The 576,716-nt window shown below is 44.2% G+C and overlaps 1 protein-coding gene and 1 non-coding gene across 4 annotated transcripts; one reads left to right on the forward strand and one right to left on the reverse strand.

The window, feature by feature from the left end:
- Positions 1-63,398: 63,398 nt before the first annotated feature.
- Positions 63,399-369,993, reverse strand: LOC148773208 (neuroligin-4, X-linked). 3 transcript variants are annotated; one of them, XM_088833549.1, is made up of 10 exons: positions 369,522-369,881; positions 309,237-309,248; positions 253,658-253,668; positions 249,065-249,081; positions 230,590-230,609; positions 220,365-220,424; positions 215,829-215,981; positions 85,012-85,197; positions 77,166-77,955; positions 63,399-64,251 (listed from the first exon to the last, which is right to left on the reverse strand). In XM_088833549.1, the coding sequence occupies exons 1-10, from the start codon at positions 369,625-369,627 to the stop codon at positions 63,399-63,401; spliced, it is 2,208 nt and encodes a 735-aa protein (XP_088689675.1). In that variant the 5' UTR covers positions 369,628-369,881. The 3 variants fall into 3 exon arrangements, with proteins under 3 accessions (XP_088689675.1, XP_088689673.1, XP_088689674.1); XM_088833547.1 differs by lacking the exons at positions 230,590-230,609; positions 249,065-249,081; positions 253,658-253,668; positions 309,237-309,248 and having other exon boundaries at positions 369,522-369,993; XM_088833548.1 differs by lacking the exons at positions 220,365-220,424; positions 230,590-230,609; positions 249,065-249,081; positions 253,658-253,668; positions 309,237-309,248 and having other exon boundaries at positions 369,522-369,993.
- On the forward strand, positions 95,522-95,623 carry LOC129535296 (U6 spliceosomal RNA). Its single transcript, XR_008681573.1, has one exon. It is a non-coding gene; the product is annotated as a U6 spliceosomal RNA (small nuclear RNA).
- Positions 369,994-576,716: the final 206,723 nt, after the last annotated feature.

Consider the following 576,716-nt stretch of genomic DNA (forward strand, 5'->3'; position numbering starts at 1 on the left):
CAGCACGCCAGGCTTCCCTGTCCTCCAGTATTTCCCGGAGTTGATGTAAAGTCATGTCCATCGAGTCGGTGATGCCATCCAACCTTCTCATCCTCTCTCGTCCCCTTCTCCTCCTGCCTTCAATCTTCCCAGCATCAGGGTCTTTTCAAGTGAGTCATTTCTTCGCATCAGGTGGCCAAAGGATTGGAGCTTCAGCACCAGTCCTTTCAGTGAATATTCAGGGTTGATTTCCTTTAGGATGGAAATATTCAGGGTTGATTTCCTTTGGTCTCCTTGCTATCAAGGAACTCTCAAGAGTCTTCTCCAGTAGCACAATTTAAAACCATCAATTCTGCGAGACGTCTGATTTTCTTTAAGTTAACAGAAGAAGGGGATGACAGAGGACGAGATGGTTGGATGGCATCACTGACGTGATGGACATGATTTTGAACAAATTCCGGGAGTTGCTGATGGACAGGGAGGCCTGGTGTGCTGCAGTCCATGGAGTCACAAAGAGTCGGACATGACTGAGCGACTGAACTGAATCTTCTGATGATGTGAGTACCTAGCCTTTGCTGCAAAAACTCCTATACATCCTGGCTTTCCCCTTGTCTCATCAGAACAGCCCCTCAGAGTTCCCTGAGATGCTGTGTACTGGGCTTAAGTCTTCAGCTCTGTCCACTGAATCAAACACAAGTCTCAACTTTTAGGTTCTGCTACTTTTTCTTTTTTTTCAGTTGACACACATGATATACATCTAACCAACTGTCCTTCTATCCAGAAATAAGTATTTGCCTTTAGAAATAATCTTTTCATAGTGTTTGAATTTAATAGGAAGAGGTGATCAAGATCATTACTTATTTGTGGGAAATAGTATAATTCTTTTGTGTGTGCTCAGTCAGGTGTGTTTGTTTCTGACCCTATGGACTGGCACGCACCAGGCTCCTCTCTCTATTAGATTTCCCAGGCAAGAATACTGCAGTGGGTTGCCACTCCCTTGTCCAGGGGATCTTTTCAAACCAGGGATCGAACCCATGTCTCCTGCACGGCAGGTGGGTTCTTTACCACCTGGGAAGCCCATACTTGATGACAGCGCCTATTAAATGATGATGAAGAGAAGGAAGAAAGATATTGAAATACATTGTTCTCTCGGGCAGAATTCCTACCTTTGGACCACCAGGCACCAGTTTCATGGAAGACCATCTCTTTCACTGACCATGGAGGGGGATCATTTCTGGATGATTCAAGTCCACAGGACCAACTGTGCACTTTATTTCTTTTATTAGCCCATCAGCTCCACCTCAGATTATCAGGCATTAGATCCCAGAGTTTGGGGACTACGGAGGAGCCTGGAAGGCTGCAGTCCATGGGGTCGCTGAGGGTCGGACACGACTGAGCGACTTCACTTTCACTTTTCACTTTCATGCATTGGAGAAGGAAATGGCAACCCACTCCAGTGTTCTTGCTTGGAGAATCCCGGGGACAGGGGAGCCTGGTGGGCTTCTGTCTATGGGGTCACACAGAGTCGGACACGACTGAAGTGACTTAGCAAGCAAGCAAGCAAGCAATCCTAAGAGAAAGCCCCTGATATAAATGACATATTCATATAAACTGGTAAGGAAGTGATGGAAGGAAAAAGGAACAGAAGAACATGTATGTTGTCATATGTGAAACGAATCAGCAGTTCAGGGTCGATGCATGTTACAGGATACTCGGGGCTGGTGTGTGGGGATGACCCAGAGGGAGGATAAAGGGAGGAGGGAGGTGAGAGGGGGGTTCAGGAGGGGGAACTCATATACACCTGGGGCGGATTCATGTCAATGTATGGCAAAACCAACCAATATAATATTGTAAAATAAAAAAAAAATAAAATAAAATCAAAAAATGAAATCAAAAAAATTAAAAATAAAAATAAAATAAATTAATTAAAAGTATAAATATATAAATATAAATAAATAAAACCAGAAAAAAAATAAAAATAAAAAAAAAAGAAGGAGTCAAGCAAAACTTTGCTTCGGGTGGGGGCTTTGCTGGTGAAATTGGGGAATAATCTGCCTCTCAATGCAGTTGATGTGGTTTTGATCCCTGGGTCAGGAAGATCCCCTGGAGGTAGAAATGGCAACCCACTCTAGTATTCTTGCCTGGAGAACCCCACGGACAGAGGAGCCTGGCGGGCTACAGTCCAAAAGGTCACAAAGAGTCGGACGCGAGTTAGTGACTAAACAAGAAAGGCTTCAGCTGGAGAGTTTATCCTAGAGGGGGCTCTGCGGTGTGAAGAATGGAGATGATTGTCAAGAGCCCATAAAGCACCCAGCAGCCCCCACAGCCGGGAAAGATCCAGCCTCAGACGTCAATAGAAGCCGAGTTGGAAAAAACTCTCCAAGGACATTCTTCCAGAGAAGAATGAAGTTGTGTGCAGTCAACAGCCAATGCTCATGGCAGCCGACGATTATGTTTGATGACCCTGTGAAGGCAATCTGGGAGGCTGACAAAAGTCCCCTCTACACATTGAGCTGCCCGCATGGACAACTAATTCAGAAAGGGCACCGTGTTTTCCATCAGTTTCAAATAAATGGAAAGGTCGCAGTTCTTTCAAACTCATGAACTTCTGTTTCCACTCAGTGAGGGGCTTTCGAATATAGACAGCAATGTGGTGGTAGCCTAGGTGTCAATTACACATCGGCACATGCCACGGACACTTGCTATCCACGTTTACAAGGATTAAATCAGATGTTGCTGCAGCTGCTCACCTTCAACAGCCCCCTGAAAGGAGTTCAGGGTGGAGAGCAGACCCGAGGCTTCCAAGCTTAGGGAGAAACTGTCAGAACATGTTTTCAGACAGTTATCTTCCTAGGAGCTGATTTTATGAGCCCAATTTTTGTATCTCTTCCTATGTAGAAAAGCACTAAATCCCTTCATGGTGAAGACTGTTCCTCGTGATTAGTGAACACTTCTGCAAAAAAAAAAAAATATATATATATATATATATATATATGTGCCTGATTGCATGCATCCCCCTTCAGCAAAATCACATGTACAATGACCTTCCTCTTTGCCTCTATGGAGCAGTCTCTCCAAGCTATCTGAGGTGCTGTCTCCCAGGCTATCGTCCTCAGTTTGCCCCCGAAAAAAACTTAACTCGCAACTCTCAGCGTTGTGCATTTTCTTTTTAGCAGCTGGAAACTGTTTTGCCAAGGACTATGTCCCAGCCGCAGAATTAATGAACCCGCTGCTGGGAAATTCGGATGGAGCTGATGGGCCTGCAGGAAGTGACTGCTGTTGACGAGGTTTCTTTGCAAACTCTGGAAGTTTGATCCCCGTGGGATTCCATTAACATAATTGAAGGGAGGATTTATTTTGTTCTCGTTAAGTGGAATGAAAGGGACTGATTATATGCTGCCCTTCTTGGGACATTAATTTAATCTTGCAATTCTTAAGAGCAGGGAGGGGACAGGCTTTAATATTATACAGAGTATATGTTCCAGGTTCCCTAGAGGAGAGGGACCGTGGCTTTGGTCTGCTTGAATTATTCATGACTCTGTGCCATATTTTTACGCATTTAGGTAGTGAGATGATTTTCCATTTTTCTCCATGATAGATAAATCAGAAACACAAAGAAATAAAGCAAAGAGTACCTCTTGAGACTCACGGACAACAGCTGGCCAGAACAGTATGATGTCCTGTTTTTTTCTTGTGTGGCTTGGGAAATACACAATAGAATGCAGACTTTTTTTATATGAAAGGGAGTTTGGGTAAATCACTCCCGATAATTTGTAATAATGTTCATTTCTAAGCCAACATTCTAATTTTAAAATATATGTGAAATGTACAATATAAAATATATTAAAATTAAACATATACGTGGGGCTTCCCAGGTGGCTCTGCAGGTAGAGGATCCACCTGCCAACGCAGGAGACTCAGGTTTGATCCCTGGGTCGGGAAGAAGCCCTGGAGGAGGGCATGGCAACCCACTCCTGTATTCTCGCCTGGGGAATCCCATGGACAGAGGAGCCTGGCGGGCTACAGTCCATGGGTTTGCAAGCAGTCGGACGTGACTGGGCAACCAAGCACACATGCATGCACGCAAACACAAAAGCCAAAATTTCCCCCCGCTCTTAAGTGAAAACATATTGGCAGAAACACTTTCATCTTATTAAATAACTAAAATTGGACCTATTTTGTATGACTGTTTTTCAAGGTTAGAAAAGAAAAAGGTCAACTATACAAGGACTCTCAAGTGAGAGATTGTTGTTGCTCTTTAGTCACAAAGTCATTTCCAACTCTCTGCAAGCCCATGAACTGCAGCATGCCAGGCTTCCCTGTCCTTCACTATCTCCCAGACTTTGCTCAAATTCATATCCGTGAGTCTATGATGCTATCTAACCATCTCATCCTCTGCCACCCTCTTCCTCTTCTGCCTTCAAACTTTGCCAGTATCAAGGTATTTTCCAAAGAGACCTTTCCAGTGAGAGACAGACTTTGGTTTAAAAAAATATTTTTTTTTGCCTCACCGCACAGCATGTGGGTATAAGTTCCCCAACCAGAGATTGAACCCTTGCCCCCTGTGTTGAAAGCAGGGGAGTCTTAACCACCAGATTTCCAAGGAAGTCCCGAGAGATAGACTCTTCTTATGAAAGCGTTGAGGCCAACGAAGAAATAAAATTGCTTCTAATTTGATCATTTTTTGAAATGATGAGAATCAAGTTGCTTGTGTCTCTGTGTGAATGACCTGGCTTCTCTCAGAAGTCTAGCTATAAAAATGTTGAATTATGGCATGTCACTGCTAGGATGAGCTACTCCAGAAAAATTTCATAGCAGCAGGAATGTACAAAATGTGATGTCACAGGGTTGCAGGAAAAAAAAGAAAGATTTAGAGGAATTGACAGAAGGATCAGACCCAGATGATGTGGAAAGATGTATATTCCCTTAGAATGGAAAGAAAAAAACCAACCAGGGAATGAACTGCTCAACTTTTAGGACGTCTTCCCAAGATAATCAATATTTTGATTTCAACAGGGGACTTATAACCTCCTAGTAGCTGAAAGCAACTTGGGTTCTTCAATCAGGTTTTGCTATAACTACTTCTGGATGGATGTTGCACTTATGGAGTGTTACTGAGTGTGGTTGGCATTTCAATCAAGCTGTGTGTGCCATTTGCTCAGTTGAGTCTGACTCTTTTGTGACCCCATGGACGGTACCCCGCCAGGCTCCTCTCTCCACAGGAGTCTCCAGACAAGAATACTGGAGTGGGTTGCCATTTCCTTCTCCACCAGGCAGTGTGTAAATAAAGTGTAATAAATGGTCATCTTACTTTTGGGGATGGGTCTGGGTCCTGTCGCCCAGATGTCAAGTCTAGAAAAATTACTTCATCGTTGAAATCAGGTACAAAGGCACCCACATCCAATGAGACATGCTTACCATGAAACTTACCGGTCTTCACAACTGCTGTGGAGCTGAAATGGTCATCAAACCTCTGATTAAAGAGAATAAAATCCAAGCAAAATGAGTTACCACAGAGAACGGTATTTGGGGTTGCCAAGGGGAAGCTGGGAGTCGGAGGGATAGCCTGGGAGTTTGGGATTAGCAGATGCCAACTATTATTGTAGGACTGTAGGATGGGTCAACAAGGTAATACTGTAGGGCCCAGGGAACTCTATTCAATGACTTGGAGTAAGTGTGAATCAATTGTGTCTCTTTGCAAACCCGTGGACTGTAGCCCACCAGGCTCATCCGTCTGTGGGATTCTCCAAGCAAGAATAATGGAGTGGGTTGCCATTTCCTTCACCAGCTTGGAGTAAGCTATAATGGAAAAGAATATGAAAAAAAAAAAAAGATATATATATATATATTTAAATAGGCTTTCCAGGAAGCTCAGTGGTACAGACTCTGCCTGCCAATGCAGTAGACCTGGGTTCGATCCCTGGGTCAGGAAGATCCCCGGATAATGGAAATGGTGACCCACTCCAGCATTCTTGCCTGGAGAATCCCATGGACAGAGAAGCCTGGCAGGCTACAGTCCATGGGGTTGCAAAGAGTCCGACATGACTGAGCATGCAAGCATATGTGGGTAGCTGAGTCACCTAACTTTACAGTAGTAATTAACACAACATTGTAAATCAACTATACTTCAATTTAAAAAAAGAAAAGAAAAAAAGGTGTATGCATCTATCATGTATCTTTATGCTCAGCTAGGGTGCAGGGCTTAAAGTCCGTTATATAAATGTGCAAATAAGCAAATGAATGGTTAAAAGAGGATATGGCAGTGGAGGGCCCTTTAAAAACTTCTGCTCAGGGAGGCATGTTCAAATCTTTGCCAGCCCCGTGCGTTGGCCGCAGAGTAATAGCTACAGTCTATTGAATCGCTATGTTGTGCCAAGCATTTTCGCTTCATTAACTCGAATTCTCACTAAAGCCCCCCAAAATACATGGTTAGTCCACTTGCCAAGAATATAGAACTAAGAAGGGCCAATATTAGACTTGGAATCCAAGACTATCTGACTGTTAAGTCTGGGGGATTATAATTCATAGCTTGTTCTTTGGAGAGATAACAAAAATAATTTATATGAAAATGTATTCCTGGGCTTGCCTGGTGGCTCAGTGGTAGAGAACCTGCCTGCCAACACAGTAGACGCAGGTTCGATCCCTGGGTCAGGAAGATCCCCTGGAGAAGGAAATGGCAACCCATTCCAGTATTCTTGCCTGGAGAATCCCATGGACAGAGGAGCCTGGAAGACCACAGCGTATGCAGTTGCAGAGTCAGACATGCCTTAGCAAGTGTTGCGTGCATGCCAAGTCATTCCAGTTCTGTCCGACTCTTTGCAACCTGTGGACTGTAGCCCGCCAGGCTCCTCCATCCATGTGATTCTCCAGGCAAGAATACTGGAGAGGGTTGTCATGCCCTTCTCCAGGGGATCTTCCCCACCCAGGGATCAAACCTGTGTCTCTCATGTCTCCTGCATTGGCAGGCTGGTTCTTTACCACCAGCGCCACCTGGGAAGCCCACAACAGCAGTAACAACAATATTCCTTTATAGTCTAACCACCATCTCCAAATATGAGGAACTCACAAGCCAGCTCTAAGGAATCAATGGTCTTCTTGCTTCTGTTCAACCCCACCGCTTGTTCAGATGTACATTTTTCCAACCTTATTAGTAGAGGTTGCACGTTAAGTGATAAAACTAAACGGCTCTTGAAAAGTATATGTGTTTCAAAGTCCAAATCTCTTTTCTCAACAGCCAACAGTAATGTCTTACACAACGATGGTGACAAGGAGATTAATTAGCCTCCGTTCTGCAAAATACTCTGTGCTTCTGTCGCCTGATATATTTTTTTCCTTGGATGTGTTTCCAGTGAGAGCAGGGGAAAAAAAAAAAAAAGGAGAAGTCTGGGAACAATGCCTGGAATATTATTAAATTATCCTTGTCCTCTTCATTGATTTACAACCTGTGGGACTTCAGAGCCTCAGAGCATTTTGTGTTCTAGTGATTGTCCCAAGCTTCCACCTTTGAGTCTTTTTCCCTTTTATTTAAAATGTGTGTGCTAAGTCACTTCAGTGGTGTCCAACTCTTTGTGACCTATGGACAGTAGCCCGTCAGGCTCTTCTGCCCATGGGATTCTCCAGGCAAGAATACTGGAGTGGGTTGCCATTTCCTTCTCCAGGGGATCTTCCCAATCCAGGGATCGAACCCATGCCTCATGTCTTCTGCATTGGCCTGCAGCTTCTTTACCACCAGCACCAACTGGGAAGCCCATTCGTGGTAAAGTACAATTTCTTTAAACTCTGGCAGGAGTTGGAATCACCACGATGGCTCATTTTGCTTCTGAGTAAATTTACGAACCGATGCATGACATATAATCAATGCGGCTGGAAGTTAAGTCATGCAATCTGACATGATTCCATTTGTATTTTTAAGAGGGTGGTTATAATTTACTTCATATTTATCTCATTTTGTCATCATTCACTGGATTCTTTCATCTCACCCTTAGTTTGCTGGGCTTTATTTACCTCCTATTAGGCCACTGGAATCATTTGGAAGCAAATCACACCACAGTCGCGGAGAGTCGGACACAACTGAGCGACTGAACTGAACTGAACTGAACTGAATATGCTCCTATAAATTATCTTTATTTCTTCCAAAGTTTTACTCAAAGATGTATACTATGTGCCACCAGCCAACAAAATAGGAAAAGTGCTTTCCTGACACACAAAATACAACTCTGACTGGCTTTTGACATCTCACGTTGAAAAAAAAATAAAAAACCCAGTGGGTTCCACACTGCTGTTAAAGTGCATCACGGTTGCTTCAAATTGGGGGTGATATTTCAGTCATCTCTTATTTTATTGTGAGCAGCTTACATTAACATGAATAATATATGTGGTTAACAGATTTATATAAGAAGCTGGAGATCTATGTTCACACCCCATGTATCTCAGAGTGAGTCAATGAAAAACTGAATCATTCAACTTTTAAAAATTAAAAATCCATTGACTGATCTGAGTGACGATTTGTACACCCAAAGCCAGATATATGCTTGTTCCTTTCCCTGTATTTAATATCTTGCAAAGGCATGACCTGATTCTCAAGTATGTTTTAGAGATCATCAATGTGCCTATTTAGAGCATGATCATGAACTCACACATGCAATAAAAATTTGCGTTTTTATTTCTTCATTTGTTTGGCTGTCTCACGCGGCACGTGGGATCCTAGTTACCCAATCTGGGATCAAACTCTAGTGTCCCGTATGGGAAGCACAGAGGGTAGCCACTGGACTGCCAGGAAGTCTGAAAATTTGTGTTACTAAATTAAAATCGCTATCCTTTTATGTTTCAGGGTCTCCTAGTTTATATAGTCTATGGCAACTTGAAGTTTATATAGTCTATGGTTGGCTTGAAGGTCAACATTCAGAAAACAAAGATCATGGCATCTGGTCCTATCACTTCATCGGAAATAGATGGAAAAACAGTGGAAACAGTGGCAGACTTTATTTTTTTGGGCTCCAAAATCACTGCGGATGCTAATTGCAGCCATGAAATTAAAAGACACTTACTGCTTGGAAGGAAAGTTATGACCAACCTGGATAGCAAATTAAAAAGCAGAGACATTACTTTGCCGACAAAGGTCCACCTAGTCAAGGCTATGGTTTTTCCCGTGGTCACGTATGGATGTGAGAGTTGGACTGTGAAGAAAGCTGAGCGCTGAAGAATTGATGCTTTTGAACTGTGGTGCTGGAGAAGACTCTTGAGAGTCCCTTGGACTGCAAGGAGATCCAACCAGTCCATTCTGGGTGTTCATTGGAAGGAGTGATGCTAAAGCTGAAACTGCAATCCTTTGGCCACCTCATGCGACGAGTTGACTCACTGGAAAAGACTCTGATGCTGGGAGGGATTGGGGGCGGGAGGAGACGGGGACGACAGAGAATGAGATGGCTGGATGGCATCACTGACTCGATGGAGGTGGGTTTGAGTGAACTCCGGGAGTTGGTGATGGACAGGGAGGCCTGGCGTGCTGTGATTCACGGGGTCGCAAAGAGTTGGACACGACTGAGCGACTGAACTGAACTGAACTGAACTGATGGCAACTTGAATAGAACTTGGATCCTACTGTGACGTTGCTGCTGCTGCTAAGTCGCTTCAGTCGTCTCCGACTCTGTACGACCGCATAGACGGCAGCCAACCAGGCTCCCCCATCCCTGGGATTTTCCAGGCAAGAACACTGGAGTGGGTTGCCATGTCCTTGTCCAGGGCATGAAAGTGAAAAGTGAAAGTGAAGTTGTTCAGTCGTGTCTGACTCTTCACGAGCCCATGGCCTATAGCCCACCAGGCTCCTCCGTCCATGGGATTTTCCAGGCAAAAGTAGTGGAGTGGGGTGCCATTGCCTTCTCCGACTGTTATGTTAAGACTGTATAAATCTCAATTATGCTCAATTGGTTCATGGTGCTTTTCAAGCCTACCATACACCTTTCTTCTTTTCTGCTTACTCATTCTATCAATTTTTGAGAGTCTGATATCAAAACTCCAGCAAAAAATCTTAATTTACCTACTAAAAAACTAATTGTAATATATAGTGGAACTATATGCAACTTTGCTCTGTATTTGTCCAAGTCTCCTGTAAATGTGTTATCATACTTGCAAAAGTTTGAAAACACAAAAAGGAAAGAGGAAAACAAACAAACAACAGATGAATACACAAGACACGAATAAATGCGCTCAACTAATTTTGAAGCGAATTTGAGTGGTGGGGGACAAGTGTGGAAATAAACAGAATATATAGATTTCCCTATATAGGGAAGGATATAGAGGATTCCCTATAGAGGAATTCCCTGGTGGCTCAGATGGTAAAGCGTCTGCCTGCAATGTGGGAGACCCGGGTTGGATCCCTGGGTTGGGGAGATGCCCTGGAGAAGGAAACAGCAACCCACTCCAGGATTCTTGCCTGGAAAATCTCAGGGATAGAGGAGCCTGGTGAGCTCTGGTGCATGGAGTTGCAGAGTCAGACACAACTAAGTGAGTAAAAACACTATATTTGTGTAAAAAAAGTCACCATCCTTATTAATGGCCAGCGTGTGTCATCTTTACCCAGTGGGAGCCCATTCAAGCTGGCTCTTGAGTGTTTTTGACACCATCCTAGAAGTCTCAGACAGCTTTGCTTTCTAGTAACTGCACAACCGATGGAGGGGATTCTTCTTTATCGATGAATTTCAAGTGAAAAATTAACAGAGATGGGCATAAGGAAAGAATCCCTATTTTTCAGGCCCTTGTGAATGAATGGATCTCAGTAACGGCCACCAAGGTCTTAAAACATCTCCAAAAGAGACGACCCTATTGACCCTGGTGGAGGAATTCAATAGCATGAATGAAGCTGTCTTGCTCCAAGCTTCCTCTCAATTCCTGGGGGCTCCAGGCATCCCTGAGTTTGTGGCCGCCTCCCTCCCGTCTCTGCTTCTATCTTCAGGTGGCTTCTCCTCTGTGTCCATGTCTCTGTTTTTCTGTGTCTTATAAGGACCCTGGCCCTGGGTTTAGGGCCACCCTCATTCAGGAGGACCTCATCTCAGACCCTTCACTCCATCACATCTGCAGAGACCCTGTTTCCAAATAACATGCCATTGTGAGGTTCCAGCTGAACATGAATTTCTGTGGAGCGTAAGAGTCTTGAAGGGGATCAGCAACCTAGATCCTGCAGAGGTAGTTGCAACATAGGTTCGGCCTACCTGGCAGGGAGCTCTAGGGCTAGAATGGCCAGAGTTCTCCCAAGTTGAAGTAAGCGGCTTCCAGCTTATGGTCCTCCAGCAACCAATCAAGGGTCAAGGTCCCTTCCTTGGTGGGAGGCACAGACTTGAGGGTAGGCAATGCCTTGTAGTCCAGGGTTGTTCTCAGGAAGGGATGGAGCCTGGAGCAGCCGAAATTTCCAGCAGAGAGGGACTAGTACGCAGCCCTGAAAACAGGATCCGTCTCCCATGACAAGCAGTCCCTCAGTCGTGTCTGACTCTTTGGGACCCCGTGGACTGTAGCCTGCCAGGCTCTCTGTCCATGGGATCCATCGTCCTTGAACCAATAATTTCTCGACATGAAGCTCTCCCAAGTCTTCCATATTTCCCTAAATAAGACCCAGCGTCAGTCACTCCTTGGCAACCATTTCAGGCCAATTTAACGATGCTCTAAATGCCACCTGTACAGAGTATAAGATGCTAAGTCCAAGGGCAAACTGTTGTTTCGTCCCTAAGTCATGTCCAACTCTTTTGTGACCCCATGGACTGTAGCCCACCAGGCTCTCCTGTCCATGGGATTCTCCAGGTAAGAATACTACAGCGGGTTGCCATTTCCTTCTCCAAAGGATCTTCACAACCCAGGGATCGAACTCAGGTCTCCTGTAGGTATAGCCATGCAGGTTCTTTGCCACCGAGCCACCTGGGAAGCCCCAAAGGAGTAGTCACGAAAGCAAAGAACAAATGATCGTGGGTATGGATTTTTCACATTAACAGGCTTTCTAGTGGAGCCTGAGTAAATAATTACCTGTTCTCTGTGACATATCCCAGGTCTGATATGATGCTGGTTTTTCTTTCTTAGCTTTCTTTAATCAGGAAGGTTTCAAACAATGTGTCATGTCCCCCTACAGGTATCCATGACTAGGAGGGCACAGATGGTTGTGAACATACTCAAGGAACAGTCAATATTGTTGTCATTGTATATTAAGTTGTAACACACAACCTTATGTTGCTAGACCCATGAGCCTCTAAATATACTCTGAAAGTGAAAAGTGAAAGTGAAGTTGCTCAGTCCTGTCTGACTCTTTGTGACCCCGTGGACTGTCGCCCACCAGGCTCCTCCATCCATGGGACCGTCCAAGCCAGAACACTGGAGTGGGTTGCCATTTCCTACTCTAAGCTGCTCCAAATAGTGGAAATATACATTTCCAAAAGCATATTTCAATGCAATTTCACTCTTCCATTATGTAAACACAGACATTGTCCAAAAAAAAAATCTATCTTGCATCAAAAAGCCCAAAGGAGGGGGGAAAAAAAAAAAAAACCTGCCTCTACCTGCTACCTAGAGATAACCATTCTTTTTTTTTTTTGAGAGGTAACTATTAACATTTTACTTTATAAACTGCCAATCATTCTGTGTTGTCGTTGCTGTTTTGTTGTTCAGTCCTGTCCAACTCTTTGCAACCTCATGGACTGCAGCACTCCAGGCTTCCCTGTCGTGACCAACTCCTGGAGCTTGCTCAAACTCATGTCTATCGAGTCAGTGACGCCATCCAACCATCTCATCCTCTGTCGTCCCCTTCTCCTCCTGCCTTCAGTGTTTCCAGAATCAAAGTCTTCTCCAAATGAGTTGGCTCTTCACATCAAGTAACCAAAGTATTGGAGCTTCAACATCAGTCTTTCCAATCAATGTTCGGGGTTGATTTCCTTTAGGATGCAGTGGTTTAATCTCCCCACTGTCCGAGGGACTCTTATTATATTATATGGTGTTTTATCATAATATTTTCATGTTCTCACATTTTCCAAAATTGATAAATATTATAAAGAATTTCCCTTTTCCTATTACGCACTTTTTGATATTACCACAGTAATCCATGGACTATATTTGCATATAGTACAAACAGTTTGTGCAGTAATCTACTGCTATATATTTAGAAGGCTGAAGTATCCTGTTTATAAGCTATAAAAGGTGATAGTGATAAATATTCTCATCAGAAAACTTAACCCTTGGACTTCCCTGGTGGTCCAGTGCCTGACACTCCAAGCTTCCAAGGCAGGGGGCCCAGGCTTCATCCCTGGTCAGGGAACTACATCCCACATGCTGCAACTAAAAATCCTGTTTGCTGCAGCTAAGACCTGGTGCAGGTAAATAAATCAATACAAATAAATGATCTGTATACAATATATATGCATATAAAACACTTAACACTCTGCCCATCATTTTCCTAAAGAAAAGCGCTAAAATAAATACGCATCATCTTGCTTTAAAAATGAAAAAATTCATGCTGAAACTTCTTCCTAAAAGGGCAAGCAACAAAAAATTGCACTGCAGCAAATCTCAGAGCTCGAGTCTTAGGGAAATAGATGCTTAAAAAATTGTGACATATGAGCAAACCCAATAGATCTTGAATTTTTTTTTTTTTTTTGAATGGCAGGAGTATGCATTATTTTAGCTTCTTATTTCATGGAAGTTTGGAGAACATTAATTTGTAAAAATGGATGTATGGCATTCAGTCTAGCTTTCCTGTGAACATTTAAAACGTTAAAGACCACTTATTATGTATGAGTTCGTCTATAATAGGAAATTAACCACTCACGCAATTAAGGCCTCTGCTTGAGCTTCTCTGTCTGACTTTGAAGTGCTAATAAGACAAAATTACCCAAATCCAGGAAAGAAATTAAGAAATGTGAAATGTTAATTAAATTCAGAAAGGGAACTACTAGGAAAAGCAATGTGAAACGGAAATCAAACAAGGAGAAATAAAAACATATATATATGTTTAGATAACAGGAGAAAAAAGGATTCAAATGAAGCACAGAATTAAAAAATAAATCTCTGCAACTGCTTCAAGTGATGTTTTAATGAATTCACTGATGGCTTCTGAGAATATGCAATTCTTTGTAACCCTACGGCCTGTAACCCTCCAGACTCCTCTGTTCATAGAATTTTCCATGTAAGAATACTGGAATGGGTTGCCATTCCCTTCTCCAGGAGATCTTCCTGACCCAGGGATCAAACCTGGGTCTCCTTACCATCTGGGTCATGTCTGAGGGAAGCCCTCTGAAAAAATAAATAAGCATCTGATTTCAATAATTGTGTGAATGTTTCCTTCACAAAACCAAAGTTCTGTAACCACACCTAATAGAAACAGAAGCTCTATTTATTGCAAGATGCCACGGAAATGCCTTTTTTGAATGTAATTTTGACAACTAGGATTTTTTAATAATCCTGAACTTCCTTTCCAAGAATGAACACTGTAATTCAAATGAAACAGAAGCCAAGGAGGCAAGGTCTATGATATTATCCACTCAAAGAATTTTAAACCAAATTTAGTTCCGTAAATTTTCCAGGCAATTTGAGTTTTGACAAATGGATTTGGGATCCTTCCAAACTGGCCCTGGGCACTGCAGTGAAATGGCATTTATCGCGTGTTTCCTGACTATAATATTGTTTTTCCATCTTTACCTCTTTTAAACCAAATCTGTTTTTAACATCCTGGGTTGTCTTTTTATTTTTATTTTTTTAATTAGTGCTTTTAACACTCAGTGAGCAGGAAGAAAATGCAAACACATTTTCATAATACCACATATATCCTTTTTAAGGGTATCCTATAAATTTTATTTTTTATATTAACTGTTCTTTGCTTTCTGTATGTATAGAAAATTTGAGGGCTTCCCCGATGACTCAGTGAGTAAAGGATCTGCCTGCAATGCAGGAGACCTGGGTTCAATCCCTGGGTTGGAAAGATCCCCTGGAGAAGGAAATGGCAACCCACTCCGATATTCTTGCCTGGAGAATCCCATCGACAGAGGAGCCTGGCGGGCTGCAGTCCATGGGGTTGCAAAGACAGGGACACGACTGAGCGACTAAGTGAGCATGGAACCTACTCTGACTTCTTTCCATTAACTGCATAGGGAGAGGAGTATTTCAAAGAGGAAGACTTAAGCATACCTGCACACATTCTCTTCCGAAACAGGTGTGCGAAGTCACCGTGAAATTTCTGAAGCCTTCTCAGCGAGTTCAGGAGCACTCTCTCTCCTTAAGGGTCATGCAGAGGGCTGCCCACCTGAGACAGGAAAGGGAAACATCACAAAGCATTTCCTGTAGATTTATCATGGTAGACCAGTTACCAACACAGTCTTGGAGGGGGAGAAATAATATGGACTCTTTGAAGCTACCAATTTCCATGGAAGTTAGTGAAACAGCAAGGGTATAACGGACCTTCACTCTTTCTAAATTATATTATGACTTGACACAGGCATCTAAGGAGATTCTCTAAAAGAAAAATGTGGGGCTGTGTTCTGGCATCTAATAAGATTTACAGATTTGCAAAATCTACACGAGAATATTAAAATCACTGAAGTTGCCTGCACAGAGGATCCTATTTTTCCAGCATCCACATACTTATGTAAAGGGAACTTCCTCCTCCCTACTAAGTATGGGCATAACTCTTTGAGAAATAGAGTCAAAAAAATGGAAAAATAACTGAACAGTAATTGTTTCTTTTATTACTGAGAGTAAAAATAAAACACAATTTTGTACTCAGCATTCTCATCTATATATTAAGTCGTTTGGATAAAACAGTGTCTAAGATTCCTTTCACATTGGAAGATTTGTATCTGGTGACAATAATGACCTGATTTGGCTGTAATTATCTTTTTCCCCACAAGATAACACTTCTTTGAACTTCCCAGGTGGCTCAGTGGTAAAAAAAAAAAAAAAAAATCTCCCGCTAAGGGAGGAGGCACAAGAGAATTGGGTTCGATCCCAGGGTCAGGAACATCCCCTGGAGGAGGAAATGACAACCCACTCCAGTATTCTTGCCTGGAGAATGCCATGGACAGAGGAGCCTGGCAGGCTGTATAGTTCGCAAAGAGTTGATGTGACTGAACAACCATGCATAATAATAATAACACTCCTTTGGCCCACTTTCTCGTTTATTAATTCAGCAAATTGATTTTGGATAATAGGATGTGTTATTTGGAAATATTTATATATTACATACAATATATTCTTTTCCCATCTGGACTTACCTTCCTCCAATGTAGTCAGAGCATAAAGACATGCATCCTTTAGAGTATCTTCAGTTGAATTTTGAAATCTATTATTGAAGCTGATATTTTTTTCAGCTGTAATTCATGCATGACGAACATACTCATATACACAGAGGTCCTGAAAAGACGCAAGACTTTGAAATCTCTGCCATCCTTCTAGAAGTTGCAAAAAGAACATCATTTTTTAGTTTCAAGCTTACTTCTACTCTGGAAAAAGAAAACTGCTGAGAAAATGAAAATCTAATTAACTCTTGGGTTTGTAGGAGACACGTGTGAAATTTAAAAACTGTGAAAGGCAGCACTTATCTGTCTTCATTTATAACATGTCTTGTCATCCACCTGCAAGGTTAGTCATTAATAAATATCTCACCTGGAAAATGCACGTTGGTTGTCACAAAAGCAGGCAACGATGCTGAAAGTCATTTTCAGTGGCGGGAGTGGGTGAAGTTGGGAATGCTTCTTAGAAAAATTGGTGAAAAACAATTGGTGTTATGTCATTCTTCATTCTACTGCCAGCAGCTTGCTTTGGCTTGCTAACAATTCTAATTCTGTAATATGCCGCTGAACTCCCAAGCCATCTAGCAATTGCAGTGTTTCTAAAAGGTTTTGGCAAACATTTAAGGACAGATATTAGAGGCAACCATCCACTGAAGAAAAAAGCATTGATATCCCAGATCTGCATGCAAGTGTTGTTCTGTGTGATCCAGCAAGACTGACAGTCTAAGAGCAAGGGGTTAAGAAGGAGTAAGTGAAGAAGTTAGGACCTCGAGTGGCAACTGCATGGCAATATTCATCGTGGTCTTATTCAGAATGGCCAAGATGCGGGAACAACCTATGTGTCTGTGGATGGATGAATGGATAAAGCAGATGTGTGAGAAAGAGAGAGAAAAGGATGGAAAGAGAGATAGGAGGATGGATGGGCAGATAGACAGATGGATAGAGGAGATAATAGCAGAGATAGGTCGCTAGATATATAGACATAGGAGACACAGAAGATGAGAGATAGGATAGTAGCGACAGCTACACGGATAATAGATTGGAAGGATGGATAGATAAATAAAAGCCGGACGGAGAGACAGATAGCAGAGATGGACACACAGACAAGGGAATTTTATCGGGTCTTGAAAAAGAAGTAAATTCAGCTGTGTATGATGACATTGATGAGCCATGAGAACACCATGCTAAGTGAAATAAGGCAGACCCAAGAATGCAAATACTGCAAAAAAAAAAAAAAAATGTCTCCCACTGGCTGTTTCTTGTTCAGTCCAAAAGTCCCGTCTGACTCTTTCTGACCCCATGGACTGCAGCACGCCAGGCTTCCCTGTCCTTTACCATCTCCCGGAGTTTGCTCAAACTCATGTCCACTGAGTCATCGATGCCATCCAAGCATCTCATTGTCTGTCACCCCCTACTCCTCCTGCCCTCAATTTTTCCCAGCATCAGGGTGTTTTCCAGTGATTTGGCTCTTACGTGTAGAATCTTAAAAAAAATGAACTCAGGAAAGCAGAGAGAATAATGGTCATTTCCAGGGATTGGGAGGTCTTCCCTGGTGGCTCAGTCAGAAAAGAGTCTATCTGCAATGTGGGAGACCCGGGTTCAATCCCTGGGTCAAGAAGATCCCCTGGAGAAGGAAATGGTGACACACTCCAGTATTCTTGCCTGGAGAATCCCATGGACAGAGGAGCCTGGCGGGCTACAGTCCATGGGGTCGCAAAGAGTCAGACATGACTAGGTGACTAAACCTTCAGGGGTTGGGGGCTGGTAGAAATGGGCAGATATCTGTCAAGGGATTAAAAAGTTTCAGTTACACAAGGAAAACATGTAGAAGCAATTTGATGTATCTAATTAATAATACTGTATTGTATACTTGAAATTTGCTGATGGAGTACATCTTAAGTGTTTTTATCACACGTGGAAAAATTTCAAGTATGTGAGGTGGTGAATACATGAATTACCTTGATAATGATCATCATTACAAATAGATACATAACTCACATTATCATGCTTTACATCTAAATATATAGGATTTTTACTTGTCAACTTTTGATAGTGAGGCTATCAAAACAATCGAAATAGTAAATTGCACCAGATTATACTAGCACGATACGTGTGTCATAGAATTACATCAAAATCAGCACAGTGGGCGATTCATAACAAAACACTCATACTCTTGTCTTAAGGGCTGTGTCAAGAAAAGTCCTGTGCTGTGGAATCTCGAAAGATGGTACTAGAAAGATGGAATCTAGAAAGATGAACCTCACCACAGGGCAGCGATGGAGACGCAGGCGTAGAGAACAGACTTGTGGGTGCAGTAGGGGGAGGAGATGGTTGGACGAATGGAGAGGTGAGCATGGAAAAATATACACTACCATATGTAAAATAGATAAAACCACTGGGAAGCTGCTGTGTGACGCAGGGAGGTCAACCCTGAGCTCTGTGACAACCCAGAGAGGTGGGATGGGGCGGGAGATGGGAGGGAGGTTTAAGAGGGAGAGGACATGTGTATATTTATGGCTGATTCATGATGATGTATGCCAGAAACCACACAATATTGTCAAGCAATGCTACTCCGATGAAAAATATAATCACACACACACAAATAAAAAGTCTTGGCAAGCAGAACAAATGGAATTTTCTAGAATTATCAGGAGTCCCTGTTACGGTCTTCTGCCTTCTTTGAAGTCTTCACGAATCATCAGTTGCTTATTTCGGATATATCGTAAACTTGCCAAGTGACTTCAGCAAACCCACAAAGCTCTAGGAGTCTGAGGCTAATGGCTACAATTTGCCAGTCCTTCCATCAAATTGTGAATCCTACTTTAGAGAATGCAAAGCATAGAAATGATGCTTTTGAATTGTGGTGCTGGAGAAGACCCTTGAGAGTCCCGTGGACTGCAAGGAGATCCAACCAGTCCATCCTAAAGGAGATCAGTCCTGAATACTCACTGGAAGGACTGATGCTGAAGCTGAAGCTCCAATACTTTGGCCACCTGATGCGAAGAGTTGACTCATTGGAAAAGACCCAGATTCTGGGAAAGATTGAAGGTGGGAGGAGAAGGGGTGACAGAGGATGAGATGGTTCAATGGCATCACCAACTCGATGGACACGAGTGTGGCTGGACTCCGGGAGTTGCTGATGGACAGGGAGGCCTGGTGTGCTGCAGTCCATGGGGTCGCAAAGAGTCGGACACGACTTAGCAAATGAGCAACAACAGCATGACTCTCTTTGGTCATGAAGACACGAACCGATATTATGGGAGGAGAAGATGAAACATTTCCAGCACTGGTAGGGCTTATTCTTGAGTTCCTGAGATATATGTCATGGTCACCTCCTGCCTGCAGGTGGGCTCGAGAAAAAATGCAGACAAGACATACCCATAACACAGTACATCTTGGTCTCTACTCACAGGCTGGGGCTCAGTGGCTCAGACTGGTCCTGTGTCAACGTTGTTTTTTTTTTTTTCCAGAATTCAGAAGTGAGGAGGTCAGGTTGCAAAATCATGACAGCATAAAGTGGCCATAAATGCTCCTGAAAGTCATGTAAGTGGTCACTTCAAAGCAGGAGAGCCCAACGGTGACCAGGATCTATAATTGTGTTTCCAGGAAATCTTAAAGAGCTAAATTAATGCATGTGCAAGCCATCTTCTAAACACTCCAGCATGTATCCACCCTTTTTTAGCTTCTACCTTTATAAATATCAGGTCTTGGGAAAGACAAGAGGCTGACGCATTCTCTGTGAGCAGTAAATTGATGTGAGCTGCTCACCTAATTCCAATCTTGCTCATGACTCAGGAACGGTGGCCAGCAAGGGCTGTGGGACTAATGGTGATTTTCCTTCTGTTACCTGGCCAATGTTGCTTTTAAGTTCTTAAAGAAAACATCACAATATAGTCTGAAACATTATCTGAAAATGTAAGTGTGCGACCATACCATTCCATGTCCTTGATTTTCCCTGGACATTATCCCATTTTCCAACCAAGTGTTCCCTGGATTTAATGACCCTTTTTCAAACACATATTCCTAAGCAAAGTTCAGGGACTTTCCTGGCAGTCCAGTGATTAAGAAGCCGCACTTCCACTGCAGGAGGCGTGGGTTCAATCTCTGGTAGGGGAACTAACATTCTCCATGTGGCCAAAAATTAATCAATTAAAAAAAGAAATAAAGACAAGAGACCAGGCTCTCCCTGATCCACTCTCCATCCAAGTCCATCTTCAACTGGGCAAAGGCCTCCAGTCAACAACCCCATCAATCCTTTCATCTACTTTGGAAGGCAGAATGTGTCCATATGCGAAAGTGAAATGGAATTTCTCCAAACACATGAAAGGAATCTCTCAATTGGACTCATGGTCCATGTAAATCATCCAGATCATGCACTTTGAAAATAACTATATTTTTTATTTATTTTGGCTGCACAGGGTGTTCATTGCTGCCCCAGCTTTCTCTAGTAATGGAGGGCAGGGACTTACTCTCCAGTTGGGGTGTTTCGGCTTTTCTTGCTGCAGAGTACGGGCCACAGGTCACATGGACATCAGTGCTTGCAGCAGGTGGGCTCAGTATTTGCAGCTCCTGGGCTCCAGAGCATGGGGTCAATATTTGTGGCCTGTGGGATTAGTTACTCTGTGGCATGTGCCACGTTCCCGGACCAGGGATCGAACCTGCGTGTCCTGCAGGCAGATTCTTTACCAGTGAACCGGCAGGAAAGCCCCCATTTCATGCATTCTCGAATGGAATATGCTTCTCTCTTCAAGAGGATTTGCAGAGTCCTTGAAACAACTACAGATGAATGGCTGACCTATTTGCATTCCAAGGACGCTTGGGTAACTACGTCATAATTTTTAATAAGCCTCCTCAGACAGAAAGAAAGTACCTGTGGCAAGACCAGTGACAAGTTAGTGATGTACAGCATTCATGCATGCGACCATCAGCCCGAGGATAGGATACTTCAGCCACCAGCCTACAAGTAAGACCAGAATTGGCAGCAAAGTCCAGCTTGATTTCTCTGTTACGTGGGTACCACTCAGTGTCGATTGAAAACTGTGCTTCCTTGTTAACTTACTACTTGCTAAAAAATGAAACCGCAATTCAGACATAAAGCAGACCAGCCCATGTGTAAGAGCTAAGGGTCATTTCGATGACCAACCTTCAGCCTTCAAGGGATTTTTGTTTTCCTTATCAAAACTCTCCTATGGCTTTATTTTCTTTTTCATCATGAAATTTAGTTTTCCCTCCCCTGGAGGATAATTGCTTTACAATGTTGTGTTAGTTTCTGCTGTACAACAAAGTGAGTCAGCCATGTGCATACAAATATCCCCTCCCTGGTGGGCCCCCTTCCCACCACATCCCACCCCTCTAGGTCATCACAAAGCAATGAGCCGAGTTCCCTGGGCTATACAGCAGCTTCCAACTAGCGATCTAATGGCAAGCCACTCCAGTACTCTTGCCTAAAAAATCCCATGGATGGAGGAGCCTGGTGGGCTGCAGTCCATGGAGTCGCTACAAGTCAGACATGACTGAGTGACTTCACTTTCACTTTCACACATTGGAGAAGGAAATGGCAACCCACTCCAGTGTTCTTGCCTAGAGAATCCCAGGGACGAGGGTGCCTGGTGGACTGCCGTCTGTGGGGTCACACAGAGTCGGACACGACTGAAGTGACTTAGCAGCAGCAGCAGTGTGTATATCTATTTGGGCTTTCTATATGGCTCAGCTGTTAAAGAATCCACCTGCAATGTGGGAGACCCGGGTTGGATCCCTGGGTTGGGAAGACTCAATGAACACGAATTTGAGCAAGCTCCAGGAGCTGGTGATGGACAGGGAAGCCTGGAGTGCTGCAGTCCAGGAGGTCTCAAAGAGTCAGACACAACTGAGTGACTGAACTGAACAGATACACACACACACACACACACACACACATGTATATAGTGGCACTAGTGGTAAACAACCTGCCTCCAATGCAGGAGACTGCAGAGGTGCAGGAGCAGGTGTCTTCCGGGTCGAGAAGACGCCCTAGAGGAGGCAGCGCAATCCACTCCAATACTCTTGCCTGGGAAATCCCATGGACAGAGGAGCCTGGTGGGCTATAGTCCATGTGGCTGTAAAGAGTTGGACACAACTGAACAAGTCACGTTTCCATTTCTTCACTGTGTAAAAACAAGATTAGAAAACATCTAGAATTCAGCTAGGAACATCAGAAAAATACGAGACAGCCCAGAAAAGACAGTGGTTTCACCTTTGGTCTTGGGGAAAATGTCATTTTCCCTTTTATAGTGCCTGAGCCTGGAGAGTATCATTTCCACCTGCCTCTCCATGGAAAAGAATGCAGAGCCTCAAATCCCCAAGATTTCCTTCTCCCACAGAAAATGCATAATACCCTTTATCTTCATTCTACATGTGCGTCCTTCAATTTATAGAGTGAAATATGCTTCTTATCATCACTGTAAAAGCGTAATTATTTGAACGTTCTAATATGTGAGGTTACAAAGGACTGAATGCCTTCCTAAGATAGGAATTTTGTATAAAACCTATTAATATAACTTTATAGAGACTTGAATGAGCAGGGATTACAAAATAGTCTGTGAAATGAAAGTGTGTATTGTGGGAAACCTGAGCCTCTTTCTTCTCCACTGCTCGGTCATATAATACTCAGTTCAGTTCAGTCACTTATTTGTGTATGACTCTTTGCAACCCCATGGACTGCAGCACAGCAGGCCTCCCTGTACATCACCAACACCCGGAGTTTACCCAAACTCAGGTCCATCGAGTCGGTGATGCCATCCAACCATCTCATCTTCTGTTGTCCCCTTCTCCTCCTGCCTTCAATCTTTCCCAGCATCAGGGTCTTTTCCAGTGAGTTAGCTCTTTGTATCAGGTGGCCAAAGTATTGGAGTTTCAGCTTTAGCATCAGTCCTTCCAATGAACACCTAGGACTGATCTCCTTTAGGATGGACTGGTTGGATCTCCTTGCAGTCCAAGGGATTCTCAAGAGTCTTCTCCAACACCACAGTTCAAAAGCATCAACTCTTGGGTGCTCAGCTTTCTTTATAGTCCAACTCTCACATCCATACATGACCACTGGAAAAACCAGAGCCTTGACTAGATGGACATTTGTTGGCAAAGTAATGTCTCTGCTTTTTAATATGCTGTCTAGGTTGGTCATAACTTTCCTTCCAAGGAGTAAGCGTCTTTTAATTTCATGGCTGCAATCACCATCTGCAGTGATTTTTGAGCCCCCAAACATAAAGTCTGACACATATAATGCTAAGTATGGATTAAAAAAAAATTAAAAAAAAAAGGTTTCCATGAATGGACCTTCCATATGCAATTGTTGGACCTTACATAATGTCAAAAATACATAAGACTTCACAGTAGATTCATAGGTATGGATTTATATATAAGGGTGCTGTGTGCTCAGTCGGGTCTGACTCTTTTCAACCCCATGGACTGTAGCCCCGCCAGGATCCTCTGTCCATGGGATTCTCCAGGAAAGAATACTGGAGTGGGTTGCCATTTCCTCCACCATGGGATCTTCTTGACCCAGGGATTGAACTCGAGTCTCCTGCATTGGCAGGCAGATTCTTTACCACTGTGCCACCTTGGAAGCTTAAGTGCATAACCATATATGTGAGTGCATCCCAAGGGACTCTATGTTTCTCCCAATCTCTTATATTTTCTCTATTAACCTGGCTTCCCTGACAAGGCCTTAATTGCCAAAATACAGAGACAGCGCAAGTAGCTCATTAGCAGAACAAAATAAACAACTCAATTTTTAAAAAGTGGATAGAAGACCCAAGCTGACACTTCTCCAAAGACCAAGATGGCCAATGAGCACGTGAAAAGGTGGTCAACATTGCTAATTATTAGAGAAATGCAAAGCAAAACGACAGTGAGGTGTCACCTCACACCAGTCAGAAGAGTCAGCATCAAAAGTCTACAGACAATAAATGCTGGAGAGGGTGTGGAGAAAAGGGAACCCTTCTACACCATGGGCGGGAATGGAAATGGGTGCAGCCCACGGTGAAAAATAGGGTGGAGGTCCCTTTAAAAACTAAAAAATTGAGCTACCATATGGTCCAGCCCTCCCCACTCTGGGACATAAATCTATCTGGAAAAGATGAAAACTCTTCTTTGAAAAGGTCCATGTACACCCTGATGCTCACTGCAGCACTGCCCACAGTAGCCAAGACATGGAAACAAGCTAAGCTCCCATCGACAGATGACTGTGCAAAGGAGATTTGGTACATATACACAATGGAATATTACTCAGCCCTAATAAACAATGGATGGGGATGGACAGGGAAGTCTGCTGTGCTGCAGTCCATGGGGTCACAAGGAGTCAGACGCAAGACTGAGCAACTGAACTGAACTGAAAAAAGAACAATGAAATGATGCCATTTGCAGCAACAAGGATGGACTCAGAGATGATCAGACTCAGTGAAGTAAGTCAGAGAAAGACAAATACCGTATGATGTCACTTATAGGCGGAATCTCAAACAATAATGCAAATGAACTTATTTACAAAACAGAAACGGATTCATTGACTTCAAAAACACACTTACGGTTATCAAAGGGGAGACAGAGGGTGAGGTAAAATAGGAGTTTGAAATTAGCAGATACACACCACTATATAAAAAATAGATACACAGAAGATTTTCCAGATGGACTAGTGGTTAGGGCACCACACTTCTACTGCTGAGGGCCCAAGGTCAATCCCTGGTTGGGGAACTAAGATTCTTCCAGTTCTGCAGTATGACCAAGAAAGAAAAAGAAACAGAAACAAGAAGGATTTTCCATGTAGGTCAGGGAACTATATTCAATATCTTGTAATAACCTATAATAAAAAGAATTGGGAAAAGGATCTATCTATCCATCTATATCTGAATCCGTTTGCTATATATCTGAAACTAACGCAATACTGTAAGGCAGCTATACATGTGTGTGTGCTCAGCTGTGTCCAGTTCTTTACGACCCTACGGACGGTAGCCCACCAGGCTCCTCTGACCATGGGATTTCCCAGGCTAGAATCCCAGAGTGGGTTGCCATTTCCTCCTCCAGGGGATTTTCCCAATCCAGGGATTGAACCTTCATTAGCAGGCAGATTCTTTGTCATGGCACCAATATATTTCAGTTTCAAAAAAGAGTGGGTATTTTGGTAGAGATACAGAAACCGCTAAAAGGTGTGCTCAGTTGCTTAGTCGTGTCCGACTCTTTGCAACCCGATGGACTGTAGGCCCCCAGGCTCCTGTGTCCGTGGGATTCTCCAGGCAAGAACACTGGAGTGGGTTGCCATTTCCTTCTCCAATGCAGCAAAGTGAAAAGTGAAAGTGACATCGCTCAGTCGTGTTCAACCCTTAGCGACCACGTGGACTGCAGCCCACCAGGCTCCTCCGTCCATGGGAATTTCCAGGCAAGAGTACTGGAGTGGTGTTGCCATTTCCTTCTCTGGGAGTGGGTTGCCTCATTACAAAGAAATACTGAAACTTTAAAACTATGGAATGATATATTCACTGGATTCACGCCACAAGAGAGTGGAACAGTAAGATGAAAAGCAGATGTAAGTTTTCACAGAGGTAAGAACGGTATCCAAAATGATGGACAAAAATCTTAAATAAAAGAGTGGAAAACAAATCAAACAGAGCATCAGATAGCTGATGGACAACATCGAAAGTTATAGCATACAAACAGCATTTCAGAAAGAGATGAGACACCCAAAGGGGCAGAATAAATATTTGAAAGCAAAATGGCCAAAAAAAAAAAAATTCTAAAATTGATAAAAATACATCGCCCAGAAAAGATAAGGAGCTTGACAACCACCAAGCAGAATAAATACATAGAAAAGCAGACCAGCTACAGCACAGTCTGTTGAAAATCAAAGGAAAGATAAATGTCAAAGGAGTCACAGAATAAAGACACGTATTCAGGGAAGCAAGGAGAAGGATAAATGCTGACAATTCTGTGTAAACAAAGGAGCCTGGAAGACAACAGAATAAAAATTATGAACTGCTGAACGAACTACACTCCTTGGGAAACAAGAGATGTAAATGATACAGCTTTGAAACGTAGGAAATAATGCAGTTTTAAGTGGGAAAAGATCAAGGGCAGAAGGAGAAGAGGGCGGATCAGAGGGTGAGATGGCTGGATGGCTTCACTGACTCAATGGACATGAACTTGGGCAAACTTCGGGAGATGGTGAGGGACAGGGACATCTGGTGTCCGTGGGGTCACAAAGAGTCGGACACAACGGGGTGACTGAACAGCAACAAAGTACAAAAGAAAGGGAAAAAATTCACTCACATCTCGTAGCATGGAGCAAACAAACATTCACTAAAAATATGGCAGATTTGCGATACACGATTAATAAAACTTACCTCACTGACACACTTGTAACAGGACTGCAAAGAAACTTTGCAATGTATCAGGATTTTCAAGCGCACGTGGACATTTGCTAAGATAAAGTGCTATGCCCTAAAAGAAACCTCAAAATCATTAATGGGTTGCAACTATATGAAGTATATTCACAGACTAAAAGGATAGGAAATTAGATGTCATTCGCAATTGAATGGGCTTCCCCAACGGCTCAGCGGGTTAAAGAATCTGCCTCTACAATGCCAGAGACACAGGAGATATCGGTTGGTTCCCGGGGTCAGGAAGATTCCCTGGAGAAGGAAATGGCAAATAAAGAGGAAAAAATCTCTCAAACACTTTAACAAAGCAAGAGGTATGTATATGTGCTTTGTGTATGTAGAAAATATTTTTTTAAAACCCACAGAATGAACACGGAATTACAACACAGTTAGAAAATGTTGACATCCAAAGGTGAAAAGAACACACACGTCAGTATGTATACGATGCAGCTAAACTGTGCTTGGATTTAAGGAAAAGTAAAACATAAACTTTTTTTTTTTTTTTAAGCTGAAATTCCGATACTTTGGCCACCTCATGCAAAGAACTGACTCATTGAAAAAGACCCTAATGCTGGGAAGGATTGGGGGCAGGAGGGGAAGGGGACAGCGGAGGATGAGATGGTTGGGTGGCATCAGCATCTCAATGGACATAGTTTGAGTAAACTCCAGGAATTGGAGATGGACAGGGAGGCCTGGCATGCTGCAGTCCATGGGGTCGCAAAGAGTCAGGCACGACTGAGTGACTGAACTGAACTGAACTGAAAACATAAACAAATTAAGATTTGACATGAACAAGCTAAAAATAAAAGGAGCAAAATGAAGCCAAAGTAAGTTGAAGAAACTAAATAGAAATTATAGAAAGAGTAAAAAATAATATTTTAGAATACATGCAAGATAGAGATAATCATGACCATTAACTGGTTTTTTTTCTTCTGAAAATTTAATAAAATTGATAAATGCTTCTGAACAGTGATCAAGAAAATCACAGAAAACACAAATTACTAAAGCCAGGAATGCTAAAAGGCTAACAGATGTTAAAACGATGATTAGGGCACACCATGAATAGCTTTAGGGTAATAAATGCAATAACTTAGACAAAAATAAACATTGCCTAAAAAAGAAAAAAAAAACACACTTATCAAAAGTGACATACAGAGAAATTAAATTCAAACAGATACAAAGCCACCAAATTAGCTTAAAAATAAACATTTTAAACTACCATAAAAACACTCCCTCCAGGCCAATAGATTTACTGGCAAATTCTCTAAAACATTTTAAAGGAAATGTGACATCAATACCACAGAAACACTTTTGGAAAACAAAATGCACACTTTCCCTCTTGTTCTGAAAGTCAGCATCACCTTGATATGAAAACCTGATGAAACGAACAAGCAGAAACAATCCTGGGTGGTAAGCTCTCGAGTCTAGAGGTTAAGAACGCCCAATAAAATGTCAGGCCATGGCATCCAGCAACTTATAAAAAGGTTGTTACATTATGACTTTGAGAAATGAGAACAAGGGGAGAATTTACACCCAGAGACATTGGACAGCATCACCAGCTCCATGGACGCGAGTTGAGCAAACTCCGGGAGACGGTGATGGACAAGGAAGCCTGGTGGGCCACAGTCTGTCGGGTGACAGAGAGTCGGACACGACTGAGAGACTGAACAACAGCGGCGGTTTCAGACTGTAATATTACTTTCAGAATACTGACAGTGTGACAGGAACATGGGTAAGGGTACCACAGAAAGAAACAGAAGATTGAGGAGTAGACTCAAGCGGATGTAACCAACTTGCAATAAATGATACTGGAATATTATTTAGTAAACTAAAAAAGTATAAAAATCGAGAACTGAGATGTCTGTCTCACAATCAGCTAATTATTAATTCTAGACGTGATATATGCACTTTAGTCCCGTCAGTCATATGTGACTCTTTGCGACCCCACGGACTGTAGCCTGCTAGGCTCCTCCGTCTACTGAATTTCCCAGACAAGAATACTGGAGTGGGTTGCCATTTCCCAACCTTATAATGATCAAATTATAGTGAATTCTATAATAGAATGAAATTTGTATATACTATATAAGGGCTACCCTGATAGCTCAGTTGGTATACAATCCACCTGCAATGCGGGAGACCCAGGTTCGATCCCTGGGTCAGGAAGATCCCCTGGAGAAGGGATAGGCTACCCACTACAGTATTTGTGGGCTTCCCCAGTGACTCAGATGGTAAAGAATCCACCTGCAATGTGGGAGACCTGGGTTTGATCCCTGGGTTGGGAAGATCCTCTGGGGAAGGGAAAGCCTACCTACTCTAGTATTCTGGCCTGGAGAATTCCATGGACTATGTAGTCCGTGGGGTCTCAAAGAGTCAGATAACACTGAGCAACTTTAAACAACTCCTACAAACAGACAATAACGGATGAACAATGGAATCAAATGCGTTAGACTAAAATGTGTAATTCACAGTGCAATATATTAAAATTATCAATAACCCTATGAACATTTGCTCAACATGAAATTCAAGCCATATCTACCACAACAGTCTAAATGATAAAAACTGGCAATTCCACATATTGTGGTGACTACTTATAACAACTGGAATTTTCATGCTTTGCTAAAGGGACTACAAAACAGGAGAATTTCTTTGGAAAACTATTTAGTAGTTTCTTAAAAGTATATCAACACTCCAAAAAGTATATCAACTCTGCAACTGAACAAGTCTCAATAACATGAAGAAATATGTCCACGCCAAAACATGCACAGGAATGTTTACAGAACCTATATTTGTAACAAGCCCAAATCTAGAAGCAACCTGAATGTCCAACATCTGGAGAAAAGGTAAACAATGTGAATATTTGTCCAGGTCAGTACCGGTGCTAACATGCAATAAAAATGAATGATCATTGATAGACACATTACCATGATGAATCTCAGAAATGTTATACTGAGTCTAAAAAACAAAATATATCATATTGTCTCATTTTTAAAAATAATAAGAACTGGGAAAACCTTCTCAGAGTGGCAGAAGCTAGCCTCTGGTGGGGAGTTAATTGATGAGGGATGGTTACATATGGGGACAGTCAAGATAATGGAAATATTCTGTGCAAATATCAGGGGATTATTATATGAATGCATAAATTGACAAAAAGCATCAACTTGAGTACTTAAAATCAGTGCATTTTCTGGGTGTCCAAAAGTATCTCAATAAAAAGTGCTGAGCAATTGAAAATGTCCAACATTCATTTTATTCTATTTTTTGGCCACCATAGCAGCCTTTGGGATCTAAGTTTTCCAACCAGGGATTGAATCTGGGGCCACGACAGTTAAAACAACAAATCTTAACCACTGGACTGCTAGTCTTGACCATATTCAATATCTTTTAATACAACCTGAAAGAAAATTACCTCTCTCCAACACAAGGCAGTGAAAGAAAAAAGGCTTAAAACGTAGCACAAATTCATTTAAGAACCAAACACAAATTGATGTAACTGCTGTGACGTATCTGAGATTTTAGAATGAGAATTATCCTGCAGTCAGGAAAAGAAAAATCCGGTTAGAGTCCTACCAATACCTTTGGAGAAGTTTCCATTCTTCATTGCTTTATATTTTTCCTCCAGTGACTTATCAAACACACTCTTTTATCTATTGGCCTGATTTTCTGTGTTTTAGGAATTTAGCCACCTGAGCTTCCCTGGTGGCTCAGCAGAAAAGAATCTGCCTGCCAACGCAGGAGAGACGTGGGTTTGATCCCTGGGTGGGGAAGATTCCCCTGGAGGAAGAAATGGCAACCCACTCAAGTATTCCTGCCTGGAGAATCCCATGGGGAGAGGAGCCTGGTGGGCTACAGTCCATGGAGTCGCAGAGAGCTGGACATGACTTAAAGCAACTTAGCACAGCACAGGAGAAAACAAAAATTTAAAAAAAGGGAAAAAGATGACTGTGATCTATATAGGTCAATCTGCAGCCAAAAGACAGATGTAATTAGTGGGAAGTGGTGGGAAGAATTTGTGCTCCAGATTCAAATTCTATCCCATTTTTATTCAAGCCATGTCAGCTTCCTATGTTTCCTTGTGTTCTAATTTGTCACTAAAACAAACCACAGGATGTAAGTGGCTTCTTGTTGTGTGTGTGATGACAACCATGATATCGCTCATCATTTCTGGGTCACCTGGGTGTTCAGGCTCCAGGGAGAACGAATTCCTGACCTCTTTCCAAGTGGAGGCTGTAGCTGATATAAATAACAGACCTGTTTACCAGTGGCAGACGAAAATGGAACTGTTAAGTCCTACTTACAAATGTCAGAGAAAAATCCATGGAGACAAGAGACAGGCAGCGGTGCAAAGATCATTAAGTTAAAAGGGTCTGTCACAATCTTCACCACACATGGCTTTGCTGAGAATGTGAGGCAAAGCATTTGGGTCTCATTTGGAAGCCTCGAAGGTTTCAGCTTTAGTGTGTACTGAGCGGTTAAGGAGAAAAAAAAAATCCACCTTCATGAATTTTCATGAAAGGAGTAGGCTTAAAAATGAACCACTACAGATTTAACCATCACATCACAGAATTCTCAAATTTAAAAGGCACTCAGGAGACCCACGCTGCTATACAGTTTCTAAGGAGCTGAAAGCTTTGTATGCTTCTCTGGAAATAATTACATTTTTTGGACATGTCTACCAAATGCAAATATATTTTTCGAGGGTCTCATGATGTTGCATGCTCAGTCACTCAGCTGTGTCCGATGCTATGGACCTTAACCTGCCAGGCTCCTCTGTCCATGGGATTCTCCAGGCAAGGATACTTGAGTGGGTTGCCATTTTAATCTCCAGGAAATCTTCCTGACCCAGAGATCAAGCCAGCCTCTTTTGCATCTCCTGCATTGCAGGCAGGTCATTTACTGCTGAGCCATCAGGGACCGCACCCCTCCCCTCCCCGTGATGTAGGTTATGGACAAAGAAATATTAGTTAAAAAAAATAAAAAGGATGTGTGGCCAGCAAGCCACCAGCTACTTCAGCCACTCCCAATAGTCACCCTGAGGGGACTCAGGGTGGAGAAAAACAGGATACTGGCCCAAGATAGTTAAGGGCTATGTTGCTGCTGCTGCTAAGTCACTTCAGTCATGTCCGACTCTGTGTGACCACATAGACGGCAGCCCACCAGGCTCCCCCGTCCCTGGGATTCTCCAGGCAAGAACACTGGAGTGGGTTGCCATTTCCTTCTCCAACGTGTGAAAGTGAAAAGTGAAAGTGAAGTCGCTCAGTCGTGTCCGACCCTTAGCGACCCCACGGACTGCAGCCCACCAGGCTCCTCCATCCATGGGTTTTTCTAGGCAAGAGTACTGGAGTGGCGTGCCACTGCCTTCTCCGGTTAAGGGCTATATCAAAGGAATTATTTCAATGAGCCCAGATTCTTGCATTTTCCCACACATTTGTTCCTTGTTTCTTTTTACTTGCTAAGTCATGTCTGACTCTTTTGCGACCTCAGGGACTGTAGCCCACCAGGCTCCTCTGTCCATGGGATTCTTCAGGCAAGAATACTGGAGTGGGTTGCCATTCTCTTCTCCAGGGGATCGTCCAGATCCAGGGATCAAAACCATATCTCCTGCATTGCAGGTGGATTCTTAACCAGCAAATCACCAGGCTTACAAAGTGTTAAATTTATTCACTTGAGATGTCTGGCTTTTCTTTAAATAATGCTAACCTTTTTAAAAAGTCTCAATTTAGCACCATTCTGTTCTCCAGGGGATCTTCCCAACCCAGGGATTGGACTCAGGTCTTCTACATTGGAGGCAGATTCACCATCAATGAGTCACTACAGAAGCCCAGTAGACTTCAAGACATGGTAACCCTTGGTTCAATATTCTGAAACAGAACTTGGCAGCATCTAAAATCTAACAGCGCAACAGAAAGATGGTAGATCATTCTGGTACCCACTAGGAACCGCTGATACCAGATTCTACTGACGTCAGAATCAGTTCAGTTCAGTTCAGTCGCTCAGTCGTGTCCGACTCTTTGCGACCCCATGAATCACAGCACGCCAGGCCTCCCTGTCCATCACCAACTCCCGGAGTTCACTCAAACTCATATCCATCGAGTCGGTGATACCATCCAGCCATCTCTTACTCTGTCATCCCCCTCTCCTCCCACTCCCAATCCCTCCCAGCATCAGACTCTTTTCCAGTGAGTCAACTCATCGCATGAGGTGGCCAAAGTATTGTAGTTTCAACTTCAGCATCAGTCCTTCCAGTGAATATTCAGGACTGATCTCCTTTAGGATGGACTAGTTGGATCTCCTTGCAGTCCAAGGGACTCTTAAGAGTCTTCTCCAGCACCACAGTTCAAATCATCAATTCTTCGGCGATCAGCCTTCTTCACAGTCCAACTCTCACATCCATACATGATCACGGGAAAAACCACAGCCTTGACTAGACGGACCTTGGTCAGATATAGTAATATAATATAGAGATACAGAATCAGATCAGAATACAGAATATAGAGAATCCACTGGTATCAGACTCTAGCTTCGGTTTCTACCTAACAAACACTCGGCTTTAGAAAAGTGTGTTTGAGCATTCAACATCGCCTATTATTCTTAGAACATTTTCATGAACACCGAGGTCATGAAAACTTCTCACTCCTGGAAATCATTTTATTTAAGGCAGAAGCATTCAGGAAATGCTGGTAACTTATCATTTTCATTGTGAATCTTTGCTGGTAGTTCTCCCTTTTATTTCTTCTTCCTCCCAAATTAAGAAAGACAGCTTGTTCCCCTGAGGATAATTTACTTTCCAAAGGAGGCATTCTTAGCCACTGATCCATAGGTGAGTTGAAAATTTCTGAATGTGTGTTTTGTGCAAAGGCAGCTGTGTGCATTTTTCTGACCAAGGTCACCCATTTTGATCAGAGACTCATAGGTGTCTGGGACTGACAGAATGTCTCTGATTGCTGATTAAATAATAATATCGTGTCTAACCCTGCTGATACCTTGAGAAATGTCAGGAAAAAAAAATCATTTCTTGTAGTTTAGGGAAACCATTTGCTAGTTGTTAAAGACCAGATATTCCTGCTTTCAGATGGCAGCAAAGGTTTATGTAAAAGCAAAGTTTTCACCTTTTGATAAATCCTTTCAAGGTTCAGACTGTTCAAAAACTTAGAAGAAAAATTAAAGCAAACAAAAGTGTTCGCCTATTTTTGAATCCCCACAGTTGCACAACTGTGGTTTCATACTTCTGATCACAAAGAAGGAACACGAAGTGCATTTATAATGTGATTTCATACTGGAAGAGAGTAGAAAACGGCTATGTCCTTTTAGCAAAATATAAAGCAGTTTTATTAATTTTATAATTTCACCAGAGAAGACTCTTGAGAGTCCCTTAGACTGCAAGGAGATCAAATCAGTCAATCCTAAAGGAAATCAACCCTGGATATTCATTGGAAGGAAAATGATGCTGCAGCTGAAGCTCCAGTATTTTGGCCACCTGATGCAAAGAACTCGCTCATTGGAGAAGACCCTGATGCTGGGAAAGATTGAAGGTGGGAGGAGAAGGGGACGACAGAGGAGGAGACGGTTGGATGGCATCACTGACTGGATGAACATGAGTTTGAGCAAGCTCCGGGAGTTGGTGATGGACAGGGAAGCCTGCAGTGCTACAGTCCATGGGGTTGCAGAGAGTTGGACACGACTGAGAGACGGAATGAAAGCAGCTACATACTTGGCAGCGGGGGTATTAAAATATTGAAAACCCCACGGACAGAGGAGCCTGGCAGGCTACAGTCCGTGGGGTCTCAAAGAGTTTGACACGACTGAAACGACTTCACTTTCAGTTTAATTTTATTCCTAAGAGCTGGTTTATTCTGTCAGTCCACTGATTTAGGATGGGAATGGTTAAATCTCAATCTGGTCTTTGCAAAAATAACAAGTGAGAACATTTGGGATTGCAGATCTTATTTAAAGAACTGTATCACTTGAAGCTGAAATTAAATATGCAAATGTTAATCATTTACTTTACACAAACCAAACTCACATAAATAATTTCAGATTAACATATGTACAAGCAATTGGCTCTTATTGACCCTGATGCATTTATCAACTCTCATAAATGTTGAACCACTTATTGGACACACACACACAGGCAGAGTTTTCGTATTTTTAATCATGAAAGTGTAAGAGGTCTTTGATTCAATTCAATCTGGGTTGAAAGAAACAATAATATTAACACTGCATTTTTAAATTTTCTGGCAAGGAAAAAAAATATCTGAAAAGAGGCAAAATCTTGAATTCTTTGGTCCTGAAAACCAGAGCAAGAAAATAATGTATGTCTAATGTATCTCAAAATAGAATGATGAGACCTTGGAAAATGGTGCAAAGCAACAATAGAAACGTTCTTGGATCAAAGAACAGGGTCATGAGTCTAACAGATGGCTCAGAGATAAAGAATCTGCCTGCCGGTGCAGGAAATGCAGGTTCGATCCCTGGGTTGGGAAGATCCTCTGGAGGAGGAAATGGCAACCCACTCCAGGATTCTTGCCTGGAGAATCCCATGGACAGAGGAGCCCAGAGGGCTACAGTCTGGAGGGTTGCAAAGAGTCAGATATAAATGAACATAGGTCCGGGCTGGGTTCCTATCTGAGAAATACCAGAATTAGGGGAAAAAAAAAAAACACCTTTCATTTGCCTGTTGAGAGTCACTGTCTGTTTTTCGCTATTCTCTGCATGCTAAGTACCTTTAGTAGTGTCCGACTCTGCCCATGGGGATTCCCCAGGCAAGACTAGTGGAGTGGGTTGCCTTGCCCTCCTCCCGCTGATCTTCCTGATCTGGGGATCAAACCCGCATCTACTAAATCTAACCTACATTGGCAGGCGGGTTCTTTACCACTAGTGCCAACCGGGCAGCCTGTGCTCTGAGGCTAACCCATATGGACAAAATTCACTGGGCTTCTGCGAGAGGTTCAAGACAGCATGGTAATTCCAGTGGGTTTCCTCATTCTGAAATCAGTCAAGCAGCCTTAGCGTGGTTTCTCCAAAGGTCACATCAGAGCTCCCCATGCACGAAGAAGAACCTCTCCCTTTTTTCCTTTCTTTGGTGCGAGAGAGGCTGACAAGTGCTAGTGTGTTCTACGAGGGTTCTTCCACAGGGAGAAAGAGGAGTTTGCTACTTAACAAGAGAACTAACATCATGAGGAACGCTGGGCTGGAAGAAGCACAAGCTGGAATCAAGATTGCCGGGAGAAATATCAATAACCTCAGATATGCAGATGACACCACCCTTATGGCAGAAAGTGAAGAGGAACTCAAAGGCCTCTTGATGAAAGTGAAAGAGGAGAGTGAAAAGGTTGGCTTGAAGCTCAACATTCAAAAAATAAGATCATGGCATCTGGTCCCATCACTTCATGGGAAATGGATGGAAAAACAGTGGAAACAGTGTCAGACTTTATTTTTTGGGGGCTCCAAAATCACTGCAGATGCTGATTGCAGCCATGAAATTAAAAGACGCTTACTCCTTGGAAGGAAAGTTATGACCAACCTTGATAATATATTAAAAAGCAGAGACATTACTTTGCCAACAAAGGTCCATTTAGTCAAGGCTGTGGTTTTTCCCGTGGTCATGTATGGATGTGAGAGTTGGACTGTGAAGAAAGCTGATCACCGAAGAATTGATGCTTTTGAACTGTGGTGTTGGAGAAGACTCTTGAGAGTCCCTTGTACTGCAAGGAGATCCAACCAGTCCATTCTAAAGGAGATCAATCCTGGGTGTTCATTGGAAGGACTGATGCTAAAGCTGAAACTGCAATACTTTGGCCACCTCATGTGACGAGTCGACTCACTGGAAAAGACTCTGATGCTGGGAAATGTTGGGGGCGGTAGGAGAAGGGGACGACAGAGAATGAGATGGCTGGATGGCATCACCGACTTGATGGACATGAGTTTGAGTGAACTCCAGGAGTTGGTGATGGACAGGGAGGCCTGGCGTGCTGTGATTCATGGGGTCACAGAGAGTCGGACACGACTGAGCGACTGAAATGAACTGAACTGAACAGAACAGAACTAACAATAGACTACCTTTTATGCCTTTCGGTTTTGTGTTTTTTTTTTAGGATTTTTTTTTTCTTTTCTAATGTGGACCATTTTTGGAGTCATTATTGAATTTGTTACAATATTGCTTCTGTTTCCTATGTTCTTTTCTTCTTCTTCTTTTTTTTTTTTTGACTTTGAGGCATGTGAGATCTTAGCTACCCAACCACAGTTCGAACCTGTGTCCCTTGCATTGTAAGGCAAAGTCTTAACCACTGGACCCCTAGGGAAGTCACTAGGTATAGTTTCTTGATCTAAGGTTTTGTGTCTTTCCTATTGAGACAGCGAAACTGAAACTCTATCCGAAGACCAGGATTGTGCATTTCTTTACTTTGTTTTAGTAGCCCAGTCCTGTCCGACTCTTTTGCAACCCTGTGGACTGTAGCCCATCAGGCTCCTCTGTCCATGGGATTCCCCAGGCAAGAATACTGGAGTGGGTTGCCATTTCCTCATCTGGGGGATCTTCCCCACCCAGGGGATCAAACCTGCATCTCTGTATGTGCATTTGGGCATATTTCTAAAAGGCCATCGACTTTTGGATAAAAATAATCACAGCGATCTATGTGCTGATTAAGGTCTTAGCCATAAGATGGAGTCTGTATATTAATTTTTTTTCTGGCGGGGTCACATCACACAGGATCTTAGTTCCCTGTCCAGGGGTTAAACCTGTGCCCACTCCCCCAACAATGGAAGCACAGAGTCTGAACCACTGGACTGCCAGGGAAGTCCCGTATTGCTTCTTAATAATGAATACCATGTACGATAAATATTTTAAAGTCACGGACATGAGTTATAGTGCCTTGGCAACTGGGTTGGAGTTGGCTGTACTTGGAAATATTTGCTTAGAAATATTCTTGATTTGCTACCTTTAAACAAATGAATTTCTTGTTTTTATATCTCTGGAAATAATTCATTTTAATGACCCAATTACTTACTATTTAAATGAGTCTTCTGAACTACTTATATCCACCACCTATAACTTAGATATGGCACTTTGCTGGGTGTTACAGAAAGAAATACTGCCATACATTTATAAGGAAAATGTGAAAGAGGATTAAGAGATTCTAATTCAGAGAAGAAACATTCAATATAAAACAGTCATTAGAGGTTTAGAGCAAAGCGTAATAATTATGCCTGGGAAAATTTCTAGTCAAATAAGTCAAGTTGTAACTCTATGGGTAGGAAATTAAACATGCAGACAGCCCTATTTTGTAAGTAAACGAAGATTTAATTTTAGGTATTAGAGCATGGCAAGCCACTCCAGTATTCTTGCCTGGAGAATCCCATGATCAGACAGAGGCTGGTGAACTAAAGTCCACTGTGTTGCAGAGTCAGACAGGACTGAAGCAACTTGGGATGCACGCTCGAAATAAAAACAAAATACCAAATGAAAGTGGATTCTTTACCATCTGAGCCACCAGGGAAGCCCAAATGTATATACTTCAGATTTAAAACCCATACAACAAACTCTGAATACTACTATCAAGGGAAATCTTACAAAATGTAGCTAAAGAACTGATTTTAAACTACTGTAAACTGATATGTTCATATAGCAGAAACTCAGCTGTGCTGTGTGTTTAGTCACTCAGTCATGTCCAACTCTTTGTGAACCCCTGGGCTGTAGCCCTCCAGGCTCCTCTGTCCATGGGATTCTCCAGGCAAGAATACTGGAGTGGGTTGCCACTACCTTCTCCAGGGGATTTCCCCACCCAGGGATTGACCCCAGGTCTCCTGCATGCCAGGTGGATTCTTTACCATCTGAACCACCAGGGAAGCCCATGAATACTGGAGTAGGTAGCCTACCCGGGATCTTCCCGACCCAGGAATCGAACTGGGGACTCCTGCATTGCTGGTGGGTTCTTTACCAGGTGAGCTACCAAGAAAGCCCCTATTTCTTGCATTAAAACAATGAAAAAGAGAGTGAAAAAACTGACTTAAAACTTAACTTTCAAAAGGCAAAGATCATGGCATCTGGTCCCATCACTTCGGGGCAAATAGATGGGGAAACTGTGGAAACAGTGACAGACTTTATTTTCTCGGGCTCCAAAGTCAATGCAGATGGTGACTGCAGCTGTGAAATCAAAAGACGTTTGCTCCTTGGAAGAAAAGCTGTGACCAACTTAGACAACATATTAAGAAGCAGTGACATTACTTTGCCAACAAAGGTCCATTTGGACAAAGCTGTTGTTTTTCCAGTAGTCATATAAGAATGTGAGAGTTTAATCATAAAGACAGGTGAGGGCCAAAGAATTGATGTTTTTGAACTGTGGCGTTGGAGAAGACTCCTGAGAGTCCCTTGGACTGCAAGGAGATACAACCAGTCCATTGTAAAGGAAGTCAGTCCTGAATATTCATTGGAACGACTGACGCTGAACCTGAAACTCCAATATTTGCCCACCTGATGTGAAGAACGAACTCATTGGAAAAGACCCCGATGCTGGGAAAGATTGAAGGCGGGAGGAGAAGGGGATGACAGAGGATGAGATGGTTGGATGGCATCACCAACTTGATGGACATGAGTCTGAGTAGGCTCTGGGAGTTGGTGATGGACAGGGAGGCCTGGTAAGCTGCAGTCCATGGGGTCACAAAAAGTCGGACACAACTGAGCGATTGAACTGAACTGAAGGCCATGTTACAGAATAGAAATGCTGGCTAAGAGGGTGAGTGGTAAGTGATTTTATAGGGTTTGGGACAAAAATCACTTTTTATGGGCTAAGGTATGCTGCTGCTGCTGCTGCTGCTAAGTCACTTCAGTCGTGTCCGACTCTGTGCGACCCCATAGACAGCAGCCCACCAGGATCCTCTATCCCTGGGATTCTCTAGGCAAGAACACTGGAGTGGGTTGCCATTTCCTCCTCCAATGCATGAAAGTGAAAAGTGAAAGTGAAGTCGCTCAGTCGTGTCCGACTCTTAGCGACCCCACGGACTGCAGCCTACCAGGCTCCTCCGTCCATGGGAGGCAAGGTATGAGTAACGCTTTCAAAGCTTTGTCTTGATCTTTTCTCTATTTTTATAGTATGAGAGACCAGCATAACAGTGGTACTTGACAGGAGGGCTTACCAGCTGTGGTTACACATATGGAGAAACACAGTAGAAAACAGCTGGAATTGATGCAATATGATAAATCTCAACTACTCCAAGGGCCACTCAATGTTGTGTTAATCAGATGAACGTGGCGTGGGTCTTCGAGACACCGTGTTGTATGTAAGTAAAGCGCTAACTCTTCCTCTGCTCAATGGAACTTTTGAAATTCCAAGTTGAAAGAGAAAAATCACTCTGTCCAACAAATTCAGTTCAGTTCAGTTCAGTCGCTCAGTCGTGTCCGACTCTTTGCGACCCCATGAATCACAGCACGCCAGGCCTCCCTGTCCATCACCAACTCCCGGAGTTCACTCAAACTCATGTCCACAGAGTCGGTGATGCCATCCAGCCATCTCATTCTCTGTCACCCCGTCTCCTCCCACCCCCAATCCTTCCCAGCATCAGAGTATTTTTCAGTGAGTCAACTCGTCGCATGAGGTGGCCAAAGGATTGGAGTTTCAGCTTTAGCATCAGTCCTTCCAGTGAACACCCAGGATTGATCTCCTTTAGAATGGACGGGTTGGATCTCCTTGCAGTCCAAGGGACTCTCAAGAGTCTTCTACAGAACCACAGTTCAAAAGCACCAATTCTTCAGCGATCAGCTTTCTTCACAGTCCAACACTCACATCCATACATGACCACGGGAACAACCATAGCCTTGACTAGACGGACCTTGGTTGGCAAAGTAATGTCTCTGCTTTTTAATATGCTATCTAGGTTGGTCATAACTTTCCTTCCAAGGAGTAAGCGTCTTTTAATTTCCTGGCTTCAATCAGCATCTGCAGTGATTTTGGAGCCCCCCCAAAAAAAGTCTGACACTGTTTCCACTGTTTCCCCATCTATTTCCCATGAAGTGATGGGACCAGATGCCATGATCTTTGTTTTCTGAATCTTAAGCTTCAAGCCAACCTTTTCACTCTCCTCTTTCACTTTCATCAAGAGGCTTTTTAGTTCCTCTTCACTTTCTGCCATAAGGGTGGTGTCATCTGCATATCTGAGGTTATTGATATTTCTCCCGGCAATCTTGATTCCAGCTTGGAATTTGTTAATTCCTACAAATTATTTTGTTTTCTCAAGTCTTTGTCTATCAGAACAAAAGTTCCGTTAGATGAAAAATTACTACTAGCTTTTTGTATACCAGCATTTGACAAGCGCTGGTCAAATTGAACTACTGGAACTGCCTTTTATCTGGATAGCAATTGACAGTCTTTTTTCCTTTTTTTTTTTAATACTGAGAGAGTAAACAGCTGGGTATGGTGGTGATTTATTCGCTAAGTCGTGTCTGATTCTTGTTACCCTGTGGACTGTAGCCCACCAGGCTCTTTTGTCCATGGGGTTTCCCAGGCAAGAACACTGGAGTGGATTGCCATTTCCTCCCCCACGGGATCTTCCCAACCCAGGGACTGAAGTCTTATCTATGGCTACCTTCTCACAAAAATGGCAAAGTTGGAAAGTTTGCACTTATATCAAAATATATTTATTATCTCACCATTTAACAACAACAAAAACAAAAAGATTGCCAATTGCTATCCAGATAAAAAACAGTTATATTAGTCACTCAGTGGTGTCTGACTCTTTGGGACGCCATGGACTGCTCTTCATGGAATGGCCCACCACGTTCCCTGTTCCTGGGATTATCCAGGCAAGAATAGTGGAGTGGGCTGCCATTTCCTTTTCCAGGAGATCTTTTGGACCCAGGGATTGAACCCAAGTCTCCTGCATTGCTGTCAGATTCTTTACCATCTGAGCCAACAATAAAAGGCATTGTGGTAATCATTTCTGGTCTGATGGAATATTTGCTCTGAGGGACAAAGCCTTGAGAAATGAATGAATTAATTTATTGGACGGAGTGAGATTTTTTTTTTTGAAGTCACATGTATGCATTGCAGATCATGCAATCAGGGTTCCCCTGAGTGCCTTCCCCTGGATCTAAACTGCCCTTGCCTGTGGATAGAAGAGATATCTTTGTGGGGAAGAGATACAGGAGAGATGAGTCCAACTTCCACCGAAGTCAGGCAGTTGCATTTTACGTGGATTTGAAGAAACATCCAAACATTCTCAAGGGAGTGTATTTTAGGCAGTAGAACAGGGAACCGGACTGAAATTTGGGAGAATCCTGAATGCCTCAGATAGAATCTTAGGGACCCGCTGTTTGGTAAATGGAGGAGAATGAGGAGAATGTCTTGAGTCGAGCTGCAGACATTCATGGTGATATTATGTCATCTGAGGCAATGAGTGCCTGTGAGGGATGTCAAAAGGTAGGCAAAAAAACAAAGGCTACCCCACAGTCGGGGCCTTCTTCTCAGGAATAACAAAGCTAATAAAATAATAGAGAACTACTAGTTCTATTTTTCCATGAAAAAAATGATGGATGTGATACATGATTTAAAGCAAGAATGAAGGAACCCCCCCTCCACTGGTGGCCCAGTGGTTAAGCTTCTGCCTGCCAATGCAGGAAAAACACAGGCTCGATCTCTGATCCGGGAAGATCCCACATGCTCTGGGGCAACTAAACTCATGATGCAGAAGTACTGAGCCCAGGCTCGAGAGCCTAGAAGCCACAAGTACTGAAGTGTGCATGCCCTAGAGTCCATGGTCTGCAGCAAGAGAAGACGCCGACATGGGAAACCCGTGCACTGCAGGGAGTAGACCCCGACTCCTGCAACCAGAGAAAGCTCCTGTACAGCAGTGAAGACCCAGCATAGCCATGAATAAATAAATTAACAGATTAAAAAAAAAAGGATTTGAAAAATATAAAATAAAGCAAGAATGAAAACTTGCATCTATTTGGCAGACTGTCGCGCTTTCTCAGCTTGATCAAGGCTTGTATGTTAGTCCAGATACATGGACAAGCAGATGGGACAGAGTTCAATGCGCAAAACATTTATGACAGGAATTCTTGTAAGAGGACACGAAGAGGGAGCCAGGAGGGGCTGGGGGGAGACATCAGACCGTGAGGAGTGTCTGACCCCTGGAAACAAGAAAGCGAGATGGTGGTAAGGAAGCATCTTGTCTACCTCACAGTGCAGTTCAAAGAAAATTCTGGAAGACTGTGGGAGGATTCTCAAAGTCAAAATTCAGCGGCCAAAGGCATCATGTGACATTCAGAAAAAAAAAAAAAAAAGCCTGCCTTAGTCTCCTGGCTTCTTCCAGGGACTGGCAGGATGAAATTTTGGTTCAAATGCAGTGACAAATTCCAGAGCTCAGCGGCTGGGACCCTTAATAAATAATGCATTCAAACTTGCTTGATTTTTATGGCTTGCATAGCTGGCTGTCAATTGCTTTTGACTTCTCAGAGTTAGGCAACTAAATTTTAGATGCTGGAAGCGTACACTTTAGTCCAGATTAAAATCAACAGAGTTGGTCTGGATGGCTTGTCAGATGGCTACCACTGGTAGAGGTTTTTAAATCTGGTGAAGCCCACTCTTCATATATATGCTGATTGGAGAAAGACTCTGGGTCTTATCTTGGCTTTATAAGTAACTAAAGGAGCTTCCCTGGTGGCTCAGAGGTTAACGCGTCTGGCTCCAATGCGGGAGACCCGGGTTCGATCCCTGGGTCGGGAAGATCCCCTGGAGAAGGAAATGATAACCCACTCCAGTATTCTTGCCCGGAGAATCCCATGGATGGAGAAGCCTGGTAGGCTACAGTCCACGGGGTCGCAAAGAGTCGGACACGACTGAGCGACTGAACAGAAAGGAGCCACAGGAGAATCCACCTGCCAATGCAGGAGACCAGGGCTGGGAAAATCCCCTGGAGAAAGAAATGGCGACCCACTGCAGTATTCTTGCCTGGGAAATCGCATGGACAAAGGAGACTCGAGGGCTACCCAGTCCACGAGGTTGCAAAGAGTTGGACACATGCAGCAATGGAAAAGGAGCCATCAAGCAAGCCCCAAGATAGTTTTGGTGCTGGAAAAAAAAATAATTGGGTCCTTCCCCCTGGGTTCCGAAAGCAAGTCATCATAGGGGAAAGAGCTAGGGTGGGGGGCAGGTTGGCGTCACCACTACTGTTGCCAGGAAGAACTTCTCTAGAGTGCAAATCAATCATTCACAACCTTCATCTGATAAAATTATTGTTAATGAGGTCTCTTCAATCAACGAGAGGAGTCATTCATTTGGGAGGCTGCGAGTACACTCCGGAACAAACTTATGCAAATGGTGGCTTCTGCTTTAATCAGATGTACTCTGGTCGGCGAAGGTGCTCAATAAAACATTAGATACCTCCCGCCCTTTCTTTGATGTGCTAAGTCTCTTGTTCATTATTGCAATAACAAGCTCGAAGCGCTAACTACATGAAAATCATACAGAATTGAATTAGGATGAACAGGCGTAACTCAGTTTTAGCTCATTAAATGGCGGGTGGAGGGGGGTGGTGGACTCTGTTCTCATTTATCTTTCAGCAGGATCTACTGTAGAGACTGCATAAGTCATCACTGGCATTTAGCAAGAGGATAAGAAGAGAGATTAGGGGACGGAAGAGAGTGGTTTCTCTGCAATTTGCAAAAGGCAGAATGAGGAAAGGTGCTCTCACATTTCAACACAAGTGACTTAAGCTGGATTTCACTGAAAAGTTAGCATTCAGAAGGGTGGCCAAGTCCTAGGAGTCTTCATATGGCAGAATCAACGGTAACCTTTTCCTTTCTGATTCCACAACGATAAAAAAAAAATAAAAATGAAAGGGGCATCATTTGTTACTCGTTAATACAAATAGACATTGAGGGACTTCCCTGGTGGTTCAGTGGTTAAGAATCCACCTGCCAACGCAGGGGACAGGATTTAGTTCCCTGGTTCAGGAAGATCCCACATGCCACGGGGTCACTAAGCCCGTGTTGCCACCATGAAGCGTAGTCCCTGCTCGGTACTAGAGAAAGCCCACACACAGCAAGGAAGATCCAGCACAGCCAAAAAATAATAATAATTTAAAAAGTAAATAAATAAAATTTTTTAAAAAAGAAAGAAATAGATGCTGAAAGACAGTTCACTTCTCTAGCAGACGATTTGAGATTACAGAATGCAAGCCTGGTAACGCAGAAGGGAAAGGTAGCTTATATGACAAGGAGTATACATGAGTGAAATCACTAAATGGCTCAAGTCCACCACGTGATAGAAAGATGATAAGTTAGAAAGCAATGGGAGAAATTCATATGAGACTTTTTGGCTTTGAAATGCTGCAGCTTAGAACAGGGCTTGTAAGGGGAAGGCAGTTCCTCATGAAAGGGTGATGTATTAATCACGACATGTCAGGCACCTGCGTCTTGCTGGTCAGAGCAGGGGGCTGGGGTAATGATTTCTTTGGGGCTATACCCTAGTTGGGGCTTCCCAGGTAGTGGTAATGGTAAAGAACCTGCCTGTCAGTGCAGAAGACTCCGGTTCGACCCCTGGGTTGGGAAGATCCCCTGGAGAACGGGACGGCAACCCACCTCAGTATTCTTGCCTGGAGACTCCTACGGATAGAGGAGCCTGGGGGGCTCCAGTCCACATAGCTGCAAAGAGTCAGACACGAATGAAGCAACTTAGCATGCATCCCCTAGCTGCAAACAGTGCAATCAAAAATACTCTATAAAGAGTAGCTAAGTTAAAGGAATCAGCCCACGGCCATGATAAGAGAATAAAAGCATTTTATAACACGTATTTTCTAGCATGTGTATATTACACAGTGATAAAAACATAGACTGCACTGTTGGTATCTGTCCCTGCTAAATGTAACAAAATATAGCATGAATTAATAACTCTGCTTTCCAGCCTACCCAGGATCCAACAGTCATGCCAGTGTACAGCTTAAAAAAAAAAAAAAAGATGTTTGATTTGAGGGTATAGCAACCTTCTCCAGTATTCTTGCCTGGAGAATCCCCAGGAACAGAGGAGCCTGGCGAACTACTGTCCATGGGGTCGCAAAGAGCTGGACACGACTGAGTGACTAAGCACATGTAGTTACCAGGATTGGAGAGGCATACACAGCTATATTTTACAACCATCTTACAGGAGTTCATCTTTTATCACTATGCCCACGGCGTTTCCTGTATTCTGTCTACTCAAATCAGTCTGTTATCGCACCGAAAGAAACTTTAAAGGTAGCTGCGTTCAGTGGCAAAATGCCAACAGTCCAGGAATTCTCTGACAATCCAGTGGTTAAGACTGTGTGCTTCCCACTGCAAGTGTAATGGGTTCGATTCCTGATGGGGAGCCTAACGTCCTGCATACTGTGTGGCAGCCAAAAAAAAAAAAAAAAAGACAAATAGCCCGCTTTTAAAAATTGAGAATTGAATAATCCTTCGCCAAATAAGAGACAAAAGTGGCTACTAAACACACAGCAAGATGTTCCACGTCATTTTGGTCCACTTGTTCACTGGTTTCCCACTCTTTGCGACCCCACGGACTGCAGCCCGCCAGGCTCCTCTGTCCATGGGGTTCCTCAGGCAAGAATATGAGAGTGGGTTGCCATTTCCTCCTCCAGGGGATCTTCCCGACTCAGGGATCAAACTGTGTCCCTGGTGTCTCCTGCATTGGCAGGGGGATTCCTTACCCCTGAGCCACTGGAAAAGGCTGATCAAAACTGCAATGAGATACCACTGCAAACCCATGCTGGCTGAAATTTAGTTTTTAAAAAAGATGAAGTGCTGAGAGGATGTAGAGAAATCCAAACCTTGACAACAGTGCTGCTGGGGATGTCAGAAGGGGTAGCTGCTTCCAAAAGCAATTTCCCCGTTCCTCAAAACGTTGAATCCCGAAACCTCCCCCTCTGCCTTCTTCATGGACAGTGTGCGTCTTCATAAGTGACTTCTAGTTTCTTTCCAGAAACTACATGAAAAGATGCTCAACCTTGTTCATTCCTGCTGCTGCTGCTAAGTCACGTCAGTCATGTCCGACTCTGTCCGACCCCATAGACGGCAGCCCACCAGGCTCCTCTGTCGCTGAGATTCTCCAGGCAAGAACACTGGAGTGGGTTGCCATTTCCTTCTCCAATGCCAGAAAGCAAAATTGAAGTCGCTCAGTCGTGTCCGACTCTTAGCGACCCCATGGACTGTAGCCTACCAGGCTCCCCTGTCCACGGGACTTCCCAGGCAAGAGGACTGGAGTGGGGTGCCATTGCCTTCTCCGTGTTCATTCCTAGAGGAATGCAAATCAAGCCCACAGGGAGGTATCACCTCCATCGTCAAGAAATCTACCAATAGTGAACATAAGGTAGAGGCTGTGGGGACAGAGAGCCCTCCGACACTGTTGGTGGGAATGTAAATTGGCACAATCCCCATGGAGAACAGTACGGAGGTTCCTTAAGAAACTACAGAGAGAGCCTCCATATGACCGAGCCATCCCACTCCTGGGCGTGGAAGCAGAGAAACCTCTAACTTGAAAAGATGCGTACACCCCTATAGGTATAGTAGCACTGTTTAAAAATAGTCAAGACACAGAAACAATTTAAATGTCCATCAACGGATGAAGGGATAATGAAGTGGAGTAGGACTCAGCCACAAAAAAAGAATGAAATAATGCCATCTGCAGCAACGTGGATGGGCCTGGGGATTGTCATACTCAGTGAAGTAAGTCAGGCAGAGAACGGGAAATATCCTATGACATCACTTACACGTGGAACCTAAAATTCAACACGAATGAACTTATTTGGAAAACAGAAAGAGAGTCACAGACATAGGAAACAAACTTACAGATATCTCAGCGGGGAAGGAGAGGGGATAAATTAGGAGTTTGGGATTCAGATATGTACACAGTTCAGTACAGTTCAGTCACTCAGGCGTGTCCGACTCCCTGCAACCCCATGAACCGCAGCATGCCAGGCCTCCCTGTCCATCACCAACTCCCGGAGTTTACCCAAACTCACATCCATTGAGTCGGTGATGCCATCCAAACACCTCATCCTCTGTCGTCCCCTTATCCTCCTGCCCTCAATCTTTCCCAACATCATGGTCTTTCCCAATGACTCAGTTCTTTGCATCATGTGGCCAGAGTATTGGAGTTTGAGCTTCAGCCTCACTCTTCCAATGAACATTCAGGACTGATTTCCTTTAGGATGGACTGGTTTGATCTCCTAGAAGTCCAAGGGACTCTCAAGAGTCTTCTCCAGCACCACAGTTCAAAAGCATCAATTCTTTGGCGCTCAGCTTTCTTCACAGGCCAACTCTCACATCCATACATGACCACGGGAAAAACCATAGCCTTGACTAGACGGACCTTGGTTGGCAAAGTAATGTCTCTGCTTTTTAATATGCTGTTTAGGTTGGTCATAGCTTTTCTTCCAAGGGGTAAGCGTCTTTTAATTTCATGACTTCAGTCGCCATCTGCAGTGATTTTGAAGCCCCCCAAAAGATATATACACAACTATATATAGATCATGAACAGTGACTTACTGTACAGCACATGGAACTCTATTCAATATTCTGTAATAACCTATACGGGAAAAGCTATGTGGGCTTCCCTGGTGGCTCATTTGGTAAAAGAATCCACGTGCAATGCAGGAGACCTGGGTTCGATCCCTGGGTTGGGAAGATCCCCTGGAGAAGGGAATGGCTACTCACTCCAGCATTCTGGCCCGGAGAACTCCACGGACTGCATAGGGCCTTAAAGAGTCGGACACGACTGAGTGACTTTTAGTTTCACAAGGGAAAATAATGTCGAAAAGAATAGATACATGTATAACTGAATCGCTTTGCTGAAACTAATAGAAGATCATCAATCAACTATAATGCAAAATAAGATAAATTTTTAAAAATTAAAAAAAACAAAAACGACTTCTTGACACTTCTGTCTCTACGTAGAACCATCCATTCCCAAATCAGAGAGCATATACCATCGACACTGGCTCACTTTCTCTCTTCTCTGACCTCTGGTGTCAAACCCTTGACACAGGCATTCAAATACATCACACCTCAAGCCTCTCCCACTTTTCATGGCCAGGACAGACGGTGTGATTTCTTGCCTGGAGTCCTTTCCACACTTCATAATCCCGATAAGGCATCTTCAGCAATTTTCCCAACGAGTAGAGTTTGGGAATGGAGATCAAACGTGTTAATTCTAAAGGAAATCAACCCTGAATTCTCGTTGGAAAGACTGATGCTGAAGCTCCAGTATTTTGGCTGTCTGATGGGCAGAGCCAGCTGAATGGAAAATACCTGATGCTGGGAAAGTCTGGGGGCAGACAGAGAAGAGGGTGTCAGAGGATGAGATGGCTGGATGGCCACCGATGACATGAACTTGGGCAGACTTTGGAAGATGGTGAAGGACAGGGAGAGCCTGGCGTGCTGCGGTTCGTGGGGCCACAAAGAGGTGGCCTGAATGACTGGGCCACTGAACAGCAACAGAGACTTTTGGCTTCTCCCATCTCTGCCCCTGCCCATCCAAGCACAAGCCCACGCGCTCCTATGCCCACGACCTATACAGAAGCCACCCACCATTCCTCGTCTGTACTATGTCATGCAAGCCACCATCTCTCACCCTCACCAACTGGCTCTAAACCTATCTCCTCACTGCCCACCTAGCCCTCGCCTCTCTGCTTCTGCCCTCTGCCAAGCTTCAGGGGGTTCTGTGGATGCAAGCCTCACGTCACTGTTTGGCTTAAACCAGGCGCTTCCCTGAGAATTGCCAGCAACCCGTCCATCTCTTAACAGAACCACCAGGTCACAGATTTCTCACTCCTGTTCACATTTACAGCCTCACCTTTTAGCACGTGGATCCCATCAAGGGCTTCCCAGGTGGCGCTAGTGGTAAAGAACCCACCTGCCAATGCAGGAGACCCAGGTTTGATCCCCAGGGTTGGGAAGAGCCCCTGGAGAAGGAAATGGCAACCCACTCCAGTATTCTTGCCTGGAGAATCCCATGGACAGAGGAGCCTGGTGGACTACAGTCCATGGGGGTCACAAGAGTCAGGCATGACTAAGCGGCTCAGCCTGGATGCTCAGGCACTCCATCCGCCTGTCCTTCAAGGCTTCCGTCTTTATAACGTTTCTGACCTGAAGATGAATTCCTTCCTGTCTGTATCCTTCCTCCCGCCCACCCCGAAACTTTCTAATGATGGGCTCCTTTGTATTCTTTCAGTTCTCATCAGACCGATCTCCGTTTCCTGGGTACGTCTCGTCTGAGGATGCGCCAGGCACCTGTTCTGTTCTGTACAGGGCAAAACGCAGTCTGAAACCGTGCGTCTTGGTTCCAGGTTCTTATTATCTACCTTTTCCACAAAACCAGAAGCTCTGCTTCTATGTGAAACCGTGTCCCAGAAGCACGTGGGAAATCAGCCACATTAAAAAAAAAAAAATCACTCAATAGACACCACTGGAAGAGACCGATTTTTAAGAAAGCGCTTTTGGATGCAAATCGCTTAGCATTTGGAAACTGAAGACTCTGCTGTGAAAAGAAGACCGTCTCATGAGGGATCCTGAGAGTGGATATATTCTAATACAGAATGGGAATATTTCACTGGTGTCACGCAATACACGTCATTGTGAAATGTAGTCTTGGGTGAAATTTGCAGGGAAAAGTGTTATAGAAACTAGGCAGTAGAGCTTTTACAGAATATGGTCTAAACGATGCAAGACCCGTGACCACCGAGTTTTATAGCAAATCACTCAGTTCTTTTAAGCAGTGTGATTGAGAATGAGGGGTGTGTGTGTGTGTGTGTGTGTGTGTGTGTTTGTTCAGCCGTATCCAACTGTTTGAGACCCCGTGGACTGCAGCCTGCCAGGCTCCTCTGTCCATGGAATTCTCCAGGCAAGAATACTGGAGCGGGTTGACATTTCCTTCTCCAGGGCATCTTCCCGATCCAGGGACTCGAATCCGCTTCTCTTGTGTCTCCGGCCTTGGCAGGCAGATTCTTTACCACTAGTGCCACCTGGGAAGCGTGAGGTTGAAACATCTGGGTACATTTCTCGGCCCAAGCTTTTGAAATAACTAGCATCCTTTCCTAGGTCAGATTTGACAAGAACCAAATGCAGAAACCATTCTCTAGTTTGTGTATTTGGAGCAGCGGACACTTTTCCAATTGAGATGTCACAAACTCCCAATGAAATCATGGAGAGACTTAAAAAAATTTATTTTAAATGTTCAGAGGATATACGGGGAATTCAAGGGTGTTAATAAAATAGATGCTCATATATTCCTCTCGATAGCTCTCCTTGGCTGCCGGTTGAGAGGAAAATCTTGGTTGGGATTTGCCTTGTTTCCTCCGGGAGGTGGATTGAAAACAGTGCTCAGTCAGGTGGAAGGGAACTCTACGAACCCAGAGAATCTTGCTCTTATTTTCAAATGAGCTTGACAGTCTTGAGGATGAAGGATGCTCGTGAGTGCCTTCACAGAGGTTTCCTGAGTGTTGATGGGGAGCCTGGTCCCCTGGGTTGCATTTTTTTTTCTGCCTGTGTCATACCATTGACCATCCTGGCCTCATTTTTTTTCCCGCAACATTTTTGCTGTCTGTCCAGACACAGAGCAGAGTGTGCCACCTACTGGGCCACTCCCAAGGCAGCAATGTTGCCTTCATCTGGGTTTTTTTTTCTCTTGCAAAATGTATATATATATATTTTTTTTTTTTCCTAGCAAATATGTTAATGCATGTACGTGGAATCTAGAAAATCGTATAGATGAACTTGTGTACAAAGCACAAATAGGGACACAGACATGGAGAATCAACGCATGGGCACGAAGTGGGGAAGAGGGGATGGGATAAATGGGGAGATTAGGATTGACCCATGTACATGATTGATGCTGTGGATAAAATAGATAACAAATGACAACCTTTGTTTTGGTGGGGCTCCAAAATCACTGCAGATGGTGACTGCAGCTATGAAATTAAAAGATGCTTGCTCCTTGGAAGAAAAGCTATGACGAATCTAGAATGTGTATTAAAAACCAGAGACATCTCTTTGCTGACAAAGGTCCATATAGTCAAAGCTATGCTATATGGACCTTTGTCAGCAAAGAGATGTCTCTGGCAAAGAAGGCTGAGCATCAAAAAATTGGTGCTTTTGAACTGGGTGCTGGAGAAGATTCTTGAGAGTCCCTTGGACTGCAAGGAGATCCAACCAGTCCATTCTAAAGGAAATCAGTCCTGGGTGTTCATTGGAAGGACTGATGCTAAAGCTGAAACTCCAATACTTTGGCCACCTCATGCCAAGAGTTGACTCACTGGAAAAGAGTCTGATGCTGGGAGGGAGTGGGGGCAGGAGGAGAAGGGGACGACAGAGAATGAGATGGCTGGATGGCATCACCGACTCGATGGACAGGAGTCTGAGTGAACTCTGGGAGTTGGTGATGGACAGGGAGGCCTGGCGTGCTGTGATTCATGGGGTCGCAAAGAGTCGGACACGACTGAGCGACTGAACTGAACTGATCATATATTAACGCACGTACGTGGAATCTAGAACATGGTACAGATGAATTTATGTACAAAGCAGAAATAGAGACACAGACGTACAGAATCAACGCATGGGCACCAAGTGGGGGAGAGGGAACGGCATAAATTAGGAGATTAGGATTGACCTGTATACATCATTGATGCTGTGTATAAAATAGATAACGAATGAGAACCTCCTGTACAGCACAGGGAACTGCAGTCACTGCTGTGTGGTGACCTAAAAGGGACGGAAATCCAAAAACCAAGGGATTCAAGTATACCTGTAGCTAATTCACGTTGCCATACAGCAGAAACCAACACAGTATTGTAAAGCAACTCTACTCCAAAAAAAAAAAAAATTCACTTGAAAAGAAAAAAATACAAATCCCTCTTGACCAAATAAAAAGGTATAACTTAACAAATAGTCAAAGTATGGAAAGTTAATATATACTCACTGAAAGTGTGGATCAAGGCAGACGAGAAGGTGAACATATAAAAAACCTGCCCGTAGGTAAAGACCATCGTTTACAAAAATACTTTATAGAGGCCAAAGTAACAGAACATTAAAAAAGGCTGTAGAAGGACTAATTCTTTTTCTAGGAATTTGCAATAAATAATTGACTTTTAATAAATGAATATTTTGGAGAACTCCTGGGTGGTCTGCTTGCCAATGCTGGGGACCCAGGTTCAATCCCTGGTCCGGGAATATCCCACATGCGTTGGAGCAGGTAAGCCCGTGTCCAGCAACTACTGAAGGCTTCGTGCCCTCGAGCCCATGCTCCACAGCAAGAGGAGTCACCACAACACAAAGCTCGCGTGCAGCAAAGACCACCGGCGTGGTGAAAAATAAATTTCAAAAAAGAAAATCTTTAGAAACATGTTTATATGCTTTTCTGATGATACCATTCCTATGCATGCACTAGAAGAAGAGGGAAACCTACAAATATTTATAACATTCCTCCCATTTCTTAATATGTGACACTGTTTATATTACCATCCTAAAAGTATAGGAGGGAAGAAATGGGAGAATATGAGTCACGTGTCCAAGGGGAAACAGCTAGTCAGTGTGGGAGCCGGAAACGGAATCAGTGTGGTTTCAGACAAGTCCTCTCACAAAATATCGCGTCTCAGGAGAGAAGAAGGGAATGGATGAAAAAAATCCTTGCCTCATGTTCATCTAATAATACCTTTGCAAAGGGCCCTGAACAACTTCATAGAATTTCTAATGACATAGTAAAATATACACTATATATGTGTGTGTATATATGTATATGAAGTGAAAAAGTGAAAGTGTTAGTCACTTCAGCCGTGTCCAACTCTCTGCAACCCCATGGACTGTAGCCCGCCAGGCTCCTCTGTCCATGGGATTCTCCGGGCAATACTGGAGTGGGTTGTCACTTCCTTCTCCAGGGAATCTTCCTGATCCAGAGATTGAACTCAGGTTTCCTGCGTTGCAGGCAGATTCTTTACTGTCTGAGCCACCAGGGAAGCCCATTTATTTATTCACTTATATACAAAAATATATACTAAACATGTACCATCTACAGTTTATGTTTTACACACACACCCTTAACCTTACATAATATAGTGTGTGTACATGTGTGTGTGTTTCTGTACATCCTTAACATGCTTAAAAATATTTTCTAAAGCATGAAGCAGAAGCTGGTCTCTGGTCGTCCTCCAAAAGATGACAGAGATGTATATCCAAATGAGTTGAGGAAAATTAAGCTCAGACTCAATGGACGTGAATCTGAGGCAACTCAAGGAAACAGGGAAGGACAGGGAAGCTTGGCATGCTGCGAGTTCATGGGGTCGCAAAGAGTCAGACAAGCCTTAGCGACTTTACAACCACAAACCTTAGTATTGTCATCTTTTTCTGTTTGCAAGTGGAGCTTTTCCTCTGCTGGAACAACACCACACATATGACAGATTTGCCCCCTGGGGTGTCAACTTATACCTAAGCTGGTCTTGCTTCTGTCTTTGATGGAAGCATATAGCGACATTATCTGGACTGCTAGCATTCACAGGAGGCTATTAAGACTAAGAACCTGTCTCAAGAATCCTCTTTTGTCTTAGCAGTGTAGGTTTAAATTACTCTGCAGTGATTGATACAGACTGTGTTTATCTTAAGATCACTCTTCAAACAGTTTAAGAAAAGTAGATTGATGTTCGAGTACTGGGTGAAGCCTGTATAAAAGTCAATCTGAAAAAGAAAAAGTACAATTGGTTTGTTTCAGAAGGAAAGTTAGTATACTTTGTTTTCCACCGGGAGTTATGAATGTATGTATATATATATACTGTATATATATATGTGTATGCAACATATACAGTATTTGTGTACAGTCCATGGGATCATAAAGAGTCAGACACAGCTTACAAACTGAACGACAAGAACAATACAAAGTGTACATATGATATACTTTGTATGTGTGAGAGATTTTTTTATACTATAGATATATAGAGCCATCCCACTATAATAAAATTATATATATGATGTATATTGGGCTGGCCAAAGAGTTCATTTGGGTTTTTCCATGAAAATGAGCTTTTTGGCCAAATCAGCACAAATATTTAATACTTAGTATAATATTAGGATTATATATGTACATATATTATCCTAGGGTATACATACGTGCATATATACATATATTTTATAATGCCTCACCAAATACTGTCTTTCAACCAGAAGTGAATGTTATTTCAATAAATTATAAATGTACAATATATATTATGAAAGTGAAAGTGAAGTCGGTCACTCATGTCCGACTCTTTGTAATGCCATGGATTGTAGCCTACCAAGCTCCTCCGTCCATGGGATTCTCCAGGCCAGAATACTGGAGTGGATTGCCATTTCCTCCTCCAGGGGATCTTCCCGACCCAGGGATCGAACCCAGGTCTCCCACATTGGAGGCAGATGCTTTACCCTCTGAACCACCAGGAGAAGCTCCAAAATATCTATTATGCTGCTGCTACTGCTACTGCTGCTAAGTCACTTCAGTCGTGGCCAACTCTGTGTGACCCCATAGACGGAAGCCCACCAGGCTCCCCCGTCCCTGGGATTCTCCAGGCAAGAACACTGGAGTGGGTTGCCATTTCCTTCTCCATTATACTTGCTGTTAATACTACATATGGATTTATAGTAACACTGGCTACTGATCCAGAAACACAGAGAAACTTCTCCAGTGACTTATTATTCCATAAACATCTTGGGAAATTGCCCCCCATCATACACTTCTCCACCGCACCCTCCCTGTCTCTTCAGCCCCTGAAGGGGATTACCGGGATTTAAACAGCCTGACGTAGTGTGTGTGCGCAGAGGTGTGTGAAGATCACGAGCTATGAAATTTGAGTGCGTGCTTTTCACCGTTCGCATCTCCCGCTTCCTCTCAGATCAAAAGCATCCCGTCTGAGACCCGCCCCGCCCCCGCCTACCTGAGCACCTTTCCCTTTCTCTCCTGCCATAAACACCAGTTGAATCCTCTTTTCAAAACACTCTCTTTTTCCTAACACTGCCGTCTCCTAAGGGAGACGAACAAAGCACGTTGCTTCTACGTCTCCTGCAGCTTCACAGGACCTATTCGCATGTTAGCTGTAAAGAAGCCAAACGAATAAAGGTGCAACAAAACACGAATGATGCCAGGTTGCTAGGCGGAGTTCCTGCAAGTCCACAGGATCCAGTGACACCTTTCTTCCAATATGTGGTGATGGTTTAGTGGCTCACTCGTGTCCAACTCTTACGGGCTGTGTAGCCCGCCAGGTTCCCCTGTCCGTGGAGTTCCCCTGGCAAGAATACTGGAGTGGGCTGCCATGTCCTCCTCCAGGGAAGCTTCCCAAACCAGGGATTAAATCTAGGTCTCCTGCACTGCAAGCAATTTCTTTACCCTCTGAGCCACCAGGGAAGCCCCTTCTTCTGTTACTGCCTGGGAACAAACTTGAAAGAGGAGGCGACCACCGAGGACCCTTGGAGATGTGTATCCGTTGCTAACAAAATTCTCAAATCTTCCCTCTTGTTTTACCTTTAACTGCACCCTGAGGCGCAAACTTTGTGCCTGTTTAGCAGATCAACACATAGAAATTAAGTGAACTGCTGAAGGGCACTCGACCTTCCCTTGGCCGGTGGAGGAGAAACATCAAACCCCCTTCCCCCAAAGGAATTTTGGTCCCTGGCTCCTGGGTACCTCCCTCTTACTTAGATGCATGCCTTGCAGGTCAGGGGCTTCCCTGGTGGCTCAGACAGTAAAGAATGCGCCTGCAGTGCGGGAGCCCTGGGTTTGAGTCCCCCTGGGTTGGGAAGACGCCCTGGAGAAGGGAAAGGCTACCAGGTCCACTATTCTGGCTTGGAGAACCCCATGGACACAGGAGGCTGGTGGGCTACAGTCCATGGGGTCACAAAGAATCGGAGATGACTAACCAGCTGAGCACACACTGCTTATACTAAGCATATGGTGTACTATATAAGAAAGTCCATTTCTACTGCTTCTTTCAAGAAATACCGGCATTATGTGGTTCCAACAATTCTCTTACCATAAATAGGCATGAAAGCATGTTTTGGTAAAAGAGAAAAGTAAATGGAAGGCACCCTACGACTTTCAGTATAAACAGGAGTCCAGCCATTTTAGCCGGATCGCCTGGCACCCGTGTGGATATCATTTGTACTGAATTATTATTGCCATAATTTCAAGAGTCCAAAATTCCTGTGAGGAAAAAAAGGTGCATGCTTTCATGTTCATAACCCATCATGGAAGGTCACCTTTCCTCTAGATTGAGGACACCAAACACCCCTAAAGACAGCGTAATTGTGACGTTGCAGACCATTTATTCAGCACCAGAGTACTGTAAATTGTCCATTTCTCTCATAAGCCTCATACTGGAATGATATCTCCAAGGACTATTTTGAACAATAACAGTCATCCGCTATCTTTCGATATTTTCGTGTGGACCCTTTTCAAAGTCTTTATAGAATGTGTTACCATATTGCTGCTGCTGTCTATGCTCTGGTTTTCTGGCCAGGGGGTGCATGGGATCTTAGTTCCCTGACCCGGGATCCAATCTGCACCCTGTACATTGGAAGGCCAAGTCTTAACCATCGGACTCACAAGGGAAGTCCTGGCTATCATTTCTATAAAGGGAATTTTCGTCTGTTTGGCTAACACACCCAGATCAGCCAATGCAGACATTCTTTTGCACAGATTCTTTTTAGACAAGATACAGATTGCTACTTTTCGTGGTTATCCCGATAATTGATGCAAAATGCAGAATTTTGGCTCTCCACGTTGCATAGTATCTTATATAAGCCCCCCCCCGACATACACACAAATACATCTGAAAACCTGTTACAGTATTTCTGCTGGTACAATGGACACATTTAAATGCGATTGAAAAGCAATTTGGAAGAACAAGATGAAATCTTATTATGTGACGGGTAGCAGTTAGGTCTAGAATAAAAACAGGATTCCAGTTCTCAAAGTTGACCCTGCATGCCTGCGTACTCGGTCATGTCCGACTCTTGTGCGACCCCATGGACTGTAAGGTACATCCCAGGGAAGTATACTGGAAGGAAACTGCCTTCTCCTTCTCCAGGGGATTTTCCTGATGCAGGAATCGAACCCAAGTCCCATGAATCTTTTCTGTCTTCTGCACTGGCAGGTGGATACTTTACCAATAGCGCCACCTGGGAAGCCCCAAAAGTTGACCATGTGAAAGTGACAGTTTTCACTCGTGTCGACTCTTTGAGACCCCATAGAATTCTCTAGGCCAGAAGACTGGAGTGGGTAGCCGTTCCCTTCTCCAGGGGATCTTCCCAACCCAGGGATCAAACCCAGGTCTCTCACGAAAACATGACTGAGTACCGTATTTCTGCTGGTTCCTTGGACACATTTGTCCAATTGCAGGCAGATTATTTACCAGGCGAGCTACAAGGGAAGCCATAGGTCCTGTTTAATTCTTACCCTGTTAGAATCAAGCTGGTTCATAGAAATTTGAGTAGCAGATGTAGGGCGGGAAAACACTGCATACAAACAGAGATAATAAAAGTGGAAGAATATTTCCCAAATGGCAGCATTACACAAAGGTAGGTATTTGCCCAGAACGTGGGATCAGGTCTCAGTACCACTCTGCATCATTCTTCCAATTAAAATAAATAAATTAAAAAAAAAAACAGACCTATGGAAATGGAGATTACTGGACAATCAGATAACGGTTTCTGACACTGAGTAAGTCTACTTTGGCCAGCTGATCTGAAGAGCTGACTCCCTGGAAAAGACCCTGATGCTGGGAAAGATTGAAGGCAAAAGGATGAGACGGTTGGATGGCATCAGCGACTCGATGGGCATGAGTTTGGGTAAACTCCGGGAGATGGCGAAGGACAGGGAAGCCTGGCGTGCTGCAGTCCATGGGGTCGCAAAAAGTCAGACATGACTGAGCAACTCAACAACGATGACAAAGTCTGGGGAAATGGGGTTCCTCCTGTAGTCCCATTAGAATGACTCCAGCGTACCAGGGTTCACGGGGTTATTATAACACATACTCACGGAGTTATTATAACACATACTCCACAAAGCACCTACCGAGGCCTTACAGATAGGTGGAGGCTATAGGAGCGTCTCTGACTGTCAACAGGTTATCTGCTTCCATGTCATTCAAATGTTACGTCTTTCCAAAGATGGTTTTAGAAGGCGTCCGCCCAACAGGTTGAAGGCACACAGCTTCCCGTCGTATGTGATAAATTATTTACGTTTCTTCGTGTGTCTCCTTAGACCCTGCAACCTTCCTACACCAAATTTCATCTTCTATCTTCACTCCTTCCGGCCGAAGTCAAGGATCGCCGGCATTTTAAAATGCCATTTCAGCAAAAGTGAGATTGCGAATGTTTAACAACCTCACATGAACCTCCAAACTGTGCATAAAACGGCAGGGAAAACTGATAAAAACTGTGTTTTCAGATCAACCGACGTTCTCCAAAATCTGATACATACACAGACGGTACCCACAGTCTGTGTATCAGGGTCAGGGTTATGAATACATGAAAAGCACTTTAAAGTGTAAAGCTATCCGTTTTCTCAAGGTACAGAGACATGGTAGTGATCTTTTTCTTTCTTTTTTTTTTAGGATTTTTCTTCTTTTCTTTAGGGTTTCCCTGGTGGCTCAGATGGTAAAGAATCTGCCTGCCATGCAGGTGATCTGGGTTCATTTCAGTCCCTGGGTCTGAGAAGATCCCCTGAAGGAGGGCATGGCAACCCACTTCAGTATTCTTGCCTGGAGAATCCCACGGACAGAGGAATCGGGCGGGCTACGGTCCATGGGGTCACAAAGAATCAGACATGACTTAGCACGCACATATGTTATATCAGTCCTGTGTACCTCTCATTTGGCAAATAGCCTGAGTCCAACATGTGAACAAACTTCAGAGTTTGAATACAGCATTCACAGTCTTTGCTGCCTTCCATCACACCCATGAACCTGAGTTAGAAGTCCAAGCTGCGTTCCTTCCTGGTGAAGAGCCTGGGCTACGAACACACCATCTTCCTTTGACTCTAAAGTTCTGCTGCCGCCTCTGCGCTTAACCTTCCTGATTCTCAACACCTCTGGTTTTAAAACAGAAATACTCCAGGTGACTGTCGCCTTAGGCCTCTTGAGGTTGTAAACACATCATGGACCGGGGGTGGTTTGTACAGAAGCTAATGCCTGTGGCTGGCGATTTGTTATGTAAATGAATACTGAAATGTCTCTGGTCAATCGCTTTCGGGTAACAAAAGATGTGTTAGTATGTCTCCCGTCAATAAATTGGTAAGATGGACATTGGCCAGGTGCAAGGCAAAGTGTGGCAGTCATTCAATCATGTCCGACTCTTTGTGCAGGAATATTGGAATGGGTTGCCGTTCCCTTCTCCAGAGGATCTTCCTGACCCAGGGATCGAACTCAGGTCTTCTGAAATACAGGCAGATTCTTTACCATCTGAGCCACCTGGGAAGCCCCACCGCATGGGAAGCCTGGACAAACTTTCTCTGATAGTTTCACGTCTTGAGTTGTATTCAAATAAACTACTTGCTGTCGGACATATACCCAAAGGAGGCTCTTTGTTGGAAAGTTTTAAGACATGACAGCAAACACAGAACCCAGCAACACAAGAAGCTGAGGTCAAAGTAACAAACTCAAGTGTTTCATTTCAGGAAATACCCTCTTGTTACCAATTTCACCATTCGGAACACCTGTGTTCAGCGTCAGGCCACGAGACATTTCTCGTCCCCTGTTGGGGACACAAAACCTGTTCCCCAGGACAAACCATGGATCATATACATCAAATGTATCACTTAGCTCTGAAGGCGAGAAAGACGTCCGAAGCTGGGAAAAGAAATACGACAGGCCACCTCCAAAAAAAGAATGGACGCGTAATTATTTGCACAAAGCATTAGAAAATACTGTGATATTTTATTATTAAAAATGCTGCTGAAAAGTTTATACATATGTGTCCAGCCATATATATCTTCTATCATTACTTAAGGCAAAATCAAAAACAAAATCGCAAAATAATAATCCGAGAAACCATTAAACCCTGCGTGCCAGTGAAGTTCAAGAATAAAAGCCTAGGAAAGTTTTTTTTTTTTAACTTATTTTTTTTTCTCATTTTTCTCTTTTTTATAGATAGCAAGTATATTTTATTCTCATAGAACTCTATGAAGATTCTATAACTTCTTTCCATGTAGAAATAAGATATCATTTAAGGTGTATTAAATTGCTTTTGATCATAACCCTTTGTAAAAGCTAAAGTTATTCACTTAACAAGAACTCTTTTTTTTTTTTCCTTATCCAAATGTCACAAGCCTGATACATTACTGTGCATATTGCTAGCAGAAGACGATTGGAAATACTAAACAAATACTGGAATTCACATTACAAACATACCGGTCCCACACGGCTGTCGAGTGCCACTTCCTCTGTCATATATCCTGGACAGCCTATTCGTCGTCGCTTAGCTGGGGTAATAAATACATAGCTTGCAGAAATGGTCTGACAGGAGCTTTAAAACAGGATGAACAAAAACCTCACCCATGACACCTCTTAGCTGCGGGATTGTGAACTTCACCGTGCAAAGTTGGGATTACATTTCATGTACGTCTATACACAGACTCACTCTTAAAATCTGAACCAAGATGAACAGCAGAATTTACTGGGAGACTGGTCTGCACTGACTTCCTAAGAACTCTGTTTTTCCGGGGGTCAGCGGGTGGAGGGGGGGCGGTCATTTTCAAAGACTCTGAAAAAGTACTGCTACAGTTTTAGTCTAGGGGTTCCAGTAAACAAGGGTTGTACCAAGGGACAAGGAATTTGGACTTTCTTTCTTGAGACTGCACACCTTAGCTGAGTTGCTCTGCTAACCACGCCCCAAGACATCATCTTTGGCTACTATTTCCTGGCGCGGCAATAGGTTTTCGAAAAGCCAAAATGTCAAGTTACCGTGGTTACTACTGTTTTCCTTGACGACACCTGCATGATATCCCTGAAGGAAAGCTAAAAGGACGATGAGAAAATGACTTGGTGTCAGAGGCGCCAAGATTCTCATCCCCACCTCACCAGTGAAGAATGGCTGAATATTTCTGTGTTATCTTGACAGTCAAGCCATTCTCTAACTTCCTGGAGAACCGCACAGAGCACTTGTCCCTTCCTTGGTTTCCTCTGTGAGAGTCACGGATCAGTGACGAATACACAAAATGCACAAAAAAGAGTCGCTTCAGACAAGCGTATGTTTTACCCAATAAATGATCGAAAAATAAAAAGCCAACAACAACAAAAACCTCGCTTCCTGATCAAAAAGGGACTTGACTGCTTTTACCAGAAAGGAAAGACGCATGCCCCCTCCTTCGATCTGATTAGCTAAGCTGAACAGGTATTTCTGCAGCTGCTGGGGAACACAGAGCTGTATTGACTCAGCAGACCTCAGGCCCACCAAATACAAGCTTTCTTTCTCCCTTTTGGCAGGACCCAGGGTGTGGGAAGCGACTCTTCCTTAACACATTCAAAGAGCCACAACTACAGAAGGAGACTTGTATTCTGTTCCCCACATCCTCCCCTCCTAGGCCCTGCGATTTCTCTGCATGTGTTTCTAATTCAACAAGCTTTTAAATAGACTCCACGCTGGGGATCCTTCTTGTTGGGCGGGGGGCAGGCTTGCAACTTCATGAAGCCTTTAACAACACAAAAGTAATAGTTTGCTTAAAAAAATAAAAACCAACAGTCTCCGAAGAATGCCATCGCATGCACTTTCCAGCCCAAAAGCAAAAAAAATTAAAAAACGGGGAGAAAGCCCGGTCACAGGGACGGTCAGAGTCCGCCGTGTGACAACCATATCCTCCTGTAAATGAAATGCCTTAGAAAACCCCATGTCTGTTGGCCACAAGGATTTAAGAAGAAGAAGCCCCCCTGTGTCTTGGAGGGAACAGAGGTGATATGACTAATGTATATACCGATTTATATACATACAGACCACGATGAAAAGCACAACCTTGCTAAAAGCTCTTTCAAACTGAAAACACCAATAAAAGCGCTTTTTTTTTTTTGCTTGTTTTTTTGTTTTGTTTTGTTTTCTTTTTCTCTCCGTGTGTGTTTGTTTAAACTCACAGCTATATACATTATTCTTTTTTTTTTTTTTTTACAAAGTTTCTTAAATATAGTTCAGGCTGGCAAAACATCTCTTTGCACAGAACTCTAGGTATGTAACTGCATAGTCCGTTCGTTTATTTTAATAATAAAATTCTACTTTTCCTTCTTTTCTGAATTACTGCTCCGTATGCTGGGTAAAAGCCCATAGACTTTTTGTTTGCTTTTCACTTAAGGAGAGCCATCTGTCGTGTGGCACATAAAGAACTTTTTTTTTTTTTCAATTGTTATTAAAAAAAAAAAAAAATTGGTGTCCCTGGCTGAGTTCCAGAAGGGTGTCAGCTTCTACTGGTCACGGTTGGAAACACCCAGGTCCTTGAAACGTCGACGTCCTGGTCAGCGCTAGAATCAGCTTGGATGGCGGGTGGGTCTTCAAAGCAGAACTAGAACAGCGAATGGATCCATTTCACATTTCGTAGGGTCGAAAGTTGGTCTCGTGGTACCGGGAAATGCCAGCATGGGAGGTCTGCAAAGACACTATGGTTGCCCTTTTGGGTTTGTGTGTGTGTGTGTGTGTCTTAAGCCAGGGGGATGCAACACATTGCTCCTTTGGAGATGGTGCGTCTTTGTCCATCTTCCAGTTGCAGGGGGCTGGCGGGATGGGGCGGGGAAGGGGAGGGCTGCAGAGCTATACTCTGGTGGTGGAGTGTCCGTGCGGTATGTTTGTACTGTTCTGGCCTCCGCTGAAAGTGTTGAACGTGTGCAGCGGCTGCATGCCTGTGAGCGTGTTGGGGATCATAGTAATGGTGTTGGGGGTCATGAGCGGGATGTCGTCGGGAGATCTGCGCAGCGTGAGCGTGTAGTCCGGCGGGCAGGTGAGCCTCAGCGTGTCGTGGGCCTGCAGCGACTCGCACTCGTGGTCGTGCTCCAGCTGCTTCATCTGCAGGGACATGATCTCCTCGTTCTGGATGTGCGCGATGTCGTTGGTGGCGTTCCTCTGCGGGCTGGGGCGCCGGTGGGTCTCGTGGCGCCGCTTGTCCTTCTTGTAGTAGAGGGCGGCGAAGGCCAGGATGTTCAGGAACAGCAGCGACGCCCCCACGGCGATGGTGACGCTCAGCTCGGTGGAGTAATCCCGTTTGGTCTCGATGAGGACCGTGGTGTCCTCGGGCCCCGTCTTGTGAGGGTCCTTGGCGTGCTTGGGGTTGCTGTTGGCCGGGGTGATGGCCGGGCGCTTGGTCGTGGGCCAGATCTTGGAGGGCGACCGCCGGGTCCCGTAGGGGAAGGAGGTCATGTCCGGAGGGGGCACCTTGGTGGTCGTGGACACGTACTGGAATATCTCGTTAAGGTTGTGCAGATGTGGAACCAGTTCCAGCCAGAAGGCCACCTTGGTGGCACGGTAGTGATCCCTCACGCGGGGCTTCAAGCCGATGTGCAGATACAGCTGGTCTTTGGGGTTATACTTGGACCAGGCCACTTCCTCGAAGCGGTTGGGTTTTGTGTGAATGAACTTGGTGTCCTGGGGAACAGGCTGATTGGGGTCGCTGAGGACAGAAAGGAGAGAGAAAAGAGAGGGAAAAAGAAAAGGTCACACTCTTGTGTCACGTCACAAGTCAATTTTAATCGAGCGAAACGAAACGACGGTCAGATCATCTGACGTATTTATGGATACGCGCAAAGTACCGAAGTGGCAATGACTATACGCTGTGGTTTAATCCACATGTGCCTATTGTTCTGCCTTGTCTATGAAAGGATGCCCTCTTACCTTAACCTGTAAAATAACTCCCAATGAAACTACGATACTGTTTCTGTAACATTTCTGTATTTTTAACGCATCCAGTTGTCTTCCAAACTTGGAGATTTTTCAGGAGGAAAACAAACACGTGTCTTGGATATGTTTCAGCATTTCAAACTTAAACTACTTTTGTTGGAAATTTTTCAGCATTTCAGGCTGAACTACTTTAGGAGTCACTAACCTCAACCAGAGAGTGATCAGCCCCCACAAGCCGGGGGTTGGGGGGTGGGCATCTGGCAATACGTGGAGATGTTTTTGGTTGATATACATGAAGGATGGTGCCATGAATGAAGGTAGATGCCACAGTGACTGTCAAATATTCTCCAGGGCACAAGAAAGCTCCCCCACCCAACAGCAAAGAAATTTTTCATCCCAGATGTCAACAGTACTAAAGTCGAGAAATCCTGATTTAGAGATTGTTGTCCAAAATGTGTACATTCTCTTTCTTCCTCAAGAACTGCTTCTTAGGAAGATGGATATATATTGCAGTTATAACAATTAAAATATGTTAAAAATGCAAAAAAAAATCTGGCTTCTGTCATTACAAAATGTTAATAAATAGAAATATGCATCCACTGTTTGTGCTCCATTAGAAATATGTATATAACTTGAAAAGCTTTTGAAGACTGAGTCACATGAAGATCAAATAGCATTCCATTGAAGTCATAAGTTTGGCAAGACAGTGCTTTTAGACACACTAAAGTCAAGGATTTTAGGAGAAATACAGCAAGATGCAGTAAATTGAGGGTTGTTATAGATTTCAAATGTCCTCGGCAGCTATGAACCTGACATCCCCTGTGATGTACACAGGCAGAAGGACAATCATCAGTGTTGAAAGATTCTCCACAAAACACGATATCTGAAACATAGTTGCCACCCAACTTTTTTTAAGGTAACAGAGAATCTCCTCAAAGATATACTCTAATTTCTTCCAATTATTTTTTTTTAGGCTTGGTAAGTTCAGTTCAGTTCAGTTCAGTTCAGTCGCTCAGTCGTGTCCGACTCTCCGCGACCCCATGAATCACAGCACGCCAGGCCTCCCTGTCCATCACCAACTCCCAGCTGGTTTGGAACATCTAAGATCGTGCATGATAAAAGGTTACCTCGTGGACATCAGTGAACTCCCAGAAGTGGCGTGCAGACCTGGCTTGCCCTGGCCTACTACTGGGGGTGCCCTCACCTTTACCTTCCAAGCAATGCCTTCTTGGCAACACAGTTATAAAGCCACCATCTCTTTGCTTATGTGCCAGAAGGCTGGGGTCCCAGAAGGTTCCACTGCAAGACTCAACGTCTGCAGACATTCCCAGGTGGCGTGCAGGCTTCAAGTGATACCCTTGACCCACAGAGGCAGTATTGCTACAGGAAGGGCTTTAGTCCTCAGTCTGAGGCAGTCAACATCACGAACATACATTAAGCTCTGCCTCTCTCGCACTTTACAAGTTGGGAGATCTCGAGCAAATTCTTAAACCTCTCTTAGCCTGATCTATAAAGTGCATACGAATATTGGGATTGGCATTAATTGAGGAAGCCGTCATATTCCTGGTGTATAGAAAGAGCTCGTTGATAAATCAGAATACCTACCAATTGGCAGGCAGAGAAGACTATAAATCATAAACAGTATATGCTGTTGCGGCTGCTGCTGCTAAGTTGCTTCAGTCGTATCCGACTCTGTGCAACCCCATAGACGGCAGCCCACCAGGCTCCCCTGTCCCTGGGATTGTCCAGGCAAGAACACTGGAGTGGGTTTCCATTTCCTTCTCCAATGCATGAAAGTGAAAAGTGAAACTGAAGTCGCTCAGTCAAGTCCCACTCTCAACAACCCCATGGACTGCAGCCCACTAGGCTCCTCCATCCATGGGATTTTCCATGGCAAGAGTACTGCAGTGGGGTGCCATTGCCTTCTCCAAACAGTAAGTATCCAGAGCATAAATCTTATGTGCTTAGTCGCTCAGCCGTGTCCAACCCTTTGCAATCCCGTGGACTGTAGCTCACCAGCCTTCCCTTTCCATGGAAATTTTTTCAGACAAGAATCCTGGAGTAGGTTGCCATTTCCTCCTCCAGAGGCTCTTCCTGACCCAGGGAGCAAAACCACATTTCTTCTATATCCTGCACTGGCAGGCGGGTTCTTTAACACCGCATCACCTGGGAAGCCCACAGATCTCATACGATAGACTTGATTTATCATTTACTGCATAAAAGTATCCTGTGTATTAGCATATATGGTACACTATATACTTCATAGAGTTGATGCTGTGTCAAAGTATACTGTATACAGCAGTATATATTTGTGATATGGTATACTTTGTATACAGTATAAGCATATATTTATATTACTTAGATAAAAATTTTATTTATATAATTATATAAAATATAAAGTGTATTTTGTACCGTAGTATACACAGTATACTCTGCACTGTGTATATTACATACGATTACTATATGAAAGTATACTGTGTACCACAGTATTTACAATATATTAAACAGGACATTCAGAAAACAAAGATCATGGCATCTGGTCCCATCACTTCATGGGAAATAGATGGAAAAACAGTGGAAACAGTGTCAGACTTTGTTTTTTTGGGCTCCAAAATCACTGCAGATGCTGATTGCAGTCATGAAATTAAAAGACGCTTGCTCCTTGGAAGGAAAGTTATGACCAACCTTGATAGTATATTAAAAAGCAGAGACATTACTTTGCCGACCAAGGTCCGTCTAGTCAAGGCAATGGTTTTTCCCGTGGTCATGTATGGATGTGAGAGTTGGACTATGAAGAAAGCTGATCGCCGAAGAATCGATGCTTTTGAACTGTGGTGTTGGAGAAGACTCTTGAGAGTCCCTTATACTGCAAGGAGATCCAACCAGTCCATTCTAAGGGAGATCAATCCTGGATGTTCATTGGAGGGACTGATGCTAAAGCTGAAACTCCAATACTTTGGCCACCTCATGAGACGAGTTGACTCACTGGAAAAGACTCTGATGCTGGGAAAGGTTGGGGGCGGGAGGAGAAGGGGACGACGGAGAATGAGATGGCTGGATGGCATCACCGACTCTGTGGACATGAGTTTGAGTGTACTCCGGGAGTTGGTGATGGACAGGGAGGCCTGGCGTGCTGTGATTCATGGGGTCGCGGAGAGTCGGACACGACTGAGCGACTGAACTGAACTGAACTGAACTGAAACAGGACATGTGGGCTTCCCTGCTGGCTCAGATGTTAAAGCATCTGCCTGCAATGAGGGAGGCCCAGCTTCAACCCCTAGATCGGGAAGAGGCCCTGGAGAAGGGAATGGCGACTCACTCAAGTGCTCTTGCCTGGGAAATCTCATGGACAGAGGAAGCTGGCGGGCTGCAGTCCATGGGGTCGCAAAGAGTCGGACACGACTGAGCGACTAACACTTGCATCTCACTTTCACATCCACTGTATGCCACAGTATGGATGCCACTTTTCAATGTTTATCATTAGAGACAGTTATATAGCATCTCTGACTCAGTGGACGGGAATCTGAGCAAGCTCGGGAAGATAGTGAAGGACAGGGAAGCCCGGTGTGCTACAGTCCATGGGGTTGCAAAGAGTCAAACGTGACTCAGCAACCAAAGAACAACATAGTGTATACACTGTTCAAAAGGACACTATGTATCATAACTGATATGGTTCTCTGTATACTGCATATAATACATGCTGGATCACACGGTATATGATGCATACAGTTTATCACTGTGTATATTGTATAGTATACCGAGCTTCCCTGGCGGCTCAGACTGTAAAGAATCCACCTGCCGTGCAGGAGACAGAGGAGACACAGGCTTAATCCCTGAGTGGGGAAGATCCCCTGGAGGAGGGCATGGCAACCCACTCCAGTATTCTTGCCTGGAGAATCCCATGGACGGAGGAGCCTGGGGAGCTACAGTCCGTGGGGCTGCAAAGAGTCGGACACAACTGAGTGACTGACATTTTCCCTTTGCCCAAACTGTATATTATAGTACTTGCTGCATACTATATATTCACACTTATAGATGGATAGATACATATATGACCTACACATATGATTACAAATGTGGCGTGCAAGACAAATAAATTGCAACTGCTGTGCTCCTATTAGTGACATGAAAAAATATAAAAAATCTACTATAAGCCTTCTTATCCATGTGTTCCTGTATAACCATTCATTTATTCTAAGATAATCTGCCTTTGTGCTTTTATTTTTACATGTCTTAAAAAAAATGTTGGATGCGATATAGCACCTCGCATTTTCTTACTTGAGTCTTCTGAAATAAAGTGTCGGAAAATTCCTGTTTAATTGGACCTGCCATGGAGATATTTTTATAAAATAAAACTCAGAGGCTGTGAGTAAAAAGTGATTTTTACTGCTCTAAAAGCAATGAAAGAGAGAGAGGATTCCTACTCTTTTTGAATTGATCTGATTTCACAGAATCAGGCCTTCTGGCTCTACTAACCTTTTATCAAAGGGACGGCATCTAGGAAAGAGTGTTCATGTTAGCTTTTGGTTATATATTTGCATTTGGTGTACATTTGAAAGGTGAGGAAAACATGTTTATTTTGTTCTCACAGAATAAAGGATTTTGAAAATCCAGATAAGTACGCTTTAGCCCATAACAATCTGTTAAAGTTCTTGGTGATGCACCATCAGAAGCCTTAAACGGAGATAAACTCGGGATGCTTATGGAAGGAGGCTCATCACTTTCCCGTCTCAAACACTCCAAAGAAAGTAAGATCTCTACATGGGGTACCAGGGCCTTGTTTTTTAGACTTTCCTTCAGCACACCGTGTCGTTTAATTCCCACAGGCAAAAAAACCTAAAGATTAACATGATTAAGGAGAGAATGAAACAAACTCATCTTCTTTGTAAAGGTCCGTTTTCACCCGTCATATTCCGCTTGCAGCATCACCTTGGCAGCTGACGGTTAAATGCTTATTTGGGGTCTTGTGGCTCATTCTATTTGGGAGAGACGGGTAACATGATTTCTTTACAAACACCAATGACCCCTCTGACAGGCTCCTCTGGAGATTGGTATGAGGTTTGCCTCACCCCTAAAACAAGGTCATGCTTGACTACTTTTCCTTAGACGTCTGAGAAGAAAATTACCCCTACACCAAGAATCATGTGTTTAGTCCACCCCGTACCGCAGGGAGTGATGTTCACTCACTGAGCTTAAAATGCCTCGGAACAGCAAAGGTCACTTTTAACACCGGACTTGGGCTGCAGCTGTTTCAAAGCTGCCTTCTCTGCTTCTCAAGCTTTGCAAAGATTGCGCAAAAGCGGACGCAGAAATTGATCACAGGATATGAGCAAAGTCAAGAGTAGAGGTGGCATCTGAAAGCCAATGCAAAGCATGGCATTCTACTCACTCGACCGATACCAGTATACTCAGACATACTGGACGATACGCTTGCCTTTCTCACATCATATAGATTGGCTTGTTGTCCAAGTGCCTTCCCAACTCTAAACTGCGTTGGTCATTGATGGACAAACAACGAATTTCTAGTGACCGGTCAGGACCAACACCATCCTGTCAAAAGAGGTGGGAATCTCTGACAAAGAGCTGCAATCTGTGTGACTGTTCGTAAACCTCGGGGTTAGCTTCAACCTTTCCTTGACAGCACTTCTCATGGATCATGCAGCTCTCCAAGGAGCTTAATACTTAAATTAAGCTCTAGTTTAATACTTAAATTCTAGCTTAATACTTAAGTGTTCTGGCGTCACTGTTATTTTTTTTTCCCCAGCACTGTTTCACTTGAATCTTCTCACCTGGATGATCAAAATGGTCTCCTAGCAACAAGAGCATCCTCTTCCGTCCTTCCATCTTGTCTCTCCCTCCATCCTTCCCTGCTTCCTTCTCCCTTCCCTCCTACCCTGCCTTCCATGCCTGCTACACTCACCATCCCCACATTGGTTTTCGGTGCTTAACAAAGAGCCTGTGCCATACCACAAGTGTGTCGGTTTAAGCCTGCAAGTGAGGCCAGAGCTGTCAGCTGTGGTCCAATGCAAAGCAGCCAAAGCGTTCACTTCATCTCGGCAGGGGGATGAACGACCAGGAACACGGGATGCTGGTAACAAGGTTCAGCAGATCCACAGTTCCACCCAGTAATCAAATCTAAGCGTGCTCCAATTCAGCACAATCCTTTCTTCTCAGTAACATGTTGAGATGGATACACGACATGATATTCTTAGAACCACATGCTCTCTCTGTGCCCACAGGGAGCAGTGAATGGTAGTCAAGTGTATTCAATCATGTTTTGAGAGTCACTGCCTCGAGATAAGGTGTGAGACCCCTCAGGACATCAGGGATGGTTCATCCATGGCTGCTCCCTGGGGGACAGCAGATAAGGTGTGAGACCCCTCAGGTCACCAGAGGTGGTTTACCAATGGCTTCTCCCTGACTGACAGCAGATAAGGTGAGACCCCTCAGGATGTCAGAGTTGGTTTATCCCATGGCTGCTCCCAGCAGATAAGGTGTGAGGCCCCTCAGGGCCTCTGGGATGGTTCATCCATGGCTGCTCCCAGCAAATAAGGTGTGAGACCCCTCAGGACGTCAGGGATGGTTCATCCATGGCTGCTCCCAGCAAATAAGGTGTGAGACCCCTCAGGACGTCAGGGATGGTTCATCCATGGCTGCTCCCTGACTGACAGCAGATAAGGTGAGACCCCTCAGGACATCAGAGTTGGTTTATCCCATGGCTGCTCCCAGCAGATAAGGTGTGAGGCCCCTCAGGGCCTCTGGGATGGTTTATCCCTTGCTTCTCCCTAATTGGGGGAATGGTGCTAAATTCTCCATTGCAGGACCACTTTTCAGCCCTCAAGTGAAAAGAATGCCTCTTCAACACATGGCCCTTATGCCATTATCCTATTTTACATAAGCAGTTAAATGAAGCATTTTAGAGAATTAACTAGCAACCAACCGTGAAGCCGTGCCATCCGTTGGCAAACACCTCAGTCACCGTTTCTGCCATCAGCTCAGTCTCCCGTTTTCTGGTTAACCAGACACCACTGAATAGTGGCCCTCCCCTGACTTACATCTGAAATTGCACGTTTGCACTGTAGGTCAGAGGAAGGTCTCAGTAACTTCCTTGGAAGATGACTCGAGTCACTCTGATCGCCTTTCAAACAAGCTGTGAAAAGTCACTGCATTAACATCTCCAAGGATGATCTCAGCCATGTTCCATGTGGACCCCGGGAGCAAAAATAGCTCCTGCCTGAATAAACTCCAGATCCTTCAGACTAACATCCAAGGCCACGCATCAGTCTCACCTTGCTACCGCAAGTGATGTCTCTACCTGAAGTTCTGGACTCCGGTCAGAAGATGGGGCTATTCCTCCAAGCCAGGTCCCTATTTCTTGGTCTTCTCCATCACCGACGTTAGTGAGTTTATGAAATCCCAAAGTATCATAAACACATGCCACTAACAGCCACAAGAGTAAACTGGAGCAGTGATCAAGCCCAAGTAACTCTGCATCTCCAAGACGATGTTTCTCAGATGAGACACCTGGCCCAGTAATTTTAGAAAATGGAATTTACAGCATCAAAAACCACACAACACTTTTCCCTGATATACTGATTATAGTTAAAATAGATACAGAAGACAAAATAAATTCCCTCAGATAAACACTTTCAATATGTAGAAGTAAGGCAATTTCCCTAAGTGAATAAACAACAACAAAAAGTCTTACATTTAAAAAAATAAAAAAGCATTCAACATTTCAAGCGCTCAACGTTTTCAATCCTAGCACAGGTTCTGGTTAAAGTACCCATTTGGCGCAAGTATTTCTCTACCATCTCATGGCATTAATTAATTTCCTCTACCTTTTTCTTTCTTTTTCTTTTTTATAACCATGAGAGAGAATTCATCTCAGAGCCTTTGGCAGGCGAGAACAGCTAATGAGAGTTTAATGGCTTTATTTGGATTTTTCAGTTTTCTTTAATGGCTCCGTTAAATAGATGAGGAATGATCCTAGCTCTCCATTAAACAAAGTCATGTAAAAACTTTTTTTTTTTTTCTCCAAAACATGTAAGACAAATAGAAAGTGAGTGGCTCTCACAAAGGTCACGATGTTGTGTTTAGATATTATGGAGTTACGATGGATTAGGGTGTTGCCTTCGGAGAAGGCAATGGCAAGCCACTCCAGTACTCTTGCCTAGAAAATCCCATGGATGGAGGAGCCTGATAGGCTGCAGTCCATGGGGTCGCACAGAGTCGGACACGACTGAAGTGACTTAGTAGCAGGGTGTTGCCATCATGGATGGACATGGCCACAGTGCATGGAATGTTTGTGTATGCTCTTTGCTTCAAAAGTTGCCAACAGTATCTGAGTTCCCTGATATAACTGGGCATTTGTCCTGCCTTTAAAAGGGGTTATGCACAGAAGTGCATCCCCATCAAATTAAGACGTGCTGAAGCCTCAACCGCCAGGTGCCCACAGGGTGATGTTATTGCAAACAGGGTCATTGCAGATGGGCCCTCAGCCAAGGGAAAACAAGGTTCTACCAGGACTTCCACTGGTTAGGACTCTGTGTTTCCACTGCAGAGGCCCCAGGTTCGATCCCTGGTCAGAGAACTAAGATTCTGCAAGCCAAGGGGTATGTCCAAAATTGACTAAAAAAAAAAAAAGATGAGGTCATACTGGATCAGGGATGGACTTCTAAACCCATATGATTGGTGGCCTTAAAAGAAGGTGGCCATAATAATAATAATAAAAAAAGGATAAAACAATGGCATCTGTGGCAATGTGGGGCATGGACCTACATGGAGGTCATCGCACGAAGTGAAGTAAGTCACAAAAAGAAAGATAAATGCCATGTGATATCAGTTATATGTGGAATCTAAAATATGACACGAATGAATGTAACTAGGAAACAGACTCACAGACATAAAGGGACAGACACGGGGTTGCCAAAGGGGAGGGAAAGTGGGGAAGAGGATGGGGTAGCAGATACAAACCATTACATACAGGATGGATAACGCAGAGTTTAGGGAACCATAGTTAATATTCCGTGATAAACCAGAAGAAGGGTTTCCCTGCTGTCTCGTCAGGAAAGAATCTGCCTGCTGATACAGGAGATGTGGGTTTGATCCCTGGGTTGGGAAGATCCCCTGGAGGAGGAAACGGCCACCCACTCCAGTAGTATTCCTGCCTGGAGAATCCCATGGACAGAGGAACCTGGCGAACTACAGTCCATGGGGTCGTAAAAGAGTCAGACATGACTGAAGAGATTTAGCATACAGAAGATAATGTTCAGCACTTCTCTCAACTGAAAAAATAGCTACACTTGTCCTAAATGAGGAGGGCACGGGTACCCACGCCAGTGCTCTTGCCTGGAGAATCTCAGGGACAGAGGACCCTGGCGGGCTACGATTCATAGACTTGCAAAGTATTGGACATGGATGAGCAACTAAACAGCAAGAGAAGGAAAAATAGAACGAAAACCCATGCGTGTATGTAATTGAATGATTTTGTTGTACAGCAGAAATAAACACAACATTGCAAATCCACCTTATTTCAATAAAAAGAAGAAGTTGGCCACGTGAAGACAGACATGCTGGGAGAGGCCCATGTGATGAGAGGCCCAGAGCTTGGAGAGATGTAGCTTTAGGTCAGGCTGAACCAAACAGTGTCAGCAAACCTCCAGGAGCTAAGAATCATCACAGAAACATCCTCCGACAAGTCTCGGACGGAGGTCAACCAGCCCCACCTTCGGCGTGGACGTCAAGCCTTGAGAACTGTGCGACGGTATACTTATAGTTGTTGGAAGGCAAACAGTTTTTGGGAATGTGTGGCAGCAGCCCCAGGGATCTAATAAACAAGGCTACGTAAAAACATTGACATTTGCTGACTTGACTCAAATCATCTCCCGTGGAAGACAGATCCTCGTGGTGACAGACGAGCACCTCTATCTGCGAAAGCTGTGGCCTTCCTGGTTCCCCTGCTGTCTTCCTTAGACCTGACTCGTAAAATGGGAGCGCTTGAGGCGGGCCTTCACACACAACCGTTTGCTGCTCAGGAAAAAAACTCAAATCCTTTCCTAGGAACTTAAAACTGAGAAACCACTTCCCACCAGAGAAAACTTGGAAACTCGGAAAAGAAGGATGGGCTTCTTAGGTGACTCAGAGGGCAAAGAATCTGCCTGCAACGCAGGAGACGTGGGTTCTGTCCCTGGGTCGGGAAGATCCCCTGGAGGAGGGCCTGGCAACCCACTCCTGTATTCTTGCCCGGAGAATCCCATGGACAGAGGAGCCTGGTGGGTCATGGTCCACGTGGTCCCAAAATCTAACCCTCTGAATGGAAATCTACTCCAGTATTCCTGCCTGGAGAATCCCATGGACAGAGAAGCCTGGTGGGCTATGGTCCACAAGGTCCCAAAATCTGCTAGCCCTCTGAATGGCAACCCACTCCAGTATTCTTGCCTGGAGAATCCCATGGACAGAGGAGCCTGGTGGGTTATGGTCCACGTGGTCCCAAAATCTAACCCTCTGAATGGAAATCCACTCCAGTATTCCTGCCTGGAGAATCGCATGGACAGAGAAGCCTGGTGGGCTATGGTCCACAAGGTCCCAAAATCTGCTAGCCCTCTGAATGGCAACCCACTCCAGTATTCTTGCCTGGAGAATCCCATGGACAGAGAAGCCTGGTGGGCTATGGTCCACAAGGTCCCAAAATCTGCTAGCCCTCTGCACCTCCCCTCAACCCTTCACCAGGGCTGGGTGAGGCTGCAGTATGGGGGTCTAATTCCGCTCCTAACCCACCCCCACCGTTACCCCACTGCCGGTGGTCGACAGGAAGATTTAGCATCTTCGTTTTAAGTTCAGAACTAGGAGCTCAAGGTTAATGACAGAAGTACACACAGGTGGAACACAAGGATACCTCATTATTTCCCACAATTAAGTCACTCGGCAAGAGAGAAAATGAGAAGATTCCGTGATACTGGGGGCTGCTTGAGAGGTCGGGGAGTGTTTCATCTCACTGTCTGCAGAGAATCTGCTCCAGGGAACGTGGGTGGACCCCACTGCATGTGTAACTCTTGTTTATTTTCTGCTACATCTAGCCAATGAGCTTTCTATATATGTACGTAGAGAGATATATACAGGTAAATCTAGGCAAATATATGAAATTTACATAGAGTAATGAAATTAAAGTGTATGTACTCTGCTGTGCTAAGTCACTTCAGTCGTGTCCGACTCTTTGTGACCTCCAAGGACTGTAGCCCGCCAGACTTCTCGGTCATGGGGTTTTCCAGGCAAGAATACTGGAGTGGGTTGCCATTTCCTCCCCCAGTGTAACCACCTAGGAGTAGTTAAAAAGCATTTCAAGTATCTAACCAGGGGATGGTTATTCAGCCTTTGAAAAACTGGTCAGTCCACAAATCCAGAAGTGGCTACCAAAAGCCTGTCAAATATCAGCTCTCCCAACAGACATTAGCACTAGCGAGTTTGGAAACCAACATAAAGGAGTATTAAAGTGTATATTTTTATATAAATGAAATAAATATATTTGCAAATATATGTGTATATCTATATAAAAATGTATAAATATTTATACATTATAAATAAATTTATAAATATTTTATATAAATAAAATATATTTGTAAACATGTATAAATAAATCCCATAACTCATATGGAGAAATGTTATGTGAGTATATACACATATATGTGTCTGTGTGTATATATAAATCCTATATATATACACAAACAGGATTTCTGTACACTTAATGAGATAAGTGGTGGCTCAGACATTGCAGGTCTCCACCTGCAATGCGGGAGACCTGAGTTTGATCCATGGTTTGGAAAGATCTCCAAGAGAAGGGAACGGCTACCCACTCCAGTATTCTGGCCTGGAGAATCCCATGGACACGGGAGCCTGGCAGGTTACAGTCAATGGGGTTGCAAAGAGTCGGATACGACTGAGCGACTTTCCCTATAGCCACCCTTATATGTGCTAATGCATATATAATATATAGCTATGTGATATACACAAACAGTATTTCTATATATTCATTATCAGATTTATTTCACTCCTTGGCTACGCAGTAAAGACAATTTCCCTGGGGCACATGTACTTTGATAACCTTGTTATTGACCAAACAACTCAAGATCCTGTGTAGATTGGAAACTCCAGGTTGGTGTTCGATCAAGTAGCCAAGTATGTCCAAATCTCCGACAAGACAAGGCCCTAACTGGATTTAAAACTCCAACTCAACTTTGAACGGAACAAGCAAGTATGTCTAAATCCCGAATAAAACAGGGTCGTACCTACCTTTGAAACTCCAACTCAGCTCTGAGAGGAATAGCCAAGTGTGTCTACAGCCCTCACCAGACAAGGTCCAAACCGAGATTTGAAACTCCAGCTTGATGTTCAACAGAATAGCTCAGAATGTTTAACTACTATCCCAGCATGGACCAAATGGAGAATTTTCAACATGGCAGGGAACACCACAGTAAAAAAAAAAATCTGGCTTCACAGAGAAGGACTCAGGGGTAAAGAAGAACCGACGTCTCCCTCTATGTTGGAGGCAGGGTGGTGGAAATGACTGTTCTCATTACTGGGTGGGCAGGTGCGTGTGTGCCTGTGGACCGTTGCCAAGCTAGTTACAGAAAACGCACTGCTTAAGGAGGAACCCGGCAGGCAATAGCGTGATGGTGGGGGAGAACCTACCCGGTTTTGGCGAAGTTGGTCCAGTACGTCATGACCACCGCGCTGAGCATCACGTCGTTCTTGGAGAAGTTGCAGCTGAAGAGCTCGGTGGGACCGATCATGGGGATGCCGAAGACGTAAGGGACCTCGTCGCCGTGGGCCGAGTCCGCCCAGCTGGGCTTCATCTCGCTTTGGCAGTGGTGGTAGAAGGCGTAGAAGTAGGTGGGTGAGCCGTACTGGGCGTGCAGGTCTGCGGTGGCCACGGCAGGGGCCACCCACTGGTGGTCCGTGAACAGAGCCACCAGGGTCTTGCGGCGCGTCTCCGGGTTCTCCTTGTCTGCCCAGTCCGTATACATGAACTTGATGGTCTCCCGCAGGGTGTCCTTGCCCTCCGGGTAGCCGTACAGGTTGTCCACGAAGTTGGACACGGAGAAGTCAAAGTCATTGGGCGTCACGCCGTCTTCGTGGTCCACGATGCCGTCCACGAACTTGAGCCCCTCGCCCTGGTTGACGCCCAGCATGATGTCGTAGTTGAGGAACTCGCCCTGCTCCATGAGGATCTGGGGGTCGTCGGGGATGACGTCCCCGTCGATGACGGGCCCGAAGGAGATGTGGTAGGTGGCCGGCGTGATGGTCTGCTGGATGAGCTCCCGGTAATTCTTGTTCCGCAGGCACTCCACCATGTCCGTGGTGTCCAGCATGTTGCAGCCTACTTTGTCTGCCAGGATCCGAGTGTACTTGGCGGGCTGGTAATTGACGGCCCAGCTCGACAAGGCGGTCCCGCTCTGGATGATGGCCTTCTGGAAGAGACCTGCAGGGGCGAAATGGCGGACACGCAGATGACAAACCCGAGAGACAGAAGGGCAGCCTTCCACCTGGCAAAGAGGGCTCTGACTGTCCCGCGGGGGGACATGAGTTTCTGGATGCGGGAGCACTGCAGCCCTTTCAGCATCTCTCTCTCTGCCATATCTCTCTGGTTCTTGGTCCCTCCCCTTCCCCTCTCGCTGGACTTGAAGGATGCTCTCTCGCACACACACCACTATTCAGGAAAAGGAAACTGCCTTTACATCCTGGCAGCAGTGGTCATAAAAGATACAATCGCTCTCCTCTTCCCGGACTGGGTACAATACGGCTCCATCCTTAGATGTAAATAAAGCTTCGCAGAGTGATCATAGCCCCTCCATCCCCTAAAACATGCTTTGTGGTCATAAGAGGCCAAAGGCTGTTTTGCCTTATTGGCAAAACCGGGTGCCACTTTATTGGGCGGAAGGGATGGGTGAATTCCATCGACATCAGGTTCAGAGCATAACATTCTGGAATGCGTTTTTATTTCCACGCTCCATACACTGAACGTGCTAAAAAAAAATTGCAATTAAAATAAATCCATTACATTATCTATTCCTGAAGTACCTTCACTCAAATGCCCCCACTAAAACATACTTTCTTTTCTAAAAAAAAAAAAAAAAAAGAAAAAATCATTAATCCCAAAATGGCATCCATTCAAAACCCAGACTTTGGTATAACTTATCCTGCTATGTTTTAAACGTCATTTGTTGAGAAATGGTTTAAAAACTTTTAGGCTGTTTTACAAGTAAAATTCCGTGTAGCTTAAAATTTACCATCTGATCAGTCTAGTACGTGAATGTCCAGAGATAAACAAAAGGTTTTTTTTTTTTTTAATTTTTTTTTTTTTGATGTGGACCGTTTTTAAGGAAAGTGTTAGTCACTCAGTCGTGTCCAACTCTCTGAGATCCCATGGACTGTAGTCTGCCACGCTCCTCTGTCCATGGGATTCTCCAGGCAAGAATTCTAGAGTGGGTTGCCATTGCCTTCTCCAGGGGATCTTCCCAAGCCAGGGATCAAACCTGGGTCTCCTACATTGCAGGGGGATTCTTTATTGTCTGAGTCACTGGGGAAAGTCTTGGTTGAATTTCTCACAGTATTGCTTCTGTTTTCTGTCTTTCTGTGAGACATATGGGAACTTAGTTCCCTGATCAGATATAAAACGCACACCCCTTGCATTGGAAGGAGAAGTTTTAATGGCTCGACCAAGTCTCCAGTGAAGTCTACTTTTCACTACTCCAATACAAGTGACGAAGGGCTATAAGATCACGGTATTCTGTTCCTTATCTCTTCCTGTCTTTGCCCTGAGCCCCCGCAGGATCTAGTTCCAGGGCCTCACGAGTTGCTGGGAGAATAAAGCATTCAGCCTGGAGTCCACCAGCTCTTGTCCTCTCCGTGTTTAAGGTCCTACGTGCAACTAAGGATGAAGGAAATATCACTGCCATCGGGAAAATGCGATTCTAAAGACTGGAGGGCTGCCCACACAAGATTGAAATGTGAAACAAATCTGACTTTGTCCCACACACCATCAAGCTCATTTGATGGCCAGTTTCCCAACGTTTATCATTCCATTGGAAATGGGCAACTATTGACTTGTGTGTTTGCTTCTCAGCATAAATGTCTTAAAGCAAGGGGTCCTTGGTCTCCGGGATCTAATGCCTGATGATCTGAGGTGGATCTGATGCAATTAAAAGTAGGAATAAAATACACTATAAATGTAATGAATGATTCATTCTGAAACCATCCCCCAGCCCCTGGTCCTTGGAAAGACTGTCTTCCACAGAACTTTTGGTCCCTGGTGCCAAAATAGGTTGGGGACCACTGCTTTAAAGCACCTCAGGGAAACAAGGTCCATATTTGACCTAATAAAGACAATCATAAATCAAGACAACCAGAATCAGGAAAAATGCTGCTGGAAGGAATGCATACTTTTTTTTTTTCTCTCTGTCTCACAACTGTTGGCCGTGACTGAGATAGCTGTGTACATATATATATTTGTTTGTCCAGGAAGCAATATAACCTGTGATAAAGCTCAAAAAATGGAAGAAAATATCCCCTATATTTCATACTATAAAATGGGAGTTACGTTAATATTTTTAGTATCACTCCTTGGTGTTTTTCACGCCGCTGGTCTGGACATAGTTTTCATAGCTGTTCCGTCACTAAGTCAGGTCTGACTCTTTGCCACCCCACGGACTGCAGTACACCAGGCTTCCCTGTCCTTCACTGTGTCCCATAGTTTGCTCAAATTCATGTTCATTGAGTCGGTGATGCCATGCAACCCTCTGATTCTCTGCCACCCGCTTCAGTCTTTCTGAGCAAACAGAGTCTTTTCCAATTGTGCCTAACACCTGGATAGTATACTGGATGTCATAATTAAGAAACTCTCCCTGCTCCATCAGGGTCTGAGAAGTGCCTGGAATGGCATCCTTGTCCACAACAGGGTCAAGGGAAACGTGGTACCCCGTCAAGATGATGGTTTGCTGAATGACCCCTTCACACTGGGTGTGCTGGTCTAATGCGTATGTGAACCACAATTCTCGAACCAAATGATCATTGCTTTGAGTAAATGTACATGTTTCTTACAACGTTCTTATCTTTTCAGTCTTGTAGGTTTCTATTTCATTCCTTGCTACGAGAATGCTGTGGTGGACATTTGCATGAGAATACCCTTTTCCCCTTCTGTACCTTGATTTCATTAAGCGCTGCCACTAGAAGTGGAATTCCAAGGTCAGCAGTCTGGGTATGTTTTGACTGGGAAGTCTTGATTCTGTAGTGCTGGACTGTAACTGCAGAGCTGCTTTGTAGAAATGACCCATGCAAGGCACTACCATAATCGCTTCGGATCTATCGATTTAAGTAATTAACACTCTTCCTCCATTAGTTTTGGCTGACATGTGTTTGATTACTACTCAAGTTGGACCTGACTATTTTGTAAATGGAGAACTGTGATGAGAGCCACTGACAAATGGGAAAGTATCATTATCTTCTGAAATGGTATAGGAATTGTTATCACTAATGATCTAACGTACTCATTTTATTTTCCTTTTTTGAATAAAGGGTTAACATAAGCGTAAGCACTTTCACTTTTTACTTTCACGCGTTCGAGTAGGAAATGGCAACCCACTCCAGTGTTCTTGCCTGGAGAATCCCAGGGACGGGGGAGCCTGTCGGACATGACTGAAGCGACTTAGCAGCAGCAGCAGCAAGCCTTTCATTCAGCTCCTCCACAGTCACTTTTAAATAAAGAATCAAGAAATTCAGATTTCATTTGTTTGACTTAGTATGAATAGAATGCTAGAATTCTAAGTAAAAAAAAAAAAAACAGATAAGCAACAAATCACAGAGTTTTACCGTATAGTGCTGTAGTCAATATGTTGTAATAACCTATAATGGAAAATGATGCATGTATACACATTTGTGTATACATATACATATGTCTGTGTGTGTATATGTATACTTGAATCACCTTGCTGTGGACCTGTACATTGTAAGTCAACTATACTTCAATAATGGAGAAGGAAATGGCAACCCACTCCAGTACTCTTGCCTGGAAAATCCCATGGACGGGGGAGCGTAGTAGGGCTACAGTCCATGGGGTCGCAAAGAGTCGGACACGACTGAGCAACTTCACTTCATACTTCAATAAAATATATATATTAAGAAAAAAAAAGAAATTCAGATTTCAGAAGACTTAAAAATCATTGTCAATCACACATTGCTAATGAAACCATCAATGCAGAAACTTGGCCACAACACTGCAGGTAGAGAAAAAAAAAAAAGATTCTTGCTGTCTCACAGCACAATTATATTTCTCCCTCTTTTTTAGCACATTTATATGGTACATTTTTTTTCATTAAAGAAGTTTTATTGGAGTACGCTTGATGTCCAGTGTTGCGTCAGTTTCAAGTGTCCAGCAAAGCGAATCAGTTATACATATACATATGCCTGCTCTTTTTTAGACTTTTCCCACGTAGGTCGCTACAGAGTATTAAGTAGGGTTCCCGGTGCTATACAGTAGGTTGTTAACTAGTTACCCATTTTATTTAGAGTAGTGTGTGGTGGATGTCAATTCCAGTCTCCCAATTTACTCCTCCCCCTATATCTGTAAACACATGTCTTTATAAAGAAAGATACATACTTGTAAAGAAAGCTAGTAGTCAATGCAGGAGACATAAGAGAGTCGGGTTTTACCCCTGGGTTGTGAAGATCCCCTGGAGGAGGAAATGGCAACCCACACTAGTATTCTTGCCTGGGAAATCCCATGAACAGAGGAGCCAGGCGGGTCAAAGTCCATAGGGTGGCAAAAGAATCGGACAAGACCTAGCAATTGAACAGCACATTTTTTTTAAAGAAAGATACATATTTTTAAAGTTCAGGTGGTTTCGATATACACAGTTCAAATAGATACGGTGAAATTTTAAACCAACAAATGTACACAGGAGGAAATATAACACGACCTTGAAGATTCAGATTATGATTGTCAATGTTCATCTGAACTTGCAAAAGTTATCCCAGGGCTACACTTCTTTATTTTGTTGTTCTTTATGCTCTGTTTATGAAGGGAGTGTCAGGAGGTTATTACACGGCTTCCAGACCTCCTGCATCCAACTCCTGTTCATTTCTATTTTAAAAATCTCTTATCTGTCCATCAACAAAGGACCAGAGGGAATCACCTTGGGTCAAGTTCGTAACAAAGACCTGAGATGATAAGCATATGGCTGCAAACCGTGTTTATGATGAAACCTATGAATCTGCAGCCATCATCCATGTACTAACTCCCTCTCACACTTCTTCTTACAAGTTGAAAACTAAAATGAATAACAGTTGACCAAAGAAACTCAGATAGGCAAACACAGGGTGCAAGCATTTCTATAGAAGTCATTTTCCTCCAGTGATAGTAAGCAATGGCTATCGGTCATAAGTCTAAGTGAAAAAAAAAAAATCTTGTTAAAATTCTTAATAATACTATTTGTTGTTTTTGGATCTCGAAGCTGTGGCCGACTCTTTGCAACCCCATGAGCTGTAACCCACCAGGCTCCGCCGTTCCTGGGATTCTCCAGGCAAGAACACTGGAGTGCGTTGCCATGCCCTCCTCCAGAGGATCTTCCCGACCCAAAGCTGGGTTCCTGCTTTGGCAGGCAGATTCGTTACCACTGAGCCACCAGGAAAGCCTGTACTGCATGTTTAAAAGTTGCCAAGAGAGTGGATCTTAAAATTCTGATGAGAAGGAAAAACAGTTTTTAACTCAATGGTGATGAAAGTTAACTGGACTTCTGGTGGTGATTGCTTTGCAGCTCATACGAAGACTGAATTCTTACCTTATTCACTTGAAAGTAACCACTATTTTAAACGTACGTAATCAAATATATATAATGCAAGTGCAAGTGTCCGTCACTCAATCATTTCCGATTCGTTGGAACTCCCTAGAGTCCAGGATTCTCTGTCCATGGGATTTCTCAGGAAAGAATACTGGAGTGGGTTGCCATTTCCTTCCCCAGGAAATATATCTAATGGAATATGTCAATTATACCTCAGTTAGAAAAATCAGAAAGCAAGCCAGGTTAGAAGAGAATGTGGATATGTGTCATTTGGGGCATTTTCTTCTTTTTTTTTAAATTAATTAATTTATTTGGCAGTATGGTCTTCTCTGGTGGCTCAGTCGTTAAAGAATCTGCCTGCAATGCAAGAGACCAGGGTTTGATCCCTGGGTGGGGAAGATCCCCTGGAGAATGAAATGACAACCCATTCCAGTATCCTTGCCTGGAGAATCACAAGGAAAGAGGAGCCTGGTGGGCTACAGTCCATGGGGTTGCAAAGAATGGGACACGACTGAGCGACTAACACCTTTTCACTTCACTGGGTCTTGGTTGCGGCATGCTGGATCTAGTTTTGAAATCCTGGGCTTCCTGCAATGCTTGTGTGGCGCTTTAACCACTGGGCCACCAGGGAAGTCCTTTGGGGCATTTTCTGTGGAGGTACCACGGTCCCGCCTGCATGTGTCTTGGATAAGAACTCCAAAGGTATATATATATATATATGTCCCCACCCACAACTTCCCTGGTGGCTCAGATGGTAAAGCATTGAGACTCCGGTTCAATCCCTGGGTCAGGAAGATCCCCTGGAGAAAGAAACGGCAACCCACTGCAGTATGCTTGCTTGGAGAATCCCATGGATGGAGGAGCCTGGTAGGCAGTCCATGGGGTCGCAAAGAGCTGGAGACGACTGAGCACTTTCCATCACTTTCACCCCTGTAATCTCCTATAACAGCCGATCCCCCTAGGTTATCGCAGAACACTGTGCTGAGTTCCCCGTGTCACCCGGCAAATTCCTCCTGGCTGTCTATTTTACATATGGTCATGTACATGCCACAGAGGACGAGATGGCTGGGTGGCTTCCCCGACTCAAGGGACATGAGTTTGAGTAAACTCTGGGAGTTGGTGATGGACAGGGAAGCCCGGTGTGCTGCAGTCCAGGGGGTCGCAAAGAGTCAGACGCAACTTGGTGACAAAATAGCAACTACAGCAAGGAGTCTGTAGGATCCCATGCTTCCATGCTACTCCACACAGTACACTTGGGGCCGACTCATGCTGATGCATGGCAGGGGCCAACTCAATAAAAAAAAAAAAAAAAGAAAAAAGTGCCAAAAAAAAAAAAAAAACCCAAAATATGTGCGACACATTGGAATCAAAGGGTAGGACAGAAGGCCACCTTGAGAATTTCTTTGGAAAAAATCACCGCTTTCCATTATTTTAATTATATATTATATATATATATAACTGGAGAAGGAAATGCAACCCACTCCAGTATTCTTGCCTAGAGAATCCCATGGACAGGTGGGCGGTGGTCCATATGGTCGCACGGAGTCAGACAAGACTGAAGTGACTTAAAAGCATCAGCGTATATATATATATAAAATAAAATGACATCAATATTTTAAAAAAGATCTCTATGGAGTTCACAGAGGGGTTCAGCACTTGGTCCCAGGGGGTCCCCTGCCCAGCGTGGGGGATGCCCTTCTTACCTTCTGAATAGTGAGACAAGGTCAAGAGGCTGACGCAGGAGGCGCCCGCGCCCGAGCCGAAGATGGTGACTCTCTTGGGGTCCCCACCGAAGGCCCCGACATTCTCCTCAATCCAGCGTAAGGCTTGGATCTGATCCAGGAGCCCGTAGTTTCCTTTGGCCGCCTGATCGCCGGTGCTTAGAAACCCTGCAGAGGAACACAGGAGATTTTGGGGTCGTCACCTACAGAACAGACGGCCACAGCGTCGCTGCTACTTGGAAGGACATTTCATGGGTCACTTTGTTCCTTGTTTGCTTTTTCTCCATATATATAGAAGCGATAGAGTAGCACCTTTTCATGGCAGAAACGGTTATATGATATAAACAATAGTTACAATGGTTTTTCTTCCTTTTGAAAAGAAAGTGAAAGTCGAACAGTCATGTCCAACTCTTTTCGACCCCATGGACTACACAGTCCACGGAATTCTCCAGGCCAGAATACTGGAGTGGGTTGCCATTCCTTCTCCAGGGGATCTTCCCAACCCAGGGATCCAACCCAGGTCTCCTGCATTGCAGGCGGGTTCTTTACCAACTGAGCCACCACAAAAGTCCTGTTTCTTTTGACAAGATAATGAAATGGCTCACTGGGGCTTTGTATGGGGTTAACATACAAGGCAAAATGAAACTAAAGTATTCACAATACATGGCAATATTGGAAGCCTATACATCTTATTGGCTAGCGGTAAAGAGTCCGCCAGCAATGTAAGAGATGCTGATTCAATCTCTAGGTTAGGAAGACCTCCTGGAAAAGGAAATAGTAACCCACACCAGTATTCTTGCCTGAGAAATCGCAAGGGCAGAGGAGCCTGGCGGGCTACAGTCCCTGAGTTCGCAAAGAGTCAGACACGACTTAGTGATTAAACATTCATTTTACTAGATTCAAGTCATTACTCCTGTGTATATCTAGGTTTTCCTTGGAAAAACAAAAAAAAACTTGGGGAAAAAGAAAAACAAACTAATTTTTCAGGGAAAAAAGTCTGTGTGGCATCAGTGTATAAGATTGTTGCATTGTGTATAAAAGTGTGTATAAGACTGTGTGCCCTCTGTATAAAAACAGTATAGGTTACCTTTTGCCCATTGACTTCCTCATTAACATTTTATTTAACTCCATTCAACTCACAAATGTCAAAGGAAATTAGAACCATCAAGACATGCCACTCTTAAATAGTTTGGAATGCATCTCTCTTTTTCTATATTGAAAAAGATATTACAGTTACATGCAGAAACTTACAATTTTTTAATCTCAGCCAAAAGGCAATGCATATTCAAATCTCCCCAACTGTCCCCCCAAAATAGCATGGACTGCGATACTTTCTTTTATAAACTAGGAGGATTTTAGGTTTTAGTTTTAATTTTAAAACCTGTAAGCTAAGGAATCAAACCCTAAATGCCACCTTAAAAGCTGCAAAGAAGACCATCTGGGCATTCACTGTGGCAAAGTGATTTTTTTTTTTTTTTTCTTATTTTTGAGATCACATGCCCTTTTGGGTTCACACTGCAGAAATATCCTGACCTGGAACCTCTGCTTTCCTCTGATGCTTGAAGTCTTCCTGTGGGACAGACAGATGCTCTCTTGCTCAGATTTAAAACTATGAATATTTTATGAAGCGTCCGCTGAGCTTAAATACTAGCACAAACTCTAATCCAACTTTACATGCAAATCGGTCTTGAGTAAGACTTCTGGGGGGAAAGAAAAGAGTCAAAAAGTTTTTTTTTCCCCCTACTTCCCACTTTTACATGACCCGACACAAAAATCCCAATATATTTCCTCTGGGTGGCTGTTCTTCTTTCACTAAGTTGTGACCAACTCTTTGCGACCCATGGACTGTAGCACACCAGGCTTGCCTGTCCTTCACTGTCTTCCAGAGTTTGCCCAAGTCACGTCCATCGAGTCAGTAATGCCATGCAACCATCTCATCCTCTGTCACCCCCTTCTCCTCCTGCTCTCAATCTTTCCCAGCATCAGGGTCTTTTCCAGTGAGTCAGCCCTTCACATCAGGTGGCCAAAGGATTGGAGCTTCAGCTTCAGCATCAGTCCTTCCAATGAATATTCAGGGCTGCTTTCCTTTAGGGACTGACTGGATTGATCTGCTTGCTATCCAAGGACTCTAAAGGGTCTTTTCCCACTCTGCAGTTCAAAAGCATCAATTCTCCAGCGTTCAGCCTTCTTTATGGTCCAACTCTCACATCTGTACATGACTACTGGAAAAAAGCATAGCTTTGACTACATGGAGCTTTGTTGGCAAAGTGGTATCTCTGCTTTTCCATACGCTGTTGAAGTTTGTCATAGCTTTCCTTCTGAGCAAGCATCTTCTAATTTCATGGCTGCAGTCACCATCCCCAGTGATTTGAGATCCCAAGAAGAGAAAATCTGTCATTGCTTCCACTTTCTCCCCTTTATTTTCCTCTTTATTGCAAGGGTTATGAGAGTCACATATTTCAGGGACTGCTTATTAAATAAGCATGGCCGGTAAGCACAGTGTTTACATGAAGACAGCCTCTTTGGGACTGAAAATAACAGAAATGAGAACCAATGCCTTCAAAGACCTCCTTAAGAAAACCTGGAGGGCTTCCCAGGTGGTTCAGTGGTTAAGAGTTCTCCTGACAAGCAGGAGACTTGGGTTTGATCCCTGGGTCTGAAGATCGCCTGGAGAAGGGAAGGACAGCCCAACGCACTCCAGTATTCTTATCAGGGATCTCCCCCTGGACAGAGGAGCCTGGCGCGCTACCATCTATGCGGTCCCAAAGAGTCAGACATGACCGAGCAACTGAGCACACAAGCTAAGCCGGCAGCAATCCAAGAAATCCTCAGAGTACCAGCTTCTCAAAACCTAGAACAAAATCATAAAGGATGAGATATTTCACCAACTGAGGAATGAGGTTACCTTCCCATAGTTTGCCTGAGTACCTATGAGCCATGGGGTGTGTGAACCAGGAGGGGATTGGGCATGAATGGTCTACTTCAAATAAAAGCAGCAAGAAGGTGGTTGTTTTTTTTTTTGCCATTGTTACTCTGAAATTGCAGTCATCCGGACTCCCAACCTCCTTGCCCAAGTAAATACAAGGATGTCAACTGCCAGGTTGCACTTTCCTGCTGGAGAATGTTCTGGAACCCCCTCCCCACCTGCATTCATCCCTCCTGCATTTGACATGCCTTCTCATAAAATGAATCCCACTTTGCTCGGGGAGGGGAGAAGCCTCTTTCAGCTGCCTTTATGGATGCAACCGGTTGATGATGACGGTCTGGGTACCGGATAATAACCATAAAGAGACAGCCTCTGTCCCTCCATTCTGCAAAGAGGTGATTCCCTCCTAAAGGCTCCAGGAATTTTCTGACAGAACCATTCTGGTTTTAACCCATCCTCCCTCCATCTGCCTCTCCCCTACGCTTCGCTCTCAAGGAATGACCTCCTCACTTATTTTTCTGCAGATGAGCCTGACGATTTGCAACGGATGGTAAACCATGAGTCTTTAGGAAATCAGAGACCCCCCAGACCACAGTGAAACACGACCGTCTCTCCTGCAGAACGTGACTGTCAAATCACCTCTATAATAGGAGGGACCATTAACATTCTGCACCCTGGCAAATCCTCCTTCTAAAAGCATCCCATGGAAAGGTTTGATGCTGGCAAGTCTAACCTCCTTCCAAAAGGTCTGCAGGAAACAGCTTTTCATGTGTCTCTGAACCCCAGCAAAGGTACACGGGGGTTTTTTGAAGCTGGTGTTTCCATAGCGTCTGACATGGAATCTTCATTTACTGCTACAACCAGGGACGGATTTTTCATTTTTTCATCTTTTATTTTGTGTTGGAGTATAACTTATTAAATTGGCACCCCACTCCAGTACTCTTGCCTGGAAAATCCCATGGACAGAGGAGCCTGGTGGGCTGCAGTCCATGGGGTCGCTAAGAGTTGGACATGACTGAGTGACTGCACTTTCACTTTTCACTTTCATGCATTGGAGAAGGAAACGGCAACCCACTCCAGTGTTCCTGCCTGGAGAATCCCAGGGACAGGGGAGCCAGGTGGGCTGCTATCTATGGGGTCGCACGGAGTTGGACACGACTGAAGAGACTTAGTAGCAGCAACAGCATAATCTGTTAAAAGTGTTGCTGATAGTTTCAGGTGGACAGCGAAGGGACTCAGCCATACATATACACGTATCCCTTCTCCCCCAAACTCCCCTCCCATCCAGGCTGCCACATGACATTGAGCAGAGTTCCCTGTGCTGTCCAGCATGTCCCTGTTGGTTCTCCAAGGTAAATACAGCAGTGTGTCCATGTCCATCCCAGACTCCCTGAGTATCCCTTCCCCCCATCCTTTCCCCTGGGAGTCATAAGGTTATTACAGAGCATTGAGCAGAGTTCCCTGTGCTGTCCAGCAGGTCCTTGCTGGTTCTCCATGTTAAACACAGCAGTGTGTCCATGTCCATCCCAGACTCCCTGACTATCCCTTCCCCCCATCCTTCCCCCTGGGAGCCATAAGGTTATTACAGAGTATTGAGCAGAGTCCCCTGTGCTGTCCAGCAGGTCCTTGCTGGTTCTCCATGTTAAATCCAGCAGTGTGTCCATGTCCACCCCACACTCCCTAACTATCCCTTACCCCAACCATTCCGCCACTTGGTTTGTTCTTTTCAGTGCTTCAGAGTTCCCGTTGCAGGACCAGAATGAATGCAAGTGATTTTATATTCCTTATGACAGCATACTGCTTTCCTCGTCTAACCGTCAAAATACAGCATTTGATGGATATGCCTGGTAGTCCAGTTGTTAAGACTTCACCTTCCAAAGCAGGGGGTGGGGGGCAGTGCAGGTTCGAACCCTGGGCGGGGAGGTAAGATCCCACCAGTCTTGTGGCCAAAGAACCAAAACATAAAGCAGAAGTGACACTGTTTCACAAATCAAAGAAAGCCTTTAGCAATGTTTCACATCAGAAATTGTAGAAACAAAACAAAACACGTTGCAGTACTTGATAGAATCCAGACAGACCGTGGGTGGGGGTTTCCTAGCCTGGGATTATGTGAACAACGTGATAGCACCGTGTCAACTGGGGAACAATCACACACTTTACGAAAGCTCGAAGGGTCTGAAGGGTCAGTTTCCCAGATAAGCTCGCAACTTCCCTGACGTGCTAGAGATGAGTTCACAGAAGCCAGTCACTTGACTGGCCGAACCCGGTGATTTTAAACAAATGGCTCCTTTTCACGGACAAACACTCCTGGCTCCAAATCCTCTAAGCATCTCAGCTGATGAAACGCTGGTTTTTGAGATTTACTGTCTCTGAAGCGGAGCTTGTAAATCAGTAATCCGCCCCACCCCCACCCCCTTTCCAACAACATTAACTGAACAAGCAGAGACGCACAAAAGAAGTCGTTTGAATTTAGACAGATTAGGGACCAGATTGATACTGAGTTTCATTCAAAGCACTGGAAGGAATAAAACACTCACACACACACACACACACACACGTGCCCGCGCGCGCACGAGATGTGCTAAGTGGCTGGGTGTTTATTTTAAAATGTGATTCATGGAAAAGATGCTTAAAAATCCTAAATCCCATCTGTCATTGCACGTTGAATGAAATGAGTATTGTCTGCATATCGTCTAAATATCGCTCTGGAACAGAAAGTAGAGGGTTGTAGCATGGCTAACCAGGATCTAAGTGTTTCTCATTCAACTGAACTGCAAGAGTTTAAGAGAGTGGTTCCAGAACACAGAGGTTTCTGCCCACTTTAAGTTGGCCGTAAGAAGCCCAGTGGGGTCAGATGTACTAATAACTACACTTCAGTTGTTTATACCATGACTTTAATGCCACAGATGATGTAATCCCTTGAGAAATAATTCATTACCTAAGCATGAAAGATTGAGGGCAGGAGGAGAAGGTGACGACAGAGGATGAGATGGTTGGATGGCATCATCAACTCAATGGACACGAGTTTGGGCAAGTTCTGGGAGATGGTGAAGGACAGGGAAGCCTGGTGTGCTGCAGTCCATTGGGTCACAGAGAGTAGGACACGACGGAGCAATTGAACGACAACACAGTGGGCTTTTTTTTTTTTTTTGGTGATCATTAAACAGAAGATAACGACTAAGTGAACATAGAAGAAACGCATTTACTTTTTCAAGGTGCTTGCATTTGACAGAGAATTTTGTATGTGTACACACAATATTTAATTCAACAGAGTAAAAGCAAACAGGAAATGTGTAAATGAAAACGTTTCAATGAGAAAAGTCACGGTTTGCTTTAGGTCACGTAAGTTAGCTGGAACAGAAATCTGTGTAACAAGAATCAGAGCTAAGGTAGAAATACGGAGCAGGACAATAAATGCCCGTTTTTGTTCTTTGATGCTTACAGAACATCATTCACTGGGTGTGCTTGTTATGAAATGAAACTGAAGTTTTCTTCTTTTTTTTTTTAAAAAAAATATTTCTTTATTTATTTGGCCATGTGGGGTCTTAGTCAAGGCATGGGGAACCCAGGTCCCTGACCAGGGGTTGAACCTGGCCACCTTGAATTGTTGTTATTGGATTCATTTATGATTTAACAAAAGTGCATAGGTTCTAAAGAATGGAAAAACATTTAAATTCTGTGGGCGGGATAGGCAAAGCTATTTGGATTGTGTCTGATTTTAATTTTCATTTTGCTTAAAAATGGCCCAAGTCGTAACTAATGCTACTTCTATGATATTTCATTGCCATCTCAGTATTGCACAGGGCCAGAGCAATTTCCAGTGTCAGGAGAATAAATCTAAGAGAATGATGATGGACACACGATTTCTACAGCACGTGTTTCAGAACTTTGGGCCCATTACGGTATCAATGGGATTCCCTGCACTGTTTTCATCAAGCATATTCTATCCCTGACTGATAATTTACACTGAGGCTGCACAGATGTCTTAAAGTATTTTAGCTGAAAATATATGGATTCACAAAACTAAAACTCATTAAATTCTGGAAACAAAATACAAAATGATAAAACCCCGTTTGTTATACAACGCTGATCAAAAGGTGAAGATCATTGATAAACACATTTCATGATGATGAGAATTTGGCAACAGCCAGTCTGGAGCCAAATCCCCTTTGAGCCAACAAGATTTTTTTTTCTTAAATCTAAACCCCATCGTTGAATATTTATCCAGATTTGTTGATGAGAAGTCTGAGCGCCAAAAAATAGATGCTTTTGAACTGTGGTGCTGGAGAACACTCTTGAGAGTCCCTTGGGCAACAAGGCGGTCAAACCAATCAATCCTAAAGGAAATCAACCCTGAATATTCTTTGGAAGGACTGATGCTAAAGCTGAAAATCCAATCCTTTGGCCACCTGATGTAAAGAACTGACTCACTGGCAAAGACCCTGATGCTGGAAAAGATTGAAGGTGGGAGGAGAAGGGGACGACAGAGGATAAGATGGTTGGATGGCATCAAAAACTCTACGGACATGACTTTGTGAAAACTCCAGGAGACAGGGAAGGACAGGGAAACCTGGCTTGCTACAGTCCATGGGGTTGCAAAGAGTCAGACACGATTTAGTGACTGAACGACAACAAACTCAGCTGGCTGTCAAATCCTTTTGATTTGATCTCTTGAAGAGCTCATACACTTCATCACTCCTCAAGGCTGCATCGCAGTGTCCAAGATAAGAAGTCTTATTCACCCACTCAACCTTGCTGTTTCCAATCCATTTCTACACCATCAATATAATTATGGCACTCCCCAATGCATACAAAAGGACAAAACACATGAAAATCAAAACTTGAAGCCCTCTGACTCAGCAGTTCTATTTCCACAAATCCTTTCTATAAAAATCTGTATTGGTACAGAAATAGGTTTACAATGTGCGAGGGTTTACAATGTGCTACTGCTCAGAATTTTAAATATATATATATATATATATATATATATTATTATTATTATTATTTTGGGCCAAGCCTCATGGAATGTGGGATCTTAAATCCTTGACCAGAGATTGAACCTGAGCCCCCTGTGTTGGAAGCACAGAGTCTTAACCACTGATTGAACAAGAATATACCTATTGATTATAATTTTGAATGTAAGATGGCTGGAAAGCATCAGCAAATTAATTGACATAAGTTTGAGCATACTAGGGAGATAATGGAAGACAGGGAAGCCAGGTAGGCTGTAGTTCACGGGGTCATGAACAGTTGAACACAAATTAGCAACTGAACAATAACACATCAATGATAACAATCTCAAAATCCATGAATAGATTCGTTGCGTGAATTCTGTTGGCTAAATCCGTGTAACAGGAGGCTGTGTACGTATATAAAATGATACAGATTATTTCTATGTGTAAACACAGAATCACGACTAAGATGTCTTCAGAGAAAACGCAATATTTTGTATTATACATCCCACTTTTATGAATATAACAAGAAGGTTGTGTGAAATATAATCTATGCAAGGAAATCAAATAGTTCATAGTGTTTGTCTCTAGGAAGGGACTTTCCTGGTGGCTCTGATGGTTAAAAACGTGCCTGCAATGCAGGAGACCCAGGTTCGATCACTGGGTTGGGAAGATCCCCTGGAGGAGGAAATGGCAACCCACTCCAGTATTCTTGCCTGGAGAATCCGCATGGACAGAGGAGCCTGGTGGGCTATGGTCCATAGGGTCGTAAAGACTCGGACATGACTGAGTGACTAATACTAAGAAGGTGGCTATACATGATTTTCATGCTTAATTTTAAGTAACTGCTTTTTTTCCCCATGTATAACTGCTTTTTTAACCATTGTACACCAACATAAACATGTATACACACAACAGAGCAAGCTTGTGTGAAAGTCAAATGTATTAGTGGGATGTCCAAGGCCATCTGCTATGGTCCATCTCTACCTTGCTGGCCATGCTTGACACATGCCCTTTAGCCAACAAATCTACCGCATTCCACCTGACTATCCCCTGGGATACACCTTGCATCTCCATTGCTCTCTGAACACAGTATCTTCCATCTCTTCCTGAAGGTGAAACAGAAAGTCGCTCAGTCGTGTCTGATTCTTTGCAACCCCGTGGTCTATACAGTCCATGGAATTCTCCAGGCCAGAATACTGGAGTGGGTAGCCATTCCCTTCTCCAGGGGATCTTCCCAACCCAAGGATCAAACCCAGGTCTCCCACATTGCAGGTGGACTCTTTACCAGCTGAGTCACCAGAAAGGCTACTGGTGTGGGTAGACTATCCCTTCTCCCGCAGATCTTCCTGACCCAGGAACCGAACCAGGGTCTCCTGCATTGCAGGCGGATTCTTTACCAGCTGAGCTACCTGGGAAACCCATGTCTTCTTAGGACACGGTTTATATGGCTGCCAGCATCCTGTAAGGTGCCTTCCTCCTGTACATAGCCTCACTTCAAAACTTACTATCTGATTATGGAGCACAGCGGCACCTGGAGACCGACTCTATAACCTCCGTGGTCCATGGCTTTATGCAGTAATCAACCACAGATACAGGTAATGACATTTCATCTCTTACCCACCACCAACGCGAGTCCCTTCTCAAGTTTCTCCTAGTGGTCTCAGTTCTTTCAAGTCAGTTCACTGCATTACGTGAGTTACAGTGATAGAACCTAACAGTTTTTATGACGGGTATCTGCTCCCAGGTCAGGAGCATGTTACTATTTTGCACTGGAGTCACGCAGTAGGGGACTTTCCAGATGGCGCTAATGGTAAAGAATCCACCTGCCCATCCAGGAGATTTGGGTTTGACCCCTGTGTCGGGATGATGCCCTGGAGGAGTAAATGGCAACCCACTCCCGTATTCTTGCCTGGAGAAAATCATGGACAGAGGAGCCTGGCGGGCTGCAGTCCACGGGGGTCTCAAAGAGACACTCCCGTATTCTTGCCTGGAGAATCCCATGGACAGAGGAGCCTGTCGGGCTGCAGTCCACGGGCTCTCAAAGAGACACAACTGCACAAATGTGTGCCCACACCCAGGCATACACACACACAGAGGCAGTCAGCTTTGGCTTTGAATCTACAGCAAAGCCTCACATTTCTCAGCTGTAAAGCTGAGAAGAGTACATCTTAGTCCAATAGCACAGCTTGAGAACCTAACTGGATGATGTACTTTTTAGAAAGCATCATGCTTCTTAGAGAGCCCATATAACTTTTGCACTTACATGTTTTTTGTGACACTCCAAATTGTATTTAAGACATAAAGATGATTTATTTAGATCTTTATGCTACAAATGTGATATCACAAATCCTGCCATTTATTTCTGTTTCACCCACAGAAAGCAAGTAAGGAATGGTGTCTGTTGACCAATAAAAGAATGCCATAGGAAAAGTGGAAAACTGGTCTCCCTAGGCTCTTGTCTGTATTATACAGATGATAGTATTCATGATAGCCGTGTGTGCAAATAGCCTAAATGCCCACCTACAGATGTATGTATAAAGAAGATGTGGTATCTTATAATAAAACAAATATCTTACAATAAAAATTTCAAAAAGAAGATGTGGTATAGTGCGTGTTTCTGCAGCACATACACTAAAATTGGACCATACAGAAAAGATTAGCATGGCCCCTGAGCAAGCATGACACAAAACTTCATGGATCGTTTCATATTTTTTATGATATGTGCATAATTATGGCTGATTTTCATTGTTGAAGGGCAGAAAACAACACAACACTGTAAATTTTCTTCCAGTTAATAAAAAAGAAAAAAACAAAATATTATTGATTTAAAAAAAGATGATGCAGTGCATACACACATATACCCATGGACTGCAGCCTACCAGGCTCCTCCATCCATGGGATTTTCTAGGCAAGAGTACTGGAGTGGCTTGCCATTGCCTTCTCCGTACAGGAATATTACGCAGCCACAAAAAGGAGTGAAATCATGCCATTTATAGCAACACTGATGAGCCTAGAGATTTTCATAATAAGTGAAGTAAGTCAAACAGAGGAAGACAAATATCCTGTGATATCACTTGTGAAATCCTAAATTGGACACCAATGAACTTAACTACAAAACAGAAAATGACTCCCAGACAGAGAAGAGTCTCGTGGCCGCCAAGGCGGACAGGGTGGAGGGAGGGATCGGGTGGGAGTTTGGGATTCGTAGGTGCAAATTATCACACAGAGGATGGATGAACAAGAGCATAGCGTACAGTGAACTATATTCAATATCCTCTGATACACCATCGTGGAAAAGAATATGTATGTATGAGTCACACTGCTGTACAGCAGAAATTAAAACAACATTGTAAATCAACTGCACTTCAATAAAAAAAAAAAGATTATGCAGACGATAAAGGAAGCTTATAAGCTCCGCCTGAAAAATGTTGGTGAATAACTTTGCACGAAGGTGATGCCTATTTATCTGTTCAGTCCGTATATTCAGTGCAGGTTTATTACTTATTTAGTGTTTATTGGGTACTCAGAGTCTAAAGAGAAATGCAAGGCAAAAATATATTATAGCTGCAGTCAGGCTGAGAAAATGATGGAGGTCCTTATTCAACCAAATTTCTGATATCCACACAATGACCCAACCAATGTGATAAAAGCTGAGGGAAAATGATATGAGTGGATTTTGACATGTATTTTGAAAACCTACAGACAGCTTTATTTCATTTGTGAGCTACAATTCATTTTTAGCACAAATATTTTAAAACTTATTAGGAAAGTCATACATTTTTGCCATCACATTGTGCTTATGAAACATGTATGAAATATATGTGTGTGTGTGTGCATGTCTGTGTCTGTCTGCATGCTCTGTGGCTGTGTGCGACTTTTTGTGTCTCCATGGACTGTAGCCCACCAGGCTTCTCTGTCCATAAGATTTCAGAGGCAAGAATACTGGAGTGGGTTGTCATTTCCTCCTGCAGGGGATCTTTCAGACCCAGAGGATCACAGCCCCCCTCTCTGGTACTGGCAGTCGGGTTCCTTACCACTAAGCCCCCAGGGAAGCCCAACAGAATTTGTATTTATATGGTATTCATGACACTACAAATTGTATTTAAGAAATAAAGATGATTTATATAACTCAATGTTACAAATTTGAAACATAATTTTGATAGTTTCTCACAAAGTGTACAAATTCTAAATATGCTGATCTGCTTAGACACACTAAGTCGAAGTGAAAGTTGCTCAGTCGTGTCCAACTCTTTGCTACCCCATGGACTATACAGTCCATGGGATTCTCCAGGCCAGAATACTAGAGTGGGTAGCCAACCCCTTCTCAAGGGGATCTTCCCAACCCAGGGATCGAACCCAGGTCTCCCGTATTGCAGTGAATTCTTTACCAGCTGAGCCACCAGGGAAGCTCACTATTAGATACACTATTTCATCCTTAACTGCAAGACAAGCATGGCTTGTTGCTGGGTTTCCTAGTATTTACGACTGGATACTCTCTAGGGGCAGATAAGAATTAACCTGGTTTGTTATTTGTCCATAAGACACTAACAACTAAATATATATTAAAAAAAAAAAATACCCAGACATTCTTCTTCATTTCTGTCAAAAGCTAGTCATGCCAACTAAATCATGTAATCTTAATTGTATACAGAAATATTCCCAAGTTTTCCAATGTTGGTTTTCAATGGGAACCTTGGAACTAGGTTAAGAAGAGAGTTTAAGGTTTCATTTGCTGTGCAAATCATTGGAAGTTTGATGAGGTCCCATTTGTTTATTTTCACTTTTATTTCTATTGCCTTGGGAGAACGGATAAAGAAGACGTGGCACATATATACAGCGCAATACTACTCAGCCATGAAAAAGGATGAAGTAAGGCCATTTGCAGCAACATGGATCGATGCAGAGTTGATCATACTAAGTGAAGTCAGTCAGAGAAAGAGAAATATATGATATCACTTATACACACAATCTCATGGACTATACAGTCTGTGGAATTCTCCAGGCCAGAACACTGGAGTGGGTAGCCGTTCCCTTCTCCAGGGGATCTTCCCAACCCAGGGATCGAACCCAGGTCTCCGTCATTGCAGTAGAATTCTTTACCAGCTGAGCCACCAGGAAAGCCCAAGAATACTGGACTGGGTAGCCTATCCTTTCTCCGGTGGATCTTCCAGACTCAGGAATCAAACTGGGGTCTCCTGCATTGCAGGCGGATTCTTTAACAGTTTAGCTATCAGTGAAGCCCCCGATACATGCAATCTAAAAAATACTACAAATCAGCTTATTTACAAAATAGATATAGACTAACACAAAAAACAAACTTATGGTTACCATCGGGGATACAAAGTGGTAGGAACTGCAGGTTTGGGATTAACACACACACCCTGCTATATATAAACTATATAAACAAAAGATCTTAGCGTATAGCAGAGGGAACTAGATTTAATCAATATCTTGTAATAACCAAGAATGGACATCCATCCATCTATCTATCTATCCATACACCCATCAAACTGAATCACATTGCTGTTCACCTGAAACTTCACACAATACTGTAGGAAGAAAAGGCTGATTAGGAAAGACCCTGGGAAGGTCTGAGAGGAAACACAATACAACATTAGCAGCAAGTGAATGAAATAACCTAGGAAAGGGCTACTGGGCTGTGTAACACACACTCAAATTGATCCTTTGGTGGAATAGTTTGACCATGCTGTCTTCCTGGTGAATTCTCAATTATTAAATATCCTCCTTGGAAGAAAGGCTATGACGAACCTAGACCAGCATATTAAAAAGCAGACCCATCACTTAGACGATGAATGTCCAAAGAGTCAAAGCTATGGTTTTCCCAGTAGCCAAGTATGGATGAAAGAGTGGGACCATAAAGAAGGCTGAGCGCCAAAGAATTGATGCTTTCAAACTGCGGTGCTGGAGAAGACTCTTGAGAGTCCTGTGGACAGCGAGGAAATCGAACCAGTTCAACCTAAAGGAAATCATTCCCGGATATTCATTGGAAAGACTGATGCTGAAGCTGAAGTTCCAATACTTTGGCCACTTGATTGTCAAAGAGCCGACTCACTAGGAAAAGACACTGATGCTGGGAAAGATTGAAGGCAAAAGGAGAAGGGGATGACAGAGGATGAGATGGTTGGATGGCATCACTGATTCAAAGGAAATGAGTTTGAGCAAGCTCCAGGAGATGGTGATGGACTGGGAGGCCTGACGTGCTACAGTCCATGGGGTCGCAAAGAGTCAGACACAACGGAGCAACTGAACTGACTCAACACGCCCTTGCTGACCAGGAGATTTGAAAGTCCATTTCTCCAATGAAGAGTCTACTACAGCACTCAACTTGTAAGACCCCTTCATATTATCTTGGTCTCACTGTGGATATATTTTTATAACCTAATTTATATAGGTAAAGCAACTGTGAAATGAATTTACTTTAAGAAGGGAAACAGCATATGATGAAAAACAGAATACCTTTTACCTAATTATTCAAGTTTTGTTTAAAAACCAACTAGTATTCCCCACTGGAGCAAGGCCTTGGATCGGCTAACATGCTTCTAACCCCAGAGAAATTGGCTGGGGAACGGGAAATCATGGCTAATTTTCAACAGGATGACTATGGAATATTGCATAATATTCAGTTTCCAAGAAAAGTTCCATTATGTTGATCCCATTCATTTTTGCCAACTAGCTAAATTCTGCACTCTTCCTCACTGAAATGCAAGGAATGAAATGGAAAAAAAAATTTAATTGACCATCATAATTAAATACAGATCAAATAACACCTGACCTTTACACGCAAAACAACTTATAATTAACAAATTCATTTTGTGTTCCTGAAATTGAGCTTTCCTTTAATTACCAATATTGATGGCTTCTAGAGTTATGTCTGTGGCTAAACCATCATGTTATTTTAAAAGCATAAAGTGACACAAAACAGTTGATTAATAATGAGGTATTTTTAAAATAAAATAGCCGACTATCATCTTTGTTGTTCAGTTGCTAAGTCATGTCTAACTCTCTGCAACCCCATGGACTGCAGCACACCAGGCTTCCCTGCCCTGCACCATCTCCCGGAGCTTGCTCAAACTCATGTCCATTGAGTCGCTGATGCCATCCAACCATCTCATCCTCTGTCGTCCCCTTCTCCTCCCGCCTTCAATCTTTCCCAGCATCACGGTCTTTTCCAATGAGTTGGCTCTTTGCATAAGGTGGCCAAAGCACTGGAGCTTGAGTGTCAGCATCAATCCTTCCAATGAACATTCAGGGTTGACTTCCTTCAGGATTGACTGGTCTCATCTCCTTGCTGTCTAAGACACTCTAAAGAATCTTGTCCAGCACATGTGAATGCCAAACTCCTAAAGTATAAGCAGGGATTTATAAAGGAAAATCATAAAGTGGGCATCTTGCTATAATTACAGAATGGAATAAATTAATTTTAAATATAGATTTATGTCAGCTTGCTGAAAAGTCAACTGAATGGAATAGAAATGCCTTTTCTACCACCTTATGCCCAACTATTGAAGGGTGAAGAGTCTCTTCTGATCTCAAAGACTGCTTCTTCATAAGGTACCTGACAGGTTTGGAAGAAACTCACTAAAAGCTCTTCATTTTTTTTATGAAAAACCACATAATATGCCACAATGTTGGTGGGAATGTAAACTGGTGCAGCCAGTTTGGAAAACAGTATGGAGGTTCCTCAAAATAACTAAAAGTAGAGCTACCATATGACCCAGCAATTTCACTCCTGGGCATATATCCAAAGGAAACTCTAATTCGAAAAGATACGCGTACCTGCAATGTTCACTGCAGCACTCTACAATAGCTAGGACAGGGAAGAACCTAAATGTCCATCAACAGATGAATGGATAAAGAAGGTGTGGCATACACACACACACACACACACACAGACACACACACTGGAATATTACTCAGCCATAAAAAAGAATGAAATAATGCCATTTGCAGCAACATGGATGGACTCAGAGGGTATTATACTAAGTGAAAAAAAGTCAGACAGAGAAAGATAAATACTGTATGATATTACTGATATACAGAGTCTACAAAGTACAACAAACTAGTGCATATAACAAAAAAAGAAGCAGAGGAAGAAGTGAAATGTATGCTCTGATGACATAACTAGGAGGCGGTTCTCTGTTATCAGTGAGCATAAACAAGCTACATCTTCAAACATCACCACGGCTGAAACACCAAAATCATGGCCTTCCATGCAAAATGTCAGGGGAAGATGAATATATGATTTAATTTACAGAAGATCAAAACCCGTATACCCATAGCATATTGATAGGGTCATGCTACAGGTGATTTTGTATAAATAAAATGTAGCAGAAGAAGGAAATGATAAACAAGAATCAGAGAGGCTGTGACTCTCTGAGAAAGGCCAAAGGCATATAGTTTAAAAGGAGAAGAGAGAGGGATCCAAAAAAAAAACAAAAAATCTTCATTGTGTTGTACTTTTATTTCAGATAACGCATTAGCAAGCTGTTTAATTATTCACGTCCATGGATGAAAATTTCTCTTATGTTAAAAGTGATAAAAAGATTACGACTGCCTTAAAAGCTGGATTCAGGACCCCATGAAGTAGCTAGAGATATTTAAAAAATAATTTTTTTTTTCTTTTCCAGGTCAAAGTCAGCAGTTCAACAACCAGCATAATCAGCAACCCTAAATTTTCTAATGCAGAGAAGCCGATGGCTTTACATTCGTGGTCTCGTTTTAGAGAAACGTTAAAAGAACAATCGTCTATCTGGAATGTAGTCAATGACACGTGTTCTAATTCTTCCCTGGCTTGTGCCAAACACTGTTTCGCAGTATCGAGAACAAAGGAATCTAAACAATTAAGTCTCAATTAGAATTTATGAAGGCATTTAGTACACGTTTTCTTTAACCTGATCTTCCACCATTCTAATTTGCCACATTGGGGGAATATGTTCTAACTTTTTACCATGGGTTTCCAGACACAGCTGAACACTTGGGAGGTATTTTCAAGAAAGCTCCAGACTAAACCTCCTGAGGATTCTGACCTATTGACTGTGCTCCTGGACTAGGAGGATAATAATTATTCAGATGGCAGGAACAGCTGTGGAGACAATACAGCTTCTAAAGGGATTCTGTCAGGTACTCAACACTCCTTAACAAAGCACAAGTTTATTATCATTTTGATGAAAGAAGAAAATGCATCTTGGGGAGAAAAGTGAGTTACATGGTGTTCTTTCTTAAATCATGCATGGCAGAAAGAGAAGACCAAAAGAACAATAGATTATAAAGGTGCTGGACTGTCCCTAGTCACTTCAATCATGTCCAACTCTGTCCATGGGATTCTCCAGGCAAGAATACTGGAATGGGTTGCCATTTCCTCCTCCAGAGGATCTTCCCCACCCAGGAATCAAACTCGGGTCTCTTACATCTCCCACACTGGTAGGTGGGCTCTTTACTGCTAGCACCACCTGGGAAGCCCAGATCATAAATATGGCTCAGCAAATTGGCCAGTTTGATGAGTTAAAACATACAGAACAAAATCCCCGGTTATAGGATATTCAAAAGATGATAAGATCTGAGAGATAATCCATTTGAAAGGTTTAAGTTTACATTATCCCCGTAAAATGTTTCGAGTTTCTCTTCGAATCGTAAGTTAAATCTGATACATACTAAGATACAAAAAACACACAGGCACACACCTATACACACAGATGAGTGGATTTCTCTACAAACAGAGAAGCAGCTGAGTTCCTCATGTTGGTACCCAAGGTACTAAAGAAATCATTCATATTCAGAAGTAGAGAAAATTGCTTTCAGCGATAACTATGTTACCATGCTCTGCAAGAAAGTTGAAGAAACGTTTGATCACTGGTGGTTCAGATGGTAAAGCATACACCTGCAATGCAGGAGACCAAGTTTTGATCCCTGGGTTGGGAAGATCCACTGGAGAAGGGAACAGCAACCCACTCTGGTATTCTTGCCTGGAGAATTCCATGGACAGGCCGTGGGGTGGCAAAGGGGCTTCCTAGGTGGCTCATTGGTGAAGAATCCACTGGCCAATGCAATAGACGTGGGTTCCATCCCTAGGTGGGGAAGATCCCCTGGAGGAGGAAGTGGCCACCCATTCCAGTATTCTTGCCTGGAGAATCCCATGGACAGAGGAGCCTGGTTGATTACGGTTCATGGGGTCCCAAAGAGTCAGACACAACTGAGTGACAAAAATCTTCATTTTGATCTGCAGCTGGGACTTCAACGTGGAGTGAGTCTTGGTTTTGACTGAGTGTTACTGCATGTCCACTACAAAAAAATATGTCCATTCTGCTGGGCTGGGCCTCGTGGTCACTTTTGCTCCAGATGCTATCTCTGGTTCTCAATAAAGTATTTGCTGAAAGAATGGGATTTTCCCGGACGTGGACACCTACAGCTCTCTGCATCACACAATTACACAACTCTCTAATTGGGAAGATCACAGGTGAAGCCATACCTATTTCACCTTGAAATGTGTAGGAACAGCGGTTGACCATAAACCTGCAATGCTTAGATCTCTGGTGAACGAAACCTTTTGGAAAACTGTGTGTGAGGGTCTGAGTCTGCGATGTCTGTAGGGCTGTGGGTCTGCAAATCCCACACCCTTCCTCCACGACCCAGACACCAAATTGCCTATCTTAGATTTAGGGACGGGTGTGGGAGTCAGATTGGTCGCTGGTGGGTCAGGGCGGAGCTTCAAGCTGGCCTTTGGGTTAAGATTCAGGTGAGAAAGGGAGGTGGAGAACACAACTGGCTTTCCATACAGGTGAAGGATTCAAAGTCAGGACTCGGGGAGTGAAAGGCAAAGGATTGAAAACTGAAGGTCCAGGGTTAGGATACGTTTTGAGCAGGGATTCAGGTTCAGATAGATTAGGGCAAGGTCAAATTTCAGACTGACGCGGTAGGGGCAGAAGTCAATGTTAACATAAAGGGCTTGTAGTTCATGAGAGTGGCAGGGGTCAAAGGTCATGATTTAGCTCAAAGGCCACGGGATCAGGGTCTCTCTGTGAAAGCTGTCTTTGGTGCTTGACTCAAAAGCCAGCAGCCAAGGGTTCCCATCAAAGCTCAAGGGTTAATTCAAAGGTTTACGACAGAGTTAGGGATTGGGTCTGGGTTTTTTCAAGATTGGGCAGAATTAAGATTCATTCTTAATTCATGGGGTGTTGGAGAAGACTCTTGAGAGTCCCTTGGATGGCAAGGAGATCAAACCAGTCAACGGTAAAGGAAATCAGTCCTGAATGTTCATTAGAAGGACTGATGCTAAAGCTGAAGCTCCAATATTTTGACCACCTGATGCGAAGAAGTGACTCATCTGAAAAGACCCTGATGCTGGGAAAGATAGATGGCGGGAGGAGAAGGGGACGACAGAGGATGAGACGGTTGGATGGCATCACCGACTCGATGGACATGAGTTTGAGCAAGCTCCGGGAGTTGGTGGCAGACAGGGAAGCCCGTCCCTGGGGTTGCAAAGAGTTGGACGCGACTGAGCGACTGAACTGAACTCAACTCAAAGATTCATACTCAGCTTCCATTTGTGTCAGGGCTCAGGTTCAGGTCTACATGTACTGCGAGGGGTCATGGGTCAAATCAAAGGTCAGGAATAAGAGGTCAAAGTCCCTGGCTTAGTTTCAAGGTTTCACTTTCTGGTGAGGGATGGCGTCAGATTTCAACCTCAGACGAAGTTTCTGTTCAAGTTTCCGTGTCAGTCTTCATATCAGAGGTCAAGAGTCAAAGGTCAAGTTTCGTCTGGGAGGAGCTAGCATCCAGTGTCTAAGGCAAGAGGTAGAGTCAGCACCCTGCAGTTAGTTTAGGGGGAGTGTTCACAGCGGAGTTTGAATTCTTTCAGATGCAAGTTCAAACGCAATATACATGCTTTTAATTGTAGTCAAATATCCCTAAGAGATAAGGATAGCGCTAAATCAAGTGCAACGCTTGCCATCCCATGAAAAGTAGCCTGCCAGGCTCCTCTGTACATGGGATTCTCCATAACAGAAACTGCGATTTTAACCATCGTAAAGGTAGAAGTCAGTGGTATTGACATACTTATACAATGTTGTACTGCCATCACCCCCAGAGTGATCATTTCTCGAACTTTTCAATCACCCTGAACACAAACTCTGTATATTATATATATTAGATTTCTATATGTGTATATAATTACCTTATCCGTACCTTCCTTCTATTCAGATACAGAAATAAGATAGGTAAGTGAGCGTATATGAGTATCTGTACTTATGGACAAGCATTCGTGTACATACAGTGATTTATTTCATTGAACCACTTGTTAATTTACGGACAGGTTTTTGTTGTTGAGCCCCTAATTTGTGTCCGACACTTTGGAACCCCACAGACTTGAGGTCCACCAAGCTTTTCCATCTAAGGATTACACAGGCAAGAATACAGGAGTGGATGCCCTGGACACAATGCAACGATAATAAATTACTATTTCTTCACTCAAAGACATCGTTAGGGTTCTTAGCGTCCTGCTAATAAAAACTGGTCATAGATCGATGTGAAGAGAAACTTTATAAATGCACTTCCAGTATTTATAATCCTGATACGTCCTAGTATCAGGATTTATCCGAAAATATACAGAAGAATGTTCATAAGTGCCTTTAGAGTAAACTGGGCTTCCCTCGTGGCTCAGGTGGGAAAGAATCTGCTTGCAATGAAGGAGACCCAATTTGGATCCCTGGGTCGAGAAGGTCCCCCGGAGGAGGGAACGGGAACCCACTCCAGTACTCTTGCCTGCAGAACCCCATGGACAGAGGAGCCTGGTGGGCTGCAGTCCATGGAGTCGCAAAGAGTGGGAGCCAGCTGAGTGACTAGCACTTTCACTTTCACTTTGAGGTACAATGCACTGCTAAAGAGTGTGTTTTTATGCACTTTATTCTCTCCAGAGAGTGGACTGATTCTAAACCCGTGACAGTCTCCCTGGGGAATTCTATTCCACCATGCTAAGCGTCTCAGCATGGAATTGTGACAGCATGGTTTACTGCTCGAACACACAGAGGAAGGGAACAGGAAAAGAGCGTGGAAGTCAGGGAGCGCTCGAGGCCTGTGGGATTTGTAGGACCGGAGAGGAAATTTGCAGAACACTGCTAATGGAGGAAGGGAACATTCAGAAATAGTTTATGAAAGTACATGAGAACTTACATTTTTTAAACTTCTAATTTTGTATTCGGGGTATAGGTGGTCAACAATGTTTGGATCGCTTAAGGTGGATCGCTTAAGGGACTCAGCCAGACATACACATGTATCCGTGCCCCCCCCAGAACTCCCCTCCCATTCAGGCTGCCACATGACATTGAGCAGGGTTCCCTGTGCTGTCCAGCAGGTCCTCGCTGGTTCTCCATGTTAAATCCAGCAGTGTGTCCATGTCCATCCCAGACTCCCTGACTATCCCTTCCCCCATCCTTCCCCCTGGGAGCCATAAGGTTATTACAGAGTATTGAGCAGAGTTCCCTGTGCTGGACAGCAGATCCTTATTGGTTCTCCATGTTAAATCCAGCAGTGTGTCCATGTCCATCCCAGACTCCCTGACTATCCCATCCCCCCATCCTTCCCCAAGGCAAACATAAGTCTCTTCTCTAAGTCTCTAAGTCTGTGTCCGTCTTGTAAGCTCACGTGAATCATTTCTTTTTAGATTCCACAAATGTGGAAATAAGCACATGGAGGACTGCCAAAATATTTACAATAGCAATACTGTGAAAATCCTGACCACTGGAGTGGAGAACACATGTGTACCCATGAACACACACACACACACACACACACACACACACACAGACTTACACCATCTTCAAAACTCCCAATGGATTGACCTAAGAAGAGGCTCTTGACTAAAAGAAGGTCAGAAGATCCATATGTCATCAAATCAGTTGGCTAAATTACTATGCTGATAGAGTTTCTTTTTCTGGTACTTGTGTGCCCCAAATATGAATTTAAAAACCTTTAAAATATGCATTTTAAATAGAAACCTTTATATAAAATTAAAGAAAACAAAAAAAAAACCCTTAGATTTTAAAATAATCTTTCTCCTCCTACCATGCAGAATTATCTTATTTGCTCTCATTTCTGTCTCCTCAATATCTACCGCAGATAGTAAGTTTTCCTGTTTCCCGAGCGCTTTCCTAATGATGATTTTCAACAATAACCATGGATCTGAGAAGGAAGCCCTGTGGTATGCTCAGTTCCCAGTGATGTTCCAAAATTAAAATAGCACAAGGGGAAAAAAAAAAATGTCAGTGAGAGACACCTAAAATAGTTGGGTTGACTTAGAAACGCAAAGCATATAGAATGTGGTACCTTGGCCAGCTCTCTTGTTTTTAAATACCTGGAGGCTCGTTCTGCTTGGATGCTAATTTTTTTTTAAAGCTTCCCCGGACACCTGCATTGGCTGCCCAGGTAAGACAGCTCTGAGACACAGATGGAGGAGAATAGGCAAGCATGTTTGGAAAACTCCAGAATGTCACCTCATCATTTTCCCTACCCTGGCTGAGCCATGTGGAGGGCACTGAAACCACACTGTTGCAGGAAGAAATACACCAAAACACATGGCTACTGATACACCTCTTCTATTCCAGGCTGCATTTCACATAAGGGAAAAAAACAACTTATGTCTAATACTCATTTAAATAGTGGTGCTGGAAAAGACTCTCAACAGTCCCTTGCTGGACTGCAAGGAGATCCAACCAGTCCATCCTAAAGAACATCAGCCCTGAATACTCATTGGAAGGACTGATGCTGAAGCTGAAACTCCAGTATTTTGGCCACCTAATGCGAAGAGCCGACTCATTTGAAAAGACATTGGCGCTGGGAAAGACTGAGGGCAGGGGGAGCAGGGGATGACAGAGGATGAGATGGTTGGAGGGCATCACCGACTCAATGGACATGAGTTTGAGCAAATTCCAGCAGTGATGGACAGGGAAGCCTGGCGTGCTGCAGTACATGAGGTCGCAAAGAGTCAGACACAACTAAGTGACTGAACAGCAACAACAAAAAGTACTTATTTGTAGAAAATGAAGCTGTACTTTTCAGGGATTTAATCACCATCTATAACAATCTTTTAAATTTACTCGACTCTCTTATAACAAGGGTGAGATTTAAAAGTCACGTCCATGACTTACAACCGCATTTTTTAAATTAAAGTGTCTATTTTAGGCTAATTCTTAATTGAGCTGCAATTTAAGAGAGGATTTTTTAAGGGGTAAAGAGATGAGTCAAACCCTTTCTTAGAGCTCGTCTAGGATTCACTGTCTTGTAAGAAGCTAATTTCTGTTGCTTTGAGGACAATGGCTTAATAGCTATTGTGCTGTGGGAAAAAAAAAAAAAGGGAAGAGATGGTAGAATCACATCCATGGGAGAACTGGGTGCTATGGAATATTTCCATTAGTGTTCACAGTGGCACTGCTCGGTTCTATTTTCAAGGAAATAACAGCTTCTTTTGTACAGGCGAGCAAAATGCGATCTACAATCAGAAATCATTTTAAACTACCTTCCTTCCACAGGCTCCACTATGACGTACTCTGGTTCTGGAGAAGTTGATAAAATGTGATGACTAAATCTGTAAATCAACAAGCCAGACTCTTACGTGCAACGTATAAGACAGCATAAGGCAATGGAAATCTCAGAGAGATCCAAAGACAAAAAGTTGGTCGGGAGGTTACGCTAACATTTTTATTAATTTCTATACAGATCGACTAAATGGACATGAGTTTGGGTAAACTCCGGGAGTTGGTGATGGACAGGGAGGCCTGGCAGGCTGCAGTTCATGGGATGGCAAAGAGTTGGACACGACTGAGCCACTGAACTGAACAGAGTATATTATGCAAAATGCTAGGACGGATGAATCACAAGCTGGAATCAAGATTGCTGGGAGAAATATTAACAACGTCAGATATGCAGATGATACCACTCTAATGACAGGTAGTAAAGAGGAACTAAAGAGCCTCTTGGCGAGGGTGAAAGAGGAGAGTGAAAAAGCTGGCTTAAAAGTCAACATTCCAAAAATGAAGATCATGGCATTGGGTTCCATCACTTAAGGGCAAATAGGGAAAAAGTGAAAACACTGATATATTCTATTTTCTTAGGCTCCAAATTCACTGTGGACGGTGACTGCAGCCATGAAATTAAGATGCCTGCTTCTTGGAAGAAGAGCTATGACAAAGCTAAACAGCATATTAAAAAGCAGAGACATCACTTTGCCAACAAAAGGCCATCTAATCAATGCTACGATTTTCCCAGTAGTCACATATGGACATGATAGCTGGACCATAAAGAGGGCTGAGTGCCAAAGAATTGAGGCTTTTGAACTGTGTTGTTGGAGGAGACTCTGGAGCATCCCTGGGACTGCAAGGAGGTCAAACCAGTCCATCCTAAAGGAAATCAGTCCTGAATATTCATTGGAAGAACTGATGCTGAAGCTGAAACTCCAATACTTTGGCCACCTGATGTGAAGAGCTGACTCACTGGAAAAGACCCTGATGCTGGCTGAGATCGAAGGCAGGAGGAGAAGGGGATGACAGAAGATGCGGTGATTGGATGGCATCACCATGGACATGAATTTGAGCAAACTTGGGGAGATGGTGAAGGACAGGGAAGCCTGGCGTGCTGCAGTCCATGGGGTTGCAAAGAATTGGACATGACTGGATGACTGAACATCAATGAGAGGTGAAGAAAGACCATTTCTCGTCTAAAGAAGTGATACAACTAATGTACAGGAAATAAACCAATGGAGAACCCAAACCACAAAATGAATTTAAGGGAAAATTAATATCAGAAAAGCTGTTTAGGTCAGTTGGCTCTCCTTAAGAGCTGTCTTAGGCTACAAAATGACCACAAATTAAGACAGGTAAGGATACAGATGCAAGTACGGTGGCAATGACTTTGAACTACAGGGTGGAAATATGGTAAATACGAACACATTCCTGACCAGAGATATATTATTAATGGTGTGTTTTTTTTCTTAACAGAATATGATTGATTCAAGACATACCCATATATTTTTTACATAGTGAGACAATTAATATCCCCATGTGAAGTTGTCAGAGATTAACACTGATCAAGTGTTCATTACACAACTTGTCTTTAATGTTTGCTTATTTTTAATTGAAAGATAACCACATTACAATATCGTGTTGGTTTCTGTTGTACATCAACATGGTCAGCCATAAAAATGGATATTTCACCTCCATCTTGAACCTCTCGTGAACCTCACTCCTACCTCCCACCCCCTCCCACCCCTCTAGCTTGTCACAGAGCACTGGTTTGAGTTCCCTGATACATACAGCAAATTCCCACTGGCTCTAGCTATTTGACAAAAGGATTGGGGGCAGGAGGAGAAGGGGAAGACAGAGGATGAGATGGCTGGATGGCATCACCGACTTGATGGACATGAGTTTGGGTGAGCTTCGGGAGTTGCTGATGGACAGGGAGGCCTGGCATGCTGTGATCCATGGGGTCACGGAGAGTCGGACACGACTGAGCGACTGAACTGAACTGAACTGAGTGTATATGTTTCAAGGCTACCCCGTCCATTGGTTGCACCGTCTCTTTCCCGCCATTCTACACCTTATGACCGCCATCTTTCACGGTTTGCTCCATTAGGATTCTGTTCCAACTTTGTGTTTACTACAAGCACAAGCTTATCGTTTAAAAATTGTGGGAAATGATGCATCTTGAGAGTTTTAGTGAAAGAGGTTTTTCAGTGAGTTTTATGCAGATACTTTCTGTCATGGTCTAAGTGACATATATTGTCTCAGAAGGTGACAGCTCTTCAGAACATAGATTCAGACAATGCAAAGAGTAGACCAAGAGAAAGACAAAAATCCTTAATGACTGATTCTGCTACAGAGAGTGGACATCAAAGCGGTGCTAGAGAGCGCTCTATTCCTTTTCCAGAAAAGAGTACTGAAGACAACAGATTATGAAAATTAGAAGGCTCATAGGTATGTCAAGTGTAACACTGAATGTCGTAACCCACAAAATGTTAGTAAAGTAAGAGAATGAATTTTTGACCTGTCAAAAGAAACATCAGCGGTCACAGGCACTGGTTTCTAGAAAAAAATACTCCTGTCAATAATGAGTTAATTGTGCAGACATCGGGGAAACCCTGAGAAAACAAAAGGCATCGCAACTTTCTTCGTAAGAACAGAAGACTTTCAAAGAACAGAACCATCTCCCAAGGTCTGTTCCTTGTTCTCTGCTGTGACTGCAAGCTGATTAAAAACGCAGAGGGTGTCCAAATGGCTGATGCATGAAAATGGATCCACCTTTGGAGTCAGGGCTGAAAACGGATGAAGGGGAAATTTTAACACGGGATGATTCAAAGGCATGGAGAAAACACGGTAGGAGCCGTTGTTATCAGATTCAAGAGCCCTCTGTACCAGAGTCCTTTAAAGTGAGATGAAACGTTCACCCTAGACAGAAATGGACAGATCGTCTCCTCCATACGGTTCATGCTGGTGGATTTCAGCGTGCTGCATCCTGAGAGAAAGACAATAAAGAGCCAACCAAGGTAAGTGGTGAGAGGAGTTTCGAGTGTGTTAAGTAAGAAGGCAGAAATAATTGGGGCTGGCTAGGACTCCAGGTTTCCACTTCAGGGGGCGTGGGTTTGACAGTTGGTTGGGGGGGTGGGGAGCAGATGATGAGATGGTTGGATGGCATCACCAACTCAATGGATGTGAACTTGAGCAACATGACTTAGTGACTCAACAACACGTCCATCCCAAACTCCCCAACTATCCCTTCCTCCCATCTTTCCTCATAGTAACCGTAAGTTCATTCTCTAACTCTGTGAGTCAGCTTCTGTTAAGTTCATTTGTATCACTTCTTTATAGATTCCACACATAAGGGGCATCATTTATTTCTCCTTCTCTAGTCTTACTTCCTTCACTTAGTATGACAATATCTAGGTCCATCCCTGTTCCAGCAAATGACATTCCTTCATTCTTTTTAGTGGCTGAGTTGGATTCCACGGTATATATGTACTATGATGTGATTTGCTACAATACTGCTTCTGTTTTATGTTTTCTTTTTTTTTTGCCGTAAAGCATATGGGATTGAACCCAAATCCCCTGTGAAGCCTTAACCAGTGGACTCACAGGGAAGAACCAGATTAGCTTTTTTCCCTTTTTTCTATTTGAATTGTGAGCTATTTGAAGCCACTAAGTGCAGGGTCTTTGTCACAGCGGCCCTAGGAAATGGATGCAGGGAAATGTGGGCAGAGTTGATCTCAAGAATGACTTTGATGTTGCAAAAGACGGGACTGGGAGACACAAATCTGGAAACACTCAGAAGTGTATTTGCATGGAATCTGAGACTTTCAGTACCCACTGAGTGGTGAATTCTCCTTCCATGTTAGAGACTTTAAATACACAGAGCTACCAGGTCCTACTTGGTCGCCATGCCTTCTGAATAAGATGCCCACTCTTTAACTTATATGCAGAGTACATCATGAGGAACGCTGGGCTGGAAGAAGCACAAGCTGGAATCAAGATTGCCGGGAGAAATATCAATAACCTTAGATATGCAGATGACACTACCCTTATGGCAGAAAGTGAAGAGGAACTCAAAAGCCTCTTGATGAAAGTGAAAGAGGAGAGTGAAAAGGTTGGCTTGAAGCTCAACATTAAGAAAACAAAGATCATGGCATCTGGTCCCATCACTTCATGGGAAATAGATGGAAAAACAGTGGAAACAGTGTCAGATTTTGTTTTTGGGGGCTCCAAAATCACTGTAGATGCTGACTGCAGCCATGAAATTAAAAGACGCTTACTCCTTGGAAGGAAAGTTATGACCAACCTAGACAGCATATTAAAAAGCAGAGACGTTACTTTGCCAACAAAGGTCCGTCTAGTCAAGGCAATGGTCTTTCCCGTGGTCATGTATGGATGTGAGAGTTGGACTGTGACGAAAGCTGATCGCCGAAGAATTGGTGCTTTTGAACTGTGGTGTTCGAGAAGACTCTTGAGAGTCCCTTGTACCGCCAGGAGATACAACCAGTCCATTCTAAAGGAGATCAATCTTGGGTGTTCATTGGAAGGACTGATGCTAAAGCTGAAACTCCAGTACTTTGCCCAACTCATGCGACCAGTTGACTCAGTGGAAAAGACTCTGATGCTGGGAAAGGTTGGAGGTGGGAGGAGAAGGGGACGACCGAGAATGAGATGGCTGGATGGCATCACCGACTCTGTGGACATGAGTTTGAGTGTACTCCGGGAGTTGGTGATGGACAGGGAGGCCTGGCGTGCTGTGATTCATGGGGTCGCGGAGAGTCAGACACGACTGAGCGACTGAACTGAACTGAACTGAACTGATTTAGAAATTACACAAGGACTTCCCTGGTAACACAGTGAAGAAGAATCCATCTGTCAATTCAGGGGACAGGGGTTCCATGCATGCTCTGGGAAGATTCCACATGCCAAGGAACAAGGAAGCCCTTGAGTCATGACTACTAAATTCTGCATGCCCTAGGGCCCACTTGACACAAACCATGAGCCGTGTGCCTCAACTACTAAAGCTGATCATCAGGACAGTCAGCAAGATGCAGTTATCGAAACCCGAGGCGAGCCCTAGAGCCTGGACTCTGCAACAACAGAAGCCACCCCAATGAGAAGCCCAAGGAACACAGTTAGGGAGTAGGTCCCACTTGCCACAAGGAAGAGAAAGCCCTGTGAAGCAAGATGCAGTGCAGTCAAACAGATAAAGCAATACACACGTAAAGAAAATTTTTTTAAATAAAAGAACATGAATATTGGAGGCTCACCATGGCTCTTTAAGGGGAGAACTGTCTCATTAGTAGATTCCTGTCCTACTCTTTGTGATCCGATGGACTGTATAGCATACCAGGCTCCTCTGTCCATGGGATTCTCCAGGCAGGAATCCTGGAGTGGGTGGCCATTTCCTCCTCCATGGGATCTTCCCAACCCAGGAATCAAACCCAGCTCTCCTCAACCCTGTAAACCTCTCTGGTCTGAAAGAGGAAATCCACACTGCAGGCAGATTCTTTACCATCTGAGTCACCAGGGAAGCCCGCCTCCCAACTGGTAAACCTGAGATAATATCTATGGGGCCTGGACTAGGCCAGGAGAATTTGAGAGAAAAAAGTATCTGCAGGCACCAACTCTGATCATAAAGGTTGCAAATGCATTGACTCCACATCTGCTCTACGAGGCTAAGGTGACCCACAAGTTCAGTGAAGAAAACCACTTACATTCTGGGCATTCCACCTTCAAGCTTAACTTCCTCCAACCTTGAGTGAACAAGATGAGCTCTGACTCACCCGAGAAATTGCTATTTGACTCCAAAGCAAACATCCACTCAGTTCAGTTCACTGGCTCAGTTGTGTCCAACTCTTTGTGACCCCATGGACTGCAGCACGCCAGGCCTCCCTGTCCATCACCAACTCTCGGAGTTTACTCAAACTCATGTCCATCGAGTTGCTGATGTCATCCAACCGTCTCATCCTCTATCGTCCCCTTCTCCTCCTGCCCTCAATCTTTCCCAGCATCAGGGTCTTTTCTAATGAGTCAGCTCTTTGCATCAGGTGGCCAAAACATTGGAGCTTCAGCGTCAACATCAGTCCTTCCAATGAACATTCAGGACTGATCTCCTTTAGGATGGACTGGTTGGATCTCCCTGCAGTCCAAGGGACTCTCAAGAGTCTTCTTGAACACCACAGTTCAAAAGCATCAATTCTTCGGCGTTTAGCTTTCTCTATGGTCCAACTCTTACATCCACACATGACTAGTGGAAAAACCATAGCCTTGATGAGACTTAGGGAGACAATTACATCATGTCAACCCTGGAAATCCCTCTTGTCTGAAAGAGGATATTGGCCAAAGGTAAAAAACTCAATAAATAAACACCACTGGATTTTAAAGGTTATTGTCACCAGGATAATAGCAAAGACCATACAAAGAACAGTCTATTTGGAGCCAGAAGACAGATTTCAAGCCCCCTGGTTTTGTTTGGTCCCCAGGTGGAGAATCCCCGGCAGGTTGTGAAATGTTCTTGTGTTGTGTCAGATAGGAAAGTAAAAATTAAGGCTTCTTTGTGGAGGGACAGAGGAGGATCTCATAAGACAGGGCAAGGTAGCAATGTGGAGCACGACCCAAAGTGGTACAAACACTCATGTTCCATCTTTATTTTTTTTAATATGATAGCTTTATAAAAATCTGTATTTATTTTGTTTATTTCCCTTTGGCTGGGCCAGGTCTTTATGGCTAATGTGGTCTTTTCTCCAGTTGCAGGGAGCAGGTGACTACTCTCCGGTTATAGTGTGGGGGCTTCTCCTTGACGAGGCTTGTCTTGCTGGCAGGCGTGGGTTCTAAGTGCACAGGCTACAAAAGTTGTGACTTCTGGTCTCCAAAGCACAGGCTCCATAGCTGAGGGGCAAAGCCTTAGCTGTTCCATGGCACGTGGGATCTTCGCAGAGCAGGGATTGAACCTGTGCGTCCTGCATTGACCCATGGATTTCTTTTTTTTTCTTTTTCGGTCTTCCCTCGTGAACCTCCTTCCCATCTCCCACTGCACCCCACCCCTCTCGGCTGTCACAGAGTACCGGATTGAGTCCCGTGAGTTATACAGCAAATGAGCACTGGCTATCTATTTTGAACTGTGGTCCCAGAGAAGACTCTTGAGAGTCCCTGGGACAGCAAGGAGATCCAACCAGTCCATCCTAAAGGGAATCAACCCTGAATATTCATTGGAAGGACTGAAGCTGAAACTCCAGTCCTTTGGCCACCTGATGCGAAGAACCGACTCACTGGAAAAGACCCTGATGCTGGGAAAGATTGAAGGCAGGAGGAGAAGGGGGCAACAGAGGATGAGATGGTTGGATGGCATCACTGAATTGATGGACATGAGTTTGAGCAAGCTCTGGGTGTTGCTGATGGACAGGGAAGCCTGGCATGCAGCAGTCCATAGGGTCATAAAGAATTAGGCTGAGTGACTGATAACAACATCTATTTTACGTATGGTAATGTACATGTTTGGCAAGCCACTCCAGTACTCTTGCCTAGAAAATCCCACGGATGGAGGAGCCTGGTAGGCTGCAGTCCGTGGGGTCGCTAAGGGTCGGACACGACTGAGCGACTTCACTTTTCACTTTCACACATTGGAGAAGGAAATGGCAACCCACTCCAGTGTTCTTGCCTGGAGAATCCCAGGGACGGGGGAGCCTGATGGGCTGCCGTCTATGGGGTCACACAGAGTCGGACACGACTGATGTGACTTAGCAGCATAGCAGCAGTAGCAATGTACATGTTTCCATATTTCCCCAACTGTGTCCACAAGTCTGTTCTCCACATCTGGCAGGCAGATTCTAAACTGATGAGCCACCAGGGAAGCCCCCGGGCTCTGTTCTAAATGTAGGCAGAATAATTGCTTTGGAAACCCTTGATGAAGGCAGCGCTGATCATATTTCAAGAGCTTGATGTAATCAGCAACAGCCCTGTTAAAGGAAGACATGAGTGACCACACAGCATCTCTTATGATTGTCCAAGATGGAAGGGTCATGATAGTTAATGATAAATTCCAAGTCGATGGAAAACAGAAGCAGGTAGAAAGCATGGCAGTGCAATGAGAAGACCAGCATAGCAATAAACAGTTTATAGAAAGGGCTGGAGGCAGAGTTGAGATTGATGGGTTAGGTCAGTGAGCATCTTATAAGAAACCCCTCGGAGGAAAGACTGGTAGCGTAGGTACTAGAAACAGCAAATGCATGCTGCGATGCAAACTCCTAGAATAAAATAAAATGGCATCTGGATCAAGAGGGAAAAATGACATATGATTCATTTGTCAAAGATCCCAGCAGAAGACAGCAGGCTGTTGAATCCCCTGCTGGTCTGCCTGGAGCGATCCCGATTTGGAAGGGAGTTTTGAGAGGGTGAAAAGCTCTTTGACATTCAAATGAGATAGCGAACACACAAATGTACCATTTCAGAGTCCAAGTCAGGAAAATCCATGTCCCTGGGGAATTTTGAGGAGGCCATGTTCTCACTGACATGGATACTTCTGGGAAGTACCCTGCCCTGTATTCAAGCTCTGCGCTCCAAAGAGAAACTGTGTAAGCACATGGGCAAAATATTATTTGTGAACAGCATAGAAAGTAAAATCCGTCAGTTGTGTCTGACTCTTTGTGACCCCATGGACTGTAGCCCATCAGGCTCCTCTGTCCATGGGATTCTCCAGGCAAGAATGCTGGAGTGGGTTGCCATGTCCTCCTCCAGGGGATCTTCCCCACCCAGGAATTGAACCTGCATCTTTTGCATTGGTAGGCGGATTCTTGACCACTGAGCCATCAGCAAAGACATACACATGTATATGTATACACACACACGTAAAACATAACTATATCATTAACAAACACATGTGTGGATGCATTTGAGATTGTCAACTAGGTAAGTAACACATATTTAAGAAAAGAAACATTCTGCAAGAAAATATAGATGTCCTATTTTTCTATATGTCTTATCCTTTAATTGTAGATGAATTTGTACATTAATTTGAGCCTGAAAATGGAAACAGATACCTGCAAGTAGACAATTAAATAAAAAAGTTAAAGTGATAGGGTTAGCCATTCAGTCATGTCCAAGTCTTTGCAGCCCCACGGACTGCAGCCCGCCAGGCTCCTCTGTCCATGGGATTCTCCAGGCAAGAATACTGGTGTGGGTTGTCATTCCTTTCTCCAGGGGATCTTCCTGACCCAGGGGTTGAATCCGGGTCTCCTGCATTGGCAGGCAGATGTTTTACCAGCTGAGCCACAAGGGATAGCCTCAGTGAAATAAATATGTAGTTTAAGTACTTGGTAGGCAGAGAAAGACTGAGAAGAATTTGAAGGATATTTCTCAACTTGACCAGAACGTTCAGGAATAGTTGGGAATGAATTAAAAGAGTAAGGAGGCAGATGCAAAGTAATAAAAATGAAGGAAAACTAGTTGGAAACTCACTTTGAAAGAAAAGACAGCTACATCCTGCACGTTTTTTAAATTGTTTCTTTTCTGTGGGAATAGGTTTTGCAAGATTCATAATGTAAAAATCGATCTCTATATGACTCTAACAGTGAAACAGGCATGGATTACACGAGAAAATTAAAATGGTGTTGACAATGTACACAGAAGCAGAACAAAAAGAAGCTAAATGAATCTATTATTATAATTGCATCCCTGACCTTTCACTATACAATGGAAATTATGCTAGACAGATTATTAATAACAGTATACCTCTGAAATTCATGTTAACTATTATTTTACTGGGCTTCGCAGGTGGCGGCATAGTACAGAATCCTCCTGCCAATGCAGGAGATGCAAGAGACATGGGTGGGAAGATCCTGGGGAATGGAATGACAACCCACTCCAGTATTCTTGCCTGGAGAATCCCATGGACAGAGGAGCCTGGAGAGCTACAGTCCACGGGGCTGCAAAGAGTCAGACACGACTGAGCGACTGAGCAGGCATGCAAGGCTTGTAGGCAGATTGCTACCTTGAAAAGAATCTGCCTCCTGACTCAGATAAACTAAATGCCGCGATCGATTAGTTATGTCTGCCAGGAGTAAAGGCCGGTCTATGAATTGAACACACTGATTTATTCTTAAGGAATAAATCCCTTTAAACAGGGGAAAGTTGAGATTTAGCACAGATGAGTGTGAGTCCCTCCAAATGCCCAAAGTCAAACATTATACACCAATCACAGATGGGGTGTCGATCAAGAATAGAACTCAGTGCCTGCCCCCCAAGTAATCATGTGTGTTCACAGCTAGTTACTAGCCATAACGTTTAGCCAGACTGCTGTTGAAATACTGTTGCTTCATTTCTACACTGGTAATGAGGATATAGATGGAATTAGACATTCTTTCACGATTTTTAAAAAATATAGACAACAACAATATACCCTTGTACCATCGGTTATACCGGCAGATGTGATTTTTCATATACAAATCCAATACACTTGATGGAGTATTGGGTCTGTTGTGTTTGAGTCCCCTTCTGCACAGGACAGCGGGCTGGATTGTGAAGAAGGCAGGCACAGTGCAGGCTACCGCAGAGCTTACGACCAACAACTGAAGCCAGATACATAGGAAAGATGAAAAGCATCAGAACAGATGTGAAGTTGAAGTGGAGGGTCATGGACATTTAGTCCAGAAAACCTAGAGTGCAAAGAACAAAGGGGCGAAGACTTGAGAAGAAGCAAAGTGGTTTAGCAGGGCCCTCGTTGGGTCTTCAAAATGACATGTAGTGATGAGAGTCAAATTGTAAAGGTGATTACATATAAATGAATACTAATCATGCATTCCTGAGAAGGCCTCATGGTCTTCCTAGAAGGCAACTGATTTTGGGGTTAGGAGTGTTCCCATTCTATTCCTGTGATTTGCAAGATGGTAGCCATAACCACTCTGGCTGTGGAATCTTTCTGGCTCAGCTGGTACAGAATCCACATGCAATGCAGGCGACTCCAGTTCAATTCCTGGGTTCAGCAAGATCTCCTGGAGAAGGAATACGCTACTCAAGCCAGTCTTCTTAGGCTTCCCTGGTGGCTCAGCTGGTAAAGAATCCACCTGCAATGTGGGAGACTTGGGTTCCATCCCTGGGTTGGGAAGATCCCCTGGAGAAGGGAAAGGCTACCCACTCCGGTATTCTGGCTTGGAGAATCCCATGGACTGTATAGTCAAAGGGGTAACAAAGAGTCAGACACGGCTGAGCAACTTTCACTATGGAGTCTTGGAATGTGGCTTACCCAAATTGGGATGTACTGTAAATGTAAAATACACACTGGATAGCAAGTATTTAGCAAAAAAAAAAAATATGCAAAATATATTAGCAATAATTTTGTCTGTATTACATGTTACTATTTTGGAAATACTTTGACAAAGGAAATTGAGTCTTAATCTGTTTTTTTTTAACTCCCTTAATGTCACTATTGGAAAATATGAAATTATGCATGTTGCCCCTGGAACAAATCTTTTTATTGTAATTAAAAAAAAAATTTTTTTTTGGCCACAGCAATGTGGGATCTTAGTTCGCCAAACAGGGACCTGCCCCGTGCAGAGTCTTAACTACTGTACTGCCAGGGAAGTCCCCGTAGGACATGCCTATAGACACTGCGAACCTGGAGAAAACTGTGTCTCTGAGATGTGTTGCTTTTCTTGATTCTCAGAGAATGCAGAACTACACAGTGCCCATAAGCCATGAACCATGGAAGTGACTGGGATGGGTCTGACCTGCTTTCTCTGTGTAACAACCCATCCTTAAATTCTTACAAGGGGGGATGGAGAGACAAGACCCCACAAAGGGGACCGTAAGAAGGCTTGGATTGCGGGTGGCCCTTCTTTCTTTCTCTGGCGGCTGTGGCACCGCACGTCAGAATATACTCGGAGAATGATAATTAACCCGCGATGATTAGCCTTCTCTTATACCCCAAATAATATGTTTACTTCCCCCTTGATCATGAAGGGAGTTTACAATGACTCACTGAATTTCGCACTAACTATTCTTTTACAAAATGATGCTCTCACTTCAGAGGAGTCTTCATTACCTGCCCCGAATTCTCAGGGATCAAGAACATTGCATTTATTTACAGCTCCATCAAACAAGAAGGTCCAGAAAATGATGGGAGTGCGTCGTTGAGGTTCGCAAAAACAAAAACAAAATCACAAGCACTTCCAGTCCAAGATGGCACCAGAACTTGGTTCCTTTCCTTTCCTTGTTTCTACTCCAGAATCCCAAAGAAGTCCCATGATTTGTTTTTCTGGCAAGTGAGCAATTTGACAAATGATCAGAAGAACCAGAAAAATTAGAAACAGAAATCTGCGTGTCTGTTGGATGTGCGGGAAAGAAGGGCATGGAACAAATCAAGCCCTACCTTCCTGAGTCTGTCTGTTGGGAAAACAGAGGGTGACCTCCACACAGTTCTAAGTATCTGTGGCATCTTTCATCTCCTTCTAATATTTCCTGCAGCAAAGCTGAACCTCACGACTTCCTCAAATGCTTCAAGGTTCTCTGGTCCTTCCAGAGCAGACGGAATGAAGGTTGAGGAGTCCCCTCTGGGTTCAGCAGGGGAAAAGCCCAGTGGTGACCTGGGCCAGAGGCGTCTGATGGAGTTGCTGAGGGAAGTACAGTGATGGGAGCAGGTTCAAAACAGAGGAAGGGAGGCACTTCCCTGTTGGTCCAGTGGCTGAGACTCTGTGCTCCCAATGCAGGGTGACCCGGGTTCGATTTCCGGTCACAGAACTAGATCCCACAGGATGCAACCAAGAGTTTGCATGCTGCAACTAAAGATCCTGCAGGCCACAACTAAGCCCTGGCACAACCAAAAAAAAATTTTTTTAATTAAAAAAAAAAAAAACAACCACAGATCCTATTTGTGAAGTAAGTCACAAAGAGAAAAACAAATATTGCATGGTAACACGTATATATGGAATCTAGAAAGATGGTACTGATGAAATGAACTACAGGGCAGCAAAGGAGACGCACACATAGAGAACAGGGTTATGGACATGGTGTGGGGTGTTTGGAGAGAGTAATATGGAAACATCCTTCACCATATATAAAATAGACAGCCAATGGGGATTTGCTCTATGACTCAGAGAACTCATACAGGGGCTCTGTATCAACCTAGAGAGCTGGGAAGGGGAGGGAGGTGGGAGGGGGCTTCAAGAGGGAGGGGACACAGGTATACCTATGGCTGAGTCCTGTGGACGTATGGCAGGAACCAACACAATACTCTAAAACAATTATCCTTCAATTAAAAACAAATTTTAAAAAATTAAAAAAGAAAAAAGAGAGGGGATAGGAAACGAGGAATTGAGACGGTGATTGGGGGAGAAGACTTCCAAGAGAATGATGCCATACGAACAAAGATATGGGGCACAGTGGGAGACTAAGGTGTGGTGACATATTTGCAAAAGGGATCGATGTGAGAACGTTTATGTGGTGGTAGGTATGGCTGGGGGAGAGGAAGAAGGGGAGAGAGGTAAGGTGGGTGGGGGCATCTTGACTGGGTGTGAGACGGATGGTATTTCCAACATAGGATGGTTTATGATTGGGTCTTTCTTCCTCCATGCATTGTCATTTCTACGGCTGATTCTTGTCACAGCACTTTTTGAGTCTATCTGAGCATCTGTATGAACATGGAATGCCAGACAATGAGTTCCGCTTTAACGTTAAGTTGTTCCAACTTCCATGAACACTATGAACTATATAATACCAAGCTGTCTCAGAGTTCCCTGTTAAGTGTATCAGACTGTAGGGGGAAGTTGATTAAAGTCATCCCTTTTAAGGACTTTATTTTTCTGGGCTCCAAAATCACTGCAGGTGGTGACCGCAGCTGTGAAATTAAAAGACGCTTGCTCCTTGGAAGGAAAGTTATGACAAACCTAGACAGCAGATTAAAAAACAGAGATGTTACTTTGCCAACAAAGGTCCGTCTTGTCAAAGCTATGGTTTTTCCAATACTCGTGTATGGATGTGAGAGTTGGACTATAAAGAAAGCTGAGCGCCAAAGAATGGATGCTGTTGAACTGTGGTGTTGGAGAAGACTCTTGAGAGTCCCTTGGGTTGTAAGGAAACTAGTCAATCCTAAAGGAAATCAGTCCTGAATATTCATTGGAAGGACTGATGCTGAAGCTGAAGCTCTAATACTTTGGCCAACTGATGTGAAGAGCTGACTCATGAGAAAAGAGCCTGATGCTGGGAAAGACTGAAGGCAGGAGGAGAAGGGGACGACAGAGGATGAGATGGTTGGATGGCATCACTGACTCGATGGACATGAGTTTGGGAAAGCTCCGGGAGTTGCTGATGGACAGGGAGGCCTGGCGTGCTGCAGTCCACGGGGTTGCAAAGAGTCGGACACAACTGAGCAACTGAACTGAACTTAACTGATTTTAAGGAATGTCATCCTGCCACTGAGGGAACTGGAGGGCTGGAAACTCGGGCAGGAGCTGACACTATAGACATGAGGCAGAATTCTTTTCTGGGAAATCTCGGGTTTTGTAATTAAAATCTCAACTGATGAGATGAGGCTCACCCACATGATGGTATGATCTGCTTTACTGAAATTAACTGATTTTAGACATTAACCACATCCAGAAGATGGCTTGTACAGCAACACCTAGATGGTTAAATGACAAGGTACTATATGGTCTAACCAAGGTGTTCCAGACAGTTGAGTGTCCTACAGGGGACAGACGAAAATTCTGCTATCATAATGGAGCTATCCGGCTTTAGGCATCTGTTGCGAATTACAAGTCAATGTCACATAAAGGAAAGCCTGCTGGTTTTCACCTTGCACAAAAGGCACCCAAGGTGTGAAAAGACCACACTGTATGACATCCCTAAAGAAAATCTGTATCCACCCCATATTCCATATTTCATTGGCACTGTTCTAATATTAAGCAATCCTAAAGGAAGTCCCTTTGCCAAGAAAGGTCTGTCTAGTCAAGGCTATGGTTTTTCCTGTGGTCATGTATGGATGTGAGAGTTGGACTGTGAAGAAAGCTGATCACCGAACAATTGATGCTTTTGAACTGTGGTGCTGGAGAAGACTCTTGAGAGTCCCTTGTACTGCAAGGAGATCCAACCAGTCCATTCTAAAGGAGATCAGTCCTGGATGTTCATTGGAAGGACTGATGCTAAAGCTGAAACTGCAATACTTTGGCCACCTCATGCGTCGAGTTGACTCACTGGAAAAGAGTCTGATGCTAGGAAGAATTGGGGGTGGGAGGAGATGGGGATGACAGAGAATGAGATGGCTGGATGGCATCACCGACTCGATGGACATGAGTTTGAGTGAACTTCGGGAGTTGGTGATGGACAGGGAGGCCTGGCGTGCTGCGATTCATGGGGTCGCAGAGAGTCGGACACGACTGAGCGACTGAACTGAACTGAAAGGAAGTCAACCTGCAAAGACTGATGCTGATGCTGAAGCTCCAATCCTTTGGCCACCTGATGTGAAGAGCTGACTCACTGGAAAAGACCCTGATGCTGGGAAAGATTGAGGGCAGAAAGAGAAGCGGGCATCAGAGGATGAGATGGTTGGATGGCATCACTGACCCGATGGACATGAGTTTGAGTGAACTCCATGAGTTGGTGATGGACAGGGAGGCCTGGCGTGATGTGATTCATGGGGTTGCAAAGAGTCAGACACGACTGAGCGACTGAACTGAACTAATGACTCCCTCTGTTGAGCGTGGATCCTGACTTTCAAGAGTTGCTTCCAGGGGCCATTTATAGTATCATAACTGCAGGGAAGTTAACACGGAAGAGGAAAACACTGGTTCAAGACTGATGACATATTTTTTTTTCCCACACAAGTACGGTTCATTCCTTTTTAGCTTTAACATACAGGACATGAAGACATCACCTTTCCATTGAAAGGATCTGGATCAAAGCCTTCCCATTCAACATTTATTTATTTGGGAATAATTTAACTCATCATGTGAAATATTCATTCAACCATCCTTAATTCCACACACTCTTCCCTTTATCAGTTTATCCCTGCATGTGTACACCCAAGCAACTCTGGTCAGCTCTAACCAATTTCCTGCTCCTGTGAGTGTACCAAAACAGAGCAAGATACTGGGGAAGTAAAACTGCCAATCTTGCAAAGATTTCAGGATTCTGTAAATTTAACCGGAGCTCTAAAATCACCCGGTGAGCTATTGACAAAGAGAAACGTGGATAAATAACAAGTCACACTCAAAAAGCAATCCGTGTTAAAAAACAGTGACCCAACACTGCTGATTCCACTGTGCTAAGAGTTTTAATTTTTCTTTAACACACAATGAGCTTAATTCCTTAGAAATTCACCTTCCCAAACACATTTAGGACTGACTTTTCCTTCCTGTTGGAGGAAAATAAAACGTTGGTTTTTCCTTTTTTTCTTTAAGTGGGTTGCCATTTCCTTCTCCTTCTTTAAGTGAGTCTCTCTTGAATAATCTTTTCCTGGTTTTTATTACCACTGATTTTATACATTCTTATGTGTAATTTTAAATATGATTTTATACATTCCTATCATAAGATTAAAAACTCAGCATAATTTTAAGCATTATTAATGCAATATTTTAATATAACTTTTTGCCTTCTCTCCCACAAGAGATGGCTTCCCTCAAGACAGTCTTGTATATGACATGGGGCGGACATGTGAAACGCAGTCAAGTGATAACTATAGAGGAACCCCCTCAAATGCAGGGTGTACTGATAGAGTAGAGCACAGGTAAGTGAGGGGAAACGTTTAGTATTTCTACAGGAAGAGGATATGCACATTTGAGAAGAGTGATGATAATTCCAGAACTTTTACAGACTTCAGAACAAAGGCAAACTATCCAATGCAATACAGTGAGTTTCAGTTCAGTTCAGCTGCTCAGTCCAACTCTGCGACCCCATGGACTGCAGCATGCTAGGCTTTCCCGTCCATCACCAACTCCCAGAGTTTACTCATGTCCATTGAGTCGGTGATGTCATCCAACCATCTCATCCTCTGTCATCCCCTTCTCCTCCCGCCTTCAATCTTCCCTAGCATCAGGGTCTTTTTAAACGAGTCAGTTCTTCACATCATGTGGCCAAAGTGAGTTTAAATATGTACTATTTTCCCTAAAATCAGCATTATTGCTTATCCATCCATCCATCTGCCATCCATCCATTCACCAGCCCATCTGTTCATCCATCCATCCATGCACTAACTCACTCATCCATCCATCTATTCATCTATCTATCCATCCATCCATCCAACCATCCATTCATCCAACCATCCGTCCATCCATCCATCCATCCATCAATCCATCTATCCATCCATCCATCCATCCATCTATACATCCGTGCATCCAACCATCCATCCAACCATCTTTCCAATAATCAATCCATCCATCCATCCATCTATCTATCCACCTATCCATCCATCCATCCATCCTTTCATCTATCCATCCATCCATGCATCCATCCATCCAACCATCCAAACATCTTTCCAATAATCAATCCATCCATCCATCCATCCATCCATCTATACATCTATACATCCATCTATCCATCCAGCCATCCATCCAACCATCCTTCCAATAATCCATCCATCCATCCATCCATCTACACATCCATCCATCCATCCATCCAACCATTTTTCCAACAATCCATCCATCCATCCATCCATCCATCTATCCATCCATCTATACATCCATTCATCCTTCCATCTATACATCCATCCATCCATCCATCCAACCATACTTCCAATAATCCATCCATCCATCCATCCATGCATCCATCCATCTACACATCCATCCATCCATCCAACTTTCCAATAATCCATCCATCCATCCATCTATACATCCATCCATTCATCCGTTGATACATCCATCCATCCATCCAACTTTCCAATAATCCAATCACCCATCCATCTATACATCCATCCATCCATCCATCCAACCATGCATCCATCCAATAATCAATCCGTCCATCCATCTATCCACCCAACTATCGATGCATCCATGCATCCTCCTACCCACCCATTCTTTCAGCCATCCATTCATCCATCCATTGAACTTTTCATCCACCCATCCATCCACCCACCAACTCACTCATTGATCTGCCCATCCACTCATCCACCCAACCACCCATCCACTCACTGCATCCATCTCTTCACTCACCCACCACCTTTTCCTCTATGGATCCACCAGTCCATTCACCCACTAACTCACTCATCCTTTCATCCATCCTCCCAACCACTCTCTCATCCACCCATCCATCAGTCCAGCCATACACCCACCTCCCTATTCACCCACCTATCCACCCACCCACCCATTCATCCATCCATCCACCCACCCACACTTCTTTCATTCTCAGTTCAGTTCAGTTCAGTCGCTCAGTCGTGTCCAACTCATTGCGACCCCATGAACCACAACACACCAGGCCTCCCTGTCCATTACCAACTCCCGGAGCTTGCTCACACTCATGTCCATCGAGTCAGTGATTCCATCCAACCATCTCATCCTGTCATCCACTTCTCCTCCTGCCCTCAATCTTTCCCAGCATCAGGGTCTTTTCAGATGAGTCAGCTCTTCGCATGAGGTGGCCAAAGGATTGGAGTTTCAGCTTCAACATAAGTTTTCTTCGATCTAACATTAAATAGATGTTGTAGAGATTTGGGAAGACAACGCAGAATGACTTTACCTACAGAATGAATAACAGTGCTTCCTCCCATCCTCTTGCTTAAATGGCATTAAGTGGTTAAACGGTTTTTTTTTTTTTTTTGCTACCTGGGGTCTAAGGAGCGATGCTAACACCGTGGACTCTATGGTTTTGGCAGGTTACCTTGAATGCTTGACACCTCATTAGCACAACCTAAAACATGGCTTTCCAAAATAATTAAGCCTCTTAAGTTTGTAATGGAACATGAGTATTTGTACCGTTTTGGCTCACATTCAATGCCATGGTCTTATCTGTTCCTTAAACGATCTCTCCACATAATTCTATTTCTCATCTCATTCCATCATGATTTATTTAAGATCTGCCTGCAGCAAAGGCATGCACCATTTCCCTATACAGAAACGAGGTTGTGGAAAGCCAAGAGATACAGAATTGTGCAATTTTATGTAACCTGGTCGAGTTTCATTCTGTTTATCCCCGGGGGCAGCCTCGGGTCAGACCATAAAGCCAGCGATGCAAAGCTCCCTAACGGGATTTGTTTATGCAAATGCATACATTCATTTGGGTAACAGGAACACCCAGAAATGAAAAAGCTGGTGGAAAGTTATTCTTCCACTCCTGTAATTACTGAGCCCACATCAGTCATATAGATGGCCATTTAGTATATGCCCACAGCAGGCACACAGAACAATTGGTGCCCTATGAACTTTCAGTAGGCACAACTGTATCCTGAAGCCCCACGAACCCCCAAGTCTTCAAGGACAGCCTAAAGGGTGGCCCTTTAAGATTACAGTATGAAATCTGGAAGTCCTAGCCATGAAATCAGAGAAGAAAAAGAGGTAAGAGAAATCCAAATTGGAAACAAAGGAAGTAAACCTCTCACCATTTGCAAATAAAGTGATACTATACATAGAAACCCCTAAAGATCCCATCAGAAACCTACTAGAGCTAAGCAAGGAATTTAGTAAAGTCAGTTCAGTTCAGTTCAGTCGCTCAGTCGTGTCCGACTCTCTGTGACCCCATGCATCACAGCACGCCCAGCCTCCCTGTCCATCACCAACTCCCAGAGTTCACTCAAACTCATGTCCATCAAGTCGGTGATGCCATCCAACCATCTCATTCTCTGTCATCCCTTCTCCTCCCAGCCCCAACCTTTCCCAGCATCAGAGTCTTTTCCAGTGAGTCAACTCGTCACATGAGGTGGCCAAAGTATAGCAGTTTCAGCTTTAGCATCAGTCCTTCCAATGAACATCCAGGATTGATCTCCTTTAGGATGTAAAGTAGCAGGATGCAAAATCAATACATGGAAATCCCTTGCATACCCATATGGTAACAATGAAAGATCAGAGAACAAAATTCAGGAAATAATCCCATTTACTGTTGCAACAGAAAGAATAAAATACCTAGGAATAAACCTACCTAAGAAGACAAAAGACTATATATAGAAAACTATAAGACACTGATGAAAGAAAACAAAGATGATATAAACAGATGGACAGATATGTCATCTTCTAGCACTGGAAGAATAAATATTGTGAAAATTACTATACTGACTAAAGCAATCTACAGATTCAATGCAGATCAAATTACCAATGGCATTCTTCACAGAACTAGAACAAAAATTTTTACAACATGTATGGAAACACAAAAGACCTCAGAGGTGCAAAGCAATCTTAAGAAAAAAAAGGAGCTGGAGGAATCAACCTTTGTGACTTTAGACTATACTACAAAGCTACAGTCATCAAACAGTATGGTACTGGCACAAAAACAGAAATATATATCAATGAACTAGAATAGGAAGTCCAGAGATAAACTCATGCACCTGTGAGTAATTTTCCTTAGTTGGTGGGTTTGTACACAGCTGGTAGGCCTTCAAGCCATGGGCATGGGGCAATGTCAAAGGTACAACCAGTTCCAGATTTGTACAAATCCTTCAAGTACATGATCACCTGCACTTGATCATTCAACTGGGCAGATGGTCTCTAAATATTTCAGCCAACCCATCTATCCTGAATATCTTTAATCTCTCCAATGAGAATCCATCCTTACATTTATCCCAAAATAAGGAGCAAGTCCGTTCACAAATGTAATGCATTTATGACATACTGAATACAAGCAGATCAGCTGAAGGACTAGCCTTTCAATTTACTGACAGAGGGCTAGCTGATCACTCCTAGAGTGCAGACATGTCATCAAAGTAACTACAGTCCATAGTGTCACAAAGAGTCAGACATGACTGAAATGACTTAGCACATCCTCCTTAAAGGGGCTTCCCCAGTGGGTAAAGAACCCACCTGCAATGCACAAGACGTGGGTTCTATCCCTGGGCTGGAAAGATCCCTGGAGGAGAAAACGACAACCCACACCAGTATTCTTGTCTAGAGAAACCTCATGGACAGAGGAGTATGGCAAGTTACAGTCCATGGGGTAGCAAAACAGTCAGACACAACTTAGCCAATGAACAATAATTCAAAACAAAAATTCCAACATTCTCCCGGAAACAGCTTGGTATATACAAAATATCAAACTGTCTATTCTCTCTGTGTGTGTGTGTGTGTGTGTATTTTAAGCTTTTCTATATGGACTATTTCTAAAGTCCTTACTGAACATGTTACAATACTGCTTCTGTTTAACTATATTATTTTGGGGGGAGGGGGGTGGTGGCCAAGAGGCAACCAGGGATTAAACCCATACTCCCTGCATTGGAAGGTGAAATTTTAATTACTGGACCACCAGGGAAGTCCCCCTTTTTTTTTTTTTTAAATTACCTCAACTTTCCTTTCAGCTGTAACAAATACCTTCAGTTTCACATCCTAGAAACTAAAAGGCACAAGGCAAGGTTGGAAAAAATGAAAACTGTCAGATTTAAAAACCCCAAGATGACAAATTTTAGGGGTTTAGGACTTCCCTGGTGGCTAAGATAGTAAACAAGCTGTCTGCAATCCAAGAAACCTGGGTTCCATCCCTAAGCTGGAAAGATCCCCTGGAGAAAGGAAATGGCAACCCACTCCAGTATTCTTGCCTAGAGAATCCCATGGACAGAGGAGCCTGGTGGGCCACAATCCATGGGGGTCACAAAGAGTCAGATATGACTGAGCTATTGAGCACACACACTGAGCATATTAATTGGCTGCCTTGCAAAAACAAGATTTCTTAAAGTGATGAAATAATGAAGAAGTAACTCAAATAAAAAGAATCTCATTAGGGTATGTTTTTGGAAAATAAGTATATTTATTGCTATATATATATATAAATTCTTATTCTTTGTAGCCAACATGTCATCTGAGCCTCGTCATATGGTCCAACAATTGGTTATATATAAATTTTATCCTCTCTAGCCAGGAAGTCATCTGAGCATTGTCATATGGTCCAAAAATTAGTTCATAATGCGTGTAAATGTTCTATCACGTTTGGCAAATTTATACTGTTTTGGGATGCTTTCCATAACTTAGGAAATCATCTCAAAACTATTTCCTTCTGAAACTACACAATGTTTTCACACTAGTAATAACCTTTAGACTTTAGGAGGGAGACTGTTACTGTATAAACATGTACAGTAACACTGGAGAATTTTCTTTGTGCAAAAATAAGTTAAATTTTCGAATAATGATTTTTGTAACAAGAGGCTGGGTTTCAGAATCTAACAGTTATTTTGGTAGCCTTGTAAGATTGTAATGCAGTAATTGCAATGGAAAGCTTTTGAAGTTCTCAGTAGAAACCTATTGTCACCCCATTAACAGAGTCTTTGACTTTTAAACCATGCTTAGTGAAGTAAATTATAATAATTCCTTCAGATTTTCAACTCTGTTCTCAATGGGGATAGATGTGCCTTCATACCTGTTAAATTCCTGGCTTTGAAATTCACACACACAGAAAACCTAGCACAGGCCCCATGGTTGTCAACATCTATATTTTAACACCCTACCCCCTTTAAGCTCTAAAAATGAGAATGTTAACTTGTTTTATATTAGGTTTCATGACATTTTCTGGAATATTCAATTCCATAAAAGTCAGCCCAGCCATTTACATAAGACATGGGAGTTGAAACAGAAAAAAGCTAATTCTGATTTACTAAAATGTCAGTGTCAATTTGAAATCCTGTTAAGGCTGGGATAGAAGTTCTTTGCCATGGATACTGAAAAGCATGAGTCATTGCAACCTTTAACCATGTTTCTACATTTCTGTGTGTGAACCTCTGAGATATCTTCAGGAGGATTTATCGCATGGATGTCTAATAACATGAAAACAAGATGGTGAACCACTGCAAGGTGGTGTTTAAGAACTGGCTTATCTCAACCATGGATACTCAACGAGGTGGGTGTCACCTCATCAAGGCATGGGAGAAGCCAAATAAAGAGGAATCTCAAAGATCCCTCTTCCACTTCTCCACATCCATGTAAATATGAATTGAAAACTCATCTTGAGTTTTTAGTAGATGGAGACCAAAAAATGTGATAGAGATTGCTGCTTCTCCAAATCAGCCAATAAAATAATCCACACTACTTGACATCAACTGTTTATATGTGAAAAGCTATGACAAACCTAGACAGCATATTAAAATGCAGAGACATCGCTTTGCCCACAAAGGTCTTTATAGTCAAGACTATGGTTTTTCCATTAGGTCATGTACAAATGTGAGAGTCAGACCATAAAGAAGGCTGAGCGCCAAATAATTGATGCCTTTAAATTGTGTTGCTGGAGAAGACTCTTGAAAGTCCCTTCGACAGCAAGGAGATAAAACCAGTCAATCCTAAAGGAGATCAACCCTGAATACTCATTGGAAGGATTGATGCTGAAGCTGAAGCTCCAATACTTTTGATGCGAAGAGCTGAACCATTGGAAAAGACCCCGATGCTGGGAAAGATTGAGGACAGGAGGAGAAGGGGAAGATAGACTATGAGATGCTTGGATGGCATCATTGACACAACGGACATGACTTTGAGCAAGCTCTGGGAGATGGGGAAGTTCACACCCTGGAATGCTGCAGTCCATGGGATTGCAGAGTCAGACGCAACTTAGTGACTGAATAGCAACAACAAATTAATGTATGTTTCCACATGGCCAACAAACACATGTAAAGGTGCTTAGCATCACTAATGATTTAGTTCAGTTCAGTTCATTCGCTCAGTCATGTCTGACTCTTTGCAACCCCATGAACCACATCACGCCAGGCCTCCCTGTCCATCACCAACTCCCAGCACAAACTCATGTCCACCTAGTTGGTGATGCCATCCAGCCATCTCATCTTCCATCATCCCCTTCTCCTCCTGACCCCAATCCCTCCCAGCGTCTGGGTCTTTTCCAATGAGTCAACACTTTGCATGAGGTGACCAAAGTATTGATTCAGTTCAGTTCAGTTCAGTCACTCAGTCGTGTCCGACTCTCCATGACCCCATGAATCACAGCACACCAGGCCTCCCTGTCCATCAACAACTCCCGGAGTTCACTCAAACTCATGTCCACAGAGTCGGTGATGCCATCCAGCCATCTCATTCTCTGTCACCCCTTCTCCTCCTGCCCCCAACCTTTCCCAGCATCAGAATCTTTTCCAGTGAGTCAACTCGTCCCATGAGGTGGCCAAAGTATTGGAGTTTCAGCTTTAGCATCAGTCCTTCCAATGAACACCCAGGATTGATCTCCCTTAGAATGGACTGGTTGGATCTCCTTGCAGTCCAAGGGACTCTCAAGAGTCTTCTCCAGCACCACAGTTTAAAAGCATCCATTCTTCGGCGATCAGCTTTCTTCACAGTCCAACTCTCACATCCATACATGACCACGGGAAAAACCATAGCCTTGACTAGACGGACCTTGGTCGGCAAAGTAATGTCTCTGCTTTTTAATATACTATCAAGGTTGGTCATAACTTTCCTTCCAAGGAGTAAGCGTCTTTTAATTTCAGGGCTGCAGTCAGCATCTGCAGTGATTTTCGACCCAAAAAATTAAAGTCTGACACTGTTTCCACTGTTTTTCCATCTATTTCCCATGAAGTGACCAGAAGTATTGATTAGAGAAATCAAAAGTACAATGAGATATCACTTCACACCTATTAAAATGGCCATCGTCAAGAAGATCTACCATCAGTGCTACAGAGGGTGGAGGAAAAAGGGAACCCTCCAGTGCCATTGCTGTGGATGTAAATTGGTACAGCCACCATGGAGAAAAGTATGAAGGATTCTTTAAAAAAAAAAACAAACTGAACTAAAAACAGAACTAGCATATGACCAAGCAATCCTACTCCTGGGCAAATATATCCACAGAAAATTATAATTCAAAAAGATACATGCAATGTAATGTTCATAGCAGCAGTATTTACAATAGCCATTATATGGTAGCAACCTAAATATCCATCTAGAGATGAATGGATGAAAAAGATGTAGCACACATAAATACAGTGGAATATTCAGTTCAGTTCAGTGCAGTAGCTCAGTCGTGTCCAACTCTCTGCGACCCCATGAATCACAGCACGCCAGGCCTCCCTGTCCATCACCAACTTTCGGAGTTCACTCAAACTCATGTCCACAGAGTCGGTGATACCATCCAGCCATCTCATTCTCTGTCGTCCCCTTCTCCTCCTGCCCCCAACCTTTCCCAGCACAGAGTCTTTTCCAGTGAATCAACTCGCCGCATGAGGTGGCCAAAGTATTGCAGTTTCAGCCATAAAAAAGAACAAAACTGGATCATCTGTAGAGACATGGATGGACCTAGAGTCTGTAATACAGATTGAAGTCAGTCAAAAAGAGAAAAACAAGTATCGTATATTAACACATGTAAGTGGAATCTGGAAAAATGTGGTAGGTGTTCCTATTTGCAAAGGAGAAATAGAGACAGAGGCATAGAGAATAAACATATGGTGACCAAACTGGAGAGGGATGCTGGTGGGAAGAACTGAAGACTGGGATTGATACAGATATATACACTACTGATTTTATGTATAAAATAGATAACTAATGAGAACATGCTGTACAGCCAAGGGAATTCTACTTAATGCTCTGTGGTGACCTAAATGGGAAAGAAATCCAGAAAAGATGGGATATATGTAGACATTTATCTGATTCACTTTGCTGTACGGCAGGAACGGACACAATATTGTAAAGCAACTAGACACCAATCAAAATTAATTTTTTAAAAAATATGCGTGCTTTCAAAGAAAGAGGAAACGGAGACTCAAACGGGTGACAATAATCCCTAGTGGCAGAGCACAAGAACTCCTTACTCAAAGACATGCAAACTGATGGATCATGCCAAGTATCGCCTGATAAGCTAGGTAGGACCAGGCTCACTGCAGCTGAGACATGGCAGAATAGACGACCCCCATAATTTGCTCTGAGCCTGTGGATTGTGTTGAGCCGATTTTTCAGAGAGGCAGGAGACCCTGAGGCTCTGAACACAGAGTAGAAGCTAGTCTTTTCTTCTAAGTGGCAGTGATATTTGTAAAGGAAACCTCCATTTGTAAGGGTGTCTCCCTCACTGTTAGCAGGAATGGACTGATGAATTTATACCAAAAGAAAATCTTGTTTCTTCCACAAGAAACAACAAGGAATACGTTAGTCCGTTTAATAATCTTACTTTTGTTAGCCTTATTTTTTCTGCTCACCCCCCAGAAACTGGCCTCCCCTGATTTCTATTTCTAAAGGTCTTTTTTTTTTTTTAACTTTTATTGAAATGTAGTTGATTAACAATGTTGTGTTAGTTTCAAGTATACAGCAAAGTGATTCAGGTATATATATGTGTGTGTGTGTGTATGTATAAATATATATATATATATTGATTTTTGTTGAAATTCAGTTGATTTACAATGCTATTTACATTGTAAATTTACTTGTAAATTTATTTACAATGTTACTTTCAATTATACAGCAAAGTGATTCAGGCACATAAATATGGTGGGTGTGTGTGTGTGTGTGTGTGTGTATGTGTATTCTTTTTCAGATTATTTTCCATTATAGGTTATTGCAAGATATTGAATATAGTTCCCTGTGCTATACAGTAGGACCTTGTGGTTTATATCTCTTATATATAGTGGTGGAGAAGGCAATGGCAACCCACTCCAGTACTCTTGCCTGGGAAATCCCATGGACGGAGGATTGCCTGGTGGGCTGCAGTCCATGGGGTCGCACAGAGTCGGACACAACTGACGCGACTTAGCAGCAGCAGCAGCATCTTTAGTGGTGTGTATATGTTAATTCCAAACTCCTAACTTACCTCTCCACCCTTTTCCCCTTTGGTAACTGAAAATTTGTTTTCTATTTGTGTGAGTCCGTTTTGGTTTTGCAAATAAGGTCATTTGTATGGTATTTTTAGATCCCACAAATAAATGATATGACCTGAACTTTATCTTTCTCTGACTCACTTCACTTAATGTGACCATCTCTAGGTCCAGTCATGTCGCTATAAATGGCATCGTTTCATTCTTTTTATGGCCGAGTACTATTTCATTGGCTATTTGTACTACATTGAAGATGGTATTTAAGCCTCAACCCTAAGCCATTTCTTGCAGAGTTACACATCCTGTGTATCTCTCACGTACATGGGAGGCATACATGTTCAAAACCTTCGGGCTCATTTTCTCTTATTAATCTGTCTTAAGTTTCACTGGCCCCAGCCAGGAACCTAGAACGTCAGAGAAACCATTTTTACTCCACACTCATCTTTAAGACTCAAGCGATCAAGTTCTGAGATGTGGGATAAATTTTTCAAGATCACATAAAGTCAGAGATGAGATGGACTTGCCTGGTGGCCCAGGGGTTAAGAATCAGCTTGCCAATGCAAAGGGCACAGTTTTGATGTCTGGTCTAGGAAGATTCCACATGCCTAGCTCACGTTCAACTTGTAGAACCAAAAACATACTTTTAATAAGAAAGTTGAAGAGTTTGTGGATTTCCACATCTTCTTTGTAAAATCTCCTTGGCTCTCTAGTCAGTATCTTAAAAAGAAAAATAAGATTGCATTTTATCTTAAGACCAATACAAGTAAGTGCCTTTGATAGAGTGTGCAGGAAATACCATGTCAGTTGGCAGAAATGGGCAATGTGCTCAGTTCTGAATAACCTGCCTACCATGCAAAAATAAATGAGAGGAAATCCCTTCCCTGGAGGAATTCTTGATTTAGAGGGCTCCCAGCACATTTGGGTGATGGACTTGTCCAACACAAATCATTAAAATATGATGGCAAGTTACTAAAATAAGTCATTACAGTGGATGCAGAGAATGGTATAATTTATTCTAGTCCTAGGTACTCTAAAAGGATTACAACTAAAATAAGAATGGGCTGCCTCCCAAAGAGTAACAGAAGAAAAAAAAAAAAATGGGGAGGCAAGGTTGAATTGGCAAATTAATTTCTTCAAAGAACAATGCAGTCTCGCCAATTGCTTTCCATTTCAGAACTGGGTCTTTTTGACCGAAATGTAAGATGGAGGGACTTCCTTAGTAGTCCAGTGGTTAAGAGTCTGCTTTCAAATACAACCCAGTGTTCTTGCCTGGAAAATCCCATGGACAGAGAAGCCTGGCAGGCTACAGTCCATGACACTGCAGAGTCAGACACTGGGGACCCACATACACACGGTATATTTGTTCATCCCCTATTCTTCCCCTATTATGTTCTTTTTATTACATGAGGGTCTCAGTCAAGTACCACCAGTTGGTTTTCATTTTAGACCTGGGTCTTTTCGACCAAAATATAAGATGGCGGGACTTCCATGATGGTAAAGAGACTGCTTCCAAATGCAGGGGACTCAGGGTTCAATCCCTGGACAAGGAACTGAGATCCCATGTGCCGTGGAGCAACCAAGCCCAAACTACTGAGACTGCAAGGAAAGATGCCACCTGCTGCAGCTGAGATCTGATGCAGCCAAAAACAAATTAGAAGCAAGTAAATTTTTTTTTAAGCCAGACTTTGAAAACTGTGGTAACTGTAATTTTTTTGTTGTTTATTTTTTTCAATATAAATTTATTTATTTTAATTGGAACCACAAACTGCCAGAATACGGAAAGGCCACCCCAAACACAGCAATATAAACAAAATGAAAAGACAGCAAAATACTCGGCAGGTAAAGGAACAGGATAAATGCCCACCAAACCAAACCAAAGAGGAAGAGATAGGGAATCTACCTGATAAAGAATTCAGAATAATGATAGTGAAAATGATCTAAAATCTTGAAAACAAAATGGAGTTACAGATAAATAGCCTGGAGACAAGGATTGAGAAGATGCAAGAAATGCTTAACAAGGACGTAGAAGAAACAAAAAAAAAGAGTTAATATATAATGCAATATATATATATAAACAAAATAAAAAATATAAACAAAATATATATATATAAACAAAATAAATATATATATATATATAAACAAATATATTTGTTACAGATAAATAGCCTGGAGACAAGGATTGAGAAGATGCAAGAAATGCTTAACAAGGACGTAGAAGAAACAAAAAAAAAGAGTTAATATATAATGCAATATATATATATAAACAAAATAAAATATATAAACAAAATAAAATATATAAACAAAAAAAAAGAGTTAATATATAATGCAATAAATGAACTCAAGAACATTCTGGAGGGAACAAAGAGTAGAATAACGGAGGCAGAAGACAGGATAAGGGAGCTAGAAGATAGAATTGTAGAAATAAATGAAACAAAGAGGGAAAAAGAAAAACAAATTAAAAGAAATGAGGACAACCTCAGAGACCTCTGGAACAATGTTAAATGCCCCAACATTCGAATCTTAGGAGTCCCAGAAGAAGAAGACAAAAGAAAGACCATGAGAAAATACTTAAGGAGATAATAGTTGAAAACTTTCCTAAAATGGGGAAGGAAAGAATCACCCAAGTCCAAGAAACCCAGAGAGTCCCTAACAGGATAAACCCAAGGTGAAACCCCCCAAGACATATATTAAGCAAATTAACAAAGATCAAATACAAAGAACAAATAAGTAAATTTTAAAAAAATGTTAGATGGCACATGTAGCTACACTGAAAGTGAACATGAACTCACTCAGTTGCGACTGACTCTTTGTGATCCCATGAACTGTAGCCTACCAGGCTCCTCCATTCATGGGATTTTCCAAGCAAGAATACTGGAGTGGGTTGCCATTTCCTTCTCCAGATCTTTCCTACCTGGGGATTAAACCTGGGTCTACTGCATTGTAGGCAGACACTTTATACTATGCAAATTCAAAAAGAAAAGAGGACTGTTTAGGTAAGAATTTATGTAATCATAGTTAAATTTTATAAAATATGAGAAGTCCCCCTGTTACCCATATGAAATTATCTAACACACACAAAACAGCAAATAGGTCTGCATATATTTTATGCAGCTAAAGAACCCATCTGCCAGTGCAGGAGACATAAGAGAAATGGGTTTGATCGCTGGGTTGGAAAGACCCTCTGGAGAAGGGCATGGCAACCCACTCCCATATTCTTGCCTGGAGAATCCCACGGACAGAGGAGCCTGGTGGCCTACAGTCCATGGGGACACAAAGAGTTGGCCATGACTAAAGCAACTTAGCACGTACAGAGGCATGCATCTTGCATAGACCATGAAGGGAAAACATTTACATGCTGAATTGAAGTTAAGAGCTGGGTAGGGATTATCTGAAACACCTTCTAACAACATCCTATGAAACTGTCACAGGCTGAAAGTTTCTGTCCCCCCTAAAACTCATATGTCAAAACCTATTCACCTGAGAGGGAACAGAATATGAGACTCCAACATACAGCACCTTGGCATGTGGATTATCTTGGGGTGAAGATAATCAAAGTTCAACAGACTCAGAAAGAAAGAACTGTTTACACTCCCTTGTACTGTCTGAACAAATTTAGATAGGGACTCTATACCAGGAGAGCGTTATTAGAAGAGGTACCTTTTATACTAGAGACACTTATCTGTACAGCATGACAAACATTTGTGTTACAAATATCTGCTATTCTCAGGTTCCTGAGGACTGCCTACCTCCCCATTGAACCCTACCTCCCCATTGAACCCTCCCTCCCCTCTCTCCTCCTCTTAGTTCAGGATGGTAAAGAAGCCTCAAGTATCTGACAGTCTTTGGGTCTCATGTCTTTGGAGCTTCCAAATGTACAAAATCTTTCTCTTGTTTATCTGTGCAATGACAATATAAGTCTCAGATCAGCCAAAGAACCTAGAAGGAACGAAAGAAACACTTTTCCTTTCCTATCCCACCAATCTGATGGGAGCAGGAGTTGCAGTCATTGGGAGGTAATCAGGCTGTGAAAGTGGAGACTGGAAGATGGAATTGTTGTTCAATTGCTCAGTCGTGTCTGATTCTTTGTAACCACATGGATAGCACCACCCCAGGCTTCCCTGTCCTTCACCATCTCCCAGAGCTTGCTGAAACTCACGTCAGTTGAGTCTGCGATGCCATCCAACCATCTCATCCTCTGCCACCCGCTTCTGCTACCTTTAGTCTTTCCTAGCATCAGGGTCTTACCCAATGAGCCAGCTCTTTGCATTAGGTGGCCAGAGCAGAGTCCTTATAAAAGAGGCCCCACAAAGGAGCCTCATCTCTTCCACCAGACACAGCCAAGAACCAGCAAGTGGATCGTCATCAGAGAGCAATTCTCTGGACACCTTAAACTTGGATTTCCAGCTTCCAAGACCCTGGAAAATAAGTTTGTGTTGTTAACAAGCCATCCAGTCTGTAGCGTCCCTGGTGGCTCAGCTGGTAAAGAATCCGCCTGCAATGCAGGAGACCCCGGTTTGATTCCTGGATCAGGAAGATCCCTTCGAGAAGGGAATTACAACTCAGTCCAGTATTCTTGGGCTTCCCTGGTGGCTCAGCTGGTAAAGAATCTGCCTGCAATGCAGGAGACCTGAGGTCAATCCCTGGGTTGGGAAGATCCCCTGGAGAAGGGAACGCCTACCCACTCCAGTATTCTTTCCTGGAGAATCTCCATGGACAGAGGAGTCTGGTGGGCTACAGTCAATGGGGTCGCAATGAGTCAGACATGACTGAGAGACTAAGCATTAAGCATATTCTTAGAAAAGGCTAAAGTGATGAAGACACTAATTGAAGGTTTTGTCAAGGAGAATAAAGAATATGAACTATGTTGGGCAAAGCTGATGAGTAGAACTCAACGGGACCATGCAAGCCTCACACGTCAAACTTCCAACCTCTATATCCACCTTCCCTTATACTTTTAAAAGATACATTATTTACCTTTGGCAGTACTGGGTCTTGGTTGCTGCATTCAGACGTCTCTCTAGTATACAAGCAGGGGTTACCCTCTACTTGTTGTATGAGTACTTCTCATTGGACTGGCATCTCTTCTTGTGGAGTACAGGCTCCAGGCAAGTGGGATTCAGCAGTTGTGGTCCATCAGCTTAGTTGCTCCCATGACATGTGGGTACTTCCCCCAGACCAGGGATTGAACCAGTGTCCCCTTTGTTGAAAGATGAATTCTAAAACACTGGACCACCAAGAAGCTTTACTTTGCCTTATTTTAAATTTCTCATTGGAAGGACTGATGCTAAAGCTGAAATCGCAATACTTTGGCCACCTCATGCGATGAGTTGACTCACTGGAAAAGACTCTGATGCTGGGAAAGGTTGGGGGCGGGAGGAGAAGGGGACGACCGAGAATGAGATGGCTGGATGGCATCACCGACTCTGTGGACATGAGTTTGAGTGAACTCCGTGAGTTGGTGATGGACGGGGAAGCCTGGCGTGCTGTGATTCATGGGGTCGCGGAGAGTCGGACACGACTGAGCGACTGAACTGAACTGAACTGAAAAGCACCCTTATGGCAGAAAACAAAGAAGAACTGAAGAGCCTCTTGATGAAAGTGAAAGAGGAGAGTGAAAAAGTTGGCTTAAAACTCAACATTCAGAAAACTAAAATCATGGAATGTGGTCCCATCACTTCATGGGAAATAGATGGGGAAATAGTGCAAACAGTGTCATACTTTATATTTTTGGGCTCCAAAATCACTGAAGATGGTGACTACAGCCATGAAATTAAAAGACATTTTCTCCTTGGAAGAAAAGGTATGACCAACCTAGACAATGTATTAAAAAGCAGAGACATTACTTTGCCAACAAAAGTCCATCTAGTCAAAGCTATGGTTTTTCCAGTAGTCATGTACGGATATGAAAGCTGGACTCTAAAGAAATCTTAATGCCACAAAATTGATCCTTTTGAACTGTGGTGTTAGAGACGACTCTTGAGAGTCCCTTGGACTGCACGGAGATCCAACCAGTCCATCCTAAAGAAAATCAGTCCTGGATATTCACTGGAAAGACTGATGCTGAAGCTGAAAGTCCAAAACTTTGGCCACCTGATGTGAAGAACAGACTCACTGGAAAAGACCCTGATGCTGGGAAATATTGAAGGCAGGAGGAGAAGGGGATGACAGAGGATGAGATGGTTGGATGGCATCACCGAAACGATGGACATGAGTTTTGAGCAAGCTCCAGGAGTTGGTGATGGATAGGGAGGCCTGGCGTGCTGCAGTCCATGGGGTCACAAAGAATCGGACATGAATGAGGGAGCGAACTGAACTGAAAATTACCACTGAAGGAAAGCACAAGCATGCAAACGCATGCTATTTGGATGGGGAAATGTTGTTAAAAGGGGTAGGGGGTGAGTGTGTTTCCGTTGTGGCCACCTGGAAACAGTTCTCAGGTCCTCTGGGAAACCTCAGAATGCTCTCATTGTCTGAAAGAAGGAGATTGAGTGAGGCATCGTTCATTCTAATCCAGCCCTCAACCTCGCTCGCATTATTTCAGCTGCTCTGCTGGGTGGTGCCTGCCCGGGCTGTGGTCTGCAACAGCTTCACGCTGAGCACCATAGGGATGATAACTAGAGGCACTCTTTGGAGCTGTCCACTGGGCTGGGTGCTGAAACCCGGCCAGAAGGAGATAAACATTAGGACATCTAGCTTGTTGGCCACACCCCTTCTCTTTTTTTTTTCTTGCACTGAAAAAAGTGAACACGTTACGTGTTCAGCAGAGTCCATCTCTTTGGGACCCCAGGAAGTCTAGCGCACCAGGCTCCTCTATCCATGGAATTTTTGCTAGGCAAAAACACTGGATGGGCCACCATGCCCATCTCCAGGGGATCTTTCCCACCCAGGGCGATTGAACCCAGGTCTCCCTCATTGTACGTAACTGATAAAATTGGACACATGACAAGGTAAGCCGCTGACCAACTACAATCTTTTTGGGAGGAATCCTCATTTCAAATGTCCTACAACTACATGAAACAATGACCCTCGCTATACAAACGTGAATTTGATGGTTTAGGCGTCTCACAGTGTCACTCAGCTAGAATGGCAGGAAGATTTCGTGTGTGTTGCCCAAACCCCATAAAAAAAATCCAAGAAGAGGCTCTAAGTACCAGTATCACTAGAGCAGGTTTAACATCCTTTTCAGTTAATAAAATTTAATGCCTTATTGGCTCCAAGGAGCCCTGGGGGGGAACGTGTCAGAGGCTGAAGTAGAACAAGGCTCACCCTGAGATCCTCACAAATGTTACTGACAATTGATCAACCTCTGCAGAGAAACTGGAAAGGTATGGCTTTGCAATTTTCATCATAGTGGTTTAAAAAGGAAAAAAACATCATCTAGCAACATCTGCTCATTGGAGCTCTTGAAAGGTTAAATTGTGGTATATACTTTTAAGCTCCGAGTGCTCAGTCACTCAGTCATGTCTGACTCTTTGTGACCCCTGGACTGCAGCCCGCCAGGCTCCTCTGGCCATGGGATTCTCCAGGCAAGAATACTGGAGTGGGTTGCCATTCCCTCTTCCAGGGGATCTTCCCAACCTACAGATCAAACCCACGTCTAATGCATCTCTGGCATCATCAGGCAGATTCCTTACCACTAATGCCACCTGGGAAGGCTGGGACACATTAATACTTTTGTTGTTCTTTTAATATTCTATCACAAAATACTATAGATAGCTGGGAACAGCAGCAGATTTGTCTGTAACAAGCTGAGTCGTACATCAACTTAACTTAAATATTCACAGGATGTGGCTTCACTTTTCGTGGCATCCTTGGTGGCTTCTTTAAAAGCTGATCTGTTCCTATACCACACAGGTCCTGAAGATTCATGGAGAGATTTGCAGGATAATTCATAACTGTTATGTATAGAGCAAAAGTGGGACATCAAGCAAGGACTCTAGGACTCTGAAAAGGGGTGAGTCACCATATGTCACATGGCTTCATTACTATTAATAAAAAATATACTTTTGCTGTTAAGTCGCTCAGCCGTGTCTCTTTGCGACCCCATGGACTGCAGCATGCCAGGATTCCCTGTCCTTCACCAACTCCGGGAGCTTGCTCAAACGCCATCCAAGCATCTCATCCTCTGTCGTCCCCTTCTCCCCCTGCCCTCAAAGCTTCCAGGATCAGAGTCTTTTCCAATGAGGTGGCTCTTCACTTCAGGTGGTCAAAGGATTGGAGCTTCAGCATCAGTCCTTCCAATGAAAATTCAGGGTTGATTTTCCTCACATTTGACTGGTTTGATCTCCTTGCAGCCCAAGGGACTCTTATGGGCTTCTCTAGTGGTAAAGAATATGACTGCAATGCAGCAGATATGGGTTTGATCCCTGAGTCAAGAACATCTCCTGCAAAAGGGAATGGCTACCCATTCCAGTACTGTTGTTTAGAGAATCTCATGGACAGAGGAGCCTGGTGGGTTACAGACCATGGGGTCACAAAGATTCGGACATGACTAAGCAATTAACACTTTCACTTCACTAAATATACTAAAACCCAAATAAATACGGGCAAGTGTCTACAGGCTTTTGGGCTTCCCTTGTGGCTCCGCTAGTAAAGAATCAGCCTCCAATGTGGGAGACCTGGGTTCAATCCCTGGATTGGGAAGATGTCCTCAAGAAGGGAAAGGCTACCCACTCCAGTATTCTGTCCTGGAGAATTCAGGTCTACGGGCTGTAATGTTGGGTCTACAGGCTTTAAAGTTGCAATCAAATATAATCTGCAAGGATGCTTTCTGGGGACATCCATGCAGATAAAAGCCTGACAACTGTATACAAACTGTATTTGAAATGAACCATTTAACACAGGTTCGGTGGCTAATGTAGAATATCCAGCATTTAGTAAAATGCCAACCAGTTTCCACAGAATTGCATGAAAGGGAATAAAGCTCATTTGGGAAGTTAGGAGTCAGCCATGGCACAAACTGGGAATGAGAGACTGTTGTGAATCCTGAAGACTTAATACTTGGGAGGGAAAATGTCACCACATCATGAAAACTATTCCTGAAACTGGAAGAGAAATCTCTAGGATCATTTCCGCTTTTCCTGTTTCCATGAGACATGGTGACACCATACATTCTTCATCACAACCCTAAATACGGCAGGCTGATGTCTGCGAAGGTACTAGAGCTGCCTAACAAACCGGGGATAAATCCAGTCTGTCGTAGGAGCAAAAGTTCCAGGGAACTCTGGCCGACAGAATGAGGTCACTCTGTCACGAGGGAGAAAGATTAGATATCACGGGTGAAGGGTAAGCCTGATGCCTTTGGGGTTGTCCACCTATTCCTGTCTAGAGTCTTGATGCAGAGTCAAATACCAATTTCTAAAGCAAAAGGTAGGGAGGATTCATTGTAAAATATTAACCCAACTGATGACGGTCCATGGAACATTTAAAAACCTCTTCCCTTGCCCATTTCAGCTTTTAAAGCATCTATTGTCTAAGAGGACTCACAGGGACTTTCCTAGTGGCTCAGGGGTTAAGAATCTGCCTGCCAATGCAGGAGTTTGGGTTCGATCCTTGATCCTGCAAGATCACACACACCTGGGGGTGGGCAACAAAGCCGGTGGGCCACAATTACTGAGGCCACACTCTAGAGCTTGAGCTCTGCAACAAGAGATGTTACTGCAAAGAGAAGCTTGCACACCTCAATGACACAGTAGCCCCTGCAATGGCCACTAGGGAAGGCAAGGAAAACACCATGCAGCCCAAAAATAAATAAATAAAAGGAAAAATAACAGTACGGGCATGCTTCAGGTGGCATAAATAAATAAATTGATAATAAATTAAAAGAAAATAATAAAGTATTAAATAAATATATTAAATAAATTAAAGAAATAAATGAAAAGAAATAAAGTAAAAAATAATAAGTAAATTATTAAATAAATTAATTAAAATTAAAAGAATAAATTTAATTAATTAAAAGAAATAAATTGAAATTAATTAATTATCTAAATTAAAAGAAAGACTGAAGCACCCTCATGCTCCCGTGATGGAAGCCTGAAGGATACAAGGATACTAAAGGACAGAAGATGCTTCCTTTCCCTCTATGTCCCTGCCCCTGTCTGGATTTTCCATATGTGTTTCAGCAAGTGGCACAGGACAGTGCCCTGATCAAAATGCAGAGGCTGAAAGCTGCAAAAAAAAAAAAAACAACCTGAAGGAAATTCGAAAAAAAAAAAAAAATTACCATGGGTCACTCTGCTTCCACTTGCCTTGTGGGCTGGAAGCTTCCTTGTCCCTGGGTCTTGCTAAGGGAGTTAAATCTCGCGAGCTGGGCAAGCAGTTCTAAGCAAAGGATACTTTTCTCTGCGTCTACAGGGCTGTGTGTTTGTGACATACTGGGGAGAGGAGGAGTCCCGGTGACTGACTCTCCTGCTAACCTCAGAGAGAACGCAAAGCACGTGGTGGACATCCAGGAAAAGGGGGCTCCCTGAGCTTCGTACCTGTGAGCCCTACAGGATCAGTCAGGACTTCACCTACCTGTTGCTCGTCCCTGGGGACTATAGAGGTACGTTTGCTAATGCCACAACCCTGTATCCATCACACAGAATCACTCCCGCCGCCCCGTTCACTGCCTCCTCTTTATCTACTTAACTCCCAGCAGTTCTGACACTGACAGCCTCCAAACCCGATTTGCAATCTGGGTTGGAGTATTCCGTTCTCTGCTTACCTTCGGACTGCAAAGAAATAAATCCATTTATGGACAAGCCTCCCCACTAACTGTGATCTGAATCTTTGATGGAAGAAGTCGCAAGCTAAGTGGCTGATATATATTTGTTTTTTTTCCAAAGGAGGAGTCAATGAATCACACTGAAAGGAAAGTGGAAAATCCCACGTGAGGAACTTTTATTCCAGTTCTCAAGAGCACTGTACCCTTCTGTTAAAAATGTTTCATTCTTCACTGAAAGAGACGGGAATGGTAATTGAAGATAGACATTGTCACTTTTCATTGCTAAGTTCTGCCCTACTCTTTTGCTATCCCCATGGACTATAGCTCACCAGGCTCCACTGTCCATGGGATTCTCCAGATAAGAATACTGGAGTGGGTTGCCATCTCCTATTTCCTTCTCCAGGGGATCTTCCCCACCCAGGGATTCAACCCCAAGGCATCACGGATGGCAGGCGGATTCTTTATCATCTGAGCCTCCCAGGAAGCCCCTTTAGTTCCCTGATGGGGATGCAAATGGCAACCCACTCCGGTACTCTTGCCTAGAAAATCCCATGGACAGAGAAGCCCGGTGGGCTACACTCCAGGGGGTCGCAAAGGGTCGGACACAACTGAGCAACTTCACTTTTTCAGGGATCAGACCTGTGCCCCTGCTCTGGAAGCCGGGAGCCTTAACCACTGGACCACAAGGGAAGTCCTTTGGTCTTTACCAATTTCATCTTAAAACCCTAAGCAATCAAGGAAAACTTTGCCCCATTAGAAGGCAGGGCTGCACCTGAACTCATTTTTCAAACAATAAAACAGGCGATAATGAGAACCATGATGATGGGGAAGCGGGTGAGGAGGTCTGGGTCTTCAGAGACTGGACTTAAAGCATCTTTCATGGCCAAGAACCACGAACTTAGTGCAATTCAAATCTCCCAAAAATGAGAACCCGTTTTGCTCCATCTTGGTCATTCGTGGTCCAGCTGCTGTTAAGATACTTTTCAGTTCAGTCCAGTTCAGTCGCTCAGTCATGTCCGACTCTCCGCGACCCCATGAATCACAGCACGCCAGGCCTCCCTGTCCATCACCAACTCCCGGAGTTCACTCAAACCCATATCCACAGAGTCGGTGATGCCATACAGCCATCTCATTCTCGGTCGTCCCCTTCTCCTCCAGCCCCCAACCTTTCCCAGCATCAGAGTCTTTTCCAGTGAGTCAACTCGTCGCATGAGGTGGCCAAAGTATTGCAGCTTCAGCTTTAGCATCAGTCCCTCCAATGAACATCCAGGATTGATCTCCTTTAGAATGGACTGGTTGGATTTCCTCGCAGTATAAGGGACTCTCAAGAGTCTTCTCCAACACCACAGTTCAAAAGCATCAATTCTTCGGCGATCAGCCTTCTTCACAGTCCAACTCTCACATCCATACATGACCACGGGAAAAACCATTGCCTTGACTAGATGGACCTTGGTTGGCAAAGTAATGTCTCTGCTTTTTAATATACTATCAAGGTTGGCAATAAGGAAATCAGTATGATCTTGTGAAGACCTTCCCACAGCTGGAGAGCTCGGTTATAAGAAAATAATTGACAGCTGTTAGAAATATTTAATAATTATTGGAAAGAAAATAATTACACGAAATCTAACTTTGATCATTAGAAATAAATATGGGTGCTCCAATAGGCCAAGCTCCAGGTAATGGGACTCATTCATTACTTTTTTGTCTCTTGTCAATTCCCCTGAAATCAAGGATACCTAGACATTTCAATTGAATATGGGCTTCCCTGGTGGCTCAGTGGTAAAAAATCTGTCTGCCAATACAGGAGACTCGGTTTTGGTCTCTGGGTAAGGAAGGAGGAGGGGATGGCAACCCACCCCAGTATTCTTGCTTAGAAAATTCCATGGACAAAGGAGCCTGGCGGGCTACAGTCCAGGGGGGTTGCAAAGAGTCAGAGATGACTGAGCAACAAACAAAATATGACATGCATTTCAACTACTGCTAAGTCACTTCAGTCGTGTCCGACTCTGTGTGACCCCATAGACGGAAGCCCACCAGGCTCCCCCATCCCTGGGATTCTCCAGGCAAGAACACTGGAATGGGTTGCCATTTCCTTCTCCATTTCAACTACAGCTGTGGCCAAAATAGAGCTTCTCAGCAGAGTAAGATCAATCTATTCACGACGAGTAATTCCACAGCTGGAGAAAAGCAGCTTTTCCAAGGGACCCTCCATGAGACCAGTTCCTGGGGGGCAGTTGTCTAAACGTAAACCTCATCCGTGCTTGGTTCCACCCTTGGAAGGCTAGCTGCTGAAGTCCTGCCAGTGTTCCGGGCAGAGGGAAACAATAGCACATGTCTGTTCTCGGATAATTGCTTTACAATGTTCTGTTCCTTTCGGCTGTAAAACAACACGAATCAGCCATAGTACTCACTGCTCAGTCGTGTCCGAATCTGAGGCCCCATGGACTATAGCCCGCCAGGCACCTCTGTCCATATGGATTCTCCAGGCAAGAATCCTGGAGTGAGTCACCATTCCCTTCTCCAGGGGAACCTTCCTGAGCCAGGAATCGAACCCATGTCTCTTGAGGCTCCTGCATTGCAGGCCGATCCTTTCCCACTGTGCCACCGGGGAAGCCCACGCTTTTCTCCTGACTGAACAGTCTCCCCCCTCAGTCTTGACAAACGCCTTGAGGTTGTGTGTGCCGCCATCGGCCGTGACTGTCTTCAGCTGCAGGAAAGCCACAGTCACGGGCGTGAATCATCGAGTCCTCTGTGACTTTGAAACGGTGCCTGAGAGAAGGGTCAAGTCACGACGGATCCGGGCTGAATGGGCTGTAATTTTTCCCTTCCCAGAAAGGCTCTCGGAAGAGAGATGTTTATCTCGGCAAAGGAGAAGGGAGTGATGTCAACACTTGAGTCTTATCAGTCGCAGCTCCTTCAATGACACCCTCCCTTCCTGGAGAGGATGACACACTTCTTTCATCAATTTCCTCTCAACGGCCTGTATCACCTGGGCGTGACTTGCAGAATAACAGAGATAATGGGCGTTGGGGAAAACGTCTTAGACAGAATTGGGAATTCAATGCAGACTCCCCACTGTCTTTTCTCAGTATCTTGGGTGCTGGGTCAGAGAGGGTGAAACTAGTAATTGAATCATAACATGGGGCTGGAAGCAGAGACTGTTCTTGTCTGGGGTTGGGTGGTGGGAAGGTGATGCAGGATATTAGTTCAAGAGGACAGCGTTCAGTTTTTCTTTTATGTTCGCGTTCATCTTTTGGCCAGACGCAAGCGCATCCTTAAAGGCAATGAATTGATTTTTGCTCTGAAGGGCATGCGAACCATCTTTTAAGTGATGGCAATTTACAGCACGGCATTCTGTCAATAAACACTGTCTAATGAAGAGTCGGACACGACCGAGCGACTGAACTGAACTGATGTGAACGAAGGATAATGGTGGTGCAAAGGGGAAAGAATCCATGCCTGGCTTGGGAAGATCTCCTGGAGGAGGAAATGGCAACCCACTCCAGTCTTTCCTGCCTGGAGAATCCCACGGACAGAGAAGCCTGGTGGGTTCCAGTCGACGGCGTCTCAGAGAGTCGGACACGACTGAGCACACATGTACATAACGAAGGCTAAAGATGTTGAACACACAGCAGCCGTACGAAACTTAGCATCCCAGATCCAGACTGGTTGGTGTGTGGGTGTGTGTCCACACGGTCTCAGCCCCTTGAGGGTATGCACTACAAACCCTTCACACTTGAGACAGAAATGAAAAATGCCACATAAGGAGTAAATAACCTGGAGCCCCCTTTATCAAATGCATTTAACAAATCAGATAATTCTCACAAATCTAATTACTCTGTGACTTCCCAATTTCCTTCTGTACTTTCAAGGACTCACGAACGCTGGTATTTTGAAACTAATCATTTAGTGCTATCCTTCTTATGCTAAAAAACAAGATTTCTTACTAAAAGTCAAAAAACCGGAACCTACCAGGTTCCTACTAGGAACTTACCAAGAGAAGTGGATGACAGAGGATGAGATGGCCGGATGGCATCACCAACTCGATGGACATGAGTTTGAGCAAGCTCTGGGAGTTGGTGATGGACAGGAAGGCCTGGCATGCTGCAGTCCATGGGGACATGACTGAGTGACTGAACTGAACTGAACTGAACAGGTATCTAAACAACAATGCTTTACTAAACATAAAAAAAAAAAAAAAAAACCTTTGCAAAGTATTACAATGAATATAAAATTAATAGTTACTATAGAAATTGTGTGCATGTTAAGACATTCAGTCATGTCCGACTCTTTGCGACCCCATGGACTGTAGCCACGCTCCTCTGTCCATGGAATTCTCCAGGCAAGAATATGGCAGTGGGTGGCCATTTCCTTCTGCAGGGGAGCTTCCCGACCCAGGGGCAGACTGAACCTGTGTCTCTTCTGTCTCCTGCACTGCAGGTAGATTCGTTACCAGCTGAGCCACTGGGGAAGCCCCAGATATAGGAAGCGGTTCCCAAGTGGCACTAGTGGTAAAGAACCTGCCTGCAGATATGTGGGTTTGATTCCTGGGTCGGGAAGATCCCCTGGAGGAGGGCACAGCAACCCACTCCAGTATTCTTGCCTGGTGAACCCAGGGACAGAGGAGCCTGACAGGTGGCAGTACACAGGGTCACAAAGAGTCGGACATGACTGAAGCGACTTAGCATGTATGCACAGAAGCACAGATACAGGAATAGCTCCTTTTACTGCAATTTACTTTATTGTGCTTTGAATATAATGCATTAAAAAAAAAGTGGAAAGTTTGGGGCAAACCTGCATTGCTCAAGTCAGTGCCACCATTTTTCCAACAGCATCGGCTCACTTCCCGTCATGGTGTCACATACTGGTAATTCTTGCACTATTTCAATCTTTGTCAATGTTACCTTTTCAATAATGAAAAGAAGTTTATTGCACATAATTATGTAATTCACCAGAACGTCTTCTGTACACAATCTTTATACGATCTGGACTAAAACAACTTTCTAATTTCTTTGCTTATTCTATCCTTTATCAACTTTAAATGAAATTAAATTTGAAGGTAATATTAGATTTTTTTTACATAAATTTTATAGAGGTATGCTTGATGTATAATGTGACTTTCAGGTGTACAACACAGTGAAAAGAAGTTTATTCCACATAATTATGTAATTCACCAGAAAGTCTTCTGTACACAATCTTTACATGATCTGGACTAAAACAACTTTCTAATTTCTTTGCTTATTCTATCCTTTATCAACTTTAAATGAAACAAAATTTGAAGGTAATATTAGATTTTTTTTACATAAATTTTATAGAGGTATGCTTGATGTATAATGTGACTTTCAGGTGTACAACACAGTGATTCATAATTTTAAAAAATTACACTGCATTTATAAGAATAGTTATTATGTGTGTGTTAGTTGATCAGTCGGGTCTGACACTATGTGACCCCATGGTGTAGCCCACCAGGCTCCTCTGTCCGTGGGATTCTCCAGGCAAGAACACTAGAGTGGGTTGCCATGCCCTCCTCCAGGGGATCTTGCCCACCCAAGAGTGGAACCTGGGTCTCCTGTATTGCAGGCAGACTCTTTACCGTCTGAGCAAACCAGGGAAACCTTAATAGTTATTATAAAACATCAGCTTATTCCCTGCATTATTCAATCCATCCTTGTGGCTTGTTTATTTTGTGCATAGTGGTTTGTGTCTGTTAGCGCCCTCTCTGGAGCCCTCTCCCTGTCTGGCCCCTCCCACTCTATCTCCCCACGGTAGACACAAGTTTCTTCTCTAAAGTTGTGAGTCTGCTCCTTTGCTGTTACACTCTCTAGTTTATTTTTTAGATTCCCCAAATAATACTCGTGCAATATTTCAAACACTGTCATGGTGATTTTATTTGTGATCAGTGATCTGTGATGTTACTACTGTAACTCGTTGAAGGCTCAGGGGATGGCATTTCTCAGCGATACAATCTTTTAAAAGTAAGGTCTCTGGGTTGTTTTCAGACAGTATGCTGTTGCACATTTAGCAGACTGCAGAGTTCTGTAAACAGTTTTCATATGAATGTGAAACAAACAAAAAAAAGTCACCTGACTCTCCTTGCTGAGGTCTGAGCACAGGTTATCTGCTGGGTGAGTCTGTGTTTCCCTGTATGCCTTTAGCTATATTGGATTTTTAGCCACAGGCACAGTGACTGTTTCAGAAATAAAAATAAAACACACGGTGTGCTTAGCTGAGAAGTCATTCAGATGTGCCTTTCTGAAGCACATTTGTGATGCAATACAAGGAGCAAGCTTGACAAAAGGTACATAACAAGAAAGACAAGTCAGGTCTCCAACTAAAGTTCTGAAATGCACGATGAAAGGAAGCAGAACACCTACTGAGACTCAGGTCAAGCAGGAATGGAGGGAAGAGAAAATACAAAGAGAAAATGAATGCATGAATTTTCCCTTCCCAAAATCGTACTGAATGACTTCATGAGAAAGTGAAAATTCTTCTGCAGAATCACTGCAGATGGTGACTGCAGCCATGAAATTAAAACACGGTTGCTCCTTAGAAGAAAAGCTGTAACAGACCTAGACAGCATACTAAAAAGAAGAGACATTACTTTACCAACAAAGGTCCGTACAGACAAAGCTATGGTTTTTTCCAGTAGTCATATATGGATGATGTGAGAGTTGGACTATAAAGAAAGCTGAGTGCCGAAGAATTAATGCTTTTGAACTGTGGTGTGGGAGAAGACTCTTGAGAGTCCATTGGACTGCAAGGAGACCAAACCAGTCCATCACAAAGGAGATCAGTCCTGGGTGTTCATTGGAAGGATGTTGAAGCTGAAACTCCAACACTTTGGCCACCTGATGCAACAACCTGACTCACTGGAAAAGATCTAGGATGCTGGGAAAGATTGAAGGCAGGAGGAGAAGGGGACGACAGAGGATGAGATGGTTGGATGGCATACCGACTCAATGGATATGAGTTTGAGTAAACTCCTGGAGTTGGTGATGGACAGGGAAGCCTGGCATCCTGCAGTCCATGGGGTCACAAAGAGTTGTACATGACTGAGCAACTGAACAGATAGGTTGAGAGTTGAAATGATTAAGCTGTGTGGGTGCCAACTCAACTTCCCAAAGCACAAAAGGTGTGTGTTTGTTTGGGAAGAATACCAACCTTCCATCTAGATCCCCTGAAATATTGCAAGGATCTTCTACAAAGAGGACTTCTTATAATTTAATAAAACGTGCACACACATTAGTCAAGAGACATTAGCCATCTTGGGTAGAATTCACACGACACAATTATTCAAAATGGCAAAACTAATCAATATAATATTGTAAAATAATTAGCCTCCAATAAAAAATAAATAAATAAAAAAAGACTAGCATAACCCTTGCTTGGCAAACCATAAGATTTCTGTAAGTCAAAAGAAAGAGCTTGACGTTTCTATTTCTTAGCTGAATCTTCATATTTTGCATATCATTTTAAAAACTTCATTTGTAAGTGGATGATAATTGCTTCACAAAGCTGCACTGGTTTCCGCTGTAGAATGACATGAGTCAGCCATATGTATACACATATTCCCTCCCTCTTGAACCTCCCTCTTTCTACCTACTTCATCCCTCTAGGTCTTCACAGAGCACCAAGCTGAGCTCCCAGTGCTGTACAAAGGCTTCCTACCGGCTACTTGTTTTGCACATGATGTTGTGGATATAACTCAATGCTACTCTCTTAGTTCGTCCCACCCATTCGTTTTCTTCCTGTGCCCACAAGTCCATTCTCGACATCTGCATCTCTATTCCTGAAGCAAATAGCTTCATCTGTACCATTTTTCTAAATCGCATATGTATGGTATCTGTTTTTCTCTTTCTGACTTCAATCCATGAGAAATTATTGGTTCATCATTGACATCACCGCAAATAACCCAGTTTTGTTCCTTCTTCGTGGCTATGTAATATTCTGCTGTATAAATGGACCACACCTTCTTTCTCTACTCCTCTGTCCATGGACATCTAGGTTGCTACTTAGACTCTGTGTCTTCTGAATATATGTATCTCATTTTTTATATTAGGACAAGACTCTAAGGGAAGCAAGAAAGGCCTCCGAGCTGCAAAATCCCTCCCTCTTTATTGAGCCCACAGGCTGAAATGTCCCTTTTGGAAAGGTCTGTTGACAAAGGAAAGAAGGCAGGGCAACTGAAAACTCCCATAAACAGAAAAAGCAGCAACAAGGATTACCACTGGATTTCCAAGTAGGAACACCTTCTCCTAAGTATCTACCCTGAGTTAGTAATTATATTTCCAATAAATGTACCCTCCACTTTTATGATGTCACGTTAAAAAATAATTTATTGGAGGATAGTTGCTTTACAAAATCCCTGGTGGCTCAAAGAGTAAAGGATCTGCCTGCAATGCCAGAGACCTGGGTTTGATCCCTGGGCTGGAAAGATCTCCTGGGGAGGACACAGCATCCCACTTCAGTATTCTTGCCTGGAGAATCCCATGGACAGAAGAGTCTAGCTGACTATATAGTCCGTGGAGTTGCAAAGAGTCGGACAGGACTGAGCCACTAGCGCAACATGCATAGTTGCTTTACAATGTTGCATTAGTTTGTATTACAGAACAGAGTGAATCAGCTCTTCATATATATATATCCCCTCTTTTTTTCCATTCTTGTCCCATACAGGTTCACTTCAGTTCAGTTCAGTTGCTCAGTCGTGTCCGACTCTTTGCGACCCCATGTTACTTATACAATATTGAGCAGAGTTCCCTGTGTTATGGGCTTCCCTGATAACTCAGTTGGTAAGGAATCTGCCTCCAATGCAGATTGCAAACTGCAATGCAGTTTGATTGCTGGGTCAGGAAGAGCCACTGGAGAAGGAATAGGCTACACACGCCAGTATTTTTGGACTTCCCAGGTGCCAACAAAGGTCCGTCTAGTCAAGGCTGTGGTTTTTCCAGGAGTCATGTATGGATGTGAGAGTTGGACCATAAAGAAAGCTGAGCACTGAAGAATGGGTGCTTTTGAACGGGGGTGTTGGAGAAGACTCTTGAGAGCCCCTTGGACTGCAAGGAGATCCAACTAGTCCATCCTAAAGGAAATCAGTCCTGAATATTCATTGGAAGGACTGAAGGGGAAGTGGAAACTCCAATACTTGGGCCACCTGATGCAAAAAATGGACTCATTTGAACAGACTCTGATGTTGGGGAAGATTGAATGTGGGAGGAGAAGGGGGACAACAGAGGATGAGATGGTTGGATGGCATCATCGACTCGATGGACATGAGTGTGGGTGGAATCCGGGAGTTGGTGATGGACAGGAAGGCCTGGCATGCTGCGGTCCATGGGGTCGCAAACAGTCGGTCACGACTGAGCGACTGAACAGAATTGAACTGATGGCTCAGTTGGTAAAGAATCCGCCTGCAATGCAGGAGACCTGGGTTTGATCCCTGGGTTGGGAAGATCCCCTGGAGAAGGGAAAGGCTACCCATGCCAGTATTCTTGCCAGAACTATATAGTCCATGGGGTCGCGAAGAGTCAGACACGACTGAGCGACCTTCCACTCACTGTCACATGAGGCTATACTTTGACTTGCAAACGCATGACTGTATTCCTTATGTGGACACAAACTGACTTTCTCGTGCCTGGTTAAGAAAGGCCATGATAAAGAATGGAAAATCAAAAGCTAAGATAAGGATCTTCTAGCAAAGTGCGTGGCGAGAAGAAAAATTACTCATTCGGGAAAGGGAGTCATACACACTGGAGCGTCTTACCCTTTGGTTACTGTGTTTTTCTGCCCTCTTGCTGCTCACACAGAATAAAATGAGTGATCTGCTTTCATGCCTCCGTTCCTTATATCATAGCAACTGAAAGCAAACAGAGCAATTCAGATCCCAACATCCTTTACTCTGGATCGCAGCAATGATTTTGCTTTGAAGATCTCTGCATGACTAGGTTGAAGGTACTCCATTCTAAGACCCCATCACTTTTTCAGAAAATAAAGAATTCAATCTGGACACTTCCCAATGGTCCAGTGGTTAACACTCTTAACTTGCACTGCAGGGAGCATGAGTTTGACCCCTGATTGGGGATAAAACTAAAGTCCCGTGTGCCACCGGATATGACCACAATCTTTTACAAAGTACAGTTGATCTATGTTGCCAGGCCCTCCGCTTCCGTAGAAATAGGACCAATGGTAGAATGCTCCAGTCATACGTTTGTCTAAGGATGGTAAAAAAAAAGATGAACAATTTCATAAAACTACTGAAATCTTCCCCGTTGGCCTATAGCGTTCAAATCTTTTTTAAATGTGACCAACAACACTGGCTCATTCATGAGCATCTCTCATGGATATGAGTGCTCCTTAACACATTTCAAGGCAGACTTACATTTCTTTGCTCAAAATTAGTCTCACGTAGGTGAATAACAAATCCGCATGCCTTTTCCTAAATTTATTTCTGTTCCACAACGCCATATAAATACTGATGTAAAATTGCCTTTTTTAAGGGAAACAATTCCCTTAAAAGTTATTCCCTGTTTAATTATATAGGTCACACAGAAGAGAATGAGTTGAAAATAAAATTGTTTCACTGTTGATTAGTTTATAGATGTGTCATGTCTCATGGTGAGAGAGGGTACCAGGGAGAAATAAAGAAATACTGGCCGACTTTATACTTTAATGAAGCTGAGGAAAAAAATTAAAAATGAAAAACTGGCAAGAATACCAACACTTATCCACTACAAACTGGGTAGGATTTTTTTTACTCAAAACATTACATAAATAATTGCAAAATAATCTGGATGCTCTTGAATTGAGAAACATTTTATAAGAAATCCCTAAAAAAAAAAAATCACTGGCTTTTACACATATTTTTACTCTTTAAGCATTTCAACCTGTTAAAAAACTTCTGAATTTTTTTCACTTAAACCATCTGCAATGACTGATTGCAACTGGATCCAAAAAATATTCAACAACAGCAATAAAAAAAACTGGATTATTGAGTATACTATGACTATCAGGCTATAATTTAATTTTTTGCATGATTTAAAAGTGCTAATACAACATAACTTCTAAGGATAAAAGTTTTTACCTGCATTTTCCAGATTTAGTATTTCAAATGTTTATGTATATTTTAGTAGATTCTGTTTAAGTTAATACTGTACATCATGCAATTTTAGGCTAGAAATAACCACTCATTCAACTCTTCCATTCAGTTTTCAATCCTCTCATCTTGCACACATTTCATCAGATTTAACAGTATATAGTTTGCATATTTATATACGAAATTACCCTTCTGTGATGGACTGGAAATAAGAAACAACCAAAAACATAAGAGGAAGAAGAAAAGCTAATTATCCGTGACAGATACATTAAAACTGTTGTGCTATGAGATTATGAGACTCTTCTTGAGAAATAGTAATCTTTTGAAATCTCTTTATTTCTAAAGTATTTGCTAACATTCTGATGGCATCGACTTTGCTCTCGTTTCTGCCTTTCACTGAAAATCTGATAAAACTTCCATTCCTGTTCCCCTGAACTAGCTGCTAAATTTCATGTTTCATATGTTTGTCTCTGTTCATGTGGTGTGTGTGTCATAGTAATATGGACTGAGATTGACTGTTATTAAAACACACTCCACTAACAGATAAAGAAGATGTGGTGTATATATATATATTCACACACACCACGGAATATTACTGTGCCATGAAAAGCAATGAAACAATCTCATTTGCCATTATATGGATAGATGTGGAGATGATGACATTAAGTCACACAGAGAAAGAAATATCATATGATATCATTTATATGTGGAATCTAAAAATAATACAAAAGCACATATTTACAAAACAGACTCACAGACGCAGAAAACAAACTTATGGTTTCCAAAGGGGGAAAGACAGGGCAGGGGGAATAAATCAGGAGTTCTGGATTAGCAGATATAAACTATATATATATAAAGCCAGGACCTAGTGTATACCACTGGCAACTACAGAAAGCTTGGGGGTGGGAGGAGAAGGGGACGACCGAGAATGAGATGGCTGGATGGCATCACCGACTCTGTGGACATGAGTTTGGGTGAACTCGGGAGTTGGTGATGGACAGGGAGGGAGGCCTGGCGTGCTGTGATTCATGGGGTCGCAGAGAGTCGGACACGACTGAGTGACTGAACTGAACTGAACTGAACTGAATAAATTATAATGAAAAAGATTCTGAAAAAAGGATACAGACATATAACTGAATCTCTTTGCTGCATAGCGAAAACTAACATGGTATTGTAAATCAACTGCACTTCAATTTGTAAAAGAAATTAAAAAAAACACTCTCAATATTGAAAAAATTTGGAAGTTGCTTTGCATTCCAAATCAGGCAACTAAAACTGTGAATGGATTTCAAACAGAGTCAAGTGCTCAAAATTATAAATTATAAACATTCAAATTATAAATATTCAAAAACATAAAAGCTTTATTTGCATTTCTAGAAGAGTATGTTATTGTTGATATCCCAATAAATGTCATTTTGGCATAAAATACACCCTTATGCTTTTATACTGTGCCTGGATTTCAAACATAAATTCACTACAGTGAAACAGATCAGTAGATGTACAATCACAAACCCATTCATTTCTTATTAATTCCTCAATATATACAGTGAAGATTACTGGGTCCTCAGATATACACTGTTTCATTATTTCTCACAGTAACTCTGCGAATTAGCTGTTGCTATTGCCATATGATAGATTTAATACGCACATAGTCATGAACAGCTGGCAGTATATTCGCCGTTAATCTTTAAGATCAGTGACCTTACGTAAAATTATGTAAATAAGAATAAGAGCATTTTGATGAGCAATTTTTAATACCTGAATTTCAAATGAAACACTGGCTACGGTAATTTCTATGTAAAACACCCACGAGTTTATTTCTACGATGGCTTTTCATCATGCATTTCAAAAAGATCAAACACTCTCCAACAAACCAACAGAGCCAAACTCTTATTTCCCAGGAAACACTCAAATATTGATTGAAAAGTTGAAAGAAACGTGTGAAAAACCAACAGCATGATTCAGTGTTTCACAGAGAACTGTTAATGAAAATATCTTCTCATCCATAACTCTAGCAGTAACATAAATCGTAATTAAAACTCAACTTGCATGTGCTGTCTTGTGAAATGATGAATAACTGTCTGAAATGTCTTTGAAGTCTGAGGTGTTAGGAATAACATTACCTATTTAGTGCCTGTAAAATGAAGAAGTCCTTCTCTCAATTCTGAGCTAAGAGAATACATCTTCAATGTGGTATTTTGCATTATCTCTATAAATTGTTATCCCGTATCTTATCATATTTATGTTAAAATTAGAATAAACCTGATATCTTCATTATGTAGTAACAGATTAGAAACTCAAACCAACCCCTTTGTGAGAACGAGAGAAAATTTGCATGATCAAAAAATCTTTATAAAACTTTGAACGCTGAAATCACAGTTAGGTGCTTCCCTCAGGGCTCACTGGTAAAGAACCTGCCTACCAATGCTGGCGACACAGGTTCAATCCCTGATTTGGGAAGATCACACATGAAAGAGAAAGGAAAAGTTGCTCAGTCGTGTTGGACTCTTTGCAACCAGTCCGTGGAATTCTCCAGGCCAGAATACTGGAGTTGGTAGCCTTTCCCTTCTCCAGGGGATCTTTCCAACCCAGGGATCGAACCCTGGTCTCCCACAACGCAGGCAGATTACACATGTCATGGAGCAACTAAACCCAGGCGCCCTAAAGCCCGTGCTCCATAACAAGAAAAGCTACAACAATGAGACGTCTACACACCACAACTAGACAGTAGCCCCCGCTCTTTGCAACTAGAGGAAACTCCATGAAGACTCAGCACAGCCAAAACGTAAAAAAAAAAAAAAAAGAAAAATTCCATAAAATCATACAGATTATGGCACCAGCACAGATGAAAAAGTGAGGATTCAGGGAGGTACATCCCCAGGACACCCCATACACAAAGCGGCTTTATCCTAAAGAATTTTCCATTCTGGAAGGAAGTGTTGTAGAAGGGAGAAGCGTCAGAGCCCAGGATCCATGGAAAGAATGCAGTCTGATCAATTTCCCGTAATACTTTACTCCGTCTGTGCATTTCACCCTCAGGGCAAGTATGAAACAAATGCAAACTTAGATTTACAGGGGCTTGCAGCCCACTCCTACAGCATCTAAAAAAAAAAAAAAATAGAAGAATAGCAGGTCTTCGTGAATTACAGAACATGAATTTAATATCCACAGGTAGTCAGCCCAGGAGGAACAAACCTGTAATCTGTACCAATTTATTACTATTAATATTTTCCTTTTCAATACAATATTGGATACATTTTTATATATATTTATATATTTAAATATATATATTTAAAATAAAATATACAAAAACATAAAATAAAATGTTGGGGTTTATATTGGTAAAAACTTCATTTGGTAAAGAATCCACCTGCAAAGCTGGAGACCCCAGTTCAATTCCTGAGTCGGGAAGACCCCCTGGAGAAGGGATAGGCTACCCACTCCAGTGTTCTTGGGCTTCCCTGGTGGCTCAGCTGGTAAAGAACCCACCTGCAATGTGGGAGAGCTGGGTTTGATCCCTGGGTTGAGAAGATCCCCTGGAGAAGGGAAAGGCTACCCACACCAGTATTCTGGCCTAGAGAATTCCATGGAGGGTATAGCCCATGTGGTCGCTAAGAGTCAGACATGACTGAGCGACTTTCACTTCACTTTCCAGTAAAATGATGACAAAGATGATCAAACACATAACATAATAAGAAGCTACTCATAAAAGATCCAGTAGAAGTAACACTGACTAAAATGAGGTTCCCCTCGCCCAACTAATGAAGAAAGTGTGATTATCAGACATATATGACACGCCAACTTAAAAACAATGCTCAAATAACCAAAAAACTCTGCAGGGAGTGAGAAATGATTCAAAATTTGGGTAAAGGATAATCTTAAAAGACCTGGTGGAAATTCTAGATGAGAGTATCAGAAGAATAAAAAAAAAAAATTAATAGCTAATAGATCAGCTTAAGAGAAGGTGAGTCCCAAGAAACTGATGCTTTTGAACTGTGGTGCTGGAGAAGACTCTTGAGAGTCCCTTGGACTGCAAGGAGATCCAACCAGTCCATTCTAAAGGAGATCAATCCTGGGTGTTCATTGGAAGGACTGATGCTGAAGCTGAAACTCCAATACTTTGGCCACCTCATGTGACGAGTTGACTCATTGGAAAAGACTCTGATGCTGGGAAGGATTGGGGGCGGGAGGAGAAGGGGACGACAGAGAATGAGATGGCTGGATGGCATCACCGACTCGACGGACATGAGTTTGAGTGAAGTCCAGGAGTTGGTGACGGACAGGGAGGAGGCCGGGCGTCCTGCGGCCCATGGGGTCGCAAAGAGTCGGACACGACTGATTGACTGAACTGAACTCAAGTAAAGATGAGGGAAAACTGAAGAGAAAATGAATGAACTTGAAGAAAAAGAGAGGAGAAGTTATCCAGAATGTGTCATAGAAAGATTTTTGAAAGGAGGAAAACACAGAAAAGAGAGTAACAGACAAAAGAAAGTGAGAATTTGCAAGTTTTGCATCGTCACAGTTCTTGGTGCATGAAAATATTACACAATGAGATCATCAAGGGAGAGAATCATATGCAGGGGCAAATGAGATAAAGCAAATACAAGATTCAGAATACAATACAACTGGGGGAACACAGTCAAGAAAATAGGAAAAAGAAAATTTCCAAAATGTGAAAAGTATAGGGAAGAACAAGAATTAAATTTAGCAGGGTAAAGAAAACATGGAACAAAATTACAAGTTTGGTGAAATGGCCGACCCAACTCATTAGATACAAAAGAAAAGAGAAATGCTGAAATAAAATAAAGGACTGGAGAAAATATAATGCAGAATGAAGTCTGGAAATAAAAGTAGATGGAAATACAAAAATAACAGTAAAAACGGAGTCACGGAGATAAAAAAGAAGAGATGTTTAATTAGGTTATCAAAGAAGAAAAGAAAAAATATATATATATAGTACCAACATATGAGAAAGAGAGGACTAAGAATTCTCAGAACACCACTGCAAAAGTTGAGATGACTAAGAAATTCTAATCGAGTAAATTAGAAGAACACCATTACCAGCTGCATCACAAAAAACCTGCAGAAATTTGAAGGCAAACACCCCTAAAAATTGGTATCTGCAGAATGTGTCGTTTTTAAAGCAGTAATTTTTAAATAGGCAGCTAAATTCTCTACAGCAATGAGAGAATCGAGACCAGCAGAATGATATATTTGATGGTCAAAAGAAAATTTGCAGAGAAAACCGCAAATTAAAATTCGGTGACCATATTCTTCAAAGGGTGAAAGTCGTGTCCGACTCTTTGCGACCCTATGGACTGTAGCCCACCAGGCTCCTCTGTCCATGGGATTCTCCAGGCCAGAATACTGGAGTGGGTTGCCATTTCTTTCTCCATATTCTTCAAAAGCAGATATCAAAAAGAAATTTTTAAGCAAGGGAACCAAGGTTTTCAATGGCGCACATGCTCTGAGAATATATCATTAGATATTTTTTAGTTTTGAAAATTTAAAACTTTTTTAATTTTTAAATTAAATTTAAAAAATGTTTTTTCTCACAGAGAAAATTAGAGGTTTTTATGACCATTAAGTGAAATAAGTCAGAAAAAGACAAGTTCATAAAGCATTGCTTATATGTGGAGTCTTAATAAATGATATCAATGAACTTGTTTACAGAACAGAAACATACTCAGATATTGAAAACAAATTGTGGCCACCAAAAGGCACAGGTGGAGGGATCAATTAGCAGTTTTGGATCAGCAGATACAAATGACTAAATAGAAAATAGAAAACTCATAAGAATCTGCCATATAGCACAGGGAACTACATTCAATACTTATATGGCTCTATAATGAAAAAATTCATATATATATGTTTATATATCGATGAATAATTGAATCATTTTGCCACATACAAGATATAAACAGAACACTGGACATCAGCTATACTGCAATAAATAAATTTTAAAAATGACTGTCTCAATTTGCTGTCTGAGAGTGCAACATGCCCACTAAAGCAGCAGAGAATAAACTAATCAAATGGAAAACTAAGTCACTCAAGACCTATATTCACCAACATATGAAAAACAGAAAAGTTAATTGCTACTATCTTGGATTTATTCCAACACACCAAGTTATATTAACATTACAATACATAAATGTATTCTCTTTATATATTACAGTACATGGGCTTCCCTGGTAGCTCAGATGGCAAAGACTCCGCCTGCAGTGCAGGACACCTGGGTTCGATCCCTGGGTTGGGAAGATCCTCTGGAGGAGAAAGGAAAGGCTACCTACTCCAGTATTCTGGCCTGGAGAATTCCATGGACTGTATAGTCAGTAGGGTCGCAAAGAGTCAGATGGAACTGAGTGACTTTCACTTCCACTATATGATGGCTCAGACAGTAATGAATCTGCCTGCAATAAAGGAAACCTGGGTTCGATCCCTGGGTTAGGAAGATCCCCTGGAGAAGGGAATGGCAACCCACTCCAGTATTCTTGCCTGGAGAATCCCTTGGACAGAGAAGCCTGGTGGGCTACAGTCCATGATGGGTCTCAAGGAGTCAGACAGGACTGAGTGATTAAAACACACATATATATCTTTATCTCATATAGCTCTAGTTTATATACTGTTAAATATCTATCTATGTAGATGTATAATATCAACCTAGTAAAAAATAATGTTTCAAAAATGGCCAACTCTCCACATTTAGAAAAAATACGCTAATAAAATCTAATATCCATATACAAAGATTTTAAGCAACAAAGAATAGAAGGGAACTTCTCTGTTTGATATAAACTCTCAAGTAAAACCCTTCGGTGGACATAAACACCCCAAGTGGTTAAAGATAGGAAACACCATCTTTGAAGCTAGAAGTAAAAAAACAAATAGTCACATCTGTGTTTCTATTTAGGATTATACTGGAGGCCTTACAACAAGAAGGGGAAAACAAGTAACACATATAAAGATCAAAGAGTATTAAGTTTGTTTTTACTCACAGGTGAATTGTGTATATTTCACAATATACAATATACAATAAGAGAATTTAATACATTTACTGATTATCTAATTGAGAAATTAAACAGAAATTATATATTTTATTACTGCAGCAAAAATAGAAAGTGAAAGGTTTTAAAAGGTGATCTGAAAACACCAGGTTCTATAAATCAGTTTAAAAAAATGTGTACAAAATCTCTATCCAGAATATTCTAAAACAATACGAAGAAAAAATAAAAATTCTTAAACTAGTGTTAAGGATACATCATTTTCATAAATTGGCTTTCTACTCAATATTGAAAGATGTCCAATAAACACAATCTGCTAAGATATTAATTAAATTATTAATTAAAATCACATGTTTATTTTCCAAGGGGAGACCCTAAAGTTTATACAAATATGGAAAGTTTAAAAAATAATGAAGACTTTTAAAATATCAACAAGAGAAAACTTGTGATAGCACATACTGTGAATTATTATAAAATATAATATTTAAGAGAATATGATATTGGCACGGAGACAGATAAGAACTTTGGGGATATGAGATAATTTTTTTTCAAGAAATGGCATTGTGTGATGTTGAATTATCTATAAAGAAAAAATCAATTGTACTCATCAGAACCATAAAAAATAAAAACTCCATGTGGAATTATAACATAAAAAAGACATAAATAGGCTTTTTAGGACACTAAAGAAAGATAGGTTCACATCTTTGGGCCAAAAAAATGTTTAAAGTAATATTCCAAAAGCACTAATCCTAAAGTAAATGACTATACAGTCATTTAATGAATAACTTTAGTTCACTTAATGATGGTGACAGGCAATCCAGGAGATGTGAAATATTTGCAGTATAAGTAACTGTTGAAACACACTCATCAAAATACATCAATAAGAAAATGATTGAACAATGCAGTAGAAAAATTGATAAATGGGACAATTCATCAAACAGGAAATAAAATGGCTGCGTGATCTATGGAAAAGTCTCAACCTCAGGAAGCCATAACTGAAAATACATCGAGGTTCCGCATACACTCATTAGATTGGAGAAAGAAAATGAAATTTTCATAGTGCCAAATGTGGCATGGACTTCACACTGCTGGTGAAAATACACGTTGGAAAACGTTCATTTCTATCAAAGCTAAAAGTCAAGACTTCAACCAACAGTTCCACCGTGAACACGTGCCTCAGAAGTCGCATACGCGTTAAGAAATGAGAATGTATTTCCACGAATTGTTAAAACACTAACGATTCTAATGGCGAAGACGGGAGATAACGCATTCACCTAGTAACAATACAACGGACAAATGCCTTCTGATGTACTCATGTCACGGGACGTGTGTGTGTTTGTGTGTGTGTGTGTGTGTGTGTGTGCGCTAACTCGCTCAGCTGTTTCCAACACTTTGCGACCCCATGGACTGTAGCCCACCAGGCTCCTCTGTCCTTAGATAGGAATACATGAGTGGGTTGCCATCCCCTCTTCCAGGGGATCGTCCCCACCCAGGGATGGAACCCACGGCTCTTATGTCTGCTGCATTGGCAGAAAGTTTCTTGACCACAAGCGCCATCCGGGAAGCCCATCAAGGTGATCCTACAGAGGAATTAAAATGAATACAACAGAGGTACATCAAAACAATACACATGCACTGTCAAAGCACAAGCGTGGACTTCTCTGGTGGTCCAGTGGTTAAGAATCCACCTGCCTAGGCAGAGGACTTGTATTTGATCGCTGGTCCAGGAAGACTCCACCTGACACGGAGCAATTAAGCCTGACTGTTACAACAACGGAGTCCCAGTGCTAAAAACTACTGGGGCCGGTGAGCCTAGAGCCCATGTTCTGCACCAAGAAAAGCCACTGCAGTGAGAAGTCTGCACGCCACAAGCAGAGAGTAGCCCCCATGCAACCCAACGAGACAAAAGCTGGTGTGCGGCACAGAAAACCCAGCATGGCCCAAAACAAATCAATTCCTTTAAAAAAAACATAATTAAAAATAAGATTACAACCACGAGTGAAGACAACACATCAGAAGGTGCATTCATCTCAAGTCCCCAAACATGAAAAGTTTAATTCATGTGATGTGGGGATTCCCATAGTGGTGGGGAAAAGAAAACAGGAAACAAGTGATCTGCATAACAGAATAATGCAGGAGACCCGGGGTTCAATCCCTGGGTCAGGAAGATCCCCTGGAGGAGGAAATGGCAACCAGCACCAGCATTCTTGCCTGGAGAATCCCACGGACAGAGGAGCCTGGAGGGCTACAGTCCATGGGGTCGCAAAGAGTCGGACATGACTGAGGGGCTTTAAGATAGGAAGAGAGAAATGCTTTTGTGAAGACGACACCTTACTCTTTCTTGACAGGGCGATAGTCACGGGAATATTTGCTTTCCTTTTTGACATTGTCCTGAAAATTGATGCTGTATGGACTTTTCTGCGTGTTGTATTTCAGATGGAGTGGCTTTATTTTTCAGCTAGTGTAGATTGAATTGCAACATAAATAGTGACCGATTTACATTCTATCAGGCTGGAAAAAAAAAAAAACTGAACTAACATTTTGACCAACCCAATATATCAGTATCAATATACATAATATATATGTGTTTCCCGGCATCATTAGTAGCTTCTGATGGGCACATTTAAATGGTTCATCTTGTCATGGAAGGAGGTACCATTAGAAACATGGGCCCATCACTGGAGAGCCATTCATGGTAACGGGGAACATTTACAGTGGCAACTCAGTTCTCCTCTTACAGATACACAGGTTTGGAGAAAGCCCTCTCAGGCTTGGCTAAGTTTACCCATTTTCCTACAGGACTGGCAACTGGTTGAAAGCCTGAGTCTATTCGTTCCCAGATGTCAAACTCCAACATAAATGGATCTGTCATTTCATACATCCCTGTGTATACTCACATTGTTAGCATCGTCTGAGGTGTATAAGAAAGTGATTTCTTCCGACTGCATGTCTGCATGTGTGATAAGTTATTAGTCATCTTAAAACAGCCAGGAAATTAAAACACGCTTGCTCCTTGGAAGGAAACCTATGACCAACATAGACAGTGTGTTAAAAAGCAGAGACATCCCTTTGCCAACAGAGGTCCCTCTAGTCAAAGATACGGTTTTTCCAGCAGTCATGTATGGATATGAGAGCTGGACCATAAAGAAGGCTGAGCACTAAAGACTCGATGCTTTTCAACTGTGGTGTTGGAGAAGACCCTTCAGAGTCCCCTGGACTGCAAGGAGATAAAACTAGTCCATCCTAAAGGAAATCAGTCCTGAATATTCATTGGAAGGACTGATGCTGAAGCTGAAGCTCCAGTGCTTTGGCCAATTGATGGGAAGAGCTAACTCATTGGAAAAGACCTTGATGCTGGGAAGATTGAGGGCAGGAGAAGGGGGTTACAGAGGATGAGATGGGTAGATGGCATCACCAACTCAATGGAGATGAACATGAGAAAATTCCTAGAGATAGTGGAAGACAGAAAAGGCTTGCATGCTACAGTCCATGGGGTGGCAAAGAGTCCAACATGACTTAACGCCTAAACAACATCTTAAAAATCTACAAGAGTAACTATTATATCTTTAGCAATTTATCTAGCCACATGAAGTATTCAGAGTTATTTCTATGGAGAGGATGTGATAAAATTTTTAATTATTCACAGACATCTAAAAAAATATATATTATTTTTGGCCATGCCACATGGCTTGTGGGATCTTAGTTCCCTGGCCAGGGATTGAACACATGCCCTTGGGCCGTGAAAGCACAGAGTCCTAAGCACTGAACCACCAGGGAATTCCTTCAAAGACATTTTCTTCTTTTGTTAGAAAAGCACCTAGTTCCACAGAAAACACATTGCCTAAGTTTAATTACAAGGATCAGGTACCATGATGGGTTACCGGTGACTGTGCAACTGGCCAAAATTGGGTTCAAGATACATGAAACAGTCAGGAAGCATTTTCATTAAACAGGCTTTTAAAGGTGAGGGTGCAAAATGAGCTTTCTAAAAATAGGCAGGATGCAAATCATAGCTCTGAATGAATGCCATCCCTCAGAATAGTCAATTTGCAAAGGGGTATGGGCGGCATTCAAGTGGCTCAGAGCATTTTGATTTTCTCTTTTCAGTGTGCCTCAGGAGTTAGCGGAATCGAGTTAACGTTTATTTATGGCTGTACCTTGTTTTTGAATTAAAATTGCATCATGCAACATGGTTACTGACCGTACTCAACAGAACCTTGGCTGTTTCCAAATATAAATCCGCGCCACCCCCCTTTCACGATTAAGAGCTGCCTCATGGCAAGATATTGAAAATAAATTACCAAGGGCTTTCAAGCAATTTAAAGTGAGGAGAAACGAAATAGGTTCCAGCAATCTTATTTTATTGCAATTAGAGTGTTGCCTCTGAAGTGACTCATTTATATATAATCACACTCCTTGGATACAGTTTCTGATATGCCTGCTAAATTGTATCAGCATAATTGTGCAACAGTCAGCACTTATATATCTTCAATATTTTACTATTAATTGTTAAAATATTTACTAACAGATATTGTCATCGGTAAGTGCTGGAGAAGACTCTCGAGAATCCCTTGGACCCCAAGGAGATTCAGCCAGTCAGTCTCAACCCTGAATATTCACCGGAAGGACTGATGCTAAAGCTGAAGCTCTAATACTTTGGCCACCTGATCCCAAGAGCCAACTCATTGGAAAAGACCCTGATGCTGGGAAATATTGAGGACAGGCGGAGAAGGGGACGACACAGGGTTGGATGGTTAGATGGCATCTCTGCCTCAATGGAGATGAATTTGGGCAAATTCTGGGAGACAGGGGAGGACAGAGGAGCTTGGCCTGCTGCAGTCAATAGGGTATCAAAGAGTCAGACACAATCTAGCGACTGAACAGCAACAACAAGGTGAACGGATCAATAAACTGTGGTCCATCGAGAAAATGGAACATTATTCATCGCTGAAAAGAAAGGATGTCAGAGTTGGACTATAAAGAAAGCTGAGCGCTGAAGAATGGATACTTTTCAACTGTGGTGTTGGAGAAGACTCTTGAGAGTCCCTTGGACTGCAAGGAGATCCAACTAGTCCATCCTAAAGGAAATCAGCCCTGAATGTTCATTGGAAGGACTGATGTTGAAGCTGAAACTCCAACACTCTGGCCACCTGATGTGAAGAACTCACTGATTGGAAAAGACCCTGATGCTGGGAGGGATTGGGGGGCAGGAGGAGAAGGGGTGACAGAGGATGAGATGGTTGGATGGCATCACTGACTCGATGGACATGAGTTTGAGTAAACTCCGGGAGTTGGTGATTGATAAGGAAGCCTGGCATGCTGCAGTACGTGGGGTTGCAAAGACTCGGACACAACTGAGCGACTGAACTGAACTGAACTGTAAAAGAAAGGAGCCATCAAGTCATGGAAAGACTTGCAGATACTCTAAATTTACATTCCCAAGTGCAAGAAGCCACTCTAAAAAGGTTGTATACTGCATGATTCTAACGATAGGGCAAAACTGATAGCTTATGGTGAAGGATGTCAGGTTCCTGCTCTCTGAAGATTTATCTTCGGGACCAGGGACCAGGCTTGATCATTCAAGCGCTTTTGTGTAGCAGAGTTTTATTAAAGTGTGAAAAGGGACAGGGGAAAGCTTGTGACAGAGAGATCAGAAGGGGGATGGACAGTGCCCCCTCACTAGTCATATCAAGGCCTTATATACTTTTACCAGACCTTCTCCCACAACATACATCTTAAATTAACAAGATTAGAACTAACAATAGTTAGGTCTTACCAGACACACTCCCAACAACATAAGTCTTAAGATAACAAGACTAGTCAGAAAGTTCTTGTTCAGGAGAAACATGTCCTGAAACAAGATACATTGTTGTCATATAACCAGTTTGTCCTTTTCTCCTTGAGAGCCTTGGAAGCCTTTCTCCTCCTTGGGGACCCCAGACTTCTTGTCAACCTACCTAAGAACTGACTCTCTCAAAAATAGGGAGAGACTCAAAGGATCAGTGGTTGACAGGGGAATTAGTGGACAGAGAGGCATATAGAGGGTTGTTAGCCTGCACGAGGGCGGTGAAACCACGTTGCCAGATACCATAATGATGGATACGCTGTCTAAACCCACAGAATGTGCAGCAGCAAGAATCAGCCCTAATACGAACCACGGGTATTCAGTGGTGGCCATGTGTCAGTGCAGGCGCCTCCTTGGTCAGAAACGTGCTGTTCGGGTGCCTGATGTGGATTGTAAGGGAGGCTGTGCATGTGAGCGGCTGGGGTTTTCCCAGAAATCTCTGTACCTTCCCCTCAATTTTGTTCTACCTCTTAGAAAATGCTCTTAAAAAGGAAAGCCCTTTATGGATAAAGAAATACAAGGGGCCAATAAACATGCAGGAGCATTTTTATTTTTAAAGTAAACACCTTGAAAAACAAAACAACTGAACACTAAGTTTTGGAGGAAATGGCAACACGCGTAATCAGTAAAAAATAATATTGAATATTATGAGAATAAGGAAAATGGTGCATCCATTAAAAAAAAAAAACTCTAATGCCATAAAAACATACTGACAATGCTCTTGAAATGTTTTAAAAAGAAATAGCATTTTATTTTATTTTTTAAAATTATAATTTTTCAACAAGTATATACTAGCTGAAATTTTAAAAATTAAGCAGACAATTATTTTCCTAGGGAGCAATATTTAAAAAAACAAAGATGATAAAATATGTAAGAAAGAAAAACAGTTGAAATATCTGCGTTCTCAAATTTGAGAGTGTTTTCAAAGACAAGAGTATGAAAAGCAGAAGGGCAGAAATAGCTAAGAAAAAAATAACAAACCGGAACGCTTTCCAGTACCCCAAGAAATGAGCCTCCACATGAATGTGAAAACCTAAAATCCCATGCGGAGTCACACCACACTGAAATTTCTGGATACCAAAAGGTTAAGTCCAACATCACACATATTTTAAAAAAAAGAGAAACTAAACGAATTAAAGTAATGATTTATGAACAAAGAAAGAGAAACAGAATCAGAATGACACACAAAAGCAGGTCAAGACAGATGGACATGGTAGACACAGCATTTCTCCCTTTTGTGTAGTTGATATATCTCAACCAGTTTTCTCAATGAAGAATAGCTGATGTCCAATATCATAGAAGTTACAGGTGTACAACATGTTATACTGCATTTATACTTATTATAAAATATCACTGTATCCCCTGCAATGTATAATACATTCTCGTAGCTTATTTATTTTATATATAGTAGTTTCTCTTAATCGTCACTCCTATATTGCCCCTTCTCTCTCTGCACTAATAAACACTGGTATGCTCTCTGTGAGTCTGTTTTTTTTTTTCCTGTAATATTCACTAGTTTGTTGTATTTTTTTAAAAAGATTTCACTTATAACTGAGACTATTCTGTCTTTCTCTACCTGACTTATTTCACTTATAATCATGCCCTCCACATTCATCCTCTTGCTTCAAGTGGAAAAAAAATCCCACTAATTAGAAAAGACACAGCCATGCCAATATTAACTGCAGCACCGTTGACAACAGCCAACACATGGAAGCAACTTATATATACATGAACAGAGGAATGGATAGGAAGATACAGTACACGTATTCACAAAGGAATAGGACTCAACCATAAAAAGCACAAAATGCGATCATTCTTTTCTTCAGCAAGTTTCTGCTGAAGGCCTTCAAGTTTCCAAAAATTGATTTAGATGCTGAGGATAAGGAGAATACAAACTCACAAAGCCTGATTACAGACAATAAGCATGTTCACACACAAACATAGAGCAGCCTGCATCTCATAGATACAGGAGAGCCTTGAGCCAACAAGGCGTCTGTGACCAGGTTTCTTAGAATTATGTAGCCCTCTGGCCAGGGAACACAGTCACTCCCAGGTGCATAGCTTATAGAACCTTTCCAGGACTGAATATCAGACTCTGTTGTTGCTGTGGCCTCCTGCCTTTGCTCAGTACACAACGTGTACAGTTAGCAAGGCTGCAGGTGTGCCTGTGTGCAGACTTTTAACATTCGAAATTGCAAAAAGAATGCCTTGATTTGGGTTGTCGCCTAGCTGGCGTACCCCCGAAACAGTAAATCTAAATAAGCTTGCACTAAGAACAAGCATCCATGGACCATCTCCTCCCTGTGAGACGGACTGGCATCCAGGTTCCAAAGGCAAGTCAGAAGACAAGTCAGAAGAAAATGGAAACGGGTGTATATTTAATTGCTTATTTTGCCAGAGGACCACATCTGGGGAGCCGCTGCTCTTTGTAGGGACGGCATCCAACCTGTCTGCTTTCCTCACGACTTAGTGCAACCGTGCTGGGTTCTTCCATCTCCGAGGGCAGAAAAGCGAGCGGAGGGTGCGGAAGCTTCTCACAGGCTGAGGTTTTTGTCCTAGTTTCCAAAAGCAGAGGCAGGCTTGCACCCCCCCACTGTTAACCGAGTCGAAGCGCGCTCAGCTCACAGCACGACAGGCCAACAAAATCACAGGATGACGTGTCGAAGCAAGGCGTACGACTTTATTTGGAAAGCCAGCTGACTGCGAAGACGGCAGACTAACATCTCAAAATAACTGACTTCTCGGGGTCTCAATGCCAGTTTTCCCTTTATAGAACAGAGAACGGGGGGAGGTGACGAGGTAACGTAAAAAGGCCATTAACCTGGTAATTTTTCCTGGAATGGCCAGCCAGCCTCAGGGAAGGGGTGTGTTAACTGAGTCCTTCCTGGAGCCACCCACGGGTGGAAAGGGTCCGGAACAAAGGCACTCTGGAGTAACATTCAGGCAGAAGGGCAGGGTTTCTCTGGGGCAGATCATTTTGTACGGGCAACAATCTTTCAGTGAACAAAAGCCACGAGAAACAAAGATTAAAGTAAAAGCAGCAGATCTAACTTGGCAGTCATAACGGCTCTTCCCTGTAAAACCACCGTGCCAGAAGCTGACAGATATAATGGGAGTTTCAGCGGGCTAGTGGAGTTCTCTATGAACAAGAGGGAAAGAAGTGTGGTCTAGAAACCCGCTTGGAGAAGGAAATGGCAACCCACTCCAGTATTCTTGCCTAGAGAATCCTGTGGACAGAGGAGTCTGGTGGGCTGCCGTCCATAGGGTCGCAGAGTTGGACATGACTGAAGCAGCTTAGCACGCATGCATGCATTGGAGAAGGAAATGGCAACCCACTCCAGTATTCTGGCCTAGAGAATCCCAGGGACAGAGGAGCTTGGTGGGCTGCCGTCTATGGGGTTGCATAGAGTCAGACACGACCAAAGTGACTTAGCAGCAGCAGCAGAAACCAGCTAGGAAATGAGATTTCTTCCTGGGAAGGCAGGAGTCAGAGAAAGACAAGGAGATCATGGCCATTCCTTCTCATAGCAGAAAACCCGTGCACTACGCCAGCTGTTGATGAAAAATTCTGACAAGACAGAGCAATATCTCCAGGTGGCTGGATAATGCCAATGAGTTCTAACTGAATTTGCAGATGAAGATGCTACTAATTGGACATCCAGTGAGAAGACAGGCTACTCATTGCTTTATGTGACCTTTGCTGAAAATCTAATAGACACGCAACAAATCTCAAGGTGTCAGAACATCTGATAGCAGGTGGACTGCCTCTGGACAGAGGAAGGTTTGTGTGGGAGGAATCCTCATCAAAGCCTCCCCCTGCTTCCTCCGTGACCCAGAGATGGAAACAGAGGGCTCTTGACAGAACCAAACTTCCCAAGTGCTCACTCTTGGTCAGCTCTAAGTGGAAAAGTGAAAGTTGTTCAGTTGTGTCCAACTCTTTGCGACCCCATGGACCATAGCCCGCCAGGCTCCTCTGTTCATGGGATTCTCCAGTCCAGAATACTGGGGTGGGTAGCCGTTCCCTTCTCCAGGGGAACCTTCCCAACCCCGGGGCTGAACCCAGGTCTACCACACTGCAGGCAGATTCTTTACCATCTGAACTACCAAGGAAATTCCTACCAAATGCACTCACACCTACCATCTACTCATCTTTTGTGCTGGGCCTTAGGAAGCATGAAGAAACTAATACACATTCTTGAGGCACAGAAAGAGCAACTTGCCCAACATCACAGACAAGAACCCAAGCTGCAGTTAGTCTCCAGGGACCATGTATTTAGAACCTGTGCTCTTGGCTCCTGGATTCTCAAACCTGACCCTGAGTATCAGCTTGTGTGCATGTATGCTAAGTCACTTCAACCATGTTCTGACTCTTTGTGACCCCATGGATTGTAGCCCACCAGGCTCTTCTGTCCATGGAATATGCCAAAAGAATACTGGAATGGGTTGCCATTACAATCTACAGGGGATCTTCCCAACCCAGGGATCGAAGCTGCCTATCTTGCATTGGCAGGTGGATTCTTTACCATCTGAGCCACCTGGGAAGTCCGCACTTGGAAAAACAGTGTTTTAGTATCCTTATCACACAACAATGGATATTTTCTACCTGAATATTACAGAAATCCGAAATCAGGTGGAAATTTCTGGAAGGTTAGCTGTGATACAAAATTTGAAACCATATCAATGAACGCTCCATGCTCTACTACATTAAAATCCATTGATCTATCTTACACTTTGAATGGGTCCTTCTGCCCATGAAAGATTTTGTTAACATCATTCACTGGTCATTTGAAAAACACTGCTTCTCTGAGTTATGCAATTCTCCCAAAAGTTGACAGATTTCCTGAAACAATATCACAAAATCACACTTGTCATTATCACTGCTGAGATCATCAGAAAGCTTTTCAAATACTGGGAAGCTGTCTTGCTTACAAGTCATGGTTCTTAATCTAGGTACTTAGTTGCTCAGTGATGTCCGATGCTTTGCAACCTCATGCACTGTAGCCCTCCAGGTTCCTCTGTCCATGGGATTCTCCAGACAAGAATACTGGAGTGGGCTACCATTCCCTTCTCCAAGGGATCGTCCCATCCCAGGGATTGAACCCTGGGCCTCCTGCATTGCAGGTGAATTCTTTATCATCTGAGTTACCAGGTAAGCCCCAAGGTTCTTAATCAATGAGATGGTCCAAAGATGTAATGCCTGCCTGCAGACTGGAGGCTTGGTTTGCACCCTTATCTAGGCCATTAGCCTCAGTCAGGTCTCATCAGGAAGAGAAAAAACTATGGAGGATTGAAGAAGCCAGAGGGTTTATGGAGAAAGGACCTTGTGAATTGGGGTGGTGACTGACCTCTTAGGAAGAACGATTCTGCAATCAGCTCAAAGGAAGACCACTTGTAGAAACCACGCCAGTGCAGGAGAATAGGTGTAGGAGTTCAAGAGAAGAGTTGTGACCCACGGGCAACAAACTTTGGTGGGCAGCACCCACCACCAGACCTTGGAAAAAAGAAATGCCTTCTAAGTCAGGTTTGGCTTTGGCCAAACTCCCAGAAAGCAGCGGCGTTAGATATTTAAATTCATTGGCCATGTCAGAGAGTTTGTTTTTTCCTCTTATTTCCTGTCTCCTTTTGATGAGAATATGAGCCAGCCTGACTCTCGTTTCTTACAGAACGGTTCTCCTGTCTGGAGTTGGCCCGAGAAAGCAGACTGAACAAGCTCTACACCTCAGGAGTCGCTGCTATTGACCGACCGGGATAATTACCATCTGTGAGTGGCCAGGACTGCGCTTGCCAAATATTTCAAAGAAGAAGAACACAGAATGCATGGAAATGTAACCTGGACAAAGGATAAACGTGCTTCCCATTGATGCTACACTGAATGGCATCGGCCTGCCCCTGAACCCAATTCAGGGAATGTACTCATGGAAGGTTGGAAAGCTAATGATCTGCTATCGCAATATTTTACCCCAGATGCTTAGCAAGTTCTCAGGGCTGAAATAAGACAACCCACGGGGTCAGTTGCCTATGGTACTCTGTTTTTAACTATCTTTTAAACACAGTGGAAGTAAAGGTTATCTTATACATCCCTCAACCAAAATCACATTGGTGGATGCCTTCTGTCTTTGCCCATGGAGAACCTCACCACCAGATCTACCTCTGAGACACAGTCATATAAGGATGATGTCCTTGTGTCCTGGGTCCCTTGTCTGAGTGTTTGGCAGCTTCACAGGGACCGTGATGCTCTCAGCTCAGGGAGAAGAGCCTCTGATGTCCTGGCCGTGTCCTGTAGAATGCAGTGGCCCCAACAGGACCTATAAGCCACTTTGTAAGCACCCGTGGGTTTTGCAATGTGAAAACCATGACCCAGGTTTTTGCAACATGAAAATCATGACCCTAGGGGTGGTGACTGACCTCCTACGAAGAAGTGTTCTGTGGTCATCTCGAAAGAAGACCACTTCTAGAAACTACATCAGTTCAAAAGAATAGATGTAGGAGTTCATGACAAGAGAGGTGACCATCATCACCACCCCACTCATGGTGTGTCTTGATGTTGTTCCCATCCAATATTTTCATATTTTCTAGGTCCTTGAATGATCCTTCTTGAGGGACTTCAGTGGTGGTCCAGTGGTTAAGAACCCGCCTGCCAACGCAGGGGGTGCAGGTTTGATCCCTGATCTGGGAAGATGCCACACATCTTCTGGGCAACTAAGCCCATGTGCAACCACTGACCTGCATGCTGCAAATACTGAATCCCACATGCCTAGAATCCGAGCTCACCAACAAGAGAAGCCACCACAAGGAGTGGCCCACACACCCCAACGAGGGAGTAGCCCCAACTCTTTGCAACCAGAGAAAAGCCTGCCCAGTGACTAAGATCCAGCACAACAAAAATAAAAAATAATAATAACAAGCCTTCTTGATATCCTCCCTTTGCCACTGCTCATCCAATGAAGAGGCACATACTTTAACATAATCCTTCTCAACTTAGCTGCTTTTTTACAAGGTGTCCTCCACCTCAATGAAGTGAAGTAAATGCCTTGATGAAGTGTGTGAATCCTACTCAACAGGAAAAGAACATTCCATGAAGGTACCAGGTCTCTTCTTTGCTTGAGGAATCCTGGGTGAGAAATTGCTTCCGTGTACAGAAAGCAGTCTGACGATAAAGAAGAAGAGAGGTATGCAGCAAAAAAAAAGATGAATTAGGGAGAAATCAGAAAGGAGGAAGGTTTGGGAAGCACCCCCTTTGATTGAGTTTCAATCAAAGCATTTTGGGAATCAAAGATTTTGAGTTTCAATCAAAGCATTTGGGAAGAACCCCTTTGATTGAGTTTTAGTCAAAGCATGCTGATTACACCTGATTCGTTTTTCATGTATAATCAAAAAAAAAAAAAAAAAACCCAAAACAAAAAACAATGTAGCGCAATGACTGATGCGTTTTGCAAAGCGGAAACGGAGTTCTGTCATGAGAAGTTGCAGATGTCTGATCTCACTGTAGTAACATGTTGACCAATTGCAAGACTTGGTCAGAGTGTATGAACTAAAGGATGGTCTGGGCTTTGCCTCAAGGTAACAGCCTTTGGAGACAAAGGTCCGTACATTCAAAGCTATGGTTTTTCCAGTGGTCACGTATGGATGTGAGAGTTGGACCGTAAAGAAAGCTTAGTGCCGAAGAATTGATGCTTTTGAACTGTGGTGTTGGAGAAGACTCTTGAGGGTCCCTTGGACTGCAAGGAGATCCAACCAGTCCATCCTAAAGGAGATCAGTCCTGGATGTTCATTGGAAGGACTGATGTGGAAGCTGAAACTCCAATACTTTGGACAAATCAGGCGAAGAGTTGACACATTGGAAAAGACCCTGATGCTGGGAAAGATTGAGGGCCAGAGGAGAAGGGGATGACAGAGGATGAGATGGCTGGATGGCATCACCAACTCAATGGACATGGGTTTGTACAAGCTCAAGGAGCTGGTGAAGACCAGGGAAGCCTGGCGTGCTGCAGTTCATTGAGTCAAACACAACTTAGTGACTAAGCAACAACAAAGAGACGGGCTGTGTAGACAGGTAGCAAATGAACTGACGCTGAAGACAAGAAGGCAGAGAGGCAGATTTCAACAGCCCTGATGGTAGACTTCTGAGAAGCTCCACGAACACCAAAGCGACTCGACCTCAAACAAGCTACATTTGACAGGTCATCCAGGAACTGCTTGGTTCTTTGCTCCATTACCCTCAATTCCTGAAAAGTTAGGCGTAATCACTTATCCTATCATTGAGAAAGCAAATAAAAGAAAAGGAAAAGGAAGACTCCATCCAGATACGAAAAGATACTGAAAAAAAAATTAGAGATTCTATTCTCAATCGTGAAACTCAAGGCTGATATTACTGCCAGGTTGAATTTATGATGAAACCGCTTTTTAAAAAAAAATCAACCTACTGTTTTCAATTCCATCTGATAATAAAGTGAGAATGTGGTGGGGAAAGGTCAGAGAGTCAGAGAATGAGCTGATATATGATTAATGGGAAGTATTTTTGAAAGGCAGGTGCAATTAAATGTTCACGCTTATCTCTTTCCTAAGCACTTCCCCACCCCCAGCCATGTACCCTTTCCAGATGATATTTAAGTAAAACAAAAATCTTAGTTATCTAAGCTAACTGTATACCCAGTGCGAAGTTTACAGTGCAGCTTCTCTTTCAAAAGGAAAATAAAATAATGCCTGTGGGATAAAAAAAAAAAAAAGGTCATTTACAAGTAATTTATTGAACATCAGTTAGTATCACGTAGGGCTAAGATACTGGGTTTGGCTAAAATGGAAATGAAACGCTGTCTTCTTCTTTTATTAAATTTCTTTTTACAATTGACTTATTTATTTGGCCGTGTCGGGTCTCGGCCATGGCAAACTGACTGGAGTCGTGGTCTGCGGGCTTCATTGGCACGTAGGATATGAAGTCTCCCGATCAGAGATGGAACCCACGTCCCATGCATTGCAAGGCAGATTCTTAAGCAACGGACCAGAAGGGAAGTCCCTAAACTTTACTATAACTGGAGAATAATTGCTTCACAATATTGTGATGGCTTCTGCCACACATGACCATGAATCAGCCAAAGGTACACACACGTCCCTTCCCTCCTGAACCTCCATACCATCTCCCAGCCCAACCCACTCCTCTAGCTTGTCACAGAGCACCGGATTTGAGTTCTCTGCATCACACAGCAATTTCACAATGGCCATCTATTTCACGTATGATACTGTGTACATGTTTCCATGCAACTCTCTCAATTGGTCCCACCCTCTCCTTCCCGAAAGGTGTCTACAATTCTGTCGTCTATGTCTGAACCTCCATTAAAGTGAAGTGGATCAGTCGCGTCCGACTATTTGCGACCCCATGGAGTGTAGCCTACCAGGCTCCTCCGTCCATGGGATTTTCCAGGCAAGAGTACTGGAGTGGATTGCCATTTCCTTCTCCAGAGGATCTTCCCCACCCAGGGATCGAACCCAGGTCTCCTGCATTGTAGGCAGGTGCTTTACCATCTGAGCCACCAGGGAAGTCTCCACTACTGCCCTGCAAATAAGTTCATCAGTACCATCTTTCTAGATTCCATATGTATGTGTCAATATACGATATTTGTCTTTCTCTGTCTGACTTACTTCCCTCTCTATGATAGGCTCATGGTTCATCCACTTCATTAGGACTCAAAGGTGTTCTTTTTCACAGCTGAGGAATATTCCATTGTATACACATACCCCAAGTTCTGTAGTCATTCATCTGTCACTGGACATCTAGGTTGCTTCCACGTCCTAGCAACCATACAAAATGCTGAAACAGACATTGGGGTGCAGCATCTCTTTCGTTAATGGTTTGTTCAGGGTATAGTGGCTTCCCAGGCGGCTCTATTGGTATAGAATCCGCCTGCCAAAGCTGGAGGTGCAAGAGATGTCAGTTTCATTCTGAAACACGGTATGCTATCAACAGTAAGAGCCCTGCTGACGTCCTCTACACCCGTATCAACTCCAACCTCTCTGCTTATTTTCTGACATCTTGGCACCTAGCTCACCATTACAGAGAAAGTCAATGGAACCATCGACATTTACCTTCAACATCAGTCCATCCAATGATTATTCAGGACTGATCTCCTTAGGATGGACTGGTTGGATTTCCTTGCAGTCCAAGGGACTCTCAAGAGTCTTCTCCAACACCACAGCTCAAAACCATCAATTCTTCGGCACTCAGCTTTCTTTAGAGTCCAACTCTGACATCCATACATGACTACTGGAAAAACCATAGCCTGGACTAGACGAACCTTTGTTGGCAAAGTAAGGTCTCTCCTTTTTAATATGCTGTCTAGGTTGGTCATAATTTCCTGTCAAAGATCAAGAAGGAGGGGACATTTGTATGTCTGTGGCTGATTCATGCTGACATACGGGAGAAAGCAAGATAATATTGTAAAGCATTTATCCCTCAATAAAAAAAAAAGAAAAGAAAAAAAGAACCCATAAAAGAACCAATGTCTTTTTTTTTCTAGTGGAAACTGAGGCGGTAACAAGGAAGAACAGAGATAAGTGTATAATGTGTTCTTACTACACATTGTCCATATAAAAAAGCCCAAAAGTAAATACCATGTAATAAGATCATGTGGTTACTGCTAATCGTGTTTGCTCGTCCTGTGTCCACTTTTCTGGGGGGCTGGAGTGAGGGAAAGGGTTGTATTAAAATAACAGGGCCATATTCTGTGAAAAATATATATTTACATATACAATATATATGCAAAGATATATTACCTATTGATACATTATATAAAATGTAGATATATATATATATATATATAAAACATATTGTTTGTAACAAAATATTTTATTTGTATATATGAGGTCGCAAAGAGTCGGACACCACTGAGCGACTGAACTGAATACGTAAACAAATTTAGGGAAACTTATGTATATACATAAGTTAAAAAAATACATCTGTGTGTATTCTATGTATGTATTTATATATGTGCTTAGTTGCTCAGTCACATTGAACTTTTTGCAACCCCATGGACTGCAAGCAGCCAGGCTTCTCTGTCCATGGGGATTTTCCAGGCCAGAATACTGGAGTGGGTTGACATTCTCTCCTTCAGAGGATCTTCCCAACCCAGGATTGAACGCAGGTCTCTAGCATTGCAGGCAGATTCTTTACCATCTGAGCCACCAGGGAAGTCATATATACATGAATTTATGTATATTTAGCATGTATATGTTTATATGGCATTTCTGTAGCTAATATGTATATATGTGTGTATATATATGAAACCTGTATGCAGGTCAGGAAGCAACAGTTAGAACTGGACATGGAACAACAGACTGGTTCCAAATAGGAAAAGGAGTGCGTCAAGGTTGTATATTGTCACCCTGCTTATTTAACTTCTATGTAGAGTACATCATGAGGAACGCTGGGCTGGAAGAAGCACAAGCTGGAATCAAGATTGCCAGGAGAAATCTCAATAACCTCAGATATGCAGATGACACCATCCTTATGGCAGAAAGTGAAGAGGAACGCAAAGGCCTCTTGATGAAAGTTAAAGAGGAGAGTGAAAAGGTTGGCTTGAAGCTCAACATTCAGAAAACGAAGATCATGGCATCTGGTCCCATCACTTCATGGGAACTAGATGGGGACACAGTGGAAACAGTGTCAGACTTTATTTTGGGGGGCTCCAAAATCACTGCAGATGCTGATTGCAGCCAGGAAATTAAAAGATGCTTACTCCTTGGAAGGAAAGGTATGACCAACCAAGATAGCATATTAAAAAGCACAGACATTACTTTGCCAACAAAGGTCCGTCTAGTCAAGGCTATGGTTTTTCCAGTGGTCATGTATGGATGTGAGAGTTGGACTGTGAAGAAATGTGATCTCCAGAGAATTGATGCTTTTGAACTGTGGTGCTGGAGAAGACTCTTGAGAGTCGCTTGTACCGCAGGGAGATCCAACCAGTTCATTCTAAGGGAGATCGATCCTGGGTGTTCATTGGAAGGACTGATGCTAAAGCTGAAACTCCAATACTTTGGCCACCTCATGCGACGAGTTGACTCACTGGAAAAGACTCTGATGCTGGGAGGGATTGGGGGTGGGAGGAGATGGGGACGACAGAGGATGAGATGGCTGGATGGCATCACCGACTCGATGGACTTGAGTTTGAGTGAACTCCGGGAGTTGGTGATAGACAGGGAGGCCTGGCGTGCTGTGATTCATGAGGTTGCAAAGAGTCGGACACGACTGAGCGACTGAACTGAACTGAACCGATAATGGAAAAGAATGTGAAAAAGAATACATTGGAACAGATCCTAATGCTGGGTAGGAGGAGACTGCCCAGGGCAAGCAGGGGAAGGAGGAGACAGAGGGTGAGATGTTTGGTTGGCGTCATTGACTGGATGGACTTGAGTTTAATTCAAACCCGGGAGACAGGAAAGGACAGGGAAGCCTGGGGTGCCGCAGTCCAGCTGATACCAGAAGTCAGACACTATGTAACGACTGAACACAAAGTCTGTTCAGTCTTTCCCCGTGGCAGGTGTTTTTACTAGCACCTTCTGACTCAGTCACAAATAATCAGAGGAGTTCTGTAAGTGTCTGCATCTTGCAGAAGAGAAAGTGAAGACCAGAGGGGTTAAGGCAACTCTTCAGCTTCACACAGCTCCTGAGGTCGTATTGCAGAGTTCACGTGGCCACTGGTGAAGACATACAGCAGGGGAGATGCGCTTTTCGGCAACCTTAATCTTCCTTTGCTGAATGGTGCACCCTGAAGGTTTTGCACCTCTTCTGAGGATGATACGAAAGTTGCTGGTGCATTCTGTCACAGCGCCTGGAGCGATTTCAAGAACGCTGTCACTCAGACACATTTCTCAATGTGAGCAGCATTTGGAAAGACCTCTTGGCTGACACGACCCCAAGATACGAACACGATCTTGTATCTCATTTGTGTGATGTTTTGTATCATGTGTCAGCAGCCTAGGAAAATGATTTTGTATCAAACATATGTTTAAAATGCTTGCAGAGTATGCTGAAACATGAGCTTCAGACTTTCCCAACCATTCAGGCATAGGAAGAAAGCATGTTGCATTTTGTCTTCCAAGAGCGAAAATGGTACCCTTTACAACTGCCATAGTTCCATTTCAATAAAGTACCGGGGTGGCTCAGCACAGCAAGAATCTGCCTGCAATGCAGGAGACATGGGTTCCACCCCTGGGTTGGGAAGGATCTCTGGAGAAGGAAATGGCAACCCACTCCAGTATTCTTGCCTGGAGAATCCTCCCATGGACAGAGGAGCCTGGTGGGCTACATCATGGGGTTAGAAACAGTTGGACATGACTTATCAATTACCCACCACCACATATATCCCGATGAAGTAGATTTCGTCAAAAAAATCTGCACAATTATCCTACCTGCTGCTAAACAAATTGTAGGATCCGTGTCTGCTATCCATGAGCAACTCTTCCTCATCATGGGGAAGGCTCCTCAGCAGCTTTTTCTAGCCCTGAGCTTTAAAAGCAAACAGACATTCAAACAGGCACCAGGATGGCGCTGACCCATCTCTGACTTCTCCCAGGGATCTCTCTTGGTTAACCAGGAGCATTTGCTTCCGCAAGAGGACACAGTATACATTTTTTCCTTTCTACTCTTTGACCACTCCTGCTATTTGCCAGCCAGCTCTGCCTGCAGCTTCAACACTCCTGTGTAAACACTCCCAGCAATGGTTTCAGGGCCACAGGATTAATTACCAACCTGAAGAAAGCTACCAGTAAAGTTATGTATCGAAAAACCTTAAAGCAGTCCACCAGCTTTTTTCCTAACCTGATCTTCTTAGACTACCTTATGAACCGGGAATTCCACTCCTGGGTACGTATCCTATAAACAAAAAAAGAGTAGTTCAAAAAGATGCATGCACCCCTGTGTTCACAGCAGCACTGTTTACAGTAGCCAGGACACAGAAAGAACGGAAGTATCTGGTGACAGAAGAATGGATAAAGTATATATACATACACAAGCAATGGAATATTACTCAGCCACAAAAAGAATGAAGTAATCCCGTTTGCAGCCACATGCACGGACCTAAAGACTGTTGCTGTGCTTAGTCACTCAGTCCTGTCCGACTCTTTGCAAACCCATGGACCCTAGCCCACCAGGCTCCTCTGTCCATGGAGGTTCTCCAGGCAAGAACACTGGCGTGGGTAGCCTTTCCCTTCTCCAGGAGAGAATACTGGGTTTGGTGGAATAAGTCTGAGAGAGAAAGACAAATACTATCATGTTATAACTAACATGTGGGATCTAAAAATTAATACAAATACATGCACACACAAAAGAGGAAGCAACTCAGGAATACAGGACAGACTCATGCTTACCAGTGGGGAGGGACAAGATAAGAGGTGGTCTGGAGAGTCGGGAATTCAGACAGACAGCCTGCTATGTATGAAACGCATGCCCTTCCACGCGTATTGTAGAGTCAAGGGAAACACTGCCATTATTTTGTGGTGACTTTTTATTTCTGCTGTGGTGACTTTAAATGGAGTATAAAAGCATAAAAATGTTGAGTCACTGTGTGGTAAGCTTGAAACTGATACAACAATGTAAATCAAATACACTTCGATCTTTAAAACAATAAAAAATACATCAATAGAACAGGATCGCCTCTCTTGAAAGCTTATCAAAAATGAGCTGTTAAACATGGGTGGATCTAGAGTCATACTGAGTGAAGTAGATCAGAGAGAGGAAAAATATCATATGGCACCTCTTATATTTGGAATCTAAAAAAGAAATGATACAAACGATTCGTTTACAGAACAGAAAGAAACTCACAGACTCTGAGAATGAGCTTATGGTTACCAGCCGGGAAGGACAGGAGAAAGCAATAGTCACGGAGTTTGGGAAGGACGTGTACACACAGTTACATTTAACAGAGATAATCAACACGGACCTGCTGTCCAGCACAGGGAACTCTGCTCAACACCCTGTAATAAGCTTATGGTCACCAGGGGGAAGGATGGGGGAAGGGATAGTCAGGAAGTCTGGGATGGACATGGACACACTGCTGGATTTAGCATGGAGAACCCACAAGGACGTGCTATCTAGCACAGGGAACTCTGCTGAATGTCATGTAGCAGCCTGGATGGGAGGGGAATTTGGGGGAGAATGGATGCACGTGTATGTATGTCTGAGTCCTTTTCCCACTGACTTGCAACTCGCACATCATTGTTAACTGGCTATACACCAATACAAAATAAAAAGTCCCCCCCCAAAATGAGACACTCACTCATCAGAAGCAAGAAAACATAACTTGCATTTCTAGATACACAAAAGTCTCTTTGTATCTCTTCTGGACCTCAAAACCTAGAATCCCATACATTAGAAAACTCAGGTTAAAAGTGTTCAAATTCAGGGCTTTATGACTGCCAATAGATTTTTACCAGGATGTCTTTTCCCCATATTGTCCTTTGGTCTTTCATCGTTTACTTTAAACCTGGAAAGCAAGGTAAGTGAACAAATGTTCTCCTTGAGTTTTCAGCTAGGTTATTCTCCCTGCATGTTGCAATCCTGTTGCCAGCTCTTGGTGAATGTCAGTCTCTTCAGGTCCATATGGCCTTACAAGTTATAGGTGCCATTGGAAAGAGAGAAGAACTAGGGGTCATAGATTGCCCTACGGAATTCAGGCATAAAGGTCATTTTATCTGCAGTTAATCGGCTACCATTGACTGACAAAGACCTAACCATAAGCAGCCAAATCAGAGGATTAAAAAAAAAAAAAACAGATTCTGCAGTGTGGAGGAGCCTTTACCAGATACTCAAAGTAAAACAATTCAACTAGAACGCACAGACGCTGGTGTTGACCAGCCCCACCCCAACCATGGGGAGCGATTGGGCTGTACACGCACCTCCCTCATCATAAATATTTTCTCAGCCCTAGGAGACAGACAGCACCTGCTAATCAGCCACACACGTGTCCCCCTGTATGTGAGATACACAGCTCCTGTTTTGTTTTTTTTTTCCAGCTTCTGAAACTCTAACGAGTCTGATGAAGACTGCCTCCTCCTAGAGAACGCACCAACCATATAGATTGTCTCATTTTAGCAACAAATAAAAACGGTGGTACTGAGGTTGGTGGTGGCTGAAGGTTAACAGTTGGTACTCCAGTGGACAGTCTTTGTTGAGAGACTTCAGCACTTGCTTTCTTAGGATTCAGAAATCCCAGTTACCCGAGAAAGAACCTCACACCTGGGCCCTGGCTGGATGTCCCCAATGAAGCCGAAACGATCAACTAAGTCAGATCAAATATGTACCTGAGATAGGAAACCGCTAATCTGCCTGCAGAGGCAAAGGGTTTTCATGAACTGTTCAGTTCAGTTCAGTTCAGTTGCTCAGTCATGTCCGACTCTTTGCAACCCCATGAACTGCAGCACTCCAGGCGTCCCTGTCCATCATCAACTCCCGGAGTCCACCCACTCATGTCCATTGAGTCAGTGATGCCATCCAACCATCTCAACCTCTGTCATCCCCTTCTCCTCCCGCCCTCAATCTTTCCCAGCATCATGGTCTTTCCAAATTAATCAGCTCTTCACATCAGGGGGCCAAAGTATCGGACTATAAAGAAAGTTGAGTACCAAAGAATGGATGCTTTTGAGCTGTGGAGTTGGAGAAGACTCTTGAGAGTCCCTTGGACTGCAAAGAGATCCAACGAGTCCATCTGAAAGGACATCAGTCCTGGGTGTTCATTGGAAGGACTGATGTTGAGGCTGAAACTCCAATATTTTGGCCACAAGATGTGCTTAATTTAACCAGGGTGGGCTCTGTAGCCCAGAGCTTCACCATCAACACTGTCGAACATGCTGTCGTACTGTTGAGACTAACACATGCTGCACTGCTTCTATTCAAACAACCTCCACCACCTCTGTGGTTTTAAGGCCAATGGCCTGATGAAGTAGGAAAGGGATATAAAAGCCTTGATGGCTTGTAACTTTTAACCTAGAGACGATCTGGATTGATATCACCTGCTCAAGCAAGAAATGTTACTGGTTATCCATGGGGCTCAGAAGCAGGATTCTCTAATAGGCAAGAACAAATCTATATTTAGACCTGTACCTTTTCCTTTAATATCTGTGCTCTGTGTCTTGGGATGAGTCATGCTTGCCCTGAGCCTTTTGTCAACCAATGTTGCCTACAGCCTGAAATATACCTGATAGCTTTCTCTCATGCCTGACCTTTAAAGTTGTAACTTTAAAGATGTAACTTTTCATTCGTATGGAGATATAAAGTTGCAGAACAGAGAATAACAGTCATCCTATCTGAGGTTTACAGTAAAAAGGACACCAGACCTTCATGGACAGCTGCAAGAACCAAAGATTCCTGCACCAAGAAGTTGACAACAGCCATCTACACCCACCCGGCCCCTTGCCTTTAAAAGCGCCTTTCTGAGACCTTTCTGGGAGGTCAGCATCCAAGTCTATGAGGGGACCAGCCACCTATCTCCTTGCATGGCCCTGCAATAAACCTTTCTCTGATCCTAACTCCAAAGATGCGGTATGTTTAGCCTCCCTGTGACTTGGGCAAATGAACGTGCATTCACTAACAATATACCCAAAGATCGCGGGCCATGTTGTTAACGTGAGTCACTCAACACCTCCAAGAGTTGATAAAGCGATGAAAGTAGCATCTTTTCTTTAAGTTGGCCTTACAGGTTAAATGGGACATCACAAGCAAACATCTTTATGTCAGGATTGGAGGAAAAGAGATGGAGCCATCGTTATAACGGTTACTCTTAGTTCCCAAGACAGCAGACTTTCTTCTTTAGAGTTCACTATGGAGCATCATTTCCAACAAGGTAGATGAAATGGCAACCCACTCCAGTGTTTTTGCCTGGAGAATCCCAGGGACGGGGGAGCCTGGTGGGCTTCCGTCTATGGGGTCACAAAGAGTCGGACACGACTGATGTGACTTAGCAGCAGCAGCAGCAACAAACATCAGAAACAAAAAGAAAACAACGACAACAAAAACATTTGTCCTAAATAATTTAAGCATAAAAGCCGGCAAGAATCTTCCTAAAGAGATTAGTTTAATTGGGCTGTTATACAATATACACTTTAATGTTGGAATGTATTGATTAGAAATATACGTAAAGTATTTAAACTAACACTTCTTAATAAGGTTTCATATCAAGAATGCTGTAATAATTATCAATGAATGGAAGGTTTTTGGCCTTTTGTTTAGTTTCTATTTTAAAGAAAGAAAGTAAAGTCGCTCAGTCGTGTCCGACTCTTTGCGACCCCATGGACTGTAGCCTACCAAGCTCCTCCGTCCATGGGGTTTTCCAGGCAAGAATACTGGAGTGGGTTGCCATTTCCTTCTCAAGGAGCTCCTCCCAACCCAGGGACTGAACCTGGGTCTCCCATATTGTAGGCAGAGGCTTTATTGTCTGAGCCACCAGGGAAGTCTATATTGGAGTGGGTAGCCTTCTCCCTTCTCCAGGGGATCATCCCAACCCAGGAATCAAACCCAGGTGTCCCTCATTGCAGGCAGATTCTTTAGCAGCTGAGCCACCAGGGAAGCCCAAGAATACTGGAGTGGGTAGCCTGTCCCTTCTCCAGCAGATCTTTCCAACCCAAGAATTGAACTGGGGTCTGCTGCATTGCAGGCGGATTCTTTACTGTCTGAGCTATGAGGGATGCCCTATGTTTTAACCTTTTAGCAATTCATTGGAATATTTCTCTCCAAAAAAAAAAAAAAACAGACACTTATTTTGGAAATCTATCTTTTTAATTACCGTGTAATTATTAGTAAATCATGGTAATAAGAGTATATATATATTTTCATTCTTATCTACACAACGAAACATCTCTAACAATGAGACAGGCTGGGACCTGAGACTATTTGGGGGCAATGCTTGCACCTGAATAAATGTCTCCTGGAGCAACAAATACAAAGAAACTATGAGGGATTGATGAGTGCCCACACACCCAGCTGGGGCAAATTATAAATAATAAACAGAAAGAACAAAACCACAACTGCAACTTCTGAAAAGCTGGGGGGAAAAAAGCACAGTCCTGTGTATGATTTCTGCACGCAACCCACCAAGGAGATGGGGAAAACCACTTCAGACACCCCTGGAACACAACCCACTGGACCCGCTCCCAGCCGCCACCCATAGAAGGAACCAGCTCACCCCAGCTCCCAGCGAAATGGTTCTTGTGCTTCCTGCTGCAACATTCAAGAGATGCACTATTCATCCCTGGGGCAGGACGATCCGCTGGAGGAGGAAATGGCAATCCACTCCAGTATATTCGTCCTTGGAGAATCCTACAGACAGAGGAGCCTGGCAGGTTACAGTCTACGGGGTCGCAAAGAGTTGGACGTGACGGAGCACCCGTAACGTGCTCCAACATAAGCCCCAACTAAGTGTCGCCTGAACGCTTTGTCTGGTATCTTATCCATTTCTATTGATTAAACAGTTCCAGGACCCGGATCAGTTATCAATAACATCTGTCTGATTATGGCCAGTAAACAATGAGGTCAGCAAAATGTATTCCTTCTGCTCTTTTGCCTTCCTTAGGTCAAATGGACAATCCTCAGACCAAAAGTCAATTCCACTTGGGAACAGCTTTGGTAGCTCCAAGTATCTATTCTTCACGCCCCTTCTCAGGCATTACACAAGTTGATGTGATGGATGGGACACATGGATTGTGTCTGAAGAGCTAAACTTCGCTACTTGCCAGGTCCTGGGCATTTACTGAATAGCAAGTGCACAATCAGATTCTATTTAAGGGCATCTCAGAGGAGGTTTGACGGTGGGAAATTGCCTGCCACGGAAAGCCAGGATCTTACCTATGAAATAACTTCCATGTGAATCCCCTTACCATTTATGAGCCAGAAAATGTTCTCAATCTGGCTTCTTAACCCCAGCAGGATTTTGGTTGCAAAGACAAACGAGTAGAAGCTTATTCCCATGCAAATGGTTCTCTGTGAACTGTATTTATTGCTGCTGAAATATGTTGAAATAGTCACTGAGTCTTGTCTGACGCTCAGAACCCCATGGGATTCTCCAGGCAAGAATACTGGAGTGGGTTGCCATTTCATTCTCCAGGGAATCTTCCTGACCCAGGAACTGAACCTGGGTCTGCAGCACTACAGTCAAATTTTTTACCAACTGAGCTACCATGAAACTGTATGCTGCTAAGTCATTTCAGTCGTGTCCAACTCTGTGCGACCCCATAGACGGCAGCCCTCCAGGCTCCGCCATCCCTGGGCTTCTCCAGGCAAGAACACTGGAGTGGGTTGCCATTTCCTTCTCCAATGTGTGATCACCAAAGAATTGATGCTTTTGAACTGTGGTGCTGGAGAAGACTCCTGAGAGTCCCTTGGACTGCATGGAGATCCAACCAGTCCATTCTAAAGGAGATCAATCCTGGCTATTCATTGGAAGGACTGATGCTAAAGCTGAAAGTCCAATACTTTGGCCACCTCATGTGACGAGTTGACTCACTGGAAAAGAGTCTGATGCTAGGAGGGATTGGGGGCGGGAGGAGAAGGGGACGACAGAGAATGAGATGGCTGGATGGTATCACCGACTTGATGGACATGAGTTTGGGTGAACTCCGGGAGTTGGTGATGGACAGGGAGGCCTGGCGTGCTGTGGTTCATGGGGTCGCAGAGAGTCGGACACGACTGAGCGACTGAACTGAACTGAACTGAACTGAATGTGTGAAAGTGAAAAGTGAAAGTGAAGTCGCTCAGTCGTGTCCGACTAGTAGCGACCCCATGGACTGTAGCCCACCAGGCTCCTCTGTCCATGGGATTTTCTAGGCAAGAGTACTGGAGTAGCTTGCCACTGAAACTGTATAAAGCATATCAAATGGGAAGAAAAGAAAACAGCATATGGCTAACACAGAACCAGGGGAAATACAGAGGGGGTTCACTTAATGTACTTCACTTAACATAATTGGGACTTCCCTGTTGGTCCAGTGGCTAAGATTTCCCCTTCCAATGCAGGGAGCATGGGTTGCATCCCAGGCCTGGGAGTGAAGGGTCTGCCTGCCTCCCAGACAAAAAAAAACAACACCCAAGCCATAAAACAGAAGCTATATTGTAACAAATCCAATAAAGACTTTAAAAATGGTCCACATCAAAAAATAAGAATCTAAAAAAAGAAAAATGGCACAGTTTACCATTGGCAGCAACATGTATGGACTTAGAGATGATTGCATTGAGTGAGCTGAGAGACAAATAACATACAATAATCACGTACTTATGAACTCTGGACTATGACACCAGTGAACCCATCTACTAAACAGACTCACAGACGTAGAAAACCAACTTACGGGTGACCCCAGGGGAAAGTGGCGGGGAGCTATATTAGGAGTTTGGGATCGACAGTTATATAAACTACTATATGAAAAATGGTCAACCCACAGGGACCTACTGTATAGCAGGAGGAGAAGGGGACGACAGAGGATGAGGTGGTTGGATGGCATCACCGACTCGATGGACATGAGTTTGAGGAGCCTCCAGGAGTTGGTGATGGACAGGGCAGCCTGGCGTGCTGCGGTCCATGGGGTCGCAAAGAGTCAGACACGACTGAGTGACTGACAACTAGCAACGACTGTATAGCATGGGGCCTATATTTGGATATCTTATAATTAATCATAATGGAAAAGCACATGAAAAAGATCATATACACACATACATATATACTTATATATAGGCACACACACATATATGTATACAAAACTCAATCACTGCTGTACAGCTGAAACCAACAAGACATTGGGAATCAACCACACATCAATACAAGCAAAAAATCAATTTTTAAAAAAAAAAATGAACTGGAATAATTTAAAAATGCTCTCCATTATGCCTAGAAAGGGCAGAGCTATATTTATGATAAAACACTCCCAAATTTCTTACAGCAAACTGCTGATCTGTGGATCACGATCATAGATATAAGACGGTTTTTTGCCTTCAGGATGAAGGCTCTGAGGAAAGGAACATTGGCCACGTTTAGATGTGAGAAAAATGCTGAGGGGAAAAAAAGCATTTCATTAAAAAAAAAAAAGAAAATTCATTGTGGGGTTAAAAAAATATAACATTACAAACCATTTCAGAACCAAGTAGGATGACCTTATATCCTCCAAGCTCTTTGTGAGTCCTGGCTTTTAAAATACTGAATCTAAAACAGTGGAAACAGTGTCAGACTTTATTTTTCGGGGCTCCAAAATCACTGCAGATGCTGATTGCAGCCATGAAATTAAAAGACGCTTGCTCCTTGGGAGGAAAGTTATGACCAACCTTGATAGTATACTGAAAAGCAGAGACATTACTTTGCCAACCAAGGTCCATCTAGTCAAGGCTATGGTTTTTCCCGTGGTCATGTATGGATGTGAGAGTTGGACTGTGAAGAAAGTTGATCGCCGAAGAACTGATGCTTTCGAACTGTGGTGTTGGAGAAGACTCTTGAGAGTCCCTTATACTGCAAGGAGATCCAACCAGTCCATTCTAAAGGAGATCAATCCTGGATGTTCATTGGAGGGACTGATGCTAAAGCTGAACTGCAATACTTTGGCCACCTCATGCGACGAGTTGACTCACTGGAAAAGACTCTGATGCTGGGAAAGGTTGGGGGCGGGAGAAGAAGGGGACGAAGGAGAATGAGATGGCTGGATGTCATCACCGACTCTGTGGACATGAGTTTGAGTGAACTCCGGGAGTTGGTGATGGACAGGGAGGCCTGGCGTGCTGTGATTCATGGGGTCACGGAGAGTCGGACACGACTGAGCGACTGAACTGAACTGAACTGAACTGAGAGAGTGCATGTTGAAGTTGCCACCAAGTCACATCAGAGTTTGGGTTACTGATTCAATTCAGGATGAGCCAAAATCCTATGAAAGAAATTAAGGATGAACTGAACTGAACTGAACTGAGAGCGTGCACGTTGAAGTTGCCACCAAGTCACATCAGAGTTTGGGTTACTGATTCAATTCAGCATGAGCCAAAATCCTATGAAAGAAATTAAGGACAAATCCAGGATCCAGTACATTTTTCTTGCTGTTGTTCAGTGACTAAGTCATGTCCGATTCTTTTTCACCCCATGGATGTCAGCACGCCAGGCTTCCCTGTCCATCACGAACTCCCGGAGCTTGCTCAAACTCATGTCCATCGAGTCAGTGATGCCATCCAACCATCTCATCCTCTGTCATCCCCTTCTCTTCATTTTCTTATAGCAGAAGCTCTCAGATGTTTTTTTAAATCTTATTTTTAATCAAAGGCAAATTTCTCACCTACCACGGCCACTCGCTTCTAAAGGATGCAGAACATAAAAACAAAACAAAACAAAAAAAAGGCTAACAAACTTGTAAGGGACTAATAGGAGCGGCCTATTTCTTTGTTGCAGTGTGGGGAGAGAAAAGAGAAGGAAGATTTCCAGTGGCTAGAAAAGCAACAGGAAATATGGAGGAGGAAAAAAAAATCTAAACACTAATTCTGATTGCCCCAAAACAATTTTACTAATGAAAATCATCTTTTCACTAAGACTCTGAAATTTTATTACAACCCAAGCAAAAGTAAATAACATCTTGGCATTTGGCTCAAAGCCTGAATAATTTGGGTACTGTGAAGAATATATTAAGAAATCTTAGAAAACCACACCAAAGAGGGATCTCAGAGGATTTAATCATTCTGAAGACAAATTTCCTTCCCGAATGATTTATATTTGAATCTTGTGCTATTTTATTCCCCACACTTCAACAGGGGGCTTAAGGATGCCTTTGCGACTAGAAATGACAAGGCGTTAATAAATAGTGAACAAATATAATTTCCCCTCTCTTTGTGAAAAGTCATCATTTTAACAGGTTACAATACAAACAGAAATGAATGACCACAGAATACTGAAAATATGAGTTGAAACAGGCTCCTTGAAAGATTATTGCTTATTTTTAAAACTGTCACCAAGGATAGCAATGCGTTTCTTTGCATCAGAAACAGCAACAATTATTCCATTGGTGGTGGGTGCTCAATCGCTAAGTCACATCTGACTCTTTGAGGCCCCACAGGCTGTAGCCCTCCAGGCTCCTCTGTCCATGGGATTCTCCAGGCAAGAATACTGGAGTGGGTTGCCATTTCCTCCTCCAGGGGAACTTCCTGAACCAGGGATCACACCTGCATCTCTTGAATCTCCTACATTAGTAGGTGAATGCTTCACCACTGCACCACCTGGGAAGCCCACTCTATTGGTATATACTGATAAATATTTAAAAATCACCACTTTCGCAAGTCTAAAGATCATTTATATGTGTAATTTAAGTTGAAAAGGAGTTGCTATTGTTCTTTCTGAAGGATATAAGTCAGAGGTGCTCAGTGTTAAATTTAAATCATAAGTGGGTTTTTTTTTCCCCTCAAACTGAATGGTTTACATTTAAATGGACTCCAGCAATTAAATAAATTTAACCATACTCGCTAACAAAACAGTAGAGGCAAATGCGAAATGAAACAGATAGGTATGATCACAGAGCCTTGCAACTTATGTGCGAGTAACTTAATGTTATATGCATTGCATGTTCTACGTATTTTTAACATGTAATTGATGAATATAATATGTATCACGTGCAATGCAGATAACATGTATTAATACACAGAACATTCTGTGACTTTTCCATTTTGAGGAAAGGTCAAATGCAGATAACATGTATTAATACACAGAACATTCTGTGACTTTTCCATTTTGAGGAAAGGTCAAATGCAGATAACACGTATTAATACACAGAACATTCTGTGACTTTTCCATTCTGAGGAAAGGTCTGAAAATGAGGTCTTTAAACCTGGTCAAAAGCATAGAAATTCAAAGAGCAACACTTGTTCTCTCTGAATTCCAGTTGAGACACTGCAGTTGTAAAAAGTCAAGTTGAGCCCCATTATAAAACGGGGGATGGGCCGACATGTTCCTTTGCTGGCTATCTGGTTTGTGGACGTGTTCCTCTTAGAACTGGCATTGAATTGAGCTGCTTTTACACAGTTTTAAAGAGGGGAGCTCAGTGAGGCATACGCCAGCTGAAATGTTTTTTATTTTTCTTGTACCGAGGTGGAAACATACAGAGACAAATATCAAACTTCCTTGTTATACACCTAAAAGGAACCTAATGTGAGCTGTCAATTACATCGATATAAAACTGGAAAATTACTCTCTCAGTGATGAGTCTCTCCATGTTAAGCTAATAAAGGAATATTAACGAATTGGGCGAGCAGTAACAGGAGCTATTAGCAAGCTAGCCTCAGTTACTTCCCATATGTTGAAGCCACTCATGTGGCCAATCTGGGGGAAAGGAGAATACAATTGTTGGCCAAAAGGAAAGGAAGTTTATCTCCATTCAAATGACTCTCTGCCAACGGTTACCACCCACAATTCAGGAGTACGTATGTATATATATATATACACACACACACACACACATAATATAAAAACAAATATTTTATATCTATGTTTCAGAAGTGGCACTCTGGAAGCCTTCTAGGAAATGAAAAATAAATTAAAAATAAAACCTGGGATCACCATGGATACACTGCTAATGCATAAAATACAGACGAGTAATGAGAAGCCACTGCACACAGCACAGGGAACCCTGCTCAGTACTTGGTGCCGACAGAAAGGGGAAGGAAATGCAAAAAAAAAAAAAAGGCAGGAATATACGTATATGTACATCTGATTCACTTTCCCGTACAGTAGCGTAAAGCCACTGTCCTCCAGTAAAAATGAGAAAAAGAATATCCTGATAATGGATCCTTTTGTCTGCACTGGGCAGAGTCTGTTGCAACAGCTGTAAGATAAGGAGGTGAGGTTACCTTTCAGAAACATATCAGGCCCGTGCAACCAGTGTGCTAAGGATCGGTGGGGTTTACCCGCGTTTGTTTCCCATACTGTCCTGTTACCATCCACCCTTGACGTTGGCTCTCACTAGCCCGCAGGTACCAGCAGTGGGGACCACTCCCACATCTGAGACTCAGTAGGCAAAGGGCCCCAAATTCTTCAACAACACCTGGATTACGGTGTGTGTGCAAGACACGGTCATGAGTCACCCACGTCTACAAACCAGAAAAGAGTGTTCAAAGATCTCTTCACAGTAACAGGGAGCCAAAGTAAAAAGCCACCACGCAAATACCATGCTCTGGAAAACCAAAGATGCTTTGAAGGGCAAGGGGTAAAGCCACTGAGTTTGAAAAGTAACGGTGAGGCTTGCAGAAGACCACTCCATTTTTGAAAAGTCTCAGCTCAGTTCCATCGCTCAGTCGTGTCCGAGTCTTTGTGACCCCCCACGGACTGCAGCACGCCAGGCCTCCCTGTCCATCACCAACTCCCGGAGTTGACAGGAACTCGTGTGTCCATTGAGTCGGTGATGCCATCCAGCCATCTCATCCTCTGTCATCCCCTTCTCCTCCTGCCCTCAATCTTTCCCAGCATCAGGGTCTTTTCCAGAGTCTCAGTTCTTCGAATCGGTAGCCAAAGCATTGGAGTTTCAGCTTTACCAGTGGTCCTTCCGATGAACACTCAGGACTGATCTTCTTTAGAATGGACTGGTTGGATCTCCTTGCAGTCTAACGGACACCCAAGACTGTTCTCCAACACCACAGTTCAAAAGCAACAATTCTTCAGCGTTCAGCTGTCTTGAAAACTCTGCCAATCATTTTAAAACTTAAGCTGTATTTAAAATCCCTTCTCAACACATTACTGACCAGAAATGTATTAATACCTCTTTTGTTACCCAAATGTTATTGCTTGGAGACTTACCGTTACGTTTTTAGAGGCCGATACAGTTAACATCACTGTGCAAAGTTGTTAGAGCTTAAAACTGATTGAGGGTTCCTTATCCAACATATGATTGCTGTTATCATTCACGTGTCACTCCTTTAAGTGTCTCCTGCTACCTTGTGTATATTATAAACATAAAATGTACAATATAATTTAACCTTATTATAAATTCAATTATATACAAAATAAAACTGACGCAATGTCAAATGTGGAGTGCAGAAGAATTTCTCAGTGAACCTTATGTGGGAACTTTCTCTGATTATCCCAACGACATGGATCCTTGTGTCTCAGAAGATGCCATTTCATTCGGAATATAGGTCTGATTGGGACGATGTGAATATTATATCAATGAAAAGACAAAAGAAAACCTCAGTGATTGGCATGGGAAGTGGAAATGAAAATCACGGTACGTGAGATAGCGCTCTTGCTTCTGCAGAAGAGTGGATTAAACTCAACATTTCACAAAGATTAGAAGAATTTACAGGTGTCTGACGTGTACCTGCTGAATGTCATAACCCCCAAACTGTTGGTGAAATAACGGATTTAATTTTTGGCCAGCCTGCTTTCCCCACCTGCCAACCCCCAAAAAATCACTACTCATGAGTATCATTTTCTGCGAAAATCCCCAGTCAAAAATGCATAAAAGACCCACATAATTTTCTTTTTCACTATTTTACTATAATACTTTTATTAAGTTAATAATTTTAACTTAAAAGAAAATGACTTTACCTAGACAGCATGTTATAAAGCAGAGACATTACTTTGCCAACAAAGGTCCCTCCAGTCAGAGCTGTGGTTTTTCCAGTAGTCATGTACGGATGGGAGAGCTGGATTCTAAAGAAAGCTGAGCGCCGAAGAATTGATGCTTTTGAACTGTTGGGGAAGACTCTTGAGAGTCCCTTGGACTGCAAGGAGATCAAACCGGTCCATCCTAAAGGAGACCAATCCTGAATATTCATTGGAAGGACTGATGTGGAAGCTGAAACTCCAATCCTTTGGCCCCCTGATGTGAAGAACTGATTCACTGGAAAAGACCCTGATGCTGGGAGGGACTGGGGGCAGGAGGAGAAGGGGACGACAGAGGATGAGATGGTTGGATGGCATCACCGACTGGATGGACATGAGTTTGAGTGAACTCCGGGAGTTGGTGATGGACAGGGAGGCCTGGAGTGCTGCAGTCCATGGGGTCACAAAGAGTCAGACATGACTGAGCGACTGGACTGAACTGAAATAATGAGTTTACAGTGTTGTGATGGATTCTGCCATACATCTACATGAATCAGCCGTAGGCATACATACATCCCTTCCCTCCTGGCTCCCCCTCCCACCTCCTTCCCCAAGGCATCCCTCAAGGTTGTAACAGAGCACTGGCTTTGGCTGTCAAGTCAAACATCAAACTCCCACATGTCATCTATTTTACACATGGTGAGGTACATGTCTCAGTGCCATTCTCTCAAATCACCCCATCCCCGCCTTCTCCCACTGAGTCCAAATGTCTGTTCTTCACGGCTGAGTCTCCTTTGATGCCCTGCATGTAGGATCGTCAGTACTGTGTTTCTAGATTCCATTTATCTTTGTTAATATATGATATTTGTCATTCTGACTTACTTCGCTCTGTCTAATAGGCTCTAGGGTCATCCACGTAGAGCTTCCCTGGGCTTCCCTGGTGGCTCAGCTGGTAAAGAATCTACCCGCAATGTGGGAGACCTGGATTCAATCCCTGGGGTTGGGAAGATTCCCCTGGAGAAGGGAAAGGCTACTCACTCCAGGATTCTGGCCTGGAGAAACCCATGAACTGTGTAGTCCCTGGGGTCACAAAGAGTTGGACATGACTGAGTGACTTTCACTTTTTCATACACGTCTTTAAACAGACTCAAATTCCATTCTGTACATGTACCACAACTTCCTTATCCATTCATCGGCCGTTGGACACCTAGTTTGCTTAGATTAATCTTGCATAATAACCTTCAGTAGACTTAAAAGATGGCATGTGCCTCTTTGAAATCCCCAGAGAGGGGATTAAGAAGCATTTGCTATTGGATTGGTGGAAAGAAAATAGAAAAGTGATAGTTTTTGCTTTATATGCACAGTTTTGTAGTTTCAGGCTTCCCTGGTGGCTCAGACGGTAAAGCGGCTGCCTACAATGCGGAAGACCCAGGTTCAATCCCTGGGGCAGGAAGATCCCCTGGAGAAGGAAATGGCAACCCACTCCAGTATTGCTGCCTGGAAAATCCCATGGCCGGAGGAGCCTGGTAGGCTATAGTCCATGGGGTCGCAGAAAGTCGGACATGACTTAGCGACTTTACTTTTCTTTCTTGTCATTTAAGAAGAAAATGAGAAACACAGCCCTTATGCGTTGCTGGAATAAAGGCATACATTCTGTAGCCAATGAGGAAAAATGCTTTTTCTTCTTTCAAAGCTAGCAGGTACGTTTTCAAAGGTTAAAAATGATTATAGTTGGTTAAAATATCCATGCAACTACTTGAAGAGAAAAAGCTCTCTTAGAGACTTGTACTGTTTTGTTTTTATAACTATCAAAATCTAATGAAAATATAAAGACAAGCAGATTGAAAGCATTGTTTAGAAATTTCGGTTTTCATTCAAGGCCAAATGCATGCCACCGACAAAACTGTCTCCGTTCAAGCTAACCGACACGGAAAGAAAATGAATTCTGCGTGGATGACACTGCCATCAGGACATGTTTCAAGGAAAATGAAACCTCCGGTATCTGCGAAAAAGCAACAGCTGCCGAGTGTGAGAAGTGGAAATAAACACGATTTCCATAAAATTAGGCATTCATGGATTTTGACAACCAGGAGTTCACTCATTCTGCAATGGAAAACAAATGCTGGAGTAAATATACTCTCTCCTTCGTGAACGAGATTTCATTTCGCATCATGAAGTCCAGAACAGGGCCAGGAGAAATCATCCGAAAGGTGTTTATTGTCTGGTAAACATGCAGAATTAAAGAGCAGAGACACCGCTCTGCAGACAAAGGTCCATATAGTCAAAGCTATGGTTCTAATCATAATGGAAATTGATCCTGAATATTCATTGTAAGGTCTGATGTTGAAGCTCCAATACTTTGGCCACCTGATGTGAAGAACTGACTCTTTGGGAAAGACCCTGATGCTGGGAAAGACGGAAGGCAGGAGGAGAAGGGGGCAACAGAAGATGAGGTGATTGGAGGGCATCACTGACATGAGTTTAAGCAAGCTCTGGGAGTTGGTGATGGACAGGGAAGCCTGGTGTGCTGCACTCGGTGGGGCCGCAAAGAGTCAGACATGACCCAGCGACTGAACAAAAACACATGGTTTCTCCAGTAGTCATGTACGGATGTGAGAGCTGGACCATGAAGAAGGCTGAGCCCTGGAGACCTGATGCTTTCGAATTGTGCTGCTGGAGAAGACCCTTGAGAGTCCCCTGCACAGCAAGGAAATCAATCCTAAAGAAAATCAACCCTGAATATTCATTAGAAGGACTGAGGCTGAAGCTCCAATATTTGACCACCTGATGTGAGGGGCTGACTCACTGCAGAAGATTCTGATGCTGGGATAGACTGAGGGCAGGAAGAGAAGGGGACAACAGAGGATGACATGATTGGATGGCATCACCGACTCAATGGACATGAGTCTGAGCAAGCTCCAGGCGATAGTGAAGGACGAGGAAGCCTGGTGTGCTGCAGTCCGTGGGGTCGCAAGGAGTCAGACAGGACGTAGCGACTAAACAGCAAACACTTGAAAGGGAAGTACAATGTAAGCTATGACCCACCCCTCTACCCAGCCCAAGGGAAGACGAGGTCCATCCTTCCTGTGAAGAGGCAAAGCCATACACAATTGAGTGTGGGCTTTTCTCAATAAATCGACAATGCCACCGTGCCCCTTCGTTCTCAGAGAACGGAGACACAGAGAAAGCAAGGGCTTCTCAACCAGGTCCATGCTTCCCACTCCCTCCCCAGCAGGGGACTGTTGGCCATGCCTGGGCACGTGCTTGATTGTCTTGACTGTGGGCTGGGAGATGTCACTGGAATCCAGAGGGCAAAGGTCAGGGATGCCGTTCAGACCCCACAGTGCACAACAGTGGCCCCCCCAAAACAGGAAACATCCATTCCAAATGTCAGGAGTGCAGAGGTCCAGAAACCATGAAATCGGTAATACACGCTGACGTATTTGTGTGCGTTGCACAGTCATATTCGACTCTTTGTGACCCCAGGGACTGTAGCCCGGCAGGCTCCTCTATCCATGGGATTCTCCAGGCAAGGATACGGGAGTGGGTTGCCATGCCCTCCTCCAGGGGGAATCTTACAACTCAGGGATCGAACCTGTGTCTCTGATGTTTCCTGCATTGGCAGGTGGGTTCTTTACCACTAGCGCCACCTGGGAATCCGAATAATACACTGGGAATTAGAGGTCATTTCCTTTCCCAGAATGGAAAGTTAAGCAAATTAAAAAAAAAAAAAAAAAAAAAAGGCCTCAAAAAATACTAGCAAACCAAGTCCAGCAGCGTGAAAAATGGATTATATACCGTGACCAAGTGGGGATTTACCTCAGATTATGATGGCAGTTCAATAGCCCCAAATTGATTAATGTAATATATCAAGAATAAAAGCCTCATGGTAATTCTCAAAAGAGAAAAACAAATTAACTCAAAAAGGATCTGGTCTAAAACAATGTCTAAAACTGCAGAGCTCTGAACACATAATTGATTAAGGGGTTTTTGCAGAAACTAAGGTCTGTGGCAGTAAAATTTTTGTGTAAGGTGAATATTGAAACATCTTCATTCAATAACATGTGGGTCATAAAAGGCATATTAATACATCTCTTGTCAATTAGTTGTTAAAAAAATAGGTATAAATAGGTGTGATCCTGGGTTATATAAAGACTTCTTAAGGAAAAAAAGAGCAAAGGGCAAAGGCAGAAAGAGGTAAAAGAAATAAATTCAACTTCTTCAAAATGAAAAATATTTGTGTTTTTCCAAAAGGCACCATGAAAACGTGGGAAGAAAACAAAATGACAGTAAATATTTGCAAGTTATGTAACGGCTAAAGAACATGCATCCAGAACATGTCATCTAAAAACAAATATTAAAGACCCTCTTCATAAATCAATACTAAAAGTATCGCTATTGCTGTTTAGTCGCAAGGTTGTGTTCTGACTCTGGGCGACCCAACAGATTGAAGCCCACTAGGCTCCTCTGTCCATAGGATTTCCCAAGCAAAAATACTGAAATGGGTTGCCATTTTCTTCTCTAACTAAAAAGGTAAATAACTTGACAAAACATGGGTAAATGGAGGACATACAAATGGGCAATATTTCAACATTCACATGAGAAGACAGTCAACAATATTAGTCATCAAAGAATGCACATCAAAAAATGGCAGAGTATTATACCCACTAAAAGTGAAAAGTGAAAGTGAAGTCGCTCAGTTGTGTCCAACTCTTTGCGATCCGGTGGACTGTAGCCTACCAGGCTTCTCCGTCCTTGGGATTCTCCAGGCAAGAATACTGGAGTGGGTTACCATTTCCTTCTCCAGGGGATCTTCCCGACCCAGGGATCAAACCCGGGTCTTCCTCATTGGAGGCAGACGCTTTAACCTCTGAGCCACCAGGGAAAGGATGTCTATAGTCCTAAAGACAGACAAGAAACACTCTTGGCAAGAAAACTGGAAACTTTATATTGGAGGGAATATAAAATAGTGCAGCCACTTTAGAGAAGAAATGGGAAGTTAGTCAGATGATTAAAACATAATAGCCTATCATGCTGCTGCTGCTGCTGCTAAGTCACTTCGGTTGTGTCCGACTCTGTGTGACCCCATAGACAGCAGCCCACCAGGCTCCCCCGTCCGTGGGATTCTCCAGGCAAGAACACTGGAGTGGGTTGCCATTTCCTTCTCCAATGTGTGAAAGTGAAAGTGAAGTTGCTCAGTCTTGTCCAACTAGTAGCGACCCCATGGACTGTAGCCCATGGACTGTAGGCTCCTCTGTCCATGGGATTTTCTAGGCAAGAGCACTGGAGTGGCTTGCCATTGCCTTCTCTGATAGCCTATCATAGTACCCAGTAATTTCACTCCTAGGTAGGCACTCGAGAGAAGCAAATATGTATATCCACATGAAAACTTGTATGTAAATGTTTAGAGTAGGATTATTCATCAAATCCAAAATGTGGGAAAAAAAAAACAGAAATCAAAAGATTAATGGATTAAAAACATATCCATGCAGTAAAATAATATTTATCCATAAAAACGTAACAAAGTACTGAGGTATGCTGCAATGAGGATAGGATCTTGAAAACATGATGTTCAGCGAAAGGCAGACACAAAATAGCACCTTGTATTAAGCTGATTGAAACATTTGTTGCAGGTTTTGCCATAACATCTTGCGGGAAAACCCAAACAAATGTTTTCGCCAACCCAATATATGATCCCATTGATATAAAATGCCCAGAAAAGACAAATCCACAGTGAGAGATAATAGACTGATGATTAATTAAGTTTTGGGGAAGTTGGAAAGAATAAATATTGGGCTTCTCCTTGGATGGATGAAAATATTCAACAATTAGAGGGAGTTGATGGTGGCACTTCTCAAAGACCATGGCTTTGTACCCTTTAAATGTGCACCCTGTCTACAGACTTTTAAATCACAGATACAGACCCTGCAGTGTGGGAGATGAGGCAATCCAGTGGATCATTTACAAGAAGGTGAAGAAGAGGGTGTGGGAAAGGCTATGAAAAGAATTCAGAGTATCCAAAGAAAATGACCTTCGAGAGAACTTAGCGCATGAACTATTGCTGCAATGGACAGAGAAGGCTAACTGGCATAAGAGGGGAAGAAACCGATAAACGTAAGTGAAATAAATGTAAGCAAAACATGAACAGCAAGGGGGCAACAAGGAGATGCAGAAACAGATGAGGCCATTTGTACAAGATTCTTTTCTTCCGAAAAGATGTGAAAGGCCCAGTTTTATCAAAGAAGTATCAATGCTGTAGAAAAAGGTGGGTGATAGTTCTAACTGATACTATAAGTTTAGGTTATATAGAAGGGAGAAAACGACAGGGTAAAAGATAACTTAGAGGATCAACAGGGGAGTGAAATAGGAATCCTTCTGGGGTGTCCTGCATGTGTTTCAAAAAGCACAGAAGTGAGTTAAGAAACATACATGTGTGTGTATATCTATTAAATACATACACATTTATCTCTGGATATTACATCTCTCTTTATACAGATATATAACCATCTCTCTCAAGAGTCTTCTCCAACACCACAGTTCAAAAGCATCCATTCTTCGGCGCTCAGCTTTCTTCACAGTCCAACTCTCACATCCATACATGACCATTGGAAGAAACATAGACTTGACTAGACGGACCTTTGTTGGCAAAGTAATGTCTCCGCTTTTTAATATGCTGTGTAGGTTGGTCATAGCCTTCCTTCCAAGGAGCAAGTGTCTTTTAATTTCATGGCTGCAATCACCATCGGCAGTGATTTTGGGGACCACCCCCCAAAAAATAAAGTCTGTCATTGTTTCCCCATCTATTTGCCATGAAGTGATGGGATCAGATGCCATGATCTTAATTTTCTGAATACTGAGTTTTAAGCCAGCTTTTTCACTCTCCTCTTTCACTTTCATCAAGAGCCTCTTTAGTTCTTCAAAGAAGTGATCCTTTTGAACTGTGGTGTTGGAGAAGATTCATGAGAGTCCCTTGGACTGAAAGGAGGTCCAACCAGTCCATCCTAACGGAAAGTAGTCCTGAATGTTCATTGGTAGGACTGATGCTGAAGCTGAAACTCCAATCCTTTGGCCACCTGATGCAAAGAACTGACTCCTTGGAAAAGACCCTGATGCTGGGAAAGATTGAGAGCAGGAGGAGAAGGGGACGACAGAAGATGAGATGGTTGGATGGCATCACCGACTCGATGGACATGTGTTTGGGTAAAGTCCGGGAGTTGGTGATGGACAGGGACGCCTGACGTACTGCAGTCCATGGGGTCGCAAAGAGTCAGACACGACTGAGCAACTGAACTGAACTGAACCATCTCTCTGTATCTGTCTTATACTATAAACATATAACTACCTCTATGTATATGTAGCATATAATACACCTATCTTTTTATTTATATCTCTTCCTATATCTCTGTGTCTATCTGCTTTTCTACCTAGCTACCTGTCTACCTATCCACCATCTATCTAGCTCCTATCTTTTCTATTTTATCGACTGTCTATCTGCCAGATGGCTAAGAAAAACTCAGAACTGAGTTATCTGAACCATCACTGGGATATTTTATTCAAGGCACCATGACCACTCTGAGTGACAGAAAGCGTTTCTCAATGCAAACTGGAAACGTCTCCTTATTCCAAAGTCCCTTCCGCAACTCCGGTACAAATCTTAATCGTCTTCGGTAAAACTGGTGGTGTCTTGGTAAAGAGTCTGCCCGCAGTGCAGGAGACCCGGGTTTGATCCCTGGGTCGGGAAGTTCCCATGGAGAAGGCAATGGCAACCCACTCCAGTACTCTTGTCTGGAAAATCCCATGGACAGAGGAGTCTAATGGGTTACAGTCCATGGGGTAGCAAAGAGTTGGACATGACTGAGCAGCTAACTTTCACTTCTAGATAGCATATTAAAAAGCAGAGACATTACTTTGCCAACCAAGGTCCATCTAGTCAAGGTTTTTCCCGTGGTCATGTATGGATGTGAGAGTTGGACTGTGAAGAAAGCTGATCGCTGAAGAATTGATGCTTTTGAACTGTGGTGCTGCAGAAGACTCTTGAGAGTCCCTTGGACTGCAAGGAGATCCAACCAGTCCATCCTAAAGGAGATCAATCCTGGGTGTTCATTGGAAGGACTGATGCTAAAGCTGAAACTGCAATACTTTGGCCACCTCATGCATCTAGTTGACTCACTGGAAAAGAGTCTGATGCTAGGAAGAACTGGGGGTAGGAGGAGATGGGGACGACAGAAAATGAGATGGCTGGATGGCATCACCGACTCTGTGGACATGAGTTTGAGTGAACTCCGGGAGTTGGTGATGGACAGGGAGGCCTGGCGTGCTGTGATTCATGGGGTCGCGGAGAGTCGGACACGACTGAGCGACCGAACTGAACTGAACTGAACTTTCACTTCACTTTCAGAGTTGGTGGTGTCTCTTAATGAGGTTGTGTCTTACCTCTGTCTATACTGAAATGTGTATCTTTATAACAATGAAGTATATCCTCCCTACCTCTTTATGACAGACCCACCGCACAAGACCTAGATTTTATCCCCGTGATATCAGAACCGAGAATAAAAGCCATTATACTGAATGCGACAAAAACCAATGCCTGTGACCCCAATTAATGGCATAAAGAGTCTTCCAAATGATTTATGTGCACGAAGACCTCAGGTCATCTGTGTCCAATGGCTGTTACGTCAAAGGGATGCATTTAACATTCCAAAATACTTTTGAGCTTTTATGCTGAGAATCACACCCTTCTTTCAGAGAACTATTATTATTTTTAAATCAAAGGAAAATCTGCCCAGCTCATCAGATGGGACTTAATCCAATCCATATGTTTCTATGTAATCTTATTTTAAAAACATAATTTACGTTTTAGCTCCCTGTACTAGAGTCGGACCTTGCCGTTTACCTATTCTATACGCAATAGTTTGAATTTGTTAATCCCAAATTTCTAATCCCTCTGCCCCCTGACTCCGAGGCAACCACAAGGATGTTCTCAATGGCTGTGAATATATTTCTGTCTTATATGTAAAATCGTTTGTGCTGTAGGGTCCACTCAGAAGTGGTTTCATATGGTATTTGTCTTTCTCTTTCTGACCCACTTCACTTCATATGATGATCTCTCGGTTCATCCACGTTGCTGCAAATGGCATTGCTTCGCGCTTTTTTCTGGCTGTCAATTATTCTATTATACTGTATATATGTATCACACCTTCTTTATCGATTCATCCGTATCCGTTCATCAGACAACATTTACATTGTCTCCAGGTCTTAGCTATGGTTAACAGTACTTCTATGAACATAAGGAGTCCTTGTATCTTTTTAAACGACAGTTTTGTTTGTATATATACCCAGGAATGGGATTGCTGGATCACATGGCAATTCTATTTTTGGTTTTCTGGGTCAACTCAGGGTCATTTTCCAGAGTGGCTTTGCCAGTTTACATTCCTGCAAACAGTGCAGGAGGTTTCCCTTTCCTCCGCATCCTGTATAGCATTTGCTGTTTGTACACTTTTTAATGATGGCCATTCTGACTGGTATGAAGAGATACCTCATTATAATTTTGATTTGCATTCCTCTGATGATTGGCGATTTGGAGTATCTCTCCAAGTCACACTGTTTCATGTCAGTTTTCTATGTGAGTACATGTCTGCATACTCTTTGAAAGCACAGCCTTTGATTTCTCTATAATGCTGTGTAAAAAATCAATAACCAGGGATGGACAGGGAGGCCTGGCGTGCTGCGATTCATGGGGTCGCAAAGAGTCGGACACGACTGAGCGACAGAACTGAACTGCTGGATTGAAATATTTTTTAAAAATATGATTTACATTGTTAAATGCATAGCATATCTGCCATTTCTGGGTTATATTTTAACCCTTAAAATATTCTCTTTGGGGATGTCCCTGGTGGTCCAGAGGTTCAGACTTCACTTTTCACTGCAGGGGTTGAGAGTTCAATCCCCTGGTCAAACAGCGAAGATCCCACTAAGCTAAGATGCCTCGGGGCCAAATAAGCAAAATATGAAACAGAAGCAACACCAGAAGAGAATTCAATAAAGACTTTAAAAACGGTACATATCCAAAGCCGGAAAAAGGTACTCTCTCTGATCCTTGTGTCCTCAAGGATTTATTTTCATAAAGCCCATGATCGAAAGTCCAGCGTGTGAGAGGAAAAAGAGACAGAAAAATGGTCCGCAGGCCAGAATGCGTCCAGTCTTGGCGCGTTTCAGCCTCAAGGGTTTTTCAAGGTCACACTCCAATTGCCTTTTAGAGATTTTTCAATGATCTGACTTCGGACTAAGGACTAATTCTCTAACTACATCCGAGAGAGGAAGAAAAGGTACGCAGGGTAAAAGCAGGTATGTCTCTTACAGGTATTCGTTAAAAAATCATTTCTCTGATGGAATCATTGTCTGAAACTGAATTTCCGGCTCACCCCAATGAAGCTGATGTTGGAGGCTCTCAAATGCGATGCTGCTCCTGGGAACTCACCAGTTTTTCCTGACACTACACCGTCTTCTCCCCTAACTCAAACACCAGTCACACCTTTCTTTCCTTTCCTTCTTTTTTTAAAAAATCATGACTCAAAACATATTATTTTTTTTTAAATTTTTTTGGCTGTGCAGCATATAGAATCTTAGTTCCTCAGTGTGGAAACTAAATTGGAGAAGCTCTGCTCCATGTTGGGAGCAAAGTCTTAAACACTGGACCACGAGCGAAGTCTCACATGTTTCCTTTCATTTAGAATGATGTTCATGTGTGTTTATCCCCATGAAGACAGAAATCACACTTTAATGAATGAAAATCGATCAGCTCCTCTTTTACTGTGTGCAAAGCCAAAGGAAGAAAGCGCACTCGGCAGAGAAACTGGTTTCTTTCTTTTACAATAAGTCATCATCAGAGGCTCTGTTTGCGAGGCAAACGTCCAAGAAACATCCCAGAAAGAGCCCTGTTTAACGGATGCCCTGGGTGATCATTAGCAAAAGATCATGTGACACCCTAACATCAGTTAACTGCAGCGTATGGGCTTCCCTGGTGGCTCAAGTGGTAAAGAATCCACTTGTAATGTGGGAGACCTGGGTTCAGTCCCGGGGTTGTGAAGATCTCCTGGAGGAGGGCATGGCAACCCACTCCAGCATTCTTGTCTGGAGAATTCCCATGGACAGAGGAGCTTGGAAGGTTGTAGTCCACGGGGTTGCAAAGAGTTGGACACGACCGAGTGACTAAGAACATACATGTGCTGTTTAAAATAATTAATGATTATGTATTTATTTTTGGCTGAGTCGAGTCTTAATTGCAGAATGTGGGATCTTTTGTTGAGGCATGCGAGGGTTCAGCTGTCCCAGGGCGTGTAGGATCTTAGCTCCTGGATCAGGGATCGAACCTGTGTCCCCTGCATCGGAAGGTGGATTCCGAACCACTGGACAGCCAGGGAAATCCCAACATGTGCTTTTAGAATGGACTCTTCTATCAAGCACGGTCGAACACTGTGTTTTCCAAAAGAGACAATGCATGCAAAAATAACAAGGCAACTTCTTTGAAGAAATTCTGAATCATTCATCAAGAGTTGGAGGAAGTTCTCCATTGTAACAGAATCAATAATTTTGTGCGTTTGAGATGGAACAAAAAAGTCTTTTCTATTGTAGCTTCTCATCACCCCACAAATTCGTTGCCACCCCTCACTGCCTTTATCTGCTGCAGAGTATTACTTTTCTCTGTCGCATCACCGACTCCACGGACCTGAGTTTGAGCAAGCTCCGGGGGTTGGTGATGGACAGGGAAGAGGCCTGCCGTGCTGCAGTCCATGGGGTCGCAAAGAGTAGGACGTGCCTGAGCGACTGAACTGAAGCGACATCTATCTAACCTCGTGACAGGTTCTTTATCCCACCATAGTGGTTTCCCTCCTCGTGCGCTTCGAAAATCCCAGAAATAGAGCATTCACCTTCAACCTAACCTCCTCCATATGAGCGGGACAAATCAATGCATGCAATGGGCATTTTCAGCCACCAGGAGGCAGAAGAGGAAAACCTAAAGCAACGATTGTCGACGGGAAACCTGTTTTTTGTCCGAGGTCCTGGTACTTATCAACACGCCAGCAGCAACAGAGATCAGATTGACAGTTTCCCTGTGAGTATTAAATGTACGCAGAGCTACAGATGAAGAGGATGAAAGACCTTCTGTTTGGCAGAGGGCAGGGGTAAGCATATTGCTTTTTTTCTCTATTGCCTAACTTTTGGATCAGGGAGGGCTTGACAGACAGCGCAGTGTAAAGAACCCACCCGCCAATGCAGGAGACCAGAGAGACGTGGGTTCGATCCCTGGGTGGGGAAGATCCCCTGGAGGAGGGCATGGCAACCCTCTCTAGTATTCTTGCTTGGAGAATCCAGTGGACGGAGGAGCCTGGTAGGCTATACAGTCCGGGGCGGGTCACAAAGAACGGGACAGGACCGAGCGACTAACACATCCCCTTTCTTTCCAGTATTCTTGCCTGGGAAATCCCAGGGACGGAGGAGCCTGGCAGGCTACAGCATACAGAGTCACGACGAGCCAAAGTCAACTGAGTAACTGAGCAGTTTGACTGGATCAGGGAAGCTTGACCTTCTTCGCTGGTACAGCCTGCCTATCCTATGTAACTGTGACGTCTTGACTCTAGTGGATACACCTTCCTCCACCCCCCACTGCATCCAGAATGACATCAGTGACCACTGCAGACACAGAAGCTGGAAGCCTGTTTGCAGGATGGCCAATCACCCCAAGGCACACCCGCCACAGAGGGTCTTACTCTAAGGGCTTCCATCGGCTCCTTCCATCCCCATTTGGCTTCGGGGATGTGACTTGCTTTTTTTGTTCAGTTGTCTAGTCGTGTCAGACTCTTTGCGACCCCATGGACTGCTGCAGGCCCGGCCTCCCTGTCCATCACCAACTCCCGGAGCTTGCTCAAACTCATGCCCATCGAGTCGGTGATACCAGCCAACCATCTCATCCTCTGTCATCCCCTTCTCCTCCTGCCTTCAATCTTTCCCAGCATCGGGAGTTGTGAGTGGTCCTACAAAGAGTGTCTGGACACTCCCCACTTTCTCAAACCTCCTGTGCTTCTTCACTTTTGTCTCTTTCCCCTAAGGGCGATATCTTATATTTCCTCTATCCATTTTAGCTTCTCCTGTCACTGACTAGTGAAGACTTTCTCTCCTGAGGATGAGAAGGCAAGTTTTTCCAGGTGGAAATCTAACCAGACGGAACCTGACAGGTAAAGAGACAACAGTGGACTTGGGAGGGAAGCATGAAGATCCCAGAAGGCAGAGATGATTTTGTTTTGTTTTGTTTTTCTTTATAGATATGTTGATGAACTTTTGGAGCTTCCCAGGTGGCAGTAGGGATAAAGAATTCATCTGCTAATGCAGGAGACACAAGAGAATCACTGGGTAAACAGATCACTGGGTTAGGAAGACCCCTGCAGTAGCAAGTGGCAACCTACTCCAGTATTCTTTCCACCACCCCCCCCAGTCCAGTCATTCTTTCCTGGAAAATTCCATAGACAGAGGAGCCTGGAGGGCTACAGTCCAGGGGACTGCAAAGAGTTGGACATAACTTAGCAACAGAGCGTGCGTGGGCACGCGCACACACACACACACACACACACACACACACACACACAAACTGTTGACCTGATGGGAAAATGACTTCCATGAGAAATCCAAAAGAAAAATCTGTAGGAAAAGATAAAGTCAAATAAAGAAGAAAGATTTACAGCGGCGGGGGAAATGGTCAAAGTGCCAAACAGTAGATGGCATCTTCAACTCTTAAGAGAAATGTATATACCAACTAAATAAGAAACGGACATTTTTCAGTAGAGAACTATCCGGAATGTTCTAATAGAAGGAAACCACAGAGTAGCCCAGGTGGAAATTGCTTGTGCGCATGTGAAAACTGAGCAGGTGTTTCTGATGTTTCTGGGAATCCTTGAAAAATGCTTTTATATAAAACTGTAGGGGTGATATTTCTCCAGACTGTAAGATTCTTGTCAGGTGAGAAATCTGACAAAGTCATTCTCTGGGTCAATGGTCTTAATTCCATGGATGGGTCAAAGACAGGTAAGACTACAAATAAATGGGCTTCAGAGGTTAGACTCTGGATGGGTGGACAAAGCCTCAGATGTATTGCACAAGAGCCTTGGCTTTTCAAACATCATGGCTGGGGCCCATATCACGACTATGCATCACAGTGGACCATCAGGAGTGATTTCAAGGAAACTGCACCAGCAATCAAGGACCTGCTTCCAGGAATACAGAACTACACTGTAAGCCCAGCAGCAGCATTAACATTTCCCAAAGAGTCCTGGATTAGACAATAAGTCAGGTGCTCAGTAGCTAAGCAAGGTTTGCGTTAGGCAGTCCTGATGAAAGAAAATATTCATTGCCTGAAAAGCAAGTGTGGGGATCATCTCATTTATCTCCTAATACAAGTGCTTTGTCCTTGGTTTTCAGAAGAATGATAAATGGAAATTTAGGTGGTATTGGACAGATACTACATTACATTTTTGGTTAGTTGCAGTTTTGTCTTTTTTTATTTTTCCAGTAGCTCAAATAGTGATGTTAATAAGATGTCCAAGGCTATTATTAACACTGGAAATTATTCAGCGACTGAGCTTAATGGTCACTAGCATCACCGACTCAATGGACACGAGTTTGACCAAACTCTGGGAGATGGTGAAGGACAAGGAAGCCTGGTGAGTCAACTGAGCAGCAGCAACCAAGTCCTGGGCGATCAAAGCTCACAAACACATATCCACTGGATGGTAGGGTGGTATGCACATTAACCTTGCAAGGGAGAGAATGGAACCGCCTTTCATAGAGATTCAGGAAATGTTAGCTGACTTTTCTCAATGTAACAGGATAGGCAACGAGTGAGAGCAGGTACCACTTCATTTTTATTCCATGCCAGGGTCCTGCGTTCCTTCTGACCATCATTCATTTTTCAAAACTTCTCTTTGCGGGGAGGAAAACAGAATTTGTTATTCTGTAAAAAATAAAAATAAAAAAAGCAGTAATCATCTCAAACAATGCTTTTCCATTCCTTAGGCAGAAAAACAACGTGTCAGCATGTATGACTTTTTGAAGAAAAAGTTCAAACGATGATTTCTCTGTTTTGGTAAAAAACGTCTACTCCTATGCAAAGCTCTAATACAGATGATCACCACAGCGCATGCTGTACCATTTCATTGACTCATTAAAAAAAAAATAAATCTGCAGGCCCATGGTTTGAAATATTTGCAGACAATGATGATAGCAATTTTCCCTGCAAGGAAAGAAGTAAACGACCACCTCCTGATTTGCAAGAGCACGGCAGTCCACGCAAGATGTCTGAAAAAGATTGACCGAGTTCACGCTTGAACGAAATCTATCACCCTGTACAATCGGCCAAGTTGGCACACTTTCACACCTCCAGATAAAAAGGGATCTGTGGTGTTGGGCTTCACACGAACTCATTTGCGGAATGTAAATAGACTGTCTCGGGGATGCTAAATTGCTTCTTTCATTTCTTTGCCATGACTCTTGCAGCTTCTCCATTACCCTCCCCAAGATTTCTTTCTTTTAACTCTCAGCAGCAGAAGGTAAACTTAAAACGGTTCAAAAGAGGAAAGTTAGAAACGGAAGCTTTGTTTCTTTCTTTTCTTTTTAAAAAAAGGAAAAAAGAAAAAGAAAAGAAGGTGTGTGTAATTCCCACAAAATTGTTCCAGATTGAAAAATGGGCCAAACAGCTAAGAGATCACCGTGTAAAGCTGCTTAATACCAGCTGGGTGTTAGAGAGGGGAGAGGCGTCGATGTCTCTTGAAATCTAACCCTGTAAGTCGCATCAGCGCCACGGCGTTGAGGCAAGACAATGTTTCGCTATTCCTACAAAGCGAGAGCTTGCCCCAAACCACGGCCCCGTTCAGAAAGCAGCCCCGGGGGCTGGTGGCGCTCCATACAGACCCCCACACTGCGCTCTTTGAGAGCGCTGCCAGGGGGCACGCGGTGGTCCCCGGCCCCGCTCTGCCCACCTCGGCCTGAGAATGGCCCTTTTGTGAGGGATCACGGAACACCACTTCCTGTCTCAAACAACAGTTAGCCAAGGCAACTCCCCAGAGGATTCTGAAACAAACAAACAGAAAAATACTCAGAGGGGCATGCGACCCACGGTCTTCGAAATGAACGGAAACGACAAAGATTTGGCTCGGATCACCGGCGCGAGAAAAGAAAAGGGAAATAAAAATCACGAGACGAGAAGGCTCTAGACGCTGAGCGATGCTGTCTACCATCTCATCCTCCGTCGCCCACTTCTCCCGCCCTCAATCTTTCCCAATGAGTCAGCTCTTCGCATCAGCTGGCCAAAGTTGGAGTTTCAGCTTTAGCATCACTCCTTCCAATGAATATTCAGGACTGATCTCCTTTAGGATGGACTGGTTGGATCTCCTTGCAGTCCAAGGGACTCTCAAGAGTCTTCTCCAACACCATGCTTCAAAAGCATCAATCCTTTGGTGCCCAGCCTTCTTTACGGTCCAACTCTCAGATCCATACCTTACTATTGGAGAAATCGAAATAACTTTGACTACATGGACCTTTGTCAGCATAGTCATGTCTCTGCTTTTTAATATGCTGACTAGGTTGGTCATAGCTTTTCTTCCAAGGAGCACGTGTGCTTTAGTTTCATGGCTGCAGTCACCATCTGCAGTTATTTTGCAGTCCAAGACAATAACATAAATAAATAATGTCCATCACTGTTTCCATTTTAAAAACCTGAAATTTCAAGTACTCTATGGATGTTCTAAAAGGTACAAGTGTGCAGACATCTTGCACTTTTTAATGAGAAAGTCACTTCAACAACTGTCCCACTTCCCTGGGATCTTGTACACGTGAATGTTTTACTGGTGAATGAAACGAAACGCTCGCAACAAAATTGAAACATCAAGTTGAAAATAAAATATTCTTGGTGATACTTGCACATCTGGAGAAAACATTTTCGATGCTTTCTTGCTTGACACAATTCCGTGAGTGCAGTTTTTTTTTTTTAACCATAACCATCCTATGATACACAGATCTGATTCTCACAGCCACACTGTTACAAATTCCATTTTTTGCACCATCATCTCAATGAATTTTTTTTCCTCTGCCTTACCACAAGGCTTGCAGAATCTTAGTTCCCTGACCAGGGATTGAACGTGTACCCTCTGCAATGGAAGCTCAGAGCCTACACCAGGGACGCCCCATCAATGCATTTTTGCCTTCACAATAAATGCGGTTACAAAGACCATGGATATTCTTCATGAACTGACCAAGAGCAGGAAAAAACACAGCAGATAAGCCTCAAAATACTACCATCAAAATGCTATTTTTTTTTTCTCAACCATACTGTTGGTGAAAATGAATATAATACCAAAACAACAGACTGCTGCTCTTGAATTCCTATGCTCTTAGCCAAGGTCTTCTCATAGTCAATCGTAAAATTTACACAAAATGAAATATCACCAAGTTACAAAATTCAAATAAGAGCATTTCTTCACAGGAGACTGGAACAGTCATGTGACCACCTACCACCTCTCGTCTTCAAGATCCATTAGGTACAGAATATCCATTAAGAGAGTAAGTAAAAGAGTTTCCAACATATGATCAACACAGCCACAAAATCACAAAGGCTCATATGTATGGCCCATTGTCCACTTTACCGAGTTGTCACCTGTTACCAAACGCTTCACCAGACAGCACCCAACTGTGTTCATGCAACAGGCTTATGTCAGGCAAGCCCAGAGAAAGAAACATGCTTTCCATAACATCCCAAGTTCATTTGATGACCCAGGAGGCTGAATCTGTTTGAGAAGGGTTCAAGGGAACGAAACCATTGGATTAAAATGTGAAAATTAAACAACAAGAAAATGGATGGCGCTACCTGAAAGTCAGGGAAGGAATGTAGCTTGTAGCATGAAGTGAGGTTTGTAGCAGAAAATTCCTAGGCACTGGATTAACATGAATGGAAGCAACAAACGCCACAAAACAAGAAGCAAAATTTTCTCACGGACTCCTGTGTGCTGATGGTTAAGGAGGCCCGCAGGGAATGAGGTCTCTGGATGAAAATGTGAAAAGGAAAAGAAACGAACAGAAAAAGAAACGTAGAAGTTACAGATGTAACTTTCTGAAAGGAACAGATGTCTCTTACAGCGTGATAAAAAGAAAACGACCGACTGGTGCAACGTGAAAGTTACGGAACAGATGCATCTTGGAGCATTAGTCAAAGTTACGGAACAAACGCACCTTGGAGCATTAAGCGAGGTTTGTCGTAGCAATTCCTAGGAACTGCAGGAACATTAGTGGAAGCCACGGAGCCCCACAGAACAAGAAGCAGAAACTTGCTCGTCGTCAACAGGCACTCACTCACCTAGGATCCCCAGCCGGTAGTTAATGGTGATGACAATGACGTTCCCGTAGCTGGCCAGGATGCTGCCGTCAATCATGTTGCCCGTGCCCTCCATGTACGACCCGCCGTGGATATACACCATCACCGGCTTCTTACTGTTCTGATCATGGATGTCTGCAACAAAGAGCCAAGTAAGGGGAAAAAAAGAAAAAAAAAATCACACTGATTAACCGAGACTAAACCGAAAGACCTGAGTGACTTTCCCTAGTTGGGACGGGCATCCATCGCATGGCCCTTTCTTGAATTGGGAATACCTCGGGTAAGATGGTCAGATGGCATCGTGGACTCGATGGGCATGAATCTGAGCAAACTCTGGGAGGTGGGGAAGGACAGGGAAGCCTGGCGTGCTGCAGTCCATGGCGTCGCAAAGAGTCGGACACGACTGAGCAACTGAACAACAGTTAAATGGCTTACGGATGATTGTCGATGTTATATTTTCTACTCATAGAAATGATGCAGACATTGGAATGAATTTGTAGGCATGGGTATGTTTCCATATGTTCCTATGACACTACAAATTTAACCACTGAGATGAATGAATCACTTCTTCCCTACGTAGTAATCAAACCCTAGAAGGGGACGTGCATTGAAGAAGCCCATGGCGTCTATTAGCGGTAAAGAATTTGTTTGCAATGCAGGAGACCCGGGTTTGACCCCTGGGATGTCAAGATCCCCTGGAGAAGGGCACGGCAACCCACTCCGGTATTCCTGCCTGGAGAATCCCATGGACACAGGAGCCTGGTGGCTACAATCCATGGAGTCACAAAGAGTCGGACACGAAGGCGTGACTAACACACAAACGTCGTATCTATTAAAACATAGATTTTAATGATCTAAGTTAGAGCAAAGTCAACTTCAAAATTATCACGTTTTACTGTAACTGCTTTCTTCAGTCAAATGTGAGCTTCAGGATTCCCTTTCCACTTAACAGAAACATCACTAATAGTGAAACCACAAGCTTTCACTACATTATGGCAAAAAAAAAAAAAAAAAAGGTTAAAAATGATCAACAGAACAGAAACATGGAAAAACAAAAAGAAAGGTGCCCAAGCAAGTGTCTTTTCTCTAAATGACTGTTTGCAACGATATGCCAACTGAAGTGACCCAAAAAAAAAAAAAAAAGTGAAAGAGACGTGACGTGAAATAAACATGGAATGGTTGCAATCCTGCTTATTTTCCACATGGAATAAAAACTCCCATTGTGATCTGAAACCAGAGTATCCTTAGTCATCATTACTTTAACACTGATGTGAAAATCCTACTCTGCAATGGTCTGTGACAAGATAAATTTGGACAACATGAGGTCTGCTTTCTCAAAAGTTGTGATCAAATAACTTCTTTGGGGTTCCTCGTCCCTTGAGCTTAAATGTAGTGTTTAAGAATCCTAACTCTGATTATAATTATTTCTGGGAACTTCTGTATGTATGTACATATACATGTGTGTCATTTAAATACCTGCACGTTATCAAATAGCAACCCACTCCAGGATTCCTGCCTGGAGAATCCCATGGATGGAGGAGCCTGGAGGGCTGCCGTCCATGGGGTCACGGAGAGTCGGACTGATCGAGTGATGGATGTGTGTTATCAAGGAAAAAGCAAAAAAAAAAAGAAAAGAAAAAAGCAAATGCATCCATGTACGTGTATTTTCTTTTTTTTTACTTAAAAACTTTTTTTTGGCTAATTTATGGAGACATGTTTGAATGACCAGGAATGAATGTTAAGGAGATAAACCAACATGTGGATGGAGGTTGCTCATAAAATGAATTACGAGCGCCATCTGAAAACAGGCTCCTGGTTGCTAGCGGACACCCTCCAGGAGGCCAACGAACCCTGTGATCACAGTCAAGTACAGGAAAAAGTGTCAAGCCGCCCATCTGTCTGTAGATACTTAATCCACAGCAGAAGAATGCTATCTTCTCCCGTAAAATTTAAGGAAGAAGTAAAAAAATCCTTTTTGAAGCTGTCACTCACCCGTGGTCACTTGTGTCTGACTCCCTGTGACCCCCCAGGCTCCTCTGTCCATGGGATTGTGCAGGCAAGGATGCTGGAGTGGCGAGTCATGCCCTCCTCCAGGGGACCTTTCCGCCCCAGGGACTGAACCTTCCTCTCCTGCACTGGCTGGCAGGCATATTCTTCACCATGTAGCCCCCTGGGAGGCCCTCAGTTATCATATACTATGTGGAACTCTTTCAATAATCACCGTCAGTATAAGCTGTGGCATTTTACAGCATCCCCTAGCGTCTCTGGTCACTGATTTGCTGTTTGAGTTCTTAATCATGTTACCCTTCTTGGTTGCATTACAGGAAAGAAAAAAGTTGACATTTTTCGGACTATAAAAAAATACATTCAGTTAACAGCTATTACCTTCCGAGACACACAGAAGAAGGTTCTTGTGAGCTCGGGGAAGAAATCATCAGATGTCGTATTCATTCAATGTTAGGGGGAAAAGAAAAAAATAACAATGTCTTGGTATTTAAGTAAAAGGAAAAAGCATTTTAATGTAACAGGTAGCTGGTGGGATTGTGAAAACAGATGCCAGTGATAAAAAAGGAATAAGACACTAAAAGGATACAAGGAGACAAGATGCAAATTACACCTGTAGTTGGTTATACAAAGATACGGATGAAATTACAGGTGGTCTGGGGCCGGACAAGGAAAGGGTAGCTGATGACTCGGGGCAGCTGTCGTGGTCGAAAGGCAGCAGAAGAAACTTCTAAGGTAAATACTGAAAGCAAGAAGAACACTCTGAATGCAGGTCTGCTGCTGCTGCTGCTTCTCCAATGCATGAAAGTGAAAAGTGAAAGTGAAGTCGCTCAGTTGTGTCCGACTCTTCGCGACCCCATGGACTGCAGGCTACCAGGTTCCTCCGTCCATGGGATTCTCCAGGCAAGAACACTGGAGTGGGTTGCCATTTCCTTCTCCAATGCATGAAAGTGAAGTCGCTCAGCTGTGTCCGACTCTTAGCGACCCCATGGACTGCAGCCTACCAGGCTCCTCCATCCACGGGATTTTCTAGGCCAGAGTATTGGAGTGGGGTGCCATTACAAAATACTAAATAATAGTCATATTGAGAGAACAGCGGGTGAGAAGGCAACCATGGCAGGACTTTTCTCAGAGACCTGCTGATTTCTGAAAGAAATCTAAGAGGGTGGGAAAACCAAAACAAGTGATAAAAAGGTGAACTTTTATTGAGGGAACTTTTGCTTCCCAGCAAGGATGGGTCCCTGGCCCACTTTAAATTGTCTTTCAGCTAGAGAACCACAGGTCCATCGAGGGCGCTCGTCCCCTTTAAATTAAATAGTCAGAAATTCATGCCAGTCTGCCTTGGGCTTTCCTGATAGTTCACAGGGTAAAGAATCCGCCTGCCAATGGAATATACGAGGTTGTATCCCGGGTAGGGAAGGTCCCCCGGAGAAGGAGATGGGAACCCACTCCAGTATCCTTGCCTGGGAAATCCCAGGGACAGAGGAGCCTGGCGGGTTGCAGAGAGTCGGACACGATGGAGCAACTAAGCAAGACGCAGCCCCAACCTGCCGGAGCCTGCAAAGGCTAATTTTAAGCTGTTTGTTTCTTTTCTTCGAAACCATTTGTTCTGCTGAAGGAAGAAGATACCACTTGCTACTGATGGTTTAGATACTGCGTTATCTTCCCTCTTAAAAAAAAAAAAAATCACTCTACTTCTAGTGGATAATCTGTCCAACAATTTGAGGGCCTTCAAAAAGAAACTCTCCATAGCAACTAAACATTTTTAGGAGGGAAAAAAAAAAAAAATTTCTAAGAACAGCCGCGGTGTGAAAACAGAGATGCAAAGATCTAGTTTTTCAGCCTTTTTCAATTCTTTGCTATACCCCCTACTTTTTTATTTTCCTTTAAAGCTTCCAAAATGCATTTCAGAGAGAAACAACAAATTCTCTTCAAGACACTTTTTGATGTGTTTTACTGTGAGCCAGAGAAGATGCTTTGAAAACCCTGCTTTGGAATCAGGACATTTGGGGGAAACAATCATAAAAACAAAGATGGAAATGCCAGCCCTCCCCCCCCGCAAAAAAAAGGTGTACTGAGCTGTCTTGGTGTCCAGAGAAGAAACAAACAAGACAGAAGCTCCAAAATACAACATGAAATTACAAAATAACATTTGGAAGAAAGAAAAGAACGCATACATGCATGCTTTAAAATTTCACTTTCTCTTCTTGTGACCAAGCCAAAAAAAAAAAAAAACTTAGGAAAAAGAAAACGGTGAGTTTCCTTGTAAATGGCATTTTCTGACTCACTTCGCATTGAGAAACATGTATATTAATTCTCCCAGGGGGTTTACATATCATTGTGGTTAAAAATGACAGTAGTCCCCAAACAAGAAGAAAATAAAGAAGCACGCAAGAGTGTACTCTCCTCAGATAAGGGGAGGAAAAACAGGTTGAAATGGAAAAAAGGAAAAAAAAAACAAGATAAAGAATCATGCATCAAGAACGAGCTTTGTAAAAAAAAAACAAAAAATACCTTCATCTTCACCACGGTCATTACTGGTTATATCATCAGCGTTTTTCTTTGAGTTGGCTCCTGGGGTCATATTGAGAAGGAAAATAAAGGGAAAAAAAAGAGAATTCAAAAACAACAGGTTTGCAAAAAAATTCAGAAGAGAGAAACTACGCAGTAAAAGAAAAAAAAATGTCATACAAAAAGCTGAAATCTGTTACATTTGATTTCAAAAACATGAAATAGGGAGATGCAAAATGCATATAAACATAAATATGTCAAGAAGAACAAATTCAAAATGTTACTTGCAAAAAAAAAAAAAGATACCCAGTGAAAATGCAGTTTGAGGGTTAAAATAATACTACTGCAAAAAAAAAAGTAATGTGAGTTGTAAAAAAAAAAAAAGAAAGAAAATCAAATTATTGTTTAAAGGGTTTCCCAAATTTTAAAAGGAAATGCATATGAAATATTCCTCTAATTTTAACATGTAATAATCTAGATACATTTTTGAAATGTGACTGATGCACTTTGCTTAGGAAATTCTATACAGTAAGAAGAAACACATTAAATGATAAACATGGAAGATGAATCAGAATATCTTAAAATTGACATTAGTTTTATGCATGAGAACTTAAAAGCGTACCATTCCTGATAAACATCAGATAGTCACTATAATTTATTTAAATCATGAATGCTCACTTGTCAGTAGTAGCTAGAGAACACTGCACATTTTTGATTCCTTTGGTCTACTGTAAACTACCAGTTTCAACAAGCGTTTCTGAAATCAAGATAGCACTATAAATCATGTATTTCTGTGTTTCAAATACTTATTAAATATTGCTTGAAGGTTATTGGTATTCATTTAAAAAAAAAGAATAAACAAAGTCACCTACCTGGACGACATGAGACATAAAGCACCTTGAAATTTCCTTGTCAGCAAAATGAACAGAGGTTCCCTTAATGCCACCCAGAAACCCTCAAAAACAAACAAAAACCTAAAACAAGGCACTCTGTAGTCTGCCATTTTGATTCCTATATTTTTAAGATACAAGTAGCCAAAATATTAAATATCACTGAATTATTCCATTAGCTCAACTGTCTTCTTTTACAGACCGACCTGGCCCAGTAGGAAGCATGTGCTAGTTTTGGAAAATTTGGATTGCGGCAATCAGTGAAAAATGGTCTTTTCCTTCCTTCCTGGCTTCACTGGCGGCTCATATGGTAAAGAATCTGCCCACAGTGTGGGAGACCCGGGTTTGATCCCTGGGTCGGGAAGATCCCCTGGAGAAGGGAATGGCAACCCACTCCAGTGTCTCTGCCTGGAGAATCCCATGGACAGAGGAGGCTGGTGGGCTACAGTCCATGGGATCACCAAGAGTTGCACACAATAGAGGCACTAACGCTTTCCCTTTACGGGCCTTCCTCACAGTATCTTGTCACTGTCACCCACAAGATTTGGATCTGAAAAAACAACTACAGCTGTTCCGAACTCAGGGGGACAACATCATGTTTCGAAACCAAGATCTGAAGCTGCGGTTTTTGTCCATCAAGAAGGGGTGAGTATTGGAAATATCACATGGATTAAACAAGCAGAAGTGGGAGGGAAGGTGAAAACCTGATTCCTTCTGTTTGCACATTTTTTGAGATTTAAATATTCCCCACTGTAGACAATTTCAAGCTACCAACATCAAGTCTCTGAGGAGAGCTTGGGAAAGCAGTGGCCCCCTTGAAACTCAAGCTTATGAGCAGTTTTTTCACCTTAACTACTTGAAGGTAGAATGGAGTCTCCTAGGAGACACACCCCACCCTCCAAGATCTAATGCTTGATGATCTAAGGTGCAGTTGATGCAATAATAATCAAATCTACAATAAACGCAGTGTGCTTGAATCATCCCAAAGCCATCTCCTCCACTTCAGTCCCTAGAAAAACTGCCTCCCATGAAACTGGTCCCTGATGCCTAAAACGTTGGAGATGGCTGTTCTAGGAGAGTCTTTTCTCCTTACAGTAACACGTTCACGACCAGTCTTTAAGAAAGTACCATGACAGTTTTTCAGTGGTCATGTATGGATGTGAGAGTTGGACTATAAAGAAAGCTGAGCACCCAAGAAGGGATGAAATTGAACTCCAACTGTGTTGGAGAAGACTCTTGAGAGTCCCTCGGACTGCAGGGAGATCCAAACAATCCATCCTAAAGGAGATCAGTCCTGAATATTCATTGGAAAGACTGATGCTGAAGCTGAAACTCCAATGCTTCGACCACCTGATGCAAAGAACTGACTCACTGGAAAAGACTCTGATGCTGGGAAAGATTGAAGGCAGGAGGAGAAGGGGACGACAGAGGATGAGATGGTTGGATGGCATCAGCGACTTGATGACAGGAGTTTGAGGAAACTCCAGGAGACGGTGATGGACAGGGAGGCCCGGCATGATGCAATATATGCAGTAGCAAAAAGTTGGGACACCACTGATGGACTGAACTGATGACCCTGATGAGTCAACCTTATAGCCATCAGCTTAACATGGAAGTCAAATCATGTCCAAGAATTCCACTGCAATCAAAGATCTTAAACTTAAAGAAGCAACCTTCTTCAAATAAGCTCCCTTGTCTTCTGCATTGTTCTGTTCATAGTTTATCAGTATAAAACTTATTTCAAAGTTATCTCATGGCTGAATTTATGGCTGCATGTTGTTAAGAAGAGTGTAAGAAATACCCTGCTCTTTTGACTGCACCGTGTACCTTACAGAATCTTATTTCCTGAGCCTGAGATGGAACCTATGTCCCTGCAGTGGAAAAACAGAGTCCTAATGACTCAACCACCAGAGAAGTCTAAGAAATGCGTTTCTTACTCACATAGTCTATGTGGAGGCTAGAAACAAATTCCTCTGCATTTATGATCAAAATTTCAGTTTTCTGAAGGTTTTCTAAGTTTTTAAAGAAACAGGTCACCTCTTTCGTTGAAAAAGAAAAGACACTAGAAAATTAGAGGTGTGGGCTTCCCTGGTGGCTCATTGGTAAAGAATCCGCCTGCAATGTGGGAGACCTGGGCTCGATCCCTGGTTTGGGAAGATCCCCCTGGAAAAGGGAAAGGTCACCCATTCCAGTATTCTGACCTGGAGAATTCCACAGACTGTATAGTCCATGGGGTCGTAAAGAGACGAACAGGACTGAGCAACTTTCACTTTCAAGAGACATGGAATGGATTAAGGGATTGACAGTGTTATCTGATGACACCAATTCCTTCCCAGAAAATATGTTCGTCATGAATTCTGACTACCTCCCTTGACCACAGCCTTTCCAGCTCGGGAGGCAATGAGAAATGTCTGTAACTAGAACACCACACCTACACTCTGCCTTTCCCACGAGTCTGCCCTTATATCCCTGCCTTCTTCTGGATTTTCTTCTTATTAAGAATCCTTTGTCTTCCCAGCCACGGCTGAAATCTCAGGAACACAACCACTGGCCTGGCTGAAACCCAAACAGAGGCCACTCTGCAAGGTCTGGGGTGAGTTAAATTCCAGAGTTCTTTCTCAAGCTCCAGTTTTCAATGTCTTCAGGCTCACCATCAGTGAATGAAATTGCAGGAATCTGGAATTCTCCCCTGGGAAAGATGAGAGGCAGTATTGAAGGAAACCATGCCTACTCCCTCCACAAGCACAGAGGAAAATACTCTGAAGATGTGCAATGTTTTAGAAGTCACACAACCTAGTTATATCACTGATTAAGTGGCAATATAGGGTAGTGTCTTCAAGGCTTCAGCAAATTCCTTTGATCACCCAAGTATGATTTGTAAGTGCTCTAGAGAGGTATAATTTTCCATCATAAAATCAACTCACCAAGGTGTAAAATGGAAGGATTTGTGTCTGTGTGTGTGTGTGCACATATATATGGAGTTGTTCAACCAGCAATATAAACTTGGCTTCCCAGGTGGCGTTACTGGTAAAGAATCCACTTGCCAATGCAGGAGATATGGGTTCGATCCCTGGGTCGGGAAGATCTTTTGCAGGAAGAAGTGGCAATGCACTCCAGGATTGTGGCCTGGGAAATCTCATGGAAAGAAAAGCCCAGTGGGCTATAGTCCAAGATGTCACAGCAAATCGGACACACCTGAGCAGTATACTGAACAGCGGCATATTACACACAGCATAATATGATTTGACAATATTTCCATCACGCCAAAATGATTGCTTGCGTCCACTGACGGTACTCAATATTTCTAACATCAATCTGTCTTAGTCGACTAATGACATAGCGTCGATGGGCCATTTTGGTGCGTCTCCTACAAATATATTCACGGAAGATGTATTCCTTTCAGTCTTGCTTCGTGCATTCACCGTGTCATTTTTGAGGTCCATTCATGGGGCCCCGTGCAGCAGTATTTCATTCCTCTTGTTTGCATGGACGAGTAAGACTCTACTCTGTGCACGTAGCACATCCTGTTTATCCACTCCTCTGTCGACTACCACTTGTCCTGTTTCCATGCAGGGGCCCGTCTGAATGACGCTGCTATGAACAGTTGCTGCTGGTGGTTTAGTTGCGAAGCCATGTCCAGCACTTGGCAATACCATGGACTGTAGTCCACCAGGCTCCTCTATCCGTGGGATTCCCCAGGAAAGAATACCAGAGTGGACTGCCATTTCCTTTTCCAGGGGATCGTCCCAATGCAGGGATCGAACCTGCACCTCTTAGATTACCAGGCGGTCTCCTGCATTTCAGGCGTTTTCTTTTTTCCTTTTTTTTACCCCTAAGCTACAAGGGAAGCCTATGAACCATTTACATGCAATATTTTTATGGATGCATATTTTAATTTTTCTTAAGTGGATATGGAAGAGTGGAACTGCTACTTTTCGGGACTCATTCATGTTTAATAGCCTAAAAACTATATTGTTTTCCAAATCAGCTGAATCACGGTATATTCCCATCAGCAGTGTATGTGGGTTCCAATTCCTCCACCTCTTAACCAAGACCTGTTATTATCTGTTTGATTGTAGGCATCCTAGTGGGGGTGAGGCGGTACCTCACTGCGGTCTTAATTTGCATTTACATAATGACTTAATCGAGTCAAGTATCCTCCTGTACAATCTTTTTCGGTGGGTGAAAGTGCAAAGTGAAAGTGTAAGTCGTTCAGTCGTGTCTGACTCTTTATGACCCCATGGACTATACAGTCCATTGGATTCTCCAGGCCAGAATAGTGGAGTGGGTGGCCTATCCCTTCTCCAGGGGATCTTCCCAACCCAGGGATCGAACCCAGGTCTCCCACATTGCAGGCGAATTCTTTAACAGCTGAACTACAAGGGAAGCCCAAGAACACTGGAGTGGGTAGCCTATCCCTTCTCCAGGGGATCTTCCCAACCCAGGGATCAAACCCAGGTCTCCCACATTGTAGGCGGATTCTTTACCAGCTGATCGATGCAAATATTTTGCCCATTTTAAAAACTGGTTTCTTGGCTCATCATTCTTGTAAGAGTCCTTTATATTTTGTAGAGATAGATCTCTTACTGGAAAGATAATATGGAAATCTTTCCTCCCGGTCTGCGGCATCTCTTTGGGTTTTGTCAAAGGTGTCTTTTTTAAGTATATATTTATTTTTACTTTGGGCTGATCCGGGTCTTGCTTTTGGTGCTGGCTTTTCCCTAGCTGCTTCGTGCAAGGGCTATGCTCACGTGGGCGGGTTTCTCCTGTAGAACAGCACAGGCTTTTGGGTGTAGGTGCAATAGTGGTGTCACACGGGCTCAGTTGCGGGGAGGCGTGTGGGGTATCGAAGCTGTGTGTCCTGCAGTGGCAGGTGGCTTCTTTACAACGGAGACACCAGGGAAAGCCCTCAGGTTTCATTTGAAACGTAGGAGGAAGAAAGGCATTGGAAACCCAGCTTGAAGGCAATGCTGATCACCCATCAAGGGTTCGATGGGATGGGCCAGAGCCCCATTAGAGGCAGATCTGAGTGACTGCCCGGCATCTCTCTGTTCCCTGTGCAACGTGCAAGAGTCAGAGTCACGTATGACATGTGCCAAGTTGACAGAAAACAGAAGCGTGTGCCAAGCACAGCGCTGCAGTGCAGAGACCCGCGTGGCACTAAACAGCCGACAGAAAAGACTGCAGGCGGTGGCAGGATTGAAGAGTCAGCTCAGCGAGCATCCTTAAGGAAACCCCTCGGAGGAAGGGCCACGAACAAACAGACTGCACAGAACACACGCACGGCATGGGGCTAGAGGGTCAGTTCCCAGGCAGGTTGAGAAGACATCCAGGGTCTCCAAGCACGAGAGAGGAGTCTGGGGCTCTCAAAAAACAGACAGAGGTGTCTTGAATTCTCAAGGAGAAGGAAAGGACAAATGCCTTGTTTTGTTTTGTTTTCTCTCTCTCTGCATTCCTTACTCTTAGTCACATAAATTGCTTTTTTTTTTCCTTTAAGCCCAGAATTGATGAGTAAAGAGCCAACAACTCAGTTTAAACTCTGCACTAAGGGTTATATAACCACAATATATCCTGCTTGAGGACAGTTTCTCCTCCTTCCTGAAAACCTTCTGGTAATCCTGTCATCTTCAAATGTGAATTGCAGGCGTGGTTCCGCTAAGACCTTTACAACCTTGAGACTATCTTTTGATTAACGGTTAACAACCAGTTCAAAAAGTATACAGCTCCCCTGCTAAGACTAGCGAGGCGGTGCACTGTCCCTCCCCTTTCTGATGTGTCTGTCAGAAGCTTTCTCTGTCCATTTTGATACTTTAATAATTAAACTCTGCTATACAAAAGTTCTTGAGGGATCAAGCCTGCTCCCTGGCCCCGAAATCTTTGGAGATCACGAATCCGACACCGTTCACTGTTAAGCTATCTGTGCCAACTCCCAGAAGCATCAGGTTCTGTTAAAGTGCAAAAGTTTTAAATTTCAACAAAGTCTAACTTATTTTTTTTTTTTTTTGTAAAAAAAAAGCTTGTGCTTTTGGTATCATATCCAAGAAATCCTTGCCAAACCGAAACCCTGAAAGATTTTCTGTTTTTCCCTAGATGTTTGACGTTTTCCTCTGACGTCCGCCTTTTGTTTATTTTCGGAGAATGTTGGCACATGGAATGAGGGGAGGTTTGAAATGCATCTCTTACCCAGTTTTCTCAGCACCACTGATTAAACACACTGTCCTCAGTGAAGTGCTGTACCATTATTTTTATGAGTCAACCGCCTATGAATGCAGGGGCTTATTCCTGGACTCTAATGATATCTCATTCTATATTTCTATACACGTGAGTACCTTACTGTCTGAGCTTTAGAGTATGTTTGGAAACAGGGAAAGACAAGTCTTCCAACCTGCCTCTGATTTTTCAACACAGTCTGCTTTTTCTCCGTACGGACGAAATGTTCGAATGAGCTTGTCAGTGGAAGCAAGAAACACCCGTTGAGAATCTGATGGAAGTTATTTGCCAGACCACAATTTCAAATTAATTTGATACAGCAGTCTGACCCAGAAACATAATTAGATGTCGCCTGTAACGTCCTATGTATATTTAACTTCCCACCCTTTTGTTCTTTTTCGGTAAGCTGCTCGAGTATTTGTTCTCTCAAATATAGCTAATTAAAAGGCCTAAAAAACCAACCGAGTTCTCTTGAGTATCTCATTTACTTACAGTCACGGGGTATGTCAATACAGGGATTAGAGGACACAGGAAAGAAGCATGTGCTGTAATTCAGTCCGGAATAGACCTATTCCATGCCTGCTGAAAAGGTGTTTCAAGGTCCAGGCGGGCCATGAGTTTTCCCCCTGGAAGGCCAGAATCATATTCCTTTACATCTAATAATTAGCATCTCCAGCAAACCTCGTGGGGAGATGGTTCTAAATATGAAAGGGAATATTTAAATAACTTCAAACAAATGTATAGCCATTCCTTCATTAAAATTTCAATGTGATTTTAAAAATGAAATATCCCAGTCCCCAGTCCTGAAGGATGTCTTTTTTTTTTTTTCTTTTCTTTAACACCTGTTCTTCTGATGTTCCCTTTTAGTACTATATCCACATCACTTTCAAAGTCAAACTCTTTTAAACAGTGAAACTTATAGTTGCTCCAACTTGTACAATTCTTTACGAAGCTATGGACTGTAACCCGCCGGGCTTCTCTGTCCATGGAATTCTCCAGGCAAGAAGACTGGAGTGGGTAGCCACTTCCTTCTCCAGGGGATATTCCAGACCCAGGTCTCCTGCATTGCAGGCAGATGCTTTACCATGAGAGCCACCACGGAGGTGCTTTATATCATAAACGTAACAAAAACTCTTTGTAGGGTATATGGAACAGGTAGACCAACCAGCGTCAATGGGAAAATACAAGAATGTGGAAAACCTGTAGATGGTGCAGTTACAATCTGGAGGCAGGAAGGTAATTTTACATGTCTTTTTTTTTTTAATATACATTATGATAAGTTACCCCCAATGATGCAAACCATCCTATAAAGTCACCTATGCTGCTATGAAGTCACATTATCTATGCAAGATACAAAAACAGAAATGACAGAAGCCGCAAAAACCCTTGGAATGATTGCTCTTAATATGATACACCGTATCAAAAATGTTTTCATCAGTTTACGTTAACTTTTTATGAATAAAACTATTTTCACTGTATCCTCCCTTGTGTATGACATTTTTTGCTCTTTATTTATTTCAAAAAACATTTTTTATTGTAGTAGAGTTGCTTTACAGTGTTGTGTTAGGTTCTGCTGTACAGCAAATGTACAGCAAAGTGAATCAGATAAATAAATATATAAATATAAATATATCCCTTCTTTTTGGATTTCTTTGCCATTTAGGTCATCACAGAGCAGTGAGCAGAGTTCTCCGTGCTATCTGGTACGTTCTCATTAGTTATCTGTCTTGCACAGACTATCAATAGTGTATATCTCAAATTCAATCTCCCAATTTATCCCCATTCTCCCTCTCCAGCTGGGGTCCTTATGTTTGTTCTGTACGCCCGTGTCTCTACTTCTGCTTCGTGAAGAAGACCATCTATACCAACCTGTTAAGATTCCACAAATATGCATTAAATACCATATATGCTTTTCTCTTTGTGACTTCAGAAAGAGCAAAACATCATACAGCATATTAAAACAACATATATATTTTTTCCTGTCCGTTGCAAGGGGAAATTCTAAGTATTACCTATTCATGTTATCTTAAGTAAGTACCTTAAAAAGTGTAGTGCTTTGGCTAAATACACTGTTTTCCATACAAAGGAAGTTATATACTGTGTTATGGGAAAATAACAGAGGATGAGACGGTTGGATGGCATCACCGACTCAACGTACATGAGTTTGAGCAAGCTCCGGGAGACGGTGAAGGACAGGGAAGCCTGGCGCGCTGCAGTCCATGGGGTTGCAGAGAGTCGGACACGACTAAGCGACTGCACAAGAAGAAATGGGGGAAACAGATGCTTTCTTGGCTGCCAGGGATGTGTCATTGATCAGGTAGTCACCAGGCAACAGAGGACTAGTCTATCATCTTCTAATCAATAAGGGACTAAAGCTCATGTTGCTGTTCGGTCTCTAAGTCATGTCCAACTCCTTGCAACCCCACAGACTGAAGCAGGCATGGCTTCCCTGTCCTTCACCATCTCCAGGAGTTTGCTCAAACTCATGTCCATTGACTTGATGCTATCACACATCTCAACCTCTGTCTCCCCCTTCTCCTCCTGCCCTTGGTCTTTCCCCGCATCAGGGTCTTTTCCGATGAGTTGGCTCTTTGCATCAGGTGGCCAAAGTACTGGAGCTTCAGCTTCAGCGTCAGTCCTTCCAATGAATCTTCAGGGCTGATTTCCTTCAGGAGTCAATGATTTGATCTGCAGTCCAAAGGATTCTCAAGACAGAGGAGATTAAGGGACTGCAAGCTCTGCTCACATCCCAGTCTTGTCTGAGACCCCACCTCTGATCCCACTGCTATAAAATAAACAAACAAACAAAAAAAAACCCTAATCAAGTCGTCTGGGGTTGAGACACGGAGTTTTTCAAGACAGAAGTTCCGTAGTGTCTCTCTTTATTGGCAAAGCAATAAAGCTAGCCTTTTCTACTGCGTGCAGCACTCTGCCTCTAAGACACGATTTGGCACCACTGTGCTGAGAGGCTGAGCTTTCAGTAATGCGAGGGTGAGGACTCACTTTCTGGAAGCAAAGGAAGGGAACTGCTCTGAGGGGGGAGTTTTAGAGGGGTGCCGGGGCAATTGAGACTGTGGAGACGGGAGGAGAGCGGGAAACCCCCCGCCCTGGGACAAGTCTTCTGTGACCCCCACATCTGCAAGACTGGCTGTAAAGGGATCAACACTTGTGGGTCAGGAAGGATGCTTGCCTCACCAAGAAACAAAGGATGCTGGAGGAAATCAAGTCAGCAGCTGCCGGTACCCTGAGGGGATTCAGGATGGGGAAATAGAGGATTGCTGGCCAGAGAGCTGACATGCATATCAAAGGAATTATTTCCATAAGCCCAGATTCTTGCAACTCTCCATTCATAGAAAAAAAAAAAAATGCTACATTCATTAATTTGAGGTCACCGGTTTTCATTAAGTAGCTGTCATGTTTTGATGTCCTGACAACCTGGTCTTCGCTGCAGAATATCCTATAGATCCTGGATCTTCACTGACCGTCTTTGCACCAGTCCGTCAGAGTCACCCTAGGGCCTGCCTCCCAAGCTTAAATCCTCTGAAAGGCCACCAGCTAAAACATGATTCTCAGCTTTTTGGTCGCATAGGTTTTTTGTTTTTTTTTTTTTTTTTTTTTAAGACACACTCCACCCAAGAACCATAACACATGTTCTAACCTCCGAGTAAATGTTACAGTGAGCACAGTGAATTTCCAAGATGACATGAAACTTTTTATCTGTGGGTCCATTCAATGCAGGCGCCTCCCTGAAAAATGTTTTCATCTTGTGAAATTAAGTATTTCCTGCCATATTAATGAACAAGGATGTCACAGCCATCATGGATTCTGCTATATTCAGGCCCTCCACGTGTGAACTTCTGAGCCCAGGAAGAACAAGCCCTTCTAACTGGTAGCCAGCCTTTGAACAGACACTTGAGAGCTGTGGCCACTCCCTAAGGTGAATAAGGAATTAAGAATACTAACAATCCCACCTCAGGATGGCCCTCCTAGATAACTGAGAGGCATATGGAAGGAGGGATTGCAGTGAGCCCAGACCCTTGAGTCTTCCCCTACAGAGAAAAGCATAAATTCCTTACCTTGAGATAACTGGTGTTTCCCTCACTAACAGTAATGTTTTAGGACTTCCCCTCAGGGCTCAGCAGTAAAGAATCCAACTGCCAATGCGGTAGACTTGGGTTTGATCCCTAACCCGGGGAAGATCCCATGTGTCTGGGAGCAACAAAGACTGTCTACCAGAACTACGGAGCCTTTGCCCTAGAGCCCATGAGCCAAAAGTACTGAAGCCTGGACACCCCAGACGCTGCGCCCCACAAGAAAAGCCAAATCAATGAGACGCCTGTGCATTGCAATGAAGAGTGGTCACGCTCCCCGCAACTAGACAAAGAACAAATGCAGCAAAAAAGACCCAGCACAGTCAAATAAAATTATTAAAAAAAAAAAAAAAACAATCTTTTAATGTTCAGACTACCTGCCCTTTGCTGCACACTTTTAGATAGCCTGACCTGACCCATGCCCTGTCCTTCACCCCTTAAAAACAGTTTTCTCAGGGTGACATGAGATTCTATCTCCTGGGCGTGAAGTCCTAAAAATTCAAACCGAATAAAACAAAACTCTCAAATTCTGGGTTGTGACTTGCTGTTCAGTCGCGTCCGACTCTGCAACCCATGGACTGCAGCAGACTAGGCTTCCCTGTCCTTCACCAACTCCCGGAGCTTGCTCAAACTCATGTCCATCCAGTCGGTGATGCCGTCCAACCACCTCATCCTCTGTCATCCCACTTCAATGTTTCTCAGCATCATGTTGGACTACTTATTTATTAATAAGTTGACAATATATATTAACTGAATTGCTTTGCTCTGTACTTGAAAGTAACAATACTGTAAATGTTCTACACTTTAGGTTAATAAAGAAAAAAAAAAAGAATTCTGCCACTTAATACTCCTTCGGTTGTCACCGCAGGAAAATTAAAGGCATATGTTTGCGATCACAGTAAAAACAGATCTACTTCTTTCTAATGTTCCGGCAGTTTAAAATGTCTCTCTGCAATAACTGAAATAATAAGAGAGGGTCCTTGCTTTTTTCTGGGGGGGGGGGGGTGGTGGTGTATGTTTTCTTTTCTTCTGACTGGCTGTGGAAGGCAGAATGAGAGAAAAATATGAATAACAATTTTGCTTTCTAGTTTTGGTGGAATTCAGTTCAGTTCAGTTCAGTTCAGTCGCTCAGTCGTGTCCGACTCTCCGCGACCCCATGAATCACAGCACACCAGGCCTCCCTGTCCATCACCAAATCCCGGAGTTCACTCAAACTCATGTCCACAGAATCGGCGATGCCATCCAGCCATCTCACTCTCGGTCGTCCCCTTCTCCTCCCGCCCCCAACCTTTCCTAACATCAGAGTCTTTTCCAGTGAGTCAACTCGTCGCATGAGGTGGCCAAAGCATTGCAGCTTCAGCTTTAGCATCACTCCTTCCAATGAACACCCAGGATTGATCTCCCTTAGAATGGACTGGTTGGATCTCCTGGCGGTACAAGGGACTCTCAAGAGTCTTCTCCAACACCACAGTTCAAAAGCATCAATTCTTCGGCGATCAGCTTTCTTCACAGTCCAACTCTCACATCCATACTTGACCACGGGAAAAACCATAGCCTTGACTAGACGGACCTTGGTTGGCAAAGTAATGTCTCTGCTTTTCAATATATTATCAAGGTTGTTCATAACTTTCCTTCCAAGGAGTAAGCGTCTTTTAATTTCATGGCTGCAATCAGCATCTGCAGTGATTTTGGAGCCCCAAAAAATAAAGTCTGACAATGTTTCCACTGTTTTTCCATCTATTTCCCATGAAGTGATGGGACCAGATGCCATGATCTTTGTTTTAAGAAGCACTTATTTCACACTTTGGTAGGAATCAAAATAAATCTAAAACTTTACAGGTCTCTGATACATGTCAACGCTTCATATTAAAACCTCAGGGCATTGCAGACTTCCGTAAGTTTTTTTGTTGTTCTTATGAATTTTGTTACTGAAATACTTCTATCCACAGGAATAAGAGACAAATCCAATTAGATTTAGATCACTGTCACCTATTTTTATTAGCACTTTCACCTGATAGAATATATTACCTCCCTTAACAACTCACCTAATTACCTCCCCTAACCACAGTGAGAGACTTTATTTTGGGGGGCTCCAAAATCACTGCAGATGGTGACTGCAGCCATGAAATTAAAAGATGCTTGCTCCTTGGAAGGAAAGCTATGATCACCATAGACAGCATATTGAAAAGCAGACACATTACTTTGCCAGCAAAGGTCCGTCTAGTCAAGGCTATGATTTCTCCAGTGGTCATGTACGGATGTGAGAGTTGAACCATAGAGAAAGCTGAATGCCAAAGAATGCATGTTTCTGAACTGTGGTGTTGGAGAAGACTCTTGAGAGTTCCTTCGGTGGCAAGGAGATCCAACCAGTCCATCCTAAAGGAAATCAGTCCTGAATATTCTTTGGAAGGACTGATGCTGAAGCTGAAACTCCAATACTTTGGCCACTTGATACGAAGAACTGACTCCCTGGAAAAGACCCTGATGCTGGGAAAGATTGAAGGCGTTACGAGAAGGTGACGACAGAGGATGAGTTGGTTGGATGGCATCACCGAGTCAATGAGTTTGAGTAAACTCTGGGAGTTGGATGGACAGGGAGGCCTGGCGTGCTGCACTCCATGCTATCACAGAGTCAGACACGATTGACTGAACGGACTGAATGAATATCTCATTGAGCTTCAGAGTGAATGACAACGTATTTAATAACTGAAGCTAATTTCGTATTGAATTACGCTTGACGTTTTCTATGCATCAAGCCACTTACATTGGCTTTGGTTTCCTGGGAGACACTTCTTAAAATGTTTTATTAAAAAAATCATATATATATATATCAGTATATATATATATATATATATGGATGTGTGTACACACACACGCACACATTATTCTTGCCAGGAGATTCTGGAGGATTCTCAGTTCTGTTTCCTAGTGTGAACTGTGATCAAAAGCTTCTTGAAGCAGCCAGAATACACACCGCTGAACACTGGGTGAAATCTTTATGTGAGTTTCGGTGTGAAAAGTGAAAGTCGCTCAGTCCTATCTGACTTTCTGTGACCCCCGTGGACTATATAGTCCAGGGAATTTTCCAGGCCAGAATACTGGAGTAGGTGGCGGTTACCTTCTCCAGGGGGATCCTCCCGAGTCAGGAATTGAACCAGGGTCTCCTGCATTGAAGGCAGATTCTTTACCCAACTGAGCTGTCAGGGAAGCCCTTGCTTTTTGGTGTTCAGGGTGAGAATTATGGGGAGCTAGAACCCTTGGCGTATTCTCAGTTTGCTGGTGGTGCAAAAGAATAAATGGGGAAACAGATATATATGTACGTATATACAGGTTTGCTACAAGCCTGAAATTAACACAACATTGTAAATCCGCTATCCTGTGATAAAAGAGACAGATAAATAAAAGACTCAACTGTCTGCCTCTAAAAGTGGCTTCTCCGTCTTTACCAGGCAAATCAGTCAAGATACCTTTGCCTTGCCGAGTCTGTGTCTGAAACACAGACCAAAGTCCTCGAAATGAAATTAAGTCTCAGTTCAGTTCAGTTCAGTCGCTCAGTCGTGTCCGACTCTCCGGGACCCCATGAATCACAGCACGCCAGGCCTCCCTGTCCATCACCAACTCCCGGAGTTCACTCAAACTCACGTCCACAGAGTCGGTGATGCCATCCAGCCATCTCATTCTCGGTCGTCCCCTTCTCCTCCCGCCCCCAACCTTTCCCAGCATCAGAGTCTTTTCCAGTGAGTCAACTCGTCGCATGAGGTGGCCAAAGTATTGCAGCTTCAGCTTTAGCATCATTATACAAAATCACCCCACTCTTCAATGCCTGAGTTTGTCAGGCGAGTAGAAGCTAATTAAATGACCTCAGGTAATGGCCGTAAAAATGATACGTGTATATATTTATGCATTATGTATAAATTAATGTGCATATTATATATTAATATCCATTGACATGTACATATTAATATATATTTTCTTATATATGTATTATATTATATATATATATTATTTTATATATTTTTTCTTTTTTTAAGAATTTCAAGGTCATGGGAATTCCCCGGCAGTCCAGCAGTTAGGACTCTGAGCTTTCACTGTCGACACACTGGGTTCAATATCTGGTTGGGGAACTAAGGTCCCTCAAGTCTTGCTGCGAGGAGAGAAAGAGATAGAGGAAGGAAGGAAGGAAGGAAAAAAAAAAAAAAAAAAACCACAAGACAGCCCAAGTCTTTGGAATACAGGACCATTTTTATTGAAGATAAGAACTTTAGACACTTTATCCACTGTAGAACTTAGCTGACTGGCCACCGTAGAACTATTCCTTGTTCTGCTTGGCTAGAAATGAAAGGGATTGATGTAAACAAGAGAGATGAGAAAAGAAACTCAAGGGGAGACGACTCGTAACGCTTTTTCAGTGTGATTGATTATATTCCCTCAACACAGTTGACATAACGCGTTCTATCATTTATTCAAAATACCCCCCACAAGCGTCTCCTGGGGGAACCATCACACCTAGGCCACCTGCTGCTAAGATTCCTCACCAAAAAAAGAAAAAAAATATGAATGAAAGAAATGCAGGGCATGACCACACTAAAACTCTATGAGCTGATCCGTCTCCATGGTGGTTTTACCCTCCAACTCCACAGTCAGGGAAAACACGCTGACCAAACCTGCCCACCGTGGCCAGGGACCATAGTGACCATCCGCATGATTTGATGACATTTTTATTTTACGACAGCGGGTCCTGATGAGGAACACGGAACTAACAATCATCACCGACACGTAGAATTCAGCCAAGGTCAGAAGGAGCCACCACGTGTCCTTCTATCGCCCAGAATTCTTCTCGCTGGCATCACAATTTGGCTGAGCAACCCATGAGCCACCAGGAAGGAGCTTGATGTCAGAGTGATGGACAGGAGACAACCAGGAGACGAATCCCATCACCATCAAACCCGAGACTGTGAACCAAGATTCAGGGCAGTCCTCCTGGGTTCCCTGACCCTACTGCTCTCCACCCAGGAGGCCCCTTCCCATTATAGTCTATTGCTTTTTCAGGACCTGTGTCTCCTCGGACAGCTCATTTCCTAGAGTTAGACGAGAGCCCACTCTTGGGCCCTGGAAGGGGTCCCCTTCCTGAAACACCACCAGTCCAGTACCTCCCAGATGGGAACTACCCCTTCAAGCCTCGGTCTTGGAAAGAAGAGGGTGTAGAAAACAGCTGGTCAGCCTGAAAGGGACACAGACTTCATAAAAGAGAAGGAAGCTTCTGCTACTGCAAGCTGCTGAAACGTACAACTTCTTTGTTACAGCAGCACAGCTTAACCTAAACTGACTGTTGTAATTCTTTGCTTTTCTGCATGAGATACTTTCTCTCTCACTCACAATAACAGATACATCTACACACTCAGCCATGTGCACACACCTCATACTATCCCAAAACGTACCTCCACAAAAGATATCACTTTAGATCAGAAGCGTGTCTTCTTCGCAACCATGCTTGACGTTCATGAACCAAAGCCAAAGTGATACTTTTCCTTAAAAAGTGCACGCCTCCTTTTCCTGATAGCACCACCCTTTTGCTTCCATGTTATAGAAAATTAACATTTCTGTACCTAGCACGAAACCCCACGTATGACTATCTGCTGGGTGCTAAGTCACTTCAGCTGTGTCTGACTCTTTGAAATCCCATGGACTGTAACCCGCTAGACTCCTCTGTCCGTGGGATTCTCCAGGCAAGAATACTGGAGTGGGTTGCCATGCCCTCCTGCAGGTGACCTTCCCGACTCAGGAATTGAACCTAGCTCTCCCATAAGCAGCAGCAAGCCACACTTCCGTGTCCTTCACAATCTCCTGGAGTTTGCCCAAATTCATGTCCACAGAGTTGGTGATGACACTGAACCATTTCATCCTTTACCGCCCCCTTCTTCTCCCGCCTTCTATCTTTCCCAGCATCAGGGTCTTTTCCACTGAGTCGACTCTTAGCATCACGTGGCCAAAGTATTGGAGCTTCAGCATCAGTCCTTCCAATGAATATTCAGGATTGATTTCCACTGTCACGTTACATGCCCCACATTCTGCAAGGAGAGGAGGAGCATCTGAAACGGAGCAGGACCCTTTGTCCCATGCCTGCCTTTTGTTTGTGACAAACTTTAGCCAAAGCCTAAGGCTCAGAGGATAAAGCGTCTGCCTCCAATGCGGGAGACCCGGGTTCGATCCCTGGGTAGGGAAGATCCCCTGGAGAAGGAAACGGTAACCCACTCCAGTATTCTTGCCTGGAGAATCCCATGGACGGAGAAGCCTGGTAGGCTACAGTCCACCGGGTCGCAAAGAGTCGGACACGACTGAGCGACAGAACGGAACGGAAGTTTAATCAGAGAAGGGAAAACATGCAGGAACAAAGAAAGACACTAAAAAGACCAAATCATAATAATGCCCTCATTAAGCGAAGGCAGGGCTTCCCTGTTGGCTCAGCTAGTAAAGAATCTGCCTGCCATGCGGGAGACCTGCGTACCATCCCTGGGTTGGGAAGATCCCCTGGAGAAGGGAAAGGCTACCCGCTCCAGTATTCTGTCCTGGAGAATTCCACAGACTGTACACTTCATGGGGTTGCAAATAGTCGGACACGACTGAGCAACTTTCACTTTAAGCAAAGTCAAAGACCTTTGCTGCTGCTGCTGCTGCTGCTAAGTTGCTTCAGTCGTGTCCGACCCTGTGCGACCCCATAGACAGCAGCCCACCAGGCTCCGCTGTCCCTGGGATTCTCCAGGCAAGAACACTGGAGTGGGTTGCCATTTCCTTCTCCCAAGGACCTTTAGTTCCTCCTGAAGTGGTATCGATAATATTCTGAACCATGTCCTGTGAGCTGTCTTATAGATACTAAAACCTCCACAAAGTAAAGAAGTTAACTACTCGATGACCAGACTGTAGTCATGACATGAGAAAGAAAGTGAAGCTGCTCAGTTACGTCCGGCTCTTTGCGACCCCATGGACTATAGCCCACCAGGCTCCTCTGTCCATGGAATTTTCCAGGCGAGAGTACTGGAGGGGGTTATTCATTTCCTTCTCCAGGGAATCTTCCCAACCGAGGGATGGAACCCAGGACTCCCACATTGCAGGCAGACGCTTTACCATCTGAGCCACCAGGGAAGCCCACATAAACTGCCACAATCCAAAGAGCTGGCTTCAAGTAAATGTGAATAAACCAACCCTGGAAGTGAAGATAAACTGTACCTAAAATAACAAAAGTGACCCTAATCAGATCACCAATGACAGATTTCAAGATGACATTCAGAGTTGACCGTGCTGTTTCTGCATGGACCCACCTCCTTTCCACTTTCTATAAAAGCTCTTGCCCCCTGATTGTCAGGTTGAGGGGAATCAGCCTTTGGAGAGGACTCCACCTACCCTCAGTTGCCACCATCCAAGCAGACTTTCCTTCCCACAAGCCAGAACTCTAATGGTTTAGCAGCAAGCAGCCACACATATGGGTAATACACATGGGTTCTTTCAACAACCAGGAGGGGCAGTAGTAAAGAATCCGCCTGCCAATGCAGGAGAAGAGGGTTTGATCCTTCAGTCAGGAAGATCGCTGCAAAAGGAAATGGCAAGCCACTCCAGTATTCTTTCCTGGGAAATCCCAGGGACAGAGGAGCCTAGTGGGCTACAGTCCACGGGGGTCACAAAGATTTGGACCTGGGAAACCAAAACCACTTGGCAGAGGAAGACTGAACACGGAGGTGGCAACACAGTGCTTGCTGCTTAGCATGAAGCTAATCATATCCACTTCTTCTCTAGATCACTCAATGCCAGCAAGATTGACAGCAAGATTTCAAGAAGAGAAAAAATAAAAAGCAAAATCCCACTTGGATTTTAAATGCAAGACACTTTGAAAACATCTGCATGGATATCAAACATTGGGATGCTCAAAGCATCCTTGGGAATTAGAGGGGAAGGTTGGGTATCTGCATTTTTTGTTGCTGCTCCTTTTTTTTCATAAACATAGATTTTAGGACAGGTTAAAATGTAAAAAACAACCCAAAACACGTCAAGACAGTATATACTGTTGTCCTATGTCTCACATCTTGCTTGCTCTATTATTAACATCTGAAGTGGTCCATGTGTTCTAATGAATGATTCAATTGTGAAATATTACAAGTAAAGACCATACTCGATTTAGGTTTCCTTCATTTTTACCATAAATTTTTTTTTTTCCAGTCACAGGATCTTGCATTCCATTTTAGTCGTTCTGTCTGCTTAGACTCCTCTTGGCCGTGACAGCTCCTCAGACTTTTCCTCTTTCTTCTGACCTTGACAGTTTTGAAGCGCTCTCACCAGGCAATTTTGCAGAATTTCCTACGATTGGTCCTTTATTCCCTGTTTTCTTTTTTTTGGATTTTTCATGAGTAGACGGGGATTATGATTTTGGAGAGGAAGCTCGGGGGTGAAATGTCCTTCTCATCACATATCAAGGGCGTGTGCTCTCAACATGACTTACAAGGTGGAAATGGACCTCCATCCACTGGCCAAGGTCACAGTTGTCAGATTTCTCTGTTGTCAGGTTTCCCCTCCTTGAATTTTAGACTGCTTGGATGGAAAACAGCAGGCAGTGCCAATGCATCAAGGGATGGAATCTTCAAAAATTATCTAGACTACTTCTGTATAGGAGCTTGGCTTCTTCTCCCCATGGTAGGGAAAATCATGTCACGCTTTCCGCAAGAGATCCATGCCCTGCTCCCCAGAACCTGAGAATACGATATGATGCATGGCAAGAGGGATTTAAGTTTGCAGATGCAATTAAGGATGATAAGCACTTGACCTTAACATAAAGAAATTATCCTGGATTATCAGTTGGGTCCCGGTGTCCTCACAAGAGTCTTTATAATGAAAGACGGAGGCAAAAAGAGAGGAGAAGTCACAGACTGGAAAATGCTATGCTGCTGGGAATTTTGCATTCTGTATTGCTTTTTGTGGATTAAACAGGGCACCTTGAGACAAAGAATGTAGGTGGCTTCTATTAAAAAAAAAAAATTCAAGAAAGAAGTTTTTTCCCTAGATCCACTGAAAGGATTCAATCGTGTGACACCTTGATTTTACCCAGTGAGACCTGTTTGTGCTTTTGACCTCCAAAACGGTTAAGTTAGAGATGTGTTGTTAAAAGCCAGTAAGTCATTTGCTCTAGCAGCAATACAAAACTCATACTTTTTATTTTCTCATTCATTTGCGACCATATGAGACTGTAAGTATGTATTTGAATACAGCAGTATTTAATGCTGTGCCTCAAGTGGGTCTAGCCTTGGCCAGTAAGAGCTCTTTATTTGGTTTCTGTGATATGTTTATTTACTCAGTCATGTCTGACTCTTTGTGACCCCATAGACTGTAACCCACCACGCTCCTCTGTCCATGGGGATTCTCCAGGCAAGAATACGGGAGTGGGTTGCCATGCTTTCCTCCAGGGGAAATCCCCAACCCAGACTGTCCCGCAGGCAGAGTCTTTACCATCTAAGTCATCAGGGAACCCCAAGAATACTAGAGTGGGTAGCCTATCCCTTCTCCAGGGGACCTTCCCAACCAAGGAATCAAACTGGGGCCTCCCGTATTACAAGCACATTCTTTACGGGCTGAGCTACCAGGGAAGCTCTATACCCCTTCTATATACCCACATCCCTGTGGTTATTTTTCACTGACTTTTAAGCACTGCCTTGCTTCCTGGCACTATCAGATACTTCAGGATGGTCTGGTACATTTTCTACTGCATTTCTAGAATCAGCCCTTTCTGCAGGGAGTTCTGTTCCTTCAATTTGACATCTGTATATATTGTTCATTCCAGAAGCTGAAGGAAGTCGAATGAGGATGTCTTCCTTAACAGATATAAGAATGAGTTGGTGACCTAGCTGATATTTTCATAACAGGCTTTACAGTGTTCAGCTGGGTCTTTAAAACACGCAAGCCAGTGACAGACCAAACCCGATCACTCGTGTTACCCTCATCCAGATCATCATCCTATTATGGCAACGGTTATTTCATTATGACACTACGATTGTCCAAATTACCATGTTAGGCTTAGAACCTGCAGGCTCCATCTACTTTGCAACCATCTGAAAACTTGTCAGAAACTACTTTTGCTCCCACTGTACAGATGAGAATCCAAAAGCACTTAAGGATAAAGAAAATACTATTTCCAGAGCACTTTAATATGAGCTAGACATTGGGTTAAGTGCTAATTCATTAAAAGTAAATCATTTTGGCATTTCTGAAGAAAAAAAAAAAGCACTTAAGGAATTTGTTCCAGGAGATCAACGTGGCACAGTCGGCAGAGTGAAAACCACATGAGGACAACACACAGCATCACCCTCTGACAAAGGGTGAAGGGTATTTTATGCAATGTGGTAGGTTCGTCTCTGGGGAATGTGGTTTTGTTTTGGTCCCCCAAATGAACTTACTCCTCACAGAAGAATAAGCAAATGATGACATCCTAGGACCCCTGGGGTAATAAAGAAAATGAAAATTATACCTAAATAAGTGTTGCGAAGGACAGCCCGTTGGACTGTAAGGAGATCAAACCAGTCAATCCAAGAGGAAATCAACGCTGAATATTCATTGGAAGGACTGATGCTGAAGCTGAAGCTCCAATACTTTGGCCACCTGAGCTGAAGAGCTGACTCACTGGAAAGCACCCTGATGCTGGGAAAGATTGAGGGCAGGAGGAGAAGGGGACGACAGAGGATGAGATGGTTGGATGGCATCGCCAACTCGATGGACATGGGTTTGAGCAAGTTCCGCGATATAGTGGAAGACAGGGAAGCCTGGCATGTTATAGTCCAGGGTTTCACAAAGAGTCGAATAAAACTCAACAACAGAGCCACAGCGACAAGAGCCATGTATATGAAGGAAAACACTTATTCAGAGAAACGTTAATAGCCAGATGTCAGAAGCCATGTTTCAAAGAGTGTGATGGGGAGGGAAAAAAGTACATGCAAAGAGCCCCTTTTGGTGGCTCAGAGGTTAAAGCATCTGCCTCCAATGCGGGAGACCCGGGTTCGATCCCTGGGTCAGGAAGATGCCCTGGAGAAGGAAACGGTAACCTACTCTAGTATTCTTGCCTGGAGAATCCCATGGACAGAGAAGCCTGGTAGGCTACAGTCCACAGGGTCGCAAAGAGTCGGACACGACTGAGTGAGGGAACAGAACAGAACAGATGTGTTCATTGCTGTTACGATTGTTTATCCTAACAATATTGTTATGAATATTGTTTATTAAAGTAAAACCATTCTTTAGGCAAAAATGTGGCATTGAGTTTGGAAAAAAAAAAATTGTGCTTTAGATATAGTCCTAAATGTTAGTGATAGAGAGCCTTAAGCTCTTCAAGTCACTGTCCACAAAGAATGAGAATCCTTACAATATGGTACGATCGCAAAATATGACCCTGTCTTGCTGAACACATTCTCATCATTTCTAGACTTCCATCCTGATACTCCTGCATATTTACACCAGCAAGATCCTGCCTCAGAAAATAAAACTGCATGGTGACACCAGGGTGGGATTTTCATTAATACAAACATTTAATCCCATAGGCTTAAAGGACTCTAAGGCAATCAATCCATTGTATTGTAAATCCGTAAAGCACTTGTCTTGGGCCAAGATGAAAGCTTAATATCTCTCTAGGTGTCTACAGATTGATGCCACATGGGTTCCAGGTTTGAAGGCATGTAATTTTGAGAACCAGAGATAAATTCACTGTGAGCTTGATGGTTTGGTCTCTTTGGTTATTATATGCAATTTCAGGTACTGATGGAAATCTCTCAAGGTTATGGATTTGGGTCATGGTTCTTCTTATTTTCAGTTGAAGAAATAGGGAATGACTGAGTCCTGCTCAAAACGTTCATCACCATAAAGTCAACAAGAAGATGGCTAAGAGTGTTGAAATAAATTCAACTGCTGGTCCTTCAGCAAGAAGAGCCATTCTTGCTCCCATGGTTACGTGTGCTGATAGTCATTATCCCAACCAGCTTTCAAGATTCGCATGAACTTCTTCTGCAGGAACCTCTCTTAAGAAGCACCTTCTTGATGCTGTGTTTTCAGAGGCATCCTTGTATGCAAATTTCTGAACTAAAACACTCAGGAAGACCAAAAGGAAGATGTAAAGATCTTAGCAAACCCAGAACAGAGGAAAATCTCAGGCTGCATCTGGTAGGTTTCAATGAAACCCAATCCCAGTGCTGAAGAGAATTCAGGCTAGTGAGGGATTTTCTGGAGGTGTTAATACACTGGGAATGAGTCTATGATCATGGACACACTGCTGTATTAAAATGGATAACCAACAAGGACATGTTAGAGAGCACAGGGAACTCTGCTCAATCCTCTGTAATAACCTTATGGTTCCCAGGGGGAAGGATGGGGAAGGGATAGTCGGGGAGTTTGGGATGGACATGGACACACTGCTGTATTTAACACGGAGAACCAGCAAGGACCTGCTGGACAGCACAGGGAATTCTGCTCAATCCTCTGTAGTAACCTTATGGTCCCCAGGGGGAAGGATGGGGAAGGGATAGTCAGGGAGTCTGGGATGGACATGGACACACCACTGTGTTTAACATGGAGAACCAGCAAGGACCTGCTGGACAGCACAGGGAGCTCTGCTTAGTGTGGCAGCCTGGATGGGAGGGGAGTTCGGGGGAGAAGGGGTACATATATATGTATGCTTGAATCCCTCATTTGTATACCACAATACAAAATGAACTTTAAAAAAAAATTACAGGAAATCAATCAGTAAACCTTTGGGATCTCCTCTCCTAGTATATTCACTGACGGCTCTCTAAAAACAGTGCCTCTGTCTCTACAAACAAGGCTTTCTAAGTGGCTCAGTGGTAACGAATCCGCCTACCAATGCAGAAAATGTAAGAGACACCGGTTCGATCGCTGGGTCGGGAAGATTCCCTGGAAAGGGGCAACCCATTCCAGTATCCTTGCATGGAGAATCCCATGGACAGAGGAACCTGGTGGGCTACAGTCCATGGGGTCACAAAAGGGTCATAAGCGGCTGACTACACACTCTACACGAAACTACAAAACAGAGAGACACACTCCTACCTCAGGGAGTTGCTGGACATTATTTCAGGAAACCCCCCCGACTCCAACTTCGCAAAGCATACCTTTAAATAAAACCAATTTTAAACCAACTGGGAGAAACAGGTCAGACATAACAAGGGTCGTTACATGGAAACATCCAGTCAGGCTGCAGAAATGGACAATTCGGAACCCATCTGAGAAGGCCACAGAAGTTCTTCACACATTCAGCAAATACAGAGAGCCTGGAGTGTTAAGAAATATGTAGACTGTCTTGCTAAGGAGCCCAGGCTGCCTGGAGGTGAATGTTTCATTAGAAACTGATTTTGAAAAAGAGTTAACTGGATTGACCACTGCGAAGGGAGTGGGAGGCTGAGCCCAATAGCAACAACCACCACTCCATTTGTTAGGAACGCTCAGGAATGTGTGATGGTGGCTTGTGACCACTCCACTGAACGACGAAGACCGCTGGACCCTGGTGTAAAGGAAAGGCACTTTCGTTCATGCTTACACATTTTCTTATAGATTCCTCCCTTCAGTTGGCAGACACCTTATCTGGGTAAATCCTCACTTGTTCTACGATAAAGAAAGAAGAAAGAAAGAAAGACAGTGTCTGTTTTGTCGGGGAATAAAAGCAGCGCAGAACAAAAGATAACCGCTGACGTTGAAAGACTCCACGGGGACATTTAGATAACTGTTTGCCATTTTTCATGGAGGAGAATAAGATGTCGCTTCCCTGGTTCAGAGGCACGAAACGGGGCCTGTCTAAGACAGAAAAGACTAAGGTGACAAATGTTCATGGGAAGACACAGCAAGTGTAGTGGAAGGAACTGGGCTCCCCTGGAGGCTCAGATGACAAAGAATACACCTTCAGTGCAGGAGATGTGGGTTTGAGCCCTGCGTCCGGAAGATCCCCTAGAGAAGGAAATGGTGATGCCCTCCAGTATTCTTACCTGGAGAATCCCATGGACCCAGGAGTCTGGAGGGCTACAGTCCATGGGGTCGCAAAGAGTCGGAAGGGACTAGTCATTGAGCAGGCACTCATTCAAACTACTCTCCAAATGGCAACACTAAATTATAAAGCTGAGGTTATGGGCTTCCCTTGTGGCTTAGCTGGTAAAGAATCCCCCTGCAATGTGGGAGACCTGGGTTCAATCCCTGAGTTGGGACGATCCCCTGGAGAAGGGATAGGCTACCCACTCCAATGTTTTTGGGCTTCCTTGGTGGCTCAGGTGTTAAAGAACCCTCCTGCAATGCAGGAGACATGGGTTCGATCCCTGGGTGGGGAAGATCCCTTGGAGAAGGAAAAGGCTACTCACTCCAGTATTCTGGTCTGGAGAATTCCATGGACTGTGCAGTCCACGGAGTCACAAAGAGTTGGACACTACTGAGAGACTTTCACTTTCAGTTTATGGAATCCTGGCACATTCTCCTCAAGAGAAACACTTTGATGAATACTATAAAATGCTAAGCTTTCAAAAAGAAAGCCATAAGGAAATGACTTTAAGAATGCAGATGGCAAATCAAAGGGAAGAAAGGAGGTATGTTGCTTGGCCTCAACAGCGAAGAAAAGACAAGTGAAGATCAACGGTCTCCCCTGGTGGCTTAGTTGGTAAAGAATCCGCTCGCAATGCAGGGAGACCTGGGTTAGACCCCTGAGTTGGGAAGGTTCCCTAGAGAAGGGAAAGGCTACCCACTCCAGTATTCTGGCCTGGAGAATTCCATGGACCAAATAGTGCATGGGGTCACAAAGAGTCCGACACGAATGAGGGACTTTCACTTCTGAGCAACGGAATGGTCAAAGGCGAAAATACCATTGGGAAGAAGGAAAATAGCATTTGATACAATTAACACCTTCAAGGAAAGGATTAGAGGCTCTATAGTATTTGTTTTGACAGGGAATACTTTTTTCCATCCAATTTATAAAGAGCTGAAGTATCAGTGCAAACAACATGTTTTGAAAAAGGCTAAGTTATATGAAAATATTCAAAGGAGTGATTCCTTCTGATGTGTATCTAACCAGAAAAAAAGCAATTCACGTCACTAACTAAATAAGACAGAATGGGTGACTTATTCCTTCTAAATGTATTAATACAAAATAGAAAAGTCGACTTCTATACATATAAATAAATAAAATGGGTGGCTTATTACTTCTAAATATATGAACTGCTGCTGCTGCTAAATCACATCAATGGTGTCCGACTCTGTGCAACCCCATAGACGGCAGCCCACCAGGCTCCCCCATCCCTGGGATGCTCCAGGCAAGAACACTGGAGTGGGTTGCCATTTCCTTCTCCAATGTGTGAAAGTGAAAAGTGGAAAGTGAAGTTGCTCAGTCATTTCTGACTCTTTGAGACCTCATGGACTGTAGCCTTCCAGTCCACAGGATTTTCCAGGCAAGAGTACTGGAGTGGGTCGCCATTGCCTTCTCCAAATATGTGAACGCAAAGCACAAAAATAAACTTCTGTATATATACCTATTAGCATATTTAGAAACAGATTCTGCTCATATTAATAACAGTATAGTCTTGGGAGAGTGAGTAGCGCAGTCGTGTCTGACTCTCTGCAACCCAGTGGACTGTAGCCCACCAGGTTCCTCTGTCCATGGGATTCTCCAGGCGAGAATCCTGGAGTGGGTTGCCATGCCTTCCTCCAGGGGATCTTCCCGACACAGGGACTGAAGCTGGGTCTCCCGCACTGCAGGCAGATTCTTCATCAACTTTGCAATCATGCCATCCCCATGCCTTCCCCACATTGCCAGGTAAAAGGGGGTTCTGGGAGCGACCCCAGGCCAGCAGGACTTGAAGCAGGGTCAGGGGACACCAGCCACCATATGGACCCATTCGGGTGCTGGGATGTTTGTCCTGCCTGCAGGGTGGACGCAGCCCCAGACGGAGCATCCCCGATTGTCTACACCTCACACCGCAGGCTCCACTTCCACGTCCAGGGGCTGAAGAGCCGTGTGCCTGCTTCTCGATAGGAATTGAAGAACAGTGCATTTTTCCACGAGGCAAGCATTGCTTCTCAATCCGTAACAGATGAGGGGCAGAGCCACTGTGACGAGATTTGCGAGCGAAGGCATAAACTCCCTACGAGCCAGTGTACAACAAAGGAGAACGCACCTCAAAGATGGAAGCTGTGCCTGGATCGGGTCCGAGGTTTCCTGGTTGCTGGGAGAACCCTGCGAGGTGTGCCCTACCTCTATCTCTTAGCCTTTTCCCTTTCTCCTTCACTTATCATCAGAATCTAAGAACCGCCCCCCGCAATGAGCCATTACAAGGACAACCCCTGAACTTCCATGTGAAATTAATTATTGAGGCTAGTTATAGCACAGGGAACTATAGTCAACATCTTCCGATAAAAAATAAAGAAAATAATTTCAAAAATAATATACGTATATGCATATATATATATATACATGTTAATCACAAAAAAATTCTACATTTTGAAATTTAGTACTGTTTATCTTTTGGCCAGTTTTTCGGAATCTCCTATCGAATAAGAACATATGAGATACAAAATGTGAAATATATTTGTGCAGGGTATAAGATGAAAACACATCTGTGAAAGTTGCTCAGTCTTGTTTGACTCTGAAACCCCATGGACTGCAGCCCGCCAAGCTCCTCTGTCCATGGGATTCTCCAGGCAAGAATACTGGAGTGGGTTGCCATGCCCTCCTCCAGAGGATCTTCCAAACCCAGGCATTGAACCTGGGTCTCCTGCATTGCAGGCTGATTTTTTTACGGTCTGAGCCACCAGGGAAGCCCAAGATTAATCTACATTCAGTTCAGTTCAGTTCAGTCGGTTAGTCGTGTCCGACTCTTTGCGACCCCGTGAATCACAGCACGCCAGGCCTCCCTGTCCATCACCAACTCCCCGAGTTCACTCAAACTCGTGTCCATCGAGTCGGTGATGCCATCCAGCCATCTCATTCTCTGTCGTCCGCGTCTCTCCCGCCCCCAATCCCTCCCAGCATCAGAGTCTTTTCCAGTGAGTCAACTCATCGCATGAGGTGGCCAAAGTATTGCAGTTTCAGCTTTAGCGTCAGTCCTTCCAAAGAACACCCAGGATTGATCTCCTTTTGAAATAAATCAATCTAATTTAAATCATTGATGACATGAAAAAAGATGTTTATGCTTTCTGCACTGAATAAAATATTCTCAGAGAAACTTTAATACATCTCCCTGTGATTATCTATTTTTTTCTTTTCACATATTTCTTCTCATTTTCGCTGTATGTATCTTTGTCTCTTTGGTGTTAGGTGTCTAAGGGTTTATGATCTCTGTCGTCTTTGTGGACTGTGCCTTTTATCACGAAAAGTATTCCACTCTGTCTCATTTTAAAAAATAAAATCAAAATAAATAAATAAAAATAAAAAATAAGTTAAAAAAAAAATAATTATTGACTCTGGAAAACCCAGGACACAGCTCAAGAAAGCAAGGAAAGGTCCCAGGACCGTGCATGCTTCCTCGCCTGCCAAGCGCCCCCCTAAGCCCTTGTGAGATGTGAATGCAGACACGGGGGCTGAGACAGGCCAGTTCGTTAAGGATGACGCTGCTGTCTGTATCCTCCCGCGGGCTGGACGCCCAGCAGTAACTCGGTGGGAAGCGAGCTTTCCTGTGTGCAGCAGGAATTCCAAGGTCCCACAGATCATCCCTGTGGCAGCCTGCGGGCGATTCGGGGACAGCGTGGTTCTCCACTTGCTGTTCACGCACGCTGTGGAAGTCCGGGCACCCGCTGAGCCAGGGCACTGCAGAGCTGATGCCAGCATCGATGGGCATGCACCAGTGGAGCCAGGCCAGCGGCTTCCTTGCCACTCAGATGGCACAGAACCATCACGTCAGGGAAGGGGGAGGCAGGGCTTTTTTTTTTTTAACTCTTATTTTAAAGGTCAACTCCCTATATTTACATGCATAAGAATCCAGAGAGATATGGGAACCCCTCTGATGGACAGCATAATCCCATCGCCATGGAGATCGTTGAGGAAACCCCAGCACCATTTCCAACAGCGCCCTGTAAACATCGCCCAGGCAGACCCTGGCTCCCCACAATAGCATCTCTCAGCTTCTGGCACCCTGCTTCATGGAAGAAGCGGTCCCAAACACAGCGAGCTAAATAAGCCATTTTAAGGCAGAAATATTCTATTTGCCATGGTTTCGCTCAGGGCTATTCAAAGGGAGCCTCGGAAAACAATGTAGGGTTTTCTCAGCACCCATGCCTGTCTTCACACACCACCAGGTTTTAGGGGGGTGCTTGGCAGGCAAGGAAGCACACAGGGTCCTGGCAACTCTCCTTGCTTTCTCGAGCTGTGTCCCAGGTTTTCCAGCCATGAAGCCTTGCTGTCCTTGTTTCCCATCTCACCAGGAATGCAGTCTCTTTTATCATGACTCTGCAATGGACCAGGCTCTGCATGACTATGCAGTTTGCAAACCAAACGTGTGTGTGTGCTCACCCATGTCCAGCTCTTTGCAGCCCCATGGACTGCAGCCCACCAGGCTCCTCCGTCCATGGGATTCTCCAGGCAAGAACTGATGTGCGTTGCCATTCCCTTCTCCATGGGATCTTCCCGACCCAGGGATCGAATCCGGGTCTCCTATACGGCAGGCTGACTCATTACCGCTGAGCTACCTGGGATGCTGTCCTAAAATGATCTACATTTAAGGGAAACACAGAAGTTCCTGGGCTTCCCTGATAGCTCCATGGGTAAAGAATCTGCCTGCAAAACAGGAGACTCTGGTTCTATTCCTGAGTAGGGAAGATCCCCTGGAGAAGGGATAGACTACCCACTCCAGTATTCTTGGGCTTCCTTTGTGGCTCACAGGGTAAAACGTCTGCCTGCAATGCGAGAGACCTGGGTTCAATCCCTGAGTTAGGAAGATCCCCTGGAGGAGGGAAAGGCTACCCACTCCAGTACTCTGGCCTGGAAAATTCCCTGGACTATACAGTCCATGAGGTCTTAAAGAGTCGGACATGACTGAGCGACTTGCATTTTCACTTTCAGAAGTTAATAAGTCAATAGATTCCCCCTGCATTGTTATTATTAAGAAGTTACTGAAGAAATAAAGTTATTTTGGCTGATAAGCTTTTAGTCAAAAGGGAGTGAATATGGTAATTTTCATGTCTGTCCCTAAACTAGAACGTAACCTGTTTTTTGGAGGAATAAGAAGGTGACTTACATTCTAAATTTTATCATGTTAAATCATAAATCAAAAACCACATGTTTTATTTCACCCTATTATTCCAACCTTCCATTTACTGGAACAGCTAAAAGGTTTGTTTGGGATTTTTCATGAAAACAGAAGCAAAGATTCTTAAAGCAAAATCTTTTTAAACATTTTTTTTTTGTTATGGACCATTTTTGAAATCTTAATTGAATTTGTTACAATATTGCTTCTCTTTTATGTTTTGGTATCTTATCTGCAAGGCATATAAGAATCTTAGCTCCCTGACCAGGGATTAAACCCACGCATGCTGCATTGGAATGCAAAAATTTTAACCACTAGACCACCAGGAAAGTCGAAGATATTGCCTTCTGACTGTAGATCTCTACACATCACTTTGCTGACAAAGATCTGTCTAGTCAAAGCTGTGGTTTTCACAATAGTCATGTATGGATGTGAGAGCTGGACCATAAAGAAGTCTGAGCACCAAAAAATCGATGCTTTTGATTGCAGTGCTGGAGAAGACTCTTGAGATTCCCTTGGACTGCAAGGAGATCAAACCAGTCAATTCTAAATGAAATGAACCCTCAGTGTTCATTGGAAGGACTGATTCTAAAGCTGAAACTCCAATACTTTGGCCACCTCATGCGAAGAGTTGACTCACTGGAAAAGACTCTGATGCTGGGAGGGATTGGGGGTCAGGAGGAGAAGGGGACGACAGAGGATGAGATGGTTGGATGGCATCACTCACTCAACGGACATGAGTTTGAGTGAACTCTGGGAGGTGGTGGTGGACCGGGAGGCCTGGCGTGCTGCGCTCCATGGGGTTGCAGAGTTGGACACGACTTAGTGACTGAAAAACAGCAACTCTACATTGATAACATAACTGAGGAAATCGCTGGGTTTGCCTTCTCGGGCAGGCTTCTCCAGGTCTCCCACAGCATCATTCGAATCCTTAGAGTTTGACAATGGGCACTGGCCCGCACCATTCAGGTCTGGGAAGGATGAGTTCCTCTGCTATTGAGGCAGACACACCCCACAAGGACGGAAGGCTGGCAGCCAGCAGCTGAACTCTTCCCTGAGCAGGAAAAGCTCTTAACTGCCTACAGCTCCTGAGCACCTGGCTTTGTTCGCCCTGCCATCTTGGATCCCCGTCCAGACAAATGGAACGACTTGTGTATCCACTTGACTAGCTCATCCTACTGACTGAAGGATGATCCTGCGGGTGCAAACAGCCTGCCGCCCAGCTATGCCTCTCAAACGTCAACAAGACCGAGGCTGAAGGATGTAGTCATTTTGCCATTCCTGACCTATCCCTATTTTAATAAATCCGAACAAAGCTTTTTCATGCCATCAATAAAGAACCAGACAAATCCACCCTTTGGATAGATGGATAAGTGATACCTGAGACGAAACTTAGCCTAAGAGATTGAAGAAGAAGCAAACTTCAGTTTCATTTGTAATTTTTTAAAACATTATTATTGAAATGTACTTGATTTATAATACAGTGTCATTTTACTTTCTGGTGTACTGTATAGCACAGAGAACTCTACACAATATCATTCAAAAAACTAATGGAAAAGAATCCAGGGAACTTCCCTGGTGGTCCAGTGGCTAAGACTCTCTGTTTTCACTGTAGGGGACCGAGGGTCGGTCCCTGGTCAGGGAATTAGATACCAAATATCTCAGCAAACTACTTGCATGCTGCAACTAAATTTCCCACATGCCGCAATGAAGAACCAAATAAAGAAATAAATATTCTGTTAAAGGACCTAAAAAGGGATATATATTTATACAACCCACTCCAGTGTTCTTGCCTGGAGAATCCCAGGGACGGGGGAGCCTAGTGGGCTGCCATCTATGGGGTCAGACAGAGTCGGACACGACTGAAGTGACTTAGCAGCATACATACATATTGGAATAGAAAATGAGAACCCATTCCAGTATTCTTGCCTGGAGAATTCCATGGACAGATGAGCCTGGCGGGCTACAGTCTGTGGTGTGGCAAAGAGTCAGACACAACTGAGCAGATAACACACACACACACACACACACATACAGACACACATATATAATGTGTATATAAAATATACAAGATAGTGAAGGACAGAAGACCCTGGCGTGCAGTAGTCCACGGGGTCGCAGTGGGTCAAACACGACTTAGCAACCAAACAAGTATGTACATTTTTATGTGTATATATATATATATATATATATACACACATACACCCGGACTTCCCTGTTGGCTCAGCTGTTAAAGAATCTGCCTGCAATGCGGGAGACCTGGGTTGGATCCCTGGGTAGGGAAGATCCCCCGGAGAAGGGAAAGTCTGCCCACTCCAGTATTCTGGCCTGGAGAATCCAAGTGACTGTATAGTCCATGGGGTCGCAAAGAGGCAGACACGACTCAGCGACTTTTTCACTCTCATATATACACACACATATACAGACACACACACAAAACTGGATCACGGTGTTGTGCATCACGTAAGCTCTCTGCTTTGTTTTCTTCGGGCCGGAGGAAGAAGCGTCAGGATGGCCGGGGAACATGCGTTAATTGGACAGAGATGTGGTCACGCGTAACACGGACTGTCACTTTGAAAGCAAACAATTAGGCAGAGATGACTGGACGTGGCCCAACAACGCATTAGCATCTTTTTAGCCAGATATTATGAGGTGACAGGCTGCGTGGAACAGACCAGATTGGGATCAGTCCAGTGTGAAGATGAATCCTATTAATAAATCTAACAGGCGCCTCTCTGGATACACAGAACATTTCCCCTGTCACCAAGCTAAGGGGGTTCTTGACAAAGAGCAGCAGGAAGAGACGCACAACCCTCTAAACCCCAGCAACTGTCGACGGTAGTTGGATCACTCTGGAGAGGAACACATTCCTTAGCTACTGGGGAGTGACTTCAGCGGTGCTCTGAATAGTTTTAATGATACAGATCTAATGCAGTGAGGCTGCACAAGAAAAGAGAAATGACAGTACATGACACTCAGCGTTCATCAATGGTGCTGATTTCAACCACTCTGGTTATTTGAATGCACACAGTGTCACGTCATCAAAAGGGCACAATGGAAAGAATAAAGCCTGCCAAAAGGTAAGGTTCCTACTGTTGACGGACTACACTTCAAATGTAGTGCGTTTTTTTTTTCCTAGACCAAACAGAGGTGTTTCGCCAGCTTTGGAAAAAGGGGTCCAGGAACCCCATCATAGGAAACTGGCTTAGGTTGGCTGCAGAGAGACGTTGATCCTGCAGAATCAGGTTCAAACAGTGAGGGCTACATGGAGGGGTCACGGGATTGCAGACGATTCTCAAGTGTACCGGACTTCCCTGGTGGCTCAGACAGTAAAGCATCTGCCTACAATGCGCCAGACCTGGGTTCGGTCCCTGGGTCGGGAAGATCCCCTGGAGAAGGAAATGGCAACTCACTGCAATACTCTCGCCTGGAAAATCCCACGGACAGAGGAGCCTGGTAGGCTACAGTCCATGGGGTCCCAAAGAGTCAGACAGGACTGAGCGACTTCACTTCACTCCACTCAAGTGTACCGAGGTCAAGAAGCCTAGACAGACACTCGGAGGAAAAAAGGAGCCCAGATGAAAATCATTAAGAGGCTCTGAATTATTTAGAAGAAGAATGAGTAAACCCCTTATTGACATTTCTACAAGAAGCCTAAATCGCACAGTGCATAAATGGGTGTACGGAAAGATTAGGCAGACAGAACAATGGATGACTTGATGGGCTGATAGATGGATGGATGGATGGATGGATGGATATATAGAGAGTGAAAGAGAAAAAGATGAACTTTTTCATATTTCCAGATCCGTAACACGCCCAGGTCTATACTTAAGGATCACAGATTTTATGAACATGAGATCACTGCTACAGACAATCCGGCTAATTTAACTTCATGTAACTCCGTATAGGGTCAACACTTCTAGGTTTAAAACAAACTACTTAAGTCGTCCTGTAATTAACTACATGATGTGAACGAACAGAAGATGTTTCACAAATTGACAGAATCACTAAGCACCAAAGAGAAGGAGACTTTATTTCCAAATTAGTAGAATGGATAGGAATTGTAAAAAAGAAATTTTTTAAGCCTCCAGAGAAGACAAAAGTAACTCAGCGACACACTCGCTATAAGATTTTACTCATACGAAATCAAGTCCCTACCTAAAAAGTTTCTCATGTAACAGATCTGAACAACTCATCATGACAAAACAAAGCTTGCATGTGTGGGAAAAGGTATGTAACTATCTTTACCTTTCAGTTCAGTTCAGTTCATTTCAGTCGCTCAGTCCTGTGCGACTCTTTGCGACCCCTTGAATCACAGCACGCCAGGCCTCCCTGTCCATCACCAACTCCCGGAGTTCACTCAAACTCACGTGCATCAAGTCGGTGATGCCATCCAGCCATCTCATTCTCTGTCATCTCCGTCTCCTCCTGCCCCCAATCCCTCCCAGCATCAGGGTCTTTTTCCAGTGAGTCAACTCTTAGCACGAGGTGGCCAAAGTATTGGAGTTTCAGTTTTACATCGGTCCTTCCAATGAACACCCAGGACTGATCTCCATTAGAATGGACTGGTTGGATCTCCTTGCAGTCAGGTATGTAAATACCATACCTGTAAGGTATGGGGTAAAATCTCTAACTTTGAAATATCACAGATACACTGGAAGATGGTCCAAAAGGACACAAAATCCTAGCACAGAATTTTGGTTGTTGGAGTAACAATGAAGAGAAAAAAAGAAGTCTTCAATTTACTAAAAATGGACTGCTGCTGCTGCTGCTAAGTCGCTTCAGTCGTGTCCGACTCTGTGCGACCCCATAGACGGCAGCCCACCAGGCTCCGCCGTCCCTGGGATTCTCCAGGCAAGAACACTGGAGTGGGTTGCCATTTCCTTCTCCAATGTGTGAAAGTGAAAAGTGAAAGTGAAGTCACTCAGTTGTGTCTGACTAGTAGCGACCCCATGGACTGCAGCCCACACGGCCCCTCTGTCCATGCGATTTTCCAGGCAACAGTACTGGAGTGGCTAAAAGACGTTAAAAATGTATGTGTGAATATGCGTGCATACATCCATCCATGTAATAATTGAAGCACAGACAGCTTGAACATGAAAAACACTGCATCTTTAACTTCTAAAACAAACTTCTAACAATCACCAAAGGCTGAAGTCAATCAAATCCATATACACAAAATACACTGCAATGTGTGCAAGGTAGTCAACTATAAAACTAAAGGAAACATACCACACAAAGGAACTTATTTACAAAGCAAAAACAGACTCAGAGACACAGAATACAAACTCACATTTACTAACGGGAAAAGGTGAGAGGGACAAATTCCAGTTGGCATTAACAGATATAAAAAATTTGGAGTTGGGATTAACAGATACACACTGCTCTATATAGAATAGATAAGTAATAAGGGCCTATTGTATAACACAGAGTACTTTACTCAGTATCTTATACTAAATCATAATGGAAAAGAATATATATATATACACATGTATATATATCTGTATATATTTGACATTGTTCAGTTGCTCAGTCGTGTCCAACCCTTTGTGACCCCATGGATTGCAGCAACCAGGCTTCCCTGTCCACAATCAACTTCTGCAGCTTGCTCAAACTCATGTCCATCGAGTCAGTGATGCCATCCAACCATCTCATCCCCTGTCGTCCCCTCCTCCTCCTGCCTTCAATCTTTCCCAGCATCAGGGTCTTTTGCAATGAGTCAGCTCTTCACATCAGGTGGTCAAAGTATTGGAGCTTCAGCTTCAGTGTCAGGCCTTCCAATGAATATTGAGGTTGATTTCTTTTAGGATGGATTGATTGGATCTCCTTGCAGTCCAAGGGACTCTCTGGAGTCTTCTCCAGCACGCAGTTTGAAAGCATCAATTCTTCAGCACTCAGCTTTCTTTATAGTCCAACTCTCACATCCATACATGACCACTGGAGAAACCTTAGCCTTGACCAGACGGATCTTTGTTGGCAAATTAATGTCTCTGCTTTTTAATACGTTAAGTTTGTCATAGCTTTTCTTCCAAGGAGCAAGTGTCTTTTAATTTCATGGCTGCAGTCATCATCTGCAGTGATTTTAGAGCTCAAGAAAACAAAGTTTTCACTGCTTCCTTTGTTTCCCCACCAATTTTCATGAAGTGACGGGACCAGATGCCATAATCCTATTTTTGTGAACTCAGCGTGAATTGGAAGCCAGCTTTCTCATTTTATTATTTCACCTTCATCAAGAGGCTCTTTCGTTCTTCTTCGCTGTCTCCCATTAGGGTGGTGTCATCTGCATATCTGAGGTTATTGATATTTCTCCCAGAAACCTTGATTCCAGCTTCTGCTTCCTCCAGCCCAGAAGGAAGTTAAATAAGCAGGGTGACAATATACAGCCTTGACGTACTCCTTTTCCCAACTGGAACCAGTTCACTGTTCCATGTCTGGTTCTAACTGCTGTTTCCTGACCTGCATACAGCTTTTGCAGGAGGTGGGTAAGCTGGTCTCATATGCCCATCTCTTTAACAATTTTCCATAGTTTGTTGTGATGCTCACAATCAAAGGCTTTAAAGCAGTCAATGAAGCCCAAGTCGATGTTCTTCTGGAATTCTCTTGCTTTTTCTATGACCCAAGGGGTGTTGGCAATTTGATCTCCGGTTCCACTGCCTTTTCGAAATCTGACTTGTAAATCTGGACACTCTTGGATCACATACTGTTGAAGACTAGCTTGAAGGATTTAGAGCATCTCGCTAACATGTGAAATGAGTGCAATTGTGTGGTAATTGTAGAGATACACACATACACGTATAAATTTATATAAATATATACATGTATGTATAACTGAGTCACTTTCCTGTACACCAGAAACTAACACAATATTGAAAATGAACTATACCTAAATTTAAAAAATAATTTAAGAATAAAGTAAAATAGAAAAAAAAAAAAATGAACCCACTGTAGTATTCTTGCCTGTGGACAGAGTAGCCTGGTGGGCTACAGTCCATCGGTTCACAAAAGACTTGATGACGATTTTCCAAGTAAAGAGCAACTCCGTTACTATAAATAGATCATTAAAAACTCCACAAACATTAACTATTTGATCAAAAGAATATTTTGTTGAAATTCTAATTTCTGAAGTATGTATGTGCATATTTTGCACGTTTATAAAATTTACTCACTCATTGTCAGGAATTCTTATTGATAGTATATGATAGACAAACAGATGGGGAGGGAGGTGGGAGGGGGTTCAGGATGGGGAACACATGTACACCCATGGCTGATTCATGTCAATGTATGGCAAAAATCACTACAATATTGTAAAGTCATTAGCCTCCAATTAAAATAAATAAAATCTTAAAAAAAAATAACCTCAAGACCATAGATAATAGTAAAAAGGAGTAAAATAATTAAGAAATGATAAAATAAATAACTAATAAGTACCTACTGTACAGCACAGGGAACCCTAATCAATACTCTGTAATGACCTATATGGGAAAAGAATCTAAAAGAGTGGATATATGTATATATATGTATAACTGATTCACATTGCTGTGTAACAGAAACTAGAACAACACTGTAAATCAACTATATTCCAATAAAAATTAATTTAAAACAAAAACATAATAAATTAAAAGTGATTTCAAGCAAAGGACTGATACTGAAGAATGTAGCATAAATATTTTTTCTTATAATTAAACATGAATTTAAATGTATAAGAATATTTATGAGCACTGTACTTTTATATCACATATTTTGCCATTTGATGTTCTCTGCCAACTGCATTAGCTGCGTACAAATAATAAAAGACAAATAAGAATATACAACCAAACGTGCTATGGATTCAATATGATGGAAGAGTCTACCTCTAGTGAAGATGAAATCATTGAAGATTGAGTGTAAGTATAAACCCCAATTCTCTGACCTCTGGTCTATTGAAAGATTAATCACAGAGATATTTGACAGAGAAGGAAAACACGGAATTCATACGAGACTGTTGATCAAAGTGACATACATTTTGGAATTGACTTGAAAGCACGCATTAGACCTCCGTGGGCCTCAGAATGCATTTGGGCATTTTCCAGAAAAGCAGTATGATTTGATTTTGTTTGGAATTCTCCTTTGCCCACCAGTGAAATGGAAATTCACAACCCACATGTGTATCCATAAGTGAATCCCTCCAGTTACGATGGAAAACAGTTCTCTGATAAAGGGAGAGAAGATAAGAAACCTGCATTCAGAGCAATAATATCAAATTCAGCCAACACTGGTTAGACGGTTAGAACGTAAAGGAAAGACGGAGTTCTCCGGCTAACGATTTCAGCCCACGGCGATGATGTTTCCTTCAATTTTCCATTATTGTCTAAAACCCACCATCAGCACCTCTTTTATTCTCTAATTACGTAACCCATACAGGCTTGGCAGTTAATTGCACATTCTCTTATTCCCTAATTGCAGCCTTGTCGGTTTTCTCAACAAGAATTTACGCTTCTCCTGAACTGCTTGGAAATCTGTGCTCCTCTTTGGAGCAACTTTGTTTACCTGCCCGGCACAATATACCGGCAACAAAGACATTCTGCTAAATAATAAATAATCCGATGTCACAATGCTCAAAGAGCTGTGACGAAGGGCAACTTTGGCTAAGAGACAGAGAGAAGAGGTCTGGAGCAAAAATGATGAGAATTTAAGCCAGGCACTCATTGTACTGAGAACATATATATTCTGCAGCTTTCTGCCTCCACGATATATGGTGTTGCTGTCACGTTCTGTTTACTCTCTCATCGCCACGGGTAATGCTGTTATTCTTTTTTTCCCAAGATGTCATAAGGACTCTTTCCTGAGTCAGGACATGTCAACACATGATCTAACAGTTTATCAGTCACCTAATTGATGATGCAGCTGCTTTCAAAACACTGCTCTTGGGCAGAAATTGGACACGCGACAAATTTCTTCTGCTGCGGGGAAGAAACACTGGGGGCCACTCTCTGAATATGAAAAATACTAAAGTGTATCATTAATGTGTTCTCTCATTTATCGCTTTCGTTGCAAGAATCTGTACGGTTCCCATTACAGCGCATACCCTCAAAGATGTTCTGACTCACACAAGGAGAATTATAAAAGAAATAGGCATCCTAGGAACTCTTTCCAGAAGGCTACAAAACGGTAAATACATTCCTTTCCTTCTTTTGTCGTTTCCTAAAACAGGAGATTAAGATTTGATATTTCCTTCTTCAACTTAGAGAGTCATCAGTTCAGTTCAGTTCAGTTCAGTCGCTCAGTTATGTCCGACTCTCCGCGACCCCACGAATCACAGCACACCAGGCCTCCCTGTCCATCACCAACTCCCAGAGTTCACTCAAACTGAACCTTGCATAAACCCCAGTTCCCACACATCACTCTCTCAAAAGTTTATTTTTTGTTTAGCAAAATCCTAAACGAGATAAAACTAGACTTTCCCATCTAGGGCACACCTGTATCTTTGCCGGTGAGCATAGATGAAGGAATTTGTAGGCCCATCCTGACTTGTCTCACTTTCAATGGCTGACCACAAATATGCAGTATGTTCAAGGTGGACATTGTAATAAATTTCCTTCAGAGTTCCCTTAAATCCCTAACACCTGCTTCCTGTCTCGTCTGATTTCTGATGCATCTGTTCGCATCGTTACGGCCGGCATATGAACTTGTCTTCAACTGTATTGAAAAAGTGTCAGACTAATTTGAAGAAAACGTCCATATATCTCCAACAACCCAGTTGCCCAAGTATCAATAATTACCCCAGTTGCTGTGATTGCTCCTTGCCTTTCAGATGGGAAGAGCCAACTCATTGGAAAAGATCCTGATGCTGGGAAAGACTGAAGGCAAAGGGAGAAGGGGACAACAGAGGATGAGACGGTGGGATGCCATCACCGACTCAAGAGACTCGAGACCGAGCAAACTGCAGGAGACAGGGAAGGACAGGGAAGCCTGGCATGCTGCAGGCATGGGGTTGCAGAGAATCGGCTAAGCAACAGTCAGAGTTGCCAGTAAGCCTCCTAGTGGCTATGCTGGCAAACAATGTTTTCTCATTTCTCTATGTTCAGAACTCTGCTCATGACCAAACTCAGTCTCATGACTTTGTGATTTTTAAATACCATCTACGTTGAGAATTCCCTTGGGGTATGCTCACTAGGGCTTAGTGCTTTCACGGCCATGGCCCTGAGGTTCCATCCCTGGTCGGGAAAGTAAGATTGTGCAAGCTGCATGGTGGAGCCAAAGGAAAAAAAAAAAGTGTGTGTGCGTATAAATATATGTGTGTGTGTGTGTGTGTGTGTGTGTGTGTGTGTGTGTGTGTGTGTGTGTGTGTAAACGCAACCTATGTTCACTAGTTCAACATTCCTCTCTTTACACAGCTCTTACCCTCTAGTGCTAGACTCTGACATCCTTCATCTATGGAATGCCAATTATATGTTATCCCAAAAATATTTCCAATGCAAACTTTCAAACCTCACGGAATCCTCCAGATTCTCTCCACCAGCTGCTTTTCCAGATTCTTTTGTGGCCAACCTGGGCTTGAGTCAGGAACACTCGAGACCTTTCCTTCCCTTACACTGCATATCCAAATCATTTGCATTTTTTTAAATCGATCAGTGGGACTTTGCTGGTGCTCCAGTGGATAAAAATTTGCCTTGCAACACAAAGGATGCAGGTTTACTCCTTGTTCGGGGAACAAAGACGTCACATGCCATGAAGCAACTAAGGCTGTGCTCTGCAATTCTAGAAAGGCTGGAACTGCCAAAGCCCACAAGCCACAACTAAGAGTCCACGTGCAGCTACAAATGATGCCCACGATGCAACAAAGACCCAACACAGCCAAAACAAATCAACAAAAACAAAATATCAGTTCAGTTCAGTTCAGTCGTGTCCAACTCTTTGTGAACCCGCGGACCGCAGCACGCCAGGCTTCCCTGTCCATCACCAACTCCCGGAGCTTACTCAAACTCATGTCCATCTAGTCGGTGATGCCATCCAACCATCTCATCCTCTGTCGTCCCCTTCTGCTCCTGCCTTCAATCTTTCCCAGCATCAGGGTCTTTTCCAGTGAGTCAGATCCTCACATCAGGTGGCCAAAGAATTAGAGCTTCAGCTTCAGCATCACTCCTTTCAGTAAATATTCAGGACTGATGTCCTTCAGGATGGACTGGTTGGATCTCCTTGCTGTCCAAGGGACTCTCAAGAGTCCTCTCCAACACTGAAGTTCAAAAGCATCAGTTCTTCAGTGTTCAGCTTTCTTTATAGTTCAACTCTCACATACATATATGACTACTGGAAAAACGATAGCTTTGACTAGATGAACCTTTGCTGGCAAAGTGATATCTTTGCTTTTTAACATGCTGTCTAAGTTGGTCATAGCTTTCTTCCAAGCAGCAAGCATCTTTTAATTTCATGGCTGCAGTCACCATCGGCAATAATTTTGGAGCCTCAAAAAATAAAGTTTCTATTTCCATTGTTTCCCCATCTTCTTTCCATTAAGTGATGGGACCGGATGCCATGATGTTAGTTTTCTGAATGCTGAGTTTTAAGCTAATTTCTTCACCCTCCTCTTTCACGTTCATCAAGATGCTCTTTAGTTCTTCGCTTTCTGCCATAAAGGTGGTGTCATCTGCAGATCTGAGGTTATTGATATTTCTCCCGGCAATCTTGATTCCAGCTTGTGCTTCATCCAGCCCGGCATTTTGCATGATATAACAAAATAGATGGAACAACGTCTCTTCCCCATCTCCACCGACACCATCATAGACACGCAGTCATAATTTCTCACGTGGACTTTGGCGTTCATCTTCTAAGCGATCTCCTGTTTTCTAGTCTTGCTTTTCCAGGGTACTCCCAATGAGGTGGCTAAACTGTTTCCTGAAAACACGACTCCACTTATCATCCTCCTGCTAAATTCCTCTAAGAGGTCTCCTTCTGTTTCCACAATTAAATGCTTCATAGCCTCACCCCACTTTGATCCCCATCTTTCTCATGGGTGTTCCGCAATGCAACAGAAAAGCCTCCACCCTCGGGTTATTGTGTGGCTCATTCCTTTAGACTGGAATACCCTTCAGAGACATCAGCCTGGCTTCCGTGCTCACCTCCTTCTTTTTTAAAAAGCTATTTATTCAACGCACTTATTTGGCTGCACTGGGTCTCAGCTGCAGCACTTGGGATATTGTCATCCCTCACTGAGGCATGTGGGATCCTGTTCCCCAATCAGGAATTAAACTTGGGCTCCCAGCACTGGGTCTGCACACTCTTAGCCACTGGACCACCAGGGAACTCACAACCTCCTTCAGTTGTTTGCTTATACTCTCCCTTCACAGCAAGGCGTCTGTTGACTCCAGAACATAAAAGCTCACTTTTCACTGACATCCAAATCTCATTTGGCCCCTTTTTATTTTTCAAAGCACTCATCACTTACCCAAAGTGATATATAGCGTATTTAATTCTAAAGTTTATTTTCCATCCCCTGCACAGAATATAAATTTCACAAGGTAGGCAATTTTGTCTGTTATGTCCATCAATGGATCGACAATACTTAGAGCAAAACATACACATGATAAGCATTAGCTGAAAGAATCAATGGCAAAAATCAATTGGTAAAAGATACTACATTGTGAGTATTGTTTGGAAGCTTAGACACTGATATTGCTGCTGTTGTTCAGTCACTCCGGCTGGTCCGTTGCTTTGTGACCCCATGGACTGCAGCACGCCAGGCCTCCCTGTCCATCACCATCTCCCGGAGCTTGCTCAAACTCATGTCCATTGAGTCCGTGATGCCATCCAGCCACCTCATCCTCTGTCGTCCCCTTCTCCTCCTGCCTTCAATCTTTCCCAGCATCAGGATCTTTTCAATGAGTCAGTTCTTCGCATCCGGTGGCCAAAGTATTGGAGTTTCAGCTTCAGTCCTTCCAATGAATATTCAGGACTGATTTCCTTTAGGATGGACTGGTTGAAACTCCGAGCAGTCCAAGGGACTCTCAAGAGTCTTCTCCAACACCACCTTTCAAAAGCATCACTTCTTCAGAGCTCAGTCTTCTTTATGTTCCAACTCTTACATCCGTATATGACTACTGGAAAAACCATAGCTTTGACCATACGGACCTTTGTCAGCAATGTGACGGCTCCGCTTTTTAATATGCTGTCTAGGAAAAAGCTGTCTTAGGTAAAGCATAAAAATGCTCTAAAAATTTTAGAGACAAAAATCTTTTGAAAACACGAATTTTCGGGTTAGTTGAGAGACAGAATTGTTGAAGGACAAATCAAGAAAAGGTGCAGACTGTGTCTCACCAGATATGGAAATAATTCAGAAGTCCTTCCAAGGTCACTGAACCATGAGTAAGACGGCTGCTTCCAGTGCTGCAGGAGGCTCTGTTTAATTTGCTCATTTGGCTTGTTTTTGTCACACATGAACCTATATTTCCTATTGTTTCTTCCCTATGTCTGTCCTATTTTTAGATATCATCAGGGAATTTATATTTCTTCTGCACAGATATCTGAGAAGTCGATGAAGTGTACGTGTCCTCTGGTTTTCTGATGGTTTTTATTTATTTCTGCCCCCACCAGCCCCATCTTGTGCCTACCTCCCCGTAACTTCTCATTCTGGATTTTCTTAACTTATTTACTGACTGGTGGATTTTTGCAGAAATGAACAGGAAGCTGTTTTGCTTTTGACAGGACAAAAAAATGTATTCTGTGATTTCACCAACACTTTGTGGGTTATTCCATTCAATAGCTACACCTCACCGACTTGTAAAGTCTTCTCCAGGGCCATGAGCGTGATTTTCACTTTACATATCAGAGTCCGTCACAGTAAGGGTTTCTATCTTTCTCTTGGCCTAATATTCACATTATCTGAATCAGAACTATATCCCAAAGAACTAACTGTCATCTTCTGAGATGCAAGTCTACATGTCATCTGTACAATCAGAGAAAATATCTACATCAAATTCACTGGAAGATTGTTCTTCACTAAAAATTTCGAATTGTGTTCTTCCTGCACATTCTATGATAATAAACTTGCATTAATAATACATACAAGGTTGAAGCAAAAACCTGATGGAGCGAAGTATGAATGAGAAGAAAGTTGTATAACAAACCCTTGATCAATTTTAGGCTCTTACAGCTCCACACAGTGATGCTAACTATATCACTTTCTAAAAATGTATTGATAGGTCTCCGGTCAATAAAGTTCGGGGCTTCGACAATGGCTCAGCAGTAAAAAAAAGTCTGCGAATGATTCAGCAGATGTGGGATCGATCCCCTGGGTCAAGAAGATGCCCTGGAGAAGGAAATGGCAACCCACTCCAGTATTCTTGCCCTGAGAATCCCACAGACAGAAAAGCCTGGCAGGCTATACAGTCCATGGGGGTCACAAAAGAGTCAGACATCACTTACCAGCTAAATAGCAAAAACAAACAAAAGATGTATTAATACGCCTTCAGTTAATAATACGGTATAAGAGTCCTAAAGGGCTGTTGTCGCAAAGCAGGGTTCTCATTTGCTAAGATTTGATGCCACATTTACTCTGCTTCCCTGCAGACCGGTTATAGAGGCGCACACCTGAGAAGACGTTTGGATGATGACGGATCCAACCTCCGTCTTGCACAGGAAGACAATCGTCTATATTGCATCCAAAACACGGGAGTGAGTGAAACTTGCTCAGTCGTGTCCGACTCTCTGTGACCCCATGGAATATACAGTCCATGGAATTCCCCAGGCCAGAATACTGGAGTGGATAGAACTTGCGATGCTCCCCACCGTTTCTAGAAGAGATGTTATGGCTTTGTGTTGGGAGCCATTCCATTCCAGGAAACACATGTATAATTACCTCATCTTCACACCAGGTAGGGAGGGGCACGCTTTGAGCTCAAAACAGACCATGAACAAAGAAACAGAAGCAGCGTCTTGAGGTGAGGTGTGTGTGGATTTGTGGGAACAGGGGCCAACAGTGTACGCAAGAAGACAGGCTACGATATGCAAAGGAAGCAAGAAATCAAAAGATGGATGACAACTACCAACAGAGGAGTCAGTCAGCAAAGAGGGAAAAAGTCATCATGGCCTCCAATGAAAAGGCGCCTACATTTTAATTTGAAATGTCAGGAAATACAGAGAAGTTAGAAACGAAATGACAACAGCAAGCTCTATTGCACGCGATGATTCAGTTCAGTTCAGTCGCTCAGGCGTGTCCGACTCTACAGCCCATAAAAAGAATCAAATATTACCATTTACATCAGCATGGATGAACCAAGAGGTGATCATACTAAGTGAAGTCAAAGATAAACGTTATATGATATCGCTTCTGTGTGAAATCTAAACAGCAATACAAAGAAATCTATATACAACAGACCCACATACATAGAAAACAAACTCATGATTACCAAAGGGGAAAGTGAAGGGGACAGATCAGGAGTATGGCATTCAGTTCAGTTCAGTTCAGTCGCTCAGTCGTGTCTGACTCTGCAACCCCACGGACTGCAGCACACCAGGCCTCCCTGTCCATCACCAACTCCCGGAGTCCACGCAAACCCATGTCCATCAAGTCGGTGATGCCATCCAACCATCTCATCCTCTGTCGTCCCCTTCTCCTCCTGCCCTCAATCTCTCCCAGAGTCAGGGTCTTTTCCAATGAATCAGCTCTTCCCAACAGATGGCCAAAAGATTAGAGTTTCAGCTTCAACACAATGATTTCTTTTTACTTAAAAAATTTTTCTTTGGGCTATATCAGACATATTGCAGGGTCTTGATTCCCCAACCAAAGATTGAACCTGTGTCCTCGGTAGAAGTGCTGAATTCTAAACAATGCGCCACCAGGAATGGTTTTTATCATATTTTATCATCTGATACTTTGGGGGACTGAGGGTGGAAGACACGCATTCCTGTTTCTTTTTTTAATTTATGAATGTGTTTTTTTATTGGAGTATAGTTGCTTTCCAATGTAGTGTCAGTTTGTGATGAGCAGCAAAGTGAATCAGACATATGTATGTATACATATATCCGCTCTTTCTTGGATTTCCTTCAGGTTTGCAGGTGGGATGGACAGGGAGACTGGAATGGACACATATACACTACAATGTACAGAAGAGGTGATCGATGAGAACACACTGCATAGCACAGGGAAGTCTATTCAATGCTCCACGGTGACCTAAATGGCTTCCTCTTTACAGCCGATTTCCATATATAACCTGAAATTTTGCTTTGGTGCAGTAAAAGTAGAATCAATTCTTTCCTTTAATGAAAAAAATTTCTCTGTCCAAATCACATAAGATAGGTCAGAAACTGTGTCATCAACGATCTGGTGCCTAAAATTTTCTCCTGCACTTTCTAACCCTGAGATTATTTGTTTTAACAATGCTTTTCAATGAACTACATTTCTCATTTGAAAATGTCATCAACAACAAAAAAAACAAAGCAGCAAAACACAGCAAAATATTTTACAGTCTAATTAGATTATATGTTCAGCGGCAAATAGAGTAGATGGTTTCAACAAATTATAATATTCTTAAAATGGATTATTAAGTAGAATACTCAGTTTTTAAAAAGATGCTACCTATACCAGGTTTAATATTTGGTGTCCTGACAAATCATAAGAGGTTGTAGTAAATGACCTATGTTATTTCTTAGAAAAAGTATCCATTTATTTGGCTTAGTTGCAAATAAACGTCTTGGTTGCAGCCTTTGGGCTCTATAGTTGCGGCATAAGGGATTAGTTTCCCTGAGGAATTTGGGAATTTGGTTCCCTGATGACGGATTGAACCACAACCATTGCATTAGAAGGCGTATTCTTGACCACTGGCCATCAGGCATGTCCCCAAGTATCGATGATTTAACACGGCAATGAACTAGGTGTGATGTTCACTCTATGCACCAAGAGTTGTTCTGCTCAGAGGTGCAAGTTCTTATAATATTCGTTCTGAGTGATTTCCTTTCCTTATGAACTTTATCTGCTTTTGAGATGCTCAGTGTCCTGTCAAATGTTGATCATTTGCGAGTCTTCTCTTGTCTCCGTCCACGCATAACTTTGATTGCCATCTCAAACCCTGGACAATTCTTTCTTTCTCCTCTGCACATCCTCTTCAGGAGCATTGGTGCTTAATCCCACATGGATCCAGCCCACTCACATTCCGTTTCACTGTTTAAGTTCCGGTCAAGACCAGGAGCAGGCAAATGCCTCCAACTGTGTCGAGGTCAAGTTCTTCAGGAGACGTGTACTGTGACAACCAGCCTCACAGCTCTCACTGTCCATCCTTATGTGGACGTGGCTCTCTGGGGAGTTCTGGGCTCCTTGGTTCATGGAGATGGCCTGCCAAGAACTTGTGGTCCTCATACCCTTCAGGGATGTCCATTCTTTCCCAACTTCCATTTCTTCTCATCTCTTCCGTCCTGCTTTGTCTCTTCTTTCTCTTCCTTTTTTGACACTATTGCTTTTCATATAATTGAGTTTCCCTGGTACCTTGAGTCTGAGAGAAGACACACACACATACACACACACACACACCACATACACAAACAAAAGTGCTTATAACAAAGGCTTTGTGTTTGTACACACCTTCATTGCAATGTGACACTTGGAATGAGCTCCCTGGAGTGGACTTGCATGGTGATATTGCGGGTTCCTTCACAATCCAGAGACTCAGCAGGGCATTTCTCCAAGCACATGACAGTGTAGACTAGTTCCCCAGACTTCAGTTACCCTGCAGCATAGACCCCTGCCCACTCACAGGGCCCACAGACGCAGAATCTCGTAACTGTTCTTCCTAAGAAAGGTGAGTGATGACTAATTCATATCAGTACGTTTTTCTTGTAGATTTCAAGCTTCAAAGATAAATGTTACAGAAAGTAAAATTGAAAAATTAAGTGAAATACCAACAGTTTGTTGTTTTTTTTTTAAGTCACCTGGCAATACAGCTAATGAGCCAGGAGCTCATCCAGAAATAGAATCTATAAACAATCTTTAATCATTTCAGAGAAGATGACTTCCATTAGACAGATGTTATTTGTGACCGACACAGGACATGCCCTTTAGAGAAGTAAGAAGTGCCATTGTGAGAATTTATCATAATTTTACCATACATCATACTGAAAGGCAAAAGAGAGGAAAATTTCCTGGGTGCCTGATACAAGATAATTGAGGTGACTGAACAGAATTCTAGCTTCCATTGATGGAAAATAACGAGGTAGAAATGAAAGATGTATGAATACAAAACAATAAAAAGCCACTATAATCATCAACAAAAAGAAATGCAATAATGACATTTTTTTTCACCCTGGGTTCCTGACACCACACTATTTGTTAAAATAAGAGATGGTCCAGATTGTTGAGATGCTTCCCGATTAGCAGGACAGGTAAAGAGAAAAAAAAATACCAGCGTTAAAAAAGAAACAAAAGTGTATATAAACTTTAAAAAGAAGCACATGGAAAAGAGTGTAGAAACACACCTATTTAAAGTTATGGCTTTACTGGAAATTCAGCTATTTGTCAAATGTTTACTCGTTAAAGTATTTTTTTGACTTAATACAGATCTCCCAAGAGCTTATACAGAGAAACAGTATCTCCAAAACCTTACATTGCATGCATATAACACAGAGGTTTTATCTGGGGGCAGGAGGAGAAGGGGATGACAGAGAATGAGATGGCTGGATGGCATCACCAACTCGATGGACGTAAGTCTGAGTGAACTCCAGGAGTTGGTGATGGACAGGGAGGCCTGGCGTGCTGTGATTCATGGGGTCGCAAAGACTCGGACACGACTGAGTGACTGAAGTGAACTGAAGTGAACTGACAAACTCATTGCATGAGGGAGTAAGTATCCACTTAGACTCAAAGGCAACATGTCTTCATGACCATTAAGAAGGTAATACAGCCAAGTTATGAAAGTGACATAAGATCCGTCGACTGAGGAACGGATTAATAAGATTTGGTATATAAATACATAGATATACACACACACACACACAATAGAAAACTACTCAGCCATAAGAAGGAAAATTATGGCATTTGCATTACTGCAGTCTCACTTCAGTTCAGTCGCTCAGTCGTGTCCGACTGTCCACGACCCCATGAATCACAGCACGCCAGGCCTCCCTGTCCATCACCAACTCTCAGAGTTCACTCAAACCCATGTCCATCGAGCCGGTGATGCCATCCAGCCATCTCATTCTCTGTCGTCCCCGGCTCCTCCTGCCCCCAATCCCTCCCAGCATCAGAGTCTTTTCCAGTGAGTCAACTTGTCACATGAGGTGGCCAAAGTATTGGAGTTTCAGCTTTAGCATCAGTCCTTCCAATGAACACCCAGGATTGATCTCTTTTAGAATGGATTGGTTGGATCTCCTTGCAGTCCAAGGGACTCTCAAGAGTCTTCTCCAACACCACAGTTCAAAAGCATCAGTTCTTCGGCGATCAGCTTTCTTCATAGTCCAAATTTCACAACTATACATGACCACTGAAAAACCATAGCCTTGACTAGACGGACCTTGGTTGGCAAAGTAATGTCTCTGCTTTTTAATATACTATCTAGGTTGGTCATAACTTTCCTTCCAAGGAGTAAGGGTCATTTAATTTCATGGCTGCAATCAGCATCTGCAGTGATTTTGGAGCCCCCCAAAATAAAGTCTGACACTGTTTCCATTGTTTCCCCATCTATTTCCCATGAAGTGATGGGACCAGATGGCATGATCTCAGTTTTCTGCATGTTGAGCTTTAAGCCAACTTTTTCACTCTCCTCTTTCACTTTCATCAAGAGGCTTTAGAGTTCCTCTTCACTTTCTGCTATAAGGGTGGTGTCATCTGCATGTCTGAGGTTATTGATATTTCTCCCGGCAATCTTGATTCCAGCTTGTGCTTCTTCCAGTCCAGCATTCCTCATAATGTACTCTGCATATAAGTTAAATAAGCAGGGCGCCCAAGGTCAGGGGCGGCGGCCGAGAGGAGCTACCCCACACCTGAGTTCAGGGCAGCAGCCAAGAGGAGCTACCCTACGTCCAAGAGGCAGTGGCTGCGCGGGCACAGTAGGGCCGAGAGGAGTTACTCTATGTTCAAGGTCAGGAGGGGTGGCCTTGAGGAGATACCCCTCGTCCAAGGTAAGGTGCAGCGGCTGCACTTTGCTGGAGCAGCTGTGAAGAGATACCCCACGACCAAGGTAAGAGAAACCCAAATAAGATGGTAGGTGTTGCGAGGGGGCATCAGAGGGCAGTGAAATCATAATCACAGGAAACTAGCCGATCTGATCACATGGACCACAGCCTTGTCTAACTCAATGAAACTAAGCCATGCCGTGTGGGGCCACCCAAGATGGGCGGGTCATGGTGGAGAGGTCTGACAGAATGTGGTCCACTGGAGAAGGGAATGGCAAACCACTTCAGTATACTTGCCTTGAGAACCCCATGAACAGTATCAAAAGGAAAAATGATAGGATATGGAATGAGGAATTCCCCAGGTCGGTAGGTGCCCAGTATGCTGCTGGAGATCAGTGGAGAAATAACTCCAGAAAGAATGAAGGGATGGAGCCAAAACAAAACAAATGCCCAGCTGTGGATGTGACCGGTGATAGAAGCAAGGTCCGATGCTGTAAAGAGCAATATTGCATAGGAACCTGGAATGTCAGGTCCATGAATCAAGGCAAATTGGAAGTGGTCAAACAGGAGATGACAAGAGTGAACGTAGACATTCTAGGAATCAGTGAACTAAAATGGACTGGAATGGGTGAATTTAACTCAGATGACCATTATATTGCAGTCTATGGGGTCGCAAAGAGTCGGACACGACTGAGCGATTAACACAACTGTATAGCAGAGGGAAATATATTCAATATCCTGTGGTATAAAGCATCATGAAAAAGAACATGAAAAAGAGTATTCCCGTATATTTATACATACGTGTTGCAAGCTCAGTCACATCCAACTCCTGTGACCTCATGGACTGTAGCCCATCAGGCTCCTCTATCCATGGGATTTTCCAAGCAAGAATACTGGAGTGGGGTGCCATTTCCTTCCTCAGGGGATCTTCCCAACCCAGGGATCGAACCTCTGTCTCCAGCATTGCCAGGCAGATTCTCTACCACTGTGCCACCTGGGAAGCCCATGTGTATATATATCTGGGCTTTCCTTGTGGCTCAGCTGGTAAAGAATCTGCCTGCAACGCGGGAGACCTGGGTTCATTGCCCTTGGTTGGGAAGATCCCCTGGAGAAGGGAAAGGCTACCCACTCCTGTATTCTGACCTGTGGAATTCCATGGACTGTATAGTCCATGGGGTCGCAAAGAGTCGGACACCACTGAGTGACTTTCCTAAGTATATATGTATACATATATGCATATAACCAAGTCACTTTGGTGGTTACAGCAGAAATTAACACAAGAGTCTAAATGAATTAACTAAGCAATACTTCAGTTAAGTTTATGTTCAAGGCTCTTTCAAGCCAAGAGTTTGTATTCATGGTGTTTGGGGATGATTTTTATGTTCTAGGTCAATGGCAGTGGTGGGAGGGAGGGAAAATTATGCCTCTTTAAGACCAGCTCAAGCAAAAGTCCAACAATAGTAAAACGTGCTATTGTAAAACACATTGCTAGAACAAAATCTAAAAGCAGTGAAGGAGTTTTATAGTTTCTGGTCTTACATTTAGATCTTTAATCCATTTTTAGTTTATTTTTGTGTATGGTGTTAGGAAGTGTTCTAGTTTTATTCTTTTACAAGTGGCTGACCAGTTTTCCCAGCACCACTTGTTAAAGAGACTGTCTTTTCTCCATTTTATGTTCTTGCCTCCTTTGTCAAAGGTAAGGTGTCCATAAGTGCCTGGATTTATCTCTGGGCTTTCTATTTTGTTCCATTGATCTATATTTCTGTCTTTATGCCAGTACCATACTGTCTTGATGACTGTGGCTTTGCAGTAGAGCCTGAAGTCCGGCAGGTTGATTCCCCCAGTTCCATTCTTCTTCCTCAAGATTGCTTTGGCTATTCGAGGTTCTTTGTATTTCCATACAAATTGTGAGATTATTTGTTCTAGTTCTGTGAAAATTATCGTCGGTAGCTTGATTAGGCAAAACACTATCCGACATAAATCACAGCAGAATCCTCCATGACCCACCTCCCAGAATATTGGAAATAAAAGCGAAAATAAATAAATCCGACCTAATTAAAATCAAAAGCTTCTGCACAGCAAAGGAAACTATAAGCAAGGTGAAAAGACAGCCTTCAGAATGGGAGAAAATAATAGCAAATGAAGCAACTGATAAAGGATTAATCTCCTAAATATACAAGTAGCTCCTGCAGCTCAATTCCAGAAAAATAAATGACCCAATCAAAAAATGGGCCAAAGAACTAAACAGACATTTCTCCAAAGACATAAAGATGGCTAACAAACACATGAAAAAATGCTCAACATCCCTCATAATCAGAGAAATGCAAATCAAAACCACAATGAGATACCATTTCACACCAGTCAGAATGGCTGCTATCCAAAAGTCTACAAGCAATAAATGCTGGAGAGGGTGTGGAGAGAAGGGAACCCTCTTACACTGTTGGTGGGAATGCAAACTAGTACAGCCACTATGGAGAACAGTGTGGAGATTCCTCAGAAAACTGGAAATAGAACTGCCGTATGATCCAGCGATCGTACTCCTGGGCATACACACTGAGGAAACCAGAATTGAAAGAGACACATGTACTCCAATGTTCATTGCAGCACTGTTTATAATAGCCAGGACATGGAAGCAACCTAGATGTCCATCAGCAGAGGAATGGATAAGAAAGCTGTGGTCATATACACATGGAGTATTACTCAGCCATTAAAAAGAATGCATTTGAATCGGTTCTAATGAGGTGGATGAAACTGGAGCCTATTAAACAGAGTGAAGTAAGCCAGAAAGAAAAACACCAATACAATATACTAACGCATATATATGGAATTTAGAAAGATGCAAATGATAACCCTGTATGCGAGACAGCAAAAGAGACACAGATGTATAAAACAGTCTTTGGGACTCTGTGGGAGAGGGTGAGGGTGGGATGGTTTGGGAGAATGGCATTGAAACACGTGTGTTGTCATATGTGAAACGAATCACCAGTTCAGGGTCGATGCATGATACAGGATGCTTGGGGCTGGTGCACGGGGATGACCCAGAGGAGGATAAAGGGAGGAGGAAGGTGGGAGGGGGGGTTCAGGAGGGGGAACTCATGTACACCCGGGGCAGATTCATGTCAATGTATGGCAAAACCAACCAATATAATATTGTAAAATAATCAGCCTCCAAAAATATATATATAAATAAAATAAATAAATAAAAAGAAATCTTCTGCCTATGAATGACAAATGTCACTTCTGCAAGTCATAGAGGAAAACCAAAATAATTGTGAATGGTCTGATGCCAATCCAAAAAATAAATAAATAAATAACTAAGCTGCCTGATTTGAGAGCTGTTCTCACCAGGAGGAAGGCATGAACTGAACGTGAAGCCAGATGACACATTAGTGGGTTTGTTCTCTTTCCCCTTTGCAGTAAGTGGGCCAGGAGAAAAACCCTCACCAGGTTTATATCACCCTAATTCTGGGGGCTTCCCTGGTGGCTCAGATGGTAAAGAATCTGCCTGCAGTGCAGGAGACCCAGGTTCGATACCTGGGTCTGAAAGACCCCCTGGAGAAGGAAATAGCAACCCACTCCAGTATTGTTGCCTGGAGAATCCGCATGGACAGAGGAGCTTGGCGGGCAACAGTCGACAGGGTCTCAAAGAGTCAGACACGACTCAGCGACTAAAACAGCATCAGCAGCAGCATCCTAATTCTAGACACAGCCATCACTTGACATGATCCTTGACATCACTGACATACATCATGTGTTCCACGTGGCTGGAGAAGTGTCTGCATGTCTGTCAAAACCCCGCACTCCTTAAAGCACAAGCAAGATCTGAATTTGAGGACGGCCGCCAAGGCTTCTTACCCAACATCATTAAGGAAGATACTTGGAGAGTGTTTTATACGTGACAGTCTGGATGCTTGAGCGCATGAAAGGAGCACCCAGGGAGCCTTCAGAGAAGCGCAAGGATTAGGCTTGTCAACGGGACGCCACCATTATAAATTCAGCACCACGGACAGCTGATGACTGCTCAACAGATTACAGACACCTCGACAACAAATGCATGATTTTTTCCCCTCCTCAACTTTTCCTGATAAGCTGAGACAGGTTCTTGGCCCAAGGGATGGTGGGGAAGGTTGTGTGTGTCCTTTCATTTTTAGAGACTGCAAGAGAAGGCCAGAGACAGACTTCCATGATGTGTGGGTGAGGTCTGACTTCCTGAACAGCGCGATGTCAAGGAGATGTATTTCTAGCTTGTCTTTTTTTCTTCCTTCTTTCCCGCTAAAACAAAGGGAACCACTTGAGAGCAGAGGGGTGAGATTCTGAATTGGGAACTAAAAGCTTTGAACTGCTCCATTTGTAAGCAAAGCTTCCATTTTTTTTTTTTTCTAGCCTTCAGGTTAGCTTTACAATAAATGTCCAGCTATCAGTGGTTCCCAGTCCCTCCACGTGACATGTGTGTCTGCTTCTGTGTTCACCTTCCCTTAGCATCTGCCTGCACCCCTCGGTCTCTCTTGCTGAGGTCACGCTGAGTCCACCTTTGGGGTCACCCTTGTGTTTAAGCTCTCAGCCATTCATGGCTGCCCTGTTACCCCTTTTAAATCATGCTTCATTCCTCACTGAGCTTCCACCCGAGGATCCTAAAGTGAAGTGTCCAATCCCCTCCCGACCACCTTGCTCCATGCCACTCTGTGTTGGCAGAGCCATGTCTGAAAAACCTAGGGACAGTCACAGCAACAGCCCATATTAACCCCAAAGCCTTTTTCTCATATTGCCTGTCAGTTCAGCCACTCAGTCGTGTCCGACTCTTTGCGTCCCATGGACTGCAGCACGCCAGGCCTCCCTGTCCATCACCAACTCCCAGAGTTTACTCAAACTCACGTCCATCGAATTGGTGATGCCATCCAACCATCTCATCCTCTGTCGTCCCCTTCTCCTCCCACCCTCAATCTTTCCCAGCATCAGGGTCTTTTCAAATGAGTCAGTTCTTCCCTTCAGGTGGGCAAATATTGGAGTTTCAGTTGTAGCATCAGTCCTTCCAATGAACATTCAGGACTGATTTCCTTTAGGATGGACTGGTTGGATCTCCTTGCAGTCCACGGGACTCTCAAGGGTCTTCTCCAGCACCACAGTTTGAAAGCATCAATTTTTGGTGCTCGGCTGTGTTTATAGTCCAACTCTCACATCCACACATGACTACTGGAAAACCCATAGTTGTAACTAGATGGGCATTTCACTGTACTCTGGGTTCATTCTTAAATCTGTCTGTAGGTTCATCTTCTGCTCCACCTTCTAATATACTCTGCTTTAGATAATCAAGGCCCCTAGGGACTTTCCTGGTGGTCCAGTGGTTAAGACTTTTCCTTTCAATGCATCGGGTAATGGGTTCCATCCCTGCTGAGGGACCCACATGCCTCACGGCCAAAATATAAAACAAGCAATGTTTTAACAAATTCAATAAAAACTTTAAAAATGGTCCCCATCCCAAAAAAAAAAAAAAAAATCTTAAGAAGAAGAAGGCACCTTGTTATTCCCAGATTATGACGAACACATATTATATTTCTCTTACAACACAAAGTGACTTTCCACATTTTCCCCACCAGTGGTACCGATGGCACTGCAGTGAATAGATCTGGAGCACAATACATGTTTGCTGTCGGAATGAATTAATGCCTCACATAAAATGTCAACAATAGCATCGAGGGTATGTATTTCAAAATTAGTATAAATTAGACTTAGACATAAGATTGATGGTGGGTTTGAGAACTGCTCCCAATGGTGAAATTTACTCAGAGGACCTATGCCATCTTGACAAAATTTGTGCCACTTTTTGCAAACAAAAATAAGATGGAGGCTCATGAAAGAGCATCTACTGTGCCATCGTGATATTTTGTTTTGAAGATGAAAGACATGTAAGGCCAGATCTCTGTCCTCAGGGATGGAGGGGGATAAAGCAGAGGAGAAAAATACCCAGGGGAGAGATGAAGGGGGGTGGTTATCAGACAATACATAGGAAGCTGAATCGTCAACTAGGAAAGAATAAAATGGCGAGGCAGAGTTCCAAGTGCAGGACGAGAGAAGACCCAGAAAGAGTAAAGAGAACATTTCAAGAAGTCAAGGTTGGGCTTAGTTTCAAAAGTGATTCCTGAGAAAGAACTCAAGGGTATCCCAAGCAGGGAAGAGGTGTCGGAGAGGAAATTAACTGTTAGGAGAATATTGTTGTGACAGGGCTTCCCTGGCAGCTCAGACCGTAAGGCTCCTCCTGTAGTGCAGGAGACACAGGTTTGATGCCTGGCTTGGGAAGATACTCTGGAGAAGGGAATGGCAATCCACTCCAGCATTGTTGCCTGGAGAATCCCATGGACAGAGCAACCTGGTGGGCTGCAGTCCACGGGGTCGCAAAAAGTCGGACACAACTGAGCAGCTAACAGACTTCCTTTGACAAGCTCTGTTTCGTGCCCTTGAATTGCTGTTGTTCAGTCACTCTGTCATGTCCAACTCTTTGCAACACCATGTATTATGCCATGTCCTTCACTGTGTCCCGGAAGTTTGCTCATGTCCATTGAGTCGGTGATGCCCTCCAAACATCTCATCCTCTGTCGTCCCCTTCTCCTCCTGCCCTCAATCTTTCCCAGCATCAGGGTGATCCTGAAGGCCCAGCGGAGTTTCGGAGAAGCAAACATCGGAGGTATGAAGACTATTCAATTTGGCTCATCTCTCAGCAGACAAGATTGGTCCATCTGTCATGCAGCAAGTGCTCTGGGGTCGGAGTGAGGAACCTGTCTTCACCAACTCCCAGACAAACTCCGTGTGAAACCTTACCACTCAGTACACTCCTCTGCCATGGGATCTAAAGAAAGCCGCAGTTGAAAATGCTGTGTGCATTTAACCACAGGCATCATTTCTCCACTGAAAGGAAACACCAATTACTTAGACTACCTCTACGGGTCTTCCCTATTTCCTCGACACAGGAAAACGAGAAGATAGGAAATGCTTTTTTTGCTAATTCCCTTTGCTTCTTTATGCTATTTCGTTTCAGTAATTAACATTTATTTCCAAAGAATGCAAAAAAAAAAAAAAGGAACTATTTTTAGCACCGCCTGTGATCAGAACCTGAAAGAACAAAGTCCTAAAAAATATTTGTATACATCCAATATGTTCTTTCTTCAAAATTCTATGTGAAATACTGTTAAACTTAGCCTTTTGAAAACTGTTTCTTTCACTCCTACGTAACTCTTAAATATAAAAAGTGATGTGCCACCTGCCACTTGCACAGGTGTGTTTAAAAATGTTTATGTTCAAATTTTGATAACTAAAGCCTAGAGAGAAAGTTACATCACATGGTTCAAATATATATTTTTTACATGATCTTCTTTCACAGTTCACTATAACATCAATATTATATTTGGACATTTTACAGGTTTAGGGACCACTATTAGCTCTTTCCTGTCCAAAATGTTTTCCAATCAACCTTTTTCACCCTACCTACCTTCTTTAAAATGATTTTTTTTTTGGCTGCACTGCACAAAACTAAGTGTGTGCAATCTTAGTTCCCTGATCAGAGATGAAACCAACATCCCTTGCATTGGAAGCTTTGAGTCTTAACCACCGGATCACCAGGGAAGTCCCGTTTTTTTTTTTTTTTTTCCCTCCTGGCATTAAATAGAAACTGGCTGTTTTTCTTTTTCTCTCATTTACCTTCCTCTTACACCAGAAACATGAAGCTAATCCTCCAACCACCCACTGGCTTAACCGAAATGGAAACGAATACAGAAGCTGAACACCAGAAAAGAGAAGGATTTGTAGAAAGGAACTGCTTTTTTGCCATGTTCAGAACATTTTTCCTTGCTTGGCAGACGATAAGACGTTCTGGGTCATAACCTGTCACCAGCTTTCGAAAGTGCAAATGGGATTTCCAGCAAAGCACCTTTTGTAATCCCACAAGCCACGGAGAAAGCTGAGTTCCCTGTAGTGTGATCCTGAACTCCCACTGCTAAAGTTTATTAAATTTCAGCAAACTTGCAAAGCTCTTTCACGTGGTGAAAAGACAAATGTGTAGCCCAGAATCTCTGTCTGGATTCTATCTGCCCTGTTCTTTCTATCGCGATTTTATCTGTTCTTTGCCTGAATTTCTCATCCTCAGAGAGGCCCTCCCCGATCATGCAATATTAAGTAACCCCACCACATGGGAGTTACTCCGGGTTCCTTGACAGTTCTCATTACAATCTGAAATCCTGTTTTCCTTCAACTTTTCATTTTGTAAAGAAACTTTAACTGGAGTTGTTTGAGATGTTCTGTTACTTTCTGCTATACAGCAAAGTGATTCAGTTTTATACACACATACACATTTTTTCTTAACATTTTTTTCCATTATGATTTATAATATGATACTGAATATAGTTCCCTGAGTTATACAGTAGGATCTTGGTGTTTATTCATCCTATATACAATAGTTTGCCCCTGTTAATCCCAAACTTCTAATGTAGACAGCCCTTCTTCCCAGGTGGCAGTAGTGGTAAAGAACCCACCTGCCAACGCAGGAGACGTCAGAGATGTGGGTTCCATCCCTGGGTGAGGAAGGTCCTCTGGAGACGGAAGAAATGACAACCCTCTCCAGTATTCCTGCCTGGAGAAGCCCATGGACAGAGGAGCCTGTTGGGCTACAGTCCATGGTGTCGCAAAGAATCAGACACGAGAGCAACTAACACTTTCATTTTCATCGCTGTTTCCCCTTTCTGAACCATAAACTTGTTTTCCTTGTCTGTGGGTCTCTTTCTGTTTTGGAAAAAAAGCTCATTTGTACTTTTTTCTTTTATTTTCGATTCTGCATGTAAGTGATTTCTTCTGGCATCTGTCTTCCTCTGTCTGGCTCACTTCACTTGGTATGATCATCTCTAGGTCCATCCATGTTGCTGAAAATGGCATCATTTCATCCGTTTTTATAGCTGAGTAGTATTTCACCGTATATATGTACCACAGCTCTTTTTATCCATCCGTCTGTTGCTGGACATCTAGGTTGCTTCCAAGTCCTGGATATTATAAATAGTGCTGCAGTGAAGAGTGGAGTCCGTGTGTCTTTTTCAGTTGCGTTTTTCTCAGAGGATACGCCCAGTGGCAGGGTTGCTGGGTCATACGGTAGTTTTATTTCTAGTTTCTATAAGCAATCTCCATGCTGTTCTCCATGGCTGCTGTACCAAACTTACATTCCCACCAGTAGTGTAGGACAGTCAGTTTTCCCCACACCCTCTCCAGTCTGTTTGCAGACTTTTTGATGTTGGCCATTGTGATTGGTGTGAAGGGATACTTCATTGTAGTTCTGATTTGCATCTCTCTAAGTGTGAGTGATGCTGAGCACCTTTTCATGTGTTTATTAGCCCTCTGTATGTCGTCTTTGGAGAAATGTCTGTTTAGATCTTCTGTCCCCCCGCCCTTTTTTTTTTTTTCATTGGGTTTGTTGGTTTACTCAGTGGAGGGGCTCCACAGGGCTCATTTAACCTGCTCCCAAGCACCTGTGTTTATGAGGTACTCCGCTGGTCCTTCTCCACCAACTTCTGATCTCCTGTTCCTTCTAATATCTCACTACTGAGTATGTCCATCCCCTGGCAAGCTTGCGGTGATGGGAGATGAAGGGACAGGGTTGTTTCCATGGCAACTCAGCATAGCGACTCTAATTATACGCTCAGAGCGACTCTAATTATATGCTCCCGGCAATGGATCATCCCCAATGTCTACCATGTAATGCAATGGGCCCAGCCTCTGAGATGAGATTCACCATTTTCTAATTAATAACAAGCTACAAGTACAGGGTGGAGGGTTTTCTGATTACATTGAAACCACTCAGAAGTGTTTTCCTGTGGCTCTCCGACTAATGCTTTGGGGGCAGCTGGAAGAGGTGACTAAATGGTGGACATGCCCTCATAAATAGATTTGAGATGAGCTCTGGTCTTATACTCTGGTTGCTGGAATGATGCGAGCAGTGTGTGAACAGCTGCTCGAGAGTCTAGCGATAAAGGCTTTTCACCCTACTCCTTATCTGAAGATGGCTACCTTCTCTCGTAGCCCTAATTTTCCGTTTCCGTAGTTATAAACTGTAGTCAATGAATAATAGCATCTCCTGACCCTTCTGTGAAAAGTCACATCAGGGTGCTTTTCGTTGTCCACTTATTTTTACGGTTTCACCATTTTACGGTTTCACCATTTTTACGGTTTCACCATGATTTTTCTAGTCATGTGTGGATGTGAGAGCTGGACCCTAAAGAATGCTGAGTGCCACAGAATTGATGCGTTCCAATTGTGGTGCTGTGGAGAAGATCCTGGAGAGTCCCTTGGACTGCAAGGAGATCCAACCAGTCCATCCTAAAGGAAATCAACCGTGAATATTCATTGGAAGGACTAATGCTGAAGCTCCAATAATTTGGCCACTTGCTGTGAAGAACTGACTCATCGGAAAAGACCCTGCTGCTGGGAAAGATTGAGGGCAGGAGGAGAAGGGGACGACAGAGGATGAGACGGTTAGATGGCATCATCGACTTGATGGACATGAGTTCGAGCAAACGCCGGGAGATGGTGAAGGACAAGGAAGCCTGGCGTGCTGCAGTCCACAAGGCTGCAAACAGTCAGACACGACTGAGCAACTAAACAATGATAATAACCAGGTGTTAGCTGGAGCATACGGGATCTTTAGTTTCAGCATGTGACATCTAGTTCCCTGACCAGGTATTGGACCTGGGGATGCAGCGAATTAAGATCCTGGACCACGAGGGGAAGTCCCACGTCAAATGCCACCTAGCAACGGTACCCACCCAAAGGCTCCTGATTTAATCTAACTCCAACCTCAAGTCCTGTCAACCTTCACCCCGCCTTAATAATCACAAGAGTCCCTTATGCCCACCTGTACCGCCTTATACTCCTGAGTCTAATGGTTCAGGTTCATCTTCCCACATGAGAACATGGAAGCCAGGACAACGTGAAGTTGTTGTAGCTAAAGATAACTCCGTCAGAGCAATGGAGATGTAGACGTAAAGAGACGGATGGCCACGGCTGGGGACCGGGCAAGGAGAGGGTGGGAGGTATGGAGAGAGGAACATGGAACACACACTGCCATCCTTAAAACAGAGAGCCAATGGGAGTGACGCAGGGAATTTAAAATACACAGCCGATGGGCATTTGCTGTATGACTCAGGGAACTCAACCTGGGGCGGGAGGTAGGAGAGAGGTTCAAGTGGGAGGGGACAGGAGTCAACCTATGGCCGATTCCTGTTGATGTCTGGTACAAATGAACCCAGTACTGTAAAGCAATCGTCCATCAGTTAAAAATAAAGTTCAGGATGGGGGACGCATGTACACCCATGGCTGATTCACGCGAATGTATGGCAAAAACCACTACAATATTGCAAAGTAATTAGCCTCCACTTAAATAAATGAACTTACCAAAATAAATAAATAAAGTTTTAAAATTTTCATTAAAAGAGAAAAACAAAACCGATGCCTCTGTCTTCAGGCTTGGACACATATAGCAACTAAATAAACACCTATTTTGTAGGGAATCAGTGTTGTAACACACTGACTTGTACCTGACATGTAGTGAGCAGTCAGCATGAGTTGCATTTATGTGTCTGAAATATTAACGATGCCTTTTGCAGAGGTGTGGGTGGACCTAGAGACTGTCACACAGAGGGAAGGAAGTCGGAGAAAAACAAATTATCCTATATCAAGAGATTTGAGAGGAACCTAGAAAAACTGTGCACATAATCTTGTTTGCGAAGCAGAGAGACAAGGATGCAGAGAACGGATGTGTGGTCACAAAGCCGGGAAAGGCAGACGGATAAACAGGGAGACTCAGCTTGACCTGCTTCCTATGGATACTGTGTATAAAGCAGATAACCAATGAGATCCTACTGTGCAGCACGGGGAACGCCGCTCAGGGCCCTGTGGGTGACCGAAACGGAAGAGAAATCCACAGAGGGAATACAGCTATACGCACAGCTGACTCCCTTTGCCGGGCAGCAGAAACTAAGGCAACATTGTAAAGCGATGAATCTCCAATGGAAAAGAAGCAGCAAGAAGACCTCTGGCATCATTGTTTATCCCTTATTAGTCACACCAGGGGAGAGGGAAATTCTATTTATTGTAAAGCTCACAGTTTCAAGGAATGGTTGCCACAACCCAAAGAGGTCTTATTATCCCAGTATTCCAGACAGTGGCATTAACTCACCCTGGATTGTAAAGGTGACACTTCAAACGAGAGCCACCTTACTCACACGGACCCTTTCAAGTCACCTTCTCTCCCATGAATTGAGGAAGGCACGTAAATCCCCCTGTCTTCTGAAGGAAACGACTCTCTATTTAGGAAGGGATAGAATGCAAATGTAGGAAAAATACAGGATGAGTCCTGGGAACGTGACAGTATTTGACATTTTTAGGTCCAAGCAAATGTCAGTTCCATATGGTTCCCTCTCAGAGGTGCTAAGAAGAGATTCTTTGGTTTCAAGTGAGTGGTCCTGACACTCAGAATCTCAGTCACAGGTGCTTCTTCTTTTCGGGGTCACAGCCTTCTCCGAGGAGTTATACCTTTCCATGGAAAATACATTCTCACGGATTCACTCAAGGGCCATAAAGGTTGGTGGGGAGGATTTTCCCCCAAGATCCGGGGGACTCAGCTGAGAATATCTAGATCCAAGGATGCAAAATTATCTTCATCTCGACAGAAAAAAGGTGATATATAGGAAAGGTTCAGGGAGTCCAAGTTCTAGAACTAACTGGAAATTTGAAATTCAGATTAAGAGACAGACATCCAGATGTAAAACAGCCACGGAATTGTAACACACAGCACAGGGGATCCAGTCAGTGACACTGTGCAGAGTCTAATATATAAATGATGCCAAATTACTACATTGCACACCTGAAACCACCAGGGTGAGTCAACTAGACCCCAATAAAAAGAAACAAAACTGCATCTCTCTTTTCCAGTCTAAACATACCCTCAAGGGAGCGGCGTGTTTACTGACAGCCATTCGGGCCATAAAGACTGAAAACAAACTTTCTATTATTTGGGAAGAATGTATTTAGCCTGGACACTCTCCCTAGGAAAATAACAACCATGTGCCTTTCTGTAGAAAAGTAACTGACCCGGCTGAGACAAGATTATAGTATTTAATGCAGCAGTCAAGATCTGATAAACAATTGTCTGGGCGTTTCACATCTCACAGACAAAGTGACTGTGCAGTAGCTGGAAAAATGGGAAGTTCTCGGGCCAGGATTTCAAACCAGAGACTTGTCATTAATCCTTCTCTCCCCGGCTACTGACTACTCCTCTGTCTACAGATAAGATCCACATCTTTATAATTTGGTTAAGACTACCGGATCTATATGGGTTGACTGGAAACCACAGTCCAAGGTCACGGACACCCAGACCTACATCACTTTTAGGGTTATCACTTCCTAAGAAGCCTCCTCGGAGAAGGCAATGGCAAGCCACTCCAGTACTATTGCCTAGGAAATCCCATGGATGGAGGAGCCTGGTAGGCTGCAGTCCGTGGGGTCGCTAAGGGTCGGACATGACTGAGCGACTTCACTTTCACTTTTCACTTTCCCCTTTCACACTGGAGAAGGAAATGGCAACCCACTCCAGTGTTCTTGCCTGGAGAATCCCAGGGACGGGGGAGCCTGGTGGGCTTCCGTCTATGGGGTCACACAGTCGGACACGACTGAAGTGACTTAGCAGCAGCAGCAGCAGCAAGAAGCCTCCTACCCTTGGCAGGAATGTAAGCTGCTATAGCGTGCGTGGCTAACAGTAGGGAGATTCCTTAAAAAAACTAAAAACAGAGCTAACATATGATCCAGCAGTCCCACTCCTGGGCATATATGCAGAGAAAACTATAATTGGAAAAGATGCATTCACCCTGGTGTTCTCAGTGGCGCTATTTACAACAGCAAAGACGACCTAAATGCCCATCAGGAGAAGAACGGATAATGAGATGCTTCTCACATATATACAGTGGAATAGAACGCAGCCATAAAAAAGCAGTGTGCACGTTGTCTGCAATTATTTTCCTTTCTGGTAGGTTATATTTGTTTTGATTGCCTTCACTGAAATGCAATTAGGTGTCTGTTGAGCCTAATGAAAACATTCAACTGGTTTTTCTTTTTTTTTTAAAAAAAAAAGCCATCTTATAAACATTTTTCATAAAATAAAAACAATGTTACCAATTAATACAGTAAAAATGCTCTGTGATTAGGTTGTTGGGATAAAAACTTTTAAATAATTATTATATGTACAATTCTACTTAATCAGTATGGTTATCGGGGTTTCATAAATCCCTTACTTTACCAATTGAAACAAAATATAAGGTGAGTGAAGCGGCAAAAAAGTCCATTCGTCTACCTCGTGGTGGAAAGCAGCAAACAACCTGTCTGCCTTATAGTGAAAGTGAAAGTACCTCAGTCGTGTCCAACTCTTTGCAACCCCATGGATTACAGAGTCCATGGGATTCTCCAGGCCAGAATACCGGAGTGGGTAGCCTTTCTCTTCTCCAGGGGATTTTCCCAACCCAAGGATCGAACCCAGGTCTCCCGTGTTGTAGGCAGATTCTTTTCCAGCTGAGCAACCAGGGAAGCCCAAGAAAACTGGAGTGGGTAGCCTGTTCCTTCTCCAGGAGATCTTCCCGACCCAGGAATCAAATTGGGGCCTCCTGCATTGCAGGTGGACTCTTTAACAGCTGAGCTACCAAAGAAGCTCAAAGCAGTGAACAAGACAACTGGTCTACCTTTTTGTAGCCGGGTCACTAATGTTTGTTACCTTCAAATGCTAAGGGCCCCTTGATATCATTCCCTTGGAAGGTTCAAGAACCACTCCAGATTGGTAAAGTGCAAGCAAGGGGGTCAGAAGGTATGTCTTCCCAGTCAGCTGGACAATGGGGCCCCCAATAAAAGGAAAAAAATTTCCTTCCCTAGGGAAGGAGGCTGGGAGACACCCCAGAAGCAAACCACTCAAGGAAAAACACAAGAAAAAGACACGGGAAGCCTGGAAGGCATGACGGCATCTCTCTAGAGCAAGTATTCTTCCATCATTCACTTCACCTCCTGCCCATGTCCAGAAACCAAACACCTGGAATAGTAAACCCATGAGGAGTCAAACTCTGGGAGCTGGAGATGGACAGGGAGGCCTGGCGTGCTGCAGGCCATGGGGTCGCCAACAGTCGGACACGACGGAGCGACTGAACTGAACTGAACTGAGGAGTCTAAATGCAAGTTGAGCCAAGACAAATGAAGAAATACGTTATCTCATTTTGCAACACTGCAACGATGATGCGAAAACGGAGTTGTGACCGCTGGAACTACTCTCATCAAAGATCAAACAGGAAAACCAAGAGACCTCCTATGTTTCTTTACCTCTGCTCCGATGCATAAAGGCTGCAAAGATTCATATCTCCATCTCTTAAGTTATCAACACTTCAGACAAATGCACATTTTAAATAATTCACTGAAAAAAAAATCCCTCTTTGTTTTAACCAGAATTCACTGGTGGAGATCCTGTAATTAGGTTAAAAAAAAGAAAAAAAAGGAAAAGAAATCATCTCTCGCATGCATTTGTCAATCCAAAAATTATTTGCTAGGAAATGTTTATTTCCCTCGTAGCTCAGTTGGTAAAGAATCTCCCTGTAAATCCCATGCAGTGCAGGAGACCAGGGTTCTATGACTGAGTTGGGAAGATCTCCTGGAGAAGGAAATGGCTATCCACTCCAGTATTTTTCCCTGGAGAATCCCATGGACAGAGAAGCCTGGCGGTCCACAGTCTATGGGGTTACAAGATTCAGACACGACATAGCGACTCAAGACAGAGAGGAAACATTTGGGGGAAAAATAATGAGATTAAGCATTAGAAATACAATGATAGAAGACTTCCCTGGTCATCCATTGGCTAAGACATTTTGCTCCCAATGCAGAGGGCACAAGTTCAATCCCTGGTCCGGGACCTAGAGTGAACATGCCCCTACTCAAAGTTGACATGAAGACCCCTTTTCCAGTGGTCATGTATGGATGTGACAGTTCGACTATAAAGAAAGCTGAACGCCAAAGAATGGATGCTTTTGAACTGTGGTGTTGGAGAAGACTCTTGAGAGTCCCTTGGACTGCAAGGAGATCCAACCAGTCAATCTTAGGATTTTGCTTTAGAGGAAATCCGTCCTGAATATTCAATGGAAGGACTAAAGCTGAAACTCCCACCTGATGCAAAGAGTTGACTCATTTGAAAAGACCCTGATGCTGGGAAAAGATGGACGGCGGGAGGAGAAGGTGATGACAGAGGATGAGATGGTTGGATGGCATCACCGACTCGATGGACATGAGTCTGAGTAAACTCCAGGGCTTGGTGATGGACAGGGAGGCCTGGCGTGCTGCAGTCCATGGGGTTGCAAAGAGTCGGAGATGACTGAGCAACTGAACTGAAGTGAACTGAAGACCCCACAAGCTTCAACGAAGATCGAAGATCATGTGTGATGCATCTAAGACCCAGCACAGCCAAATATATAGAGAAATATTTGAAAACCCACAATGATACCTGAAAAGACACTCTCTCAAAAAAAGAGTCTATCCTCCCTTTCCCTTCCGCTCTCTTAAAAAAAAAGAAAAAATGACGGGGGGAGTAGGGGAGGGCGGAATAAACAAGCTTTCTACTGGATGTAATAAATGACTGGGACTTTCCCAGATGGAGAATGCGGCGGAGGCTATCTGAGTATACAGCTCATCAGAAGGAAGGCTCGGGGGCGGATGCGAGAGCAGACTGTACTCGGGGGGCCTGTGAGCCCTGTACTCCAAGGGAGAACACAGGGTGCCAGGCAGAAGTGGAGGGAAGGCGAGCGGAAATGGGAGACCCAGGCATATGGTAAAGATTCTTCCATCACGTGCAAGGGCTCTCCCAGGTGGTACCCAGGAAACCAAGGCCGGGATTGGTCTTGTCATCAGCTCTGAACAGCAGGAAGATGTTGATGCTGGAGGGCGGATGGGCATTGGAGTGGGGCGGGATGATTGACAAGTGAAAAGGCCATTCAACTGAGATCACTAAAACTAGAAGAAGAGGGACTTCCCTGGTGTTCCGGTGGCTAAGACGCTGGCTCATGCTCCCAATGCAGGAGTCCGGGGGTTTGAGCCCCGGCAGGGGGACTAAACCCCCTCATGTTGCAACTAAGATCCTGCATGCCACAAATAAGATGGGGGATGTTGAGTTTTCAGCCAGCTTTTTCAGGCTCCTCAAGAGGCTCTTCAGTTGCTTTTTGCTTTCCCTGCCATGCCGCCTGCAGACTGAATATCTGTGTCCTCTCCAAATTGCTATGTTCAAGTCTCTTCCCCACTATGATGTCTTTGGAAGGTGATCGGGTCTCAAGGTTGCAGCTTGCATGAGTGCAATCAGTGTCCTTAGAAAAGGAAGCAACTCCACTCAAACCCGAGAATGCTCCACCCTCTTCACCTTGTGAGGACCCAGTGAAAAGATGGGATCTGTGAACCAGGAATCGGGTTCTTACCAGATACCGTATCTGTTGAAAACTTTGATCCTGGACGTCTGGCCTCCAGAAATGTAACAAATAAATGTCTCCTGTTTAAACTGCGCCCACCCAGCCCACCGCCAATCAGAGGCATTATTGTTACAGCAGCTCCAAGGAACTAAGAAAGTGAATCTTGGCGCTTAATTATAGAGGAAAGCCTTCCCTCGTGGCTCAGTTGGTAAAGAATCCGCCCACGATGTGTGAGACCTGGGTTGGATCCCTGGGTTGGGAAGAGCCTCTGGAGAAGGGAAAGGCTACCTTCTCGAGTATTCTGGCCTGGACATTTCCATGGACAGTCCATGGAGTCGCAAAGAGTCGGACACGACTGAGCAACTTTCACTTTCAAATAGTGACGCAAAATATTATAAAATTCATCAGCCTTTCTGTAAACATGAATGGGTTTGGCCATTTCTATTGATGTTTTAGACATTCTACTTCCTCAACGATGAGCTTCCTGATAGTTTTGAAAGCATCGCTTGCAAGTTCCTTTTTTGCTTTATTTTCCCCATCAATCACTTTCATTCTGCAATTTCTCTTCTTATCTGCACACAATTCCCATTTCTTCCCAGCATATTTCTCTGTCCACGATTCACAGGGCAGCAGGCTTATTTTTTCTTTTTTAACAGAAGCCGAAATTTGCAAATCCATGAGAGGGGAAAGGGGAAACACGGTCCACTTTGGAAACTGGCCAGAAATGCCGACGGAAGCAGTTTCATTTTCCAGGTGGCATTTCTCAAGCTCCATGCATGAAGCGTTTTAAATTGCACGTGTGACCTTTTTAGCAACAGCAGCAAATGCTGAGAGAAAATGCAGCCGTCTTCACTTTCCACCCTGGGCCTGTGCAGAAGCCATTTTTTCATGGTCCATGGACAGAGTTTCCCAAAAGAGCGTCAAGATGCCCGAAATCAGAGCCATTCCCATACCAACGGTTGTGCATGCCGGGGTGGGCGGCAGTCACGCGCCTGTCCCCGTGTGCGGGAGCTTGCTTTCCCCTGCTTTGATTCAGGCATGGTGCGGCGAGACGCTGCATGCCTGGATCCTGCATAAAAAGGAAGTTAGCTCTTAATACTCTGTTGTCTAGTCTGGGCCAGGCAAATCGCTACTGGAACTAGGGGCTTACTCTACATCATCAGGTGACTGAAGAGGGCTTCTGCCAGGTTGTCAGCAATGACCCTCAGGGGTTTAAACTGGAAAGGAAAAAAAAAATCAACTTCCACTTTCGCCATCTAAGCACCTTATCTACTATTTTACACGTAGCTTTTTCACCAAAGTAGCAGGAAACACTGCTGAATTTTGAACATGTCTGATTATAATATAAAATATAAGATAATAATATAAAATATATGTGTGTGTGTGTGTTTGTGTATACAGAGTTGGCCAAAAAAAGTTCATCTGGGTTTTCCTGCAAGATGCTATGGAAAAACCCAAAGGAACTTTTTGACAACCTTACACACACACACACACAAATACAATGCCATATTCATATAGATCATTATTCTAAATTAATAGAAGCATCGCTTCATAAATGTCAGGAAGTAGAATTCACACTAAACATTGAATTAAAAGGTTACCTACAGTCATTAACATTTGGGTACATTTAACAATGAAACAAAAATAATTTAACTTTAAAATTTATTGGGACATATGACTTAATGACCTAAAAATAAATATTAAGAAACATCTCTCAATTATTTGATCAACTTTTCCTTTAAGGTCAATAGATGTCTCATTATATGTATTTAGGATTAAAATGATGTAACTACTTTTCCAAAATATTAAAAAAAATAACACGGACGATGCAATCTCAACAGTGAATTTTCATGTGAAGTTAAGGAAAACACAATTATTTGCCATTTTTTTAAAGTTTTCTAGGAAAATGCTTTTTGACAATCATTTTATTCCCCAAATTTGTATCAGTTCAGTTCAGTCGCTCAGTCATGTCTGACTCTTTGCGACCCTATGAATCACAGCACGCCAGGCCTCCCTGTCCATCACCAACTCCTGGAGTTAACCCAAACCCATGTCCATCGAGTCGGTGATGCCATCCAGCCATCTCATCCTGTGTCGTCCCCTTCTCCTCCTGCCCCCAATCCCTCCCAGCATCAGAGTCTTTTCCAATGAGTCAGGTCTTCGCATCAGGTGGCCAAAGTATTCAAGTTTCAGCTTCAACATTAGTCCTTCCAATGAACACCCAGGACTGATCTCCTTTAGGATGGACTGGTTGGATCTCCTTGCAGTACAAGGGACTCTCAAGAGTCTTCTCCAACACCACAGTTCAAAAGCATCAATTTTTCGGCGGTCAGCTTTCTTCACAGTCCAACTCTCTCATCCATACATGACCACTGGAAAAACCATAGCCTTGACTAGACGGACCTTTGTTGGCTAAGTAATTTCTCTGCTTTTTAATATGCTGTCTAGGTTGGTCATAACTTTCCTTCCAAGGAATAAGCGTCTTTTAATTTCATGGCTCCAATCACCATCTGCAGTGATTTTCGAGCCCATTTCACCACCAAAAGAAACTAAGAGTTTGCATGCCACAATCAAGAGTTCACATTTCACAACTAAAGTTCCCCCAAGCTACAATTGAGAATCAGCACAGTCAGATTAAATAAGAAAATAAAATTATACAAAAATGAAATGATTCAACTACCTTCACTTCTTCATTTCTGACAGCACAAAGATCACGACCTTCTATGACATGACAGGAAAGGCACTGTCTTGCCCAAATCTACTTTTTGTATTCAGGACCCACCACCCTGCCCCATCGAGAACGGTGTCCCACCCTGGGTTTGCCTAAGACCATCACAGGTACCATGCCCCGTGTGTCTGCTTGCCCTGTTGTGTCCACTGAACTCTTTCTTCACTGCCTTCAACAAAACACCCTTTAGGCATCAGATCTGAAAAGATGACGTGGAGATTTCTGTTTGTCCCCACAAGTCTGTTAACACAGATTCACTACACACAGTATGCAAAAATAAAAGCACAAGTGTTGGTCACTCAGTCGTGTCTGACTCTCTGCGACCCCAGGGACTGTAGCCCGCCAGGTTCCTCTGTCCGTGGGATTTTTCAGGCACCAACGATGGAGTGATGCCATTTCCCTCCCCAGGGGATCTTCCCGACCCAGGGATCAAACTCCCATCTCCTGTGTCTCCTGCATGGCAGGTGGTTTCTTTACCTGCTGTGCCATCGGGGAATCTGTTCACACCAGGATCTCAGCCTAAAGAATCATCTCAATCTGTCTTATGATCAAATTATCTGCCCTACCCCATCCTCGTACCTAGAAAGCAACACACACATGTCTGTTGCCTTGACTTTATCACAGGAATTAGATGTGAGATTAAAAGAAAACAAAATTACTGAGCCATCCTTTGGTTGTAATCAAAATGCTTTACTTCAGGATTTCCCTAGCAGTCTAGTGGTTAAGACTTTGCTTCCAAATAAAGAGGGTGTGGATTTGATCCCTGGTCAGGTCAGTAAGATCCCACATGCCCTGTGGCCAAAATACCAAAACACAGAACAGAAGCAGTATTGTAACAACTTCAATAAAGACTTTAAAATTGATCATATAAAAAAAAATTTTTTTAATGATTTTCTTTTATACCTAGGAAGTAAATAACTATTTCCTTTAAGAATGAAATTGAGGGAACAGTTCCTTCTTTAAATGTTTCTTGGGTGACAATGATGCTTTCACATGGCATCGGGGTCTGAGATATCCGGGACAATGATGTAACCCATGGCAACACCACGCACACATCAAGGGATATTGGTGATGGAGAGGGGTGGACATTTAGCTTTATCATCTGACCAGTCACTGAATCACTCACCTCTCCATGAAAAAACCATTCTATCTCCTTTATCCTAATTCATACTTCACAGTGTCAAAGCTGGCATTTAGCTGTCTTTGTTATACCCTAAAAAATGCAATAGTACTCCAGTAAAACTTAGACAAGCAAAAACACAAAGTTGATGTAGTGTGTTTTATTATTTTCTCTTAACTGTTACCCTCTTAATTATGAGGTTGGCCATAAAGTTCATTCAGGTTTCTCATCAGATGTTACAGAAAAATCCAAACAAATCTTTTGGTCCCTCCAATGTCATATGCTCAACTATTACTATTCTGTATAATAATAATTATACATAATAATATTCTTCCCGTCATTTCACTGTCAACATATAAATCAATAGATAAACAGCTGGGTAGATAAACAGTCACATAGGCTTAATATAGATTCCATAATCCACTACGAATATATTTAGAGAAAGCTAATTAACATTACTTTCATCTGGGAATCGCCTGGCACTGCAGTGGTTAAGAATCCACTTTGCAACACAGGGCACGTGGGTTCACCCCTTGGGCAGGGATCTATAATCCCACAACTAGAGATCTCCCGTGATGCAACGAAGAGCCTTCGTGCTGCAAATCAGACGTGATGCAGCCAAATAAGTAAAGACTTAAAAGTTTCTTTTTGTCTTAACAGTCCCGAGAACCTACCAGAATTAATGGGGAATAAAGTCAGTACCGGAAACCTGACATGGAAAACAAGCAAGTTAATTACAATATCATATCTTTATTTTCTATTTACACTTGTCCTTGCTTTTTCTCCTAGTACAACCTCTTTTTCAGACATGTAAACGTAGTTAATATAATTAGATTTAGGCTCATGCACGTTCCCATAAAACTCCAAGTTTATGGTTCTGTGTGAGGAGCTATAAAAACAAGAGTATCATCTGCCTTTTTCCCATCAAGAGTGGAGCTGAGATTCAGTCCAAGATGACTTGATAAAAAACACCAGCATCTTATAAAACTGCACCCTTCATCTGAGTGAACTGCACTTTGAACTGACGGAAAGAGGTGGAACATTTTAGAGAAAGGGGCTCTGTAACTTTTGTCCCAGAAACGACATGTGACTATGGGTGGAAACTATTCGTTTTCATACCCTGATGCAGAGTGCGACGGGGATCCAGTGGGTAGCAGAAAGGGTTGACGCTACATTTCTTACGATGGAGAAGAAAGGTCACACACACGCATGCACAGGCACACAAACACCAAAAAAAGAAAGAAATCTCCAGGCTGAAACGTTGGTGGAGGCAGGGTTGAGATCTCTAGTACTATACGGGACACATGGAGAGAAGCAAAGGGAAAAGGAAGAAAGGAAGGCTGGCAGAAAGGAGAAACAAAGAGAGGATGCTGAAATGGAGGATGGGAATTTAAGACAGCCACAGAATCAACTTGCTATCATGGCAGTTGGTTATATGCAAACACAGATCATTTATTCCCACAAGTAACCGGAAACTAGACATTTTTATCTCCATTTAACTGCAAGAACTGGAATACCTTGTTTCAAGGACTGATGCTGAAACTCCAATACTTTGGCCACCTGATGTGGTGAGAGTTGGACCCTATAGAACGCTGAGCGCCGAAGAATTGATGCTTTTGAACTGTGGTGCTGGAGAAGACTCTTGAGAGACCCTTGGACTGCAAGGAGACCCGACCAGTCCATCCTAAAGGAAACTGGTCCTGAATGTTCATTGAAAGGACTGATGTTGAAGCTGAAACTCCAATGCTTTGGCCACCTCATGCAAAGAGCTGACTCCCTGGAAAAGACCCTGATGCTGGGAAAGATTGAGGGCAGGAGGAGAAGGGGACGACACAGAATGAGATGGCTGGATGGCATCACCGACCGGATGGACATGAGTTTGAGCAAGCTCTGGGAGTCAGTGATGGACAGGGAGGCCTGGCGTGCTGTGATTCATGGGGTCGCAAAGAGTCGGACACGACTGAGCAACTGAACTGAACAGAACTAAGATCAGTGATTTGCCCCAAACACTGCAGGTTCAACGTGTCTACTTCCTGGAGACCTTCTATTTACATGAGGTCAAGAAAGAGGGACTTCCCTGGTGGTCCAGAGATTAGGAAGCCTTTTTCCAAAGCAGGGGTAGCGGGTTCATTACCTGATTGGCAAACCAAGAACCCACATACCACGGGGTAGCTAAGGCCTCCTGTTACAAACAGAGAGAAGCTGGCATGTGGCAACAAAGATTCCACACACTGCAATCAAGACCCAACATAGCCAGATAAATACACCTATTTTTAAGATATTCAAGTCAGTGACATGACATATTTGCTGCTGTTAAGACCCCTTTTTAAGTCACCTGTCTTAGGTTCCAGAAAACAGAACCCTCACAAAAGGAATATACATTTTCATGCTCTAAGTCGCTTCAGTCGTGTCCAACTCTTTGTGACCCCACGGACTGCAGCCCACCAGGCTCCTCTGTACATGCGATTCTCCAGGCAAGAATCCTGGAGTGGGCTGCCATTTCCTCCGATTTCATTTCATGTATGAAATGAAAATACATTTTCATACATGAATGCAAAAATCTGGTTTCAAAAAAGGTGCCCTTCCCTTACAAGGTATGAAAACAGATTCTGTTAATGGCCAAGGAGCTGCCTCATGTGGAGAAGGCAAAGGCAAGCCACTCCAGTACTCTTGCCTGGAAAATCCCATGGATGGAGGAGCCTGGGGGGCTGCCGTCTATGGGGTCACACAGAGTCAGACACGACTGAAGCGACTTAGCAGCAGCAGCAGCAGCATCTGCCTCAAGAACTGAGGCACTGTGGAAAATCAGTGATCGGTACGGGATGGGTTTCATGCAGACACACAGAAAATGGAATTACCCTTTTAATGCTATTTGTTCTTCTCATCCTCCTATTTAAGATTAGGATGCATCATTACAGCATGGAGCTCTATTCCTGCCAACTGTTTAATACCATGAAATCCCTTTTCATGAAACCTATTGTCTAGTGGATCTGCATTACAGAGTAAGAGATAGTCCAATTCTCTCTGGGGGTAAAAAAAAGGAAAATTATTGGCTCACAGAGGAAGAGCACGGAGAAGGCAATGGCAAACCACTCCAGTACTCTTGCCTAGAAAATCCCACGGATGGAGGAGCCTGGTGGGCTGCAGTGCGTGCGGTCACTATGGGTCGGACACGACTGAGCGACTTCACTTTCACTTTTCACTTTCGCGCATTGGAGAAGGAAATGGCAACCCACTCCAGTGTTCTTGCCTGGAGAATCCCAGGGACGGGGGAGCCTGGTGGGCTGCCGTCTATGGGGTCACACAGAGTCGGGCACGACTGAAGTGACTTAGCAGCAGCAGCAGAGGAAGAGCAAATGAGAACTAGTTTTGACAGCTAGCTACGGTCAGCGTTATTGTTCTTTTCTCCATCCTCTGAGCCTTGCTAATTCCCCCACTTCCGTCCCTTCATCCCTCTTCTTCCTGCCTTTCTTCCCTCTCTCGCTATTTCTTTTTATCTCTTGATCAGGAGAAACCTTCTGAAATGAAAAGCTTCCCCTCACATCATCGGTAGCTACAACATGATACACAATAGTCGGATAGACCCTCCCCCTCTAGAACAATCCCAGCTGGGTAAGACATGTTTTGGGGGCTTACCAGGTAGGGCAGAGGTAAAGAATCCACCTGCCAATGCAAGAGACGCAGTAGATGCAGGGTCGGGAAGATCCCTGGGTCAGGAAGATTCCCCGGAGGAGGAAAGGGCGACCCACTCCAGTGTTCTTGCCTGGAGAATCCCATGGACGGAGGAGTCTGGCGGGTTACAGCGTATGCGGGTCACACAAAGAGTCAGGCACGACCCAGTACGCACACACACACCAACACTCGATCCCAAAGTACTAGGAATGAAGTAGAACATCTTCTCAGTGAAGAGATTGGAAAGTCACTGCCGAGTTCCAGACACCTTTGTCTCAAAGCTGTAGCAACCCACGGCTGTTTCCACCAGCCCTGAAATTAGAGCAACCGCATGCCCAGCTTTGTTTGCAATGGAGGTGTTTCCTGAGTCAGGGGCTCTCAGTGCTACAGAAGGGAAGCATTGGCTGCTCACTCGTGCCCAACTGTGTGACTCCATGGACTGCAGCCCCCCTTGCTCCTCCATCCATGGGATTCTCCAGGCAAGAACACTGGAGTGGGATGCCCTTTCCTCCTCCGGGGAATCTTCCTGACCCAGGGATCGAACCCAGGTCTGCTGCATTGAAGACAGATTCTTTACTGTCTGAGCCACCAGGGAAGCCCATTTACAAAGATAGCAGAGTAATGAATTCAGGATATAAATTCAGTCATTTCTCTTTCTGGTCAGGGGACTTGAACACATAAATCTGGCAAGAGAGGAATCAACAGATAGTCTCATAGTGAAAAGGGGAATCAGTACAGACTCTGTGGAAAGCAATCAGGCAATATCTACACAAATTTTAAATGTCATGCCAACATGAGGACTATCCCACAAAATTGTTGTTGCTCAGTTGCTAAGTTGCGTCCAACTCTTTGCAACTCCATGGACTCCAGCATAACAGGCCCCTCTGTCCATCAGCAACTCCCAGAGTTTGCTCAAACTCATGTCCATTGAGTTGGTGATGCCATCCAACCATTTCATCCTCTGTCACCCCCTTCTCCTCCTGCCCTCAGTCTTTCCCAGCATCAAGGTCTTGTCCAATGAGTCAGCTCTTCCAATTATTCGGCCCAAGTACTGGAGCTTCAGCTTCAATATCAATCCGTCCAATGAATATGCAGGCAAAGGAAGTCAAAGATTGAGTGGTTTGATCTCCCGGCAGTCCAAGGAACTCTCAAGAGTCTTCTCCAACACCACAGTTCAAAAGCATCATTTCGGTGCTCAGCCCTCTTCGTGGACCAACTCTCACACCCATACATGAGCGCTGGAAAAATTAGAGATTTCACTATTACCAAGTATTAACTAAGTGGAGAATATTCATAAAATACGACTGACTGTCCAAAGAAGATGACAATTGTTGTATATCTTCCAGCCCAGACAGAAGTGAAGTTTCACGACAAATACAGATTCTGGAGGACACGTTTGAGATTCTGCTTTTGAAAACTCCTCCTGGTGACTATTTGGAGAGGAGAGAGGTCAACGAGCCATGAATCTCACCCCGAAAAAGCCCGTCAAAGGGCACATCCATCAATCTCCCTCACATTTCTGTCTTGTTGTGTCACAGTCCATTAACAGGGGTGCTTCCCCACTGCCCGCATCCCAGGCCCAGCCTCGCCCAGGGATTAGCGACAACTCTGGAGTGGGAAGGCATAAACAATAATCTCATTATCTGAAATCACTGACATCAACAATCCACACTCTGGAGTGCCCGCTTGTTCAATGTCAACCTTTATCATGTCATGCTCAGAATTAACCTGTAGAAGATATATTTAAAATATATATATATATAAAGGCTGTAAGGAATAACCCAAAGCAAGGACTGCACGAACAGTGCAAATGAAATTCTGTTTTGCAAGGGAAAACGACTGTGTCCCGAGACACCCAAAATGCCTCTCCTAGAAGAATGGACAGTGTAAGCCATTATGCGAGGAATTCAAGGTCACAGATGTTAATCTGCTGAGAGCCTCTGGCTGTTTGACATTAAGATCTCATGAGCAGAAGCAAGCACACACAACCATGAGTGCGCCTTGCTACGAGAAAGAAAATGTTTCAGAAATGTTTGGCTAAAATCAACCATTTCAACCCCAGCAGAAAGGAGGCTTGCAAATCAAGTTATAAATACAAATAAGCAGTGAAACTATCCTGATAGATTGAAGGCAGGAGAAGGGGACGACAGAGAATGAGATGGTTGGAGGGCATCATTGACTCGATGGACATGACTTTGAGCAATTTTCGGGAGCGGGTGATGGACAGGGAGGCCTGGTGTGCTGCAGTCCCTGGGGTCGAAAAGAGTCAGACGCGACTGAGCGACTGAACTGAACTGATCCTAATAGCTATTTAAATACATCTCAAGAGTGCTTTCCTTATTCTCAAGCAGCTAGATTCTTGTAAAGGATGGAAATACCGTCTAATCACTGGGATCTGAGGTGTCAGTGGATTAACTAGACTTCCCATGAGTCACTCAAGTCACACGTGGTTGGCTCATCTAGTAATGATGGATTAATGCTATCCACGGGGCTTCGGTGCCTCAGTGGTAAAGAATGTCCCTGCCAATGCAGAAGATTAGGGTTTGATCTCTGGCATAGGAAGATCCTCTGGAGAAGCAAATGCAACACCCCTCCACAATTCCTGCCTGGGAGATCACATGGACAGAGGAGCCTGTTGGGCTACAGTCCATGGGGTCTCAAAGAGTCAGACCTGACTTAGCAACTAAACAATTGCAACAATGCTATCCATCTGACATGAAGTGAGTAATACCATCAACACGTTTATGTGGCAGTTTGGACACTGAAGAGTCCTACAAAAATGTGAGGAAAGATGATATAACTGAACAAAATGATAAAATGCTGATCTCAAAGACACTTGCTCTGCTAGTCTATTCAGTTCAGTTCAGTTCAGGTGCTCAGTCGTGTCCGACTCTTTGCGACCCCATGGACTACAGCACACCAGGCTTCCCTGTCCATCACCAACTCCCAGAGCTTGCTCAGGCTCATGTCCATCGAGTTGGTGATGCCATCTTTTAGTCTGTGAAGTTGTATAAAATAGGACTTTCATAAATGATTGCAGTTGGTTGAGCAAAAAAAGAAAAAAAAAACAAAACTAATTCCTAGTTAAAATATGGAAGATCCTTGATCCATACATAAGCAAGTAGACAAGACAGCATAGATTTGAAGATGTAGTTTCTTCCTTCAAGAAAGGATGATTGTGAAAAGACAGCCTGAGATTGGGAGAAAATATTTGCAGATGATACAACTGACAAAGGCTTAATTTCACAAAAACGGCTCATACAACTCTATATTTAGAAAACAAACAACTCACTCGCAAAATGGGCAGATGACCTATACAGACATTTCTCCAAGAAAACATACCGATGGGCCACAGGCAAAGGAAAAGACGCTCAGTAGTACTTGCTGTTAGAGAAATGGACATCAAAACTACATACAGTGAGGTATCACCTTTCACTGGTCAGAATGGCCATCATCAAAAAGTCTACAAATGACAACCGCAGGGGAAGGCAGGGAGAGAAAGGAACCCTGTTAAAGTGTAGACGAGAAAGGGAATTGGCGCAGTCACTGTGGAAAACTGCATGGAGGTTTCTTTAAAAAATAAAAATGGAGCTACCATCGCATACCACAAGCCCACTCTTGTGCATACATTCAAACAAAATTGTAATCAAAAAAAGATACGTGCACACCACAGTTCACTGAAGCCCTAGTCACAAAAATCAAGACACGGAAGCAACCTAAATATCCATCCACAGAGCAATGGATAAAGAAAGTGTGAGATACACACACACACACGAATATCACATAGTCATAAAAGACAATGAAATAATGCCATTTGCAACAAGACAGATGCACCTAGGGATGATCACACTAAGGGAAGTCAGATATAGAAAGACAAATATCATCTGACATTACTTGTATGTGGAATCTGAAACGGGACACAAATGAACTTCCTTACAAAAGAGAAAAACATGAATATAAGAAAAAAAAAAAACTCAGTGGTTACTAAAGGGGAAAGAGAAGTGGAAGGACAAATTAGGAATTTGGGATTAATGAATTCACACAATGATGGATAAAAAAATATAAACAACAAAGAACTACTGTACAGCATAGGGAACTCTGTTCAATATCCCATGATAAACTATACTGGAAAAGAATATTTTTTAAAAAAGAATATATGTGTATATATGTGTGTATGCGTGTAACAATCACTTTGCTATACAGCTGAAACTAACACAACATTGTAAAGAAACTCTACTTGAATGAAACATGTTTCTTATGAAATCACTAGTTTAACACAACATTGTAAAGGAACTCTACTTGAATGAAACATGTTTCTGATGAAATCACTAGTTTAAATCACTAGTTTCTTATGAAATGACTATTCAGAAGAAAAGAATATCAAGGGTTAAGGAAGAGCCAGGTGGAGAGACAAAAAAATAACTCAATTAAAAGCCGTGAAAAGAATGTTCTATCAAAGTATAGAAGCCGTGCAACATATAAAAAGAAAAAAATCTATACAAATGGATGTATAAGTGAATTTGACCCTTTGCTATGAAAATGAAAGAAAGATTTATAAGAGGTTTCAGGGAGGACTATTAAATATTAAATATGTAACCATTAAGCAGGTATTAATATTTCAGAAGAGACAAATTCAGTAATAACATTCATATACTGGCTTTTCAAATTTTATATCATTTTCAGATACTATAAAAGTTAAGGTTTTTAATTTTAAAAGTATTATTAATTTTATCTTCATCAGCAGGAATATGATGACTATGTATGTATCAGAATTTCAGTTATACTTTATGGATACATTTTGATACCAAAATATTTTTAACAGAAACTGGCAGGACTTCTACATTAAAATTGATAAACTTGCTCAAAAAATTAAGAGGAATCAAATAACAGAGCATTAAATCATGTTAATGAATTGTCCTAAAAGTTGTCAAATTATTTATAGAATCCTAAGGAAATGGCAACCCACTCCAGTGTTCTTGCCTGGAGAATCCCAGGGAAGGGGGAGCCTGGTGGGCTTCCATCTATGGGGTCACACAGAGTCGGACACGACTGAAGTGACTTAGCAGCAGCAGCAGCAGCAACCATTTTAATTAAAAATCCCCCAATCTCATTTCTTTGTTAAAATGATACACGTTCTATAACTCTGTATGGTGTTTCACAAATTAGGTTTTTTCTAAGATTTTCACCTTTAAAGGTTGCTATGGTTAATGGTTTATGTTCAGTTTTACTTTCCAGCATTTTTATGTTGAATAGAGTAATACAGAAAGGAGATCCAACCAGTCCATCCTAAAGGAAATAGGTCCTGAATATTCTTTGGAAGCACTGATGTTGAAGCTGAAACTCCAATCCTTTGGCCACCTGATGCAAAGAGCCAACTCATTGGAAAAGACCCTAATGCCGGGAAAGATTGAAGGCGGGAGGAGAAGGGGACGACAGAGGATGAGATGGTTGGATGGCATCAGCGACTCAATGGTATTGAGTTTGAGCAAGTTCCGGGAGTTGGTGATGGACAGGGAGGCCTGGTGTGCTAAAGTCCATGGGGTCGCAAAGAGTCGGACACGACTGAGCGACTGAACTGAACAGCTGCTGCTGCTGCTAAGTCGCTTCAGTCGTGTCCAACTCTGTGCGACCCCATAGACGGCAGCCCACCAGGCTCCCCAGTCCATGCGATTTTCTAGCCAAGAGTACTGGAGTGGCTTGCCATTGCCTTCTCCGGAACTGAACTGAGAGTAATACAAATTTTATGTCTTTAATTCTGAGATCTTGATAAAATCATTTCTGTGTTACCACTCTGTAAATTCTTTAGGAGTCACTACATAACCAAGCATGTCATCTGCGTGTGAAGACAGGTCTTCCATTCCAAACACATACATATAATATATAATTCCTTTTTTAAAACCCTCCTGCGCTGGTGAAGAGCTCCAATTTTCTGTTAGACAGAGGTGGGGCGAGCAGACATCTTTGTCTTGTTTCAGATCTTATTGTGAAAGGAAAGCAATTATCAACCTATGTTTTTATTGGTTATCCTCTTGAAAATGCTTTTGAGTTGTGTTCCAAAATGTAAATCACAGGACAAATAAAATCTAATGAGTAATTCTTAATGATACTGCTGTGATTGCCTTTTTTTTGGGGGGGTGGCGGTTCTGGTGATTCCCTCATCCTAACCCCAGCCAGTTAGCCCTCCTTGTGTGATCCCAGAGGGGCAAAAAAAAAAAATTACACAACCTCCAAAATGAGAGACATGGTTTAACAAGATGGGGAAGAAGTCAGGAAAAGCTAAAATCAAAGAGAAATACATTCATCTCAGAGATTTGGCAGCAAATACGCCCTGTGACCTTCCGTTGCTCTAAGACGATGACTTTATAAAGGGTACTCTCCACTGCAAAAAGGGAGTTTTTCAAATACTCCATGTCAGGCATCAGCTCACAGATCCACCCATATGCAAGAGCTGAAGGATCATGGACAATTCAAATCAGTTCAACATCAGGCTTCAAACAAAAAATGCCAGAAGCCCTCAAATCAGAGCTCTTTGCAACAAGCCACTTGAAGAATCAACGTCTAGCATTTCAGGGGCGTGAGTGGCAAGGTTTCCTTGTTTGCCATCTGACTTTGGAAATGGGGGGCAGAGGGAAAAGCAAACACCTCCACGGTAAGGAGTCAGTGGCTTGGACCTAAAATGTGGGAAGTAAAGAATCCAGTGGAAAGCTCTGAAAGCACGAGGGATGGCCATGAAATTACAGACATGTGAGACCCATGGGTGTAGCCCAGCCAAGTTCTGTTGAGAACACCAACTCCCTTCCCCAGGCACCGTTTTTTATCTTTGTTTGCATGCCCAAGGTCTGTCATTGGCTTAGATGGGAGTAGACAACAAGTCCATGCAGTCAAAGCTATGGTTTCTCCAGTAGTCATGTGTGGATATGACAGCCGTATTGTAAAGAAAGCTGAGCGCCAAAGAATTGATGCTTTTGCACTGTGGTGCTGCAGACTCTTGAGAGTCCCTTGGACTGCAAGGAGATCCAACCAGTCCATCCTAAAGGAAATCACTCCTGGGTGTTCATTGGAAGGACTGATGCTGAAGCTCCAATCATTTTGGCCGACTCCTTTGAAAAGACCCTGATGCTGGGAAAGATTGAGGGCGGAAGGAGAAGGGGGCGACGGAGGATGAGATGGTTGGATGGTGTCACTGACTCGATGGACATGAGTTTGAGTGAACGGGTGAAGGACAGGGAAGGCCTGGCTGCAGTCCATGGGGTCACAGAGTCAGACGCGACTCAGCAACTGAACCACAGTCACAAAAACCAGCAAAGAATGTTGATCCAGACGCTGACCATTATTACGGGAGAGTCCAGAGAACCATCTCAGTGTCCCACATTTGAATGGCTGGGGAAATCCAGAAACCTGAGCCCTCCCTGATTTTCTATATACTTTCCCCCTTGACCAATTCTACCTTCACCCTTGAACTGCCCCGGTACCCTGAGATCCTGGATGACGCCAGCCTCTCTCTGACCCCAGGGTTTTTGCATACATTCCTGTCTCTCGACCACCGAGACCTGCTAAACTAACAACCCAACTCGATTCTACGGGGCCCTTGTTCCCATTATCCACGTGTCTGCTGGTGATGAAACCCGTAAAATGAATGACAAACAGCACCAAGCATGTATTTACACTGTGTGATTATCCTTGCGATGAGAAGTGGATTACGTTTCCTCCAAAAAGGATAGAGTTTCTCAGCCTCGCTTGCCATTGCTGATATTTTCTCCGATAATTCTCTGCTTTCAATTTTATTGCATTATAGTTGTTGTACAGTGTTGTGTTAATTCAAGCTGAACAGCAAAGTACTCCTATATATATAAATATATATATATAGACACATTATTTTTTAAATATTCTTTTCCATTATGGTTTATTACACGATATTGAATCGAGTTCCCTGTCCAGTACAGTAGGACCTCGTTGTTTACCCATCCTATATATGACAGTTTGTACCTGCTAAGCTGAAACTGTCTGTCTCTTTCTGTCCCTGCCCACTCCCTCTTCAGAGAAGTTCACCCGTGTCACATTTTTCCATTCGACGCATAAGCGATATCATATGATATCTGTCTTTCTCTGTCTGACTGGCTTCACTCAGTACGATAATCTTTTGATCCACCGATGTTGTCACAAACGGTATTTATTTCATTGCTTTTCGTGGCCGAGTAGAGATCCTGTCTGTACTTGTACTGTGTCTTCTTTATGGGTCGGATACTTATTCTTGTGAGAACGACCTCGTGTTCAGAGGCATCTGTGGCTTAGATGTCGTGAGTAAATCCCACTCACAGCCATCCAAACTGCCCTAAGACAAGGTCAAGTGTCCTCTGGGAGCAAAATCACCATTGGATGACAGCCACTGGTCTAAGGTACGAAACTATTTTGTTCCATGTTCTAGTTTCAGAGCGTTGTTTCACAGAGAACCCCTAGGAAGACTGATGACATTTGGGCATGCAAATGAATCAATCGACGCTAACAGTGGGTTAATTTCAGATTGGATGATAACTGGTGGAATATTTTACGAGGCACGACGCAAATCAGCAAGTCTGATTTATAGATTGCTACCAGAGAGTTGGACTGTGAAGAAAGCTGATCGCCAAAGAATTGATGCTTTTGAACTGTGGTGCTGGAGAAGACTCTTGAGAGTCCCTTGGACTGCAAGGAGATCCAACCAGTCCATTCTAGAGGAGATCAATCCTGGGTGTTCATTGGAAGCACTGATGCTAAAGCTGACACTCCAATACTTTGGCAACGTCATGCAAAGAGTTGACTCACTGGAAAAGACTCTGATGCTGGGAGGGATTGGGGGCGGGAGGAGACAGGGACGACAGAGAATGAGATGGCTGGATGGCATCACCGACTCTGTGGACATGAGTTTGGGTGAACTCCGGGAGTTGGTGTTGGACAGCGAGGCCTGGCGTGCTGTGATTCATGGGGTCGCAAAGAGTCGGACACGACTGAGCGACTGAACTGAACTGAACTGAACCAAGGTCTGAGCACTTGGGTGAGTTTGAAGAAGAGATAAAAAACACTTAAGAGTCTGGTTTCTTTCCCCCTACGACCTCTGTGCTTGTCAGTATAATCCTGCTTTTATAAATATAGGGCTTCCCTGGTGGCTCAGCTGGTAAAGAATCTGCCTGCAGTGCAGGAGATCCCGGTTTGAATCCAGGGCCAGGAAGATCTGCTGAAGAAGGGATACATTACCCATTGTACTGTTCTTCGGCTTCCCTGGTGACTCAGCTACTGAAGAATCTGCCTGAAATGCAGGAGACCTGGGTTCCATCCCTGGGTTGGGAAGATCCCTCTGACAAGGGAACGGCTACACACTTCAGTGTTGTGGCCTGGAGAGTTCCATGGACTGTGTGGTCCACAGGGTTGGAGAGTCAGACATGACTGAGTGACTTTCACTGGTAGTTCAGATGGAAAAGAATCTGCCTGAAATGCGGGAGACCTGGGTTCCATCCCTGGGTCAGGAAGATTCCCTGGAGAAGAAAATGACAATCCACTGCAGTATTCTTGCACAGAGAATCCCTATGGACAGAGGACCCTGGCGGGCTACATTCCATGGGGTCGCGAAAGAGTCGAACACCACTGAGTGACCAACACACACAATACTGAGAATATCTATTTATCTATTTACCTATCCATCCATCTCTGTATTTCTGTATCTCTGTCTACAATCCATGGGGTCTCAGAGTCAGACAGCACTGAGTAACCAACACCTTCACTTCACTTGCAGTGTGACTTCAGCCTGCAGCATGGAGAAACTAGCGGATCCTGGGAAAAACGATGAGGTACCACTGGGGTGCAGTCAGTGCGAAGCCAAGTGCAATCCCATCTCTGTTTCCTTGTTGGGAACAAGATCGTGGATCCTGCATGTCAATTTTGTTTTCCTCGCCTTTTAAGCAAGGGGTATGCCTTCCCCACCTAGTTCAGCACACATCATGCAAAATCTCTCGTGAATGACACAGCGGAAACACACAAGTGACGAACACCCTCAGACATAACCCTCCAGACTCAGTTAAGAGCGCAGGCGGAGTTAGAGACAGTCCACCTGTAAAGGTAGGTACCTGGAGGAGGAGATGGCAACCGGCTCCAGGATTCTTGCCAGGAGAACCCCGTGGACAGAGCAGCCTGGCGGGCGGCAGTCCCTGGGGTCGCAAAGAGTTGGACATGACTGAGCGACTGAACAGAATTGATAATTCAGTAATCTTTTTTTTTAAATGTACACAGATCATATGTTAGGATTTTCTTTCAAACTCCAAACCCATTTAATTTCTAAATATCAACATGTCACCATTCAGCACTACAGGCAAAATCCACAGCACATTTACAGTATGTGAACCGTTAGGCGGCTACTTACCAAACCATGAGGCTGGTATATTACACTTATTCCAAAAGTCAGTAACAACAGCAAACAATAACTACAGAGTCCATGTCTGTGAGGGGTACGTGTGTGTCTGTGTGTGTGTCTGTGTCTCTGTGTGTGGTGTGATTATGTGTGAAGGCTGTCTCTATGCATAAGTGGAGTGGGTGATGAAATGTGCTGTCTGTGTATGCATGTTGTGTGTGTAGATGTATTCATATGTGAGTGCTATATATATATACACCCATATATATATATATACACCCATATATAAATATGCACCTAAGAGACATTACTTTGTCAACCAAGGTCCGTCTACTCAAGGCAATGGTTTTTCCCGTGGTCATGTATGGATGTGAGAGTTGGACTGTGAAGAAAGCTGATCGCCGAAGAATCGATGCTTTTGAACTGTGGTGTTGGAGAAGACTCTTGAGAGTCCCTTATACTGCAAGGAGATCCAACCAGTCCATTCTAGAGGAGATCAATCCTGGATGTTCATTGGAGGGACTGATGCTAAAGCTGAAGCTGCAATACTTTGGCCACCTCATGTGACGAGTTGACTCACCGGAAAAGACTCTGATGCTGGGAAAGGTTGGGGGCGGGAGGAGAAGGGGACGACCGAGAATGAGATGGCTGGATGGCATCATCGACTCTGTGGACATGAGTTTGAGTGTACTCCGGGAGTTGGTGATAGACAGGGAGGCCTGGCGTGCTGTGATTCATGGGGTCGCAGAGAGTCGGACACGACTGAGCGACTGAACTGAACTGATATATACACTCATATACATATATATATATATATATATTTACACAAATAGTCCTGCTCACTTTAAAATCACCCCAGGGTGGAGGGTGGACTGGGAATTTGGGGTGAGCAGATATAAACTACTACATATAGGACAGGTGAACAGCATGATCCTACTGTAGAGCACAGGGAACGTTATTCAACATTCTCTGATGAACCAATCCTGGAAAAGAATACGAAAACATCATGGATGTATACCTGAGTCGCGAAGCCATACAGGAGGAATTTAACAGAACAGTGTAAATCAAGCATGGGCTTTCCTCATAGCTCAGTTGGTATATACTAAATTAACTATACGTCAGTATAGTGAATATTTTTATCATGAACGCATGATACGTAAGGGTTTTCTTTCAAAACGTTGCCCAATTTTGTTTTTAAACATTGACACTTCACTGCCAAACGGTGAAGGGTCAATGTTTAAAAACAGTATGTGAACCATTGAAGTGAAGTGAAGTTGCTCAGTCATGTCCGACTCATGGCGACCCTGTGGACTGCAGCCTATCAGGCTCCTCCATCCGTGGGATTTTACAGGCAAGAGTACTGGAGTGGGTTGCCATTTCCTTCTCCAGGGGATCTTCCCGACTCAGGGATCAAACCCGGGTCTCCTGCATTGCAGACAGATGCTCTACCGTCTGAGCCACCAGGGAAGTCATTAGGGTGAACCATTAGGGTGCTACTCACCGAACCATGAGGCTGGTATATTACACGTATTCCAACATTCGCCCCCTACAGCGAACAATATCTACAGAGTCCATGTGTCTGAGGGGTGCAGACGTGTGTGTGTGCTGTGACTGTGGGTGAGGGCTGCCTTTGTGATTGAGGGGAATGGGTGTTATGAACATGGTGTGTGTATGGATGTGGTATGTATATATGTATTTGTGAGTGAGTGCTGTGTGTATGTATACACACACATATATTTGTCTGAGTGTGTGTGTGTATACACTTTGAACGGAAAAAGTGAAAGTGAAAGTTGCTCAGTTGTGTCCAGTTCTTTTCGACCTCATGGACTACATAGTCCATGGAATTCTCCAGGCCAGAATGCTGGAGTGGGTAGCCGTTCCCTTCTCCAGGGGATCTTCCCAACCCAGGGATCAAACCCAGGTCTCCTGCATTGCAGGTGGATTCTTTCCCAGCTGAGCCACCAGGGAAGCCCAAGAATACTGGAGTGGGTAGCCTATCCTTTCTCCAGCAGATCTTCCCCAACCCAGGAATCAAACCAGGGTCTCCGACACTGCAGGAGGATTCTTTACCAACTGAGCTACCAGGGAAGCCTGACTCACTTTAAAATCTACACAGGGAAGATGGGAGCCATGGACTGTCAACATGTGCAAGCTATTGCATAGGATGGCTCAACAAGACGGCCCTGCTGTAAAACACTGGAAACTGTACTTCACATACTGTGAGAAAATAAAATGGAAAAGAAGAGAAAAAAAGAAAATGCACACATCCCTATAATCGAATCACTTGGCTGTAAAGCAGAAACTAACGCGCCACCGTAAATCAACTACACTTCAGGAAAACGAATTAATTTGAAAAGCGATTCAGTATTTTTCAGAAGCTACATAGATCTCCATTTTAGATTTCAAAATTGCTAACATTTACTGTAAAAGTCACCCCTTGAAGCAGCTTTCATGACTGCTCATTTCTTTCCTACTTATCCTTAAGCAGCTTGAACGCATTCTTGGAATGGCAAGTACTGACACGTTTCTACAAATACGCATTTCGAGAAAGAAACCTTATATTTCATGATATATGTCTATGCACAGCTGAGTCGCTCTGCTGTGTACCTAAAGCAATCATAAGATGGTTAAGTGGCTGTACTCTGATGGAAAATAAAAAGTGAAAAGAAAAAACACGCATTAAATGTAAAAGAAAGAAAAGCAAAGCTACTCCAGAGCTGTGAAATCTGTTACCGTGTTTGTCACCCCCACTGAGGGCTTCATACAGAATTGCATACAGAAAAATACACATGCAGCGTATTTCTGTAAGCCAACTTTGTGCTCAGTCAGTCATGTCCAACTCCTGTGACCCCAGGGACCGCAGCCCGCCAGGCTGCTCTGTCCATGGGGATCCCCCGGCAAGAATACAGGAGCAGGTGACCGTCTCCTCCACCAGGTACCTACCTGCAGGTTGGACCATCTCTAACTACACACACCCTCTTAACTTTGTCTCGAGGGTTATATCTGAGGATATTTATCTCTTGCGTGTTTCCTTCCTCATCTTCTCTGACTTGCATTCTGAAAGCCTTTCTGAGAAAAAAAAAAAAAAAACCCATAGGAAGGCCTCCAGAACCGTGTTTGGCCCGGGAGTGTTTACTTGGTGACAAAAGAGTTAGGACAAGTAAAGAAAAAGCATCCATAAATACAGGATGATGGATGACAGACCACCTGGATAGACCCAGAGCTCCCGTCTCCCTTTTGTGTATTTCTGGGGGACCCGCACTGTTGTTTGGAAACTAGACACATGTGGGCTTCCCTGATGGCTCAGCGGGTGAAGAGTCTGCCTGCAATGCAGGAGACACAGGAGACCCGGGTTCTATCCCTGAGTGAGAAAGATCCCCTGGAGGAGGAAATGGCAACCCACTCCAGTATTTTGGCCTGGAGAATCCCATGGACAGAGGAGCCTGGTGGGCTTCAGTCCGTGGAGTTGCAAAGAGTCAGAGAGCACCGAGCAACGAAGCAGACAGGCAGACACTTGTGAGCCACATGAACGGTGGGTGAGGTGCAAATATCAACTTCTATCATGAAGATGGACGTGAGCAGAAAGAACTTCATGCGTCGAACCAAACAGAACTGACAGATGGAGTGTGGGAATGGACAAGAGTTGTTGCTCAGTTGTGTCTGACTCTGTGACTCCATGGACTGCAGCACCCCCGGCCTCCCTGTCCATCACCAACTCCCGCAGCTTCCTTGAACTCACATCCATCGAGTCGGTGATGCCAGCCACCCATCTCATCCTCTGCAATCCCCTTCAAGGTAGGGATGGAAACAAAATTGCTAGATATCTCTGCTTCTTGACCTAGAAGAATAATGTGTGTGTGTGGGGGCGGGGGGAGCGGAAATCAGATTAGCAAAACCAAATCGCTTTAGAGCATTTAATCAACGTTATTTTACAAATGTCTGCAAGTGTCTGTCTCGGTTTTTTAGGACCTTAACTCACAGCCTAGTATGTATGTGTGTGTTCACAGAAAACCTGGAATACAGAATAATATGCTTAAACTGGGTGTCACAAGGGAGTCAAACTGTGAAGCAAAAAACAGTGCATTCCAAAAGTCTCGCGTTAAGACTGTGTATGAGCATGTCTAAAGCAGAGGAAATGGGCACTTCCCTGGCGATCCAGTGGTTAAGACTCTGTGGTCCTATGTAGGGGGCACCAGCTTGACTCCTGGTCAGGGAACTCAGATCTCGCACGCTGCCAAGGACAGTCAAGAGATTAAAAATACATAAATAGCAAAAGGACCTAAAACCCCTCTATGCGCCCCTTCGTCTTCCCTGCTCTAAAATTCCTGGCATCCACGGGTCTGTTTACTGTCATCAGTTTTTTGCCTTTTGAGGCTGGCTTCTCATACTCAGTTGTACGCATTTAAGATTTCTTCATGTCTGTTCATGGCTTGATAGCACATTTCTCTTGAGCAAAGAGTCACATCCCACTGGGTGGATGGACCACTGCTTATCCATCCACTTACAGAGGGCCATTCTTGATTGCTCCCAAGTTTTCCAGTTGTTGCTGTTGCTTTAATTAACTTTTTAATTGAAGGATAACTGCATTCCAGATTTTTCTTCTTTTCTGTCAAACCCCAGCATGAATCAGCCATAGGTAAGCATATATCCCCTCCCTTGTGAACCTCCCTCCCATCTCCTGCCCCAACGCAGCCGTCTAGGTTGACACAGAGCCCCTGCTTGAGTTTTCTGAGACATACAGCAAATTCCCATTGGTTCTTTATGTGACATATGGTGATGCAAGTTTCCATGTTACTCTTTCCATACATCCCACCCTCTCCTCCCCTCTCCCCATGTCCATAAGTCTAGTATCTAAATCTGTTTCTCCATTGTTGGCCTGTAAATAAACTGTTCAGTACCATTTTTCTAGATTCCAAAATATATGCATTAGAATACGATATTTATCTTTCTGACTTCACTCTGCGTGATAGGCTCTAGCTTCACCCACCTATTAGAAATGACATAAATGTGCTCCTTTTTATGACGAGTTGACTCACTGGAAAAGACTCTGATGCTGGGAAAGGTTGGGGGTGGGAGGAGACGGGGACGACCGAGAATGAGATGGCTGGATGGCATCACCGACTCTGTGGACATGAGTTTGAGTGAACTCCGGGAGTTGGTGATGGACAAAGAGGCCTGGCGTGCTGTGATTCATGGGGTCGCAGAGAGTCGGACACGACTGAGCGACTGAACTGAACTGAACTGAATATTCCATTGGACTTCCCTGGTGGCTCAGACAGTAAAGCGTCTGCCTACAATGCGGTAGACCGGGGTTCGATTCCTGGGTTGGGAAGATTCCCTGGAGAAGGGAATAGCAACCCACTCCTGTACTCTTGCCTGGAAAATCCCATGGACAGGGGAGCCTTGTAGGCTACAGTCCATGGGGTCGCAAAGAGTCAGACACGATATGTACCACAAGGTCTTTATCCATTCATGTGTCAATGGATATCTAGGTTGCTTCCCTGTTCTAGCTATCGTACACAGTGCTGCAATGACCAAGGGGAGACATGTGTCTTTTTTGGTTTTGGCATACGCCTAGGAGTGAGGTTGCTGAGGCACAGGGTGGTTTTATTCTTTGTCACTCCAAAGTTTTAGCAGTTATGAATGAAAGCAGTGATAAGCATTGGTGGGGTGGGTTTACCTGTGGACCTAAGTGTTCAATTCATCTGCAAAAACTCTAAGGATTCTTGAATCTTCTTACTTTTCAAAAACAATTTTTATTGGAGTATAGTTGCTTTACAATGCTGTGAATGGTTTCTGCTGTCCAGCAAAGTGAATCAGCTGTAGGTATACAAGTATCCCCTCTTTTTGAATTCCATTCCCATTTAGGTCACCACCCAGTACTGCGTAAAGTTTCTTGTGCTGTAAGGCGGTTTTCATTAGCCATCTATTTTACACATAGTCTCGTAGTGTATATGTCAATCCCAACCTCTCACTTCATCCCACCCGCCTTTTACTAAAATCGTTTGGTAGCTCAGACAGTAAAGTGTCTGCCTGCAATGAAGAAGACCCAGGTTCGATCCCTGGGTTAGGAAGATCCCCTGGAGAAGGAAATGGTAACCCACTCTGGTAACCCACTCCAGTACTCTTGCCTGGAAAATCCCATGGACCGAAGAGCCTGGTGGGCTACAGTCCGTGGGGTCACAAAGAGTCGGACACGACTGAGGGACGTCACTTCACTTCATTTTGTCTCCATAACTACGTTCCCTACACCAGTGTCCCTATCTCTGCCTTCCAAATCGGTCCATCTGGTACCATTTTTCTAAATTCCACATATATGTGTAAATACAGGCTATTTTTTCTCGGACTTAACTAGTCTGTGCTATTTTGTCTTGGATGTGTCTTTTGTAACCATCAGAAAACCTGGCCTCTTTAAAAGGCAGTCTGTGGAGAGACGCATGGTGTAGCCTACAGAGCAAAATGTTAATTGTAGGACCTAGGTGGTAGCTGCTGCTGCTGCTGCTGCTAAGTCACTTCAGTCGTGTCCGACTCTGTGTGACCCCATAGACGGAAGCCCACCAGGCTCCCCCGTCCCTGGGATTCTCCAGGCAAGAACACTGGAATAGGTTGCCATTTCCTTCTCCAATGTGTGAAAGTGAAAAGTGAAAGTGAAGTTGCTCAGTCGTGTCCAAACCTTAGCGACCCCACAGACTGCAGCCCACCAGGCTCCTCCATCCATGGGATTTTCAAGGCAAGAGTACTGGAGTGGCTTGCCACTGCCTTCTCTGAGGTGGTAGCTATATGAATGTAAGTCATACAATTCTTTGATTTTCTCTAGTTATGTTTGAAAAGCTTCGTAACAAATGTTGGGGGAGAAGTGAAAAAAATAACAAAAATAAATAAATTTGAAAAACAGACTAAGGGGTTGGATGTGAACAGATGTTCAGTTCTGTCACTCAGTCGCGTCCGACTCTTTGCGACCCCATGCACCACAGCAAGCCAGGTCTCCCTGTCCACCGCCAACGCCTGGAGTTCACCCAAACTTAAATCCACTGAGTCGGTGATGCCATCCAACCATCTCATTCTCTGTTGTCCCCTTCTGCTCACGCCTTCAATCTTTCCCAGCATCAGGGTCTTTTCTAATGAGTCAGCTCTTCACATCAGGTGACCAAAGTATTGGAGTTTCAGCTTCAACATCAGTCCTTCCAATGAACACCCAGGACTGATCTCCTTCAGGATGGACTGGTTGGATCTCCTTGTAGTCCAAGGGACTGTCAAGAGTCTTCTCAAACACCACAGATCAAAAGCATCAATTCTTCAGCACTCAGCTTTCTTTATAGTCCAATTCTCACATCCATACGTGACCACTGGAAAAACCATAGTCTTGACCAGATGGTCCTTTGTTGACAAAGTAATGTCTCTGCTTTTTACTATGCTGTCTAGGTTGGTCATAACTTTCCTTCCAAGATGTAAGTGGGTTCAATAATTTTCCAGTGCTTAAAACGTGTTGTCTGACGTGTCTGATTATGTCAAGAACTATTTTACTTCATGACTGCAAATGGGAGAAAATAGCATATTCCTCTGACGATCACGGAGTCCCAGAATCATCCCTTGGAAACCCATCCCATGAAGAAGTGGGAGCTTCATTTATGCACTGACTTCCCTGGTGGTCGAGTGGCTAAGACTCTGCGCTCCATGTGCAGAGGGTCTGGGTTCAATCCCTGGGCAGGGAACTAGATTCCGCAAGTCATAACTAAAGAGTCCCTGGGCTATAGCTAAGAGCAGGTGCAGTCCAAAAAAATTAAGCATCTCACATGGAGACTCATCCTCTAAGTCCTTTCTCTACAAAGAAATGTCATCTTTTAACGTTGGCATTCAGTCTCTAAGTCATGTCCAACTCTTTGCGACCCCATAGACTGCAGCACACCAGGCCTCCCTGTTCGTAATCAGCTCCCAGAGCTTGCTCAAACTCATGTCCATCGAGTCAGGGATGCCACCCGATCACCTCATCCTCTGTCGTCCCCTTCTTTGGTCTTCGATCTTTCCCAGCATCATGGTCCTTTCCAATGAGTCAGCTCAGGCAATGGGTACCACCTTTATTTTTCAACTTGTAGCATCTTCTCTAGGTACCACCCATACGCAAGTCTTCAGAGTCAAGGGACAGAGTCAAATTACCTGCTATCATATGGAAAACACTGACTATGATTTCTTGCCACAGACACTGCCTAAAGTCCAGGCTACACTGCGTTTCTCTGCTCATCTTATACCCGCTTGACCACCGACCACCAAGAGTGAATAACACCTTTGGTATGTTGGGTCTACCAAAGGGGATCTGAAAACACTTGAGAAGGAAGGTGCTTTGTGGAAAGGGAGGGAATTTAGAATTTTTACACGTTTTAAAATCATTTCTTAGCTCTTGTGCTTTCTCACTTTATTTTTTTGTTTTTCATCGGGGTAACAGTTGATTTGGGCTTCCATGGTGGCTCCGTGGTAAAGAATCCAGATACTAATATAGGATACATGGGTTAGATCCCTGGGTCCGAAGAGACCCTGGAGAAAGAAACGGCATCCCTCTCCAGTATTCCTGCCCGGACAATCCCATAGACTGAGGAGCCTGGTGAACTACACTCAACGGGGTCGCAAAGAGTTGGACATGACTTAGCACACACAAAATTTAAACAATCTTCCATTCAGTTAAAAACAACAGAGAAGAAAATAAGGTTTAAAAATAAGAGAGAAGAAACATAATGCTTAGTTGGAGAAATCTCTCTTCCATAGCATTCAGCGTACTGACTACAGAATTCAATTTGTGGGTTTTCACGGCCTCCCTTCTTATCTTTAAGGTTGTGCCATAATACGCTTCCTCCAGGAAGCGCTCCAGGCTATGTCCAAGACCAACTCAGATGTGGTTTCTAGCTGTTCTCAAATGTGTCATTTGTCTTAAAAGCAGCACAAGAGGAACTCCGGGTTTTTTTTTTTTTAGTTTCTCTTTAGTTTCTTTAGTTTCTCTTCCCTTCTATCAAGAGCTCTTAATGCCCTATGCATCACTCTGACAATGTTATAAACCTTCTGAAATCAAGTAACACCTGGCTGTACAGTGTACATGCTACTTGAACCACTGAATCACATAAAACAAGGGTCCCCAATTTCCATGCCATTGACTGGTACCTCCAGTCAGATCAGGAGCAGCATATTCCATTAAGAATAAAGTGCCCGATAAACAGAACGTGCTCAAATCACCAGGGTACTACCACCGACCCCTGGTCCTTAGAAACGTTATCATCCAAAAAAAGAGTCGCTGGGGCCAAAAAGCTTGGGGTCTGCTGACGTAAGAGGCAAAAGTGATGTACGGGGAAAACCAGTAAAGGGAAAGAAAGAAGCACAGAAGGACGGGGTCAAACAGGAGGACGTAACCGAACTCGCATTACTCTGGGATATAGCGACAGGTTTGCCTGTATCTGTTGACTCGCTAAGGCTAATGAACAAAACCCATGTACGTTATCGATTGGTGGGTGCGTTCTTCTTTTAAATCTCCTGATCTCTAACCTTTGGGCACATTAATCATAAACCCAGAGTTTCGACTGCAGCAAATATCACATGTGTTTACCATACGTGCATTTGGGTTTATTCTCTGAGCAGTCTGGGTGAAAAAAAAAAACAAGAAAACAAACAAAAAAAAACCATAGGCAAGTAAAAAAAATGAGAATGTGCACAAAACCATTGCTGAATCTGCCATCTATTTCTCTTTTGAGAGGAATGCTTTCTCTTGTGACTGCAAACCCTTTGCAGATCCACTGGTAACAGATTCCCTAATTACAGCAATGAAACCAGAAACGGAAAGGTTTCAGAAATAAGCCAGGCAAGATTCCAGCATGCCCTAACGGGGACCTGTGTCCTGGAGCTCAAAGGTCAAGAAGCAGAGAATAACTGTTCTGAAGCAGAAAGTTCAGTTCAGTTCAGTTCAGTCGCTCAGTCGTGTCCGACTCTTAGCGACCCCATGAACCACAGCACGCCAGGCCTCCCTGTCCATCACCAACTCCCGGAGTTCACTCAAACTCATGTACACAGAGTCGGTGATGCCATCCAGCCACCTCATTCTCTGTCATCCCCGTCTCCTCCTACCCCCAATCGCTCCCAGCATCAGTGTCTTTTCCAGTAAGTCAACTCATCGCATGAGGTGGCCAAAGTATTGCAGTTTCAGCTTTAGCATCAGTCCTTCCAATGAACACCCAGGATTGATCTCCCTTAGAATGGACTGGTTGGATCTCTTTGTAGTCCAAGGGACCCTCAAGAGTCTTCTCCAGCACCACAGTTCAAAAGCATCAATTCTTCGGCGATCAGCTTTCTTCACAGTCCAACTCTCACATCCATACGTGACCACTGGAAAAACCATAGCCTTGACTAGACGGACCTTGGTTGGCAAAGGAACGTCTCTGCTTTTTAATATGCTATCTAGGCTGGTCATAACTTTCCTTCCAAGGAGTAAGCGTCTTTTAATTTCATGGCTGCAATCAGCATCCGCAGTGATTTTGGAGCCCAAAAAGGAACACTAAAAGCTTTCACTCAATTGGAGGAAAGGGCCGATATCCACACTCTCATCTGCCAAGCCACATGGGGACTAGCGCAGCCCCAAGGAACAGACCAAGAGCCATTGAGGAGTTACAGCAATGTCTCTATCAGCAAAGAGGCGGCAGAGGATGAGATGGTTAGATAGCATCACCGACTCCATGCACATAAGTTTTAGCAAAGTCAGGGAGACAGTGAAAGACAGGGAAGCCTGGTGGGCTGCAGTCCATGGGGTTGCAAAGAGTCGGACACGAATGAGGGACTGAACAACAGCAAGAAATATCAGAGCATCGGAGAAGATGCTCTTTAACGCCGGGGTTCTATAGAGGCAAGAAGAGACAGATGGGCAAAGATCCCCTGGAGAAGGAAATGGCAACCCACTCCAGTATCCTTGCCTGGAGAATCCCATGGACCGAGGAGCCTGCAGGCTACACTCCATGGGGTCTCCCTTAGTTTGACACGACTGCACTGACTTAGCACGCATGCACACTCCTGTAAAATAAAAAAGGAAATAAAATGCACATGACCTTGGAGGTGTTTGTGAGACCCACCCAAGAGAAACGGAATTCATTTCCTTGGCAAGCCCACATTCAATTACTGAGGCCTCTAGCATGCTTAGTTAAAATCAAAATATATAAAGTCAAAATATATAATATATATTTTAAAGTCAAAATATGATATATTATATACCTATGCCTGCCTGACATATTATATATATATATATATATATATGCCTGATATATTTCATATATATATATGTTGCAATTCTAGATTATTTCCTAAAACCAGTTGTGGAAAAATAACACAATATTGGATTCTTAAAAGATTAAAGTATCTATTGACTCCATATTGGCACAAGTAAATCGATAAATAAATAAACAGGGGGAAAAGGACATATCTTTCATGCAAAAAACTTTCCAATGATGTAGACGGAGAACAGAAGGAGAGCAGTGAGTCCCATTCCTGAAGCCAGGAACACACAGAATTGGCTTCTTTCAAAGATCTCGGTAGGCAAACGGGGAAAGTCCCTCCGTGGTGGAGGACCCCAGGAAGACGACCTTGGCCGGGCGATGAAGGTCACGCCATCGGCCATGACGGCACTGCCCTCTGGCCACCATGTGAGCAGGCGGGCACTGCACCTCTGTGGGTTTCAGCTCCACACCCACAACTCCAGTCGAAGTGCCACACAAACCCTGAGGCAGGAACATTCTACACGATATCTGATCAGTCCTCCTCCAAAACCGTCACGGTCCCACAAGACAAGCAAAGGAAGAAAAGATGGTCATAGACAAAAGCTGCCCAAGGAGCTATAATGAATAAAGTCATTAGATCATGGGATCCTGGATCAGACCCACACGAAGGATGAACCCTAAGGCAACCTGGAAACTGTGTGATCTGGGGTTAGTTAACACTGCACACGGACAGGTCCCTTATTTGTATCAGATGTGCCTTAGTAACTAAGAGGCTAATGAGAAGGGGATCCAGGGTGGGATACGGACCCCACGAGATTCCAAGGAGACTGGATGTCCCCTCCAACAATTTGTAAAGTGGAAACTAAACCAGGACTTTCCTGGCAGTCCAGTGGTTGGGACGTCCCCTTCTGGTGCAAGGGATACAGGTTCGAGCCCTGGCTGGGAAGCTAAGATCCCACCTGGCTTGCAGACAAAAATAAAAAGCAAAAACAAAAACAAAATAGAAGGAAAATTGCAGCAAATTCAGTAAAAGCTTTAAAGATGGTCACCATCAAAAAAAAAAAAAAAAAACTCTATAAAAAAAAAATAAAACTAGAGTTAGAAGTACAGTCTAAAAGCAGTTTTTGATAATATTTTCTCAAGAATGTAAATCTTACATACTGTGTTCTCAAGGGAGTAATTCACATACATATAAACTTAAAAGAAAGACATTAAAATGTACATTTCAATTTATATATATTCCTTTTATACTTTAAACTTGAGTAAAAATATCTAAAAATGCAAAGTAGTAGAAAAACCTTTTAATTAAAAGAAATAAGTACTTGATTTTAGACTTACTAGGTATTATAGAAAAAAGAAAGCCTGGGGTGATTTACAATTCAATAAGTCCCAAATTCGGAAAGAATTTAAAAACGTCTCAGATTTATAACATCTAGTATCATCACAAAGAACTGTCTCACTGGAAAAGACCCTGATGCTGGGAAAGATAGAGGGTGGGAGGAGAAGGGGAAGATAGAGGATGAGATGGCTGGATAGTATCACCCACTCTATGGACATGAGTTTGAGCAAGCTCTGGGAGTTGCTGATGGACAGGGAGGCCTCGCGTGCTGCAGTCCACGGGGTCGCAAAGAGTCAGACACAACTGAGCACCTGAACTGAACAGAGGATCATATCACGGTCCTTTTGAAGGACCTGGCTCTGAACCGGATACTAAGGGTTAATTCAAGTTGGGACATCTTTCATTCTCAAAAAAATACATATGATATGATAAACAGATAGATTTGAACAGTCTACTGATGTCCGAGCTACTGTAGATGTTCACAGAGTTGAACTTCTTCTTTTAAACCAAAGAATCTTCAATTAGTTTGCATTTTCATTTCCCCTGTGTTTCTTCTCCCCTGTCTCATAACTACAGATTTAAAGCTTCAGAGACTTAAAACCGCTCTTGGCAAAGAGCGTGTAGGAAGGAATAGTTTCAGAAGGATATTTGTGACTTTTATTTATTACATGTACCCTGGCGGCTCAGGGATAAAGAATCGGCCTGCAGTGCAGAACTCGGTTCAGTCCCCGGGAGGGGAAGAACCCCTGGAGGAGGGCATGGCAACCCACTCCTGTATTCTTTCCTGGGAAATCCCATGGACAGAGGAGCCTGACGGGCTATGGCCCATGGGGTTGCAGAGTTGGACACAACTGAGCAACCAAAACTTTGACTCCCTGTATCCACTGATAGAACTAATTATTGAGACAAATCCCAACATTCAGCTCTTGTTTATAAGCAGAGATAAAAAAAAAATCAAATCACGTGCACACATTCCCATCTGGGTCACTAGCACGTGTCAATACCTTTTAAGCCACAATCTCCCATTTTCCCTGACTCATGCCATCAATGTTAAAACCAAGCTGAAGCTGTAATGTAATGGAAAGCTCTTAACAAGACTTGAAAGTGAAAGTCACTCAGTCGTGTCTGACTCTTTGTGACCCCATGGACTATACAGACCATGGAATTCTCCAGGCCAGAATACTGGAGTGGGTAGCCTTTCCCTTCTCCATGGGATCTTCCCACCCCAAGGATTGAACCCAGGTCTCCTGCATTGCAGGAGGATTGTTTACCAACTGAGTCACCAGAGAAGACCTAGCATCTGTAAAGTCTCTTCCTAAACAACTGGCAAGGGCTTCCCAGGGGGCGATAGTGGCCAAAGCAGGAGATGGATTCAATCCAAGGGTCGGGAAGATCCCCTGGAGAAGGGAATGACAACCCACTCCAGTGTTCTTGCCTGAAAAATCCCATGGACAGAGGAGCCTGGCGGGCTACAGTCCATGGGGTCTCACAGAGTCAGATATGACTAAACAGCAAAAGCAACCCAACTGGCCAAAATACAACACACACCATCTCTCCCTGCAACATTTGACCACCTTATCTATAACCTTAAGTATAATTTTTTCTCTTCATTAGGGACATTTCTTCCTTGCTACTGTAGTTATCAGAGTCAGGGAAACTAAACATCAAATCACACAATACTTTCCTTCACACATGCAAATATTAAAATGAAGGTACCCCAGTACACTGGTCAGGGGTGACTGCAGGTATAAGCCTTATCTGTGAGTCTGTGAATCATTTCAACCTACAGTAAGTACAGTAAAGCTTCTTGCACGCTTTCTAATTTCTGCTGCTACTGTTTAGTCACTTCAGTCATATCTGAGTTTTGCGACCCCATGGACCTCTGTCCATGGGATTTCCCAGGCAAGAATACTGGAGCGGGTTGCCATTTCTTTTTAAACATCTGCGTTTTCAGAAAGCATCACTTTCATCTCGCAAACCATCCAAAGCCCGCAGATAACCTGCAACATGAAAGGTTCTCTCTTTCATTCAATCCAGAGAACCAATCCCTGACAGATGTTGACACCAGTCGCCACGTCCTCGATTCTTGCCATCAATAACCTAGTTTTAAAGATCAACCCATCTCCTTAAGTGGGTCTTAATCTCTAAGTGGCTTTTGGGAACAGAAAAAGAAAATTGATCCTGTGATGAAAGAGGTGTGCTCTTTAACGAGGGAGTGGCCGAGAGAATCATTTAATAATTCAGATCAGGAATTCCAGAACACACCGATCACCAGAGGGGAGGGGGCGCTGGGAGAAGATGGTGAATTTTACATGATGGCAGCAGCATAGCGCAGAACAAACTCATATCACATCTTGAGAATGTTGAAAAGCAAATATTCTGTTATTCTACGACATCTGAAAAGTAAAATGAAGGTATATAATCGAACAGAAAGAGACTCACAGATTCAGAGGACAAACCGGCGGTTGCCACTGGGCAGGAAGGGAACAATGGTGCTGGGAAGTAAGTACAAACTACTACGTGTAAAATCAATGAGACACAAGTTTGTGTAATGCAATCCCGAAGAATTGATGCTTTTGAACTGTGGTGTTGGAGAAGACTCTTGAGAGTTCCTTGAACTGCAAGGAGATCCAACCAGTCCATTCTAAAGGAGATCAGTCCTGGGTGTTCATTGGAAGGACTGATGCTAAAGCTGAAGCTCCAATACTTTGGCCACCTCATTGGAAGAGTTGACTCACTGGAAAAGACTCTGATGCTGGGAGGGATTGGGGTCAAGAGGAGAAGGGGATGACAGAGGATGAGATGGTTGGATGGCATCACCCACTCGATGGACATGAGTTTGAGCCAACTAGTGAATGACGGGGAAGCCTGGCATGCTGTAGTCCGTGGTGGGGCAAAGAGTCGGACACAACTGTACAATTGAACAACATTAGACAACATACAGAATATAACCAATATTTTATAACATTGAATGGAGTATAAATTATAAAATACCGAGTCATTACATTGTACACCTGAAACCAATATACGTTGTAACTCAAATATATTTCGATACAAAATGAGGACATAAGCAACCAATCGGGCATGAAGCATCCTAGCCTTTCACCTCCCTACCTGCTTGGGCCTGCCCACATCAGGTTTCCGGATCCATCCTTCTGGAATGTTCCCTCCACCTCCTGCCCTCCCCGCTTGCTGGGCACCGAGCAGGATACAGACCTCTGTCTACCAACGGTCTGTTCCACAGTCTCTGTGCCAGCCGCTGCACGGCCCCGCTCTCAGGGAAAGATGTGAGAAAGCACAGGCAATCAGAAGAATACTCCTCCAAAGGTCCCACCAGCCCAGCCTCCTGCATCTCAACCAAGAGTCCCCAGCACCCTGAGCTTCTCAGGCAGGCATGCAAAGGTCCCGCCTGTGTGAGCTCCCTGCTTCATAGGAGCATCCAGCCCACTGAACTCAGCGACATCACCCTGCAGCTGTCTCTTTCAGCCTTTATCTTTTTTATTTTTTCCTTTGCCTGGATCACACAACACATGGCATCTCAGTTCCCCAAGCAGGCATGGAAGTCTCGCCTCCTGCAGGGGAAGTGCTGGACCACGGGACCATCGGGCAAGTCTCCCATCCTGTATCTTCACCCCCTCGCTTCAGTTCATCCAACAAACCTGCTCTAACCTTCTGCGCCTGGAAGAACCCTGCGCCTTTCACACCCTTCCTTCCTCCGACCCACAGTTACAGATGGTCCCACCCGTGTGCTGCTATTTACAAAGCACAATTCCTTGAGCAGTCTCTTCTGTTGGTTTTCTCAACTCTATGGAGGCCTCTTCAAAGAACGTTTAGCCCCAACAAATCAAGGTCACCGTGACCTTCAAGCTACAGTCACAGCGGTCAGTCACCTGCGATCTCCGAATCATTACTCTCAACTGCTGCACTGAGCACAGGCAATTCCTAATCCCCCCCTGCCCCGAAACACTGCGTGCATTGCATGCCTGCTGCAACACGTCTCCTGTTTCAACAGCCACTGGCAGGTTCCTTGCAGCATGGAGCCAGAGGTTTGAGTGTGGACACTGATAGCTTGCAGTGAAGGTGATGATCTCTAGAAGAAGATTTAGCTTCGGGACAAACCAGGTACCAGGCTTGACTACTCAAGAGCTTTTGTGTAGCAGAGTTTTATTAAAGTTTAAAAAGGGACAGACAAAGCTTCTGACATCAACATCAGAAGGGGAAATCTTGTATTTTCTTAGTCTTAACCCCGTTGTTAGTCTTAGCAAGGGAGCTATATACTTTTTTAATTGGTTATTACAGTATATCAAAAGAATGTCTCAAGGTTGTAAAGATCTTACTAGAACCACTCCCACCATTTATATTTTAAGATGAGAGGATTCAGTTCAGTTCAGTTCAGTTCAGTTGCGTCCGACTCTGCGACCCCATGGATCACAGCACGCCAGGCCTCCCTGTCCATCACCAACTCCCCGAGTTCACTCAAACTCTTGTCCATCAGGTCGGTGATGCCATCCAGCCATCTCATCCTCTGTCGTCCCCATCTCCTCCCACCTCCAATCCTTCCTAGCATCAGACTCTTTTCCAGTGAGTCAACTCATCGCATTAGGTGGCCAAAGGATTGGAGTTTCAGCTTTAGCATCAGTCCTTCCAATGAACACCCAGGACTGATCTCCCTTAGAATGGACTGTTTGGATCTCCTTGCAGTCCAAGGGACTCTCAAGAGTCTTCTCCAGCACCACAGTTCAAAAGCATCAATTCTTTGGCGCTCAGCTTTCTTCACAGTCCAACTCTCACATCCATACATGACCACAGGAAAAACCATAGCCTTGACTAGATGGACCTTGGTTGGCCAAGTAATGTCTCTGCTTTTTAATATACTATCAAGGTTGGTCATAACTTTCCTTCCAAGGAGTAAGCATCTTTTAATTTCCTGGCTGCAATCAGCATCTGCAGTGATTTTGGAGCCCAAAAAAATAGTCTGACACTGTTTCCACTGTTTCCCCATTTATTTCCCATGAAGTGATGAGAGGATTAGAACTAACAATAAAAAGATCTTACCAGGCCTACTCCATAATATACATTTTAAGATGACAGGATTAGTCGGAAGGTTCTCAAGAAGGAGAAATTGTCCTCAAGCAGGATACCTTGCTGTTACATAATCCTTAGTACAGAGGTGAAACTGACTTGGCTTGTTCTGTAATTACCAGCTTAAAGATAAATATGTTTTATGTGACTAAAACTAGAAAGAAAGTGAAAGTGAAAGACACTCATCCGTGTCCAGCTCTCACGACCCCAAGGACTATAGAGCCCATGGAATTCTCCAGGCCAGAATACTGGAGTGGGTAGCCTTTCCCTTCTCCAGGGGATCTTCCTAACCCAGGGATCGAATCCAGGTCTTCTGCATTGCAGGTGAATTCTTTACCAGCTGAGCCTCAAGGGAAGTGACTTAGATAAGGAATGTTGAAGAAATCCTTTGTCCTTTCCTGCTCCTTGAGGATTCCAGACCCCTTATCTCCTCCTTGAGAGTCCCAGATCCCTCTCTCCTCCTTGGGGACTCCGGACGTCTTATCAACCTGCCTCGAAATTAACTCTCTCAACATGACACATCCCACATCTGAGCAGAAGCTTGAAGGATGACTGCCAATTTGCACAGTGTGGTCAGCCTGGTCTCCTGGGCCCCCTCGGCTTCGATTCCAGAATGAGGATGACGTGGCCGGAAAGCACGGCAGAAACCAGCTTGCCGCCGGAAGGAAGAGAAACCACTCCTGCTGGAAATAATTGGCATGATGGCTCTGGATTCCAGAAGTTTTACTCCTTCTCTGTCTCTCTCTTCCTCTGCTTCTTTCCTCTGCTTCCTCCTTATTTTTCGGTGACCACACCTGCTTCTCTACACACATTTCTTTCTCTTGAAACTCTGACTCTGTCTCATAACTTTAAAATGCCTCTAATTTCTCAGGTCTCCTGAATGGGCATCTCCAGGCCACACTCTCCATTTCCAGCCAACAACTCCAGAGCTACCAATCTAACATTTACCATCCTGCCAATGAAAGAGACTCAGGTTCGATCCCTGAGGTTGGCAAGATCCCCTGGAGGAGTAAACGGAAGCCCACTCCAGTATCCTTGCCTGGAGAACCATGGACAGAGGAGCCTGGCGGGCTACACTCCATGGGGTTGCAAACAGTGGGACATAACTAAAGCGATGAAAGAACAACGAAAACACAGCCCACTGTGTTGTTCTGTCTCAATAAAGAGGAACTTCCCAAAGTCAATTGGGGTCTTTGAGACGGTCAACAGCTCACAAAGGGCAGGACATGTGGACGTGTTGTGAGAAATACACAGCTTCTCCATGTTCTAAAAGGACCATGGGCAATCCAAAGGTTCCAGAATGCCAGAGGTTGGCTGTTTCACAGGTTAAGAATATCAGATGAAGAAGCAGCCAAATATTGTGAGAGACTCTTCGCATAGCCAGCGTCAATTATTTTAAGAGCTCTAGAAACTGCTTCTTTTGATCAACGGATGGAAAAAGCGTCGCGCCAGAAGCAGTTCAGTCACAGAACTTTCCACACCATCTTCTCAACAAGCCACCTCCTTTCCTTTCTCTGTTTCTGTGACCCAACTCTTTACCTTGTCTGAGATCACTACAAAAATTAAGAAGGGCCTGGAGAGTTATAACCAAGCTAGACAGCATATTAAAAAGCAGAGACATGAGTCTGCCAACAAAGGTCCATCTAGTCAAAGCTATGGTTTTCCAGTGGTCATGCATGGATGTGAGAGTTGGACTGTGAAGAAATCTGAGCGCCGAAGAATTGATGCTTTTGAACTGTGGTGCTGGAGAAGACTCTTGAGAGTCCCTTGGACTGCAAGGAGATCCAACCAGTCCATTCTAAAGGAGATCAGTCCTGGGTGTTCACTGGAAGGACTGATGCTAAAACCGAAACTCCAATACTGTGGCCACCTCATGCGACGAGCTGACTCACTGGAAAAGACTCTGATGCTGGGAGGGATTGGGGGCAGGAGCAGACGGGGACGACAGAGGATGAGATGGCTGGATGGCATCACCGACTCGATGGACATGAGTTTGAGTGAACTCCGGGAGTTGGTGATGGACAGGGAGGCCTGGCGTGCTGCGGTCTGTGGAATCGCAGAGTCGGACACGACTGAGCGACTGAACTGAACGAACTGGAGATATAAACAGTAGCTGTGTTCCGTAGTGGACAGCTAGGGGTGTTCTAGATCCTGAACCACCCAGGTGAGAAAGATGGGTGAGCTTTCAGACAGAGTGCCCCCATTTCCCTCACTGGGTAGAGGTGTTACAGAGTCCAAGGTCACTCTGCTCACTGCAAGGAAGGTCAGTGACTCCCAGACAAGGTGGTGGAACCAGGAAGGGACTTGATTCTGGAGGCTTCGTTCGTGTGTTACTCCCTCAGATGACTACTGTATTTTGAAAGCAAATCCTTTGCCATTTCCTTACCAATCTTTACTCATCACGTTTAGATTTGGTTCCTGTGCTTAGTTATTCTAGAATCCAGATTCAGAATGCAAGACGATCGCATTTCAGCATTCTAATTATAAACAAAGAATGCACTTCCCAGGTGGCGCCAGTGGTCAAGAACCCACCTGCCAATGCAGGAGATGTAGGAGACTTGGCTTCGATCCCTGGGTCAGGAAGATCCCCTGGAGGAAGTCACGCCAATCCGCTCCGGTATTCTTGCCTGGTGAATCCGATGGACAGAGGAGTCTGCGGGGCTATAGCCCATAGGATCACAAAGAGTCGGACACGACTGAAGCGACTTAGGACAGCACAGTAAAAACGAAAGTGTAGTCACTCAGTTGTGTCCGATTCTCTGCGACCCCGCGGACTGTAGCCCCCCAGGCTCCTCTGTCCATGGGATTCTCCAGGCAAGAAGACTGCAGTGGGTTGGCGCTCCCTTCTTCAGGGGGTCTTCCTGACCGAGGGATCGAACTTGCATCTCCAGAATCTCTAGAACTGGCAAGTGGGTACTTGACCACTAAGCCACCTTGGAACGCCCATTCGGGAGGGACTCAGCATCACCATCTTGTAGTGGGCTGGTTGCCAGCGTCTCTGAAGGATGCGAGAGGAGAGGAAGCAGAATAAAAAGACTGTTCAGTTCTTGCTCACGTCCCCCAGGATGGCAAGCCTCAGGCAGGGGGATGTGTTATTCCTGCTTTCTCACAGTCTTTCACAGGTGGGTGGCTAAGTTTATCTCCCTGAGGCAGGCACCTAGGTTTCCATAATAATGTATCTATTACATTAACAATAGCCTGCAATAACAAAAGCAGCAAGATGGGGGCTTACAGTCACAGAAGCAGACCTAGCATTTTGCTGTTCTTCAGTAGCTAAGGCATACCCGACTCTGCCACCCCACGAACCGCAGCACGCCGAGCTTCCCTGTCTTTCACCAACTCCCAGAGCTTGCTCAAACTCATGTCCATTGAGTCGGTGATGCCCTCCAACTGTCTCATCCTCTGTCGTCCCCTTCTCCCCCTGCCTTCAATCTTTCCCAGCATCAGGGTCTTTTCCAATGAGTCAGCTCTTCACATCAGGTGGCCAAAGTACTGCAGCTTCAGCATCCAATGAACACTCAGGACTGATTTCCTTTAGGATGGACTGGTTGGATCTCCTTGCTGTCCAAGGGACTCTCAAGAGTCTTCTCCAACACCACATTCAGCACAAATTCACAATTAACCCTTCCTGGTTACCAAGGGATCATGCTGCTTCTTATCACCAGAATTTTGAATCAGGGACTTCACGGTACAGACCTGGGAAAACTCAAGGTGCCCAGGTTCCTGGCAACTCCACAGAGGTCTGGCTGCCCACTGGAGGCGTAACCAAGCAGGACCCCAAGACTCCTTCCCAGAATTCACCCCCACCCCGGCCTTGTCCTGCCTTGCTTCTGTACAAAAACTTTAGTCCAAGGATGCATTTAACCAGACGCGTGAGAAAATGCAGAAGAAAAGGAAAATAGTCAAGGAAGACAGCAATAATAATACTTTAGCCATTAAACAAAGTCAAGGGCCTTTAGTTCCTCCTCACACGATAGGAGGGGCTTCCCAGGTGGCACTGGTGTTAAAGAACCCACCTGCCAATTCACAAGACGTAAGAGATGCAGGTTCAATACCTGGGTCGGGAAGATCCCCTGGAGGAGGGCGTGGCAACTCACTCCAGTATTTCTGCCTGGAGAATCCCATGGACAGAGGCCACCCCTGGTGGGCTACAGCCCATGGGGTCTCCAAGAGTCAGACAGGACTGAAGCAGCTTAGCATACACACAACCAAGTCTACAGATAATATTCTGAGCCAAGTCTTTGAGCTGCTTTGCAGTTATTAAAAGCACACCAGGTGGGGTAAGGTAAGTCCATGCTGCCCACAAGCACGGAGACTGCAGACAAGCTGGATGCGAAAGTTGATGATGCTGACCTGCAATTACTTCATCACGAACTCCTAGAAGGATGTCCATGAGCTGACCCCCCACCCCCCGCCACCGCCCTGCTTCTTGAACGTTACAAGACTCCTTTCTATCCCATCTAAGCAGGACACACAATCTTGAGGGCATCAGGCCACAGTACCTCCCCTCTGCCTGGCAAAGCTAGAAAGCTAGCTCTTTCTACTTCACCCAAACCTCTGTCTCTGATATATAATGCAGCACCCGTACACAGAGGACGAATTTCAGCAAAGAGTGAGGTTTCTGTGATGATGAAAAAGTCAGGCTGATGAAACACTGGGGCATTTCCTCCCTGAAGCCTCCATGCAATAGGTCGTGTATTTACAACTCAACCTTGTAGATTTCTCAGAGAAGAGCCTGCCTGTGGAGGGCAGACGGGACAGGGCGGGGAAAGGGCATAAAGGCTTTGGCTGAGCAGCCAGAAAATTCTACAGACCCTTCAAGGGAGATCCACAGCCCCCTCCCATATGCCCAGAGGCATCAAGCTGAGAGCAGGGTTTCTGAGCAGAAAATGGGACATAACTCACCTTCCAGGGTTATCTGCTGGCCCCAAGGAAAGAGAGCGAGTCGCCCACATAGGAACCTTCAAGTTGCAAACCATCAGAGATGCAAACGTGTGTGTTCGCATGTCCAATCGGGTAACTTAGCTCACACGTACCTTACTGTGTACCGTACTGTACAGAATACAGGAATACAGGATCTTTATTTCAAGCGCAGGACGTACAGAAAGCAAGCGTTAAAGCGACAGCACAGAGTCAGCTGTCTTAGTTGGGCACCTAGGCTGACTTTGTTGGGACTTTTCAACAACTCTGATATAATAATGGACTCTCCGAAGTAAACTCATTCATATGTAGGAGAGTTACTGTTTCTGATCAATTCATAGGAAATATGGTAAAGCCAGTTAGGAAACACGAACAGATAAGACAGATGGAATCCCACAAACACAACAGATAGAATCATCTGTTTATCAGAAAGATGGATGACTGGAATAAATGTAAGGCTTCACGCTAAGGATATTAACTATGCTCCCCCGGTGGAAGGCAACAGACACAGGAACAGTTCTGAAGGGGGTCGCGAGAGTTGCTGGGCAAGAACAATAGGATGGTGGAACTGCCAAATTCAAAGAACTGGCTGAAATGAAAAAATTCACCCAACGAAGACAATGTGTACACCGAAAGATGAAGTCGTTTTCCCGGAAGGATCTGGAATGGAGGAATGGGAAAAAGAAATGCCCTCCATCACAAGATATGGAAGACAAAGGTTGAATACATATGTCATCTCAGAGAAAAATATCCAAAGACAACGCAGGTTAAAAGGCTGCGAGTGAAAGTCGCTCAGTCGTGTCCGACTCTTTGTGATCCAATGGACTGTAGAGCCCATGGAATTCTCCAGGCAAGAGTACTGGAGTGGGAAGCCTTTCCCTTCTCCAGGGGATCTTTCCAACCAAGGGATCGAACCCGGGTCTCCCGCATTGCAGGCGGATTCTTTACCAGCTGAGCCAGCAAGGAAGCCCAGGAACACTAGAGTGGGTAGCCTGTCCCTTCTCCAAGGGATCTTCTTGACCCAGGAATTGAACTGGGATCTCCTGCATTGCAGGCGCCTTCTTTACCAGCCTAAAAAGGTTGAGAGGAATTTATTCAAAATGATGATTGACACTCAACTGCACCCTTTGTAAATGACTATTGTTCTTGTTTAGTCACCCAGTCGTGTCCAACTCGTTGCCACCCCATGGACTGTAGCCCACCAGGCTCCTCTGTCCATGGGATTCTCCAGGCGAGAATACTAGAGTGGGTTGCCATTTCCACCTCCTGGAGATCTTCCCGACCCAGGGATCGACCCAGCATCTCCTGTATTGGCAGGAAGGTTCTTAATCATTGAGCCAATAGCAAAGCCCCTTTTGAAATGATAAAAATGACAAATTTTATGTTACATGAATTTTATCTCAATAAAGAAAAAAAAAAAACCAACAAAAATGGAGAGGGGAATAGAAGAATGTCTGAGACTGTCCAAGCAGTAAAAAAAAATAAAATAAAATGTATGCTTAGCACAGAAAATTCACAAGTTAAAGAACAAGCTTATTTTAAAAACAAAACCAAAAAATCAATTTCTGGACCAAATACCACGATTTTTAGCAACATTAAGGATACAGAGAATACTTTTCAAGCTTCCAGGGAGGAAAAAAAAGAGCAAATGAAATGAAATCATTGTAATCAGAGGTTTTCACAGTAAGTCAAGATAGAAAAGGCAACAGCATACATGTGGAATAGTATTTTCAACAAGGTAAAGGGAAGGGAAGGAAGTGTGGGACTTTATATACAGTGAATGTATCTGTTCAATGAAAAGGAAAACCAAATTTGCAAGTCTTATAAAATTGACTGTATTAAGCCCTCGGGAAAATACTCTTGGAATGATTTGTTTCTGCCAAGAGAGACAGAGGACTAGAAGGAAGCGATACAGCAGAAGCAAGCTTCTGGTATTAGCAGCCTCAGAAAACTGTCATTTAGAGCTCGCGTTCCCTAACCATCCAGCACAGTAGGGGACGATGGGGGTGAGAAGAGAGGCAGGCAAAAAGCCTACTAGGTCCTTATCCTGTTCTCCAAATATCAAAACATTTAAGTGACAATACTAAGAACAGCTACGCATCTTATTGTAAAATGGAATTACGGATGCTAACGTTCCAGCGGTTAGAGAAAACCTTGATGAATCCATCCTATAGGAAGATGGAAGAAAACAAACCACAGGAAATGACATCGTAAGAATAAAAGTATCGATAATAACTCCGAGTGCCACAATTTCACTTGGAAAAAATGCAAAGTAAATTAAAAAATCAAGCAAGCATGGCAAGCGGACTACACCAAAATAGTAACGTAAGTTATAAGGGTTTCCGTGATAGCTCAGTTGGTAAAGAATCCGCCTGCAATGCAGGAGACCCGGGTTCGACTCCTGGGTGGGGAAGACCCACTGTAGAAGGGATGGGCTTCCCATTCCGATATTCCTGGGCTTCCCTGGTGGCTCAGCTGGTAAAGAATCTGCCTGCAATGTGGGTGTGATCCCTGGGTTGGGAAGATCCCCTGGAGAAGGGAAAGGCTACCCACTCCACTATTCTGGTCTGGAGAATTCCATGGACTGTATAGTCCACGGGGAAGCAAAGAATCAGTCACGACTGAGCGACTTTCACTTAGACTGTAGAAGAAATGTAACTGCAGATATACAAGTGGGAGAAAATGATATATTAGAACTACAAATAGTTTTATCAATATGCTGTTGACAGTAGATATATTTAAAACGCAGGGCTAAGTAAACTTGAAATAGAAGAGACTAAAAAGATAAAGCAGAATATAAACTGACTGAAAACATTTCTGGGATGCAAATTTAATCTCAGCTAAAAAATCATAAACGTCATAATGATTTACTAAACTCTGGGAAAGGAGTAAAAGGGAGAAAAGATGTAACGGATATATTTATGTAACTCCTTCATAACAAAGCCTCAAAGTGTGTAAAAAAAAGTGATATATAGTGTACATTTATATGAAGAACATGTGAAGCATCCTATTAAATAGTAACACATATGTATTATTCAAAATATTATAGTATGATGATCATTGCAATTACAATCATAAATTTAGATATGCAATCTGTAATCCATTTATATATTCAATAATATTCAGTTAGTCAAAATACTAAGTTGGGTTTTTCTACAACATGGTATAGAAAAAAAAGAACAAACTTTTGACCAACCCAGTATATAAATAATGTACTTTTATAAATATTACATTTAATATTATATATTATGTAATATCACCTTCCCTGATGGCTCAGAGGGCAAAGAATTTGCCTACATTGTAGGTGACCTGGGTGAGATCCCTGGGTCGGGAAGATCCCTTGCAGGAGAAAATGGCAACCCACTCCAGTATTCTTGCCTGGAGAATCTCATGGACAGAGGAGCCTGGCAGTTTACTGACCACAGAGTCGCATGGAGTCAGAAACGACGGAGCAACTTTCACTTTCACTGTATAACAGATGCGTTATTGTATATTAATATATAATGTTAACCTGTAACATTTAAGATGAAAGAAATGTAAGAAAAAATATGACAAGAAATTAAAATAGCATCTTCTAGGAACTGATTAAATTAGGAGATAAAATGTGATGTGATAGCTACACATGGAGATCTATGCCCCTCAAAATGCACACACGTTTGCAAATGTGCATATGCAAAAAACAGAGGTGTGTGTGTCTGCATGTGTGTGTGTGTGTGTGTGTGTGTGTGTGTATGTACAGCTTTCAAGCACACACAGAATATTGACAAAATGTTCCAATCTCAAGTGATACTTTAAAGGAGCAGCATCATAAGCCAATATATTCTTTGATACATAATTCATCAGAATTATAAGTCAATACTTTACAACATCCCATAGGAGATGGCAACCCACTCCAGTATTCTTGCATGGGAAATCTCACCGACAGAGAATTCTGGTAGAGTACAGTCCACAGGGTCGCAAAGAATTGGACACGACTGGCAACTTAGGACACAGAAAAGGTGTAAGGACATTGGATCTGTCTGAGAACATACTTTAAAGCTAGAGGAAAGATCAAATATACTAGGAATTCAATGATAACGAAGGCATCACACGTACAGATTTGACAGATCCGAAGAAAATGCTTTCAGAGCTAATTAAAACTTTGAAATACATTTACAAGATAACAAGAAAGATTGGAAATAAATGAGCCAGAGAAACAAACAGGAAACCTTGCATAAAAGACACAGAATAAATGCAAGCAATAGCAAAATAACGTCTGATAGAGACAAGAGCGGAAATGTGTGAAACAGGGAACAGGAAAACAGTTGAGACAATTAGCAACATGAAATCTAATTTACTGAAACGCTTAGTCATATAAGCAAACATCTGGTAAGACAGTTGAAGCGAGATCAAAACCTGATGAAGGGAAATGAACAAACGGGGATTTCGTTGGAAGTAATCCTACATCTGCTGCAGGGTGAAAGGCTAAAATTCTAACTCCAAGTTGGAAACTGTTTGTCTGACTTGCTTTTCCTTGCTTTTGGTATTATCAGCATACTCAGTGGTTGCCTGGAGGACTTGCTCCTCTGCTGGAACGTAAGCTAAAGAGCCTTTGTTCAGCTCAAGGAGACAGCGTTTGCCCCTGCCCACCTGTGAGTTCAGTTCAGTTCAGTCGCTCAGTCATGTCCGACTCTTTGCGACCCCGTGGATTGCAGCCCACCAGGCCTCCCTGTCCATCCCCATTGAAGGCAGGAGGAGAAGGGGATGACAGAGGATGAGATGGTTGGATGGCATCACCGACTCGATGGACATGGGTTTGAGCACGTTGCGGGAGACGGTGACGCATAGGGAAGCCTGGCGTGCTGCGGTCCATGCCGTCGCAAAGAGTCAGACAGGACTGAGAGACTGAACTGAAACTAACTAAAGACTAGTATAGATAAAAAATGAATTCCCACATAAAACTCTCCAGTCAAGATAATTTTCAGGCAAATGATAACAATCCTTTGTGTTGACATTTGTTCAGAAAAGATAAAATGAAAGGAAGCAGCCAAAATATTTTTGTAACAGTGACTTCAAAGAATCGATGCTTTTGAACTGTGGTGCTGGAGAAGACTCTTGAGAGTCCCTTATACTGCAAGGAGATCCAACCAGTCCATTCTAAAGGAGATCAATCCTGGATGTTCATTGGAGGGACTGATGCTAAAGCTGAAACTGCAATACTTTGGCCACCTCATGCGACGAGTTGACTCACTGGAAAAGACTCTGATGCTAGGAAAGGTTGGGGGCGGGAGGAGAAGGGGATGACGGAGAATGAGATGGCTGGATGGCATCACCGACTCTGTGGACATGAGTTTGAGTGAACTCCGGGAGTTGGTGATGGACAGGGAGGCCTGGCGTGCTGTGATTCATGGGGTCGCGGAGAGTCGGACACGACTGAGCGACTGAACTGAACTGAACTGAACTGAACTGATTACCGAATAGCTTTTATACTTTCACATTTTTGCACTGTAATTCTATGTGTCTGGTTTATCCCTTTTACCCATGTTGATGTTCAAAAAACAAAAGGGAAGCAAAATAAGTGCACTGATTTTTAGAGGAGCAAAGTGAATATTTAGTGGAAATCCTTAAAAAGCTATATTAATGTTAAATTCTACAAATATAAATGGATTTTAGACAGTTAATCTATTTTAGTTCTGACTCCCCAAAAGTTAAATTATGCCATATATCACAATAAAACAATTACGCTGCTGAGCAGAAATAATGAATATTTAAATTAGAAAGTATAAGCAGCTGATACAGCCATTAGAGGTTTAAGATAACCGGGGCTGGTGAACGGGGATGACCCAGAGGGAGGACAAGGGGAAGAGGGAGGTGGGAGGGGGGCTCAGGAAGGCGAACTCATGCAAAGTTCACATCATGATCAACATGGGGCTATTTTCAAAATACATAAATAGGAAAAAAGAAATTATTAAAACAGGTGAAGAGAAAAAAAATAGAAAGATGTCATGTAATCAACTGTAGACATGCCAAGACTTTTACTTTATTTTTTTTTACAATATTCAAAATTCCTATTTATAGTTTAGAAACAAATTCTATTAACAACTTACTCAAACACTGCAAAGTGCAGTGTTGTTTTTATCTGGTAATAGCTATTTGTAAACTTAAAAAAAAAACCCTCTAGTCAACATCACACTTAAAAAAGAATCTATTTATTATGTATTTATTTTTATATTTGGCTGCACTGGGTCTTTGCTGCTGTGTGTGAACTTTCTCTACAAAAAAAGAGCAGAGCGCAGAGTGGGGGCTAATATCTAGTTCTGATGTTCCCGCTTCTTAATGCAGTGGCTTCTCTTGCTGTGGAGCACAGACTCTAGGCTCTATGGGCTTCCTTAGCTGCAAGCACTTTAGTTGGTAAGGCACTCGAAAGAGTAAACGACTCAAAAAGATTGCTCAGTATATAATCATAACGTATCAAGAGTCAACATATCATTTTGTATCAGAAGCAGGAAGTGACAAAGGAGATAAGATAACATTTACCCCCAAAATAAGTTACTACTATATCATTTTAACACAGTTAAAATAAGAACTAAGTAAATTCTGCTGCTGCTGCTGCTGCTAAGTCACTTTAGTCGTGTCCGACTCTGTGTGACCCCATAGACGGAAGCCCACCGGGCACCTCCGTCCCTGGGATAAACTCTGCCAATTTATGCATGGGGGCTTCAAGAATTTGGAAAAGTATCTTTTATTAAAAAAAAATCCTTCAATATAGCTTTCAACCATGCCAGCAGAATTTTACAGATTTTTGACACACTGATTCTCCAGTGTATGGGGAAAAATTAACATCTACAAAGAGAGAAGAGAATGGGTGAAGACAAAAAAACACAGATTATTTGTTCTGTTTGATTTCTAGTTTAGTTTCCTGGGCTTCTCTGGTGGCTTAGGCAGTAAAGAATCTGCCTGCAATGCAGGAGACCCTAGTTCGATCCCTGGGTCGGGAAGATCCCCTGGAGAAGGGAATGGCAACCCACTCCAGTATTCTTGCCTGGAGACGCCCATGGACACAGCAGCCAGGTGGGCTACAGTCCACAGGGTTGCAGAATCAGACAGGACTGAGGCAAGGGAACCCACAAACACACACACAAAGATCTTTCCACATATCCCTCTGTTTGCATGCCAGCTTTCCCTATCTGGACGCAAGGTGAACAAATCATTGGCTAAAGATACATTGTTTTGCCATACATTGACATGAATTCGCCCCGGGTTTACATAAGTTCCCCCTCCTGAACCCCCCTCTCACCTCCCTCCTCCCTTTATCCTCCCTCTGGGTCATCCCCGCACGCCAGCCCCGAGCATCCTGTAACATGTATCGACCCTGAACTGGAGATTTGTTTCACATATGACAACATATGTGTTTCAATGCCATTCTCCCAAATCATCCCACCCTCACCCTCTTCCAATATTGTAAAATAATTTGCCTCCAATAAAAAATAAATTAATTACTTTAAAAAAAATAAATAAAGATACATTGTTTATCTTCCATCTTGAAAACATTCGTTCACCATTTGGAGGAAATTGACACCAGATCCCTACCTCTAACCATATGTACAGATAAAATCTGCATAGATAAGAATGCAGGAATGAACTCCAGCATTCCCAAAATACTATGTAAGACAAAACCTTCATGACCTTGAAACAGATGAGTGTTTCTTCAATATGTCCTTCACAAAAAGATTTAAGGGAGGAAACAAAAAAGTGTTGAGGGATTATTGATAAATGAAACATATTCATTTTTGCTACAGACATGGTGGTATCGATGTCAGGGAATTGGGAGAAGACACTTGAAATGTTTTAAAAAAAAATTATGGCTGATGTTTTAAAGCAGAGCATGCTGAGTTGTGTGCCAGGCACCCTATGGTTGGAAAGCCAAGACATGGGGTCCCAAAGGGGACATGTAACCTAAAGGATGAAGGAACCCAGCAAGATCTTCTGTTGACACCACTGTAAATATTCTCAAAATTTACTGTGTCAGCCTGTCATTGTTTTCTATTCTTGTCATAATAAAAAATAAAACTGAGACGCCCCAGAGTAGGCTATACAAGGCAACTTAAAAACACTGCAAGTGCAATGGAAGAAATTAATACGATTAAGATGCTTTTCAGGTAACAACACACTCTGTTTCCGCCACGTCACTAAACATTACTCTATAATGGCTTTTTAATGGCTGATATCCCACGCTTATATTGTATCTCTAATTGCATAACAAATTCTAGACTGAAAAAACAGTGCCTTCATTTTTTTTTTTTTTCCTTTTTGCCATCTTAAGCGCTCGGCTATGAAAATGCCTTATACCTGGGTCTTTCTGCACGTGTCCGAATTCTTCCTGAGGGTAAAACTTCCGTGTCATGTGACGTATTCCTAGCATTTGGCTACCTATTGCTGTGCTTTCTCCTGAGAAAACTAGGACAATTTGCAAACCCTCCAGCATTGTGTGGGTGGGCATTTCACCCCATCCTGCCGCTCAGGGAGTTTCAGGAGAATGAAGAGGAATTGATGCTATAAAGTACAGCAGCTGCAGAGAAAACTGAAGTCCTCCCTTCAAAGAGACAGAGAGAGAAAACACGAGCCTAATTTTAGGCAGAAACGTAGCTCCATTTAACAGATAATAAGCCTCAGCTATACTTTCAATGCTCCCCGTCATTAGCAACTTGGAGAGGAATACAGCCCTGTTACTAGAGTCCTACTTGCGGTGGATGTAGAAGGAAAGCAGGTCGTCTGCTGTAAACAGGACAGAACAGAGCATTACAAATCAGAGAAAACCTGCCATTACAGACAGGAGCAAGATTTGAGGTCAGAGCAGGGGAGAAGGCATTCTGGAAACAAGCTTCGTTGAACCCATGGATTTATGCATGATTTTGCCTGTCTGCATTTACGAGTTACATAGTCAAGAAGGCTTCCCTAAGTATAATCACCGCTCCCAAACGTTAAATTCACAGATAGCTGAATATTTTCTGGCAAGATCTTTACCTTGTCCTTATTTTTCGCAAAATGTCTCCCTTTCCATTAAAAGAGAACAGGTATCATGTGTAGGAGGTTGCATCTTTGCGCTTAAAAGAAGTTTCACTTGCTTCTCGTCTCAAACAAAGGCGTGCGAAAGGTCAAGAAATCTGCCTATGGGTGTACCTCCTGCCGAAAATTTATTTTAATCTTCCATGCCTATGTGTTCAGCTGCATCCAACTCTGTATGACTCCACGGTCTCTGGCCACCAGGCTTCTCTGTCCACGGGATTTCCCAGGCAAGAATACTGGAGTGGCTTGCCAATTCCTCCTCCAGTAAACCTTCCAAGATTCAATGAAAAGGTCCCCTCCCTCCCTCTCAACAACAACAAATCACAAAGCAAATACAAAACGAAGTCATACACAAGCAAACCAAGACTGATAAATTTTTTAATACTAAAATGTCTAGAAAAACCCATTTGCAGAAGCAATCCAAGTGCCCATATATATAATAGAATATTACTGAGTCATGAAGAATAATGAAATAATACCATTTGCAAGAACAGAGAACTAGAGATGATCACACTAAGGGAAGTAAGTCTTACAGAAAAAGAGAAATACCATATGATATCACTGGTGTGTGGAATCTACACTATGGAAAAACAATGAAATCGGATTTATAGAACAGAAAAAGACTCACCAACATAGAAAACAAACAGAGGGTTACAGAAGGGAAGGAGGGGAGGAATAAATTAGGATTATTCGTGTATCTGGGATTAGCAGATACACGTTCAGTTCAGTTCAGTTCAGTCTCTCAGTCGTGTCCGACTCTCCCCGACCCCATGAATCACAGCACGCCAGGCCTCCCTGTCCATCACCAACTCCTGGAGTTCACTCAAACTCACGTCCATCGAGTCGGTAATGCCATCCAGCCATCTCAATCTCTGTCATCCCCTTCTCTTCCTGCCCCTAATCCCTCCCAGCATCAGAGTCTTTTCCAGTGAGTCAACACTTCGCATGAGGTGGCCAAAGTATTGGAGTTTCAGCTTTAGCATCAGTCCTTGAAAACCAACAAACACCTATTGTATAGCCCAGAGAACTATATTCACTGTGTCATAACAACCTATCATGGAAAAGAATCTGAAAAAAAGACACAAACGAATCACTTTGCTATGCACCTGAAAGTGTACTATAGTGAAAATCTACTATACTTCAATTTTAAAGACCTATTTGTCTATCCAATGCACGGCTGTCAGTTTCTGTCCCAATTGTGCAAAAAAAAAAAAAATTCCTAATTCTTAATACACTCCTGATGCCACATTTCTTTCTACAAATGTCCATCTCATCATTGGATTTCCCATCAGTCCCTCTTATCACAGAGTCATTCTATTTTTCCATATGGAAAGCCCACAAGAAACCTTCTGAAACGGAGAGAAGTCCTCAGTGTGAATTCACTACTGTTGTCGTTAAACATGGGCTTCCCTTCTGACTGTTGAAGAATTCCCTGGGAAAGAATCCGCCCGCAATGCAGGAGACCTGGGTTTGATCCCTGGGTCGGGAAGATGCCCTGGAGAAGGGAAAGGCTGCCCGCACCAGTATTCTGGCCTGGAGAATTCCATGGACATATATAGTCCACGGGGTCGCCAAGAGTTAAAAGAGGCATCTACAAGGCCAGTGTGTGAGTGCTAAGTCACTTCAGTTCAGTTCAGTTCAGTCGCTCAGTCGTGTCTGACTCTCCGCGACCCCACGAATCGCAGCACGCCAGGCCTCCCTGTCCATCACCAACTCCTGGAGTTCACTCAAACTCATGTCCACAGAGTCAGTGATACCATCCAGCCATCTCATTCTCGGTCGTCCCCTTCTCCTCCTGCCCCCAATCCCTCCCAGCATCAGACTCTTTTTTCAGTGAGTCAACTCGTCGCATGAGGTGGCCAAAGTATTGGAGTTTCAGCTTTAGCATCAGTCCTTCCAATGAACACCCAGGATCGATCTCCTTTAGAATGGACTGGTTGGATCTCCTTGCAGTCCAAGGGACTCTCAAGAGTCTTCTCCAACACCACAGTTCAAAAGAATCAATTCTTCGGCGATCAGCTTTCTTCACAGTCCAACTCTCACATCCATACATGACCACAGGAAAAACCATAGCCTTGACTAGACGGACGTTGGTTGGCAAAGTAATGTCTCTGCTTTTTAATATGCTATCTAGGCTGGTCATAACTTTCCTTCCAAGGAGTAAGCGTCTTTTAATTTCATGGCTGCAATCAGCATCCGCAGGATTTTGGAGCCCAAAAAAATGAAGTCTGCCACTGTTTCCACTGTTTTTCCATCTATTTCCCATGAAATGATGGGACCAGATGCCATGATCTTTGTTTTCTGAATGTTGAACTTCAAGGCAACCTTTTCACTCTCGTCTTTCACTTTCATCAAGAGGCTTTTGAGTTCCTCTACACTTTCTGCCATAAGGGTAGTGTCATCTGCATATCTGAGGTTGGTTGGCAACTCTTTGTGACCCTATGGATTTAGCCCGCCAGGTTCCTCTGTCCATGGGATTCTCCAGGCAAGGACACTGGAGTGAGTTGCCATGCCCTCCTCCAGGGGACCTTCCCCACCCAGGGATCAAATCCTCATCTCTTTGTCTCCTGCACTTGCAGCTGGGTTCATTACCGCTAGCACCACCTGGGGAAGCCCTCACGAAGGCCAGGCGCTTACCCAAAGCAGAGATGTCTCTGCGACTAAGCTTTCTTTTCATTTCTAACATTTTGTGCTTCAGCGTTTTCCCATTAAACCCTGGCTGCTGGTGGCATCAATTCTGTTTCACGCATCCCACATAAATCACTGCAGCTTCACACTCCTAGCTCTTCCGTAAATCTGGCAACAATGATGTTAATTGTGCGTGAAAAATATATTAAAACTGTAAATCACGGCTATTTTCGAGGAGGATGGGAAAAAACGGATCTAAAGTAACAAATCAAACCCTCTTCCCTTTGTCCATATCTGGCCAGCGGCCATTATATATTAAAAGCACAAAATTATAGCCTGCTTTTCATCAATTAGGCCTTATTGTTCATTTCTTGAATCTAATCAGGACCGTATAAAATGTACCACAAATCCCAGGATAATGACCACTGGTTAATTTTGTTAATGGTGATGGTGGAACATTCTCTTTGTAGGGTGTGCTTTTTGCAGAGTGTTTGCATATGGGGACATTTTTGTCCCAGTTATATATACAAGGGTCATAGAATTTCTTTCTGGCATTTCATCCTAACCATCATCACTGCAGTGAGGAAGAACCTCTGAGATCATTGTCTGTCATTTCATAATTTGTTGTCGTTCAGCCGACCCCATAGACTGCGGTAAGCGAGGCTTTCCTGCCCTTCACCATCTCCTCAAGATGTTGAACTCAAATTCACGACCACTGAGTCAGTGCTGCCATCCAACCATCTCATCCTCTGTCATCCCCTTCTCATCCTGCCCTCGGTCTTTCCCAGCATCAGGGTCTCGTCCGATGAGTCATCTTCTGTTTTATGTTCCATGCAATAGTAATGAGATCATTTCTTCTACCATGAAGGAAGATTCATCTTTTCTTGCTAAATGTACCTGTGGATATTCTCTTTGAATGTTAGTACATAGTACACCACTTGGACAAGAGTGACCAAAAAAAATGTTCATAACCTCACTTGGCAGAACCAGCCACGTATAACTTCTACCAGGAGGCTTTTCCATGCCAAAATTTAACAAAAAGTAACGGAGACAAGTGGGCTTCCCTGATAGCTCAGACACTAAAGAATCCACCGGCAAACGCAGAAGACTCAGCTTTGATCCCTGGATTGGGAAGATCCCCTGGAGAAGGCAATGGCAATCCACTCCAGTATTCTTGCCTGGAGAATCCCATGGACAGAGGAACCTGGCGGGGCTACAGTCCATGGGGTCACAAAGAGTCAGACACAATTCAGTGACAGAACAACAGCAATTGAGACAAGTGTCCTATTTTCCTTGTATGTAATACCGTTTCCTCCTCTAAATGCTCCATTTCTTCTTTTTAAAAAAGTCTTTATTGAATGCATCACAATATGGCTGCTGTTTTACATTTTGGGTTTTTTTGGGGGGGCATATGGGAGCTTAGTTCCCTGAGCAGGGATTGAACCTGCACCCCCTAAATTGGAAGGTGAAGGCCTATCCGGTGGAGCCCAGAAAAATAAAGTCAGCCGCTGTTTCCACTGTTTCCCCATCTATTTCCCATGAAGTGATGGGACCAGATGCCATGATCTTTGTTTTCCGAATGTTGAGCTTCAAGCCAACCTTTTCACTCTCCTCTTTCACTTTCATCAAGAGGCTTTTGAGTTCCTCTTCACTTTCTGCCATAAGGGTGGTGTCATCTGCATATCTGAGGTTATTGATATTTCTCCCGGCAATCTCGATTCCAGCTTGTGCTTCTTCCAGCCCAGCGTTCCTCATGATGTACTCTGCATACAAGTTAAATAAGCAGATTGAAAATATACAGCTGTGAAGTACTCCTCTTCCTATTTGGAACCAGTCTGTTGTTCCATGTCCAGTTCTAACTGTTGCTTCCTGACCTGTATGCTGATTTCTCAGGAGGCAGGTCAGCGGGTCTGCTATTTCCATCTCTTTCAGAATTTTCCACAGTTTTTCATGATCCACACAGTCAAAGGCTTTGGCATAGTCAATAAAGCAGAAATAGATGTTTTTTTTACTGGAACTCACTTGCTTTTTGAATGATCCAGCGGATGTTGGCAATTTGCTCTCTGGTTCGTCTGCCATTTCTAAAACCAGCTTAAACATCTGGAAGTTCACAGTTCACATATTGCTGAAGCCTGGCTTGGAGAATTTTGATATATATATACAACAACAACAACTATATATTTTATATATATATATATATATATATATATACACACACACACACACACACTCTGTACACTCAGGGTTTTTTATGTTGTTCCTTGTTCTGCCATGAAGTTACATGAACAATTCTTGCAAACATAACTGACAGGCATGTGCTCCACCAAGAGCTGAGTGAAGTCAGGGTCCTATGCCAAGCTGAGACAGTCTCACATTAGTGGTCCAGTCCCTCTCTGTGGAGAGGACTGCAAATGAAATGGCAGACACACACTTATACAATCAAATCTCCCTGCACCAGACGTTAACCGGAGTACGGAGGACACAGAGATCTCTAAAATGTGAAAGAACGCTGCCCACTCAAGATCCTGTTGTCATCACTCTGGACCCAACACGCCCTGGGTTCACGCCTAAAGATTGTACTTCAACATCTGATGTGTGTTACTGAGTCAGATCAAACCAGGCCATTCCTAAAGGAAATCAACCCTGAATATTTATTGCAAGGACTGCTGCTGAAGCTGAAAATCCAATCCTTTGGCCACCTGATGTGAAGAGCTGACTCACTGGAAAAGACCCTGATGCTGGGAAAGATTGAAGGCAGGAGGAGAAGGGGACGGCAGAGGATGGCTGGCTGGATGGCATCACCAACTCAATGACATGACTTTGAGCAAACTCAGGGAGACGGTGAAGGACAGGGAAGCCTGGTGTACTGCAGTCCATGGGATTGCAAAGAATCAGTCATAACAAATCATTTAGAACCTAAAGACGATATTACTGATTGAGTGTGGATGATGGGTGTTACAGGGCACGGGAAATTGATGGAATGGGTCGGTCATTTGTCCATGGTACGTCACAGGACATCCAGCTACCGATGCCTGAGGCAGGTTCTGAACACAGACCTCAGTTCCTGGGTTCCTTCATGGTCAAGGAGTTCTACGGAGACCCTGTGTGTCAACCATCAAGGGTGGGTGTCACCCCAATGACCAACGTTCATTTTCCATAGCTCCCAGTGGTCACCTGCCACATTGCTAGTCACAGAAGGGCCCTGATTAGCTGTGAAGAGATACAGGAAGCTGTGGTCCAAAAGGAAGAAGTGTTGAAAGCAGACTGGCTCTGCTGTCTGCCCTCAACTCTGGTTACAGCTAACTAGTCCCTGTACCTGACCTATTATTCATAAGCAAGTCCTTAAACACAACAAATGAAAGCAGCCTACGCAGTATTTCATTCCATGAAGAGATCATCAATCACCTCTCATCTGGGCTTATTGATCTTTCATTCCCCCTATCGTAAATGAAAATTCTTAAGCATAAATTTTGAGGAGGATTTTTTAAAATTACTTTGTAAAAACAAGGCCAAGGTACTGATTCAAAAGTGATGGACATTGTTCATCGTTTTCACACATACTGCTGCTATGTTGCTTTTCCAAAAACATGCTTTTCCATATACCAACTGACAAAACTGCCTACCAAGAAAAGCCATGTGCAGACCATAAAAACCCCAGAAGAGAACATAGGCAAAATATTCTCTGACAAAAACCATAGCCATGTTTTCTTACCTCAGTTTCCCAAGGCAAAAGAAGTAAAAGCAAGCACATGGGACCTAATCAAACTTAAAAGCTTTTGCACGGCAAAGCAAATCACCAACAAAACCGAAAAACCAACCTACGGAATAGGAGAAAATATTTGCCAACAATGCAATCAACAAAGGGTTAATATCTGAACTGGACAAACAGCTCAAAAAGTCTATTAAGAAAAAGTTTGTTTGTTTTTAAATGGGCAGAAGACCTAAGCAGACATTTTAAAGATGACATACAGGCGGCCAATAGACACATGAAAAGATACTCAACATTGTTAATTCCCCACAGGATCTTCCCAACCCAGGGCCTGAACCCAGATCTCCTGCATTGCAGGAAGACTCTTTACCATCTGAGCCACCAGGGAAGCCCTAATCTATATTAGAGAAATGAAAATCAAAAGGGCAATGAGGTATGACCTCACAGCAGTCAGAATGGCCCTCATCAAGAAGTCTACAAATAAGAACTGCTGGAGAGGGTGTAGAGAAAAGGGAACTCCCTCCAACACTGTTAATGAGAATGTAAATTGGAAGCAGCCACTATTGGGCTTCCCTGGTAGCTCAGCTGGCAAAGAATCTTCCTGCAATGGGGGAGACCCCGGTTCGATTCCTGGGTCAGAAAGATCCACTGGAGAAGGGATAGGCTACCCAAGCCAGTATTCTTGGGCTCCCTTTTGGCTCAGCTGGTAAAGAATCTGCCTGCAATGTGGGAGACCTGCATTCAGTCTCTGGATTGGGAAGATCCCCTGGAGAAGGAAAAGGCTACCCATGCCAGTATTCTGGCCTGAAGAATTCCATGGACTGTATAGTCCATGGGGTCGCAAAGAGTCGGACACGACTGAGCGACTTTCACTTTCGCTATGGAGAACTGAAAACCTAAAAACAGAACTACCATATGATCTAGGAATCCCACTCCTCGGTATATATCCAGAAAACGAAAACCATTAATTCATGCACCCCAATGCTCATAGCAGTACTTTTTACAGCAGCCAAGACACGGAAGCAAACCAAGTGCCAATGAACATATAATTGCTTTTGAAGATGTACAGTGTATATATATAACCATACACACATAAATACATACACCCTAATAGAATATTACTCAGCCGGGAAGAAGCAAATAGCACCACTGACAAATACAGATGGACCTAGAGATAACCATACTAAGTGAAGTCAGCCAGAGAAAGACAAATATTATATCACATCATCTCTGGAATCTATAAGAAAAAAACTGTATAAATGAACTTATTTACAAAAACAAAACACATTCATGGACATAGATGACAAAATTATGGTTACCACAGGGGAAAGGACGGAGGAATACTCTCTCAGTATTATTATTTTTATCATCACAGTCATCTTCACCACAAGCACCCCAAAAACTTATCATCAGAAAAATTATCATGTTCAATACCATCATCACCACCACCACCATCTTCATCAGCTCAGTTCAGTTCAGTTCAGCTGCTCAGTCGTGTCCGACTCTCCGCGACCCCATGAATCACAGCACGCCAGGCCTCCCTGTCCATCACCAACTCCCGGAGTTCACCCAAACTCATGTCCATAGAGTTGGTGATGCCATCCAGCCATCTCATTCTCTGTCGTCCCCTTCTCCTCCCACCCCCAATCCTTCCCAGCATCAGAGTCTTTTCCAGTGAGTCAACTCGTCGCATGAGGTGGCCAAAGTATTGCAGTTTCAGCTTTAGCATCAGTCCTTCCAATTAACACCCTGGATTGATCTCCCTTAGAATGGACTGGTTGGATCTCCTTGCAGTCCAAGGGACTCTCAAGAGTCTTCTCCAACACCACAGTTCAAAAGCATCAATTCTTCAGCGATCAGCTTTCTTCACAGTCCAACTCTCACATCCATACATCACCACGGGAAAAACCATAGCCTTGACTAGACGGACCTTGGTTGGCCAAGTAATGTCTCTGCTTTTTAATATGCTATCTAGGTTGGTCATAGCTTTCCTTCCAAGGAGTAAGCGTCTTTTAATTTCCTGAACCAGCATCTGCAGTGATTTTGGAGCCCAAAAAAATAACGTCTGACACTGTTTCCACTGTTTCCCCATGAAGTGATGGGACCAGATGCCATGATCTTTGTTTCCTGAATGTTGAGCTTCAAGGCAACCTTTTCACTCTCCTCTTTCACTGTCATCAAGAGGTTTTTAGTTGCTCTTCACTTTCTGCCATAAGGGAGGTGTCATCTGCATATCTGAGGTTACTGATATTTCTTCCGGCAATCTTGATTCCAGCTTGTGCTTCTTCCAGCCCAGCGTTCCTCATGATGTACTCTGCATAGAACTTAAATAAGCAAGGTGACAATATACAGCCCTGACGCACTCCTTTTCCTATTTGGAACCAGTCTGTTGTTCCATGTCCAGTTCTGACTGTTGCTTCCTGACCTGCATACAGGTTTTTCAAGAGGCAGGTCAGGTGGTCTGGTATTCCCATCGTCTTCATGGCGATCACCAATACCATCATCAATATTATCAATGTCAACATCACCACCATCCTAGTGATCACGACCATCAGCCCTGCCAGTCACACCATCATCACCATGATCCTCGTTATCACAGAGCCATCACGAGTATCATCAAAATCACCATCACTGCATTCACCACCATCAGAGTTCTCCTCATCACCATTCGTCACCATCACATTCTTCATTTATATCAACAACATCACCAAAGTCGCCTACTGCTGCTGCTAAGTCACTTCAGTCATGTCCGAATCTGTGCAGCCCCACAGACGGCAGCCCACCAGGCTCCACCATCCCTGGGATTCTCCAGGCAAGAACACTGGAGTGGGTTAGCACTGCATTTATTCGTCTACGGGCTGGTTGTGTATTTTATTACTAGGATGTGAGAGTTGTGTTTAAAATGACTTCCATTCAAAGCTCTGTTCTAATAATCCCTTGTGGCATATCCATTCATTAAACTGCCTACAAATATAATACACAACGAGACCTTCTTGAAGGTCTCTCCAAACAGTTGCTGTATATAGACCCTGTTTTCTTTAATGATTCACTGTTTTTTTGCCTATTTTTTTCCCTATTGGCAGAAAGGAGTATTTGTTTGTCTTTGGTTTAGGCACCAATCAAGTCCAGATGACTGGATAAAGAAAGTGTGCTACATACATACAATGGACGGTTACTTGGCCAACCAAAAGAATTTGAGTCAGTTCTAGTGAGGTGCGTAAACCTTGAGCCTGTCTTACAGAATGAAAAAGTCAAAAAGAGAAAAACAACTAAAGAATATGAACATATACATAAAGATTGAGAGAGAATCTAGAAAAATGATATTGATGAACTATTTGCAGGGAAGGAAAGGACACGCAGATATAGAGAATGGACTTGGGAACACAGTTGGTGGGGGGAGAGTGTGGGGGGAATGGAGAAAGCAGCATCAACATATATACTCTATCAACTGTAAGATGGACAGCCGGTGAGACGCTGCTGTGTGGCAGAGGGAGCCCAGGCGGGTGCTCTGTGATGACCTGGCGGGGTGGGATGGGCCAATGGAAGCCTCAGGAGTGACTGGATGTATGTATAATTACAGCTGACTCACATTATTGTATGTGAGAAACCAACATAATATCCCCCCCCCAAAAAAAATGTTTTTTTATTTTAAAAATCTCTGAAAAGAGAAAATGACCCAGGTTGAGTTTTGTGAGTTCTTGTTTGTGCCAATTCTCCATATACTTAGCCCCATCATGAAACATGGTATTCATATAGTCACCAGTACATTTCAATCGCTCAGTCGTGTCCCACTCTTTGCAGCCCCATGGACTGCAGGCCTCCCTGTCCATCACCAACTCCCAGAGTTTTCATAGACAAACACATCTTGTTTATAACTATTGAAGAAAAGATCTTTGCCAGCATGACCTTCAGGGTCATTAAAATACAGTTTCTTCGGGCCAGTGGGTGATAAGTTGTCACTTCAGTCGTGTCCGACTCTTTGTGACCCCGTGGACTGTAGCCCACCAGACTCCTGTGTCCCTGGGATTTCCCAGGCAAGAAGACTAGAGCGGGCGGCCCTTTCCTTCTCCAGGGGCATCTTCCTGACCCAGGGACTGCATCAGCATCTCCTGCACAGGCAGCCGGATTCTTTATCACTGAGCCACCAGGGCCCAGCCCCCCTAAATGAGAAAGCCAATAGGGACACGAATAGAGTCGCACGCATATTGAAAAAGTGCCAGTTAGTTTGGGAGCAAGTGTTCCAGAACATGAACCTCTGGATTCTGTCCTTCATTTCTGTGCTTATGAGAAGATGCCCAAATGACTTCAGGAACTCATTGCTTCACATCGAACGTTTTCTACAAAGGACGGTATTTTAGACTCTTCAACCACATGGCCTCTGCTGCATCTATTCAGCCCTGCCACTGCGGTGCGAGAGTAGCCACAGAAAACAGGCCAATTTGTGGACATGGCCATGTTCCATTTGCTTTTTTTTTTGCAATGGCAGGATGGATCCAGCCTCTGAGTTAAACTGTCCACTCCTGCTTCACATCTCCGCGAGGCAGGGAGGGGCACTCCTTCAGTTCAATACCTGTCCGTGTTGGGCTTCTCAATTTTTGCTAAAAGCACGCCTGTCAATACTCTCTTTAGCTCAGTTGATGCTGGGAACACACTGCCCTGCAGTACACTGACCACAAAGGCCGCACTTCAATTCCTCGGCTGAGCAAACACTTTCAATTCACTGGCTCGGTCTCTTCAAGGATGACGGTCCTCTAAGAGAATTGACCTCAACGTCGGCCTCTGGGCTCCATCGTTGAAGCCGTGATTCATGCTCTCAAAAGTACCCCTCCGCACAGCAACAGGGTCAACTGCATGTTCTTCAAGCTCCTGCTGAGTGGATTCTGACCCTGCGGTGAGACTCTGTGTCTCTCTGAGTATCTGCGTATCTTTCCAACTTGTGACACTGTCGTGTTCATTATACTAAACGATTCTTCCAGGTAGTTATCTGGTTTGTCAAAGACAGGGGTAGCGACCACATTGAGCCAAGTGGACTGATAATTAGAGGCTGGCCAGTAAGTGTTCTTGAGAGTCCCTTGGACAGCAAGGAGACCAAACAAGTCAATCCTAAAGGATGCCACTCCTGAATACTCACTGGAAGGACGGATGCTGAAGCTGAAACTCCAATACTTTGGCCACCTGATGCGAAGAGCCAACTCATTGGAATAGAGCCTGATCCCGACTCATCGGAAAAGACCCTGATCCCGGGAAAGATTGAGGGAGGGAGGAGAAGGGAACCAGAGAGGACGAGATGGGTGGATGGCATCTCCGACTCAATGGACACTAGATTAAGCAAACTCCGGGAGATGACGAAAGACAGGGAAGCCTGTCCTTGGGGTCACAGAGAGTTAGACATGACTGAATGACTGAGAAATAGCAACAAATAAGCATGCGTGAGATGAACGAAGACAGGTGAATAGCTGTCTTTTTGTTCATGTCAGGGCCCACAGGGTAAGAGAGGTTGACAACCAAGCCAAAGAAAGTCGGTGAAGCAAGGTTACCAGTGGCGCCCCCTGGATTTACAGAGCTGCAGGACAAGGGAAAACCAGGTATGACCACCATCCTGAGAACACACCCGCCTGAGACACAGAAAGCCCAGGGACGGCACAGTGGATAAGAATCTGCCTGTCAATGCAGGGGACGTGGGTTCAATCCCTGGTCCGGGAAGATTCCACACACCTCAGAGCAACTAAGTCCATGATTCACAACTACAGAGACCCCAAGCCTCAATGACTGTGTAGAACCCGTGCTCCACAGCAAGAGAAGTCATTGCAGTCAGAAGCCCACCCACCACAGCAAGAGAGGAGCCCCCACTCATTGCAACCGGAATAAAACCCTCGCCCAGCAATGAAGACCCAGCACAACCAAAATAATTTTTAAAAGAGCCCAGTAAGCAGAAAGCAGCAACTGAGCATGACCTTCTGTGCTTCCTGCAGGGTCCACTAAATAGAGAAACTGAGGAAATGAACTTGTCAGCCAGGTTCTCAACCTCCCAGTGGAGTATGCTGAAAAGCCATTCAAATACAATTCTGTTTCTTGGGGGATGGGATGACAAGACATTCTTCTCTGGTGAGCAGAGGGGAAGGAGACTGTGAAGGTCTCAGGAGGGTTTCCCAAGGAGAGAGAGATGGTTTTAGGAAGTGTGAAGGTGGAGGACAGTTGTTGTAGTTTCTTCTGACCTCAGCAGGAGGTACAGGTAGAAAATACACAGTCCAGATTGTATTAAGATTCCTAGCACAGTTGATATTTAAAATGGAGAACCAGCAAGTACCTGCTGTCCAGCACAGGGAGCTCTGCTCAATCCTCTGTAATAACCTTATGGTCACTAGGGGGAAGGATGGGGAAGGGATAGTCAGGGAGTTTGGGATGGACATGGACACACTGCTGTATTTAACGTGGAGAACCAGCAAGGACCTGCTGGACAGCACAGGGAACTCTGCTCAATCCTCTGTAACAACGTTATGGTCACCAGGGGGAAGGATGGGGAACAGATAGTCAGGGAGTTTCGGATGGACATGGACACACTGCTGTATGTAACATGGAGAACCAACAGGGACCTGCTGTCCAGCACAGAGAACTCTGCTCAATGTCATGTGGCAGCCCGGATGGGAGGGGAGTTTGGGAGAGAATGGATACTTACGTACAGACATAAGTACGGCTGAGTCCCTTTGTTGTCCACCTGAAACCATCACGACATAATGCAAAATGCTTTGGGTGTTAAACAAAAAAAGAAAAAGATTACTAGCACAGTCAGAACAGATGACCACCAACTGAAAGTAAAGTCACTCGGTCGTGTCCAGCTCTTTGCGACCCCATGGACTGTAGCCCACCAGGTTCGTCCGTCCGCGGGATTTTCCAGGTAAGAACACTGGAGTGGGTTGCCATTTCCTTCTCCAGGAGATCTTCCCGACCCAGGGATGGAACCCGGGTCTCCCGCATTATAGGCAGACGCTTTACTGTCTGAGCCACCAGGGAAGTCTGAGCAACTAGGTGGCTTTATTTAAGCGACAAGAATGTGACGGTCACGCGGTTCTGCAGGACAGACGTGCAGTCGTAATGAGTTCACAGGGTGGGTTCCTTCCAGTTTTGTGAGGGAAGTTCTGTTGCGTGTGTCACTCTCAGCTCAGAGCTGTTGGTGTCAGTCCTGGGTGGGTTTTGACTTGGAGATGCACCCCTTCCATCCCTGAGTCTCTGCCTCCATCATCATAGCTGTTTTCCCCCTGAATCTCTGCGGCCTTCATTCTGATCTCATCCCCTCCCGGAAACCTACTTCCTTTAACCTCTTCTCTCTTCCTCCTATTTCTCCTCCGCCTTCCTCCTTCTCCCAGTGGAAGGGCTCCATTTATTAAATTCATGATCTGCTCATGTGGAAGGTATGAACACTTCTGCTAAGGTTTGTTTTTTTAAGATCCACTCTCCAGATTGAAGAACCTTTTGCCCAAGACAGAACCAAGGCCAAGCGTTGCTGGTGATGTGTTTGACTATCTTCCCTTAGTTCCTTTCTTAAATGCTGACGCAAACGCTTCACTAGGACTCCACGGGCAAAGCTCACAGAGAAGGGATGGCTTCCCACAAGCTAGGTTTTTTTTCTTTTTATACAATGGTAGAAAGGAAGGAAGGGAGATTTACAGGGTTCTTATGTTTTATTTCTCCCACTCCCAACTCCCTGCCACGTAACCATCAGTCTGCTCTCAGTATGAGCTTGAGTGTCTTGCTTTTTTTTTTTTTCCTGGTTTTGCTTTTCAGATTTGACACATTACTGAAAAACCTCAGTATCCATCCTCGTCGGATTTCCTTTACTAAACATATTGCCGCTGAGATCCATCCATATTGTTGCCAACGGCAGGATTTCCTTCTTTTAGTGCTGGAATAATACCGCACTGAATGTATCAATCACATCTTGTTTGTCCTTTCATCCACTGATGGACTTTAGACTGTCCATATCTCGGCTATTGTAACTAATGCTGCAATGAACAGAGGGGTGCATACATCTTCCCATCTTCTTTGGTTTTCTTTGGATAAACACTCACAAGTGGGTTTGATGGATCATATGCCTGCTCTTTTTATTCTTTTCTTTTGAGGAAGCTCCATACTGTTTTCCATAGTGAGTGTACCAATTTACATTCATACCAACAGCAAACAGAAGTTCGCTGTTGTCCACATCCTTGCCAACACGGTCTTTTCAATATCAGGTATGAAGGGGTATCTCCTGGTGTTGACTTGCTGTTCCCTGATACTTAAAGATGTTGAGCATCTTTTCAAGTACCCACTGACCTTGTGTTATGGCTTCTTCAGAAAACACCTCTTCTGATTTTCTGCCCATTTTTATCACAAACAGAAATTTTTGAATGAAGAAACTAACTCTTCTTATAGGAAAGACACCAGTTATAACAGATTTAGGGTCCCTGCTAATACACTATAACCTCATTTTTATCTTGATGACATTTGTAACAGCCCTATTTCCAGATAAGGTGACATTCATATGTATTGGGGGGCTGCTAAAAATTCAACATATCTTTGCAGGGGAGGGGAGGGCACAATTCAACCTCTAACTCAGGTAAACTCAAAACATGTGACAAGAAAAAAGTCTGAAGAATGCATCGCCGAGGCATGGCCTCTAAAAGTTTTTAAAAGAGTCCAACTGACATTTGTGGGTGCTAAGTCGCTTCAGTCACGTCCGACTCTTCACGACTCCATGGACTGTAGCTCGCCAGGCTCCTGTGTCCATGGGATTCTCCCGGCAACAATATTGGAGTGGGTTGCCATTTCCTTCTCAATGGGATCTTCCCAACCCAGGGATCAAACCCACCTCTATTATGAATCCTGCATTGTCAGGTGGGTTCTTTACCACTGCACCCCCAGGGAATCCCAATAAGCGTTTACATACCCCCAGATTATATCCTCCCCCCGCTACATCTCAAGTCCCCCCAGACACCTCATTCTACCTTCTCATAGCTTACCTACTTTAAACCATGACCATAGTAATGATAATAATAAGGGGCCTCCCCTGGGGGCTCAGGGATGAGGAGAGTCGTCCCACCAATGCAGGAGACCAGAGTTCGACCCCTAGGCTGCAAAGATGCCACATGCCGCAGAGTAACGAAGCCCATGCACCTCAAGTACTCCACAACAGGAGAAACCACGATGACAAGAAGCCCGAGCACAGAAACTAGCGAAAACCTGTGTGCAGCCCTGAATGAATACCATAAATAATAAAAAAGTAACAATAAAAATGGGCTTCTCAGGTAGCACTAGTAATAAAAACCTGCTTGCCAGTGCAGCAGACCTAAGAGACCCGCGTTTGATCCCTGAATCGGGAAGATCCCCTGGAGAAGGACATGGCAACCCACTCCAGTATTCTTGCCTGGAAAATCCCATGGACAGAGGAACCTGGCAGGCTACAGTCCATGGGGTCGCACAGAGTTGGACATGACTGAGTGGCTAACACACATACAACAATAATAACAATTGCACAACCTTAAAGAAAAGACTAGATTAAGAGCATTTTCCCCTAAATCTAGAGAAAGCCCACTGAGATGTTAAGCCCAACTCTTTTTCCTACCTGTGAACTTTAATTAATTCCTTGGAAACGATTCCATCTCCATGAAATCAAATTATAGACGACTGCACTGAAAGCCAGGCAACCCACTGCTTTTCCCCGAAATGCAAGCGCGTTAGTGTGTTGGCCGCTCCGTCACCATTTTCTGCTTCCTTCCCCTGGAACACCTCTGGGGCTTGCTATTTTGGGGAAACATGCAGCTTGAGAAAGACTGAAGCTGGTAATTGTCGTGCAGAGGGTTTCCTGTGGGGAAATCGAAGTTTCAGCTGCAAAATGCTTCCTCCTTGGTGCAAGTGATCAGCTTGTTGCAGGAAGCAGAGGGAAGCTATTTTCTTTCTCATCCTGTAATTCGTACTGGATCTATATTACTTTTTAAAAAAAAAAAAGTATGCAAACATTTCAGGTTCAATGTAGATGAGCCAAGAACTACATGCGTTTGCAAAAAAAAGAAAAAAAGAAAAAAAATTGCTGATAGATATACACTGAAAATGATAAAGTCAGTGGCTGAGTCGTGTCTAACTCTTTGTGACCCCATGGACTGCAGCCCACCAGGCGTCTCTGTCCATGCGATTTTCCCAGCAAGAATACCGGAGTGGGTTGCCATGCCCTTCTCCAGGGGATCTTCCCCACCCAGGGATCGGAGGTGCGTCTCCAGCACTGCAGGCAGATTCTTTACTATCTGAGCCACCAGAGAAGCCCACCCATATGCAGCACCACGCGCAAAACACACAGCTAGTGGGAAGCTGCTATGTAGGGCACACGGACCTCAGCTCGACGCTCTGTGATGACCTAGAGGGGTGGGTGGGGCGGTGGGTGGGGGGCTGAAGAGGGGGAAGGTTCAGTTCAGTTCAGTTCAGTCGCTCAGTCGTGTCCGACTCTCCGCGCTGCCTCTTGAGAAACCTGTATGCAGGTCAGGAAGCAACTGTTAGAACTGGACATGGAACAACAGACTGGTTCCAAATAGGAAAAGGTGTACGTCAAGGTTGTATATTGTCACCTTGCTTATTTAACTTATATGCAGAGTACATCATGAGGAACGCTGGGCTGGAAGAAGCACAAGCTGGAATCAAGATTGCCGAGAGAAATATCAATAACCTCAGATATGCAGATGACACTACCCTTATGGCAGAAAGTGAAGAGGAACTCAAAAGCCTCTTGATGAAAGTGAAAGAGGAGAGTGAAAAGGTTGGCTTGAAGCTCAACATTCAGAAAACAAAGATCATGGCATCTGGTCCCGTCACTTCATGGGAAATAGATGGAAAAACAGTGGAAACAGTGTCAGACTTCGTTTTTTTGGGCTCCAAAATCACTGCAGATGCTGATTGCAGCCATGAAATTAAAAGACGCTTGCTCCTTGGAAGGAAAGTTATGACCAACCTTGATAGTATATTAAAAAGCAGAGACATTACTTTGCCAACCAAGGTCCGTCTAGTCAAGGCAATGGTTTTTCCCGTGGTCATGTATGGATGTGAGAGTTGGACTGTGAAGAAGGCTGATCGCCGAAGAATCGATGCTTTTGAACTGTGGTGTTGGAGAAGACTCTTGAGAGTCCCTTATACTGCAAGGAGATCCAACCAGTCCATTCTAGAGGAGATCAATCCTGGATGTTCATTGGAGGGACTGATGCTAAAGCTGAAACTGCAATACTTTGGCCACCTCATGCGACGAGTTGACTCACTGGAAAAGACTCTGATGCTGGGAAAGGTTGGGGGCGGGAGGAGAAGGGGACGACGGAGAATGAGATGGCTGGATGGCATCACCGACTCGATGGACATGAGTTTGAGTGAACTCCGGGAGTTGGTGATGGACAGGGAGGCCTGGCGTGCTGTGATTCATGACATATGGCTGATCACACTGCTGAGCAGCAGACACTCACATGACATTGTAAAGCAGTTATCCGCCAATTAAAAAAATAATAATATGACTGCCACATGCGTGTCATGATGAACGAGAGGAAATGCACGCCTATTGGTTGACACTGGCTATGACTGTTGGTACCAAGAAGGACTTGATTCTGAAGCTGAAACTCCAATACACTGGCCACCTCATGCGAACAGCTGACTCATTGGAAAAGACTCTGATGCTGGGAAGAATTGGGGGCGGGAGGAGAAGGGGACGACCGAGAATGAGATGGCTGGATGGCATCACCAACTCTGTGGACAGGAGTTTGAGTGAACTCTGGGAGTTGGTGATGGACAGGGAGGCCTGGCGTGCTGTGATTCATGGGGTCGCGGAGAGTCGGACACGACTGAGCGACTGGACTGAACTGGACTGAACTGAACTGAACCAAGACATCCAACTAAGAGTCAGATAATTAACAGAGAGGTTATCTGCCGCAGCCTAGGGAGGACCTCGTAATTCTGAGTCACGTGCTAGTCGATTTCCCTGGTCACTCCCAGGTCATATGATCACTGGGTTGTAGGATAGTCAATCTACTAAAATCCCTTTCTTTGGGAGGAGGAAAACAAGGAAGACAAACATGCTTATACAACATGCTAATCTCATTACCTGACTTAAACTCAAAAGGAAATATCAAATTGAGCTTTATTATGTTTTTACCGATTTAATTTTCTTAGGGAAGAGACAATTTCCTCTCTACGATTTACTACTCTATTTTTTTAAATTTAAACTTTCCTTTTTTTTTTTTTTTTAATTTTTGGATGCACCTCGCTTCACGTGGGACCTTATTTCCCTCCCAGGGATCAAGTCCACACCTCCTGCATTGGAAAGTGGAGTCTTCGCCACTGGACCGCCAGGGAAGTCCCTAAGCTATGCGTCAAAATGTAGGAAATTGATATTAGAGTGATATGATAAGATTTCTGGAGTCTAAAATGTAACATTATGAAAGTATTTCACTAGGGAAAGATTTGGGAGGAGCAGCAAACCTTTTAATGATTTTTTTTTTCTAATTTCAAGAGATAAATATATTTGAATTCGGTAAGAAAGGAAACTTGTGCTCTTTGGCATAAATTTTATTGAACAGCGTGTTGAGAAGAAAAACGGGCATTAGCATTCCTTCGGATGTAATCCCATTTATGAAGCCTCCAACGTCAAAAATAGGGCGGTACAAAAGAAACCCAAGTGAGCACTTTGCATGTTGCACTGCACCATCAGAGCGCCTCCGTATACGTTTGTCCCGGTTTTTATCTCTCCCCCTCTCACCATTTTGTACTCTTTTATGTCTTGGTCTATCTAGAGAAACAAAAAGCAAGAAGCTGAACTTTTGGATACTTAGAAAGAGTCTCTTCACCTCACAGGAAAAGAGTGTCATCTCAAGACTGACAGGAACATTTCCCATCATGGACCCTCAACAGAAAAGATAACTTTCAAATTCCTTCTTGGTTTTAGTCTGTGGAAATGTAAAGCAGTCCCTGCTTGAATTCACTGTGCCTGCGGATGCCTTTTTGAAAGGTTAGTTCTCGCTGTGACTCATTGACTTTCCCATCAAAGGGCTCGTATTTCTTTACATCATCTTTTTCTGTTGTTTGAGTGGCTCAGTCATGTCTGACTCTTTGTGACCCCATTGACTGCATCCCTGTCCATCACCGGCTCCCGGAGCTTGCTCAAACTCATGTCCATTGAGTTGGTGAGGCCATCCAACCATCTCATCCTCTGTCATCCCCTTCTCCTCCTGCCCTCAATCTTTCCCAGCATCAGGATCTTTTCAAATGCGTCGGCTCTTTGCATCAGGTGGCCAAAGCACTGGAGTTTAAGCTTCATCAATCCTTCCAAAGAAAACCCAGGACTGATCTCCTTTAGGATGGACTGGTTGGATCTCCTTGCAGTCCAAGGGACTCTCAAGAGTCTTCTCCAGCACCACAGTTCAAAAGCGTCAGTTCTTCGGTGCTCAGCTTTCTTTATAGTCAAACTCTCACATCCGTACGTGACTACTGCATAAACCATAGCTTTGGCTAGACAGACCTTTGTTGGATTCACACAAAACCTTGCATATGCTAAGTACAAACAGTGATTCATCACTATTTCTCAATGAACCATCCAAGGAGGCTGCGAGGAGAATAATAAATGGAGGACAGAACAAAAAATACACAAAGATTCACCGTTGGGCTCTAGAGACACACAGAGGATCTGGCTCAAGTTAGAACCACAGTGAAGATATAATATGTGAGGTGCACATGTCCACTTTTGGCTGCAATGATGGAGTATGTCACGTCAGGGAACAAAACACAACACAGCTCAAAGCACCCATCTTAAGGCAAAGGGATGTGCTTGGGGACATGTCATTTTCGGAACCTGTTGAAACAGACTACAAAAGCTCCTCAGCTGGAGACAAATCAGTACTCTCAGTTTTCCTCCCTTTCAGAGGAGCACACACCCTCTTCCCCAGGGGAAACTCCAGGATTGTACACGGGACCACAGTCACATCAGACAAGACAGTGTCCAGATGTAGGGAAAATTCAAAGTGCCCAGGGACTCTGGGAGGAAAGCACAGTCTAGTCATCTCCATGTGCAAGTTGGCTTTTTCCAGAAAAACGGAACACACGGGATCTTGAGGGGATTATGGGTGGCTTTTCTTGTGGATTTTCCTCGTAAATCATACACACACAGACACACTGACACACACAGGCATACTGACACACACAGACACAGAACAAACTATACACCAACCTCCGTCATCACCACTCCAAATCATCAGACAATGTGAAATCTACCCAGAATTTTTATTTTTTTTTTTGCATTTTCTTAAATCTGTTTCCAGTTGCAGAAACTTACTTTCCCAAGCCTCCATAGAATATTCGGCTGAACTAATGAGATAGAGACGACCTTGCGTCTCAGCTTCATTTCACCCTAACAAGGGGGTCGGGGCGTGAACCCACAGCTCTTTTTCATACTTTCTGTCTGCAAGCTCCCCGGTGATTTGTAGGTCTGATTTGCTGATGCAGGGCTGTTGTTCTGCACGTCTCACAAACTCTCTGCTGTCCTCATCGCCGAGCTGAACAGAGTATCAGCTTCTGTTCGCTTTCACTGCAGTCTCTAAGTCCCTGCATCCAGTATATAAGGAGAAAACACGCAACTAATTCCTTACAGAAACCGCCTCGTTGACCATAAAGGAGGTAAAACATGAGACAAAGTCATGTTTAACTGTAAAGGGGAAACCATGAAACTACTTTATTACAGAAACAGCCTGCTTAACCATCAAAGGAGTAAAACGTGAAATTAATTCATTACAGAATCATCCTGGTTAACCATAAAGGGAGTAAAACATGAAACTCAGTCATGTTTAATTATAAGGAGAAAACAAGAAATTAATTCATTACAGAATCATCCTGGTTAACCATAAAGGGAGTAAAACATGAAACTAATTCATGTTTAACCGTAAAGGAGAAGAGATGGCAGTAATTCATTGCACCAATATTAATGAATGTAATCCATTATACAAACAGCCTGGTTTAGGAAAAGCAAACAAGAGCCCAGACAGACAGGAATCTACTCCCCTTCATAACACCGAAGAAACTTAATCTTCCAGGGACAGATACTGGTAATGAGACCAACACCGAATGGCCATAAAATTGAAGTTACAAGAACATACCCATGCTTTCTATTTTCTAACTATTTCTTATACACTAGCTTAGACCCAAATCACTATAATATGAAAAGACGTTCACAGGAGATATAATACTATTGGGTTTCCCTGGTGGCTCAGACAGCAAAGAATCCGTCACCTGGCTTCGATGCCTGGGTTGGGAAGATCTCCCGGAGAAGGGAAAGGCTACCCACTCCAGTACTCTTGCCTGGAGAATCCCATGGACGGAGGAGCCTGGTGGGCTACGGTCCATGGGGTCGCAAAGAGTCAGACACGACTGAGCGACTCAATACACCCACATACACACAATATTATTATTATTATTCATAAGTGAGGTCACTACACACTAAGGAGGTTGAAGGCGTCGCCAAGACAGCATGCAAAATAAACAACAGTGTCCAAACCAGCAGTGTCTCTGGCAGCAAAGGAAGCTACTACATATCCTGGGGGTGGGATGAAAGAAAGCGAAAGTGAAAGTCGCTAGGTCGTGTCTGACTCTTTGCGACCCCATGGACTGTACAGTCCATGGGATTCTCCAGGCCAGAATACTGGAGTGTGTCGCTTTTCCCTTCTGCAGGGGATCTTCCCAACCCAAGGATCAAATGAGTTAAAATTCATATTCTGGAAGATGACAAATGCAATGGGAAATTTTCTTCCTTAGAGGACAGGTTTTCTAACTCGGAAGGCATGCTAAGCAAATAGTATTATGCGAAACATGGAAAATTTCTAAACCCTCCACAGGATTATTCTTCTACTGGAGAATTTCTTTAGCTGGGAGAGAAACACACATGGCCAGATATCCAGTCTTGTTTAACTGTGTTCACAAAATACTAAATTCTTTTCAATTAATCCTTGTCAGGGAGATATTTATCTAATAATCTTTCCTAATTATCTCCACTTACAAGCCACGTCTACACAACGTCAAACATCCCCCTGACATGAAAATGGGAAGCAATTAGTTACTCTCACGTCGCTTCCTGTGGATGTGGACTGGCTGAAACCACCCGGCTCCCCGTGTTAACTTACCCAGCTTTAAGTTTCTCACCTAGATTTTTTCATCCCATCTGCATACACCTGAACTATCTGTGACTTGATGAGAAGAGAAAGGCACTTAATTTTTCCTTTATCTGATATTAAAAAAAAAAAAAAACTGTGCTATTGTCTTTGGATGTTCTGAGAGCCTGTTCCAAGAAATGCCTTTTAATGACTCTTTGAAGATTAATTTCTGTAAGTCAAATGGGATGCTAAAAATTGAGTTGACAACTCAGGCTGAAAAAGACAAAGCTTAGGAATAACACAGAAGGTAATACTCTGCTCTTTGTTAAGGAAAAAATAAAAAACTGCCATTCCTGATATATTGTCATCTTCAGCAACGTGGATGGACTGACACATGATGACATTAAATGAAGTGATTCAGAAAGAGAAAGACATATATCATGTGATATCACTTCTATGCGGAATCTAAAACATGACACAAAGAAACTTATCTAGGAAAGAGGAACAGAGGCCAGATCTGTGACTGCCTAGGGGTAGGGGCAGGGATGAAATAGGACTTTGGGGTTAGCAGATGGAAACTACTGTTTAGAACAGACAAGCAACTCCCTACTGTACAGCACAGGAGACTGTATTCAATATCCCGTGATAAACCCTCATGGAAACGAACATGAAAATTGATATATGTGTGTATGTATGTAACTAAATCTCTTTGCTGTACAGCAGAAACTAACTCAACACTGTAAGTCAACTACACTTCAATTAAAAAAATTTTTTTTTCATTTCTCAAAACTCCCTTTTGTTAAAGCCATATGAAGGTCTGTCGGAAGTGACAGACTCTAGGTCCCATTTCTTAAGCTGACCCTTCCACTATGACATATAAATACTTAGGTTACATTCAATCTACATTGATGATGTACTGGACATTATAGTAGACAGATACATAAGTACAAATTAGTTGAAAAGTTCTGGTTCTCTGGGATTCCCTAGTGGCTCAGACGATCAAGAATCTGCCTATCATACAGGAGACCCAGGTTCGATCACTGGGTTGGGAAGACCCCCTGGAGCAGGGAATGAAAACCCACTGCAGTATTCTTGCCTGGAGGATCCCATGGACAGAGAAGCCTGGTGGGCTACAGTCCATGGGGTCTCAAAGAGTCAGACAAGCCTGAGCAAGAAACATCTTCAGATTCTCCGTTCTTGTATTAACTATGCTTCACAAACATCCAATCAGGGGCTGCATATGTATGCAAAGAAGTCTCCCAGATCATCTCTATTTTATACCCAAGGAAACTGAGGCACGCGCTAGCTGAAGAACCTGCCCGTAATCACTCAACCGGCAAGGGAACAGCCTGGCATTTGCATGCTGGCAGGCGTGTTTTTAGCCAATCGATGCTGTAAGCTCAGTGGAAGGACTGAACCAAGCTGACAGTCGGAAGGATTCAGAAAAGTCACTGCACCTCTACGTTCACGGCAGCACTGCACACAATGGTCAACGCACGGGAACAAAAAAGGAACCACGTACACACAAATGGATAGACAAGTTGGTACGTAGGTGTAGGTAGGCAGCGGAATATCACTCAGCTGTTAAAAAGGAAATTCCTACTTTCTGTGACAAAGTGAGTGGGCCTCGATGGCATTACGCTAAGTGCGATTGGTTTTAAAAAACACATATATTCACACCTGTATGGAATCTAAAAACCAGACTGTATCACTTCTATGTAGAATCTAAAAAAAATAGTACAAGGGAACCTCTTTACAAAACAGAGTCAAAGATGGAGAGAAATAACTTCTGGTTACCAAGACGTAAGGAGGGCGGCAGGGATAAACTGGGAGGTTGGGATTGACAAAGACACATTACTCTATAAAAAAAAGATTACTAGGAGGAACCTGGAGAAGGAAATGGCAGCCCACTCCAGCGTGCTTGCCTGGAGAATCCCAGGGATGGTGGAGCCTGGTGGGCTGCCGTCTATGGGGTCGCACGGAGTCGGACACGACTGCAGCGACTTAGCAGCAGCAGTAGAAACCTACTGCATGGCACAAGGAACTCTATTCACTACTCTGTAACCAAGGATTGTGCCAGAAAACAATCTGAAAAAGAGGGGATATATGTATATGTGTAGCAGACGCACTTTGCTGTACAGCAGAAACGAACACAGCAGTGTATATCATCTATACCCCAATAACAAAATAATAGTAATTTAAAAAACCCACCAAACTCATAGAAGAAGAGATCAGATCTGCTGCAGCCAGAAGTGGGGGGAGGGTGGGGGAGAAGTGGGGGGTTGGATGAAAGTGGTCAGAATGTACAATCTCCTGGTTCTAAGATAAACAAGCACAAAGGGTGTAACGTACAGGGTTGACGGCTGTAGTTACCACTGCTTGATGGGACACAGGAAACTTGGAGATCCCGCCAGTCCAGGTTCGATGCATGAGACAGGGCGCTCAGGGCTGGTGCGCTGGGACGACCCTGAGGGATGGGATGGGGAGGGAGGTGGGAGGGGGCTTCAGGATGGGGAACACATGTACACCCATGGCGGATTCATGTCCACGTATGGCAAAGCCACTACAATATTGTAAAGTAATTAGCCTGCAATTAAAATAATTTTTTTTTTTAAAGTACAGCCTAACAGTTCTCATCGCAAGGAAAAAAATCTTTCCTTTTGTTCTTTTTCTTGTAGCTGTATGAGATCTGTGGTGGTACGTGGTATAGCTGCTCTGTTGTGTCTGACTCTTTGCAACCTTGTGGACTGTAGACTGCAAGCTCCTCTGTCCATGGGATTCCCCAGGCAACAATACTGGAGTGGGCTGCTCTGCCCTCCCCTTCAGGGTAGCTTTCCAACCGAGGGATTGAACTCATGTCTCTTGCAGGCAGATTCTTGACAGACTGAGCCTCCAGGGAAGCCCATGGGAAGACGGACGTTAGCTGAAACTACTGCGGTGATCATGTGTCAGGAAGCATCTAACAGGAGGCTTGCTCTGTGCTGTTTTGGATCTGTCAGGAATTCTCTGTTCCTTATTAATTCCTGAACATTCAGGAATTAAGAGGAGAGGCAAGCCTCTCCTGGGGGCTGAGGAATCCAGCCATTTCCTTGGTTAGTTTTTCTATACGGTGATAAGTACCCTCTTCCTTTTTATGAACCATATGGTAAAAGCGATTACTTACAACTCTCTCTCTTTGACATGGATCGGCTATGTTTTGTAAGTCTGGAATTTTCATCTTTTCTTTGCTGAGAATAACTACAGTATATATGCCCACACCATGGTGATTAAAACGCCTTTGTTCCATCAGAGCTTTGGTCCCCATGTCTTGCTTTCCCTCTCTCTCTTTTTCAGGCTAATTCCTGGAGCATAGAAGCTCTCTGGGTTCACTTTCCTGCCCCGGCTTCTAAGACCCTCTCGAGAAGGTACTCTGTGCCTTCACCCCATCGAGAGGGCACCTGAGGCCTTCGTGCACAGAGCAAGCCCCGAGCCAGGGGCTTTAATGGCTTTCTGCGTAAACCAAGGAATATCAGCCTCTTTCTCTCTCCTTTACTTTCTTATTGGTTGACTCCGGGCCACCAGGTTCCAGTCCATTAAAGGACCTCAACAATCATGTCTTAGTTCATGGAAGTCAGACCACCATGCTGTCTGCCTTCAACTTGCATGGCGATGCCCCTCAAAGACATCTCACTAAAACTGCGGAGGGGAGAGAATTAACTGACATCCTCTCAAATAAATTAACCAGTAAGTTGTTTTTCAAAAGGGGAGAGAATCCACCTTACCCAGAACAGATCAGATCTTGAGGTCATGATAGAAGGAACAAGGAGCTAAAAAGATTATGCTAACGCGAGAAGAAGCCATTCAGAGGTACAGCTGCTTCTAAATGTCAGATGAGGGAAGAGAACCATTTGGGTGTTTTCCTTGATGCCATTCACTTACACCCACTCGGGCATCTGGAGATTTTTTAAAGCGCCTCCATTACATTGCCTTCATTCCATCCCTGTGTCAGGAAGACCCGCTGGAGAAGGGCATGGCAACCCACTCCAGTCTTCTTGCCTGAAGAATCCCATGGACAGAGGAGCCTGGCGGGCTACAGTCAGACACAACTGAGTGACTAACATTTTCACTACGCTGCTGTGTAAAATCAGCATTGCTTGTGAATACTAGTAAGATTTGCCGAAGAGGAACTAAAAAGCCTCTTAATGAAAGTAAAGAGGAGAGCGAAAAGGTTGGCTTGAAGCTCAACATTCAGAAAACAAAGATCATGGCATCTGGTCCCATCACTTCATGGGAAATAGATGGAAAAACAGTGGAAACAGTGTCAGACTTTATTTTTGGGGGCTCCAAAATCACTGCAGATGCTGATTGCAGTCATGAAATTAAAAGACGCTTACTCCTTGGAAGGAAAGTTATGACCAACCTTGATAGTATATTAAAAAGCAGAGACATCACTTTGCCAACAAAGGTCCATCTAGTCAAGGCTATGGCTTTTCCAGTGGTCATGTATGGATGTGAGAGTTGGACTATGAAGAAACCTGATCACCGAAGAATTGATGCTTTTGAACTGTGGTGCTGGAATAGACTCTTGAGAGTCCCTTGGACTGCAAGGAGGTCCAACCAGTCCATTCTAAAGGAGATCAATCCTGGGTGTTCATTGGAAGGACTGATGCTAAAGCTGAAACTCCAATACTTTGGCCACCTCATGCGAACAGTTGACTCACTGGAAAAGACTCTGATGCTGGGAAGGATTGGGGACGGGAGGAGAAGGGGATGACAGAGAATGAGACGGCTGGATGGCATCACCGACTCAATGGACATGAGTTTGAGTGAACTCCGGGAGCTGGTGATGGACAGGGAGGCCTGGCGTGCCGTAATTCATGGGGTCGCAATGAGTTGGTCACGACTGAGTGACTGAACTGAACTGAACTGAAGGTTTGCCGTAAACAACTTTTGACACCTCTAACCAAAATTTGGGTGTCTACTTTCCAGCGTTTAAACCTCACATCCTCAAAATCTCCACCCAGTCATCACAACTAATGTTGACTCCTTGATATGTATAATGGAAAGCAGCAAATTGGCCCCGTGCCCCACCTTACTCTCAAATTTGTAACTGCTGCTGCTAAGTCACTTCAGTCGTGTCCAACTCTGTGTGACCCCATACATGGAAGCCCACCAGGCTCCCCCATCCCTGGGATTCTCCAGGCAAGAACACTGGAGTGGGTTGCCATTTCCTTCTCCAATGCGTGAAAGTGAAAAGTGAAAGTGAAGTCGCTCAGTCGTGTCCGACCCACAGCGACCCCACGGACTGCAGCCTACCAGGCTCCTCCATCCATGGGATTTTCTAGGCAAGAGTACTGGACTGGCTTGCCATTGCCTTCTCCGCAGATTTGTAACTACCCAGCACTAAAATGACTTTAATCAAAACAAGCTATTCTGGCAACACAAAGGTAAAGAAAGGAATTACCATCTGAGAACAATTAGTGACCGAGAAAGTTCACATTAACTGTTTCACGGTATCTGGGTTGCCCTCAATCAGGGAAACACTTTACGATAAATTTCAAACTGTGATAAAAGCTGCCCAAACTCTGTACCAGATTTCTGTTGCTGCCGCAGCAAATCACCACCAATGTTGCAACTTCAGGGGGCAGCTACTGAGGCTCTCAGAGTTCTGAAGGTCAGAGTTCCACCAGGCTAAAACTGAAGGGTGGGCAGGGCTTTCTGGAAGCTCAAGGGGAGAAATCTTGTCTTCTCCAGCTTCGAGAAGCTGCCGGATCCCACGACTTCCGGCTCTGCCTTGTCCTCAAAGGCAGCAATGGCCGCTGCACCTTTTCCCTGTTGCTTTCCTCTGCTTCCCTACTCACCTTTTCTCTGTCCTTCATTCACAATTAACGATCACATATGCACCCACCCAGATAAGACAGAGTATACTCTCTGCATCTTAAAGTCAATGGGTAAGCAGGTATTAATTTTAGTTGCAACCTCCTCCACTTAGCACTCTAACTTAATAATAGTCAATGTTTCCTGGGCTTAGGATTTGCCCTTCCCTCCTTTTGGGTGCATGCATGCCTGCTAAGTGGCTTCAGTCATGTCCAACTCTGTGACCCCATGGGCTGTAGCCCACCAGGTTCCTCTGTCCATGGGATTTTCAAGGCACAAATACTGAAATGGGTTGCCAATTCCTCCCCCAGGGGATCGTCATCACCCAGGGATCAAACCCATGTCTTCTATGGTGCAGGCGGGTTCTTTACCACTGAGCCACCCAGGAAGCCCGCACTTCTCTGGGGGAACCACTATTCTGCTTACAATAAGTGTGCATCTCTGCAAATTAAGAAGGGCTGTCTCTGTTGCCAGGACAACATGTAAAGATTAACTGGCACACGACAGCAACACATAATTACATTATTGGTAGTGAAGTCACACGGACACACCAGCTGATCAAAGCATCAGGAAAAACCAAAAAAATAAATAAATAACCGAGTGCCAAAGTGGAATCTTGAATTTCAAATACCTGGTGTCACCATACATCCATTTAATCAAAGGCACAGTTACGAATTTAGATATGCCCTAAAGGAAGCTCTTTGCAGGGACCAGCATGAAGCCATAATTTTCACGTGTTATTGTAGAAGTTGGGTTTCTTCATTTAGGAATAACCAGTAATTAAATATCTAAACCTCCAAGTTCATTGTCTAATAGACACAAGTCACCTTTTTTAAATGCACAGAACTCCCGACCCAATCGGCTGCAATTTTCTGCTTCTGCAACACTCACCAGTGAAAATCCATTATTTATATATCATTGGGAGGTCAATTTTAGCTATTCAGCCCCTATTAGATTTCTGATTCTCCCGTCAAGGTGGTGTGAGATACAGCGTGCAGAAGTGCTATAAAAATACCCCAGGAGTCAACAAGCAGCACTGCCTTTATTCTTAAATTTAGATTGCTTCTCTGTTAGGCAGCATTTTTCACATGTTCCCCGCCCCCAAATTCCTATTGAATACTGGACCACAAAGAAATGGGCAAATTGCTTATGGTTTCCATTCGCACAACTGCACACTTATGAATCTGCCATCAAGGAAGCTATTGACTTTTCTTCCTGGATGGTCTAATTGCGCCCTGCCTCTCAAGGCTCAGTATAAAAAGGACCTGCCTGCAATGCGGGAGACCCGCGTTCGATCCCTGGGGTGGGAAGGTCCCTTGAAGTAGGGCATGGCGACCCACTCCAGTAATTTTTCCTGGAGAATCTCACAGACAGAGGAGCCTGGCGGGCTATAGTCCAGAGGTCGCAAAGGGATGGACATGTCTGAGGGACTAACACTGTTTTTCACTTTCTCATAAGGAGGCATTCCCTTTGAAGCACATTCCTTATTTGGAAGGGGAGCACTCTCGAGTTACCTGTTCATGAACACAAGCATGTCACCTTTCTTGTGAAAGCAATTTTAATCTTTTCCCTGGGTTTGTTCCCTCTACCCTGACTCCCCTTCCATCTTTCTTTTAAATCCTTCATGTGGACAGCTCATGATAAGGAAGTCCCTTAGGTGGCTTTGAAAGGCGAGCCCTTAATTCTCTTGGGATGGGGTTACCCATCCTTGTCGAAGCACCAAGGAGGTACTAGGAGCTGCCACGTGCAAGGACAGCTCAGGGCAGGGCATGGAAGTAAGGCACCCGGGGTCACTCCTTGAACCCCATTCATCCCTAGACTATGCAAGGTGATTGGTTCGTCTGTCTCCATGGCAACAAGGAGGCTGTCTCCATGCCAACCTCTGCAGATATGGTGAAGCCCACCCCTTCCATATCTTTCCCTGGACATCCTCTGTCATCTCCCTAACAGACGCCTGTGGCCTGGTTTCTCCTGAACAGTCCTCACAGCATCTCCCTGCGTCTGCCCTGAGAAAGAACCACATGGCAGACGCGATACAATTCTGGATATCCCTGAGTAATGCCATCGCTTGAGGCCAGACTCTCAGTTGAGTCTCACAAAGAAACCTCTCTCAAGGATTAAAGGAAGACAAAGGTGTGCGTGAAAATTACCAAGGACAAGGATGCACTTTGGTTTTCAGAGTAGACACTGATGGCTGCTACGATGCCTCTAAATTTTAAATTCCAGGAAGATTCCATTCTACCCTTTTCCTTCTCCTTGTACGTAAATAGCACATGTAAATAAGAAATGAAAAAAAATGTACGAAAATAGCACATGTAAATAAGAAATGAAAAAAAATGGGCTTACACTGTATCCAGACTTTGGTCTGGTTGGTCTGTATCAATCATTTTAATTCAAAGTCTTCACGAACAAGGAGATAGCCAGGTTTGACTAGCGTGGGATTCAGTTATAATAACATATGGAACGTGATGGCTTTCACAGACTTTTACTGCTTTAGTATCCAAACCAAAAAAGGGTCATTTTGTTCTAGCGAGAACATAATTTTTCTCATGGACCTAGCCCAACTTCAGTCTGGTTGGCCTTTTGAAGTCTACACAAAGAAGGAGATACCCAAGCACAGGATTTAGATGGAACATTACTGTTACCGAGACTTTCACTGCTGAGTTATCCAAAAGGAAAGGGGGATTGGGTCCCAGGAAGAACATTATCTTTCTGATGTAGCTAGAGTCTTCTGACAACACACAACTGCCGTTTGCCGGCAGTGACTACTGGAACAAAATGACGTCCAAGTTTACGGCGACAACGTGGCTTCTAAACAATCAAGTCCAATCGTTCAATGAACTATCCCTCGCTTGTGTATTTAAAACCATCGGTGCTTCCTCTTAAGACTCTACAGGAAAAGTGCTAGCATCTAAAGATGTTAAAGCCAAAGGCACTATTCCTGCTATGATTTTCAGCGGCTCCCTGAAAGCCAATCACGTTAATTCTATTAGTTTCTTTAGATTCACCGTTTACAGGTGATCCCAGTGTAACCTCCAAGAGTATATGCTCACACGGATTCTCATCTGCGAATAAAGATGACAGCAATCCTACAAAGGCAATGTACAGAAAGAGCTAGGTCATTCGTTACAGGACTGTCCAGCTGCGTAAATCCACACTGCACAAAGTCCCAAGTGATAACTTCACTGTGAATATGAAAGATAGAACAGGGTCATAGAAACGATCATGCACAGGCCGTGATAAAAGGCTGTGGGCACACGGGGAGGCTGACACAGCAGGTGTGCTCTGCCAGAAGACACATACTCACCGTCCTCCGTGGGCACGTAGATGTTCAGGTAGAGGCAGTCCTCGTTCTGGTCCTGCACGTAGGTCATCAGGGTGTCCAGGTTGGCCGTGAACCAGACGGGCAGCATGTCGTGTAGCAGCGACCTCTCATCCAGGTGCTGGGGGCAGACGGCGGCAAACTGCGTGGCATTGCGGACCCCGGTCCACGAGGAGGGGGGCTCAGGGGGCTGGAAGCGCCTCTCCCCGGTTGGGGGCGAGGCGTAAGGGACCCCCAGGTACTGCTCCACGGGACCCAGGATCTCATTGGGCAGTGGCGTTCTCAAGCCCCGGATCTTGCCATAGTTGGTGCTGACCACGGGGTACTGGGCCTGGCTGTCGATGACCGTGAACTTGACGGCCAGGGCGGTGATCCACAGCAGGACATTGGAGTTGACCATGACGCAGACGGGGGTGAAGGCCAGCGGAAGCCATAACAGTCCCTGGGGTCTCGACATGGCTCACCCGCACATCCGGGGTCGGGATGGTGGGGGTGGGGGTGGGTGGGTGGGGGTCGTCCGGGGGCGGAGACTCTGAGCAGACCAGACAGGGGAGTGGGGGGTGCCCTCGGGGAGAGAGAGGGGCTTCCAAGGACCGAGAGCCAGGAGAGGCAAAGGGCTTCCTGAGGACCCACTCCGGATGGGGCATAGACAGAGTCCAAGGTCAACAGCCAGCCCGGCGGTGGTCCTGACCGCCCATCGCAAGACCGCTGCGCTGCCTTAATCCTCGGACCGGATTCCCGCCGCTGCAGGGCTCCAAAGAGGCCAGGACCGTCCAGCACCTTCCAGCAACAGTGATCCTTTACAACAACGCCGACGCAGAGCAGGCGGCCTGAAGGGAAAGGAAAAGGCAGACACAGAGGATGAACGTAAGCCTGGCGTCACCAGTGGCATTTTACATCTTCCGGGAAACCTTACACATCACTCTAGGAAATCCTTTTTCACCAATCAATCTAGTGCAGTGGCCTCTCCAGGCCATAGACTCTAGCCCGTGTCCTGACAACTTCCACAGTGAACTCCCCCACCGAGAACAAAAAATTCCAGGAACCCTCGAGACTTCCTTACATGAACCAACATGTCACCACAAAATGTACTGACAGCGATGCAGACAACCGTATGGACATCTAATTTGATTCATGGGCCTCCCGGGTGGCTCAGTGGTAAAGAACCTGCCTGCCACTGCAAGAGACGTGGGTTTCATCCCTGAGTTTGGAGATCCCCTGGAGGAGGGCATGGCAACCCACTCCAGTATTCCTGCCTGGAGAGTCCCACGGACAGAGGAGCCTGGTGGGTTACAGTCCATGGGGTTGCAAGAGCCAGACACGACTTAAGTGACTAAATAGTATAGTTGATTATGAGTGAGTGAGTGAGTGAAGTTGCTCAGTCGTGTCCGATTTGCGACCCCATGGACTATACCCACCAGGCTCTTCCATCCATGGGATTTTCCAGGCAAGAGTACTGGAGTGGGTTGCCATTTCCTTCTCCAGGGGATCTTCAAACCCAGGGATCGAACCCGGGTCTCCCGCATTGTAGGCAGACCGTCCGAGCCACCAGGAAAGTCATAGTTGATTATACGACTGTATTAATTTCAGCCATACTGCAAAGTGACTCAGTTATACCTTTACATGATGGTTTATCGTAGAATACTGAATACAGGTCCGTGTGCTATACAGGAGGATCTTTCTGTCTCTCCATTCTGTACATAAAAGCTCACATCTGCTAACCCTCACTTCCAACTCCACCCTTCCCTCAACCCCCCCACCGCTGGCGACCACCAGCCTTTCTCCATCAGCTGATCAGTCGCTCAGTCATGTCTGACCCTTTGAGACCCCCCCATGGGCTGTAGCCCACCAGGCTCCTCTGTCCATGGGATTCTCCAGGCAAGAATACTGGAGTAGGCGGCCATTTCCTTCTCCAACCCTCCATCAGACCCTACCTTTAAATACACAGCATTCTACAAGCCAAAATAGACAAATGTGTTTCTAAGGACACGGTGGGTTACTCAAGAGTCTTTCTGGACCAGACTGTAATTACGCATTTCATTTCAGGGAATGGGGCTCAGCAAAATATGTCAAACAGATAATTTACTTTTTAATGAAACGTAGCTGAGCCAGATCTGTCTATTGGGGAGCTAGAATACCCCTGGGGGAAGCTCCGCCATCCATGACAGCCCAGGCCGAGTTAATCAGAGCTGGATGAAAACACACTGAGACGCCGGGTGGTTAGCATCAACAGGGAAAACAGCGCATTGCACCCAACAGCTGACTGCTGTGCCTGCGTCTATCTTTGCACTGGAGACAACACTTGGATTCCTGCCATGCGGTGATCCAACTGCTGAATAATTCAGGGACAGACAAGAACAAGGCAGAGGGGTTGAGTTGCTTGGACTCTCTGCTCCTGAAAGTCCTTTCTGGTTTAGAACCAGCAGGTCCTTCTCAACCCTGCCTTGCCGTCACAGGAGGTGTCAGTCACATCCGATTCTGATAGACTTGGGTGGCCAAATGCTACCTCTGTGTGAGCTGGGAGAGGTGACTCAACCTCCCTGAGCTTTTATGTGGACAGTGAGTCATGCCTTCTTCGGGGGACTGCATTGAGCCAAAGGGTCGGGGTTTAGAAAATGTCCCCTCAATATCAGGAGATGCTGGCGTATAGTTGCTTTAGAATGTTCGATTACTTTGTACTCTAAAGCAAAGTCAATCAGCTGTACCTGCAGACATATCCGCTCTTATCTGCATTTCCTTCCCGTTTAGATCCATACAGGGGCCTGACTGGAGCTCCGTGTGCAGGACAATAGATTTTCATTGAAAAGTGAAAGTGCCGGTCGCTCAATTGCGTCCGACTCTTTGCGCCCCCATGGAGTGAAGCCCATCAGCCTCCTCTGTCCATGGGCTTCTCCAGGCCAGAATACAGGAGTGGGTAGCCCTTCCCTTCTCCAGGGGATCTTCCCCACCCAGAGATTGAACCCGGGTCTCCTGCATTGCAGGCAGATTCTTTACCAGCTGAGCTACCAGGGAAGCCCAACAGTACTGGAGTGGGTAGCCTATCCCTTCTCCAGGGGAACTTCCCAACCCAGGGATGGAACCTGGGTCTCCTGCCTTGCAGGTGGATTCTGTATTGTCTGAGCCACCAGGAAGGCCAGGTTCTCATTAGTTGTTTATTTTATACGTATAATCAGTAGCGCATGTACGTCAATCCCAACCTCCCAATTCGTTCTACCCTCTCTTTCTACCCTGGGAGAATCCCAGGGAAGGGGGAGCCTGGTGGGCTTCCGTCTATGGGGTCACACAGAGTCGGACACGACTGAAGTGACTTAGCAGCAGCCATACATCTCTTCTCTACGACTGTGTCCCTGTTTCTTCCTCACAAGTAATATCATCTGTGCCATTTTCTGGCATGTCACATATGCGTGTTAATATGCAGTATTTCCTTTATGTCTTCCTGACTTGACATGCGGGGTGTTTGTACACACAGCTGCTCAGAAGGCTCCTGAACACAGAGATAAAATGCACTGAAGTCAGCCTCTGGCATGAAGCATGTACAGAAACAGAGCAAATACTCTAAATTATTTGAGCCTCGTTTCACTTACTTGCTTCTAATTCTTTGGGGGAGTAACTGAGTTAGCTTACACAAGGCACCACTCTGTCCCTGGAAGGCAACGTTTCATACAAGTAGCATTTAGTTGATGCTTTTGAACTGTCTTGCTGGAGTAGACTCTTGAGAGTCCCTTGGACTGCAAGGAGATCCAACTAAAGGAAATCAGCCCTGAATATTCACTGGAAGGGCTGATGCTGAGGCTGAAGCTCCAATACTCTGGCCACCTGATGCCAAGAGTGGACTCACTGGAAAAGACCCCGATGCTGGGAAAGATTGAAGGCAGGAGGAGAAGGGGATGACAGAGGATGAATGGTTGGATGGCATCCCCGACTCAGGGGACATGAGTTTGAGCAAACTCCAGCAGATGGTGATGGACAGGGAAGCCTGGTATGCTGCAGTCCATAGGGTTGCAAAGCACTGGAGCTTCAGCTTCAGCATCAGTCCTTCCAGTGAAGACTCAGGGTTGATTTCCTTTATGGTTGACTGGTTTGATCTCCCTGCTGTCCAAGGGAGTCTCAAGAGTCTTGTGTCTCAGTTTTGCTGGTCTACACCCACTAGATTTAGCAATCCAGCTTTCAAAAATCAAGATTGTCTCCAGACACTGCTAAGAGACCCCCAGGGGGCAAAATCATCGCAAGGTAAGAACTGCTGGTATACATCATCAAATTTATGATTTACCGCAGCCATCTAAATGACTAAGCATCTCTAGGTATGTGGGACAATTACCAGTGGCACCAGATTTATGTTTGTGTGTATATATGTGTGTGTGTGTGTCACATCCAAATACTTGGCAACCTTAAATGTTTTAACATTACAGACAACAGAGATTTTTTTTTAAATAAACCTTTTAAATGGGCATCCTCCTCATCACTTAAAAATCACAATGAATGTGTGTGTGTGTACATGATCAGTCCTATCTGACTCTTTGCCACCCCATGGACTGTAGTACGCCAGGCTTCTCTGTTTATGGGCTTTCGCAGGCAAGAATACTGGAGCAGGTTGCCATTTCCTTCTCCACAGAAGAAATTTAACCAACCAATACATTTGAGTGAAGTTAAGTAGCTCAATCGTGGCAGATTCCTTGCGACCCCATAGACTGCAGCACGCCAGGCCTCCTTGGCCATCACCAACTCCCGGAGCCCACCCAAACTCATGTCCATTGAGTCCGTGATGCCATCCAACCATCTCATCCTCTGCTGTCCCCTTCTCCTCTTGCCTTCAATCTTTCCCAGCATCAGGGTCTTATCCAATGAGTCAGCTCTTCGTATCAGGTGGCGAAAGGATTGGAGTTTCAGCTTCAACATCAGTCCTTCCAATGAACACCCAGGACTGATCTCCTTTAGGATGGACTGGTTGGATCTCCTTGCAGTCCAAGGGACTCTCAAGAGTCTTCTCCAACACCACAGTTCAAAAGCATCAATTCTTCAGCGATCAGCTTTCTTTATAGTCCAACTCTCACATCCATGCATGACATAAAATACATAATGAGACTTATTTACATATTTATGCATTTTTGGCTGTGCTGGGTCTTCGTCTCTGCACAGGCTTTCTCTGTCTGGGTGGGCAGAGACTACCCTCACTCGGGAGCAGAGGCTCTCGGATGGATGGGCCCAGTGGTTGCAACTCGTGGGCTTTAGGGCGTGGGCTCAGTGGTTGTGTCCCCTGGGGCTAGTTGTCCTCTAGCACATGGGATCTTCCTGGATCACAGCTCCAACCTGTGTCTCCTGCACTGGCAGGCGGACTCCCAACCACTGCATCACCAGGCAGACCCCTGAGTGGGTATTTGTGAACGATTTCTGTAGGACTGGCACTCTGTCTGAGGTTGTCATTAAGGCAAGGCTCCAGCCAAGTCAGGCCTGTCAATCTGGAGTTGCAATGGACTTCCTCCCCAAGTGAACATCACTCAGATTGAGACTGGCTTAATTTTAAAAAACATATACATTTAATTTAGGGTTGTTGGTGGTGGTGTAGTCACTCTGTCGTATCTAGGTCTTTGCGACCCCATGGATTGTAGCCCACCAGGCTCCTCTGTCCATGGAATTCTCCAGGCCAGAATACTGCAGTGGGTTGCCATGTCCTTCTCCAGGGGATCTTCCTGACCCAGGAATCGAACCTGGGGCTCCTGCATTTGCAGGCAGATTCTTTACTGACTGAGCTATAAGGAGAGCCCTAATTCAGGGGAAGCCAGGTCAAATTTACTTTGGTGTTTTGGTCTTTCAAGGAGTAAAATCACATCTCCGGGGTGTTCACAGCCTCACAACTCTGTGGTCATGAAATATATTACATGTTAGAACTTTGAGGATGCAGCTCCCAGAAAAAAAAAAAAAAAAGGGATAAAAAATTGAGAGAATTAATGAGGTTAGAAACAGCCCTCCTCTGGTGCTACTCTTAGCTCCCAGGAACGTCTGGGATTTGCTTTCTGCTGCCAGGAGGCTGCCAACAGCAAGAGGCACTTGGAAGATACATTTTCATCTCGCAACCATGAAGCATCAGGAAAAGAAGACCAACAGATCCTGGCCCTTGCGCCAATGAAGGAGCCTATACAACAGTCCTTCCCCACTGTGGGCTAGAAAGTCTGCAGCAGCCGTTCCCCGAACTGCAGAGCCCGACTACCTCCCACGATCTATTATTCTGTCTTTAGATTCTGGGGCAGGCACACCAGTGTTTTATGGCACCCAAGTGGATTCGATCCCTGGGTCTGGAAGATCTCTTCGAGAGGGGAATAGTAACCCACTCCAGTGTTCCTGTCTGGAGAATCCCCATGGTCACAGGAGCCTGGTGGGCTACAGTCCATGGGGTTGCAAAGAGTCAGATGCGACTGAGTGACTCACACTTTGACTTCTTCAAGTGATGTGTGGTTCATCTGTTACCTTAGAACACATATCTCTGTTGTGAGAGAGCCAGGGCACCAGTTACGAATGTCTACAACCTCCACACCTCACACTGGCTGACAACACACACACACACACACACACACACACACACACACACGCAATCCTTATTCAAGACTCACTCCATGCCAGGACTCAGCCAATTAGTATATTTTTGCATTTCCTTTTAAAAAAACAAACAAAAAAATATCTTGGCTTTGATTTTATCTCCCAGATGGACAAGAGTACTACCCTATCTTTCGTGACATCTTACAGTTCTTTGTACATGTAGCTGCACTTCTAAAAAGCACAGCCCATCAAAATCCACACTTCTGAACCATGAGCCTTACACGTAAATAATCAAAGAGCAATGATGCCGTAGGAACTGCCTTCCAGGTGGTTTGTTGCCCAGTGAGGGGCTCCAAATTGTCAACGCCATCACCGTTTCCGTTCTTGTACTGAAGTTTAATGGGTCAGGAACACATCTGGGGCACGGCCGTAGGAAGTGGACTTTGCAACGAGAGACGAAACACAGAATAAACCCAGGAGAAAGAGTCTAATAGCTCCTAGGTGGTCCGCTCAAGAGTGACTGGATAGCCTGAGCACATATCTGGACCAAACCATAAATCAGACACATGACCCTTATGTCCACTGCAGCGACATTCACAACAGCCGAGTTGTAGAAGCAATCTAGACGTCCATCAACAGATGAACGGATAATGATATGACACAATGGAATATTGCTGCTACTGATGCTGCTAAGTCACTTCAGTCGTGTCCGAGTCTGTGTGACCCCATAGACGGAAGCCCACCAGGCTCCCCCGTCCCTGGGATTCTCCAGCCACAAAAGAGAATGAAATAATGCCCTCTGCAGCAATATGCGGAGAAGGCAATGGCAATCCACTCTGGTACTCTTGCCTAGAAAATCCCATGGATGGAGGAGCCTGATAGGCTGCAGTCCATGGGGTCGCTACGAGTCAGACATGACCGAGTGACTTCACTTTCACTTTTCACTTTCACACACTGGAGAAGGAAATGGCAACCCACTCCAGTGTTCTTGCCTGGAGAATCCCAGGGACGAGGGAGCCTGGTGGGCTGCCGTCTATGGGGTCACACAGAGTCGGACACAACTAAAGTGACTTAGCAGCAGCAGAAGCAGCAACATGGATGCAGAGATTGTCGTATTAATTGAAGTAAGTCAAACAAAAAGACAATGTCATATCACTTACATGTGAATCTAACAACAACAAAAAAAGATACAAGTGAATTTATACACAAAAACGAAACAGACCCACAGACACAGAAAACAAACTTATGCTTACCAAAAGGGAAACAGTAAGGGGTGGGGGAGATAAATTATGAGTTTGGCAAAAACACATGCAGACTGCTACATGTTAACTGAACTACAAGGACCTATCGTATAGCAAAGGAAATCATACTCAATATTTCGTAATGGCATATAAGGGAAAAGATTCTGAAACAGATTCTTGTACATATGTATGTATGTATACGGATAACAGAATCACTTTGCAGTACACTTGAAACTGACATAACATTGTAAGTCAACTACATTCCAACAAAAAATAAGCTTCAAAAAAAAAAAATCTATCCATCCTTAAGGAAGCTGTGGTACATATACACAATGGAGTATATACTCAGCTATAAAATAAAAGAACACATGAGAGTCAGTTCTAATGAGGTGGATGAAACTGGAGCCTATTATACAGAGTGAAGTAAGCCAGAAAGAAAAACATCAATACGGCATACTAACGCTTATATATGGAATTTAGAAAGAAGGTAACGATGACCTTGTATGCGAGACAGCAAAAGAGACACAGATGAACAGAACAGACATTTGGACTCTGTGGAGAAGGGGAGTATGGCATGATTTGAGAGAATAGCCTTGAAACATGTATATTACCATATGTGAAACACCACCAGTCCAAGTTCGATGCACGAGACAGAGCACTCAAAGCCGGTGCACGGGGATGACCCAGAGGGATGGGGTGCAGAGGGAGGTGGGAGGGGGTTTCGGGATGGGGAACACATGCACACCCATGGCTGCTTCATGTCAACGTGTGGCAAAAACCAGCACCATATTTTAGAAAAATTATCCTCCAATTAAGATAAATTAATTTACAAAATCTATCCATCTTATTAATCACTGCAGCCCTAGGACAAACAAAAGTGTTCAATATTTAAGAGAAAAGCACATGTTTCAATTAAAAAAAAAAAGATTATATATAACCAAACAGGATTTCCAAATATAAATCAAATTACTTGCAAATATCTCCAGGGTTTGTGTGGAGCTTTAATCAGACTCAGTCACAGAAGAGCAGGTCAAAGTGTCAGGCCTTCAGGACATCTTGTCTCTGACAAACTTCCCATTTCTGTGCTCTTCAAACTGCCTTCATAATTTTTGTTCCACACTCCAGTAACTAGGACCATCCTTTTTCTAAATATTTTGATAAATTCAGGACTTCCCCTGGTGGCTCAGATGGTAAAGCGTCTGCCTGCAATGCGGGAGACTCGGGTTCGATCCCTGGTGGGGAAGATCCCCTGGAGAAGAGAGAATGGCAACCCACTCCAGTCTTCTTGCGTGGAGAATCCCATGGACAGAGGAGCCCGGCGGGCTACAGTCCACGGGGTTGCAGAGAGTCCGATATGACTGAGCGACTTCACTTTCACTTTAGATAAATTCAAAGCCATCTCCAGTGTCTCCGCCTTTTCAAGACACCACACACTTTAAGTCCTCAAATCGGCAGAGGGTCTTAATACTGGACTAGAGAGATTAGCTCATTGGGTATTGGTTAAAGAGAGGTCACTTAGGGTCGGTGAAAATGCAAAAGCCACGAGGCACGAAGTATTGAGTCACGATGTGGGCCAGTTCCATGGCAGGCTGGTGACAAACGCGGGTGGTCCCCGGGGAAAACAATTCTGTGTCATAGAGGAGTGTCAAGCGTGCACAGGACTCTGGTGCAGATTAACAAACAGAGAATGCATACATACAAACTATATAGCCTAAATAGTCTGTACGTCTCCTATAGAGCTTCCCTGATAGTCATGTCAGGAGACCTGCCCAGAAAGTTCCATTTACAAGCAAAACTATAATAGAAAAAAAAAAATAAAAAATGGAAAAAACCCAGACATCCACTAAGAGGTGAATGGATAAGTACATGTTTGCGTATTAGAATACCACACAGCAGTGAAAAGTGAATAAGATAAAGTGCTGAGGCAAAACAGATACGTCCTCCAAGTAAAGAGCAAGTTGCAGAAAAAGACATAGGATGGGATGTTATTACTGGCACTGCATAAACAGCTTAGAGCCGTACTTGGACTGAAATACAAAAGCAGCAAGGGCATCATGAAAACCTAAAGCTAGGACAGTAACTACGCTATTCTGGGTAGCAATTCATATGGATACATAAAGACATTGGTGACGTTCTCTTTTTCAGTATGAAAGTAGATATATTTGTTTAATATATATATATATTTATGCATACATATAAATATTTTATATTTATATATAAGTTTAAAATATTTATAAATATAAATATTTTTATAAATATAAATATTTTTCAGTGCACATTTTCTGAGTATGGTTATTGTACACTTCTTCCCTGATGGCTCAGATAGTAAAGAATCCACCTGCAATGTGGGAGACCTGGGTTCGATCCCTGGGTCAGCAAGATCCCCTGGAGAAGGAAACGGCAACCCACTCCAGCATTCTTGCCTGGAGAATCCCATGGACAGAGAAGCCTGGTAGACCATGCGGTCACAAAGTTGGACATGACAGAGTGACTAACACTTTCACTTTCTTTCATCGTATAGTGCAAATTTCCATTAGGAGATGCGTATTACTATAGGTTTCTCCCCACAATTGGTCTTCGCAAGCACTTAAAAAATATCTGAAATTTTAAAAGATAATCTAGCTTGATGTATGGCAAAAAAAAAAAAATCACAATATTGTAAAGTAATTATTCTCCAATTAAAATAAATAAATTAAAAATAAGAAAATTAGAGAGAAGGAAAAATATCAATGCCAAGGTTACATTCCAAGGCCAAGAAGATAGACCAGCTGCCCACACAATCCAGAAAAAGCAGCAGAGGCTGACGGCATTGCTCACACAGAGTCAGGTCACCCAAGACTGCTGTTGCCTTGGTCACCAATTAGCCAGCAGACCTCTGAAACCTCACTTCAAAAAAAGTGCTTCAGCTTCCTGAACCGAGCCACGAGGGTTTGGATGAAGTGACCTCATCGGTTGCCTTCAGCCCGAGGGGCCTCAGAAACCTGACTGCTATCTTCAAAGCAGAGTGTGCGTTTGCTTCCCAGGTGGCTCAGTGGTAAAGAATCCGCCTGCAATGCAGGACACCCGGGTTTGATCACTGGGTTGGGAAGATTCCCCTGGAGAAGGGAATGATAACCCACTCCAGTATTCTTGCCTGGGAAATCCCATGGACAGTGGAGCCAGGTGGGCTATGGTCCATGGGGTCACAAGAGTCAGACACAACTAAGTGACTAAACCAATGCCCAGAGTGTACATGAAACATAGAACTCGTGCGGACAGAAAGGTCTCCAGTGAAGCAGGAAGTCACAGTTCAGGGGAGACCACTGGTACTTAAGAATACAGGAAGATTTATGTCGTCTGAAGCAGATAAGGCAGGCTTACAGCCCTGCTCTTAATGGGTGTCCTTTTTCAAGACCACAAACCCTCTGTGAGCAGGAATAAAATGTCACTAGAGGGTCATGCACCTGAAGTCTACAGCCAGATTCAGAATGAATGCTAATGCTCTTTATCCCCAGTATTCACGGACTCCTTGTACTCACTGTCCTATACAAAGACTCTATTGCCTTCTTGCCATATTTAACCATACGCCGTCATTTCACAGAGGCTGGAAAGATTGAAGGCAGGTGGAGAAGGGGATGACAGAGGAAGAGATGGTTGTATGGCATCACCGACTCGATGGACATGAGTTTGAGCAAGCTCCGGGAGTTGGTGATGGACAGGGAGGCCTGGCGTGCTGCAGTCCATGGGGTCACAAAGAGGCGGACATAACTGAGCGACTGAATTGAACACTACTTTAAGTTATATATACAAGTTTGTAGTTACATGTATACAGTTTCAAAATACAGCCTTCCCTGGTGGCTCAGTGGTAAAGAATCTGCCTGTCAATGCAGGCAATCCGGGTATAATCTCTGGGTTGGGAAGATCCCCTGGAGAAGGAAATGGCAACCCACTCCAGTCTTCTTGCCTGGAGAATCCCACGGACAGAAGAGCATTGTGGGCTACAGTCCATGGGTTTGGAAAGAGTCGGACACAACGGAGTGATTAAACACCAAGTTTTAAAATATACATATATCTGCATTTAAGCCAACAATACACGATATGTGTATGTATGTGTTTATGTATCTCTATGTGTGTGTGTGTCTATCTTTAAACCAACCCACTGAGGAATTACATTCCCTGGGCTCAGAAGTAAAACTTCTATATTCTTGGTAAATCTCTACAACACCTTGGTCAATGCTCCTTCTGTTGTAGATGATAAATAAAATACATGTGATGTTGACTACCCATGTCTAGATAGATGGGTCAAGCGTGAGCAATCTGAGAAACAGGCTCAAATATGCGCCAATGGGCATCAAAACATTCTCTCAACCAGGTATTAAATATCTGGTAGGAATATGGGGCAAGGGATAGGAACATACCTTCTAAATTTGGCCTGCCCATCAGCAACCACAAAGAAGGCCGTCGGCCATCAAAGCCTTGATATTCTTTTTTTTCTCCCCCCCCAAAAAAATCTTAAATAATGTAAATGCAACACCAAGAGGGAAGTAGGGATAAAAATAAATGTATTTGAAAATAGTGACTAAAATTTCTAAATGTGATAAAAACTATAAATCAAGAGATCCAATACACATGATGAAATATGCATGAATGACTCCATATTCTTCTTTGAACAATGAGCAGAGAACAGAATGGCACTTATCATATTACTGTATGTAGGTATATGGGAATACACGTCTATGTGAATGGAGAAACATAGTCTTTTATAAATACACATGCGTGTGTGAAAAAGAAAGGGTTAGTTGTTCAGTTCAGTCATTCAGTCATGTCCGACTCTCTGCGACCCCATGAATCACAGCATGCCAGGCCTCCCTGTCCGTCACCAACTCCCAGAGCTTACTCAGACTCATGTCCATCGAGTCAGTGATGCCATCCAACCATCTCATCCTCTGTCATCCCCTTTTCCTCCTGCCCTCAATCTTTCCCAGCATCAGGGTCTTTTCTAATGAGTCAGCTCTTCGCATGAGGTGGCCAAAGGATTGGAGTTTCAGCTTCAACATCAGTCCTTCCAATGAACACCCAGGACTGATCTCCTTTAGGATGGACTGGTTGGATCTCCTTGTAGTCCAAGGGACTCTCAAGAGTCTTCTCCAACACCACAGAGTTCACAAGTATCAATTCTCTGGCACTCAGCTTTTTTTATAGTCCGACTCTAACATCCATACATGACCACTGGAAAAACCATAGCCTTGACAAGACAGACCTTGGTTGGCAAAGTAATGTCTCTGCTTTTCAATATGCTGTCTAGGTTGGTCATAACTTTCCTTCCAAGAGTAAGCATCTTTTAATTTCATGGCTACAATCAGCATCTGCAGTGATTTTGGAGCCCAAAAAAATAAAGTCTGACAATGTTTCCACTGTTTCCCCATCTATTTCCCATGAAGTGATGGGACCAGATGCCATGATCTTCGTTTTCTGAATGTTGAGCTTCAAGCCAAAATTTTCACTCTCCCCTTTCACTTTCATCAAGAGGCTTTTGAGTTCCTCTTCACTTTCTGCCATAATGGTGGTGTCATCAACATATCTGAGGTTATTGATATTTCTCCCAGCAATCTTGATTCCAGCTTGTGCTTCTTCCAGCCCAGCGTTCCTCATGATGTACTCTGCAAATCAGTTAAATAAGCAGGGTGACAATGTACAGCCTTGATGGACTCCTTTTCCTATTTGGAACCAGTCTGTTGTTCCATGTCCAGTTCTAACTGTTGCTTCCTGACCTGCATACAGGTTTCTCAAGAGTCTGGTCAGGTGGTCAGTATGCCCATCTCTTTCAGAATTTTCCACAGTTTATTCTGATCCACACAGTCTAAAGCTGTGCATTGTTAATAAAGCAGAAATAGGTGTTTTTCTGGAACTCTCTTGCTTTTTTGATGATCCAGCAGATGTTGGTAATTTGATTTCTGGTTCCTCTGCCTTTTCTAAAACCAGCTTGAACGTCTGGAAGTTCACAGTTCACATATTGCTGAAGCCTGGCTTGGAGAATTTTGAGCATGACTTTACTAGCGTGTGAGATGAGTGCAACTGTGCGGTAGTTTGAGCATTCTTTGGCATTGCCTTTCTCTGGGATTGGAACGAAGACTGACATTTTCCAGTCCTGTGGCCACTGCCGAGTTTTCCAAATTTGCTGGCATATTGAGTGCAGCACTTTCACAGCATCATCTTTCAGGATTTGTAATAGCTCAACTGGAATTCCATCACCTCCACTAGCTTTGTTCGTAGTGATGCTTTCTAAAGCCCACTGGACTTTACATTCCAGGATGTCCGGCTCTAGGTGAGTGATCACACCATCGTGGTTATCTGGGTCGTGAAGATCTTTTTTGCACAGTTCTTCTGTGTATTCTTGCCACCTCTTCTTAATGTCTTCTGCTTCAGTTAGGTCCATACCATTTCTGTCCTTTATTGAGCCCATCTTTGCATGAAATGTTCCCTTGGTATCTCTAATTTTCTTGAAGAGATCTCTAGTTTTCCTCTATTTCTTTGCACTGATAAGGAAGGAAGGCTTTCTTCTCTCCTTGCTGTTCTTTGGAACTCTGCATTCAGATGGGTATACCTTTCCTTTTCTCTTTTGCTTTTCACTTGTCTTCTTTTCACAGCTATTTGTAAGGCCTCCTCAGACAGCCATTTTGCTTTTTTGCATTTCTTTTTCTTGGGGATGGTTTGATCCCTGTCTCCTGTACAATGTCACAAACCTCTGTCCATAGTTCATTAGGTACTCTGTCTATCAGATCTAGTCCCTTAAATCTATTTCTCACTTCCACTGTATAATCATAAGGGGTTTGATTTAGGTCATACCTGAATGGTCTAGTGGTTTTCCTGTCTTTCTTCAATTTAAGTCTGAATTTGGCAATAAGGAGTTCATGATCTGAGCCACAATCAGCTCTGCTGCTGCTGCTGTTAAGTTGCTTCAGTTGACCCCATAGAGAGCAGCCCATCGGGCTCCCCTGTCCCTGGGATTCTCCAGGCAAGAACACAGGAGTGGATTGACATTTCCTCCTCTAATGCATAGAAGTGGAAAGTGAAGGTGAAGTCGCTCAGTCTCTCTGACTCTTAGCGACCCCACGGACTGCAGCCTACCAGGCTCCTCTGTCCACGGGATTTTCCAGGCAAGAGTACTGGAGTGGGGTGCCATTGCCTTCTCCGACAGTGAGCTCAGTCATGTCCAATTCTTTGTGACCCCATGCATGGTAGTTCCCAGGCTCTTTGTCCATGGGATTCTCCAGCTAAGAATATTGAAGTGGGTTGCCATTTCCTTCTCCAGGGGACCTTCCCGACCCAGGGATTGAACCTGGGTCTCCTGCACTTTAGGCACGTTCTTTACCATCTGAGCCACCTCAATTCTCCCTTTCACGTATCTGTATGTGAACATATGTACCTTTAGTACAAGACATGTCCCCTAGAGAAATGAGAGCTAACTGTAATTACTTATTAAGGTGCTAGTCAGTGGTTGCACTGTGAAACCCACTTTGATCAACACGAAGATACATCCATCAAACTTCCATCTGAAGACAGTCTATATTCCAGAAGATGAGGTCAAGCCTAGGTATAAATTATTACAGTTGAGCAAATGCTTGGTCCACTTCCTCCCCTTCCCTCCTCCAGTGGGACCCTGGGCTCATGCAGGCTGCAATTTGGGATGGTGCGTCTCCAAGATGTGTTTAAACATCTTAGATACGGAGACAGAACAGAGTCCAAGGGGTTCGGTCATGTGGTAACAGAGAAGTGAAGGACTGAATTCTGAGCGTGGGAATACAAGCCTACAAGGGCTTATGGACAGCGGAAAGGATCAAGGAACACACACTATGTCAGAGTTAATTCCTCCAGGTTGACGTTCATTGCCAGACGACAAGCAATTGAAGGTCAAAGAACACAGACGTTTAATACTGATTCTGGGGAAACAGAACGTCCTCAGCAAAGGTTATTCAATGAAAAGGAAGAGACAAGATGAGGAGAGAAGTCAGAAAGCACCCGGATGAGGAAGGCCAGGTCAGCGTTCAAGCTTCTTTCTTTAGCTCATCTCCTCTGGGCAAACCTCTCCCTTGCCGTCAACTCCATCCATACTCCAGATACAAACCTCCTTTGAGTGCCATGATCCAGCCTCTGTTTTATTATTATTATTATTACTTTTTTAAAGTCTTTATTGATTGTGTTACTGTAAAGCTTCAGTTTTCCCTTTCTGGTCCTCTGTCCACAAGGCATGTGGGATCCTCACTCCCCAACCAGGGATCGAACATTCATCCTCTGTGTTGGAAGGCAAAGTCTTAACCACTGGACCACAGGGAAGTCCCAGCCTCTATGCTTCCTGCCGGCAGAAATTTCATCCTAAAGAGAACCTCTAGCGTTTGCCCTTTGACACAGGAATCAATAGTGCACTTTGGCACTTGACAAATTTCAGCCAGTCTCAATGGAATTTAACATTAAAAACTGAAATTCCTTTGAAATAAAGCAGTGTGTACATGTCATTGCCAAAGTCTCTAACCATATACTCCAATATAAGATAGTATATATAGTTAGAACTGGTTTGTATTGTTGTACAGCCGAAACCCACACATTGAGAAGCAATTAATCTTCCATTAATAAAGCAAAGTGGAAAAAACAAACAAAACATCATCTAAGGCTCAGATATGGTTTTGAGGATCTACTGGTGTGACCTCTGCAAGCAAAGTAAGGAATGCTACATGCCAAGGACTCATTTTTTTCCCTCCTTGTTTTATCTCATAAAAAAAGAATGAAATTTTGCCACTTGCAGCAACACGGATGGACCTAGAAATTATCAAACCAAGTGAAGGAAGTCAGTAAGAGAAGGACAAATATCACATGGTATCACTTCTACGTGGAATCTATTAATAAAAAACAATCATACAAATGAGCCTATTTACAAAACCGAGATTGAGTCACAGATTTAAGGCTACCAGGGAGACCGAACAGAGGGATAAACTGGAAGATCGAAATCGATATATACACATTACTATTCATAAACTAGGAAACAACAAAGGCCTACTGCATAGCACAGGGAACTGTGCTCAATCCTCTGTAACGCCATGGATGGGAACCAAACAAAAAGAACCTAAACAAAATTGGAAATACGTATACGTATAACTGACGTACTGTGTCATAAACCTGAAACTAACACAGAACTGCAAATCAAGTATACTCCAATTAAAAAAAAAAAATGCCATTGGATGCTGGGTACCCAGACGGAGTCTCCACTCGTTAAAGCCGTGGAGAAGCAATGCAGGGTGGAACAGAATTGATGATGGCATTTATAAACCCACTGCTTTCAGCCGTGTCTCCCACCTGTTTCCTGTGATCCATGTCTAAGACTGAGGTCACAGAAAGCCTCAATGTCACAGAAGCTCCGGCGTGTTTAATGTCAAAATCCTGACACCCTAAAGATAACTCTATTCCTTTCTGACCTGTAACCTGTGGCATCTCCCCTTTCAAAACTCAAAACTCTTTCTTGCTTTTCTTATATATGTATCATATGGTAAAGAATCTGCCTGCAAGGCAGGAGACCTGGGTTCGATCCCTGGGTGGGGAAGATCCCCTGGAGGGCATGACAAACCCACTCCGATATTCTTGCCTGAACAATTCCATTGACAGAGGAGCCCAGCGGGCTATAGTTCACAGGGCCACAGAGTCAGACACGACTGAGAGACTAACACTTTCAGACTTTACACTTTTCACACACACACACACATAAATACATGGGAAGATTTCTCTCTACCCTTCACCTCCTTCTGCACAGAGCAGGATATAAAAAGGTTGATTTTTCCTTTACACTACAATCATCAGATGTCACAGCTTTTTTTTTTTTTGCAATGAATGCTTTCCTTGGTTATTTTCAGACCTCCTATTAAGAGCTATTCTTTACTTCTGGCCTATTCCTCTTAACCAATTAAACCCAATTAAATCCTCTGCCATGACGGTTCTGTTTCCCCCACCTTAATTATCCGTTAGCATGTCTCTGTTACTGCATGTTCTTTTCCACTGGCCCACACCCCCGGCAGTATCACTCAGAGGGCGTGATACACACGCAGATAAAAACCTTCACGTTAGATTTTCACCTGGCAGACTCCCTGCCAAGTGGGAATTCACCAACACGACACTGCCATTTTAAGACCGAATTCCGAAGGCGCTTCAAATACTGGAGGAGGGCAGGGTGATCATGTCCGGGAGGTTTTTAAACAGCCACATACAAAACAACTTGCCTCTGTTGAGAATGTCTTTGAATTAATTAGGTCGTTAGGAAAACACACTGAATTTACGGCAGTCCAGGTAACCGCCTTCCACATGTATTTGTAAACTTCACTTGTCTGTGTCTACGGGGAGGGGGCGGAATTGCTTATCCAAGACTTTTAGAGATGAGCTTCAAATAACTGTCCCCCAAAAAGACCTCGGTTTGATTCCTAGGTTGGGAAGATCCCCTGGAGAAGGAAATGGCAACCGAATCCAGTATTCTTGCCTGGTCGGCTATAGGTCTTCGGGTTAGAAAGACTCAGACAGAACTGGGTGACTAACACTTCGCTTCACTTTATTAGAGGTACTTCCTTGGTGGCTTAGACGGTAAAGAATCTGCGTGCAATTTAAGAGCCCTGGGTTGGGAAGATCACACTCCAGTATCCTGGCCTGGAGAATTCCATGGGTCCATGGGGTCGCAAAGAGTCAAACACCTGAGCGACTTTCACTTTCTTTCAAGGAGACCCATTTAGATGCTTAATTTTCCTTCTCAAATGAAGAGCTTTTAGAAATACACTCAATAATCCGATGTGGGTATGTACCACAGATTCTTGATCCATTCGTGTTGATGGACATCCAGGTTGCAGAATATGAGGCATAAAAAAGTGAACGAAATTGAGTCCGTTTTGGTGAGGTGGAGAAATGCAGAGTCCGTCATAAAGAGTAAAGGAAGTGAAAAAGAGAAAAACAAATATTGAGTATTAAGGCCTATATACGGAATAGAGAAAGATGGTCTTGAGGAACCTATCTGCTAGGCAGGGATACGGATGCAGATGTAGAAAACGGACTCGCGGACAGAGAGGAGGAAGGAGAGGGTGGGATGCGTTGAGAGAGCAGCATTGACATATACACCACCACGTGTAAAATAGACCAATAGTGGGAAGCTGCTGCATAGCACAGGGAGCTCAGCTCGGGGCTCTGTGATGACCGGGAGGGCTGCGATGAGGTGTGAATCCAGAGGGAGGGGGTATATGTATACGTATAGCTGATTCACACTGTTGTACGGCAGAAACGAACACAAAAAATATGCCAATTATCCTCCAATTTAAACACGCACACACCCACACACTCAAGAACATCAGAAATTCACTAGTTTTAACAAGACTGTGGCTCCGTGGTAAACAATCTGCCTACCCAGGGAGAAGAGGAAGGAGACATGGGTTCGATCCCTGGGTCAGGAAGATACTCTGGAGGAGGAAACGGCCACCCACTCCAGTGTTCTTGCCTGGAGAATCCCACAGACAGAAGAGCCTGGAGGGCTACAGTCCACGGGGTCGCAAAGAGCTGGACACGACCGATCAACTGTTTGAGTAAGGTTTATACACACAAGATTAACATTAGGAAGGAAAAACTCTTTAAAGAAAATCGGGAAGACGGATCACGAGAGGCAGGAAGGAGAGACAGCCCGCCATCCATGGAGAAGAGTTTTCTAGATGACAGCAAGGGACCTCCAGGCAAGAGGAAACGCAGGTGTCTGCCGTCGGGGAACAAATGAGTTCCAGCAACATCCATCATCGTAGAAAGAGACCCAAGGATCACATCGGGTCACAATGCCAGCTCCATATGCCAGCCCCCTACGTGGATCTTGTGAGCGCGTTTCTGCTCGGAAGAAAGCAACTCCTTAAAAATAAACAGTCTCCTTTAAAAACAAACAGACGGGAGCTGAGTCCCTCACTTCTCATCTCATAATACAGAGATCTACCTGCACGCCCTCAGATATTTATCAAGTGTATTGAAGAAATGCAGGCTATACTAGCTGAAGAGGTGAAGTGTGCTATTGATAGTGGCCAGGGTTTGTTGGGAGAAGGTCAATACTTCTCCTTGTAGAAGCTCAGTTCAGTTCAGCCGCTCAGTCGTGTCCGACTCTGCGACCCCATGGACTGCAGCACACCAGGCCTCCCTGTCCATCACCAACTCCCGGAGCTTGCTCAAACTCACGTCCATCGAGTCGGTGATGCCATCCAACCCTCTCACCCTCTGTCATCCCCTTCTCCTCCCACCTTCGATCTTTCCCAGCATCAGGGTGGAAGCTCAGAAAAGGCCAGATTGTGGTGAAAGGAAAACCTGGCTTCCCCACGGGCATCCTCGACCATTGGACTAATTTCTACAGCAGGTAATGACCTCATGAAAGGACCTCACGGAATTAAGACCCGTGGAATTCAGGGAGCTCCTCCAAGGAGCCACTTAGAAGACTGGACTTCCCCAGGAAATGCAAACTGAGACAATTGTGTTTAACTGAACCTCATGCAATGTTCCATAGACAGGGAAGAAAAGGAGCAACAATGAAATTGGCAGTGGCGCCCCTGAACCGGCCCGATGGGCCTCCCGTGGGACAGACAAAAAGTCCTCTACCACGAGGACTTTCTGTGACTTCAGTTTTCAAAGAAAAGAGAAGGAAAACAATCCCAAGAGTGAAAGGCTTTCTGAGAGGGGCATTAGGTCACTTTTCAGCCACGGCTGCTTTTCTGCAAAGAACACATCCGATAGTAAGGGGAAGAAAGAAAACAACAAACCAAGTCATGAAGCGGGCTCACAATACACCCTCGGCCTTTTGGTTTTTTTAAGGTTTAAAGTAATGTAATCTTTACAGCAACCCTAAACACAGTCGTACTTAACCCTCCTTTTAACAGGTCAAAAAACTGAAGAAAAGAGAGATTAAATGAATGAATATTATAAACTAATAAGGTGTCAGTTCCAGATTAAAGCTAAGGCTTGGGATTTTAAGTCCCTCCCTCTTTCTTTGCTCTTTAATGTATTTCTTTTTTTTTAATTGATTCTTTCTATTGAAGGGTAATTGCTTTACAGAATTTTGTTGTTTTCTGTCAAACCTCAACATGAATCAGCCATATGTGTACAGTTATCCCCTCCCTTTTGAACCTCCCTCCCACCTCCCTCCCCATCCCACCCCTCTAGGTTGATTCAGAGCCTAGAGTTTGAGTTTCCTGGGACACACAGCAAATTCCCGTTGGCTGTCTAAAAAAATCTCTCCTCTTTTGAATGACCTGTTTTAACCGGAGACAGTTTAACAGCCTCAGAACTTCATATTCATGTTTGCTGTGAACCTATTGTTCAATTTTTCTAAATGTGTCCCCTCCAAAAAAGAGAAAACATGATGCCCATCTCCAGGACTGTCTTCACCAGAAACTCTCCTCTCAGGACAGGCATGCTTGTGAGGGAGGGGGTGGACCCTGGGGCCGGAATTAGCTGTTTGAGGTTGCTGTTGATCCTTAAACAATACTAGTAGTTTGGCTTTTAAGACAACGTGGTAAACTTCCGTGATGGTCTAACAGTTAAGAACATGCCTGCCAATGCAAGAGACATAGGTTCGATCCCTGGTCTGGGAAGATCCCATATACCTTGAGGCAAGAAAGCCCGTGTGCTACAATTACTGAGGCTGTGCTCCATAAAAAAAGACTCCACCATAATGAGAAACCTGTGAACAGCCAAGAAGAACAGACCCTGCTCGCTGCAACTAAAGCAAAGCCCGCGTGCAGTAACACACACAGTCAAAGTCTCAGCACAACTAAAATAAATAAATAAAACAAACATTAAAAAAAAAAAAAGACAACACTAGGTCTTTCTTTGTTGAAATGAATTTTTTCTCAAAGAAAAAAGAATAAAGTCAAAGTTTGAGAGTGCATGCAGGTGGATACCCTTTTCTAAAGCATCATTTGTCCAAGTGGGCAGCCCATAAGCATGCACAAATAACCAAATGCTCCATTTTTTTTGTTGTTTACTTATTCTTGGCCCTTCGATATCTCTCTTGAACCTCCTTTTCTGTCCCAGTCTTTGCCCGGAATTCAGGGAGACTCAAAGGCTCTGGCTATGTTCTGTGAAGTCCACTGCTTCTTGGAAAGCAAGTGTCTCCATTCATTAAGTTTTCTGCTTTTTTGGGTTTTGGCCGAGACAGATGGCTTATGTCTTAGTTCCCTGACCAGGGAACGAACCTGAGCCCTCAGCAGTGGGAAGTGCAGGATCCTACCAACTAGACTGCCAGGGAAGCTCGATGTATTCTGCTAATTGAAGAAACACATCATCACACAGCTTTCCGAGAAAAAAGGCAGGAGTAGGCTATCTTTTGGAGAAGGCAATGGCAAGCCACTCCAGTATTCTTGCCTAGAAAATCCCATGGATGGAGGAGCCTGGTAGGCTGCAGTCCGTGGGGTCGCTAAGAGTCGGACACGACTAAGCGACTTCACTTTCACTTTTCACTTTCACACATTGGAGAAGGAAATGGCAACCCACTCCAGTGTTCTTGCCTGGAGAATCCCAGGGACGGGGGAGCCTGGTGGGCTTCCGTCTATGGGGTCACACAGAGTCGGACACGACTGAAGTGACTTAGCAGCAGAAGCAGCAGCAGGCTATCGTTAGAGACCCTGCATGAGTTAAGACTCTAGACTCTGACCTCCAGTAGACTGTATCATTCAGAATAGAGTTTTACATTGGAAATCAGTTCTGTTTAGAATGTGTGATTAGTCATTCAGTTGTATCTGACTCTTTTCTACCCCATGGACTACAGCCCTCCAGGCTCCTCTGTCCATGGGATTTCCCAGGCAAGAATACTTGAGTGGGTTGCCAATTCCTCCTCCAGGGGATCTTACCAACCCAGGGACTGAACCGAGGTCTCCCACATTGCAGGAGGATCCTTTACCGACTAAGCCACCAGGGAAGCCCTCTACTTAGATTAATGGGAGATTTTTGAAGTGCCCATGGTATTCTAACTCTTGATTATTTGGGATTATTCTTTTTTATATTTGCCCTTCCAACCAGCTGAAGATCCCAAATTGATAGGATCTTCTCTCTGTAGCTGCTGTTGTGAAGCTTCCCAGTGGCGTGCTTTGGGAGTAAATTTCATTTCATTGTCATGCTGGGTATCCAGTGTGCCATGCAGGCATGGAAGCTTAGATCTTTCAATGATGGCAGAGGAATTTATTTATAAGATATTTGCGTGTGTTCTCAGTCACTCGGTCATGTTCCACTCTTTGAAACTCCAAGGACTATAACCCGCCAGGCTCCTCTGTCCATGAGATTTCCCAAGCAACAATATTGGAGTGGGTTTCCATTTCCTCCTCCAAGGAATATTCCCAAACCAGGGATCATACTTGCATCTCCTGTGTCTCCTGCACTGAGAGGTGGACTGTTTGCCAACTGCACCATCTGGGAAGCCTCTTGTAAGCTATTTATGGCTCTTGTGGACTCCCCTGGTGGCCCAGAGGGTAAAGAATCTGCCTGCCAATGCAGGAGACGTGGGTTCAATCCCTGGGTAAGGATGATCCTCGGGAGGAGGAAATGGCAACGCACTCCAGTATTCTTGTCTGGGAAGTCCCACGGACAAAGGAGCCTGGTAGGCTACAGTCCATGAGGTCGCAAAGAGTCAGACATGACGAAATGACCAAACAACAGTCACGGCAGACGAATGCAGTATAGCTACTTTGCAGCCACACCAGAAACTAGAGAATGACCGACATTCTCCTGCCCTTTTGTCTTTCATATGAAACAGATCAGGAATATACGACGATTTCCATATTCTTGAATTTGCCAAAGAAAACCCAATAGCTTATCCAAACAGTAATGTGGGATTAACTTTCCAATCTTAGGATTAGATATACAGAAAATTAAACCCAACCATTTTCCCCAGGAGAGAAGCTTTGGTGGGGAAAGTCTGTGATAACGCAGGGAAAAAAAATTTGCATTTACAGAAAAGAAGAGAGAGGACAGGGGATCAGATGTAACTTTGTGAAGCATCAGTGATATATTAGATTTGTCTAATTCTTTAAGTTCTCAGAGGTAGAGCTTTGCTATGGAAGCATGGCGGTTTGTGAAGGTAGATCTGTCTCATACACGAGCGTTGTCCAAGCAACTGACATCAGTAAGCTGGTCTGGGGAGAAATTGTTCACTCGCTAAGCCGTGTTTGACTCTTTGTGACCCCATGGACTGCAGCACGCCAGGCTCCCCTGTCCTTCACTATCTCCTGGAGTTTGTTCAAACTCATGTCCATTGAGTTGGTTATGCCATCCAACCATCTCAACCTCTGTCGTCCCCTTCTCTTCCTGACCTCAATCTTTCCCAATATCAGGGTCTTGTTCAGTGAGTTGGCTCCCCACATCAGGTGGCCAACGTATTGGAGAGTTTCAGCTTCAGCATCAGTCCTGTCAATGAATATCCAGGGTTGATTTCCTTTAGGATTGGCTGGTCTGTGGAGAAGCGGGCATTTTCAAATGCTTCCTCCCTTTCTTTGCTTCTCCTGCCAGAAATGCTATCCTAAAAATAGGTGTGATTAATCCCTCTGGCAAACACATCGCCACTGAATTTGGAAGCCTAATTTTGCCAAGTGTGTTGTCATTCCCGAGGCATACCACTGTTTTGGTATTCAAGAAGAAACTCCAGAGCCTTCCCTTGCATGGGATGTGATGAATACAGTAGATTACAGCAATCACACTCCTGAGTAATTACCCAAAGGAGCTGAAAACTTGCAGCCACACAAAAATCCACATGCCAGTGTTTATAGTGATCATGGTCCAAACTTGGAAGAAACCGAGATATTCCCCAGCAGCCGGATGGATAAATAAACTACGGTCAATCCAGATAATGGAGGAGTAGTCAATGATAACGAAGAACTGAGCTATTGGGCCAAAAAAAAAAAAAAGATATGGATGAACCTTCAATGCATGGATTTCACTTCATGAAACAAGCTGATCTGAAAGGCTACAGGATGTGTGATTAAAAGTAGGGGACGTTCTGGTAAAGGCAGCGTTGTAGAGACAGTAAAAGCATCAGTGGTTGCCAGGACTGGAGTGGTGGGAAGGGTGATGTACAGAACTGTTGGGACATTGGAAAGACTCTTTACGACACTCTAACAATGGATCCATGTCATTAAACGCTTGTCTACACCCACAGGATGCAGAAGACCCAGAGTGAACTCTAACGCAAAGGATGGCCTTTGGAGGCTGACAATGTGGCAATGTAGGTTATTTCTTAGTTAAATATATATGTATATACACACACCCCACTCTGGGGGTGGAGGGGAGAGGTGTTCATAACAGTGGGGTTGGAACATGAACATGGCCAGGGAGTATGAATGGAAACTGTCTGTACCTTCCCCTCACCTTTGCTGTGACTCTAAAACAGCTCTGAGAAAGAAGTCTGAATTTAATCACATCATGGCAAACAGAAGGGGGACGAGTGGAGGCAGTGACAGATTTTATTTTCTTGGGCTCCAAAATCACTGCAGACAGTGAAGGCAGCCATAACATGAATAGAAGCATGCCCCTTGGAAAGAAACACATGACAGACCTCGACAGCTTATAAAAAAGCAGAGACATCCCTTTGCCGACAACTTCCATCTAGGCAAAGCTATGGTCTTTCCAGCGGTCATGTACAGGTGTGAGAGCTGGACCATAAAGAAGGCTGAGCGCCAAAGAATCGATGCTTTCAAACTCTGGTGGTGAAGAAGACTCTTGAGAGCCATGAAATCACTCCATTCTAAAGGAAATGAGTCCTGAATATTCGTTGGAAGGACTGATGCTAAAGCTGAAACTCCAATCCTTTGGCCACCTGATGCAAAGAGCTGACTCACTGCAAAAGACCCTGATGCTGGGAAAGATTGCGGGCGGGAGGAGAAGGGGACAACAGAGGATCAGAAGGTTGGATGGCATCATCAACTTGATGGACATGAGTTTGAGCAAATTCCAGGAGATGGTGATGGACAGGGAAGCCTGACGTGCTGTGGTCCATGGGGTTGCAAAGAGTCAGACACGACTGAGCCACTAAACAACAACAACATCAAGAATGGCAGAATCCTAAATTCCATGGGACTGGCGCTGATAAAATATCAACTTGACATTCTGGAGTTCTGAGCTAATAAAACTCCCCTGTGCTAATAACTAATAAAAAAAAAAAATCAAACCACTGATTATAGCATGACAAAGAAGAAAAGGCAGGCTTTGTCCACCAAGGTTCTAAAACAGTCATACAGCCAAGGGTAAAAGCAGGAGGCTTCAGGTCATGTTATCTTAGCAACAGCATCATCCAGACACGTGGGAAAGGAGTATACGTAAGGTCAACCATCTCCTGGGGGGGTCCATGACTCTGCAGTTGTCTTTTAAAACACGGTAGTAGGACTTCCCTGGTGGTCCAGTGGTTAAGAATCCGCCTGCCAATGCACGGGACATGGGTGCCATCTCTGGTCCAAGAAGATCCCACATGCCACACAGCGATTAAGCCCGTGCGTTTTGACTACCGAGCCTGTGTTAAGCCCAGGAGATGTGACTCCTGAGCCCTGAGCCATAATTACTGAAACAAGGGAAGCCACCACAGTGAGAAGCCCAGGCTCCGCAAGTCAAGATGAAGGAGGAAACAGAGCCAGACTCCATCTTAGGCCAGGCTGCAAACATTAGGCTACACACATGGTCATCGTCCCGGTGAATGCTCAACTTTGTGCCTGCGGTCTATAGAAACGGCATACCAATGGAAAACCAGACCCCCAGAAAAAAGAGCCTCAGGACTTGGACTTGGACTCTCCACTGCCTAAAAGAATATGCTAATTATCTCTGTAACAGAACACAGTGGTAAATTCCACTGTGTTTATCAGGATATGACCACAGGCCTGTTGATAAATGTCCACTGTTTATCTAGTTTGTGACACATGAATCATGGGTTAACTTTGATTGTATCTCTCTTTTATCTTGTCCAGACTAGTTTCAAAGAATTTGGGGAGGTGAGTTTGAGCAAGTACATTTAGGGTATATAAGGTTTTCACAGAAACTGGTCAGGGTCCTTGGCTAAGAGGAGACTCTGCCTTGAGCCCCCCAGGTGTAATAAACTGCACTCCACTATCTGCTTTGTCCTTCTGAGTGAGTTTGTTTCCTGGAACGCGTGGCTACAACAAAAAGCATCCCTGATCACCACAACTAGAGAAAAGCCTGTGAATAGCAGCAAAAACCCAGTACAGCCAAAAACTGATTCTTATTAAAAAATATTGTTAGACAGAGAAAAGGTAGATGGTAGGCTAAAATTGAGAGAAGAGCCATTTGCGTCAATCTTAGGGCATTCCTCTACAAGGAGGAGTACACGAGGGACGCTGTGGTCTGATAACTGGGTGTCACCATGCTGACATGGATGCCCCAGTGTGATCACGGCTGGCTTCACAGCATATTACAATAGTCACCAATGGCAGATTTATCCAGCGTGACCTCTGGGCCCTTGAAGACTCAACTGTCCAACAGTTTGAGGGAGCAAGTGCTTGTCTCTCGGGACCAAAAAGCAATTATAAGACCCAGGGTGGCCAGCAAAGATCGGGTTCAAAGAAGGTAAAGCAAGAGGTGGCTTGCTGCTCCCTTGCAAGGCTGGGCTTTGGGCGCCCTCTGAACCTTTCCGCCTTCCCAAAGACATTTCCTTATTTCTCTATGTCACCTAAGAGTTGAGCTTCCCAGGTGGCGCTAGGGGTAAAAGAACCCACCTGCCAATGCAGGAGCCCCAAATTCGATCCCTGGGTCTGGAAGATCCCCTGGAGGAGGGCATAGCAACCCACTCCAGTATTCGTGCCTGGAGAATCCCATGGACAGAGAAGCCTTGGAAGCTACAGTCTGTGGGGTTGCAAAGAGTCAAACACTGAAGCGACTCAGCACACACATACCTAATGACTAAAATGCTGAAGACAGCTACCTTCACACAGGAAATGACAAGTTACTAAAGACACTAAAAGCCCTTCCCTCTTGAAGCAAAGTTAGCTCCTTTTGTCTTACAAAATTAAATGCATAGCTTTAGAGAGTACATCCCCTTTAGAATAAAACAAGAGCCCCAGGACAGAACAAAACAACTCATTTCCACAACAGAGAGAGCCTTCAACTCAACCTTCCTCGATAAAACTCCACCAAAGCACAAATCAAGAGGAACAGGTTCCATCCTATTGTGTCCGTTGATTGCAATTAACATCGGGTATGTTTCTCTCCTGTTTATAAATATAGAAAGTAGCAATAGAACTGGGTTAAAAAAAAAAAAAAGAAAAAATAAATAAATCCTTGGCTAGGCCATTTCTCAAGAAAAAAAAAAAAATATATATATATATATGAGATCAGAGTGGCAATAACTCCAGTTAAGCAATTCTCCGCGTGACCTTGAGAAGGTCTAAATCGCTGACAGCATTTTTTTTTTTTAATGTTCAGTTTCATCTCTCAGTGCTATTTTGAAAACATTACTCTTTAGTAGCTACCCTGGAGCAGAGTCCTGTCCCCTCCAAACAAGGTTATCAGTTCATTTCCACTGGCCCGGCCAACATTTTTCTTTTAAGTGAAGGCTGAGCACCTCTTGGAGGAAAACAATATTGCATCAGAAGACGGCAATATTTAGCCTGTCTCTTGAGAGAGACAGAGACAAACGTTCTGTGTGCTCAGGAGGGAACTTTATTTTCCCCTGCATCCATAGATCAAGAGGTCTCGGGGACATTAGGCCTGACTGAGTAGAAGGGGACAGCTCAGGTCACCAGGGACATAGGCCATCTTTTGCCAACTCTGTACAGATGGAATGAATTCTAGCAGGGGGCACAGGGAACCATCAGGGATTGCTGACTCCTCCAGTCACCCATTCTGACTTTCTCGTTGTTTATTTGACTCTTGTGACGTGATGCACTGTAGCCTCCCAGGCTCCATGGGATGCTCCAGGCAAGACTACTGGAGTGGGTTGCCACTTCCTCCTCCAGGGGATCTTCCTGACCCAGGGATCGAACCCGTAGCTCCTGTGTCTCCTGCACTGGCAGGCGGGTTCATTACCACTAAACACCACCAGGGAAGCCCCCATTAGCCCCCATTATCATTTCCATAGACGTTCCCTCTTAGCTCAGTCCGGAGAGAATTGGCTTGCCACGTGGGAGACCTGGGTTTGATTCCTGGGTCGGGAAGATCCCCTGGAGAAGTAAATGACAACCCACTCCAGTATTCATGCTTGGAGAATCCCATGGACAGAGGAGCCTGGCAGGCTACCGTCCATGCGGTTGCAAGAGCTGGGCAGGACTTAGCGACTAAACCACCACCTAACATATACATAGTATGGAAATTAACATGTACAGGCAAATCTGAGAGAGACTGATGGTAGAGCAGTGAGATATACCTCTAAATCTGGGGTCCCCACCCTGTGGGATCTAATGTCTCATGATCTGAGCTGGGGCTGATGCAATAATAATGAAGAGCACAGTAAACGCACTCTGCATGAACCATCCTGCTACCATCCCCCACCCCCGGTCTGTGGGAAAATCGTCTTCCATGAAACCGGAGGTTGGTACCAAAGAGTTGGGGACCGCCGCTCTAAACGTAGCCTTCACTGCTACTAATACATATTTTTATTACAACAGTATTATAATATATTAGAATTATATTTCAAACTTATAAGCTTATCATAATTTATTATAATGTTAATTCAATAAATAAGTTTTGACTGTGCATGAGCACTCTCAGATGAGGTGGTGGCTATAGTAACACAAAGTATTTCTGATACTCGAATGTTTAGTCTGGGAGAGAAGTGACATTCCAGTAAACAGGGAGTGCTCCAGTTAGCGTGAGATGCTGTTAAATAAGCGATCTTACAGAGGGAGGAAGGTTTCCCTGAGAAGTGATGTGTGGGTGGGAATGCACTCAGAAGGCTGAACGGGATTTTTTTCCTAGCTCCCCAGAAAGGTCGGCTAAGGGAGGAAAGTAACAGTTTAAGTCACTCAGTCATGTCCAACTCTATGCAATGCCATGGACGACAGCCTGCCTAGACAGCGCATTAGAAAGCAGAGACATCACTTTGCTGACAAAGCTCCATCTACGGGAAGCTACGATTTTTCCAATAGTCATGTACGGATGTGAGAGTTGGACCATTAAGAAAGTTGAGTGCTGACAAATTGATGCTTTCAAACTGTGGTGCTGGAGAAGCCTCTTGAGACTCCCCTGAACTGCAAGGAGATTGAACCACTCAAGTCTAAAGGAGATCAACCCTGAGCATTCATTGGAAGGACTGATGCTGAAGCTGAAGCTCCAATACTTTTGCCACAGGATGCGAAGAGCTGACTCATTGGAAAAGACCCTGATGCTGGGAAAGATTGAAGGCAGGAGGAGAAGGGGACGACAGAGGATGAGATGGTGGATGGCATCACCGACTCGATGGACATGAGTTTGAGCAAACTCTTGGAGAGTGTGATGGACAGGGAAGCCTGCCGTGCTGCAGTCCATGGCATCGCAAAGAGTTGAAGAGAAGGAAGGGGTGGGAGCAGGTGGAATGAAAGAGGATGCTAAGAAGGAAGGGGGAAAAATAGAATAAGAATATTGTAAAAGAGATGGAGGAGGAGACTTCACTGGGGGTCCAAGGGTGAAGACCCCAGGCTTCCACTGCAGTGGGCAGAGGGTTCCATCCCTGGGTGGGGACCTAAGAACCGACATGCCAGGAGGTGCGGCCAAAATAAGAGAGACAGACAGACAGAAGGAAGACAGCCCATGCCAGGAAAGGAGATGGGTGTGGCAGAGATCATTGAAGGTGAGAGCTGAGACTCATCTCCTGACACTCATAGGGCTACAGCATTTAACCTGTGGTAGGTTGGATGACTCCAGTTCAGTTCAGTTCAGTTCAGTCGCTCAGTCATGTCCGACTCTATGACCCTATAAACCACAGCACGCCAGGCCTCCCTGTCCATCACCAACTCCCAGAGTCCACCCAAACCCATGTCCACAGAGTCGGTGATGTTATCCAACCATCTCATCCTCTGTCGTCCCCTTCTCCTCTGACCTTCAATCTTTCCCAGCATCAGGGTCTTTTCCAGTGAGTCAGCTCTTCCCATCAGGTGGCCAAAGGATTGGAGTTTCAGCTTCAGCATCAGTCCTTCCAGTGAACACCCAGGACTGACCTCCTTTAGGATGGACTGGTTGGATCTCCTTGCAGTGCCAGGGACTCTCAAGAGTCTTCTCCAACATCTCAGTTCAAAAGCATCAATTGATGCTTTTGAATGACTCCACCCCCAGCCAAACATACAAATACACACCACAAAGCCATCCACTTCTGTGTTTCCAGAATTCCTGAGAACACACAGCTTTCCCTGGCAGAGAACTTCGTGTGGTCGCCGAAGACGCGATCAAACGAAGGGTCCTGGGATGGGGAGATGTCCCTGGTTCATCCGGGTGAGGCCAGAGGAGTTATAAGGTCCTTAAAAGGAAGAGGGAGGCTCCTTCACCAGTGAGCTCAGCGGGGAAAGATCAGCCTGCCAACACGGGGGATGGAGGTTTGATCCCTGGCTGGGGATGGTCCCCCTGGAGGAGGGCATGGCAACCCACTCCAGTCTTTTTGCCTGGAGCATCCCCACAGACAGAGGAGCCTGGCGGGCTACAGTCCTTGGGGTGGCAGAAGATTGGGTCAGGGCTGAGGGTCTAGATAACAACTGAAAGGAAAAGACGGGGGTCAGAGTGAAAGAAAGTGAAGGAGTCAGAGGAGGTGGCTGGACAGGGAGCAGGAATCAAGGGGGGAGCAGAACCGGAAGAAGGCACGACAGTGGACCCTCCCCTCCCCAAGACCTTCCAGAAGGAACTGACCCTGCTGACCCTGGCTTCTGTCCCGGACACGGGAGCTCCAGCACTGAGCTTCTCCGTGTGTCCTGGTCACACCAATAACTTTGTGACCATCTGCTCAGCAGTAGGAGAAAATGAACACACTGCCAAAGCAGGGGGAAGTGACGCAGATGCATTCCCATGACCCCTTTCTTCAGGAGGGCTTGCCTGATAGCTCAGCTGGTAAAGAATCCACCTGCAAGGTGGGACACCTGGGTTCGATTCCTGGGTGGGGAAGATCCCCTGGAGAAGGGATAGGCTACCCACTCCAGGATTCTCAGGCTTCCCTGGTGGCTCAACTGGTAAAGAATCCACCTGCAATGCAGGAGACCTGGGTTCAATCCCTGGGTTGGGAAGATCCCCTGGAGAAGGGAAAGGCTTACCCACTCCAGTATCCTGGCCTAGAGAATTCCATGGACTCTATAGTCCATGAGGTCGCAAAGACCCAGACACAACTGAGCGATTTTCACTTTCTTTTCTTCAAGAAGACTGGCTGAGAACAGGGAGCTCTGCCCCATGTCATGTGGCAGCCTGGATGGGAGGGGAGTTTGGGGGAGAATGGATCCATGTCCATGCATGATTGACTGCCTTTATGGTACACCTGAAACCAGCACAATATTGTTAATCAGCTACACCCCTATACAAAATAAGAAGTTAAAAAAGAAAAATAAGAAGACTGGCTGAGAAAAATACAGCAGACGTAATGGTGTGGCTTCAAGAGGATGCCTTTCAGATTGCAAAGACTGATGCAGCCTCTCCCAACAGAATGGCCTGAGAGAGAAGCGGATCAGAAGGCTTCTCAACCAGCAGCTGGTGGAAAACACTGGTGAGAAAGACACACCCTCAGAGCTCCAGAGGGTTCTCTCCAAGTCCTGAAATGTCACACGCGATGACACTTCTTCCCAAAGCCGTTTAGCCATTTCAACACAAGAATCCTTCCCATTTATCCTGAAGACGTCAGATCAACTCATGGGCCTTCTGAAGTGTGAAAACAAGATGGCGCCCTGGTGGGAAATGAGTTCTATCCTCTAATCAAGTCCTTTTGGGTCAGATATTCCTGAATCCTAACTCATTCACAGAGCCACTTCACTGCTTTCAGGGAAAAAAAAAAAATTATATATATATATATATATATATATATTTATTTATTTATTTATTTTAGGGACTTCCCTGTGGCCCAGTGAGTCAAAGTCTGCTCCCAATGCAGGGGACCTGGGTTGGACCTCTAGTCTCAGAACTAGCTCCCAAAAGCCTCAATTAAGGGTTTGCATGCTGCAAATAAAAAAATCTGCATGCCTTAACTAAGACCCGACACAGCCAAAATAAAGAATTAACCTAAAAAACAATTTTTTTTTTTAAATGGTTCACGGCACATCATTTTCACAGATCTGTTCTAAGACTTAACCACAGAAAACGTAATGATTTGAAAATACCTGAGAAGATTAAACCACCAGTGTTGTAAAATGCTTCAACTCTAATCTGACATTTCCAACCATAAAATAACAAATGACCAACCATGATTCCACATTGAGCCTCAGTTCTCCCTCACCCATTGATTTTTGAGGAAGTCCGTGGTTTCAACATCTAAAAAAGTAAACCTACAATGTCAAAAGAATGCAGTGAGCTGAGATGTTTAATTAACAATGGATTATAAAAGACTCAAGGGACTTTCCTGGTGGCTCAGTGTTAAAGAATCCACCTGCCATGCAATAGACTCTGGAGAAGTGGGTTGGATCCCCGGGTCGACAAGATCCCCCAGAGAAAGGGACCGGCAACCCACTCCAGTATTCTTGTCTGGGAAATCCCATAGACAGAGGAGCCTGGTGGGCTACAGTCCGTGGGGGTCAGAAAGAGTCGGACACGCCTGAGCAACGAAACACCAACAAAAAATAAAAGACCCCAGGCAAATTCCAGCAACACAAGAGAGCAAAGGAACACCTGTTAGGAAGCTGAAACTCCGTAGCTGACATACAGTCCTGTTTCAAGTTACACTTCGTGATGAATCTGCAACTTTGGGAAGGTGAGAAATTAATGAGAACACACAGCCAGGACGGACAGCACTTCATTCATCTGACGCCACCTGCTTCTCACCTTGCCGGGTTTTATTTGTTAACCTTCCTCCCAGAACAGCCTAATCTGAACAAGCCAATCAATTACCATTAAAAGGACAAGTGAAAGACTCAACATCCCCCCAAGGAAGTCTTAAATTTTCTAAGTAATTGAGAAGAAAACACAGCAGCTGAAATCGTAGTCCATTCAGAAGACTTAATTACAGATAAGTCAATGCTAAATAATTTATAGTCTTCCGTGCATATGAACCAGACCAGAACAAACAGTGGGGAAATAAAAATTCTCGAGAATCAAGGCTCCATTGTGGTGGTGGTTGTTTAGTCATTTAGCTGTGTCTGACTCTCTGCGACCCCATCGACTGCAGCCCGCCAGGCTCCTCTGTCCATGGGATTCTCCAGGCAAGAACACTGCACTGGGTTGCCGTTCCCTTCTCCAGGGGATCTTCCCGACACAGGGGATCGAACCCGACTGTCCTGCATAGGCAGGCAGATTCTTCATCCACTGAGCTACCAAAGAGTCCCATACCTGGGGTCAAAAGATGTTTGGTCTCCTGAAACACAGCAAACATGGGCTGGAGTGACTTTGTTTTCTCCGCCTGATATTGAAGGTTCGAGGAAGGATTATCTACACAATGCGAAAGAGTCTCGTCCACTCAGACACCGGGCAGAAAAGCTTCAGGCAGAAGATGGGACCTTTTATACCTGGATGAAACTGCGTCTGCCAGGCTGATTCCTTCACTTGTCAGCAGATGCCACCGGAAGGAGATCCAAGGTCGAGTGCAGTGTCCTTGACTTGCTCCCTTGAGCGTCTCAGCCCGGACTAGACCTTGGAGCTCCTGGTTTCCAGAAAGCACGTGTCCCTGTGAGACCAGGAGGCAAGCTTGTTGACCTGCATTCACCTGTCATTTACTGAGAACCTTCTGCATGGCCTGTGCTGTGATGGGAACACAGCAGACTGAATCTCCTCGACTTAAATCACCAGGACTTCACGGGTGGTCCAGTGGTTAAGAATCCACCCGCCAATGCAGGGGACACGGGGTTGATCCCTCATCTGGGGAGACTCCCAGAGGCCACGGGGCAGCTAACCCCATGTGCCCTTAACTACTGAGCCCACGAGCTGCAACTACTGAAGCCAGTACCCCTTAGAGAATGTGCTCTGCAACAAGAGCAGTCACCGCAATGAAAAGCCCACGTACCTCAACTAGAGAGTAACCTCCGCTCGCCACAGCTAGTGAAAGAGCCACACAAAGCAATGAAGACCCAGGACAGTCCAAAAAAAAAGAATTCCAATTGCCTGCCAAGAAGAATCCCGGCAAAATTCAAGTAACAGAACAGGACCATGTCTCCAGTCCCATTTGCTAACAGTGTTCATGAGGTTATGTTACGTGATACCTCACTGAGGTCCAAACTGTTCCATTCCCCATGACCCCATGTCACGACGCTTCAATAAATATTGAGGAACACAGTGGAAAATCTTATTTCAGCAGTCAACCATGGAAAGGGAAGGAGGCAGGGCACGTTAGAGGCATATGTTGAGATTCCATCAGTCAGTTCAGTTCAGTCGCTCCGTCGTGTCCGACTCTTTGTGACCCCATGGACTATACAGTCCGTGGAATTCTCCAGGCCAGAATACTGCAGTGGGTAGCCTTTCCCTTCTCCAGGGGATCTTCCCAACGCAGGAATCGAACCCATGTCTCCCACATTGAAGGCAGATTCTTTACCAGCTGAGCCACCAGGGAAGCCAAAGAATCCTGGAGTGGGTAGCCTATCCCTTCTCTAGGGGATCTTCCCAACCCAGGAATCGAACCGGGATCTCCTGCATTGCAGGTGGATTCTTTACCAACTGAGCTAGTAAAACAGCTAGCTAGGTGGGAAGTTGGCATATAGCAGAGGGTATTCAGCTCGGGGCTCTGTGATGACCTACAGGGGTGGGAGGGAGGCTCACCAAGGAGGCGATAAATGTACACATATAAGTGAGTCACACTCTTGCCCAGCAGAACACAACACAACTCTGTAAAGCAACTTGACTCCAATCAAAAAAAAAAAAAAAAAAAAACAGAAAAAAGCATATGTTTACGCAAAAGATCCCAAATCACATACAACAAAAATATATTTTGTTAATATTTACTGCAGGTCCCCAGCATGCCCAGGCATGATGTCTGACAACCCGCCAGAGGAAAGAGAAAACAAGTCCGTTCCATCCTGATGTTAATTACCGTCTTCCCGGAAGCCTGCTGAGTCGCAATCACCTGGCTCTCTCAGACACGCACAAATGGGATCTGTGAACTACCTGGTTTGAACCTTATGAATGCCCTTCATTAAAACATTCAGGGGAGCAGAAACCAAAAGTCGTAATGATTGAAGGCGCTCCCTCAAGCAGTCCTTTCCTCTCGATTCTGATCATGACAGACAGGGGACCACAGCTGCTGGGGGGTGACCCGCCCTCATCAGAGCGGCTGTATCACACATGATGGCAGTGGATTCTCTGCCTGGGGCAGGTCACTTTCAGACATGAAACTCCAGGGAGCTCTCAGACGTTCCTGAGCAAACTCCGGGAGCTGGTGATGGACAGGGAAGCCTGGCATGCTGCCGTCCATGGGGTCTCAAAGGGTCAGACATGACTGGGCAACTCAACAACAACAAACCAGACCTCAGGGTTGCATGCACCCCAAATTTTAGCTGACAAACATATGCTGTACAGTGAAGAGACTGTAGTGGGTGCATTCACAAAATTCCTAATTATGAAAGCATACACCTATAGTATCTGTACTTTGTTATATATTAACCCGCAAGCATGCTCAGTCATGCCTGACTCTTTGCAACTGCATAGACTGTAGTCTTCCAGGCTACTCTGCCCATGGGATTTCCCAAAGCAAGAATACTGGAGTAGGTTGTCATGTCCCCCTCCAGGAGAATCTTCCTGACCCAAGGATCGAACCTGAGTCTCGAATGTCACCTGCATTGGTGCGTGGGTTCTTTACCACTAGCACCACCTGGGAAAGCCCTTCACTGGTGCACTTTATATCATGTTCCTTTTTGGGTTTCATGGTCTGAAATGAAGTGAAAGTCGCTCAGTCGTGTCTGTCTCTTTGCAACCCCATGGACTACACAGTCCATGGGATTCTCCTGGACCGAATACTGGAGTGGGTAGCCTTTCCCTTCTCCTCCAGGGGATCTTCCCAACCCAGGGATAGAACCCAGGTCTCCCACATTGCAGGCGGATTCTTTACCAGCTCAGCCACCAGGAAAACCCAAGAATACTGGAGTGGGTAGCCTTTCCCTTCTCCAGGGGATCTTCCCAACGCAAGGATGGAACCCAGGTCTCCCGCACTGCAGACGGATTCTTTACCAGCTGAGCCACACGGGAAGCCCACATTCAGAGCTGTGCTGTCTAGAGCTCTAACTCCAGACCTAGTAACCACCGCCTCTCCTTAGAACCAGGACGGCCTGCTTCACTGCACTGACTGCTCCTTGCAGGGCAGCTGCCGAAATGATGACAAGCAGAACTGTATACGGCTGTTGTTCTAAAGGTTGGTGGTATGAGAAGGAAGATACGTATTGGTCTGGCCAAGGAGTTCCTTGGGGTTTCAAACTTTTCAGCTGACATGATTACTTGTGCAACTTCATGCCTTGGTTACATGAATCCAATGTTCCTCCAAATTAAAAAAGAAAAGAAAAGAAACAACAATACAAAAAAAAAAAAAAAAGAAAGTTTCGGAATTCACAAGAGAAACGGATTTGATTCATGTGCTGTTATTGATTGCTGAGCCATATATCCTGATGAGAAATGTGTGTGCACACAACTCCTTTGATAAAATAGGTACTTCTACACAAGATAAAATGAGCAAACTGTGATTCATTTGTTTCCTTGTCTGTTATCTTCCACATTAGCATGTCAACTGCAAAAACGGGGGTGGCATTAAGTCGTTCTTTATTCATTACAAATTAGCTTTTCGGGGAAGCCAAAAAAAAGAAAACAACCTTGCATTTCTTTATGGCAGGATATAGGAAGGAGAGTTTGGAAACCTAGTTCGTTGGAAGCAAGAGTCCAGTGAAGGACATGACCTTGACAATCACCTAAAATCCCGGAAAGCCACTCAGGTTTGTTAGAGTGAAGACTGGGAAATTTAGCGGTGAAACGGTAGACAAACAGTTAAAAGGCAGAGTGGGACACGACTTACTGACTCAACCAACAGCAACAATAATCACACATGTATCAGCAGGGCTTGAACGGACAGCTGAGTCATGAAAAACCTCAACTATTTACTTGAAACACATTAAGACATACTCTTTTTAGTATACTGACATACTTTTAAAGGGCTTCCCCGGTGGCTCAGATGGTAAAGAATCTGCTTGCGATACAGGAGACCTGGGTTCCATCCCTGGGTGGGGAAGATCCCCTGGAGAAGGGAATGGCAACCCACTGCAGTGTTCTTGCCTGGAGAATCCTCATGGACAGAGGAGCCTGGCGGGCTACAGTCCGTGGGGTTGCAAAGAGTTGGACCGGACTGAGCGACTAAGTATGCATGCATTGTTTTTACATTTTCAGTATGGGGGAAGGGGGGTAAGAGTGTCAATTTTGACTTGTAAAGCATCTTCACTAATGTGAGCTCACAACCATCAAAGTATTCTGCCCATTTCCCCTTCTTCACACTGTTCTCTATTTCTGATAAAAGAGAAGGATTCCGGGGCCTCAGTGGGCCCCTAGCCTGCATTAAAAGTACATCTGATATTTTGTATTCCACTCCCCAGGGCCTCACACAAAAATGATACAAGGGATACATCGAGGCCATTCAAAGACCTCAGTAGCTTGAGATGCTGCCTGCAGGATAAAGTGGGATGAGGGTCCATTTCAGAAGAAATATACACAAGGTAAGTCAGAGGATTGACTCTTCTGTCTCATTAATGAGATAGACTCTGCACTGTGGCTATTTGCAGAAACAAATGATTATGACGAAATTCTAAATTCACAAGGCATGCCCGTTGTACATGGCAAAGGAGGCTGAAATCGCTGCTCTCCACTGTAGTGAATTTGAAATAGATTTTTTTTTTAAAGAAAACCATTTTCCCCACCAAAGTAATTTCAAAGCACGGCTAGATGTGAATTAACCAGGTAGTAAATGCGTCAAGAAAATAAACCAGCAGAGATCAATGTTTACTTTTTTCACACTTACCATTACATCGTCCTTCTAAGAAGATGCTTTTAAAAATGTCTCCATGAAAATCTACTTGGTTGCTTTTCCATCTTAGCACATTTTCCCCTGTTACCATAAAACAGAGACACAGAGAAAGAGAGAGAAAAATCCACTCAGTAAAAGAGATGGTATCGTTGTGTCAAAACCAATAAGACATTTCTTCTAAGCCTTCTTTTCAGTGATTAGAAAAACTAGGGGGCAGAGACATCAAGTAATTCCAAACCGATTTTCTAAATTCAAGCAACCAATCAAGAAAGGATGCCGAAACAGTGATCATGGCAAATTGGAGCTTTTCGGTCTGACCACATGAATTCAGGGGCAATTTGAGAATTCAGAATAAACCGAGACCACTGGAGGTCAGCAATGTGTTAGTACTTACCACTTACACTCATTGGGCCGCCATTAAATTTTCATTGAAAATGAACAATCAGTTTAGCTCATGTCTATGTTTGATCTAGTTTATTTAACTTAAGGATTTAAACTCTTCACCTGGGTTTCCCTGGTGGCTCAGGAGTAAAGAATCCACCTGCAATGCAGGAGACTTGGGTTCAGTCCCTGGGTTGGGAAGACCCCCCTGGAAGAGGAAATAGCAACCCACTGCAGTATTCTTGTCTGGGAAATCCCATGGCCAGAGGAGCCTGGTGGGTAGAGTCAGTAGAGTCAGACCCTACTGAGGCAACTGAACAAGCTCCTTGCACAATTTGATTTGTGGAAGCCCACCAACACATTAGGCATCATTCAGTTGAGAGACTGATTCTCAGCCTGCAGAGATTTTCTGTTTTTTTTTTTCCCCTCCAACAGCAGTAATGTCAGACGGGCAAGATTCAAGCGGTCCATGTCTCTCGGCTCTCCTATGGCAAAACCAGGCTCTGTTTGGTCAGTAACCATCTTGGGACCATCTGGCACTTTACTTGTCATCTCAGTCTGGAGTCTTCTCTTGACAGGACGACTCTCAACTATCCCACTTCTTCCCACGTCTAACTGAGCATCACCACAAGGCGAGTGACCTCCTGCCCCCGGCCCCGCCCGTGAGATATTTGGACAGACTACCCACCTGTCACTGAGAGTCATCACTTTACTTCTGCAGGAAGACAGCAAGTGGGAAGAGAGAATAAACCTTTCAACCCTCGATTTAATGCATTTCAACCCTAGAGGAACATCAGTACAGAGTACATCAGGTGTTTGGCTTTCAAAGCTAATGACTCAGCCTATCCTTCGGTTGCTGGAAGGGAGTTCATAGTCCAGTTTTTGGTATTTTTCTTTTTTTTTGGATCACTCATAACACCTAGCCACCATTAGTTACTATGTCACAAATATTGCTGATGAAAATATATTTGTGAAAATGAATTTGTATGAAACAACTATCGTAGTCACATTCATTATTCTTGACCCTTCTATAGCCATGTGGGATAGTTATCATCACATTGATTTTAAACACTTTTAGGAAAAGTGATATTCAGATGTAAGGTCTCACGACTCACAAGCTGTTAAGACGGAGTCAGACCTATGTCTACCTTGAGTTCAGAGAAGACATCTTTTTCCCAGAATCAAGCTGCCTCTTTGTCCGAACATAACAGGAATTGTTACGGTAGGTAACGTGTCTATGGCGGGTCAACGTTAAACGTGTATGGTGTGTGTGTGCGTGTCAGACTCTTTGTGACGCCATGGACTGTAGCCCACCAGGCTCCTCTGTCCCTGCCATGCCCTCCTCCAGGGGATCTTCCCGACCCATGGATCGAACCTGAGTCTCCTGTATCTCCTGCTCTGACAGGAGAATTCTTTACCACTGAGTCATCTGCTGCTGCTGCATCACTTCAGTCGTGTCCGACTCTGTGTGACCCCATAGACAGAAGCCCACCAGGCTCCGCCGTCCCTGGGATTCTCCAGGCAAGAACACCGGAGTGGGTTGCCATTTCCTTCTCCAATGTGTGAAAGTGAAAAGTGAAAGTGAAGTCGCTCAGTCGTGTCCGACCCTTAGCGACCCCACGGACTGCAGCCCACCAGGCTCCTCCATCCATGGGATTTTCTAGGCAAGAGTGGGTCAACTTTAAACATACTGCTTTCCGCGTGGACTCTTTTTCATTTTTGGCTTTTCAGATCTCACTTCCCTGACCAAGGATGGAAACCGGGGTCCCGGTGATGAAAGCACCAAGTTCTAAGCACTGGACCACTAGGGAATTCCCATTCGGACTCTTTTTATCCTCTCAATGAGCAAACAAGGCAGCATTATCTCCTTTGATTGGAAAAAAAAAAAAACACACAAATGCAGGAGGTATGAGGGAACTCTCCCAAGATCTCAGAGCTGTGAATGGTGGTGTAGGGCTCAAAGTGGGCAGCCAGACTATCAAGACACATTGTATCAGGTGGAGCCATTAATACCTTCTCTTTGTTGGACTCGGTCCCCAGTCTGTGAGAATCTCCGCCTGACATGGTTTCCATCAAAGGTTACTTTGTATCAGGACCAAAAAGCCTCAGAGACGCAGAGATGTGGATAGTAATGGTAAGCATCCGTGGACTAGGAGCTATTATAACATAGTGGGATTACATATCACAACTTAGAAACCGGCTCCATTTCTATTTCACGTGATCAGAGGTCCTGCTTTGGTTCACAGGCACAGCTCAGTGCCCATTTGACAAGCTGTGAAAGTCAACCACATGTGTGTGTGTCAGGAAAGAGCTACCAAAATGATCAAACACTTATTGGGGAGGGGGGGAACTTATCAATGTGTCTATTACATTTGTGCTTGAGGACATATTACAGATGTCCTAAAAAGAGATAAATATGACAACAAACTGCTGATTAATTGAAAATGAATCAGAAATTACATTTTATTATGCAGTTTCACTATATAGTGTATAAAATTATACGCTACCATAGACACCATCTGTAAAAAAAAATTACACTATAATTATTATGTTACTAACTCATCTGTAAAAGTTTCTTTTAAAAACTGAACTTCCAAAACAAACAAACAAACAAAACTGAACTTCCTTGGTGGTCCAATGGCTAAGAATCCACCTGCCAATGCTGGGGACCTGGGTTCAATCCCTGGTTGGGGAACTTGGATGTCACAGACTCAGGGCAGCTAAGCCCATGTACTGCAACTACTAAGCTTGCATTCCACAATGAAGAACCAGTGCATATTTTTAAAAAATAATAATAATCCCTTGGGATGACTGATATTAAATTCTCAAGTTACACCAGTATTGATGAGTTACTGATATATTAGCAAATACTAGCATAAACATCTTATGTCACGTTGCCGGCATCTTGTAAAGTGAAGAAAGAAAGTGAAGTCGCTCAGTCATGTCCAACTCTTCGTGACCCCATGGACTGAGCAGTCCATGGGATTTTTCCAGGCAAGAGTACTGGAGTAGGTTGCCATTCCAAACAACACATGAGTCTAAGCATACAGACCTCTGGCAGAATATTCGATGCAGAAGCTAAGAACGGTCTACTCCACTCTATGACAATGATTCAAGGAAGCTTCTCCAAATAATTTCATCTTTATGACCGAAGACCTGGGGTTTCATAGAGATGTTCACAGCCATTCCAAATGGCCCTAGGCAGCAGATCCAGCAGACACCTAGAACATAAGGTAACAGGGACATAAGTACTTTCATAAAAGATGGCGTTGATGAAGCTAGGACTTTTCGATAGGATACAAGTATGACTTTATTCCCTGGTAGCTAAGAGGGGGGAGCCTGGTGGGCTTCCATCTATGGGGTCACACAGAGTCGGACACGACTGAAGTGACTTAGCAGCAGCAGCAGCTAAATAATGAGAGCTTCCCTGGTGGCTGCGTGGTAAAGAATCCACTTGCCAGTGCAGGAGATGTGGGTTCAATCCCTGGGTCGGGAAGATTCCCCTGGAGGAGGGAATGGAAACCCACTCCAGTATTCTTGCCTGGAGAATCCCATGGACAGAAGAGCCTGGAGGCTGCAGTCCATGGAGTCACAAAGAGTGGGACACGACTGAGCGACTAAACAACAAATGCTGTACGGTAAACACCTGCCTAGAAATTCCAAGTTCTTTCATTTCAGAAATATTTATTGAGCACAGACTTTGCATAAGACTTGAGGATAGTCGAAAAGAAATATCAGCGACTTTCCTGGTGGTCCAGTGGCTAAGAATCTGTATTCCGAACGCAGGGGGCCTGGTTCCATCGCTTGTCAGGGAACTAAATCCCACATGCAATGACTAAAGACCCCACAGGCTGCAATTAAGAGTTCCAGTGGCACAGCAAAGACTGAAGCGTCCATGGACTGCAAGCAAGATCAACTGCGGCCAAATAAATAAAGTTTAAGTGAAGTGAAAGTCAGTCCGTGGTGGCCCACTCTCTGCGACCCCATGGACTGCAGCCCATCAGGCTCCTCTGTCCATGGGATTCCCCAGGCAAGAATACTGGAGTGGGTTCTCATATCCTTCTCTACCGATCTTCCCCACCCAGGGATCGAACCCAAGTTTCCTGCATTACAGGCAAATTCTTTACTGTCTGAGCTACTGGGGAAGTCGTCAAGAAGTTGGAGCCAGGGTTACAGCTAAGGGGGCCTGAGGTTTCCACATCACTCATGACCAATGTCTGCATGTAGTCCAGCACACGCATAGACAACATGGAAAAATATAAATGTATATTTGAAACCTAAAATATTTCAGAGAGATTTGTTACAAAAAAAAAAGCAACTGTAGTGTCCATAAGTTTGTTTACTAAGTCTGTGAGTCTCTGGTTTCTAAGTTCATTTGTATCTTTTTAGACTTATTATGGTTGCTGAGGGGGGAAGGGATAGTCAGGGAGTTTGGGATGGACATGGACACACTGCTGTATTTAACACGGAGAACCTACAAGGACCTGCTGGACAGCACAGGGAACTCTGCTCAATCCTCTGTAATAACCTTATGGTTCCCAGGGAGAAGGATGGGGGAACGGGTAGTCAGGGAGTTTGGGATGGACATGGACACACTGCTGTATTTAACATGGAGAGCCAGCAAGGACCTGCTGGACAGCACAGGGAACTCTGCTCAATGTCATGTGGCAGCCTGGATGGGAGGGGAGTTTGGGGGAGAATGGATACATGTGTATGTATGGCTGAGTCTCTTTGCTGTCCACCTGAAACCATCACAACAGTGTTAATTGGCTACACCCCAATACAAAATAAAAAAGTTCAAAAGAAAAGAAAAATCTAGCATCAGTCATCATTTATTGTCTTCTTCCACACAAATACACAGAAAGAGGAAAATATAAAATTGTCTTTAAAACCACAAGATATTTCAGAGATATTTTTAAATTAAAAAAAGAAAAAGAAAACTGGTATCATTCATCATTTAACTGTCTTTTGAGTCTCAGTGACCTACTGAATTTCTAAATGAAAAATGAGAGAAGTAAGTTGAATTTTGATAGACTTTCATGAGTAGCTAAAAAAAAAATTAAGTAAAATGCATGCTCAGATGAGAATAGTACTTATTGCGAGGTTTTAGCAGGGTGCCCCAGACATGTCTGAATGTGCAGATAAATGTTCCAATTAACATAAATCATCTTAATTTGCACCCTAATGTATCTAACCCAGACTTTGTCACTTTTCTGTCACAATCTTCCAAACTACATTCAGTTTTGAAAAGATGCATATTTAATAAAACATGCGTTTCTGTCTTGGATTTGCTCCCAACTTTAGGCAATGCTCAAATTGTTTCATTTTTAGCATTAGGAAAATCCAGCCAGGAGAGAGAAACAGAGAAAAATTTTCCTTAGCATTTAAAGAGTAACTGAAAATACAGATAATCAATTGTACACAGTTCTACTCTGCCGAAAACATCCCAGAATTTTGATGATTCTCAAGAAATTCATTTCGTATTCACTTTGCTAATTTTGAACCAAATCTTTACAACAAAATTAAAAAGTACTAGATTCGTTATCCAGCAACTGGGGCAAAGAAACAGTGCTGCAATGTACATTTATAGCTTTCACGTAAGACTTAAAAGGATTAAGGTCCAAAATCCTTAACGTTCCTAAACTGTATCGCTCTAAATTTTTTAGGTGTGGACTGCTGCTGCTGCTGTTAAGTCGCTTCAGTCGTGTCCGACTCTGTCCGACCCCATAGACGGCAGCCCACCAGGCTCCCCCATCCCTGGGATTCTCCAGGCAAGAACACTGGAGTGGGCTGCCATTTCCTTCTCCAGTGCATGAAAGTGAAAAGTGAAAGTGAAGTCGCTCAGTCGTGTCCGACTCATAGCGACCCCATTGATACAGCTTTTCTACGACAGTGTCTTTAAAATAATACAGAAAAAGAAACTAAAAATTCAAGGGACACGAATACTGGCAGAGATCTTCAAAGAGAAGTAGACATTTAGAAATAAATCACAGAAAGATGTTGAAAGATCTATGAATATATGAGAGTGATAGCTGCTCAGTTGTGTCTGATTCTTTTGACCCCTGTGGGCTGTAGCCCGCCAGGCTCTTGTGTCCAGGGAATTCTGCAGGCCACAATACTGGAGTGGGTTGCCATTCCCTTCTCCAGGGGATCGTCCAGACCCAGGGATCGAACCTAAGTCTCCTGCATTGCAGGTGGATTCTTTACCATCTGAGCCACCAGGGAAGCCCGTATATTTTAGTAAATCTTGTTGGTCTACAAACAAGCTGAACCATCAAAGAAGACCCATCTAGCCTCACGTGGCCAGCTTCTCCGACCCTAAACTGATGCCGTGACAGAGGTGGTTTCTCCAGCCTCTCTGATGTCCTCATTCTCTTGGTGAATACGTACGGAGTGCCTGACAACTGCTCGTTTCTTCAACACATAGCCAATGAACACGCCCTTGTGAAGGCAATGTAGAAAAACCTTTCTACCCACACATGTAGGCAAAGAGTGAAAATGCCTTCGCGCTTGGGCGAGCATGGAAAGGGAAGCCAAGCAGGAGATTAAATGTGAAAACAACAGCGGGGGTGGGGGTGGGGTTCCCTGGTGTTCAGGCCATTAACAATCCGCCTGCCAATGAAGGGACATGGGTTCGATCCTTGGGCAGGGAAGATTCCACGTGTCACAGAGCAACCAAGCCCGTGTGCCACAGCTATTATTAAGCCTGTGCTCTGCAAAAAGAGAACCCAACGCAATGGGAAGCCCATGCACCACAACTAGACAAAGTCTGTGAACAAACAAAATCCCAGCACAGCCAAAAATAGATCAATTAATATTTTTAAAAGAGAAAGCAATGGCGCGCAGTCCATTTTTTGTAGGAAGAAGGCAGTAGGAATGGCCATGTGCTAATTTTGCTTCGTTGGACCACAAAACCTAAAGACAACTGGTATACCAGCAGCGATGACGTCCTCAGAGAACCCCATGTGATGCAGCTTGTAGGCAGGCAGGAAGCTCCTTCCACAAAGCCAAATAGGTCACTGAAAGGAATCTGGGGTTCATGTTAAGTGTCATTCATACACAGCCCTTCTTTGTGAGCTCTTTTAGGCTGAGAAGGACAAACACATCGATCAGTTCAGTTCAGTCGCTCAGTCGTGTCTGACTCTTTGCGACCCCATGAATCACAGCACGCCAGGCCTCCTTGTCCATCACCAACACATGGTCAAAGATAAATAATACAAAAAAACCTGCCTCTGGTGCTTACTATGTGCCATATTTCACTGAACTTTCACTGATTCCTCGACCTATTTTGCAACCATCTCTACAAGCAGGGACTCTCGTATTAGCCTCTTCAAGGAGGAGAAGACTGAAATGTGAAAAACCAGCAATTGCAATTCACACACCTGGGGAAGTGTCAGAGGTGGCCTGGCTACGCTGGGGGAAACTGATGAGTTGTCAACAGTACCCATCGGAGAGAGGAGGGTGTGAGAGGAACACATGTCTGACTCTTTGCGACCCCTTGGACTGGAGCCCACCAGGCTCCTCTGTCCATGAGATTCTCCAGGCAAGAATACTGGAGTGGGTTCCCATGCCTTCCTCCAGGGGATCTTCCCGACCCAGGGATGGAAGCCGAGTCCCTTTAGTCTCCTGCATTGGTAGGTCGGTTCTTTACCACTAGAGCCACCCAGGAAGGTAAACAACCTTTGGTTTATAGGGAAGTTGAAGCAAAGCTGAGGGCCATCGGCTGGCAACCTACTCCAAGGACCTACTGCCTGCAACTGGCAGAAGAATTGGGAGTCAGGGAGCAGCCTCATGGGGCTAAGCGCTTCACCTGCGGGTCTGTGCTGACTCCAATTAGTGACACACTGAACAAAATCATGGGAGACCCAGCTGGTGTCACAGACTATGATTTGGTGGGTGGGGGGAACCCACACATCTGGGGTCAGAAAGATTGTTGAGTCTGTGAGCAGACTTTTTTCCCAAACAATATGGGAGAGGGGAACACAAGGGTAGTCCAGACTGAAGGAGCGGCTGGGAAGAATCAACAGCAGGAAACACACAAAGAACAGGAGCAGTGGATGTCCGAGCTTCTCAGCTGGGGTGGATCGCGACGCTCCGAGAAGGGATAACTGAAGCTGGGGGTTGGGGGGGTGGGATGGGTGATGGAAGATGTCTGTTCTCGTGGGTGGTTTCTGAACGGAGTGCTCATTTTACTCAATCTATTACTTGCAAAATTGGAGGGAGAATAGTTCTAAAAAAATAGACTGGAGAGGATGCCACTTCTATGCGGAATCTGGAGAAAAAAAAAAAAAAAACTTTGTAGAGACCATCTTATTGAGAAAAGACAGGCAGATTCAGACATAAAGAACAGATGTGATGGATCCCACGGGGGACAGGTGAGTGGGGTGAACTGGGAGATTTGGCACTGACTCACAGACACTATTGATGCTGCAAAAGTCTCCCAGTCGAGTCTGACCCTTTGCAACCCTGTGGAACATACAGTCCATGGGATTCTCCAGGCCAGAATCCTGGAGTGGGTAGCCTTTCCCTTCTCCAGGGAATCTTCCCAACCCAGGGATCAGACCCAGGTCTCCCGCATTGCAGGCAGATTCTTTACCAGCTGAGCCACCAGGGAAGCCCATAAGTAGCCCATAAGTAGTCTATACTGATACTAGGTATGAAATAGATCACTAAGGAGAACCCGCTGTATAGCACAGGGGACTCTGCTTGATATTCTAGAATCATCTAAATGGACAAAGTAGTCTTAATGGCTCAGTCGTGTCCAACTCTTTGCGGTGGATTGTAGCCCACCAGGCTCCTCTGTCCGTGAAACTCTCCAGGCAAGAAGACTGGAGCGGGTTGCCACTGCCTTCTCCAAAATGCAGAAAAGATTTTGAAAACGAATAGATGATGCATGACTGAATCACGGCTGGACGCCAGAAACGAGCATAACCCTGTAATCAACGATAATTCTAGAAAGTAACGTTTCGTAAAAGCTTACAAAAAAAAGTCACAGTCATGGCGAGAGACCAAGAGGGAAACAGAACGCAGGAACGTGAGTTTTTGGAAGAGCACACGAGATAAGCTGTCCAATAGGTGATGATAAGGGCGGGATGGAGCTTGAGAGATCATTGACAAATAAGAGTAGAAATGTGACGATCTCCCGGGTGGAAGGCACTGTTGACACAGTATGGACCAGAAGCACGTGACGGCCATGAATGTTTGCCAAGTCGATTCAGGCGTGTCCAACTCTGACGCCCCACGGACCATAGCCCGCCAGGCTCCTTTGTCCATGGGATGCTCCGGGCAAGAATACTGGACTGGGTTGCCGTGCCCTCCTCCAGGGGATCTTCCCAACCCAGAGAATGAACAGGCATCTCTTATACCTCCTGCATTGGCAGGTGGGTTCTTTACCCCTGGGAAGGCTGGGAGTCATTCTTCTAAGCAGACATAGCAAATACGGAACTGCCCCAACTCAGGTAGGGAACAAGAGTCCACAGCATTGGGAAATGAGGTTCTGTGTTTCCAAGGTCTGCGTGTTTCCCTTCTTCAGAGAATACAGCACGTCCCTGCCTTCCCGTGCGGGTGTTTTCATGGGTTATTTTGTCCTCTCTGTGAAGACTGTGATCCCACTGGGACGAGAGGTTGGATCTTATCCACGTTTCCAGGCTCTGTGTTATCCAGCAAAGTGATTTTCTCAAAATAAGAGGCGAATACATAGCTATCGGGAGCAGGGCTGCTCAGGCGGGCAAGGGGCAGAGAAGCGTCCTGCCAACGCAGGGGACACGGGTTTGATCCCTGGTACAGGGAGGTCGTAGATGTCACTGGGCAACCAAGCCCCGTGCGCCCCACCTACCGAAGCCTGCCACCCCTCGAGTCAGTGTTCCAGCACAAGAGGAGCCACTGTGATCAGAAGCCCGTGAACCACAACTTGAAGAGAAGCCTCACTATGCCCTAACTAGAGAAAACCCCACACAGCCACAAAGATCCGGCACAGCCAAAAACTAACCATCATCATCATAAAATTAAAAAAACAGAAATTTACAATTTTCAGAGAAACACATGAATAAAGGCGTGGATGCATGAACGTCTAGTGAGGTTCGGTCTACGCTGCCAACAAGGACCAGACCCCAGAGACAGAAATTGCCCCCGGATCCCTGAAACGGGCAACAGCAGGGCTGCCTTCAAGTCACTCTAAGGGCTGTGAATGATGAGCCAAGCGCCGGGAGGCCCCCGAGGAATAAATAACATCTCACCTATCAATGAGGTTTTACGGTTGGCTATTATTAATCTTCATACCCTGCACGGTCCACAGCACACGGTAGACACCCAGTAAATACGCATCAGCTCGAATGGACCAGGAACCAGGGGAGATAAAGATAACCTGGAAATCTGCAGAGTAGGACTGACATGGGTACGTGTTAAGTCGCTTCAGTCCTGTCCGACTCTTTGTGACCCCACGGACTGTAGCCCCCAGGCTCCCCTGTCCATGGGATTCTCCAGGCAGGGAGACTGGAGTGGGTTGCCCTGCCCTCCTCCAGGGGATCTTGCCCACCCAGGGATCAAACCCAGGTCTCTCTTGCATCTCCTGAGTTCACAGGCAGATTCTTTAACCACTGGCACTGCCTGGGAAGCAAAAACAGCAGAGGAAACTATTTCTGGAGATAACGTTATTGATGCGTGTGTGTGTGTGTGCGCTTGTGTGTGAGTTGCTCAGTTGTGTCCGACTCTTTGTGACCCCATGAACTATAGTCCCCCAGGCCCCTCTGTCCATGGGCTTCTCCAGGCACGAATACTGGAGTGGGTTGCCAGTGACTTCTCCAGGGAATCTTCCCGGCCCAGGGATCGTACCTGGGTCTCCTGCATTGCAGGCAGATTCTTTACCATCTGAGACACCAGGGAAGCCCTCCAACTCTTTCATCGGCCATCAGTAAGGTCTCTTCAACACCTGCTCTAAACTCTACACTTTTCTGATCACCAATGCTCCCATCCTTCACGATCTGCTCAAGACCCTCCCAGCAGGCAGGTGTCAGTTCTTTAGGAAGGTGTCCTATGAACTCGGTCTAAAGAAGCATTCCCCCTCCTGAACATTCTCCCCTAGGGCTGTAAACACAGCGTCACCCTGATTCAAGGAATGACATCACCTGCAAGTATGTCAGCATCTGAGTCCTCCAACAGACCACAAAACTCCAAGACCAAGCCGGTGTCTCCCGCTTATCTAGCAACCCCCACGGCAAGTACGATGCCTGTCCACGACTGCCCAGCGTGTTAAAACACACGACTGCACTTCTAAAGGTTCTGACACTCACGGTGACTGGGAGATTGTTTTTCCACATTCCCATCCATCCAGTTGGCCAAGCTCAAGAAATACCGCCCTCGGGGAGCAGAGAAGAGAGAAGGCATGAAGGGCTGGACAGCGTGTCACCTCGTGCAAACATGCATAATACAAAAGGTTTGCTATTTGCTTAACTGTTTACAATCCGTGAGCTACAAGTGGAAAATACAGTGGGGAAACCGACATGGCACCTTCTGCTTGCTTAGCATCAGGCGTGGCATCAGGAGAGAGACCTGAAGATGAGATATGCCAAACCTTACTTCTCTGGGGGCTTCCCAGGTGGCTTAGATAGAAAAGAGTCTGCCTGGAGTGCAGGAGACCCACGCTGGATCCCTGGATCACAAAGATCCCCTGAAGAAGGGAATGGCAACCCACTGCTGTCTTCTTGCCTGGAGAATCCCACAGACAGAGGAGCCTGGCGGGCTACAGTCCTCGGGGTCGCAGAGACTCAGACACGACAGAGCAACTAACTCCTCCCTGTACAGGGTTAATTTCAGTGCAGTTTCGATTTCCTGACATAAAGGCCACCCTGAGCTTTAAGGATCCAGGCTCGGGACGGGCTGGCTGTCACTTAAGATGTCCATCCCCCTGCATTCGATTTCAGGGACACATTTCAATTTGCAAAACCGCTCCCCCCCAGCCCCGCCCTTTTCGCCAATCTGTCTGTGATGTCTCACACGGCGGCCAAGACATTGACTGAAATCCCCACAGCACGTGGTCTCGGTCATCACGGCGTCGGCGAGCCGTATTCACATGGAGAGTCTTAATTACAATGATCACGGCTCTCGAATCAGGCAGAATTAAGAGCTGCAGAGGACCCGGGGAGGGTCCAACCCACTCATTTCACAGTCGAGGGGGTAGGAGGCTGCCTCCCTTGTGAGCTCTGTGATTAAACAGGGGTTGGGGGGGGCCCATCCTCGCCCCGGGATGGGTGATGCTGTTTTAGGACGGAGCGGCATCCTTGCAGTCTTCATGAGGGCTTCCCTGGTGACACAGTGGATAAGAATCCGCCTGCCCATGCAGGGGACACGGGTTGGATCCCGGGTCCAGGAAGATCCCACGTGGCAGCAGAGCAACTAAGTCCATGCAGTCCCTGGAGACCCGCAACCAGAGAAAGCCGCTGCAATGAGAAGTCTACTGGAGAATAGACTCCCCCCGCCCCCGCAACTAGCAAAAGCCCAGGTGCAGCAATAAAGACCCAGCACAGCCAAAAATAAAATAAAAATAAAACGAGGCAGAGGATGCACGCAGACATCTGGCCAATTCACACTGCTGCACAGCAGAAACTAACAGGACATTGTAAAGCCAACTCGACTCCAATTAAAAATGTTCGGTGAGCAAGAAAAGAAAATTGTTTTTAATTAAAAAACAAAAAAATAATAGGAAATATTGGTTCTGGAAGCCAGAAGTCCTCAAGTCAAGGTGTCCTCCCTGCCTTTGAAGACTCCCTGGGAGGGTGCCCCCTGCTGTGTTCTAGAATCAGACGGCTGTTGCCCAGGGTGGGTGCTCCCTGCCTCGAGCTGTCGCCAGAGGCTCAGGTCGCCACCTTCTCCTCATGCGTTGTCTGTTTCCTCCCTGCCTGGTCTGCATCTGCACGTGGCGTTTGCCCCTCTTAAAGGGATGTTAGATCACAGCCCGCTCCTATGACCTCAACTTTCATGACACCTGCAAAGCCTGCACTTTCAAACAAGGTCACCTTCGGAGGTCCTCGGGGTTGGGAACGCCTCGTATCTTTTGGAGAAGGGCAATTCGACTCACCGTGCCAGGGTTTAATCTGTGAAATGAGATGGTCGGGCTTCTGAAATTTTGGCTTTTAGTGTCTAAGTGTTAATCCTGGAAAGAAATAAAAGAAAATTGCTCCAGGGGTGTGTGTGTCTGTGTGTGTGTGCGACAGACACACATTTGGAATCCTGGAAACAGAACATGCTAACCACGGGCGGGATGGTTTGCTTTCAACCAGGTATTTTATTGTCTTTTTCCTTTATACAAAAAACTACCTTCTACACATTTGCATGAAGCCAGAAGGTGTGTTCCCTGCAGAAGTCGCGCACACACAGGACCCCGCCAGAAATGTAAGGAGAAGGGTAACCAGATGGGCCCTGGGAACAATCTGAGTGCGAGCATCCAAAGCTCTTTCCCAGGAACGGCCTTGGCGGTTCAGTGGTTAAGGATCCGCCTGCCAATGCAGGGGACACTGGTTCGATTCTTGGTCAGGGACGATCTGACTTGTCACTGGACAACTAAGCCCATTTGCCATCTGACAGGCCACGGGGCAACTAAGGCCCTGCGCCAGAAGTAGTGAGTCTGTGAGTCCGCCTGGAGCCCAGGAGTCACAGTGGGACAAGCCAGCACAGTAGGAAGTCCGTGAACTGCAGCTAGAGAAAGCTGGTGCAGCAAGGAAGACCCAGGACATCCAAAACTAATAATATAAAATAAACGATACAATAATCCAAAAATAAATAGTATAAAAAAACCCAAAACTGATGACAAAGGAATTGCTGGAGCTGACAAACACGTCGCAAAGCATAGTAAAACTAAATAATCTCAAAAAAAAAAAAAAAGAAGAAAGCTCTTTGTCATCACTGACTAATGAAGTGACTTTTCCTTGCCTCTATTTTCCCACAGCCCGGATTCTTCACCTCTTTGCTTGTGGTTCAGACACTCATTTTAAATCTGCTTGAGTGATTAATTGACACGTTGTTACCACGGCATCAACACTTCAAACATATAAGGGATCGTCTTAAAAACAGAGACAAGGAAAAGTAAAATATGAACTACAAACCGAATACGATGAAAGACTTATCCGTTGTAGCAAACACACACTACAGAAATGTTTGTAGAAGAAAAAAAGCAGCAAACGTCACGATCGATCCAGTTTTACAGAGACAAACTGTTAAGTATGAGTTAGGGTGTCTCATCTAGGCTGTTAGGGACCATCATGCAGTTGGTATCAGCAGTTTAAATGAAGCAAAGCAATGTGCTGCAACTTTATTACCACCTGGATGAAAATCACTGTTTATGCATAATCTTTTTATCATAAAAAAAAAAGGGAGAAGGTGCCCATGCCTTATAGAAATTAAAAATGATAGTACAAAGTAAGTTATAATGCGGCCACTTAGCACAGGTCTTACACTGCCTTCTTTGGGGTCAGCGATATTAAATCGGAACCTCTGATGTTAACAATAGTGAAAGTGAAGTCACTCAGTTGTGTCCGACTCTTTGCAACCCCATGGACTGTAGCCCACCAGGCTCATCCGTCCATGGGATTTTCAAGGCAAGAGTACTGGAGTGGGGTGCCACTTCCGTTAACAATAGCATGTCTCAAAAACATCTTTTCCCCACACAAATCCATCTTGTGATCACTCACAGAATATTAACACTTCTCATTTTGCTGAAGAATCTAATTTTAATCCATCCATGCAACACTGTACAGAACACAACATCATTTTCAAGGAGTCAGAAACTCTGCACAGAACGTCTCTACGGTTTCCACGGATGCCAATAACTTCTCAACGACCGGGGCAGCTCTCACCCATTTGTGCTCATCTATAGAAGTGCAAATCGTATTCCAGGCATAAGATGTTCAAACACTGCCTCGACCCTCATCTACCGAGCTTTCCAATTGCAACGCGATTTTGTCCAGTTTTAGATAAGCTAGCTGCATTTTGCTCGGCACTTTGTTCTGAAACAGTCACTGAGATTTTCCGGTTTATGTGTTCGCTTTTTATTTGCTCTGAAATGCTCCCTTATACAAATCAATTCCATCTTCCTTTGCGGTCAAGAACATAATAACGACTATCTCCAACATCATCCTCCCTCGCATTACAACCGACATAATTCAAAAAAAGCCTAGTTTGTATAAAACAGAGCTTCCAAAATAATACAGTTACTACCTCTCATGGCAAATAGTTTCCCCAGTTTTTCTGATCATGCCTGGCACGCATCCTAGGCTAACAGGATCCCAAGTGCACGAACTCAGTAGCATCTGACTCTTTGAGACCCCATGGACTGTAGCCCACCAGGCTCCTCTGTCCACAGTGATTCTCCAGGCAAGGATCTTGGAGTGGGTTGCCATTTCCTTCTCCAGGGGGTCTTGCCCACTCAGGGATTGAACCCTGGTCTCCTGCATTGGCAGATGGATTGTTTACCACTCTGCCAAGACAGTGAAATTCGCTTTTATTTGACAACATCAATGATAATAACATCATCCCTTTTCTTTTACTCGACAGGTTAGAAATCCAATAGGTATTATTTTTCGCAAATATGGAGCCACTGATTGAAAGGGACTATGCCATTGCGCTGAAGGATGAAATAAACTTAGAACCAGAGAGTACAGCGGTGGTTGTCAGGGGCTGGGGGGTGTCAGCCACAGGGTAAAATCTTCCAGTTAGGAGATAAGGTCTAACAACACAGTAAGTCCCCTACCCATGAACTAGTTCTGTCCTGAGACCACGTTCTTAAGTCCGATTTGTTCCCAAGTTCAAGTGGGTCCAGGGACCCAGTTAACACAACCAGTACTGCACGGTCATGGGTTTAGAATATATCCACATTTTGCAAAGTTCTCAGCTTCAAGGTTCATATGTAGGGACTCACTGGACTGTCTCCTCCATCTGAAGACTGTTGAGAATAGATCTTCAAGCTGCTCACCACAAATAAGAAACAGCAATTGTGTGGTATAACAGGGCTGTTGGCTAATACCATGGTGGCAATTATTCTGTAATATATAAGGGTATCAAATCATCAGACTGGACACCTTCTTCTTTGTGACCCCATGGACTGTAGCCTGCACCAGGATCCTCCATCTAAGGGGTTTTTCCAGGCAAGAGTCCTGGAGTGCGTTGCCATTGCCTTCTCCAGGGGATCTTCCCGACTCAGGGATTGAACACAGGTCTCCTGCATTGTAGGCAGACACTTTACCGTCTGAGCCAACAGGGAAGTTACCTTCCACTTGTGACCCCATGGTCTATATAACCCATGGAATTCTCCAGGCCAGAATACTGGAGTGGGCAGCCTTTCCCTTCTCCAGGGGATCTTCCCAACTCAAGGATCCAACCCAGTTCTCACACATTCCAGGTGGATTCTTTACCAGCTGAGCCACCAGGGAAGCCCTATAATTGTGTAGCTTAGGTTGCTAGTGTTTAGTCTTTATTTTTGAAAATATGATACACAGCATGGACTATTAACCAAACTGATAAGATTCAGCCTTCCCTGTTGGTCCAGTGGATAAGAATCCACCTGTCAATGCAGGGAACATGGGTCTCATCGCTGGTCCGGGAACTAAGACCCCATAAGCATCTAAGCCCGTGCTCCACAAGCACTAAACCTGCACTCACTAGGTTTGGGGACCGCGAGCCCCAACTACTGAAGTGCACATGCCCTAGGCCTCTGCTCTGCAACTAGAGAATAAACTCCACACACACACCCCCCAAATCCACTGCTGCAAAGAGAAAAAGCCCATGGGTACCAAAGAACACTCAGCAGCACAGCCAAAAATCAATCAACACATTTCTTCTTTAAAAAAAACCAAAAGTGATAAAATTGGGTTAAGTATGAGCTACCAGGGGTTCCCTGGTGGCTCAACTGGTAAGGAATCCACCTGTGATGCAGGAGACCCTGGTTCGATTCCTGGGTCGGGAAGATCCCCTGCAGAAGGGACAGGCTGCCCACTCCAGTATTCTTGGGCTTCCCTGCTGGCTCAGCTGGTAAAGAATCCACCTGCAATGCAGGAGACCTGGGTTCAATCCCTGGGTTGGGAAAAATCCCCTGGAGAAGGGACTAGCTACCCACTCCAGGATTCTTGCCTGGAGACTCCCATGGACAGAGGAAGCCTGGACGGCTGCAGTTCATGGGGTCACAAAGAGTCAGACACAACTGAGCAACTAAGCACAGCATCTGAGCTAGCAAAAGGGGATAAAAATGCAGGAGTGTGTGTGTGTGTGTGTGTGTGTGTGTGTGTGTATGCCTTTGTAATGACAGGGCAAAGTTTACCATCCAAGTTTCTCCATCTCTGCCTCTCCTATGGGTACCCAGATAAAATGTGTACCAGAGATCCCAGAAGGGACACAGTCACACCAGTCCATACTCACAAAACTTTCCTTCTAAGGAGAACAATGGCTCGGGTAAGGCAGGTTTCCTCCCTAAGGAGCTGGTAAGCTAAGACTGACTATTACAGGAAACACTCTGGTTCTTGTAAAAATAACTTGAGTACTACTTTTTGCTGAGTCTATAACCTACTTTCACATAGGATAAAAAGAGCGGTTCCTTCAATGAGAATTCGCAAGAAAAAAATGCAAAGGGTCAGAGACACACAGAACTCAAGAGATACATCAACCTACTGTAACACACAGACCTTGGGTAAGTCAGCAAACTAGTAAAAAAAAATAAAAATCCTCTGACTTTTATCATTGTTGGTGACACTGAGAAATTGTTGATAATTTTTATAGATAGTAAAGATACAACTGCTACATATGGGGGAAAAAAAAGTTCTTTTTCATCTTAAAGCAATGGACTGACATGTCATGACGTGAATCTAGGTCCCCATAATGAGATTTGGTTGGGTGGGGGAGGGTGGCATTATATAGGAACACTTAGATCAGGCATTCATAATTGTTAAGGCAGAGTGATGGGGTACTTGGGATTTATTATTCCATTTTCTGTTTTTTTTTTTATTCTTGCAAGTATTTGAAACCTTCAACAGTAAAAAAAATCCCTAAGATTTCAAGCGCGTAAGTTTAAAAAACACACACAAAAAAAACATAAAGAAGTTTACAAATCAAAACAGTATATACGTCAATCTACAAAACAAAATAAGGAATGACCCTCTGGTAAAGCACTGGGATTTATATGTATGAATTTGAAAATAAGTTATAGGTGCAAGAGTACATAAACACTCTGCGGGTCAAAAAATAAAGACGTTGCATATAAATCAATGAAGTTAGAACACTCTTTCATACCACATATAAAAATAAACTCAAAATGGCTGAAAGACTTTATTATAATACATGACACCGTAAAACTCCCAGGAGAAAACCCAGGCACAACATTCTCTGACATAAATCGCAGCATTGTTTCCTTAGGTCAGTGCCCAAAGGCAAACAGATAAGAGCAAAAATAAACACATTGGACCTAATCAAACTTAAAAGCTTTTTGCACAGCAAAGGAAGTCACGAACAAAATGAGAAGACCACCTATAGAATGAGAGAGAGTATGTCCAAGAGCCAGGGCTGACGAGGGCTTAATTTCCAAAATAAACAAACGGCTCAAACAACCCAAGGACAGAAAAACACAAACAACCCCATCCTAACACGGGGAGAAAATCTAAATAGACATTTCTCCAAAGAAGACATACAGATGGTCAACAGACGCTGAAAAGATGCTCAACATCGCTAACTATAAAAGAGATGCAAACCAAAACTGCAAGGAGGGATCAACTCACACAGGTCAGAATGGCCATCATCAAAAAAATCTACACACAATTAATGCTGAAGAAGGTGTGCAGGAAAGGCACCCTTCTCCACTGTTGGTGGGAACAGAAATTGGTGCAGCCACCAAGAAGAGTAATCGGGGTTCCTTAAAAGAACTAAAATTAAAGCAACCATGAAATTAAAAGACACTTACTCCTTGGAAGGAAAGTTATGACCAACCTAGATAGCATATTAAAAAGCAGAGACATTTCTTTGCCAACCAAGGTCCGTCTAGTCAAGGCTGTGGTTTTTCCCGTGGTCATGTATGGATGTGACAGTTGGACTGTGAGGAAAGTTGATCGCCGAAAAACTGATGCTTTTGAACTGTGGTGTTGGAGAAGACTCTTGAGAGTCCCTTGGACTGCAAGGAGATCCAACCAGTCCATCCTAAAGGAGATCAGTCCTGGGTGTTCATTGGAAGGACTGATGCTGAGGCTGAAACTCCAATACTTTGGCCACCTCATGCGATGAGTTGACTCACTGGAAAAGACTCCGATGCTGGGAGGGATTGGGGGCGGGAGGAGACGGGGACGACAGAGAATGAGATGGCTGGATGGCATCACCAACTCTGTGGACATGAGTTTGAGTGAACTCCGGGAGTTGGTGATGGACAGGGAGGCCTGGCGTGCTGTGGTTCATGGGGTCGCGGAGAGTCGGACACGACTGAGAGACTGAACTGAACTGAACTGATGATCCATCAGTTCTTCCTCCTGGGCACACATCCATAAAAGGCAAAAAACTCGAATTTGCAACAATACACGGACTGTAATGTTCACAGCAGCAGTGTTCACGGTGGCGAAGGCAGGGAACGCACCTAAATGCCCATCGACAGAGGAACCTATAAAGCTGTGCTCCGTCCATACAGAGGAACACTACGCAGCTGGAACAAACGATGGTATTATGTCATTGGCAGCAACGCGGTGGGACCCAGAGATGATGACACCGAGTGAATTTACTCAGACCAACGCAAATGGACAATATCACTCACAAGTTTGAGTATAAAAAAATAGTACAAAGGCACTTATATACAAAACAGAGACAGACTCGCAGAGACATGAAACAAACTTGCTGCTGCTGCTGCTGCTAAGTCACTTCAGTCGTGTCCGACTCTGTGTGACCCCATAGACGGAAGCCCTCCAGGCTACCCCTTCCCTGGGATTCTCCAGGCAAGAACACTGGAGTGGGTTGCCATTTCCTTCTCCGGTTACCAAAAGGGAAAGGGAGGGAGGGATATTGGAGGGATATTGGGAGGGATATTGGGAGGGATATTGCACCTGTAACTTATTTTCAAATTCATACATATAAACCCCACATGCTTTACCAGAGGGGCATTACTTATTTTGTTTTGTAGATTGATGCATACTGTTTTTGATTTGTAAACTTGTTTATCTTTGGTGTCTGTGTTTTTTTAAACTTCTGTGCTGGAAGTCTTAGGGATTATTCTACTGTTGAAATATTTTACTTTTGAAGTTTTCAAGTCCTTGGGTTGGCAGAGACAAACTACTGTATATAAAATAAATGAGGACCTGCTGTAGTACGTTCAATATGTTATAATAATCTATAGTCAATATCTTATAATCCCCTGTAATAGAAAAGAAAATAAATGCTTAGGATGTAACTTCCTGTGAGACTTAATCACAGAAATTTCTAACACTTATGGACATTTGTGGGACATTTGCGATAATCTTAAAGAGGCTTTTGCGACAATACTTTGGGAAATGTACAGTTCAGAATGGCACAGATTTAAATACGTAAAGAAAACAAAAGTGTTAGTTGCTCAGTCATATCTGACTCTTTGATACCGTAGACTGTAGCCCGCCAGGCTCCTCTGTCCATGGGATTCTCCAGGCAGGAATACTGGAGTGGGTTGCCATGCCCTTCTCCAGGGGATCTTTCTGACCCAGGGATCGAACCCAGGTCTCCGGCATGGCGGATTCTTTACCACCTGAGCCACCATGGAAGCGCCAATAAATGCATAGTATGGCTATAAATAAAGATACAGGTAGAGATATGAATATGGACATAATTCAGACATAAACTCAGGTGGGAACAACATGGCGTAGTATGGTCATTGATTTGAGATGGGTTTGATACAGATATATAGATGTTGATGAAACATGCATGCAAACATACATACAAAGAAGTTTACATACACATATACAGATAAACGGAGAAGGCAATGGCATCCCACTCCCGTACTCCTGCCTGGAAAATCCCATGGATGGAGGAACCTGATAGGCTGCAGTCCATGGGGCCACTAAGGGTCAGAAAGGACTGAGCGACTTCACTTTCACTTTTCACTTTCAAGCATTGGAGAAGCCAATGGCAACCCACTCCCGTGTTCTCACCTGGAGAATCCCAGGGACGGGGGAGCCTGGTGAGCTTACATCTATGGGGTCGCACAGAGTCGGACACGACTGAAGTGACTTAGCAGCATACAGATAAAGGGGCTTCCCAGGTGGTGCTAGTGGTAAAGAACCCACCTGCCAATGCAGGAGACATAAAAAACACAGCTTTGATCCCTGGGTTGGGAAGATCCCCAGGAGAAGAAAATGGCAACCCACTCCAGGATTCTGGCCTGGAGAATCTCTTGGACAGAGAAGCCCGGTGGGCTACGGTCCATGGGGTCACAGAGTCAGACACGAATGAAGCGACTTAGCACGCAAGCATACAGATAAAGATGGACACATAGATAAATAACTAAATTATTAAAACATTCAGACAACTAAAATAGCAAAATCTATGGAAAATTCTGAGAGAAATTATACAAGTTGTTTAGTGTTTAACCAGTGGCTTATAGACTGAGGATTGCTGCTAACATTTGTTTCAGAACTTCTATATTCCTATAAGATGCCTCTCATCCCTTCTTTGCAAAGAAAATCACACTGTCCTTAAAATGTCCTTGAAAAGGTTTCAGTGTGCGTCTATGATGTATTCATAAAGTGAACTCATAGAATTGCAAACAGAAGGCTTCTCAAGATACGCTGAAGTGATAATCACCTGTGTGTATATGATAATTTCATGGTAAGTCCCACAGCCATAATGTTAAGATGACAAGCTCAGGTTTTACAGTATCGATCAAGGTGAAAAAGTGACCCCCTGCCTATGAGCATTTCAAATCTACCCTCCCTGGGGTACCGGTAGAAAAAAGGTCAGGAGTGTGGTCCCTGAAATTTGTGCCTCTTGATAAAAAAAAGTCTACTCCCTTGAATTTATTCATCACCTCCACTTTATAATCATAAAGGCTTTGATGTAGGTCATAGCTGAATGGCCTGGTGGGTTTCCCCACTTTCCTCAATTTAAGTCTGAATTTTGCAATAAGGAGCTCAAGATCTGAGCCACAGTCAGCTGCAGGTTTTATTTTTGTGACGGTATAGGATATCAAACCAGTCCTTCCTAAAGGAAATCAGTCCTGAATACTCATTGGAAGGACTGATGCTGAAGCTGAAACTCCACAATACTTTGGCCACCTGATGCAAAGAACCGAACTCACTGGAAAAGACTGATGGCTGGGAAAGATTGAGGGCAGGAGGAGAAGGGGACGACAGAGGATGAGATGGTTGGATGGCATCACCGACTCGATGGACATGAGTTGGAGCAAAGTCCGGGAGTTGGTGATGGACAGGGAAGCCTGGCGTGCTGCAGTCCACGGGACTGCAAAGAGTCAGACATGATTCGCGACTTTAACAAGAAGAAATAGAAAACTATTCAGATGAACTGTGAGCAGGAGGGGGCCCCAGGCCACTCTGAAACTTGCTGCCCAGGAGGGTTGCAGGTTAATGCAACCAGGGGCCGCAAACAACACTGTGACCTCTGCCAGTCCACTGAGGTGGAAGGTGGCCTTTTTGCAAGCTGAGTCCCCCCGGGTCAGGGTGCTGAGCAGAGCTGACCCACAAGAGAGGAAGAGTCCCAAGGAAACAGCAGAGTCACATTTGCTGTTGCAGATCTTCCAAGAACAGACTCCTCCTCCCAGGTCCAAACCCCGGATGGGAGTTTTCCTCCAGTCGCTCTACAACCGAGGATGGCTTCCCTGGTGGCCCAGAAGTCAAGATACAGGAGACCTGAGTTCCATCCCACTCCAGGGTTCTTGCCTGGAGGATTTCATGGACAGAGAAGCCTGGTGGGCTACAGTCCACGGGGTCGCCAAGAGCTGGACACAACTGAGCAACTAAACAACAGCATGACTTAGCAGCTCTCAAAACGAACAGACCTCAAAGTGCCCAGGCAAAAACAACAAAGGACAAGTAACCAAGTGAAGGGCAACATAGTATTGGGTTCTAGCGTTATGCTGTAGACAGCAACAAGCATACACTAAATTGGGCTTCCCTGGTGGCTCAGACTGTAAAGACTCTGCCTGCAATGCAGGAGACCCAGGTTCAATCCCTGGGTTGGGAAGATCCACTGGAAAATGGCAACCCACTCCAGTATTGTTGCCTGGATAATCCCACGGACAGAGGAGCCTGGTGGGCTTCAGTCCGTGGAGTCGCAGAGTCGAACACGACTGAGCAACTGAAACTTTCAGCTTCACATGCTAAATATCCACTCCTCCCTACAGACATGACTGGCAATTTCATGAGCAAATGATGGAGGAGGCACGGAGTTCCTTTACAGAGAAATTCTAAAGAATCCAAGTCAATACTCTACCATCCGAGACGACCAGCTGGACACTCCGCCTCCTTGCCTCCATGGACTTTTTTAAGGGCCTAGATTCCAAAGAATGGTCTGGGAAAATGTGAGCCAGGGTGTGACTTGAACATGGGAAAAACCCATTTCCTGCCTCCGCCAGGTTTTTGAAGGTCAACCTCAGCCTGTGGGTAGGCGCCGATGCCTTGACAGAGTTGAGAAAGGCAACTGACCTTTCTGGGTTTCCTTGCCCAGACACAAATCCCAGATGACAACATCACTCAAACTCCAACTGGGACGGGTTGGGGGGACCTCTGTACCTAATATCACGAAGCCATTAATAAAATCATGGAAGATAAAGTCACAGACAAGAGGAGACGAAGGAGACGGGACAGGCTAATGAATTCAGCCTGGTGGGCTGCAGGGGACCCTGGGACAGAAAAGCAGGATTAGGTGAAACCTGGAAAAATCCACACAGATCTGGTGTTTAGTTAACAGCACGGTACCAGCGTTGGCTCCTTAGTTTAACAGATGCTCCACAGTAAAAAAAGACATTAATTAGCTATGGAGTAAACTATCCACCTCTGTACTACGTTTACAGGATTTTTGGGGGGAAGGGGGTAAATCTAGAATTTTTATTTTTTATTTTTTGGTTGTGCTGGGTCTTCACTGGTGCCTGCTGGTTTTCTCTAGCTGCAGCAAGGGGCGGGCACTACTCCTAGTCATGGCTTCTCTTGTTATGAGTGCCCGGGTTCCAGGGCACGTGGGTCTCGGGAGCTGTGACTCCCGGGCTCAAGAACACAGGCTCAGTAGCTGCGTGGCACAAGCTCAGTTTATCCTGAGGCATGTGGGATCTTCCCAGAAAAAGTGCAAGCTGCTCAGTCGTGTCCCACTCTTTGCGACCTCATGGACTATACAGTCCATGGAATTCTCCAGGCCAGAATACTGGAGTGGATAGCCCTTTCCCATCTCCAGGGCATCTTCCCAATGCAGGGATCAAATCCAGGTCTCCTGCATCGCATGTGGATTCTTTCCCAGCTGAGCCACCAGGGAAGCCGGGGGATCTTCCCGGGCCAAGCATCAAACCCATGTCTCCTGCATTGGCTGGTAGATTCTTTACCACTGGGCCACCAGGGAAGTCCCTACTTTATTTTTTAAAGATGAAAACAGGGCATGCATAGCTTGGAATAATGCAGGTATGCTTCCATATCGTTTACGTGAATTGGGTGACAAAAATACTTTGGGTTCCCACTGCATGGAAAAGTGATGCTTACACTAGGCTGCAGTCTAATGAGTGAGCAATAGCTTTATGCATTCATAAAGAATGCCCAGGAACATTCCCGGCAGTCCAGTGGCTAAGACTTGCTCCCAAAGCAGGAGGCCTTGGTTCAATCCCTGGTGATGCTACTAGATCCCACATGTTGCAACTGGCATGTGACATCTAAGACTTGAAATGGCCAGAGAAATGAATATTAAAAAAAAAAAAAAAAAGACACAAAGTTTCCATGTGGGATAAAACCACACTGCAAGGCTTATAGGAAGAGACTGCAATCCTAAAATAGCTTCCTCTCCTCCTAGGAATCTGTGAAACATGGCAAGGTGTAATAAACAAGTGCAATTAATTAACATTCCAAAAAAAATGAACAGAGAGAGGCACTGGATTCTTACAGAGAATAATTAAGAATCGAGAGAAAAGCGAGATCAGAGGCAGGTAAGCTGCTTTCATAGCATTCAGAAAAAAAAAAAAAATTTTACATGGAGGTCCAAGTAACACGTTTTACTTTCAATTTTGAAGACTTCTTTTTCCCCTGCATCCTCCCCTAGTTCTTTTCATCAAAAAGATTTGCTTTTTTCCAATCGCTGCGACACAAAATAAAGTCAGTTGTGAAAATGAAATCATATCCTTTGTTTTAGTAGCCTGTTTTTCTTCTTTTTAAGTAATGTGTACTTCCTTTTTTATGTTTTTTTTAATGGATGTGTTTTTAGTTTATCTTATTTTTTTGGCCACACCAACCGGCTTGTGGGGGCATGTGGGATCTTAGTTCCCTGGCCAGGGACTGAACCCCAGCTTCCTGCATTGCGAGAGCAGAGTCTTAATTTCTAGACCACCAGGGAAGTCTATGGGGTGGCACAGAGTCGGACATGACTGAAGGGACAGCAGCAGCAGCTGGGAGGTCCCTTAGTAACCTGTTTGATGAAGTGTCTGACTTCTTGAGATTTTCACAAAATGGGCAAAAATAGAGATACCAAACCCTGAAATTTTCAGGGCTTCCCTGGTAGCTCCTGCAGTGCAGGAGACGTGGGTTTGATCCCTGGGTCAGGAAGATCCCGTGAAAAAGGGAACGGTAACCCATTCCATTATTCTTGCCTGGAGAATCCCATGGACAGAGAGGAGCCTGGCGGGCTACCATCCGTGGGGTCACAGAGTTGGGCACGATTGAGGGACTAACGCTTTCACTTTCGATCTTCATTTCAAGAAGTGTTTGAAAGGACTGACCACCTGTGTGGTCAGAAATGAGTGAATCACTGGATCCCTCTTTTTATGACTTGGTTTCCTTCTGTGTACATGAGTGAATACACACGGTTACTCAGCTTCTTAGAAGTTCTCAGAACCCATGATTCTCAAGTATTATCTTTTCTCCCAAATATCCCAAATGTCTGTACAGTTGACATAGGTGATTCAATCAGGATCTAAGCTCATTTTCATATTCCTGGAATTAAAGGTCGACTCAAATGCACACATTTATAGAATTATTACACCTGCCATCTTCCCACGCCCCAAACTGAAACAGCCAAGAAAGTGTAATGCATACGTGAATAGCTTTTTTTTTTTTTAAGTATTTATTTATTTGGCTGGATCAGGTGTTAGCTGTGGCAGCTCAGTTCAGTCCCTCAGTCGTGTCCAACTCTTTGCGACCCCATGGACTGCAAGCACGCCAGGCCTCCCTGTCCATCACCAACTCCCAGAGCTTGCTCAGACTCATGTCCATCGAGTTGGTGATGCCACCCAACCATCTCATCTCAGCTGTGGCACTCAGGCTCAACTGTCTCATGGCATGTCGGATCTGAGTTCCCCGACCAGGGATGGAACCTGCATCCCCTGCTTTGGAAGGCAGATTCTTAACCACCGGACCACCAGGGAAGTCCCTGGAATAGCGTTCTTCATTTGAAGAGAGGATTTGTTTTTGCTACTGAGCAGGTCTGGAAGGAAATCAGACCAGAGGAAGACAGAGGTAAGATGGCTGCATTTCATTCTGATCTCCTCCAATGAGGGTTGGAGGTCCAGCCGGACGCAGAGGGCACCCCTGGTCCCTCGCCCTGGCGAGGACCCTTTTAGGACCACCTGGGGAATTAATACCCTGTGAAGAAATGTCACCGATGCGTATCAAGAGAAACCAGAAGAAGCCAGAATGACAGCTCGGGAAGAGATAGCTGTTTCAACAGTGGGTAATCCAGGGAAGACCCCTGCTGCTGCTGCTGCTGCTAAGTCACTTCTCTCATGTCTGACTCTGTGTGACCCCACAGACAGAAGCCCACCAGGCTCCCCCTTCCCTGGGATTCTCCAGGCAAGAACACTGGAGTGGGCCGCCGTTTCCTTCTCCAATGTGTGAAAAGTGAAAGTGAAGTCGCTCAGTCGTGTCTGACCCTTAGAAACCCGATGAACTGCAGCCTACCAGGCTCCTCAATCCATGGGATTTTCTAGGCAAGAGTACTGGAGTGGCTTGCCATTGCCTTCTCAAGGGGAAGACCCCTAGCTGTGACTAAATCCACCCTCCCTGGGCTCAGCCCCACGCTCCAGGGATGTCTGAGGTCTTCACAGATCACACAGGGTTTGAGGCTGTTCTGTGATTTCTCTAAATCAACAGCATGCAGACAGTGGAAGACGGGAGATACAGTTCACAGCTAAATATGATATTTCAAGCTCCTTTCCCTTTGACTTTTTCCTTCAGCGACCTTCAAAGAGAGAAAAGGTAAATATACACATTGGAACGACTTAGCAATAGAACTGTTACCAGTCAGACTTTGTCCATCTCATCAACACAAGTGTATCTTTCAGCTGATTCTGTTACACTTTTACACAGTGCAGAGCAACTATTCTCTTTCTGTGTGTGAACACAGGGCCTCCTCCCATGTGGCCCAGTGGTAAAGAATCCTCCTGCCAATGCAAGAGATTGCAAGAGACGTGGCTTCAGTCCCTGGGTCGGGAAGATTCCCTGGAGGAGGAAACGGCAACCCACTCTGGTATTCTTTCCCAGAGAATCCCATGGACACAGGGGTCTGGTGGGCTGCAGTCCATGGAGGTCACAAAGAGTCAGACATGGCTGAAGCAACTGAGCACTCACGCAAACGTCTAACTGAACAAGATGGGGTGGGAGGCAGGTTCACGAGGGAGGGGATATATGAATACGTACGGCTGACTCACACCGTTGTACAGCAGAAACCAACATAAATAGAATAAACCAATTATTTTCCAATTTTTCAAAAAACTGTGAATGAAGGAAATGAACAAGAAATCGGTTTTCTCTACAAATGCCCGACACGTATCCTGACAATGTAGACATATATTCAGAGAATTAAGCAATTTCTTATTAATTTAGATGGGACCAGAATCAATATTCCCCCTCCCCAGACTCGTGAAATGAAAACACAGGCTTATTTTTGTCCCTGTCATGTAATTTTGATAACTGTTAATAGCTGATCCCTGTTGTTCATCAGAGAGACTTTTCCATCAATAAAAATCATCACGTACACTCAGAGACATCGCTTTATCTGTGAAATTGCTTTAGCAGAATCAATGGAAAACCTTCCCACAAATTGTAAGTGAAGCAATGTGTGAATTACATGTTCATTCCCATAATACGCTGCTGTTTGATTTCCACTATGACCCGAAATTGTCACAAGATGCAGGCTGAGATGGGAATTTTCCCAGGATAGCTATTATATTAATATCTCTCCTCCATCTTCCTGTTTCATAACAACCGGGGCTTCCCTGGTGGCTCAGACAGTAAAAGAATCTGCCTGCCATGCCGGAGACCCAGGTTCGATCCCTGGGTCGGGAAGATCCCCTGGAGAAGGGAATGGCAACCCACTCCAGCACTCTTGCCTGGAGAATTCCATGGACAGAGGAGCAAGTGGTTTCTTTAGCCACCAGGGAAGCCGTGGGTAAGCAAACAGTAAATTAATGCAGACAGACCTAGATGGCTAGCTCAGGGCCAGGATACGGGTAGCATCCTCAGCCTGCAAAAGGACAGGCTGACTGCTTTTCCCGGAGGACCTTGGTTAACTCCTTGCTTCTTTAGAAAATCATCTCTCTTGCGTATTAACCCCAGCAGCCTGTGCTGTTTAAGAAGATAAAATTTAACAGGGCGGGAGGAGAAGGGGACGACAGAGGATGAGATGGTTGGATGGCATCACCGACTCGATGGACATAAGTTTGGGTAAACTCCGGGAGATTTGATGGACAGGCAAGCCCGGAGTGCTGCAGTCCATGGGGTCGCAGAGAGTCAGACACAACTGGGCCACTGAACAACATCATCATCTGTATCTGAAAAGTATAAAATTACTGACCTTCCGACATTTCAGCTCTACGGTCCTAATGATCGTGCCTTTGAGTCTTGGAAAAACACTGATGACCAGTGAATGAAGTTGCCATTTTCCTTATTGTTGGCCTTAGCACACGAGGAATCAGACAGGCACACACCCATGCATGCACTCACCAGTAGGGAGTCCTGCTATAAACCCTCTTTGTTCTTAGCCTTGAGTCTGGTTCCTATTTTTGTGGCCAAGCCAGCCATCCTGCACCCACTAGTTTTGCTGGTGGCCCCGTCACATGGATCATACAAGAAAGCTGAACAACTTGGTCTCCTGCAGTTGCCTCTCAGCCCTCAATAAATGCCGAATAAAAGCGAGACAGGGGAAAAAAAGATACCAATATCACTCATTTCCCTAGGCTGCCCTGGCAACTGAAACTCTTCCAAGTCACCTTAGATCCTGTTAGCCCTGTGTCAATAAAATATCACAGAAGCCTTCAGTGTTATCCCGGTTCCATAATTTAGGGAACACTCGTTACAAAGAATCTCAAGTTAGGTGACATCTCCTGAATCCATCAGCGTGGGGTTTCTCAAACCCTCAGGGTGCCCGTTTTCAGTGCAAAATTCAAGACACAAGTATGACACGTGAAGTTTTCCAGAATTATGTGATGTGGGAGTCTCCTTACAAGTAAAGTAAAGTCGCTCAGTCGTATCCGACTCTTTGCGACCCCGTGGACGTAGCCTACCAGGCTTCTCCGTCCATGGGATTCTCCAGGCAAGAATACTGGAGTGGGTTACCATTTCCTTCTCCAGGGGATCTTCCCGACCCAGGGATCGAACCCGGGTCTCCCACATTGGAGGCAGACGCTTTAACCTCTGAGCCACCAGGGAGCATCCCTTAAAGATGTGGATGCAATGGAATACTCCTCAGCCATAGACAAGAATGAAATCACTCCATTTGCAGTCACACAGATGAAACTAGAGAGGACCATACAAAGTGAAGCTGGACAAACATCCCAGGATATCGCTTACATGTGGACTCTAAAATATGACACAAATGAACTTATCTATGAAACAGACACACAGACCAAGATGACAGATCTGTGGTTGCCAGTGGGGAGAGGGTAGGGGCTTCCCTGGTGGCTCAGATGGTTAAAAAAAAAAGCCACCTGCAATGTGGGAGACCTGGGTTCCATCCCTGGGTGGGGAAGATCCCCTGGAGGAGGGCATGGCAACCCACTCCAGTATTCTTGCCTGGAGAATCCCATGGACCGAGGAGCCTGGAGGGCTACAGTCCACGGGGTCGCAAAGACGTGGAGATGACTGAGTGATTAAGCATATGGAGGGCAGGGGAGGGATTGCCTGGGAGTTTGCAGTTAGCAGAGAAAAACTGGTATATATGGCTAAACCACAAGGTCCTACTCGTAGAACACAAGGAACTATACCCAATAGCCTGTGATAAACCATCATGGAAAAGAATATGAAAAGCAATATATATATATTAAATATATTAAAATAACATATATTTATATATATATAAACTGAATCAATTTTCTGCAGAGCAGAAATTAACACAACACTGCAGATCCACTATGTTCCAATAAAATACATTTTAAAAAAGGGAATCCCTGATTTGGGAGCTCTTGTCAAACACCTTAAACAGCTGAACCATATATGAGGTGGTGGAGTCTGAGACAACTATCTGAGATTTTATCATCTTTGAGACTGTTACATCAGGATCCATGGTATTTTTCAGGCCCACAAAATTGCTGAAATACACAACTGATGCCTATCAATTTTTCTAGTGACTATACGAAATAGCCATTCATTAGCTAGATTCGCTACTTTATGTTTTAAAAAAACAGTATTTTATGGGCCCTCAATTCTTTGTTGGATCAAAATAATCTGTTTTATATATGTATTCACTCACATGATGTACTAAAATGAAAAATCAATGTTTCACAAATATATGGTTTGACAACTTTGAAAGCTCCAAGTAGCCAGACAAACAGGGCCTGTGAAGGACTCTATTACACTGTCGTGGAAATTCTTCTTAGCCATTTCATCTTGCTCCTCTTTCCTGACTAATGGAAAGAATTATCCTCTATCTAATTACCTTCATTGGTCCTTTAATCCTTTAAGGACCTCTGAGTTCTCATTACTCAGCCAAGCAGAAGAAAGACAAGGAGGAAAGGGAAGGAGAAAAGAAGAAATAAAAGGAGGAAAATCCACAGTACATACCGGGAAATGGTAAGCAGTGATATACAGGTGAATTAAATATCTTAACGACCTTCTCATGATCATTTACCCACACAGGCAAGCTTTTTTGAGGAAGCGTGTTGGAGAAGACTCTTGAGAGTCCCCTGGACTGCAAGGAGATCCAACCAGTCCATCCTAAAGGAAATCAGTCCTGAATATTCATTGGAAGGACTGATGCTGAAGCTGAAACTCCAGTCCTTTGGCCACCTCATGTGAAGAGTCGACTCTTTGGAAAAGACCCTGCTGCTGGGAAAGATTGAAGGCTGGAGGAGAAGGGGACGACAGAGGATGAGATGGTTGGATGGCATCACCGACTCGATGGATATGAGTTTGGGTAAACTCCGGAAGTTGGTGATGGACAGGGAGGCCTGGCGTGCTGCAGTCCATGGGGTCGCAAAGAGTCAGACACGACTGAGCGACTGAAGTGAACTGATGCCCAATTCCCCTCTACAATACGAGGACTAAGTTTCCTTCCAGACTTGCACCTTGGACGTGCTTAACAAAAGTGATGAAGGGAAGAACGAATAGGAGTCAGAAACCGGTTTCTAGAAAAAAAAGATACTTGTTAATCGCTCGATTTATTTTCCTGCCAGTGCTGAAAGGATCTCCATTCCTGAGCCACCTTACTGACTTCCCACCTGGAAGAAGACCCCAAAAGACCCCTCGCTAAGAGAAGCTGCTCAGATGGAGAGACAGGGGACCGCCGCCGCCGCCCCAGGTCCATGGTACCCAGCACTGACTCCCTGTGACTTCTGTCTGGGCTGACATAGATTCTGGGTCTTGCATTCTAAGGGCAGAAGAAGCCTATCACGCTTGACTTGATACATATGTTCCCACTGACAGGAGTTTGCCCACTAAGTATCAATTAGTTATGTTTCAGTGACGGCTGTAATAAGCCTGTTACCATAGCAACATTCCTCAACTTGAGTGGGAGGTTTCTAGGGACCATTACATGTAGATTCTGGGGACCAGCCTGGAAATGGACTGACCACATATGATACAGTTTCTTCTGGAAAATGCCCATCAAACTATCGATCCATCCATCTCTCTGTATAATCTATATCTATCTCAACCTCACATATTTATATGAATTCCTTATATAGGCTAAATTTCATTTATATTATATAACACGGCTATATTTCTATAATACATTGTTTGTTTTTCAAGTGATGGCTGGCCCTTTTGTGACCCTAGGGACTGTAGCCCACCAGGCTCATGTCCATGGTCCATGGGGTATACTCCAGGCATGAATACTGGAGTGGGATGTCATTTCCTTGTCTCTATAAGACATTATGTAGCTAAATGAATTTTATTCATTATGGATATAAAGGCTTTCCAATAGATGTGGAAATAAAGCATGTTTTGATTGAGTTTTTCTTATCAGTTATATAAACTATATACAAATTCAATTTTACATATGCATACACAGACTATATATAAAACAGACAACCAACAGGGACCTCTCCTTAGCATTTTGTAGTAACGGGTGTTCATTGGAAGGACTGATGCTAAAACTGAAACTCCAATACTTTGGCCACCTCATGCGACGAGTTGACTCACTGGAAAAGTCTCTGATGCTGGGAAGGATTGGGGGCAGGAGGAGAAGGGGACGACAGAGAATGAGATGGCTGGATGGCATCACCGACTCAATGGACATGAGTTTGAGTGAACTCCGGGAGTTGGTGATGGACAGGGAGGCCTGGCGTGCTGTGGTTCATGGGGTCGCAAAGAGTCGAACACGACTGAACTGAACTGACAGGGAAAAGAATCTTTAAAGATACAAACACACACACACACACACACATATGTTTTATATATATATATAAGTTCATGTATACATATGTATATACACACCCATATATATAAATACATATATATCTGAATCACTTAGCTGTATACACTAATGCAACATTGCAAATCAACCAAACACATTTAAAAATGCAGTGTATAAATATAATTATATAAATATATAAACGCAACACAGCAATAATTATATACACATATATTCAAATTAACTTTAGCTAGTTTACTGGATGAAGGCTTTCTAGATATGATCTGCCAATGAAATGATTTTGTATGAGAAATGGCTCTGAGATGTCATCTGTAACCATCCTGAGACCGCCCCCTGTGCCCACCTGGCAGTGGACAGACACATCAGGGACTTAAAGTCTATTTAAGTCTATTTGCTATTGAGGTCTTTGCTATACATATGTAGTTGTATGTACATATATATATATATATGCTACAAAGCTATTTATATATTTGCTATATAAGTCTATTTGCTATTACGTGCAATCTGGTTTCCAAAGAACCCGTTGCTGGAGGCACACTGACAAGCTGGGTCTGGAAACCCTGCTGCCCCGTCTTTCCCAGGAGCTGGGGTGCTGTCCGCGCTTCTCGCTAGATGCGCTGCAGGAGAGAGGTCCACATGGAACCGGGATGCCTGGCAATGGCAGGAAGGCAGGGACCCCGAGGCCACAAAGAGATTCTCATGAGCTGCTCCACTCTGGGGACTTGCAGCTTCTCAGGGTTTAGGGAACGTGAACCCTGGCTTTCTCCGCTGTGCTGATAGAAAGCTCCTTGGACCATGCCAGTCGGAGTGAATGGCAACAGCCTCTCATCAGCGCCCTCGTGCACCGAGAAAGACACAAAGGCTGGCATCTCCTACCAGGCAGATAAAAGGGCTATTTAGTTTTGTCTTTTTTTAAAAAAAAAGAGTCTCTGGTTTGATCCTCAGGAAAAAAAAAAAAGTCAATTTCTTCATCCCAGTTATGCAAGCTGGCGGGAATATGGATGAACACGAAGGGGCTGTCTGATTTCACTCCTATCACACAGAGAGGCTCACCCTGGGTGTGGACAATGATACCATTGTTGGAAAACGCTACTCACATTGGAAGAGAAAGCTTCCGGGAAAATTAGAGAAAGTACACGTGTGCCCCTCAACACACACTCGCAAACTCTTTCGGTCTCGTGACTGAGGTCTCAACATCCTGTAATGAATCCTAACAGCAAAGCACATGAAAGCAGAATCTGCCTATGCATAAATGGACCACTGTGCTGTATACTTGAAAGGAACGCAACATTGTCAATCAACAAAACTCCGATAAAATAAATAGATACACGTGTATGTATCGCCTGATCTCCATGGTGGACACCTGAAGCTAATGCAACACTGTAAATCAACAAAACCCCAATAAAATAAATAGATCCATGTACATGTGTAACTGGATCACTACGCTGTAACTTAGCATACTTGTATGCTGTAAGCCGAAAGTGACACAACATTGTAAATCAACTGCACTTGAATAAAATACACAGATACAGGTACATAAGAGACGCCTACTCCGGGGAAGAAAAGCTACGACAAACCTAGACAGCAAGACTCAGGGGCAATAAGAGAAACACAGTACCCTCCTACAAGTGCTAACAGGCTCAGAAAAAGAGACTCGAGGCCGGTAACCAAGAGAAACACAGATCAAAGTCGCCGTGAGATATCACCTCCAAAGGTGTCATCAAAAAGTCTTGCAAACGGTAAACAGGAGTGGGAAGAAGGGAGTGCTCCCCCACACTGTGGGGCGGAATGCGAATCGCTACGCCCCGATAGCAAACAGGAGGGAGGTTCCTCAGAAAACTTAAAACGAGAACCACCATACGAGCCAGCAATCCCACTCCTGGGCATATAATCAGAAAACACAAAATCTTTTAATTCAAAAAGACACGTGCACCACCCCGCCCAACCACAGTGTTCACAGCAGCACTATTTATAGTAGCCAAGATGTGGAAACAACCAAAGCGTCCATCGACAGGTGAATGGGTAAAGAAGATGGGATGTATATACACATACACACACACACACACGCACGCACGCACCCACAGTGGAATACGACTCAGCCGTAGAAAAGCATGAAACAATGCCATTGGAGCACTGTGGATGGACCCAGAGATGACCATGCCAAGCGAGGTAAGGGAGAAAGATGTTTGTCAGCCAAACATCCTGACCTCACATACACGTGGAACGGAAAACAGGACACAAATGAACTTATCTGCAAAACAGACTCGCAGACACAGAAAACAAACAGACACGCTCTGCTGTCTGCCTGAAACTGATACAACACTGTGAAACTCAAAGTGTGAGCCACTCAGTTGGCTCCAACCCTTTGCGACCCCATGGACTGAGGCTCCTCTGTCCATGGGATTCTCCAGGCAGGAATACTAGAGTGGGTTGCCATTCCCTTCTCCAGGGGATCTTCCTGGCCCAGGGATCGAACCAGGGTCTCCTGCATTGCAGGCAGATTCTTTACGATCTGAGCCACCTGTAAGCAGGTAAATCAACTATAATTCAATTAAAAAAAAAAAAAGAAGGATAAGCTGCTGTTATAAGAGATAAGGATATACTGATCAGCACAGGGAACTCTGTCGCATCACGTGTGAATATACCGAATCACAGTGTTGTCCATGGGAAACTAGGAAACTTACGCAAATCAACCTAAATTTCTTTAAAAATGTGCTTATGCTTTCCCACCATCTAGCGCATTCACAAAGGATACTCGTGCAGGAAAAACCCCGAAAGCCCTGCAGCTACCCAACCTCAGTGGGTTCTGGTCTCCTCACCCCCTAACCACCAGCACCCCCCACCCCGATTCTGTTGGTGGATTCCGAAACCACAGTTTGACGCCGCGGGCTGAGCATTCAAAGCCCGCGGACCATCAAGTTAACCCAATCCATGTCCCCCGCCGCGACTGGGAACCAAACCCTGGTGATACTGACAAACAAGACCTGGAAAATGACACCGCGTTCCAATCCCGTCACCGCTGTAAGAGCACAAGCGAGGAGCTTTTTTCTGTGCTTTGCAAAAATAATCACGGGCTCCAGATGCACACCTCTCATCACTGCCACTCACAGTTTCTGTCACCTTGAATCTTTTTCTTTAAAGGATCCCAAAGCTTAAGCAAGTTTGCTTTTTAATGTGAGAAAAATCCGAAGTGAAATTCCACATTTCAAAGAACCGCACTTGGCAGATTACGATTTCTTTCCCGCGTCATCGATGTCAACACACACAAAAATAAAAGTCGTAATCAGCCAAACAAAAACAGAAATGGTTAGCAAAGGGGAAAGGGGATACGGGTAAATTGGGAGTTTCGGATTAACAGATACACACTGAAGTGAATGTCAATCAGCCAAGTCCAACTCTTTGTGACCCCATGGACTATACAGTCCGTGGAATTCTCCAGGCCAGAATACTGCAGTGGGTAAGCCTTTCCCTTCCCCCAGGGGATCTTCCCAACCCAGGGATGGAACCCAGGTCTCCCCCATTGTAGGCAGATTCTTTCCCAGCTGACCCACAAGGGAAGAGCCCCACAGATACACACTACTATATATAAACAAGGACCCACTGAAAAGTGCCGGGAACTATACTCAATTATTTTGTAATCATCTGCAAAAGAATATATATATATATATATGTATGTATCTATGTATAACTGAATCATTTTGCTGTACATTTGAAACACAACTTTGTAAATCAACTAGGAAAGTGAACAGTGAAAGTGTTAATCACTTCAGTCGTGTCTGATTCTTTGTGATCCCACGGACTATAGCCCACCAGGCTCCTCTGTCCAAGGAGGTTCTCCAGGCAAGAATATTGGAGTGGGTTGCCTTTTCTTTCTCCAGGGGATCTTCCCAACCCAGGGATTGAACCTAGGAATCCTGCACTGCAGGTAAATTCTTTACCATCCAAGTCACCAGGGAAGCCCTACCAATCAGCCATATTTCCTTTTTTTTTTTTTTTTTAATAAAAGAGGAAGATGGATCAGGATGAGGGATGGGTGCTTACAGAAAGCTGCGGGGGTCAAGTTCACATAATGAAAGTCTAGAATGGGGGTGGCCAGGGGGAAACGGCAGGTAACAAATCAATGGTTATAAAGTTTCGGTAAAGTATTCTCGTCTGGAGAATCCCAGGGACAGAGGAGCCTGGCGGACTATGCTCCGTGAGGTTGCAAAGAGTCAGACAGGACCGAGCGACTAAACACTTTCACTTCCAACACAAGCTGACAATGTTCTAGACCTGCCGTATAATACCGAAGCTACAGCCCACAGGGCTGTAAGATACACTGAAACCTGAGCTAAAAGGGTACATCTGATTTCCCATATTCTTACCACAGTGCCGTAAGATGAAAAGGCCTTCCTGGTGGCTCAGACGGGAAAGAATCTGCCCCCAATGCAGAAGAGTTGGGTTCAGCCCCTGGGTTGGGAAGACCCCCTGGAGAAGGGCATGGCAACCCACTCCAGTATTCTGGCCTGGAGAATCCCATGGACAGAGGAGCCTGGCGGGCTACATACAGTCCATGGGGTCACAAAGCATCATACACAACTGAGCGACTAACAGTTTCCAAAGATTAAAAAGATACACCTGGGGTGGTGGCCTCAAGAGCAAATGATGACTTCATCACCCAATGGGATATCAGCCTCTGGAAACCAAAATGTTCACCAATATTGACATGTCAAACCAAGAAGCTCCAACTGTCAGCCAAAAACACTGTCATCTGTTAATGGGAAACCATTATACACAACGCACATTTTAAAGAAAATCACTAGACAAAGCTCTGGGTTCTTTGCCCTCATTTTCGAAGACCCGTAAAAGCGCCATTTCCTGAACACCATTCTGAAATAAGGGGTTTCCTGGTGGCTCAGAATGTAAAGAATCTGCCTGCAATGCAGGAGATCTGAATTCCATCCCTGGTTCGGGAAGATCCCCTGGAGAAGGAAATGGCAACCCATTCCAGTATTCTGGCCTGGAGAATCCCATGGACAGAGGAGCCTGAAGGGTTACAGTCCAGGGGGTTCACAAAGAGTCAGATGCAATTAAGCAGAACACATCCTGAAATCAAGACTTGCCTCTTTGAGATGTCTTCCAATGAGGTGTTATGGGGTTTTCTCTTTCTCAAGCCTTTCCTAAGACACTTACTCTCTGTCCTGGAATCAATTCAATAATACCTCATGTTAACTGTATATTTTATGTTTTCTGAGGTTTGGTTTCTGTTCTGTCAGGCATCCCTTCTGGGCAGCAGGGAGGGGAAGGCTGGACCAGATTCAGTTCAGTTTAGTCACTCAGTCGTGTCCGACTCTTTGTGACCCCATGGACTGCAGCACACCAGGCCACCCTGTCCATCACCAACTCCCAGAGCCTACTCAGACTCATGTCCATCAAGTTGGTGATGCCATCCAACCATCTCATCCTCTGTCATCCCTTCTCCTGCCTTCAATCTCTCCCAGCATCCGGGTCTTTTCCAGTGAGTTAGTTCTTTGCATCAGGTGGCCTGAGTATTGGAGTTTTAGCTTCAGCAGCAGACCCTCCAATGAATATTCAGGGCTGATTTAGAAACTCATTCTGGAAACCGATTGGCCCGTTTCCACAGGCAGAGGGCGCTCTAGGGTTCTGCACAGGGAGGGCAACTGCTCTCAACAGCGAATGTCTGAAGTTTGAAATCACAGCCCCAAGTGGCCTGGATATATTCTCCACTCGGGCACCTATTTTACGAGCCTTTTATTTCATTTTTGTGTCATATGCCCACCGCAGACATAAATCCTGCTCACAGCCTAGATCTTTGTTCGCAGCCTATAAATTGCCAACTTCTTTCCTTGGGCTCAAAAATCACTGCGGATGGTGGCTACAGTCACGAAACTAAAAGATAGCTTGTTCCTTGGAAGGAAATCTATGACAAACCTAGAGGCCACCACATTAAAAGGCAGAGAACGTCACTTTTCCGACAAAGGTCCATATAATCAAAGCTATGGTTTTTCCAGTAGACACATATGGATGTGAGAGCTGGACCAAAAAAAAGCTGAGTGCCAAAGAATTGATGCTTTTGAACTGTGGTGTTGGAGAAGACTCTTGAGAGTCCCTTGGACCGCAAGGAGATCAAACCAGTCAATCTTAAAGGAAATCAACGCTGAGTATTCATTAGAAGGACTGATGCTGAAACTCCAATTCTTTGGCCAGCTGATGCAAAGAACTGACTCATTGGAAAAGACCCTGATGCTGGGAAAGATTGAAGGCGGGAGAAGAAGGGGTCGGCAGAGGATGAGATGGTTGGATGGCATCACTGACTCGATGGACATGGGTTTGAACAAACTTGGGGAGATAGTGGAGGACAAGGAAGTGTGGTGTGCTGCAGTCCGTGGGTCGCACACATTCGGGCACGACTTAGCAAATGAACAATACCCACCAGGACTTTTTCAGCCCTCTCCATTATTCATTTGTGCTAATCTGCCCCTCTCCAAGACTAAAAGAGGAAGGGCTTCCCACTCTGCCATCCGCTGAACAAAGAACAGAAGAGGCTTTGAAAGGCCAAATGTAGGTTGTTTAGAGAGAAAAAAAATGACAAAACTGGAAAATATTCGTGCCATGAATGGCCCATGAATGGTTTACAGGCCACAACAGATGACCTAATTGCCTACAACCACGTGGGCTCAGTTTTGAGAGCCTGACTGTCTCCCCGTCTCTGCTCACAAGCAGAATATTTTATTTGAAACTGGTAGCTGACACGCCAATGAAATCAGCTGTTGCTCTGTTGGAAGGCATCGTCTGTCTCAGAAATTTTTTAAAGTCCTTAAGCAGATGATGAAGTGTCACTTGTGAAAAAAGACGGCATCCAGAATTTTTTTTTTTTAATTGAGCAACTGATTTAAAGCTGAACGTATTTCTCTCATTTGAAAATAAAGACATGCTCTGAAGGACGGAGACCATACAGAAGGAATACTGTATTGATAATTGAAAATCTGGTCCTTGCCCTTGACTTTCACATACAAAAAATAATAATAATAATCAGTTGTCATCAAGTTTGGGATTTAAATCTGTTTCATCAGAGAAGCCTGTCTTCAGAGTGAGAGCATTTAAAGGACTTTAAATATTTTCACAGGGTGGCTTCATTTGAATCACATAAATTCTGTCAACAGGTTGTACCCTGGACAATACCCAGGCTGTCACAAAGGTTGAGAATCTGGAGTACCAATTAAAACGGAAGAACGCTGAGCCCCCTGCCAGATTCCATGCACTTGAATATTTACTTTTGTGAGAACCGTCTCTGGGTTTTTGTTTTGTGGTCCAGGCATCAAAGCCCAATATTCTAAAGAGTTCTTACAGAGTTGCCTGCACATTCTGAAAGCAACAAAATGTGTATAGACAGGAAACACTCTTGTCTTTGTACAGAAACCAGACGCTTTCCACAAATTACTGCAAAGAAAAAAAAAACAAAAAACGAAAAGGCCAAGTTCAAAAATAAAAGAAAAACACCCATATACTTGCTGTTGGTCTACATTTCAGGCCAAAGCAATAACCTGACAATTCTGCACATGGATTCACTTGTGAATTTCATAGGATCATACCTGCTTTATGCTTCTTATGGAACAGTTCCTCATTTATCAAGCACGTTATCTATTCTTAAGACTGGGATAAAAAATTACCTGGGTATCTGGATTTAGGGCTAAATGTACATTCAGCATTCTTTTATTTACGAAAAACAATAATACAAAGGAATGTAACAATTCTTCCACCAAGAAAACCATGTCAAAACACCTTGCAACGGCATCAAAGCGCAGCCGTCGTTATGAAAATGCAATGATCATTAGCTCCCCGCTCAAAATCATACTGGTTTCCACAATATTTAACGTGTCATTTTAATCCAGTGATTTAAAACTGATGAAGTCATTTTCCACTTGCTACATCCTTGCCCACATTTTTTTTTCTCTTCCATGTCAAGGAAAATACTCTTTAAAAACTGTCCATTACAACATTTCTTTGGGTAATAGAATACTGAGGTTCTCATCTTGGGGAAAAAAAAAATTAATTATTTGCAGAGGCCTCTGTGAGATGCTTCTGTTTTTAATTTAGGGGCACGTTTTGAAAATTCAGGTTTTTTTTTTTTTTAAATCTGGACATAAAGGATGAATGTAACCCTGTGCCATAAACGCCCGGCTTCCCACACACACACCTTGTGCAGCATTCAAACACCGGGACCAGCCCCGAGTATTTTTGAGATCACTAGTAACCTCTTCCCAACGCGGATGGAAGGCGTGCACCCTGTCCCTATCCCACCCGCGCTGTGCCCCCACACACATGCAGATTTCGGGGCCATCAAAACCATTTCCCCTGGCCCCGTCAGCCCCGAGGAAAAACGCTAAAGCATCTCCATTCAAATCACGCCGCTCTCCCAAGCAGCTGAGGTTGCTTTGTTCCGCCGGGAAGTCAGGTCTCAACACCCTGGCCGAAGGAGGTGCCCACCAGACGCTGCCTGACGCCTGCGCTTCTGGTCTGGCCTGCAGAGACCTCCACGGACTGAAAATTCGGACCCGCGAGGGTCACTATGTCTCTGCAAACTTTTTTCTTCCTTTTCGCCCCTATCCCCACCTCCTTCTGCATGCTGTTCTTCAAATCAGGGGACCAGCCTGACTGAGAAAAGAAGCTAGGTCGGCAGCACCTCGCATCGGGACACGGGGAAAATGGAAGGCGCTCAGAAGCTGGAAACCCGGCCGGCCAGTGCATCCTTTCCAAAACTAGAGGATAGCACAGAAAGCTATTTCACTCCACTGACCAAATAGAAGGAAAGAAAAAAGAAAAAGAAAGCAAATAAAAAGGAAAGCAAGAATCCATACTACCACCTTGTGGATCCTGCTCGCAAGGACAGCACCTGCTTACTTGGCTACTCCCCCTCGCCCCCCGCCCCCGACACCCCTCACCCCAGATTTCTTAAGTTGGGTCCACCTGAAAGACGGCTCGCCCCGGGACCCGCCCGCGCTCCGGGTTGCGCACACTGCGCGCGCCCCTGGCGCGAGATGCCAGCCTCAGCTCCAGGTTATGGGGTGGGGGGTGCGCCCCCACCCCGGAGCCCCCGAGACGCTGCCTGCTGCCCCCCTCCCCCCACGCCAGCCCCGAAATAGCAGCCTGCTGGCTCCAGAAATAAAGTAAAAAATTAAAACAAGAGGCCCACACCTGCTGGTCGGTTCCGACGAACGAGTCCGAAGCCGAGGAAACCCGCAGCCAAAAAAAAAAAAAAAAATCAAACACGGCTGAGAAAAGCGGGGTGGGGGGGGCGGGAGAGACGCAGAGGACGTCGTCCGAGTGCCCCTCGCCCTCCCGGCCGGACGTCCGTTTCCAGGGTGGTCCCCCGGCCGGGCCCCGGGTGGGAGGGGGGTGGTGCGCGGGTCGGGGTGGGGGGAACCCCGGGACCCCGCCGATCGGGGAAGATCGGGTGATGTGTGTATGTGTGTGTGTGTGTGTGTGTGTGTGTGTGTGTGAGAGAGAGAGAGAGAAAGAGGCGCCGGAACGGTGCGCCCGGGCCCAGGGCTGCGCGCGGCACCCGCGTCCGGATCTGGGGGTGCAACACCCCCGCCCCCGCAACCCGGGAAGGCCGCCCGGGAGGATCCGAGCGGAGAAAGCGAGCCTGCCGGGTTCTCGGCGGGAGGAAAAGAGCCGCGGGGTCCAGGTCGGGGACGGGGGGAAGACAGGGGCGCGTCTGGGAGACGGAAGGATGCGTGCGCGCCGGGAGGAGGCGGCGGGCGTCCTGGGTAGCCGGAGGGGGGCAGGCAACTGTCGTGGCTGGGGGGTGGCTGCAGCCGGGGAACCTCAGCCTCTCCTCCTTCCTCGGGCTCGCGACCCCCCCGCACCGTCTGCAGCCGAGCGGCGCACACACACGCCCCCACCACCATCAACACCTCCCCAGGCCGTGTCCCCACCCCGCGCGCCCGCAGGTCCGGCCACGCAGGCCCGGGGGGCAGCCCGCCGCCGCCGCCGCCTTGGGGAAGGGGCTGGCTTTTGCCAGGCTCTCCCCGCCCCTCACCCACCTCCGGGTACCCCGCTTCCCGCCGCCCCATCTCCAGCCCCCCACCCTCCAGGCTGCCGATCTCGGCCACCAGTTCCGCCGGCTGGAGGTGGCGGCGGAACCAGGCCGAGGCGCGCGGGAATGCCTCGGGCGGGGGAGGGTTGCGGGGCGGGAGCCGGGGGACCGGGAGGTGGTCCGGAAGAGATCCGAGAGAGGGGAGGTCGGGAGGAGAGCCTCCGGCTTTTAGGACGGGGTGGGGGGCGCTTCTGTGGGCCCCAGGCTGTGGGGGTGGTCTTCAGATGCCACAGACCCCCAGCCCCCACCTGGGATGAAAGGGCTGGCCCGCCGCGCGCCCAGCGGCGGTGGCGGTGGTGCTGATGGGGGACGGGGGAGAGGGCTCTGCTCTCGAGAATCGGGGTCCTCCAAGGGGCACGGATGGGGTTCGTCCGCACCCCTCCCACCCGCGAGACCCCGGCCCGGAGCGCCCCGCGCGGGTGCCCACCGCTAAAGCAACTTTTGTGGTTCCTGGGGCCAAGCGGGCAGCCTTCGGGACCGTGCAGCGCGCGGGAGCCGCGTGCCCCCGGCGCAGGTCCAGGCCAGATCCCCCCACCCCGCTCCCCGAATCGGCGAAACCAGCTACCCCCGCCACCAGCCGCCCCCGACTCGCTTCCCCCCACCACCCTCCACCTCATGCCGCTTTTTCTCCCAGCCCACACGCACGGGAAGAGGAAGATTGGGGGGTGCGGGAAGCCCGCGCCCCTCTTCCCCCAACCCCCCCCCCAGCTTGGCAGAAACCGCGCGGAGCTAACCATCAATCCGTCTTCACCCCGGGGTCTCCAGCGCGCCCCCGGGTCGCTGCCCAGCAAACCCCAGCCGGGTCCTAATCAGTCACGTGCGTTATTCAGTGCATCACACAAGCCCGTCATCTGCTCCCAAGGCCAGCAGAGGAACGAGGGGAGAAAAAAAAAAAGGAAAATCGGTTAATGCAAACCCAGCCAAGCCTTTTTTTTTTTTTTTTTTCCTTTCCCTGGTTAACCCAAAAAAAAAAAAAAAATGCACCCCAGGAGGTAGCAGCTGACAGTTTTCCTTAAAGAAGAAGGAAGGAGGCAAAAAAAAAAAAAAAAAAAAAGGCCCTGGTTGCTCACAGTTTCCATTAAGTCCTCCAGGCTGCCTCGCCAGTCCCGCTTTGCAGAGAGCTGGCGCTTCGGTCTTTCTCTCCCTGTACTGCAGATAATATTTTTTTTTTTCTCCCCCTTCCTCTCTCGGCCACACTCTTCTCTGTTTATTTGTATGTAACACAGCGCTACTTTGTAAACAGCAAACACGGCCCCGGCGCCGTTCAAACAGCTGATTGCAGCCAAAAGGCTTCTAACCCCACGGCGGTATATCGCGATTTTTTTCTAAGTCAAAAGAAAATAATAATAATAATGTAACGTTTGTGTCGAGATGTACACGGAGCTGACAGACGACACGTATGTCCACACTCCCACCCACACCTAAGAAATGGAGCGATAGATGAAAGTTCCTATTCAAATTTTCAAAATTAGGGGAAAAAATAATTTTTAAAAATGCCGGATGGAGTGAAGCGCAAACGTTAGCAAGCAGGCTTACTAGCATCTTTTTCTGGGAAGCACACACGAGTCCAATCGTTTAAAAAAAAAAAAAAAAAAGGCTTTAACTGAAAAATAACCCAGAGACGTATATCTTAAAACGGCACCTACCTCAGCCGTGGAGAAGCCGCATCGGTTCTGAGTGTTCCTGTTAGACATCCAGATTTTTCCAGGGAACCCTGACCGATGGTTATGATTCAGGAGGATGTGTATAAGTCCAGCCGCCCGGGGTTCTGTCGAATCCCAACCAGATTTGCACACCGTCCCCCACCCCCAACCCCCGTCCCCGAAGGAATGCGAAGACCACCGACCCGGCCGTTGGCAGGAAAATTCGGTGTTTCTGGCGTAAATAGCCTGGCGGGGAGGAAGAAATGGGGACGCAGGCGGAGCTCGAAGGGCAACGTGAGGTCTGAATAAGCGCTCTGTACGGGAAGACAGACACCCGAGCTGCAAGAAAGAGAGAGAGATTGAAGCGAAAGGTCCTGATGGCTCCCAGCTCGCCCTCTGCTATTGGACCAAACTGAATGAAATTTACAAAGCCAGCAGCCAATAGATCTCCGCAGTCGGCTCCGTCACTACAGAAACCACATCCACGGCTACGAAGCGCTTGCAAAGAGCAGCTAATCCCAATGCAAACCAGCTGGAACCGAGAGATTCCCCGGGTGTGCCGGGGGTGGTGGAACAGGTGAGCCGCCTCTCCCCGGGCCCCCGGTGCCCGAAGCGCGGGGGGTGGCGGAGTGCGGGAGGAGAGAGCTTGCTGCGCTCACCAGGGCACCCTTCGGAGACAGCAAACCTGCCACCTGATTTGCAAAGAGCTTTAACCCTTTACTGCCGGGCTAGGCGAGAGCCAGAGCCGGCGGTGGGAGCGATTCCCTGGGCGCCAGGCAGATAAACGTGTTCCAGTTTCCTGACTGATGGTGATGGGAAGCGATGACAGGGAGATACATAGATGAACACATGGACACATACACATGGTCACAGAGAGACACGCAGACCAACACACGCAGACACACAGAGTCGCAGACAGACAGACCAACACAGAGATACACACCCATGGAAACACAGATACAAAGATGGACAGGCGGACCTCTTGACAGGTATGTACCGTTTCTGCCTGGTACTGGGAAGCAATGACATGTAGCTAGATACGTACATAAATAGCTCATAAGGCAACCAGACTGACAAAACCTGTTACCGTTTCTGGATGGTGTTGGGTTTTTCTTTTTCTTTTGTCACTAACTTGTGTCACAGTCTTGGGACCCCAAGGACTGTGGCCCACCAGGCTCCTCTGTCTATGGGATTCTCCATGCAAGAATCCTGGAGGGGGTTGCCATCCCCTTCTCCAGGGGACCTTCCCGACCCAGGGATGGAACCCCGGTCTCCTACGCTGCAGGCAGGTTCTTTATCGACGTAGCTACTGGGAAACAACAACAGGTAGGTAGAAGCATGGATACATAATACACACGATGGATGGGTAATAGAATGATGGATGGAAATGTGGGAGGTTGCAGAGATGGATGGATTGATGCAGGGACGGACAGATGGATACCAACATACAATGACACAGACGGATGGATAGACAGCTCTCTGTATCCATCTGTATAACAAAATGACAATGAAGACATGTAAAGGATAGGACCTCTTTTCCATCCAGGTGATGGGCTAGTATTCATCCCTTTGGGGGCTTTGTTTCTTATACATGACAATGTATGATTTTGCTGAATAAAATACATCATGGTTCTGATGAATAAAATACTGAAGACATCGGTGGCGTCTGTCATGTACTTTCAAAACATCCCTCTTCACTTTTGCCGTCCAGGAGTCCATCTTTTCCCGTGTTCATCTTTTTACACGTTTGGTGAGAGGACCTGGTTTTCATCACTGGGTTGAGGTGAGTTGGCTGTCCACTGGGCAGCTGAGCTGATAGCTGAGGCTTACTGCCCACGGATTGGAGAAACCTGGAGAGTGTTGTGGCAAGCTGCACATAGATTCCCAAACTCGATTCCTTGGGTTCCAGTGGCCTGTGACCTTTCAGGGGGTGTGCTGAGATGCTTGGTCTGGGTTTCTGCCTCTGCGACGTGGAGCAGATGAAACTAATCACCTCAAGATAGCCTTGGGATGTGGTACGTGATATGGGGCTCAGGCACGTAAGATGCTGTAAATAAATGTTTGCTTCTATTAATAACCTTCTTTTGTAGACCTATGCCTTTATGTCTTGGAGGAAAAAGAGGATGTCTCCTTTCCATAGGACATGCTCACAAGTGCTCCCGAATCCCATCTGCTGTCGTATTTGGTGTGATGGCACAGTTAGGGATTCCTCACAAGTTTTAAGAGAAAGACGCTTGGGGGACACAGCCAATAGAGGAGAATATGAAGCACGCTGATTTACGGGACCCATTTTAAGATCAAGTGTCTGATCTGTGCTAACTGTAACCTACTGGAAAGTCTGTTAGGGTCTGTGAACTTTAGGGCATAGATCCTTTAAACAGAGATTAAAATATCTCTCCTGCGGGTCCCTCGGGATGGCTAATGAGATAATATGCATGAAACACCCTTTACCGGAAGGAGCTGTAGATCTCATATGCATTGATATAAAGACGTTACTATTTTAATCACTGTTATATATACATTAGTCAGTCAGTTCAGTTGCTCAGTTGTATCTGACTCCTTGTGACCCCATGAATCACAGCACGCCAGGCTTCCCTGTCCATCACCAACTCCCGGAGTTCACTCAAACTCATGTACATTATATGTACACAAAATAGATACACAACCTAATAATAGAATAAACTTACATATGATTTTTATAAATATTTATTTTCTTCTATCATTGAATAGATATTTAAGATCCAATGACCGTGTCGCTAATAATAGCTTTCCTTTCAAAGTAGTAAAACATGTAACTTCAGATACAAAGGGCTTCCCTGGCAGCTCAGCTGGTGAAGAATCTGCCTTCTATGTGGGAGACCTGGGTTCAATCCCTGGGTTGGGAAGATTCCCCTGGAGAAGGGAAAGGCTACCCACTCCAGTATTCCAGCCTGGAGAATTCCATGGACTGTATGGTCCATGGAATTGCAAAGAGTCGGACATGACTGAGCCACTTTCACTGTCAGATACAATAGTATAGATATATGCAGAGGTGTAGTTATAAACAAGGAGGGCATGACAACCCACTCTAGTATTCTTGCGTGGAGAATCCCATGGACAGAGGAGCCTGGCGGGGTTAAAGTCTGTGGGGTTGCAAAGAGTCGGACACAGCTGAAGCAACTGAGCATGCACGCACCCAGCCATAGGTATACACAGACATCCTTCCTAAAGCGGAGTTTAGAAGCAGAACCTCAAGTCAAACACAAAACTTAGAGCAGGCCAGGAAGTCACTGGTTTGCCAAAAAAGTGTGAATTAACTGATTTATTTATAAATTTACCAAGTGTATCCTGAGCACAGGCATAACGCTAAGAAGGAAAAATGCATGTGTGAGTTAACACCCATCCATTTATTTCAGAAGACACAGACAGTCCAGTGGATAAGGGAGCCAACAGCATAAGAAATGAAAAAAAAAAATGATTAGCTGAAGTTATGGAAATACCTCTGATGCATGAATTCACAGGGATCCATGGAGGTGGAAATGAAGGAGAAAGCTGGGAAGGGACTGCAACAGACCACAGCAGACCTGAGCCCATGTTGAATCTAATCCTTCCGGTTTAATCTTTGTGTTCTCTTTCCTGGGCTCCCTTCATGCTGGCTCCGCCCCTTTGGTGAAAGACTCCTGCCTGTTGCCTGAAATATGCACCACAGGGCACCCACAAGGCTCTGCCTTCCAGGCGTGAACCCTTAAAGGTATAATAAAAGCTGCAGAATGGAAACTTTTGCATATAATAAAATGTGGAAATTTTGCATATATTCAAAGTTGCAGAATGGAAACAAGGGTGGGAGTTGCTGGCAATCTAGTGGTGAGGACTGGGTGTGTTCAAGGCCGCGGAAGGGTTCCATCCCTAGTTTGGGGAACTGTGAGAGCCCATGAGCTGTGCTAGGGGATCGAAAGGGACAGAGAGACGGAAAGGAAAGAAGGAAAAAAGAAAAAAAAAAAAATCCTCTTTTTGGAATTTCATAGGAACACTGTGACCAGACCTACTTACAGGGACAGCCGCACAAAGAAAGGATTCTGTCACCAAAAGGTTTGCAAGAAGCAGCAACACCCCGTCCTCATTTTAGTAAAACACATACAGATAGAGAGAGCTAGTGGGAAGCTGCTGTATTGCACAAGGAGCTCAGCTCGGTGCTCTGTGATGACCTGGGTAGGGAGGGGTGATTGCGGGGAGGAGACGGAGGGGATATATGTCTGTGTGTGTGTATATATATTTATATATAAATACTTATATGACTGGTAGGGCTTCACTGTGGTTCAGATACTACAGAATCTTCCCCTAGTGCAGGAGACCTGGGTTCAATTCCTGGGTTGGGAAGATCCCCTGGAGAAGGGAAAGCCTGCCCACTCCAGTATTCTGGCCTGGAGAATTCCATGGACGGAGGAGCCTGGCAGGGCTACAGTCCACGGGGCCGCAAAGGGTCAGACACAACAGAGCACGCACACACATACTATATTATATAATATTATGTAATAATAATAAATAGAATAAATAATATAGTATTAATTATTAATATATTATGTTAATATATTGCATCATATAATAGAGAGGGGTTATATATTATGTATAAGTTGTATTTTAAAATATACGTATATAATTTTAAAGTATTTCTATAATGGCAATTATATAATATACAGGCATTCAGTTCAGTTCAGTCGCTCAGTCATGTCTGACTCTCCGCGACCCCATGAATCACAGCACGCCAGGCCTTCCTGTCCATCACCAACTCCTGGAGTTCACTCAGACTCATGTCCATCGAGTCAGTGATGCCATCCAGCCATCTCATTCTCTGTCTTCCCCTTCTGCTCCCGCCTTCAATCTTTCCCAGAATTGTGAAAGTGAAGTCGCTCAGTTGTGTCCGACTCTTTGCGGCCCCATGGACTATAGCCCACCAGGCTCCTCCATTCTTGGAGTTTTCCAGGCAAGAGTACTGCAGTGGGTTGCCATTTCCTTCTCCCAGCATCATACCTCAGACAAACTGCAAGTTCCGTTCCAGGATAAAGTGAATGTCTAAATAAAGTCAAGAGATAGTTTGTTTTCCCAGCGCACAGAAAAGTTATGCTTACCTTTGAGGGTAGTCTATTAAGTATGCAAGAGCATTATGTCTTTAAAAATGTCCATCCTTTCATTAAAAAATGCTTGATTCTAAAAAATGCTTTCTAACCTCTGAACCTTCAGCGAGTTGTAGAAGTGCCATCAATGGTCATGAATCACAGCTACTGTCAAAAAGATAATAGCAATGAAAAGGTACGACATATTCCAAGAAGGACCAAGTACAGAGGATGAGATGGTTAGATGGCATCACCGACTCGATGGACATAAATCTGAGCAAGGTCCGGGAGTTGGTGATGGACAGGGAAGCCTGGCACGCTGCACTCCATGGGGTGAAAAAGAGTCAGACACAACTGAGCAACTGAACTGAAGAAGTACCAAAATGGGACGTGAAATGATCAAATACTGTTGGGAAAATGGCCCTGATAGAGGTTCTTGAAGCGGGGTTGCCACAAACCCTCCAGTTTGTTTTAAAAAAAAAAAGCAAAAAAGCAATTTCTATGAAGTAAAATGAAGCAAAGTGTAATAAAATGAGGTATGCATATATAGCATTATATAGGACACATATAGAGTTATACATATAATGGACATGAGTGTGAGCAAACTCCAGGAGACACTGAAGGACAGGGAAGCCTGGCGTGCTGCAGTCCATGGAGTCGCAAAAAGTCAGACAAGACTTAGTGACTGAACAAAGCAGTATGCAACGTATCTGTGTTATTTATCAGTTCAGTTCAGTCATGAGCTACTAAACTGAAATGATGACATAATTATTATGTTATATATAATCCTTCTTTATTGTATACCATATAAATATATATACCTCATTTATATGTATGTATATTATAGATTGTAGACAGATGTTTATATTTCCATAAAAGTTGATTGATTGCTGATTCTGTCCCTGTATTCTTGTTCGGTGTATACACACAATTCTCTTCCTAATTTATACCCTATACTTCAGCTGTGCTGTGCTCTGATTAGTCACTCATTTGTGTCCAGCTCTTTGCGACCCCGTGGACTGTAGCCCACCCAGCTGCTGTGTCCATGGGATTCTCCAGGCAAGAATGCTGGGGTGGGCTGCCATGCCCTCCTCCCGGGGATCCTCCCAACTCAGGGATAGAACCCAGGTCTCCCGCATTGCAGGCAGATTCTTGGCCATCTGAACCACCAGGGAAGCCCAAGGACCCTGGAGTGGGTAGCCTATCCCTTCTCCAGGGGACCGTCAGGGCTCAGGAATCGAACCGGGGTCTCCTGCATTGCAGGTACATTCTTTTCCAGCTGAGCCACCAGGGAAGGCCATACTTGAGAGGGTCATATTTAAAAAGAAAGAAGTTTAGCACTGAGGGGACAAGATGTGGCCTGCTGCTGCTGCTAAGTCACTTCAGTCGTGTCCGACTCTGTGTGACCCCATAGACCGCAGCCCATCCTTATTCATTGACGTAATGTCTCATTATGACCTGTACCCACCACGCCAGTAGGGAAATGGGACAACTCTGGTGAATGCAATATGGTTTAAAACTTCATTGTTAATAAAATGAAGTTGACCATAAAATTATTAGTACCATTGCTCTCTTATACCTTTGCAACCTCAAAGTTCATTAGGGAATCTTTTCTTTAAAATAATCATTTCCTTTTTTAATCCTTCCTCAGGAAGAGGAGGAAGGTATTCCAAATTGTGTGGTTCTTTAGTTGCCCATTCGTGTCCAACTCTTTGCAACCCCATGGACTGTACCCTGCCAGGCTTTTCTGTCCGTGGGATTCTCCAGGCAAGAATACTGGAGTGGGTTGCCATTTCATCCTCCAGGGGATCGTTCCAACCCAGGGATTGAACTCATGTATCCTGCAATGGCAGGTAGATTGTCTACCACTGAGCCACAAGGAAGTCCACCAGGGAAGCTTTACATGCACACAAAAGTAGATTTGCGTGCCTGTGGAATCAAAGCAAGAAGTTTTATATTTATACCAATGGCTTAGTTTTAAAGAGGGACCAACTTCTGCTCTAAGGCACTGGTACATGAATAATAACGTAATATTCTCCTGGAACAGCCATGACCCAAATTGTACAGAAAACAGTCCAACATGTGAAATATCCTCCTATGAAGAAACTGATGTAAAATACGGAACAAATGAACACGCCTACAAAGCAGAAACGGACTCACACACTGATCAGACTTGTGGTTTACAAGCAAGAGGCAGGTGGGTAGGGGAGGCAAGACCTGGGGGTTTGGGATTAACATATGCAAACTGTTATATATAGGATGGATGAGAAATGTCCTCCTGTACAGCACAGGAAAACTCTATTCCATGTCCTGTGATCAACCATCATGGCAAAGAATACAAAAAAAAAGAATGGATATGCGTGTATAACTGAGTCTCTGTGCTGTACAGCAGAAATGGACACAAGATTGTAAATCAAAAAAAGTAAAATAAAAAGATTGTAAATCAACTCAGTTCAGTTCAGTTCAGTCGCTCAGTCGTGTCCGACTCTCCGCGACCCCATGAATCACAGCACACCAGGCCTCCCTGTCCATCACCAACTCCCGGAGTACACTCAAACCCATGTCCACAGAGTCGGTGATGCCATCCAGCCATCTCATTCTCCGTCGTCCCCTTCTCCTCCCGCCCCCAACCTTTCCCAGCATCAGAGTCTTTTCCAGTGAGTCAACCCATCGCATGAGGTGGCCAAGGTGTTGCAGTTTCAGCCTTAGCATCATTCCCTCCAATGAACATCCAGGACTGATCTCCTCTAGAATGGACTGGTTGGATCTCCTTGCAGTATAAGGGACTCTCAAGAGTCTTCTCCAGCACCACAGTTCAAAAGCATCGATTCTTCGGCGATCAGCCTTCTTCACAGTCCAACTCTCACATCCATACATGACCACGGGAAAAACCATTGCCTTGACTAGACGGACCTTGGTTGGCAAAGTAATGTCTCTGCTTTTTAATAGACTATCAAGGTTGGTCATAACTTTCCTTCCAAGGAGCAAGCGTCTTTTAATTTCATGGCTGCAATCAGCATCTGCAGTGATTTTGGAGCCCAAAAAAATAAAGTCTGACACTGTTTCCACTGTTTTTCCATCTATTTCCCATGAAGTGATGGGACCAGATGCCATGATCTTAGTTTTCTGAATGTTGAGCTTCAAGCCAACCTTTTCACTCTCCTCTTTCACTTTCATCAAGAGGCTTTTGAGTTCCTCTTCACTTTCTGCCATAAGGGTAGTGTCATCTGCATATCTGAGGTTATTGATATTTCTCCCAGCAATCTTGATTCCAGCTTGTGCTTCTTCCAGCCCAGCGTTCCTCATGATGTACTCTGCATATAAGTTAAATAAGCAAGGTGACAATATACAACCTTGACGTACCCCTTTTCCTATTTGGAACCAGTCTGTTGTTCCATGTCCAGTTCTAACTGTTGCTTCCTGACCTGCATACAGGTTTCTCAAGAGGCAGGTCAGGTGGTCTGGTATTCCCATCTCTTTCAGAATGTTCCACAGTTTATTGTGATGCACACAGTCAAAGGCTTTGGCATAGTCAATGAAGCAGAAATAGATGTTTTTCTGAAACTCTCTTGCTTTCTCCATGATCCAGTGGATGTTGGCAATTTGATCTCTGGTGCCTCTGCCTTTTCTAAAACCTGCTTGAACATCTGGGAGTTCACGGTTTACATACTGCTGAAGCCTGGCTTGGAGAATTTTAAGCATGACTTTACTAGCGTGTGAGATGAGTGCAATTGTCCGGTAGTTTGAGCATTCTTTGGCATTGCCTTTCTTTGGGATTGGAACGAAGACTGACCTCTTCCAGTCCTGTGGCCACTGCTGAGTTTTCCAAATCTGCTGGCATATTGAGTGCAGCACTTTCACAGCATCATCTTTCAAGACTTGAAATAGCTCAACTGGAATTCCATCACCTCTACTAGCTTTGTTAGTAGTGATGCTTTCTAAGGCCCACTTGACTTCACATTCCAAGATGTCTGGCTCTAGGTCAGTGATCACGTTATCGTGACTATCTTGGTCGTGAAGATCTTTTTTGTACAGTTCTTCTGTGTATTCCTGCCACCTCTTCTTAATATCTTCTGCTTCTGTTAGGTCCATTTCTGTCCTTTATCGAGCCCATCTTTGCATGAAATGTTCCCTTGGAATCTCTAATTTTCTTGAAGAGGTCTCTTGTTTTTCCTGTTCTGTTGTTTTCCTCTATTTCTTTGCATTGATCACTGAGGAAGTCTTTTTTATCTCTCCTTGCTATTCTTTGGAACTCTGCATTCAGATGCTTATATCTTTCCTTTTCTCCTTTGCTTTTTGCCTCTCTTCTTTTCACAGCTATTTGTAAGGCCTCCTCAGACAGCCATTTCGCTCTTTTGCATTTCTTTTCCATGGGGATGGTCTTGGTCCCTGTCTCCTGTACAATGTCTCGAACCTCCGTCCAGAGTTCATCAGGCACTCTATCTATCAGATCTAGTCCCTTAAATCTATTTCTCACTTCCACTGTATAATCATAAGGGATTTGATTGAGGTCATATCTGAATGGTCTAGTGGTTTTCCCTACTTTCTTCAATTTAAGTCTGAATTTGGCAATAAGGAGTTCATGATCTGAGCCACAGTCAGCTCCTGGTCTTGTTTTCGCTAACTGTATACAGCTTCTCCATCTTTGGTTGCAAAGAATATAATCAATCTGATTTCGGTGTTGACCATCTGGTGATGTCCATGTGTAGAGTCTTCTCTTGTGTTGTTGGAAGAGGGTGTTTGCTATGACCAGTGCATTCTCTTGACAAAACTCTATTAGCCTTTGCCCTGCTTCATTCTGTGCTCCAAGGCCAAATTTGCCAGTTACTCCAGGTGTTTCTTGACTTCCTACTTTTGCATTCCAGTCCCCTATAATGCAAAGGACATCTTTTTTGGGTGTTAGTTCTAAAAGGTCTTGTAGGTCTTCATAGAACTGATTAACTTCGGCTTCTTCAGCATTACTGGTTGGGGCATAGGCCTGGATTACTGTAATATTGAATGGTTTGCCTTGGAAACGAACAGAAATCATTCTGTCATTTTTAAGATTGCATCCAAGTACTGCATTTCGGACTCTTTTGTTGACCATGATGGCTACTCCATTTCTTCTAAGGGATTCCTGCCCACAGTAGTAAATATAATGGTCATCTGAGTTAAATTCACCCATTCCAGTCCATTTTAATTCACTGATTCCTAGAATGTCGACGTTCACTCTTGCCATCTCCTGTTTGACCACTTCCAATTTGCCTTGATTCATGGACCTAACATTCCAGGTTCCTATGCAGTATTGCTCTTTACAGCACCGGACCTTGCTTCTATCACTGGTCACATCCACAGCTGGGTATTGGTTTTGCTTTTGCTCCATCCCTTTATTCCTTCTAGAGTTATTTCTCCACTGAGCTCCAGTAGCATACTGGGCACCTACCGACCTGGGGAAATCCTCATTCAGTATCCTATCATTTTGCCCTTTGTTACTCTTCATGGGGATCTCAAGGCAAGTATACTGAACTATGCCTCAATTGAAAAAAAAAGAGAGAGAAAGAAACTGATGTTGCTTTTTGGCTAAATCCTGGTGAAGAGCGGAAATGCTCCGTCCAGCAGCCTGTGACAAACTGAATTCCCACACACAGAACTGCCAATGTGGCTCCTTCCCCCACTGAGTTCTGCGCTGAGATTCCAGCCTCAACTGTTACCCAGATAGCAGCCTACGGAAACAGCTAGCACCAGGGGACTTGGCCGAGGTATACTTGGCCGGGGTGCGTCCCAGCCTCCGCAGCTGCGAAATTGTTACACGGTGACAGACAGCTGAGTTGTTTCAACACAGAGGGCTGCCTGAACATAGGCAAGGCTGGCTATGGAGGTGGAGGGCAGTCACCAAGCTGAAGCAAACAGGGATTGTAAAAGAATGCTGACTGGGGCTTCCCTGGAGGGTCCAGCAGTTTGAAGAGTCCTCCTTTGCAATGCAGCAGACACAGGTTCGATTCCCGGTCCGGGAAGATTCCCCACGTGCTGTGGGGTAACTGAAGCCTGTCAGCCACAACCACTGAGCCCAAACTCTAGAGCCCACAAGCCAAAACCACTGAGTCCAGGTGCCAATAGGGAAATGGAGCCACTCTGGCAAATGCAAAATGGTTTAGATCTTTATTATTAATAAAAATGAAGTTGACCATAAAATTATTAGTACCATGGCTCCATTGTACACTTTTCAGCCTCAACGTTCTGAAGCCGGAGCTTCGGCCACTACTGAAGCCTGTGCACTTAGAACCCGTGCTTTGCAACAGAAGTCACCGCAATGAGAAGCCCACGCCCCTCAACTAGAGAAAAGCCTGTGCAGCAAAGGAGACCGGTTCCACCCCAGAAAATAAATAACCATAATTTTTTTTTAAAAAAAAAAGAACGTTGACCAAGTCAAACCAGGATGCTAAAGATTTCACAGCTTGCGGCGTGATGGGGACGCCTCTTTCAAGGGACAGCGCAGATGAAGATACCAGATGAAGAAGTATATCATCTGCTTGTGAAGCCTGTCAAAAGGTTATCAAATTAGGGCGAGGCAGAACCTGACAAGGAGATCTGTGATTCCTGCAACCGGCAGAATAGGCAGTGTGCGCTGTGGCTGAGAATCGTTTGAACCCTCATCAACAGGCTCCTGTGTGTCCACCACAGTGCCTCGCATCATGGGATGACGGAGGACCTACCCCGCTGTCCGGTCAGATGATGGAGGACCTACCCCGCTGTCCGGTCAGATGATGGAGGACCTACCCCACTGTCCGGTCAGCCCTGTGTGCTAACCAGCGTGTCAGGGCCTTGGGGATACTTTTCAGTGGCAAAGGATACATAGTTTCTTGATACAATCACCCACTCCCCTCCCTCCCACAGCTTCCTGTACACAAAACCCACCATTCTACTTCCTCCACCTGCAACGTAGGTTGACCCTCTGCTAGCAGGTGAACCGCCTGCTTCTGATGGCATCTAGAAAATATGTGTGTGTGTGTTTCTGTGTGTGTGTGTGTGTTTCTCTGTATGTGTGTGTTTCTCTGTATGTGTGTGTGTGTGTGTGTGTGTTTGTCCCCTTAGGCTGCATTTAGAAGTCTATCCTTAATGCTTCATTTTAAAACTGCTTGCTCCTTTTTCAAGCTACCAATATTGATCCAGGAGACCCACTCCTGAGCATATATCCAGAAAAGACACAAACAGTAAAAGAGAAAAGATGGGTGCACCCCAGTGTCCACAGCAACACTATTTACACTTGCCAAGGCGTGGAAGCAACCCACATGTCCCGTGACAGAAGAATAAATAAAGATGTGGTACATATACACCGTGGAATATTACTCAGCCATGAAAAAGGAATAAACTGATGCCATTTGCAGCCACATAGCTGGACCTAGAGATGATCACCCTGAGTGAAGGTAAGTCAGGCAGAGAGAGAGAAATATCATATGATGTCACTTATATGTGGAGCTTAAAAGTGATACAGTTAAACTTATTTACACAGTAGAAATATTCCTCACGGACATAGAGAACAAAGTTATAATTACCAAAGGGGAAATGGGGAGGGATGAATTAGGACTTTGGGATTAGGAAATCTAAACTACCACAGAGCATAAAGAACTGTATTCAGTATCTTATAAACACCTAAAGAATCTGAAAATATATATATTTACGTATGTGTGTAAATCACTGAATCACTATGCTGTCCACCTAAAACTGACACAACATTGTCAATCTGTTGTAAATCAACTATGTTGCTGGCATCCAGTCATTTAGTTGTGTCTGACTCTTGGCCACCCCATGGACTGCAGCACGCCAGGCTTCCCTGTCCTTCACTGTCTCTCGGAGTTTGCTCAAACTCATGTCCATTGAGTCGGTAATGCTATCTAGCCATTTCATTCTCTGCCGTCCCCTTCTCCTTTTGCCTTCGATCTTTCCCAGCATTCAGGTCTATGGATCACTTTAAAAAAAAAAAAGGTTTGCTATGTTTTGACTTTAGCTTCATCTTTTTCAGTTTGCTTTCATTTCATGGATTGGGCAGATTCCTCCAGAAACCTCAGTGGAAATGTACTGGGAAGGATGGATGTTACTCTGTCTTCCAGGAGGGTTGAGGTTTCCATCTACTCGGGTAAAGCACCATGAAGTCATCTGCCAAGCTGATCTCATCCCATCTTATAGTCACGAGCCTTCTGATATGAGGGGAAGTCACACGACTTTTATTAATAACGTGAAAGGGTTGAAGTCTTGGATGGAGATGCAGTCTTGCCCACCATGTCGCCTGGCTTTAGTCAACCTCAAACGTAACTAGCATCATCAAGGTGTCTGTGCCTAGATACTACACTGTGATTTTAAACAAGTCCTCTCTGATAACCACTGGGGATCAACAGTCTTTAACCAGAGCACCCAGCTCGTGGGCTCTCAGACTACACAGCCACACATGTATCCTAGTTTGGCTGACTTAAAGAATGTAAAGATTACTTACAGGTCATATTTTTGAAGTTTCTTCTCTGGATCATTTTTAAAGTCTTGGCTGAATCTGTTTTATGTTTTGTTGGCTTTTTTTTTTTGGTCTCAAGTCATGTACGTTCTTACCTTCCCAAGCATGGATTGAACCCACACTCTCTGCACTGGGAGGCAGGGTCTTAACCAGTGGACCACCAGGGAAGTCCAAGATCATATTTTTGAAAATAATTGTGTTCTTTCTTTTTGGGTGTGCCGGATCTTTGTTGCTGCATGGGTTTGTCCCTAGTTGTGCTGAGCTGAGGAGGTGGGGAGGTTACTGTCTTGCTGTGATGGGCCGGCTTGTCGTTGAGGTGGCTTCTCTTATTGGGGAGCACGGGGTTCCAGAGCACAGGCTCAGAAGTTAAGGGGCACGGATTTTATTTGCTCCGTGGCACGACGGGATCCTCCAGGACCAGGGACTGAACCTGTTATCTCCTGCTTCGGCAGGCGAGTTCTTTATCCCTGAGCCTGGGAAGCTTACCTTGATTATATCTTTCTTAAATCACATGAGAAGTGAGTTTCATCGTACTCAGGGCAAAGGATCTCTCCGTCGCGTTCTCTCTATCAGTTAACAAGCACACGTGCATGCACACAGTCACACACACACACACGCTTTTCCCTGCACAGGACTGGGCAGCACAGTGCTAGCAGAGGTTCTATCTTTGAGCAAGTCCTCTTGTTTTTCGCAGGAACGTCACAGGTCCTTCTGGGTTTCAGGCTGAATCACCTTTCCCCCTTGAGAACTGCAAGTATCCTCCGTCCTCAGCCTCCCTCAGACCTGTCCATGTGTCCACAAGCACCCAGAATCATCCCCTTCCAGGAAAGCCTTCCCTTAGCCAGTCTCCAGGCCCCTGCAGCTCCCCTAAAAAGCTGGGGAGTAGGAGACTCAGAGGTTGAGGAGACCCCAGCCTGAGACGTTTCGGCCCCCAAACAATCAGTGTGGTGTGTTTCTCTTTTCTGCTGCTGAGAACATTATTTCAATGTGTATAAATGTATGTTTAAAGATTCCGTGATCCTTATAACCTACTGATTTAGTCTGTCTTCATTTGCTTTTACAGATAGCATGAGCCTCAAACAATGGAGATGTTTTTAGCCTCGGATGCCCTTGGGTCATTTTGACTGGCCGGTTCCCCCAGGGCTTTGGGATGACACTTCTAACACTTGCAGAAAGACTGCCCCAGAGAAATTTCCCCTTTCATCTATCTGCTCTGTAACAACAGGACCAGGCAGCCACTTGCAGCCCAGAAGATTCCATCTAGTCCGCACAGGGAGCTGGAAATGAGAGACATCACTTTGCCGACCAAGGTCAGCATTTTCACAGCTATGGTTTTTCCAGGAGTCATGTACCGATGTGAGAGTTGGACTGTAAAGAAAGCTGAATGCTGAAAAATTGGTGCTTTTGAACTGTACTGTTGGAGAAGACTCTTGAGAGTCCCTTAGACAGCAAGGAGATCCAACCAGTCCATCCTAAAGGATATCAGTCCTGAATATTTGTTGGAAGGACTGATGCTGAAGCTGATGCTCCAATACTATGGCCACCTGATGTGATGAGCCGACTCGTTGGAAAAGACCCTGATGGTGGGAAAGATTGAAGGCAGGAGGAGAAGGGGATGACAGAGGATGAGATGGTTGGATGGCATCACGGACTCAATGGACCTGAGTTTGAGCCAGTTCCGGGAGTTGGACAGGGAGGCCTGGTGTGCTGCGGTCCATGGAGTCGCAAAGAGTCGGACATGACTGAGCGACTGAACAGTAAGAGACACACTCTTCCTGGGGTTCATCAGTGTGCCCCACAAGTGTCTTGTCAGAGTGTCAGAGCTGTCTTTTCTCCAATGACTAATTCCTCAAACATGTGGTTTCTTTCAAGCCACTTTCTTTTCTTTATAAAGGACACATGCTTTCACGTCTCACTGAAATCAAACGCCCAGTGGTGGCTTGGAAGTTACGGAAGACGGTTGGAGAATTCCTACAGAAAGCAAACTTTTCTTGGCTCATTTCTTAAAGTTGTCAGCGATCCACCATACGTTTGATTTCAGTTTATTTCCACTCTCAGGGCTTTTGTCATCATGGTGTTTGCTGTGTGCGTGCCAAGTCACTCAGTCATGTCCAACCGTGCGACCCCATAGACTGTAGACCAGCCAGGCTCCCCTGTCCGTGGGATTCTCCAGGGAAGAATCCCTGAATGGGTTGCCATGGGAGGGCTACCGGTCATGGGGTCCCAAAGAGTCAGACACAACTGAGCAGCTAACCGTACAGTGAATAAGAAAAGTGGTGACTTCTACTTAGAAAACAGGAACCACAGTGATTCAAATGATGTCTTTGCTTTGCATTTCCTATCCTATTAAACCTGGCTTTTTGCGTCTATACCCTGTAACACGTGAAGCTCAGTAAACCCCTGTAACTTTCACCTGGGCTGTAATCAGTGCTAAATCCCTCAGTGCAATTGTCCCCAAAAATAACCAAAGAGAGAAACCAAAAAAAAAAAAAAAAACTTGGCAAGACAGACAGCAGGAAGAACATGATTTCTTCCTTCATTCTTTGAGCTCCAAGTATGATACTGAGCACTCAGGATACTCAGTGTGAGCCGATACACCTGAATAACAAAAAGCAACTCGATCGAAAAATGGGCAGAAGATCTAAACAGACATCACTTTAAAGACGACATACAGATGGCCCACAGGCACAGGAAAAGATGCTCATCATGGCTAATTATTAAAGAAATGTAAATCAAAGCTACCATGCTGTATCAGCTCACACTGGTCAGAATGGCCATCATCACAAAGTCTGCAAATATGGAGAACGGGCTTCACTGGTAGCTCAGTTGGTAAAGAATCCGCCTACCATGCAGGAGACCCTTGTTCGATCCCTGGGTAGGGAAGATCCCCTGGAGAAGGGATAGGCTGCCCACTGTCCTGTTCTTGGGCTTCCCTGGTGGCTCAGATGGTAAAGAATTGGCCTGCAATGTGGGAGACCTGGGTTCGATCCCCTGGAGAAGGGAAAGGCTACCCAGTCCAGTATTCTGGGCACGTCTCTATGTCTTCTGCATTGGCAGATGGGTTCTTCCCCACTAGAGACCCCTGGGAATTCCTAGCCAAAACATGGAAGCAGCCTAAGTGTCCACTGACAGACAAACGGACAAGGATGTGGTATATAATGGCATATTGCTCCAACACGAAAAAGAATAAAACAAAGCCATTTGCAACAACATGGATGGACCTACAGACGATCGTACTAAGTGATACTGAGCAAAGTAAAGCAGACAGAGAAAGACAAAGGCCAAAGGAGATCACTTATACGTGGACTCTAAAACATGACACAAGGATCCATCGATCAAACAGAAGCAGACTCACAGACAGACGTGTGGTTGTCAAGGGCGAGGCGTGGAGTGGGAATGTGAGGTGAGCAGATGAAAACCATTACATATAGGATGGATGCACAGCAAGGACCTACTCCAGAGCATAGGGAACTATATCCAATATCCTGTGATAAACCATGATGGACAAGATCAAGAAAATGCGTGTGTGTGTGTGAGTGTGTGTGTGAGTGTGTTAGTCACTCAGTCGTGCCTGACTCTTTGCAACCCCATGGACTGTAGCCCACTTGGCTCCTCTGTCCGTGGAATTCTCCTGGCAACAGTACTGGAGTGGGTTACCATTGTCTTCATATATATATATATAAGTATATGTATATATACATATATAGCTAAATCACTTTGCCATACTGCAGAAATCAGAAATAAACGCAGTACTCTAAATCAAGTATACTATAGCCCACTTGGCTCCTCTGTTCATGAAATTCTCCAGGCAACAAGACTGGAGCGGGTTGCCATTTCCTTCTCCTATATACATATATATATGTATCAGTTCAGTTCAATTCAGCCGCTCAACCATGTCCAACTCTTTGTGACCCCATGAATCGCAGCACGCCAGGCCTCCCTGTCCATCACCAACTCCCGGAGTTCACTCAAACTCATGTCCACAGAGTCGGTGATGTCATCCAGCCATCTCATCCTCTGTCGTCCCCTTCTCCTCCCACCTTCAATCTTTCCCAGCATCAAGGTCTTTTCCAGTGAGTCAACTCGTCGCATGAGGTGGCCAAAGTATTGGAGTTTCAGCTTTAGTATCATTTCTTCCAATGAACACCCATGACTGATCTCCTTTAGAATGGACTGGTTGGATCCCCTTGCAGTCCAAGGGACTCTCAAGAGTCTTCTCCAACACCACAGTTCAAAAGCATCAATTCTTCAGCGATCAGCTTTCTTCACAGTCCAACATACATATACATATATAGTTAAATCACTTTGCCGTACCACAGAAATCGGAAATTAACACAATACTCTAAATCAAATATATTTCAATCACTTCCAAAAAAAGTGAATATGTCTTGTAAAAGAAACTTCGTTGAACCCGCCGTGTGAACATGTACATTGGTATTTAAATAAAAACACAGACCTGGTTAGAATACAATTGCTGACTGGTTCCTGTTCTCTGCTGAGGGCTCCTTTTCCAAATTCTAATAATCTGGGGGTTGGGGGTGAGGATGATATCTGTGCAAGAGAAACCAAAGCATGGGACTTTATTAATAGGTTTATGGGGCAGGTATGAAAGTCGGTGGCGTTCATATTTCAATGTATTGGATAATCTCTTCCTATAACTACTAGAGAGCAGCGTTCCTTTTAACTGATAACATTTGATGATTTTATAAGAGCCGGCTTCAGAAATTTTACACTTCAGCCAAGTGGACAGAATGCAAGCCATACCTGTTCTAGACACACACAAGCTCCCTGCCTAATGAAGATTCCCGGAACGGTCCTTCACCCGGGAACCTTATACAAGAACTGGGAAAACCTAACCGACCTCTCTCCGACTGGACGTGAACCAGGCTCATTTGCGTTAGATATTCTGACTCAGATGGAGTCATCAGGAACAGATTCTTCATCTGTCAGTCTGATTCGAGGACTGGCAAATGTTTCATTTTTAATTACAAGCCAATGCTATTTAAGGATAAAGAACAAAGAATTAAAAGCAAGTTGTTTTTTTATCACAATAAACTGTGGAACATTCTGAAAGAGATGGGAATCCCAGACCACCTGACCTGCCTCTTGAGAAACCTGTATGCAGGTCAGGAAGCAACTGTTAGAACTGGACATGGAACAACAGACTGGTTCCAAATAGGAAAAGGTGTACGTCAAGGTTGTATATTGTCACCTTGCTTATTTAACTTCTATGCAGAGTACATCATGAGGAACGCTGGGCTGGAAGAAGCACAAGCTGGAATCAAGATTGCTGGGAGAAATATCAATAACCTCAGATATGCAGATGACACTACCCTTATGGCAGAAAGTGAAGAGGAACTCAAAAGCCTCTTGATGAAAGTGAAAGAGGAGAGTGAAAAGGTTGGTTTGAAGCTCAACATTCAGAAAACAAAGATCATGGCATCTGGTCCCATCACTTCATGGGAAATAGATGGAAAAACAGTGGAAACAGTGTCAGACTTTGTTTTTTTGGGCTCCAAAATCACTGCAGATGCTGATTGCAGCCATGAAATTAAAAGACGCTTGCTCCTTGGAAGGAAAGTTATGACCAACCTTGATAGTATAGTAAAAAGCAGAGACATTACTTTGCCAACCAAGGTCCGTCTAGTCAAGGCAATGGTTTTTCCCGTGGTCATGTATGGATGTGAGAGTTGGACTGTGAAGAAGGCTGATCGCCGAAGAATCGATGCTTTTGAACTGTGGTGTTGGAGAAGACTCTTGAGAGTCCCTTATACTGCAAGGAAATCCAACCAGTCCATTCTAAAGGAGATCAATCCTGGATGTTCATTGGAGGGACTGATGCTAAAGCTGAAATTGCAATACTTTGGCCACCTCATGCGACGAGTTGACTCACTGGAAAAGACTCTGATGCTGGGAAAGGTTGGGGGCAGGAGGAGAAGGGGACGACGGAGAATGAGATGGCTGGATGGCATCACCGACTCTGTGGACATGAGTTTGAGTGTACTCCGGGAGTTGGTGATGGACAGGGAGGCCTGGCGTGCTGTGATTCATGGGGTCGCGGAGAGTCAGACACGACTGAGCGACTGAACTGAACTGAACTGAATTGTTTTTTTTTCCCTGTGCAATTACAGAGATTTGTTTTGTTGACAAAGTGGAACTCAAACACCGTACCTCACACTCTGAGTGCCTGTGTGCTAAGTTGCTTTAATCGTGTCCAACTCTTTGCGACCCCTTGAACTGTAGCCCTCCAGGCTCCTTTGTCCATGGGATTCTCCAGGCAAGGATACTGGGGTGGGTTGCCATGCCCTCCTCCAGGGGATCTTCCGGACCCAGGGATCGAACCCAGGTCTCCTTCAATGGCAGGCAGATTCTTTAGCACTAGCGCTACCTTCAAAGCCCATCTCACACCCTAAATGGATTAGTAATGGCTACACAAATTTCAGTTGATTTTCGTAGATTTTGTGAGATTCAGTTCTTATTATATCTTCTGCTGTCTCTTCTTGAAGTCGACATTTCAGTAAAAGTAACATACTGAATGAATTTGAACATTTGCAATTGATGAATATTTCATTTTATCAAAAGAAAAAAAGATGGGCAGGAGACATTTGGTGAGCCTAACTACAGGAATGTACTAGATTTTATTTCTTCCATTCAGTGATGCAGAGGTTAAAACGCAGGAGGCTTTCATAGAGAAGACCAATGCTGTTACGCAGATCACAAAGTTCCCATTCTAAAAAGTCACTCATATTTACATTCACAGAGTGTGCAGTCAAACTGTTTTGTTGGTCAAGGCTGACGTTTTAAAAACACTTATGGACACGCTGTTAGATTTTTTTTAAAAGTTGCCCCCAAAGCCCTTGGTTCATCAACTGAAGATGTTTCTGCAAAGACAAATGACTGATACCAGAGATCTTTCAGGGCTACCTTGAAAGTGTTATTTGCTCAGTCATGTCCGACTCTTTGTGATCCCATGGACTGTAGCCCGCCTGGCTCCTCTGTCCATGGGATTCTCCAGGCAAGAAGACTGGAGCGGGTTGCCATGGCCTCCTCCACAGGATCATCCCAACCCAGGGATGGAACCCAGAACTCCTGCATTGCAGGCAGATTCTTTACCGTCTGAGCCCACGGAGAAGTCTTGATATTTCTTTAAATGTGTTCTCACTTACATGTGACTCGCAGAGCAAGGCTCACAATTTTCCTAGCAGTGAGCATCAGGGAGCTGCAGTTAAGATTCTATGTGTTTACCAACGATATGCTAGAGGTCACTTTGCCCATCTTTCTACAACAATGAAGAACCACAGTGAATTATAATGTGTGTTGATACTGTGATAAAGTCAATGAGCCTGCAGTAGCAAATTGTGTGAGTTAGCAACTGGGAGGTAATGTACAGTCTGTATGTTTCCTTTGGGGTGTGGATAACCTTTCTGGAACAGCATTTTGAGGCTGTCCAGGTGGCTTGTGGTAAAGAATCTGCCCACAAAATGCAGGAGACACAAGAGATGCGTATTCAATCCCTGGATCAGGAAGATCCCTTGGAGAAGTAAATGGCAACCCACTCCCATATTCTTGCTTGGAGAATCCCATGGACAGAGGAGCTTGGTAGGCTACAGTCGTAAAGAGTCAGACACCACTGAGTGACTGAACATGTAGGCACAGCACTTTCTCCAGCAAAAGAATCAAGCAAGACATATTTCTACTGCTTCCCAAATGCTCAAACCCTTGGTTCAGTGGTGGTGGGTTCCGTGGTGGGTTTAGTGGTGGTGGTTTAGTCGTTAAGTTGTGTCCAACTCTTGCAACCCCATGGACTGTAGCCCACCAGGCTCCTCTGTCCATGGAATTCTTCAGGCAAGAATACTGGAGAAGGTTGCCATTTCCTTCTCCAGGGGATCTTCCTGACCCAGGGATTGAATCTGGGTCTCCTGCATTGTAGGCAGAGTCTTTACCATCTGAGCCACCAGGGAAGCTTGCTCAAGGCTTTAACCAACTTGAAATAATGAATAATGTAAAATTGGCTCCTTCTTTGCAAGACTGCATGTGTAGTAGACTTGCAGTTAGAGAAGTGCCCTCAGACTTACAAGTTGGAGCTGTGAACAGCAAGACGTTCCCAAGCTACCTCGGTTGTTACCATTTGGATGGAGTTGGTTGCATCTGCAGCATGGACTCTGAATACTATCTATTTGAAGGATGTAAAAATACAAGGACTCAGCATTTAGATGAAGAAAAGAGCTTTGTGAAACATACACAGCCACAAAAAATGAATTACGCTTCATTTTTTACAAAAACTTTTTTTTGTAATAGAGTATAGCTGATTAACAACATTTTGATAGTTTCAGGTGGACAGCAAAGGGACTCAGCCATACATATTGCTGTTGAGTAGCTCAGTCATGTCCAACTCTTTGCTACCCCATGGGCTGCAGCAAGCCAGGCTTCCCCATCCTTCACTATCTCCTGGGGTTTGCTCAAACTCATGTCCAGAATCAGGGTCTTTTCCAGTGAGTCGGCTCTTCGCATCAGGTGGCCAAAGTACTGGAGTTTCAGCTTCAACGTCAGTCATCCCAATGAATATTCAGGGTTGATTTCCTTTAGGATGGACTGGTTTGATCTCCTTGCAGTCCGAGGGATTCTCAACAGTCTTCTCCAACACCATAATTATAAAGCATTGTACATGCTCCCCCAAACTCCCCTCCTATCCAGGCTGCCACATGACACTGAGCAGAGATCGCTGTGCTGTCCAGTAGGTCCTTGCTGGTTCTCCATGTTAAACACAGCAGTGTGCCCGTGTCCATCCCAGACTCCCTGACTATCCCTTCCCCCATCCTTCCCCCTGGGAACTATAAGGTTATTACAGAGGATTGAGCAGAGTTCCCTGTGCTGTCCAACAGGTCCTTGCTGGTTCTCCATCTTAAATACAGCAGTGTGTCCATGTCCACCCCAAACTCCCTAACTGTCCCTTTCCCACCATTTCAGCTTAATTTTAATGTTTGCAAATCAGACAAAGGTTGGCCACATTGCTCTATGAATTTTCATGGAACCTTTTCCTATTGAGATAAACAAATATTTAGCTTACTATAGCCTACTGGGAGAGTGCCTTCCCTTGTGATTTGGAAAATAAGGAAGAGAGAGCAAACGATCCCTTCCAGTCCCATTTCACACACAAAAGAGTTTTCTGGCTAAACCATGGGTTGAAAGAGTCAAGTGTTTAATTCCCAAACAAATCCATATACAGTCCATAGAAACATGGTCATGAAAGAGTGTACTGTGGGTTTATCTAAGAAAACCTGCAGAAAAAGGGAGTTGATTCTGCTTCTGGATAAGTCAGAGCTCACACAAAGCTGAAATCAAGTTTTTTTTTTTTTTTTTTAAGAAGTGGGTCCGCCATACTAATAGGTCTGTAGTCTGACTCTCTGGATAAAAGACACACTCAATTTGTTTTGGTAGACCTTGAAATTGAAAGACCAATTTGGTCTGGCCATTAAGTCAGTTTTGATTTGGTCTGGGCATTAAAGAAAGCTTCTACCAGTTTGAATGATTTAAAAAAAAAAAAAAAAACTTTTAAAGTCACTGTTGAGCATCATTTAGAAAAAGTGTTTGCTTTTCCTAACATAAAAAGAATGATAAAGCAGATTACGGCTTTTCTTCCTGAAACTCAAATACAAAAATTGTGTATTTACGAATGCTTACCTTCACTTTGAAATCATGGGACTTCCCACCCTATTTTTTAAACGTTTCCTCCTCCCATTTCACTGTTTTAGAAGTTAGAGGGAAAACAGAAGAAACTTCTCCCACAGTTAGGCCTTAAACTTTAAATAAAGAAGTCATTTACTTAATGAGGGTTATCTTTGTTAAGTGAGATAAGGCTATTGTATGTGTAGACTGCTCTGAATACGCCACCTGTTTCACTCAGCAGACAAAACATTCAACATGAGAAACATCCTTCTTCATCCTCCATAATTAACATGCATTTCCTGGAAGCCTGGATGTGCTAAGTGCCATCAATTCTCACTTACAGGGTCCATATGACACAAACATTTGCAGCAGTCCAGTCAGTGATTTGTGTGTCTAAAATATCTGGGGATGTCGACCGTGGGATTGGGAAGATTTTTTTTTTTTTTCAGCCAAAGGGAAATGGGAAACAATTTCTTTTTTCTTTTTACTTAATGAAAAAGAAAATAATTTAAAACAAAAATAAAACAGTTGAGCCTGATAAACTTTCAAAAATCATGTTTTTTGCTTTAACCGTGGGTTGATCATTAGAAGGAAGAAACTGGGAAGTGGGATTGTTTTTGAAGTCAAGAACAGAGGAAGAGGGAGAAATCTCGAAGGCAAGTTTAGGTCCTTGAAGCAGCCTTTTAGCATGCGGCCTAAAAGCTGAAAATTATGTTTTACTTGGTGGGCCTGCTGAGATCCTAAGCCAGGAAGATGGCCCCTCTGATAGCTCCAAGGGACTGCTCTGAGCAGGTGAGGGAGGGGTCACCATGTATAGCAGTTCTGGCACGAAAAATCAGGTATCTGGAAGATCAAACGATTACAATTAAAAAACAAAAAACAGGCATTTCGAGGTATTGACTTTAGAGCTTTTCTATGTATGGGAAAATTCAGGAATCTGGGCTCCCTGAAATCATTCCTGCGCTTCCCAGACAGCTCAGCTGTAAACAAACAAACAAACAAAAAATCCACCTGCCAGTGCAGGAAGAAGCAACAGTCATGAGTTCAATCCCTGGGTTGGGAAGATACCCTGGAGAAGGGAATGAAACCCTTCCTCCGATTCGCACCTCAGCTCTTGAGGGCCAAGGAGCAGGCTTTCTCCACCCTGAATCCCCTCAGGGTGCCCAGTTAGGGGTGTGCAAGATGGAATCATCTCTGGCCAGTATCAATAAACACGCACGGCATGAAGATCCCGTCTAAGAAATCCAAAAAAATAAAAAACAGGACTTGGCCCCAGATAGCTGAAAGGAATGAATTCGGTCAGCCCTAAAGGCTTGCATCTTCCCATGTTATGGCCAAACGCTCCAGGAAACAAACTCACTCAGAAGGACAAGCTGCAGTTTATTACGCCGGCGGGTCCGAGGCAGAGTATCCTCTTTAGCCAGGGACCCCAACTGACTTTTGTGAAAACCTTATGTACCTTAAGTGTACAACGTGCTCAAGCCCCCATGCGCAAATTCCTTAAACCTAGCCTGGAAAATGTTAAAGGGAGATGCCATCAAGTTGCAGCCCTGATTCATAATAATCAGAAGGGTCAGCCGGTCGTACACTGCAACCTACATCAATGAGTGCCGTGAAGATTACAAAGGTGATTGACCACATGGGGGACTGTTACATTCCTTCTGCGGAAGGGAAATCTTGCTATGCAATCTGGTGTCTATCAGTCTGGGAGGCCTGTTTGGTGTGTGATCTCCATGGCTACCAGGCACGTCATCCAAAGTTCCCTGGGAATGGAAGATGGAGTTTGCTTCTTTTTCAAGATGGAGTCAGCTCAGCCTGTTCCTTTCCTTCACCCAAACAGAGAAGAACTCTAAATTCCTCTCCTAGATATCTTATTTCCCTTTGGTTGTTAAGTCACTCAGTCCCAACTCCTTGCAACCCCATGGACCGCAGCATGCCAGGCTTCCCCATCCATCACCGACTCCTGGAGTTCGCTCAGACTCATGTCCATCGAGTCGGTGATGCCATCCAACCATCTCATCCTCTGTCGTCCCCTTCTCCTCCCACCTTCAGCCTTTCCCATCATTAGGGTCTTCACCTCAGAATAATCTTTGATGTTCGGACCTCCTGCTCCCTTTGTTGCAAACTTGTGTACAGCTGACTCCCCAGCGGTTTTCGCAGAGCTTCTGAGATGCTGTCTCCAGGGACTCGGGGGTCCTAAACGTTCCCACCAAGTAAGACAGCCCTCTACTTGCGAGCCTGCTAAGTCGCTTCAGTCCTGTCTGATTCTTTGCAGGTTGTGAATATTTTTTTAGTCCACGGGTAGTTGCAGTAGCTTGATGACTGGGATATCCTTTCCCACTGATACGGCAGGTGATTTTTTTTTTTTTTTTTTGGTCCCCAGTTTGAAGTCAGTGTGGACAGGGTTGCAGGAACATGGAGCTATATAAGGTGTACCCCACCCCCAAACGCTGACTGCAAGGCTCAACGAGTCTCCAAGGCTCCCGGACCCCATGAGAATGGTCAAGGGCCACCAAGGCAGAATCTGAAACGAGCCCTGTATCTCTTAAGAAGTGCTAATACAAGGAGACCTGCAAAGACACGAGGATTTAGGTTCAGGCCTGTGGGTGACGCTCCATTACCTTCTGCAGTTACAGAGTGGAAAGTACTCAGGTGTACGACCTGCATGATGACAATTATCAACCAGTCTCCTCCAATTATTAACTTTAATTCGAACTAGCCTCTTAGCTATTAGAGGTTTGGGACGCGGACGCCTAGAATCGCACTCCAAGCATATTTTTGGATACAGAAAGGAGACAGGAAAAAAAAATTATCTTGTTTTTGAAAAGTGCCAAATGGATTCTGAGAAAAATCTTATTTCGGAGAAAATAATTAAGTGAATGTTGTTTTCTCTTTAATTGCTTCCCGCTTTAAAATCGAACGTGCTTGGGTTAACACTTTTCGACTTCTAATTGAATCTTCACAGTTCCTTTTATTATGAGATGGGATTATAAGAAGAGGTGCTGACTTTAATGTGATTATTACTATCGTCACACGGAATTATGCCAGCGAAGAATATGTTGCAACTGTATCTGTTTTTGCTTTTCTCTCTATTCTCCTCGTGGAATTTCACTCAACACAGCAATGACTTCAGATGGAAGATGATATATCCTCAAGGGCCAGTAGTCGATTCTATTTTCCAGTTATAAACAGCTCTTTAAAAAAATATTTATTTTAATGAATTGCTTTGACTGTGCTGGGTCTTATTCGCAGAGGTCAGGCTGTCTAGCTGTTGCATGCAAACTCTCGGCTATGGCATGTAAAATCTAGTTCCCTGACTAGGGATTGAACTCAGGCCCTTGCTTCGGGAGCTGAGAGTCTGAGCCATCAGACCACCAGGGAAATCCCCATAAACAACTCTTCAAAGAGTTAAATTACAGCTACAGAGTTCAAGAAAAATAAAGTGAGAAATTAATCTTCTATCTGTACCCACTCAATGATTCAACGTGCAGTTTTATAAAGGACATCTGTAACAGATCTGTATATAATGGTACATCCTTCTACGGACTTTTATCTGTAGTTTTTCAATACTTACCTTTCTACGGAATTATCTACAGTTTTATTTGATGAATAGCAGTTTTTTTGGTTGTTCTTTTTTTTTTCCTCTTGGACATTTCTTTAAACCCTTTGTCATATTATATTAGAATGGTTTTGAAAAACATGCATTTGAAATTTCAACTTCAACATAAAAAAAAATCACAATTAGTGAAGCCATCTTATTTTTCATTTTTGTGCGATATTTTTTTTGTTTTATTTCACGCTTCATCTCCTGCCTGGATGTTTCAGGGAAACTATAAATCAATACACTTCCAGGTACCATATGGTTTCTCTAGACTATCAGGCAATGTTTCAATTGCCCAAAAGGTGTTTCTAAGACGAATGCTTGTTTTGAAAAGGAAGATTCTACAGGTAAACTTATTAGAAACACAGCAATCAAGAGTGAATGCTTCTATCATGGAGAAAAAAAAAATGAGTCAATAAAAGATATGGCTAAAGCATATCTTTCCATGCTGTTTTTATTAAGAATCTTTGGGCAAAACAATTTTGGAGCCGTTCATGCATGAAGAGTGCCGTCATTTCTCTTATTAACGCTTGAATCATGGACGGCTGTGATTGGTATTTCATATTCTCAGAGGTCATGTTCAGACATCTAAAACATTCTGTGGCAGACAACATGCCTGTCACGTCACTCCCAAGGATTCCTGCTTCCTGGTGTTTGTCACTTTGTGTAATCCCCTTCCATAGCATCGGGGGACAGGAGACCTGTTTCTAGACAGGGAACATACAAAGGCAGACTACACGCGGTTGCACGTTCATTGACTTTGAGTTCATCGACAAGCAGGTTACATTGGGTGGGTCTGACTTAACCCAAAGAAGGTTTTCTTTTAATGGTTATTTACATTTTTAATATTTGTTGATTTATTTTATTTTTGGCTGCACTGGGGCTTTCTGCATGGGCTTTCTGTATTCGCCATGAGTGGGAGCCGAATAGCTCCCAGTGAATAGCTGAATCTCTCACTGCAGTGGCTCCTCCGGTTGCAGAGAAGGGCTCTAGAATGCAGGCTCAGTAGTTGCCCTGCAGTACTTGGGGTCCTCCCAGACCAGGGATCAAATCGGTGTCCCTTGCACGGCAAGGTGGATTCTTAAGCATCGGACCAACCAGGGAGGCCCCTTTATCTGATGACACTTTGAAACAGGGGCTGGGTCCCCCTTGAGATAAAGGCTGTCTCCGTGGGTTGATGAAGCTGACGGCTACACTGGAGACCCTCTGGGCTCCCTCTACACTGGATTAATTGCAAGCAGATGCCAGTGACCCCCACCTTCTGTTTTACCACCTGGTGTGTGTCCCTCTCCTCCGGCATGCACAGGATCTGCGGATGGATGTGCATTCCCCGTTTCCTGAGTCAGATTCTTTGCGACCCCGTGGACCGAAGCCCGCCAGGCTCCTCTGTCCACAGGATTTTCCAGGCAAGAATACTGGAGTGGGTTGCCATGCCCTCCTCCAGGGGATCTTCCCGACCTAAGGATCGAACCCAGGTCTCTCATGTCTCCTGCATTGGAGGGCGTGTTCTTTACCACTAGCACCACCTTGGAAGCCGCTGTTTCCTGATGCCACTTTAATCTCCATCCTGCTGGTAGACTCTTAGGGACAGTCTCTTGCAGATGCTGAAGAGGTAGGGGTCACATTGCAAGGCCCATCCGGTCAGCTAAAGAGATTGGCCTCTAGGCTATGAACGTCGCCTCTGTCCGAGAGTCAGAAATGGCCAGAGTATTCAGTTCTGTGGTCACGAGGAATCGCAGTGGATTCTTGTCCTCTCAAAGCTCCAAATGAGAATACAGCTGGTCAAAGACTCATCTGCTTCCTTGTGACACTGTCAACACCAGACCTACCTAACCCGTGAGCAGATGCCGGACCTGCAGGACCTGTGTGATCATAGCTGATTTCATTTGATAAACGCTTTAAAGTGCTGTGGTTCGGGGTGACTGCTACACAAAGATGCTTGCTCCTTGGAAGGAAAGTTATGACCAATCTAGACAGCATATTAAAAAGCAGAGACTGTACTTTGCCAACCAAGGTCCGTCTAGTCAAGGCTATGGTTTTTCCCATGGTCATGTAAGGATGTGAGAGTTGGACTGTGAAGAAAGCTGATCACCGAAGAATTGCTGTTTTTGAACTGTGGTGTTGGAGAAGACTCTTGAGAGTCCCTTGGACTGCAAGGAGATCCAACCAGTCCATCCTAAAGGAGATCAGTCCTGAATATTCATTGGAAGGACTCATATTGAAACTGAAACTCCAATACTGTGGCCACCTCATGCGAAGAGCTGACTCATTGGAAAAGACCCTGATGCTGGGAAAGATTGAGGGCAGGAGGAGAAGGGGGCGACAGAGGATGAGATGGTTGGAAGGCATCACTGACTCAACTGACAGGAGTTTGAGTAAACTCCAGGAGTTGGTGAAGGACAGGGAGGCCTGGTGTGCTGCAGTCCATGGGGGCGCAAAGAGTCAGACACGACTGAGCGACTGAACTGAACTGAACTGAACTGAAGAAACTTCTTGAAAAACATGCCGAACCTCCCTGGAGAAAGAAACTATATTAATATTAGAGGAAGACCTGATTTTGAAAGGTTTACACGGACCCTACTGGAAGTTGGCAAAATAGAACATCAGTCTCTGAAAGAAAGCCAGGCTCTTTAGACAGGAATCTAAATTTGCTTTCCCCGGCAAGATTTTATTATTTCTGGAAGACACAATTATGGGGTTTCCCTGATGGCTCAGTGGAAAAGAATCTGCCAGCAATGCACGGGACCCAGGAGATGTGGATTTGATTCCTGGGTTGGGAAGATGCCCTGGAGGAGGAAGTGGCAACCCACTCCAGTATTCTTGCCTGGAGAATCCCCCGGACAGAGGAGCCTGGTGGACTACAGTCCGTGGGGTCATAAAGGGTCAAACATGACTAAGCAATTGAGTGTGCAAGGACTGCACATGTGATCCTATCATGAGATACGAGAAGCAGAGAATGTGAGGCCTGGGTTTTGAATCCAAACTGACTTTGCTTCTCTCTGACTCCTTCTGCTCACCTATCAGCTGGAATAAATAACAGCCTCGCCATCCTAAAGTCACCAGATATATTGCCGTGGTTTTTGTCAGTTGCTCGGTTGTGTCCCACTCCTTGTGACCCCATGGACTACAGCACGCCAGGCTCCCCTGTCCTCCACGATCTCCCAGAGTTTGCTCGCATTCGTGTCCACCGAGTCGATGATGCTGTATCTCACCAGCTCATTCTACAGATAGTGTTCATTTCTAGAGGGCTTCCCTCACAGCTCAGCTGCTAAAGAATCTGCCTGCAATGCGGGAGACCCCGGTTCGATCCCTGGGTCTAGAAGATCCCCTGGAGAAGGGAAAGGCTACCCACTCCAGGATTCTTGGGCTTCCCTGGTGGCTCAGCTGGTAAAGAATCTGATTGCAATGCAGGAGACCTGGGTTTGATCCCTGGGTTGGGAAGATCCCCTGGAGAAGGGATGGGCAAACCACTCCAGTATTCTGGCCTGGAGAATTCCACAGGCTGTAAAGTCCATGGGGTCGCAAAGAGTCAAGCCCTGTGAGAGGGACCGAGAATATATACATATTTAATAAAGCTATCACTGTTATTTTTGTTGTACTGATTCTTTTCCCAGGAACTGAACATGCAGAGAGGTGGCTGTTGCTTAGCTAGTATTATTATGTTCTTTTTCTGCTTCTCAGATCTAATAGGAATCTTCCTCAGAGAGGAAGGACTTGTCTGAAGAGCCATTCTTTCCAGAACACAGGACCCTCTGTGGGTTGTGTGACAGGTTTAAATATCAGGCCTCTCCTCTCGCAAGATCTCTGTAATTATCTGCCTTCTGTGCTCATTCCCAAACCCCAACAAGCTATTGATGTTTGAGGTGAGCACATTGATTTTTCTCTCTCTCTTGTATTACAATGCCAACAGCCTTTAAAACACGGGGGGTGCCCTTTATGTGAGCTAAGTCAAGTCTCCCTGATGGAGTATCTCCCTGCTTAGATACCTTGCAGACATATAAGCTGATCATTGATAAGGCCTGACTGTTGAACCTTTGCTCAGCTATGCTTGAACTGCAATCTCCAACCGAAATGGAAGTCATAAAGCTCTCCTCTAGGTATGTAACTGTTAACATCATACTTTTTTTTAAAAAATATATTCTAATTGTTTGTGGGTGACAAGCTGTTTTTTGTTATTGGTGACAGTTTCTTACAGGCCCAGGTTACCTGATTTTGTAAAGGGAAATCTCAACTTCCGCTTGTATAAAGTGGTACAGTCACTCTGGGAAACAGGAGGGAAGGTTCTGAAAAAAAAATAAAAATGCAAATACCATATGATCCAGTACTTCTATTCCTGGCTATTCATCAAAAAAAAAAAAGCTAATTTTATTGATTATTTTTTTGGCCACAGCGCGTGGCTTGCAGGATCTTAGATCCCCCACGACGGATTGAACTCACGCCCTCGGTAGTGAAAGTGCAGACTCCTAACCCCTGGACTGCCAGGGCATCCCTCTCAAACACTGATTTTAGAAGATGCACGCACTTCAGCATTCACAGCAGCCACACTTCATGACAGCCAAGACGTAGAAGGAACCTAAGTGTCCATCCACAGGTGAATGAATAAAGAAGATGTGGTTCATATACACAATGGAATATTACTCAGCCATGAAAAAGAACAAAGGAGTGGCATCTACAGCAACATGGTTGGGCTTGGACGGTATTATGCCAAGTGAAATGTCACAGAGAGATGAATACTGTATGACCTCACATATACAGCAAGTCGAAAAATATAGAACAAACTAGCAAATATAACAAAAAAAGCCGCAGACTCACAGATATAGAGGATAAACCAGCGATTACCAGTGGGGAGAGGGAAGGTGAGGGGGGCAAAATACAGGTAGGAGACTAACAGGTACAAACGACTAGGTATAAAACAAGCTATAAGGCCAAATGGTACAACATGGAAAATATAGCCAACATCTTACAAAAGCTATAAACGGAGTATAATCTTTAAAAATAATGAATCACTATATCACACACACGTACTTAAATAATAACACTGACTATCAAGTGTGAAGTGAAAGTGATAGTCGCTCAGTTGTGTCTGACTCCTTGCAACCCCATGGACTGTAGCCCACCAGGCTCCTCTGTCCATGGGATTCTCCAGGCAAGAATACTGGAGTGGGTTGCCATTCCCTTCTCCAGGGGATCTTCCCAATCCAGCGATCAAATGTGGATCTTCCGAATTACTGGCAGATTCTTTAATGTCTGAGCCACTAGGGAAGCCTCTGTACTTAGATATTTTACAAAAAAAAAAAAAAGATGCTTTAATGTGAATGGACCAAACAGCAAAAGGGAAACAAGTCTAGTTCTATGGACTGGAAGAATATTTACGGTCCTGTGTATCTCTAACCTCCTAGGACACCTACCGCTGATACTGTCATAGGTTGCTGAATGGAAGAACAAAATAATACCAGACATCTTTGCTGCTTAATGTGGCGGCTCTAGGAACATACAGCTATGACCGTCATGAACAATGTGGGCCGTCCAGTGTGTGAGAAGCTATGAGTATGACATACTCAACAGATTTCAAAGACTTAGAACAAGTCCCTCCAAAGAGACATTATGGTGTTATTTGCACACAAATTGCGTGTTGACATGATAGCGTCTTGTCTCCAGTGGGTCACATGAAATATATTACTGAAGTGAACTTTGTCCGTTTCAATTTACTTAATTTAACGTGGGCTCCAGAGAAATGCGAAGTCACACGGTACGAAGGGAATCTGAGGTCTGGTGGAAGACATAAGGCAAAAGGAGAAGGGGACGACGGAGGATGAGACGGTTGGATGGCATCACCGACTTGATCGACGTGAGTTTGAGCAAGCTTTGGGAGATGGTGATGGACAGGGAAGCCTAATTGGTTACGCCAAAGGCTGTGACTGTGTAGATCACACAGACTGTGGAAAATTCTTCAAGAGATGGGAATACCAGACCACCTGATCTTCCTCCTGAGAAGGTCAAGAAGCAGCAGTTAGAAGCTGACATGGAACAGCAAAAATGGCAACCCACCCCAGTACTCTGGACTGAAGTATCCCACTGATGGAGGAGCCTGGTGGGCTACAGTCCACGGGGTCGCAAAGAGCTGGACCCGACCCAGTGACTGAACAACAGCTAAGGTTACAAGTTCAACTTTGCTTCATTGTTAACATCCACCTTAGAAACTTTCCCCTTTTTACTGTAGCACAATTAAAGAGACGTCAAGTACGTTCTCAGCACATTTCTAACATGTTTTCTTAGCAATTACAGCCTGTTTCCTCAGCACCAGCATTGACGATTGTCGGCACTTGAGAATGCTTTAAGCTTGCCGTGCTTCCTGGCAGAATGTTCCGAACCTGGGTTAAAAAGGCACAAAGCTAAGCTCTCAAGTTTTCCTCTTAGTCGTTTTTTCATGAAAGGTTTATGGTTCATATTTATATTACTACTAATGATTCCTTCTATATCTCTAGGCAGGAAACACAGGTTGAAAAGTGTGCTCAGAAATTAAATCAATAGTTATATAACTGTTGCAGTGGGCACAACAAATTTTAACCCAGACCTCAAAGTGGATTCTTTCTTACGTAAAAGATAAACTTGCGATGACTGATCTTAAGAACTGGCTGCTTCAAAGAAACATCAAATCTCCGGTGAAAGGTTGACGTTGTCTTTGTCCGGAGATGAACTCGTGGTTAATCTTAGTCTAGCAAGGAGCTGTATGTGAAGCAGCACTGGATTTTAAATCACTACTTCAGCAGAGAAAGATGTAAATGAGTAGAATCCACCTACAGAATCCAGCGTTTCACAAACCTCTTGTGTAAAATGTCGACTCTCATAGAAAGTCCATGACTGTTTGATTAAAACAGAAGCCTAAAAAACACAAAAAGAAAAATAAAAAAAAAATAAAGAAAAGGAAACAGCAACAAAAAACAGAACGCTATCTAACATTGTCTTAAGGCAAGTGAAGGAATTCAAGAATATTTAACTGATGACTCTTCACTGACGGCCAGAACACATATGGAAACATTAAAAGTGCAAGAACACATAGCGTTCTACAAGCAAGAATCAACCATTCTTGGACAGCAGATTCAGAGTCACCATTTTCCAGAGGCTGCTACAATGTTCTCCTTTAACCTTCTGCAAATAGTATAGTACAAGGTACACACACACACAGGCCCGTGCATGCAATCTTTTTCATGGCTGCCTAATATTCCATTTACGAATGGCTGTCCTTACACTTTTGTCAACGGTGCTTTCAGCATTTTTCTGCACTGTCACAGAGCATCTGTGTAGTATACACACCCTACGACCCAGATCTGTCTGCCATAAGGCTGCTTGGATGCCTGAGTGCAGCCCCACAATGGAAGTGGTGCTCGGCCACAGGCGGTGTGCATTTTAAGTGTGCATCATCTCTGCCAAAGTCCGCCCTTTGGGAGCTGCCTCACTGACATTGTTATTATCAAAACTTACTAGGTGTTATCAAGCTTTTAGATCTCTATTGGGAGGTTTAAAAATATGGGCTCCCATCCATGTTTGTATTTCTTTACTTTAGAGGGAAAAATAATTTCCCACTTATTTAAATTTATTATTCAAACTTATATATATAAATGGAGAAGGCAATGGAAGCCCACTCCAGTGCTCTTGCCTGGAGAATCCCATGGACGGAGGAGCCTGGTAGGCTGCAGTCCATGGGGTCTCACAGAGTTGGACACAACTGAAGTGACTTAGCAGCAGCAGCAGCATATATATAAATATATGCATTTTATGTATTTATATATATAAACTTTATATAATCTAATAAACTTAAATAAGTGGGAATTTATTTATATGCAAATAACTTATTATATATATAAAATAAGGCTTTATATATATAAATTTAAATAAGTGGGAAATTTATATAGACTCAGACAGTAAAGAATCTGTTTGTAATTGGTGAGACCCGGGTTCGACCCCTGGGTTGGGAAGATCCCCTGGAGAAGGGCATGGCAACCCACTCCAGTATTCTGGCCTGGAGAATCCCATGGACAGAGGAGCCTGGTGGGCTATGGTCCATACGGTCACAAAGACTCATACAGGACTGTGTGACTAACCCTAATGCTATATATATATTTGTCTCTGTCAAACTCCGTTGTCTTTATTGTTTGGGGTGAATATTCTGGACATCCTTCAAGCATGGTAACCCACAGTGTGTGGCCTTAGTCTGCAAGGGTTCTCATAACGAAGAGGCCAGACTGGGCGACTTGGAGGAAAGACATTTACCTCTCAAAGTCCTGCAGGTTGGAACTGGAGATCAACCAGTCAGCAGAGCTGCCTCTCTCTTGGGTGTGTTAGACAGCCGTCTCCTTCCTGTGTGCTCACGTGGTCGTCCGTCCATGTGGGTCTGAGTCCTGACCTCCTTTTCTTATAAGGACTCCAGTCCTGTGGGGTCATGGACCCCCACCTCCCCCCAGTGACCTCATTTGACTTTCATCCCCTTTTAAAAGACTGTCATCTCCAAATAAAGCACATTCTGAGGTCCTGGGGGGTCGGGACGTTAGCACGTGAATGGCGCTGCAGGTGGGAACACAATTTCGGCTGGAACATATCAGCTGGGTTAGGCTATAGTGCCCAGGGAGCTTATCAAACACTAGTTTACATGTGGCTGTGAAGGTCTTGGAGAAGGCAATGGCACCCCACTCCAGTACTCTTGCCTGGAAAATCCCATGGACGGAGGACCCTGATAGACTGCAGTCCATGGAGTCGCTAAGAGTCGGCTTGACTGAGTGACTTCACTCTCACTTTTCACTTTCATGCATTGGAGAAGGAAATGGCAACCCGCTCCAGTGTTCTTGCCTGCAGAATCCCAGGGACGGCGGAACCTGGTGGGCTGCCGTCTATGGGGGTTGCACAGAGTCGGACACGACTTAAGCGACTTAGCAGCAGCAGCAGTGAAGGTCTTTGGTCGGTGTGGTTAGCATCCACAATCAGCAGACTTTAAGAAAAGTAGTTGGGTGGGCAGAGATAAACTGGGAGGTTGGGATGAACAGGTATACACTCGTAAACATAAAATAGATGACTAATTAGGACCTCTCTGCTCAGTGCTGTGTGATGACCTCTTTGGGAAAAGAATCTAATGAGGAGGGCATGTATATGCAAAATTGAATCACTTTGCCCTATACCTGAAACTAACACAACATTGTGAATCAACTATAGCTCCAACATGAGAGAAAAAATAAAGAAAAAACAAAATAAAAATAGAGTCACAAATGTAGAAAATAAACTTGGGGTTATCAGGGGTGGAGAGGAAGGATCCATTGGAAGATTGGGACCGACAGGTAAACACTACTGTATATAAAACAGATAACTAATAAGGACCACAGCGCAGGGAACTCGACTCAATATTCTGTAATGACCTACATGGCAAGAGCCTCTAAAAACAGAGTGTATACATGTATGAAAGTGAAAGTCACTCAGTCGTGCCCAACTCTTTACAACCCCATGGACTTTACAGTCCAGGGGATTCTCCAGGCCAGAATACTGGAGTGGGTAGCCATTCCCTTCTCCAGGGGATCTTCCCAACCCAGAGATCGAACCCAAGCCTCCCACATTGCAAGCAGATTCTTTACCAGCTGAGCCACCAGGGAAGCCCAAGAATACTGGAGTGGGTAGCCTCTCCCTTGTCCAGCGGATCTTCCCGACCCAGGAATCGACCAGGGGTCTCCGGCATTGCAGGTGGATTCTTTACCAACTGAACTATCGGGGAAGTCCGTACACATGTATACGTATAACTGAATCCCTTTTTGTAACCCCTGCAACCAACACAGCATTGTACATCAACTATACTCCAATGAAAATTAAAAAAAAAAAAAGTAGTTTGTCCTTCATAATGAAATGGGGTCTTTCCTGTTTAGATGAAAAGCCTTTATATCAGAACTGAGATTTCCCACCAAAAAAAAAAAAAAAAATGAAATTCTGTCTCAGGACTAAAACATAACTCCAGCCTAACTTTCAAGTCTGTGTTACAGATTTTGAATGTGAAGCTACTCTCCCCTCCGCCCCCCAAATCCTGGGAGCCAGTTCCTTGAAATAAATCATATGTGTGATTTATTAAAAAAAAAAAAAAAGAAACTGAATCCAACACACTACATAATAAACTTGTTTGCAATATAAATATATGTAAATTCAGGAGATGCCAGAGACATGGGTAAGGAAGATACCTTGGAGGAGGAAATGGCAACCCACTCCAGCATACTTTCTGCAGAATCCCATGGACAGAGGAGCCTGTTGGGCTACAGTCCATGGGGTCACCTAGAGTTGGACATGGCTGAGCAACTAAACACAGCATCCATCCACACACAATGTCCCGGGTATTCTGGAGTGTCTAAAGTAAAAGTGTTAGTTGCTTAGTCTGGTGATTGATAGGCATACAAATCTTTAGCTAGATTGATAGAGCGTTTCTACATACATACAAACCATGTATTATAGAAAATACAGATGAAGGTGCCCTTGGGGTTGGTTGTCTCTCCAGCCTGGGAAGGAAGAATGAGTTCCAGACCTTTCTCTTGGGCTTGTGCATGGATGTCTTCTGTCCCCTGTTTGCTTCACCTGGCCTTCTGCCTGAGTTTGTTTCTCTGATCCAAATTTCCCCCTTTCCTCAGGACACCGGTCTATCAGATCAGCGCCCACCGGCATGGATTCATCCCAACTCATCTGCCTCTTCAAACAAGGGCCCCTTCCGAGATGCCAAGAGTGGCGACTTCAGTCCATAAATGGGGGGAGTCACGGTTCAATTCGGACCAGGAGGGGCGGTGGTCTTTTCTTATCAGCACCAAGGAAACGTGACCTCCTGTTCCTTTGTCTGTGTGTGTGTGTCTAAAAGCTGAAAGGCAAACGGCGCACAGAGAGAGGCTTCTTTGAGCTGCCCCTGGTGCTCAGAAAGGATGACACCTTTGAAACAACGTGCAAAGCATTTCACAGTTCCAAAGGGCTGTTCTGAAGACCGCAAAGGAGAGCGTGCAGCCTTCAAACCAGGCGGAGGGTGGGAGGGAGAATTCTGAGCCGGCTATGAGATGGGGTGCATCTCAGGACAAGGTGGGAGACCTCTTCTGAGAATATTAACGTGGAGGGGGCACCTTCGCCCGACAGTACGTAGAACATGGGGAAAAATAGCAGACAAGGGCGCAGGGCAGCAAGCTGGGGTTTTGCACACCCAATGCTTGTCACTTTGGCCACTGCAGGCCTTTGGAAGAGGCTTTCAGAAATCTTTCTGGTTCGCGTCTCGACTTTTTATACAATTCAGGGTGCCGACTCGGATGACACGTTTTATTAATTGGCCACTCAAAGTTCTCCTAATGGAAAAGGTCTGCAACTCACATCTATGGTAAATGGATAGCTCCTTTTCTCTTCCTTTTTTTTGCAAATTTGCAGCAAGACAAGTTAAAAACTACTCTGAGATATGAATGGACTGTGAAAGTTCTGTGGCCTGGTGACTCAGCGGTAAAGAATCTGCCTGCCAAATAGAAGACGCAAGTTCGATCCCTGGGTGGGCAAGATCCCCTGGAGGAGGGCTTGGCAACCCACTCCAGTATTCTTGCCTGGAGAATCCCGTGGACAGAGGAGCCTGGCGGGCTACAGTCCACGGGGTTGCAAAGAGTTAGACACAACTGAATCAACTTGGCCTGCATGCAGGCATATAAATATATATCTCCATACATGAAAATGAAAGTCAGTCATGTCCGACTCTTTGCGACCCCATAGACTATACAGTCCATGGAATTCTCCAGGCTGGAATCCTGGAGTGGGTAGCCTTTCACTTCTCCAGGGGATCTTCCCAACCCAGGGATCCAACCCAGGTCTCCCACATTGCAAGCGGATTCTTTACCAGCTGAGCTAGCAGGGAAGCCCATATGTAAATATCTTTAATTTTTATTTTTTGGCTGCAACACATGACATGTGGGATGTTAATTCCGTGACCAGAGATCAATCCTCTGCCCCTGGCATTCAGTTCAGTTCAGTCGCTCAGTCGTGTCCGACTCTAGAAGCATGGAATATTAACCACTGGACCATCAGGGAACCCCTCATGGCTATATTTGGCCCATTTATTTAAGATCTGTCCCAAAGGGGTTTTCCTTACATATGGGAGATATTTCCCATATTTTATAAATTCATTGTTTCTCTTATTTCAAAAATAATTTCAAATATTCATTTGGCCATGCTGGATTTTAGCTTCAGCACAAAGGATCTCTGGCCTTCATTCTAGCATGCAGGGTCCTGAGTTTGGGCACAGAGTTCCCTGAGATTGAACTTGGGTCCCTGCTGTACTGGGAGCTTACCCACTGGACCGCCGGAGAAGTCCCTGTGTCTCTCTCTCTTTTTTTTTTTTTTTGATGGTGAACATAGGCTTATTTTTTTTTAATCTTTAACTTCTTTTTTTTTTAATTTATTTATTTTAATTGGAAGCTAATTACTTTACAATATTATATTGGTTGGTTTTGCCATACATTGACATGAATTTACCCCGGGGGTACATGTGTTCCTCATCTTGAACCCCCCTCCCACCTCCCTCCTCCCCTTATCCTCCCTCTGGGTCATCCCCGTGCACCAGCCCCAAGCATCCTGTCTCATGCATTGAACCTGGACTGGTGATCTGTTTCACATATGATAATATACATGTTTGAATGCCATTCTCCCAAATCATCCCACCCTCGCCTTCTCCCACAGAGTCCAAAAGACTGTTCTATACATCTGTGTCTCTTTTGCTGTCTCGCATACAGGGTTATCGTTACCATCTTTCTAAATTCCATATATATGCGTTAGTATACTGTATTGGTGTTTTTCTTTCTGGCTTACTTCGCTCTGCATAATAGGCTCTAGTTTCATCCACCTCATTAGAACTGGTTCAAATGCATTCTTTTTAATGGCTGAGTCATACTCCATTGTGTATATGTACCAAAGCTTTCTTATCCATTCGTCTGCAGATGGACATCTAGGTTGCTTCCATGTCCTGGCTATTATAAACAGTGCTGCGATGAACATTGGGGTACATGTGTCTCTTTCAATTCTGGTTTCCTCGGTGTATATGCCCAAGAGTGGGATTGCTGGGTTGTATGGCAGTTTTATTTCCAGTTTTTAAAGGAATCTCCACCCTGTTCTCCATAGTGGCTGTACTAGTTTGCACTCCCACCAACAGTGTAAGAGGGTTCCCTTTTCTCCACACCCTCTCCAGCATTTATTGCTTGTAGACTTTTGGATAGCAGCCATTCTGACTGGTGTGAAATGGTATCTCATTGTGGTTTTGATTTGCATTTCTCTGATTATGAGGGATGTTGAGCATTTTTTCATGTGTTTGTTCAGTTCAGTTCAGTTGCTCAGTCGTGGGCGACTCTTTGCGACCCCATGAATCACAGCACGCCAGGCCTCCCTGTCCATCACCAACTCCCGGAGTTCACTCAAACACATGTCCATCGAGTCGGTGATGCCATCCAGCCATCTCATTCTCCGTCGTCCCCGTCTCCTCCTGCCCCCAATACCTCCCAGCATCAGACTCTTTTCCAGTGAGTCAACTCGTCGCATGAGATGGCCAAAGTATTGGAGTTTCAGCTTTAGCATCAGTCCTTCCAATGAACACCCAGGATTGATCTTCTCTAGAATGGACTGGTTGGATCTCCTTGCAGTCCAAGGGACTCTCAAGAGTCTTCTCCAGCACCACAGTTCAAAAGCATCCATTCTTCGGCGATCAGCTTTCTTCACAGTCCAACTCTCACATCCACATGTGACCACGGGAAAAACCATAGCCTTGACTAGATGGACCTTGGTTGGCAAAGTAATGTCTCTGCTTTTTAATATGCTATCTAGGCTGGTCATAACTTTCCTTCCAAGGTGTAAGTGTCTTTTAATTTCCTGGCTGCAATCAGCATCTGCAGTGATTTTGGAGCCCCCAAAAATAAAGTCTGATACTGTTTCCACTATTTCCCCATCTATTTCCCATGAAGTGATGGGACCGGATGCCGTGATCTTCGTTTTCTGAATGTTGAGCTTCAAGCCAACCTTTAGCCATCGGTATGGTCTTCTTTGGAGAAATGTCTGTTTAGTTCTTTGGCCTATTTTTGGATTGGGTCATTTATTTTTCTGGAATTGAGCTGCAGGAGTTAGTTACGGGCTCACAGCTATATTTTTCTGGGAGCACGTCTATTTAAGATACATCCCGAAGGGCTTTCCTCACGGGCAGACGGAGTATTTCCCGTATTTTATAAATTCAAGAACAACAAAAGCAGCAAAAGTACAGCTTGCAGCCCCAAAGCAGAAGCAAATGCCAGCATGAACGCATGAGCTCGGAAGAGGAGCAAGCAGACTGGCTTACAAAATCGGGTAGAAGTTCAGCAAGTGTTTCCCCTTCTCTGCAGGGTATCCCACTCAAAAGCAAAATCAATTTGCTCACTCCAGAGGTGGGGGAGAAATTTCTCAAATGGACAGAAAGACTTCTCTGGCTGAACACACCAGGGTGACTTTCCCGACTGCAAGAGCTTGTGGGCTCCCGCAGGTCTCTAGTTTGGTCCAACTGCCAAGTTCTGGGACACCAGTTACTGCTGGAGGAAATTTCGCAGGGACGATCGCCAGGACTAGGGTGGCCAGACAGCTGCTAAGGCTTTCCCCAAAAATTCCCCCAAATTCCCGCAAGCAACAAGGCCCCCTAGGCTGGCTTCACCTACATTTGCTACCGACTCCAAACTCTGCACGTGACAGGCCAATGCCTCGAGCGACGAGGTGTCCAGGCACAGAATCGTAGTTGTATTTGTAGACTGCGAAGATAGTGAACTCAGGTATGTTCCAAAAAAACCATCTTTCTCCAGTGAGCATTCTGGCTTTTTAAAAAATATATACATAGATTTTATTTATTTATTTATTTTGGCTGTGCACCATTAGATATTGCTTCTCTTGTTTATGCTCTGTTTTTATTTCTTTGTTTGTTTGTCTGTTTTGGCCGTGAGGCATTGAGATCTTAGCTCACTGACCAAGATGGAAACCACACACCCTGAATTAGAGTGTTAGCCATTCAGTCGTGTCTGATTCTTTGCAACCGCATGGACTGTAGCCCTCCAGGCTCCTCTGTCCATGGGATTCTCCAGGCAAGAATACCAATGTGGGTAGCCATTCCCTTCTCCAGGGGATCTTTCCCACTCAGGGATCATATCTGGGACTCCTGAGTCACACAGGTAGATTCTTTACCGTCTGAGCCACCAAGGAAGGCCCCTGCATTAGAGGGCGAACTGAACTGCCAGGGAAGTCTCCTGAGTCTTTTATACTAAACGGGGAGAGGCTAAGACCTTGGTTCTGGCCAGACTCCACAGCGGATGTGTTAATCTCTCCCTTCCTGCAGTCATTCACAAGTGGTCTGGGCAGGACATTGATCATGAGCTCAGTAGCATTATTTTTCACCTTAATGCTCATTACCTGGGTGGCAGGGTTCCCGGAGATGGGCCATTGTGTGTCACTTACACTTGCAGGCAACAACCCTTTAGTGATGGACTTGGAACACGAAGGTTCTTCCCTGTTATACTCTGGGTGATGTCACTCAGCATGCTGGCCTCTGGGTAATCTAATCTTTTGGGCTTCCCTGGTGGTTCAGTGGTAAAGAATTTGCCTGCCAAGCAGGAGATGTGGGTTTCATCCCTGAATCGGGAAGATCCCCTGGAGGAGGAAGTGGCAACCCACTGCAATATTCTTGTCTGGAGAATCCCATGGACAGAGGAGTCTGGTGGGTTACAGTCCATGGGGTCGCAAAGAGTCGGACACGACTGAGCGACTGATCACATCACATAGCACACAGGTCTTCTTTGGTCTCTGGAATCAGAGGAGGGAACCACTCATCATAAAAGTCCTCTGGGAGTTCTGCCTGTAGTGCAGGAGACCCAGGTTTCATCCCTGGGTTCGGGAGATCCACTGGAGGAGGAGGGCATAGCAACCCACTCCAGTGTTTTTGCCTGCAGAATCCCCATGGACAGAGGAGCCTGGCGGACTACAGTCCATGGGGTGGCAGAGAGTCGAACAGAACTGAGTGACTAACACACATTTATCGGGCAGCACACTTCTTCATGTAAAATAGACAGCCAGTGGGAACCTGCTCTGGGAACTCAACCCGGGGCTCTGGGATAAGCTAGAGGGGTGGGAGGTTGGGGGGAGATTCAAGAGGGAGGGGACATGTGTACACCTATGGTTGATTCATGCTGATGTACGGCAGAAACCAATGCATTACTGTAAGGCAATTATCCTTCAATGCAACATAAATAAATTTATAAAATTTCTCTGGGAGTCTCCCCATGTCCTGTTCAGAAGCTATCGTCTGCCGGCAGCTATTGCTACTTGGGATCGTGTTCTCCATGAAACTCGCCTCCTTGTGTGATGAGAGGTCACCACTCCCACCAGCAGAGTTAGTGTTCCCGTAGCATTAATATTAGGAGATACAGTGGAGTCTTTTCCCCATCACATCTTAAAAGGGAACGGTGGCCACAAAATGGCCATGTTGATTAGCTCCTGCCTGACGGCTGGCTGAAAAAGAAAGCAGGCCAGAGATTTGGACCAGGCTAGAGACTTTCACACACAGTGAAGTCAGTCCGAAAGAGAAAAACAAATATCCAATATGAACAGATATATGTGGAATCTGAAAAAGAATCTGGTATCGATGATCTTATTTGCGAAGCAAAAATAGACACACAGACGGAGAGAACCAAGGGATGAATTGGGAGACTCGGACTGACATATATAAATGATTGATATTATGCATAAAACAGGTTGGAGGAGGAAATGGCAACCCACTCCAGGATTCTTGCCTGGAGAATCCCGTGGACAGAGGAGCCTGGTGGGCTTCCGTCCACGGGGTCGTAAGAGTCAGTGGTTTAGAGAGGAATCCACCATCACCACCACCTCCGTAAAATAGATAACTCATGAGAATCTACTCTATAGCACAGGGATCTCTACGCTATGCTCTGTGCTGGCGGGAGTGGGAAGGAACGACAATAAACAGGGGATATATGTATATGTATATACAAAGTTGGTTCACTTTGCGGTACAGCAGAAACACAACACTGTAAAGCAACTATACTCCAAAAAGAAAAAAAAAAAACAGTTTAATAAAAGAAGGAAAGAAATCAGGCGTTTCTCCAAAGAAAGCAGGCTTCGGGAGAAGAAGAAACACAGGGAGGACGAAACCAAGTTGAAAGCTGCACTGGTGTTTAGAGGTCCCCATCCTTCCTGAATATTCACTGATGCTGAAAGGGGAAGCCCCAATCCTTTGGCCACCTGGTACGAAGAACTGACTCATTGGAAAAGACCCTGATGCTGGGAGAGATTGAAGGCGGGAGGAGAAGGGGATGACAGAGGATGAGATGGTTGGATGGCATCGCTGACTCGATGGACATGGGTTTGAGCAAGCTCCAGGAGTTGGTGATGGACACGGAGCCTGGCGTGCTGCGGTCCTTGGGGTCGCAAAGAGCTGGACACGACTAAGCCACTGAACTCACTGACCTTATCTTGAGAAGAGTGACTGACAGGCAGCTAGAAAAACTTGCAAACAGGAGCACTGGTTGAGCGTGGAAGCAAGAGAAGACAGATCCTGGGGACCCCAAACGGGTGACGAGAAGCGCTTTTGGAAATGATGGCCTGTCTGAGTCAGCAACGCCTCCTTCTGAGAGGGACTCCCAAGCTCAAAATGAAGACTTGAGAACTAGCTGACGTTTGCTTCACCAATTGTCAGATATGAAAGGGTATGGCGGAGATAACCCTCTGCGAGGCTGTTCTTGTCCGTGAAGGGGGAGCACCTCCGGCTGCTTCCTGAGCTCTGGTGGGTTACAAGAAAGCTAGGCGCGCATGATTAATTTAATTCTTTCCTCGGTTGCTTTTCACACCATGGAAATGATTCTAAAAATAGCCTTCAGAATTATGTAACTCCCTTTGCCGTGATCCTCTTGATGTCTTTCTTTCCTTGCTTGTTTTTTTCTTCTTTTTTCCCCTTGTTTTAAAAGAACTTCTAGACAGATCCACCATAAGCGGCTGTGGCTGGAAGCGGTTTAAAACATATTTCTCTCAGTGGATCTTCTTCCTCATTAAGTTCTAGCATCCCACTGCTCCTGGGAATGATGATTTCATCTCTGAAGTCTCGCTGGTGCCCGTCGAAGCAGTGCGTTAAGTTGCAAAATGCGTGTTTGGACATCTAGAGCTCTCGCTGTGAGATGTAAATGTTTCCAGTTCCTTTCCACAGTCCAGACTGTCCAAGACAGTAAAAAAAAAAAAAAGAAAACAAGGTGGAGTGGGGAGAGACAGTGAGGTCATCGTGTTGACGATGTTTTAGACCAAGCTGGGTTCACAGAAAAAGACAAACTGCTAGGGGGAAATCACCGCCCCCCTGCCAAGCTAATAGGGTTTGAGAATTTTGGAGGGACTACTATCTGAAGAATTGATGCTTTTGAACTGTGGTGCTGGAGAAGGCTCTTGAGAGTCCCTTGGACTGCAAGGAGATCCAACCAGTCCATTCTAAAGGAGATCAATCCTGGGTGTTCATTGGAAGGACTGATGCTAAAGCTGAAGCTCCAATACTTTGGCCACCTCATGCGTCGAGTTGACTCACTGGAAAAGAGTCTGATGCTGGGAAGAATTGGGGGCAGGAGGAGAAGGGGATGACAGAGAATGAGGTGGCTGGATGGCATCACCGACTCGATGGACATGAGTTTGAGTGAACTCCGGGAGTTGGTGATGGACAGGGAGGCCTGGCGTGCTGTGATTCATGGGGTCGCAGAGAGTCGGACATGACCGAGCGACTGAACTGAACTGAACTATCTTTTTAAGTCTATTCTTTAATACCCATTGGTATTAAATCCAGACTTTGGGGCCATCGAACGACTTGGAAATCAAGACAGAGCTTCCCTCACCACGGTTCACCTTGTTTCAAAAGGTTTTCTCTTTCGTTCCTTTAATGAAAGGAAAGTACTCAAACGCATCTTATTACGACAAGGCAATCTCAAATTGCCATTTAAATATACTCCGAGGTACACTCTACTGTGCATTTGAGTCATTAATAGAACCAGAATGGGCTGGGAAAAGCAACGAGAAGCCCCCAGGAGTACCTTGAGAGTTACAAACAAGATAATTTACCTTCTCTATTTTTCGGTGATGGGAGGCCGTTGGATCCTTCGTGAATTCCTTTTAAACGCTCCATGAAATGCTCTAGTGAAAACAGGGCTTTAGTTCGTAGACAGCTGATTTATGATTTCTGTGTTTTCTCAGTCTTATCATTGGAATTAAATAATTCAATGGAATGTATTCAGTTTGGTAAGAATAAAAAAAAAAAAAACATGTGGGAATAAAAACACATGCAGTGTTTGAAATCTGTCTTTCCTAACGCTTTAGACTCTAAAGTCCCTGAACAGATCTTGCAGAGGGTTTTGTAATAAAGATAAAAAAAAAACTTCCCATCTATATTTAATGTTTGCTTTTAATGTAAATTCATTGAGGGCAGAACTGGCTCTTCTTTCACCGATTAAAAAACCAGATTACTGTCATGTTCCTTCTTGAGCAAACCGTGAGAGCAATCGAATCATGGTGACCCACGGACACACAGTTCATCCAAAGTTCAGTGTAAGGGGTTAGATGAAAACACGGGCATGTTGTACTTAACTCATCTATGGGCAAAAACAATCTGTTAGAAGTCTCATCTTGAAGAACATGTATTCTAGCATGATGTACCTGTGAAAACACAGTGGATATCATTGAAAAATTTGGCCATACTGATTTGGAGCAAAAGCTGACGACGTATGCAAAGCCATCTGGTTTCAATTCTTCCTGTAAGTATAGAGAGATGTGGTTTTTGCTATCAAATTCCTGTTCGTCTTGTAACTGGGAGTGACACTGGTAACTTAGATTAAGGTAGTGCCCTGTTCAAGGCTTCCATAGTGGCTCAGCTGGGAATGCAGGACACCTGGGTTTGATCCCTGGGTCGGGAAGATCCCCGGGGGGAAGGGAACAGCTACCCACTCCAGTATTTTGGCCTGGAGAATTCCATGGATGCTATCCATGGGGTCGCAGAGAGTCAGACACAACTGAGCCACATTCACACTTTCACTGGCAGCTTTTGTCTAACCTTTACAAGAACTTTGCAGAATTTTGTTCCTGTCACACAATGAAATCAAAGGGAAACGTTAAGGGTCAGAACATTTGAAATTTTTCAAAAAATCAGGGCCAGTTTTCTATGTGTTTAATCCACAGAGTCTATTACCACATTTGGCACAAATGATGTTCTCGGTATACAGCTGGTCCTTGAACAACGCTGGTTTGGACTCTGGGAGTTCAATTATATATGGGTTTTTTTGTTTGTTTTTTAAACGGCTTCCCTCATAGCTCAGTCAGTAAACAATCTGCCTGCAATGCAGGAGACCTGGGTTCAATCCCTGGGATGGGAAGATCCCCTGGAGAAGGAAATGGCAACCCACTCCAGTATTCTTGCCTGGAGAATCCCATGGACAGAGGAGCCTGGCAGGCTATAATCCATGGGGTCCCAAGAGTCGGACATGACTTAGTGATTAAACCACCACCACCACCCACTCCAGTGTTCTGGCCTGGAGAATTCCATGGAATGTAGAGTCCATGGGGTCACAAAGAGTCGGACATGCCTGAGCGATTTTCACTTTTTAAAAAAAGCAATAAATATTGGGTTGCCCCAAAAGTCTGTAAGATGTTACAGAAAAACCCAAACAAAGTTTTTGGGCAACCCAGTGCTAAAGTTCCAAGCAATACAAGGTTGCTCGAATTCCAGGATGCCACAGAAAATGCAGAGGTTCAACTGTATGTTATATGGAGGGTCTCAACTGTGCAGATCAGTGCCCCGAACTCTCACATTGTTAGAGGATCAACGGTATAGTTATCTGCTAGAAGAGAGAATGAATGATTCTGGTGAAGTTCGTTCAGTTGTATCCGACTCTTTGCGACCCCACGGACTATAGAGCCCATGGAATTCTCCAGGCCAGAAGACTGGAGTGGGTAGCCTTTCCCTGCTCCAGCGGATCTTCCCAACCCAGGGTTCAAACCCAGGTCTCCCACACTGCAGGCAGATTGATAAGACGATTGAATGAATGATTCTAACCTATACGCAAATTTCTGTGCCCTGCAATTTGAGAGGCAACTTAGCCATGAAGACCGGAGACAGAAAGAGTCCTCCACCTCTCCTGAAATCCCCTCTCACAGCAGAGAGCTTATCGCCTGTGGCCCTTCTGAATGAGACTAATAAAAATAAGAAAAACGACAGGCTGCATGGATACAATGCCCCAGGTTCATCTTGTTTTCCAGAGATCCATGATGGAGGGTGTGCGATAGTCGGTTAATACTGCTCCTGAAGGAAAGGGAACTCCCCTACACTGCTGGTGGGAATGAAAATTAGTACAACCATGATGAAGATAACATGGACATTCCTTTAAAAAAAAACAAGTAAAAACAGAACTACCATGATCCAGCAATTTCACTGCTGGGTATATATCTGGCGAAAACTATAATCCAAAAATGATATACATACACCAGTGTTCAATGAAGCACAGTTTACAAGAGCCAAGACATGAAATCATCCTAAGTGTCCATTATCAGAGGAACAGATAAAGAAGGGTGGTCTAGATATACAGTGGAATATTACACAGCCAGGAAAAAGAAGGAACTCATGCCATTTGCAGCAACATGGATGGTCCTAGAGATTATTATCCTTGTGAAGGAAGTCAGACAGAGAAAGACAAATATCACAAGATATCACTCATGTGTGGAATATAATTTTTTAAAAAACATATACAAATGATCTTATTTACAGAACAGAAACAGACGAACTGATACTGAAAACTTACGATTACCAAAGAGAAACGTGGAAGGAAGGGATAAATCAGGAGTTTAGCATGAACGTACACACACTACTATATATAAAATTGATAGCCAATAATAAGGACCTACTTAGCACAGGGAACTCTACTCAATATTTGGCAATGACTTATATGAGAAAACAATCTAAAAAGAGGGGATCCATATATATATTATGTGTCTATTTTTGTGTGTGTATATACACATATGTGTGTGTATATATATAATGTGTATGTTTATATATATATATAACTGACTCACTTTGCTGTACACCAGAAAGACAATACTATAAATCAACTATATGCCAATAAAATTTAAATTAAAAAAGAGATCTGTTATACAACACCGTGTCTAGAATTAACAGTATTGTGCAGCACGTTCCCTAAGAGGGCAGATTTCATGTTAAGTGTTCTTACCGAGAGAGTCAGTTCCTAGGCAGGTTGATAAGTCCAGGGTCCCAGAGGAGGAGTGAGTGATCTGGGGCTCTCGAGGAGGAGATAGAGGGTCTGGAATTCTCAAGGAGGAGGAAAGGACAAATTTTTTTTTACATTCTTTAGTCTTAGTCACAGAATTTTTTTTTCTCTTTAAGCCCAGAGTTGATGCTTACACAACAAAACAACTCCGCTTAAACTCTGTACTAAGGATTATATTAGTACAGACATTACTAGCAGAGACATTACTTTGCCAGCAAAGGTCTGTCTAGTCAAGGCTATGCTTTTTCCAGTGGTTACGTATGGATGTGAGAGTTGGACTATAAAGAAAGCTGAGCGCCAAAGAATGCATGCTTTTGAACTGTGGTGTTGGAGAAGACTCTTGAGAGTCCCTTGGATTACAAGGAGATCCAACCAGTCCATCCTAAAGGAGATCAGTCCTGAGTGTTCATTGGAAGGTCTGAGGTTGAAGCTGAAGCTCCAATACTTTGGCCACCTCATGCAAAGAGCTGACTCATTGGAAAAGACCTGATGCTGGGAAAGATTGAAGGCAGGAGGAGAAGAGGACTACAAAGGATGAGACGGTTGGATGGCATCACTGACTCAATGGGCATGAGTTTGGGTAAATTCTGGGAGTTGGTCATGGACAGGGAGGCCTGGCATGCTGCGGTTCATGGGGTTGCAAAGAGGCAGACAAGCCTGAGAGACTGAACTGAACTGAATACTTGTGGGGAGAAAGAAGGAGAATCAGATCACGTTGCTCACGGTCCTGGAATGTGGAGAACAAAATCTGGTGCTTTCCACGGGGCGTCTCCAGCGCCTACTCTGGTTAATCAACTCTCTGTGAAGTTCGACTATCTTGCACCATCCCAATAAAGAAGCTGAGAGTGAAGAAGCTTAAGCGTGTTGGCAGTTTCAAGTACTTGATAAATGGAAGCACCGATGTTGTAACCCTTATCTTCCATGCCCAGGTCCAGAGCTGTTCCCTCTTTACTGATATCCGCTGAATGGACATGAATTAGTTCATGCTACAGTTGTTTTCGTTAGAGAGATTTCTCTGGCATCAGGGAGTGTTTGGCAACAAGTTGACACGCTTTGCAGAATGCAAAGCCATTCGTTTCCAACACACGACTTCTCCCTTCTTTCCTTATTAAAGTTACCCTTCCCATGGCTCATTCAAGATGCATTATTACCATCCCCTGTGTTCAGGGTTTATACTGAAGGGAGTCAAGAGCAGTGAGCAGACTTCTCTGTGTTCTCTGAGAGAGACGGTGGCATCAGTTCAGTTCAGTTGCTCATTCGTGTCTGACTCTTTGCGACTCCATGAATCACAGCACGCCAGGCCTCCCTGTCCATCACCAACTCCCGGAGGTCACTCAAACTCACGTCCATCGAGTCGTGATGCCATCCAGCCATCTCATTCTCTGTTGTCCCCGTCTCCTCCCACTCCCAATCCCTCCCAGCATCAGAGTCTTTTCCAGTGAGTCAACGCGTCGCATGAGGTGGCCAAAGTATTGCAGTTTCAGCTTTAGCATCAGTCCTTCCAATGAACACCCAGGATTGATCTTCTTTAGAATGGACTGGTTGGATCTCCTTGCAGTCCAAGGGACTCTCAAGAGTCTTCTCCAGCACCACAGTTCAAAAGCATCAATTCTTTGGCGATCAGCTTTCTTCACAGTCCAACTCTCACCTCCATGCATGACCACAGGAAAAACTATAGCCTTGACTAGACGGACCTTTGTTAGCAAAGTAATGTCTCTGCTTTTTAATATACTCTCTAGGTTGGTCATAACTTTCCTTCCAAGGAGGAAGCGTCTTTTTATTTCATGGCTGCAATCATCATGTGCAGTCATTTTGAAGCCCAAAAAAATAAAGTCTGACACTGTTTCCACTGTTTTCCCATCTATTTCCCATGAAGTGATAGGACCAGATGCCATGATCTTTGTTTTCTGAATGTTGAGCTTCAAGCCAACCTTTTCACTCTCCTCTTTCACTTTCATCAAGAGGCCTTTGAGTTCCTCTTCACTTTCTGCCATAAGGCTGGTGTCATCTGCATATCTGAGGTTATTGATATTTCTCCCGGCAATCTTGATTTCAGCTTGTGCTTCTTTCAGCCCAGCGTTCCTCATGATGTACTCTGCATATAAGTTAAATAAGCAGGGTGACAATATACAACCTTGACGGACTCCTTTTCCTGTTTGGAACCAGTCTGTTGTTCCATGTCCAGTTCTAACTGTTGCTTCCTGACCTGCATACAAGTTTCTCAAGAGGCAGGTCAGGTGGTCTGGGATTCCCATCTCTTTCAGAATTTTCCACAGTTTATTGTGATCCACACAGTCAAAGGCTTTGGTATAGTCAATGAAGCAGAAATAGATGTTATTCTGGAACTCTCTTGCTTTCTCCATGATCCAGCGGATGTTGGCAATTTGATCTCTGGTGCCTCTGCCTTTTCTAAAACCTGCTTGAACATCTGGGAGTTCACAGTTCACATATTGCTTAAGACTGGCTTGGAGAATTTTGAGCATGATTTTACTAGCGTGTGAGATAAGTGCAATTGTGGCATAGCCCAAATTTAATGTGCCTTTGTGATCTCACAGTTTCCAGGAGTCAGGAGTTCACAACCAGATGGATTCTCCTTGCAGAAGTTGGTGAGGCTTCCACCAGAGGAGCTGGGCTGGGCTGAGACCTCATCTGAAGGACTGATTGGGAAAGAACACACTCCTAAGCTCAGGTGGGTCACCGCAAGATTTTTAAAGACCTCTGTAAGATCTTCTATAAAAAGATCTTTTATAAGAAGATTGTTTACTGTTTTAGCATTCAGTTCAGTTCAGTTTCTAAGTCATGTCTGACTCTTTGTGACCCCATGGACTGCAGCACGCTAGGCTTCCCTGTCCTTCACCATCTCGTGGAAGTTGCTCAAACTAATGTCCATCGAGTGATGCCATTCAACCATCTCATCCTCTGTCACCCTCTTCTTCTCCTGCCCTCAGTCTTTCCCAGTATCAGGGCCTTTTCCAGTGAGTCAGTTCTTCATAACTGGTGGCCAAATTATTGGAGTTTCAGCTTCTGCATCAGTCTTTCCAATGAACATCCAGGATTGGTTTAGACTGGTTTGCTGTTACAGGGCTTCCTTGGTGACTCAGACAGTAAAGAACCTGCCTGAAATTTGACAGACCCGGGTTTGATCCCTGGATCAGGAAGATTCCTGGGAGAAGGGAACGGCAATCTACTTCAGTATTCTTGCCTGGAGAATTCCAATGGACAGGGCGCCTGCTGGGCTGAATAGTCCATGGGGTCACAAAGAGTCTGACACAACTCAGCGACTAACACTTTCAGTTTCACTTACTGGCAAAAGTGTTTGAATTAATTGTGTCCTTGGTTACATGTTGAAAAACAGAACTAAGATTTTAAACGATGACCAAGTGATTGTACTTCCTTCATGCTTTTGATGTAGGGAGGAGTAGATAAAGATGAAACAGCAAAGGCATAGCATCAAATTGCACAATTAAGGGCTGATACTTTCTCAAAAAAAAAAAAAAAAAGCAGGGCTCAATAATAAAGAAGAAAAAATGTAGGTCTCCACCTCATCCAACTCTTACAGTTAATTTCTGATAACTTGAGACACACACGGAAAATATAATGACACCCTCCGCATTCAGCAGTCACACACTCCCCTCTGCCATTGTAGGCTCTGTGGTCTCCTTCCCACATTCCACTAAATATATCAAGGGACTGTGGAACTCCTGGGTGGCGTGAACAACACGCAGACCCTTCCTGCACCATGAGTGTGTGAGCGTGTCCGTGTGTTCTATGCTTCTTGATTCGTCTCTAAGCTCATCAAGAGAAATAGGCAGGACACGCTAACCAACGTAATATCGCTTTCTCCAAACTCAACTTTGGATTTTCCGACTCAAAATTTTGTTAGAGTGCAAGTAGATCAACCCTGAAGATCACTGGAAAGACTGATACGGAAACTGAAACTCCAATACTTTGCGAAGAACTGACTCATTGGAAAAGACCCTGATGCTGGGAAAGACTAAGGACAGGAGGAGAAGGGGACGACAGAGGATGAGACGGTTGGATGGCATCACTGACTCAATGGACATGACTTTGAGCCAACTCCAGGGAATGTATGAAAAGGCAAAAAGATACGGCACTGAACGATCACCTCCCCAAGTCAGTAGGTGACCAATAGGCTACAGGAGATCAGTGGAGAAATATCTCCAGAAAGAATAAAGTTCAGTTCAGTTCAGTCGCTCAGTCGTGTCCGACTCTCTGCGACCCCATGAATCACAGCACGCCAGGCCTCCCTGTCCATCACCAACTCCCAGAGTTCACTCAAACTCACGTGCACAGAGTCGGTGATGCCATCCAGCCATCTCATTCTCTGTCGTCCCTTTCTCCTCCCACCCCCAATCCATCTACTATTTTTGTAGGTCTTCTTTAAAGAATTGCAAATACAGGACAGTATCTGAATGGCTAGAAAAGGCATAAAATAACAGATAGCCAAGTGGACAAAATTTAAATCAAATCTTTTAGTGCTTGGATAGGAAAACAAATTGTAAATCATTTAAAGGTTTTTTTTTTTTTAAACATTTAGATGTAAACTGTTCTCTTCAGAGACCATCCATATTTAATTTTCATGTTTTATAAAACAGAACCATGTTGTAATTAGTGATACAAACACAGATGAAAACAATTTTTGTGTGGAGCAATTCAAATTCATTTGGCTTGCTGATGGTGCATTACAAACTTATAAACCCCCAGTTCTTGGCACTAAGAGGGAATACGGACTTTTCTTAGAGGGGATTTTTTGCACATAGCTGAAAACGATGGAAATTTTTATAGGCCTTGAGTGAATTCCTACAGGGCAGGTCTTATAATACTTAGAGTAGCAAGATTTGACTCTTTTCCTTAAGTAGTAATATGAAAACACTTTTCACCAATTAGACTGCCCTTACCAAGTTAAATGCATGCACCTAACATTCAGTTCAGTTCAGTTCAGTCACTCAGTCGTGTCCGACTCTTTGCGACCCCATGAATCACAGCACGCCAGGCCTCCCTGTCCATCACCAACTCCCGGAGTTCACCCAAACTCACGTCCATCGAGTCGGTGATGCCATCCAGCCATCTCATTCTCTGTCGTCCCCTTCTCCTCCCGCTCCCAATCCCGCCCAGCATCAGAGTCTTTTCCAGTGAGTCAACTCATTGCATGAGGTGGCCAAAGTATTGCAGTTTCAGCTTTAGCATCAGTCCTTCCAATGAACACCCAGGATTGATCTCCCCCATAATGGACTGGTTGGATCTCCTTGCAGTCCAAGGGACTCTCAAGAGTCTTCTCCAGCACCACAGTTCAAAAGCATCCATTCTTCGGCGATCAGCTTTCTTCACAGTCCAACTCTCACATCCATAGGAAAAACCATAGCCTTGACTAGTCAGACCTTAGTTGGCAAAGTAATGTCTCTGCTTTTTAATATACTATCTAGGTTGGTCATAACTTTCCTTCCAAGGAGTAAGCGTCTTTTAATTTCATGGCTGCAATCAGCATCCACAGTGATTTTGGAGCCCATATCTATGCTGAAAAATACCACAAATATCTATTAATATGTAAAGAGTAGGACGGGCTTCCCTGGTGGCTCAGAGGTTAAAGCATCTGCCTCCAATGCGGGAGACCCGGGTTCAATCCCTGGGTCGGGAAGATCCCCTGGAGAAGGAAATGGTAACCCACTCCAGTATTCTTGCCTGGAGAATCCCATGGACGGAGAAGCCTGGTAGGCTACAGTCCAGGGGGTTGCAAAGAGTCTGACACAACTGAGCGACTGAACGGAATGGAACGGAAAGAGTAGGACACAACTGAGTGACTAACACACATCACCTTTGGGCTTCCCTGGTGGCTCAGAAGGTACAGAATCCGCCTGTAATTCAGAAGATCCGAGTTCAATCCGTGGGTCAGGAAGATCCCCTGGAGGAGGGAATGGCAACCCACTCCAGTGTTCTTGCCTGGAGAATCCCACGGACAGTGGAGCCTGGTGGGCTACAGTCCACGGGGTCCCGAAAGTTGGACACAACTGAGCGACTGACACACACGGATATTAATATGCAAGTATCTGTGCATGACAGAAGCTGGTTAGATGCTCTGTTTACTGCCCTTCATGGGAGCACAGTGCAGCCTTGTATTCAAGATACGCAGAGACCTTCGCTTGTAATGTTGATGTTCAAAATCTTTGTTCATGGGCTGCAGTGTCAGTATTGTTGGGGAGATTGCTAGTAAACAAGAATCTCTAAGTAACTTGTAAAAGTGGAATCATACGGTGTATGTCCTTTAGTGACTAACTTTGCATAACACTCCCGAGTTTCATGCATATTGCAGCACGTGTCAGAATCTCCTTCCTTTTTAAGACTGAGTAGTAGTCTATTGTGGGCTTCCCAGATGGCTCAGTGGTAAAGAAGTTGTCTGCCGGTGTAGGAGATGGGGATTCGATCCTTGGTTTGGGAAGATCCCCTGGAGGAGGAAATGGCAACCCACTCCAGTATTCTTGCCTGGAGAATCCCATGGACAGAGGAGCCTGGTCCATGAGGTTGCAACGAGTCAGACATGACTTAGGGACTAAAACAACAGCAGTCCATTGTCTTTGTAAACCAAATTTGATTCTCCATCCACATGTCAATACACACTTGGGTTGCTTCCACCTTCCAGCTACTGTAAACAGTGCTGCTATGAACACGGACATACAAGTATTCTGCTTGACATTCTTTTAAGGGTATACTCACAAGTGGAATTCCTGGATCACATAAAATTTTTACCAACTCCCCACCCGCCCCCCCCCAGAAAAAAAGCAGACTCTCAAGCTCATATGAGACTTGCTCCAAGTTTTTATTGCAACAAAATCCTTTCCGTGATTCCTGTGCTCGTGATCATACAAGAAGCTGCATGCAGAGAAAAATGGCAGACATATTTGCATCCAGGGAGAGTCAATGTTGGTTGGATCAAGTCTCTGAGCAGTGAAGATCTTTAATACAACTGTTGTTAATCACACTACCGATACTCCGTGAAAGTCATACTGTCACGTTACCCATCAATTCTATACCGGTGTTGGGGCAAAGACACTTGGGTTTGGGGTGCTTTTTTAGTAAAGAATCGAAGCAGAGCTTGGGAGCTCAGAGTCTTAACCACTGGACCACCAGGGAAGCCCCCAGCCACAAAAATAACTTTCAATTTAAATTAATCAGTATGCCAGGTTATATGAGTGTGGGTCTAAAAACACATTTACACACAATCTAAATCCTTTTCCCCTTTGCCCTGCCATGTTTTAGCTGACCTGGCACTTTGTCTGGAGGCATTTTCTACCATCCTTACCCACCCTGATGCTGGGAAAGACTGAGGGCAGGAGAAGGGTCGACAGACGACGAGATGGTTGGATGGCATCACCAACTCAATGGACATGAGTTTTGCATAAACTCCAGGAAGCAGTGGAGGACAGGGAAGCCTGGCACATTGCAGTCCATGGGGTCCCAAAGTCCGACACGACTAAGCCACTGAACAGCAACAGCAACACGCGCCTTCTCCAAGAGAAAGAAAGAGAAACATTTGACTCTTATGAAAGTTCTACAACATGGCATTCACGTCTGTGAGATTCAGAAAGGATGGAGGCGTCCTTTCTGAAGGTTACGTGAGGGTTCATCCATAAAGTCTCAAACCACTTTAACGAGAGAGAGTTTAACCTTTCCTAAATTTTTAAGGAGCACGCAGAAAGCCACATGTTCTAAGTTAGCAGTGTCCATCACTTTTGACCTGGGGAACAACTTGACCTTCTTAAAAATAACCAAGGACCTCAGTTCAGTTCAGTTCAGTCGTGTCCGACTCTTTGCAACCCCATGAACGGCAGCATATCAGGCTTCCCTATCCATCAGTATCTCCCAGAGCTTGCTCAAACTCATGTCAATTGATTCAGTGATGCCATCCAACCATCTGATCTTCTGTCGTCCCCTTCTCCTCCCGCCTTCAATCTTTCCCAGCATCAGGGTCTTTTCCAATGAGTTGGCTCCTTGCATCAGGTGGCCAAAGGATTGGAGCTTCAGCTTCAGCATCAGTCCTTCCAATGAATATTCAGGACTGATCTCCTTTATGATGGACTGGTTGGATCTCCTTGCAGTCCAAGGGACTCTCAGGAACCTTCTCCAACACCTCAGTTCTAAAACATCAATTCTTTGGCATTCAGCTTTCTTCATGGTCCAACTCTCACATTCATTAAAAACAATTATTTATTTATTTGGCCGTATTAAGTGTTTTGTGATCTTTTGTTGCTGAACGGGCTCCTCTCTAGTTATGGCGTACAGGCTTAGTCACTGTGTGGCTTGTGGGATCTTAGTTCCCTGACCAGGGACCAGGGATTGGACCTGTGCGCCCTGCAGTGGAAACTCGGATTTCTAAGCAGTGGCTCACCAGGGACATCCCTCAGAGAACATTTTTAACATCCATTATATTTATCCATACTTCTGAAAGTAGAACTGAAATGAAATAAGGACCCAAACAGACTTACAGTATTGACTCATTAGTCTTTTTTTATACCATAGCCCACCTGGCTCCTCTGTCCATGGGATTCTCCCGGCAAGAACACTGGAGTTGGTTTCCAGGCCCTCCTCCACAGATCTTCCTGATCCAGGGATTGAACCTGGGTCTTCTGCATGGTGGGAAGATTCCTTACTGATTGAGCCACCAGGGAAGCCCATATACACATATAATAAAGCTTTTGTGTGCCAATTAAAGTCACATTTTTGTCCATTAAAAATGACCCTGTTTTAAAAAATCGTGATTAGGGATCTACTGCTTTGTGTTTGTGCAAATCTCCCAACTGAGCCTGATACAAGACAGCTGAACCTCCTGTCTGCTTCTGCATTCAATCCGTTGTAATATCACATGGTCTGCAGCCACTGGAATACTTTCAAATAAACTCATGAGAAAATGAGAAAGGAGGGCAAGGCAATCATGTCTGAGAGTGAGTATTTAAAGAGTTTTGTCCCCAGGACTTCCTGGAAGGTCACACAGAAGGTCAGGGTTTCCTGACCAGGTGTGGAAAATGTGTGCTTTAACTGGTAGGGTGGTGGTAACTCGTAGACCCCTCAGTCAGCTCCATCATTCTCAGGGATCAGGGCAAAACGGAAATGTAGAGGTTGTTCATCAAACGTCAACATGCATTTCAAGATGGCGACAGCAGAATGTGAACCCAAGTGGGGAATCTTCTAAGAATATGTGTGTGCCAAGTCACTCTCATCATGTCTGACTCTTGTGACCCCATGGAGTGTAGCCCACCAGGTTCCTACGTCCATGTGATTCTCCAGGCAAGAATACTAGAGTGGGTTGCCATTTTCTTCTCCAGGGGATCTTCCCGGCCAAGGAATCGAACCCGTGTCTCTTATGTCTCCTGCACTGGCAGGTGGGCTCTTTAGCACGAGCCTCACTGAGTACAAATGAAGCTGGACCAGGTACAGATGGAAATAAATTGTATTTTCCTCTGTAACTTTGGGGTTGGCTGGCGCTGGGTTTGAGATAACTTCAGGGCACTCAACAGGACTCAGATCCGTCTGGTGGCAGAGGGTGTATTCTGTGCTTAGGGAGCAATTGAGGAGGCTGGGTGGCTTTCTCGTGGTTTCTGCTCTACCTTCAGCTTTCGACTTCCCTACCCTCCTTTCCCACTGAGGGTATCTCTGCGGTCATTCAGTTGCTAAGTCGTGTCCGACTCTTTACGACCCCATAAACTGTGGCACGCCAGGCTTCCCTGTCCATCACCAACTCCTGGAGTTTACCGAAACTCATGTCCATCGAGTCAGTGATGCCATCCAACCATCTCACCCTCTGTCACCCCCTTCTCCTCCTGTCCTCAGCCTTTCCCAGCATCAGGGTCTCTTCCAATGAGCTGACTCTTCTCATCAGGTGGCCAAAGTACTGGAGAGCTCTGCAGTACTTAAATGAAAGACATGCATTCAGCACATTATTCAATAAAGAGTATTATTATAGTTATTTTCAAGAATTCATGAATCTAATCAACATAGGCTTTTCGGAATTATCCAGTGGTTTCAAGGGGCGGGGGAGAAACAAGAGAGAAAAGAGTTAGATGTGAAGTGAAGCCAGGATTCGTTTCCATCCCCTGCCGTGTGATGTCTTAAACAGCGGCAGAATGATACAGGGTTGAGTACTAGCAATTAACTAAATGTCTATTATTAAAATGGTCGCTGGTTTTCCTCCATTGATTTTTTACTCTCGGGGAATGACAAGCTCATGGCCCTGTCTGCATCTCCTATGTGAAGGACTTGGGATGAGCAGTGCTGTTTTAATACCCTGAAAACTGTTGGCCGGACCAGTGGAGGTAGTCACCCAAGAGGAAAGGAGAGCCTGGATACCTTGGATGTGGGATCCCCTGGTGGCTCAGTGGGTCAAAGAACATGCCTGGCAATGCAGGAGAGCCAGGAGACCTGGGTTCGATCCCTGGGTTGGGAAGATAACCTGGAGAAGGGCATGGCTACCCACTCTAGTTTTCTCACCTGGAGAATCCCATGGACAGAGGAGCCTGGCGGGCTACAGTCCATGGGGGTTGCCAAAGAGTCGGACATGACCAAGCACACCTACCTCAGATGTGGGATGGTGTGCAGGGGTGAACCAGGCCAGAAATATGCCCTTTTCAGAAATGTCAGCTGGACAGCTGTTTCCAAACGCGATCTGGAGGGATGGCAGCTGGGTCTGAAAGAATGTCAAAGGAGCGGGAGGTCGGAAAGGGTTGATGGCACGCAAGACGGTGAGAAAGCCCAGGTGTAGCAGTTGGCAGGAAGACTGGAGGGGGACATCAGGAAGGAAAGCAGAGGGAAAGGAAAGGGGACTGGGAATCAGGCAGGAGAGGACCAGCAATGAGACAAAAGGGCAGGATCCAGCAGTGTCAAAAGGAATGAAGAAAGTGGACAGGCGTTCCTCATGTTAGATCAGTGACATCTTGACATCCGGGTCCAACTTCCCTTCTAGCTGTGAACACCTTGAAAGTTACGTAATCTTCATTTTTATTTCATTATTTCTTTGATGTGGACCATTTTAAAGTCTTTACTGAACTTGATACAATATAGTCCCTGTTTTGTCTTTTATCTTGCTCTTTGGCTGCAAGACACGTGGGAGCTTCGTTCACCAACAGGGGATCGAACCCGCAACCCCCTCATTGGAAAACTCTTAACCACTGGACCTCCAGAGAAGTTCTAAGTTCAGTTCAGTTCAGTTGCTTAGTCGTGTCAAAGTCTTTGCAACCCCATGAACCGCTGCACACCAGGCCTCCCTGTCCATTACCAACTCCTGGAGTTCACCCAAACCCATGTCCATCGAGTCAGTGATGCCACCTAACCGTCTCGTCCTCTGTCGTCCCCTTCTCATCCTGCTCTCAACCTTTCCCCGCATCAGAGTCTTTTCCAATGAGTCAGCTCTTTGCATCAGGTGGCCAAAGTATTGGAGCTTCAGCTTCAGCATCAGTCCTTCCAATGCATATTCAGGACAGATTTCCTTTAGGATGGACTGGTTGGATCTCCTAGGAGTCCAAGGGACTCTCAAGAGTCTTCTCCAACACCACAGTTCAAAAGCATCAATAGGGATCTTTCTTTTGAAGGCCATATGAGCATCTGTTAACTGCTGACAAATAAAGCATAAATAAATCAAATATTAAAGTTCTGCTTCCCTGTATTAAATGAATGCAGGTTAAGTGTGGAAAGCTTTACATGTCTGATAACTAAAGGGGGAAGCATCGTTGTAAATCTCCATGAATAAAACCACAGATACGTCATGTCTATTTTTCATCCCACAATATTTTCAAGCCCATATGGATATACTGTCATATTTATAATTGAATGCAACACTTACTATAGTGTTTACATTTTCTGACTTTGTATATGCTTTCTATTTTTCGTATATATAACCCATGGAGTTGATGTGATTTATTTCAATGTGAACCAATAGGCAACACTGACATTACTGACCTTTTTTCCCCCCTCACTTCGTTTTACTTTCACAGATGAACTGAAAATACAGATGACATTCCACAACCATTTTCCTTCAAGGCTCGGCATTATTCTTAAATTATCTTATGGCATTTGTTGGTGGGGGGGTGGTGGTGAAATATACCTTGAGGATAATTTGTTTTTTTCTTTCCATTTTTTAGGTTATATGTGTTTCCTGCTTGAATGCATGCAGACAATTCTTGCCTTTTCCGTGAGATTCTTGGTAGGCCTTCTTAAGTCACCAAACTTAATTATTTTGTCAGCTTAAATGGCTGATTCATGTGTATGGCAAAAACTACCACAATATTGTAAAGTAATTAGCCTCCAATTAAAATCAGTTAAAAAATTTAAAAAATTATCTTGTCAGCTTAGGAAAATGCTTTCTACAATGCATTCAATATTTTCCCGTCTTCCATTGGTCTTTATTTTTCTAAGTGTTAACTGTATTATTTGGAGTTTAAAGTGATGGTTCTGGAGGGCTCTTTAGCCTAAGTTCAGTTCAGTTCAGTCGCTCACTCGTGTCCGACTCTTTGCGACCCCATGAATCACAGCACGCCAGGCCTCCCTGTCCATCACCAACTCGCGGAGTTCACTCAAACTCACGTCCACAGAGTCGGTGATGCCATCCAGCCATCTCATTCTCTGTCGTCCCCGTCTCCTCCCACCCCTCAATCCCTCCCAGCATCAGAGAAATGTACTAAATTCCTTTCATTAAAAAAAAAAAAAAAAGATCCCATTTCTTTGCTTTCACATGGACCATCTCAAACTGTCTTCCATATCTCTGACTTGATTTCTCCAACTTTCGCTGTCTCTTTTTACCTATTCCAAAGCAGATCTTCATGTTGGTGGAGCATTTCTGAATTTTGCAAAATCTCTCTATACTTCCTCTTGCTATTCAACCATCCCAGCCTACCCCTTCCTTGCTTGTTGCTATTTTGATGCCTCGTAAGCAATTCAATTCTCTGTATTTAACACCTCAGAGCAGTCATTCAACAGCAGTCTCTTTGCGGCTCCAGTCCGATCCGGAAGAAAGCTTGCCCGCATTCCTCTGCAGATTGCAACCTTTGCTTAACACGGCAGAGTTTTATCCTAACCCTCGTGTGATCCTCTGACCCCCAACTGTCGACTCCTTCACCTGTTTATCTCTCCAGGGTCAGCTTCTGGAGTCCACTCTTGACACTTTAGGTGTTTTAACTACTTATACTTAGAAAACACACCGGTCCTTTACAAGAGCATGTTCCCCACCAACAGGAAGACCTCGCAAAAAGTGGCAGGACCTTCCCCAACTGTACCTCCTTCACATCCAGCCAACTCTTATTAGTTCGCTCAACAAACCTCATTAAATCCACCAATGAAGGAACATGTGATGGAGTGCAGAACTCACACTGACATTAAGTTACCGTTCGCTAGTCAGGGTTCTAAGACCTACAGCCCATGGAGGCTTTCCTGGTGGCTCAGTGGTAACAAATTCGCCTGCAACGCAGGAGATGCTCTGGAGACGTGGGTTTGAGCCCTGGATCAGGAAGATCCCCTGGAGAAGAAAATGGAACCCACTCCAGTATTCTTGCCTGGAGAATCCCATGGACAGAGGAGCCTGGTGGGCTTCAGTCCATGGAGGGTTGCAAAGAGTTGGACAGGACTGAACGGATGACATACACAAACAATAAGGAGGGTAATTCAACTGGGACCGCCCAACTAGGAAGCAATGAAACTAATACATAACCTCAGGGCCTCTCAGAGGCTTTTCCAAATGCATCACAGTAATAGTTAAGTAATAATGATTATGGGGCTTCCACGGTGGCTCAGTAGTCAAGAATCCACCTGCCACCGCAGGAGATTGAATGAGGATTCAACCCCTGGTCTGGGAAGAGACCATGTGCCTTGAATCAGCTGAGCCCACACACTGCAACCACTGAGCCTCTGCTCTCGAGCCCATCAGATGTAACTCCTGAGCCCACAGGCCACGGCTGCCGAAGCCTGTGTGCCCCAGAGCCCATGCTCCACAAGGAAGAGCAGCCCTTGCTGGGGACAGCTAGACGGAGCCCGCGCACAGCCGTGAAGACCCAGGGCCACCGAAAGTAAAGAAATAACTGTTAACAAGGAACAAAGGTGAGTGGGAAGCAGTGAGCAGAAAACAGAATAATGGTTACGGATGGAAACAACCCAAGTGTCCCTTGACAGATGAATAAAGGAAATATATGTATTGTGCGTGTGTGTGTGTGTATACTCGGTCCAGAAAATAATGAGTAGAAAAAAAGAATAATGGTTATGGATGGAAACAACCCAGGTGTCCACTGATGGAAAGATAAATGAAATGTATACATATATATATTTATATACACAGACAGGGTGTGTGTGTGTGTGTGTGTGTGTGTGTGTGTGTTTGTGTGTCTGTACTCAGTCGTGTCCAACTCTTTGTGACCCCATGGACTGTAGCTCTTCAAGCTCTTCTGTCCATGGGACTCTCCAGGCAAGAATAGTGGAGTGGGTTGCCATGCCCTCCTCCAGGGGATCTTCCCGACCCAGGGATCAAACCCATATCTCCTGCCTCTCCTGCCTTGCAGGCAGATTGTTTTTACTGCTGAGTCACCAGGAAAGCTGTACAGACACACACAGACACACACAGCACACAACATATACATACAGGAAGATCATTCATGACAAAGAAGAAATACTTCCATTTGAGACTACGTAGATGGATGTTCACTGCAATAGGCTGCTGCTGCTGTCACTTCAGTCATGTCCGACTCTGTGCATCCCCATAGATGGCAGCCCACCAGGCTCCGCCGTCCCTGGGATTCTCCAGGCAAGAGTACTGGAGTGGGGTACCATTGTCTTCTCCGGGGCAATAGGCTAAGTGAAATAAATTGGATGGACAAAGACATCTACAATGGATGAAGGGGGCTAAAAGTACACACTTTCAGTCATAAAACAAGCCAGTCCTGCTGAGAGAAAATATTCGCCAGTGATGGGACCAACAGGGCTTCATTTCCAAATATATACACGCATCTCATACAACTCAACAACGACAAGAAAAGCTACAACACAATCAAAAAAAGGGCAGAAGACGACATGGAGAGGTGGTCAATCGGCACACGTGAATCTGCTCTGACATCGCAGATTATTAGAGAAAGGCAAATCAAGACTACAGTGTGGTATTAACTCACGGTGGTGAAAACAGCCAAACGGAAAGGCTAGAAATAACAAATGCTGGAGAGGGTGTGGAGAAAAGGGAACCCTCCTACACTGTTGGCGGGAATGCAAACTAGTATAGCCACTGTGAGAAGAGCTTGGTGGGTCCTTAAAAAACTAAAAAGGGATCTACCATATGATCCAGCAGGGGCTTCCCAGGTGGTACTAAGGTAAAGAACCCACCTGCCAATGCAGCGGACACAGGAGACGTGGGTTTGGTCCCTGCATGGGGAAGAATCCCTGGAGGAGAGATCGGCAACCCACTCCAGTATTCTTACCTGGAGAATCCCTGGGATAGAGGAGCCTGGAGGGCTACAGCCCGTGGGGTTGCAAAGAGTCGGACACGACTGAAGCCATTGAGCGTGCACACACATGATTCAGCAAGCACACTCCTGAACATGTATCCTGAAAAAAATTATAGTTCACAAAGAGAAGATATCCCTATGTTCACAGCACTGCTATGCACAGCAGCCAAGACACCAAGATGTGGAAGCGATCTAAATGTCTATCCACAGGGAAATGAATAAAGATGTGGAATCTATATATATGGTATACATACACAATGGAATACTACTCACCCATAAAAAAGGAATGAAATGTCATTTGCAGCAATATGGATGGACCTAGAGATGATCACGGAGAAGGCAATGGCAAGGCACTCCAGTACTCTTGTCTAGAAAATCCCATGGACGGAGGAGCCTGGTTGGGCTACAGTCCACGGGGTCGCTACTAGTCTGACAAGACTGAGCGACTTCACTTTCACTTTTCACTTTCACACATTGGAGAAGGAAATGGCAACCGGCTCCAGTGTTCTTGCCTGGAGAATCCCAGGGACGGGGGAGCCTGGTGGGCTGCCGTCTATGGGGTCGCAGAGAGTCGGACACGACTGAAGCAACTTAGCAGCAGCAGCAGCAGATCCTATAGACACAGGCCACACCCAATCATTTTTTTAATGACTGATAAAGAGGCATGGATGTCCATAGGCGGCTGTGTTTCAACCAAAGGAAAAAAACAAACAGAGGAGCTTTCAAGGATTCACCACTCCAGTCCGTGACATCCCTGACGTAACGCGCGCCATCAGATCTTAAATTCATCAGAGAGAAAGTATCGTATGCTGGGGATCTGTAGAAACCTAACCACGTCTAAAATATAACACAGCAGACTCATCTGCAAACCAGAACACAGGCTGTGTCTCAGACGCAGAGAACTGACCTGCGGTTGCCAACCGGGTGACAGATGGAAGACGGGATAATGGTGAGTTTGGGGTCAGGAGATACAAATGATTATGCACAGTATGGATAAACAGTGAGGTCCTGCTGTACAGTTCAGGGAACCATATTCAGTCTCCTGTGATAAATCACAATGGAAAAGAATATTAAACATTTTATTTATTGTAATTATATATGTATATATATGTATATGTCACTTTGCTATAGAACAGATTTAAAACAACATTGTAAATCCAGTATCCTTCAATTTAACAAAATTTAAAACATAACAAAAATAAAAAACCAGTCCTGGAGATGAACTCGATACAGCATGGAGGGAACCGTTAACAAAATAATTCTGTATCGGAAAGTCGCTAAGACAGTAAGATCCTAAAACTTCACAAGAAAAAGGAAATCTCCAACTGTGTGAGGTGATGGATGTTCACGAGACCTCCTGAGGTCACAATGTCAGAATATATGTGCTTAGTCGCTCAGTCGTGTCTGACTCTTTGCGACCCCATGGACTGTAGCACCCCAGGCTCCTCTGTCCATAGGATCCTCCAGGCAAGAAGACTGGAGTGGGTTGCCATGCCCTCCTCCAGGGGATCTTCCCAACCTAGGGATCAAACCCAGGTCTCTGACGTGGCAGGCACATTCTTCACCGTCTGAGCCACCAGGGAAGCCTGTCACAATATGTACACATATCAAATCATCATGCTAGTGGCAAAGAGTCTGCACTTACGTTGCAGGGGGCCTGGGTTCAGTCCTTGGTCTGGAAATTAGTTTTTGCATGCCACAGCTAAGACCTGGAAGATAGAAATTTGTTGTTATACAGTCACTCAGTCACGTCCGACTCTTTGCGGCCCCATGGACCGCAGCACGCCAGGCCTCCCTGTCTGTCACCAACTCCCGGAACTTGCTCAAACGCACGTCCACTGAGTCGATGATGCCATCCAACCGTCTCATCCTCTGTCCGTCCCTTCTCCTCCTGCCCTCAATTTTTTGCAGCATCGGGGTAAATACAAAAAAGAAATCCTTAAAAAAAACTATGTTGTACACCTCATATGAATATGATACATTGATTATTCCTTGAATTGAAAGGAAAAAAACAACGAATACAATATGCTGATGATACGTTGAGCTGAAATGAAAGAAGAAATTTACCCTTTAACATTTTAATCCTCAACATCTGGCTTCCAGAATTATGAGAAAATGAGTGCCTGTTATTTAAGCTGAAAAAGAAAATAAGAGCAAGGTCCCTTCCATCTAAAGTTTTGGTCCATCTTGCTTTGTCACCTGTGTCCCTCAAGACCAGCTCTTTTCACACAAGACACCTTCCCGCTTATCCTAGGGGGATGTTCCTTAAAGGTGCCTATACAGGGACTGCTGGCCACCAATATAGTTTAAGCTCTCCAAAGGCAGGGAAAGCAACTCGTGATCATCAGTCTGTTTACACGCTGCCGAGAGCATTGTCTGAGTGCATTCCAAGCAAGAATGATTCAACGTTTCTCTTGCAGCCATTAATTATTGAAGAACATCCCCTCTGAGGGAGGGAAGGTCTTCAGTGAGGTAAGAGCTATAAAAGCCTGATGTCTGCAGAGAGGGAGCCTCATCACGGGGAAGAAGGGCCGGTTTCAAATCCAATTAGCATCAAAAAAGTACCTGATGCGGCTTCTAAGAATAGGATCAAAGCACATCAGCATTTCTGAACCGAGTTGCAGGGGGTGCAAGGGGCGGGGTAGGGGGAGAAGACACTTCTACTTGCTGAGCCTGTTGGGGGTGAATCGGAAGCTTCTCAACCTTGAGAAACGACCTCTAGGGCTTCCCTGGTGGCTCAATGGTAAAGAATCCACCTGCCAATGCAGGAGACATGAGTTCGATCCCTGGTCCGGGAAGATCCCACATACCTTGGAGCAGCTAAGCCCGTGGGCCACAACTATTAAGCCCGTGTTCTAGGTGTCCAGAAGCAAGGACTACTGAAGCCCCCGAGCCCTGGAACTTGTGCTCTGCAGCAAGAAAAATCATCTCAGTAAGAAGCCCGTATTCCACAATGAGAGCGGCACCACCCCCTACCCCCCAACCACCCCTAACTCCCCAAACTCCCACCCCCCCAGTTCGCTGCAACTAGGGTCAAGCTTGTGCAGCGGGGAAGACCCAGCACAGCCAAAGAATAAAAAGAAAGAAAATTATGAACAAGGTAATAATTTGTAAGGGCTTCCCTCTTAGCTCAGTTGGTAACGAATCTGCCCACAATGCAGGAGACCTGGGTTCAATCCCTGGGTGGGGAAGATCCCCTGGAGAAGGGAATGGCAACCCACTCCAGTGTTCTTGCCTCGGAGAATCCCATCGATGGAGGAGCCTGGCGTGCGTCCATGGGGTTGCCAAGAGTTGGGCACGACTTAGCGACTAAACCAGCAATAATTTGTAAAGAAGACATGCCTGGTTCTGCTTTTGAACATAATAAAGCTGAACAATGGAAGAGGTCACCCAGTTGCTTGGGTACCTTTGCTCTGACTTACTGGGTGCTGTTTGAACTAGTTAAGATGGGAGCCCAGATTTTGCACCTCCACGAAAAGTGGGGGTTGCACTTTTTAAAGGACTTTTCCTTCATTCTGACCACTGTGCTTGCCGTATAGTATCTCCCTTCTGGAGTTACCACGTCCTTCCAGGCTGTGACTGGTCTGAGAGCCTCTACCCTCAGAAGACAAATAAAATGCCACTCACCCTGTCTCCCTTCATTACGGAGGAGAACATTCCTTCCAGAGGTTGGTTCTTCTGCATGGACTGGTACCCACATCACTCCCAACACCCCGAGTCTCTCTAAGATTTATCCTGTACAGACTTACAAGTTTTCAACTCAGCCCACGGCATTTTGAGTGAAATTCACCTGGTATGAACGAGCGTCTTTCCAGTGAAGGACTATGATGCCATAAACAACAAGAACGGGAACCTTGCTCTCTTTGCTGCTGCTGCTAAGTCACTTCAGTTGTGTCTGACTCTGTGTGACCCCATAGATGGAAGCCCACCAGGCTCCCCCGTCCCTGGGATTCTCCAGGCAAGAACACTGGAGTGGGGTGCCATTTCCTTCTCCAATGTGTGAAAGTGAAAAGTGAAAGTGAAGTCGCTCAGTCGTGTCCGACCCTTAGCAACCCCATGGACTGCAGCCCACCAGGCTCCTCCATCCATGGGATTTTCTAGGCAAGAGTGCTGGAGTGGCTTGCCATTGCCTTCTCCGTTGCTCTCTTTAATACTCCTTAAATGTTACACTCTAGTCCCATCTTTATTACAACTAAACAGGTTCTGTTCAATCTGGCTTTCCCTTTTAGCTGTGTGGGTAAAGAATCTGCCCGCAGTGCAAGAGACCCGGGTTTGAGTCCTGGGTCGGGACGATCCCCCAGAGAAGGAAATGGCAACCCACTCCAGGATTCTGGCCTGGAGAATCCCCATGGACAGAGGAGCCTGGTGAGGCTACAGTCAATGGGGTCGCAAGAGTCGGACATGACTTAGCAACTAAGCAATAATGAAAGAGAAACCAAACAGGATTTCTCTTTCATTATCATCTATTGTGAGGTTGAAATTGCTTTCTCCGTGAACTTGGTACTCATAAGCAATTCCAGAAACAAGACTTCCAGGGACTCTGGTCATATGTTGTCAGTTGAATCAAGAACCACACATCACCTGTAGTCAACTGACGTGTCAACACGGCTGCGGATGTTAAACTCATGTAACTGTACAGGTGGCGGCCAGGGGTCTCCATCTCACGCGGTAGAAATGCTGTCTACTTTCAGCTTAGGGTTGAGCTCGGTGACCTCTGCCTTTACCCTGATTCTTTATCCTTTCCCAGTTCATAGTGATCGTTTGATCAGACCAGTCCATCCTAAAGGAGATCAGTCCCGAATATTCATTGGAAAGACTGATGGTGAAGCTGAAGCTCCAATACTTTGGCCACTTGATGGGAAGAGCTGGCTCATTGCAAAAGACCCCGATGCTGGGAAAGATTGAGGGCAGGAGGAGAAGGGGACGACAGAGGATGAGATGGTTGGATGGCATAAATGACTTGATGGACATGACTTTGAGTAAACTCTGGGAGTTGGTGATGGACAGGGAAGCCTGGCATGATACAGTCCACAGGGTCATGAAGAGTTGGACACGACTGAGCAACTGAACTGAACTGATTGGACCCTCTCATGGGTTAGGGGCTTCCCTGGTGGCTCAGAATGTAAAGAATCCACCTGCAATGTGGGAGACCTGGGTTCGATCCCTGGGTCAGGAATATCCCCTGGAGAATGGAATGGTTACACACTCCATTACTCTTGCCTGGAGAATCCCATGGACAGAGGAGCCTGGTGTGCTACAGTACATGGGGTCACAGAGTCAGACACGACTGAGTGACTAACACTTCACTTTTTTATCCCTTACTATTTCAGAGTTAACTTATTGACTGGTAAAATCTGGTGACGTCAGCCTCTCTCTATATACATACACACACACACACACACACACACACACACACATATAGACTTCTTTGGTAGTCTAGTGGCTAAAACTCTGCACATCCAATGCAGGGGCCCCGGTTCAATCCCCTGGTCAAGGAACTGGGTCTCACATGCCACAACTAAAGATCCTGTGTGATACAACTAGGCCTGGGCATAGTCAAATTAAATATATTTATATATATATCCATGAATTCTTTCCTTAATAGCAGTTCTGTGCTGCAAAATAGTTACTGATAATCAGTGCTATTAGCTTTAAATCAATAATCTATACATAATCTACTGAGCTGAAGACCCTAACCACTTAGATCTTTGCTCACCTACGGGCAAAACTCTTTTGTTAGATACGACCCCTAGAATGTGAGGAGGAGGAGATATTTACCAAGAGACACCAAAGGGTTTAGAACACAGAAAATCCAAGCACAACACCCCACAGCTTCTCTGCTTGGTATAGTGCAGCTCCCAGCATAATCATTTAGTAAATAGAGTCACTGTCTTGCTTTACATTTTTCTCTTTTTAAAAACGCATGCATTTGACACCATATAGAGAATGATTGAAGCGACTTAGCAGCAGCAGCAGCAGAGAATGATGCTTTCCAAAACACAGTCATGGAAAGTGCGGGGGTGAGCAAACAGACAAGGTCATCTGAGTTATCTTTCCTGTCACTCAGCTCAGAGATTCGTTCCGATAAAAAGGGGGCCTAACCTCCCAGAGGTCTGGCCGATGCCAGGAATCTAGGCTTTTGAAAGCACTATTTTTGAAATGAGTCCTTGAGTTTATGCAAAATGCCTTTGCTCAGACGGGTTTGGTTGACAAGCATTTAACTTTCTGGCCAAAGGTGGTTGAGGAAAAGGCATGATCACTGTACTCTCCTTGCTTAAAATTTGCCATAAAGACATGAAATGATGAAAAGCTAGAGGGGAGAAGTAACCTCTAGCTTGAATCTAAGAAACTTTCCACAGACCCTCATCTGCAGACTGAACGTGAAACCTGGATTTACAAAGAAATGACAGACGCCCCTTGTCCTGGGAGAAGGAAGCCTAGAAAAGCTAAGGAAATTCTCCAGGGTCTTAATGCTGGCAAGGGATGTTGTCACAGAGCTTGCCGCCAGCAAGTAGGTGGGGAGAAGGGAGTGGAAAACAAACCACTGAAGAGATGAAAGCCGCAAAGCTGACTCACGCCAGCAGACACGGTCAAGATCCTTTCCCATGCCGAAAGGACCAGCAACACTCATTTTTTCCATTTCTTTCTGCAGCTTCACCAGTTTGCCTGTTGTTGCGTGTCAACCTCACCTGTCTTGAGCCTTTGAGAGACCACAATTTATTTATTCCCTTTCGCGATGTCTAAGAATAGTAATGCTTGATGTTGCTGTAGAATTGCTATCGAACGGAACATGTGGGAGAAGGAAATGAAATGTATACCTATTATAAAAGGGAGGTGAAGTCATTATTTTTGGACAGGTTAGTTTTATAACCTCTTTTATAAGTTTTTTAACAAAAACTTCAGAGAATCAACCGGAAAATTTTTTTAAAAAGTGATATTAAGACAACAAAAGAACACGGGCATTTGTGAAATTAGCACAGATATTCAGTATTTCCCCCACATATGACTAATAATATGTTAGACAATAAACTGACAGGAAGGTAACTCATTACCAAGTAACTAAATAGTAAAGCACCTCAAAATTAAATTAATGAACCATGTACAATATACATAGAGAAAGATGTTGACATAAATAAGAATTAAATAAGTGGAAAAGCCTGTTATTTCTTCCTTGGCAAAGAAGACTCAGGATTATAACGACGTCAGTCTCCCTAAATTAATTTGTAAATTGAAGGCGATCTCAATGTAAATGCCAATAGGATTTCACTGAAACAAGAAAAGCTGCGTCTCAGATTAATGAGGAAGGGCCAGCCCCTCGAGACATTCAGACGTATGATAAAGCAACATTCATTAGAGCCACTTGACGTTGGCAACAGAGAGCAACAGACTGGCCAGAGGGCATAAGGAGACATACAGAGAGGATCTGCGTACACGACAAAGAGAACATCCTAAATCAGTGAGGAAGAGAGGGTGCGTTTATCAAGCAACTGTGAGACAGTGATAAGGCCATCAATGTATGTGTGAATATGTACAGACATATGTGAGTGTGTGTGTGTATATATAAAACCATATTCGTTACTGTATATGATAACTGATGCTTTTCAACTGTGGTGTTGGAGAAGGCTCTGGAGAGTCCCTTGGACTGCAAGGAGATCCAACCAGTCCATCCTAAAGGAGGTCAGTGCTGTGTGTTCATTGGAAGGACTGATGCTGAAGCTGAAACTCCAATCTTCTGGCCACCTGATGCGGAGAGCTGACTCTTTGGAAAAGACCCTGATGCTGGGAAAGATTGAAGGCGGGAGGAGGAGGGGACGACAGAGGATGAGATGGCTGGATGGCATCACCGACTCAACGGTCATGAGGTTGAGTAAGGTCTGGGAGTTGGCGATGGACAGGGAGGCCTGGCGTACTGCAGTCCATGGGGTCACAAAGAGTCGGACACGACTGAGCGACTGACCTGATGATAAGTATATGTAGGCTTCAGGCACGGGCTTCTCTGGTGGCTCAGACAGTAAAGAATCTCCCTGCAATGCAGGAGACCCGGGTTTGATCCCTGGGTCAGGAAGATCCCCTGGAAGCAACGCACTTCAGTGTTCCTGCCTGGGAAATCCCATGCACAGAAGAGCCTGTCGGATACAGTTCATAGAGTGGCTAACTATCCTGCGTAAAGACAGACTATACTAAACAGAGCTCAGGTTTCCCTGATGGCTCAGACGGTAAAGAATCTGCCTGAGATGCAGGAGACCCAGGTTTCATCTAGGTTCGAGAAGGAAATGGCAACCCACTCCAGTATTCTGGCCTGGAGAGTCCCATGGACACAGGAGCCTGGCGAGGTTACTGTCCATGCAGTCACAGAGAGTTGGACACGACTGAGTGACTAACATATACTAAATAGTATCTGTGTATACTCAGAGAGATGATAGATGACATATATTTTCATTTCCACTTATTTACCTATGGCTTATATTTTCCTTATACAGATTTAAATAGGAAGGTAGAAATTCTATAATAGAAGGGAGCAGGGCTCATTTTACAAGTACAGGGCTGAAGTGGAGATGACTTTCAAACCAAGGCAGAAACCTAGGCACCATATTGAGTTATTGATTTGGCCATTCCAGATTTACAATCTGTGTCCTCAAAAATGAACTATAAGGGAAATTTAAAGAGAAATTATAGCAAGATGCATCTCTCAGCCTAGTCATAGTGGATTAGAGGGTGAGGATATGCTTCTGTGAGTTTGCTTAGGTAGTGTCATCAAAAGCCCTCAGCACAGCAGGCTGAATAAACCATCAATCTCTACACACAGATCATCAATTCATCATGTGAGTCAACTCCACACTCTCAAACAGGAAATTTCCCCTCTACATCCAAGCAGGAAAGCAATTGATTCAGTCATCCCCCAAAACCTAAGAAGCTAAAGTTTCAAAGATTGGTTCTCTGTCTCAGCTTAATATAAACTATGCACTAGAAGAGGAAAAAATAAACACTGAGAATGGAATCAACTATAAAAAGTAAGCCAAGCTACTCCGACTTTCATTACGTTTTTGTTTGAGTGTTCTTCTTTTTTTTTTTTTTATAACATCTGAGATATTTACACTCAGTCGTGTCCGACTCTTTGTGATCCCATGGAATTCTCCAGGCCAGAATCGGGATTGGGTAGCCTTTCCCTTCCCCAGGGGATCTTCCCAACCCAGGGATCGAACCCAGGTTTCCCACATTGCAGGCAGATTCCTTACCAGCTGAGCCACAAGGGAAGCCCCCTGAGATATAATTATTGAGATGTAATCCGCATGCCAGAGAAGGAAATGGCAACCCACTCCAGTGTTCCTGCCTGGAGAATCCCAGGGACTGGGGAGCCTGGTGGGCTGCCGTCTATGGGGTCGCACAGAGTCGGACACGACTGAAGTGGCTTAGCACCAGCAGCAATCCGCATGCCACACAATTCATCCATTTCAAGTACAAATCAATGATTGCTACTACATCACAAGAACTGCTCAATCATCACGAGAAATTTTAGAATATGTTCAACATCTTCGAAAGAACACCTATAACCTTTGTCTGGAATTCCTCATTACCTCTCTTCCCAGCCCTAGGCAATCAGAAATACACTGAACGTGTCTATGGATTTCCGTATTCTAGACATGTCCTATCAGTAGAATCCCCCCATATGTGGTCTTTGCTGAAGAGCTTCTTCATTTAGCAGAATGTCCCGAAGAATCGTCCAAAGAGTAACGTGAGGTAATTCTTCCTTTCTTTTTACGGCTGAATAATATTCCACCGCATTTAGAGACCATGAGCTTCACAGGTGACGCTAGTGGTAAAGAACCCGCCTGCTAATGCAGGAGACGTAAGGGTTCGATCCCTGGCTTGGGGAAGATCCCCTGGCGGAGGGCATGGCAACCCACTCCAGTATTCTTGCCTGGAGAATCCCATGGACAGAGGACCCTGGTGGGCTACAGTCATTGGGGTCACAAAGAGTCGGACACGACTTACCACGCCTGCAGAGAGCACACTTGTTTACCTATTTGTCTACTGATGGACACACGAGTCCTCCAGCTTTGTTCTTCTTGTTCAAGAATGTTTTATCTATCCTGGCTCCTTACAATTCCAGATTAATTTTAAAATCAAGTTCTGAAATGGGCTGTTGGGATTTTGACGGGGGGTTTCAATGAATCTGCGGATCACTTTGCTGAGTATTATTTATGCCAACAACATGAAATCTTCTAAACAATGAACACGAATATCTTTCCACCTACTGGGGTCTTCTTCGCCTTCCATCACCAATGTTTTATACTTTTCAGGTTGTAAGGTGTTTTATATTTTCCATTGTAAATTATTCCTAGGCACTTCATTATCTTTGATGATACAGTAAATGGGAATTGCTTTCTTAAGTTTATCTTTTGCTGCAAATGTATAGAAATTTGATTGAGTTTTTCTGTTGATTTCATATCCTTAGGATTTTTGTGTACGAGATCCTGACATCTGAAAAGAAATCATCTTTCACTTCTTTCTTTCAAAGCCTGCAGGCCTTTCATTTCATTTTCCACCTTAATTCTGCCCAGGCTGAAATGTCCAGGACAATGTTAAATACAACTGGCCAAAAAAGCAGTCATATTTCTGACCCTGGGGGGAAGAATCCAGAATTTCGCCATTAAGTGGAATGTTCCCTCTTGTGTTTTTGCAAATGTCCTGTAGAGAATTTCTATACGTGTAAGAAGAGTACTAAAATTGAGTTAATGGTCCATGTTAAAATTTTGACATATATACAACCACTCATTCTTACAAAATATAGCCACTATGCTATTTAACAAGTGATCTTAAACTTGCATTAATAAAGTGCAGAAAAATTCCCAAAGAGCATTAGTAGAGTTTGATATGCACCAAAATTCAAATTGCATATTAATACTTTCTCCAAACAAACAAAACAAAACAAAAACATAAAAGATAAAAACACACATAAGCTATAGCCCATCTATTCAAATACAAATTCTAATCATGATATGTGTTAGCATTAGCAATGCTAAAAATATAATTGGTCATCTTAAAAATTACTGAAAATAGGTTAGAAATGTATTTAAAAATTATGCTAAGTAGCTTAAATCACTCGTCAGTTTCAGTTTGAAAATAACAATGTCACCTTGGTCATATAAAGCACTTTTTGCTTTCATAACCTTTGCCTCATATTAGCTCTCAATTTCTATAATTTCAATAAAAAAAAATTAGGTTTAATTTCAGATTTCTGGTTTAGTTAGATCTGTAAGTGGATATTAAAGTAGGACTCAATATTAGTTTCTAGAAGACCCAAGACAATTTTTTTTTTTTTTTTTGCCATCATCTCCATATCTAAAAGGAAGGATGAATATCACCAGGACTTGCAAAGGAGGAACCAGAGGTAATCTGAAATGCATTTAGTAATTCTCAGCTCCTCACCTACATCAAGTATATTAAAGAGCCGGCACGGAAATGTCCAAGGTTGAGGTGTTGGAGGGGGAGGGAGAGATTTTAATGGAAAGTAAATTTTAAGTTTTTTAAAAGGCTTATTTTTTATTCAAGCGCAATCGATTTACAATGCTGTGTTAATTTCTGCTGTACAGCAAAGTGAGTCCGTTATAGACGTATATGCCTTGTTTTTTATATTCTTCTCTATTGATGGCTTATCACAGGATCCTGAATACGGCTCCCTGCACGCTCCATCAGAACCATGTTATGGATCCATCCTGTGCAGGATAGCTGGCATCTGCTAATCCCAAACTCCCACGCCATCGATCCCGCATGGCAACCACAAGTCTGTTCTTTCTCTGTGAACGAGAATCATGTGTTTTCATCTGATCAGTGAGGAAACTGTGGATTGCTGACATCTCTCAGTCGATGTGAGGACAGCGTTTTTTTTCCTAGGAATTAAGTTTCACCATTCCCTCCCCCAGTTCTCATCTCTTTAACGCTCCCTCACTTGACCTGCCATTGGCATAACTGCTCACCAACCTCAGCACCACCTGAAGTTTTTATCGGCCAGCAAAAACGGGAAAAGTTGAATCAGCTAAGAAAAAAATATATTAAAGCACTGCAACCTTAAAGAGCGCTCTACGAAAAACAAAAGCTGCATTTAAAAATATGACTATGGGCTGTTGGCACTAATGAATGTTAATTTAGTTTTTGCTATTCAGGTGCTTCACTGCGGGGTAGTTAAAGGATGTGGGGTGCCGGTTCAAAACTTTTCAAAATTCGTATTTCAGGTTTAAAAAATAAATGCTCAAATTTCCAGGGTGAGATTCTCTTTTCTCAATAGTTGGAATCAACAATCCATAATTAAATCAATTTAAAAATGTGAAAAGAGACAGTCATCACCTTGAAGGAGGATTCAGTACATTGCTGTGTGTCTTTACTTTCAAGATATCTAGATCATATTCCAAAACTCTCAGATACTAAAAGAAGAAAGCGGAGATAAAGAGAATAGAGAAAGTTCTCTTTTTTTCCTGAGAATTTAAAAAAGAAAGGAGAAGGAGAGAGAGAAAATTCTCTTCTGTATGTAAAATAGACAGCTAGCGGAAATTTACTGCATGACTCAGGGCACTCAAACCTGGCTCTCTGTGACAACCCAGGGGGTTGGGTGGGGTGGGAGGAAGCTTTAAGGAGGAGGGGACATATGTGCCCTTCTGGCTGGTTCATGCTGATACATCTCGGAAAGCACCACAGTATGGCAAGTATCCTACAATTAAAAATCAACACAAAGAAGGAAGTTCATGCGTTACCAGGACCTATAAAGTGAAAATGGTCAATACACCGGGCTTTTAAAAGATGGACTGTTTTATCCATCCAGATGGAAGGACTTGCAGCTTGAGGTCTAGGAGGCAGCTTTTGAAAGTGACACTGCATGAACGTTAAGGACAACGGCTGGTTAACAAAACGGGGAATGATGGCCTTGCACAGTCCGTGACAATCTTTTAAGTCGCATTTCTTATCACATGCCCCCCACACATCTCATCGTCTTACCAACCCAAGGATCTAACCGGCGTCTCTTGCATCTTCTGCATCAGCAGGCAGGTTCTTTACCACTGAGCCACTAGGGAAGCCCCCATACTACGCTTGATCTTAGCCAAAAGGACGAGGAGTGGTATGTGTAATATATGTATATTAATTGGATATATACGTATAAAACAGAATGGGCTTCCCCGGTGGCGCTAGAGGTAAAGAATCCGCCTGCCAATGCAGGAGACGCGGATTCAATCCCTGGGTCGGGAAGATCCCCTGGAGGAGGGAACGGCAACGCACTCCAGTATTCTTGCCTGGAGAATCCCATGGACAGAGGAGCCTGGTGTGCTACACTCCATGGGGTTGCAAAGAGTCGGATATGACTGAAGTGACTCAGCACAGACACTTGCATAAGACAGAACATTATAATATGTGTAATTCTCTCCTATATACATGTATATATTCAACTAACGCACTCTATTAAACAAAAAATACTGGTGCCATTCGGGGAAATAAGCATACTTGACAACTTCTGACTAGAGGTTATTTGTTAACAAACTTTCCAGAAGGAAATAAACGGCAAAAGCTTTAAGCAAATGGAATGTCCTTTGATCTAGCAATTCCATCTGAAGAAATGCATCTTAAGCAAATAGTCATTGATGAGGGCAAATTTTTCATCGCATTTTCCCCAAAGTTCTGAAGCTAAATACCCCAAATGAAGAACAGCTAAGATATTATGCAAAGGAGTCAAGTTTCAAGGCACCTATTAAAGGACTGTGTTTCAGGACACCTACTTTTGCAAATGAAAGGTAGAGTATGTGAGTTAACAGAATAAGTCAAAATTACTGGATGGACACAGGTATACAGATATACAGATGCAGAGGAAAAACTCACAGCATATATACTCAATAGGTAACAGTGGCACAGTTCAAGCTAATGCAACTTTGTTCTTTGCATGTTTCTGTATCAAATATGTTATGAAACAAAAAGCAGTAATTTTCTAGTTGTTCAGCTGTTTAGTCATGATTCATGGGGTCGCGGAGAGTCGGACACGACTGAGCGACTGAACTGAACTGAACTGAACTGACTCTCTGCGACCCCTTGGACTGCAGCACACCAGCCTTCCCCGTCCTTCACCATCTCGTGGTGTCTGCTCAGATTCATGTCCCTTGAGGCGGTGAGGCCATCCAACCATCTCATCCTCTACCACTCCCTTCTCCAAGATTGCCTTCAACCTTTTCCAGCATCAGGGAGAAAGCTAACGCACTGTCTCAACAGGTTTAACAGCAACGGGGGCGTCATGTGGATACAACGCACCCTTCCCAGCAAGTGATGAAAACCTTAGCTGTCTATCTTTCTTGCAAACCCTACCACCCTGGTTGCAACATGAGAAAAATCCCCGTTGAGGGATATTCTGTAACACACCCGAGCAGCCCTTCTCCAAAGTATCAGCAGTAGCAGTGTTACTGTCGTGTCTGACTCTCTGCGACCCCATGGACTGTAGCCCGCCAGGCTCCTCTGTCCACGGGATTCTCCAGGCAAGAATCCTGGAGTGGGTTGCCATTTCCTCCTCCAGGGGATCTTCCCCACCCAAAGATCGAACATAAGTCTCCTGCATTGCAGACGGATTCTTTACCAGCTGAGCCACCAGCAAAGCCCAAGAATACTGGAGTGAGTAGCCTCTCCCCTCTGCAGGGGATCTTCCCGACTCAGGAATCGAACCAGGGTCGCCTGCATTGCCGGCGGATTCTTCACCAGCTGAGCTCCCCGGGTGGAACCCCTTCTAGTTCCCAGAGTGCATCTGTGTGGTCTTCACAACTCACGGTCTGATCTGCATACATGATCGGTAGCTCCAGTCCACACGTTTTCCCTGTTGCCTTTTTTTTTATACCTGACATCCCTCGTCTGTCCCATTAGGACACCCCGTGCCATGCCGCCCTCGGTCACCTTAGGCTCCTGTCGGCTGTGATAGTCTCTTACAATATCCAAACTAGGACAAGAGAGGGAGTTGGACACACTGAGTCTGTTTTCTGGTGGGGACGGGTCTTCCAGCTTCAACCTTTTCACCCGCAACTCCCCACCCTTCCCCGCACTCCGATGATAGACGGCACATGGGACCATCCCCTTTGAAGCTAAGATCCCTAGCAGAACCCACTTTAAGCATCTCTGATGAGCCTCCAGGCTGCTGCTCCTGCTAAGTCGCTTCAGTCGTGTCCGACTCTGTGGGACCCCGTAGACGGCAGCCCACCAGGCTCTCCCATCCATGGGATTCTCCAGGCAAGAACACTGGAGTATTCTTGAATGCTGGAGCCTCCAGGCTGCAGCGTGTCAATTCCTGGACCAGCCTCCCTCCACACATTCTCTCTTCGCCTCCCTCCCTTTCTGGGTCCCCAAGGACCACTTTCACTTTTCATTTTCATGCATTGGAGAAGGAAATGGCAACCCACTCCAGTGTTCTTGCCTGGAGAATCCCAGGGACGGGGGAGCCTGGTGGGCTGCCGTCTATGGGGTCGCACAGAGTCGGACACGACTGAAGTGACTTAGCAGCAGCAGCAGCAGCAGCAGCAGCAGCAGCAGCAAGGACGTCCAACACCAGCCCCGGTACGACAAGCACGGGCTTCCCTCCCCGCATCCTACAATGATCACCTTCTGTAACAGGTCCCAGGGCAGGTGAGCCGACACCTGTCGTCAGGTGAGCTGGCTCGGGCAGGACACCAGGCTGCCAGGCAGCCCTTCAGGTCTCCACTGGACCAAGTCTCAGAGCCCCGTGATGGCACAGGGCTGTGGTCCTGCCTGTCTGTGACGTCACAAAGGTTGTCCAGGAGACGGGCCGTGATGCTCACACTTAGCGGGGTGGGCACCTTGTGGCATCCGCAGTGTGGACCATCAGGCGCTGATGAAGCAGGCTGATGGAAAGCGCTCTGCGCTTCGGCACAGAGGTAAGGGCTTTCTTTCCTCTTTTCCCTTTTCCTTAGTCTCCTGTTTCCTCTGTGCTGCTGCTTGTCCCTCTACTTCCAACTGCAGCTGCTGCTTCTACTCCCTTCTTTCTCACACTGAATTTGTAAACTGCCGTCTCGTACACGTTGATCATTCCGGTTTGGTTTAGAAGCTCTGGGAGCTGCGTTTTCCTGGAAAGGGCTTCCTCCCCTCCACCTCCTCCTTCAGCTGCTTCGTCTACTGTTTTTTTTTTTTTTCCTCTCATACTGAAGTTTTAAACTGCCTTCTCATAGATGTCAATCATTCCGTGCTGCTTTCAGTCAGTTCAGTTCAGTTCAGTCGCTCAGTCGTGTCCGACTCTCCACGACCCCATGAACCACAGCACGCCAGGCCTCCCTGTGCATCACCAACTCCTGGAGTTCACTCAAACTCATGTCCACAGAGTCGGTGATGCCATCCAGCCATCTCATCCTCGGTCGTCCCCTTCTCCTCCCGCCCCCAACCTTTCCCAGCATCAGAGTCTTGGTTTCAAAACCCAGAGAAGGCTTTCCTGGCTGACCTAGGAGAAAAGGCTTTGGGGTACAGCCCGCCCAGCAGATGTGGGCCCCTGGCAGCGCAGGTATGGCAGCTACAGGAATACTTGGCACATTGGGACGGTCTGCAGGGGACGGCAGAGGGCAGTCAGATGTGAGATAATGGAAAAAAATATCAAAATGTGTTTCAGGGAGAAGGACTTCAACCCTTGCAGCGTCTTATCCTCCTTTTTTTTTTTTTTTAAATGGGAGTATAGCTGCTTTACAATGGTGTCTTAATTTCTGCTGTACAGCAAAACGAATCAGTTACGTGCTCAGCCGTGTCTGACTCTTTGTGACCCCCATGGACCGTAGCCCACCAGGCTCCTCTGTCCATGGGATTCTCCAGGCAAGAATACTGGAGCGGGTTGCCATTCCCTTCTCCAGGGACTCTTCCTAACCCAGGGAAGGAACCCATGTCCCTTGCATTGCAGGCAGATTCCTGGGATGGAACCCAGGTCCCTTGCACTGCAGGCAGATTCTTCACCGTCTGAGTCACCAGGGAAGCCCATAAATGTGTTAATATATGATACTTGTTTTTCCTCTGCCTGACTTAACTTCACTCTCTATGAAGGTCTCAACCCTTGCGCCTTAATGACATGTTTGGACCAGTAGCCGTGGCTTTTGGCTCTATGACCGATTTCACCAAGACGCCAGAGGCTGGCCCCTGCCTAAGAGGGACTTAGCCATATTAAGTCGAAAAGGCTGTGTAACGGCATTATCATGGGATTTGGATAAGCTGCTCAGCATCTGGGCCTCGAATCTTAAGTGAGAGACGATTGGTCGGAACCTGTGACCACAAAGGAAGGATTCATGACACGTCGGGGGCGGGATGACTGGGCAGTGAGTCATGTATTCTTTCATCATAAAAAGGAGTTTTTAAACTTTCTGCTCAGCGCTTCCTCTGGTAGGAGCTGAGGGTCCATGGAAGGATGAGGAGAGGCGGGAGGGAAAAGAAGAGAGAGAAAGCGAAGCACAGTGTGGAAATGACAGAGGAGGACTAAGAACAGGGCGGCTGGGTCAGAAAAGTAGGAAGTGCTTAGCTCTGATGGGAGGGCAGAAGAATTCACACCTGCAACGACGATTGGGCTGAATCTTAAAGACGTTCTTTCAGGTGAAAAGGCGGGTAAGAGGTTTTCTGGTCCGTCACTACATTCATATTCAGCATCTGTAAGCTTCAGAGTAGACTCTGTGCGGAGGCTTTAGGGCCTGAAGGTCAACCAGAAGGGTCGGTCAGATCAGAAAGGAGAGAGGATAAGATACGGAAGATTTAGAGTGATGCTTTGAAGGTAACATACGATTTAAGTGTATTAGGCTTCCCTGGTGGCTCACAGGTAAAAAAGCCACCTGCCAGGGCAGGGGATGCAGTTTGATCCCCGGATCAAGAAAGGTCCCTGGAGAAGGAAATGGCATCGCACTCCAGTATTCTTGCCTGAGAAATCCCATGGACAGAGCAGCCTGGTGGGATACAGGCCACAGGGTAGCAAAGACTCAGAAATGACTTCAGTCAGTTCAGTTCAGTCGCTCAGTCATGTCCAACTCTTTGCGACCCCATGAATCACAGCACGTCAGGCCTCCCTGTCCATCACCAACTCCCGGAGTTCACCCAAACCCACGTCCATTGAGTTGGTGATGCCATCCAACCATCTCATCCTCTGTCGTCCCCTTCTCTTCCAGCCCTCAATCTTTCCCAGCATCAGGGTCTTTTCAAATGAGTCGACTCCTCGCATCAGGTGGCCAAAGGATTGGAGTTTCAGCTTCAGCATCAGTCCTTTCAGTGAATATTCAGGACTGATCTCTTTTAGGATGGACTGGTTGGAGCCCCTTGCAGTCCATGGAACTCTCAAGAGTCTTCTCCAACACCACAGTTCAAAAGCATCAATTCTGCGGCGCTCAGCTTTCTTTATACACCAACACTCACATCCATACATGACCACTGGAAAAACCATAGCCTTGACTAGATGGACCTTTGTTGGCAAAGTCATGTCTCTGCTTTTTAATATGCTGTCTAGGTCTAGAAACAACTTAGGCAACTTAACAACAAATGATTTAGAATTTTATTAAGATTCTCGCATAAATGTGGAGGATCAGGAGGATGCAAAGCTGGAGAGGAGCTGGGTGTTAAAAATCCATCAGTAGAGGAAAAGTCAACAATATGAAGAGTTCATATTCAGCTGATAGCTTGATGGTCATGCTGGGCTCAAGGAAAATAGCACGGCTTAAATTGGGTTTACAGGCATATTTGAGAGACATTGTGGGCTTAGTTCTAGACCATGGCAGTAAAGAGAGTCACAGAGATGCTTTTGTATCTCATAAAACTTACGGTCTCACTGAACCACAGTCTATTAAGTGTGCAGTATCATGGTGCCTTAAAAAAATGCACAGGCATTAATTAAAAATGTATAGTGTATATTTTTATATATACCCAAGGGAATATTAATCACGCATAAAAAAAGAAATAATGCCATTTGCAGCATCACGCATGGACCTCAAGAATGTCATACGGAGTGAAGTCACTCAGGCAGGGAAAGACAGATATCATAGGATGTCTCATGCATGTGGAAACTAGAAAAAGTAGTTCAAATGAACTTATTTACCAAACAGATTCACAGACACAGAAAACAAATTTAGGGTTACCCAAAGGTCCATCGAGTCAAGGCTATGGTTTTTCTAGTGGTCACGTATGGATGTGAGAGTTGGACTGTGAAGAAAGCTGATCACCGAAGAATAGATGCTTTTAAACTGTGGTGCTGCAGAAGACTCTTGAGAGTCCCTTGGACTGCAAGGAGATCCAACCAGTCCATCCTAAAGGAGATCAGTCCTGGGTATTCACTGGAAGGACTGATGCTAAAGATGAAACTCCAATACTTTGGCCACCTCATGCGATGAGTTGACTCACTGGAAAAGACTCTGATGCTGGGAGGGATTAGGGGCGGGAGGAGAAGGGGACAACAGAGAATGAGATGGCTGGATGGCATCACCGACTCGATGGACGTGAGTTTGAGTGACCTCCGGGAGTTGGTGATGGACAGGGAGGCCTGGCGTGCTGCGATTCATCGGGTCGCAAAGAGTCGGACATGACTGAGTGAGTGAACTGAACTGAACTGAAAGGGGAATACAGGAAGGATAAATTAGGAGCTTGGGATTTGCAGATACAAACTACTCATAAATAATGTAGGTAAACAAAAGGGACCGAAGACCTATATTCAGTACCTTGGAACAACCTAGAATGGAAAAGAATCTGAATAAGACTGTGTGTGTGTACACTAGATGGTAACACAATATTATGAATATTATAAATCAACTATAATTCTATTAAAATATACATATACAGGTATGTGTATATGTATATATATATATATGGCTTATATATATGTATCTATATACATATATACAGGGCTTCCCTGGTGGCTCAGCTGGTAAAGAATCCTCCTGCAATGGAGGAAGACCTGGGTTCAATCCCTGGGTCACGAAGATCCCCTGGAGAAGGGAACAGCTATCCACTCCAGTGTTCTGGCCGGGAGATTGCCACGGACTGTGTGATCCATGGGATTGCCAAGAGTTGGACATGACTGAGCAACTTTCATTTTTACACATATATACAGGAGCCAATTCACACAGGGGTAACTAAAATGCTGTAAGGTTATACACAAAAATGTTAACAACGGGTATATTTAAGTAACATCAAATAACAAGTTTTGAAAGTGAAAAGTGAAAGTCGCTCAGTCGTATCCGACTCTTTGTGATCCCATGGAATGTATAGTTTGGGTAGCCTTTCCCTTCTCCAGGGGATCATCCCAACTCAGGGATCGAACCCAGGTCTCCTGCATTGCAGGCGGATTCTTTACCAGCTGAGCCACAAGGGAAGCCCAAGAATCCTGGAGTGGGTAGCCTTTCCCTTCTCTAGGGGATCTTCCCAATCCAGGAATCAAACCAGGGTCTCCATTGCAGGCAGATTCTTTACCAACTGAGCTATGAGGGAAGCCCAACTTAAGTTTTAATTGTTTTCTATTTATCTTTCTCATATGTTCTCTCATGATCATGGCAACAACATAAAAAAACCTAAAGATAAGACGGGAGAGAAGTGAAGGCAGTGTCTTCTCAACAGCCTCTCTCCTATCCATAATGGAAAGAAGGCAAAGAAGGTGCCCGCACAATTTTACCAACTGGTTCTTTCATGGATCTAGGGAACAGCACTTATGAAGACAGAAGCCAGCAAAAACACATCGCTGAGATACCATGATGCCAGCAACCTCACCGTCTGCCAAAGCCTACCCTGTCCCTACCAGAACCTGTTGGAAAATCTGTCCTACCAAAATCTGTTGGAAAAGGGTGAGATGCAAGATGGGGCCTTATCTCATTCCTTCCTAAGACTGGCTCCTCACATTTTAGTTTATGGCAGAGGGAAGATGGTCACCCCAAAGACATCCACGCCCTGATTCCTAAAACCTGTGACTATGCAACTTTGCATGGCAAAAGACATTGCGAATTTGATGACAGTTCAGGATCTTGAGTTGGAGGGAGTGTCTTGGATTACACAGGTAAGAGGGAGGCAAAGGGGTGACTCACAGTGGAAGCTTCTATTGCTGGTTGTGAAAATGAAGGCAGCTTCTTTAGAAGCTGGGAAATACAAGAGCAGTAAAACCTCCCTGTTGCCGTAGTCCTAAGTCTGATTCTTTTGCGACCCCTTGGGCTGTAATTGTCCAGGCTCCTCTGTCCATGGGATTCTCCAGGCAAGAATACTGGAGTGGGTTGCCATTCCCTCCTCCAGGGGATCTTCCCAACCCAGGGATCGAACCTGTGTCTCCCACATTGCAGGCAGATTCTTTGCCATCTGAGCCACCAGGGAAACCCCAAATCTCGCTTAGAGACATCAAACTGAATACAGTCTCACAAACACCTTGATTTTTTAGTCCGATGAGACCAAGGTCAGAATCTCGACCTCCAGAAAGGTAAGATCATAAAGCTGTGTTGTTTGAAGCCAGTAGGTTCATGAACAGTTTCTATGCCCCCTGCAAGAAAACTCCCTTTCCTGTAAAGGAACAAAACCCTAGAAATCAGTTCCTGATAAAGATGGGCCGTTTCCAGATAACCAGATAAATGGCATCAGGCATGTCCTCACCAGGACTGTTCTGCAATTTTTTTGGATACAATTCCCACTTTGAATTTCCCCTGGAGCCAACAGATGTAAGAACTGATTGTCCTCATGGTACCCTAGCTGATACGAGATTTCTTCATTGCAAATGGAATATTTTAATACCAAAAGTGGTACATTAGAAGGGGAAACATCCATTCATTTTATTTAAAAAAAAAAATATTTTTGTTTATTTGGCTGCATCGGGTATTGGGGTTTCCCAGGTGGCACTAATGGTAAAGAATCCATCTGACAATGCAGGAGACGTGAAAGACACAGGTTCGATCCCTGGGTGGGGAAGAATCCGTAGAGGAGGAAATAGCAACCCACTCCAATATTCTTGTCTGGAGAATCCCATGGACAGAGGAACCTGGGAGGCTGTAGTCCATGGGGTCACAAACAGCTGGACACCACTGAAGTGACTCAGCACGCATGTCTAGTTCCCTGACAGGGAATGGAACCTGGGCCCCCTGCATTGGGAGCTTAGAGTTTTAGCCACTGGACCACCAGGGAGTTCCCTAAGTTTTAATATGGAGTTGATTCATAACCACCTATTTCTTAAATGATTACAAATCCTCTGAAAAATTTTCTATGAGTTCTCTCTTTGATAAACATCCTTAGTTATAAATTTATCATACAAGAGCATGAAGGAGAAAATTAAGAACTTCTTGTTGGTAACTAGTTCCTGCAAACACACACACACACTTAATAAGAACATTTTAAATAATCAATTGACGATACCCTGATATAAACGGGAGCTTCACAGATGGCTCAGCGGTAAAGAATCCACCTGCAATGCAGGAGATGCGGGTTCAATTGCTGGGTTGGGAAGATCCCCAGAAGAAGGAAACAGCAACCCACTTCCGTATTCTTGCCTGGAAAAAACCAGTGGACAGAGTAGCCTGGCGGGCTACAGTTTATGGGGTTGCAAAGAGTTGGACGTGACTGAGCACACGGTATAAACAGTAGTTCTTAGACTTTGATTTCCAAGTCAGCAAGATGAAAATGGTCCTGGGAACTTGTTATAAAGCCAAATTCTCGGACACTATCACAGACTTGTGGCTCAGCTGGTAAAGAATCTGCCTGCAAGGGGGAGTCCTGGGTTCGATCCCTAGGTTTGGAAGATTCCCCTGGAGAAGAGAAAGGCTACCCACTCTGTCCTGGAGAATTCCATGGACTGTATAGTCTGCGGGGTCGCAAAGAGTCGCCCACGACTGAGCGACTTCATCAAGGCTCATTGAGTGAAAGTCAAAGAATTGAGAGGTAGAAGGAACCGTGGCTGTTAACAAACACATGGCGGTGTGACTCCTCAGTTTAGATGGTATCATGCCAGTAAAGGAGAAGGAGCAGGGGGCGACAGAGGATGAGATGGTGGGATGGCATCATGAACTCAACGCACATGAGTTTGAGCAAACTCCAGAAGATATCAGAGGACAGAGGAGCCTGGTGTGCTGCAGTCCACGGGTTTGACTTAACGACTCAGCAACAGCATGCCAGTCAAGTGAAAATCAGTACCAAGTCTTTGATTTTCAGATCTTACACAAACTTCCATCCCCCAACAATGGGTGTCATTTTAGAATCGCATTTCTCTTCACCCTTTAAAAAGAAAAGCGAGATAGTTTAAAAATGTCCACATCACAGGTTATTTGCTCTTTGTGGACCTTTATGAAAAATAAAGGATTAACTGTGCTTAGTAGCTCAGCTCTGTCCGACTCTTTGCAACTACATGGACTGTTGTGCACCAGGCTCCTCTGCCCATGGGATTTTCCAGGCAAGAACACAAATGTGGGTTGCTATTTCATCCTCCAGGGGATCTTCCCAACCCAGGGATTGAACCCAGGTCTCCTGCATTGCAGGCGGATTCTTTACCAGCTGAGCCACCAGGGAAGCCTAAAGGATAATTACTTAATAATATCCTCAATCGAATTACCCTTTTATAGACTTAAATACTGTCACCAATTCTTAAAGTAACATTTTTTTTTTGTTTATCGTGTGTTTACTGCCAACTGCTTGCAAAATAAAACAGAAATTATGGGACTCATGGAAGTATAATTACATTTTCAAAGAAGAAATGATGAAGAACTTTCACATTTAACAAAGGCATTTTTAGGAGTTACTTTAAAATTTTAGTTTTGAATTCTAATCATGAACAGATTACAGAAGCAGTCTGGATTGGGTATGTTTTTATTCTTAATCTGTTATCTTGTTTCTAAATGTCACTATTGTTTGCGAATTTGCTGGGTCTTTTGTAAACTGTACTTGTTTCTTCCCCCCTTTGCTTTTCCAAGGCCAATCTGTTGTTTTTTTCTTATGCTTTCAGCTGCTAATTTGTTTCATGTCAAAATAAGTTTACGTCATAATTCAGGCTCTCAACATGGCTCCTGGTTTGAATTAATGGGATAATTGCTAAATTTCCGTTTCCCTTTGGGGTGTCGGGATGTCACTAAACAGGGTTTCAAGATTAAATGTGTTTTGTGACCGTTTCTTTTAAACCTGAGTCTTGAGAATTCTGCAAGGAGATAGGTAGATAAATTGGCTCCTTAACTGAAGAAAACAGGTACACATTTTACCATCACTTACGAATAAGGCTTTGTCGTCCACATCCGAGTAAGCTACAGAAGAATTGAAGAATATTCCAGCTAGTCATCACAATCGCAGATGCTTTATACTGAAGTCAGCGAGAAAAATTTTAAAACACTCCTAAAAACAGTGCCCCCTCCAAGACTGGCAAATAATATGTCCCGAAAATACTACTTATGATATAATTTAGTCACCATCATTGTTAGTTGCTCGGTTGTGTCCAACCCTTTGTGACCCTATGCACCGCCAGGCTCCTCTGTCCATGGGATTCCCCAAGGAAGAATATTGGAGTGGGTTGCCACTCCAACCTCCAAGAGATCTTCCTGACCCAGGAATCGACGAACTCAGGTCTCCTGAATAGCAGGCAGATTCTTTACAGTCTGAGGGACCAGGGAAGCCCCGTACCCCTCCTTTAAAAAGAAATGCAAGCACTTTGTGTCACCTGTGGCATATGATCTCTTACTTGAGGCATGCGGGATCTAGTTCCCGGACCAGGGATCAAACCCTGGGCCCCCTGCACTGGACGCACGGAGTCTTAGCTCCTGGACCGCCAGGGAAATCTCTCCACGGTCTTTTACGCCTCCCTCTTAAGAAGTATGCTGCTTGGAGCAGTTGCATTCCATTGCCTGTGACCTCATAGAGAAGCAGAATCTTGAGACCTGTCTTCCATCTATAATAGAACGTGCATTGGGACAAGCTTTCCATCTATTATAGAATCTGTATTTCAACAGGGCGACTCACATACCCAATAAAATTGGAGAAAGCGTGTGTTAGTCGCTCAGCCGTGTCCAACTCTTTGTGACCCCATGGACCATAGCCCGCCAGGCTCCTCTGTCCATGGGATTCTCCAGGCAAGAAGACTGGAGTGGGCTGCCATTTTCTCCTCCAGGGGATCCTGTCGACCCAGGAATCGAACCAGAGTGTCCTGCTTTGCAGGCGGGTTCTTTTCCGGCTGAGCCACCAGGGAAGCCCACTTAAAAGTGCAACTATGCCCTGAAACCCGGATGATATGGGAATTCCATTCTTAAAGCATTTGACTTAGGTATTCCGGTCTGCTAAGAACCGCTGTGCATATGAAAACGTCATCCATCTTTGGTGTCAGGACAAATGAGAAGTGTTACCAGAGACGAAAGCTTTGGACTCAAAGCTGCCAGAACACCAAGGGGAAAGAAAGAGACGGTGGGAGGAGGGGGGTGGGAGGTGAGAAGGAAGGAAGGAAGAGGTCTGCTTTCCAGAGCCCCAGCCAGGGCACTGCCCTCCCTGGGAATAGGAGGGAACGCAGGACAGGGAAGCCTGGTGTGCTCCAGTCCATGGGGTTGCAAAGAGTCAGACCGGACTCTACAACTGAATGATAACAACAATTAAAATGATAACCCTAGTCCTTCCCATATTTGGAGGATACCATTATGGTTGAGAAACATTGCTATTCTGCTGTACAGTCCTTGGAGAGACACAATATAAATTCAATTCCAGACTGCTGTACATTCAATGGCAAAGGGCAGATCTAAGAATATATGCTCTCTCGAACCCACCTAAAGGCTGAGTTTCTGGACACTAACCTCATTCATTCATGAGACCATTCATCTCCCTTTTAAGGACATGCCCATCCTCTTTCCATACAAACACACACAAAGTAAAAACAAAAACAAAAACCTCCTTTTTTTTTTTCTCTCTTTTCTTTTGTTAGTAACTCGCTGGAGGGCTGGTAATTACTCTGTATGTATTTAGCAGCAAGTATCATTAGAATTCGAATTAAAAAATAAGATGAATGATTTAATTTCCATCTTGTCATGATGACCCATTTAAAAAAAATACTGATGTGATATAATGCTCTGAAAGATTTAAGCATAATTTATTGATAAATCCATTACCACTGGAATGAGAGAGCTACTTGTCTCCATAATGGTTTCTGAAATCACAGATAGCACTTTTCCATTATTTTGCTGCAGCATTTATAATTCCTTTTTGGATTTACCATTTCTTTTTATTTTTTTTTAGCAACCACATGTGGTGCGGTGCCAGCCTCGGTTTCAAATGTCTTCCAAACAGGGCTTACAGTGGCCTTCCAAGTTACTGTTAGTCTTACATTAAGCATCAAGAAGCATAGGTGTGGAAAGGGCTGATAAATTCCCCAGAGGCACACAGTCATTGAGTCTGGGGGCCATGAGACAAACCCATAGATTCTGGATCCTGACTCTAGCATTATCATCCCCACTCTCCACTCCTGCTCCAAGAGCGGGGGAAGCTCAGCCTGAAGACAGTAGCAAAGATGTCTTTGCATTTGGGAAAATAGCCAGGTGGCAATATTACTGGTGTCAAAAAGAATTGTTCTCAAATATAGAAGCTCAATAATCCTCACAGCTAGATCAAATGCTATACAGATATTTTCATAACAAGGAATTATATAATTTAAGGTGTAGAAACTTGTCTTCTACTACATTAAAAAATTTTGTTAATTTTGTATTGGGGTACAGCATTACAATGTTGTGATAGTTTCAGGTGGACAGCAAAGGGACTCAGTCATACATACATATGTATCCATTTTCCCCCAAACTCCCCTCCCATCCAGGCTTCTGTGTGACATTGAGTTCCCTGTGCATGACAGCAGGTCCTTGCTGGTTCTCCATGTTAAATATGGCAGTGTGTCCATGTCCATCCCAGACTCCCTAATTATCCCTTCCCCCATCCTCCTCCCTGGGAACCATAAGGTTATTACAGAATATTGAGCAGGGTTCCCTGTGCTGTCCAGCAGGTCCTTGCCAGTTCTCCAAGTTAAATACAGCAGTGTGTCCATGTCCATCCCAAACTCCCTAACTGTCCTTTCCTCCCATCCTTCTTTCCAGTAACCACAAGTTCCTTCTCTAAGTCTGTATCTGTTTTGCAAGTAAGTTCATTTGTACAGTTTCTTTTTAGATTCCACATACAAGGGATAGGATTTCTCCTACTTTTTTTTGGTTGTTTTTTGCCTGTGCTACCTAGCCTATAGGATCTTAGTTCCCTGACCAGGAAGCAAACCCAAAGCCCCTGCATTTGAAATACAGAGTCTTAACCACTGGACTACTAGGGAGGTTCCCAAGACTTCTACTTCTTGGAGAGCTACCTTAGCAACAGGAAAAGTAAAACCATGGTTGTCAAGACACTGAGTTTCAAAGAATGGAGAGCAGTGGCTCCAGAAAGACAGGGAATAAATGAGATGAGCACGGTGATGGTACAGCTGCTGCAACTGAGCAGGATTCAAGGTCATTGTTCAAGGAGAGGATCCAGGCAGAACCAGCAGATGCCTTCATCTGAAGTGAGGGTTTAGAGATAACAAGGCAAGGAAAGCTTTCAGAGTCGAGTCTGCGGGACAAGGGAAAGCTGCACAGAGAATCCCAAAGAATTACAGGGTCCACCCCTGAGTGTTTAGTAGATGACTAAAGAGCGCTCGGATATGGCTAATGCAGTGTGCATATGACCCACGGATGTGCTGTGTGCTGTGTTTAGTCGCTCAGTCATGTCCGACTCTTGTGACCCCATGAACTGTAGCCTACCAGGCTCCTCTGTCCATGGGATCCTCCAGGCAAGCATACTGGAGTGGGTTTCCATGCCCTCTTCCAGGGGATTTTTCCCAACCCAGGGATGGAACCCGGGTCTCCCACATTGCAGGCGGATTCTTTATCATCTGAGCCACCAGCGAAGCCTGTTGGGGATATACCCATCCAAAAGGATTCAGTAGGACAGTGCTTGGACCTCCAAGAGGACCACACAGAGTGCCTGTTCCTCCTCAGTCAGAAAGGAATGAAATTTCACAGTACATAAGACACTGCAGAGTGGTGAGGAAGGTCCAGCCTTTGTAAGGAGGAAATTGTTCACCATTGGCTGAGCACAGCTCAGAGTCTGCTTGCCAAACCTCATAAGCCAGACTCCAGGAGACCAGTCTCCCTCCTGAGCTCACCTGCATCCCAGAATAAAAGCTAAGACTTTCACAGGAATAATTTTCAAACCCAAAGTGGTAAAATTCACAGCGTTCTATATTTAATTTGAAGCACAGTCACAGAAAATATCCAAAATGAAATACAGCTGAACCTTGAACAACAGGAGTTTGATCTGTTCGGGGGCCACTTATACGTGGAATTTTTTTTAATACTACAGTACTACATGATGATGATGGGCTGAATCTGGATGCGTGACCATGGATATGGAAGATCAGTTATTGATACAAGATGGCTGGATGGCATCACCGACTTGATGGACAAGAGTTTGAGTGAACTCCCGGAGTTGGTGATGGATAGGGAGGCCTGGCATGCTGCGGTTCGTGGGGTTGCAATGAGTCGGACATGACTGAGCGACTGAACTGAACTGAACTGAACTGAATATGGGGTTATCCAAGAGTCAGTTTCTCTAACTCCCAAGTTCTTTAAGGGTCAACTGGACACAGAGGGGAAGAACAGTATAAATTCACTGCACTACAACGTCAGTATCCTAATAAACAGGTGACTGGAACATTCCGAGGACAGGAGAGAGAAGACTACTGAAAAATCATTTGAAGAAATTACAGACAGAAATTTTCGAAACGTAAGGAAAGCTAGGACACTATAGATTCAAGAATCTCAACAAACTCCAAGTGCAAGTTCAGTTCAGTTCAGTCGCTCAGTCGTGTCCAACTCTCCACGACACCATGAATCACAGCACGCCAGGCCTCCCCGTCCATCACCAACTCCCGGAGTTCACCCAAACTCATGTCCACAGAGTCGGTGATGCCATCCAGCCATCTCACTCTCGGTGCAAGAGATGAATAAAATTTTACCATCATAATCAAACTGCTCAAAATCAGTGACAGAGATAAAATTTTCACAAGCCCCAGAGGGAAGAAACATGTTTTATACAGAGGACAAAGATCAGAATAACTTTAGACTTCTTGTCACTAATAAACATATTCAAAGTACTAAAAAACAAACAAAATAAAACTGGTCGAATACGGTTCTAGCCAACATCCGCTGGATCATGGAAAAAGCAAGAGAGTTCCAGAAAAACATCTATTTCTGCCTTATTGACTATGCCAAACCTTTCACTGTGTGGATCACAAAAAACTGTGGAAAATTCTGAAAGAGATGGGAATACCAGACCACCTGACCTGCCTCTTGAGAAACCTGTATGCAGGTCAGGGAGCAACACTTAGAACATGGAACATGGAACAACAGACGGGTTCAAATAGGAAAAGGAGTACGTCAAGTCTGTATATTGTCACCCTGCTTATTTAACTTATATGCAGAGTACATCATGAGAAATGCTGGGCTGGAAGAAGCACAAGCTGGAATCAAGATTGCTGGGAGAAATATCAATAACCTCAGATATGCAGATGACACCACCCTTATGGCAGAAAGTGAAGAGGAACTAAAAAGCCTCTTGATGAAAGTGAAAGAGGAGAGTGAGAAAGTTGGCTTAAAACTCAACATTCAGAAAACGAAGATCATGGCATCCGGTCCCATCACTTCATGGGAAATAGATGGGGAAACAGTGGAAACAGTGGCTGACTTTATTTTTGGGGGGCTCCAAAATCACTGCAGATGGTGTTTGCAGTCAGGAAATTAAAAGATGCTTACTCTTTGGAAGGAAAGTTATGACCAACCTAGACAGCATATTAAAAAGCAGAGACATTACTTTGTCAACAGAGGTCCGTCTAGTCAAGGCTATGGTTTTTCCAGTGGTCATGTATGGATGTGAGAATTGGACTGTGAAGAAAGCTGAGTGCTGAAGAATTGATGCTTTTGAACTGTGGTGTTGGAGAAGACTCTTGAGAGTCCCTTGGACTGCAAGGAGATCCAACCAGTCCATTCTAAAGGAGATCAGCCCTGGGTATTCATTGGAAGGACTGATGCTAAAGCTGAAACTCCAGTACTGTGGCCACCTCATGCAAAGAGTTGACTCACTGGAAAAGATTCTGATGCTGGGAGGTATTGGGGGCGGGAGGAGAAGGGGACGACAGAGAATGAGATGGCTGGATGGCACCACTCACTTGATGGACATGAGTTTGAGTGAACTCCGGGAGTTGGTGATGGACAGGGAGGCCTGGCGTGCTGCGATTCATGGGGTCGCAAAGAGTCAGACACGACTGAGCGACTGAACTGAACTGAACTGAAAGGTTCTATATCCAGAAAAAATATCTTTAGATCAAACAACGGTATAGAAAGAACATGCATACAAATCTGGAAGAAAATCATGACCAGAAGACCAGCATTATAAAAAATTTCCAAATAATCTTTCAGATTAAAAAATAATAATACTAGATGGACATCTGCATTAATATAAGAGTGGAGAATGCTATATAAGCTCCTTGATAAATCTATATGTTTCTTGTTTAAATATCTTTAAAAATAACTGATAGGTTAAACAAAATTTACAGGACTCTATTGTGAAATTTATAATATATGTAACATTGAAACATGTGACAATAATGGTATACACTGTCATATACGATTGGAAAAGTGAAATTGAACTGTCATACAAAATCAGACAGAGACAGTACAAGAACAGAAAACCACAGGCCAATATACCTCATAAACATAGGGTTGGAAATTTTAAACACATGCCTTGAAAACTGTATTAAAATAGTGTAAAAAGGATAACATACCGTGACCAAGGAAGACCATTTCAAGAATGTAAGTTTGTTTTATCATTCAAAAATCAATGTGCCAGTGACCAGTTAAAAAAGAAAAAAAAAATGATCATCTTAATATATATTTAAAAGCAATACTGAAATTCAATATGCATTCCTGACTTTTTTTTAACTATGATAAAAAAAGAACTGAGAAAAGAGACTTCCTCCATGTCCTAAAAGGCATCTACATAAAATCTACAACCATTAGCATTTTTCAGGGTGAATTCTTCACTGCTAGAATCAGAAACAAGGCAAGGATGTTTGCTCTCAGCACTTCTGCTCACGGTTGTACTGAAGACTCTAGACAGTAAGATATGGAAAAGTAGTTTTTAAACCTTCAGATTAGAAGGGAAGAATTAAAAGTATATTTACACATGACAAGATCATCTGTGTAGGAAAATCCAGTGGTAAATACACCACAAGTACTAGAACTATTAAGTGCATTTGGCATGGTTGTAAGATAAAATATCAACATCTAAATTTTATTTCTGTTCATTCAAAAATCAAAACTTAGAAAACTACCTCAATTATAGCAGTATCAAATGGATGGAACACTTTGGGATGATTCTGACAAAGATGTGCGCTACCTGTGAACTGAAAACTACAAAAAATTGCTGAGAGAATTTGAAGACCATCTAAATTAATGAAAAGTTTCCTTTGTTTATGGTTTAAAACACTATTTATTGCCAAGATGTTCGCTCTCCTCAAATCAGTCTATAGGTTCAACACAATCCTAGTCAAAACCTCAGCAGGATGGCTTTTTGTCAAAATTGGTAAACTTATTCTAAAATTCATATTTAAATAACATAGACGAGCCAAAAATAAACAACAAACTTGAAGAAGAATAAATCTGAAGGTCTCACACGATTTCAGCACATACTAAAGCTATAGAAATCAGGACAATATAATGTTGGTATTTAGATAGATAAACAGATCAACCGAACAGAATCAGAACTTGAGAAATAGACTTAACACATTATATGGCAAGCCTCCCTTTTAAACACACACACACACACACACACACACACACACACACACACACACATACAGAGTCAAGTTGACATTTGAGGGCCACCGGGAAACAGGTGCTTGGGACACAGGCCCCCAGATACTCTTCTGGTTCCTATGTAGACTAAAAGATCAATACTGCCTTCAACTAAGCCTCTCTTCCTTCTCAGCAAAGGATGCAATGGAGCATCCTGATGACAGATCAAAGCCGCCATCTTGCATGCTGACCCGCCGCCATCTTGGATGCTGACCTGCCGCCATCTTGGATGCTGACCCGCCGGCCATCTTGGATGCTCACCCGCCGGCCATCTTGGATGCTCACCTGCCCGCCATCTTGGATGTTCACCTGCCGGCCATCTTGGATGCTCACCTGCCGGCCATCTTGGATGCTGACCAGCCCGCCATGTTGGATGCTCACCTGCCCACATCTCATTTCACAGGTGAGACCACTGGCCAATGGCCATTGGGGATGATTAGAGGCTGATTCAGAACAGGAAGCCCATTCCCGCCATGCCAGCCCAGCGTCCCATAAATGATAGGCCAGAGGACTGAATAATTCAAAACTTAGTGTGTTAAGTGCAGAACACAGGCGCAGATAAATGTAAATAGCAAAAACTGTTCAAAATTAGGTTGGTAGCAAAGAACAGTTTTATTCGCGCTATCTTTGTATCCGTTGACTTAAGATGTTTATTATCTAATTGCAACTTTAACAGGAATGAAACCAGAAAGGCGAGTCATATTTTATCTGAAAAAGACACCTAATTGAAAATGTGCTCTTTTATATTTTTGCCTTATTATATTGAGCTGGCCAAGAGGTTCGTTCGGGTTTTTCTGCACGCTGTTATAGAAAAACCGGAATGAACTTTTGGCAGACTTGATCTAACTAAAGCAATTTTCTAATTCTCTAAGTCATAAGCTTAAGAGTCAGTTGTAATTACAAGTGTATTTTTTTCCTGACTGAACAACTACATGCCACTCAGTTCAGTTCAGTTCAGTCACTCAGTCGTGTCCGACTCTCCGCGACCCCATGAATCACAGCACGCCAGGCCTCCCTGTCCATCACCAACTCCCGGAGTTCACTCAGACTCCTGTGCACAGAGTCGGTGATGCCATCCAGCCACTAATCATGTTCAAATCATGTGTCTAAATCGAGTACACTTAATATTCTACAAAAGAAATTAAGATACACTTATAAAATGAAGATATGGTCATTTTATGTGTAGTGACAATTCACCAGTGATTTATAGCCACTGGTAATGTTTCCAGAATAAAATACAGTCTTATATAAAAAAAATTGAAAAGACTAGGAAAAAGGACAAAATACTTTTTTCTAGGTGTGACTTTTTTAAACCCCTAAAATATTTCCCCTTTCCTCATAAATCTCATTAAATAAAAAGAAAATATTTCGGTGTTTGACCAGTGGCATTACTCAGGATTTTACTGTATTTATGCATTTCTAATCATTCCTAAGGGACATCAACCCTGAATATTCATTGGAAGGAGCTGCAACATTTTTGCCACCTGATGCAAAGAGTAGACTCATTGGAAAAGATCCTGATGCTGGCAAAGATTGAATGCAGGAGGAGTGGGGGAAAACAGAGGATGAGATGGTTTGATGGCATCACCCACTCAAAGGACATGAGTTTGAGCAAACTCCCAGAGATAGTGAAAGACAGGGAAGGCTGGCATGCTGCAATCCGTGGGGTTGCAAAAAGTCCAGCATGAATGAGTGATTGAACATCAATAACAATCATTGTCAACAGAAAATTTTTCAGAAAGCTTTTAATGATGCACTGACTGGGACAATGAAAAATAAGTTTTAAAACACCTTAATTGCAAAGGGATTTTCAAAATTGTCTACTAACAATCTCTTACAATTATACCTATGGTAATAAACTTGGTAATAACCTAATGAGAGCTTTTAAGATCGCACATTTTGCAGTGAAAAACGTACTCCAAACATCTCTTACACATTTAGAAATTCTTGTGAAATGTCTGGTCTAGACATATGGGCTACTTGGAGACAGAATGTTTGGCTAAAAATGTACTTCTTCAGTACAGTCAGATGAGGCTATTATTTGATATGGTAATACTTATACACTGGCAAGAAGGGACTACAGGAGACAGCCTGTCCCTCCTCCTGAGATTAATTGAACATTAAATTACCTTGGTTTGACAGTGCAATAGAATATCAGCCAGTCTTATAATTCTCCATCATCAGGTCTTCATCGGTTTATAAAAGACAACACTAAAGTGTTTCCTTCTGAAACCCTCATGCTCATTCTGTTCAATTACAGAGGAGAAGATTTAGCATCCTGTGTCATCAGTAGTGAAGGTATCAAGGCAACCCTGTCCCTTTTTTTACCAGGCAAATACAGAACATGGGTGTGTATTCCTGTGGATGTACACAAATGCATTTAGAAGTACTGAAGAGTATGGATTTAAGTGTGCTTGGGTGGGCTGATACCTCTAAGGTAAGTTTTTTTAAACTCTCAAATTCCAAAGAAGTTTTACACCTAAAGGGTCTCACCAATTTAGATTCTTTTCATTAAGAAAATCACGTTTCATCCAATCACCATGGGAAGAAAAATATGAAGGTTTCTCAAAAAATTAAAAAGATACTTGCTATATGGTAAAGCACTTCTACTACTTGGCGATATACTCAAAGGAAATGAAAACAGTAGGTGCATAAATTAGATAACTAATTCAAACCCACCATACAGGACAGGAACCTCTACTCACTGTTGTGTGGTGACTGAGCTGGGAAGGAAATCCAAAAAAAGGGGAAATATGTATACATATGGTTGATTCATTTTGCTGTACATCAGAAAATGACACACTGTAAAGCTACTCTACACCAGTAAAAGTTAAGTTAAGGACACACAAAGACATAAATGGACTCCCATGTTTATTGTGGCATTATTCTCAGCTGCCAAGATGCGGAAATCACCTAACTGTCCCTCAATAGACGACTCAATAAAAAGAAGCTGGTATATATGAACCATGGAGTGTGATGCAGCCACGAGGAAACAAGATATATCCGGCCATCTATGACGCCACAGGTGGACTCTGAGCACACTACGCTCCGTGAGATCAGTCACACAAAGAAAGACAAGCCCTGATTAATCTCACACTGAAAATGTCACGCTCACAAGTTAGTGAGTAGAGCAGCGGCTACCAAGGTCCCAGGGCGGGGGATAAGATCGATGTCGTTGAAGGGTTACGAAGCTGCTGTGAGCAGTAAACATGTCACAGACAGACATCTAATGTACAGTATAATAACTGTGGACAATAACACTGTATTATAATCAGGAAAAGTGATAAACGTCACTACTACGGCAATCACTGGAGAAGGACATGGCAACCCACTCCAGTATTCTTGCCTGGAAAACCCCATAGATGGAGGATCCTGGCAGGCTACAGTCCGTGAGGCCACAGAGTCGGACACGACTGAGCGACTTCACTTTTCATGGCAATCATGGAAATGGTAAAGAATGTGCCTGCAATGCGGGAGACCCAGGTTCTATCCCTGAGTTGGGATGACCCCTTGGAGAAGGGAATGGCAACCCACTCTAGTATTTTTCCCTGAAGAATGCTATGGACATAATATGGGACAGACCAACTCACATAGAGTTGGACACAACTGAGTAACGCTTTTACAGCAATCAATCATGGTACATCATATAACTGTAAAGTAACAAGTTGCACACCTTAAATGTACACAGTGTTATATGTCAAATATATTCAATAAAAAATGTTGGGGGGGCAATGCATTTTATACTGAAAAGGAAGGTCTATGAGGGGAGTCTAGTCACCCTGAGTATTAGAATATACACCAAAGGGGCTTCTCTGCTGCTGTAGTGGATAAGAATCCACCTGCGAATGCAGGAGACACAGGTCGGATGCCTGTTCCTATGCAGCAGCCAAACCCGTGCTACTCAGCCCATGCTCTGGGGCCAGTGAACCGCAGTTCCTGAAGCCTGTATGCTCTGCAACAAGAGAAGCCAATGCAGTGAAAAGCCTGCGAACCACAATGAACACAGTGAAGAACAGCCCCCACTCACCCCAACAACAAAGATACAGCACACGCAGCTCAAAAAAAAAAAAAATTACACAACAAAGTCTTTACAACGATGACTACGTTGATCTGGTAGAAAAAGAGAATGGAATGGAATAGAAAGTCGACAAAGACACACAAGGATACACAGAAGCTCAATGAATGTTCCTTAACTAAGTTAGGACTGTGAAACTAATGAAATTTATATAGAATCTAGATTTATGTGAAGTTGAATTGAAATGCGCACACCATAAAACAAACTGGTCTTCAGTAATGCTACCATGCAATTTTTAAAGCGTGTGTCTATAAAGGAACCTCTCTTTACATATTATCATACGAATAAGAGCCAGAGCTAAGAGTGCCTTTACAAAGGTCCATCTAGTCAAAGCTGTGGTTTTTCCAGTAGTCATGTATAGATGTGAGAATAGGACTATAAAGAAGGTAAAGCGCCGAAGAATTGATGCTTTTGAACTGTGGTGACTCTTGAGAGTCTCTTCAACAGTAAGGAGATCCAACCAGTCCATCCTAAAGGAAATCAGTCCTGAATATTCAACGGAAGGACTGATGCTGAAGCTGAAGCTCCAATACTTTGGCCACCTGATGCAAAGAACTGACTCACTGGAAAAGACCCTGATAATGGGAAAGATTCAGGGCAGGAAGAGAAGGGGATGACAGAGGATGAGATGGTTGGATGGCATCAGCAACACAATGGACATGAGTTTGAGCAAACTCCGGGAGTTGGTGATGGACAGGGAGGCCTGGCGCGCTGCAGTTCACGGGTTCACAGAGTCAGACACGACTAAGCGACTGAACTGAACTGACCTTTCCGTGTTACAGACCTCAGAGTCTGTGGTGCTCTGAGAGAGGAATGCATTGAGATCTGAACTCCGCGTGGGGAGTGAAGACACAGCAATGGTCAGAGTGCCTTTTACTGCAGGTTACTTTCCCCGGTTTTATATCAGACCTCACATTTAGGGAGCGGTCAGGACTATGTGAGCATTACTAACAAAGGAAGACGATGGAAGTGCTGTCTCACAGATAACCATCAGCGTCCTCATGGAATGTCCTATTACAGTCTTAATCCATCATGCCCAGAGGCCCTGCTCATCGCTGGGCCCACCCTTCACCTGGGTTCCCTCTCTCTCCTTTGCCATCATCACTTTAGTAAAATATTGGCAAATATGATGAGACCAGAGCTAAAGGTGCAGGGGGAAAGAATGTCAGTCTTCAAGGTTCACAACAGGACTTTCTAAAGAGAGAAAAAGAGACAAACTGGAAGAGAACTGGGCATATGGAAGAGTGAGAAGCAGGAGAAATTGGAATTAGTCATATGGGAAAATTCTATAATCGTCAGTCACATATCGCCAAGAGTTCATTCAGAGATGCACAATAAAAGAAGTACGATAACTTCACAGTCTTACTTCTTGAACTCTGTCTCAAAATATTTTGCAAATAGCCAACATCTCCTTTTCACGACTTTTGCAACTGTGACATTCCTTGGCTGATAAGTATTAGTGGAATGGAGGAAGATTTCCTGTTACCTACTTTTATAGTTGTTTGGCTAAAACCGCAGGACACAACTTTGCATTTTTCTCCACTTCTTAACATTTTTTTTTTTATTTAAACATAATCTTGAACTTTTCATTTTGTATTGGGCTATAGTTCATTAATAATGATGTGACAGTTTCAGGTGGACAGTGAAGGGATTCAGCCATACGTGTACATGTATACATTTTCCCCCAAAGTCCCCTCCCATCCAGACTGCCACATGACATGGAGCAGAGTTCCCTGTGCTCTCCAGCAGGTCCTTGCTGGTTCTCCATGTTAAACACAGCAGTGTGTCCATGACCATCCCAGACTCCCTGACTATCCCTTCCCCCACCCTTCCCCCTGGGAACCATAAGGTTATTACAGAGCATTGAGCAGAGGGCCCTGTGCTGTCCAGCAGGGCCTTCCTGGTTCTCCATGTTAAATACAGCAGTGTGTCCATGTCCATCCCACACTCCCTAACTATCTCTTCCCCCACCCTTCCCCCTGGGAACCATAAGGTTATTACAGAATATTGAGCAGAGGGCCCTGTTCTGTTCAGTAGGTCCTTGCTGGTTCTCCATGTGAAATACAGCAGTGTGTCCATGTCCATCCCAAACTCCCTAACTATCCCTTCCCTCCAGCAGCCATACGTTTGTTCTCTAAATCTGTGAGTCTCCTTCTGCTTTGTAAGTTCATTTTTGTCACTTTTTAAAGATTCCACATGTAAGTGATACCATATAATATTTGTTTTTCTCTGTCTGACTTCAACTAATATGATAATTTCTAGGTCCATTCATGTTGCTGCAAATGGCATCGTTTCAGTGCTTTTCATGGCTGAGTAATATTCCATTGTCTATATGGACCACATCTTCTTTATCCATCCCTCTGCCGATGGACATTCAGGTTGCTTCCGTGTCTCAGCTGCTGTAAGCAGTGCTGCAATGCACTCTGGGGTGCATGTATCCTTTCGGATCATGAGTTTTTTATATTTGGATTTTCCTCTCAAATCTTGGACCTACGTTGTGTTTGGAGAAGTGCCATCTTTCAGAAGAAGAGAGGCTGAAAGTCCAACCAGCAGAACCGCCAAGACTTGCAATTCTAGCTGTGGGCAGGGGCATGCTTGCTGTTAGATGTTGTTCTCAGGAAACCAGCATAATGGGACGTGGTGGGGGATTTTTGCCAGTCTGAGGAAGGCTAATGGCCACACTGGGGTACGATGGAAATACTGTGTCCTGGATATTCCCAGGATTAGGCTGAGTTGGAGGATTTTGCTTTTCTGCTTGGAGTGAGAATTTTCATCTGCTGGTTCTTATCTCCTCTTTTCTTCGTGATGGTTTAGTCACTAAGTCAACTCCAACTTTTGCGACCCCATGGACTGTAGCCTGTTAGGCTCCTCTGTCCATGCAATTCTCCAGGCAAGAATACTGGAGTGGGTTGCCATTTTCTTCTCCTGTTTTCTTTGGACAGTACCATTGTTTTGCTTGATTTTTCTTCCTTTTCCTTGACATACTGTGAACACAGTTTCTGGGTCAAGACTACATTTTACTGTGACTGCAGTAAATGTGGTCTATTTAATCAATGACTGTGATGGGGGTGGTAACCTGTGGGGAGTGGAATGTTACTTTTTCCTCCTTGCTTCCATTTTCCCCTAGATGGCCATGCCTTTAACAGGGTTTTTTGTTTTTTTTTTTTTTAATTATTTACTTATTTTTGGCTTCCCTGTTAGCTCTGTTGGTAAAGAATCCACCTGCTCTGCAGGAGATTCTGGTTCGATTCCTGGGTTGGGAAGATCCGCTGGAGAAGGGATAGGCTACTCACTCCAGCATTAATACTTTGGCTTCCCTTGTGGCTCAGCTGGTAAAGAATCCACCTGCAATGTGGGAGACCTGGGTTCAATCCCTGGGTTGGAAATTTCCTCTGGAGAAGGGAACAGCTACCCACTGCAGTATTCGGGCCTGGAGAATTCCATGGACTCTATAGTCCATTGAGGTCGCAGAGTCAGACACGACTGAGCGACTTTCACATTCTTGGCTGTACTAGGTGTGGACTTTTCTCTAGTTGTGGCAAGCGGCTCTACTTGTGGTGTGCAGGGTTTTCTCTGCCATGGCTTCTCATGTTGGGGAGCGTTGGCTCGTAGACATGTGGGCCTCAGTGGTTCTGGTACACGGGCTTAGTTGTCCTGTGGCATGTGGAATCTTCCTGGACCAGAGGTGGGACCTGGGTTCCCCTGCACTGGCAAGTGGATTCTTAACCACTGGGCCCCCAGGGAAGTCCCTGGACACATTATTTTCATTGTTTTTCCAGCTGCTACCACCATCGTCTTCACTCTGAAGTCTGTTCCCTCTTAGCACGTATTATGAGCCACAAAAACTCATGCTCCATATTTGGGTGCTTATACTTTTCATAATTTATACAATTTATATAATGTATGCAATGCTTATGCAAAATATTAATTTAAAAATTTATATAACGTTCATATAAAACGTGGAGAAGGAAATGGCAACCCACTCCAGTACTCTTGCCTGGAGAATCCCAGAGACAGAGGAGTCTGATGGGCTGCCGTCTATGGGGTCGCACAGAGTCTGACACAACTGAGTGACTTAGCAGCAGCAGCAGCAGATAAAATGTAAAATCTTTGTTTTGGAATTTAATATAATAGTCACATAACATGAAATGCGTATATTTACATTTAAATATTTGTAACGACACTGTGGGTTTTCAATGCATATTACAAAGAATTTTAACGGGAGTAGAAGTCACACAGTCTCAAATACCAAATTCTTTGATAGCATGGTTGTGAATTGTTTTTTTCATTTCAGAGTCAGTAAAATCTCTCACATTACTGAAGCTAGTAGGTTACAAATGCTTGAAACAATCAAATTCATTTTTTATTCAAAATGGAAAGAAAAGAACAAGTGTCTTAGACTAACATGAGATTATGAGTCTGCAATGGCCTGGCTTACCTAGGGAGAGAAAGTCATAGTTTAACAAATAAAGTTGGAATGATGTATTATCACTCATTCTCTAGGAAAAGTAGAGAAGAAAGACATGTACAAAACATAAGCAAATGTGAAAGGACATCAAAGAGAGTGACTGACTCCACAGCTAGGCTAGCGTAATACTGTACACCGCATAATATGACAAACACAGAATCACTGATTCTTTTCAAGTGAAACATTCCAGTAATATCTGGGTTCCAATATTTTGACAACTGCCAATGATGGCAGTTGCTTATAAAACTAGAAGAAAGACTGTCATAATACATCGTTGGAATAAGATATGTATTTTTTCACAGATTGGAGATGTGCTTTGGCATTTTCCGAATGGAAAGCCAAATATTCATTAATCCTATATTTGCCATCAGAAGAAGGGAGACGCAGCTATGCTAAGGAGCATACTGACCTGGAAGACAAGGAAGGCAACTTCAGCCAGTGGGGGTCATTGCCTGAACATCTCTGGCTCATCCGGTAAGCAAGACACAAATCAATGGTCCTGGGCTATCGTCTCCCCCATCACCAACCTCTTTCTGCCCTCTGTTAGGGAAATTAAAGTGGAAGAAGTCTTGCACAGGCTTCAGAAGCAGGAGAGGAGGCCTCTGATCTGCCTGGACACGGCTCAGATTGCATGCCCTCCCCCAAGCACAGCAAGTCAGGCGGCAGTATGGATAAGAAAGCGAGTGGGTCTCAGAATTCTTGAGCCCCTGGAGGTCTGGCCAGTCCCCCAAGGGTCTAAGAACTCTTATGATTCCCAAGGTGAAACAAACAGCATTGTAAAAGTTAGGACAACCAGAGATGAATTTCTGTCACATACTGGTGATGGCAGCAGTTTGCACCCTGGGATTACAAGCGGGAGTCGCTTAAACTGCAATTTGAGGTCTCACCCACAGGGTAGATGCACCGCTTGGGACATTTTCCCAAGATCGCTGTTATATTGGACTTCCCATTGCCGTTCATGGCTGCACGCAGGTTGTCAGCCCAACTAGGTGATGTGTATGCCTTTGTGCATGCATTCTAAACCTCTTTAGCTGTATCCACTTCTTTTCGACCCTATGGACTGTAACCTGCCAGGCTCCTCTGTCCATGGGATTCTCCAGGCAAGAATCGTGGCTTGGTATTTCTAGTGCTTCTCTCTCTTTTCTTTTAATGCCTGTATACTGAAATTAAGTCAAAGAATCTTCAATCAAAAATTGAAATTGCTTACTTGTGTGTAACGAGTGGTATCTTTTGTTAACAAATCCTTCAAATCTAAAAATGAAAGTAAAACTTTTGGCAAAACACCCTCAACCACTTACCCCCACTCACACTGGATGCCCATGTATATGAATTCCAAAATGCATTCCTAGTTTTCATACCCAGGCTGATCTATCATAAATTCAATAACCCTCAGGTGCACCTAACCTTTAGTTACTGTCATACTCAGCACAGCCAACCCGTAGCATCTTCGATAAATAACAAGGGTTGCCGCAGTGTTGAGGGGCAGAAAGATCAGTATCTCAGACTGCATCTTTAAATGTTTTATTGTGTGTTAGTCTCTCAGTCCTGTCTGACTTTGCGACCACATGGACTGTAGGCAACTAGGCGCCTCTGTCCATGGGATTTCCCAGGCAAGAATACTAGAGTGGGTTGCCATTCCCTTCTCCAGGGAACCTCCCAACCTAGGGATCAAACTCGGGTCTCCTGGGTAGCAGGCAGATTCTTTACCATCTGAGCCACAAGGGAAGTCATAATATTAGAGAGAGAACACTTCAAATCCATGAAGTCATGTTCTGATGTTATAGAGAACTCTTCAACCCTAGAATATGACTTCACGAAGGGATCCCTAGGGACTCTCTCAGGTGTTGTTTTGCAAAGATGCTGGCTTTGTATTGGGGAGGGGGAGGGAAGGCCAATGTGTAGGCAAGCATCTTGGGTTGTAGCCGTGAAAGTCATTCCATCAAGACACTGCCTGTGGTTTCCCTGTTGACTCTACTAGAGAGTCTGCTTGCCGATGCAGGAGACAGGGCTCCTATCCCTGGTCTGGGAAGATCCCACATGCCTCAGAACGACTAAGCCCCTGAGCCACAACTACTGAGTCTGTGCTCTAGCCCCCAGGAGCCACAAGAAGTGAGCCCGTGTGCCGAAAGTACTGAAGCCCGCACGCACTGGAGACTGTGCTCTGAAACAAGAGAAGCTGCTGCAGTGGAACCCTACTCACTGAAAGCAGAGAGCAGTCCTTCCTCGCTGAAACTAGTGCAGCCAAAAATAAATTTAAAAAAAATTTAAAAAAGAGACTATTCAGAATTTCCCGGAAAATGGTAGATACAGGTGATGTTGGTACGCTGCTAGAACGACAGTTTTATGAATGCTCTCCGTTGTATTCAGCACTTAATGTGACAGCAAAATTTTTCTAAAACTGCGTTTTCTTGACACCCAACTTCTGTTCCAGGTCTCCGTTGTTTTTTCCCTCAAGGGCTTGTCAGAGAAAGTGAACATATGATTTGAACATCCCAAAGTCAGAAACCTCCTTGGTCCACAGATACAAGACTGGGATCACAGGAGAAAATTTCGTTTTTGAGAATATCTTGTCTGCTTGAAAACTTTGCTGTGAAGCAAGTTTGCTCAAACTACGGAAGCGTGTGTGTATCAATACATTATTTGCCTAAAATTGAGTGGAAACGATCACAGTTTCCCCTTGAATGAACACGAGTGACTGAGTAAAGTCTTTGAGTTGTTCTCACCTCCAAATTTGAACTGTTTTACATCAATTCTTTCCCATCTTGGTCAGAATTATGTTCTGAGTAGTGGATGTCTACTAGAAATCTAGGAATTAAAATTTTAACTTACCTCTTTTTCTAATCACCCTTACATAGGTGTGTGCATGCTAAGTCGCTTCAGTCATGTCTGACTCTTTGCAACCCCGTGGACTGTGTAGCCCGCCAGGCTCCTCTGTCCATGGGATTCTCCAGGCAAGAAAACTGGAGTGGGTTGCCATTGCCTCCTCCAGGGGATCTTCCCCACCCAGGGATCGAACCCACGTCTCTTACACCTCCTGCATTGGCAGTTGGGTTCTTTACCACCAGCGCCACCTGCGAAGGCCACTTTTATATACCACTTTTAAAATTTCACTTAATGTTAAAATGAGTGAGCTATCCATATAATTCAAAATTCAAAAATGATATGAAATGTGCCTATGGATATTTCATGCTCAAACTTCTGTTTTCTCCCAATAAGATTCGTATGCAACCATCCAGTGTTTTCTTTATGCAAACAAAAATGAATATATAATCCCTTTAACCTGTTTCCAACACAAAAGCTACTTTTCTACATACATTAATTTGTACCATGTTTTTTCTCATCTAATCTATTATAAAGAAATTTTTATATACCTTAGCAGAATTTTACCTGCCAGTTTTCAAGCTTTTTAATCAGTCCAGTCCTAACTCACCTAAAAACCACTGACTCTGCACATCAACCTCCATGGCATTTCCTCTTTGGGGAAAGTGCTCTGCGTGTCTTGACCTAAAACAGGTTTCATTACCCTTAAATAAAACAATGTGTGCTTCCCTGGAGGCTCAGATGGTAAATAATCTGCCTGTCATGAGGAAGACCAGGGTTCAATCCCTGGGTCGGGAAGATCCCCTGGAGAAGAAAATGTCAACCCACTCCAGTATTTGTGCCTGGAGAATCCCATGGACAGATAAGCGTGGCAGGTTACAGTCCATGGGTTGGCAAAAACTCGGACAGGACTGAATGACTGACACTTTCGGTGAGGGGAAGGGAGTGCCTGAGAAAATAAAACAAAATTAAGCTCTGCATTGCCTCTTACTACCTACATCAAGTTTTGCAAGAGTTAAGCTTTCAAACACTCCACGAGCACCCTGAAACATACCTGAGAGGAGTCTCAAATCTTCAATGCACTCTAAACAGCAAAGACTATGATTTCAAGGCCTTTTGACATTCGAGAATCACAAGCCAAAATTTACGTCTGCGATGCTCAAGATCTGAGATCCATGACCTCCGCAACATCCAAGTGTCTCTGCATCAATTTTTCCCTGGGAAAGGTGATAGGGTAACAGAAGATTGATCTCCTTCTACTGATTCAGTATAAAATGGAAAAACAAACCAAAACAAAAAAGGTCATTAAGGAGGTATAGGGTAAGTATCGATCACTCTTGGAAAGTTTGAGGACTGACTTTGACAAAAGCGTGGTATTTGAGAAACCTAGTTCCTGGCCCTCGGGTATTCCGAGATTCCAGACCCAGGACACGTTCCTGGAAGTCGGAAGGTGACAGTGTTATGACAGATAGGAGCATCTGCTGTTTCCAGGGCAGGTAGGAAGGATGCCACACTCATTTCTGGAAGAATCTATCACACATGGGGAGGGCAAGTAGGCACAGAAGGATCGTGGTAAAATCAGAACCCTGTGGGGGCTACTGTTCACTGTGGTGCGTGGCCTTATTATTTCATACCTTGTGGGGTCATCCCGGACCAGGGACCGAACGCAAGCCTCCTGCATTGGTAGGTGGATTCTCTACCACTAAGCCACCAGGGAAGCCCTCCTGCTTATGTATTCCAAAAGAGTGTCTGTTACCCCCTTCTTCAGAATTCCAATGCCTTTCTTCGGTGGAAATGTGGCTTTGGCATAAGCAGCCTGCCATACTGGTGGGGACGAAAAGACTACACTTCTCCCTGTCCGAGCAGCCGGCCTTTAGTTCTCCAGCTCACCTTCTTGACTGAATGATGCCAGCAGCCTCCTGATGATTTTCGCTGACTGCAGGCTTTTTCTTGTTTTTTGTCCATCGGCAAGGACTTCCACCAGTTTAATTGTACTGAAGTGTTTTCTTTATATTCCAGGTCTCTGCTCCAAACCTCATTATGGTCTTCCGTTGTCCAATTATGGGCTTACCTGGTGGCTCAGCTGGTAAAGAATCCACCTGCAATGCGGGAGACCTGGGTTCGATCCCTGGGTTGGGAAGATCCCCTGGAGAAGGGAGAGGCTACCCACTCCAGTATACTGGCCTGGAGAATTCCATGGACTGTATAGTCCACAGAGTGACAAAGAGTCGGACACGACTGAGCAACTTTCACTTCACTTTCATTGTCCAATTGTGAGTCTAAATTTCAGAATTTCTAGGTCTTTTATTTTTTCACCAGTCTATCTGGAGAAACTCAAGTTGACTGCTGGCCAGTAAACAAGCTCTTTTTTCCATCAGTCTGACTTAGACAAGGTCTCTCGAAACATTCTCTTCTAAATCTCAATGCCTTTGCTGATTGTATCCTTTTCAACTTCCTTCCTCTTTCCTTTGGAAATTTGTTGTTCAGTCACTCAGTCGTATCTGACTCTTTGCAACCCCATGGACTGAAGCACGCCAGGCTTCCGTGACCTTCACCAACTCCCGGAGCTTGCTTAAACTCACGTCCATCGAGTCAGTGATGCCATCCAACCATCTCATCCTCTGTCGTCCCCTTCTCCTCCTGCTTTCAATCTTTCCCAGCATCAGGGTCTTTTCCAATGAGATGGCTCTTTGTATCAGGTGGCCAAAGTGTTGGAGCTTCACATCTGAGATAAATTCAAATAATTATGCAAGTCCATCCTTGTTTATGAGGCTTTTTACCAATCGGTGTGTCTCTGACTCCAATAATACTCAGAAGCACTTATTGTAATTGCCACAAAAGAACAGGTAAATACTCAGACTTTTATTCCTTGTTTTATGGGCATTTGCATCATCCACCCAATTAGTTTTAATTGTAACAAAGATTTTAATAAACGGTACATTCATCCCCAAGTGCCTATCCTAGTGTTCATTATACTTAATAGAAGAATCATATAAGGCGTGCTTTAAGAATGGTCTTTTTAAAGCAGATGAGAGCTAGTGAGGTGAAGTGAAAATCGCTCAGTCGTGTCTGACTCTTTGAGACCCTACAGTCCATGGGATTCTCCAGGCCAGAATACTGGAGTGGGTAGCCTTTCCCTTCTCCAGGGGATCTTCCCAACCCAGGGATCAAACCGGGGTATCCTGCATGGCAGGTGGATTCTTTACTAGCGGAGCCACCAGGGAAGCCCAAGAATACTGGAGTGGGTAGCCTATCCCTTCTCCAGGAGATCTTCCCCAACCCAGGGATTGAACCAGGGTATCGTGCATGGCAGGTGGATTCTTTACCAGCTGGGCTAGCAGGGAAGCCCAATGAGAGCTAATGTTCCCTTAACCATCTCTTTTTCTGGCAATGGAGAACATGGAGTCGTTTCTTGAAGTAGTCAGGATACTGCCTGCTAGGGTTGCAGACCACTGGGTTCAGAGTAGATCCGCCGGTTCGCATGAGCATGGGGGAGGAGGAGGGACTCTCCATGCGCCCAGATCTTAGGTCTATTTTTCTGTCCAAGGCCATGAGCTCATCCAGCATGTACTTCATGTCTCCACGTGCTGTATTTTCAACAGAAGCAGATGACACAATATCCAGGCCAGATTTCACTGCCGTTTGGTGCCACCCAGGAAAACAGTGTCCAGATAAATGGAGGACAACAAATATCTTGATGTTTAAGAAATCTAAAGGGTACGAGATAACTCTCCTTCAGTTAGTCCCCCCTTAAGGAAAATCACTCAGCAATTTAAAATAGTGAAATAATGGCATTTGCAACAACATGGATGGACCTAGAGATGATCATACCAAGTTGAAGAAAGACAAATACCATAGGAAATTACTTATACGTGGATCCTAAAGAAATGACTGAAATGAATTTCTTCATGAAACAGCAACAGACTCACAAGCTTAGAGAAGGAATTTATGGTTCCCAGGGGGAAGGATGGGGGAAGGGATAGTCAGGGAGTTTGGGATGGATATTTATACACTGGTACATCTAAAGTGGATAATCAACAAGGACCTGCTGGACAGCACAGGGAACTCTGCTCAATCCTCTGTAATAACCTTATGGTTCCCAGGGGGAAGGATTGGGGAAGGGATAGTTTGGGAGTTTGGGATGGACATGGACACACTGTTGTGTTTAACATGGAAAACCAGAAAGGACCTGCTGGACAGCACGGGGAACTCTGCTCAATGTTCTGTGAAGCCTGGATGGCAGGGGAGTTTGGGGGAACAGGGATACACAAATATGAGGTAACAGTTGCTGGGGGAAGGGATTCTTAGGGAGTCTGGTATGGACAAGGATACACTGCTGTATTTAACATGGAGAACCAGCAAGGACCTGCTGGACAGCACAGGGAACCCTGCTGAATACTTTGTAATAACCTTATGGTTCCCAGGGGGAAGGATGGGGGAAGGGATAGTTAGGGAGTTTGGGATGGACATGGACACACTGCTGTATTTAACATGGAGAACCAGCAAGGACCTGCTGGACAGCACAGGGAACTCTGCTCAATCCTCTGTAGTAACCTTATGGTCACCAGGGGGAAGGATGGGGGAAGGGATAGACAAGGAGTCTGGGATGGACATGGACACACTGCTGTATTTAACATGGAGAACCAGCAAGGACCTGCTGGACAGCACAGGGAGCTCTGCTTAATGTTCTGTGAAGCCTGGATGGCAGGGGAGTTTGGGGGAGCATGGATACACAAATATGTATGGCTGAGTCCCTTTGCTGTCCACAAGAAACTATCACAACACTGTTAACTGGCTATATTCCAGAATAAAATAAAATGCTCAAATTATTAAAAAAAAAATATTCCCCATGAAGTTAAGTGTTCAGAATTGGTTTGATGGGAACTTGGGTGAGAGATACGGTGGAATTATTTCCTTTGTGATTTGTAATTTGGTACTGAAAGAGAGTGGATCTACTTACCTTGCAGACCGTGAAGTGACTCAAATACCAGGAGCAGTGTTGGCTTCCCAGGTGGATCTAGTGGTAAAGAACCCACCTGCCAATGCAGGAGATACAAGAGATGAGAGTTTGATCCCTGGGGGGGACAATCCCTCGGAGAAGGGCGTGGCAACTCACTCCAGTATTCTTGCCTGCAGAATCCCATGGACAGAGGAGCCTGGTTGAGTTGCCGTCCACGGGGTGGCAAAAGAGTCAGACCCGACTGAAGCGACTTAGAACACCTGCACGCAAGGATTGTGAAACACAGAGCAGTATGCACGTCCTATATTACAACTTCTGGATTCTAAGGAAGACTAATTTTAGGGCGGAGAAAAGGCAAATAGGCACTAGTTAAGCTGGTGAGAGCCGAAGTTTAAGAAAAAAAAGAAAAACAAAATTGGAAGCAACCTGTATTCTTGCAGAAAGGGGAATACACACAACTAATAAAATTCCATGTGAACCCTAACAGTTCTATTCCCTAAGACAGAGCCAAGAAAATTTAGCATGATTTGACTTGGTTTTTTTTTAACAAGAAGTTATTAAATCCATGCCATTTCTCAGAATCTCTTGGCTCTCAAGGTGGCCAAATTTAACCAGCAGAAATCAAAGATCATATTTGCTTCTCAGAAAGAAAGTCTGTGCAGCACCAGCGTGATGAAATATCGCCATTTGGTGGGTTGGAGGCACTGGGGACCCTGGGAGAGCATAGAAAGAGAAAAGGATTGATCTTAACACTCTGTTGATGGGAGAGCTTGCAAACGCCAGCGAGGCAAGCAGACAGGAAGTCTCACTTTCTGAATAGCCCCCAGGAAAGAAAAGTGGAGTGGCCATTGTTTCCAGGGGACTCCAGGAAATTCCTTTTGTTGGAGCAAAACTGGTTTTTGATACTGGAGGCGAAAGGCATCACTAGAAATCACCACCTTTTCAATCAGTGCTTAGTGCATGACAGGGAAATGGATCCATGTCCCGAGTGCAAGGAGGAATGTTTAATTGATTGCAATGAAATGAAATGAAAGTCACTCAGTCGTGTCTGACTCTTTGCAATTCCATGGATAGTCCATGGAATTCTCCAGGCCAGAATACTGGAGTGGGTAGCCTTTCCCTTCTCCAGGGGATCTTCCCAACCCAGGGATCGAACCCAGGTCTCCCGCATTGCAGGCAGATTCTTTACCAGCTGAGCCACAAGGGAAGCAATCATACTTAAAATTAGGATTTCCTTTCTAGGTGGGAGGAATGTGTCAATGATGCCAAGAACAAAACAAATTTCAGGAAAGTGGAGTAAAGCCTGCCTGTCTTTCCAAAGGTAGAACTTAAAATTAAACTTCTCGTTAATAGACAATTTTCCTAAACCTCTGAATATGGATTTGCCAAAATTTTAGGAACAATGGTTCTAAACCTTAATTAAGAGACACAATGGCTCAGACAGGAATTTGCCTGCAATGTGGGAGACTTGGCTCAATCCAAGGGTTGGAAAGATCCCCTGAAGAAGGTAAGGAAACCCCACTGTAATGTCCTTGTCAGGAAAAACCCCATGGTCAGAGAAGACTGGCAGGCTAGAGTCTATATGGAGTTCCAAAGAGTCAGACACGACTGGAAACTAACATTCTAAGAGACACAAATATCCTATGCATGCAAAGGTATTTTATATATTGATTATATATTGCTACCTAACAAAGATTTGAAACATCTCTTACGCTCACACTGATATTTTAATGCATATTAATAACCAACAACGATGGTAATCATGATAGCTAACTTTATATGGTTTCAGGCACAAATATTTTACACACAAAACAAGTGACTCAATTCTCAAAAGTTCTAAGATGGTAGCTATTTTTATAACTGTTCTGTAAATTGGGAAACTGAGGGACAAAATTTAAAAAATTGCCCAAGATCATAAAGCTCATAAATGATGAAATATGAAACCAGCACTCTTACTTATTACATTAATAATAGTAATAATGAATTACTTAATTACAGTACAGACAAGAAACAAATGGAAAGTAATATGAAATAATACAAGATATATTTTCACCACAGGTTACAGTGAAGTGGGCCAAAGCATTAGGGGATGAATTGCTCATGCAAGTGACTCAAATACCAGGAGCAGTGTTGGAATTCTTCTAAAATTGCTAACAGCTCTTGGTAAGTTTCCAAACAAATAAACTACAATTTTCCCTCTAATTACTTGGCAGCTGTGTTCCTGGAAAATTCAGTGCCTATTATAACTGTGCAAAAGAAAAAGTACTCCTTCAGTTCAGATGTAAAATGAAATTAGGTTCTAGGTTCAGATAATTACGGAGAATTTTTTTTTTTAAACGTAAACGAACACTTGGTGGGATATTTCAAAGTTGTATGGGAAATGGTCACGTTTGGATGTGAGAGTTGGACCATAAAGAAAGCTGAGCACTGAAGAATTGATGCTTTTGAACTGTGGTGTTGGAGAAGACTCTTGAGAGTCCCTTGGACTACAAGGAGGTCCAACCAGTCCATCCTAAAGGAAATCAGTCCTGAATATTCATTGGAAGGACTGATGCTGAAGCTGAAACTCCAATCCTCTGGCCACCTGATGCGAAGAATTGACTTCTTGGGAAAGACCCTGATGCTGGGAAAGATTGAAGGCTGGAGGAGAAGGGGACGACAGAGGATGAGATGGTTGAATGGCATCACCGACTCGATGGACATGAGTTTGAGTAAACTCTTGGGAGTTGGTGATGGACAGGGAGGCCTGGCGTGCTGCAGTCCATGAGGTCGCAGAGTCAGACACGACTGAGCGACTGAACTGATGGGAAATGGTACAACTCTTTTTGCTGTTTTAAAATTATGTTTGTTTCAGTGTTAAGGACACTGCTGAGTTTTTTTGTTTTTTTTTTATCATTCCTGGCTGCTACCTACTACATGAGAGCAGTGACACTAAATTATGATAATAACTGTAATAACAACAAAATCCCACAATGATCACCGAAGAGTTACTGTTCTAAAGACTCTATGGACAGAATTCAGAATCACCGCTGACTCTGCAATTCTAGGCAAAACGTTGAGTGTAGGATCATTCTTCTTCAGGAGCTATTGGTTGGCAAGTTTTCAGCAAATTCTGAAATCTGACATACTATCTATTCCATCAAAAGGAAAAAACCACTGATCCTGGGTATTCCATGACGCTGCAGACTACTTTCTTTCGATCCATTTTCTGTTTGGTAACCATTCTTTGTGGTTTGCACGGGACATTGTGCGTGTTCGAAACCTGCATTATTCTGCTGATCCCTCAGCATCCTTCTCAACATAGCATCCCTCACAGGCATTTTTTTTCCAGTAAACAATGCCAAACATTGGTCTTCCCAGATAGTGCTAGTGGTAAAGAACCCACCTGCCGATGCAGAACAATCCCTGAGTCAGAAAGACTTCCTGGAGGTGGAAATGGCAACTCACTCCAGTATTCTTGCCTGGGAAATCCCAAGGACAGGGAAGTCTGGTGGGCTACAGTCCATGGGGTTTCAAAGAGTCGGATACGACTAAAGGGACTTCATACTCATGCATGCCAAATACCGCCCATGGCTGCATTAAAATGAGCTCACGCATGTGGATCTGAGCACCACCCTTAAGTTCTTGGATTCTGCAGTGACTTTTCTCTGCTGTTGTGTGCAAAACACCAGTGGTCTCCAGGGTTCCTGCTTAAACATATGGTTACGTCTGAGGTGCAAGCTGTACAGCCTCCTTCCCCAGCCCTTCCTGGGTGCAAAGTCATGAGCATCTCATGTGAAAGGCAGGATGCAGGGGGTGACCGAACACGCAACTGGAGTTGGGGCAGAAGAAGCTGGTCCTCTGGACTGTGTCTGGTCTCTGATGATGGTGGCCAGTGGTACTGGCTTATATACCAATGGAGCCACAACTGGTGCCAGGACCCAAAATAAACCATCAGGGCAAGTTTCAGGGGAGAAACAGGACATTACTGGTCAAGAAATATGGCAAATGTGTGCTGGAAAAGAAGGCTCCATAGTACTGTCTCACTGACCATCAATAGTTATGTGATGCTCTGTGATGGCAGCTTTGCCACTAATGTTCTGTTCAATGGCTCAGTCGTGTCCGACTCTTTGTGATCCCATGGACTGCAGCACGCCAGGCTTCCCTGTCCTGCACCATGTCCATAAATTTGCTCAAATTCATGTCCATTGAGCCAGTGATGGCATCCGACCATATCGTCCTCTGTTGTCCCCTTCTCCTCCTGCCTTCCATCTTTCCCAGCATCAGGGTCTCTTCCAATGAGCTGGCTCCTCGCAGCAGGGGGCCAAAGTTTTGGAGCTTCAGCTTTAGCATCAGTCTTTTCAGTGAATATGCAGGGTTGATTTCCTTTAGGATGGACAAGTTAGTTCTACTTCCTGTCCAAGGAATAGGTAAGTAAGGTAAGTGAAGTCGCTCAGTCATGTCTGACTCTTTGCGACCCCATGGACTGTAGCCCACCAGGCTCCTCCATCCATGGGATTCTCCAGGCAAGAAAAGTGGAGTGGGTTGCCATTTCCTGCAAGAGATGCTGTAGTGCAAATCCACTGCTGTGTATTTGTGTTTGGCCGTTGTGATCGATATATGCTGTCCAGCTCAGGGTGAGGGTCTCTCAAGTCTTTGCCCAGACTTAGCAGCTGCATTCAGCATGGTAGCAATGCAGCATTTCCACGTGTCGGATTGAACAGTATGCAATCAAAATTCACGTGTTGAAATCCCATATCCCTCATATAACTCTAAGTGCAGATAGGGCCACCAAGGTAAAATTAGGTCACTACGGTAGGCCCTGATCCCACAGGACTGGGAACCTTATAAGGAGAGAAGTTCACGTCACACATACACAGGGACGACCACGTGAAGACATAAGGAGCAGACGGCCATCTACACATCCAGGAGAGAGGCCTCTGGAGAAACCAGGCCTGCTCACACCTGCATCTCACATTTCAGCCTCCAGGACTAGTGAGGAAAAGAAAAAAAAGAAGTTTATATTATTTAAGGCACCCTGTCTAGGGTATTTTATTATGGCAACAGAAGAGGGAGAATACACCATTTTATAGAAAAAAAAAAGAAGTTTATATTATTTAAGGCACCCTGTCGAGGGTATTTTATTATGGCAACTGAAGAGGGAGAATACACCATTTTGTACAGAGCAAGAATGTAAGGAACTCCCAGGTGGCTCAGTGGTATAGAATCTGCCTGCCAAGCAGGGAGCCAGACTCCCTGGAGAAGGGAATGTCAACTCACTCCAGTATTCTTGCCTGGAGAATCCCATGGACAGAGGAGCCTGGTGGGCTACAGTCCGTGGGGTCGCAAAGACTCAGAGAGGACTGAGTGACTGGCCATGCACACACATATATACAAACATATGAGAACTTTCCTTGTGATGAGAACCCTTAGAATTACTGTCTGTTTAAGTGTTAGTCGCTCAGTCGTGCCCCACTGTTTGCGACCCCATGGACTGCAGCCCACCAGGCTCCTCTGTTCATGACATTTTCCAGGCAATGACACTGGAGTCGGTTAGCCATTTCCTTCTCCAGAGGATCTTCCCAACCCAGGGATCGAACCCAGGTCTCCTGCACTGCAGGTAGATTCTTTACCGACTGAGCTACAAGGGAAGCCCACTCTCTGCTTAGAAATAAAAAAAATAAAAATACTTCACTCTGCTTAGAAATATTTTTTTAATATGTGTGCCAGTAGAAATTCCTTTTAAGAGCACTAATGTATAGCTACCAATTCAATAAAATTTATTTTTCAACCAGTAATTTTAAAAAAATACTAAAATATATGAATTATATACTTGTTTTTAATGTTCCCTATGTCTGTCGAGATTCCTGGTAAAATGATGAAACTCTATAGTCACCTTGTTCACATCCCTCTGAACTCACACTCCTGAACTCCAATTCCTTTCCTCCTCTCCTCTCTTTTTTGAACAGTGAGTCATTTACAAAGAATATCGAACGCCGTTTCTCCGACAGTCCCCTGGCGCGTGGCTTTCCCATAATGGCATTAATCATTGATTAAAATTTTAAAACGTCACCTTAATGTTTCACAATATTAACGAAGTCTTTAATCCCTTCTGGAAAATTAAATCCATATTTCTTCCCAGCGACTGTGTGACAGGCGATCGAACCAGCTCCCCGGCTGCCAGGCTCACGGGACTGCTCCCCCGGCACCTCTGTTCATTCCTGTCGATGCCAATAAGTGGATCCTGACCGAGACATGACATGTAGGGCTGACTGTACCAGGGGTTTGTGCGGCCGGTGTGCACTCTTCACACGCTTTTTCTTCCCAGGATGATGCAGGGGGGTACAAATGAATGGAATTCCAGAGTTTTCACCTACAGCAGGGATTCTTGTGTGTGGAGACTTTGAAAGGAGATTGGATTGTCCTAGAGAGTGTTTTCTCCAGCAGTGACCATTCAGGCCCACCCTAAAGCATGTGTGTGTGAGAGTTAGAATATAAAGAAGGCTGAGAGCCAAGGAACTGATGCTTTTGAACCGTGGTGCTGGAAAAGACTCCTGAGAGTCCCTTGGACTGCAAGGAGAACCAACCAGTCCATCCTAAAAGAGATTAGTCCTGGGTATTCATTGGAAGGACTGATATTGAAGCAGAAACTCCAATACTTTGCCCACCTGATGCGAAGAGCTGACTCACTTGAAAAGACCCTGATGCTGGGAAAGAGTGAAGGCGGGAGGAGAAGGGGACGACCGAGGATGAGATGGCTGGATGGCATCGCCGACTCAGTGGACATGAGTTTAAGCCAGCTTTGGGTGCTGGTGATGGACAGGGAGGCCTGGCGTGCTGCAGTCCACGGGGTCGCAAAGAGTCGGACGCCACTAACTGGGTGACCAGCTACAATAAAATATGAGGAGATGAGAGCCTTGTGAGCGCTGGAGGTCAGGCCTTGCAGCAAGAAGACCATCTCGGTGACCTTGGGGAATGCCTTGAGCAGCAGAGCCTTGGTTTCATCCATTTGGCTGCAAAAGGCATGAGAGGCACTCTGCCTGTCTCCTTGTGTCAGAAGGAAATAAAGAGGCAGGCAGACCAGCGTTAAGCCCATTAGCGAACGTGATACAATGATCAAGTTGAATGACTCCCTCCTAATAATAATTACTAAAGGCCGCCTTTTTGAAAGGAGAAGCCGAGCTGTTTTAAATTCCGCTTTATCCTTTACGTCGGGGACTCGGTATTATTATGGCGCATTTTTCAAGCGTTCTCACGCTGATTGCCTTAGTTATCCTCCGTGACTGTTAATATGCGGGCAGGCTTCCAAAACCTCTCCAAATGAATGCATTTAGGATAACCATAAATCGACAGATATTTACTGAAATAATGAGTTCTAATTATGGATATGGAATGGATTTAAAGACCAGCCGTATCTACCCAGCAGTTGACTGGATTAGTGGTGGGGGAAAAAAAAACAGGACTTTATGGATAATCATACTCACAATTTATTGCAAGGATACATAAATCTGTGCTTTAGGAGTTTAAACTATATATTTTGCACTTGATTTACAAAACCTGCTAATAAATCCAGTTCGACTTCTCATTGAGAAAGCATTACTCTCAGCATCAACTCTAGCTAAGTATGAGGATTTATAAGCTGGGAAAATTCGTATACAAAATGAACCCCAGGATTTGAAAGCATGCCAATAAATCTTAAAAAGAAATCCTTATCTTACACATAAGATATAGGTGAAAGATCGAGAAATCATGAACTTAAATATGCACCAGGATTCCCTGGTGGCTCAGACGGCGATTACCTGTAACGTGGGAGACCCAGGTTCGATCCCTGGGTTGGGAAGATCCCCTCGAGAAGGGAATGGCAACCCACTCCAATACCCTTGCTTAGAAAATTCCATGGATGGAGGAGTCTTGTGGGCTACAGTCCATGGGGTTGCAAAGAGTAGGACACGACTGAGTGACTTCACTTTCACTTTCAAACATACACAATTATGGCCTGCAAAATAAACCACTGCAAGTGAAAGTGTTGTTCACTCATTCACGTCTGATGCTTTGCAAACCCATGGACTGTAGCCCACCAGGCTCCTCTGTCCATGGGCTTCTCCAGGGGGATCTTCTCAATTCAGGGATCAAACACAGGTCTCCTGCATTGGCAGGCAGATTCTTTACTGCCTGAGCCACCAAGGAAACCTAACAAGCCATTAGGTATCTCAATTTAACAGGACAGTTTTGGAGTGGCACCTATTAGGAATCACCTCCTGAGCAACAGTATTATTTAATTTTTTTAAAAGGATGTTTCGATTTAAATAATTTTTAAAGTCTTTACTGAATTTGTTACAATATTCCTTGTGTTTTAAAGTTCTGGTCTTTTGGCCAGGAAGCCTGTGGCATCTTAGTTTCCTGAGCGGGGATCAAACCCACAGCCTCTGCATTGGAAGGTGACGTCTTAACCATTGGACCACCAGGGAAGTTCCTCCAGCTTTCATTTAAGCTACTCAGGGTCACCTTTCAAGTCGCAACACAACCTTTCCTGTCTAGCGAAGCTTCTTGGTCAGAGTCTCCCCGTCGGAACACATCAAGGATATCGCTTCCTGTTTTTCCATCTTGCAATCGCTCATACACAAGTCAGAGGTGAGTGTAAGTGCAGTTATCCTGCAGAGGGACATTGGTATTTCCTCTGGTTTCAGGAACCAAAGTTAGAAGTCTTGTTCTTCTGAGCTTTATGTACGGCAGTCTGATCTGAGATGGGCGGGGATGTCTCCACCTGAAGACACGGGCTTTCTGACCGCCAGAGCCCCTGTTCCCCATCTCCACTTGGAAGCGTCCTTCAGAAAGGCATTAGGAGCACAGGACATTCTGAGATGAGCACACAGCCCTTGGGGAGCTAGCAAAAGATTTCTCATTACTTGGCCAACGATGACGAGTATAGCCTCGGACGCTAATGACGGTGATAAAGGGGCTTAAAATATTTCAATACATAAAGAACATTCCCTACAGGAGCGACTTAAATAGATACAAGGCTGTTAGTGACTCCTTGGGCGGGTAACTCAGATGCATACCAAACTTTTCCTTTGCAATGTTTGTATGTCTAGCCACAGAAACATTATCTACAGAGCATCTTTTGCCAGCCTCTTTTGGCTCTGAGGTGCACACGTGGCTATTATGTAGAAGAGATTATGGTTGTATACACACAAGAGCAAGAATAGGCGTTGCAGTAATTTGCTGTTTAACTGCTCACTCATGTCTGACTCTGTGCAACTCCATGGACTGTAGCCCTGCCAGACTCCTCTGTCCATGGGATTCTCCAGGCCGGAAGATTGGAGTGGGTTGCCGGGGCCTTCTCCAGGGGAATCTTCCCAACCCAGGATGATGATGAATCTTGAATGCTAAATTTGACATGGCAGATTTTTGGGGATCTCTGTCTTCTGTTGAGGTGCCATCTTGCTCTTGGGGATAAGTGGTGATTTCACAGTGCCTACTGGCAGGGACAGGATCTCTGGACCATACTAACCAGAATCAAAGCACTGCTTGCACTCAGCACGTCTTGTTTGCATGTTGCATATATATACATATGGACACCTGTCTGGCCAACAGGATTTATTGCAAAAATGAGTGCAATCATGACTTTCCGCTCAGGGCTGTTGTGGAGTTTAAATTCTAAAGTTTAAAACATATCATGCTTAGAAAGCTGCCTGATGTGAAACATTCCAAATAATTCTGTGCAAATATATTATTCATCAATATATCCATAGAGTTATTATAGATACATAATTATTTATTATATTAACTATACACAATTATATATTATATGTTATACATACTATATATTATATTTATAACATAATTTTATATAACATATATAATAATTTATATATAGCATATATACAACATGCATTATATATAATAGCATATAATATATATATAACATAATATATATGTAATATACAACAAATTATATAACATAATTTATATACAACATATTATACATTCAGTTCAGTTGCTCAGTCGTGTCCAACTCTTTGCAACCCCATGAATCACAGCACGCCAGGCCTCCCTGTCCATCACCAACTCCCAGAGTTCACTCAAACTCATGTCCACAGAGTTGGTGATGCCATCCAGCCATCTCATTCTCGGTCGTCCCCGTCTCCTCCCGCCCCCAATCCCTCCCAGCATCAGAGTCTTTTCCAGTGAGTCAACTCGTCGCATGAGGTGGCCAAAGTATTGCAGTTTCAGCTTTAGCATCAGTCCTTCCAATGCACACCCAGGATCGATCTCCTTTAGAATGGACTGGTTGGATCTCCTTGCAGTCCAAGGGACTCTCAAGAGGCTTCTCCAGCACCACAGTTATATGCTATATAATAAATGTAACATAAATTGGGGGC

Source organism: Moschus berezovskii, chromosome X (genome assembly GCF_049115385.1).
Source record: "Moschus berezovskii isolate FMDL1 chromosome X, NW_MosBer_1.0, whole genome shotgun sequence".
NCBI lineage: Eukaryota > Metazoa > Chordata > Mammalia > Artiodactyla > Moschidae > Moschus > Moschus berezovskii.

What these genes read in the sequence shown, in the direction of transcription:
- LOC148773208 (XM_088833547.1), bottom strand. Translation starts at nt 369,993, where the DNA reads ATGTCGAGACCCCAGGGACTGTTATGGCTTCCGCTGGCCTTCACCCCC. An exon ending in TGACCGTGGTGAAGATGAAG is followed by an intron (nt 215,982 to 220,364) that starts GTATTTTTTGTT and finishes TCTTTGTTGCAG; the next exon opens with ACATCCATGATCAGAACAGT. An exon ending in CTACCGGCTGGGGATCCTAG is followed by an intron (nt 85,198 to 215,828) that starts GTGAGTGAGTGC and finishes GTTCCTCTGCAG; the next exon opens with GGTTTCTAAGCACCGGCGAT.